Source organism: Antechinus flavipes, chromosome 4, assembly GCF_016432865.1.
Source record: "Antechinus flavipes isolate AdamAnt ecotype Samford, QLD, Australia chromosome 4, AdamAnt_v2, whole genome shotgun sequence".
NCBI classification, from domain to species: Eukaryota; Metazoa; Chordata; class Mammalia; order Dasyuromorphia; family Dasyuridae; genus Antechinus; species Antechinus flavipes.
In genome coordinates this window covers 288,905,574-289,482,289 of record NC_067401.1, presented here as the reverse complement: position 1 = coordinate 289,482,289, position 576,716 = coordinate 288,905,574, and the positions used below count along the sequence as shown (strand labels likewise).

Genomic DNA, 576,716 nt, shown 5'->3' with positions numbered 1-576,716 from the left:
TGGAATGTTTTACAGTTTTTATCCCTAAAAAAACAAGAGAAATAATTGATACCACAAAAAAGACCCCTAGTTTTCTGCTCTTTCTTATGTTTTCTTCATTCATTCTAAATTCCTGTTTCTACCTGTCTTTTCACTTTAAATAGCTTATTATTTACCCCAAATCTTTGTTGAGAATTGTTAAGTAAATTAAATGACAAATGTAATAATGTATTTCTTCAATGCTCCATAGCTTTAACCAAATAGCCAAAACTAAGTCAAATATTGGAACTCTTCTAATAATTCTTTCTAGCTGACTCCAGGCCCCTGTTAAGAGACAAGTAAAAAGCTTGATTTTGTAAACTCCAAAGTATCTTAATAATTATCCTCTGGATTAGGGGGGGAAATTTTAGAAATTATCTAGTCTTACTCTCTCATTTTATAAATGAAACTGAGGCTTTGGGAGGTTAAGTGAACCATAGAGACAGCAAATTGTAGAAATGGTATTTGAACCCAGATCCCCTAATTCTAAATCTGGCACTTTTTTCACTATAAATTGTTATTTACTTATTTTTATTAAAGCTTTTTATTTACAAAACATATGCATGGGTAATTTTTCAACATTGACTCTTGCAAAACTTTCTGTTCCCAATTTTTCCCTCCTTCTCCCCACCCCCCTCCTCTAGATGGCAAGTAGTCTGATACATGTTAAATATGTTAAAAATATGTTAAATTCAATACATATATATGTATATATATATACAAACACACACATATATATATACATATATATACACACACACATATTTACATAGTTATCTTGCTGCACAAGAAAAATCAGATCTAGAAAGAAAAAAAAAACCTGAGAAAGAAAACAAAAATGCAAGCAAACAATAACAGAAAGAGTGGAAATGCTATGTTGTGGTCCGCACTCAGTTCTCACAGGCCTCTCTCTGGGTGTAGCTGGTTCTCTTCTTTACTGAACAATAGGAACAATAGGAAATGAATCATATCATTGTTGAAGGGAGCCACATCCACCAGAATTGATCATCATATAGTATTGTTGTTGAAATGTATAATGATCTCCTGGTCCCACTTTTTCACTCAACAGCAGTTCATGTAGGTCTCTTCAGGCCTCTCTGAAATCATCCTGCAGGATCATTTCTTTTTTTTTTTTAATATTATTTTATTTTATTTTATAATAACTTTATATTGACAGAATCCATGCCAACGTAATTTTTTTACAACATTATCCCTTGCACTCGCTTCTGTTCCGATTTTCCCCTCCCTTTCTCCACCCCCTCCCCTAGATGGCAAGCAGTCCTATATATGTTAGATATGTTGCAGTATATCCTAGATACAATATATGTTTGCAGAACTGAACAGTTCTCTTGTTGCACAGGGAGAATTGGATTCAGAAGATAGAAATAACCCGGGAAAAAAAACAAAAATGCAAATAGTTCACATTTGTTTCCCAGTGTTCTTTCTTTGGGTGTAGCTGTTTCTGTCCATCATTTATCAATTGAACAAAAGCTTTTTAATTTGATGTAATCAAAATTTTCTATTTTGTGATCAGTAATGGTCTCTAGTTCATCTTTGGTCACAAATTTCTTTCTCCTCCACAAGTCTGAGAGATAAACTATTCTATGTTCCTCTAATTTATTTGTAATCTCGTTCTTTATGCCTAGGTCATGGACCCATTTTGATCTTATCTTGGTATATGGTGTTAAGTGTGGGTCCATGCCTAATTTCTGCCATACTAATTTCCAGTTATCCCAGCAGTTTTTATCAAATAATGAATTCTTTTCCCAGAAGTTAGGGGCTTTGGGTTTGTCAAACACTAGATTGCTATAGTTGACTATTCTGTCTTGTGAACCTAACCTTTTCCACTGATCCACTAATCTATTTCTTAGCCAATACTAAATGGTTTTGGTGACTGCTGCTTTATAATATAATTTTAGATCAGGTACAGCTAGGCCACCTTCATTTGATTTTTTTTTCATTAATTCCCTTGAGATTCTCGACTTTTTATTGTTCCATATGAATTTTGTTGTTATTTTTTTCTAGATCATTAAAATATTTTCTTGGAAGTCTGATTGGTATAGCACTAAATAAATAGATTAGTTTGGGGGGAATTTTCATCTTTATTATGTTCGCTCAGCCGATCCAAGAGCACTTAACATTTTTCCAATTATTTAAGTCTGACTTTATTTGTGTGGAGACTTTTTTATAATTTTGCTCATATAATTCCTGACTTTCCTTTGGTAGATAGGTTCCCAAATATTTTATGGTATCAACAGTTATTCTGAATGGAATTTCTCTTTGTATCTCTTGCTGTTGGGTTTTGTTGGTGATGTATAAAAATGCTGAGGATTTATGGGGATTTATTTTGTACCCAGCTACTTTGCTAAAATTATGAATTATTTCTAATAGCTTTTTAGTAGAATCTCTGGGGTTCTCTAGGTATACCATCATATCATCTGCAAAGAGTGATAGTTTGGTTTCCTCATTGCCTACTCTAATTCCTTTAATATCTTTCTCGACTCTTATTGCCGAGGCTAGTGTTTCTAATACGATATTAAATAATAATGGTGATAGTGGGCAACCTTGCTTCACTCCAGATCTTACTGGGAAAGGTTCCAGTTTTTCCCCATTGCATATGATGCTTACTGATGGTTTTAAATATATCCTCCTGACTATTTTAAGGAAAAGTCCATTTATTCCTATGCTCTCAAGTGTTTTTATTAGGAATGGATAACATTCATATACCACAATTTATTCAGCCCTTCTCTAATTGATGGCATACACTCAATTTCTAGTTCCTTGCCACTACAAACAGGGCTGCCACAAACATTTTTTGCACATGTGGGTCCCTTTCCTTCCTTTTGGATCTCTTTGGGATATGAGCCCAGTAGTGACACTGCTGGATCAAAGAGTTTGCACAGTTTGATAACTTTTTGAGCATAGTTCCAGATTACTCTCCAGAATGATTGGAGCTATTCACAACTCCACCAACAATGTATCAGTGCCCCAGTTTTCCCACATCCCCTCCAACACTCGTTATTATCTTTTCCTGTCATCTTAGCCAATCTGAGAGGTATGTACTAGTATCTGAGTTGTCTTAATTTGCATTTCTCTGCTCAATAGTGATTTAGAGCACCTTCTCATATGACTAGAAATAGTTTCAATTTCTTCATCTGAAAATTGTCTGTCCTTTGACCATTTATCAATTAGAAAATGCTTGAATTCTTATAAATTTGAGTTAATTCTCTATATATTTTAGAAATGAGGCCTTTATCAGAACCTTTGAATGTAAAAATGTTTTCCCAGTTTATTGCTTCTCTTCTAATCTTGCCTGCATTAGTTTTGTTTGTACAAAAACTTTTTTTAACTTAATATGATCAAAATTATCTATTTTGAATCAATAATGATCTCTAGGTTTTCTTTGGTCACATATTCTTTCCTCCTCCACATTTCTGAGAGGCAAACTATCCTATGTTTTTCTAATTTGTTTATAATATCATTCTTTATGTCTAGATCATGAATCCATTTCAACCTTATCTTGGTATATGGTGTTAAGTGTGGGTCAATGGCTAGTTTCTGGCATACTAGTTTCCAATTTTCCCAGCAGTTTTTGTCAAATAGGGAGTTCTTATCCCTAAAGCTGGGGTCTTTGTTTTTGTCAAAACTAGATTACTATAGTCATTGATTATATAAGTCATTATTTAAAAAATGAAATAAACTCTAGTCAAAAATAGGTAAGAATCAGAAACAAAATATTTAATTTAATTCTATTGGGAAACATAAGAGAGGTGAGAGGGGAGACCCTATATTTAGAGTCAGAGGATCTATGTTTGAATCTTAGTTATAATAAGTACTATACTGTGAGAGACTATGAAATCATTTCACCTCTCTGGGCCTCAGTTCTCTCAAATGTAAAATGACACAGGAGAACTAGATAATCTCCAAGGTCCATTCCAACTCTGTATTTATAAACTTATCAAAGTGTTTACTGAGCATCTATTATGTATGACCTTGATGCTGCTAGGTACTGTATGTATGTATAATGAGGGAGGTATAAAAGAAAGTTGATGATTCATTCAGAAAGACGAGATGTATACAGATGTCATACAGTTCAATAAAAATACAATATAATTAAACAGAAAATTTGTAGCACAGACAAATACTACAGGAGTTCAGAGAAGAGGGAGTTAATTTGGGCTGTGGTTGTCAGTATAAGCTTCATAAAGAGGCTGAGAAGTAGAGCTGGATATGAAGAGAAAGTAAGATTTGTACAATGTCAAAAATAACAGAAGAGAACTGAGAACAATCATCTCTCAATCAGGAATCACGAGCTCATAAAATGATCTGTATGAATTGATGCAGAACAGGAGAATAAAATCAGAAAAGTGATACATGTAATAACTACAGCAATATAAATGAAAATACCATTAAAAATCAGTTGAACTTAGATTTTTAAAATGAAATGACCAATTTTCTTCTCAGACATGAAAGCTATAGGATTCAGGATGTTGCATAGATGTCAGATTAGTTCATGAAATGGGTCAGTATTACTTCTTTTTGTTGTTGTTACAAAGAAGGCAAGTAATTTCAGTTTCCCAACTGTATAATGTGATTAACTATGGGATCAGTAAACTACAGACCAGGGACCAAATCTGAGCCAAAATCTGTTTTCAAAAGCCAGTGAGCTAAGAATTTTTACAAATTTAAATACAATAAAACTTAATTTAAATATGTCAAAACCATTCTCAGCTCCATATGAAAACAGGTGGTGGGGCTATAGACTCTGGACCCCACAAAAAAAAGAGGAAGAAAAGGAGAAAAAAGGAGAAAAAGAAAAGGGAGAAAGAGGAAAAGAAGAACAACGAGAAGGAGGAGAGAAGGAGAAAAAGGAGAAGTACTATGGGCCAGAACTCTGAACTTGAAACAAAGGATTCTTACAAGGTACTAAGTCAGTGAAATTGATAGAGACAATAAGTTATCTAATTTAGCATGGTTCTATGATTGATTTAATCCTACAAGGGGATGTTATAGGCCAGAACTTGAAACAAGGTACTAAATGGAATTGAGGAGACAGTGGTTAAATCTAGTTTAGCATTGATCTAATCCTACAACAAATATAATGGTTTCCTACTGATATAATGATTGGTTTGTACTCAGTGTGTAGTATATAAGCTAGAAGCCTCAGCCAAGGAGATTCAGAGACAAGCAGACAGAAGGCTGGAGGCTGAAAGCTGGAGCACAAGCCCCTGGATTCAAATTCATCTCATCTCACACCACCTTGGTGGCAGGCTGTCCTCCTTTGCTTCTCCATTGAAACCAAGACTCCAGAAGGCCCCCAGAAAATTAACCAAGCTCCAAATGAAGGAGATAAGACTTTGAAGGAGACATTAAAGGATTTGGACTTTAACACCTGGCTGTTCTTGTGGTGATTACTGAATTGAATGAATGAAGGCTGCTCCAGAGACCCCAAGGAAACCTCAACAGAGAACATTACCGAGAAGAAGAAGGAAGAGAAGGAGGAGGAGGAGGAGGTGGCAAATTTCTATATTGGAAGGTACTTTGGAGGCTATTTAGTTTAACCCAAAAAAGAATCTCAGACAAATGGTCACTCAGCATTGACATTTATTTATATTCTCCAACGAAGTGAACCCATTACTTCCCAAGCAGCTCATTCTACTTATCAATAATTCTGAGTTTTAATATGTTTTTCCTTATATAAAACCCTACTAGCTTCTTTGAAATTTCTACCCATTGCTCTTTCTAAGGTCAAGCAGAAAAAAATCATTATCTTTTCCACATGCCAGTCCTTGTGTGGCAGGTCACTCAACCTCTCTAGAGCCTCAATTTTCTTATCTGCAAAATTCAGCCCATCAGCTGTAGGAAACCTGCCAAATCATTTGGTCTGATCCTGCCAAGGTAACTGCAGATGACCATGAGCTAAAAAAAAAAAAAACAGGTACATTTTTGGTATGGCTTGTAAATGATCCAAAAGGCCTTTGGCAGAAAAAAGGTTCCCCACCCCTGGTCAGGATGATTCTAATTATAATAAGTTAGTCAATGAATTTCTGCTGCTTCTGTATTGGCTCCTATCAACAATTCCTTTTTCTTCTATATACTATATTCTAAAATAGAATGTTCACTTCCCTTCAAGGAAGATTTCCTTAAAGGTTTCCTCCATTTCTATGTGAGTAACCAGTTCCTATTGCTGGTGACAATTAGATCCAGAACAGAAATTCCAATTCACCTTTTGAAAGTTTTCATTAAGGTAAGTCAGGAAATTATTACCTGCTTTGCTAATGACAAAAAGGCAGAGATCTTTAGAAAATGTCTAGATATTTGAAATTCCTTCCACTAACAACCTTTGAGTTTGTCATCTAGTTCTGAAAGGAAGTAGTGTGAAGGGAAGGTAATAAGCATTTATATAGCATCCACTATGTGTCAAACATTGTGTTGAGTACTTAAAAAAATGTTATTCTCATTTAGTCCTCATGACAACTCTCTGAGGTAGATATTATTATTAGCACCCTCATTTTTACAATCAAGAAAATTGAGGCAAACTAGTAAGAACCAATTCGAACTCAGGTTTTCCTGACTCCAGGTCCGGTGCTCCATCCACTTTGCATGCACTGAAGCTGCCATGCTTCCTCACCAGCTCTGCTTGTTATCATGCTACTATATCTTCCCAATTGTAAAGCCTAAGGACTATGCTGCCTTGATAACTGAAAGCCTACTATCTCCATCTGGCCCTAACCTGACTGTTTCTTCATACAGACCATCTTCTGTCCTGCTGCCATATCACTACTGCTACTGTTGTTGCAGCTGCTGTTCTACCCTCCAAACCAATATTACCATCCGGCAGCTCGCTGGCCCCAGACCCTACCCAACTTCTTGGCCCCTGTTATCAATCCTGCTTATGCATTCAAAAACAACTGCAAATGCAATCAAATCAATAATGTATTCTGGAAAGAATATATAAATCACCTACCCTAATATTCCATTCATTATCCCTGACGATTCCAAGACCAAAATACCTTTCATGGCCACCACTTCCTTTATTCCCCCTATTAGAATATAAACTCCTTGAGGGAAAGTGCTATGTGTATCTCCAGGACTTAGAAGGTGCCCAGCACATCAGCGCTTTATAAAAAATTTTTTCCATTCATCTCTTCTTTCACTTAAAGGCCTGACCATGACTCTCCTGAGCTTCAGGAGTTTCACTGACTTCCTGTCGCCTGTACAATAAAAAAAACAACTTCTGTTTGACATTTAAAGGAAGGCCTTTTAAATCTGGCTCTAAAATATCTTTTCAGACTGATTCTGCATTACGCCCCCTCACAAACTCTACATTACAACTAAACGAATATACTTGCTATTCCAAGTCCATGGTAAACCAAAACCTTGTGCTCATACCTTTGCCAGACTTGTCTCTCTGCCTAGAATTCTCTTTTTTCGTTCTTTCTTCTAGGAACTCCTACTTCTCAAGACTCAGCTCAATTGCAACCTGTTAGAAGAAGTCTTTTCTGTTATAGCCCCAGCTCTTAGTGCCCCATTATTTGATTATTTGGTTGGTCTTCTAATTACTTAGGGGCTGGAGCACTATACCTTTTCCCTCCCTCTTTTACATAACCTGACTGGGTTCAGTCCTAGGAGAGGGTGATCCAAAAGAAAGGCCATTCTACTCTTCTTTTATTCTTTGGCTGTTATATGCCCAAAATCCAGCACCTAGGAAGATTTACTTATTGATTAGATTTTGCTTCATGCCTACAATCTCTTCAAAGGGAGGAGCAGGAAGGTACTAAGCATATGATGTAAATCACTGGTATTTATTTCTTATACACAAAAGAAATGCTTAATACTAAAGACTCCTAAAAGCCCAAGTTGACAGAACTTAAACAAGTGGCAGTAATAGCTACTGAAGGTTTACCTGGAGATAGAAATTCAAAATCAACAACACATAAAGCATCTTAGGACAGCTGTAGCTATCTCAGGCAAAGCCAGACCAGAGCTTTGAGCTCTGGTTAGCGTTCATCTTTGCTAAGTGTGCTGGAGTACTTTCCAGGGACCCTTGAATTACATACAGCCAGCACCACTCGCCAGGGCCTCCAGGACTATACAACTCATAAAATCACCTTCAAGCTTGGGCACAATCATCTCAAGCTTGATGTTCATTCACCCAGAGTCAGACGTAGAAGCCCACAGAAGAAGGCTTCAAAAGCCCAGGGTCAAGCTAGCTGCTATGTAGGAGTGGATAACAAGGATGGAGAAGGTCAGTCTTCCGATACTCACAATTCTGAGACTAGTATGATGCCTCTAAGAGGGCTGAAGGAAGAAGAGAAAAAAGAGGAATCTCTCCTTTTTTAAAGGATGCTTAAATCACTGGCTCTTCTTGTTCAAAGGGTGAGAAGGGGATTTCTTCCTCATTCCCAAGGCCCAAAGCTCTTCAGCACTGAGTCACATGGGTCAAAAGCAGCCAGGAAATTCAGCATCCCCAAAGAGACAGAAAGCTGAATTGTATTCATCATTGTCCCCATCATCATCAAAGTATTAATAGACAGCACTTGTACAGTGCTTTCAAGTTTGCAAAATACTTTATGAATATCATCTCAGTTTATGCTTGCAACAACTCTAAAAGTATGTGTTATTATTCACCTCATTTTATAGGTAATCAGAGAGGCAGACCAAGGTTAAATGACTAGCTAGCAGCATATGCTAAGTATTTAAGGCTAGATTTGAACTCAGGTCTTCAGACTCCAGGTCCAACACTCCACCATTTTTGTGTACATTGTCAACTTGAACCAGAGTAACCCAGACATGTCAGCTCTTCTCTTACTCTGTTACATTTTTATACATTTTGACATTCTGTACCCTCCCCAAGTTCACTGATGAAAGTAACTGTCTCATTTTTGTCTCAGTATCCCAAATACCTTAGCACATTGTAGATGCTTAGTAAATAAGTACCCATTGAATTCAGTTGAACCGAATTTAATTTCTCACATTATTTTGTGTCCTCTTTCTGTAGAGGTAGTCTGTGGCTCTGAAGACAATACTATGTCTATTTCCAACTCTCCAGTGATTTTTATTCAAATATTCTCCACCATCCTTTTCTCTATTTCCTTATATAAGTACATATTTTTAATATTACCCAGCTCCCTTTTTGTCTTTCTTATTCTTTTTGAATAATTATAACACCTTTGAAGAGCTATATTCTATTTATCAGTTTTATCCTACCAAATTTCAACAGTCAGATTTGCTACCTTGAGTAAAATTCTCCACTTTACATAACTTCTTACCCATACTTTGTATCATGTGCTCAGCAGGTTTTAATATGGGATTTTTAGTTACCTAGATTCCATAACAAGAGTTGCTAAATAATAATAATAACCTTGCCTTTTATGTTATGCTTTAATGGTTATAAAATCTTTTTCATGATGTGAGATAGGTAGAGCAAGTGTTAATATCTCCATGTTACAGAAAAAGATCAATATTATTATTCTTACAGAATACTTGAGTGTCTTTAATAAGTTAAGCACTGAGAAATTTATGAAAATACCCAGTGTTTGTGCTAGAAAATCAAAGCCTAATCCTTATTTATCAAAAAGTAGTTAGGGGAGTTTTCTTGGAAGCTAAATATTTATGAGAAGAATATTTGGCTTCAATTTATTATGTTTTCCTTCCAAATAAGGATAAGTGTTATATGGTATTAGAGGGCAAAAGGTCATTATAGGTCTTGTTTATTTCCCATTCAGATTCTGGACCTGGGTTATAGCTCTTGGTGAAGAATCCTGGCTGTACTTTATTGAAAAAATGAGACCTGGCCACAATTGATTGAAGAGCCCTAGGTTGTCAAAACTTACTTATTCTCAGAATTCAGGATAGTAGAGGTGGGAGTCAGTTTCTCTGGCTAATTCAAGCAAAATAGTTTAACTTTTTAAATTTTCTAATTCATTCCTAATTGAAATCTTTTTTCAATGGATCTTCTGACCCATGAGAACTATAAGTTTAACCATTTCATTTAAAAAAAGGTCATTTTCAATTATATATATCTATTCATAGCAGGGCAAAAATGGTAAAATATACTCTATCTAGTAAATATACTCTTTTTATCAATGATGTTTTTTCATAAAGCCCTTTAAAAACCTTAAAGATACAAATATAACTACTGATATTATTGATTTTACAATATTTATCTCTTTGCTTCCTGTCTTTTTAAAATATTTTTTATTTTTATAATTACATATAGTTTTTTACATAGTTTTCAACATTCATTTTTGTAAGATTCTAAGTTTCAATTTTTTCCCTCCTTCTCTTATCATCCTTTTCTCTAAGACAAGAAGAAATCTGATAGAGATTATACATGTACAATCATTTTAAACACATTTCCATATTTGTCATGTTGGGAAAGAAAAATCAGACTTTCCTCCTGTCTTGGAGGCTAGGGCAACTGGTTATAAGTAAACAAAGAAATTAAATATAGTAGGGGGGAAAACTTGGCAACTTTTATTTTGCCATATTTTTTGCTCCACTGTCATCAAGTCCTTATGTATATTACATTAAATGCATGTGGGCATGTATATAACATGCAGGCACACATATAAGACATACATGTGTATGTACACAGAGACATGTTTGCACATAAAATAGCATTTGTAGCCATACTGTCACATGATTGCTTATAATATAAATCCACATATATACATGGACATGTACTTATATAAAGGTACATTATGAACATACATGGGAACATGCACAATTATTCCCTAATTTTTTTTAACTGAAAAACCCAATGAAATTCTCTTCTGGTATCAAGCTGACCTAAGTTCCCAGCATTGTTTTCTCAAGATAACAATCCCTTCTATCCAGGAAGTGAGAAACACTATAGGCCATATGTTTATAGGAGGCTGAATGAATTAACTGATCTGCCTATAATTCAATTTGAAACCTACAATTAGGTCAATTTGTAATTTTTCTTTCTCACCCTCAAATGCACCTGAACATTTTCTCCACCACCTTTGGGGACCTGAATCACAATAGGTACAATTAAAAGAAGAAGATGGGCAGGGCAATATCCACCAAAATACTCTTAAGAGAATCTCTCTGGGAAAATTAGTATGCAAAAGGTAATTCACTCCCATGGAGCCAGAGACTCAAGACTACAGAAAGAGAATGCAAAGCCACATTCCCAGGTAGGAAAAATTGCAGTTGGCATCTTAAAAAATGTATATATTGTCCAAAGGAAAGCTTCAGTCAGTTCTAGAACTAAGACCTAATTAACTTCAATTTTGAATGCTGCTTTTTAATAGGCCTTCTTCTCTGGTGTCTGTCAAGAGGTCAATCTTAGGTGGCAGCTTCTGAAAGTAGATTGGAAAAATTAAATTTGTAAAACTGGGTAGCCCTGATGTTGTATGCTATACCGGATCAACTTTCATTATTTTTTAATGAATCTTTATAATTCTTGTTCCAGATCTCCACACGGTTGACTTGTGTTCACCTTGCTGTGCAATGATTTAAAGGACGTTGCATTTAATAGCAGAGGAAAATGATGAATTATAAATGCCAAATCATCCAGCAGTGAGTCAGGTTGCACTGGGGAAGATTGTAAGCAATAAAGAATTTCTTTGTTCAGCTTCTAAGTTTGGGGCAAATAGACAACAGCTGCTGAGATAATTAAAAAGAGACATGCCAACCTGTCTAGTAATATGCTAATCTGATTGTTTTTACATGGAAGCATAAAACAAAATATGAGGAATATTTACCAGCTTAAATGAAGAAGCCTTGTCCATATGGATGAATACAAAATGGTTTTATTCAGATAATGTTCTGGACAACTATAGAGAGATCAAGAAAAGAAGAGAATACAGTCAAACTTTTAATAGAGTGGAGAGTTTATTCTAAATAGATGAAATTGGTGATAGATGGGGAACCAAGAGGGCAAGATTAGTTATTTATTAACTGTATGAACCTGGGTAAATAAGTCACTTAGTTTCAGTTTTTTTTTAAACTGTGAAACAGCTACTCTATCTAGCTCTTGAGCTTTTATAAATGCAAAGAAAGCAGTGATCAGATTTTGTTGCTAAAAGAAATAAAATAGAAAGGTTGCCAGCTTCATCTTGATTTTTGCAGACTTGCTAAGAGAAAGTCCAAGGTAAATCTCCAAAGACTTTCCTTGTGCTAATATCCAGAGACAAGATAGAAATTAAATAGAATTTTCTCACTGTAATCCAAAGACTATGCAGATGCAAATAAGATGTAGCTAGAAAGAAAGAAAGCAATTCGAAAGACCCCATATCTTGCTCACTGGCTGAGTTCTAGCTGTGGATCTGACTCACAGAAGGGCTGAAATTGCCCTGAGACTATGGGCTAGATTCATAAAATAAACTATAACAATTTCCTCTTGGGGCTAGACAACAGCTATGCTATCAATTAAATATATTTTTATTTAAATTAATGTGTTTTCTGATTTGGTCTGGCAAAAGAAAAAGATTTGTGGGATCTGTGAGCTGTGATTTTGGGTGGATACTGTCCTTGAACATGGATGTAGCTTTCAAAGAAGCCTTTTGAGGCCTCAAGATATATAAGGATCAAATGAATTAATGTTTTTAAGTGATTTTTTCCCCATGGCTATGGATAGAAGAGGCATTCTTAACCAAAGAATAAAGGCAATTTATTACGTTGTTTCGTTGTTTTTTAGTCATGTCTGATTCTTTGTGATCCTTTTTGGGATTTTCTTGGCAAAAATAATGGAATTGTTTGCCATTTCCTTCTTTTTATAGAGAAAGAGATTGAGACAAATAGGGTTAAGTGATTTTTCCAAGGTCACATAGCCAATAAGTATCTGAGGTGAAATTGTAACAGCTCTTCCTGACTTCCAACTCAGATCTCTGTACATACTGGTCCCATAGCAGCCCCAAAAGGCAATTTCAAAAGACAAACCAGGTAACTTTGACTACATGAAATGGAAAAATTTCTGAACAAACAAATTTAATGTACTTAGGATAAACATATATGTTAAGCATATATTAAGTGTCTACTATGAGTAAGTACTATTCTTACTGCTAGGAATAAAGATAAAACAGTCTCTGTTCTCAAGGAACTCAAAATGTAATAGGAGATAATATGCAAACAATGATGTATAAGCAAGATAGATATTGGATGAATTGGAGATATTCTCAAGGGACAGGCACTAGCATTAAGGTGGACCAGAAAAAAGTCTTACAGAAAATAGGATTTTAGAAGCCAGGGAAGCTAGGAGGCAATGGTGAGGAAGAATACTTGGTGGGGTGAAGTGAAGATGGAGGGGAGTCAGTAAAAATTCATAGTCTCAAGGAGGTCAATGTCATTGATCATAAAGTATGTGGAGAAGTTTAAGGTGTAAAAAGAATTGACAGGTACAGAAGAAGCCAAGTTATAGAGACTCAAACAAAGGATTTATTATTTGATACTGCATGTAATAGAAAGCAATTAAAGTTTATTGAATATGAGAATGACATTGACTTGCAATTAAAAAAAAAAGATTAATTTGGCAGGTGAATGGAGGCTGTATCAGAGTGAAAAGAAATTTGAGGTGAGAAGATCAGTAAGAAGGCTCTTCAAATACTCCAAGTGTGAGGTGGTAAAGGCCTTAGAATAATCATTCTAAGAAAAGAAAGGAGTGTATACAAGAAATAACATGAAGGCAGAATAAATAGGACCTGACAACACTTTAAGGTTTACAACAACTTTATTTTTTCCAAAAGAGTCACATGAGATAGGCAGTATAATCATTCTCATTCCCACTTTAGAGATTAGAAGCCCAAATCTCATAAAATTAAGTGTTCAAAGTTATATGGTTAGTATGTACCAGAACCAAGATTTGAATCCAAGTTCCCTGACTTCAAACCCACCATACCATAGTGTTTCTCTTCCTCACAGTGTAGGTAGAGAACGAAGATTGGGATTTGACCTGTGATTTCATTCATACAGCTGGAAGGTAAGGCAAAATGTCAGTATAGAAGGAAAAAGAACAGCTCAGCTCCAACCCACTATTAAATAATCTGATTACTAAACAACTCACCCCTTAGACAAAAGATAAATAAGATCCAGTTACTCTTAGAGATGGAGGGGTGAAATCTCCAGGGGAAAGCAAAAGTTAAAACGAAAGACTAAATCCTCAATCCCTCAATAGGAAGAAATCTCCTAAAAGACTAAAATCAAAATGACAGATTTCTGAACTAACTTACTAGCTAGAAGAAAAAAAACCATTTCAGTGTAAAAAAGAAGAAACAACAACAACAAACTTTGGCTGAAATCGAGAGCTGATTTTAGAAAAGGAAAAAAAAAAGATTGTGGAAGAAAAGAACCTCAGCATAGTAAGATAAATAAAAATTTAAAAATTCCTATTCATCTTCCCCTTAAGGAAAAGGCCTCAAAAAGGTCTTTTCCACCAGAGGAGGGCAATTGAAATTTAACTGTGGAATAAAGAAAAGGCTTTTTCTTCCTCTTTCTCATTATCTAGAAGAAAAAGCTCAACTAAAGTTGATCACAGAAAGGAGCACTCTGGTGATGGTAGCAAAGGAAAAGCTCCTCAATTTGATTTTATTCCCTAAAAATTGGGGAGAATTAGAGCTTAACAACTCTTGAATTCTCAACAATAAAAAAGGAATGAATCATAAAGGGGAGAGTGAAAAGATAGGATTATGATATCAGAAATGATTAAGATATAAACCCGAAAAAGACAGAAACACTTTTTTTAATGTAAAAACAAAATCTCAAAGAAAAAAAAAATTGCTCACAATAACAGAATCCTTTGAAGAAATGATACAGAAGTTGAAAAAATATATTTTAAAATAAATGAGTATCTTGGATACATGGCCTTATCTATTAACAAACTGCCAACAATTGAGAATGAGCACAAATTGAAATTAATGACTTCAGGAGATGATAATTCTTAAAAACAAAGCCAAAAGAATGAGAAAAATGTAAAATATTTTACATAAAAATAGCTGACCTGGAAAACAAATTAAGGAGAAACAATTTACAAATCATAAGATGATCTGAAATCCATGATGGAAAAAAGAACTTGGGTATCATATTTTAAAAATCATTAAAGAAAACTGTCCAGAAATTTTGAATAAGAAAGTAATGTGAATCTGTCAATAAAAAGTTATTTAAAAAAAGAAAGTAATGTGAAAAATAGAAGCATCCACCAATCATATCCTAAAAGAAACTTCAAAATGAAAAAAGTAGTCAATTGAGAAAGATGACCTATACATAGTTTCTTATGTTTTGAAAATGTTTTAAGAAAAAAAGAAAAGGAAAAAAGGAAGGAATGGAAGAGGAAACATTAAGAGAAAATGGAAGAAAAGATCAAGGAACTTGTTAACATATATAAATATGCTGTACAAGTAGAATTATAGGCAAATGCCAAGAGAGTAGTACAGAATTGAGAATCTTTTGAACTCTATTTTCTTCTGAAGTGGTCAAAAGTAGGCAAAACACACACATATATGGAGTGATAGAGAAATATTCAACTTAATAGGCATAAAGGAGGGGATATACATGAGAGCTGTATAAGAGGGAGGATAAATTCATGGATGGATTAATCTTAAACAAAGGAGTAATCTTAAAATTAACCACAAATTTGGAAGATAATAGTTAAGAGGTTAAAAGGAGAAAAAATATTAACAATTTGAAATAAGCAAGGAGGGGCATAGAAAAGAAAATAAGTGAATAGGATGAAAGAAAAAAAAACAATTAACTACCATAAAATACATAACATAAAAGTGAACAATATGGACTTGCTTGCAAAATGGATGAAGTTATTAGTGCACATTAGAAAGCAAAATTCAGTAATATTTTATTTACGAAAAACATACTTGAAACAAAGAGTCAGACTTAAAATAAAGGATTTGGAGCAAAAATCTATTATCCCTCAGTTGAACACAATAAAACAAGAGCAATTAATATGATTTCAGACAAGGCAAAAGCACCTTTAATTTAAACGAGATAAAGAAGGAAATTAAATTTTTCTGAAAGGTAACATAGAGAATGATTTGATTTCAATACTTAACACATATGCATTCAATGGTATAACTTCTAGATACTTAAAAGTAAAACTAAATTAATTATAAGGAGAAATAAATAGTAAAATTGTAATGGGGTTAACCTCAATTTACACGCTAGATAAATCTAAAAACAAAAAAATTTCAGTGGTACAGGGAACTCCTAGGTGAGAAACTTTTTTTTTTCCTACCAAAGTATTTCAGCACTTTCTATTCAATTTATAATCTTAGTGCAGCTATAAATTAAGTGACTTATTTAGCATCAAACAGCCAATATGTATCAAAAAAAGGGGGGGGGGACTAGAACCCAGCTCTTCCTGGGTTTGAGATCAGTTCTCTATCCACCATACAACTACTTATTAGAAAGAAGATCAAAACAAGGTATTTATATATTTTTACCAATTGTGAGAAAATGTGGTAATTTCATGGTAACATCCAACTGATTCCATCGATAGGATATGTTGAGTGTTTCTAGGGATTCACTAATAAGAAATAGTACATTTTCCACATATCATGAGATTGACTAAAGCATTGTTGCTGATTCACTGTCAGATTTCTCTGTTCTTGTCTGCTTCTTTATGGGTTGAATTGTTTATTCTATTGTTTCATTTACAACAAGGTGTTACATATGCAAATTTCATAAATGAATGTATTGTTTTTCCAATTTCAATTTATAAAAAGAAGTAACTTCTTTGTATATTATCTGTTATTCTATCTTTCCCACCCTTCCATTTCAATACACATATCAATTTTTTGAAGAAAGAATGGTTCAAATAATCATATTTAAGTATTTCATCCTACATATTTTTCTCTGTCATTACTAGGCTTTAACACAAAAAGTGAGCAGTAAGAGAACTACTCTGAAAGCTTGATAATTATTTAAGAACAAGATTTGACCACTGTTTACAAGGTTCCAAAGTTCAGTCAAAAAAGGATGCTTATTTTGCTGGATATCTTGAATTTCCCTCTATCTGAGACAACTGGGGCATATACTCTGATTACATCTTCTTTCCATATAGTCTTCTGATGGGGAGGGGCATTATGCAAATAAGTATAATGACATGAAAGTGGGAGAGGGGATAGCTATAGAGTCAGGATAATCTAAGTTTAAGTCTCACTTTTGATACATACTAGTTGTTACTCTGACCAATTACTTAAACCTTTTAATGGTCCAGGCAAGTTTTTTTTTTAATTTAATTTAATTTTAAATAACTTTTTATTGACAGAACCCATGCCAGGGTAATTTTTTACAACATTATCCCTTGCACTCTCTTCTGTTCTGATTTTTCCCCTCCCTCCCTCCACTCCCTACCCCAGATGGCAGGCAGTCCTATACATGTTAAATATGTCACAGTATATCCTAGATACAATATATGTGTGCAGAACCAAGCAGTTCTCTTGTTGCACAGGAAGAACTGGATTCAGAAGGTAAAAATAACCTGGGAAGAAAAACAAAAATGCAAATAGTTCACATTCGTTTCCCAATGTTCTTTCTTTGGATGTAGCTGCTTCTATCCATCATTGATCAATTGAAACTGAATTAGCTTTCTTTATCAAAGAAATCTACTTCCATCAGAATACATCCTCATACAGTATCGTTGTTGAGGTATATAATGAGCTCCTGGTTCTGCTCATTTCACTCAGCATCAGTTCATGTAAGTCTCGCCAGTCCTCTCTGTATTCATCCTGCTGGTCATTTCTTACAGAACAATAATATTCCATAACATTCATATACCACAATTTACTTAACCATTCTCCAATTGATGGGCATCCATTCACTTTCCAGCTTCTAGCCACTACAAACAGGGCTGCCACAAACATTTTGGCACATACAGGTCTCTTTCCCTTCTTTAGTATCTCTTTGGGGTATAAGCCCAGTAGTAACACTGCTGGATCAAAGGGTATGCACACTTTGATAACTTTTTGAGCATAGTTCCAAGTTGCTCTCCAGAATGGCTGGATGTGTTCACAATTCCACCAACAATGTATCAGTGTCCCTATTTTCCCACATCCCCTCCAACATTCCCCATTATCTTTCCCTGTCACTCTAGCCAATCTGACAGGTGTATAGTGGTATCTCAGAGTTGTCTTAATTTGCATCTCTCTGATTAATAATGATTTGGAGCATATTTTCATATGGCTATAAATAGTTTTAATTTCTTCATCTGAGAATTGTCTGTTCATATCCTTTGACCATTTATCAATTGGAGAATGGCTTGATTTCTTATAAATTAGAGTCAATTCTCTATATATTTTGGAAATGAGGCCTTTATCAGAACCTTTGACTGTAAAAATGTTTTCCCAGTTTATTGTTTCCCTTCTAATCTTGTCTGCATTAGTTTTGTTTGTACAAAAACTTTTCAATTTGATATAATCAAAATTTTCTATTTTGTGGCCAATAGTGATCTCTAGTTCTTCTTTGGTCATAAATTCCTCCCTCTTCCATAGGTCTGAGAGGTAAACTATCCTATGCTCTTCCAATTTATTTATAATCTCATTCTTTATGCCTCATGAACCCATTTTGACCTTATCTTGGTGTACGGTGTTAAGTGTGGGTCAATGCCTAGTTTCTGCCATACTAATTTCCAATTTTCCCAGCAATTTTTGTCAAATAATCAGGCAACTCTTTAAGACTATAAAGTGTTGACTAGGTGCCTATCTGCATTGGTAGACCAAGTTACCTCAGCAGAATTGAAATCACACAGTTTATCCAAATAATAGTAATAATAATAACAAAATAAACAAATTGAAATATTAATAAGTAGGCAGTATAAGGGAGTGCAGCAGAGTTAACATTTTGAAAAACTTAAGTGATATGCAAAGGTTATAGCGTTATTAAAATGAGGCAAAAATAATAAGTATTTAATAGAAGCTGCCTACCACTCAATATTTCTTCCTTCCACTTTGTTACTTTTAGAATGTCCTACAGTATTAGCTCAATTTAAATGCTTTAAAATGAGAGATTTCTGGCATTTTTGGGATCATAAATCTCTTTGGCAATTTGGTGAAGGCTATTTACCCCTTCTCACAATGATATTAATACAGAGAATCACAAAGAGAACCAATTATACTGAAACATGGTTATCAAGAGGAAATATTTTAGCCCACCCCAGCCCACACATATGAACAAAGATCTAAAGACAATGGTGTTAAACTCAAATAGAAACGTAAGCCATATATTGACTTAAACTAAAAATTAACATTATCCATGCTTTACAGTGTTTCTATTTATTTTATTAAACATATTCTAAATACTTTTTAACCTGTTTTTGCCCACATTAGGGAGTTTTGCAGGCTCTGAATTGAACATCTCTGAAGGGAAGGCACTATAATAAAGTCTGATCAGGAAAGCCAAGAAGTCACAGAACATCATTTTTTTCCAGCCCAAAGTAGCTTAGGGAAATACACAGAGAGCCTAATGGAAACAGGATCTGCCGAGAAGTGCTCATGCAGAAGTTTGGGAAAGAGTATTTTGATGTTTGGGGTGGAGAGAAGATCAAGAGAATGCACTAGGGCAAAAAGAGATCCCAGAAGATTTCTTTGTAAACACTGGGTATAAAAATGTTTGCCATCTGATAAGTCTGTTTCCCACTACCTAGTTCTGGGTAAGTAACAGTATGTCTAGGGTAGAGAGGAGCAGTTGTGAGCATTGACCATTGCTATGGACTAAGCATGGAGCTGAGAATCAAATAGAATCATGTGGTTTTAATTCCAGAAGCAGAGGATAGTATCCAAAACCAAAGAGGAACCTTCTGTTCTGAATCTTCAAACTCTCCTAATGAGTCAATAATAATTGAGTAAAGCAGCCTACTAAAATTCTCAACATAAACAAATGAATAGACTCAGTCTAGAATCAGAAACTTGCAGAACTCAGACTTGGATGTCAGTAAACTTATCTCTCTGTGAATTGTATCACTTTGGCAGCAATGAAAGCAAGAGGCCCCCAGTTGGAATTGTTAATACAGCAGAAGGATGTAAGGGACAGATGCTCAGTTCAGATATCTTCCCCCAGAAGTACACAGAGCACAATACTAATATAAAGTCTAAAGTTAAGAAGAAGGATGAAAGAATGAACAAATACACAAACATAAAGAATCTGGCCATAAAAACTATTATGGTAAGAGGGAAGCCCAAGACACAGAGAAAAAAAGAAACTTGAAAAAATCTATGGGCAAAGCCTTAAAGAAAAATTCAGCTTGGACACAAATTCAACAAGAATTCCCAAAAGAATTATAGCAAGAGTTATTAAAAGAGCCTTAAAAAAATTCTATAACCAAATGAGGAAAATAGGAAAAATAGGACAAGAGATAAGAACTAAGGAAGAAAAACATGAAAAGAGAATTAACAACTTGGAAAATCAGATATGAAGAAAATAATACCTTGGAAAACAAACTTGAAAATTTAAAATCGAAGCTAAGAGACATCAAGAAACAATGAAACAGTCAAAAGACTGGAAAAATTGAAAAAGAAATGCAAACTATCTCATATCAAAAACTGACTTGAAAAACTAATCAAGGGAAAATAATTGAAATTACTGAAAGGCATGAACACAAAAAAAAAAAAAAAAAAAAAAGGCAAGGCATTATATTTCAAGAAGTCATATGAGAAAACTGTCCAAACATCTTAGAACTAAAGGGCAAAGTAGAAACTGAAAAAATTCACCAGTCATTCCCTAAAAGAAATCCCAAAATGAAAATTTTGGGGAATATTTTAGCCAAAATGCAAAGCAAAAAGGTCAAGGAAAGAATATGGCAAGCAGCTAAATAGAAAGAATCTAAGTACTGAAAAGTCATAGCATCACATAGGATTTAGCAGTTAGCATCTTAAAGAAATAGAGAGCTTGGAATATGATAATTGAAGAAAGCAAAGGATTTAGGTTTACAAACAAGAATAATCTATCCAGCTAATCCTGTGGGAATTGGGGCGGGAAAGAAGGGAAGAATGTATTTTTAATGCAATGGAAGATTTCCAAGCATTCCTGGTGAAAAAATCAGAAGAAGAAATCTAATATACAAACACAGAAGCATAAAAAAGTAAACAAGTGAGAAACCATAAGGTACTAAAAAAAGAGTAAACTGTTTTCATTCATATATAGGGAAATGATACATGCAATCCCTCAGAACTTTATTACAACCAGAGGTCTTAGAGGTAATCTATTTAGGGAGCCTCGATTTAACTCTATTATATTCAAATTATTTCAAAAGAAAAATGGAAGAAGAAGGAAAAAGAATACCCTGGGAGAGGAAGAATGGAGGAAATTATCTTATATAAATGAAAATCATGAAGAAGAGTTTATATAATAAGGAAAGAACAGAGTATGTATGGGAGGAAGAGAGAGGGTGACATCTGAATTTCACTATCATCTGAACTGGTTTGTATATGACTAATGACTCATGTAATGAGTTTTATCTTTCTTGCCTTCTCAATAGGTGAGGCTGAAGGGCTGAGACTGAGGAATTGACTAGACCAAATGGTAAAAAGAAGTACAAAAATCTAATGAGAAGAATGATTTAAAAAGCAGAATTGGCCAAAAAGAAAAGGAGGTACAAAACATCACTGAAGAGAATAATTACTTAAAAATTAAAATTGAGCAAATAGAAGCTGATGACTATGAGAAATCAAGATACAATAAAACAAATAAAAAAAATAAAAAATAGGGGAAAATGTACAATATTTCATTGAAAAAAACAATTGACCTGGAAAACAGATCTAGAAGAGATAATTTTTAAATTATTGGACTATTTGAAAACCATAATAAAAAAAGAGCCAAGACATCATCTTTCAAGAAACTGTCAAGGAAAACTGCCTTGATATTTTAGAACCAGAGGGAAAAAATAGAAATTTTAAAAATCCATCAATCACTTCCTGAAAGAGATCCCAAAATGAAAACTCCCAGAAATATTATAGTCAAATTCCAGAGCTCCCAAGTCAAGAAAAAAATATTCCAAATAGCCAGAAAGAAATAATTAAAGTATCCTGGAGCCACAGTCAGCATAATGCAACATGTAACAGCTTCTACATTAAAGGATCAGAGGACTTAGAATATGATATTCCAGAGGGCAAATGAGCTAGGATTACAACCAAGAATCACCTACCCAGCAAAACTGAGCATAATTCTTCGGGGGAAAACTGGATATTCAATGAAATAAAGGACTTCCAAACATTTTTGGTAAAAAGCCCACAGCTGAATAGAAAATATTGTTTTTAAAGATCAGATTCTAGGAAAGTATAAAAAGATGAACAGGAAAGGGGAAATCACAGATTGAAGTGTTTGCATTCTTACACAGGAAGATAATACTTACAATTTTCATAAGAACTTTCTTGTTATTAGGGACAATTAGAGGACATATATATAGATAGAGGACACAGGTGTTAGTTGAATGTAAAGCAATGATATCTAAAAAGATGAAATTAAAGAATGAGAGAAGAATATACTGAGTGAGAAGGAAAAGGAAAAGTAGAATGGGATATCACAAAAGAGGAAAGAGCTTTTACAATAGAGAGGAAGAGAGAGGAAATAAGGGGGAGTGAGAGAACCTTAGTCTCATCAGAACTGGCTCAAAGAAGGATTAAAATATACACTCAATTAGGAATAGAAATCTATTTTACCCTCCCAGAAAGTAGGAAGGGAAGGAGGTAAGAGAAGGGTCGGGAAAAGAAATGGTGATTATAGAGACTGTGTGAAGGGTAGTCAGGAGCAAAACCCTTTTGAGGAAGAACAGGGTAAAAGGAAAGAGGGAGAGAGAGTAGAATAAATGGGGATGAGAAATACAGTTACCAAGAATAATTGTGAAAAAAATAATTAAGCAGGTTTTTCTGATAAAGGCCTCATTTCTCAAACATCTACAGAACTGAGTTAAATTTATAAAACTAAGAACAATTCCCCAATTGATAAATGATCAAAGATATGAACACTTTCAGGAGAAAGAATCATAGCTATTTAAAGCCATATGAAAAAATGCTCTTAACTCATCATTGATTGGAGAAATGCAAATTAAGAGAGTTATGAAGCACTACCATATACCTATAAGCTTGGCTAATAGGACAGAAAAGGAAAATGACAAATGGTAGAGGGAATATGAGAAAAATGAGACATTAATGCACTATTGTTGGAGTTGTAAACTTGATTCAACCAGTATATAAAACAGTTTGGAAGTATATCCAAAAGGCCATAAAATCATGCATACCTTTTGACCTAGCAATATCACTTTTAGGTCTATACCCCAAAAGAGATAAAAAGCAAAAAGGAAAAGGATTTATACATACCAAAAATATTTATAGTAGATCTTTTTGGGGGTCAAAAAACTAAAAATCGAAGGCATGCCTGTTAATAGGGGAATGGCTGAATAAGTTGTGGTATGTGATTGTGATGAAATACTATGCTATAAGAAATGATGAGCAGGATGCTCTCAGAAGAACCTGGAAATACTTCCATGAGCTGATTCAAAGTGAAATGTACTGTGTACAAAGTAACAGCAAAATTGACCCACGCTTAACACCATACACCAAAATAAAGTCAAAATGGGTTCATGACTTAGGCATAAAGAATGAGATCATAAATAAATTAGAGGAACACAGGATAGTTTACCTCTCAGACCTATGGAAGAGGAAGGAATTTATGACCAAAGAAGAACTAGAAATCATTACTGATCACAAAATAGAAAATTTTGATTATACCAAACTGAAATGTTTTTGTACAAACAAAACTAATGCAGACAACATTAGAAGGGAAGTAATAAACTGGGAAAATATTTTTACAGTCAAAGATTCTGACAAAGGCCTCATTTCCAAAATATATAGAGAACTGACTCATTTATAGAAATCAAGCCATTCTCCAATTGATAAACGGTCAAAGGACATGAACAGACAATTCTCAGATGAAGAAATTGAAACCATTTCTAACCATATGAAAAGATGCTCCAAGTCATTATTAATCAGAGAAATGCAAATTAAGACAACTCTGAGATACCACTACACACCTGTCAGATTGGCTAGAATGACAGGGAAAGATAATGGGGAATGTTGGAGGGGATGTGGGAAAACAGGGACACTGATACATTGTTGGTGGAATTGTGAACACATCCAGCCATTCTGGAGAGCAATTTGGAACTATGCTCAAAAAGTTATCAAACTTTGATCCAGCAGTGTTTCTACTGGGCTTATATCCCAAAGAAATCTTAAAAAAGGGAAAGAGACCTGTATGTGCAAGAATGCTTATGACAGCCCTCTTTGTAGTGACCAGAAACTGGAAACTGAGTAGATACCCATCAATTGGAGAATGGCTGAATAAATTGTGGTATATGAATAAGAAATGACCAACAGGATGATTTCAAAAAGGCCTGGAGAGACTCACATGGACTGATGCTGAGTGAAATGAGCAGGGCCAGGAGATCATTATGTACTTCAACAACAATATTATATGATGATCAATTCTGATGGACGTGGCCCTCTTCAACAATGAGTTGAATAGAGCAGTAATGAATTGAACCAGCTACACCCAGCGAAAGGACTCTGGGCAATGACTATGAATCACTACATAGAATTCCCAATCTCTCTATTTTTGTCCACCTATTTTATTTCCTTCACAGGCTAATTGTACACTATTTCAAAGTCTGATTCTTTCTGTACAGCAAAATAACTGTTTGGACATGTATACTTATATTATATTTAATTTATACTTTAACATATGTAATGTGTATTGCTCAACCTGCCATCTGGGGGAGATGGGGGGAGGTAAGGGGGTCAAAAAGTGGAATAAAAGGTTTGGCAATTGTCAATGTTGTAAAATTACCCATGCATATAACTTGTAAATAAAAAGCTATTTTAAAAAATTCTTCGAAAAATCTTGGCTCATTCAAGAATACATTTATGAAATGATTAGTTTCATGTGCCACCTAATTGCCAAAACTCTTATCCACAATACAGTGATATATTTGGTTATCAAACTCCTCACTGAGATGTATGGACTATTATGTTCTCCTCTATGTTACAATTCTCCAGGGCCTAAGTAAAACATTGCAGAGTTCTGCTTCATTTTCTCTGTTATGTTTGCATGTTTTCATATGGCCTTGCAGGTACATATCCTTTCCTGTGAATTGGAAAGCTGCCCTGAGTCCTGGCAGAAATAGCTGGCAGTGCTACTTGGCTTCTTCACCTATTTTTTAAAACGATGATATTTCATTCCCTCCTCCCAACAAGATGTAAAAAAAAATTTTTAACTTTTTTTTTTAAAGTTTTGAGTTTCAAATTCTATTCCTCTCTCTTTCCCCTCCTCTTTGCTTGAGATAATAGACAAACTGATAGAGGTTATACATCAACATCAATTTATTAAGTGCCAACAAGCAGAAGGTATTTTGCTAGGCGTGAGGAAGACCAAAATGGTTTGGTAAAGAGAATGATTAATGAGTCAGGAAGACTTGGGTTCAAATCTTGCCTCAGATAAACTTTTCTAAGCTTCATTTCCCTTACCTGAAAATGAAGATAATAATATCTACTTTATAATACTTTTATGAATTTCAAATGGGATAATTCATGTAAAGCATTTTTTTTCTTTTTGGTAAAAGGGGCTTCTGGGGCAAGAAATTACTTATATCAATGCAGATCAACAGTTTCTCTGTGACAGTCTTAATTAAACAACTGCCTGACATGGAACAGCTTTTATTAAGCAGCTGTATTGAGCTATCAAGTGATTGGCCCAGTCAGTAGGCTAATATGTGGAAGAAGGAGGAGCTGAACAAGATCTTCCTGACTTAGAGACTAGCTCTTCATATGTTACATTGCCTCTTATAAAGTATTTGCAAACCATTATATAAATATGAGATATTGTGATAAGTTTTAAAAGAAACATCACATAGATACTGTTCTCAAGGAGCTTTGGGTCATACGAGGAAAAAACACATACACATTTTAAAGTGTTTTGTTCATGTGATTGTTGAGTAACATATATTATGTCAAAAAAGAGTGTAGTAATATGTTTTTAAATTTTAAAAGTAAATATAAATAAATATGAAATAAAAAATATGGTAAGTGCTCTGGAAATGTTTAGGCTTTAAGAAATCTGAAGAGAAAGACTTCTTTTTGTTTGAGCTATCAAGGAAAACTTTATAAAAGAGATGGCACCTTATTAGATATGGGAGGTAGGGATATAAATAGTAGGGATGGATGGTAGCGGTGCAAGGTGAATGGCAGGAATTTATTCAATGGAGGGTTATGAGGCAGGATCAGGAAAGAATCAGAGATAGTGAGTGGTTCTCTTTGGTTAGAACAAAAAAATCTGAATTTGTGAGGTAAGGCATAAAAAGCAGATTAGAAATATTGTGGATTAATATGTTACATTTGTGGGTGTAGATTTATTGGCTAAAGAAAATTTTTAGTCCTAACTTTAATTTTAAATATAGTAAATTTAATGACAATCAAAAAACCAATCAAATAAACAAATAAGTGATACAATATTTAATAAAACAGAGATTCTGGCAGAAATTAGGCTTAAAATAACAACTTATATCACAACCTGCAATAAATACAAAATGTATATGTGACTTGAATATGAAAGATCATATAAAAAAATTAAAGAATCAGATCAGTTATCTTTAATAGCTGAAGTTAAGAGATGCATTCTTAATCAAACAGAGGCAATCATAAAAAATGAAATAGCTGGCTGATTTTATGAAATTAAAAATTATTAATAAATTAATATAATTAGGATAAGAAGGGAAGCACATAATTGGGGGGGGAATCTTTGAATCAAATATCTTTGATAAGGGGTTGATATTCAATGTATATAGGTAATTTATTGAAATATATGTGATCCAAAGTCATTCTCCAATAGACAAATGATCAAAGGATATGAACAGTTTTCACAAGAATTTCAATTAACCATCACATGTAAGAATTCTCAGATTCATTAATAATAAGAGAACTCAAAATTGAAATAATTCTAGCCAAAGGCATGAGGATATAATAGTAAATATATATATGACAATTTAAAAAAAAATAAAGGGCAGGATAAAAAAATTAATAAATAACAAGCAAGTTTCTATTCTGTCTTCTTATGAGCCTACCCCATGTTCTGCTTCCTTCGATCCTATTTTCTGTCCTTTATTCCCTTTTTTTCTTATCTTTTTTACATAATTTTAGTCTGTTTAAACAATTTCTAGTTTTGCTTATTCTATTTTGTATTACCTCATATAGATATTTCCATATTTCCTTATATGTTTCATATTTATTATCTTATAATGCCATAATTATGGCATTCTGTTTTTTTGCCATTACAAATAGAATAGTTTTGAGTATTTCTTACAGATAGGTCCCTCTTTCCTCTCTACAATATTTTGGGATAGAGTCCTAGTAATGATTTCACTGAATTAAAAAGTATTAGCATTTTTATGACTCTTCTTGCATGTTACATTACAGAACATTAAAACCAGTCTGCAGATCCACCAATAATGTAGCAGTGTCTTCTTCTAGATAGTGCCAATATTAGATTTTTATCATATTTTGCTGTTGTTGCCATTCTAATTTTTCTGATTATTAGTTAATTTGAACATCCTTTCATGTAACTGTTATCAGTATATATTTCCTCCTACAAGTCCAGGAGAAAAAATACCTCCGAAAAAGATAGTTCTCCTTCTAGGCAGGTACCTCTACTCAACATCTAGAGATATGATCTGTCAATTGTCTTTGCAGGTGTTATCTCTTGTTAAAGACTGGAAAAAGAAAGTTCTTGCCATAAAATCCTTGGCACTGTCAAATGATTCAACTTCAGAAATAAATGTGTTTATAAATCAAAATAACATTTTAAAAAGATGCATTAGCATCTGCTTTACTGAACCTACGGACCAAAAGGCCTTTCCAACTGACTTGCAGCAGAAATTTCCTATGTATATCTTCCCCTACTAAAATGTGAATTCCTTGAGGGAAGGATTTGATTATCCAGCGCTTAGCACAGTTCTTTGTACATAATAAGAGCTTGTTAAATGCTTTCTTCATTCATTCAGAAACTCTTCACATGCTTTGGTCATTGTTCCATTGGGGAGCATGTATTATTAATCTTATATATCAGTTCCTTATAGATTACGGATGTCAGACTTATATTAGTTATATTACTGCATATTTCCCCCAACAATTTCTATTTCTTTAAAGATATTGCTTTTTGTTATACAAAATCTTATGACCTTTATATACTTAAGTTCAATGGGTTTTTTTTTTTCAGATCTCACTTTTTGAAACAATTCAGCTTGTTGTGAAATGTAGAATGCATTGGTGCCAACAGAGTATGCTTATAAAAATGATTTAAATCATAAAAGTTATGAATAATTTGTTTTTTCTTGCTTTCTCTAAATGATATAAATAGTCTATTTTTTAAAATAACAAAGTGAAATCTCAATGGGAAAGAAATAAAATCATCAGCAGTTACCATAGACAAATATGTCAGTAAAATTAAGAATTTAAAATGCATGGAAGAATAATTATTTTAAAACGTAAAATATACAAATTAGCATAAAAAGAAAAAGAAACATTAAACAATCTGATTTCAGAACAAGAAATCAAACTGACTGCAAAAAAATCACCAAAGGAAGGGGAAAAACCCCTTCCTGATCCAGATGGATTTATACATACATTCTATTAAACTTAAAAAAGAAAAATTATTAATATCTATTCTGCACAAATTATCTTAAAAGTTGAAAAAAAATGCTCTACAAAATTCCTTTTGTCAAACAAATATAGTCTTAATATATAGGCCAGGACAAATAAGAGAACTATAGAGAAATATAAGTAATGAATATTTATTTTTAAGTTATAAATAAAATCCTATTTCAAAATAAAAGACTATCATAATACATCCAGAATAATTTGCTATAATTTACTCTGACATTTTGAGTGATCTGTGATGTCATCAGTGTAGGTATATCCTCCATCAGTGTGGATTACAGAGCTTCCATGATTTTTCATTACCTGTGTTTTTCTTGCAAATCCTCTTATCTGTATTTTTTAAAATAAATTTCATAAAGGTCAGTCCAATGCAGCCTTTCCTTTTATTTGTTTCTCAAGAATATCAGTATATCACTTGGAATGTGTCTAGGTTAAATCTCATTCTCATCACATGAGAATTGGTGATGTATGGTCATGTATGCATACATGTAAGAATGACCTTGGTTATATTAGATATATAATAAATAAATAAATAAAACTTTCCTGCAGAAAATTAGTAAAGATCCAGGTATGGAGAAAGGACACTTCTCTCCAGCTAGGCTGTTAAAAGAATGAGTAACAATGTCAGGAGGAAAAGTGCAGTTCCCTCACCTACTCTCCTATCTAAATTAAATATTTCTTGCTCCCAGAGGCTGGGAAGGTAATAGCATATTAGTAGGGAGTGGGAGGGTGAAGAAGGGGTGACCTTGAATACACTGTGCAAAGGAAAACAAGTTCTTAAAGCATCTTGAGCAAAGGAACTCACTATCACTATCTCTTTAGAGTCTTCCCTGAGTTGGTGCCTATACTTTCAGTTTGGACAAAATGCTCTTTCCACAGCTTCCAGTTATGATACTTTATTATGCACTAAGAAGAATGGCTGTAATGGCTCACATAGTTCCTAAGCATCCCATAGGAGGTTGGATGGAGCAGCCTTAAGGAAAATCTCTTTAATCATATAAGAATGGACACAAATCTGAATGTAACCTGTAACGTAACCCTGTGGAAGGTTTCCCTCTAAAGATTAGTCACAATCTAGCTTCGCCATATAGTATGATTTTATATTGTGGACATTGTGGTATATTCAAAACAATGCTGGAAAGGAACAAAAGGAAAAAAAGAACCAATGAAATTAGGAGATAGTGCTAAATCTAGCAAAGGAAGGAAGCTGAACTAGAAAGATATTAAGACTCTTAAGCATAGCTGTTCTGCCTAGGCCTCTTTGCTTTGGAATACAAACAAGCATGTAGAAGAATTAATTTCTTTTTCTAATTCATATTTAATTCCAATACAATTCCTACTATCCTGATTTGGTTAATTGTTTTAGTGAAGGTACTCATCATCTCTAACTTGGACTACTGTAATTACCTCCTCATTGATCTCCCTGATTCTGCTACCTTCTTCAACCCATCCTCAACACCAAAGTTAAACTGATATTCCAAAGTGCAGATATGACATGTCCTTCTTGGTTTAATAAATTCCTGTGGTTCACCATTTCCTCTAGGACCAAACATAAACTTCTCTGTCATTTAAAACTTTTCACAAACACCACTCTTCATGAATTTTATGGTTCATCAGTAAGCATCATATGCAATGGGGAAAAACTGGAACCTTTCCCAGTAAGATCTGGAGTGAAGCAAGGTTGCCCACTATCATCATTATTATTTAATATCGTATTAGAAACACTAGCCTCGGCAATAAGAGTCGAGAAAGATATTAAAGGAATTAAAGTAGGCAATGAGGAAACCAAACTATCACTCTTTGCAGATGATATGATGGTATACCTAGAGAACCCCAGAGATTCTACTAAAAAGCTATTGGAAATAATTCATAATTTTAGCAAAGTAGCTGGCTACAAAATAAATCCCCATAAATCCTCAGCATTTTTATACATCACCAACAAAACCCAACAGCAAGAGATACAAAGAGAAATTCCATTCAGAATAATTGTTGATACCATAAAATATTTGGGAATCTATCTACCAAAGGAAAGTCAGGAATTATATGAGCAAAATTATAAAAAAAAAGTCTCCACACGAATTTTATGGTTCAACCAATTAGCCTTCTTGCTATTTCTTATACGTGGTACTGATAAAGTTTAGATTTAGGGAACCAAAATGAGATTATGGTTTCTGGTGGTCAGGGAGTTAAATGATAAGGTCTAGTGTCAGGTTCAGGGTTCAGGGAACCAAATGGAGAGGTTTGGCTCCCCTAAACCCCTTGGGATTTGACACAAGGGAAGGGAGTTTTGGGGACTCCCTTCTGGCGGCGCAGAGGTTCTCTGTAAAGGAATTTACAGACCCAAAAACCTAGATTGATAAAGGGTTTATTATAGGATTGGAAGTAAGGTTAGAAATCCTGACAAAGGGGCATAAAGTCTGGTTAGGAAATAGGTGAGGATAAAGACAGGATGGCACTGGAAAGAATATTCCAGTGGACAGAGGCTCCTTGGCGTCCCAAGCATGACATAGCTGGCATGTTTGGAACCTCTGCAAAGACCAAATTCTAGCTCAAGCTGAAACCCACTGAGAAGCCAACTTGGGAGTTCATCCATGAATTCCTTTCAGCTAAAGCTCCCATTATAAAAGAGTCAAACTAAAACCCTCTCTTTGCAGAGGTTCCAAAACATGCCAGTTATGCCATACTTGGGACGCCAGGGAGCCTCTGTCCACTGGAATATTCTTTCCAGTGCCATCCTTTCTTTATCCTCACCTATTACCTTTTATATATTGATTTACAAGACTATTGTTTTCATCAATAGAATGGAAACTCCTTGAAGGCAGAGATGATTTCATTTTTGTCTTTATATCTACAGCACTTAGCTAAGTGCTTGGCATGCTTTTGCCTGATTCTATTTTTTTTATTGTAACTTTTTATTGACAGAATATATGCCTGGGTAATTTTTTACAACATTATCCCTTGCACTCACTTCTGTTCCGACTTTTCCCTTCCCTCCCTCCACCCCCTCCCCTAGATGGCAAACAGTCCTATATATGTTAGATATGTTTCAGTATATCCTAGATACAATATATGTGTGCAGAACCGAACAGTTCTCTTGTTGCACAGGGAGAATTGGATTTAGAAGGTAAAAATAACCTGGGAAGAAAACCAAAAGTACAGTTTACATTCATTTCCCAGTGTTCCTTCTCTGGGTGTAGCTGCTTCTGTCCATCATTGATCAACTGGAACTGAATTAGATCTTCTCTTTGTCGAAGATATGCACTTCCCTCAGAATACATCTTCATACAATATTGTTGTTGAAGTGTATAATGATCTCCTGGTTCTGCTCATTTCACTTAGCATCAGTTCATCTAAGTCTCTCCAAGCCTCTCTGTATTCATCCTGCTGGTCACTTCTACAGAACAATAATATTCCATAACATTCATATACCACAATTTACCCAACCATTCTCCAATTGATGGGCATCCATTCATTTTCCAGCTTCTAGCCACTACAAAGAGGGCTGCCACAAACATTTTGGCACATACAGGTCCCTTTCCCTTCTTTAGTATTTCTTTGGAATATAAGCCCAGTTGTAGCACTGCTGGATCAAAGGGTATCCACAGTTTGATAACTTTTTGGGCATAATTCCAGATTGCTCTCCAGAATGGTTGGATTCGTTCACAACTCCACCAACAATGCATCAGTGTCCCAGTTTTCCTGCATCCCCTCCAACATTCATCATTATTTTTTCCTGTCATCTTAGCCAATCTGACAGGTATGTGGTGGTATCTCAGAGTTGTCTTAATTTTCATTTCTCTGATCAACAGTGATTTGGAACACTTTCATTTGAGTGGAAATAGTTTCAATTTCATTATCTGAAAATTGTCTGATCATTGGATTATTCCACTGTTAACAAGGAAAAGTAAATAACAGAAAGTAAAGCAGAAAGGAACATATGAGAAATGCTGTAGAGGATGGGAATGGAAAGTGGTTGGCAAAAAAGAGGGAAGGATTTGAGGATGGCTTAAAAGGTTTCAAAACTAGGGTAATTGGAAGGATAACAGTGCTCTTGACAAAAAATATGGAAGTTCAGAAAAAGGATGGATTTTAGGAAAAAGATAGCTCCATTTTAGAAAAATTTACCTTGGAACATCTTGTGATATATATATATATATATATATATATATATATATATATATATATATATATATAGAGAGAGAGAGAGAGAGAGAGAGAGAGAGAGAGAGAGATGATATATGTATATATATACATATCTATCTCTATATCTATATGTATATAGATATAGAGATAGATATATAGACACACACACATAAATATAGTCAACATAGTCAATTATTAATATGTATATAGAGTTCAAAAAACAAAAGAAGGCCAGGTTTGTAAACATGGTGTATGATAGAATCAATATCTGAAACAATCTAGAATAGTTTTTCTTTAAAAAAAAATTGAAATTGTCCTTGAAACTTAATTTATTCAAGGTGATGAAGTCCTGAGTAACTAGGAAGGATTGACAAAGAAAGTCTGAAGTACTGAAAAAATTACTTCCTGCGGCAAACAGGGGAAAACACAGATGGGGATCAATTCAATCTTATAGTCCCATCCTCTGTGGAGGTGCTGGGTAACTCCACTTTGCTATCTCCAGTAAGAAATCTCTGATATTAAATTTCCCCTATAAATCTGCCCATGACTCATGCCATTTTTGCTGAATCCCTTTAGGTTAAGCCTGCCATGGCACTCTGTTCATGACGTCTTTCCCCTCCTCCCTCTCGCATGGTCCTTGATATCTCTCATCCGCCTCTCTCTCCTCCTGCTCTCCAACCATGCCTCATGGTGTTGTTTTCCTTCTTATAGCTAACAGTTTTAGGATGTTAAACTCCTCTATGGATTTAGCCTTCCAGAAAAGGGCATACTCCAACTTCATGGAATATTCCATTTTTCCTGATCAATTGTGAGTTCCACTAGTAAACCAGTCTTTTCCATCATTAATTGTTAAAACTCCTTTCCTTGATAATTATATATTCTCCCAATGCTACATCATATTTACCCATTCCTGATATCTACTGCATCTCTTTATTTTCTTTGTAATACCTTCTCCTAAGTAAACTTACCTTTTGCCAAAGAGAATGGCCACTGAGGATTCTTTACATGCCCTAATCCCAACATTTGGTGGCTGAACCTCAATCACATTAATTGGAACTAGATATTGCTACCCTAAATCCCATCAAGGGAACTAAGGCTCAGGTCACTGATATAGCTACTTGATGGCTTAAGAACAAAAGCCATCCTGCAATCAGGTAGGAGTTGTTTATTTTTCCTAAGGTTAGATCAATACACCAACATGACCAACACAGAGACAAGGAAGCTGTCCTCAGCTGAATCAAAGCTGTGTTGAATGTCAAAGTAACGTGATTAAGCTCTAAAGTAAGGTAGAAGTAGTGTGAATGGAGAGAAGGGGCTAAATGCAAAAGATATTGGAGAGGCTTTTCCTTAAAACAGTCAGTTGCATCTGTTTAAAACTATTAGTAAGCGTCATATGTAACAGGTAGCTCTAAACAGAACTTTGAGCAGCACAGAAGTTTAGTGGGAAAGATGATGAACCAGAAAAAAAAAGACTGACAAGGAATGGTAAAATGCAGCACTCTCATATAAGCCAAAAAACCATTCCCAATAAGATCAGGGATGAAATAAGATTGCCCACTATTACCATTACTATTAGTGATGAAGAAAGCCATATACACCCAGAGAGAGGCCTGTGGGAGCTGAATGTGGACCACAACATAGTATTTTCACGCTTTCTGTTGATGTTTGCTTGCATTTTGTTTTCCTTCTCAGGATTTTTGGTTTTTTCCTAGATCCGATTTTTCTTGTGCAGCAAGATAACTATATAAATATGTACACGTATATTGGAATTAACATATATTTTAACATATTTAACATGTATCAGACTACCTCCCATGTAGGGGAAGGAAATAAGGGAAACATTTGGAATAGAAAATTTTGCAAGGGTCAATATTGAAAAATTGCCCATGTACATGTTTTATAAATAAAAAGCTTTAATTTAAAAAAAAAAGAAAAAACTGGTATCACTTGCAAACTTCATACTGGAGAAGAGAAAGAAAGGCTTGGGATGGCTGAAAACTTCTAAACATGGGTGATTAGAAGGATATTTGCAAACTAAACAGAAATAAGGAAGTTTCCAGGAGGAGTGGATTTTGAAAAAAATATCATGAGTTTGGCTTTGGACATGTTATGTTTGAGATACCTAGAAGACACACAAGCAGAGATGCTCATTAAACAATATTGGCCTTGAGTTCAGAAGAGAACTTTGTGGGATATATAGATTTGTAAGTCATTTGCATGAAGCTGATAAAGATGACTAAGGGAAAGAGTATAAACAGAAGAGAAGATAGCTCTAAACAGAACTTTGAGCAGCACAGAAGTTTAGTGGGAAAGATGATGAACCAGAAAAAAAAAGACTGACAAGGAATGGTAAAATGCAGCACTCTCATATAAGCCAAAAAAAAGTCAGAATAACCAGGAGGAGGTTGTGGCCAAACTTTAAAGCGCCAAAAACTTTAAAGAGAATAAGTAGAATAAAGAATGAGAAAAGATCATTAGATTTAGCAATGAAGAGATTATTTGTGAAATGTCCTTTAACAGAATTAAGCTGAGACCAGTATCTTATATCACATTTTCCAATAAATATCATAACTTGACTGTTAGAGATCATAACATTAAAAAAAAAATAAAAGAAGCAGATCATACAGCATTCAGAGCTATGGGTAGAAGAGTTTTTAACCAAACAAGAGATAAGGGCACTTTCAAAAGATAAAACTGATAATGTTATCTATGTGAAGTAAAAAAGCTTTTACATAAACAAAATTAATGTATGTAGGATGTGAAAGGAAACAATAGACTGGGAAAAAAATCTCTGCATCAAATCTCAGATGTGATTTGAATATTTAAGATACATAGATAACTAACAGAAATACATAAAATCAAAAGACAATCTCAATAGATAAATAGTCAAAAGATCTGAACCAAAATTCTTAAAAGAATTTTGAATTATTATCATATGAAAGAATGCAACAAATTCCTAATAAAAAGACAAATTCAAGTCAAAACAACCCTAAGATAACAAAAGGTGGAAATAATCTATGTTGGAAGCAATGTAAAAAAACATACATTCTAGTGCACAGTTGACAAAATGATGAATTACTACAAGTATTCTAAAAAGTAATTTGGAATTATGTAAATAAAGTAGATAAAAAAACATCTATATTCTTTACCTAAAGATTCTTCTGCTAAACATATTCCCCAAAGAGGTTGGAGACAAAGAATCCATATAAATCAAAATATTTATAGCTACATTTTTTTTCTTGTGTAGCAAAAAACCTGAAACAAAATAGATGTTGATTGAGGAATGACTAAGCAAATAGTGATACACATATTAAATAGTAAAATTACTGTGCTATAAGAAATGACAAATATGATAAATACAGAAAATCATGGAAAAACTTACATGAATTGATGCAAAGTGAAGTAAATCCAAGAAAATTACATACTTGAGATAATGTACATCACATATAACAATATATAATAATATAAAATAACCAAATGTAAATGAATGTTGCAAAATTCTAAAGAAGATTGGACCCAAAGAAGAGATATGAGAAGACACATCCATCTACTCCTTTGCAGAGGTTGAGGGGGTTGAGGAGATGTGGTGTGTATATGTGTGGAGGAATATTAATTCTGTAAGTGTGGAACATTATACATGTCACATTTGGGAGGATATATTCATTGGTTTTGCTAGATTTTTCTATTTTTTTCTTCTTGAATACTTTTAAATAAAGGAGGGCTCTAAGAGAGAGAGAAAAAGAGGGGAGATGTGTGGAAAGGGAAAGGAAGGGAAGAAGCATTTATCAAGTACCTACTTATGTGCCACAATCATCTTACAAAAAGCCACGGATCAAATCTCTCTACACTGTGGCCTTGGTTTGTAACCTTTTCAAGTTAAGGCAACTGACTTGATAGTGTTTTTATCCTCACTGAAGGTGTCTGACAACACAGCAGAAAACATCATGTTAAAAAGCATGAGAGCAAGCACATCCCTACTTCACTCTACTGGTTATAAGGAAATCAAAAGAATATTGTCCTTCATTCGGAGCCCATTCAAGTATTCCATCATGAAATTGGTCTACAGTACTGATGAATTTCTCTGGGCAACCAAATTTTGCCATGATCTTCCCCAAGGCATCATGTCCGACATGATCCTAACAAAGGTCTTGATTAGGTCAACAAATGCAGTGTACAAATCTCTGTTCTATTTCTGGAATTTCTTTGAAATTGGCAAGCAGCAAAACCCACTTCAACTGTTTCTCAGCCCTTTCTGAAGCCATACTGGCTCTCAAACAGATTACCATATTCTAGGTAAAGAATCGGCCAATTAAGGAGAACTCTGGAAAGATTCTTGCCAGCAATGCCTAAGAGAAAGATCTCTCTGTGATTTTCACAGAACAACTTGTTTCTTTTTCCTTTGTAGAGAAAGACAATAGAGGCATCTTTAATTTGCTGGGAAAAAAATCTTCTTTTGCCATATAATCTGGAAGATTTCAGGCAGTTTCTGTGTGAGCAGTGGACCCCTTGCTTTGTAGCTCTCTGCTGACATAGAATCAGTGCCAGGCACTTTGCCACTCAAGTAAAGCCTGATAGCATACAATAGCTCTTTTTCACGTGGAAGTTTGGCTGAACAGGGATTGACAACAACCTGAGACCTATGGTCAGTTGCTTCAGTATTGGTTGATGGTGGTCTGTTGAGAACATTGTGAAAATGTTCAGCCCATCTCTCCAGAATCATGTCCTTATCACTGATCAGTGTGGTTCCATCAGTGCTGAGTAGTTGAAATGTATCAGAGGTCAATTTAAAAGAAATCAAGCCATTCTCCAATTGATACATGGTCAAAGGATATGAACAGATAATTTTCAGATGAAGAAATTGAAACTATTTCTAGTCATATGAAAAAAATGCTCCAAATCATTATGGATCAGAGAAATGCAAATTAAGACAACTCTGAAATACCATTACACACCTCTCAGATTGAATGTGATGAGTAGCTTGGAGAGGATAAGTCTATGATTTGTTTAGCACTCTGGGCCACACATTACTTTTGCCACTCTCACTTCCTGTCAGTCTTTTCTCCTTATAATGATATAATCTATTAAATATCAATGCTTGCTGAAAAGATGCATCCACAATGTTTTGTGGTGGTTAGGCCTCAATGTAGCCTCTGAGGCTGAAATGCAATAAAGTATGAATTAATTCTCTGCTACTTTTGCTCATTTTGGTTTGAAAATCAACACCAAGGGAACAAGTTTTGAAAATCAATACCAGACACAACCATACTATCTATGTATGGAATCATTGATTATAGTAAATAAAAAAAAATTTTATGCTGTAGACAAATTCATTTATCTTGGCAGTATACTTTACAGGACTTGCCACACCGATGATAAGGTTGATGCATGCATTGTCAGAACTAGCTCATCATCTGGAAGGCTTCTAAAGAAAATGTGGGAGAGAAAAGGTATTAGGCTGTATACTAAATTGAAGTTCTACAAAGCTGTTGTGCTGTGTAAGCCTGTGAAATCTCGACAATCTATCCACTAAACCAGAAAACTAAACCACTTCCATTTTAATTGTTCTAGGAAAATTCTTAAAATTATCTGGCAAGATAAGATACTAACTAGATAAGATATTGAGATCATCTCTCCTGCAGGGAGTACAACTCCAATGGGCTGGCCACATAGCTTGAATGCCAAATGTACACGTAACTAAAAGACTATTTTATGGAGAACTTACAAAAGGCAAATACTCATATAGTAGTCAGAAGAAGCAGTATGAAGATAGTCTCAAAATCTCTCTGAAGAGCTTTAGTATCAATTGTGAAACATAGGAGACACTAGTACAAGACCATTTACCATCGATGCCTGAATCAAAGAAAGCACTATACTCCATGAGCAATACAGAATCTCTTGAGTACAAAGGAAAAGTGAAATGCAAAAATCCCAATATCTCCATCCCAAATGTTATAATGGTACAGCCTTCTGAACTCATACTGAACTTATCAGCCACAGCCAAACATATAGTACCTTGATCCCAACACTGTGATATTATTAGTCCTCTTCAAAAATGAAAGACTACTAACAATTTATGTGTCAGGTACAATGCTAAGGACTTTACAAATAAAAGCTCACTTAATCCTTCACAATAAATTGGTGAGGTAGGTTTTATTATAATCCTCATCTTACAATTGAGGCAAACAATGAATAAATGACTTGTCTCATACAGCTGATGAGTGTCTAAGGCTAGGATTGACATATATAGCTCAAATATTCCTGATGCAAGCCTACTCATCTATACAGTGAATCACCTGAATGATTCTAGAGGAAAATCTAGATGATGTGAAAACAAAATACTTCAATAAAAATTGATTTAACAAAAAAAAAAAAAAAAGATTATTGGTAACAGAGTTTCAGTTGTGTGATGGAATTAGAAGCCATATGAAAGGGAATGAGAATTGAAATGTAGTTGATGAATATACACAACAAATTTTTACTTGAAATGGAGAAGAAGGAATAAAGGATAATGTTGAGAAAACAACAGGATTGAGTGACTTCCTTAAGGATAAAGGAGAACTGGGCATGTTTTTAAGAAATCAGTGGATAAGGACAATTTTAAGATGAGAGAAAGAAAAGGGATGAAGGAAGAAAGAGATTCTTGGAAGAAAGAGTAAAGTATGGTATCTGAAAGAACACAAGTAAAGGCTAGAAAGCTCATCACTTCATCAGAAACTGGAGTAAAGGAGGAGATAACAGATGATAATATAAAAAAGGTGTTGAGATATGGAGTAGAAGAGAGGAAGAAATTCATGATGAATGACCACAAATTTTTTAGGTGGAGAGCAAGGGGGAAAGGAAAAGATAAGATTCTCTGTTGAGGGGTAAGGCAAAAAATCTGAGATCTGAGGAGGAAAAAAGTTTGCAATAGCTGCTATAGAGTCAATTAGAAAAAAACAGATAGTTCTGCAACAATGAAGGCCTAGTTGAGATTAGATGACAAATTTTAGTGAATTCAATAAGCATAACTTTATGATATGCTACAGCACTATTCAGTAACACATAAGTAGAAATCATGAAGGAAGTTTCTAGGAATAACCTAGAGGTAAAGTTTCGTAAGGTTTGATGGGCAATAGGACAGAAGATTCAAGGGTAATGGAGAGTATATGAATTGGTATATGGTTTTGGCAGCATCCCCATAAAACTAAGGCAATATTCTTCTTTAAATATAATTTCTTTTTAAAATTCTATAGTGTTTAATTAGTCATTTTTAAAGACTTTATATACAACAACTTTTGACCACATTATCGAGATTTACTTCTAAGTTTAATATACTTACTCAAAAACTGAAGCATTTAAAATTCTTGACTTATTAAATTTGCCTAGAGTTTCTTTATGATTAAAATATGTTGAATTTTTCTGAACTTTCTGTGTACATAAAAAAATTTATATTCCTAATTTCCCCTATATATTCCCTATGGGTATCAAATCCAATTTGTTCAATGGTCTGTTCAATCATGTAATTTCCTAGTCATTAATCTTTTTTTATTTACCATATTTTAGAATGTTGAAATATCCTACTATGATTAATTTTCTATTTCTCTTCTTGAAAGATGAAGTTTTCCTTTATTAATTTAGCTGGTCTATTATTTGATTCATATATTTATTCAAAATTTCTTATTCTATTGGATTTGATAGCACCTTTCAGCAGGCTATCATTTCTTTTTTTCAATACTTTTTGGACTGAATTTTACTTAGTCATCACAATTTCAGATTTTCTTAAATTTTTTTCACATTTCAATTCATAGTTTGTATATTTTATTATGCCAATTCAAATCTTATTTTAAAATTCTTCTCACAAACTTATTAAAAGAATAGTAAACAAAACTTTTATATTTTATACAATCAATTATTTTTAAAACTCTGTATCTCCCCACTAAGTGGTAGAAGTTTCATCCTCTGATAGCCTCATTTTATCCAATGTTCTATTCGTCTACCTTTTGTTTTCAACCAGTGGCTTACAATTTAGCTTTAGAATTGATTTTTTTGTCTTTTAATTCACTTTTTAAGTTACAACACCAATTTAATTGTCACAATATTGTTGCCTTTTCCCCTCCTATCACTATAGCTGCATGTTTGCCAGATAGTGAAGTTACAAACTTATCTGTAACAGAGAACACATGACAGGGAACAATGGGAGATAATATTAAACAAGTAAGATGTCTCAGAAGGACTTCGCCATCTACAGAGAATGTATCTTCAACTTGAACTCTGTACTGGTTCTCTTTCATCATAGTGGTAAATATCTTTAGCAACTACATACAAAAAGGCTTACTTAATGATAATCATCAGAAGATCTTTAAACAAGATTATTTCTGTTGTTTTATCTTTTAAGAAATTTTGAATGATTTGACTTATGGATGAAAGACATCTTGTTAAAAAGAGGGCTCTTGAGGCAGTGTTACTATACCAAATCAAATTCTTTTTCATAACCAAAAAAAGAAAAGAAATTTACAATGGGATTTTATCTTCTCCACATCTTTCAGTCAGTTGGAAAACTTTGATTCATTGTTGAACAAAGCTTATAAAAACCTGCTTGTTCTCTACTAATAATTTTATCAAGAATGCCCTCAAATAGTGCACATATGACTCACATAAAGTTTTTATTCAGATGGCAAAGTAAAAATATAAGTAGGTAGATGTTGACATTTTGGTTGGCTCTTTTTTAATATTAATAAAATTTGAGATTCTTTTTCTACACCATTGGTTACATCCTTTTCTTTCAGATAAAGATCCTTCAAGGCTCTTAAAACTGTGTCTTTTATAGTATAGATCTTTTGAATCTATAGATTCAACCCAGCTGCTTTTACTGTCTTTGCTCTCTGTAGTGATATGTTAACTTCTTTTATAAGCACTTACTAATTATGGTCTAACTGTAGTAATCCCATTGCCCTTGTGATAAAAAACAGTGAAGTAGAGTAATCTCTACAATTTCTTTTTACATTTTCTTCTACTTATAATCTTTCTTCCATTTTCATGCTTAATTGTCTTTGGAATGATCTCTTGCTAATCTTGCTAACTGCTGGATCTCTTGCTAATCTTTCTTCAAATTGGTTTTGCCCTTCCCTGTCACTCTGCTTTATGAAATGATACTGATCATAACTGTCCTTTTTTGTAAAATTTTACAAATGAGTTTACATTGTAAATATAGTCATATCAATCCAACCAATCAACATTTATTAAGTATTTACTTTGTGCCAAATCAATCTTACTTTCATTGAATGGCCCATAATGATCATAAACTGAGGGCCTTCCCCTCCTAAATTAATATTCTGTGATGGTAAATTAGGCCATATTTTTTCTCAATTCTTACTTCACCTTTATCCACTGAATGGTACTGCCTCAGTTAAACTGAAAGGTAGGAAAGACCTTAATTTAGAAAGGCCAACATCACATACAGACTTCAACTGAGATTATCGCCAATGGTCTTGATTTTTGTCTTGACACTGGATTTCAATCATTCCAGAGGAGAAAGTAAAGCTGATGACTTTTCATGGCTCTGTCTCATTTAAATTCCATTCACTTTAAAGTGAAGACATGATCACATGTCCTTCAAGAAAGAAGAACAAACAATAATGTGATGTGTCAGGCACTGTGCTAAGGGATAGGAATAAAAAAAAGACAGTCCCTACCCTCAAAAAGTTCACAGTGTAATCTATCTCATACCTTTCCATTTGGCAACTAAGTCAAAAGTTTTGCTAAGATACATTTTGGGCTCTTTTTGTTTTCTCATTGCAGCAGTAGACCTCCAGAAATTAAATAACTGTATACAATCAGTATCACTATTATTTCTGTATTCTATTCCCACTTCTCATTGCAGATTACTTGTTTATACACATTGGGATATATTTCTTTTAATTGTACATCATTCTTCTTCCTCTTTTCTTTTTCACTAATTCTGATCATTACCCTGACCAGTCAATTGTATGTATAGGGAAAATGTAATAAGCATTTATTAAATACTACTATATGCCAGATACATTTTGCCTATATTATCTCATTTGATCCTCACAACAGGTTTTATCCCTATTTTACAGCTGAGAAATCTGAGGAAGACAGGGGTTAAGTGATTTGTCCATAGTTACATGGCTAATAAGAAGCAGATGCTGGATTGAACTCAGGTCTTCCTGATGCCCAACATTCTCTATTCCCTGCACTATCTGCCATAAACAGCTGACACAGGGATGACTAATTTACAACACCTTTTTTGGTCATATTTTGAAGTTTGACTATAACATGCCTAGATAACTTGAATGTTTACATTTCTAGTCTTGGGGTTCTGCGAACTCTTTGAACAATATCACTTATTTTGTGATAAGTTCTGGGAAACTTGCTTGCGTGATGTCTTTAAATATAATCATCATATACATATATAATCTATACCAAATTGTTTAACATCTTGGGCAGACAGGAGAGAAGGCAGAGAAGGAGAAAATCTGGAACCCAAAATTTTATGAAAATGAAAGTTGGAAATTGATTTTACATATAATTGGAAAATTTTAATTTAATAAATAAGCATAAGATTCTTTTCTTCAATTTTTTTAGTGTTCCATAATTCTGACATTTTCTCTTTTTGTCTTCCTTGTCCTCCAAATCTGTCACTTGCAGCTCTAATATTCTATGATTCAATGACCTATCTTCAAACCCCACCTTTGCCACTCACTATTTATGTAATTTCCAGTAAGATATAACCTCCTTGGGTACAAGAAAATCTTTGGGCTTTTAACCAATTAAGTACATCCTTTATAAAGAATCCTTTTACATATGAAAAAAGAGAAAAATCAAATAAAATTTTAGAAAGGAATAAATGGAGCTTAGTGATTGTTTCTCAATATTTGCTTTTGACAGTTGTGTGATTTATATTCTCACACTCCTATGTCCTGATTTCAACTAACAGCCTAGCCTCTGTAGTTTCTTCACAATTCTGACTTCTTGTGCTATTGTTGGACTAGTTGCAACTTCTAATTTTAGTACAGAACTTTCTCCTGAAGGATTTAGTTCCATTTAAATAACAAGCATGCTTCTAATTACTTAAATGATGCATTTCTATGTAACTGTTCCATGAAAAAGTCAGGAAAGGATAGCAGTTTCCTATGTGTCATTTCAAGATACATAGAACAAGTTAAGTTCACTAGTCTACTGAATTCCTAGTAGTATGTCTCTCTTCTTTTCCAACAAAAATTATTTGATAAGCACTCCTTAAATCATGAGATCTTTATTAGTTTTTTCTCCCTAGAAAACCTTTTGTTCCCTTAGATTGCCAGCAAATAAATATGATTTCCATAGATTGTTTTTGTTAAGGAAGAGGGGGAAAAAAGAAAATGGGGTTTTGAATCTCTTGATGAGAATGACCACACACATTTTTAGCATGTCAATTAAAAACATAAGACCAGAAGACCAGAACTCTGTGTGTGTGTGTGTGTGTATGTGTCCGTATGCACACATGCACACTCCAGGGAAGTTCTGGTGGTTGGTTTAAACTGCTTTTCGCTATGAAACATTTTGGCTAATGTGCTAGCTTTGTACTGATGACAAATATGCTGTTTGCACGATATTTGTGTTTGAACTGTTCAAATTTGCAAGCTGAAAAATACTTGTACTCTTTGAGCTCAAGAGATAAGATTTTAAATATTTAATGGGAATTACAATACAAATCTATAAAACAATAAAGCAAATTGCTGATGTGCACTGTGTACAAGACAAATAACATTTTACAAATTTGGTAAAAGCTCAGAATTCCAAAGGTCATAGAATTTTTAAGGAGAGCTAAAGAGAAACTAGGTAGTGCAGTGATTGAATACTAGCCTAAAATCAGGAAGACTCATCTTTCAGAGTTTATATCTGGCCTATAGCTGTGTGACTCTGGGCAAGTCAGTTATCCCTGTTTGCCTCAGTTTCCTCATCTATAAAATGAGCTGGAGAAGGAATAGCAAACCACACAGTATCCTTGCTAAGAAAATTCCAAGCAAGGGCATGAAAAGTTAGCCACGACTTAAATGATTGAACAACAAAGGGCAACTAAAAGGGTTTTTCTTCTTTACTTCCTTTCTATTTTATTTCATAAGTTTAAGGTTAGAAGGAAAGTTGGAGAGAAGAAACTGGGGTCATGAAAGATAACTTCCCCAAGTTCACGTGGATGAGAAATGACAAAGCTGAGACTTGAACTATACAAGATCTGAAAAGAAGAAAAATTCCAAATAGACGATAATTGGAATTTTGATCACTTCCAGGCATAGGGTTACAATGAAAACCCTATAGACGATAATCCTATTTACAGATTACAATATGCTGATTGCATCAAGTTCCACAACATTATAAAAATCTTTCAATACAATCCAAAGATGAGTCTTCAATACCCTCCAAAGAGATGAGTCTAATACATGCAAGAAAAACTAAATAGACACAAATACACATTTTTCAGGCCATCATATTCCACTGGAAGACCAATCCATTGACTTAGTACATCAGTATTTATACATATTCATATATAAATACACACATATCTGGCAAGCACTGAAGGCAGACAGTAAACAGACTTAGAATTGAAAAGGAAGAAAAAACACAACAGAGTGCACTTATGAAATTATTCAGTTCTTTTAACGATCCCATATTTTTTCCTATTTCTGTCACCAAAATTAATATCCAACCCCATCCCCATCTTTTTAACTCACATGTTCTCCTGACAAAGCTGTCAGGTTATAATTCTTGGAGCACCCCAGTCTCTGAGGAATAAAAATTGTGGATGATTCTAAGGGTAATAGTCTATACATACATGGCCAAAAGTAGAGTATAACAAATCTCAAATGATGACCTAACCTAAGATCAGTGTAAGCAATTTTATTTTAAAACAGACAATCAGAAAAGATGAACTTTACACATGATAACAACAAGATGATACAACAATCAATTCTGATGGACATGGCTCTCTTCAACAAGATGATTCAAACCACTTACACTTGTTCAGTGATGAAGAGAGCTATCTACACCCAGAGAGAGGACCATGGGAATTGAGTGTGGACTACAACATAGCATTCTCACTCTCTTTGTTGTTGTTTGCTATCATTTTGTTTTTTTCTCAGTTTTTCTTTTTCTTCCTTCTTGATCTGATTTTTCTTGTGCAGCAAGATAACTCTGTGTGTGTGTGTGTGTGTGTGTGTGTGTGTGTGTGTGTGTGTGTGTATGATTTAATATGTATTTTAACATATTTAACAGGTATTGGACTACCTGCCAGCTAGGGGAGGGAGTGAGGGGAAAGAGGAGAAATTTGGAACAAAAGGTTTTGCAAGTGTCAATGTTGAAAAAATTACCCATGCAAATGTTTTATAAATAAAAAGCTTTAATAAAACAAACAAACAAACAAAAGAAAAAGAAAAGAAAAGATGACCTGATCAGGTGGCAAAAACAAGACAGACTGTCCAAGAGCTGAACCAGTACCAATGAAATAAAAAAATAGAGGGTTGGTTGGAAGTTCTATGGATGCCCTTTGGGTGAACATAAATAAAGATTGTATATGATAAGAAGATATGCATGGATTACAATTCATTGATGGAAGACCCATACCAATGAGGTTACAGATACATCGAAATAATCTTTGGATTATTATTATTATGGAAAATAAAGAGTTATTTCATAATTAGCACAGTAAATTGCCTTGAGATCTTCAGAGGAAGTCACATCTAAATTACTAAACTAAGTTTGTGAGTGTACCATACTTAAAATAGTAGGACTTCAACAGCACAGTTTACTTTTAAACATCATCTATTTATAAGGCCTAGAAATTCACTTAATCTATGAATCTTTTTTAAACACAGCTTGTTTTTCTTTTAAAATATATGTTAAATTCAATATGTAACTTTCAAAGTTCTTATTTCTGCTTCTTTCTGGTCTACCTTTTGGTTCTTCTGTACATTTTTTTTTCCTTCACTATATCATCTTTAGTCCCCTTTTCCTACTATTCCCCCAGGTTAGGGTGATTTTTTTAAAATAACAATAACAAAGCAAATTCCCATATTGGCCATGGCTAAAAGTATATGTCTTATTCTATATCTTTACTATCTTCATCCATCACCACTATGTCAAGACATAGACAGCATGCCTCTGACAATCTAGATGGAAGCCATCTGTTGAAAAAGAACCTGTTTTTGAGAAGGGAGAGAGATTTCTAACTCCATTTTTTTCTTTGAGCCTTTACCAGTAAGCAAACGGGACAAAGGAAGGGAAGGATTTGTCTCTCTCTCTTCTATCAGCTATCCAGGGGTCCTCAAACTACAGCTCAGGGGCCAGATGTGGCAGCTAAGGACATTTATACCCCTCACCCAGGACTATGAAGTTTCTTTATTTAAAGGCCCACAAAACAAAGTTTTTGTTTTTACTATAGTCCAGCCCTCCAACAGTCTGAGGGACAGTGAACTAACCCCCTATTTTAAAAGTTTGAGGACCCCTGAATGCTATCTTATGATGGAAAACATTGCAACGTGAGATACTGCATCAAGCAAAAAACATGCAGAGTTGATTCAAAGGAGGTAACCCCTAGGACTCCTGAAATGCCTCAATTTTATGGCAGAAATGTTTTGTAGCTACTGTTTTCATTATGCCAACTTAGTAAATGTCTTTGTTTTGAACTAATTATGTTTACTGACTGATTATTAAAAACATCAGTGGGAGCTCATGATGTTAGTAATACAGACAAAGAAAATACCTTTGGACCTAATTATCTAGTGGGATTTGGAGGGGGAGTTACTCCTCAGGGAGTGTTACTTACTTTATTCACTCTTTTTTCTTATCAGTATCACTTGTACCTTTGCCTTGTCTAAGAAAATTCTTGGGAATTTAGCAAGACATAATACAAACTAACACAGTGTCTAATTGTTAACAATGTATAGATTTTTATGTTTTTAAGTGTTTTTCTTGTATGTAGAGCAAAGTGACATGTTTTGCTTTCTAATCATTGTGTAACTCTGTTCCACTGTATGGATTGAATCTTCAGATTCAGCTATGATTAAATTTGTTTTTCCACCATCAACTCCTGTCAAAACCTTCTAGGGGAGACAGCAATAATTTTGAGGTCCCCTGACCTTAGGGAACTTCTGTTCTAATAATCTGTCAGTGATTCTCAAGTCCTCTAACTTTGTAATCTCTGATCTTGAGGTCCCCCATCCCCAACCTAAGAATACTATTGTTCTAACAATCTGTCTGTCAATAAACATTACTGTCCCTTGGTCAGTGATAAACAAATTCTTGAGACCACTCCTTGGTTCTACCTCTGGGCCATAAAATTAGCATAGCTATACCATGAAGTACTAGATAAATGTGTCTCCTTGCTTCTCTTTGCTACTTTCTCTTGAAATTTAGATCACTTAAATTGGCGTTACAATTACAATAAATTTTGCCCCTTGACTTGGAGATGGGCTCAAGCCTGCAAATTCTTTTGAGATACCAGTCTGTGATGCCAACCTTTTGGAGTCCTTTCCCAACCTCAACAATAGTATAATACAAACACACACACACACACACTTTCTCTCTCTCTCTCTCTCTCTCTCTCTCTCTCTCTCTCTCTCTCTCTCTCTCTCTCTCTCTCTCTCTCTCTCTCTCTCTCTCTCTCTTTCCAGAGACAAAAGCAATTGGGGGTTAAGTGATTTGCCCAGGGTTATAAAATTAGTGTTAAGTATCTGAGTTTGGAGTTGAACTCAGCTCCTCCTGACTTCAGGGAGTATTGCTTTATCCATTGAGCCATCTAGCTGCTCCCAACTTTTATGTTATTTTTTAAAAATTCTTTTGTATTACAATCTATTTTTATCATCCTTTCTGCTCACACTCAGATCAGTTTTCTTTTGCTCTCTATAACTCTAGCTTTCGGGTTTTTTATTTTGTGTGAGGCAATCCCATCCTATTTTCTGGCTTATTTACTTCTTATCCCGTTCCCTATCACAGCCAAATTCCCTCTTTTACTAATAATTTAGATATAGTACTTAAATCTTTTATACTTCCCTTTCCTGGCCAGGTAAAGTTTCTAATATCCATTGTCTTCTCCTCCCCCATCACTCAAGTCTGTTTGAATAACTTTTGCTTACTGCACCTAAATTACATGAGATATCACAGTTTGGCCTAGTGCTTCCCTCTCCTTCTTTAGAGTATCAGGACCAGAGTCTGTCTCTTTTTATTTCTTCAATGACCTCTAGGCAAGATGGTGCTCCAAAGTGACAAACACTTTCTTTTCCAAACAGAAAGTAAATAGTAAATCACTTAATCCTATTAAATTATCCAAATTTGCGGTGACTTTCTTTTGTTCACTGAATTAACATTGCCAAGATTTGGACCAACTTTTATTTTCTCATAAGGAATATCTGAAATTCATCAATTTTCATTTAAAAATCAATTTTTTTCCTCTATAGAATTACACTAGATTTTTCAGGGTGTTATGCTCAAGTGTAAGCCATTTTCTTTAATTTTTGGGTTTAACATACTCCAATTTTTCCTCATCATTCTTTTTTATTGTGAGAATTACTACAAAATTCTGAATTGATTATGTGATATATTTCTTCCCGGGCACTTGTAATGTTTGACATGGGAATTCTGAAACTTGGAAATCACATTTTTGATGCATTAAAAATAGTTTTCCTATCTGTTGCTGTTGTGTGAATCCAATTAACCTGAAGTTTTCGAAGTGGGTCCAATACTTTTAAGTAATTTACTTTTATGATTTCCTGAAATATAGAATTCAGGTTATTTTTCTTCATCATCCTGTGGGAGGTCCAATAGATCTTAGATTAACTAATTAATAGGTCAATTGCTTTTGATTATACCTTTTTCAAGTATTCTTTTACTTTCCTATCTTTCAACTTCTCACAAATATTTCTTCCTGTTGTTAAATTTTTTGAGTTTCATTTACACCATTTCAACCCCTACCCCCAGGATATCCACTCCTTTGCTAAGATTCTCCATCTTCTGTTCTAAGAATCCTCCTTTCAAGTTTTTCTTTAAGATTTCAAAGTTCATTCTTTTTTCCCCCCTTCATTTATTTCATAAAGCTTCTCAAAATTCCTGTGGTCATTTCATTCTCTTTTCTAGGCTTCTAATTTTAGTTAATACAAAATTTTCCCCCTGAGGCAATTGGAGTTAAGTGACTTGCCCAGGGTCACACAGGGAGGCAATGTTAAGTGTCTGAGGTTAGATTTGAACTCAGGTCCCCCTGACTTCTGGGCTGATGCTCTATCCATTACACCAATTAGCTGCCCCAAAAATTATCTTTTGGGGGGAGTTTTATATTAGATTCTCTTATTCAACCCCATTTCTTTATTTCATTTTAAATAAACATAGTGCTGTGCCAGACTTGGAATCAAGAACACCTAACTTTGAATCCTGCTTATCTACTTACTAGCTGTGGGGCTCTGGCCAAGTCATTTAACTTCCTTTTGCTTTAGTTTTCTCCTTTGTAAAATAGGGATAATAATAGCATCTATTTCCCAAGGTCTTATGAAAATCAAATGAGATAACATAAGCAAAGAGCTTTATAAATCCTAAAGGATTATATAAATGCTGTGATTATGGTAATGATAATGACCACGATAGTGATCTTTTGTTGTTATCTTTTTTTCAATCTTTTTGCTGTTTTTAAAAATTTCCCTTCAGGAGCTTCCTTGTAAGGTACTTTTCCTTTCCTCTTTCTTAGTATTTTAGGGGAAGCTAGATTTATATATAATAGCTTTCTCAGTCATCCCAAAAAATCCTACCCTATGTCATTTGTCTTTTTTTTTTTTTTTTGCATTATGGGAATGAATTCAATTTAGTACATTTAAATTGAAATATACTTATTTATTATTAGTATATTGCCTGTCCACCCCAAGATTGCAGCTAAAATAGAAAACTTCAATGACCAAATTAATTTCAAATAGAGTAAAAATGACTTTTTCAAGGCACTGAAATATTAGAAATGTTTTTGATAAATCACTGAAGCTTACCTAATAAATACCTGACATGGATAGAGTTGTTAAGAAGATAGATAAGTTGCACTTTATTCACTGCATACAAGTAATATACACTAAAATCATCTCAGATAAAGATGCTAAATTGTGTCATAAATGTGCTATAGACCAAAATTATAAATCTAAAGAATTTCTGGTAATATTAAAAGCACACTAATTGTGCTTTTATGATTTTTCTACTAGGATTGCTAATGAAAAGCCAGAGAAGTAATCTTGGCATTTTATGAGACATATAAGGGGTACTGAGTTGAATTTCCAAGAATTTTTCTTCCTTTTGTTCTTTTAAAACTCATGTGCCTGAGAAAGTTTCACATAAAAATAAAGGAATTTGTACTTTTTTCTTAGAAATTGAAATGTATCTTCAATTATGAGGCATGAAGGTGAAATAGTGAATAGAGTGCTGGACCTGGAGTGAGGAACACCTGAGTTTAAATTCTACTCTAGATACTTATTAACTGTGTGACACTGGGCGAGTCACTTTTTTTTTTTTTTTTTGCCCCAGCTTCTTCATTTGTGAAAGAGGAATAATTATAGCACCCATTTTCCAGGATTGCTGTGATGATAAAATGAGATAATATTTGTAAAATACTCTCCAATCCATAAAATATTACATAACTACTAGCTATTTATACTCTCCTAAACCATTTCATTAGTCATCATTTAAGCACCTACATGTACTAGGCACTATGCTAAGTGCTAGGTATTTAAAAAAAAAAAAAAAGGCCAAAGAAAATACCTTTTCTTAAGGAGCTCACAGTCCAGTGACAATAATTATGTTCAAACAAGCTATAGACAGGATATACTGGACATGGTCAATTGAGGGAAGGCACTAGCATTACAGAGGCTGAGAAAAGATTTCTTGTAGAAGACAGGATTTTAATTGGAACTTTAAGGAAGTTGAAGAAGCTAGGAAGCAGAAAGGAAAAGGGAGAAAATTCCAAGTAAAGGAGACAACCAATGAAAATGTCTGGATTTGGGAGATGGAGATTCTAATGTAAGTACCAGGAAGGAAAATAGTGTCACTCAATTGAAGACTATGTGAGAAGAATAAAGTATAAGACTGGAAAGTTAGGAAGGGTCTAATTTGTAAAGGGTTTTGAATGTCAAAACAGAGGATTTTATATTTAATCTCAGGTGGCCTCAATCCTAATCAAACTGTGGCAACATTTTGCTATGGGATCTTAGGCTAGCTGCTAAAGCTAGCCAGACCTAAAATGTCTTAATCAGTAAAAGACTAACTGATTTAAATAATTCCTAGGGACTTTCCACTTCTAATTGTCTATAATTTCATAAAGTAAAAGAAAGCATCTATTATTAACACTTGAACAAGATTTTTCAGTTTAGAAACATCATGGCTCAAGACACTAGTAGTTTTAAATAGTCTTAAATATCATCTTAAAATTAGGATTCATCTAACTATTCATATAGATGCCAATTTCTGCAAGTTTTCACATATGGACTGAAAAAAGAACCATTGATAAACTGGTTAAGATACATTATCTATTTGTCCTAGTATTCTATGAATGTTTCATTCATTCATTCATTCAACAGATATTTATGATATTTCTGTGATGTGCAGAATGCTATGCTAGGTATAGGAAGAAAGAAAAAATTTAGATAAAAACAAAATCATAAGTCAAGAGTTGGAAGGAATGGCCTTCTAATCAATCTCTTTATTTTATCGATGAGGAAACTGAGGTCTAGGAGAGTTAAGTGATGTGCCCAAGGTCACACAGCAGAAAGTGTCAGGGATAGGTTTGAAATGCATGCCTTCTGACTCCAAAGTCAATGTGCTTTCCAATAAATCATGAATTCAACAATAAACAGTGAATGAATGAATACAATAGACACTTATTAAATAATAATGGGCTAAGTTTTGGCGATACATATAGAAAAGCACAGATAATCCCTGCCTTAAAGAAGCTTATTATTCTGATGGGAGAGATAATGTATATAGGGTAATATTGGCTTGGAAAGGATATTTTGGTTGAGAAAGTTACAGGGAACAGATTCTTTTCAAGAACAATGAAGACGCTTATTTGATTATATTTCAGGACTGGAATCTGGAGATAAGGCAGCAAGTAGCAGACCTTGGTTTTTTGGCCTGGGAGACATGGCCAATATAGCAAGGAGAGTTCTGAGGAGTGATGAAGTATGACAAGACTTCTAGATGTAATGGGAGAGTACAGCAACCATCAATCCAAACAGCAGAGCTCCAGCCTGAGAGTTCCAGGCATGAAAGGGATTAAGCCCTCCAGAAACCAAGTCCTAGGCAACATGACAGACTTCCATGAAAATTGTCTTGTAATACTCCATTGTGCCATAGAGGTGATCCTGGATTCTCATACCTTTTGGGAATGTGGTACAAACTCCTGAAGGTCTCAGCCAAGAGAAAAGATTCTATAAACAGGAGGTGAACTACAAATCTGTGGTCTAAAGACCAACCTACTTAAGTTCCATCAAAAACAGGATTTGCTAAAGAATGAATTTTTCAGCTGTAGTGATTCTTGAAGTAGAATGGGATTGTGACTGAGTTACTGAGAAACTTAAGTATCTAAAATGGCAAAATCATGTATTTTTAAAGTATTACTACAGACTTTATTTTATTTACATCTTTTAAAAGCTATTTTTTAATCTTTAAATAATATGATATCCTGTGGTAACAAGTTCCTTAAGTTTACTATCAAATATATAAAGCAGTATTTCCTCTCAATTGTCCTAAATTTGCTCTTTAAAAAAATCCGGAGAGGTCTCGCTAATCTTGGTAAAATAATATTTGGCAAATAAATCTGTGCTCCCATATGCTTTGTGATTTTCTAGCCATAATATTCATAACTTTGATCACGTTTCTTCTCAACCTTTATCTTTCCAAACTAAAGAATCCTTATCTTTTTAGTTTTATACTCATACTGCAAATCCTCTATCCATTTCATCATTTTTGAAGCTATCTGTGAATAATAAATCATTGTAGCAATAGAAAGAGATTAATGAACTTGGAATCAAGAAGATTCTTCTTCCCAAGTTCAAATCTGATTTCAGACACTTACTGGCATGTGACTCTAAACAAATTACTTAACTCTGTTTCCTTCAATATAATTAATTTAATTTTTTTTTGATGTTATTTGATGTCTAGCACCTAGTTATTTTCTCAAGAAAAGTACACGTGAGAATGATGATGATGATGATAATGGCTATAAGTTACAGAGCTTTAAAATTTGCAAAGTACTTTACAAATATTTCATTTTATGCTCAAAACTCTTGTAGACAAGTGCTATTGTTACTTTCATTTTGCAAAAGAGAAAACTAAAATCACGAAGCTTCTGTGTAGTCCACAAGTCTATTTTCATCTTTACATTGAAGTCATATTTCAAAATTTGTTAAATGAATTAGATAGTATTACTGAGTTCATAGAATTTCTCTACCTCTTCTTTCTCTTCAATGGATATTAGTGAATAAAACTATAATTTTTCACAATGATTTTTTTGTAATTATTTATTATGAGCAATGAAATATGAGATGATCATATCCGAAGTAAGGATGTTTTAGGGTTATTTTGAAGAATCAACAACAGAACCAACTCCTTTATTTGTCCTTTCCAAGGTGAATCTATGATATACCATTCCATTTAGCCACAGTATCTTTATTTTTTCTGGCTTCATTTATAGCAAAAATGTTGAGATTGTTATGATTCCTTTCCTTCAACATGATGTCCACCTGCAAATTATTAGCCAAGGGTCTCACATTTACAATATAAAAAGCCAAGCTAAAGTTTATCAAAAAATCTAAAAACTGAAATTCATTTAGCATTCCAAATGATTGAAAGTCATTCTTTAATCTCTTTTTTCATAGGGTTACCATAGCCATCAGTAAGTTGTCAATCTACTAGAGATAAATCTCTCTGTAATTAACTAGCCTGTTCCTCAGAAAGCAGAGTAAGTCTGTTGCTGGTACTATACTTAAGCTTTTCCAACATGGTAGAAGCTGCCAGGGCTTCAACTCTGCTAGCACACATCTTTCAAAAACACAGGATGACTTTCATACCATGATAATATATTGGAAAAGTTTAAAAATAAACAAAAATTTATCCACTCATAAAGGATTATTCACAAAAATATCTACCAAAAAAATGATTATAGGATAGGCAACACATGCATCTAACCAATCTATTGCTGGAGTCCTTGATATACTTACTCACTCTGAAAATCCCTATTGACAATGTTCAAAAAGATACCAAAGTTTCGTTAACTCTGGCATGTTAGCTACTGCTACTTTTTTATGAATTAAATATGTTTTTGTGGGTTATCCTCAAATCCCACCTACTATTTGATAACATTATTTACTTGGGAAAATGCATTTCAAGTTCCAAGCAACTGACTATAGATGGGACTCTGGACTAAAATCCATTTACAAATTGGAAGCTATCTGTATAATTTTTTTAAATTAACATGAAACGATATGATTTATACATATTTTTTTCAAAAAACATTACTCAACAAGCATTTAACTGATATCTAAGCAGAATTTTACCTATAGTCATCATGATATCACCCACAATTCAAAAATAGGCCCCCAAAATTCCCAATGATGAAAATGGCAGTCTAGTAGAAAAACATGGTACATGAATAAGAATATAATATAAAATGATAAAATTTATTATAAACAGGAGAAATTAGATCTATAGGCATCTTAGCCTCAACAAATTAATGATGCTAAAGGTTAAAAGTATTTTGAATAAATTTTAATAATATCCCCAACAAAAGTTATTGCTGTCCAGAGGGATTGAAATAATAAAACTATATTGTCATATTCTTTCAAACTTTTACATTTAATCATTGTTATTTATAATAAAGATATGTCTTTCAAACATTGGAGATTGACATTACAAAAAAATTCTATTCTGTGAACCTGAACTGAATGTAACTAGTAAATTTGACTCAAAAATTAAAAAATTTTTGTGTCACAGATGAGATTGATCATTTGACTTTAAATTATGTTTTAGTTTAATTTAACTTTAATTATTTGTTTAAACTAGAATTTAGAACTTAGTATAGAAAATAAGTAGACCATATATCCTGATAAATTGAAAAATCCAAACTTTTATCATTGATAAATAAGACTTAAAATTTTCACTTTTAAATTGATGGCTAAAAAAGTCATTGTCTCTGAAAAGCCACTATAAATAACAAAAAGAGAAGAATTAAAGTATCTAACAAAATAACTACCCATCTCCCAAAAGCATTTTAGTAGCTTGGCAACAAAGCTCAATTCAGACCTTAAAAAATTGCATCTTTATGAACAAACTCAGAGTATAAACATAATTTGTTTTAGTTTAATTCCTACTAAGAGCAAATGACTAAGTTTTATTCAATATATTCAGATAATCTATTATAAACAAATGGAATATTTTTAAATCCACAGTGATATAAAAGGATAATAATTATAAAACACAAAGTAGTAAATGAAATATGATATGTCTCCTGCTATGTACCTATGATATACCACAATAATCACTACAACATAAGTCTTTCGGGAACAAAGGAAAGTGAAAAAAATATAAAGGGGGAAGGGATAGAAAATATTTTATCATCTGTGTGGTCTTTCTTTCATTGTACTGTTCTTTAAACAAAAAAAGGTCTTTATGAGGGCAATTCCTGCTTCACATGTCCTCTTAAACTCCTAACTATAAAATAATGTGTTTGTATAGTATATGATTACAGCAGACATGACTGTGAACACATGTGATTTGCTCAATGATCCAATTCTGTTTCCTTTTAAAGATAAAGAATGCATTTAAGTCAATATTATGAGAGATTGTGGTCACTAAATAGAAAGCTCACTCAAACATAGAACAGACACAATTTTTACATATTAAGAGTATAGATTCTGTTTATCTGAATCTCCATTATCTGACTAGGGATCAAAATGAATTAATATTTTCTCATCACAAAGTCACACTAAAATTCCATGTTAAAATTTCAACAAAAAAAAGCTGAAAATACTTAGGGGGCCCTACTATTAGAGTATATCAGATAAGGGTTCAGATCTCTTGAAAGCAAGAGGTATACATTCCAGGAACCACAAATTCCCCAGATGATCTTTTGTCCTCTCTGACCTGCTGTATGACAAAGCCCATAGGAATTACTCTAGTTAGAAATAATCCCTAAGCATGTTCCAAAGAGGGATTAAAAGATAGCTATGTCTTAGACATTATAATTTTTCTTTTAATAAACAGAAAAAAACCCCTGCAAACTCAACAACCTTAAATTTAAAGGCAGCATGTACTCTCATCTTAACTGGAAAATAATAAGGGATCCACCAGACACATCTCTTTTGAGAATAGAAAACAGAAAAACATAATTTGTAATCATCATTTTGCTTCCTTAAACCATACAAATACTTAACTGATAATGGATAAGTTTAAATGAGATGTATTACACTTTACTAAAGATGAAACTGACCTTTAGTCTCTGAATTTTTAAAAACTACCTTCTTACACATTCAAAAATTTTTCTCTTTTTTTCCCTTATCCCATAAATGTTTACAATACTTAAGTCACAAATCTTATTTAAAACTTTTCTCCTTAAATGCACAGAAAATATCTCAATGTGCTGTGATAGGTAGCAATCTGAAAAATTAAACAGTATATTCCCATGTATTTACAATTATTACTAAATTTTAGTATCTATGAGGAATTCAAAATTTGGCATTGTAATCACAGACAATACATTTTTAGAAGTGCATCTAGTTTGATTAGCTTGGATCCAATTTCATGGTGCCTCCTTAGCTTAGTCATAAGAACAGAGATCACCCAAATAGTCACAGATAAGAAAGAACCATGATTACAGGGCTGCAGGTTAGGTAATTTCACCTAATAGAAAAGACAAATATTGTGATGCTTATATTTATTTGGTGGCAAGCCATTTTGCAAACCAGAAAATGGGTACCACTTTTTTTTGGTCTAGTCTCCAAATAATTGATGGCCTCAGTTTGGCTGAAGTGATCCAGTATGATTGATAAACCTTTATGTTCTGAAGAATCCCACCTCTGCAGCTATAGTTGATTCCCTGTACATGTAAGAATTTCTTCTATCCTATGCAGGGTCAGTGACTTGGGTTACTCTCTTAGGACACAGTTGTTTATCTCAAGTTTATCTCTGCTTCTTAGCAGAGACTTTTTTGATCTCCCAGCATTGATACTCTCTTGCTCTTCCAGTTGCCTTGCTTGTTTTATATTCTCCTCTGTCACCCCAAAATAAAAAATGTGCTTCTTAAAAGCAGACTATTTCATTTTTATATTTATTTTCCTATGCTCCTATCAGAGTGCCCAACATACAGCAGTCACTTAATACATGTTTGTTGAAATGTGTTCTTTGAAAAGCAAAGTAGTGTCTGTTGATCTATAGGTGTTGCCAAAGTGGGTTATCAGAGCTAACCCTTGTGTTCCAAGAGCCAATAGCAAATAGAAAATCTGTGGTAGGAATTTGCATAAGGCCTTTGATTTAAGTCAGAGTAACATGAGATCTTACTCATGTTTAGCAAGTAACAAAGTAGAAACAAAGCCGAGAAATTAACCAAACAAGATAGAGATGAGCAAGTTAAATACTAATAAACATAATTTTGGAATAAAAGCAAATAAATTATCTTTTTTCTTCCTGAAAACTTGTACAGAGCAAAGGCTACTATGTGATTTAAAAATCATTTTTACAACTATATCTGAAAGCTGACAACACAGTAATCAAAAATGTTGGTGTGGCTACAGTAAAAGAGGCATATTTACTGCACTGTTGCTTGAGCTGTGAATTAGACTGGGTGTTCAAAAAAGCAGTTTGAAACTTTGCCCCATATAACAGTAAACTATGACTACTTGGCCAAAGAAATCAAAGAAAGAGAAAAAGGTCCCATATCTACAAACTATATCACCTATTCTTCAAAATGACAAAAAACTGGAAATTCAGGAGTGATTACTAATTAAGAAATTGCTGAATAAATTATGTTATATGAATGTAATGGGATACTATGGGGCTTTTAAAGGAATGAAAGGGATAGTTCCAGGGAAGATTTGCATGAATTTATGCAGGGTGAAGAGAGCAGAACCAGGATAACAATTTATACATTAGCAAAAAATGTAAAGACAAACTTTGACTCAATAATTGATCAATGCAGTGATCAATTATGATTCCAAAGACAGGCTACCCAAATGCTAATAGAGAAGAAGAATAAGATACATTTTTGGACATGGCCAATTCAGGGATTTGTTTTGCTTGACCATTCATATTAGAAAAGGGCTTTTTCTTTTCTTCTTAATAACATGGGGAGAGGTAGAGAAAGAAAAAAAAGCTTATTTGAAAAAATCAAAACAAAATCCCGTAACACTCACCTTTTTCAGAAGTCATCAAATGATCTTTAGTTCCTAATCACTAAATCATCCCCCTCTTTCATTTATTTTCCCTGACCTTTCTTACAGTAGCACTTAAAAAAAAATTCCCCTTTGGCTTCTAAAACTTTCTCTTTTTATTTCTCTAACCTTATTTCTTTCACCAATTCTTCATTTCCTAATGTAGATATTGCCAAAGATTCATGCTGTCTGCCTCTGTCTCTTTCAAAACTTAAATTATCCCATCCATCAAAATACTTCCCAAATCTATAATATTCCACTTCTGATTCCATCTTTCTAACACTTTATTGGATATTTCCAATCGGATATTCTGCTGACATCTGACAAATCAACATATCGAAAGTTAAAATCATTTTCATTTACCTTGTCCTCCATTCTGTATTTAAATCTTTTAGCTCTTTCATATTTTTCTAGCTTTACAGATGGCACCTCCATTTTCTTACTAGATGATCGCTAACCTTTATATAGCACTTACTATGTGTCAGGCATTGTGCTAAACATTTTACAATCATATCTTCATTTGATATTCCCAACAACCCTGGAAAATAGGTACTATTATTATCCCAATTTTATAGATGAGGAAACAGGCAAATAGAGATTAGGTGATTTGCCTAACATCACACTAGTAAGTATGTGAGGCTACATTTGATCTTAGGTCTTCCTGACTCCAGGCCCAGTGCTCTATCACTGTGCCACCTAACTTTTGTCACCTAGACTCAAAAAATCTCCGTATTGATTTTATTCCTAGTTTTCTTGCACTCCTGACATTCAACCAGTTGGCTGCTCTTGTTAATTCTTTCTTTTCTATCCCTTCTTTTTCACTCCCAGTACTACCAACTTATTCAGGCCAAAACTGTCTACTACTTAGACTATTATAATAGTCTATTTTTATTTTTTCAGTTTTATTTCTTATTTTTAAATAATATTTTCCCTAGTTACATGTCAAAAAATTTTTAGCATTCATTTAAAAATTTTTTTAATTTTATTTAATAATAACTTTATATTGACAGAATCCATGCCAGGGTAATTTTTTACAACATTATCCCTTGCACTTGCTTCTGTTTCGATTTTTCCCCTCCCTCCCTCCACCCCCTCCCCCAGATGGCAGGTAGTCCTATACATGTTCGATATTTAGCATTCATTTTTACAAGATTTTGAGTTTTATAATTCTCTCCCTTCCCTCCTCCACCTCTTCTCTTGGTAGGCAGTTTGATATAGTCTATACATGTGCTCTTAGATAAAATATACTTTCATATTAGTCATAGTTATGAAAAAAGAAACATCAAAAGGAAAAAAATCACTAGAAAGGATAAAGTACATAAAAAATATGCTTCCATCTGCATTCAGAGTCCATTAGTACTTTATTTGTTATAGATAGCATTTTCCTTCAGGAGTCCTTTGTACTTGTTTGGATCACTTTGTTTCTGAAAAGAGCTGGGTCAATCAGAATTGACCATCACAAAAAGTTGTTGATATTGTATACAATGTTTTCCTCATTCTGCTCATCTAATTTTTGTATCAATTCATACAAGCCCTTCCAGGTTTTTCTGATCTAACTGTTCATTGTTTGTTATTGCATAATGGTATTTCATGACATTCCTATACTACAACTTGTTCAGCTATTCCCCAGCTGAATAGACATCCCCTCAATTTCCACTATGTCACCACCTTGTAAATGGCTACTATAAATATTTTTGAACATGTAGGTTCTTTTCCCTTTTTTATGATCTCTTTGGAATATAGACCTAGAAGTGGTTTTCTGGGTCAAAGTGTAAGCACAGTTTGATCTCCCTTTGGACATAGTTCCAAATTGCTCTCCAGAATGTTTGGATCAGTTCACAACTCCATCAGCAATGCATTAGTATCTCAATTTTTCCACATCCTCTCCAATATTTATTACCTTCCTTTTTTTGTCAATCTGATAGGTGTGAAGTAGTATCTTGCAAATTGTTTTAATTTACATTTTTCTAATCAAAAGTGATTTAGAGCACTTCTTCACATGCCTTTAAATATCTTTTGATTTCTTTATCTAAAAACTGCCTGTTTATATCCTTTGCCCACTTATCAATTGGGTAATGGCCTGGATTCTTATAAATTTGACCCAGTTCTCTGTATATTTGAGAAATGAGGCCTTTAACAGGAATACTCATAAAGATTGTTTCCCAGCTTTCTGCTTCTAATCTTGGTTGGATTGGTTTTGTTTGTACAAAAGCTTTTTAATTTAATATAACCAAAAAGATCTATTTTACATTTCATAATGTTCTCTATCTCTTGTTTAGTCATGAATTTTTCCCCTTTCCTTAGGTCTGACAGGTAAACTATTCCTTGCTTTTGCTAATTTGCTTATGCTTTATACCTTAATATACTTTATGTCTAAATCATATACATATCTAATCTTTTTAATAATTTATTTTAAAATAAGTTTTTAATGATGATTGTTTTAGATCACTATAATTTCCCCCAGTAACCCTTCTCCTCTTGAGAGAAACAAGTACAAAATAGTGGACACTATTTTTATTATTTTTTTTATTAAAGCTTTTTATTTACAAAACATATGCATGGGTAATATTTCTTTTTAAAAATTTTTTATTATAGCTTTTTATTTACAAGATATATGCATGGGTAATTTTTCAGCATTGACAACTGCAAAATCTTCCAACTTTTCCCCTCCTTCCCCCTACCTCATCCCCCAGATGGCAGGCTGACCAATATATGTTAAATATGTTAAAGTATAAGTTAAATACAATATATGTATATATATCCAAACATTTATTTTGCTGTACAAAAAGAATTGGACTTTGAAAGTGTACAATTAGCCTGTGAAGGAAATCAAAAGTGCAGGCGGCCAAAAATGAGGAATAGGGAATTCTATGTAATGGTTCATAGTTATATCCCAGAGTTCTTTCGCTGGGTGTAGTTGGTTCAATTCATTACTGTTCTATTGGAACTGATTTGGTTTATCTCATTACTGAAGAGGACCACGTCCATCAGAATTTATCATCATATAGTATTGTGGTTGAAGTATATAATGATTTCCTGGTCCTGCTCATTTTACTCAGCATCAGTTCATGTAAGTCTCTCCGGGCCTCTTTGTATTTATCCTGTTTCTGAAATCATCCTGCTGGTCATTTCTTATAGAACAATAATATTCACATGGGTAATATTTCAATATTGACCCTTGCAAAACTTTCTGTTCAAAATTTTTCCCTCTTTCCCCAAGCTTCCTCCCCTAGATGGCAGGTCACCCAATACATGATAAATATGTTAAAATATATGTTAAATCCAATATATTGGATACATATTTATACAGTTATCTTGCTGCACGAGAAAAATCAGATCTAGAAAGAAAAAGAATCTGACAAGGAAAACAAAATGAAGGCAAACATCAACAGAAAGCATGAAAATGCTATGTTGTGGTCCACTGTGAGTTCCCATTGGCCTCTCTCTGGGTGTATATGGATTTCCTCATCACTCAACAATTGGAACTGGTTTGAATCATCTCATTGTTGAAAACAGCCATGTCTATCAGAATTGATGGTCATATAGTCTTGTTGTTGCTGTGTATAATGATCTCCTGGTTGTGCTCATTTCACTTAGCATCAATTCATGTAAATCTCTCTAGGCCTCTCTGAACTTATCCTGTTAGTCGACAAATATCATTTTTTTTATTATAGCTTTTTATTTACAAGTTATATGCATGAGTAACTTTTCAGCATTGACAATTGCAAAACCTTTTGTTCCAACTTTTCTCCTCCTTCCCCCCACCCCTTCCCCCAGATGGCAGGTTGACCAATACATGTTAAATATGTTAAAGTATAAGTTAAATACAATATATGTATATATGTCCATACAGTTATTTTGCTGTACAAAAAGAATCAGACTTTGAAATAGTATACTATTAGCCTGTGAAGGAAATCAAAAATGCAGGCGGACAAAAATATAAGGATTGGGAATTCTATGTAGTGGTTCTTAGTCATCTCCCAGACTTCTTTTGCTGAGTGTAGCTGGTTCAATTCATTACTGCTCTATTGGAACTGATTTGGTTCATCTCATTGCTGGAGATGGCCACGTCCTTCAGAATTGATCATCATATAGTATTGTTGTTGAAGTATATAATGATCTTCTGGTCCTGCTCATTTCACTCAGTATCAGTTCATGTAAGTCTCTCCAGGCCTCTTTGTATTTATCCTGTCGGTCATTTCTTACCGAACAATAATATTCCATAATATTCATATACCACCAACCATTCTCCAATTGATAGGCATCCACTCAGTTTCCACTTTCTAGCCACTACAAAGAGACCTGCCACAAACATTCTTGCACATACAGGTCCTTTTCCCTTCTTTAAGATTTATTTGGGATATAAGCCCAGTAGAAACACTGCTGGATCAAAGGGTAAGCACAGTTTCATAACTTTTTGAGCATAGTTCCAAATTGCTCTGGATGTATTCACAACCACCAATAATGCATCAGTGTCCCAGTTTTCCCACATCCGCTGCAATATTCCACATTATCTTTCCCTGTCATTCTAGTCAATTCCTTTTTCTATTATCATCCCTTTCCCTAATTTTAGCAGGGGTCCTCAAACTTTTAAAATAGGGGGCCAGTTCACTGTCCCTCAGACTGTTGGAGGGCCAAAATATAGTAAAAACAAAAACTTTGTTTTGTGGGCCTTTAAATAAACTTCCCATAGTCCTGGGTGAGGGGGTTAAACGTCCTCAGCTGCCGAATCTGGCCTGTGGGCTGTAGTTTGAGGACCCCTGTAGAGTTTTGCCTATTATTTTCTTTTTGTTTTTCTCTTTATCTCAGTATCCCTTCCCAATGAAGTTGACACTCCCTTCAATTTTGATTTTTCAATTTCATTTTCTGCAGCTTTTCCTAAAAAAGATTTCCTTTCATTCTTTTATTACTTATTTTTCTCTATTTTAAATGTTTATTCTTTGATTCATGGTCCTTATATTTCTTCTTTCTTTAGCACTTGTATTTTTCATGAAATCAGAACTCCTAAGGTACCCGTTTTGGATTCTCTCTTTTATTCTGTTATTAATCTTGATATCTTGCCCCAACCCCCTTTTTCTATTGTGCCTCAAAGAAATATCCAAACTTGCAGGTGATATTTCCTGTGTTCTCGCTGTGTGATTCATTATTACCCTCTGTAATTCTCTATTTTTCCCCTATTTTCCATGAAACTTTTTCCTTAGTCTATGACTTCCCTCTCTACAGAGAGTCAGTTGTCTCTAGGACCTTTGATGAGTCTCTTCCTGAGGTAAAATGAGTAGTCAAAGTACCAAAAACTCTGCCAATAATTATACTCAATTTCCTTAATAGCTTATTTTTTTCCTCATGAGATCATTTTTCAATGCGATTCCATTCCACCACTAACACAAGATTTTTCTCATTCTTTCCCCATTTCAATCCTTCTCAGTGCCTCTTTCACTTTATACAACCAGTTCTCTTCTTACTAAGAAACAGAGGCTATTTTTCCTTCACTCAGTCTTTGATTTGATTAGGGGTACATAACAATTTCTCCTGTTATCTTCCTTCCCTCTCCCCTTTTATGTGTCATATCATTCTATAACTTAGTCCCACAAAAAGCAATGATTCACCTATGCATACACACAATGTTGTGAGGCTTAGTCTATGATGCTGATCTACCATCTCTTCTATTTGACTTCGGCTTTCACCCTTATCTCTTTGTACCTTTAGAAATTCCTTAGATATGGTCTCTGTTATTCTATTGTCATCCTTTTTTTTAGCCTCTTTTTTCATTTCTATTGTCTGTAGCATTTGAGAAGCAAATAATTTCGTCATATAAGATTTTCTTTCTAGTAATGTTTCAAATGCCTCTTTACTGACCACCTGTTTTTCACTTATGAAAAGCTCTGATTTACAGAATATGTTGTCTTGGGTTGCATCTTGAACTCCTTTGCTCTTCAGAACACATTACTCCATACCTTTTCATACTTTCTCATAGATGCAATTGTCTTATTTGAATTTTATTTCCTTTTTCTTTATATCTGAAGGTCTTTCCCCTAGTCATTTTCAGAATTTTTGTTTTTCAATGGAATTATTCAAATTAACCAATGTCTTGTGGAGTGTATTTGCTTTTGGAGCTGACATATTGTTTGATTACCATTTGTTTTTGTAATATGGTATTCGGGTTCTTTTGGGAGGCCTATAGTTCTGATATCAATGTCTTGCTTGTATGGAGACCATGCTTTCTTTTAATGTAAGCTGCTTTTTACTTTTTTCTTTTTCTACATTGTCCACTTCTGAATACTTGCATTTTCTATCAGATATTTTCTTTTCTTTTCTTTTTTTTTTTGCTGAGGTTCACTACTATGATTTCAAGTTCCACAGTTGCCTTCTAATTGCTTCTCCTATTTTCAGTTCCTTTCTACTCTATTTTACACCAGATTAATTGGATCAAAAACTTTCAACACCTTTTCATTGCCTTTCAAATAAAAGGCCAAGTTCTATAGCCTGTTGTCACTTGTGATTTAGTCTTTACTTATTACCTTTTCTGATTTAATGCTATTTTCCTGTTGTCCTACCCATCATTCCTAAATATACACTGTGTCTTTGTGCATGCTCTGTGTTCTATTCCTATTGAAACACTCTTTGCCTAATTCAAATCCCACTTTTTTCACAAAGTCTCATCTTCTCTTTCCTTCCTTCAGTCTCACATACTCCATCAAAAAGCTGGAAGTGATTTCTTTCTCTTTTGAACAAAGGAGCATTGGCATTATACTTGTGGGATTTATCACATACCATCAAGTTTAGTGTGATGTGTAAGAGCATTGAACTTGTAGAGAAACCTTGATTTTAAGTGAGGGCTCTTACCACTTACTACTCTCTTTTCCTTCAGTGCCTAATCAGTATTTTGAATTTCTCAGCTGCTCAATAGTACTGGATACACTTTTTAAACATATTATACCAAAGAAAGTAAATAAATAAGGTGACTTTAAGCATATCTTTAAAATATTTTATTCCAAAACATCACCAAAATTTTACCAAATTCATAATGCCAAAACTAAGTATTACATATTCAAACCTTGTAATAGTAATATAGTAATGCAAACATTGCAGACAAATATGCAGATAAATAATGTCAACAAAAAGTGAAAATTCATCTTAGTTATCATCATAGTAACACAAGGGCTAGGAAAACATTTTTATCACAAACACATTAAGACTTGGGGCAGCTAGATGGCACAGTGTATAGAGCACCAGCCCTGAAATCAGGAGAACCTGAGTTCAAATCTGATCTCAGACACTAAACACTTCCTAGATGCATGACTGGGGATAAGTCACTTAACCCCAATTGCTGCAGGGGGGAAAAAAACAAAACCAAAACCAAACAAACAAATACACATTGAGACCTAAAATCACAAAATTCATAATAAAAAGTATGGAAAGATTAGATGGAATCCTTTTGGCAAACAGATTTAATTTAATCCCAGTACTCTCTCCTACTCATGCACAATTATTTATTTCCACATGTTTCAACTGATTTCCATTCAAGTTTTAATATATCATTATTTTTGTTATGATTTACAAAAAAGAGAAATTATAGCAACAATATAAATGTAAAGAACAACCACAAAAATGAATCTGAGGGCTATACAATTATCACTACCAAGGTTGGAACTGGTAGTAATAATGAAGAGAAAATGCACCTCCCTCTTTTAAAAAGATAAAATTCCATGAGGATGAATATAAACATAAAAGCTAAATGTAAATTTGGGTTCACAAATACAGAATGGGGAAGAGATGGTTAGACAACAGTTATGAAAAAGATTTTGGCATTTTACTGGACTACAAATCTTAATGAACCAGAAATCTGATATGGCAGCCAAAAAGGCAAATGTGATCTTGCACATTAAAGTATCAGGAATAATGAGATGTCTCTATATTCTACCCTTGTCTTCTTATTTGGATTAGTAGGTTCAGATGTAAATAGTACAGCTTAAGACTGATAAACTGGAGAATGACCAATTCTGTATTACTTGCCATCTTGTTAACCCCGGTTTATGCTTTCCTCCCTTCTTTCCCCTTTCCCCCCCTTCCAAGTATTAAGCTTGTGAGCACCCCTTGCTTCTCACAGCCCTCCCTTTTTAGTATCCCTCCCCCCGCCTTAGAGTTCCTCCCCCTATCTTACCCCTTTCCCTCCCAGTTCCCGTATTCCCTTCCGCTTAGCTTATTCCTTCCCTTTCCACTTTTCCCTTCTCACTTTTCAATGAAATGGGAGAAGTTTCACCATAGATTGAATATGTCTTAAGATTTTTCACTTAAAGCCAATTCTGAAGGCAGTAGGATACCCACTATATTCATCCCCCTCCATTCTTTCTCTCAGATATAATAGGTTTCCTATGCCTCTTCATGAGATGTACTACCCCCACTTTACCCTTTTTCTGATACAATGTCCTTTCCACATCAATTTCTAGAACAAGGTATACATGTATTCTTTATACATCTATATAGTCAAAATATAGTTCCCAAGATTAATCTTTACCTTTTTAGATTTCTCTTGAGTTCTATATTTGTAGATCAAACTTATGTAGCTTTTAATTTTAGTTTATTTTTTCTGAAAGTTTTCTCCTTTTTAAATCTCTGTTACAAAAGATTTATCACTGGGAAGGGAGGAACAGAGGTCTATTTGGAATTGAAGATGAAGAAACAAAAGCTAGCAATAACTTTTAAAAACTATATATGTAAATATTTTCAAGAAGTAAATGAACTTGGGAAATTCATTTGCTAATTACCTTTACAGATAACAGAAATACTATACACACACACACACACATATATTTAACCAAGGATTTTTGCACAATTTAACTATTAGATGACTTTAAAATCTTTTTTTGGGGGGGGGGGAGAAGCCTGAGGCAATTGGGGTTAAGTGACTTGCCCAGGGTCACACAATTAGGAAGTACTAAGTGTCTGAAATTGATTTGAACTCACCTCCTGACTTCAGGTCATTTAGGGTTAGGGTTAGGCCTCCCAACTCTACTCACTGCGCCACCTAGCTGCCCCATCTATAAAGTATCTTAAAGACAAAATGCTAAGAAAAATAAGAACTTATTATTATTGTTGCTGTTACTCTGAAGATTTAAAAGTTGAAGTCCTATAGCTATTTTGCCCTGTACACAGTAATGTGCCAGTCAATATATAAGATGAACGTAACCAGCTCTTTATAACTATATTGTTTCCTTGCACTAATTAGTAGAAGGTTCTATGGGAAGGGCAAAGTTCCACATGAAAAATGTAGCAAAACACAATTTAAGTCTAATGTAAAGCTATCAATCCACAGAATGGATAGGAAAATACAATTTGCATTTAATAATAATAAGAGCTCAGCTATATAGAGCCTATGTGCCAAGCGCTATGCAAAAATGAAATACTGAACAAGCTAGTATTTGAAGCCATTGCTTCTTCCTTTCTCTATTCCTTCCTCCTTTTCCACTCCTCTCCCCAAACTAAAAAGGAGGTAAAATATTTTTAAAAACTGTTATTTGTTAAATTTCTTGGAAATTAAATGAATTTATAGAAGCCAGCATGATAATGCAAAGATTACTAAATTGGGAGTCACAAAACTTCTTTTTTGGTCCTGGTGCTAACATTAAGTTCTTAGTCTTGAGATAAACGATTTCAGTATTTCTCATTTTTTTTTAAATGAGTTGTACCAGGTAAAAAATATCTTTCAATTTTGTTATTTGTTTCATAACCAAATGCACAAGATTTTTAAAAGCAATTACAACTCTACACAATTATTCTGTTAAGCATGTCTTAACCAAAATAAAGGCAGTATTCAACTTACAAAAATCACTATACCACTACCCTCTCAACCTTCTTCTCTCAAAACTCTCCTAAAATTGTGTTCCTTAGACTACTTAAAATGCCACCATTTGGAGGTTTATTTAAATTAACAAGTCTTCTCCACAATGCTTGCTCAGTAAGGGCAGGAACTGTTGTAGTTTTTTTTTTTTTTTTTTTTAAACATGCCAAGAATTAGCACCTTACCAGAAAACTGGATTCATAATAACAATTTAATAAAAGTTTTTGTTGATTGATTTTTGAGGATTGGTTCAAACAAATTCTTTTTTCTAATATGTAAGTCAGTTGATAGAATTTGAAGTTATGAAGAAGGGAAATTAGGAAAAGGCAGGACCTTCATTTTCCTATCCTCTGTAAGGAGATTTAAAAGAAGCTAAGTTAATTTTCAAGCATGAAATATTTGGCAGGTAAGGCAGCACAAATAAATGTTGATTTTTTTTTCCTAGTGCATTTTTTTAAACAATTGACTATTTTTATTTTAGCCAATTACAAATAAAAAAAATTTTTTAACATCTGTTCTTAAAATTTTGAATTCCAAATTCTCCTTCCTCCTTATACCTCCCCCTCCTCACTGAGAAGACCCATATGAAATTGTGCAAAACATTTCCATAAAAGTCGTGCTGAAAAAGAAAACAAAGAGATTCTCCTCTCAGTTAAAAAAAAAAAAAAACCCTCAAGAAATTTTTTTAATTGCTTCACTGACTCTACAAAGTTGTATAGATGGAGCAATCCTGTACTAACAGACAGTTACTTTATACAATTTGGAAGTTAAATTGTAGATGTCAACAGCCTAGGGTATATTGTATAAACAGGATGGTCACAACTAACCCAAGTTAGCCTATTTTGTTTTAGGTCCTTTCCCAGTCCCAACTCTCCCCTTGTTAATTGCCCTCCTTGTGGTGTTAAAATAAAACTTTGCCCCTTGACCTGGAAAAAACAAATAAATAAATTGCTTCAGTCAGCATTCAAATACAATTGGTTCTTTCTCTGCATATGGATAGCACTTTTTTTGTTTCTTTTATTTATTTTACAGTTTTTTTTTTTTTTTTTTTTTTTTTGCTAAGGCAATTGGGGTTAACTAACTTGCCCAGGGTCACACAGCCAGGAAGTGCCAAGTGTGTGTGGGTGGGGGGGGGGGGGGGAGAGAAGAAGGGAGGAGGGATGGGGTCACATTTGAACTCAGGTCCTCCTGACTTCAGGGCTGGTACTCTATCCACTGTACCACCTAGCTGCCCCAAGCTTTTTATTTTCAAAATATATGCAAGGATGATTTTTCAACATTGACCACTGCATAGCCTTGTATTTGAGATTTTCCCGTCCTTCCACATCAATCACCTCATTGTTGGAAAGAGTCACATTCATCAGAACTGATCATTGCATAATCTTGTGTACAATGATCTCTTGATTCTGCTCATTTCACTCAGCATCTGTTCATGTAAGTCTCTCCAGGCCACTCTGAATTCATCCTGCTGATCATTTCTTAGGGAACAATAATATTCCATGACATTCATATACCATAATCCATTCAGCCATTCTCCAATTGATCAGCATCCACTTAGTTTCCAGTTTCTTGCCTCTACAAAAAGAGCTGCCACAAACATTTTTGCATATGTGGGTCCCTTTCCTTCCTTTAAGAAACACTGCTGGATCAAAGGATATGCACAATTTGATAACCTTTTGAACAAAGTTCCAAATTGCTCTCCAGAATGGCTGGATGTATTCACAATTCCACCAACAATGTATTAGTGTCCCAGTTTTCCTACACCCCCCCTCCAATATTTGTCATCTTTTCCTGTCATCTTGGCCAATCTGAAAAGTGTGTAGTGGTATTTCAGAGTTGTCTTAATTTGCATTTCTCTAATCAATAGTGATTTAGAGCACCTTTTCAAATGACTAGAAATGGTTTTAATTTCTTCATCTGAAAATTGTTCATAACCTTTGACCATTTATCAATTGGAGAATGGCTTGAATTCTTATAAATTTGAATCAATTCTTTACATATTTTAGAAATAAGACCTTTATAAGAACCCTTAAATGTAAAAATATTTTCCCAATTTATTGCTTCCCTTCTGATCTTGTTTGCACACTAGTTTTGTCTGTACAAAACCTTTTTAACTTAATATAATCAAAATTATCTTACTTGGTATTCAATTATAAGTTCTAGTTCTTATTTGGACACAAATTCCTTCCTTCTCCACAGATTTGAGAGGTAAACTATCCTATGTTCTAATTTGCTTATAATAATGGATAATACTTTTCACTTTAAATCCTTCAGAGTAGTCTTGGATCATTGTACTGCTAAGAATAGCAAAGTCATTCACACTTGATCATCCTACAACTTTTGTATGTACATAATCTATATATACTTCTTCTAAACCATAATAATGAAGTTCTTATGAGTTACAAGTATTATGTTCCCATGTACAAATACAGCCAGATAAATCTTACGATTTTCCTTTTCTGATTATTTCCTTATGCTTCTCTTGAGTCCTGTATTTGAAAATCAAATTTTCTATTTAGCACTGGTCTTTTCATCACAAATGCTTGAAAATTCCCTATTTCAGTGAATGTCCACTTTTGACTGAAGAATTATACTGTTTTGCTGGGTAGGTGATTTTTGGCTGTAATCCTAGCTCCAATGCTCTCCAGAATATCATATTCTATGTTCTCCTTTGACCTGGGAGTTTTAGAAATTGGCTATAATATTCCTAAGAATTTTCATCTTGGGATCTCTTTCAGGAAATTATCAGTGGATACTTTCCATTTCTATTTTACCCTTTGGTTCCCGAATATCAGGAGTTTTTCTTGATAATTTCTTGAAAGACAATGTCTATCTTTTTTTAATCATGGCTTTCAGGTAGACCAATAATTTTTATATTATATCTCCTGGATCTATTAAGTTACTTTTTTCTAATGAGATAGTTCACTTTTTTTTTTATTCTTTTGGATTTGTTTTATATAGTCAAAATAGGACATAGAAAGTGGAAAAAAGCAACAGAACCTGAGAGATCCAATGTACGATACTATATATAAATCTGGGGCTCTGACACAGTATGACAGTAGGCACATCATCTTCATTTTTTTTGTAAAACAGAGATAGTAAGCACTATTAAAGATAATGGAAAATATTTTAAGTGATAGGATAATGAATACATATATACAGAAGGAAGTGATCTCTAAGAATCAGAATGGGTTCATTATAAACAAGCCATGATAGATTGCTAGTTGTTCAAACAAAAAAAAAAATGACAGTAAATAGGTATATCCAGGGAAAGCTATGAATATAGCATTATCAAATATACTCACTGCTTATCACAATGTCTGGCAAATACTAAGCTTTTAATAAGAGTCAATTGATTGACTGATCTAAATTTTATCAAAATTTTTTGACAGTATTCCCATGATGCCTTTTTGGGGATATGTGGATAGTGATAAAATTAGATGACTATAAAATCAACTGATTAATCCACATGCTTTGCTTATTAAATTTGTGGTGGGCGAGGTGGAAAATTAATACTTTAGATGATAGAATTAAATAGGAAAAAAAAACAGGCTGGAATAGAAGACTGAAACTAATTTAAAAGGGATTAATCTAAAGTTCTACATTTAGATTCAAAATATTAACTGTATAAATAAAGGCCTGGGGAGGGAGGGTACAAAGAAAAAAAACTCATGTAAAAAACATTGAGATATTATAGAGGCGTATAAGTGTAATGGGTATGCAGTAAGAAAAGGCAATCAAAAGACTAATGTGACTTTAGATGGAATTAACAACATTGTCCACAATTAAGGTGATAATACTATATTGTATTACTCTGATCAATATGGAAATCTGTGCCCAGAGTTATGCTATAAAATAAGATAAATTAATCTCATGAGATTGTTGTGAAGTTCAAATGATAAAATGCATGTAAAACACTTTGCAAACTTTAAACTATCATATGAATGTCAGCTATTATTATTATTAAGACCTTTAATAACAAAAGAGGGGAGGAAGGTAAGCTGGAAGATATAAAGTTTTTTTTTCATTTATTTAATATTTTTCCTCTATTTACATTCAAAAATTTTTTTACATTTGGTTTTTTAAATTTTTAGTTCTAGCTTTTCTCCCTTATCACCATCCACAATTAAGAAACCACATATGATGCTATATAAAACAATAATACAAAGTTTAGGTGGCAGAAAAATTGGGAACTGAAGTTAAAACTGAGAATATTTAACTTGGAGAAAAGAAAACCTAGAGAGATATAATAATCTTGAAGTATCTGAAAGATTATGATGTGGAAGAGGAATTCAACATGGCACTAGAAGGAAGAATAAGTAATAGCAAAGGAAATTAAAAGGAGACAGATTTTGATCCAACATAAGAAAAACACTCAACATTTGGAGATGTCAAAAGAAATCAGAATGAATTTCATGGGCAGGGAGTAGAAAGGGGTTTTCTTTCAAAGGAAAAGTTAAAATACAAACTGAATGATCAAGGATAGTAAGCTAGATTTATGATTTATTTGGATAGGGGTTAAATTAGATGACCAAATTAAATAATTATTTTTATATGCATCTGTAACCTGGCCCTCCCATTGCCTCTTATTGAACAGCAGTAAAAATAACAATACAACTCTCCTAATAAATATACATGGTACAGGGAAGGATTCTGGGAAGATGGTAGAGTAAATCAGAAAATTCTAAGCTCTCCAGAGTCCCCCAAGAAACAAAACAAAATTGTGCCTCAGGGTGAACCTAAGACTGATGAAAAACAAGTAAAACTCCAGGAAGAACAGGGGTTCTTGTGGGACAGCTCAAGACCACCCCAGGACCAAGCTTGAAGCTGTGAAGTGCAAACACCTCCAGGTTACCCCCACTGAAATAGTAACTGAGCTAGCTCGGTTCATAGAGAGTCTCAGTCAAAACGATAGAAACTTTCACCTCCCAGACAGGTTGGCAAGTTGGGGTACAGGTCCAGGAAGACTGAGGGAACTTCTCCTGTTGCCCAGATGTACTGCAGAGACATGGTTCTGGGTAAAAAAAAAAGAACCAGCACACTTAGTGAGTGCAGAAGTGGGGCAGGAATACCATTGGCTATGAGCACTTGGAGGAGGATAGAGTTTTTGGTTGGGGGCTTTTAGGGAACTTGTCCTTTTTGGGGCAAAGGAGAAAGAACTCAACCATAGAAACTTAGTATGGGAATAAGAAAGGCCAGGATTATCTTCAGAAGAAGACAGTTAAGTAAAAAAACAAAAAAACAAAAAAATCCTTTCTTACTCCAAGAATAATGTTAAAACAGCTACCTACCAGCCCAGAAAGAACTTATGTAAGAATTTTTAAAAAGACCTTAAAAATTAAGTGAGAGAGATTAGGAAAAATTAGGGGGGAAGGGGGGAGAAATGAAAAGAAAATCAACCAATTAGAAAAAGAAATACAAAGTTGTAGTATTCTCTTCTTCTGGTTTTCTGAGAGCAAAAACTTCTGAGAGTTTTTTTGGGGGGGGAGCTTCTGGAGACAGCCTTAGTTTCAGTTCCAAGTAATAATCACTTCAAATACAGCCAGGAGTTAAAATCCAATCTTTTATTGTCTCTTCCAAAATAGCCCAGCTAGCTTTCTTTGGTTCCGAGAGCTCTTGTTGCTAGCTTCTGCCTCTAGCTCAACTCCAACTCCTGGCAATCTTCTGAACTGACTGACTTCTGGCTTTCAATCTTTTTCAACTGACCTCTCCTGACTGAGCTCAGCTCTTTTTATGTTCTTTTAGAGGTGTAAACTCAAAGGTTGACTCCTCCTCTGACAGTAGGATTATGGGAGGTGTGAATTCACAAAGTTACAAAGTTAACTTTGTGTATCTCCCGTACTTGTGAACTCCAATGTGTGACCTCTAATGTGTAAACTCTTAAAGGTGTAAACACAAGCATTGTTTCTATCAATTCCAGTGAGTCAACACCTTGTTTCAAGTTCTGGCCCATAACATAAAGTCTTAAAGAAAAAAATAATTATTTGAAAGCAGAATTGGGCAAAGAGAAGCCAGTGAAGCTATGAGAGACCAAGAAATAACGAAACAAAATATGAAGAATGAAAATATAGAAGAGAATGTGAAACATCTTATAAAAAAAGAAACAGATCTTGAGAATAGATCAATCTTTTTTATAAGATGTTTTACATTCTCTTATATATTTAACACATATATATGTATATATATATATATTATATATATCTCATAAGAATAACTGGATTACCTGAAAGCTAATTTTTAAAAATAATCTTGACACAATACTACAAGGAATAATCAAAGAAAATCCTGAAATAATAGAACATGAGAAAGTAGAAATAGAAAAAAGTCCACAGATCACCACCTCAAAGAGACTCTACAAGGAAAACACACAGGACAGTATTGAATTTTGAAACTTTCAGATTAAAAATTTTACAAGAAACAAAAAATTCAAATATGCTGGAGATATAATTAGAATCACATAGGAGTTAGCAGCAGCTACAATAAAAGACTGTAAATCCTAGAATAATATATACTGACAATCAAAAAAGCTGGGTCTGCAGCCAAAAATATATCCAGCAAAATGAATGATAATACTGAATGGGAATAAAATGGACATTTGATGAACTCACAGATTTTCAAGATTTTCTCTCAACCAAAACTGAACTCAATAGAAAATTAAACATAGAAGAACCAACAACAAAAACTAATTTTCAAGGGATTCAACAAGGATAAATTGTTTATGTTTTATATATGGAAATGTAAGCCATATGTTTAAGATTAACATCAGTAATTGGATAGTTCAAAAGATTGGGGCATACCTGAGTGTGACCTGACTCTTAAAAAACAAAACTAAGAAAAGATAAAACAGTTATTATAGTATATGAATGAGATGCAGAGAAAGAAATGAAAAGGAGGCATTAGGGGCAAGAGGGTTGGAAGTTCTGAACACTTACTCATATCAGGAATGGGTCAGATAAAGAACAATACACACATACATACAAAGATGTATGAAGGATATTTTCAATTTTCTGTTCTTGAAGTTTGTCATTGAATTGATTAGAATTCTAGTCTTTCAAAATTGTTTTTCTCTAGAATGTCTCTGTACTATTTCAGTTCTACTCACTGTTATGCATCCACATATAAACATCTCACCAGTTTTGTTTGAAAGACCCCTTCTGTCATTTCATATGGCACAGTATTTTATTACCTTCATATATCATAATTTACCATGACAGCCTTTATGTTTTCAATTTTTGACCACTACAAATAAATTATTAGAAATATTTTTAATCCATGTAGATCCTTTTCCTCTTCCTCTGAGCCCTGTATAGTACTATTATTAGGATTGCTAGCTAGGTCAAAGTACACATGCATAATTGAGTAACTTTTAAGCATCTTTCCAAATAACTTTTGAGAATGGCTTGACCAACTCACAGTTCCACCAACAGCTCATTAAGTGTGCCTTTGACTGCCAAAATTTGTCATTTTCCTAATTTGTTGATGACTTTTGATTTTGTGATATACTTTATGAAGAAAGTCATTCATTATGTATTCAATATTAAAACACTGCCAAAAATTACTTTCCTCCTCTGATGGCTGAACAATGTCACTGTTTAATACAATTGTTTTAATAAAAGATCAAAATCAGGAATTAAGTTCATAAACCAAAGGTCAAAGGAGATAGGAATGAACCACTGAAATCTGTGATGGTTTTAGCAGATGTACTATCCTATCTGATGGGCAGAAAATAGGAGAAATCATTATAAACTGCTACACATCTCATTAGGCAAAATTGGTACATTATATGCTAGCCAGAGATGAAATGTCAAGTTTTTTTGATTGAAGAGGTAATTATCCAGTGTCACATATTGGTTATTTTGTGGGAAGCTTGGAGGTGACGGTTTTTTAACCATTCCTAACTCTACTAGATCCACCCTTATTATACCAGGTTGTCCCTAGGATTCCTGTGTACCACATTAAAATGAGAACAACTTGGTTTTAGAATTCTGATACTAGCAATATGACAGCTATCACTGACTGAAACTTAGGTCATTTTTAACTAGCCAGAATGAAACTTTAGTATACTGCAAGGACTAAAATTTAAAAGTTCTGTTTACTCTTTGAGCAAATGAAAACAGTTATCCAATTTAATATCTGATATTCTATAATCAACATAATTTAGTATATAAAATAAAAAAAAATTCATTGAACACCTGCTATATATAATGTTCAGGTTTCACTGTTGTGAAAGATGCAATGAAGTTTTTTTTTTAATTTTATTTTATTTAATAATAACTTTATATTGACAGAATCCATGCCAGGGTAATTTTTTACAACATTATCCCTTGCACTCGCTTCTGTTTCAATTTTCCCCCTCCCTCCTCCACCCCCTCCCCTAGATGGCAAACAGTCCTATATATGTTAAATATGTTGCAGTATATCCTAGATACAATATATGTTTGCAGAACTGAACAGTTCTCTTGTTGCACAGGGAGAATTGGATTCAGAAGGTAAAAATAACCCAGGAACAAAATCAAAAATGCAAATAGTTCATATTCGTTTCTCAGTGTTCTTTCTTTGGATGTAGCTGCTTCTGTCCATCATTTATCCACTGAAACTCAGTTAGGTCTCTTTGTCAAAGAAATACACTTCCATCAGAATACATCCTCATACAATATCGTTGTCGAAGTGTATAATGATCTCCTGGTTCTGCTCATTTCACTTAGCATCAGTTAATCTAAGTCTCTCCAAGCCTCTCTGTATTCATCCTGCTGGTCATTTCTTACAGAACAATAATATTCCATAACATTCATATACCACAATTTACCCAGCCATTCTCCAATTGATGGGCATCCATTCATTTTCCAGTTTCTAGCCACTACAAACAGGGCTGCCACAAACATTTTGGCACATACAGGTCCCTTTCCCTTCTTTAGTATTTCTTTGGAATATAAGCCCAGTTGTAGCACTTCTGGATCAAAGGGTATGCACAGTTTGATAACTTTTTGGGCATAATTCCAGATTGCTCTCCAGAATGGTTGGATTCGTTCACAACTCCACCAACAATGCATCAGTGTCCCAGTTTTCCCACATCCCCTCCATTCATCATTATTTTTTCCTGTCATCTTAGCCAATCTGACAGGTATGTAGTGGTATCTCAGAGTTGTCTTAATTTGCATTTCTCTAATCAATAGTGATTTGGAACACTCTTTCATATGAGTGGTAATAGTTTCAATTTCATCATCTGAAGATGCAATGAAGTTTAAAAAAAAAAACCTCTGCTAAACAAGAAGCTTACATTTGAGTAAGAGAGGTAAGGTACAGATTTACAGATTATAAAGATAACTAATAAAAGGTGTTAATAAGAACTCAAGACTATCACAGAACCCAAAGTGAACAATTAATTGCCACCAACCTCAAACAATACTTTGTATCTCTCCTTTCCCATGTCCTGAATAATAGTTATGTATTTAATGTGCATGATATTGCTTATCATATCTTAGATTCAAATTCCTCAATTAACTATAAGCAACTAAAGGGGAAGAACCTAATTTCCTTATCATTATCCTATCACCTCACAGAATAACTGCTTAATATATAATAACTGAATGAATAAATGCATATATGAAGTAGTATTCTATTGTGGAAAGAGTGCTAAATCTGGGAGTTAGGAGACTAGTTTAGAGTTTCTATTGTAAAACACAGCAGTACCAATGTGGTTAAATATATTAGCTGAGGCTTAGAGTTCTTATCTATAAAATGAGAATATTTGCATTGTTTTATTCAAGTATATAAACATTTATTGTTATGGGCCAGAACTCTGAACTTGAACAAAGATTCTTACAAGGTGCTAATTCAGTGGAATTGATGAGACAATGGTTATCTAGTTTAGCATGGTGCTTAATAGTTCTCTAAATTCAGTATAAGTGATTTAATCTTACAACAAATAATAGTTTCCTAGTGATATAATGATTGGTTTATACTCATTGTAGAGCATATAAGCTGGGAGCCTCAGCCACATTCATTCAGAGCTAGAGAAGACAAGCTGACTGGAGGCTGAAGCACAAGCCCTTGGGTTCAAATTCATTCATCCCATCTCACATTGGTGGCAGGGCTGGTCTCCTGCACTTTTCTACTGAAACCAAGACTCTGCAAGGCCTCTAAGAAAGCTAGCTGAAGCCCCAGGCAAGAAGACAAGACTTTGAAGGAAATAATAAAGGATTTGAACTTTAACACTTGGCTATTCTTGTGATTACTGAACTGAAAGGCTGCTCAGAGACCTCCAGAAAAACCTAAACCAAGAACACTACAATTTATTACATATTCATCACATCAGGCACTGTGTCATGCTCAGGGGATATAAAGACAAATAATTAAAAAGTCCTAGCCTCAAGGATCTTGTGTTCTAATATAATATGGAATATATTTTAGATTATGTGATTAGAGACAATGATCATCAGGTGAAAAACTTCCTTTCTTCCAAAAGAAGTAGCTATTAACTTCCCAGCCCACTGGTTTCCTTTCACTTGGAATGGCCTGGGGTTGAAAGGGAAAAGTCAGTTAAAATACAATGTAACAGCTACCTTTAGCATAGCTCATGATAGATTACAAAAAGAGTGTGGTGGGACAGGATATAGGCACTCTATTGTAAGGATTAAATGGAAGAATACATGCAAAGGAGGAGCCAGTCAAAATGATAGAATACCAGGAAACAATGTAGCAGAAATTCTTCTCACCTCCTTCAAACAGTTAAGAGAATGGGCCAGACTAAACTCTAATGGGGAAATATAAAAATGTCAGTGAGCAATCTGGAATTATGCCCAAAAAGTTATCAAACTGTGCATACCCTTTGATCTAGCAGTGTCTCTACTGGGCTTATACCTCAAAGAGATACTAAAGAAGGGAAAGGGACCTGTATGTGCCAAAATGTTTGTGGCAGCCCTGTTTGTAGTGGCTAGAAACTGGAAAATGAATGGATGTCCATCAATTGGAGAATGGCTGGGTAAATTGTGGTATGTGAATATTATGGAATATTATTGTTCTGTAAGAAATGACCAGCGGGATGAATACAGAGAGGACTGGCGAGACTTACATGAACTGATGCTAAGTGAAATGAGCAGAACCAGGAGATCATTATATACCTCAACAATGATACTGAATGAGGATGTATTCTGATGGAAGTGGATTTCTTTGACAAAGAGATTTAACTCAGTTTCAATTGATCAATGATGGACAGAAGCAGCTACACCCAAAGAAAGAACACTGGGAAATGAATGTAAACTGTTTGCATTTTGGTTTTTCTTCCCGGGGTTATTTCTATCTTCTGTATCCAAGATATACTGTGACATATTTAACATGTATAGGACTGCTTGCCATCTGGGGGAGGAGGTGGAGAGAGGGAGGGGAAAAATCGGAACAGAAGTGAGTGCAAGGGATAATGTTGTAAAAAATTACCCTGGCATGGTTCTGTCAATAAAGTTATTTAAAAAAAAGAAAGAAAGAAAGAAAGAAAGAAAGAAGATGTCAGTGAGTCCTTTGCCTGGCTCAAATCTATATAAAAACTCAGAGAGAGACCTTTAGGGGCTGGATTAAGCCAAGAGCACAGCAACCTAGTGACAAGGAGAGCCCTGAAACTCTCTCTCTTGGACTTTGGAGGGAATACTTGAGAAACTCCCTCAGAGAAGGTCGTCCCTGAGAGACCCACCCCAGGGAATCAAGATAAAGTAGTTTCATTCTGTTATCTGGGTGGGACTAATTGAGTCCAGGACTACTCCTACTGAGCCCCAAGATGGAGATCTAGATTTTGACCTCAAATGAGTTGGCGATTAGTCCAGGGGCACACATTCAAATCAAAAATTTCTATTCAATTCCGAAAATCTCTTTCTGATTTCAACTCAAACTGTCCCCCAGCCTCTCGCCAAAGTTTCAATTATAAAAAGAGGTAACTTGGGGCTCACTCCTTGCAGAAAGGCCAAAACAGGAATCCTACCAGATCAAGAGACCTCCTTTGGCATAGCTACCTGCGAGGGACTCTCTGCCTGCTAAAAAGACATTCTCTTTTTCAGCATTAACTCTCTTTGTCTCTCTCACACATTTCCCTAACAGGACTATGCCCCTCTCTGCCCTATGTCAAACTTCATCATTTTTTGGCTCTCTGACCGGGAATCAAGGGGAGCTGAACTTCATTCACTAGGAACACTCCAGCCCACAGGAAGAAGTTGTGATACTCTAAGATCTAAATTGGGACATATACAATTGGGACAGCTGTCTACTGGAAGCTTTATGGTCTACTATATAACTCTAGGTCACAGATCCAAAGCAAAGAAGGGAAAACTGTACAGGGATTCCTTGGCAGGAAGATAGGTACCAAGAAAGAAGCTCAGAAGTTAGGAGCAGTACCGTGGATCAGACCCCAAGAGTAGAGCAAGACCTCAGTTCCAGTATCCATCCCAATTTGCATAGGAATGACCAGAGCAGGGACTCAGATTAAAGGGAAGCCTGAAATTCTATCTCTGTGAACCAATAGATTTCTAGTTGGCTGATACTGGCCTTATAGCAGCTATTGCTGCTCTGACTGAAATCCAAGCCAAGAATGTGCAGAACTCAAAGCAGGGGAGCATCAATGATTAGACTTTGTCCCGAATCAGACCACAATGAAAGCTTGCAGTCCCAAACTAAGATCATGGGATAAGACAATATTCAATATCTCAAGAACGCAGCACTAGCTTCACCCTTCACTTCAGAAGTATGGCAGGTCCTAGAGCTAACATCAAATCTTGAAATCAGGACATAGATTGGAAGAAGGGGCAAATAATAAAAGAATGAGTTATAATGGTGGCAAGGATACATAACATACAAACACATAAGAATGACTCCAAAGAATATACAAATAATACTTCAGAGAAAAACCACATCTTAGACACAAACTCAATTATAATTCCTGAAAGAAATGAAGCAAGAGTTTAAGAGGCAAAAAATTCTTAAGTAAATAAAATGAGAACATGAGGAAAAAATGGAAAAGAAATGAGAGTAATAAAAGAAATAGTTGGTAAAGGAAATGAACAGCATGGCAAAGAGATACAAAATCTTGCCCAAGTAACATACTTTCCAAAAATCAGAATGGATCAAATAGAAGTCAATTATTACATAAGACAATAAGAAATATTAAAAGAGTCAAAAGACTGAAAATGTAGAAGAAAAAAATGTGAAGCATCTTAAAGCAAAAACATTTGATGGAAAAATCAAAAAGAAGAAAATTAAAAATACAGCACTTGAATCATAACCAAAAAAAAAAAAAGCCTAGACATCTTATTTAAAGAACTTTTAAAAGAAAACTGTTCAAATGTCTTAGCACTCTGGCAAAGGAAAACTAAAAGGGATTCACTGATTACTTGCTGAAAGCCAAATTTTGAGATTCAAGGTTTAAAAAAGTGCTAGAAGTAAAAAGAAATAACTGAGAAGTAAGTCAAGATCAGGATCACATATAATTTAGCAAAAACCATGATAAGGAATGAAAAACTTGAAATATGATATTGGAAAAAGCAAAGGATATGCATCCTGCAGGTGAAAACATGAATTTTTAATAAAATTGAGAACTTCCAAGCATTCCTAATAAGGAAACCAAAACTGTGAAGAAACTCTGAAGTTCAAATAGAGGAATAAAGAGTAACATAACATTACAGAAATGAACAATGGTTATTAACTAAACAAGGAACAACTGCTTACATTCTAACATAAGAAGATATACGTATTCTTTCTCAGCCCTATCATCATCAAGGATTATAAAGAGCATTCAATTAGAATGGGAATCAGAGAGTACCTGTAATTTGGGAGAATAGATGAACAAGTTATATAAATATGATGGAATACTATTGTTTTATAATAAAGGAGATGATTTCAGAAGAATCTAGGAAGACAAGTGTAATCTAATGTTGAGTAAAATGAACAAAACCAGAACAATTTATACAATGATAGCAAATAACTCGGAAAGAGTTAGGAACTTTGATCACATGACCATCCATGATTCCAGAGGACTTTATGATGAAACATGCTTCCCACTTCCTGATAGAAGTGTAAAGGACAGAGGACAGAATGAGACTTTTCTTTTGGACATATTGTGATTCATTATATGTTTTATGGTATTGTTTTTCTTTAGTTCTAAAGTATGTGTGAAGAGTTGGTGTGACTCTTGGGGTAAAAAAATACATGAGTGTGTATATGTATATATGTGTGTGAATATATAATACACTTATTTAAAAGAATGGCCATAAGCAAGAAGAACTTATGTGAAGAAAAATAATCTTTATAACATTTAAGAATTTTCGTACTACTGACTAAAATATTCCATTCATTTCTCTATTTTAGAAGACCTTGTCTGAAACTAGGCCAGTTTTCCAGATACTCTTTTAAATCTGATACACATATATAGTAAAAGCTTCTAACATTCCTGAAATTACATGGCAGAATTTCTTTTCTTCACATGATTTACCTTTAACAAAGAGAAGCACTGAAGAGTTGAAAAATTACTCACTACTGGCTACTGAATACTATAATTTGGATTATTGAGGTCCATGTGGATTTTTTTTCTTCCCTCCTTAAGTTTCTCAAAATACTTTGTCTAGAAATCTCTTTTGCACTTTTGACATTTTCCCCTTTATTACAGTGCATAGGATTGTATTTAGGTTTGTAAAACACCTTTGATGTCACTGAGTCCAACTCTGTTCCTTTATAAATGAGAAAACTGAAGCCAAGAGAATTTAAGTGACTTGATGAGTGCCACAGCTCTTAAATGTCTGGGCAGTAGGAGGGGGAAAGAGGGGATGATGGTACTCAAATCGAGATCTTCCTGATTCCAAGTAGAGCACTCTTATCCACTGTGCCAAACTGCCTCTCAAAGGAATGCAAGAAAATCCTCCCTACTGAGGAACTGAACTATAATCTCCCAAGGAACACAGGGACACTTACTATTATACTAATGAGGAAGATACCATTATTTGTTGTATGTATTTTGTTAATAATTCCCTTATGTTGCTCCATAGGTTTTAAGTTTCTTAAAGTAAGAGTCATGGTTTTAATACTTTTTTGTACACTAACTATAGTACCTGGAACAAGAGTTGTTTATGGCAATCCATAACCAAATTCATGTTTAGTGATTAAATGGAAAATATATGAATATATAATTAGGTATCAAAAATAGTGGTAAACTAAGAGTTATGTCTCTGGGAAAGGAGCATTCTAGAGACCTCAAAGACCCTTGAGCTTGAGTTATGGCTTCTAGCCAGGCCCATTGACAGTATCAGACTTCAGTCTGAAAACTAGAAGAAAAGATTGGGCCAGGAGGTTTAAAGGTTTGCATAACCATACATTCATATAATCATAGATTCATTGCTTATAAAAACTCTTAATGCTAATCCAGCCCCCTCTTTTTTCAGATTAGGAAACGGAGGGTCAGAGAGGTAAAGTGCCTTTCCCAACTTCTCAGGGTCCAATTCAACTGCTGAGATATATCCTGAATTCTCCAACTTTCAATAATATCCCTCTTTGCTGAACCTCTATAGCACTTTTAATTTCTATTACCCACAAAGATTTCTAGAAAGATGGCAGACACACAGGGGATTCTGAGAAAATGGTGGAGATGGTCAGAAAGCTTTCTACTCTTCAAATTTTCTTCACAAGAAAAGACAGAACATTGCATCAGAGCACTGTTTGTCCCCTTAAAACAAACTATAGCTGCAAGACCATTTGCAGGGAAGTGTGACTGTCTATGTGTAACTAGCTATGGCTTAGGAGTGGAGAAGATGAACCCATGGTTGGGCCCCAAGGTAGAAAATAACAGTAAGGTCTTGAGATTTGGGGCATCATTGCCCATACCTCAGATTACAGTGTGATTACACTAATACCTGCTAAATAAATTTTTAAAAATGAACAAGCAAAGAAGAAAGAGCCCAACCACAACAGATAGTTACTATGAGAACAGAGAAGATTTGGATTCATTTTCAGAGGAAGATGAAGGAGCTAAAAAAAAAAAAAAAAAGTCATTCCTTTATCAATGAGAAATCTCAAATGGTCCCAAGCACAAAAAGAGTTCTTGGAAGAATTTTAAAAGGATTTTATAAAGTCCTAAATAAGAGAGACTGGGGAAAAAATTAGGAAAAAAAAAAAAGAACAATACAAGAAAATCAAGAAAAGTATGAAAAGAAAGTCAATCAACTGAAATAGAGAATCAAAAACTTAAGAAAATAATTCCTTAAAAATTGGAATTGGGCAAGGGGAAACTAATGACATTCTAAAGATGCCAAGAAACCATGAAACCAAATCAAAAGAATAAAAAAAATAAGAGAAAGTAAAACATCTCATCAGAAAAACAAAGATCTGGAGAACAGATAGAGAAGAAATAATATAGGTATAGTCGAACTACTTGAAAACTAAGATTTAATAAAAAAAAAACCTTGATGTAACATTTCAAGAAATTATCAAGGAAAATTGCTTTGAAGTTGTAGAATAAAGCAAAGCAGAAAAAAAAAATTTCAGGAATATCATATGGTGATGTTTCAAAGCACTCAGGTTAAAGAGAAAATATTGGAAGCAATAAGAAAATAAACAATTTACATATCATGGAACTACAATACAGATTATATAAAATCTAGCAGCTACTGCATTGAAGGTTGGTAGGTCTTGGAATACTATATCCCATAGAGCAAAAGAGCTGGGGTTATGATCACAGCAAAATTAAATATAATTCAGAATGGGGGAGAGGGAGGGGAGGGAAGGAAATTTAGTGAACTCAAGACTTTCAGGTTTTGTGACAAAATCGCCAGAATTTAAAACAAAATTTGACATACTATCCAAAAGAAATATAAGGTAAACATTAAAGACCAATTATAAGGGACTCATATATACTCATTATTTGGATAGTTTGAAAGAAAGGATTCACTAAGCCAAGTATGATGGAGTGATTCTAAAAAAAATAAAATTAAGAGAAGCTTAAAAAGGAGCAATTATCTCATACAAATGAGGCATAAAAGAAAAAACTTAAACACAAAGCTAGAAGAGAGAGGTCACTTACTTGGGAATGGGTTAATACCCTTATATTATACATACACACACATATATAACATATATGTACATTTTAAGGAGGATACAAAAGTCTTATAAATTCAGTAAGAAATAAGGCAAAGAGATAGGATCAGGGAAGAGTTTAAGGGAGGTATTTTTAGAAGGGTGAGTAGGTTAAGGAATTGGAAGACAAAGTAGTATGTAAAAGTAAAGCAAAGGTATGAGGAGACATAGGACAAATAGGATAAAAAGGATAGGGAGGAAAAATAGGAAGAAAATACACAAGTAATTGTACTTAGAATGTGAATGGGATGAATTTACCCATAAAATGGACACGATTAGCAGATTAAAAATCTGAATTCAACTACATGTTACTTCTAGGAAACACAAAAATAAAAGACAAAATAAAGGGCAGGAGCAGAATTATGTAAAAAGGCAAGAATAGTAATCATGATCTCAGACAAAGTTAAAACCAGACCTAATTAGGGGCAGCTAGGTGGTGCAATGGATAGAGCATCAGCCCTGAAGTCAGGAGGACCTGAGTTCAATTCTGGTCTCAGACACTTAATACTTCCTAACTCTGTGACCCTGGGCAAATCGCTTAACCCCAATTGCCTCAGCAAAAAACAAAACAAAACAAAACAAACCCAAAAAACCCAGACCAAATTAAAAGTAAAAAAGAGAAACTATACTATGTATCAGCAATATTATTCAACATTGTTTTAGACCACTTAAAATACCTAGACAGTATAAAATACCTGAGAGGATACCTACCAAAATAGATATGGAAACTATATAACAAACATAAAAAACACTTTTTATACAAATAAACTCAGATCTAAATAACTCAAATAATGTTTATGGTATGTAAAGCCAATGTAATTTTTTAAATGACAATTTTACCTAACAGATCTACTTATTCAATATCATCACAATTAAATAACATAAAATTATTTTACTGAGTTAGAAATAAATAATAACAAAGTTCATATGGAAGAGCAAAGGTCAGCAACTTCAAAGAAACCAGGGAAAAAGAAATAAAGGGAACAGATTCAGCAGTATCAGATCTTAAAACTACATTATAAGGGAAAGCACTCTTGAAATGTACAAAAGGATAATTTTTATTATTTTAAATTAAAATCCTCTTGTATAAATAAAACCAAGAATAGAAATTAATTCTATTAGGGGATTTAGGGGAAATTAGGAGAAAACTTTCATAGACAGTTTCTCAGAGAGGATGTGACTGGGTTGGAATACTGCTGTGGTGTTAAGATACTATCCACCTTCAAACAAACAGATGATAAGAGAAAATAAGTATAGTACAATCTTACATATATATGTATATAGATAACTACGTATATGTATATATCTATACATAATTGTAGCTTTTTTTAGAGTGGGTATGGGAGGGAAAAAAATAAAAAAGTATGCAATAGAGAACAAATAAAAAGCGAAACTTGGGCAGGTTTAAAAACAATATGTAATAGTCTATTTTCTTGAAATGGAAATTTATTGGTTATTTTTATTAATTATTATTTTTTGTTATAACTTTTTATTAACAAAACATATGCATGGGTAATTTTTAAACACCCTTGCAAAACCTTCTGTTCCAACTTTTCCCCTCCTTCCCTCCACCAATTTCCCTACATGACAGGTAGTCCCATACATGTTAAATATGTTAAAGTATGTGTTTTACATATATACATACATATTTACACATTTGTCTTGCTACACAAGAAAAATCGGATATAGGAAGAAGATAAAAATAACCTGGGAAGAAAAACAAAAATGCAAGCAAACAATAATAGAAAGAGTGTAAATGCTATGTTGTAGTCCATTTATTTTGTTTGTATAAAAACTTTTTAACTTGATATAATCAAAATTTTCTATTTTTTGATCAATAATGATCTTTAGTTCTTCTTTGGTCATAAATTCCTCCTCCACAGGTCTGAGCGATAAACTGTCCTATGTTCTTCTAATTTATAGAACAGATTATAAATAAACAAATGCAGACAAGATTAGAAGGGAAGCAATAAACTGGGAAAACATTTTTACAATCAAAGGTTCTGATAAAGGCCTCATCTCCAAAATATATAGAGAATTGACTCTAATTTATAAGAAATCAAACCATTCTCCAATTGATAAATGGTCAAAGGATATGAACAGACAATTTTCAGATGAAGAAATGGAAACTATTTCTAGCCACATGAAAAGATGCTCCAAACCATTATTGATCAAAAGCTGAGTGAAATGAGTGGAACCAGGAGATTATACACTTCAACAACAATACTATATGAGGATCAGTTCTGATGGACGTGGCTCTCTTCAACAATGAGATGAACCAAATCAGTTCCAATTGTTCAATAATGAAGAGAACCAGTTACACCCAGCAAAAGAACACTGGGAACTGAGTGTGGATCACAATACAGCATTTCCACTCCTTCTGTTTTTGTCCACTTGCATTTTTGTTTTCCTTCTCAGGTTATTTTTACCGATTTTTCTTGTGCAGCAAGATAACTGTATAAATAATATACACATAGTGACTTTAACATATTTAACATGTATTGATCTACCTGCCATCTGGGGAGAGGGTGAGAGGAAGGAGGGGAAAAGTTGGAACAGAAGGTTTTGCAAGGTTCAATGCTGAAAAATTACCCATGCATATGTCTTGTAAATAAAAAACTATAATTAAAAAAAAGAATTGATCCTCATACAGTATTGTTATTGAAGTATATAATGATTTTATATTTAGCATAGTATATTTAGCATTTAATTCATATTCATTCTCAGCAGCAAATGAGGACTCACTGCCACCAAGAGGCAGACAAAACCAGGACTCCTGAAGCGGTGGCACTTGCACCCTCCAACCTTGCACCAAAACCAGTGCTCTCAGCTCTCACCTGGGGATATACCTTCTAGGAAGGAGAAGTTGGCCACCTCCACTACTGCCAATCAACTGTCTCACATATATAGGCAAATGAGCAATTCTAAGGAAAAGCAGCTTGGTATTCTGGAGGAGAGATGGGAGCAGCATGTCAATCCATTACCACAAATATGATTACTACCTTCTTTGAGACTATCATGGAGAGAACCCAAGATTCTGAACCCAAGACCACTTTCAATCACCACAGCCATCATTGAGGGGAGAAATCATTATGGAGAGGGGCCCTACCGTCCTCATCCTCCCCTGTAAAAACTGTTAAGTGCTACCAACGTTACAAATAGGCACAAGAGCTCTGGAAGTGGGGACACTCCCCAGACCACGATTTCTGCATCCAACCTAGACCTCTGGGGAAGTCACTCCTGTGAAAAAGAAGCTAGTCAAGAGACCAGACATCACCACAACCACTGACTAACTACCATACAGAAGGCAAGCAATCCAGCCTTGTTGAATAAAAAAGGCATCCAGAGAGGCAGGAGGCAGCATGTGTCAGGCAAGTCAGACAATCACTACCACTTTAACCTCCGTTTCTCCAAAGACTCTCACAGCCTAGGACTCTTAAAACCAAAAGTCTTAGAAATGGCGATACTTCTAGCATCAGCCTTCAAACATCATCTTAGGAACCAATGGAGATGCAGCTTGGCAACTGCTCCTGTATAGACAAAGCTCCTGAAGACACAAGAAAGTTCCTGCCACTGAGAACTTTCAAGGTAGATTCACGCACGTGGTTTAACACTGTTAAGTGACATGATTTTATCAAAGGAAATGACTTTAAAGTCATTTAAAGAAGAATCTGGTTGTAGCTGTGCCGTAAGGACAATGAACTTTTCCACCTTGCTTGCAGCTGAAACTTTCTCCCCCATATTGTCTCCCCCTTAAAATTAGTGTCCCTTGAAAGCAGAGACTTACTTTTTTATTTATATATCTAGCACTTAACACAGTGCTTTGCACATAGTAATAGATGACTTATTCATTCATTCATTTTTCTCATGTTAGTCACTAATTGATTCTGGTATTTTCAGTTGGTCTCCCTAACCAGATTGTGTTGGAATCTTTACAAACTACTAACTCATTAGAGCTGATAGATTATTGATCTGATCTTACAAGATGTTTTGGGCCAGAACCTGAAACAAGGTACTAAGTAGAACTAATTGATACAATGCTTGTGTTCACACCTTTACTCTATGGAGTTCACAAGTATGGGAGATTCACAAAGCAAACTTTGTAACTTTGTGAATTCATACCTCCCTTGAAGCTCTTAGGGCCAGAGAGCACTCTGGGAAGAAACCCATAATCCCTCTTTCTCGTATCCCACAATTTCTCTCTCTCATATATAAGATACAGACAGAGGCTCTCAGATAGAATTCAGCCAAATTATATGAAGAGAAGAGCGTTAAGTCAGAAGAAGCCACGAGTGGAGATTTCAGCAGAATTAAATCAGAAGCCCTTTCTCCAAGGCAAGAGAGATCTATTCCATTTTCCACTTGGCTGGCTAGGCTGAAGGACTAACCTTTAGATTTGGAGACATTTGGAGGGAGCTCTTGGAACCAAGAGGCTGAAGGACAAACTTTTGGATTTGGAGACATTCGGAGGGAGCTCTCAGAACCGAGCAGAAAGACAGGCCTCTAAGAATCTAGCTATCCGGGCCCAAGGAAAGAGACAAGACTTGGAAGGAGAAATAAACATTTGTATTTTTACCAGCTGGCTGCATTTGGGGTAATTATTGATCTGAACTGATACAAAGGCTGCTTCCAGAAAACCTCCCCGAGAAACCTGCTCTTCCCCACAGAGAATCATTATTATATTATTTTAAAGAAGAACAAGAACTCTTACAAGATTGTATATATTAGTATTGTCTTTACTACTAGATTGTGAATATATATAGTAGGTTTCTAATAAATGCTTGAATGAATGATAAATGAACAGTAATCTTCAAAACTGTAAGCTGAAATCTAAAAAAATTTTAAGGTATCTTTATCTTTTTTTTTCTTTTTTAAGATTTAACTTTTTAGGCTATACAAGGTACATTAATTTTTAAAAAATATATTTCCATATTTATTACATTTTGCAAGACCAAAAGCTGGAAAAAAACATGAAAAAGGAAAAAAAAGGTGACAATACTACATTTTAATCCACATTCATTCTTCATAGTTCTCTTTCTGGCTACTGATAGCATTTTCCATCCCTTGTCTATTGGAATTGTCTTGGATCACTGCATTGCTGAGAAGAGCCAAGTCCATCACAATTGAGCATCACATAATTCTGTTGCTGTGTACAATGTTTTTCAGGTTCTGCTTACTTCACTCAGTATCTGTTTACATAAATATTTCCAGGCTTTTCTGAAATCAGTTCGCTCATAATTTTTTATAGGACAGTAACATTTCATTACTTTTATACATAATAACTTATTCAGCCATTCCCCAACTGATGGGCATCCACTCTAAATATCTTCTTAAGGTATTGTAGAGAACCAGAACTCTGGAGAAGCATACTTAAAACAAAGTATTAACTCAGAGGAATTGATAAGACAATGGTTATCTAATTTAGCATGGTGATTAATACTTCTCTAGTTCAGTACATGTACTTAGTACTTAATATAGTTCTACAAGATTGACACCTATGATGATGTAATTATAATAGAATATATATAATAGCCAACAAGGACTCAGAGAGGCATTCCATCTTCATCAGCCTCGTGGTGGCTAGCCTGTCCTCCTGCTTCCCTCACTGAGACCAACGCCTGTCTGAAGGGCCTCCAGAAAGTTAGCCCAGGTCCCAAGCAAGGAGACAAACTGTGAAGGAGACAATAAAGAATTTTGGACTTTCTCACCTGGCTATTCTCGTGGTGATTACTCAGCTGAAACAAAGGCTGGATCCAAAGACCTCCAGAAAGCTAATCAGAACATTACGAGGTATAATTAAAACAATTTGAAAAACAACAGTATTCCAAAAGAGCTATAAAGTACCAGGACAGAGAGAGTACTGGAAATATCTTTCAGGAGTTACAACTTTCATTCTTTGTAGATTAGCAATAAAACATGGAGGTATTTTTCCCCCATTACCTAAAAATAGTCTACTAACCTTCTTTAGATGTTTTAATGAATTTCCAGAAGAAAAATGGGGTTATTATAAATCAATAGGCAAAAGTTACAAAAATTATGCACATCTTATTGGTCAATTCTGGTACTCCATGAGTAATTTGCAGGGAAGGAAACCTCTACTTAATTCCCTTGCATATGTTTCTATTATATTATATGTTGCTTGAGGAAGGTACTTTGTAAAAAGTTTTAAAATACTAAATGAATACAAGCTATTATTAGAGCTTTTAAATCTTAGTCACAGGGAAGGATAGTCTACTCCTGCTGAGATAGTTCCCTAGGTCAGTTCTTGATTTTTAGTTAATGGATTCAGTTTAGCAAAGCTATGTGTTTTTAGTCTTTCTGGCATATACTTCCAACCCTTAGATCAGCGTACAGAAGTCTCTACACAATCTTGCTATCCCTTTGCCATTCCTTAAGCCCAAATCCCTTTGTACTACTCTCTGGTTTCAAGGAAGGGAAATCCTTATATTCTCTCTCCTCCCTTGACAAATACCCTTTTTCTCTCTATAAAAAGGTTGGAAATAATTGTCTTCCTCACCACCTTTTATTACCATTCTGCCACCTTTTTTGAGAAAATACCATTAGATTTTGAATTATCCTCTCTGATCTAATCTGTTTGAAGCAATTCTTTTAGCTGCTTATAATGGCTAGACTGCCTTTATCAGTGAGGTTGGCATTTTCATCCCTCTTTCTCTAGAGATAACATGCCCAAATAACCTATGCTGTCATGTTGTTTTTCCCCTGAGTTTGACTCATTTATATAGCCCCTAGTACTAATCTTCCTCTTAAACTGCCCTCATGCTATTCAAATGTTAGGTCTAGTTGTAGCCTTCCTGTTAGAATCCTTACAAGGTATTATGGGCCAGAACTTGAAATAAGGTGCTAAGTCAGTGGAATTGAGGAGACAATGGTTAAATCTAGTTTAGCATTGATTTAATCTTACAACAAATAATGGTTTCCCACTGATATAATAATTGGTGTGTATTCAGTGAACAGCATATAAGCAAGAAGCTCTCAGGGCCAAAGAGTACTCTGGGAGATACAGAAGCCCACATGCCCACTCTTGGAGGTGGAGTCAGATTCATTCCATTTTCTACCTTTGTGCTGGCTGGAGGCTGAAGAAAGCAGAGGCAGAAGCAAAGGACAAGCTGTAAGAGCTCTTGGAATCAAGGAAAGAGGAAATAAACATTTGGATTTTATCAGCTGGCTGTATTTGAAGTGATTATTGATCTGAACTGAAACTAAGGCTGCCTCCAAGAAACCTCCCCAAGAAACCTGCTCACACAGAGAACCATTATATTATAAAAAAGAAGAGAACACCACACCTTCCCACCAAATTTTTGTTTCCAATTCTTCCTGGTTGAATGGTGATACCTCTACAGGCTATTTGGCAAAGTACAACTAATTTTTATAACACATGGTAGCAGATAAAGATAGAGATAGAAGATAAAGACAGCTACCAACATACACAGCAATACTACATGTAACATTATCTTCTTGAAAGATGACCATTAAGATTTTTAATTTCAAAAAATTAAGTCCACACATGGAACCCATAGATTAATGTAGCTTATTATCACATCAACTGAAAATGCCATATTCATAGATATACCCTCTTTGGTTGTTACTACAGTTTTTCTTCAGGAGGCTGATTAGGTTGTTGGCAATTACCTATGAGAGATATAGCCAAGAAGGTCCCAAATACTTTTTCTTTGGTTCTCAGTTCTTTCACTATCCATCAGAAATTTGAGTAATGTCAAATGCCATCTATTTGATTTCATCTCTACTGATATGATATACAAACTTGTCCATTTATCACTGAACTTTTCTCCTAAACGTTTAAGTACTACTTCAAATAGAAAGAAAACAAGACTACTAATACATTTTCACTCTATCACACAGAAATAGCCACATCATCACAAACCTTTCAAGTCAGCAAGAGCTCATGAAGTCATTATTGACATCATTGTACTTTACTCAATCAGAACAGTAAAAATTTGAATATACCCCCAGTAGAACCATTGTTTTTTGATTATAAACTACTAAAGGGTAGGTACTAACTGGTTTAAAAAAACAAAAACAAAAACCCAGTATTGAGTAAGGAAGAGATTTAAGTTGAATGATGCTGATAATATAATTTCTTTAGGTCAGTCTAATACTATCTTCATGTTTATATGTCCCAATCCTATTTCTTTCTCCTCACATTTATTGAGATGATACTGTATTGGAAAAAAAATAAGGGGTTTGAAGTAAGAAGACCTGGATTCAAGTCCTTGCTCTGCTATAAAAGAGAAGTGATTTTGGGCAAGTTACTTAATCTTTCTAATGTTCATGTTTTTTCATGTAAAATGAGAACAGCACTGAGGCTGAAGTCAACACTTCAGTTTAATGCTTGTTTGGGGGCTACCTTCACTTCACTTTGATGGGGTTCTAGTAGCAATCAAGAGAATTGTGGAAATCCCCTTTTGATTGGAGGCACAGGTCCTTCGTGAAAAAATTCACAAACCCGAAATATTAAGTGGCAAAAATGGAAGTTTATTGTTCAATGAGGTCAGCTTTGCCAGAAGACTGACTTCCTAGTGGCAAAGTCGTATTAGGGAAATGGGAGCTGGCACTAAGAAGCGAATGTCTTCACAGCAGGCAGGGTCCTGGCAGTTACGCCAAAGAGGCAAAACATGCTACTATGGACATTCTATAAAGAAATGAGAGAGTAGAAACCTATTTTATGAGCAGATCTTGGCAGGAGTGGGGGGAGGGGGTAGTATGGGGAGTGAAGGGGAGTGGTTGGGGGCAGTTTGAACTGATCAGACCAGGATCTCCCAATTGAAATTACTCTGAAGGTTTTTTCAGCCTGAATTTGAATGGAGATCCAGCTATCAATGGGGGTGATTTGCCTTAGAAATGGCTCAGCCTGAAAAATATACTTCTAGACTCTCTGGAGTCTGGGAGGCCAGGAATCAAAGGGCACAGAATTTCAGTGTGTTAATTTTACAGATCAAAGGGGAACACAGTTTCACACCCTCTCTACCCCAGCCACCCCAGTCAATTTCGTTGGGCCTCCACTTCTTATATATAGAATAAAGGGCTGGATTATGAAGGCCTCAATCTGAAATCTGTGAACTCTAAAAAACTGTGATTATATATAATTGGGTAATACATCTATTATGTGCGCACACACAAAATTCTAAGAAGAGCTACGTTGGTTTTACTAGTCTGTCAAAGAGATCTATGACAAAAAAATTGAGAACTTCTAGGACACATAATCTCTATCTTGAAGGGAAGTAAGAGTTTTCAAGGACGGAAGTATGAAAGAAGGGCATTGCAAGTAAGCAGGAAAAACTGGTTGGTAAAGGCACAAGATTAGAGATGAAATGTCATATGGGGAACATTAAGTCAATTTTACTAGGATGTGGAGTGTGTTCAAAGATATAATGCATAATCAGTCTGGAAAGATAAACTACATATATTTAAAGAATTTTAAATGTCGAAAAAGAAGAGTATGTATTTTATCTTAGAGGCAATGTGAAACCAATAAAGTTTTCTAAGCAGGAGTGACATGATTATACCTTAAGTTAGGTTTTAGGAATATCAATTTGGCAGTGGGGTGGAGAATGGAATGGGGAAGGAGAAAGCATAAAGTCTATTAAGTCTATTAGGTGGTTACTGCCAATGGGAGGAGGACCAGCTGAATTACAATGCTTGTGGTATGAGGTAGCAGATGCAAGGAATGCTGGGGAGAAACTTTCAATAAGATTTGGCAAATGATGAAGGCTGAGGAGTTACTCCACTTTGCACCTGCTGCTTTGCTTAGTTTCCACTTCAAGACACAAGAAGCATCTCCTAGGAGAGACTCCCACTTTTAAACTCATCACCATGCTGCTAACTCAAGCCATGACTGACACCAACTCCCTCAGCCTCTTTTCTCCTCCCATAAGAGGACTAAGAGGATAGTCCCTATCTTCTCCCAATGATTTCCTTTATAGAAGACAGAAAGTGAACTCCCATATCACTCCACTTTACATCTGCTGCTCTGCTTACTTTCAGCTTCGGGAACAAGATAGGACAGGACACCAGGACTTTCTCTGTCCCTCCTCCTCCCCTTCCTGCCTCCTTTTCAATGTCATTTCCTAGGATTAGATGACAAACTCCTAGAGAGCAGTAACTGTCTTTTTTTTATTCATTGTATTCCCAGCAATTAGCACAATGCCTGGCATATAGGAGCTTCATAAACATTTCTAGGATTAGATGAAAAAGTATGACATCAGAATTGTAAATGTGGGAAATTAGAAGAATGTGATACTCAAAGCAAAAATAAAAAGTTAGAAAAAGGGGTAGACTTAGGAATAAAGATAATGCATTTTGGTTGGGTGGTTGAGTTTGTGAAGCCTAAGGGATAAAAAGGTGGAGATGTCTGGCAGGTAGATATTGGCTTGGAATGAAGGAGAAAGATGAGAACTGGTTATATACATTTGGGAGTCATTTACGTAGAGATGATAGTTTAACTCCAAAGAGCAGATAAGATCACCAATAACATGCAGAGAGAGAAGAGGACACAGGATGGGGTCCTAGAGCTCCATCATAACTCACACATAAAGAGTGGGACATCAGAATGGCAGAAGAATTAGGAGGGAGCCTTAACAAAGTTAGAAAAGAGAGAGGTGAAACGTATTTGTTGGATTTGTCGGATTTGTCAATAAATAATAGGACCTTAAAAAAGAGGAGTTTTCAGTTCAAGGTAGAGTCTGAAAAACAGATGGCAGGAAGTGAATGTGAAGAGAAGTGACTTGAGATGGACATGAGACTGAATTAAGTGAATTTAAAAAGACATACATTAAACTTTTACAATATACCAATATTATATTATGTGAAGCCCTATAGATAACAAATAAAAACAAAAACACTTCTTGCCTTCAAAGAGCTGATATCCTGAAGAAATATTTGGTTCTAAAACCAAAATTTTCCTTAAATCTAAGTGAGATCACAAGGGATTACAGTGATATGCCTCTTTCAGAAACAAAAGCAGAGCTCATTTGAAACTGGTACCTGAAAAAAAAAAAAGAAAGAAACTGGTACCTGATACTTGTGTCTCTAACATTAAATTCAGGACAAAAGTTAGTAAAGAAAAGGAGTTAGGGTAAGAAAGGAGAGGCTTTCTATATCTATATATGGATTCCAAGCATTACAACTCTCACAGACCATAGCAATGTTTTTCTAACATGTCTTCTAGTTTTTCCTCTGACGCTATTCTTTACACTGTTTATGCACAAGTCTGGTAGTTCTGTTTGAAACCCTTCAAAGCCTCTGTGAATGTCTTCAAGTTCTCACATCTCTTTCTTAAAGACCAATTTCTAGGGTACAATTCAAGCTTATGGATCAAACACCTTAAATGTGGTATTACATTATCAAAGTGCTAACCTCTTTAAGGAGACAGGAGGGATTCAGATCTTTTCACACCTAGAATATCTATTATCTACCTATAGTTTTACAGTTATACCTAAGACAGTTAAAATGTATATGTGTAACTTATTAATTTTAAAAGTTTCATGAAAGTAAGTAGTTATTTATTGATCTATGTTATCTACCTAGTATATGACACTGAGTTACAACATTTTGCACTTAAAATTTATTTCTTACTTAAATACTTGCTCAATAATGGAAGGAATTCTGCCATGTGTACTAAGACCAAAAAATATAAACAAATTTGCCATACTGTTATATCTCAAAGCCCAAGTAACAAAAGTTCTTGGTGACTATATCTATTATGAAATTGTTAAAAGCTGTGATGAAAGGAATACTGGAAGTCAAAAGACCTTGGTTTAGTCATTTACTATTTCCATGACCTTCAATTAGTGATTCACCTGCTAGGCCCCAATCTCATTTGTAAAATGCTTCAGACATTATCTAAAATTCCATGATTTTATTTTCAATTATCTTTCTCTTAAGTGTTAAGTCTGTTTTAAAATTCACAACTCTTATCAAATGAGGCTCTCTCAAAACATTTCAAATAAATAACTTATTGGGCAGGAGGGCCAACCAGCATTGTACAAAAAATGCACTGGAAATGGATGGAGTCACAGGACCTGCCCACAAATTCCAGAAGTAACTTGGCTCTTTATCAAATACAATGGAAGCTACTCACTCTCTTCAGCTTTCTCATCTGTAAGAATTAGATGATGTCCCAGGTTCCTTCTAGCTCTAAATCCTTGGATATCCATTTTCAAGGGTTTTAATATTTGGGCCAAACTGAATTGTCTAGGACCATAAGGGTCCTTGGGACTAAAATCTCCTTATCTTGTCTCTAACCACATAAAATCATGAAATGTTATACAACTGAAATGAATCTGAGATCAAGAAGTACACCACTTTCATTCTACAGCCAGGAAAATTGAGGTCCGAGGATCCAAATTAGGTCGCTCAAGGTCACAGTGACAAGAATCCTCATCGACTGACTTCGAGTTAGGGTGATTTTTTTCCCCCTAACGTAATTTCATCTCACTGGGTTTCAATTCACGTTGCCAAGGATTTTAAAAATTTTACTAAAAATCCTCCCATACATGAAGGCTGTGTTTCAAATTCTTGCTTTCACGCCTTACATAAAAAATGTCTATGTCCAACACGGCGGCCCCGGTATCCCCCTCTGGAGAGGTTTTTCCTCTCCATTTTCCCAAGTCTTTCAAGCCCGAATTCCACTGGGGGGAAAGGTCACGGGCAGACAGGCGCGTACACACGGAAACCAAGGCACGCGCAGACAAGAGGCGGCGGCTCCAGAGCCACGAAGAAAAAACGAGAAGCTTTAAACCGAGAGAGGGAGAAAAGGAGAAAACAGAAGAAAGGGGGTGGGGGCATGTAACATGAGACATACACAACTGAGAAATCCTCACTCAATTTGCCAACCTTTGGCAAGGCTGGGCAGAGCAGGGTAGGGTAGGGCAGGGCAGGGCAGAGCAGAACCAAGCGTGAATAAGACTCATTAATAGGCAGAGCGCACACACTGCAGCAAAGGGTGGGGGGAAGGGGAGAAGAGAGAAGTAAAGAGAGGAGAGCGTAGCGGCACTGCCGGCTGCCGGCACGTACCAGGAGCGATACGACCAGGGAGGCCCTTTTATAGGCTGAGCCTGAAGCCTCGCGCTCCTCCGCCCCTCGCACCGCCTCCGGGCCACGCGCAGGAACTCCGAACATTACCTGAAGAGCTCAAGGCTTAGCGGTCTGTTCTTCTCCCGCTCACCCCTCCCTTCCCGCGCGCGGCGGCTCGGAGCCGCCCTCCTCCTTTCCCCCTCCCCGACTTCCTCCCCTTCCCTGGCTTTTCTTACCTCCAGAAAATGGGCGGAGGCGCCGGGTGCCGTCTCCGCCTCCATTGTAGGATATGAAATGGCGGTCTGAAGGGAAAAAAAAAACAAAAACCAAAAAAACCCGCGAAATGCCGCAGCCTTTGCCAATCCCGCGTAACCGCTGAAATAGACTCAAACAGCCGCCCTTCCCCCAATCACTCCTGCCCCGTGAATGACTGAAAGGCGACCCCCCCTCCTTCACCATCCATGACATCGGCACTCTACCTTTCCTTCCCTCTCTTTTACCCCGCACCCAGGTGACGGTACCCACAGACCGAGTCATCGATTCCCCCGAGCCCCAGCCCGGGCTGGACCCGGCGCGTGCCCTTCTTCCCCTCCCAAACTACCGGATCGGGGGCGGGGGGAGAAACACATTCTCTTTCTTTTTTCTCCCCCTCCCTCCCGCACAATCCTTCCTGCCCCTCCCAGTGACCCTCCGCACCCCACCCCCCCATTTTACTCCCCCTCCGTAACCACACCTCCTCCCTCCTTCCTCTCTTTACACACACCCCCTCCTCCCCCCAGTGGTTGCGTCCGTGACATCATCATCATGGCAACAAGAGCTGCAGCCTGGGACGGAGAAGCCTGTGTGATTCCCGGCGGCGGCGGCAGCAGCAGTAGCAGCGGCAGCGACAGCGACGAAAGCGTAAGGGCTTCTCTGGCCGTGCACCCCGCGCGGTGCTCCTGAGGAGGCGGCAGCAGCAGCGCTAACCCCAAGCCCCGGGCCCTGCTGCCGCCACCGACGCCACCGCTCTTGCTCCTGCTCCTCCTAACTGTCTGGGAGGGGTGGGGAGACGAGAGAGGAGATAGGGGCCGGCAGGCAGGCGGGGAGGGGGCGCTGCTGCTGCTGCTGCTACTGCTGCTGCTGCTGCTGCTGCTGCGGGAACTGCTGCTGCTACTGCTGCTGCTACTGCTCTGTGTGGCTACTAGAAGGAGAGGTGGCGGCGGCGGTGGCAGCGGCGAACATGTTTTCAGTGCGGATAGTGACTGCCGATTACTACATGGCCAGCCCGCTGCAGGGGCTGGATATCTGCCAATCCCCCTTCACCCAGGCCCCTGTCAAGAAGGTGCCGGTAGTGCGAGTCTTCGGAGCGACCCCCGCAGGTAAGCGCGCGGGGCGAACACGAACAGCAGCGATTGCGGGGGAGGGGGCACCCACCCAGAGGGATACACAAGTACGCTCGCTGTGGCCGCCGCCGCCGCCGGTACCTTCCTTCCCTCGCCCTTATTCCCTTCTCTCTCATGCATGACAAGGGGTGAGCTGTGGGGGGCTGTCTGTCTGAGCGTGTGCAGCGCGTCGGGAGCGGGGGGGGGAGGGAGAAAGGGGAGGGAAGGATACCCTTACCCCAGCTGGCGGGGAGAGGGAGGCTGGAGAAGCAGCCTCCCCGAGTGTTTACACTGCGCCTGGCTGCTGAGATCTAGAGGAGAGCCGCCGAACTCCCTGCCGCCCCCTCCTCCTCCTCCTCCTCCTTCTCCTTCCCGACTCCTTCCTCTTCTTTCTCAACATCCCCCTCCCCCTTTAAATGAAAGAACCGCCTTGTCCTGCTAGAATGGTCTTTGTGGAGCCTTCGTGGACCTGTTCGGGGGAAGTCCCCTCACCCACCCCCCAGTGTTGATCACCTGGTGGGAAGCACCACCATGTCGTGCTTCTCGTCTACTGCCTCTGTCTGGAAATAGCTTTACAACAAGAGAGGAAGCGGTCATTTCTGTTGTCAAAATGTTACCACCATCATCGCTGCCATCGTGCTCCTTGATTCCTTCCTTTACCCACGAAGATGCAGTGGGCAATAAATTGAGGGAGGTGCCCGGAGCCACATAGCTTTCTCACTGAAATGACCATGTGGCTTTCCTGTTAGTGCTGTGTATGATTCCTTGAAGGATTTGTTGCATTGACGTCTCAGGAGTCTGGGGACTAGACAGCAGCCCACAGGTGCAGTGCTTTGAGTGAGGTTTGCACCTTTGGAAGCAGGAAATATTTGTGTTTCTGAAGGAAAAACCTATCATCTCATAGGTTTAATTTGTTAGTAATCACAATTAAACAGTTGTGTAAACGTAGAAAATACCTTGTGCTGTGTGGCAGGATTGCCTTTTAGACTGTACATCTTTAGAGAAAATTGCTGCTTTGAGTCTGTATTGCAGCAGATGAGGGAAAGGGAAATGGAGTGACCTTAGCTATGTTTTCAGAAGCTCCTGAGGTTCATGATAATATGATTAGGATATTGGCCAAACTTGCAAGGTGCTTTTTACTTACTTTGCTTTATATTCTTACATGTTTTGAGTGGCCTACATGAAATAAAAGTACTGTCTCCTCTCCTTCCCTACAAAAGGATGCCCTACCTCTACTATGCATTTTGTCCCATGGGATTTTGAATTGCATTTCCCACTTGATGCTCCTTGCCCTTTTCACAATTCATCTTATTACTAGATTCCAGTTCCTGTAGACTACCCAAATAATACCATTTCCCTAAAGACTAAATTTCTTCCCAGGCATTTATCTTTTAGTGTGGATTTCCTTTGTTATAATTATCTATGTTCATAGGAGCATTTCATTAGTAATCAATTGTTGGGTTGTTTTTTGTTGATTTTAATAAGAGAGGGGGTGTTGACACCTTTTGGAGATAGCATTTCAGTACTGTAAGGTTTTATTACAAGAGAACTACTTGAAACTTTGAACATATGGGGAGTGGGCAAATAAAGTACTGGCAAAAATAGGTTTACTGTCCTTTTTAATCTAAAGGGATGGTGTCTTTGTTCTTAATTGGAATTTGTATTCTCTGGTTTGTTCTCTCTTCAGGTGCAAAGAAAAGAGGAGGTTCTGAAGCTGACATAGCTTTGTATAGTCAGAAGTCAAATAATAAAATAGTTGCTAGGCCTTAGGTGTGATTTCTGCTCATAACTTTTACATTTTGTTACATTTTTTCCCTGCAGTTCATTTTAATTGCCCTCTCCCCATGTTATTGAAAATTCTTGAGTGAATTTTCATGCTCTGGTAGAATGATTCACAAAACAATTATAATTTTATAAGTATTTGTCCAAAAATGTATAGTCTGAGTTTGTCCAAAAAATGAATTGATAGAGAATTTCAGTGGATAAAAGAGCAAGTTATTTTAATATTAAAATGATTACCTATAAAATAGTTATCTTATTTTTAAAGCATGAGAGGAATTTTTGCTTCAGTTTTTAAAGTCATCTTCTGTTGTATAGCTTTTTAACAACTCCAGGTACTCTCCCCTCCCCTGACTTTTTTTAAACAGGAAATTAATTTGTAAAATTTATTTATTGTTTGTAGACTTGCACTTTTTAATGAGATGAATATTGGATTTAGAGTCATGACCATGTGTTCACTGTTAGTATTACTACTTAATATTTACATTACCTTCCGCAGTCACATTTCCTCTGGGACTCAGTTTCCTTAACTATGAAATGAGAGGTATGGACAAAATTATCACAGTTTTATTTTAGTTCTATGAATATGTGAATATACTAGTGACAAAGTTATCCTTAGAAAAAAATTTTTTAATGATTCTAGGATAAATCTTTTGATCATGCAATGAAATATACTAAAGCCTCACTGTTCTGAATATTGATTTTAATTTCTTAATTAGTGAAATATTTTGGTTATATAATATTTATTAATGTAAATAATTTAAATTACCATTAAATCAGCTTATACAGTATGCCAGGAACAAGTGCAACATTTAAGAATTAACTCTTAATATGTTCTTAAAACCTTGTTTTGGGGGAATGGGATCTCCATTGGCTTTTAACAGGATCACAGAACTATGATTGGAAGGGACCTCAGAGGCCAACTGATGAGGAAATTGAGGCTCAGGGAAATAAAATGACTTTTTTGCCCAAGATCATACAAGGAATAAGTATCAAAGACAAATTAGTTATTGATTTTCAGAGGAATAAATTGCCTTGATGTCTTAAGGAGTGTTATTTCTGAATGAGTAGATTATGAATAAGTAAATTATGCCAGATTGTATTGTTTCTTGGAAATGATTTCTTTTCTTTAAAAATCTAGTTTAGTATACTTTAAATTCATTTGACTATTTAAAATTGTAGTGTGGATCACTTTAAAAATTAGGTATCCTGGATTAAAAAATGGACAACTCTTGTTACATTTCCTGAACTAATAAAGTTTAGGTAATATATAAAAGTGGTTGCTCAAGTCCTAAAAGAATCATTTTTACTTTATTTATTTGAAGAAAGCATTATTTAAAAAGGCCCTACTCTGATTTTCTTTACATTAAATTTTTTTCCCCTAAAAGCTTTATTTTGTTATCTCACCTGTGGTAGTTTATTACTACCAACTACTTCTTTTTCTACATTAGTGAGAGTATTTATAGATAAATGCTTACAAGTGGAACTAGTGTTTTTTTTTTTGTTTTGTTTTGTTTTGTTTTTTTAAATTTTTAAATATGCAAGTGTTTGCTCTGGGGCTTTAAATAATAAAAGGCATGGTAATGGAAAGGGACTTAAATTTAGATTTGAGATCTTGGGTATCAGCCCTGATTAGTCTAAAAGGTAGGTAGATATAAGCTTCAGTTTCCTTATGTAAAATGGAGGAATTGGACTAGGTAATTTCCCAGGTCACTTCTAGCTCTAAAGCTCTTTGATGTAAAATGGACTTGGAAAGCTATCTATTTTCCACATCCCAATCCTTTTCAGTTATTTGACTCAATTCAGGCCATGTGAAAACTGACTTAACACCAGGTTAAAAAGAACTGTCTCTTTTGAAAAACCTTTGAACTTGAGATGCAAAGAAGAGCCAATAGAGGGTGTTCAGTTCACAAACTAAGGATCTTAATTAGTTACAGTAAACCAAATTTGTAAGTAAAGGAAGAAACCCTTTTCTAGGAGAATCTTAGGCCTGTTACATTCTTCATTCTATGAGAGAAAATTTGTTGGTTGAAGTGAAAAGATTATTAGATATGGAGTCCAAATGACTTAGATTCCAGGCCCAGCTCTGCTCCTTCTTAGAGTTCCTCTGAATTTCACCTCCCTGAGTTTCATTTTCCTCATCTGTAAACTGAAGATATTGGACTAGGGAAAAAAAAAAAAAAAAGATCTTGATAGGTCCCCTTCTAGTGCTAGGTCTTTGATCATTATCATATAATAATAAATATATTCTGTGAACCCTGTAAACCAGACTTCCTAGAGCTGATTCATTTCAATTCAGCAAACATTTTTACAGTGCCTATTTTGTCCAAGACACAAAGACAAAAACAAAACACTTTTTCCCCTTAGGGAGTTTCCATTCTTACTTTCTGCTGGGAGATACAACTCATATACCATTAAATAAATGAAAAACAGCATAATTAATTTCAAGAGGGAGAGCATGTTAATTGTGGGGGAGGGGAGAAGAGCTGGTGTCAAATAAAGGTCTTCTATACAAGGTGACTAACATTTAAGTCACATTTTGAAGGAAACTACTAGTTCTGTAAAGTGGAGGTGAGGAAGGTTTTCCAGGCTTGAGGAACAATTTTTGTAAGTTAGGGAGGTGAAAGATGAGTTATCATGCTTGGAAACAGCTAGAAGAATAATTTGACTATATTTGAGAGTGCATGAAAAGGGACTATATAAAATATAAAAGAAAGGGTAGATAGGAGTTAAGAGTGCAGTAGCTTTAAATGCCAGGTTGGAAATTTTATATTTTATTCTAGGAAAAAATAGGGAGCCATTGAAAATTTTCATCTTGAGGGAAGAGATATGTGATTATGTGGTCCGCTAGGTTTTGTGAATAGTAGTTTTGACAGGAATGTAAAAGATGGATTGGAATTGAGAGAAAATGGAAGTTGGGAAATCTTTTTGACTATGGTAGTAGTCTAGGATAAAGCTGAAGAAGGCTTACATTGGAGTAGGAAGAAATCCCAGTACCATACTGGATGGATCTACTACTAATTTATGTAATTGGAACAAATGTGAGCACTGTGGTAGATACAGAATTTACAAGACTTGGCAACATATTTGATATGTACATTGAGATATGGAGAAGAATAAAGGATAAATTTCAAAGTTGTAGTCAATTGTTGATAATCAAGAAGCTATATCTACTGTATATATATTTTAAATTTATCTTTGTAGACATATTCTTTTTTTCATGTAGTCTAATAGATTGAGATATTTTACTCCATCTTGAATATTCGACAGATGCCAAACCAGGCCCAGAGAAATTAAGTGATTTGTTTAAGCTCACACAGATAGTGTCAGAATCAGAATTTAAATTAAATCAATTATTTATTAAGTGCCTACTATGTGTAGAAAGTCAGAAGTGAAATAATAGCTGCCTTTAAAGTGCTTTCTCTCTACACATACTTGTATAGAATATATAAAATAGAGATAAGATGATTTGGCAGGGGAAGGGGGGTGATGATTGCTAGCAATTGGGTGGACAAGAAAATTAGACATGGAGGACAGCCAGGTCAAAAATATGGTCAAAGGGAAATGGAGTATTAAGACAGAATGATTGGATTATGAAGGGGATTAATATGTAATAAATAATAAAAAATAAGGTTTTGTAAAGGGCTTTGAATGACAAATAGAGGATGGATTGACATGGAGAGAGGCAGGGAGATCATTGGATTATTGCAGTAGTTCAAGCAAGAGGTGATGAAGGCCTAAATTAAAGTGGTAGCTACATGAATAGTTCGATTCAAAAGGTCTTGTGAAGTAGAGTTTTTAAGTGACTATGTAGAGAGAGTAAGGGGCTTAATATTGACACTGGAAGAATGTTAATGCTTTCAATATTAATAGGGAATTTTGGAAGAGGGGTGGATTTTTATTGACAAAAGATAATGAATTTTGTTTTGGAGATAGTTTGAAGTATGTATGAAACATCTTTTTTTTTTTTTTTTAAATTTTATAACAACTTTTTATTGACAGAACCCATGCCAGGGTAATTTTTTTTACAACATTATCCCTTGCACTCGCTTCTGTTCCGATTTTTCCCCTCCCTCCCTCCACCCCCTCCCCTAGATGGCAAGCAGTCCTATATCTGTTGAATATATTGCAGTAGATCCTAGATACAATATATGTTTGCAGAACCAAACAGTTCTCTTGTTGCACAGGGAGAATTGGATTCAGAAGGTAAAACTAACCCAGGAAGAAAAACAAAAATGCAAACAGTTTACATTCATTTCCCAGTGTTCTTTCTTTGGGTGTAGCTGCTTCTGTCCATCATTTATCAATTGAAATGGAGTTAGATCTCTTTGTGTATGAAACATCTAATACCAGTTGTCCACTTGTTCATTCCTACTAGTCACTAGTCCATTAATATTCTACTCCAGATCTGCATACCCTTTCTGCTGTGCCCTCTGGAGTGTTGGCTCCATAATGAACAAACTTCCTTTCATTTTAAACTTCCTCTCTCATTCCTTTCATCTTCTGATACTCACTGATAACCACCTCCCTTCAAAGAACACTGCATCTTTAACCACCCTTTCTGATACTGGCTACATAATTTCTTTCATGCCTTCTAAGTTTATCTTGCAATCCATGATCTGAAAGCTGTTATATATTAGACACATTGTGTTCTCCCTGCTTCCATCCTCCACCTCTCTCAGGTCATTCTCCTTCTTTCCATTGTGAATTTAATTCTTGGCTGGAAATCTCTCTGCCCACATTCCTGCCATCATAATAGGGATCATCAGCTTATAGATTACTGTACTTGCTAATTCTTTAGTCTGTTCAGCTCTCATGGCCTACTGCTGCACTGTATCTCAGCTAGACACCAGAAGCATCTGTACTATCCTCTTTACTCTCCAAATTTCTGGCACCATTTCTCCCCAGAATCTCAGGTCACATCTTGCCAAACCAGAACCTTAAACTGTTCCCCTATTCCTATTTGTTTACTGCTGAGGGAAGCCACAAAAACTTGTTAAGTGTGCCCATTGCAAATTTATGCTAGATAAACTGAACTGAACCCTTATAACATTAGGCAGTACTTTTATTTCTCCTTAGTCATTTATATGTCCCAGTCACCACAGTGGTTGTTTCAAACCTCTTTTCTTCTCAAATCTCTCCTTACCCTCTTAGCTGAGCCTCTTTCTTCATTGAAAAAAATTGAGGCCATTTGTCGAGTTTCCCTCTTCTTTTTTCCTCTCACATCACTCCAATTATATCCACTGTCTCCTACATTTCTGTCTCCTATCCTAACCAACTCTTCTACCTGCACTCTTGATTCCAAATATTCCTAGCTCCAGCTTTCACCATAATCCTCACTCTCTAATCTTCAATTTTAATCTCTATTGGCTCCTTCTCTGATTCCTACAAATATTCCTATATTTCTGCCATCCTTACCTCTCACTAAATTCTGCCATTTCTGTTAACTGTCATTCTTTCTCATCCCCCTCAAGCCAGACTCCTTGAAAAAAGTTGTTTGTAATGGGGATCTATACGTCCTTTTCTCTTACTTTCTTCTAAACCCTGTGGAGCCTGGCTTTTGATCTCATCATTCAATTGAAGCCGTTAGTGATCTCTGAATTTTCAGATCAGATGGTCTTTTCTTGCTCCTCATCCTTCTTGAAGTCCTTTGTCTTTCAACACCACTCACCACCCTCTCCTCCTGAATACTATCCCATTGATTTTTGTGAATTCTCTTATCTTCTGGAAATTCTCAGTCTCCTCTTTTGGATCTTCCATGTTACAACCACTATCTGTGAATATCCCTCAAGTTTCTAGCCTAGATCCTTTATCTTTTCTCTCTACTCTCTCAATTAGTTAGTTGATCAGCGTGGATTCTGTGATCAAGTGATCATCTCCATATTTAAAATGCTAGACTTTGTGAGTTCTGTTGCCTATTGAACATGTCAAACTGGGTGTTCAGAGTCATCTCAAGTTCAACATTTCTAAAACATATTTATTCTCTTTCCCCTAAAACCCACAACCTTTCCTAAACTTCCTTATTATTGCCATTACCACCATTCTCTTAGTCATCTAGATTCACAACTTCAGTAGAATCCTAGACTTTTTATTCTTGCTTACCTCATAAAGGTTTTTTTTTTTTTTCCTATTTCCATGATATCTATGAGATATCATCTTTTCACCACTCTAGTTTAAGTCCTCTCAAATGGACTATTGCAAGTAGCCTTCTATTTGGTATGCTACTTCATCACCCCAACTGCCAAAGGGATTTTTATCAAAGGACAAATATGCTGATGTCCATATCATCTCCTCTTTAGTTATTATTATTGTTCTTCCTTCTTTGTTTTCAGAGAGAAACAATAACATCATGAAGTTATATCTTGACTTACATGTGAATTGCACTTAAATAGAATTGCACAAAGTTATCAATCTCATTTTCTCTTCAGAATATCAAAGCCCAATGTCAAGGCAAAAGTCAGGATGACTGGTGCTGCTCTGGGATGCAGTGGATGCATCTTGGATCCTTGACCAAGCTTGAAGAGCTCCACAGCTCTTGCTTCATCTGTCTACATGACCATTGGAACAAATTGTTCTTATCTATCCACCCTACTGGGGAATTCTTCACATGCTTGGGGTAAACATCCCCCTGACCAAGGTTTGAGGTCCATGAATTACTCTCAACCTGGTTTAGCCTTTCTAATGAGAGATTTTACTGGAAAATAGTCACTGCTCATATTACAGGTTCTTGGAACCACAATGAGAATTGAATAAAGGTGGATAAGCAGCCCTGACAAGGGCTCAGCAAGGGTTCTCACAACAGAGATGCTTGTCCTTCCATAAATCCCTCCTCAAAAATACTCCAGTGGTCACATGACTTATAGAATTAAATATAATAAACTTCCTTTTTAGCCTTCAGAGCTCTTTATAACCTGATCACTTCCAATCTTTCTAGTCTTGATGGATATTATTCCCCTCCATGAACTTATAGTCAGACCATACTGGACTGTTTGTTAGTTGATGGTTCAAGATGTTAGACTGGGAATGGATAAATAGAACTGAGTCACTAAATCTGTTGGAGTTGATGAGATCACCAGTTGAGTGAGTGCAAATAGAAAAGTAACTTCAAATCTACCCTTCTTTCCAATGTACCATATATAGAAATACATATATGATGTCTTTTTAAAATAAAATCCTTTAATCTAGAATAGTTTATTTGAAATAAAAGTTACTAGTTATGTACTCAGCTTGAATGGGAGAAGATGAGGGGGAAATATTTCAGTCAGTAGTCGAACAAATTTTATGAAATACTTGTCTTAAGGGGAAGTAAAAAACCATTGTATTTATGACTATAAAAATTCCTTATAATTAAAAAACATTTTGATTACCTTTTTAGTTGAATCATTTTAAAGAATTTTTTAAAAAGATTTTATTGAGCATTTGATGTAATTGAACAAAACGTTGAAGAGCATTGCAAAGATTTAGTGATCACACAAATAAAATAGTTTGTTCAGATATTTGCAATTTTCATTAGCAGATTTTAGCTTTTGGCATTATGAACACAATTTTAATAAAACTGGAGTCAATAAAAGAGTTAATGACACATTTTGTAATCAATGTGACTTATTTATATATTGTTACTGTGGGATTCATAGTTATAATGAGACTTGAGTTTTTGACTTATCTTGACATTCTTAATTTCTTTTTGAGTGGTAAGTACAAGATATACTATAAGTGATTTTTGAACCTGAATAAGTACAAAGTTGAAGAAGAATAGGTTTTTGTACACATAGTACGCACAGATTCAACAAAAAGGGATGTGGAGACATAAGATGAATATTTTCCCAAAAGGTTGAAAAAGAATTTGGATATGATTCAATTAAAAATAAACAAATATTGAGCACTATAAGAATTAATCACTTGCTTAGTATGAGGCTTTGTGCTTAGTTTGAGAGGATTTTGGCTATTTGTAGCAAAAAGAATTAAATGAATCCCACTTGCATTGAGCTTACATTCTAACGTGACAGACAAGTACAAATTATATTTATACATTTATGTGTATTATATATGCACAGACATATAAGCATAAATATAAAGTTTTTATGTGCACAAAAAATTAAATTCAAGGTGCTGTCGAAGGAAAGGTACTATCATTTGAGATCAGGAAAGACTTCATGTAGAGAATAGTGTCTAGGCCACATCTTAAAGGAAGAGAAAGACTCTATCACATACAGATAGGAAGTGCATCCCAGACATGAGACAGACAAGTGCAAAGACATGATAAAAAGAAGTAAAGTGTCCTGGTTGGCATGCAGGAGAAGGTAATATCCAGTGAAGATGGAAAAATAAATTGGGACTAGATTGTATAAGGCTTTAAAAGCTAAACAGAAGAGTTTCTGTTTTATTTTAGAAGCAACAAGAAACCATTGGAGTTGGTTGAATTGGCAAGTTACATAGTTACATCTGTGTGTAAGGTAAATTATTTTAGCAGCATTGTATAGAATAGAGAGACTTGAGAAGGAAAACAAATTAAAAAATTATTGTGACTTGAGTGAGAGGTGATGAGGGTTTGAACTGAGAGGATTGTCTGTGATTGGAGGCATGTAAAAGATGCTGTAAAGGCAAAACCAGCAAAATTTGGCATCTGATGTTATTTTGGGGGTGAGGAGAGAGTAAGGAATGCAGGTTAATATTGAAATTTTTGAACCTGAGCTACTAGAAGGATATTTTCAACAGAAATAGAAAAGTGGCAGTGACTCAATCATAACAAATTGTAGTGCTGTAGATAAAACACAATTTGTAATTGTAATGGTTCACATATCGCTATGCTCTGATATTATTTTTAATTACCAGTGCATACCCAATAATGTTGAAACAAGAAAAGAAGAGGAGAAAATTTTTAGTTTAGAGTCAAAATTGGAATTTTTCTGAATACCCTCAACCACTATTATCAAATAACTAAATAACTTTGGAAATAAACTTTTGCTGCAGACTTAATAACACTTTTTTTTTTAACAAGTCCAACTTAAAATTATAAGACAGAAGAACATATTTTAGTGAAACTTAAAACTATGGTGAGTAAATTCAACCACAAATAATGTTACTTGAACCATAAGTAGTTTAAACTATTTTATATACTCTTTTGCTGTCAATGTTAAAATAGGAAGCAGGTTCTACATTCCCACAGATTTGCAACATACATGTTTCTGAATTCAAACTATAGTTACAGCAGTATTTTGGGGAACTCATTGCAAGTGCAAAATTTTCATATTTTGAAATCAGTTTAACTCTGCAATTAAGGAGCATCCCCCTAACTTTCAACTGGAAGTGATTACCCTACAGTGTAATGACATGCCTGGAGACAAACCTCAAGAGAAGACTCCAAAAGAATTCTAGAAAACTCTTTTAAGTATGTTCAATATGTTCAATAAATCATATGTTCTTGGATTGTTATCAGTATTTGGCAGTACCTATCTCCATGAAAAGACATTTTCAAAGATGATATTTGTAAAATTCAGTTGCAGACAGATTAACTGATAAATATTGGCTGTCATTTTGGGTGATAGGTATCACTCACTTTATTTCTTCCAAAAGAATTACATTCTTTTCATTGGTGTATTGCAAAAAATTATACTGTACTACTATTACTACTACTATAGTAATATTTTCAAATATATCAATTAAAATTTTGTAGAAATTTATTTCCTCTCTTTTTAAATACATAATGTCCTTTTTTTAATCTAGTAAATTCAATTCTTGATCTTTATTTTATATTTGAGTGTCTCTCTTTTCCTGACTTCTCTACTTTACTACCCTCTAGCTTGCTCTCCTGTTATTTAATTTACCCCCATTTAAGAATCCCTCTCTTACTCTCTCCCCACATCCTTTCCCCTTGCCTTCACTTATTTTGTTTCTGCTTTATCTTATTCCCATTAATCTCCACACCCTTTTATTACTCTCCCATCCTGTTCCCTTATTTTTTCTAAATTTAGAAGACTATTTCTCTCTCTCTCTCTCTCTCTCTCTCTCTCTCTCTCTCTTTCTCTCTCTCTCTGACACACACACACACACACACACACACACACACACACACACACACACACACACACACACACACTTCCCTCTTTAATCCATTCCCAGTGAGAGTAGGGTTCCAGAACTACCAGTCTTCTTTCCCTAATTCCTCTGTACCCGTTCTTCATCTTGTACCTCATTTGTATAATTACTTTTTTTACCTTTTCCTCTATAGTTTGCTTTTTAAAATCACATTATACTCAGTTCTACCCAGTTTTCTTTCAACTAACCAATTATTAATGATAATCTTAGATATACAGTTTACATTTTAACTTATAAAAAGTAAAATTTGTTCTTATTAAGTCCCTTATATTTAGTTTTCTATATTTACTTTATATTTGTCTTGGATCTTAAATGTCAATTTTTCTATTAAATTCAGGTCTTTTTGCAACAAAATTGTGCAAGACTGGCAATTCATTGAATATTCATTTTGTTGCTGTTTAGGATTATGCTTAATTTTGCTGAGTATGCTATTTTCATTTATAACCCCAGTTCTTTTGCTCAGCAATATATAGTGCTGCAAGACTCATGGTCTTGTAATGTAATTGCTGCTATGTCTTGAGTGATTCTAATTGTGACTCTGTTATATTTCAATTTGGCTTTTTTTTTTTCTTGCTCCTTTTAATATTTTCTCCTTAACCTGAGGATTTTGGAATTTGGCTATGATGTTCCTGCAGGTTTTCCTTTGTAGGATCTCTTTCTGGTAGTTGATTTTTTTTTTCTATTTCTACTTTATCCCCTTTTTCTAATACTTCAGAATAATTTTGAATTATTTCTTGTATTATTGTATCAAGAGTCTTTTTTTTTAATTGTAGCTTTCAGATAGTACAGTTATTCTTTTGTTTTCTCTTGATCTGTTGTCCAGATCATTTTTTTAATATAATGTTTCTCATTTTCTTCTATTTGTTCATTCTTCATATTTGTTGATATTATTTCTTGGTCTCTTATAACTTCACTAACTTCCCCTTGCCCAGTTCAATTTTAAAGGAATTGTTTTCTTCCTTAAGATTCTGGATTTCCTTTTATAGTTCCTTAATTTTCTTTTCATAACCTTGTTTTTCTTGGATTGTTCATTTTTTTAAAAAAATGTTCTTTAGTTTCTTTCATTTGATTTTTAAAATCTTTTTTGAATTCTACAAATTTGGGGGGGATAAGGACCATTTAACTTTTTTTTTTGGTTTGGCTTTAATATCCTTCTCTAAAGACAAACTTTGGTCTTCTCTACTCCTATAGTAATTTTCTATGATTAGGTTATTCTTTGCCTGCTCTTTATTTATTTTTAAAAATAGCAGCTTGTTGCTTGTTATCACCTCTAGTCCTGGGGAGGAAGGGGAAAGAGAGGAGTTATGATGTAGTGCCTCTGGCTTCAGGTCCTCCTTTAGTTCTCTCCTCTGGCTTGGTACAGAAACAAAGAAGTTTGTCCTCCTATAAGTATCCATAACAGCAGCATCCCCACCCCCACTGCTTGGAACTTACCAGGTATGTGCTGGTAGCACAACGGGGTGTGGGGTATGGTATCCTTAACAGCAGAGATTTCCCTAATCTTCCCTCGCTCAGAAGCAGGACTTCCCTATACTGACTGGAGGTGAAAATTCCCAATGCTGGGGCTAATTCCACCTCCCAATCCACTTAACCCCTGGGCTCCGTGATTGCTATTTCACTGGATCTAGCCTGGAAGTTTTTACACTTCACATAGGTCAAACTTCCTCCCTCTGCTACCTTTCTTTGGATATTCTGAATTTTCTCTGGTTATTGCCAGAGTATCCCTGTTCTGGAGCCCCAACACTTGTTTATACCATTCTACATTTGCCTTGGGGCACTATATTTGTCGGGGGAAATCTGGAGAGCTTGGAATTTTCTGATCTACTCTACCATTTTTACAGAATTCTCTTTCTGTAATGCCCTGGATGTTTTTCCCTCTCTTGGTTCACATAACCTAAAATATTTACTTAGAAAAAGCTTGCCCACCCCTGTTTAAACCTATGGGAACTGATGAGTTTATAGAGAATTTAGAACATGGCACAGGAAGAACCTTAGAGTTCTAAGAAGAATGTGAAAACATAGAGAAGAAAAATCATTCAGGAGAAGAAGTTGGTCAGCAAAATATAGTGGATAAGTCAAGAAAGGTGAAAACTAAATTTTAAAAAACTGCAGGTTTGGCAATTAAGAAATCAGTTTTAGTTAAGTAACTAGGTTAAAATCCAGTTGCAGAGAAAATTGAGTAAGAAGAAAAAAAGTATATAGTAAGTATGAACACCTTTTTAATGAGTATGGATTAAAAGTGGGGAGAGATCTGATGAAGTTTTTTGAAGGATGGAAGAGACTCAAGCACATTAAATGGAGTGGATGAGTTAAATTACAAAATATCTTATTCAAGTCAGTGATTGTCTTGATAATTTATTCAATTCATTAAAATAGACCTATTTCATTTTTATGTAGAGGGTAAAGTCTGGTGGTTTTAAAAACATTGGATATTTTATTCCCCCAAGGTTGAAGATCATCCTACAGTTTTTCTTTTTTTCTTCTTTTGATCTGTTTCTTCTTTTACAACTGAGGCTATTATGGAAATATGCTTTACATGATAATGATGAGGGAACCAACATGAAATTAGGGTTTCTGGTGGTCAGGGTTAAATGATAAGGTCTAGTGGCAGGTTCAGGGTTCAGGGAACCAAATGGAGAGATTTGGCCCCCTGCGACCCCTTGGGACACTCAGCACAAGGGTAGGGAGTTTTGGGGACTCCCTTCTGGCGGTATAGAGGTTCTCTGTAAAGGAATTTATAGACCTAAAAACCTAGATTGCTAAGTTTATTATGGGTATTGGAAGCATAAAGTCTGGTTAGGGAAATAGATGAGGATAAGGAGAGGATGGCACTGGAAAAGAATATTATTCCAGAAGGTAGATCTATGGAAAATGGAGTTTTGCACTGAGAATGCAGTTCTCACTGGGCAGAAAGTCCTGGTAGCTGAGTAAGCCACCGAGGTCCATCTGCAAAGACCTTAGTTGATGGAAGCTCATTATATTGCTTGTCTTGGTGGGGGTTGGGAAACTCACAAGTCAGAATGGGGGTTGAGACAACCAGAGCAGATCAGAACCAGTAGGGGCTGGGAGAGACCAAGTTGGCTCAGATCCAGTCAGGGCTGGAACAAGACCAGATCTTCTATTGAAATTCAAAGGGATGCTTTTGACCAGGATTTGTGAATCAAAGGCCCTGGCTTTCTGGACTGATATGCCTCAGCCAGAAGGGAATGGGAATCTGAAAGGAATCACAAATCAGTAGGAAATACAGTTTCTTAAAGGGACCACAACCCTCTTCAATAACACATGTATAACCTATTTAAAACATTACCATTTTTGGAAAAGGGGAGGGAGCAAATTAATATTCTCCTCACATTTATTTTCAGTAGGATTTGAACTTAGGTTTAATTTTAGGTTTAATTAGATTTTAGGGATTATTTCTAGCATCCTTAGTTCTTTTAAAGAAGTACTTTGACAGTTTGTACCTATGCCCAAATGTAAAAATCTGTATACTCTTTGACCCAGCAATAATGATGGGGTTCTAGTGGCAGTCAGAAAGTTATGGAAATCCCTTTTTGGTCAGTGCAGGTCCTTCGTGAAAGAATTCACTAACCCAAAGAGTTTTAGATGGCAAAAATGGAAGTTTTTTGTTGGATAAGAAGTCAGCTTTGCTAAGAACTGACTTCCTCAGTGGCAAAGTCCTATTAGAGAAGTGGAGGTTGGCACTGAGAAGAGAATGGCTTCATAGCAGGCAGGGTCCTGCTAGCTATCCAGAGCGGCAAAGTGTGCTCCTTTTGAACTTCTGCAAAGAAATGAGTAAACAGAAACCTATTTTATGAGCAGATCTTGGCAGAGGGTTGGGGCAGTTTGAGCTAATCAGACCAGGATCTCCCAAATGAATTGCTTTGAAGGCTTTTTCAGCCTGAATTCAATGGGCATTCGCCTATCAATGGAGGTGATTTGCCAGAGAAATGGCCCAGCCTGAGAAGCTCCCTCAAAGATTCTGTGGAGCCTGGGAGGGGCAAGAATGAAAGGGGACAGAATTTCAGAGTGTTAATTTCAGTTTTACACCCCCATCAATACCACCAATGAGAGATTAAAATGGTGGGAGAAAAACTATACAAAAATATTTATAACAGCTTTTTGTAGTGGCAAAGAAATGGAAATTGAGGGGATGTCCATAAATTAGGGAATGGCTGAACTAGTTGTTGATGTGTTTTTTTTAATATATAAATATATATATAGTAATTCTATGAAAGCTTATTATCATTAAGCCTCATTGGCATCATCAAAGATGAGCCAAAGCCTGGAATTTCATCATTCTTTTCTTATATAATCTTAAATTAATAACTTAATCTTGTTGAAAGGAGTCTATTTCTCTGTTATATATGACAGTTTGGTTGTTGGAGCTTTAAAAAAAACTATATTATGTAGTTTTTTAGAGGAAATGGCAGATTTTGTTTAGGGAAGAAAAAAAGACTGAAATGTTTATAATTATGTTCTTGTGGTTTTTTGGTGGTCATATGTTTTGAAAATGGAAGAGTATTTGCAGAAAAGCACCAATACCTTTTCCCCCCTTACAAAATGTTTGAAATACTTTTGCATAGTAGCATTGCTATGACTATTCTTTAACATTTTAAGCTTATAGAATTAAAAATTGGAAGGATTCTTTTTTTTTGTCTAGTTTTTAACTTGTCTCATTTAATTTATATATTGTCTTTGTATGCTTGTGTTTACATGTCCCTTTTTGTATTTGTGTCAGATTATACATTTATATAAAGGTGAGGCATATTTAGACTATTGTGCCTGGATTGTTGAAGTTTTAGTATTGGTTATGAATTAATATATATTTTTAATAAGGCAGAGAAGTCAAATGATTATAATGTCCAATGTTACACAGGTAGTATGTGGCAGAGCCAGCCACAGATTGAACCTAAATTCTCTGAGTACAAATCTAGTGCTTTTTCAGAAATGTTACAAGTTCAGAAAATAACTGAAAGTGCTTTAATCTGTGGGAAGTACTAAATGAGATTATGTTCCTGGAATATTAGCAAAATAAAGATTTCTACCTTAGGCTTGAGGAGAAAAGATCATTGTTTAATTCATATTTGAAAAACACACCTTTTAGAATATTATATAATTTTTTTAAAAGATTTAAGTTAATTTCTTTTTCTCTTCTCCAAATTTTATGTTTAAGACTGGACTTGTTTTAGGCAAAATCAGGAAGTAGGGCTATTGGAATGCTATTTTTACATAATTTGAATCTACTTTGAAATAGGTAGAAAGTGCAGTTTAGTTCCTTAGAGTAACCTGTGAGATATTTCAAATTTTGTATACTTCAAGCATGTGACAAGATATATAATTAATTCCTAAGTAAACAGAGAAGTTATTAATAGTGTTTATAATTATTTGTTCTTTCATGATCTTTTCATTGGTAATGGAAAAGTAAAAATGTAAACTTTATTGATATGAAGCCTAACATCATTAAAAATTACAACACAGTAGAATCAACAATGGACTAGAACTTGAAACCTGGGTTTGAAATAATTCAGACATTAAACAGCAGAGGAAAAAAAGCAACTTCTAGCAATGTTACCTTCCTTGCAAGGTATAGACACAAAATTGCCTATAATATGTCAGATGCCAGTCCACAATACTGCAAAAGTGCCACCCAAACCACATTAAGAGGTAATTGGGAAATGTTTAGCAAATAAATAAAAATTATGATAGATATTTATTGGATTCCTATTTCATTCAATCAGTACTATTATTAAGTTTGATATAACTCCATTTGGGCCTCAGAGCTGTGGCCTGCAGATTATAAATTCACTTGTTTAATCATAGAAAACTAACTAGAAAACCTCTCCTTCTTATTGTGACTAAACTCATGTGACAGAGGTGACTCAATAACATGAAAAGTTGCTTTTTTAATCCCTCTTTTACTTAACTTGGGAAGATGACCATGAGCTTGTAGCCAATGAGTGATTCTGATTGCTGGACTACTTCCTATCTGCCCTTGTAGCAGCCTTTTGGCCCATGTAGATGTTTTGACATCTGCTTATGAGCCCAATTCCATAATCTGCTCATTGCCTTGATAAGACTTCCTGAAAGGTAAAGATAGGTTGGATAAGGTCAGCTTACTACTCTGTCAACCAGTGGGATTCTGTATTTTGTGTAGACACTCCTAGAGGGCCAAGGACAAGCATTGAGATTCTGTATTTTTGGTCTGCTTCACCTGTATTATCCAGGTATCAAGTATTATAAAACTAAGGCCCTAGATGAAGTGGGCATCTCATATTATGAGGAATATCTGAGGTCCATTTCATTAGAGGGGACCATGAACCTTTTTGTAAAGTACCATTGACTCAGAGCTTTGCCTCAAGTCATTTTTCTCACAGACTGGACGATTTTGAAAGTTCCCAGCATAATACATTAAAATAGAGCTAAGTGTTATATTTTAAAACTAAGTCAATATACAGCCCCAAGGATTTTTAGGTATGGATTAGTGGCCCCTGTTTCTATTTGAGTTTGACACTACTGATATATAATTTTGAGAAGTAAAGTGACTTACTGAGGATCGTATTATGTCTCATGTATGTCTCAGAGACTGTAATGAGTTTTCCAAAATCTGACACTGGATTTCTACCATGTGGCCTTTCCACAGAGTCTTTGCTTTATATTAGCACTTTATTTAGATCTATAGTATTATCATGCCAGTTTGGAATCCCTTTTTACATAGTAGTTTGTATTATCCATAATCTTGATTACTTTATTCTTTGAATAGTATACGTAGGGAAGTTCTTTATTTTATTTTTTTATAATTTAATTTCCATTTTTTCAGTTTTGAGAATTTTTTTCTTTCTCACCATTCCTTAGTCCCCATTTAGAAAGAAAAAAAAAAGAAAAAAGTATTTTTTAAAAATGACTTTTTATTTTCAAAATTTATGCAAAGATAGTTTTCAATATTCACCTTTGCAAAATCTTATGTTCCAAATTTTTTTTTCTCCCTTTCTGCACCGCTTCCTCTAGACAACAAGTAAGCCAGTATATATTAAACATGTACAATTCTTCTATGCATATTTCTGTATTTATCGTAATGTATAAGAATAAATACATCAGAAAGGAGAAAAAATAAGAAAGAAAACAAAAAGCAAGAAAACAATACTGAAAAAGATGAAAAAACTGTTATAATCCACATTCAGCCCCAACAGTCCTCTTTCTGGGAGCAGATAGCTTTTTCCATCACAGGTCTATTGGAATTGCAAGCCATTCTCCAATTGATAAATGGTAAAAGGATATGAACATATAATTTTCAGAGGAAGACATTGAAACTATTTCTAGTCAGATCAAAGGGTGTTACAAATTACTGTTGATCAGAAAAATGCAAATTAAGACAACTCTGAGATACCACTACCCACCTCTCAGATTGGCTAAGATGACAGGAAAAGATAATGATGAATGTTGGAAGGGATGTGGGAAAACTGGGACACTGACACATTGTTGGTGGAGTTGTGAACCGATCCAACCATTCTGGAGAGCAGTTGGGAATTATGCTCAAAAAGTTATCAAATTGTGTATACCCTTTGACCCAGCAATGTTTTATTGGGCTTCTATCCCAAAGAGATCTAAAAGGAGGGAAAGGAACCCGTATGTGCAAAAAATTTTGTGGCAGCCTTCTTTGTAGTGGCAAGAAACTGGAAACTGAGTGGATGCCCATCAATTGGAGAATGGCTGAATAAATTGTGGCATATGAATATTATGGAATATTATTGTTCTGTAAGAAACGACCTGCAGGATGATTTCAGAAAGTCCTGGAGAGACTTACATGAACTGATGCTGAGTGAAATGATCAGAGCCAGGAGATCATTATGCACGGCAACAGGACTTTACCATGATCAATTCTGATGGATGTGGCTCTCTCCACAATGAGATGATTCAAACCAGTTCCAATTGTTCAGTGATGAAGAAAGCCATCTACACCCAGGAAGAGAACTGTGGGAACTGAGTATGGTTTACAACATAGCATTTTCATGCTTTCTGTTGATGTTTGCTTGCATTTTGTTTTCAGGTTTGTTTTTTTTTTCTCTAGATCCAATTTTTCTTGTGCAGCAAGATAATTGTATATGTATACATATATTAGATTTAACATATTTTAGCATATTTAAAATATATGTTTTGGACTATCTGCCATCTAAGGGAAGGAATGAGGGGAAGGAGGGAAAAATTTGGAACAAAGTTTTGCAAGGATCAATGTTGAAAAATTACCCATGCATATGTTTTATAAATAAAAAACTTTAATTAAAAAAAGTCTATTAGAATTGTCCTGAAACATCTCATTGTTAAAAAGAGCCACATTCTTCAGAATTGTCATTTTCCTTTTTTTTTTATCAATTTCATCAATTTGGTGGGTGTAAGGTATAAACTTAAAATTTAATTCTCGTTGCTCAAATTATTAATGATTTGAATCTTTTTTTCATATAGTTTTTGGATTTCTTCCTTTGAAAAATGCCTATTTATTTCCTTTGACCTTTTATCATTTGGGAAATGACTTACATTTTAAAAAAATGAATTCATTCTTTATATATGTTGGAAATAAGACATGTATAAGAGAAACTTGCTGTAAAGATTCCCTCCCTCTCCCCTCCCCCCCCCCCCCCCCCCCCCCCCCCCGGTTAATTTTCCCTTCTAATTTTTGCAGCATTTATTTTGGTTAGTGCTAAATCTTTTTTAATTTCTATATAATCAAAATTGTCTATTTTATTTTTTCTGATCCTCTTTTTCCCTTGTGAACAAAGGGAAATAAATTCGTGAGTTTGTAAGATATGACCTAGCATTTTCAGATCTTGCCCCAAGTTATTTTGACCCAAAAGATTATTTTTAAAGTCTTTTTTAGAAATTTTATTAAAATCACATAGTAATTCTGATTCATTCATCAAAGTACCCCTATTTTACAATTATTTATACTTGTTTCCTATCTTAGCCATCATTGCTGATAGCATAAGGTAAACAGAAGTTAGAATAAGACTGCAATTCTAATGATCCATCAGTTTTGCCTCACACCACTTCATCCTACATACTCATCTGTTCTGTTATGAATGAATGAATAAATTAAAAAACATTTACTTAAATGTATACTATGTATCAGGCACTGTGGAAAATGATGAGTATGCAAAAACAAGCAAGCAAAACAGTCTGTCCTCAAGTAAGTTACATTTTAATTAGGAAAGATAGAATCTATTTTACGTTTTAATTAGGAAAGACAAAGTTATGGCAATGGGAGAATTGAAAATATCTAGAAAGGCTCTCAGGGGCAGTATTCAATTTCCAATGGCAGGAAAAGGCAAATCAGAGTAAAGATATCATGGTTTGGAGATGGCTGGGAAATTTTTTAATATTTGTTCATAGAATCCTATAATGGAACAAAACCAATTTATCTTAATTTGTGATGAAAAATTAATAATATGTTGGCCAGTGTTACTAATAGCAGTGTTTGGAAAGAAATTAGAAAATGTGAAAATACAACAAATGTAGACTATAACAATATGATTTATTTGTTAAACAGTTTGGGGCTATGTTTTCTTTTATCTCTCAATTTATTAAGTTACTGAGTATAAACATGTTGGCTACTCCATTATCTACAGTTTTAGGTATGTTCTGTACCTGGTGAAAGTTTGTCACAGAAAGTTAATGTTGTCTTTCTAAGTAAATCTGCTATTCCTAATGTCAAATGTCTTGGTTACCATTTTTGTCTAGTGCCTCTTAAGTGCAGACTTTAGTAGATACTATATAAATAGTTATTCCTTTTCCCATCTCTAAAAGTTTGTCAGAAGAACTTTATTTCTTCACAATTTCTAGCAGCTTTAAGTTGAGAAATATGTTAATAAGAAAAAGTACTTTTCAATCCTTTTATAACACCCATCACTAAAGTAAATGTGCTGATTAGATCATTGGATTGTACTTGCATTTATAATTCTTAGCTATATTCACCTTAATGATCATTTATTAAGTGATCACTGTGGCTGAGCTTTGGTATTACAGAAATAAAACAAAGAGGTGGAATCTATCCTTACCAAAATGATGACAATGCTATATTTCTGTTCTTATACTGGATGAGAGTCAAGATTGAAAAGTTCTTAACAGGCTAGAACATTGATACAACTCTTAATAAGATAAAATTTTAGCGCAAAATTCCTTCATAAATACAAGATAGTGTAAACTAGACAGTAGTTTACCTGAAAATATCGGGAGTTTTAGTGAATTATGATTAATATGAGTTGATAATATGATATGGCAGCCCAGAAGATTGATGTGACCTTAGTCTATGTCAAAAGAGACAAAGCATCTAGTAATATTGAACCTGTAGTCCCATTAATGGTATCATTCTTTGGTTTGATCACATTTAGAATATTATATTCATTTGTGGGAGCTGCATTTTAGGGATAGATATTGTTAAACTAGAGAAGGTTCAAAGGGAGGACAACTAGGACAACTCTTGAGTGAATGTCATATAAGGATCAATTAGGGGAAGAGTCATAGATTTAGAGCTAGAGGAGTTTTTTTTTTAGTTCAAATTCTGTTTTACAGAGAAGGAACTGAATCTCTGAGAGGATTAGCCCTTTTCCCAAAATCATACAAGTAAAGAGTAGAGTTTGTGTTCAAACATAGGTCTTTTGACTTCAAACACCAAATTTCTTTCACTGTAAAGGGAGGACATGATTGTTGTCTTCAAATATTTTTAGAATGCTTGCCATAAAATACATAGGGGTGGTGAGTTTAAATTGTAAAGGGACAAATTTAGACTTTTGGTAAGGAATATCTTCCTAATAATCATAGCTTTTCAAAAGGGAAAATGCTGCTTCTGAAGGTGCAGTTTTTTTGGTTTTTTTTTTTCAGTCTTAAGCAAAAGATAAGATGACTTCTTGTCAGTTATATGATAGAGGAAATCTTTTCAATTCATATTATATTAGGTTTCCAACTCTAAAATTTTGTACTTTATAGTTGCTTTATATGAATGCAATTGTAAATTTATGACCATGTTATATTCTATTTTTCTCTTTTTTAGTATACAGCCATGTTAATATTTTTGCTTATAATATTTTGTTACTAGAATTGGAAACCATAGAAACATATTCCAGTATATCAGAAAAAGAAAAAAAAATACATGAATACTTGAAATATCAAATTGTTGAAAAACTTTAAAACATACATTTGAGTGTCTTTGTAACAGAAGGAAAGAACAAGTCAAGATGGGGGAGTAGGTTGGATGTTGGGGGTATTAGCTCCCATGGGTTCAGTTGTCTTCTCTATATAGATGATTCTCAGATCTATATATCCATCTCTAGTCTTTCTCAAGCTACAGTCATGCCTTTTTAATTGCCTCTTGATCATTTTGGAATGGATTTCTTACAGGCTTCGTAAAGTTGACATATCCAAAACAGAACTCTTATTTTTTTTTCTTTAACACAAAGATGCCATCATTCAGTTACCCAGACCCATAACCTTGGTATCAAACTTGAATCTTGCTTTGAACTGAACTCATATTTTATTGTTTACACCTTCATAACATCTTTTATATACATCCTCTTCTTCCCATTCACACAGCTAGTGTCCTTGGTGCTTTTTCAGACTCTCTTAACAGCTTATCTGTTCTACTATTTTTTAAACTAATCTCCTGGTTTTCAAGTCTTTCCCCACATTAATCTGTTCTCCAGTCAGCTGCTAATAAGATTTTTGATAAATCTAGGTCCAACTGTGTTATTCCTCTGTTCAGTGAATTCCAGAAACTTAATTTGAACCTCTAACAGCCCTTTAAGGTCTCTCCTCCTACACATACCTCAAAAAAAAAAAAAAAAAAAAGCTTCATCATAACCATGTCTTCTAATCTTCATTATTCTTTCCTCTACATACTTTATTTTGTATCTACACACATTTCAGCTTCACAGGTCAGCATATTCCATCTCCCATTTCCATGTTTTTTTGTGCTTAGAAAGTTCTGTCCCCTCACTTCCATCTCTTAAGTGTCTCTGGATTCTTTCAGGGCTTTAGCTCAAAGCCCATCATTTTATAAGACACCTTTCTCCCTTTCCCCAGTTGCTAAGGCATTCACTCTTTCAGATTAACTTTATCTGCTCTGTATATAGCTTATATGTACCTAATTATTTGCATGTTATCTTTCTGTTAGAATGTAAGCTTCTTGAGGGCCTTCCTTTGTATCTTTTGTGCTTAGCCTAATGCCTGGGACATAGTATAAGCATTAATAAATACTTGTTCCTTGTTCTCCAAGAGAAGCTTAGAGAAGGTTCTGGAGGAGAGGCAGAATAGGCCTCTCTCAACAACTCGAGATAGTATATGTTTTAGGTCTTGGAAAAAGCTGGGCATAATGAGTGGTAATATGCTTCTCTGCCCTAAGAAATTTTTAGGTTTGGAGCATGGATTCATGTATCAATTTGTCTATATAAGTAACAATATTTTATTTATCCTGAAGGTAACACTATAGTAGGGGAATAAGGTTTTTGGAACACTGTTTATAATAGGTTTTTGGATAGAGTAACAATCTTTGAAAATCCATCTTTCAAAAATTGTAGCTATTTGAGGTAGAATTCTTCTCTCTTTACTTGTCCTCTTTGAATAAATATACTTTAATACTTGAAAAGATCCATGTTTTTTTTTGTGTGGACCCTTCTTCAATCAACATAGATTGAAACTCTTCATAACCTTAATAGACAATCTGAGTTGCTATGAGTAGGCAAAAAAAAAAAAAAATGCCCATCACCTGTTGGCCTGTTGATGAGCCTTTCTAAATTTAGCTGGATGACAGACATAATGGCTTGTGCTTAGAGTCTTTTCTGCTTGGGAAGGACCTTCCAGAGCTCAAATAACCTTGGAATACCAGGTCATGCTACTGATAAGATCTAGAATTAGGAACTTTAATTAGAGAATACCATGTGTGGAACATATATAAGTTTTTCAAAGTTTTAAGATCATAATTTTGTTCATTAATTATTAAATATAGTGATATGTTCTAAAGTTTTAGAAGTGTATAAAACTCAGTGCCTCTATGCTGAATTTCCCCAAATTGTTCTTTTTATAGTTGCCTATTATCCGCTTCTTTCTCTTTTGATTTTTGTGACTTCTACTTTTACTATTCTCTTCCTTTCTCTTTCATTTTTTATTCTCTTTCCTTTTCCTATTGTTTCCTTCCTTTTTTAGATTTGTACCTGTAGGATTTGGTCAGTGAAAGTACTCTTTTATTAAAGTTCTCTTTGGATTCCTGATTTTTAATTTTTTTCTTCTAAGCTATTAAACTTTACAGCAGTTCTAGATAGTCAAGGATAATTGAATGTCAGAGGAAATAGCATGTTGTATATTTGCCCTTCTAATACTGGGAATATTTTTTTAGCATATAAGAACTTCAAATTATACTTCACATACTTAGGAGTCCACACTTAGAAACATGTGTTGTGAATAAAATAATTTTGTTTGCCACAGTGTAATTCAATCCATTTCTTGTATGATTTGAAGGAATTTTTTGGAATCATGTTTTCCAGACAAACTTAAAAAGGTACTCAAAGGCAACCATGGTTTCTATTCAATAATTGCTAGAACTAATCTACCTCAAGATTTGAAGTACAGTGTTTTATTTTTTAAGTAAATAAGTTGCTGAATTAAAAGCTTTGATAATTCTAACAAACTCAGACATAAATTTCTGCCTCTTAGGAAGAAATTAAATTTATAATTATTTGGTGAGATAAAATAAACTCTGAGTTCTGCAAGTAAGGGGAAACATTTTCAAATATTTCTGCTAGTAAGAGATCTTTGTATCTGGGCAGTGACATAAAGTAGAACTTGTGTTGAAGTCAACAATACTCATACATTGCTCTTCCTCTCTCCCCTCTCTCCCCCAAAGTGATTGTTTTGTCTATCTTTTATGAAAGTCTATGAGATAAGAACTTGTATTGATTGTAAGGGAAATTTATTTGTTGACAGATCTATTTGTTGCACAATATTTTTTGGCCATTAGATTTAGGAACTCACTTATAAGGAATTACATTGAAATATTTTAAGTAATATATTTCAGTGAAAGTATTCTAAATTATATGTAATACTACTTATTGATAAAGTGTTTTCTTTTGTGAAGCATTGTGAAATGAAGATTTTTATGACATCATTCGAGACACTAAAGTATTTCTGTATAATTTTCCTGGATAACTAAGGGTTGAAGAACTTTTTAAGTTACAAGACTTCAACTGTTTACTTAATATAGATCTGACCAAAATGTGTTATGTGCTTTACTGTTTTTTATTTAAATAATAGGCTAAAAACTATGTAACATTTTCTTCATACCATGGGTTCTTCTTTCTGAATGTGGGATACTATATACTGTGATATAGTGTGTGGGTCATAGTGTTATGCCACAGTTCTCTTTTATTGTCCTGACTCAGTTTCCCTAATTGTTCTGCCTCAGTTTATAATTGTTCTGCTCAATTCTGCAAAACCACCCCTCCCTCTTTATCAGAATATTTGATAAGGATAAAAGAGCTTATGTTTTAGAATATCAGAATGCTTCTCTCCATCCCAAGCTATTGGAATGTCAGCTACCATCTTATCAAGGTGCCTCTCCCCATCTCCGGGGTGCCTCCCCCTATTATGTCATCCCTCTCCAGTGGCTCATCCCACCCTGCCAGAGTCCTGTTCCCGCTCTCAGCATCCTGACTCCACCCCTGCCTCAGTCTACCCCCTGAGTCTGAGCCATGTGTATATATGTCATTGAGAACTCACATTGTTTGCTAATTTTTTGCTAACTGTTTTCTGGATTCTTGGAAACAATAGTCTCATTCAGTCCTGGGACCAAACCATGGATCCATTTGGTCCCAGTAAATCTCTTCCTTTTAAATAAATTATTAAATACTCTCTAATTTCTATCTTGCCTCAGTTTCTCTAGCATTACAATAGGACTAAACAGATAGTGATACCAGCTGTGAACCTTGAATTTGGTGGTGATATTTTTAATCACCCCCTCTAGTTTGCTTTTTTTATTTGTTTGACTCTTTTAAAAAAGAAAAAAAAAGAATTTTACTGGTACATTTTCTTCTGATGCATTTTCCTAACACTCCTTTGAAAATACATTCCCCCAAAACTGTCATTACACTTTTGTAGTTTAACAATTGTTAAGAAAAAGGAATGTATTCCTGGATCCCTGAAATATCTGAGAACTTTGACACAAGAACCCAAAGCTCTACAGTTAGTTTTGCATAATCATTTGCAAACAACAACTCATATCTTCAAAAAGGCAACAGTCTTCATTACTAGAACATGGATTAGTCACCAGTCTAATAGCAAAAACATTAATATACCCAAAATAATGTAAATACCTAGAGGTAATCAAATAGTAGAATCATTTTCCTTCCTCATCCTTATACAAACTTGTCTAATCTCTGAAAGACTCCTAGAATAATCTCAGCCCTGACTAATGGTCTGAATTCCCTTAGTAGATAAAGAGGAATGTGCAACTGCTTTGGAATTCAGTCTTATATAAAAGGTAAAAAAGTTCATTGCCATCTGTTTCATGGACTTCAGTCTGTACAGATTGAAGATTTTTTGAAGGCTTGGGGCAGTCTGGAGAACTATGAAGTTTTTCACTTTAGCTCAGGAATCTTCAGGATTCTTCTGAGTCTCTTATTTTTGAGGATCCCAGACAGTACTGTTCCACCTTAATTTTTTTTGTCCCTTTGTATGTGGCCACAGCCTGAATCTTGTCTTTCTGTCTCTGCTTGCTGTCCAGCAGCTCTACATTTTACTTTGTTTTATTTAACTTCTGTTCTTATTCTGTGTGATTCTCTTTTCTTCCTTTTCCAAGTTTCCAAGTTCCAAGTTGTTCTTCATGCAGTCTCTCATCCTATCTCATAAGTCCTCTGTGATTCTGACATCTTGGAATTTAGCCTGATAAATAGCAGCTCCTTTACCTTGGCTTTGTAGATACTTGTAACCACATGAGAGCACTGCCATTAAAGGCTTGTCTGAATGTTACAGAATGATGTATGTTTTAGATTTAGTAGTTTGTATCAATATGGTCCATTGCTTTTAATAAGAGTTTTTTGACTTTTTAATATTTATAATTATCTTGTAATTATAAAGCATATTTAATTCTTATTTATTCATTCTGCTTAGTAACATGCAAATCTTTCCATGTATCTGTTATTCATGTTCCTTAGAACAAGTAATTCCTTAGAAAGCAATAATTTGCTATCGCACATATCTACTATAGTTTGTTCAGATGTTCTCCAATCATTGAATGCTTATTTTGTTTTCAATTTTTATTATAGATGTGACTGTGAATCATATTTGTGTATCCTTTTTTATAATCACTAAATTTTTTGTAGTATAAATCTAGTGACCTAGTTGTTGAGTCAAAGGATATGAAGAATTTAATCTTTTTTATTTCCTATAATTTCAAAATATTTTCCAGGAAAGTTAGTCTACTTGGATTTTCTCAGACAGAATTATTGTGTCTTTTTTTTCACAGCCTCTCCCACAAAGAATTTTTCCATTTTTCCCCATCTTTGCCAATTTTATGGGTGTGAGATAATAAACTAGAATTATTTCAATATACATTATCTTGATTATTAAATATTAATTTAATTTATATGATGTATGTTAATATAATTAATAAAATAATAAATTAATTTAATTTAAAATAAATTAAAATATTAAGCATCAGGTATATAGAACCCTGTGATAGGCAGCAAAGTTACACATAAAATTCCAGCAGGACAAGATCCTTGCCTTCCTGGAGCATCTAGTCTATTAAAAGAGACTCTTCCTCATAATCTTACAATGAAATATATGTGTGTGTGGTTGTGTACCATGCCTGCCTTCTTACATAAGGTCAGAGTACCCCTTCTCTCAGTAATATTTGAATGTAGGCAGCATGTAAAACATTACCTAAGATTCCTGCTTCATTAACACATGGATCACATATATTTGTTCTTTATATAGCTACTTTAATCTAAATCACTCTTGTTTGTTCTTAAGGTATGAAAGAGAAATAGCTCATATTTCTAGTGTGTGTTGTAGTTGTGAAGTTTATTTGGGGGGGAGGGGTGCTGAAGGGAGAGAGCTATATCCACATTAGGTAATTTGTTGCTGGTAGGCCTATATTGTGGATTGGAGAGGAAAGGTTAAGACAAATGTGTTCCTTAGCCTGCCTGGAAGAATATTTCTGGGACCTGACAACGTAATTTGTAAGTAAACCAAATACTTTTCTTTTTCTTATTTAAAAAAAGTGATTTGAAACCATAACAGATTTGTAAGAAATACATAGGTATTTTGAAGAATGCTCTAAACTATAATAACTAAAATATACTACTTTAAAAGGAAAAAAAAAATCAGTCTACCATTAAGATAAATTTATTAAGCACAGTTTTTATAAACCAGACATTGTGCTAATAAGCATAGGGATACAATGAAAAGTAAAAACATGATCTTTTTCTCACATTCTAATGGAAAAGATAAAATGAAAATAATTGTATAAAAGAGATGTATATACAGTGTGAATGGAAAATAATCTCAGAGGAAACTAGGAGGGCCTGAGAAAACCTCTCTTTTAGTTAGTGAGATTTGATCAGTCTTGAAAGGAAAGGTCATAAGGAGCACAGTTATCTTTGTCCATTTGCAGTAGAGGTATTTTCTTAAAACAAAAGGCTTCAATCAAATAATCTTTTTGCCATGGTAGTAGACAATTTTGTAAATGAATAAGAAACCAATCCCAAAATATTAAAATTATTTGCCAAAAGCTTGATATTGGACATGATAGAAAGAAACTGTAATGTAAATTCTTTTCATTAGCTAAATATTAAAGCAAATTAAGAAATAGTAAATCTAATTCTCATCACAAATTTTGAAAAAATATATAATATCTAAAAGAAAAGGGAAGAGTTATTTGAGTTATGATAATTTTCTCAACCTATATTTGATTCAGAAGATTAACATTAGTACTAGTAAGGGTAGAAGTAGATGAAACAAAGAAAGAGGGAACCATCCAATTCAAACTCTTGTTTGGCTTTAATTCTACTTTCCTAAGGTAGATGCCCCTGGTTTTCAAGTGTCAAGAAAGTGTGCCAAATCTAGCATGATATGAGACAATCTTCAATGTGTTATGATAGGAAGGTCATGGCTGGGCATGCTATTAAGAAAAACAACTTATTTAGTAAATTACTATCATCTATTTGTAAAGGTTTCTTTGTAACCTTAATGAAGGTTAAATGGTATCTGAAATATTGAGTGTAGAACTTCTGATTCAGTTTGACATTTTTAAAGTGTCTAATATATGATAGAAAGTTTTTAAAAATTCATTTAAAAATTCTAGTATGTTACCACATCACTGAACTGTCATTCAGTTGTGTCCAACTCTTTGTGACCTTATATGGGGGTTTTCTTAGCTAAGTTTACTGGCGTGTTTTGCCATTTCTTTCTCTGATGGATTAAGGCAAACAGAAGTTGTGACTTATCAGAAACAGCTAATAAGGCCAGATTTGAATTTACTTCTCTTGACTCCAGGTCCAGTGTTCTGTCCCCTGAGCTACCTAGCTGTCTCCCTGTTACCACATGAATCAATGTAAAAATTAGCTCATGAACCAAAATTGAATCACTTAATAAGCATTTATGAAGTGTACTTAATATGTGCAAAGTACTATCTTAAGCTCTGAAACAAAAATGACGACTTAATTAGCCCCTGCCCTTGAGGGACTTATATTCTGATGGGAGAGACATGTGTACACACACACACACACACACACACACATACACCACACCACAACACACAATATAAGGTATAACTTTAGAGGAGAAAGCTTAGCAATTGGAGGAGCAAGAAAATCTGCCTGCAAATTGGCCTTTGAACTAAACTATTCAAGAAATCCAGGGATTCTAAGAGGTGGGAAGGGTGGAGTCTAATAGGTATAACCAGTGCAAAAGCAGAGACTAAAGATGGGAATGCTAAAGAGGTCAGTATGACTGGACTGGAATGTTCATGGCAGGGTATAAAGTAAAGTACTGGAAAGAAAGAAAGGTTGTGAAGAGCTTTAAATGCCAGACAGAAGAGTTTATATTTAATCCTTGTGATAAAAGGGAGACTGAAATTTATTGAGCTAGGGACATAGATTTAGGAAAATGATATGGATGGCTTTGTGGAGGATGGATTGGAATAAGGACAGACTTGAAGAAGAGATCAAATAGGAAGGTATTGCAGTAATCTAGGCATGAGGTGATGAGATCCTCAATTAGGAGAGTGGCTGTGTAAATGGAAACAGAATAAATATGGGAAATAGTGTAGAAATAGAAATGACAAGATTTGGCTGCAGATTGGATTTGTAGGGAGAGTGAGATATCTGTGTGATGTAGGAGTGACAGTATTGAGTTTGGAATTAGAAGATCTGAATTCAAATGGTCCCCCTGTTACTTACTTGTAACTTGTGACTTTGGGAAAGTCCCTCAGCCTTCCTCAGAAGTTTGGCCTCTGCAGAGTTATTGTGATGCACTATGATTTAAAGACAGCTTAGTATTGTGTACAATACAAATCTATTGTAGATTTCAAACAGCCGGACATTTTGATGCAAGAACACAAATATTCATATTGATCATGTGATAATACAGCTGATGAGGTATAAAAGAGGAAACTGCTTTGGTGTAGAATGTGGAATAAAAATGTGGGTGTGGACATGTAACTGATTATCCATTTAGAATTAGTTTGCTCTAGAATGTCAAACCACTTTGGTAGATTGGAAACAATTTGATGACAAGTTGAGAAAATGCAAGAACACATGCTTAGAAGTAGAATTTGATGTAATTGCTATATAAATACCAAAATCATTGTGCACAGTCATGATAATTTCAAATTGCAGCAGAAACTTTTAATGCTTCAAAAATTTACATGCTTGTTGTCACAGAAGAAAAATATTTTTATAACATAATTGGGCAATTACTTCTTAAAATACCATTAAAGAATTTTTATTAGCACAGGTTCCTTAGGCCATCATTGTAAACTCCAGTTTGGTTCATGAACCAATAAATTAGAATCATGACCTTGAGGAAGGTTCAATAAGAATGAAAGGGCATGATAAGAAGTGTTCTAGGACATAATGTATTCAATGAAATATTATAATGCTACTCTTAAGATAATATAGTGAATTAAACACTTAATGTCATGATTACAAAAAGTTCTTTTGGTGAATTTCATGTCTGATTCTTTTTATTTTATCGGTCACTAACTTGCTGCAGTGAGTTGTAAAAAAATTTTTAAAGCAAAATATTGCCTAGTGAATAGGCAATTTGAAAAATATTAATATTATATTAGAACTATTAGTAGTATTATATTAGAATAGTATTAGTATTATAATTCCCAATTAATGTATTATCATGCACTTAATTCAAAATGATGAAGATGTTACATTTGGATTCAGAATCTTAACCTTGAGAAATATGGTAGATATATTATGGGAGAAATAATTTAGCCTGGGAATTTTACTGTGTTCTCTGTATTAATAGAATCTTTTATTGTAACACATCATACTTTTTCATAGAAAAAAAAAAGCATTTTATTCACCTATCCAAGTTTAATAGTTGCCAATTTTTAGAAGAGGGAAAATTCTTGAGTTGACATTAGAGAATAGCCAGATAAATAAATAACGTATTAGGAGTCAATTGCAGGAAGCAGTTGCTTTTTCAGAATAAAGCCCCAATGTATAAATTTTAAAAATTTAATTCAAATCTGAACTTAGCTGTTTTGTTTAAGATGTTGAATCTTCATTACAACCTAAGTGTCCGGGGAATGACAATATCTGTTTCTATTATGGTTTTTGCAATTGGAAAAGTAGGGAACATTTTTTTCCCCTGTGATTGAAGAGGAGGAACTTTTAAAATGGCACAAGTATTAGAAGTAGCAATGTAGTAAAGAAAGAGAACTAGGTTAGTATTCAGAGAACCTACTTCAAATCCTGGCTTTATTGTTGATTACTTTGGAACCCTGGGCTAACCTCTTACTGTCTCTGGGTTTCCTGTTACTTCTTCTATAAAATTGAATTTGGGTTGCATTCTGTATCTTAAGATGATCCCTGAGTTCTCTTCCATTTTAAATCTAGGCTCCTAAGAAATGAATGCTAGTAGAATACAATCTCCTTAAAAGCAGAAATTTTTAAAAATTGTCTTTTTATTTACAGTGGGCTGACATGAAGTAAATATTTATTAAGATGTGTTAAATTCTCCTTTAATGTCTAGTTCATTGATAGTTTTAAAGAGAATGCAGTAAAGAATGAAATGTCATTTTTCCTTCCTTTTAGTACAATATTTTCAATAATTTGTACTGTTTTGTGCTTATAAGGGTCTACTAATATAGTTTAATATAAAAGCTTGCTTAAAATTACTAAATTGGTCAAAGAATTTGATAATGTAAGTATATTAAATGTTATCAACTTTTTAATAGTAATGTCTCTGAATTTAATGTATGGAAACTATAGGAAGTACAATTTAAATTTAATTCTGTTCATGAAAATCACAGAATCTTTTTTTTTATTATTATAGCTTTTTATTTACAAGTTATATGCACGAGTAATTTTACAGCATTGACAATTGCCAAACCTTTTGTTCCAGTTTTTCCCCTCCTCCTCCCTACCCGCTCCTCCAGATGGCAAGTTGACCAATACATGTTAAATATATTAAAGTATAAATTAAATACAATATTAGTATGCATGTCCAAACAGTTATTTTGCTGTACAAAAAGAATCGGACTTTGAAATAGTGTACAATTAGCCTGTGAAGGAAATCACAAATGCAGATGGAAAAATCACAGAATCTTAACAGTTGGAATGGTTTTAAAGGTATTAGATTATATTGATCAAATTAATACAACCATCAAAATAGCCAAAATTAGTATTTAGATCATTTTAAATATAAAGAGTACTCTTTTAAGTATAAAGAGAATTTTTTTTGTTTCACTTTTTTAAGTTTGATAAAATTTTATCACAAACTGGTTTGCTTACTTGAAAATATATATGGCTTTTACTTCTGGGAGAACTTTGCTGTAAATGTTAAATAATTGTTATTCTGAGAAACTTTAGTCCCTTGTTGTTTTAAAAATAATGACTCAAGACTAAGAATTTGCATTAAAATCACATCCCAGACTTGTTTTCCCTAAGGTTTATGTTAGTTCCCAACTCTGACTTTACTTTTGTCAGAATGTAATATTATCCTAATGGCAAGAAACAATTATTTTTATTTTTGAGAGCTACATAAATTTGTTGTTAAGTTAATTTCTGTTACATATTTTTGATGGGAAAGAGTTATACATTTTTTATTTTCAAGGTCAATTCTAATTTTAAGAAAAGAATAGGTACTTTTATGCAAGGATTTATATAATACATAACCACCATTTATAACTATTTCTAAAAGCAGTTTGAGTCCCAGCTTAGAATTCTAGGACTTAAATTTCTCCTTATTCCTCATGTTGGAACCTCAGTAGTGTGTTTATAGGAAAAAGAGAATTGTTTGCAACCCATTATTCTTTCTCCCCCTCTCTCTTTCACTCCTTCTCTCCCCTTGGTTCTCTCCCCCTCTCTTCCTTTCCCCCTCTCTCAAATCATATTAATATTACTAATTTCAAAGAATAAAATAATGTAAATTTAAGAACCTGTATTGAACAGTGTTAAGTTTTGTTTCATAGGGTATGTTAGTATCTTAGACTGAATCTGACTTTTGATTATGAAAACACTAATCATCATTACACCATTATATGTTCAAATAACCAGTCCAGGAGATTGATCTCTAACAATTTTTACTATGGTTGTTTACTTTATAGTGTTTACACTATAAAAGAAATACATTGCTTTGATTACAGGATTTTAGAATTAGAGGGGGAAGGGACATTATAGATATCAAGTCCAACTCCTTTATTTTACAGTCAAGGAAACTGAGACACAGTGAGGTTAAATGACTTACCCAAAGTCACACAGCTGGTAGGTATCAGTGGCCAAATGTGAAATCTGTTGTTCTCATTCCAAGTCCAATATCATTGCACTACACTGCCTCTCAGTCTGAATTTGTTTTTATTCTCATCAATTAAAACTTGACTGTATCCCCAAATGCCTCTATTTTTAGGAAATTTATTCTTCAAATCCTTGGTATGTTGGTTGGTAGTAGAAAATTCTTAGTTGTTTGGGTGTTAAAATTTATAAGTAGTGGCTTTGTGTTCAGGACAAAACTTTATTTATTTATTTTTCCTGTTAGTTTTTTTTTTTTTTAAATAACTTTTTATTGATAGAACTCATGCCAGGGTAATTTTTTATAACATTATCCCTTGCATTCACTTCTGTTCCAATTTTTCCCCTTCCTTCCTCCACCCCCTCCCCCAGATGGCAAGCAGTCCTTTACCTGTTGAATAGGTTACAGTATATCCTGGATACAATATACGTGTGCAGAACCGAACAGTTTTCTTGTTGCATAGGGAGAATTGGATTCAGAAGGTATAAATAATCCGGGAAGAAAATAAAAAATGCAAGTAGTTTATATTCATCTTCCAGTGTTCTTTCTTTGGGTGTAGCTGCTTTTGTCCGTCATTTATCAATTGAAACTCAGGTCTCTTTGTCAAAGAAATCCACTTCCATCAAAATATGTCCTCATACAATATCGTTGTCGAAGTGTATAATGATCTCCTGGTTCTGCTCATTTCACTTAGCATCAGTTCATGTAAGTCTCGCCAGTCCTCTCTGTATTCATCCTGCTGGTCATTCCTTACAGAACAATAATATTCCATAATGTTCATATACCACAGTTTACTCAACCATTATCCAATTGATGGGCATCCATTCATTTTCCAGCTTCTAGCCACTACAAACAGAGCTGCCACAAACATCTTGGCACATACAGGTCCCTTTCCCTTCTTTAGTATCTCTTTGGGGTATAAGCCCAGTAGAAACACTGCTGGATCAAAGGGTATGCACAGTTTGATAACTTTTTGAGGATAGTTCCAAATTGCTCTCCAGAATGGCTGGATGTGTTCACAATTCCACCAACAATGTATCAGTGTCCCTGTTTTCCCACATCTCCTCCAACATTCCACGTTATCTTTCCCTGTCACTCTAGCCAATCTGACAGGTGTGTGGTGGTATCTCAGAGTTGTCTTAATTTGCATTTCTCTGATTAATAATGATTTGAAGCATATTTTCATATATCTATAAATAGTTTCAGTTTCTTTGTCTGAGAATTGTCTGTTCATATCCTTTGACCATTTATCAATTGGAGAATGGTTTGATTTCTTATAAATTAGAGTCAATTCTCTATATATTTTGGAAATGAGGCCTTTATCAGAACCTTTGACTGTAAAAATGTTTTCCCAGTTTATTGTTTCCCTTCTAATCTTGTCTGCATTTGTTTTGTTTGTACAAAAACTTTTCAATTTGATATAACCAAAATTTCCTATTTTGTGGTCAATAGTGATCTCTAGTTCTTCTCTGGTCATAAATTCCTCCCTCTTTCACAGGTCTGAGAGGTAAACTATGCTCTTCCAATTTATTTATAATCTCATTCTTTATGTCTAGGTCATGAACCCATTTTGACCTTATCTTGGTGTATGGTGTTAAGTGTGGGTCAATGCCTAGTTTCTGCCATACTAATTTCCAATTTTCCCAGCAATTTTTGTCAAATAGTGCATTCTTATCCCAGAAACTGGGGTCTTTGGGTTTGTCAAACACTATATTATTAAAGTTATTGGCTGTTTTAGGACAAAACTTTATGAGCCAAAAGCCACTGTCCTCATCCCTAAATCTGCTCTGCCCCCACTTCATCATTATGCCTTAATCTTCTGGTTAAGATAACATGACTTAAAATGATCATAATTCAGAATCAGCATAAATATACTATTGTGTTTTCAGATACTGTAAAATGCATGTTTTCCCTGGAAAGAAAAAAATTGAAATAAGAAGAAAGTTCTGCCATTTTAAAAAATGATAATAGTTCCTCCCTATAAAAACATGGAAGATCCTACTGTGCCACCATATTAGCTCTGATCAGACTCAAATTATGAGAACAAATTTAAAAATAACGAACATTCTTCCTCAACGAAGCGTGGTGTTGTATAATGGATTATATATTTATTTAAGATAGGGTCCCTCTGTAGAGATTCATAGATGAAGGACTTGACTTTTTTGTTTGAAAACTGTTTCAGGATTCTAGGAAAGAGAATAATATAAATGAGCAGGAAGAATTACTCTAGTGGCATTTGCAAAATTATTTATAGGAATAGAGAGACCAGTATGGAAGTTTGGCTCATTTACCTTGTCATGAGGCTACCAGAATGTCATGGCTGGAGGGTGGGGCGGGGTGTAGTCAAATTCCCATTAGTGGTCTTTTGCCAGGAATCAGGCCACGAAAGAGCTGTGAGACATAGCCAAGAAGGCAATAGTAGCACTCACCATTTTTCAGTTAATAAATGGTGTAGTGCCAGCAAGGTGAAGTCTATAGAATTTTGGAAAGTTGTGGAAAGGCTTCAGTACACTTGAATATGCTGGGGTAAGGATTGGGTTTCTGAGGAGCTAGCAAGTAACTAGATGACTTTTGAGCCCAGAGCATTGGATTATCATAGGATCATAGATTTAGAGTTGGAAAGAGCGATTAGATCACAGAATTGTGAGGTGCTGCTTCAAGCTCAGACTGTATGGAACTGATTTGTTTCATATGGTTACAGAGATGGTTTTAAGTATCTAAGAGTCTCTTGGGTAAGGAGTATTTTCTAATGTGTTATGTGGTAAATATAAAAAGAAATAGAGAACAAGATCTTTTTTTAAAAATTAACTAGTTTAGACATTTGGATTGAAATTACTTTGTCTATATAAAAACTAAATATGGTTTAAAATTTGCATTCTGATAAGCAGATGTGAAATGGATGATATAGAGGAAATAAAAGTTCTGTGTCAGAGACGCAAGTTTGTGCCTTATTCTCTGTGAGGGAATAGTTATATAAATGTTGAATAAATTTTTTATTTACACTGTATTGGGACAATCTGTTATCCTTAAGATCCTTGTTCTTATTCTCTTACCCAAGTGTCTCTTACTCTCTCTCTTATTGTAAATGACTCTCAAAACAGCTTCAACCCTCATCTCCCTCATGATCTCTTATTTCCACAATATCAACTGCCCATTCAACAGTTCCAGTTGGATGTCTTGTAGATAACTCAAACTTATGATTAAAACAGAACTTACTTCTCTATTTCTGTGTAAGATACCATTGTCCTTCCAGTCAACCAGTTTTTGCAACCTTAGAATCATCCTCAGCTTTCTTCATTCTTTTTCATCCTTCTATATATACCTAGTCCCTTGCTAGGTCTTGTTGAGTCTATCTACTTCTGCAACAAGTTACCTCTTCACCATGGGCGCCATACTCTTATTTATATGTATTCTAGTCTATTTTATCTTTCTACTTCCAGGTTCTTCATCTCCTGTTCAAGGATCTTTATAGCTCTCAATTGCTTCTTAGGCAAGATGAAAACTCTCATACTTGACCTTTCCCAATTTGATCCCAACCTATCCATACAGATTTATTTCATAATCCTCCCTTTCATTCCAGAAATCTTCCAGTTGGCTAGTAATCAAATTTGAGATTCTGTCTTTTATCTGGAGCCTTTGCATAATGTGTCACTCATACCTGAAATTCTCTTCCTTTTAATTCTAACTCACATGAGACTTTGCTGTTCCTTCTAGTTACTTTGTATTTACTTTGGATATACTTTGTATTTACTTTTTAAAATCTTCTTTTATGAACAAAATGACTGTTTTTGTCTTTCTATCTCTAGTCCCCATTGTAGTGACTTGAAAGCACTAGGTGTTTTATCATAGAATAAGAGACTTAGAGGTAGAAGGGCCAGTAGAGGTCAAGTGGTCCATCTCTTCATTTTGAACTGAAGTCCTGAAAGGTTAAATGTATTGCTCAGATTCATAAGGCAGTAACAATGCATTAGCATTGAATTGAAAGTATTTATAAAGAGAAGTTTCACACCAGAATTTTAAAAAACATTTTGTGATATTTCCTTTGAACTGGAGGGTGTAAGAAAAAAGATTTTTTTCATACTAGAAAGTGTAAGTAGTTGTATTCTTTACCCTTTTAAAGATTCTATTGGGAGTATTGGTAGGGATTTTTGTTTGTTTTGGGGGGTGGGGTGCAGTGGAAGAGTCAAGTTTATATTTGTATATTTGTATCGGCCAAATCTACTTTTCCCTTCATGTCTCCTGAGTTTAAAATGACTATTTTCCTGTACTCTTGTATGTCTCCCAACTCTTTCATGTAAGAGAGCTGACAAGTCTACACCTTAATAGATGACAATCACAATATGTCTCTGTCTGGAAACGAATAAGTGACAGGTTTCCTGCCTAGAGAGTTCACTTAAAAAGTTCTACTTAACTTTGTTAAATTTGAATCAATGAGCCATCAATAAGGAAGTGGCTTTTCAGTTAACTGGTTAATTTTATTTTATTTTTACAATTCAGCCACTTTTAAACTTAGATTAAAATCGCTAGTTCTGTTTCTAAAAGCAAAATGATCCCAGTCAAGTAAGAAAATATTTTTTAAAGTGTCTACTATGAATTTTGGACTCTTTTTGGGACTGAGGACTAGAGAGAGAAAAAAATGAAATAGTCTTTACTCACAATGAGATTACATTGTAATGGAAGAGACAAGTGCATCTATAAGGATATATAGAATAAATATGCAATAAATATGGAGTAGTTAATAATAAAGTAGTTTGGGAAAAGAAGTACTAGCATTTGGGTAGATCAGAAAAGACCTCATGCTGAAGTCTGCTTAAGTTGACTCTTGAAAAACAGATAGCCTATGAGAGGAAAGAAAAAAGAGAAGGAATAACTTCCAGCTATGGAGGTTTGCCAGTGCATAGGCATGGTGCGTGGAAATGGAAGACAGAATGCCTACTAGATTGTCGAATACCTGAAATGGAGAATAATAATCAATAGCCCGGAAAGAGGTCAGGACCAGGTTATGAAAAACTTTATGAACTAGAAAGAGACTTTTTTAAAAAATTAAGTATCTGGCACAAATCACAAGTCCAGCCCCCACAGCCAATAATTTCTCTCATTTAGGAGGGAACTACCTCCAAAAGGCAGGTAAGCACAGGAAGAAAAGCAATTCCTGTGGAGAAGTGGCCTTCTGACCTCACCATCTGCCAACGAATTGCCACCTATATCCAAACACAGAAAGCTATTCTGAGGGAGAGATGTGCAATATTATGTACCAGACAAAGTCCAGCTGCTGCCACCATCTTGAGCAGCATCCCCCCTTAGTCTTTAATAGAAACAGCCCAGGATCTTAAACCCAAGAGTCTTGGGTATAGTAGTGCTTCTAGCTCAGTGCTTTCAGCCATTATACTGGAAAACAATTCCTGAGAAGTTGCAGCCTGGACATTTGCCTTTTGTAAATGCTAACAACCATAGTTCTAAAGACCAGAGAAGAAAGTGGTTGCCACTAAAGTCTTTGGCACTGTCAGGTAATTCCAAATCAGAAACTTATATCATTTTATCAGTGAAAATAACATTTTAAAAAGAGGCACTATCATTTGCTTTGTCATTATACCTTCAATACTTTCTCTTTTCTATCTGACTTGTAGCTGAAATTTGACATATACATTGTCTCCTTATTAGAAAGTGAGCCCCTTGAGAATAGGGACTTTGGTTCTGCTTTGCTTCATTCATTGCTTTAAAAGAAATGGATAAGCTGGAAAAGTATGAAAGCATTGTTGATGAGAATAAGTGATTTGAAAAGGAGAAGACAGGGACAAGAAAGAAATTTCAGAATTATTGAAGTTCCTAAAAATATGATAAAACAATATGACCCTTGTGTTTCAGGAAGCTTGTATAAAAAAACTAGCCAAAAAAAAAATTAAGTTATGCTCTGCAAATAGAATTCATAGAGTCCTGACAAGAAGTTGCTAAAAACTCAGCTGAGACTTCAGAATGACAACAATAAAATGAAAATCAGATCACTTAAAAAAAAGACCTCATTTATGAAAAGCCAACATTCAGTGTCCTTAGAAAATTATTCCATGAAATCAAAAATGACTGAAAAGGTTATAGTATGTTCACATAAAATTTGAGAATCAATACCTCCAAAAAATATAAAATTGGATTTTGCAAACAGAAGATAATAGCTTTAGGTAACTATTAACTTTTGAAAGTTTTTATTTTAACAAAATAATAGATCTTGTGGTTTTATTTGGAATTTCTTCTTCATTTTGAATAATTTGTTGATCTTGTTAAGGCAGTTTATAGTTTGCTTCCAAGTTAATTTTTCAGACTAAAATTTTCTACTATTCTGCTTCATGTACTTGACTAACCAACCTAAATGAAATTCATAACTGTTTTCTCACCTGATTCTTCTTCACTCTTCTCCCGCCCTGCAAAAGTTCAAACTATAAAAATCTTCCTTTTTGTTAATACCTCCTCCGTTTTCAGATAATTTTATATTTATTTACCTGAATATGTATTGTGTTTTTCTAATAAAAGGCAATTTCCTTGAGGTCAGAGATTTCAATTTTTGTCTTTATTTTCCTAGACCTTTGTGTTCTAAGAGCTATTACTAAACATCTAAGTGCTTAGGAAAATATTTGAATTGAATTCTCAAATTCATGGTCTCTGTGGTCCAACTTCTACCTAAATAAGAATTCCCCCTATGCTATACCCAACCAGGAGTCATCTAGCCTTCTGTTTGAAGTCTTACAGGAGAAATTTAATTATCCCCCAAAACAGTACATTCTACTTTTGCACAACTCTAATTGTTAGAAAGTTTTTCCTAACATCAAAGTTTAATTTGAATTTTTACATCATTTCATTGATCTTGTAACCATGTTCTCTGGGATGAAGCATAAATATCATATCCCCTTTATTATTATTATAATTTTTTATTGACAGAACATATGCATGGGTAACTTTTTACAATATTATCCCTTGCATTCACTTCTGTTCCAACTTTTCTCTTCCCTCCCTCCACCCTCTCCCCTAGATGTCAGGCAGTCTTATACATGTTAAATATGTTATAGTATATCCTAAATACAATGTATATGTGCAGAACTGTACAGTTCTCTTGTTGCATAAGAAGAATTAGATTCAGAAGGTAAGAATAACCTGAGAAGAAAAACAAAAATGCAAAGAGTTTTATACTCATTTCCCAGTGTTCCTTCTCTGGGTATAGCTGCTTCTGTCCATCATTGATCAACTGGAACTGAATTAGATCTTCTCTTTGTCAAAGATATGCATATCCCTCAGAATACATCCTCATATTGTTGAAGTATATAATGATTTCCTGGTTCTGCTCATTTCACTTAGCATCAGTTCATGTAAGTCTCTCCAAGCCTCTCTGTATTTATCCTGCTGGTCACTTCTACAGAACAATAATATTCCATAACATTCATATACCACAATTTACCCAACCATTTTCCAATTGATGGGTATCCATTCATTTTCCAGTTTCTAGCCACTACAAAAAAGGCTGCCACAAACATTTTTACACATGTGGGTTCCTTTCCCTCCTTTAAGATTTCTTTGGGATATAAGCCCAGAAGTAACACTGCTGGATCAAAGGGTATGCACACTTTGATAACTTTTTGGGCATAATTCCAGATTGCTCTCCAGAATGGTTGGATTCGTTCACAACTCCACCAACAATGCATCAGTATCCCAGTTTTCCTGCATCCCTTCCAACATTCATCATTATTTTTTCCTGTCATCTTAGCCAATCTGACAGGTATATAGTGGTATCTCAGAGTTGTCTTAATTTGCATTTCTCTGATCAACAGTGATTTGGAACACTCTTTCATATGAGTGGAAATAGTTTCAATTTCATTGTCTGAAAAGGAGTCCAGCCACAATGGGATAACCCATAGGTAAATTTTATAAGGAAAATTTAACTTCAGGAGCATGATTGGGATTTCTGACAGAGCATGTCAAGGTGAGACTGCTTAAGACCCCTACAGAGGGTGGGTCTCAGGGGTTTGACAAAACTTGGATTTCAGACTGGACCACATCCCCAGAGGGTAAGACCATGAAACTAAAGTGATCTCTATCAGAGCCTTCTCCCAGCTTGCCTCAGGGATCAGTTCTTGAGTTTCTTTCTGTTCAACATCTCATTTAGGACCATCAGATGAAGGACACCAGAATTGAGGGAAATCAGACAAGGCTTCCTATAAAAGGTAGGTTTTTAGCTGGGACTTGAAGAAAGCCAGGAAGCAGAGATGAAAAGGGAGAGAACATTCAAAAAGGCTTGGGAAGACAGGCAGAGGTGAGGGAATAGGATGTCCTGTTTGAAGAATTACAAGAAGGCCAGTGTCACTGGGTCACAATACATGAGAGTGAGTAAAGTGTAAAAGAATTAGAAAGGTGCAGATTTTGCATGTCAAACCGAGGTTGTTTAATTGATCCTGGGGGTGATAGTGAACTGTTGAGGTTTATTCAACAGGTGGTGTAGAGTGACATGGTCAGACCGGCAATCTTGTCACTTTGACAGCTGAGTGGAGGATGTACTACAGTAGGGAGAGATTTAAGGCAATAAGATCAACCAATAGATTATTGAAGTAAATTTGGAATGAGCTAATAAAGGATAGTAGCAGTGTCAGAGAAGGAAAAAAGGATCTCTGTAAGAGATGTTCTAAAAGTAAAATTGATGGGCCTTAGCAATAGATTGGATATGGGAGTTAAGAGAATTTAAGGAGTTGAGGATCATACTGAAGTTGCAACTCTGGGTGACTGGGAGGAGAGATGGTACCCTCAGCAGGTGATGAGTTCAATTTTAGATATGTTGAGTTTAACATGTATATAGGAAATACAGTTTGAGATATCTAAAAGGCATTTGGAGATTTGAAATCCAGTATTAGCAGAGATGTTAGGCTGGATAAGTAGCTTTGAAAATCATTAGCACAGAGATGATTATTGAATTCATGAGAACAAATGAGATTATCAAGTGAAAGAATAGAGAGAAAAAAGAGAAGGGAGTCCAAGACAGATTACGTTGAAATAACTATAGGTGTCCACCATGAACATTTAATCTAAACAGCTATGACTTAAAAGAAGATCCAACAAAGGAGAGTAAGAAGTGATCAGATAGGTAAAAAGAGAACCAGACGAGAGAGAACCTAGAGAGAAAAGTGTGTCAGGAAGGTAAAGGTAATCAACAAGTCAAAGATGGTAGAAAAGTTGTTAAGAATTAAGATTATAAAAAGGCTGAGGTGTCCAGAGGTTGGAGATTATGGCAGGAAGTGAAGAATGGGGTTTAGGATTAGAAGGTAATGAATGGGAAATAGAATGATAGTAGATTGTGATTACCCATTGTGACCCATTTATTGTATGTAGTTGAGGCAATATGGAAGAATAGATCACATGAAATGAGTATATTGAAGAACTATGTAGTTAAGATTTTTGAGGAATATATTATTATGTTGTTCTTTAATATGAAGGCAGGAATGAGAGAGGGAAAGATAGACTAATGAAATGTTTGAAGAAAAAAGAATGTAATGGAGATTAGTAGATAACAGCTATTAGAATTTTGGTTAGATGGTAGATATGGATTGAGAAGACTTCAAAAGAGGAGAGCTCACTGAGTGAAGATAATAGAGAAAGAAGCTGGAATGATAGTGGGGAACAAGGAATATTCCAACACTCCAACTTTGACAAGCCAGTTGAAGGAGATAAGTGAAAGTATAACCAGTGCTGTGTATCATCAGGAAGAAACCAGATCTCTGTGAGAGGCAGAAGGTAGTAGAAAAGATTTAAGAGGAAAGCAAATTTGTTGATCATGGAACAGGCATTCTAAACGGCATAGTGGAAAAGGGAGGGAGCATAGCTGTAGAGTGATATTTTGTGGAGAAGGAATTAAGGAAAATGAGAATAAGGGATTGGACAGTGGGAAAATAGAAATTGGGGATTGAATGATAAACTGCAAGAGGTTCAAATTGCATTAGCTTTCTTGGCTACCATACAAAGTAGAATGGAATGGAAAAGTAGTTGTCAAGTCCTTATCATGTTAAATTCTGGGAATAAAAACAGAAAATTAGAACAATTTACTCTCAAGGAGTTTACATTTTAATTGGGAGAGAAAACAGAGGAAGGCTCATTCTTATGGCAGATGGAAAGGCTAGGTGTAGTACTTAACGATACAGATGGCAAGGTCTCAAAGATATTGGAGGTCATATGGCCTCCTGCCAAGAAGATAATGGGTCTCATGGTTAAAGTAGAATGGGATACCATCAAAAGATAGCATCCAAGTAATGGTGGGTATCCTGTGCCTGGTAGGAATTGGGCAATGTAGCAGCAAAAGTTGGTTGGGGTAGTAAGAGGACTCTCACTCCTATCTGGACTAGCAGGTGTTTATGCTTCCAGAGTGACAGAGAAGAAGTCTATGGCCTATGTGACATTGTTGATTTTAATCAATTAAAATCCTGAGATCTTTATCAGATGAATTTCTACTACATTGAGTGGAAATCATCTCCCTCTATAAACTTGTTAGAATCTTGATATGTCTCCATCCCTCATCCCTGTGCTTCTTTAAGGACAGGGACTCTAATTCATTTTTAATCCTGTTATTCTTAACAATTAGGGCAGAATTAAACAAATACTGGATATTTAAAAATATGTTTAATTGAAATATGAGGAATGGCTTAATAATTTTTAGACTAGAGAAGACTTAGAGTTAAAAAATTGTCTTCAGATATTTGATTGACTATCACATATAGGAAAGACTATGTTCTATAATCTCTAATAATTTGAACTGGACACAATGGATTGAAATTTCAAAAAACTTTATTTTAGCCTGATAGTAGGGGAAATTTTCTAATGAATATTGATATCCAATAATGGAAGAGGCTGTCTACAGAGTTTTGACCTCTTTCCTGGATATGCATATATATAAATTGAAGGATTTTTCATCACAATTGATCATCATATAGTCTTGGTGTTGCCATATACAATGATCTCCTGGTTCTGTTCATTTCACTTAGCATCAGTTCATGTAAGTCTCTCCAGGTCTCTCTGAAATCATCCTGCTGATCATTTCTTACAGAACAATAATATTTGATAACATTCTTATACCATAAATTATTCAGCCATTCTCCAGCTTATGGGAATCCACTCAGTTTCTATTGCTTGCCTCTAGAAAAAGGGCTGCCACAAACATACAGAAAGCATGGGTAATATCTGGCTTTTATTGTTTTCTAACCTCTGTGATAAGACCACCTCTCGAATTTTCTTAGTCCTAGAACTCCTTTTCAATCTAAAATGTTATTGAAGATTCCAAATAACTTTTGTTTATGTGAGCTATAGTGATCAGTGTTTCCCATATTAGAAGTTAGAACATTTTAGTGTTATTATAAAAATAATTTTGACCTTATGTACCTATGAAAAAGGCTTGGGGACTGACCATCGGGCATCCCTCAGACCACACTTTGAGAACCACAGTTCTAGAGTACTTCCTTTCTCTCTCTAATTTGTCCTATGTACTATTACTAAGAAATCTTTAATGATCATTTTTTATTCTTACCTCTTCAATCCATCCCCATTTCTGTCTTTGGTTTCTTACTATTGAAATAGGGGCAGAGAATTTGGAAGCTAAAAGAGAAGCCAGAATGTCTTTTCCTCAGCATCTCTGTATCATCAGACTTAGAAGCTAAAAACTAAAACAGCTCTCAGAAACTATAATTAGTAACTATGGGAGGCAAGTGCTGTTTTTATCCCCATTTTATAGCTTAGAAAACTGAAACGGACAGAGGTTGAAAGGACTTCTTGCTTAGTGTCATACAACTAATGAGTGTCTAAAAGTTAGATTTGAACTCAGATCTTAGAAATCCAAGTGCAAGGGGCCTCTCCTTATTTGAAACTTTATCTTCTGAAATTACTTTTTATTCATTTACTAGTTATATTGCCTCATAGTTTAAGAGTAGAGACTTTGTTATTATTTTGGGAACAAAAACTATTTCATTTTTTGTTTTTGTATCCCCATTACTTAACCTATATTAGACACTTAGTAACTATCCCTTGAATTAAAGCATAATGATGGAATTTTAAGTACTCCAAAGAAAATTTCATAGAATAACTAAGATTAATTTGAAATTAATCATTTGATTGACTAACTACCATAATTGCCAAAGAAGATACCACCATTACTTTAATCCATAAAATGAACTATACCATGCACCATATAGCAACAATGTCACTTAGGCCATAGACCTTCTTCTTTGAAGCTTCTACAGTTGTCATATTCAGGTTTTCCTGTAATATAAAAATATTTGAAGACTCTTTTAGTTAGAGGTCTGAAATAATTGTTGTATTCCTGATTGTGAGCTATTAATAAAACAATTTTTTTGTTGTTAGTTTGGGAATTGTTTTTCAGGATGCTCATTTTGTAGGCTGGTGTCTGTAGACAAATCACATAAATTAACAATGTTCTCATATATTTGATAAAGTTTTATTTTAACTTATAAAAATTTACTAATCTCTCTTTGATTTATTGAAAACTAATCAGAATTTAAAGATCTTTACAAAGGGAAATGATTGGGAGAAAAGTTTATTTTTTCTTGACCCGAGTTATAAAATCTTAAGATCCCTTTAGGTCTTCCTACTTTGGTAAATTTGGTAGATTTTCTTTTCTTTTCTTTTCTTTTCTTTTCTTTCTTTCTTTTTTTTTTTTTTTTGCTAACCTCAGCTGCCTTAGCTTTTTTTATTTTTAAAATATATACATGGATAATTTTAAACATTCACCCTTGCAAAACCTTGTGTTACAAATTTTTCCCCTTCCTTCCCCTTATCCCTGCCCCTAGACAGCAAGTAATCCACTATATGTCAAACTTGTGCAGTTCTTTTATATATATATATATATCCACAATTATCATGTTGAAAAGTCAAATCAAAAAGGGGAAAAAGTGAAAAAGAAAATAAAATGTAAGCAAAAAGCAATATAAGAGTGAAAATATTATATTGTGATCCACACTTAGTTCCCACAGTCCTCAGTGCAGATTAATCTCTTTATCACAAGACCATTAGAACTAGTCTGATCTCTTTGTTGATGACGATGTTGACCATGTCATCTCATTGTTGAAAAGAACCTCGTCCATCAGAATTGATAACCATATACTCTTGTTATTGTGTACAGTGATTTCCTGGATCTGCTCACTTCACTTAACATCAGTTCTTCTAAGTCTCTCTAGACCTTTCTGAAATCATTTTGCTGATTGTTTCTAATACAACAATAATATTCCATGACATTCACATACCATAATTTATTCAGCTATTTCCCAACTGATGGGCATCCACTCACTTTCCAGTTTATTGCCACTACAAAAAGGAATGCTACAAACATATTTGCACATGTGGGTCCCTTTCCCTTCTTTATGATCTCTTTTGGATACAATCCCAACATCTCAAAGGATTTTCATATCCTTTGACCATTTATCAATTGGAGAATGGCTTGAATTCTTATAAATTTGAGTCAGTTCTCTATATATAGAAATGAGACCTTGATCAAAACCCTTGAATGTAAAAATTTTTCCCAGTTTATTGTTTCCCTTGTAATCTTGTCTGCATTGGTTTTGTTTGTACAAAAACTTTTTAACTTAATACAAACAAAATTATCTATTTTGCATTCCAGTATGGTAGATTTTCTTGACTGAATTATCCCTCTCTTTCCTTTTGCCTCCAGTTTTTTAATGTTGTTTTCCACTGAAATTATCCCATATTATCTGAGTGTATATATTTAGTTCCCTTGGAACTTTATAAGTCCAGGGGAATTTTATAATTTTGAGGGTGGACTGATTACTATTTTGAATGGATTTGTAGTACCTAGTACTATGCCTTGCCTATAAGAGCTTACTAAGTTGAATTGAAGTGTTTAAATTCTCAAACTCCAAACTCAAACTCCAACAAGTTCTCAACTCCATTCTTTTTTTAAAGCATAATAATACATCATTTGTCTCAGCTGGTAACCTTGGATCTCATGTGTGTGGATAAGATGCTGCTCATGATGGTAGAAATCAACATAAATGAAACCCCATAGTGAAAGTAACATTCCCTGGTTTCCCAAAGAATAACTAAGTAAAAAAAAAAAAAAAAAAAAAAAAAACTCCTTTGGAAAAATAGCATTTTTTTTGTTTCACAGTTATTGAATTGAATGAATTCAAAAGCTTCTATTAAGTACTTACTGTGGCAGTGCTCTGTGCTAGCACTGGGGATACAAGTGAAAAGATCTCTGCTTTTAAAGCAGCTCATATTCTATAAGGAGAGAGAACACAAATAAGTTTCAGTTAAGACAGATGGAAGCCCAGTTGACCTTAGCCAGCAAAGCAGACAGTAATGCATTTTCTTTTCTTTTCTTTTCTTTTTTAAAGTGAAAACTAATAGAAAATGTCGACTTCTAAACTTTGTTAACCTTATTATTTATTATGAATTTCATGTAGAATGGCTCAGGTTTCAGAACTAGAAGAATGAGGGAATCACCTGTATAAGCAAATTAATGTGCTCTAAGGTCCCTTTTTCTGTTGTGTGCCTTTGTCTCTTTGAGGCTTCCCAAAGAATCATGCATATAGTTTAGGTTATCTTTCTGTCAGTCTTATGTATATATCTCCCACAAATCTTCCTGATCCTTGTCATGATTCTTTAAAAATAGAAGCATTAGGAAATTTGAACTGCACTCCCATCCCCAGTCTTTGCCTATGAAAATCCTTCCTTTCCTTGAATAGCCAAGGTACCAGATTCTGCCTGAAATTTTTACCTAATCACATTAGTTGCAATTAATTTTTCTCCTTCAGAGTTTTTTTGGAATTTTAGACTTCTTATCTATGTTCTAATTTCTCTTATCTATCCTATTGAAAACTCTTAGAAGGTAAGGGCTTACCATAATTGTTCTTCCTACTCCCAGTGCCTCCTAGCACCGTGGCTTACACTTACTTTATACTTGTCGTTTTAGCCTCTTGGGATAATTACTAGCTCTACTTTGCTGCATATTTGGATTCACAAAGAATTATTCTTGTCAATTATAGAAAATACATCTTCTGAAAACCTGTTCCCTGAAGTAAAGTCAGATTTTTCAAAGTGGCACAGATACTTTAGGAAAGGAGGTAAAAAAGATTTATTCATAGTTTAATTTCTTTAGAATTGTAACTTTTTACCTAGGAGAGATAGCTTACACTAAGCACTTTCTTGATTCTATCAAGAAAAAAGTTCCTATAAGGTTTCAGAAGCCTGAAAAAACAAGTAAGCTAACTCAGGTTGTTAAAAGAACTAGATAGCTTACAAACTGGTTATCTAATGGGAAATGAGTACACTGAACTGTATACCTATATACATACATATATATGTATGTATAGAGAGAGAGACAAAGACACAGAGAGAAAGAGACCTACACACATACATATAGCCTTTAATATTGAGGATATTATTCAAAATAATCGGGGATCATTTCCATCTCAGAATTTTAGAGTAATAACAAAAATCATCAATCACCTAGCCCAAACCCTTATTTTGCAACTCTGTATAGAAAATACAATTAAGCAAATTAGTCATAAGTACTATATTTTATAAGGACAATTTCTCAGATCACAAAACACTAAATATAAAATAGATTGATTTAAATATACATTTAATGTCTTACTGGATTAGGAGAAACTCAAAATTGAAGTTCCATAAAGCTGCTTTATCAGCTTTTTAAAATGGGGTGAAGAAATACCGGGACCAGTTTTATTAAGATAAGGCTACATGACCTTAATTATAACCCTGCTTTTGTGTTAGAAAAATAGACAGTGTGTTTGTTTTAAGTTTGATTTTGAGATCAATGATTACTAGCTCTACTTTTTTTCCCTAATGAATTCTACTCCAGATCCTTGTTGTATTGTTTGTGTATATCTCTTATTTTCTCTCTCTACCAACTCTTCTTTTTTAATTCAACTCCCTTACTAGCCTTGCTAATACCTAACCTTCCCCCACCCATAAATCCCTCCCTTATCTTTTCCTCCCACCTTATCCTTTACTCTTTATCCCATTCACATTAATCTACACACCTTATCCCACTCCCCTTAATCTCTTCTATGTTCCATCTTATTCTATCACCCTTTCCTTTCTCTTTTTATTCCTTTCCCATTAATCTACACACTTTGTCCCACTACCATAAATCTACACACCTTTCTATATCCCAAACCTTTATTTCTTTCTATATTTTGGAGAGCATCCTTCATGGTAAATGGAGAAATAGATAGATAGATAATTATTCCCTATTTAACCCATTCCCCATGTGAGTAAATTTTTGGAACTACCAGCCCTCCTCCTCCATCTAATGTCTCTGTGTGGGTTCTTCCTCTGCATCTCATTCATATAATATAATTACTATTTTTAGCTTTTCCTAGATAGTTTTGCTTTTTAGAGTCAGATGATATTCAGCTCTGCCCTAATCTTTTTTTTTGAACTATCCAATTATTGATAATTATAATCTTAATAATATCTTAAAAATATAGCATACATTTCCACATATTAAAGAGACAATTTGTCTTTTTTCAGTCCCTTGAAATTAATCTTTGATGTTTCCTTTTTTAAGTTAAATTTTCTATTAAGTTCAGATTTGGTTGAGACCCCCACTTAATATTATAATTCCTTTTGCTGGAAATGATATTTTTGACTATAGGCCTACTTCTTTTGATTGTTTACAGGACTTTTTACTGTAGCTGCTAATAAATTCTGTGCAATTTTAATTGTAGCTCCAGCATATTTGAATTTGTTTATTTCCTGGAGAATTTTCTCTTTGATCTTTTGATCTGTGTGTTTTCTATGCAGTATGCTAAATATTCTCATTTTATATGTGACTCTTGAGACAGAGGAGCCTCCCTTAACTACAGGGATGCTCTATCACAAGAGGTCCATCAAAGAGAATTTACACAAAAGCATACAGGAGACATACTGAAATTTTTCGTTGTAGACTTACCGGGATTCCTCACTAGAATTTCTTACAAAGTGGGGGAGGATGCCTCCAGCTTCACTTAGCTGTCCCCTCTGACTTGGAAGCCAAACCTTTAAAAACTCCACCCTCTTACTAAATGCCAGAAGGCAGCAGTTTCCCTGCCCTACTGCTTCTGCACTACAACACCAGGTGTGTTGGTTCCTTTTCACTCAGAGCTAGGTATGTACAGCAGAGAAGGGCCTGGTGATCCTAATCAGTCTTCTTAGATTCAGACTATGTATCCCCCCCCCACACACCAACACGGCTACCCAGCCTGTCCTGGAGATGAAAGTTCCTGTGATGCAGACTGAGATTCCCTCCCCACATCACCAGTTTACTGTTTTCCAATCTATTCTGCCATCTTCCCAAAATCCTCCATTTCAAACATCACTTAATAATTTACTGAAATAGCATCTATAGGTACAAATGACTCTGAACTCAGTTTTTTTTTTTTTCAAAATTCCCCAACATGAGTGTGTTGACATTTAGGATTTAGAAGTTAGAGACACCTGATTTTAAATAAGTTTTCTCTGACATTAGCTATTTGACCCCTATCATCATAAATAAGAATAATAATGATTATAATATCTCCTGATGTGGTATAGCTATTGTCTGGAATGATGTGAACTCTTTTTTTTTTTAATAACTTTTTATTGATAGAACGCATGCCAGGGTAATTTTTTACAGCATTATCCCTTGCATTCACTTCTGTTCCGATTTTTTCCCCTCCCTCCCTCTACCCCTTCCCCCAGATGGCAAGCAGTCCTTTACATGTTGAATGGGTTGCAGTATATCCTAGATACAATATATGTGTGCAGAACCGAACAGTTTTCTTGTTGCACAGGGAGAATTGAATTCAGAAGGTATAAATAACCTGGGAAGAAAAACAATAATGCAAGCAGTTTATATTCATTTCCCAGTGTTCTTTCTCTGGGTGTAGCTGCTTCTGTCCATCTTTGATCAATTAAGGCTCTCTTTATCGAAGAGATGCACTTCCATCAGAATACATCCTCAAACAGTATCGTTGTTGAGGTATATAATGATCTCCTGGTTCTGCTCATTTCACTCAGCATGATGTGAACTCTTAACAGAATCTATCTTGTTGCCATGAACAACCTTATCGCACACACACAAAGAGTGGCCAAATTTCTGAGACTCTTGTCTGCATGACCAAGGCTTGTTCAACCTAAAGAATTTTGCAGTTAAGGAACTCTTCCTTTCTCTGAGCAGGGACACTAAACACGTTCTTTGTCTTACAAAGCACCTTTGCTATGCTGTATTAGCATACACTTTTTCAGCTATCTCTTCATGCAGTTGCTAATATAGACATAAAGTACCTGCTAACTCTCCTGACCTTGCCCCTATTCTTCCCTCTAAATGGCTTCTTTCATTCACAGCCTGCTGTTAAATCATTTTGATTAGCCCAGCCTTTTTACAGTAAAGGTCTCTATATGATAACGCTTTCTGGGAATTTTTCACATTTCATACCACTCTTCTAGAACCCATAGCTTTATCATCTACTAACCCTAGCTTATAGAAATGTTGTGAGAAAAGTGCTTTGTAAATTCTATAGCACTTGGTAAATTAGTGGGGTTTAAAAAAAATAACCATAATAATGTACAGTAACATTTTCTTATGAGTTGAATACTTCACTAATCAATATGTGAAACAGCTATAATTTCATTAATCTGGGTTTTTCTTTTCTGATACATTTCACAGTCCCTTTATGACACAGTAAAGAATTCATCACATTATCCTCAGGCTAAAATGCTGAAGAATCCCAACAGGAATTATAAAATAAATGTGAAACAAATTGAAGGTGTGTCAGAATTATAGTATCACAATGGAATATTATTGTTTTATAAGAAACAATCAGGATGATTTCAGAGAGGTTTGGAGAGAATTAACATGAACTGATGCTAAATGAAATAAGCAGAACCAGGAGATCATTGTACACAGCAACAAGATTATATGATGATCAATTCTGATGGACATGGCTCTCTTCAACAATGAGATGATTCAGGCCATTTCCAATGATCACATGATGGACTGTGGGAACTGAGGGAGGATCACAGCATAGCATTTTCACTCTTTTTGTTATGGTTTGCTTGAAATTAGTTTCTTTTTCTTTTTTTTTCCTTTTTGCTCTGATTTTTCTTGTGCGCAAGGTAATTGTATAAATATGAATGCCTGTATTGGATTTAACATACATTTTTTACTATGTTTAATATATATTGGATTACTTGCCATCTAAGGGAGGGGTTGGGGATGAAGGAGGGAAAAATTAAAACACAAGGTTTTGCAAGGGTTAATGTTGAAAAATTATGCATGCATATGTTTTGAAAATAAAAAACTTTAATAGAAAAAATTTAAAAATTATAGTACTACATAGAAATTTAAGTTGAAAATGTAACATTTTTCCCTACATTTCACATTTTCTACATTTTTTATCATATCTGTGATAAAAATTACTTATACATAGCCACATTCAAAATCTTTTATGCAGTTTGCTTTACTCAATACTATTTTAACAAATTTTTATTGTATTTAGAAATAAAGTTCCCTAAATCAGTGTTTTGTTGTACACAAAATTTGCATATGTTATAGCATCTAATAATAATTGACCCAGTATTGTTAGAACTGAGAATTGGTCCAACCATTTTCAAAAGCAGTTTGAAATTGATTTTTTTTTTAAGGTGAATGACATATTCTTTGACCCAAAGATCCTACTGTTAGACATATAATCTAAGGGGATTGGTTCTAAAGGCAGAAAGATATTTATAGCAGCACTTGTTTTTTTGTTTTTTAAACAAGAGTAAAAAACAAACTAGAGGAAATATCAGCATCTTCCTTTGGGCCTTAGTTTTTCTTTCTGTAGATAGAAGAGAATTGGATTAGATTATTTTAAAAATTCTTTCCAACTTGGATATACTAAAAGAGAGTAAATTGCTAGTAAAAGCTACAACATCCTAGCTCAACACTTGAGGGAGCCTCAGGTCTTTGTTGTGACCCACATGAAAAATATCTTGTTTTTCTGATTCCCTGCAGATAGAAATATCAGATATAGATGTGGATATTATTCATTTACTTTGTATGTTTTTTTTTTTCCTGTACTATTGTTTTCTTTCTAGGACCTATATTTATCAAATGTATTGCAGATCATTCAGGTTGAATGTTTTGCAAAATAAATTATTTTCTTGGAGTAAGAGGATTATATTAAGGAAGAGGGAAGGAATGTCCTATCATACCTATTATGTTTGCTAGAGCTTTATAAATATCTACGCCATTGGTCAAAAATGGCAAAAAGAATGTCTGTGATTTTAAAGAGAAAAGATAAATCTGTGATATAATTTATATTAAAACTAGTTCAAGCAGACTTACTCCAACTCAAAGGTCCTATGTGCATAATTCCCTTACATTGCTTTTGGGTCTATCATTGTTTTCTCATCACAAGACATAATAATTATGTTCCAGATCAGGGATTGCTTGCAGCTTGGCACTCCCACTGGGAACAGTAGTATGTTTCTAGGTGCCTCCTATGAGGTATCTAATGGTTATTACAACATGTTTCTCATGCATTTTTAAATGTTGGAGTGGAGCTGATGGATATAAAGGGGTAATTTTGTTTTGGAAGAAGCCATTAAGTGTAGGTTATTAGAAAAAATTAATAAATTTTGGGTTGAGGAGAGCCAAGATTTGTTTTTATCTAGATAGAGATTTAGTTCTAGATTGGGTAGAGCACTTAAGTGAGATTTGGAAAACAAAAAAATGGTGAGAAAAGATAACCAAGAGGAACTTATAAAAACCATCAGAATTCCTTTTTTTTGCAGACTGAGTGAGATATAGTGGAAAGAAGCCTGGGCTTGCTATCAGAATGCATAGGCTGTTTACTGTGAATTTAGACAAAGTTTTTCACCTATCTTGGGTTCCATTTTCCTTATCTGTAAAATGAAATTTTCAATGTCTTTTCAAGCTTTAAATCTGTACTTCTTTAATTATATGAGTCAGAGAATAAATGAGTGTTTGTTAAGTGCTTACTGTGTATAAAGCATTGTGCTTAAGTACTGGGAAGACAATCCTTGGTCTCATTGTACTCATGAGAAAGAGGAAATATAGAATAGAGAAAAACAACAATAGTTTCATTTGCAAGTAAGATAACAAAACAAAACCCATGATCCTTTTGATAGGCATAAGGAAGATCCATTTAAGTCATTAAAGGTAATATAATTATTAATTAAATATTCTTTAATATTATTTCCTTTGATAAAACCATATTTATTTCTATGTTGAATTATTTGATAGTGCCAAGGATTTCAGTGGCAAGAACTTTATTTACTAAATAGAATAGTACTAGTTTACTAACTGTTGTCTGGCCAAATTTGTGTGTGTGTGTGTGTGTGTGTGTGTGTGTATAATAGAGAGAAAACTTACAAATGTTGTTTGATAATGAAATATTCCTTGACAGTATTAGCATTTTCAGGTAAAACTAGGGGCAAAACACATCAATGATGGAGAAATATCAGTAAAAGTTTAATTGTATATATAATCTCAACATATTTTGAGCTTTTAAAATTTTGATCAGTCATATATTTTGGACTGTCTTTCCCCCGTTATGTTTGGTAAGAAAATAAGACTTTATATAGCCTTTCATTTTAATTTTTTTTACAGAGATCATAAAAATAGTTATTTTTAAATGAATGTGGCTATAGTGTGATTAGAAAAGCATTTCACCAGAGTAGATATTTTCAGGAAGCATTCTTTATTCATTACTAATATGAAATTTGGTAGGAAAAATTTTCCTTTGGGCATTCACTCTAATTTGGACAAATTTCAGATTAGAATTTATTCTAAAACTACACTGACTTTATCTACAAGCTATTATTTTTGTACTTTATTTTATAGAATGTATATTATGAAAGAACTACCAAAATAGAATAGAGGAAAAATATCTTAAATTCTGTTCATTTAATGGATGCCCATCAATTGGAGAATGGCTGGGTAAATTGTGGTATATGAATGTTATGGAATATTATTGTTCTGTAAGAAATGACCAGCAGGATGAATACAGAGAGGACTGGCGAGACTTACATGAACTGATGCTAAGTGAAATGAGCAGAACCAGGAGATCATTATACACTTCGACAACGATATTGTATGAGGACATATTTTGATGGAAGTGGATTTCTTTGACAAAGAGACCTAACTGAGTTTCAGTTGATAAATGACGGACAAAAGCAGCTACACCCAAAGAAAGAAAACTGGGAAACGAATGTGAACTATCTGCATTTTTGTTTTTCTTCCCGGGTTATTTATACCTTCTGAATCCAATTCTCCCTATGCAACAAGAGAACTGTTCGGTTCTGCAAACATATATTGTATCTAGGATATACTGCAACATATCCAACATATAAAGGACTGCTTGCCATCTAGGGGAGGGGGTGGAAGGAGGGAGGGGAAAAAAATTGGAACAGAAACGAGTGCAAAGGATAATGTTGTAAAAAAAAAAATTACCCTGGCATGGATTCTGTCAATATAAAGTAATTATTAAATAAAAATTTTTTTAAAAAATTCTGTTCATTTAACAAAAAATACACATAATATATTTGAATTAGGGAAAACCCTATTCTCATCTTTTGTTTTCCACAAATTCTATGAATTTAAAAAAAAATTCTCATGTTACTTAATTTTAGAGATAAAATTATTTAAGTAAAGGCATAGGGATTTATATTCTTTTTAATAGCAGCTACTCATATGTTTTCAAGAGTAAAGGGGAAAAAACAACCAAAATTCTCAAGAGTTCTAGCATGGTCTGCTTTAAGATAGATAAAATAAATATTGTCCATTTTGAGTTATTCTAGAATTAAGCTGGCTTCCAATAATAACAGCTATTGCTTCCTTAAGTGCAGATATTTTCAGTCCTTCACTGAAAGTAGGAACAGAATAGCCTAGATCTAGATAGGGAAGATGAGAAATTTCCTTGAGAAGAAAGAATTTAATACTTCTTGTTTCCTACTTTGAGGCTTATATTAACATTATATATAACTATATTTTTCAAAAATAGAAATCACAAGTAGAAGAAAATCTGAAAATAATATGAGGAAAGCAAATGTTTTCTTCATTTTAATTTCCCTTTGCTAATATAATTTCAGTTTTCCTGAGATTGATCCACAAAAGCAATTGACAGATTTAAAAAAATGAATAGTCCTTCGCTTTGGATCTGATGTGTCAGAAAAATCTGGACTATATTGAATCGATTTTCTAAACCAGGAAACAGTAACCATTGTGTCAAACTCTATCTACAGATATTGCAGCCTTACCTGTTATATCTTCTAGCCAATTACTACTATTAGCACCAACTTTTATATGGTTTGCTTTTTCCTGAGGAATGTTTTCCTATTGTCTCCCCTATCACTTCCAAAATCCATTTATCAGCTTAAGATTCAAATTGAAAACCAGAAGAATAGTTTATACAGTGACAACAACTTTGAAATAATTGAGGATTCTGATAAATAAAAAGATTTCTTGTATTTTCCCATCAGGATTCAATTGGGTATTTCCTAAATCTGTTTGAAGTGGTTTGGGAGCAGGGAACTTGTTGTACTGTTTCCTTCTTCTTGGGCATCTTATCTCTACCTTCTCACCACTCCACAATCTCCTGATTTAAGGGAAACAAAAAATAACTCCCCAAAAAATGTGAGGGAAAAGAATGTTATAATTTCATGTAAATTCATGGAAGACAACTCTTTTTATAGCCTAACTGGCATATTTGCTTTCATATATTGTGTGACATTAGACATCTCTAATCCTTTATTGTGCTGGGCAACACTAATTTATATATCCCTGGAATTTTCCCCAAAAATAGAGCAAACAAACCCCAGATGCCTGATCTAACACTATTGTACTTACATTGTGAAAGCATTTTAACTGACATTATTCCAAAGGCTTATATTTAGAGCAAAACATTTAGTAGTTTTCAGCTATATGTTGTTGTTGTCGTTTTATGATCAAGACCTCTTAAAATTAATGAATAGTTAAGTGACTCATATCTCTACTTGCTTTTTCATATTTCCCTTATGAAGTAAAGCCTAATGGAATATAAAGCACATATAAAATCAAGAAGCCTAAATGATAATCTACTTTTTAGAAGCATAATTTTTATTACTATTTAGGAAAAAACAATTTAAAATTGCTTATAAATAGTATCAGTATAGAGACTTTGCACAGAAAGTGAAATAAAAACTTCTTGTAGATTTCTGGCTATAGTTTGTACAAAATCTGTTACTTTCAATTTGACCAAAAAAAAAAAAAAACAAAACTATGAAGCCTATATGTGATGGAACAAAGACAAATCCTAACATTTAGTACCATTTATTTAGTTTAGATTGTGATTTTTTAAATTGCCATCATTTTTCAAATGTTAGAGATGACCAAGGATATCATTTACAGATTTATGTTTGTTTTTTGAGCACAATAAATTATGTCTGTGTGTATAAAATTAGGCTTATTTCAAATGCAAACTGCCTGCCTGTCCTTATCCTGTACTTTCCATTTGTTCTTTGTGGCTAAATCATTGATTCCTTATATAATTGAGTAAGAAAAATTGTGATAGCATGTTGCCTGACATCTACCAAATAAAATTGTGCTTTTAAGACATTGTCTTTACAATTATTTGATACTACCCATGTTATTTTGGGCACTAAATCAACCAACAAACATACAAAAATAAAAATATCAGTCTCTGACCTTAAGGAACTTACATTCTATGATGAAAAAAACAACACATACCATAAAATAATATATAAAATAAACACAAAGTAGTAAATACAAAGTGATTGGAGGAGTAGGAATTGGCATCTGTGGAAATCAGGAAGGAATTCATGTGGGAAGTACTGCTTCAAGCAAGCTTTGGATTCTAAATGATGGAGATAAGGGAATTCATTTCAGTCTTGGGGAATAGCCCATGCAAAGTTACAGAGAAAAAGAGATGGCATGTTATGTGTGAAGAATAGGATAAAACAGTATGGAGCCAAAATGGCAGAGACAACACACATTTCTCTCTGACCTTCTTTACAACCCTCACAATAATTATGAAATCCAGCCCTGAATTAGCTCTGGACGGGAAGAACTCACAAATATTGGGAGTGCAACAAATTATCAGCAGAAGATAATTTCAAAATGAGCAGAACCAGGAGATCATATACACTTCAACAACAATACTACATGATGATCCATTCCGATGGACGTGGCTCTCTTCAACAATGAGAGGATCCCAGCAGTGTTTCTACTGGGCTTATACCCCAAAGAGATACTAAAGAAGGGAAAGGGACCTGTATGTGCCAAAATGTTTGTGGCAGCCCTGTTTGTGGTGGCTAGAAGCTGGAAAATGAATGGATGCCCATCAATTGGAGAATGGTTGAGTAAATTGTGGTATATGAACGTTATGGAATAATATTGTTCTGTAAGGAATGACCAGCAGGATGAATACAGAGAGGACTGGCGAGACTTACATGAACTGATGCTAAGTGAAATGAGCAGAACCAGGAGATCATTATATACCTCAACAATGATACTGTTTGAGGATGTATTCTGATGGAAGTGGATCTCTTCCATAAAGAGAGCTAATTCAGTTTCAAATGATCAAAGATGGGCAGAAGCAGCTACACCCAAAGAAAGAACACTGGGAGGTGAATATAAACTGCTTGCATTTTTGTTTTTCTTCCCGGATTATTTATACCTCCTGAATTCAATTCTCCCTGTGCAACAAGAAAACTGTTCAGTTCTGCACACATATATTGTATCCAGGATATACTGTAACCTATTCAACATGTAAAGGATTGCTTGCCATCTGGGGGAGGGGGTGGAGGGAGGAAGGGGAAAAATTGGAACAGAAGTGAATGCAAGGGATAATGTTGTAAAAAATTACCCTGCATGAGTTCTATCAATAAAAAGTTATTAAAAAAAAAAAAAAAACAACGAGAGGATCCAAATCAGTTCCAATTGAAAGAACACTGGGAAATGAGTAAGGACCACAATATAACATTTTCACTCTTTCTGTTACTATTTGCTTGCATTTTTGTTTTTTTCTTCTCAGGTTATTTTTACATTCTTTCTAAATCCGATCTTTCCTGTGCAACAAGATAACTATATAAATATGTATACATATATTGTATTTAACATATGCTTTAACATATTTAACATGTATGGGATTACCTGCCATCTAAGAGAGGAGGTAGAGGTGAGGGGAGGAGGGAAAAAGTTGAAACAGAAGTTTTTGCAAGTATCAATATTGAAAAAAATATACATATGTTTTGTATATAAAAATCTATAATAAAAAATAATTTTAAAAAAAATTTTAAAAAAAGAAGATAATTTCAAAGATCGCCAAAAAAGGTCTGTTTCAATTGGAAACGGGAGGGAGGCAGCCAGGGCAACCAGTACAAACGCCAGCGCAGACAGCTCAGAATCTGGGGCAAAGAATTTATGGGAGGAAATAAACGAGAGAAGTTCTATTTCAGTCAGAAATGGGGGAGAGAGACAGAGAGGCTGAGCATTTGACCACAAATGCCAGAACAGACAGCACAGAGCCCCGGGGCATTGTTGACTCCACCAGCATTCCAGACTCCATGGGGCAGACCTAGCACCAGAAGTGAAGAATCAGCACTGACCCAGCACAGCTGCAGTAGCTTGGAAAACCTCTCCCGCCCCAAAGGCAGACCTTAACTTAAAAAAAAAAAAAATGAGTGAAAAAGGACTCTTAACAATTGGTAGCTTTTGATGCAAAAAAAGAACAGATTTCAAACCCTGAGGAGACTAAAGGCAGATTGTCTCCAGATGAAGCTCCAAAAGGTGATATAACCTGATCCCCATCATACAAGGGTCTCCTAGAAGAACTTAAAAAGGATCTTAAAAAAGAGCTAGAAGAAAAATGGGGAAAGGAAATGAAAGCTTTGCAAGAGAGTTTGGAAAAGGCAATATAAAATAGACATAGTGAAATGGAAAAAGCTATATTTGATAAAAGCTAGATTTGATAAACTGTAAAAAGAAAGCAACTCCCAGAAAAACAGAATTTGTAAAACAGAAAAAAGAAAATAATTTCTTAAAAAACAGAATTTGTGAAATGGAAAAAAAATTCCATAGAACAAAACAACTCATTCAAAAATTCAATTGGACAAATACAAAAAGAAGTTAAAAAAAAAAAAGTAAATGAAGAAAATAACACACTAACATTCAGAATTGAACAAATGGAAGTGAATGACTCAATAAGACAACAAGAACCAATCAAGCAAAACCAAAAAAATGAAACAATAGAAAAAAATGTAAAATACCTAATGGAGAAAACAACTGACCTGGAAAATAGATCTAGGAGAGACAATTTAAGGATTATTGGACTCTCTGAAATGCATGCTGAAAAAAAAGAGTCTAGACACTATATTTCAGGAAATCATCAAAGAGAACTGCCCAGATGTCATAGAAACAGAAGGTAAAATGACTATTGAAAGAATTCACTGAATGCCTCCTGAAAGAGACCCCAAAATTAAAAGCCCAAGGAATATCGTGGCTAAATTTGAAAACTGTTGAACCAAGGAAAAAATATTACAAGCAGCCAGAAAGAAACAATTTAAATACCAAGGAGTGACAATAAGGATTACTCGGGACCTAGCAGCTTCCACTTTAAAGAATCGAAGGGCCTGGAATCTGATATTCCGAGAGGCAAGGATTTTGGAATGCAGCCAAGAATAAATTACCCTGCTAAACTGAGCATTTTCTTTCAGGGAAGAAGATGAACATTCAATGAAACTGGTGAATTCCATGTATTTTTGATGAAAAGACCAGAGCTAAACAAAAAATTTGCCTCCAAATATAGAACTCAAGAGAAGCACAAAAAGGTAAAAAGAAAAGAAAAAAAAAAACCCTTGAGAACTGTATTTCTGTTATGAGTATACATTGAGAATACATGTATAATCTGATTTTATGTTACAATATAAAAAAGAAACTAGAGATGGAAAGAGATTATAACAGAAAAAAAGGGGGGGAAAGTGGAGGTAAAATGAGGGAAATTACATGTCAGGAAGAGGCTAAGAAAATATATTATAATTGAGGGAAAGAAGCGAGGGTGATGAATATTATGTGAATCTTACTCCCATCAGATTTGGCCCAAAGAAAGAATATTAAATATATTTGGTTTCACCAAGAAACATCTCTTATCTCATAGAAAAGTGGGAGGGGAAAGGGGAAAAGGGAAGGGATTGGTTAAATAGAAGGGAAAAGAGAAATAGTAGGGGAAAGGTATAAGAAAAGGGGAGGTCTCTAAAGGGAGAGGACTGCTTGAGGCAAGTAGTGCTCATAAGTGCTCAAAATAGTGGGAGGAGGGAAAGAGGAAAAGGAAAGAGAGAAGTATAATTCGGGGTTAATAAGATGGCAGGAAACACTGAATTAGTAGTTTTAACTGAAATGTGAATGGGGTGAACTGTCCCATAAAATGTAAGCGGCTAGCAGACTTTATTAAAAGCCAGAATCCTACAATATGTTGTTTACAAGAAACACATTTAAAACAGAGTGATACATACAGAGTAAAAGTAAAAGGCTGGGGTAGAATCTATTATGCTTCAGGTGAAGAAGAAAAAAAAAAGCAAGAGTAGCTATCTTCATCTCAGATCAAGCAAAAGCAAAAATTGATCTGATTAAAAGAGATAAGGAAGGAAATTATATCTTGCTAAAGGGTACCATAGATAATGAAACAATATCAATATTAAATATATATGCACCAAGTGGTATAGCATCTAAATTCCTAAAGGAGAAGTTAAGAGAGTTGCAAAAAGAAATAGACAGCAAAACTATAATAGTGGGAGATCTCAACCTTGCTCTCTCAGAACTAGATAAATCAAACCATAAAATAAATAAGAATGAAGTTAAAGAGGTAAGTAGAATACTGGAAAAACTAGATATGATAGATTTTTGTAGAAAACTGAATGGAGACAAAAAGGAGTACATTTTCTTCTCAGAAGTTCATGGAACCTATATGAAAATTGACCATATATTAGGACATAAGGACCTCAAAATCAAATGCAGAAAGGCAGAAATAGTAAATGCATGTTTTTCAGAATATGATGCAATAAAAATTACATTCATTAAAGGGCTAGGGAAAACATAAACCAAAAAGAAATTGGAAACTAAATAATGTCATCCTAAAGAATGAATGGGTGAAACAGCAAATCATAGACACATCAATAATTTCATCCAAGAGAATGACAATAATGAGACAGCGTACCAAAATTTGTGGGATAAAGCCAAAGCAATAATAAGGGGAAATTTTATATCTCTAGAGGCTTATTTGTATAAAATAGAGAAAGAAAAGATCAATAAATTGGACTTGCAACTAAAAAAGCTAGAGAAAAAGAACAAATTAAAAAACCTCAAATACCAAACTTGAAATTCTAAAAATAAAAGTAGAGATCAATAAAATTGAAACTAAAAAAACTATTGAATTAATAAATAAAACTAAGAGTTAGTTTTATGAAAAAACCAACAAATAGGTAACTCTTTAGTTAATTTGATAAGAAAAAGGAAAGAGGAAAATCAAATTGTTATTCTCAAAAGTGAAAAGGGAGAACTATCCACCAATGAAGAGGAAACTAGAGCAATTATCAGAAGTTACTTTGCCCAACTTTATGCCAATAAATTTGACAACCTAAATGAAATGGAGGAATACCTACAAAAATATAGATTACCCAGATTAGTGGAAGAGGAAATAAATTACTTAAATAGTCCCATTTTAGAAAAAGAAATAGAACAAGCTATTAATCAACTCTAAGAAAAAATCCCCAGGACCCAAATGGATTTACATGTGAATTCTACCAAGCATTTAAAGAACAATTAACTTCAATACTATATAAACTATTTGAAAAAAATAGGGAATAAAGGACTCCTACCAAACTCCTTTTATGATACAGACATGGTACTCATACCTATACCAGGTAGGACCAAAACAGAAAAAGAAAATTATAGAACAATCTCTCTAATGAATATTGATGCAAAAAGCTTAAACAAAATATTAGCAAAGCAATTACAGATAATCATCCCCAGGATAATACACAATGACCAAGTAGGACTGGTTCAATATTAGGAAAACTAATAATATAATTAGCTATATCAATAATCAAATTAGCAAAAACCATATGATTATCTCAATAGATGCAGAAAAAGCATTTGATAAAATCTAACACCCATTCCTATTAAAAACACTAGCGAGTATAGGAATAAATGGACTTTTCCTTAAAATAGTAGCATCTATTTAAAACCATTAGCAAGCATCATATGTAATGGGGATAAACTAGAACCATTCCCAATAAGATCAGGGGTGAAACAAGGTTGCCCACTATCAACATTGCTATTCATTATTGTATTAGAAATGCTAGGCTTGGCAATAAGAGAAGAAAAAGAGATTACAGGAATTAGAGTAGGTATTGAGGAAACCAAATTATCACTCTTTGCAGATGATATATTGGTATACTTAGAGAACCCCAGAGAACCAACTAAAAAACTATTAGAAATAATCCACAACTTTAGCAAAGTTGCAGGATACAAAATAAATCTACATAAATCATCAGCATTTTTATACATCACTAACAAAATCCAACACCAAGAGATACAAAGAGAAATTCCATTTAAAACAACTGTTGATAATATAAAATATTTGGGAATTTATCTGTCAAGGGAAAGTCAGGAACTATATAGGCAAAACTACAAAACACTTTCCACACAAATAAAGTTAGAGCTAAGCAACTGGAAAAATATCAAGTGTTCTTGGATGGGTCGAACTAATATAATAAAGATGACAGTACTTCCTACTCTATTTATTTAGTGCTATACCAATCAAACTCCTAAGAAACTATTTTACTGAACTAGAAAAAATAACAACAAAATTCATCTGGAAGAACAAAAGATCAAGAATTTCAAAGGAATTAATGAAGAGAAAAGCAAATGAAGGTGGCCTAGTTTTACCACATCTAAAACTATATTATAAAGCAGTGGTCATCAAAACCATTTGATTCTGGCTAAGAAATAGACTAGTTGATAAATGGAATAGGTTGGGCTCACAGAACAAAATAGGCAATGACTATAAACAATCTAATAATTTGACAAACCAAAAAGCCCCACATTTTGGGATAAGAATTCACTATTTCACAAAAACTGCTGCGAAGATTGGAAACTAGTATGGCAGAAAGTAGGCATAGACCCCACATCTAACACCATATACCAAGATAAGGCCTCAATGGGTTCATGATCTAGACATAAAGAATGATACTGTAAACAAATTAGAAGAACATAGGATAGTTTACTCCTCAGATTTGTGGAGGAGGAAGGAATTTATGACCAAAGAACTAGAGATCATTATTGATCCTAAAATAGATAATTTTGATTATATTAAGTTAAAAAGTTTTTGTACAAACAAAACTAATGCAGACAAGATTAGAAGAGAAGCAATAAATTGGGTATTTTTATATCCAAAGGATCTGATAAAGGACTAATTTCTAAAATATATAGAGAATTGACTCAAATTTATAATAGTTTTAGCCATTCTCCAATTGATAAATGGTCAAAGGATATGAACAGATAATTTTCAGATGAAGAAATTGAAACTATTTGTAGCCACATGAAAAGGTGTTCCAAATCACTAATGATCAAAGAAATGCAAATCAAGACAACTCTGAGATATCACTACGCACCTGTCAGATTGGCTAAGAATACAGGAAAAGGTAATGACAAATGTTGGATAGGATGTGGGAAAACTGGGACATTGATACATTGATGGTTTAGTTGTGAACGGATCCAACCATTCTGGGGAGCAATTTGGCTATGCTCAAAAAGTTATCAAACTGTGCATACCTTTTGATCCAGAAGGGCTTATATCCCAAAGAGATCTTAAAGGAGGGAAAAGGAACCACATGTGCAAAAACACCTTGCCCTTTTTGTAGTGGCAAGAACCTGGACACTGAGTAGATGCCCATCAGTTAGAGAATGGCTGAATAAGTTATGGTATATGTATTAAAAGAACGACTAGCAGGATGATTTCAGAGAAGTCTGGAGAGACTTACATGAATTAATGCTAAGTAAAATGAGCTGAATCAGATAACAAGACTATACGATGATCGATTCTGATGGACGTGGCTCTCTTCAACAGTGAGATGATTTGGACCAGTTCTACTTTTTCAGTGATGAAGAGAATCATATACACCCAGAGAGAGAACCATGGGAACAGAAGATGGACCACAACATAGCATTTTCACTCTCTTTTTATTATTTGCTTGCATTTTGTTTCATTTTTGTCAGTTTTTCTTTTTCCTCCTTCTTGATCTGATTTTTCTTGTGTAACCGGGTGGCTGTGTGAATATGTATACACATATTGGATCTGGCATGTATTTCGGCATATTTGGCATGTATTGGACTGCCTGCCTGGTGGGAGAGGGGAAAATTTGTGGTTGAGGGTTATGCAGGCGTCAATGTTGGAAAAATTACCTATGTGTGTGCTTTGTGAATAAAAAGCTTGAATTAAAAAAAAAAAAAAAAAGAATAGGAAAAAGCTTCTCCAGCAGACCAACCCCACTATTATCTCCTCTTTCTAATCTTCAGTCTTTGTCCCTATTGATTTTCTTTTCCTGCTACACACTGCACATCCCAAACTCCTCTCATTCATTCTTAACAGACCCTTTTTCTTAAGGCCCTTCTCTCTAGTTGTATATCCTTACTCTTTCTCAGCCAAATTTTTTGAAAAAGCCATCTTACACTAATTTCTTCCCCTTCCTTTCCTCTTCAATCCTTTAAAACCTCTACCATCTGTCTTCTGATCTAATCTCAAATGAAACTACTCTCCTGAAAGGTGCCAATATTCTCTTAATTGCCAAATCTAATGACCTTTTCTCCATTCTCATTCTTCTTGATTACTGTTTCATTAATTGATCCCATTGACTCTAGTTTTTCATGATTACCAGTCTTTTATCACAAACTATCTCCTGTACATTTCAGACCCATTGTTATTTTAAATACATGTCCAAAACCAAAAATATCATATTAATAGTATCTGTGGCCCATTCATATGCAAGATAATTCAGCATGAACATTTAGAAACAATCTTGCCTGATGTTGCTCAAGTAATCTTCCTGTTATGTTAATAAGTAGAATGGTAGTGGGGTGTGAAATGGTAATAACTCAGAAGAATGACTTTTAGACCTTATTCTATAGTTGTGGGAGCTGAGCAGAACAAATTGATCTTTTTTGTATCATTGTGAAACAATTCTCTTGACAAGACTAGAACTGAAGTACAAAGAGTTTATTTAATTATTTTTCCCAGGACAGGATGAAAGCTAACAAGATCAGGACTAGTGTGATGTTTTCTTTTATAGCCAGAGTTTGAAGGGCTGTACTGAAGGAGAAGAAAGAGGTAATCTTTCCACACCTGAAGTAGCAACACAACCCAAAGGGATGCATAGCAGTTTTCTTCTTCCAGAGCTAGCTTTACTTAATCTGGTGTGCTAAGGCAATCTCTTAAGAGTTGAAGGTGTCTTTCTTTAATGCTTTTGATTTGAACTCCCATTCCAGTGTTTATCCTCTACTGGTCCTGGTTCTCTGGATACATTTGATCAATTAGTATCGTTTGGCATTTACAAAAGTTTTTGGTTCAAAGTTGTAGCAAGAATAGAAGGATTAATATTTTCCACATATATACTTGAGGGACGTGTTTTCCTCTATTCCTCTATGGTCTTTGGGGAGAGTGGATTCAGACTCAATGCATTTATCCATCTCTGTCTTCCCTTCTGTCCCCCACAATTCAAGTCCTAATGTGGTATCACTACTGGATGAGTCTATCATTCACTGTTAATAATGGAATGAGTTCTGTGACTCTTTCTCAAGGCATCAATTCTGATTGAGCCAGCCTAGGCTTCACTCTCAGACTTTGTACCTTCACTTTCCTTAATTTAAAGATCTAAATCCCATATTCGTGGACCAAACCTTGTTTGGAGAGAGACTGAGTCCTCTCCCCTTAACAAGCATTGTTTCTCATCTCTTACTAGAACACCATCAGCTAGGAAGACTGCTAAAAAGAAGAAGGTTCTGATCAAGTAGTGCTGTCTAATACTTCTGGTAATGGCTCCACTACCAAAGAAGCTCCTTTTTACTGTGTGATTAACTATCATCACCAATTATAGAATATTATATGAATTTTCCAAAGTTAGCATGTGAATTGTATCAGTCAAACATTCCTGTATGTGCACATCAGCGCTTGATTCGCTGAGTAGGCCCTGTTAAAATTGTAAGGCTCTTTAAGGACCTTTATATACTGGTGGTGCTGGTTGCTGGTGCTGGTACAAATGCCACTATCATAGTTCTTTCTTTGTCATATTTCTTTAGTTTTACTTAAATCTCACTCTTTATTTCTCTCTTGTCTTGTATATCTAGGACCTTTCATGTAACAAGTTCTTTTAAAAAATTTTTTTTTATTATTATAGCTTTTTATTTACAAAACAAATGCATGAATAACTTTTCAACATTAACCCTTGCAAAACCTTCTGTTCCCACTTTTCCCCTCCTTCCACCCCTCTCACGACTCCTCCCCTAGAAGGCAAGTAATCCAATACATGTTAAATATTCATGTAACAGGTTTTTAATAAGTGTTTCATTGTTTGTTGAATTGAATCAAATTACTTTGGGACAGAAGAGGAGCAATACCTTTGTTCCCTTTAAGGAAAGGGGGAAGACTACACACCTGTCAGATTGGCTAGAGTGACAGGGAAAGATAATGTGGAATGTTGGAGGGGATGTGGGAAAACAGGGACACTGATACATTGTTGGTGGAATTGTGAACACATCCAGCCATTCTGGAGAGCAATTTGGAACTATGCTCAAAAAGTTATCAAACTGTGCATACCCTTAGATCTAGCAGTGTTTCTACTGGGCTTATACCCCAAAGAGATACTAAAGAAGGGAAAGGGACCTGTATGTGCCAAAATGTTTGTGGCAGCCCTGTTTGTAGTGGCTAGAAGCTGGAAAATGAATGGATGCCCATCAATTGGAGAATGGTTGAGTAAACTGTGGTATAAGAACATTATGGAATATTATTGTTCTCTAAGAAATGACCAGCAGGATGAATACAGTGAGGACTGGCGAGACTTACATGAACTGATACTAAGTGAAATGAGCAGAACCAGGAGATCATTATATACCTCAACAACGATACTGTATGAGAATGTATTCTGATGGAAGTGGTTCTCTTTGTTAAAGAGAACTAATTCAGTTTCAATTGATCAAGGATGGACAGAAGCAGCTACACCCAAAGAAAGAACACTGGGAAATGAATATAAACTGCTTGCATTTTTGTTTTTCTTCCCGGGTTATTTATATCTTCTGAATCCAGTTCTCCCTGTGCAACAAGAAAACTGTTCAGTTCTGCACACATATATTGTATCTAGGATATACTGTAACCTATTCAACATGTAAAGGACTGCTTGCCATCTGGGGGAGGGGGTGGAGGGAGGGAGGGGAAAAATCGGAACAGAAGTGAGTGCAAGGAATAATGCTGTAAAAAATTACCCTAGCATGGATTCTATCAATAAAAAGTTATTTAAAAAAAAAAAAAAAAAAGGAAAGGGGGAAGGACACAAGTGGAGTTTGGTGCTAAACTCTGTAGACTACAGTGTACCTTAAATACAAGTGAATTAGAAGTATTGCTGTATTCCTACAACTACATTGCCTATTCTTAGATAGGCAATTAATTACCTATTAAAACACAGATACTGTGTTTTAATAAAAGTTTCCCAGCTTCTTATCTGAGCTGTCTTTTTCTTTATTAATTACATCCTTGTAATGGGCTGAGGCTTGAGTTGATGCACTGAGGTCCCAAGCACATGATGCTAAATAGTAATTGGACCATACTCTATTAATATGTAAGCTTGGAGAAAGAATGGCCCCCACCCACTCTTTGTGCAAGTCCTGATGTGTTGTATAGGAAATGATGATTTTGGTGGGTGGAGGCAGGGGAGTGGAAAAGGAAGGGGAGGAGAGACTTTTGGGACGGCCATTGCGACGGTTGCCTCCACGGTTGACTCCACTGTTGGCTCGGCTCGCGTCGCTCTCTCTTAGCTGGCTTCCTGTCGCAACTGTCTATATTTGCTATTGCAATCTTTCTTGCCTATATTTGCTATTGCAATCTTTATTCACCTCTTCACTTCAATAAATATTGAAGATTTTTCCCTTAACCTGAATTCCTGACTCCGGCTGACTTTAAATACGCGGTCATTACATTTGGCGCCCAACGTGGGGCTCGAACCCACGACCCTGAGATTAAGAGTCTCATGCTCTACCGACTGAGCTTATGGGTGTGCCACAAGCAATAAAAACAGACAATGGTCCTGCATACACCTCCAAACATTTTGCACACTTTTGTGTAAGTATAAGATTTTACACACCACTGGCATACCCTTTAATCCTCAAGGACAGGCAATAGTAGAGAGGAGAAACAGAGATATTAAGACGCTGCTCCAAAAACAAAAGAAAGGGGGAGCCACAGGTAACCCTAGAGAGCTTCTAAATCTAGCACTTTATACTATTAACTTCTTGATTTTTGACAAAGATGCACTGGCTCCGGCAGACAGGTTTTATAACCCACCGGAAGGGCAATGTCCAGTGCGAGCAGCTCCACTATCTTTAGATAATCGCCAGGTGATGTGGAGAGACCCAGAAAGTGGTGAATGGAAGGGACCAGATAGGCTAACTGCTTGGGGGAGAGGGTTTGCTTGTATCTCTACAGGTGGAGAAGGAATCAGATGGGTGCCAACGAGCCGTATTCGCCTTGTCCATCGCAGAGAGACGGAGCAGACCCTTGAAACGAAGGAGAAGACCCAAGAAACATCGGGTGGTTCTGTTGCTGATTGTGCTCACCATTGAAAGAGTGTGGCAGTTATGGCGTTTGACTCATGGACATAGAAAATCATTGGACTTCAAAACCCTCAGAAATCATTGGATTCTCTGAGACATAAGATTGTTGTAGGACTTTAAAGCCCTCAGGAATCATTGGATTTTCTGAGAAATGATAAGACTGTTACAGGACTTCAAAATCTGCTGGAATCATTGGATTCCCTAAGACATAAAAAGACTTTTGCTGGACTTCAAAAACTTGGGGGGATCATTGGATTCCCTGATATGTGAAGCAATGGACAATAGACTGGTTTTGGACTATCTCTTGGCTGCTGAAGAGGTGTATGTGTGACTGCTGTTTACATACTCTCCTTCTAGGACTTCTGGCAATCTTTTACATCATACTGTTGATTTATATTGTTTGTTATACCTTTACTTGGGTGCATAATTCATGTTTGTTATAACACATCAAGCCTGCACTGACTGTGGGGAGAGTCATCACTAATAGTCTCTGCGTTGTTGCTATGTGCTATGTGTTCCCATGCTGATGGGTTTGTACATAATAAGACCCTTGAGCCCAGAAACCTGCTAGCAACCCCCACTTCCCTTTGGTGCTTTTCATCTCCCTTCCTGAGATGTCAGGGAGGGCGTGATTATCTCCTTTTTAGTGCTTTCACCTCCCTTCCTGAGAAGTCAGGGGGTCGTGATCACTTCCTTTTCGGTGCTTTCACCTCCTTTCCTGAGAAATCAGGGAGGGTGTGATCACCTCCCCTTGGGGGCTCTTACCTCCCTGAAGAGTCAGGGATGGCATGATCACCTGTGTTCTAAAACAAAAGAAAGCGGGAGATGTAATGGGCTGAGGCTTGAGTTGATGCACTGAGGTCCCAAGCACATGAGGCTAAATAGTAATTGGACCATACTCTATTAATATGTAAGCTTGGAGAAAGAATGGCCCCCACCCACTCTTTGTGCAAGTCCTGATGTGTTGTATAGGAAATGACGATTTTGGTGGGTGGAGGCAGGGGAGTGGAAAAGGAAGGGGAGGAGAGACTTTGGGGATGGCCATTGCGACGGTTGACTCCACTGTTGGCTCGGCTCGCGTCGCTCTCTCTTAGCTGGCTTCCTGTTGCAACTGCCTATATTTGCTATCGCAATCTTTCTTGCCTATATTTGCTATTGCAATCTTTATTCACCTCTTCACTTCAATAAATATTGAAGATGTTTCCCTTAACCTGAATTCCTGACTCCGGCTGACTTTAAATACGCGGTCATTACACATCCTCTTTCTCCTCCTCCTTTTTTTCATTCCCAAAACTCTTGGAGAGCTATTCCATTCTGTTTTCTGAAATTCTGATTGTAATTTTTGAAGAACTATTTTTATTCTGATTATTCTTGTTCATTTTTTTAATTCCTGTCTTCTTTCCCATAATTTCTATGAATTTCCTGCTCTTCCTTTCCCTGCTCTAGTTACTCAAGGAAACTGTTTTTTTAATTGTTTATATTTTTCTATAGAAAAATCCACTTAGGCATAACTTCTCATTCATAGATTTCACTGACAGTTACCCTCAACTTAAGATGTTTTTGTCATATTTTCAATATAGCATTTGTCTTGAGTGGTAATATCTTAGCCTTTTAATTATAGAATTAATTTGAACTGACTACTGAGTCATCCCAGAACACAAGCTTTGGGAGCTAAGTGAGAAAGGCTTTAATTATAATTGGCCTGTTGTCTGAGGACAAACTTTGCTAAGTAGAGGGAGACTCATTCACAGCCTATCCACTGGCCACAAAAAAATTTGAAGTTTTAGTTCAATCAGTAAACATTAATTACCTGTGCAAGACATTTTGCTAGGCACCAGAAGATTAAAAAAAAAAAAAAAAAACTGAGGGGAGGGGTTAAATAATTCCTGCCCTCATTTCTATTGTACATTTCACATTTTTTTTATTATCAAATTACTTATTTTAATAGTTCAGGTTTCAGTTTTTTCGAAGCTATATTAGTGCAATTGATATAATAGGTACATTTAAAATATTTCCTTAAAGACCATTTAACCACATTCCTTGAAAAACTTGTACTTCTCTTTTATCTATCTCCCACATTTTACTGGTTCATCTTTTCAAGTCTCTAAACCTATCAATATCTTTGGTTGAACTTTGGCACATGCCAAAACATGCATAAACATACCCCTTTTGCAGAAAATGAGTAAGACATTTTCCCTGTCAGTATCTTAAAAGTCTAAAGGCAGTCTTACATTTGAATAATATTTTATAAAGCTTTTTTATACCTTTTTATACTTTCTAGGTTTGTATACCAGACCTATGTCGTAGGTAAGAAACTGAAACACAGAAAATTTATTTTTGAGATCCTGCTTATTGGTGTTTTCTTAGATTAGATTGGGCTTGGTTATTTACAGAAATAGGTCTACAGTTCAGGTGTAATAATTTCAAATTCTGTGTTCTTTCTGCTAGGCTCTATTTTGTCTTTCTTTGTACATTTTCTGGCACATAGTAAATGCTGAATGCATGTTAATTAATTTCCTTCTCATATGATGAAGTCCACATTTGGATATAAAAAAATAAATAGCACCTTTCACAGTGTGTTAATATTACTCATTTGGTTTCCACATCATTATATTTACTTGGTAAATATAATTTTAAATTTAAAAAGCAACAGATTACATTTGTCAAAAGGTTAGCAGTTTAAAGATTTTTTTTTTCGATAAAGTAGTAATTCAGTTATTTTACACAAATTTAGTTGCTCTTATATATATAAGCTAAAATAAAGCTGAATTAAAACAACTTTAATTTTTTTAAAATGCTATGAGTTTAAGGTTTATGGTACATTGTAAAATCTATGGGTAGTGGTCAGTAGAAATAGGCTTCAAATGCCATCTCTGTCTGGTATCTGTTAGCTTTGTGACAATAGGTAGGTCACTTAATTTATCTGAGCCACAGTTTTCTCATCTGTAAAATGAGGATAAGAATTATCTGTTAGCTTCTATCTGATGGGTTTGTTATAAGGTAAGATAAGTTATAAGGTTTGTTACAAGGTAAGATAAGTAAAGTATTTTGCAAATCTTAATGTATTTTATGATCATCAGTTACTTTAAAAAGTAGAAAATATGTGGTAGAGCATTTGGCTTGGACTCAGAAGACCTCAAATTGACATATAACTTCAATCATTTAATAATGGTTGGACCATGAGAACCTCATTTAAACTTTCAGACCTTTTGTTTCATCATCATTAAAACAGGGTTAGTAATATTTATACTACTCTTTCACAGAGTTCAGCTTAATTCAGAAAGAATTTATTAAGTACCTACCGTATTCTAGGCTGTCTGTGAAATATTAGGGATATAAAATAATAAAAATTCCTGTCCTCAGAGAACTTATTTGTGAGGAAGTGCTTTGAATACCTTGAAACATAATATACAAGTTAGTTTCTAATAGTATAATTATTGTTGCTTCTGCTACCTAAAAATTCAGTCTAAGTGGGTTGTTTCAATTAGATAAAAGAAGGACACATTCCTTTTATGTTTCTACCTACCTATCAGAGAATGCAGAAATGCCTCCAGAGCATAGGATTTAAGAGTTTTATAGTTTATTGTCATCCTTTCCTTTAGGTTTGAGATACAACTAAAGCCACTAATTGGAAAATTAGTTAGTTGGAAAAAAGCCAATATGAATTTAAAATAATTTTTTAAAGTTTTTTTTAACTTTTTAAATATGTTTTTATTGATGTCTTATTTTTCTGCATCATCATATTTATCCCCACTTTCCTTCCTCCTCCAGAGAGCCATCCCACATAACATATTGTATTTTTTAAAGAAGAAGGAAAAAAAAGACAAGGAAAAAAAATCAATACAATTGTCTTATGATTGTTGTGATAAGTTAGATCACATTTCTCTCTACACATACACAACTCAATAGTAAATTTCATGGTTTCTTTCTTAGATTTAATAAGTAAAATTTATATAGCACTTCAAGGTTTGCAAAGCATTTTATGCTTGTTGGCTCATTTGATCTACCCAACAACCCACGTGAAGTAGGTACCTCATTACTAACCCCATTTTACAGATAGAGAAACTGAGTCTGAGAGAACTGAAGTGACTTGCCTAGGATCCCATAATTAATAAATGTCTGAGGTAGGATTCTACTTCAGGTCTTCCTGATTTATCCAGTGTTGGATCCATGAGATAAGTGGAAGAGATCTCAACAGTCATCTAACTCATGCAACCCTCTCTTTTTAGGGATGAGACCAAAAAAGTTAAATGACTTACCTATTATCATAAAGGTAACAGAATCTGACTACTTTCCCACCCCCACTTTTTCCCATGCTACAGTGCTACTGCTCCCATTGGTCAGATTTAAAGTTAAAACAGTGGATCTAAATTGTGTGCTTATCACATGATTTTTCCCCCTGAGGCAATTGACTTGCCCAGGGTCACACAGCAGAAGTGTTGTTTTCCAGGTCAGATTTGCACTCAAGTCCTCCTGACTTCTGGGCTAGTGCATTATCCACTGCGCCACCTAATGGCCCCTTATACCTTGATTTGTATTACTATGTAGTAAATCTTTTTCTTTTCCTGTGACTGGAAATTTTTACATTAAATGAAGGTCAGTTATTGATTGCAGCCTCCAAGCTAATACAAATCACATTAGCTGACCTGGCAATGCAGAATATCAAACTTTTAGTAAATGACCTAAAGTTTAGAAATGCTCCGATGCCAAGTCATCCACCATACAAAGCCTCATTTCCAGATAACTGGCCTATTCTGATTATTCCAAATGCACAGCAACTAATTTGGAATGTATATTGCACAAGAATTACTCCCTACCAGTTGGTTAACAACAGGAAGCAAAGAAGAAGCATTGTACAAAATTTAAAACTGTGAAAATGTGACTTTGCTGTATCTCAAGTAGGTACTCTATGTGTTTACTTATGTCAAGGTAGCAATTTAAATACAAAAGTGGGTAAATTTATTCCTTTCCTTCCATCTCAGCTAAGCCTATATTCTAGATATATTTGGTGTTAATTTTTTATAGCATACTTGATGAGATAAAGTTTTTTTTTTTTTTAAGTACATTCTCTAATTTGACCAAAGATAATGAAGTGGCAAAACAGATAATGAAGTGGGATCTGCTTTAACTAAAAAATAAAAATTGCCTGGCTTCAAGTATCATTTGGGCAAATTTATCTTTGGGCAAAGGGCTTCTAACTCTGTACCTCTAGCCCTAAACCAGCTTCCAGACAATGTTTCTTCCTAATTATATTTACTTGGATATCTCACCCAGCCCCAGATTCAATAAAACAAAACTGATCACCTTCCCCAGACCAGCTCTGTCTCTGCCAGTGACATCACTATTAACCAGAAAACCTTGGGACATCTTTCTCTTCTCTCTTTTTTCCCCACTCCTCATTAATCAATGTTGCCAAGCTCCATTAGTTCTTTGCAGTGTTTCTCAAATCTCATCTTTGCCTTTCCCACTGCCACAGACCATCTCCACATCCTCATTTCCTCACAATTAGATGATTGCAATATCCTCTTGACTGGTTTCCTGCCTCCAGTCTCCTGATTCAATTCACTCTGCAGAGTATCACCACATTTATCTTCCTAAAGTCCCATTTGGATTGAACAGTATCCTGGTGCGAAATATATAATGGTTTCCAGTTACATACTTAATAAAATCCAAACACTTTAACTTGCTATTCAAAACTTGCCACAATCTGGTCCTAGACTATTTCCGGCAGCCTCTCATCCACATCCCCTACGACAGATACTCGATATTCTAGCTAGATTGGATTATATGTCATTCCCTGAACATGTTTCTGTTTTTTGTGTCTCATTGCCTTTGACCAGCTTCAAGAAGCCTGAGAACATGGGGAGGTAACCTTTGGAGGCCAAATAAGGAATTGTCTTTCACATACATGGAACTAAGGGACAAGGTTAGATTTCCAAACATTCATGAACAGCAAATCCTAGGGTGAAAAAAGTAATGTGTAAAAGCCTCAAGTCCAGGGGCTGATCTAAGGCAGAAAAGGTAGAAGTGGAAGGCATGTAATTCTGAGACAGAATTGAAAGGCAAACAGTTAAGAAAGAGAAGAGGAACTAAGCAAGATTTCCTTAATTTAAACTTCAGTTGCCCTTTCTGTAAAATAGAGGTAGTAGCATCAATCTCACAGGGTTGTTAAGAAGCGCCAGTGATATATGTAAAGCATTTTGTAAAACTTAAAAGTGCTATTTCATTTTTGACTATTATGAATTCTCTATATTTCTGCATATAGAACCAGGAATAATTGAGCCATCTGTAGTTTTAAAAAAATTATTTTCCCCATAATCATTATTTAAGTTTGGCTTATGAACTTAAAAATCTTAGCAATAAAATGCTGGAGCAGGGAAGCAAATGTGCTAAGTAAGGCATGTATGAAAGGAATTTCCTTTCCCACAAGTAAAGATGGGATGGGAAACCCCATTTTAGTGAAGATGCGGTGGCACTGAAAAACCAGATGGAGTCATCTAAGAGAGACAATTCCTAGGATTTAGTGGTAGGAAGGGGGGGGGGGGTGGCGAGCATAAGGTCTTTGGAGTCAATTGACTACTTATGTTGCAATGTTTCTTCCAGCTCTAAAATTCTATAATTATAAGATCTTTTTCCTAAAATAGGGTTAGCAATAAAATTGGAAATAAGGTGGATATGAGAAATATTGAAAGGAAAAATCAATAAAGAGTTTGTCAGTGTCTGAAAATGTGAAAGAGAAATGGAAAGGATTTAGTTTTGATTTTAGCTATGTTGAATTTAGGATGATAGTGAATGAGGTGTGACATGCAATACAAATTTCTAGTATTTGAAGATTGGAACTGGTGCTTAGTTTCAAGGTTTGGGCTAAATATGTAAATTTAGGAAGAGGATGTGTGTGTGTGTGAGAGAGAGAGAGAGAGAGAGAGAGAGATGGGGGGGGGAACAGACTAGATTAAAACTGTTTCAACGAATATATAATAAAACTGTACATGTTCAACAGAGAAGGATAGGAATGTAATAAGGGTGAATCTAACAACAATGTCCTAGGTACTGTGTAAGTGAAGTGGTCTATTTGGTTTGGCAACAAAAAGTTGTTGGTTTCTTTCTAGAAGTTTCAGGATTTGAAATAATGATTCATTTATGTAGTATCTCACTTTATATAGTAAATGAGATTTTGATAATTGGAAGAGGCTCTAATTCAATCCATACACCAAAAGAACTCTCACTATACCATATCCAACAAGAGGTCATCCATCCTCTGTTGAAGATTTTTAGAGAGGGAATCAAACACTATCTGAGACAATCCACTTATAAAACACTTTCATTAAGACACATGTGAGATAATAGTATATTTATTATTATCCTTATTTTTAAAGCTGAGGATACTGAGGCTCTAAGAGATTAAGAGACTTTTAGAACTTTGAGGTTAGCAAAAGCAATAATCTATTTTCATTTGAGGCTGGCAATGTAACGAAATATATTTGTATTGGTAGCTAGAAAGGACAGTTGATTTAAGTAATAAAGTTTTTAGCATATAGAGGTTGATGAGAATCTGTAGAGAGAAGAGAAGATGTGACTGTAAAGAAGAGAATAACAAAGATGTATAGAAAAAGAGTTGAGAGCAAAGTTCCAGAAATCAAAAGTAATGTAGCTGGAAGGCAACTTATTGTTCTGCTCCCTTAATTTACAGATGAAAAAATGGCAGATGGAGTTAAATATATGAAAACAAATTTTAGCCAGCTATTAGAAAGTAGAAAATGTTCTTGTTAAACTACCCAAACTTACCCAGGGTAAATTTTGTAAATGTGAAGTTAACATAAGATTTACTGGATTTGTTCCCTAATTCATGTTAAATACCAAAATTCAGTATATTCAATTCCCATATAGCCAAAGGATACTTGGATTACCTTTATGTAAATAGCAGTGCCAAATATTTGTTTAAAATTTTTATAAGACCTATAACATCTTTGTCAATCTCCTTATTTTCCATGTGTAGTTTTTAATCCCAGGTTGATTTTCTTTAGTTTTTTTTTTTTTTAATACTTTTTTAAGGTTATCTCTTTAAAATTAGTTGTTATATAGGCTGAAGATGATGATGATGATGATGAACTGGTCATTTGAAAGAAATCAGTTGAAGATTATAAATTGGTCATGTATATATACTAGGATCCATAGTGTACATTATACATAGAATTGAGAGCTGATAGTATATTGAATCTATGAAAATTAATAATAGGAATTTTTATATCTGGTAGTTGCAACTTTTATTTTTTATTTTTATTTAACATTTTTCAGGAGTACTGACTCCTCCCCCAGGCAGTTAAGATAAAGGATTTTAGGATCACACAACTAATAAGTGTCAAATGTCTGAAGCCACATTTGAACTCAGGGCTGCTGACTCTTTAAAAATTTTTATTCATTTAAAATTTAAATACAAAATAAGAAAAAAAAAGATTTTTATGTACACAGCAGAACATAAAAAGGATTCAGTATAAAACTATAAATTTCTTTTTCAGGATGTTTACTTTTTCTTAACTATGTAATAAGTACTAACTATTGTTTTCAAATTTTGTTTTCTGCTATGTACTTTTATTTTTTTTTAACTGCTTCCCTTCCCCCACATATATGCACTCTCACACATATACATATACATACAAACTTAGCATATATACTTCTTTTTAAAATTATATTTATTTATTTTTAATGCACATTGCTTTGTGAATAATGTTGGGAGAGAAAAATCAGAACTAAAGGGAAAACCCATGGGAGAGGAAAAAACACAGAAAAAAAGAAGTGAACAAACCATGTGTTGTTTTATCTTCAATATCCATAATTCTTGTTTTGGATGCAGATGGCACCCTATACCTAAAGTTCATTGAGATTGCCCTGGATCACTGAACTACTGAGAAGAAACAAATCTTTCATAGTTGTTCATCACACATTCTTGCAGTTATGTATAATGAATTCCTGGTTCTGGTTGTTTCACTCAGCATCAGTTCATGTAAATCTTTCCAGACCTTTTCATAATCAACTTGTTCATCATTTTTTTAATAGAATAATACTATTCTATTTTCTTCATATGCCACAACTTGTTCAGCCATACCCCAGTTGATGGACATCCACTCATTTTCCAAATCTTTGCTACTATTGTAGCAACTACAAACATTTTTGCACATTTGGGTCCTTTTCCTCCTTTAGGATTTCCTTGGGATATAGACCCATTAGTGATACTGTTGGGTCAAAAGGTATGCACAATTTTATAGCCCTTTGCGATAGTTCCACATTGTTCTCCAGAATGATTGGATCGTTTCACAACTCCCCCAACAATGCATTAGTATCCCAGTTTTTCCACATCCCCTCCAACATTTATCATTATCTTTTCCTATCATTTTAGCCAATCTGAGAGGTATGAGATGGTACCTCAGAGTTATTTTAAATTGAGTTTCTCTAACCGATAGTGATTTAGAACTTTTTTCATATGACTATAGATGGCTTTAATTTCTTCATCTGAAAACTGTTCATATCCTTTTACCATTTATCAATTGGGGAATGACTTGTATTCTTATAAATTAGATACAGTTCTTCATATATTTTAGAAATGAGATTTTTATCAGAAACACCAGTTGTAAAAAAAAAAAACTTTTCCCAGCTTTGTACTTCCCTTTTAATCTTTTTTCTGTTGTATGTGCTTCTAATTATGAATTTTTTTCTGGAAGTGGGTAACATCTTCCAAGGTCAGCTCCCATCCACTGTATTATCATGACTCTTAATGTGTGACTAAAAACTTTATTTTCTGACTAAAAATTATTATATTGTCATTTTTAGCAAGTTTCTTTATATGCCACAAATAAGAATGCCTAGGGGAGACAGTAGAATTTTAAATATTTTAAATACATAAATTGATGAGCTTTTTAAAAAAAATCTTTTATTCTTATTCTCTTTATTAAATTTCCTAAAGCAATTATGTCAGACCTTCTTTGCTGAAGCCCTAGAACCATCTGTACCCTTGAGCCTCTTTAAAATATATAGTTCTGAATAAAAAGTCGAGAATCTCAAGGGAATTAATGAAAAAAAAATCAAATGAAGGTGGTCTAGCTGTACCTGATCTAAAATTATATTATAAAGCAGCAGTCACCAAAACCATTTGGTATTGGCTAAGAAATAGATTAGTTGATCAGTGGAAAACGTTAGGTTCACAAGACAGAATAGTCAACTATAGCAATCTAGTGTTTGACAAACCCAAAGATTCTAACTTTTGGGATAAGATTTCATTATTTGATAAAAACTGCTAGGATAACTGGAAATTAGTATGGCAGAAATTAGGCAAGGACCCACACTTAACACCATATACCAAGATAAGATCAAAATGGGTCCATGACCTAGGCATAAAGAACGACATTATAAATAAATTAGAGGAACATAGGATAGTTTATCTCTCAGACTTGTGGAGGAGAAAGAAATTTGTGACCAAAGATGAACTAGAGACCATTACCGATCACAAAATAGAAAATTTTGATTATATCAAATTAAAAAGCCTTTGTACAAACAGAACGAATGCAAACAAGATTAGTAGGGAAGCAAGAAACTGGGAAAACATCTTTACAATTAAAGGTTCTGATAAAGGCCTCATTTCCAAAATATATAGAGAACTGACTCAAATTTATAAAAAAATCAAGCCATTCTCCAATTGATAAATGGTCAAAGGATATGAACAGACAATTTTCAGATGAAGAAATTGAAACTATTACCACTCACATGAAAGAGTGTTCCAAATCACTGTTGATCAGAGAAATGCAAATTAAGACAACACTGAGATATCACTACACACCTGTCAGATTGGGTAAGATGACAGGAAAAAATAATGATGAATGTTGGAGGGGATGCGGGAAAACGGGGACACTGATGCATTGTTGATGGAGTTGTGAACGAATCCAGCCATTCTGGAGAGCAATCTGGAATTATGCCCAAAAAGTTATCAAACTGTGCATACCCTTTGATCCAGCAGTGTTTCTATTGGGCTTATACCCCAAAGAGATACTAAAAAAGGGAAAGGGACCTGTATGTGCCAAAATGTTTGTAGCAGCCCTATTTGTAGTGGCCAGAAACTGGAAAATGAATGGATGCCCATCAATTGGAGAATGGCTGGGTAAATTGTGGTATATGAATATTATGGAATATTATTGCTCTGTAAGGAATGACCAGCAGGATGAATACAGAGAGGCTTGGAGAGACCTACATGAACTGATGCTAAGTGAGATGAGCAGAACCAGGAGATCATTATACACTTCGACAACGATATTGTATGAGGATGTATTCTGATGGAAGTGGATTTCTATGACAAAGAGACCTAACTGAGTTTCAATGGATAAATGATGGACAGAAACAGCTACACCCAAAGAAGGAACACTGGGAAATGAATGTGAACTATTTGCATTTTTGATTTTCTTCCTGAGTTATTTTTACCTTCTGAATCCAATTTTCCCTGTGCAGTGGGAGAACTGTTCGGTTCTGCAAATATGTATTGTATCTAGGATATACTGCAACATATTTAACATATATAGGATTGCTTGCCATCTTGGGGGGGGGGAGGAGGAGGGAGGGAGGGGAAAAAATGAAACACAAGCGAGTGCAAGGGATAATGTTGTAAAAAAATTATCCTGTCATGGATTCTGTCAATACAAATTTATTATTAAATAAAATAAAATTTAAAATTAAAAAAATATATATATATATATATAGTTCTGTTCCTTCTGTTCTTTCACATCTCAAAGCCTTTCTACTTCCTTTAGCTTTCCTCGTTCCATCTATCTAGTCTGTGGATAAACTGGACCTCCTCCTTGGCAAAGTAACTCTTACCTCTCTATGCATTTCATCCCATTCCTTGTTTTCTTGAACATCTCTTTTTAGTTCTTATCCTCAGTCTCTCCCTCTATTTATAGACTTTTCCTTTTTTTCCCCAATAAATATGTTTAGGCCATCAGTTGAGAAATGCCTAATGAATTATGTATATAATTATAATGGAATATTATTTCACTATTACAGTTGATGAAATGGACAGCTTTGGAGAAACCTGGGAATAAACATAATAGATTGAAGAGAAAATTGTACATAGTAACAGCAAGATTGTGTGATGATTAGTTATTATAGACTTAGTTCTTCTCGGCAAATATAAAGCCTTCTCCAAGAAAATTCCAATAGATTTGAGATAGCAAATGCCATCTGCATCTAGAGAAAGAACTATAAAGACTGAACGTGAATCAAAGCATACTATTTTTACTTTTTTGTTGTTTTTTCTTTCTGGTGTTTTTTTTTTCTTTTTCTTTTGATTTTTCTTTCAAAACATGACTAATCTGGAAATATGTTTAAAATGATGGTACATATATAACTTGGATTAGATTGCTTGTTGTTTTGGGAGGAAAGGAAGAGAGGAACAAAAAATATCTAAACTCAAAGTCTTACAAAAGTGAATGTTGAAAACTATCATTACATGTAATTGGAAAACAATAAAATACTATTGGGGGGGCAGAGAAGAGTAATAGGTTGACTTTAAGATATGCAGAACTTGCTATTTACATATGTTATCTCATTTGATTCTCACCACAGCCCTGGGAGGTAGATGCTATTGTTATAGTCATTTTACAGCAAAGGAATTTGAGACTGACTGATTAAGTGACTTGTTCAAGGTCCCACAGTATTATTAGTGTCTGTTGATTATGAATAAAATAAGATGACAAAAAGTTAGAGTGAATTACTAATGCTTTTTAGTGAATTTACTGTAATTTACCATCCAAAGCAGCATAAACATTTGAAAAATAATAATGTGTATATATTTAAAATGTTATTTAATCATTCCACAAAAGGCATATTTGATTATTAAAGTTGATGTTCATATTTTATTAGCACTTAAGTTAAAGATTGTCATAACAGTTTTTGATGCACATATAGATTCAGTTGATTTCCTTACTTCACGGATTTGTGTTTTTTTTTTTTTTTTTTGTTATGTATGAACTCACTGAAGGCAGGGTTCAACCAAACTAAAATCTTTAGATATAATCTTCAAGAGTTGCTATGCCTTTATTGTACTTTCTTCTCAGGTTATTTTTACCTTCTTTCTAAATCCAGTCTTTCTTGTGCAGTAAAATAACTGTATAAATATGTATACGTATGTTGTATTTAACATATTTAACATATTTAACATGTATGGGACTACCTGCCATCTAGGGAAGGGATAGAGGGAAGGAGGGGAAAAGTTGAAACATAAGTTTTTGCAAGGGTCAGTGTTGAAAAATTACCCATGCATATGTTTTGTATATAAAAAGCTATAATTAAAAAATAAAATAAAATTTCTGAAGATTAAAAAAAAAAAAAAGGAGTTGCTATGCACAAAAATATGTACTACCCTGTGCCTAATAAGTTCTTTGTTCTTAATAAGGCTTGTATTTAGACTACAGAGATACAATTCACCATCAGGTCTGTATACAATTCTTGCTTGGAAGAATCTTTAAGAACTTATGTTTTACCAATATAGACTTAAAAAAAAAAAAAATCCAGGATAGCCTTTAGAACTATGCTTTAGAAAATTTAAAAATAAATAAATCTCTTGTATGAGCTGCTTTTTGTTCTGATATGCTTCCTTTACCTAAAAGTAGAATGCAAATGGGGGAGATAGTTTTTGTTTTTGTTTTTGTTGTTTGCTTAGGCAATTGGAGTTACGTGACTTGCCCAGGGTCACACAGGTAGGAAGTGTTAAGTGTCTGAAGCCGGATTTGAACTCTGGTCCTCGTGACTTCAGGCCTGGTGCTCTCACCACTACTACACCTACTTGCCCTTGTTTGGATTATTTTAATTGACTTTTTTTGTGCTCAGTTACTGAGATTTTTTATCTTAAAACATATACCACATTTGTCATTCTAATCAAGTCATAGGCTGTGGTCATAAGTCAGGGATTCTTATTACCTGATTTATTTATGTTACAACCTCATGCATAGAGGTGATTCAGGCCATTTTCAATGGTCTTGTGATGAAGAGAGCCATCTGCACTCAGAGAGAGGACAGTGGGGGCAGTATGGATCACAACATAGTATTTTCACTCTTTTTGTTGTTGTTTGTTTATATTTTGTTTTCTTTCTCATTTTTTCCTTTTTTGTGCAGTATGATAATTGTGGAAATATGTACAGAAGAATTGCACATGTTTAACATATATTGGATTACTTGCTATCTAGGGGAAGGTGTGGGGGAAAGAAAGGGAAAAAAAATTGAAACACAAGGTTTTGCAAGGGTGAATGTTGAAAATTATGCATATAGTTTGAAAATAAAAAGGTTATATTTCTTAGGCATAGTTTCCTCCACCATTGCATCTGAATATATAGCAAATATGTTTCTACAGTATAAAATGGGTAACATTTTAGTTATGTTTTTGAAATAAGATGGAGAGGAACTACCATTTACTTATCAATTAAATTGATTTCTTCCCAAAAAGTTCTCTCCTTTGTTAGAACTTCACCTCTATTTTTATTAAAATTTTAATAAACCTAGTGATAAGGGAAGCAGATGTTTTTGGTAACTTAACTTACAAAGGCAAATCTTGATCCCTAAAACAGTTTCAGATTAGAGAGTATAGAATATTTGCAGGAGTATTTACTTTAACAACAGTTAACAAAATGAAATTTACTTAGCCATGGTGGGAGTGAGTTTTCCAAAAAAAGATAATATATTGAGTATACTCTGAATTTTTTTAGCCAACTTTAGGAAAGTCTCCTTTCCTTTAAGTTGCCTATTACAGACCTCCAGACGAGCATCAGAGCCCAGTAGGAGCTCCTGGCCATTTTGTCCGCAGGTGTCCAAGCAATGATGTCAGCAGCCTTTTAGTCCTTTGCCCAATTCAAGCTTAAGGATGGTTTCAATATCTTAGTACCTTATTACCTTCTTGGTGATAAGATCCTTTAGGTCTTCTAGATGACTGTTTATGGCTTAAATGACTTTATGGCTGTTACCAATCAACTCTGATTTGGGGTATTCAAGAAGCCTAATGTAGGCCATGTTAAAGAAGAACAAGAAGTTAAAATGGAAACAGCAAAAATAAAGCAAAATAATGCAACAGTCTCCTGAAGGAGCTATTGGTTAGGGGAGAATGAAAATCAAAAATCCTAGGCATTACTCACCACCATTATCATTCATCCCTACCTCCTTTTTTGAAGGACTGACTTCCAAATATAAATGATCTGGTCTGTAAATGATAAGGAGTCTTTGCATTTCACAGTAAGTCTCTTAATATAAAGAAGTAACAATGCATAGGAGCAGAGTTAAGAACATCAAGGATACAACAAAATTGACAACACTTCCTCCAATCATCCTTAGTGTGGTCAGGGGTTATTACCCTATAATATATCCACTTTGTTGGAATCCTTACAAACTGTTAAGTCATTAGAGTTGATAGAGATAATAATTATCTAATTTAGCATGGTTCAGTATCCTTGCTCTAATCTTACAAAATGCTTTGGGCCAGAACCTGAAACAAAGTACTAAGTAGAACTAATAGATACAATGCTTGTGTTTACATCTTTACTCATCGGAATTCACAAGTATGGGAGATTCACAAAGTTAACTGTGTAACTTTGTGAATTCACACCTCCCTTGAAGCTCTTAGGGCCAGAGAGCACTATGGGAGAAAACCCATAATCCCTCTCTCTCTCTCTTATCCCACAATTTCTCTCTTTCTTATATAAGAAACAGACAGAGGCTCTCGGAGGGAGTTTCATTCCATTTTCCACTTGGCTGGCTGGTGGCAGAAGAGAATTCAGCTGAATTACATTGGAGAGGAGTACTCTGGGAGAGCCAGAAGCCCTCTCTCAGAGGCAAGACAGATTCAACTTGGTGCTGGCTCTGGAGGCTGAAGAAAGTAGAGACAAGCAAAGGACAAAGCGGCAAGAGCTCTTAGAACCAAGGAGAGAGAGAGAGAGGTTTCTAAGAAAAGCTAACCGGGCTATATTGGAGACTGAGAGCCAGAAGCCCTCTCTCCGAGGCAAGAGAGATCCATTCCATTTTCCACTTGGCTGGCTGGAGGACTGAAGGACAAACCTTTGGATTTGGAGACATTCGGAGGGAGCTCTTGGAACCAAGAAAAGAGAAAGGCCTCTAAGCTAACTGGGTTATATTGGAGACAATAAAGATCTGAACTTTTATCACCTGGTTGCATTTGAGGTAATTACTGATCTGAACTGATACTAAGGCTGCCTCCAGAAAACCTCCCCAAGAAACCTACCTTCTCCCAGAGAAAACCATCATTTATATATTATAAAGAAGAAAAACACCACACACTTAGTATTCTATAACCTATCAGCCAATACCTCCTATCCTTTGGGAGCAGTTAGAGAGGATGCTAACAAAGGCCTCTAAAGAACTGCCCCCATTCTTGTATGGGGTCTAAATAGATACCTTTATTTCCCCCCTGTTGCCAGGAAACAGGCTACTTCTCTTAACAATGGTCCTTTAAACCCTCTTTGAGAAAGAATTGTACAATGGGAGGGAGAGAGAGAACAAACATTTATTAAGTACCTACTGTGTGCCAGGCATTGTGCAAAGTCCCAAATATTATCCCATTTACCAACAGCCATTATACTGGCAACATTATAGAGGGACCAGTGAGTTCCAGATTATAGTAAGCAAAGCAATAGTGGACCTACCTACCTTTACCACTAATAATACTGCTCAGTCTGTTTGTGGAACCAGCTCTACTTACCACTGCCATTGAAGTCTGTTTCTGCTACCCATTCTTCCAGTGTTAACTGCTATCTCCCAGGTTGTGAGCCTGGAGATCCCTGTCACTCTCAAATACAAAAAAAAAAAATTAAAAAAAAAATATATATATATACAGATTTAGCCACTAACTGTTAATTGCCATTTTTAAAAAGGTACTGTTATTTTTTTTTAATTTAATTTTATTTAATAATAACTTTGTATTGACAGAATCCATGCCAGGATAATTTTTACACAGCATTATGCCTTGCAATCACTTATGTTTCGTTTTTTCCCCTCCCTCCCTCCTCCTCCCCCCCCCCCCAAGATGGCAAGCAGTCCTATATATGTTAAATATGTTGCAGTATATCCTAGATACAATACATATTTGCAGAACCGAACAGTTCTCCCGCTGCACAGGGAGAATTGGATTCAGAAGGTAAAAATAACTCAGGAAGAAAATCAAAAATCAAATAGTTCACATTCATTTCCCAGTATTCTTTCTTTGGGTGTAGCTGTTTCTGTCCATCATTTATCTAATGAAACTCAGTTAAGTCCCTTTGTCAGAGAAATCCACTTCCATCAGAATACATCCTCATACAATATCGTTGTCGAAGTGTATAATGATCTCCTGGTTCTGCTCATCTCACTTAGCATCAGTTCATGTAGGTCTCTCCAAGCCTCTCTGTATTCATCCTGCTGATCATTCCTTACAGAGCAATAATATTCCATAACATTCATATACCACAATTTACCCAGCCATTCTCCAATTGATGGGCATCCATTCATTTTCCAGTTTCTGGCCACTACAAACAGGGCTGCTACAAACATTTTGGCACATACAGGTCCCTTTCCCTTTTTTAGTATCTCTTTGGGGTATAAGCCCAATAGAAACACTGCTGGATCAAAGGGTATGCACAGTTTGATAACTTTTTGGGCATAATTCCAGATTGCTCTCCAGAATGGCTGGATTCGTTCACAACTCCACCAACAATGCATCAGTGTCCCCGTTTTCCCGCATCCCCTCCAACATTCATCATTATTTTTTCCTGTCATCTTAGCCAATCTGACAGGTGTGTAGTGATATCTCAGAGTTGTCTTAATTTGCATTTCTCTGATCAATAGTGATTTGGAACACTCTTTCATGTGAGTGGTAATAGTTTCAATTTCTTCATCTTAAAATTGTCTGTTCATATCCTTTGACCATTTATCAATTGGACAATGGCTTGATTTTTTATAAATTTGAGTCAGTTCTCTATATATTTTGGAAATGAGGCCTTTATCAGAACCTTTAATTGTGAAGATGTTTTCCCAGTTTGTTGCTTCCCTACTAATCTTGTTTGCATTCGTTCTGTTTGTACAAAGGCTTTTTAATTTGATATAATCAAAATTTTCTATTTTGTGATCGGTAATGGTCTCTAGTTCATCTTTGGTCACAAATTTCTTTCTCCTCCACAAGTCTGAGAGATAAACTATCCTATGTTCCTCTAATTTATTTATAATGTCGTTCTTTATGCCTAGGTCATGGACCCATTTTGATCTTATCTGGGTATGTGGTGTTAAGTGTGGGTCCTTGCCTAATTTCTGCCATACTAATTTCCAGTTATCCCAGCAGTTTTTATCAAATAATGAAATCTTATCCCAAAATTTAGAATCTTTGGGTTTGTCAAACACTAGATTGCTATAGTTGACTATTCTGTCTTGTGAACCTAACCTTTTCCACTGATCAACTAATCTATTTCTAAGCCAATACCAAATAGTTTTGGTGACTGCTGCTTTATAATATAATTTTAGATCAGGTACAGATAGGCCACCTTCATTTGATTTTTTTTTTCATTAATTCCCTTGAGATTCTCGACTTTTTATTGTTCCATATGAATTTTGTTGTTATTTTTTCTAAATCATTAAAATATTTTCTTGGAAGTCTGATTGGTATAGCACTTAATAAATAGATTAGTTTAGGGAGTATTGTCATCTTTATTATATTCGCTCGGCCTATCCAAGAGCACTTAATATTTTTCCAATTATTTAAGTCTGACTTTATTTGTGTGAAAACTTTTTTGTAATTTTGCTCATATAATTCCTGACTTTCCTTTGGTAGGTAGATTCCCAAATATTTTATGCTATCAACAGTTATTTTGAATGGAATTTCTCTTTGTATCTCTTGCTCTTGGATTTTGTTGGTGGTGTATAAGAATGCTGAGGATTTATGGGGATTTATTTTGTATCCTGCTACTTTGCTAAAATTATGAATTATTTCTAATAGCTTTTTAGTAGAATCTCTGGGGTTTTCTAGGTATACCATCATATCATCTGCAAAGAGTGATAGTTTGGTTTCCTCATTGCCTACTCTAATTCCTTTAATCTCTTTCTCGACTCTTATTGCAGAGGCTAGTGTTTCTAATACAACATTGAATAATAATGGTGATAGTGGGCAGCCTTGTTTCACTCCAGATCTTACTGGGAAAGGTTCTAGTTTTTCCCCATTGCATATGATGCTTACTGAAGGTTTAAAATATATGCCCCTAACTATTTTAAGGAAAAGTCCTTTTATTCCTATGCTCTCAAGTGTTTTTATTAGGAATGGCTGTTGGATTTTATCAAATGCTTTTTCTGCATCTATTGAGATGATCATATGGTTTTTGTTTGGTTGGTTGTTGATATAGTCAATTATGTTAATAGTTTTCCTAATATTGAACCAGCCCTGCATTCCTGGTATAAATCCTACTTGGTCATAGTGTATTATCCTGGGGATGATTTTCTGTAATCTTTTTGCTAATATTTTATTTAAGATTTTAGCATCAATATTCATTAGGGAGATTGGTCTATAATTTTCTTTCTCTGTTTTCAGCCTACCTGGTTTAGGTATCAGTACCATATCTGTGTCATAAAAGGAGTTTGGTAGGACTCCTTCAATCCCTACTTCTTCAAATAGTTTATGTAGCATTGGAGTTAATTGATCTTTAAATGTTTGATAGAATTCAGATGTAAATCCATCTGGTCCTGAGGTTTAAAAAGGTACTGTTATTGATACAATCAATTCACATCAGTCTTTCCCTTCTGAATGGTCATAGCTTACACTCTTCTAATTCCAGGAATGGAGTTGACTTCAGAATAAGCACCTACATCTCTCATCTAAGTTGGAGAAAGTTTAAATCGGCCAGAAAGCCTAGGAATAAAATAACTGATAGGCCTTAAAGAGAATGTATTGCAAATTATCATCAAGCCACAGTTCTTAAGAGCACAGAGAATATGCATATGTTTTTTCTTGAAATGGTCACAGTTTCCTTTCTAATCTTATAGTAATCTAATTCTTTTTCTAATTTCACAGTAAGCAACTACCAACTCTAAAGATGGAAGCTGCTATTTCATCTTGAGATGGGCTTTCACTGGCAGTTACCTTGCCAGTCCTCCCTCTCCCAGCTTACTTTCTTATAAATTCTCTTTCCTCTCTCCCTCCTTACCTCCTTCCCATTTTTCAAGGGAAGAATCTACTACATTTGGATCATGGCTTACATGCCTGTGGGATGGCCAAGTAGCATAGCAAGCTGATATGGCATGAAGATAGTAGAATTTTTTTCTCCCTTTTTCTTTTTAAGGATATGTCATAGGTACTTCATAATCAATAGTCAGACAACTCTATTCTCAAAGTTAATTTCCTCAAAACAGTGAAACACAATTGACTATGGAATAATTGCAATTGGTAATTGTAATGTCCAGATCTACTCAGTGCAGGATTTCAGTACCATCCCGAATCTTGATCATGGGTGAGGAGTGAAGGGGCGGTACTCACGTGGATAGTCAAACTTGAAGTTTGTTTATCCAAAATTCCCTCAACCTTATATACCTAATATCCTTTCATAACTATAGCATACTGCATATGCACTAACTATGTACTGCGCATACAGGACTACATGAACAACTTGCTATTGTGTGCATATGTCTCTGCCACTTAGAATAACTCTGTTTTAATTATAACACAGATTGTCATACTTCCTAACTTCTCAGGAAGGCCGATGTGTCCCTAGGTGGGGATTGGGAGCCAAACCAGACACATCCTCAGGTTCTCTGACTGGGCTGGTGGAGGATCTTATACATCACCCAGAATTCCCCCACTATCTGTGGCCCTTTATATGTTACTCTAGAAGGTAAATTTTTATTATATTCACTCAACCTATGTAAGAGCACTTGATATTTTTCCAATTGTTTTTGTATTTGTGTGGAAAGTGTTTTGTAGTTTTGCTCATATAGTTCCTGACTTTCCTTTGGCAGATAGATTCCCAAATATTATTGGTTTATTCCTAATGGAGTTTGCTTGATATATAGCCTTTACTCCTATATTTCCTGGAGTTTTGTGCCTATGAAAACTACCTTTAGACTTACTATGATAGCCTGTTCTACTTTGTCTAACCTAAGGATAATTGACTTTCTCTTTACCTGAGGAAGGGCTGTCTAGGATCTTTTCCTAGAACCATTATTACAAAACAGTTACAGGAATTAGACTAAATGACTTTTAAAGTCTCCATGATCTCTTAATAATCTCTGATTCTGTGTACTTTCAGGGCCCTAGGAAGAAAGGGTTTCCATTGCTGAGAAAATAACTTCTGAAAAGATGAAAAGCATCCAAAACAGTGTAGTGGAAAAAGTACTAGACTGAAAGTTTTGAATTTTAGATCCAACTATTAACTTGCTATATAGCCTTGTCCCATGATTCTAAATCTTTAAAATAAACTCTTTGGACTAGGTGATCTTTCGGGTTCTTTTTTTTCCTGCAATTTCATGATTCTGTGTAAATAACACTTTACTGTAAAGATCTGGCTTAGGGAGTCTGGGAAGATTTGCAGTTTTTCTATTATCTAGCATGTCACTCCTTCCTGAGTCCTATATTTTATTGCAACTTCTGTCCCCTATCTTCACCCAATTTTTTCTTAAGCCTTCCCTAAAGTTGAGGGAGCAAATAAATATAGGACTTTCCAAGAGCTTACCTGCTTGCCAGCCAAGCACTGCAAAACATCAATTATCTAGAACTACCTTCAAGAAATAGGTCATTGTTTTGGGTAGCTAAAGGTTTGTGTGTCAGACTTCTAATTTGTTTTTTGTAGGGCATATTCCTAAAAAATGCATTCCTTACATTTTAAAGTTATCTTATTGTGCTATAGATCATTTTTATAGATATAGAGCTAAATAAATTTGTCACTATATTGCTGTACCTGCCAAGATTTTTATCCCTACTTCTGAATTGTTCTGAATAGTGTGCCTTCAGTCTGCTCCTCTGATACCTTTAGAAGCTGTTGAGGTTTATGTAGCAGTTTCTCTCCTTTTCCTTGGCTGCAAAAGACTTCTCTTTTTTGGTACTTAGAATAACTAATGTCAATAAAATTAAAATTTTCCAAGAAGGCCTCAATATTTCTAATGAGACCACAAATAATTGACTTCTGTGTATGAAGCAAGGTTTTATTTTGTGACAAAACTCTGAAATGGTAGCTATTTAAATTTTACTTTTTGCCTGTGAGATTATTCTACTGTTTGTATTTTTACTTGATTTTTGATGATGTGAATTTTTCATTTTTTTTTAAACTTTTACTTCTTGGCCAAAATCATTCACTTAGGTTCATTGTCACTGTGTGATGGTAGTTTGCTTTTGCACTCATATGTGCTTTTATATTGGTGGTCCTTTGCTCAGATTTGCTCAGATCATGACACTGACTCATGAGACATGACCATGACTCAGAAATAAACATTGACAATACTGACAAGAATGCTGTACTTAGGAACCAGGAAGAATTGGTTTGTAAACATGCAGGTTTTGTAATCCTAAGTAATTCATTTAACCTTTCAGCATCTCAGGCAACTAATTGTACTTTGAGATTGGGGCTAAGTTTGTATTTTCTTTCATTCCATACTGCTTTCCTCCCTTAGTTCTCATGTGTGCTTACCTTTTTCAGGGAATGATTCAGTGGAGTTTTAGAAAAATTTTATCCCATCCTTAACAAGACTCTCCATTCTAGTCATGTTGTCCTCTGTAAAAATGAATAGCAAATAGGAATAAATATCTTAACAAAGAATCCTGATGAAGACTTAAAGAGGATAACTGAAATATTATGGCATTAAAAACAGTTAAAGATTATGTCATGCTCATTGAATTTTCAAATGGCACAAAACTAGAATACAGTGAATGACAAGATTTTTTTTAATTTTTTTAATTTTTTTAATTTTTAAATAACTTTTTATTGATAGAACTCATGCAGGGTAATTTTTTACAACATTATCCCTTGCATTCACTTCTGTTTCGATTTTTCCCTTCCCTCCCTCCACCCCCTCCCCCAGATGGCAAGCAATCCTTTACATGTTGAATAGGTTACAGTATATCCTGGATACAATATACGTGTGCAGAACCGAACAGTTTTCTTGTTGCACAGGGAGAATTGAATTCAGAAGGTATAAATAATCCGGGAAGAAAAACAAAAATGCAAGCAGTTTATATTCATCTCCCAGTGTTCTTTCTTTGGGTGTAGCTGTTTCTGCCCATCTTTGATCAATTGAAACTGAATTAGCTCTCTTTATCGAAGAGATCCACTTCCATCAGAATACATCCTCAAACAGTATCATTGTTGAGGTATATAATGATCTCCTGGTTCTGCTCATTTCACTTAGCATCAGTAATGACAAAATTTTTAAAAGACAGAACAATGGACAGAATCAAATATGATTAAACATGAAAGGAATAAATATGATGAATTTTATATATTTATATAACTATATAATGTATAATAATAAATAAATTATGCTTATAAAATTGATTATTTTAAACAGAAGCAGGCAATTTAAAAAAGAACTGGAGTGATCATGTGGGCTGCAAGTTAAATATGAGTAAATTGGTGTGGAAATAGTCATTAACTTATATATATATGCATTGAGGGCATCCTTAATTAAGTTATGAGAATGAAATAGTATTTCACAAATTTTTTTCTGTAACAGGTTACCTTTTTAGTTTCACAATTGACTGAAAATAGAGAAAATACAAGTTGCTACAGTGTTTACTGCTTGTAGGCTATTAAAAAAGAAAGCATTTAATTTGTTAGTATAGAAGTCCATTTTAAAGGCTGACCTTCAACAAGGTATTCTCCCTCTATGCATAATGTAAAAAATTTTACAGGATTTCCTTAAAAAAGTAATTTTGTTCAGTGTTCCTCTAATTATTAATATTGAGACATAGAACTTCTGACATTAAGAATCACTAGATCACAAAACCTTAGAAATATAGCTCTGACTATTCTCTCTCTCCCAACACCTAGTCCCTGAATTGTATTATATTTGTCTTTTTTAGTGTCTTTCATGTTCATCTTGTTCCTACTTTGGGCTCATATCACTTCATTCCCAGGACTAACTGCTATAATTACCTCCTTATAACTAGTATCCCTGTTTATATCCCTCTGTCGTATGTAATCCATATTGCACATTTGCAAGAGTAATTTTCCTAAAACACTATTTTGACTGTAATCTCTCTTTGCTTAAAATTTTTTAGTAGTTTCCTATTTTCCACAGGGTAAAATTTGAATTCAGCTTTGCGTTATTGATCTGACATAGTCTCCCCAACCTATGTAACTAACATTACAGCCTGCCATGTCCCTCTGTATGTTTTTGTTTCTGCTCACTGCAGGAGAACACATTTTGTATATCCTTGCCTATATTCTTCTGCAACTATTTATGACCCTATACATTTTTCCCCCAATCTTCAAAATCCAACTCAAATCTGATTTTTTTATGGAGTCTTTTCTAAACAATATATCACAATCTTAATTTGTATTTCTTTAATATTGTTCCTATTGTTCATTTGATAATTAAAATCATGTATTGTTTTAACATGTCCTATGTTCACTTTAACTTTATAAGCATTTATTAAGCACTGTGTGCCCTTCTCTCCAATACTGCTATATTTAACCCCCAGAACATACAAAGCAAGATAGTCAACAGGAACCTAATGATCCTGCATCATTCTGTTCCTGATGCAAGATACTCCCTATCTGTTCTGTTTCATTTTCTTCCTTAAACCCCATCCCCATATAAAATATATTTTCCACTGACTTTCCTTAATATAACTGGAGATACTTCATACCATTTCCATTTTCATTAAAAAAAAAAAAACTGAATGTATTTCTTTAGAGGAATGAAACACAATCACTAGAATGAAATGAGATGTGTGCAAAAACCTGGCTCATCACAATAAAAAATAAAAAACAACAATGAAATATGCCTCCAACACAACCAGAATATTCTTCTCTCTTTTGATTTCTCTAAACACATTCTTACATTTCTACATATGTTGGTCTCTGATCTGCTATTATCTCTGTACACAGGAACATGCCTAGTACTTAGGTCTAAGATTCAAGAAAGAATCATAGCATTATATATTTTACTGTTATTTAAGGGATGAAATAATCAATAATATGGCTAATTATAATGTGTAACCCATTTTCTTTAGTAATGCTACCTCTTTTGAAAAAATTAACTATAGGTCAAAGTGAAGGAATGTTTTTATCAAGTAAGCCCATGACCCTTCTCTTCTCCTGCAACTCCACAACCTCTCCATAATCCCAGGATGAATACAAGGTCAGAGAATTTGTTTCTGACTAGACTTGAAAGAAAAAGGATATTCCAGATATAAACATTACTTTTTAAACTTTTGCAAATCATTTCAGTTTTTCTAGCTTTGAAAATGTGCTATCTTGATTATTTTGTACCTCTGGGTAAAATTCTTTTTTTTAGAATAAAAATCTCCAAGATTAACACTAAAACATTGTTGTGAAGTTATGAACTGATCCAATCATTTTGAATAGTATCAAAAGGCTATAAAACTCATGCATACACTTTGATCTATTAATGTTACTACTGGGTCTGTATCCCAAAGAGATGATTAAAAAAAAAAGGGGGGGGGGAAGGATCCACCTGTACAATCTTTTTGTAGCAGCAAAGAATTGGAAATTAAGGAATGGCTGAACAAATTGTTGTATATAAATGTAAGAGAATATACTCTGTACATTACAGTACATACTATAAGAAATGATGAGCAGGTGAATTTCAGAAAATCCTGCAAAGATTTACATGAACTAATTGCTGAGTGAACTGAGCCGAATCTGGAAAATATTGTATACAGTAATAGCAACATTGTGTGATGATTAATTTAGGTAAACTTAGGTCTCCTTAGCAATACAATGGTCTAAGACAGTTCCAAAAAAATGCTATCCACATTCAGAGAAAAAAGTATGGAGTCTGAATGCAGATCAAAGCAAATGGTTTTCACTTTTTTGTGATTTTTTCATTTTTGTTCTGATTCTTCTTTTACAACATGATTAAAGTGGAAATGTGTTTAATATGATTGAACATGTGTTATTTATATCAGATTGCTTGCTGCTTTGGGGAAGGAAGAGGGAAAAAAAGAAAGGGAGGAAAAAATTCAGAACTCAAAATCTTATAAAAGTGAATATTGAAAACTATCTTCACGTGTAGTTGAAAAAAAAATAAAATACTTTTAAAGTGGGGGAAAGGCCATTATTAACAATACATCTATATATAATTTTTTTAAGTAGGAAAAGAATCTCTAAGATTAATAAATGCATTCAAAGGAAGAAATGTTTTATAATTAGAAACAAATTGAATAAATATGGTATATTTATTTCTGTTCTCTAACTTTAAAAAAAAAGGCAATTCTTTATTTTTGAAATACTGTGAAATACTTTTTCTATTTAGTCCAAAATTTTTACAGTTTGATTGGGGAAGAAAACACACAAAAGGAAACTGAAAGGTAGAAGTAGGGGAGAGAATAACCTATGTGGAGATATGGTAGGAAAGTGGGTCAGAGAAGTCCTGAAATTTCATAGCCAGGTGAGAAATGAGGTGTCTGAACTGAATTTTCTTCTTAAAAGAAAGTTTGGAGTTCATTGCTTCACCAGCTAATCAGAGACAAAGAGTAACCATGAGATGGAATACTGAGGCTGATTGAAATCTTACAGAATAATAAGCTTATCATACTGTTATGAATCTAGGCAAGAGGTGATGACAGTCTGAACTATATTGGTCTTGAAGGAGATATATGAGATATTATGGAAATAGAATCAGTAATACCTGGAAACTGTTTTGATATAAAGGTATGGAGTGAATAAAAAAATTAAGCTGTATCTTTGTGTTGAACTATTATTTAGAATTAAAGTGCTCGACCATTTATGACACGCTCCCTCTTCCTTGATTTATAAATTCTTTGAGGGCAGGTACCAATTTTCAATGTCCATTTCTTATATTAATGTCCTTCCATTCTCCATGAGACATCTCAGATCCCTCTCTTCATCCTATCCCCAGATACTTGGGACCTAGCACAGAGTCCTGAACATAATCTTATACATGACTATATCTTTTGTTTTGGTACTTTTAAGCTTTTTTGATGATTTTTAGCTTGTTATATGTTTTCTACTTTGTCTAGGTAGATTATCTCCTTCTCAAAGAGGACCAAAAATGACATCACCATGTTAAGGTCAAGTTACAGTGTGTCTAGCTGTGGCTGATCGGTCCAATAAGAGCTCCAGATGCTTTACCAAAGATAACTTTACTATATAGGTTGGGGACAAATAGTCCATGTGAACATTTTGGGTGGATTCTCTAAATCTGTGCATCCCTTGTTTCTTTTGAGCTACTTCAATTCTGCCTTGTTCATAGATCACAGTTCCTTCTCTCATGAGAGCACATCGTGCTGGATACATCTGTGCCAGTGTCTCCCATGGCATGTAATCATTTCCAAACTTCTTATGAGAGATCTTGAGAATGTTCTGTATCACTTTTTCCAACCATCATATAAGCCCTTCCATAAGATTTAAGTTTTCCACAAAATAGTCATTTAGGCAAGCATATATTTGGCATTTGGACAATATAAGAAGCCCATTGGAGTTGTGCTCTCTGCAGTAGAGTTTGAATGATTGGCAGTTTAGTTCAAGAAAGGTATCTTATCCTACTAGGTGATATTCAGAATCTTCCTGAGAAAAATCAAATGAGACCATTTCCTGGCAGGGGGCTAGTATGTCCAGGTTTCATCAGGCATACAACAGTTTAGCAGCTTGGCTTCTGAAACCTAGACTGAAACTTCCAATGGTAATAGCTCCTTTAAGAATTAAGAAAAATAGCTGTGTGACCCTGGGCAAGTCACTTAACCCCAATTGTCTCAGCAAAAAAAAAACAAGAAAAACACTAAGAAAAAGCTACAGAATATTTTACTTCCCCACACAACTATTTCTTTTTAATACTTGCTGTTAGCAAATGTTTCTATATGATTTTTCCCATATTTTATGTAACTTGTTTCTAGTTCTTAATTTTGTTTTCATATTAAAAAAGTATGAGTGTTTTCTGTTTCATGTCTGTATATCCATTCTATCCCTAGGGGAAGGCAACTGGAGGATGACACTGAATAGCTGGACATGCATAGAATTTAATCAGGCTAAGACCCCAAATCTCCATCAGTAGTAATAGTGTTTTGTTTTGTTTTTTTTTCTTTAACTGGGAGCTCCAGAAGATATAACTTGAGAAGATATTATAGTGATGATTTATATCTTTAAGTTACTAAGATAGCAGATATAGACACATGATCCTAGGACAAATTGGCACTTAGTCTAAAGCTGAATGAAATACTGTAACTAAAACAATGTGCTTAACCCACAAGAGCAAATCTCTGATCTCCCAGGGAGTGCTAGTGTAAAGCAGGGAAGGTCACACTAGAAAGTTGTGGTCTGGAAAGAACCAATTTCACAAGTTTCCTATTAGAAAAAATGGAAGTTGGGGATAGGGGGGGAGAGAGACAAAATAATCAGCCAAACTTTATTACATAGAGACAAGTGCTAGTTAACATTGTTATTCACTAAAACTCACCTTTTAGAATGTTTGCTGGAGACCAAGAATTATCAAAGGCTACAGAATTAAATCAAATAAACAATTTATTCAGCATTATGTTAGGACTTTTAAAAAATGAAATATAAAAGAGATAATCCCTGAATCATAAAAGTTTCCAAATAAAAACTATTTAATAAGTTAAACATGAAATTTAGGAACCTTCTTCTTAAATCTCAGATTTTGATGTGATTTATCCTTGCGCTGTATTTATAATTTTTTTTCCCCTCTAAATTTCTATTGATTAGATTTCCCTGATTAGAGAAATGAAAATTAAGGCAACTCTAAGGTACCACTACACACCTCTCAGATTGGTTAAGATGACAGGGAAAGATAATAAATGTTGGAGGGAATGTAGGAAAACTGGGACATTAATACATTGATAGTAGAGTTGTGAATTGATCTAGCCATTGAGCAATTTGGAGCTATGCCCAAAAGGCTGTCAAACTGCATAATTTTTTGATCCTGCAGTGTCTCTACTGGGCCTTTATCCCAAAGAGATAATAAAAATGGAACTCACATGTGCAAAAATGTTTGTACAATTGTTATTTTTACTTGTAAATTACTAACTTAGTAGATAAAGGTAAACTTTTCTTCAGACATTTTCTAGCCATATTTTTTTGGTTCTTACTTTAAAGAATTATTGAACCAATTTACTTTTAACTTATTGAGCTGCTAATATCATTGTCTAAAATGATTTTTTTTCAAATTATACCAGAAAATTGTTGATGTTAAACTAATGGGCACCTTTTAAAAAAGTTAAAATATAAAAATGATCATCATTCTGGCCTTAAAAATAAGAATGTAAAGAAACTTTTATAAGGAAAGATATTATTTTTGGCTAAAATGTAATAAACATTTTTCTTAGAAATTCTGCTTGAAAGAATTGTTGACCATTCCAAGATATTTTTCCAATCCAAGATAAGATAGATAAATATGACAATGTATATCCATATATTGTCCTGTGTGGCTTCCTAGCAGCATGCAATTTGAAAGTTTCATGCTATTGTGAACATCTAGAAAAGTATTGATTTCCCTTCTATAATCGTAATAGCAAAGTAACTTATTTCACATTCACTTGAATACGAGCTTTGGATAACTTCACTTATTTGTTGGATGCTTGAGTTATTACTTTAAAATATTTACAAATTGTTTTACCTCTCTTGAGTTAAATGAAAATTTTGTTCCTTATGTCTCCTTCCAATTTTGAGATTCTGTGATATCATCTTGTTTTCCAAAAAAGATTATGTTAGTTTTCAACTTCACTAGCACTTAATGAATCTACTTGTTTGTCCAAGACCCTGATAACATTTCTGGTTGAACGCTTTCCTCATTTTTAATGTCTACAGATTTATAAAACATTAGCCATCTGCATTTGTATGGTTCTTTTTCTTTGATGTCCGTTCTATTCCATTGTCTAGTTTTCTTTTTTCTAGTGCCAAATTGTTTTGGTGAGAACTACTTTATGTAACGTTTTAAAATCAGGAGAAGAAAAGATTCATTTTTGTGTTCCATTTTGATAGGAATCCTGTTTCTCGTAATTTTACCTAATTCCATAGCAAAAGCTTACATTATGATTTTTTATTTTTAAAAACATTTAACAAAATAAAGAAGATATTTGTAGTGTCCTCTTTCAGTCCTTTTTTGTGTATTTAGAAACACAAACTTCTCTATTCTTTTTTTTGTATGTTTACAAGTCCTTTTTTGTGTATTTAGAAACACAAACTTCTCTATTCTTTTTTTTTTGTATGTTTACAATAATTTAGCTTTCCTCATTCTCCTTTCTTTGCTCTACTTAACTTTACATAAATCATTCTCTGGTTCTTTACAGTCTTCATATTTTCATACTTCATAGATCTGTGATCTTATCAATTGAACAATTCTTACCTGTATCCTACTCTAGAATCTCTGAAGAATATCTAATCCATGTGATTTCATGGAAGTATAACATTTGGACTGTCATTTATTTAGAGAAAGTTTGTGTTTTTAAATACACAAAAAAGGATTGGATGAGGGTACTACAAGGTCAAGGTCTCCCATTTCATCCTGTACCATCTCCTGTCATGTTGATCTATTTCTTGCCACTGGACCCAGATGGCTCTGGTGGGAAAAGTGAGGCAGAGTGACTTTGCACAGCCCTCCCTCACTCAAATCCAATTCACTAGCATGTCAAGGCATCACCTTCCTGATGTCATGGTCCTTTTTGAGAGCAAAAGACAAACAGTAGCAAACCTTTTGCCTCTTCAGTGATCACACACTAATTTGGAGGCTGTGTGCTACAGAAGAAAGAACATTGGTTTTATAGAAGGGTTCCTTCAGTTCAGATCCCACCTGTGATGCCTACCTTATGTGACATTGGTCAAGTCATCTAGCCTTAACCTTCTTGAGTTTAAGCTTCTTTATCTGTAAAGTGGAAGAGTTAATCTAGATGGTTCCTGTGGTTCCTTTCAGTTCATCTGTGTATGATCCAGTAATTCTAGTTCAGGCTACTTGCCTGGAAAATTATAATAACCTCCCTTACTGATTACTTTATGTATTCTCTTCTTTCATTTTGCTCTTATTAATTTTCTTGCTCTAGATTCATTTGTCAACTTCTCAAAAGGAGGGGAAAAAAAGCTCTTTTTCCCCCTGTAGCTCAGCGTGGATCAAATTACTGGTACCTTGTCCACAAGGATCATGATATCTCTAATGAAATTTCAAAAGAATATTAAAATAAGCTTTCATATATAATGTGAATATATATGTGCACAAACATGTATACACACACACAATATATATAGATCTATATTTATATCAAAAATATACTCATTCAACTTTGGTACTCCTGTCAGGGCTGAAGTTTATCATTTGGTGAGTTGGTGGGTACAAATTCATATAATCCACTATATCTTCTGGTCCCCTGAATACAAGACCAAGCTTTTAGCTCTTATGGCTTTTTCCCAATTATCCTACACCCCACAACATTTGTCTTGCCCTCAGACCTGTAACCATCAGTGGTATCTCCTTTCTGAGTGAGTTTCTTAATCAGTGTCCTAGTGGCTCCATCCACCTTCTGTGATTTTCAGACCAAAATATATTTCCTTGGCCACCATTGTCCTATAACTATTACCTTGATCCATTAGAATGTAGGTTTTTAAAAATGAATATTTATATTTCCAGCATTTAGGATTATGCTTAGTGAATAATAACCACTTAATAAATGCTTTTCACTTATTCATTCATTGTATATGTTTGAGGTCTTTTCTATGTGAAGGATATTTAAATTTCTCTACTTTTGTAGTTAGCAACAGAATGGTTAGCTTGAACCTGAAAAAAAATCCAAATGGCATGTTAATTTTATTCTCAATTATAAGAATTAATCTCATATATGGTATTAAAATGGATGGAATCTGAAACTATTCCAAGAGAAGCACACATTATAATTCTGTAGAAGTATATCAGGATTGGTAATTCAAATCAGGATACAGAGTATAAGATAAAATCTCTGTTCTGTGGGATACTTTTTCAAATGTTTTTATTTATGGAGTGACATATTTTGTGTATATAGAACTAACTAAATGATGCAAAATAGATCTACTTCTTTGCTATCCTGTTACAGAGACTTTGCAATTCCTGGTCTTTTTTTTCCTATTGTTGCTTCTAATTAATTTCTTGCAATCTTCTAGGAAACATGTATTCTTCAATTACCTGTTTAGATTAAGACATTCAAAAATTCAGTAAGGATAGTTTACAAAAGGATACCTATTTATTTTTTATTCCTGCCTTTTTCAACTCAGTTTTAGAACATTTACTCTAAGATAATTAAATTTTTTTTGAGTTTCTGTTATGTACACTGGTCTAGGCAGTGGTGTGGAAGGAAGGTATACTATGGATTAAACCATGAATGATTATTTTCCAAACTATGTCTGGCTTTTAAAACTTTTTTACTTACACACCAAGTTGAAAAAATCTAAAGAATAGCATCTACGTGTTGAAGTGACTTGAATCTATGTCATAAGAATCACTTGAAGGAATGTTAACTATTTAGCCTAGTGCAGCAATCAAATCTTTAAATATTTAAATGGTAGAATTTAGACTTGTTCTATTTGGCTCTCAAAGACAAAAGTAGAATAATAGGTAGAAGATGCAAAAAGTTAAAATTTAGGATGTAAAAGTAGAATAAGCTGCTTCAAAATGTATTGAATTTCTCCTCATTGGACATCTTCAAATAAAAATCTGGATCATCATGTGGTGAATGTGTTATAGAAGGTAATTATTTGTGTAAGGATTGGGCTGGGTGACCACTATGGTATCTTCCATCTCTTAAAATTCTGTATTTTGGGTATTCTTAAATCCTTTATCTACATTATGAAATACAGAGATGGTACATGTAACAACTGTGAACTAATTCACTTTTTGTATCTCACTGCCTACTCTGAATGACATGATCATCAAAATGCTGTTACTAGAATATTTGAAGTTTTTCATAACTAAAAAGTTTTGTTTTGTTTTTTTACTGTGTTTCACTTTAGGCCAGAAGACTTGTCTTCATTTACATGGCATTTTTCCTTACCTCTATGTTCCATATGATGGATGTGGACAGCAGCCAGAAAGATATCTCCGTCAAATGGCATTCAGTATAGACAGAGCACTTAATGTGGCTTTAGGCAACCCATCTTCCACTGTTCAGCATGTATTCAAAGTGTCATTAGTATCTGGAATGTAAGTATATGTTGGACTATTTTTTTCATCTTCCATTGTCCTATGTTTATATTGATTTTTACAGAAATATAGACTCAAAGTTACAAAATGTTTTATTCTAGGGGCTGCTAGGTGACTGACCATGGAAGACCTCAGGAGAACCTGAGTTCAAATCTGGCCTTAGAGATTTGACACTTACTAGTTGTGTAATCGTGGACAAATCATCTAATCTTGATTGGCTCACCAAAAAAAAAAGTTTCACTCTTGACTATTGTTTTTGTATGTCACCTCTAGGATACGTCAGTCAAGTTACCTTTTTTGCTATGATTTTTCAAAGTATTTGTTGTAGAAATTTTAATTAGTCAAGTGATAGCATTGTTTAGTTTTTTTCACTTCTTGTTCTGCTTTCTGAGGTCAGAGCAATGAGTTTTATTTTGGAGGAGGTGTATAGGGAAGAAGAAGCAATTAAAGTTAAGTGATTTGCCCAAAGTCATACACCTAGTAAGTGTCAATACACCTAGTAAGTGTCAAGTATCTGAGACTGGATTTGAATTTAAGTCCTCCTGATTCCAGATCTGATGCTCTATTCACTTTGTCACCTGGCTACTCCATAACAATAGATTTTAAAAGACACAGCATGGAGAGATAAGGCTCTATCATGAGATGCCAACAATTACCTTTATACTAAATATGATCACTTTCTTTTATATGTATAATTAGGAATCCTTTGGAGACTTTTCCATAAAAATTAATTGTGTAATCATGATGATTTTTGCTATTCTGCTATCCATTATACCATTAATATAAAACTGGCAGTTGAAAATCAGAATAAATGTTTTCAAACTTTATTTTCAGGGCAGTTAGGTGGTACAGTGGACAGGGCACTAACCCTGAAGTTAGGAGGACATGAGTTCAAATTTGGCCTCAGACATTTAATACTTCCTAGCTATGTGACCCTGGGCAAGTCACTTAACCCCAATTGCCTCAGCAAAAAAAAAAAATTATATGTGTGTGTGTGTGTGTGTGTGTGTAGTTTATTATAATAGCCTAATAAATGGTATCCCTGCCTCTAATTTTCTCCTTTTTTCCAATCTTTCCTTAATATATCTCCCCCCTCAAAAAAATATATCTTCCTCAAGTAATATTTCTAATATTTTAGTATGCTGAATTTCCTCTATTCTTACCCTCCTTTAAAAAACAAAACCAAAACTTAAGTGATTCCTTGTTCCATGAAGGATGAAATGTAACTTTCTTATCCTGTATTTTAATGCTTTTCAAATTCTGAATCCAAACCAGATTTTTTTTTCCTATTCCCCTCACAAATATTAACATTTTTATCATTTTGTGCAGTGACTTTTAGAGAGACATTCAAATGGAAAGTTCTAGCCAGCAGTTGGTAATGCAGTTCAGAAGAGAAATGTGGGCTATATATAGATATTAGGTAGTCATCTACATAGAGTTAATAATTAAAAAAGTAATGTTTGGATGGGGATTCAGATGAAAAGCAAACATCCACTCAGAGATAGTTTTAAGAGACTTTATTGCTATTCATAAGGAGAAGAGGATGGCTGCTTGCTAGAACAATCTCTGTGTACAACGTCCGTACCTACAAAGGGCAGCACATGACTCAAACACATATCTTGTTTGAGATAAAATGGCTAGCATGATATGTACAAAAGTATTCTCTCATGTAGAAGATCAGTAAAGTTGAGAATATTTCCTAAATTACCTAATAAAAAGTAAAGAATGAAAAGAAAGGAATTAGGGAATTTAACCCTAATCTCAACAAGAGATCGAAAAGGGGCACTATGGAATACTACTACCAGTTTTAACTATTTTTGCCAGTCAAGAGGAACCCATGTGACTAAATTAGATCACCAAGGGAGTATAAAAGGATAAGAGGAGCAGGCAAACAATAAAGAAATTTGAAAGAAACTCACATTAAGGTGGACAAGTGATTAAGGATAATGATTCAGCCAGGGAGACTGAGTTAGAGTAGCCAGGAAAACCAGGAAAGGACTGTGTCACAAAAGCCATGGGAGGCAAAAGTTTTTGGAAGGATTTTATGGTCATCAATGTTAGCTACTGCGTAAAAATCAAGTTAGATGAAAAAAATTCTTAAAATGGGCAATTAAGAAATTATCGGGAGTAGGGGAGGGAATAATAGTGAGTTGAATGTTGAGATCAAAAGCCTGATTGCAAGAAGATTAGAAGTGAATAGGAGGTATTAAAAAAAAAAAAGTAGATACATTAATTTTTAGGTTGGCCACTATAATTTTGAAATGTGATGGGATATCAAAATCTAATAGAAGGTTTTTTTAAAGTATGGAGATATCTGGGCAGATTTGTGGCCAGCTGGGAAAAAGCCAGTAGATAAATGTTACTAAAGATGAAAATAATTAAACCCAGGAGACTGGAAAGAGAATAGACTTAAGGGATAAAGTAAAAGTTTGAATCTTGAGAAGGAGGTAATTCACCTTATTCGTTGTTGGGAACAAAAGGGATGCCATAAAAACTTTTTGAAATACAAAATCAATGTTAAGAAAAGAGAACATTCTTCTGGTAAAAGGACTAGGGTACAAAAGAATTTGTAGGGAACTTGAAAAAAGAAAGAAAAGTTTTGAAACATTTTTTAGGGAATATTATAGGAGAATTCATCAGGGAAGAATAAAAAGTTATCAGTGAAGCAGTGATTGTTCTGTTGAGAGTCAAAACATAAATGTGTAGTAAAATTATTCAGTGTAGTTAGTGACATTCTATAGGGGAGGAAGAGTTGTGGTTTAGCAGGACATAATTAGCAAGAGAACAAGGAGTAAGGGGTTCCACAAATAAAGGAGAGTGTATAATTGAACTAGTCCATCATATGATCTATACTAATGAGTGAAGGAAAGTGAAGACAGAGCAGGAATGATAGACTAAGGTAACAAGGAGGGATAGAGGATGTGGGGATCACTCTGACAATTAAGAATTAGTTTAAGAGACAACGAGAGAGATGAAAATATAGGAAGTCATGATGAGGGGGAAGAATTTTGAATCAAGTAGATAGTATTGACATCAGGTGATAATGAGATCTAAGACCAAGGATTGACAAACAAATGGCCAAATCCAGCATGCCTCATATTTTGATACATCCATAAGCTAAGAACAGATTTTACATTTTAAAATATAATAAAATTTAGTTTTAAAATGCCAAAAAAAATGTTTTTAGTTAGCAAACAAGGTGAAAGGAGAGACCATAGTTTGCTGACCCTCATATCTAAGTTACAATCATCCCTATGGAAAGCTAAGATAAAGGGAAGAAGCAGATCAGGAAAGAGAAAGAGAAGAGGAAGTCTGAGCCACATTCTGAACTCCTTGAGAAATAAGGCAGAATGACCTCAATGTTGGTAGATGTCTTGTAACAAGGATCTAAGCCCCAGTTTTTTAAACTATGGTTACAATCCCCTATGGGCTCTCGTAACTGAATGTGGAGATTGTGAAATTATGATTTATTATCAGTAAGTGTTTGATTAGTATACCTATTTTATGTATCTTATATTTCTGGAGTCACATAAAAATTTCTCAGGTGAAAAGAGGTCATGAGTAGAAAATGTTTAAGAAGACCTGTTCTAGGCAGTGTGGTATCAATAGATGAAATATGCCTGAAAAAAATAAGAGTTCTGCTTAGAGATGTTGGCAAAGGAAGGGTTTTAAAGTGGCATTGAGAAATAATAAGTATGCCTATTCCTCATAGTACCTGGTGTTGGTGTGAGAGAAAAAATATCTAATACTGGAGAAGGTAGGCAGAAAACATATATCGTTGAGAAAAAGCAGTTTCTGTTGGTACAAAGATATGGAAAGATTGTAGGAAGAAGAGGTCTAGACTGAATAGAAATTTGATGTTATAATACAAATTGCAGAAGGAATAGCATAAAAGATCAGAGGATATACATTGGGGAATGGTAGAACACAAATGACCTTATTACAGTCTACATTGTATCTTATTTATTTATGAACATTATTTATCTGTTTCATTACACTGTAATTTAGATGGGGGAGATCTTGGTTTAAACCTGTCTCAGACTGGCTACAAAATAAATCCCCATAAATCCTCAGCATTTTTATACATCACCAACAAAACCCAACAGCAAGAGATACAAAGAGAAATTCCATTCAGAATAACTGTTGATACCATAAAATATTTGGGAATTTATCTACCAAAGGAAAGTCAGGAATTATATGAGCAAAATTATAAAAAAGTCTCCACACAAATAAAGTCAGACTTAAATAATTGGAAAAATATTAAGTGCTCTTAGATTGGCCGAGCGAACATAATAAAGATGACAATACTCCCTAAACTAATCTATTTATTTAGTGCTATACCAATCAGATTTCCAAGAAAATATTTTAATGATCTAAAAAAAATAACAACAAAATTCATATGGAACAATAAAAAGTCGAGAATCTCAAGGGAATTAATGAAAAAAAAATCAAATGAAGGTGGCCTAGCTGTACCTGATCTAAAATTATATTATAAAGCAGCAGTCACCAAAACCATTTGGTATTGGCTAAGAAATAGATTAGTGGATCAGTGGAAAAGGTTAGGTTCACAAGACAGAATAGTCAACTATAGCAATCTAGTGTTTGACAAACCCAAAGCCCCTAACTTCTGGGGAAAGAATTCATTATTTGATAAAAACTGCTGGGATAACTGGAAATTAGTCATGGACCCACACTTAACACCATATACCAAGATAAGATCAAAATGGGTCCATGACCTAGGCATAAAGAACGACATTATAAATAAATTAGAGGAACATAGAATAGTTTATCTCTCAGACTTGTGGAGGAGAAAGAAATTTGTGACCAAAGATGAACTAGAGACCATTACCGATCACAAAATAGAAAATTTTGATTATATCAAATTAAAAAGCCTTTGTACAAACAGAACGAATGCAAACAAGATTAGTAGGGAAGCAACAAACTGGGAAAACATCTTCACAATTAAAGGTTCTGATAAAGGCCTCATTTCCAAAATATATAGAGAACTGACTCAAATTTATAAGAAATCAAGCCATCCTCCAATTGATAAATGGTCAAAGGATATGAACAGACAATTTTCAGAGGATGAAATTGAAACTATTACCACTCACATGAAAGAGTGTTCCAAATCATTATTGATCAGAGAAATGCAAATTAAGACAACTCTGAGATACCACTACACACCTGTCAGATTGGCTAAGATGACAGGAAAAAATAATGATGAATGTTGGAGGGGATGCAGGAAAACTGGGACACTGATGCATTGTTGGTGGGGTTGTGAACGAATCCAACCATTCTGGAGAGCAATCTGGAATTATGCCCAAAAAATTATCAAACTGTGCATACCCTTTGATCCAGCAGTGTTTCTATTGGGCTTATATCCCAAAGAAATACTAAAGAAGGGAAAGGGACCTGTATGTGCCAAAATGTTTGTAGCAGCCCTATTTGTAGTGGCTAGAAACTGGAAAATGAATGGATGCCCATCAATTGGAGAATGGCTGGGTAAATTGTGGTATATGAATGTTATGGAATATTATTGTTTTGTAAGAAATGACCAGCAGGATGAATACAGAGAGGACTGGCGAGACTTACATGAACTGATGCTAAGTGAAATGAGCAGAACCAGGAGATCATTATACACTTCGACAACGATATTGTATGAGGACATATTTTGATGGAAATGGATTTCTTTGACAAAGAGACCTAACTGAGTTTCAGTTGATAAATGACGAACAAAAGCAGCTACACCCAAAGAAAGAACACTGGGAAACGAATGTGAACTGTCTGCATTTTTGTTTTTCTTCCCGGGTTATTTATACCTTCTGAATCCAATTCTCCCTCTGCAACAAGAGAACTGTTCGGTTCTGCAAACATATATTGTATCTAGGATATACTGCAACATATCCAACATATAAAGGACTGCTTGCCATCTAGGGGAGGGGGTGGAGGGAGGGAGGGGAAAAAAAAATCGGAACAGAAACGAGTGCAAGGGATAATGTTGTAAAAAAAAATTACCCTGGCATGGATTCTGTCAATATAAAGTAATTATTAAATAAAAATTTAAAAAAAAATAAGTGAATAGAACCAAAAAAAATTGCATATAGTAATAGGAATATTGTAATGATTGACTGTGAAATTCTTAGCTAATCTCATCAAGATATATTCCAGAACAATTCTAAAGGATCCATTATGAAAAATGTTATCTACTTTCAGAGAGAATACTAATAAACTTTGAGGGTAGATGGAAAAAAAAAAAAAAACCTGTCTCAGATATGTACTAGCTCTATAACCCTTGACAAAAGGTTTCCTCATCTGTAAAATGAAAGCTTAGACTTTTATAACCTCTAAGATCTCTTTGAGTTCTAAACTTATTATACTGTGACTCTGGTGACCCATTATGAAGTGGAGGTAAACCTAGGCAAAAACTTTGACAACAAAGCACAAATGCTGGCAAATTTTACCATGCTAGAAAAGTAAGCAGTATAGTCCAAACCACAGATTGTGTCTGCTTTCCAAGGACCAGCCTAGCATACTATTACACCAATAAGCAACAATGATACAATCAGAGGAACTGAGTCACATCTATCTAATCATTTTTTTCTGTAAACAAAACCAAAATACAGGAGGATAATATAGCTAAACAGGAGAATGATTCCAAGCTCTCTCAGGAAAGGCAAATAAAGAAGTTAGTGAAGTTGTTTTTATTGTCCATCTTAAGGCACCAAGAAATTTCATTTCATGGGGCATTTATTCATCTTGTATGGCATTCCTCATGATAAATGTTTTCAAGAAGGACCCTATTGAAGATAATTGCATTTTACATAATCTTTCCTTCCTTTGTTGAAGATGAAGAGATAGAGAAATTTTATGAAATATTAAATAAGAGCCTCCAAATTAGAACAGTATGTACTTGGTTACTTAGTGATTTCAAAGTAAAGCAGACAATGGGGAAGATAGGAAAAAATATTTTCTAAATACACAAATATACAATATAATCTAAATATACAAAAAACATATATTAAACATTTATATGTGCCAGGCACTATGCAAAGCTCCAAGATTACAAAAACAAGCTAGCAAGACAGTGTCTGCCATCAAGGAGCTTACCTTCTAATGGAGTAGAGGAAAAACAACCCATAAAGAGGTTCTAGAAAGGAGTTGTGTATCTCTGTATGTGGTTTTGGGGAGGGTGGGTGATATGGAGACAAGAAGTAGCATTGGAGTCTAGCTCTTGCAAAAGTAAGGGAAAAGCTCACTTCTCAGACACGTATATAGAGTTATGTTCCAGGGAAATGGAGATGAGTGACAAAAATTTTATAGAATACCCTTCTACATCTTAAGTTCCTATGATTCTTTTTCCATTTTACTCAAATGAATATATGGGATTGACATCCTTAACTTTTTGTATTCTCTAATTATTTGTAATCATATGGAAAGACTTAAAGATTGTCAATCATCAGCAGTTAGCATGTTCCCACTCTTCGTTAAGCTCTTCCCTCTAGTGATTCTAACTCTCAGGATGTAAGAAACCCTGTTCTCCATTTTACACAGTTAACAGCAATATTGTGTAATGACCAGGTATGATAGACTTAGCTCTTCTCAGCAATACAAGGATTCAAGACAATTCCAATAGACTTGGGGTAGAAAATGCCAAACTCATCCAAAGAAAGAACTATGGAGACTGAATGCAGATCAAAGCATTTTGTTTTCACCTTTTTTGTTTGTTTGTTGTTTTTTTCTCCTGTTTTTTCCTTTTTTAAAATTTTTATTATACAACACAACTAATATGGAAGTATGTTTAACATGATTGTACACGTATAACCCATATCAAAATGCTTGTTGTCTTGGGGAGGGAAGAAAGGAAGGGAGAAACATTTGGAACTCAAAATCTTACAAAAATGTACATTGAAAACTATCTTTACAATTATTTGGAAAAAATAAAATACTCTTATGTGTGGGAAGAGAGAAGGAAGAAACCCTATTCCCTATCCTCTAATGCCTGCTCCTTTATTCCCATCCCCTTCAATATAAACCACCTCCAGCAGGCCACTCAAGAACTACTACCCCTTCCACTGTACTTTATCGATTGCCTGTTCCATATATAACATTTATCAGTCTTTCCATCTTTTTGCCTTCACTGAGACCTGTTTCCATACTAATGATTGAGCATACCTGGCTACCCTTTCCTGATTGCTCTGTCATTCATATTCCCTAATTCACTGATTGTGACACAGGAAATAGAATATTCTTTTCTCCCCATTGCCATTCAGAAGCTATCCTTCTGCCACTATCATTCAGTAGCTTCTCTTTTAGAGGTATATTGAATCCCTATTTATCTCTCAAATGAAAATCTGGTAGCTATTATCTCTCTGCCTCCAGGTCTTTTTTCTTCTTACTTCCTCATGATTTCAGTGCCTGCCTAAGTTTTTCTGTCCTCCCCAACTGCAGTCTCCAAACTAGATAGAGTATTTCAATACACATATTGACATTCCCTTAAATGCTCTTAATTTCTTTGTTCCTCAATTTAGGAATTTTCCATGACCCACTCCTTCATTTTATATTATCCACATACAGATTTGGTCATACCCTTGATTTTGCTTTTACTCACAAATGTTTCCATTTTCTCCTCTTCATTTTTTTTTTTTTTTTGCCATCTTTTGCTCTAGCTTATACCTTCCTCGTGACCTGTTCTTTGTCTTCCATAAGACCTCCAGTCTCTCAATCCTTCATTTATTTCCTAGGCCATCATCCTTGCAGTGTCGGAATTCTCTTCCCTTCCATAACTTGACTCTTTGGTGAACCAGTTGTGACTCTTTTCTATCCCTGATCTTGCCCTGCCAAGCCCAAGATTTGGATTACTCCTGCCATCTGCCTTTACTCATGCAAATTACTGAATGAAAGCTGGAATCCATGATGACTGGGTTCATTACAAGTTTATGTTACGTTATTATTATCAACTGGCTACTCTCTGTAGCAAGGCAGATTTTTATACTTCCCTAATCAAGTTAGTTATTATCCACTCATCATGGCATCTTTTTCCCAAATCTTTTGGTTTTTTTCAAACCTTCCATGTTTCCCCATCCCACTCACTCCACCTCATCTTAGCTGAGAACTTCACTTCATATTTTACTAGGGGAAAAAATTGAGACCTTTCACTGAGATTCCTTTTTCTTTTTCTTTTCTTTTCTTTTTTTTTGCTGAGGCAATTGGGGTTAAGTAACATGCCCAGGGTCACACAGCCAGGAAGATTTAGTGCCTGAGGCCACATTTGAACTCAGGTCCTTTTGACTTCAGGGTTGGTGCTCTGTCCAATGCGCCACCTAGATGCCCTACCACTGAGATATCTTTTACAATTACTTTTTGCCACTCTCTTCTATCATCTCTGTTGCAAATGAAGAAGTGACCCTTCTTAACCAAGACAAACCCGTTTATGTACACAAATGATCCCATTACATCCATTCTTCTCCTGAAGATTGCTCTCTGTAATCTTAAATTTTGGCCAGTCTACTGGCTATTTTCCTGCTACTTACATGTCTCCCTTTTATCCTCAAAAAACCCTTAATAGAGTCTTCCATGATAGTTATTACCTTATATCCCTCTTTTCTTTTCAAGGCTCAACTCCTTCAGAAGGCTATTTATGATAAGTAGTTCCATTTCCTTTATTCTCACTCCCTTTTTAATTCTCTATAGTATGGCTTCTGAAGTCAAACCTCATCATTCAAATGTTCTCTCCAAATTTATCATTGACTTTTTAGTTGCTAAATCTAAGATCTTTTTTCAATTCTTGTACTAATTAACTTTTCTGCAGTTTTTTTTTAAACATTCCCAATCACTCTCTTATCCTTGAAATTGTCTCCTTTGCTCTTTCTTTTTTTAGGTTACATCTGCTAACTGTGAGTATCCCCAAGACTCTTACCTAATCTGGGACCTTTTCTCTCGCCTTTACTCTGCTCCTCTCCCCTTGTGTCTCCTTTATTCCCCTCCCTTCTTCTCTCCTCTCCTCTGTTCCTAGATTATTTTGCTTGGAGATTTCATCATTATCCATGAATTCAATTATCATCTCAAAGAAGATGATTCCCAGAATCTATTTATCCAGCTTTTTTACCTCTTTCCTGACTACCAGTATCCATGTCCAACTGTCTATTGAAATGCAATAACTGTAGACATCTTAACATCAGCTTGTCTGACTTTCTTATCCTCTCCCCCCACTTCCCCTAAAACCTTCTGTCTTCTCAACTTTTTCTACCGTGGGGAGCCCCATCATCCTCCCATTTATCCAGGCTCAGAGCCTAGGAGTCATTCTCAATTCTCTCACATTCAACTCTCTCTTATTCAATATATTATCAAGTCCTACTGATTATACTTTCCTAACACCTCACAAAATAACTAGACACTTTATTTTTTTAAATTATATGAAATTTCTATATTTTAACCAGAAGATAAAATTAGAACAGAAAGAATCCACCAATTCTTGAATAAAATCTCAAATGAAAACAACTAGGAAATAACCAAAATTCAGAATTTTCATCGTATAGGGGAAAAAATATTGCAAGAAATAATAAAGAAAAATATCAACTACTAAGGAAGAACTGTTAGATTCATACAAGACTACACAGGCAACTACCATAATGGAGGAAAAAACTCTTAAAATACAATATTATAGTAACATACCAGGTAAAAAGATATACACTTACACTTAAGAATAATTTCACTTTAGTGGTGAAGCCAGAAGTCGAATTGCAAAAGGTTAAGGAATAAGAAGAGAAAAAGTTGAGGCTATAAACAATTTTTCTAGGACTTTGACTAAGTAAGGGAACTATAGGACAATAGTTAATAGATACTGTTAGAGCTAAACGAAGGTTTTAGAAGGTTTTAGACATGTTTATTCTTTATATAGTTAGCTTTCTTTCTTATGAGATTACAAAGTCCTTAGGTAGGACTATCTTTTGTCTCCTTCTGTATCTTCCTTGATATAGTGCCTGGCACATAGTAGTAAAATGATTATTCATTGATTGTAATTGGAAAGAAACCTATAGAGGGAGAGGTGAAAGATTTGGGAGAGAAGAGTCTATTCTTGAATTTGCAGTCTCCTGGGTAAGTAGGAGATTTTATCAAAATCATATGTAGAGACTGGCTCTAGACAGATTAAGAGTTGTTAAGTGGTTAACTTTGTTCCAGGCACTGTGCTGAGCACTGGGAATATAAATATAAGCAAAAAAAACCCTCTTATATAAATATAAGCAAAAGTCTCATTCTTTAAAGAGCTTACATTCTAATGTGGAAGAAGGCAACACATAAAAGAGAGCTGTAGAATATGGGAGAAAACAGGGGATTGAAGAGAAATGGGGGAAATGGAAGAATCTAGAAAGTAAAGAGTGAAGCCAGAAATGGCAAATGGTCTGAGCACTCCATGATATCCAAATACATGGAGTAGGATAAGAGACACCCCCAGGATGAGAAGGCTGCTGGCCAAGAGATGGAAAAAGTCCAAACAAATAAGTAGTAAAATTAGGAGTAAAGTGTGCAAATAGTCAGATTTGCTTTCTTCTTTATAATAATTTCTTAGTTTGAATCTTGTGTGGGCTTTCTTATAAAATTAAATGCACTATAGAAATATATCATTAATAATAATAGTTTGAATTATACTATATAGTAAGAATAAATTTTTAAAACTTACATTGCTACTGATGTGATCCACACTAACAAAATAATTGTGGATTTCGTAAATTTGATACTTAACTGGAAGGCTTTATGAAGTCTATTATGCTGTCAAGAAAGAAATTTTGAAAGAACAAAACTTCCTTGGTGTGATAAGCATATTTCTTCATCATTTTATAATGAGAATAATTTAAATGTCTGTTTTCTTCTATTTCAGGCCTTTTTATGGTTATCATGAGAAGGAGAGACACTTTATGAAGATTTATCTTTATAATCCTGCAATGGTGAAAAGGTACAGAAATTGTGAAATTAGAAACTGAGTAGTTTTAATGATAAAATGTTAATGTATCAAGGAATTGTTATTTTGTTCATATGGGAACTTTTCCTACTAAATCTAAATATCAATCTGATTACAACTTAAAATCTTAGAAAGTTTGAAGTTCAGAAGAAATTAAGTGAGTTATCCTAGTCACAAAGCTAAGTGTCATAAGCAGAATTTAAACCATTATAAGCTCTTTACAACCTGGCTTCCTGCCACCTTTCCAATCTTCTTATACCTTACTCACACCCCGTATACCATTCTGCAATTCAGTCACATTGCTGTCTTTGCTATTTCAAGACACTCCATCTTCAAAATCCAGGCATTTTCAATGACTGTTTCCTCATGCATAAAATATTTTTCCTTCTAATTGTCACCTCCTGGCTTCCCTGGCTTCCTTTAAGCTTTCCATAAAATTTCATTTTCTACAAGAAATCTTTCCCAGTTTTCCTTCATTCTGATCTTAACTCTGTTGATTATTTTCCATTTGTCCTCTATATAGTTTATCTGCATAATTATTTACATGTTATCTCTTCCATTAGATTGTCCTTGAGAATGGGAATCATTTTATCTTTCTTGTATCCCAAATTCTTAGCACAGTGCACATAGTAGATACTCAGTAAATGCTTATTGACTTATTGATACCAAGTCCAGCACTATCTAGTATGTCATATTATATCTTAATAATAAAATGCAAAAAGAAGACCATAGTTTTTATAATGATTAATAGTAACACAATAAATTTGCATGTCATTTTATGTTATGGGCCAAAACTCTGAACTTGAAACAAGGATGCTTACAAGGTACTAACTAAGTGGAATAGATGAGATAATGGTTATCTAGTTTAGCATGGTACTTAATAGTTCTCTAAGTTCAGTATGATTGATTGAATCTTACAACAAATAATAGTTTCCTAGTGATGTAATAATTGGTTTATATTCAGTGTAGAGCATATAAGTTGGAAGCCTCAGCTAGGTTCATTTCAGAGAGAGACAGAGAAGAGATCCTTCCAGAGAAGAGTCTCCTTCCACTTCCTATTCTTAAATGTTAGAATAAATTTTCCTAGCCTTTATCCTTGGTTTTTCTCAAAATAAGTACGAGGGACCAGCCTTGAAGTTAGTTTAGATTTAACAAACAAATACTTCATGAAAACCGTTTCTACTTTTTGTCCTGTGCTCATTGCAGTCTTTTCAACGTAGCAGATATTTACCAATAGAGCTCTGATTCTGTGGGTGATCTTTAGATCCAAGAAGGAAGTCACAGATCCTCAAGATGGGTCCTAAGCTTGTTTTATAATAATTGTTTTGACTATATTTTCTTTCCTGATGTGAATTAGTAATTTAATTCTTTTATTCCTCATTTAATATCTAACTAAAAAATATTTTTAAAATGTAAATGGAAGCTACTTTTCTCATTAAATTGAGGAGGAATTTTTATTTCTCCCTTCCTCAGAGGCAACTGGAAATGAGGTATGGAGGTAATAGGAGGGATGGGTATTCTTTTGCCATGCCAGAATGTTTCATGGAATAAATATTTTCTTTAATATCAGTGAAATTAAGTACTATATAACATTTCATTTGTTATAAATAACTTCTGGAATTAAGTGATTTTATGTGAATCTTCTGCTTAATTTTGAGGACTTTTTTTTTTTGTAAAGAAAACCATTTAAATCAATTTACTTTAAACAAAAAAGGTAATAGCAGTCTTTCTATCCCCCCCACTCCCGAGGCAATTGGGGTTAAGTGACTTGCCCAGGGTCACACAGACAGCAAGCATTAAGTGTCTGAGATCAGATATGAACTCAGGTCCTCCTGACTTCGGGGCTGATGCTCTATCCACTGTGCTATCTAGCTGCTCTTAATAGTAATCTTTTTAAGGTTGCATCATAAAGCTGCTGGTTGGACCATTTCCCTTTTTATTAGCTCTGATGTTTATGCTGTTTCTAAATAAAAGTTTCATTATGTTATTTTTTAAAGGATTTTATAGATTATTAAATTAAGAAAGGAAACACTTTTGGAGGTAGCAAAGCTAAATCATTGGTTCATATCATTCTAAATTAAAACCTACTACTGAAAATAATGAATAATATCAGTTAAGTGTTTTTGTTTCTCATGCTTTCTATATAATCATTTCAGTCTCATACATAAAATACACATTATTTTATGAGATTTTAAACATTTTAAAAAACAACAATATATGATTGCTATTGTCCCTATATTCATTTTTCTTAATTTGTAGGATTGCTCAAAACAGGTGATATAGTTTGTTGGGATTTCTGTTCGGGTACAGACCAAACAGGATGATCTCTGAGATATCTTCCAACTCTATTACTGTAGGATAAAAAAGAAGTTGCAGTGCAAAGAACATTGAATTTGGAAACAAAGGACTTGAATTTGAATTCCAGTTTTGCTCTTTATTGAATATAGGACACTGAACAGCAAATCACTACTTTCTTCAGTTTTAATTAGCTTCATCTACATAATATGAGAGTTGTATGAGAAGATTACTAAGATTTCTTCTTAGTTCTGAATCTACCACTTTATGGTTCTCTGCTGTAAATTAGTATTTTATTCTTCACTTCAGGATATGTGAACTTTTGCAAAGTGGAGCCATAATGAATAAATATTACCAGCCTCATGAAGCGCATATTCCCTACCTCCTCCAGCTCTTCATTGACTACAATCTATATGGAATGAATTTAATTAACTTGGCTGCTGTCAGGTTCCGGAAAGTGAAAAGAAAAAGTAAGATTTTTTTTTTTCTAAATTGAGATTCTATTTATAAAGTTTTTAAACTTTTGTGTTTCTCTATAATAGTCTTTGTCGTAATAGCAAATTAGGGAAATAGGTTAGTAAGTGTCTGTATGCTAGTTTTCCTGCTTTGTGGTTAAGAAGTATCTTACAAAATATACAAAATAAACAGTCACTTTGGTTTTTGTCCTTACATGGCCTATAGTTTATTTGGGTAAACAGAATATATGTTATAATATATACTTACATAATATATCAGCAGAAAATAAACATTCAGTTTGAATTAAATTAAATTTTTAAAAATTCAGTTTGAATTAAAGACATAGAAATAGTGAAATAGTGGTACATTACTGTTTTGTTGTTGAATATGCAGAATTGGCCCAGTACAAATTCATGCTTTTTAACTTCAACCTTGCTTTTACTACTAATTGATAATCCTTTTATTCATCTGTCAACTCTACTCTCACTCTGTTCCCTTCTTAAAGTCACTAAATTCTACCTCCCCAGTTCCAACTTTCACTACATAATTTCACTAAAAATATTAAGATTATCCAGCATGAATATTCTAATTCCTTTTACACATATTGTATACATATGTAGTTAGCATATACCCTGAAAAATGAAGGATGTTATATTCCAGGGGTCAGCAGGCATACCTGGAGAGTCAGGTGGATTATTAGTTAGTTATTTGTCAAAGTGCTGACTCAGAGCTACACAGATATCACCTAAATTTTAATTCATATTTTTCTATCTGACTTTCTGAAATATACTTTTTCATATCTTATATTATTTCTACTCTTATTACAATACTATAGACAAAATGTATTATTGGAATATTTCTTTTTCATTAATAGAAGTTTGATAGCGGTTATTGTGGTTTAATATTGGTCTCTACCATAAAAATCTTTAATAAGAAAAATATTGGTCTCTACCTTCCTTGTAAAATTAAAGAATAGGATTAGGTTTTATGTGTATATGGGCTTCCATAAGATGTTGAAATAGAAGGGTTTTCTCTGTTTTGTTTTATAGGATTTGTTATGTTTTCTTTTAAATGTAGCCAAGTTGATTGTAAAGGAACTATATTTCTTAATCATTTTGGGGTAATCTAATGCTAAACATAAAATATTCATTCAGTACTCAATTGTTGGTTGTTGTGAAAGATAAGTGAAAGGAGTTCAAGTAAAAGTAATACCTGAGGATATAATGCCTAGTAGACTCATCAGACTGTGCCATTGAAAGTTAAGAACCAAAAAAACAAACATAATGATTATAGTAATATACATAAAATCAATATAAGCAAAATAATAAAAATAATGCTGCAAAATTTTAATACTCAAATTTGGCTTTAAAGAAAAGATTGGAAGCCACTTTTCGGGGGAAGTGGAGGGGAAAATAAATATTTGAAATTGAGGGGAATAAAGGTGTTTGGGCTTTTTTTTTTTTTTAAGAGTTCCTTTGGGCAATGAGAGGTTTAGTGATTTGTCCAGGTTTACATAACCAGTATGTGTCAGAGACTGGATTTAAATCCATCTCTCTAAACACAACATCAGTTTGCCTCATTATTTTAAATTGTTATTAATAAAGTTTAATAATTTAATGAGCAAATTGTAGACAGTAAAAGAGACTGAATATTATGAGGCAGTATGTGTTGATAAATCATTGAAATTTAATCATGAATGATAGAAATGATATGGTAAGTCGAAGGAAGAAAATACAGTCCAGTGTTGGTTTTTTGTTTTTTTGAAATAAAGAAAACCTATATGTTTAAATGTATAAGTGTAGATTTAAACGATACAGGTTAAAGATGGGAAGTAAGGTTTAAGTTGTATCTTCAAGAAATTGGACTCTTTGTATTGGTTTATTACTCTAAAGAAATAGTGGTACTGGGGCAGCTAGGTGGCACAGTCGATAGAGCACCAGCCCTAAAGTCAGGAGTATCTAAGTTCAAATCTGGCCTCAGACACTTAGCATTTCCTAGCTGTGTGACCTTGGGCAAGTCACTTAATCCCAATTGCTTCAGGGAAAAAAGAAATAGTGGTACATTACTGTTTTGTTGAATTCTGTCACAGTTCCTTTTTTGGAAATTTTTATGGGGAAATCGGGCACAGATTGAATTGTGTTTGATGATGACTCTTGTCATTTTGGTTCAAAATCATAAAATATAATCTGTGACAAACTTTTCTAATTCATAATTGAAATTTGTTCTATATAGAACTTTGCATAGTTAATAATTTCAAATAAAATTAATGTTTTCAATTTTTCCTAATGCTTAATTAGGAAAATATGCATATTCTTATGCTTTAGATATTATAGTAGTACCTGACCATTAGAATGTAAGTTCTAAGAAGATAGAGCTATTTTATCTTATTTTTGTATTACTTGTTATCCTAATAGAGCCTTGTGTGAGGTAAGCATTTTAATAAATATTTTTTGCACTGAATCCAAATACAAGATAAAATAATGTCAAAATTTATTTTATTATGGATTTAACTAAAATGAATTTTAAAGAAGTATTTTGACAAAATAGGTTACTTAATAGGAATTGTATGCTTCTGAACCTATAATATGAGTTTTTTAAAAAATATGTAATATCCCAATTTAGACAATTTATTGTCCTTTTTATACTTGTTGCTTATTCCTTTAATAATGTTTAAAAAGTGCATACTAAGGATATTTTATCTTTTAATAGACATAGAACATATTCAAGGAAAAGAATATATTTTTACTCAATGAAAATTGACATAGGTGCTTGTAGAGCCATCCAAATGTTGTCCTTTTATTCATGAAAGATCATTATCCACAGAGTGGAAGATTCCTTAAAGGAGCCCTTGGTAGTCTTTAGTTGGTTTCATTTAAATATTTCATTTAAGAGGTCATAGTAGCAAAGACAGTGTCCTTCTCTTACAGATATATGATATGCAAATATTAAGAGTTATAAGAAGAGATTGTAAATTTAATATATAAATCCTAGCCTCAATATTTTTCCTTTTGCTACTCAGTCTGCTGTAAACAAAGAGTTAATCTTCAGAAAGAAATCTCCTGGGAAGTAGTAAATCTTCAGAGGTAGTTTCTGAAGCATGACCCCATAACACACTTTCTTAAACTAGAACTTGTGACCAAACATACACAGTCCCCTCATCTTCTGCAGGTCAAAGTGCATTTGCACTCACCAGAGGTTTCTACTCATTGCTCCTGCATCTGGAATGCATTGTATATTCTCTTTTAGTTTGAGGAATGAGTGCTAAATTGTGTTTTAAATTTGATCTGGTATCCAGTTTCCATAGGCCTCTTAGAGAAAGCCAAAAACATATATTTCTTGGGGAATTTAGGTTAAAGACCACAAATATACATTTTATATATATATATATATATATATATGTTTTAAAGTGATTATATAAGTACACCTACCATATAGAACATTTATTCTCCCACACACATATTATGAATCCTTTCTTTCCTTTTTGATTTAAAAATATTGTAACTTTGTCTATTGACATAGATTTGGAATGCATAAGTAATTTTAGAGCTTGTCATAGAGGTGATAAGCCATTGAATTTTAACCTAAAGCATTATACAGAAAGATGCTTTTATTTCTTTTACCTTTCTATTCCTAGGTGATACATTACATGGAATTGGATGTTTCAAAGATCGGTTACCAAGAAATTCCCTTACTGGTACTCTGTTTCGTTGGGAAGAAGATGAAATACCAAGGTCAGCAAATATTTTAAAAGTAAAAAAAAAAAAAAAAAAACTAAAAATTATGTATCCTTCTAGTCATGACAAACTCATGGCTACTGGATTATAATTTCATCATATCGTTTTCCTGTGTGAAAAAAAATTTTTTAAAGTTAGATGGTTTCTGTTAAACCAAATAATAGACTTAAGTACCCTCAATTTTAAAACATTTCTATTCAAGAACCCCTTTTTTCAAAGTCTTTAGTTGGGATAGGAAAAGTGTTCTGAAAAATTTACACTACTCCCTTCCCTGTAATATAGTAATATAGTTTATCATGATAAATAGTCATTACTAATATTCATTCTGTTTCCATCTTTTAACAGTTTTTAAAGTAAATGACAATTTGTTGACATAGTGTTTTATTGAAATATAAATATTGAAATAGTTTGGAATGTACTTTATACGTATCATTTCATTTTGTCCTCATTGTTTGATAGATAAGGAAACTGAGATTCCAAATAGTTAAGTGGCTTGCCTAGTATAAAGGGCTAAAACTCTTGAGTTGATGTACTGAGGTCCGACAACCGAGCACTTAAGGCAAATTACCGATTGGCCAATATTCTATAAGCATATGCTTGGAAAATGGCCCTTCCCACTATTCTGTACTGGCTTGATAATTGGCATATACAGAGAATTGTAGATGGGATTAGGGGGTGGAGTAAGACTAGCCAGAGTCACTTTTGGCGGGGGAGAGGTAGAGAGGAGAGGTCATGAAAATCCTGTGTCCATTCCCTTCACTTTTACCCCTAAAGACCAAGGACTCTTGCTTATCATGACTCCAGCTGATTATAAGGTATCCAGGGTGCTAACTTGGTCTTCACACCTAGAGTCACACAGCTGCTGTTTAAAGTGGGCTTTGAATTCAGGTCTTACTGATTTCCAGGTTGTCTCTTATCTATTTCACCATTTAGTAGCCAGAAGTAAAAATCTGTGATTTCACATGATGTGATTTTTTTTTTAATGGGTTGGATAGTTTGATTTTTCTTAACTGTATAATTGGTAAAGAAATTTTTTCCAATGACTATTCTGTGCCATAGACTCTATATCTTAGATTTTCTCTAGTCAGAACTGATGTTTTCTTGAATGATCAATTTATGGATTTCAATGCACAAGGCCAGGAAGGGTTAGTGACGTGCAGTACATAAAGTTTTCCTGATCTTTCTGCTTATCCATCAAAGATGAAGTAGCAACAATTAGCTTCTGTGTCATTTTTCTAGGTGTTCCATCTACTTCTTTCTCTGAGCAAGTTTGTTTTTTATCTGTCTGTTTTGGGGGGTAAAAAATGTATTCATAAATACACATCAACACTACCCTTTAGTGGGTTAAATTATCTTTCACAAAGGACAATAATCTAGGATTCAAAGAAAGGAAATGTTATTGTTCATCTGGGTAAACTCAAAGCCCAATAATATGTACTTTTTAGAACCTATAAAAATGTGGTGATTATCTTTTTAATATTTCATTTCTCCCCAATTACATGTAAAAATAATTTTTAAGATTTGTTATCTTTTGTGTTCCAAATTCTTTCCCTTCTTTCCTTTCACTCTCCCTGAGTTGGTTAACAATCTGATATAGATTATACATGTATAATTATGCTAAACATTTCCATATTAGTCACTTTGGGGGGGAGAAAATGAACAAAATAAAATAAATAAATAAAGTAAAAAATAATATGCTCCAGTCTATATTCAGGCATCATCAGTTCTTTCTCTGGAACCAGATAGCATTTTTTATCATGAGTCTTTTGGGATTGTTTTGGATCATTGTACTGCTGAAAATAGCTAAGTCATTCACAGTTGTTCATCATGTAATATTGCTGTTTGTGGGCAATGTCTCCTGTTTCTGCTTATTTCACTTTGTATCAGATATTCATGTAATTCTTTCAGGTTTTTCTGAAATTATCCTACTTATAATTTCTTATGGCACAATAATACTCCATTATAATCTCATACCACAGTTTTTTTCATTCTTATCAATTCTGTGGATAAGGGAAAATTTTTGGACCAACCGAGATATAGAGAGCATTATAAAATATAAAGACAGTTATCTTTTTTCAAATTTGCATTTAATTTTTTAGATTTCTAATTGACAAAAATTTGAATTATTGTACTAAATGATATCTTCTTACTATAAAATTCTCTTTCCTTTTATGTCTAATGGTTAAATAGGAAAAAGTCTCATTTTAGAAGAGTAACAAATAATAGATATTTGTATAGCACTATAGAAAACTGTGTGTGTGTGTGTGTGTGTGTGTGTGTGTGTGTGTGTGTGTGTGGTGTGTATTTCCATGTTAGAAGCTATATATACATAGACAGATGTGCTTTTCCAATCTTAAAATGCTATATAAAGTCTGATTTTATTGTATATATGTGTATGTGTGTATACTAAGTACACATACATATTCATTTGATCCTTAAAACAATCTTGTAAGATAGATCCTAATGGTATATAGAACCTTTTTATACAGAAGTAAATAGACTTACACCATGTCATTTGTCTAAAATCATACAACTTGAAAGGATTAGAGATGGGATTTGAATCCTTATGTCTTCTCATTTCAAGTCCAAGAGCTTGTCAGCCAGTGACCCTAATACTATATTTGGATACCGATGAGATAAGAGGTTTTAAATAATATTACTACATAAAATTTGTGACTTTACTTTGAAGGCTTTTGGAAGTAAGCTTTTTAAATTCTTTAGTTCTTAAGAAAATATAGTGAAATTTAACAAGGAACCCTGAATATTTTATTGAAAAAAGTCTTAAATTGTATAGTCTTTTAAGGAAAGACCATTTTATTCCCTTTAAGAACAGAGTACTGTAGGAATGGAGCTGCTAGGTGGCACAGTGAGTAAAGCACCATGCCAGAAATCAGGAAAACCTACATTCAACGCCAGCATTAGACACTTGAGCTATGTGACCATGGGCAAGTCATTTCACCCTGTTTGCTTCAGTTTCCTCATCTGTAAAATGAGCTGAAGAAGGAAATGGCAAACCACTCCATTATCTTTGACAAGGAAACCCCAAATGGGATTGCGGAGTCAGATTAAAAAGCAACTGAATCACAATAGCCGAACAAGAAAAATATATGTCATAAAAAAAAAAAATAAAAAAATAGCTACATATGTAGCTATTAAGTTTCATGTAATATAAAAAGTATTACATGAAACTTAATAGCTACATATCTTTATTGTGTAAGGTTCTTAAAATTAATAAAATGGCCTTTAATTAGAAATTTTAAATAAATAAAATAGAGTATATTTTGCCAAAGGAATTCATTATGCTCTAAGCAGGGGTTCTCAAACTTTTTAAATAGGGGGCCAGTTCACTGTCCCTCAGACTGTTAGAGGGCCAGACTATAGTAAAAACAAAAACTTTGTTTTGTGGGCCTTTAAATAAAGAAACTTCATAGCCCTGGGTGAGGGGGATAAATGTCCTCGGCTACCGCATCTGGCCCACAGGCCGTAGTTTGAGGACCCTTGTATAAGGCATCATAAATACAACAATTTCTGGTTATATCACTTAAAATATAACAAATTATATATTCTGTGATTAATTATTTTCAAATTAGTTACCCCAGTTAAAGATCTTACTGTATTTAATGCACATCATTGCCATCAAAAATATCCACAAAAAAGTGATACTGCACAACTGTCATAGATATTAACATACTTGTTTTTGTAATGTGATTGTTAAACACCTTTAAAATTGAAAATTGTATCATCTACTCAACATGAAAGTTATGTCCTGGTTTTGGTGTCCTTCCTAATTTGTGCCTGAAGAACAAAGATCATTACCCTCATGAAAGGACATTGCTCATGCCTCATTTCTGATTTTTCCAGTTTGATATCTGTGGCCTCTTTCTCTCTAACTTCATGACATTGTTTTTTTTGTTCTTAGATATTTTACCCACCTGGTCCTGTTTATTTGGTTTATCCTTTCACTTGTACTACTGGCCTCTTTTCATTTCATTTATTGTTTCCTTTCTGTATATTCAATTGTTTCCTACTAGCCAACTTTCATTGTGTTCTTTAATTTATTCTATTAATTTCCACCATTGAATTTATCTCTAAAATGGCTTTTTAATTGCATTTGTAGATATTTGGTTTGTTCATTTTTTAGCATAGTAGGAATGCTGGGTCTAAATAACTCAAAAAAAAATGTGTAAGGAACAACTGAAATTTAAAGGTAACAGAAATAGTTGAAATCTCTATAATATGAGAAATTATTTAGAATTTTTTTAAATTATCATTTTCAGATGTTCTATCAAAAGCCTCTTCTTTGTTATAATGGACCAGTTAAGTAGTCTTTCAACTAGTATACATTAAAATCCATTCCTGTCATCTCTCCTTTGTCATTCTTGTACATATCTTTCCATAAATTTTCCACAAAGAATACACCCAATTATTTCACCTTTTTTTTCCCTTTTAATATTGTAGATTCCAATGTGGTTCTGAGGCTATCAGAAAGTTATTCCTCAATAAATAATCTTTTATTTGTTACAGCCAATGTGGGCATACAGAATAGCAAAGAAATTCAAAGGACAGAAACAGAAACTAAGAATAATCATACTTCATTTAAAAGTTCATTTTATTATTTATTTAAGGCCATATTCAATTTAAAAGAATTATAAAATCATAAGAAATGGACCTTGAATGCTTTTTAGTCCAACTAATTTATTTTATAGTACTCATGTTAACTTGACATTTTTTTCTAGGAACAATGTTACAAATTAACAACCAAGTTAATAGAAGAAATGTAGTTTTTCAGGTGTCATTTTTAAATTGTGGTAGTGTTCATTGTATTTTAAATTTGCTCCATGATCAGAAGACTAATAAAACAAGTGATATCATGAAATAAAATTACCTACACAAAAAATAATAGCTTTTTGCCCCAGATTCAGAAACAGAACATGGGCTTAACTTTTGATCCCTCTGACTAAAATTACTTTGAGGATGTGGGAGAGTGAGGAAGAGACCTTTAGGAAACTTTCTAAAGTAGGCTGTTTGTTTTTAGTGTAGTCTCATATCTCATTTAAGTTTTTTTATATTATTTCTTTTCTTTCTTTAGCACTCCCAATTCTCTTGCAATTATATACTCTACCCCCATTCTAATTCATCAATCTAAGTTATAAGCCATCTGTGCCTCCTCATCTTTTGTGATCTCTATAATTGTCTTTCCATAAATTGTCCAAAGATAATCTATTAGAGACAGTCTTCTTTTCCTTTTACTATTTTGTGGATACTAGCGTGGCATTGGGACTGTTTGGTAAACCTCCATAAAATCATCTCATATTACTTTTCCAAACATAGAACTATGATCTATAATTGATCCTATAATCCTGATTTAATTTTAAGGGCTGAAAATTCTCTTCTTTAAATATTTTTTCAAACCTGAAATTGGTCTTTTCCCTATCATCATTCTAATTTAACTTAAATATTTCTTTATTCGTGATAAACTAGTTTCTCATTTTCAGTTATTCGGTGTTATTTCTTCAGTTGAACCATCTTAGTGGTATCATAAAACACATGATCAACACAATATCAGTATGGCTTCAGCAACAGTATACATCACTTGGCCAAGAGATTTTGGTTTCAGGTGTACACAAAAATTTTGGCAGAGTCCATGGTGTTATTGTAGTAAGTTACTAAGGAATGCAGCAATGTTAAAGGTATCAAATTTCAGATGAGCTACTTAAATTGAGATCCTCTCAGTTTTTTCTCTAATAATGATGGAGTTTCAACTCTCAGCTACATTTTCAAAAAGAGTTAAAGGATAGTCTGCTCTGACTTGTTGGCTAATATTTACTTTCTCCATTGACAGCAATAGAATCAGCCATAGTTATAATACAAAATTTTGTCTATTCAAATTGATTTATTTCAAGATAACCTTTTTTTTAAGACAGTGATTGAGTAAATTATTTGCGAACAGCTTTTATGTGCCTTCATTTACATTTCCAAATGACTATATAGCCAAGCCATTATTTATCTTCAAGATATTTAGTATACAAAGTTCATATGTCTTCATATTTGTGTCATTTGTAATGAGTCTTAATTTATTAGGCCCTAATGACTGTTCACCCAGTCCAGTCACAACTTTGATAACTTCCTGATCTCTCTGACTACTAAAGAAAATATTTTTGGGTCAAGTACTGCAGTGTAATTTTCATAAGGCTATATTGTTTTCATTTTGTTGCTTTTTCTAGTTTTTGACTCCCTTGTGGAGGATTCAGTATGACTTTTCCATGTTGTAATTTGTTTACATTTTTAAAGAAAATTTTTAACTCATTGAATAGTGATTATGGGGAATGAAGAAGTTTAGTATTATCCTTTTGTTTCTTTCTTCTACCTTCAGTAGCCCTGCTCTGATTAGTTTTGCTCCCAAATTTGATGTTCTCTCTTTTATATCTTTTTAATTTTTTTTCACATTTCTATCTAGAATAAGTATCTTCTAAGCTTCCCTGTTGCTTTTCTTTTTGACTTAGATGGAATATTCTTGCTACAAAAAAATTTTTTTTAATATACATCCATCCATCTGTAAACTATTCAACTGACCTATATAACTTTAAACAATAGTATTATATATTACTATTTACTAATATTTTCCCCAATTTATCATTTTATTTAATATACAAACCATCCACCAACTATGTAGTTAATAATTATTGTGAACTTAATTAGTATATTAACTTTTCTTATAATGATTTTCCAATAGTCACTCCAAATATGAATAAAAATATTTTATACATAAAAGAATTTAATAAAGTACACTGTAGTTATATTCTATTGTAATTTCATTTCATTATAGTTCTTTAATTCTGGAAGGTGTTGAGCCACAAAGTACCTGTGAATTAGAAGTGGATGCTGTAGCTGCTGATATTTTAAATCGGCTAGAGATTGAAGGTATGTACCTGCTCATTTTTTATTGTATACCATTTCTAAAAAGCCAAAATCTCAAAAAAAAAAAAAACCTTTGAAGAAGCCATAATTTAATTGTTGTGGAGATTCCTACTAATATATTTTGAAACTTCTCTAATACCTTTGAAAACCCCCTTTTTTTAAGTTACTATAGTCAAAAAGAATACTCATCTGGTGGCTGGCCTTCAAATGATGACTGTCTCTGAACTTAGGTTTGATTTTCAGATAACATGATATAGAGCATTACAAGACCCATGCTTGAAACCTTTCCTTCTTGGCATAGAAACTTTTTTTTTCCCACTAATGTAGCCTGCAAGGAACAATTCCCTCAAGTAGCAAATACATGTATTACATTCTAGAAATATGAAGATCAAAAAAAAAAAAAAAGGAACCTCAAGAATGCCCTAAAGAAACATACATTCTTTCAGGGGAGCAACATGCATATACAAATATATTAAAAACCACATATACATATGTGTGTGTGTGTGTGTGTGTGTGTGTGTGTATGTGTGTGTGTACACAGAGAGAGACAAAAGATTATTTGGTGAAGAGGTGAAAATTAGGGATTCTAAGACATTGAGGTGAAAAATGGAGTTTACTGTACACTAACTCAGTAAAGGCGAAGAGAGACAGGAAATAGAGTGTTATGAGTGAGGAACAGTAAGCAAACTCATTCATTTTTTTATTGAACAAATAGCTATATTGCTTTGTGCCACAAACTGGAAACCAGTATGACTACAGAAAATCAAATAGTGGACCGAAAGGAAGTTTAATGCACTTTATTCTATTTTTCCTTTTCATTCCCTTGTTCAGTTTTCATAAAACTCTGTGGAGGACTCCTAAGTATTTTTGTCCAGTTAAATGTTTGAGTTTTCTTAGGCTAATGATTTGGGCAGCAGCACAAGAAGCAAGAATAATCAGGAGTACAAAGGAGAAACATTGTCAAATTCAGAATGGGCTAATAAGGACATCTTGTAGGTTTGTTTCTGGAAACTATTTGCAAGTTTCTTATAGTACACAAAGTCAGTAACTCAAGGTTAAGTTATTGGACAGGGGAAAAAGCAATCAAATGGCCATTATTAAATAAAAATGTTTTTTACAACTTTACTTTGAAATATTTAATTTGTAGCTCAAATTGATGGAAACCCCGGTTTACAAGCCATATGGGAAGATGAAAAGCAACGCCGAAGAAACAGAAATGAATCCTCTCAAATTAGTCAACCTGAATCACAAGGTATAATTGCTCATTTATTAAAAAAAAAAAATTTAAACCGTGTGTGTGTGTGTGTGTGTGTGGTCTAAATTATTAACTCCCCATACAATTTGTCAGAAGCAATGTAGCATAGTGTAAAGAACATATTACTTGGAGTCAGAAAACCTGGATTCAAATACTACCTTAGATACTTACTAGCTGTGTAGTTATGGGTAAGTCACTTAACCTCTCATAGCCTCAATCTCCTCATTTGTAAAATGGAAATAATATTTATACAGGCTATTTCCTGGGGTATATGTGCTTAATGCACTGTGCAAACCTTTAAATCCTATATTTATAAATTGTTATTACTCATATCAGAATGCATTTCACAAATCTTCTTTCAATTTTCATATAAATTTTCCCCTCTATTGTCCCATTATTGATAGTTCTTCACTTTGACAGAATCTAGAGAATCTTACTTGTCATGACCACATACCGTGTTTCCCTGATAGTAAAACCTATCCCGAAAATAAGCCCTCCCCTTCCTGTGTAAGATTCCTCTAAAATAAGCCCTCCCCCGAAAATAAGCCCTATTGAGATTGCTACTGTAGTGAAGGTGATCCCCTGTGCTACATGCTATATTACGGTATCTTCTGTATGCACCGTCTCCCCTCTCACCCCCCGGGGTGAAATGCATGCTGCGCTCCGAGCTGCATCCAATCACAGCTGCAGCGGTGAGTGCGTCATCCTGTTCTTCCCCGGTGATTTGATTAAAATAAGCCCTCCCCTGAAAATAAGCCCTCTGGTGATTTTCTGTCCAAAAAAAAAATGAATAAGACAGTGTCTTATTATCGGGGGAAACACGGTATTTAAAATTAGCTGGAGTCAGGAATTCAGATTAAGGGAAAATTGTCGATCTTTATTCTTAGTGGAGGTGAAGAAGGCTCGAAGGTGAAGGGCGATCACCATAGCAATGCTAGCAGCCGTGTCAAGAAGCCAGCCAGCAGTCTCTCTTTCCGCTTCCTTCTCTGCCCCCTGCCTCCACCCACCAAAATTGTCATTTCCTATACAACACATCAGGACTTGCACAAAGAGTGGGCAGGGCCATTCTTTCTCCAAGCTTATATATTAATAGAGTATGGTCCAATTACTATTTAGCCTTATGTGCTTGGGACCTCAGTGCATCAACTCGAGCCTCAGCCCATTACATCTCCCGCTTTTTTTTGTTTTAAAACATAAGTGGTCATACCATCCCTGATTCCTCAGGGAGGTCAGAGCCCCTAAGGGGAGGTGATCACACCCTCCCTGCCTCACCCTTGTTGTCTTCATTATAGAGAGAAGCCCATGCTTTGATAGCATTAGCAGCAATTTGCTCATATGCTGCTATGGAATAATTAATCTGTACTGCGATGAACCTACAACTGTTAGTAGGTCACAGGTGATTGCAGCATGAACTCCACTTTGACTATTTTGTTGGGCTTGTATCCTACAGAGCTCACTATATTCAGAAAGCCACAAGTAGTTTTGTCCAGGTTCTAGGCATACCCTTGCTATAGATTTGATGTTCTCTTATATCTTTTTAAATTTATAGTTGAGTGCCTTTTATATAAATTTCAAAATAATAATGTTGTTTATCAAGGAAATAAATAAGCTTGAGTCTCCCATTGCATTCAGGAACATAATATGTTGATAGGTTAAGGGAAATGTTCTTTTTTCTATTCTAAATGCAGGTTATAATTATGGAATTTTATCTTGAACTGACTTCAAGTACCCAACATCATAACATGGGTAACCATTTTAATTTTGTTTGACATTTTAAGAGAACAGCTTTTAGATTAAAGGTGTATCACAAAAGTTGGTAAGTTACTATCACTTTTAAAAGTTCCTTGAGGAAAAAAGCTTAGTGTTGCTTCTGAATATTTTATTAATTTACTGTTTGCCTAAAAAGATCCTCTTCCTTTTTTGAATGCACTTTTTAAATTTAAAGATCGTGGATGTGTTCCAGCAACAGAGAGTGAAAAAATGTTTCAGAAGAGACTTCAGGAAGTTCTTAAGCAGAATGATTTTTCTGTGTAAGTAGTCATTTAATACAGTTCATTGAATTGACCTTTCTCCCTTGGTAATCTAGTTAGTTTTAAAGGATGTGTTTTAATTAAGCAGAACATTATCAGGATCTGTGGACTACAGTAATGGATCCCAGGAGTTCTCTGCTGAGTTAACTTTACATTCTGAAGTTCTATCTACTGAAGCTATTCCCTGTTCACCAGCTAATGTGGTAGAAATCCATCAAGAAAAGGAGCTGAACAAAGGTGAGCTTTTTAGTAACATCCTTGAATTATTGTCTTCAGCAGAACAATCATGTGATCTCTTTTGTTAAATTATTTGTATTTAAAATTCTGAATGACATTTATTAATGTTTATTTTAAATTTAGAAATTAGGTTTCATTCCGATATGGGGATGATAAGAAGTATGTACATGTCTAAGTAGCCCTATTTGTCATTTGATACTTGCCATCAACAGATAGTCTCTTTGTCTTCTTGTTGTGTGCTGCATTCATCTCTTTGTTACAATATAAGATGAAATTAATTTTTTGTCCTATATGTGCCTGAATTTAAATGTACTCATTTTATCGTAGCCCCTCATGAAAATGGTGTGAGAGTAATGAGTTATAGAGTATTTTGAAATCTTAGATTGAAAACTTCTACAACTTAAGTATTTTTATGAAAATATAATTTACATGATCATACAGCATAAATAAAAATTTACCTTCTAAACAGGAATAATTGAACTCAGCTGTAATTTTGTGAAGATTGCAGAATTTTAAGATTCTATTGGATAAAATTTGTTTAAATGTTCACCAAATTTTTTTAAATTCTGAAAGTTTAAATTGTAGAGGCCCATAACTAAATGTTGGCTTTGTTTTTATCTTAAGAATACTTAAGAAGGAATATTCATAAACAAGATGAAGCACTTATTAATGAAGAAGCAATTTTGAATCTCATGGAAACAAGTCAGACTTTCCAGCCTCTGTCCCAAAGACTGAGTCAATCTCCAATTTTCAGTAAGTACTTTAATAATATAATAAGTATTCCATATTCCAACTTTTAGATTAAGGTGTGCTTGGTGAATTAACTGTTTTGTGTTTAGACAAGATTAGCTTGAAGACACTTGCTTAATATAGCTGAAAGAGCACCGCACTATGAATTGGCAATTAGAAATCAGCCTATTGTTCTTGTACTTCCTCTTTTTTAAAGTAAGCCAAATGATTTCTTCCCTGCCTCTTTTACAGATTTGGTATTAGATTCAAATGATTTACTGTTTGTAAAGGACATTGAAATCTCTGAATTGTATGTGTAAAATACTGGTATGGGAAAGGTATATAGCATATGAGATTACATTTAGTTTACCATTTAAAGCCTGAGTTTGAATCCTTCCCTTACCATTTCTGAGCATTGCGATTTGAACCAAATTGTATAACTTTGAGCCTCCGTTTCTTAAATGATATTGTCAGAATCTAAAAAGATCTTGATAAGTTAGATCATTAGACTGAATCAAATAAAATGAAATTTAGTAGAAATAAAGTGTTAAACATGGGTTCAGAAATATGCATCACAAATCTAAGATTGTGGAAATTATTATCCAGTTTGTCTGAAAAAACATGAGGCTGTTAGCAGATTTCAGACTCAGTCAGAAGAAGATGACAATATTTTGTGGCATCCAAGAAATCCATTGTGATTTTATGGAGCATTAGGAGAAGAGTAGTTCTTGGCAGCTAGAGGGCTTAATGAATAAAGAATTGGGCCCAGAGTCAGGAAAATCTGAATTCATATCTGGCCTCAAAACACTTACTAGCTGTACAATCCTAGGTAAGTCATTTACCCAATCTTTACCTTAATCTACTGAAGAAGGAAATGACAAACCATCCCAGGATCTTTGCTAGGAAAACCTCATGGATGGTATTGTAGTACTATGTAGTCCATGGGTCATGAAGAGGTACACACAACTGAACAAAAACAAGTTCCTGGCAATAATTTGGGTGCCCCTAGCTTCTCTATATTTTCTCTTCAAATTTATCTTTCATCTACTCTGTATGTATCTTGTATGTACTGATTTATTCCCTGTTTTTTTATGTAAGTAGGAAGAGAAAGAAAAAGAATAAGCATTTGTTAAGCATTACTATGTGCCAAAAATTGTGCTAAGCACTTTACAAATATCTTTTTTACTCCTTGCAACTTCAAGAAGTAGGATTATTATTATTATTATTATTATTATTATTATTATTATTATTATTCTAATTTTGCAGATATGGAAACTGAAGCACACAAGTTAAATGACTTGCCCAATATCACACAACTGATAAGTGTCTCAAACTGGATTTGATCTCAGGTCTCCCTGATTCCAGGCATAGCACTCCACCCATTTGCAGCACATAGCTATCACTAATATCTTGAGGAAAAGAACTGTTTTTGCTTTTCTTTGCATTTCAGTAATTAGCAAAATGGCTGGTTCATAAGAAACTCTTAGTAAATATTTGATTGATTGATGGTTCTGCTTTACTCTGCCCTATTAGATCATATTTGGAACATTGTATCAAATTCTCACATCTTTTAGAAAGTACACTTAGAAGTTGGAGAAAATCCAGAGGTGGGCAGCCAGAACTGTAAAATGCTTCAAGTTCAATTAAGTTTATATTGTTTGATTCCAAAGGGCAGACTCAAGAGCATAGGGTGCATGTTGTAGAGGCAAATTTGTGCGAGACATAATGAAAATTTCTTAGTAATGAGAGCTTCCCAAATTAGATTAGGCTGCCTTGGAGATAGTGGGTTACCCTTCAGTTGACCACTTGGTACATATGTTGTGGTAGAAATAGAGATATTTTTTCTGTAGAAGTTGAACTAAATTGCCATTAAGTTCCCTTCCGATTTTGAAATTCTGTGATTCTCTATCTGTAAATAGATTAAAATTATATCCCTACTCTGTGACTAGTAGAATTTCTCAGAATAACTTCTTCTCAAGTATGAAATATTGGCTTAAAGGCAGTATATACTAGCCCCTTTTGAGGGCCACTACTGCCTCATTGCCTTTTCCTGTCATCTTCTTTATTATGTAACTGAAAAAGCACTTCTTTGCTACCCTAGAAGTTTCTTTACACTAATTCCTTATTAGCAGTTTAGAAGGATTCATTAGTAATTTTAGGCCCTTGACTAGCTTTCTCTTAAATATTTGATTCTATTTTTGACATGTACCTTTTTTTAATATATATTTTTATTTCATTAAATTATTTAAATTTAATTATCTATATTAAATTTTTCAGTTACATGTTAAAATTTTTTATATCATTTTCAAAAATTTTGAGTTTCAATTTCTCGCCTTCCTTTCCACCCCACTCCTCTCCTTAAGAAGGCAACCAATTGATATTAATTGCACAGTTAATTAATTACACGTGCAAAATATATTTCTATTTTAGCTATAATGTAAAAGAAAACATAGACCCCCCCCAAAAAAATTATTTTTTTAGTTTGTTCCAGTTTGCATTCAGAATTCATCAGCTTCTCTGGAGATAGATAGCATTTTCATCATGGATCCTTTGGAACTATTTTAGATCGTTGTCTTGATCGAAGTAGCTAAGTCATTCATAGTTGATTATTATTACAATAATGCTGTCACTGTGTATAATGTTCTAGTTCTGCTTACTCCACTTGGCATGAGTTCATATGAGTCTGTTTTACTGAAATTATCCTGCTTATCATTTCTTACAGTACAAGAGTATTTGAATCATCACAATCATATACCACAACTTGTTTGGCTATTCCCCAATTGATGGACATACCCTCAATTTCCAATTTTTTGCCACTACAAAGAGGGCTGCTTTAGATATTTTTGTACAAATATGTCCTTTTCCCTTTTCTTTGATCTCTTTAAGATACAGGAGTTAGTAGTGGTGTTACTGAAACAAAAGGTATGCAGTTTTATAATTCTTCAAGTATAATTCCAAATTATTCTCCAAAATCATTAGACTAATTCACAAATCCACCAATAATGCATTAGTATCCCAATTTTCCATATCCCTTCAACTTATCCTTTTTCTTTTCTGTCATATTAACTAATCTGTTAAGTGTGAGGTGGTATCTTAGAGTTGTTTTAATTTGCATTTCTCTAGTCAATAGTGACATGTGTTGAAACCTATTCTAGTTCTTTCTGTATAATCTCTGTACTTTAATTTTCATGACTTCTCCATAGAGAGCTAAGTAGTTTTCTGATGGACCTTCCTTTATATGTCTTCCTTATAGCTACAAAGGAAGCCCTCAAGCACTCCTTCCTCTATTATCCATAATTTTTTTTTCCCATACTTTTTTTCTGAGGCAATTGGGGTTGTCACTTGCCCAGGGTTACATATGGAAGTGTTAAGTGTCTGAGGTTAAATTTGAACTCAGGTCCTCCTGACTTCAGAGCTGGTGCTCTATCCACTGGGCCACCTAGCTGCCCCCCATTCATTTCTTTAATGACATCTTACACTGATGCTCTTGTACATTTGGTAGTAGGCAGCATGTACTATTTTACTGCTCTTTGGATTACCTTCAACTTGAATTCAAAGTTCAAAGTTATGTCATTCCATGATTCACAGCCATACACTGTTATCAAAAGAAGATTATTTAAAAGATGTGTCTTTGTGTCAAGGAGAAGCTTGAATTTATTAAAGATACCAAGTAATTTTCCAAAATCCATCCTGCCTTCCCTCCTCCTCCTATTCACTTAAGAGCGCAGCTCATCCATGCACAGTGTCTTTCTGAGATATACCAGTAAACCATCTGTGTTTTATACTTTCAAGTGTATGTTGTAAATATTTAGATTGTAAAATCTTCATATAACCTTGTAACCTTTTAAGTTGGTACTTAAGATTCTTATAGACTATTTATGTTTTTGTAACTTTAAGAATAAATGTTATCACTGCTTGGTAAATGACCTACAGAAATAAATGTGATCTGCGTTCATAAGATGCCTAAGGCACTTGGCCAGTTGTGTAATTTTCAGCAAGTCATTTAACATTTTCTCCATCTGTAAAATGGGGATAATTATAGCATCTACTTTACAGGATTGTTGTGAGAATCAAATAAGATAACATATGTAAAATACCTTGCAAAAACTATATAACTGCCAGTCATCATTATTGAAAATTCCTTGGGATGTCTTTATTGGCTCTCTTTGCAGTCTTTTTTTTTTTTTTAATAACTTTTTATTGACAGAACCCATGCCAGGGTAATTTTTTACAGCATTATCCCTTGCATTCACTTCTGTTCCGATTTTTCCCCTCTCTCCCTCCATTCCCTCTCCCAGATGGCAAGCAGTCCTTTACATGTTGAATAGGTTACAGTATAACCTAGATACAATATATGTGTGCAGAACCGAACAGCTTTTTTGTTGCACAGGGAGAATTGGATTCAGAAAGTATAAATAACCCGGGAAGAAAAACAAGCAGTTTATATCATTTCCCAGTGATCTTTCTTTGGGTGTAGCTGCTTCTGTCCATCCTTGATCAATTGAAACTGAATTAGCTCTCTTTATGGAAGAGATCCACTTCCATCAGAATACATCCTCAAACAGTATCGTTGTTGAGGTATATAATGATCTCCTGCTTCTGCTCATTTCACTTAGCATCAGTTCATGTAAGTCTTGCCAGTCCTCTCTGTATTCATCCTGCTGGTCATTCCTTATAGAACAATAATATTCCATAACGTTCATATACCACAATTTACTCAACCATTCTCCAATTGATGGGCATCCATTCATTTTCCAGCTTCTAGCTACTACAAACAGGGCTGCCACAAACATTTTGGCACATACAGGTCCCTTTCCCTTCTTTAGTATATCTTTGGGATATAAGCTCAGTAGAAACACTGCTGGATCAAAGGGTATTTGCAGTCTTTCTTAAAGCTAATTTTGCCATCTACTTTTTCCCTTGCTTTGTTAAATTTTACAAAGGAGTTCATATTCTAAACTGATAATGTCTTGGTCTGCCATCTCTCTATCTTTCTAGCAGTTAGTCAAATTTCCACTAAGACATCTCCTGAGTTCTCTAGTCTTGTGACAATTGTATAAAAGTATTCTAATCAATATTAATATTATTTATGACAATAATATTAATATCTGTTACATTTATAATCAGAGTAATCATGAGCCATCTTTCCATTTAGATGCAGTTTCCTTCTTTCCCTTGGCTTTGTTTATAGTGGGAATGCCTATAATTACATGATTCAGTGACTCCAGCAATTATGTCTACTCTTTTCTCTTTGGACAAAATCAGTCAGTCAACAAACACCTGCTATGTTCCAGTCACTGTACTAGATTCTGAGAATTAAAAGACAAAAAATTAAACAGTCTCTTCACTCAAAGAGACCCTATTTTTTAGGAGGACACAACATGTGTATCTGTAGGCATTTGCAGAATAAATACAAGATATAATTCAAGATAGTGGGAAGAAAGGTTACAGTAATAGATGGGGAGAGGAATCAGGAAAGCTCTCATATATGAAGGAGGAAGAGAGGAAAGGAGGGATAAGCATTTCTTAAATTCCTACTATGTGACAGGCATTTTGCTAAGTGCTTTACAAATACTATGTCATTTGAGGGATAGTATTTGAGCTAAGATTTGAAAGACACGTTCTAAGATCATTTGAGATAGAAGCCTTTAATTAACTTAAAGTTCTAATCATTTAATTGCTTCCTTATTCTTGATTTATCTATCAAAATAAACTCTTTAGTCTGTTAACAAAAAACTTGTGTATTTGGCATATTTAAAACAATGAAGGTAGAAAATTATTTTTCTTTTTAGTCTTTGCTTTATAATTTATGTTTAATGATATGCTTGAAACACCTACTAAGATACATATGTATTATTGTGTGAGTAGCAGAGGCCCTTGAAGGAGCTGCAAAGGAGATTCACTTATTTTTTATTTTGTAGTGGATAGCAGTCCTGATGAATCTTTGGTGCATCTTCTGGCTGGTTTGGAAAGTGATGGATATCAAGGGAAAAGACATAGCATTTCATCTTCACATCCTTCCTTTGGAAGTTCTAGAAATCTTCACAATAGTGATGATGAAGAAAATGAACCACAAATAGAAAAAGAAGAAATGGAGCTTAGTTTGCTGATGTCTCAAAGATGGGACAGCAATATTGAAGAACATAGTGCCGAAAAAAGGTAATTTGTTTTTATTTTTAATTATTTTTGTTAATTATTTTAGTTATTTCGGTTATATTATATATCAACATTGTATTTTCTCAAAATGATTTTCTTTGACCAGTTTGTTTCTTCCATTGACTTTGATGTGCCTTCTTTTCCTTCAGATCTTCAGAACTATTTTCTTTCTCCATATCACCTTCACTCTTCCTGAATGTCAGGAATAGTTGATCTTATACATATACTTATAGTACATAGACCTCTCAGGGTAATTGTGAAAGTTCAGTGAGGTAATATGTAAAGTGTTTTGCAAACTTTAAGTGCTATATAAAGTTAATAATTATTCTTCCTTGAATAAAAACATAGATAGCAGAGGCATTATTATTTTGACAATAATGCCGAAGCCACTGTTGAAAAGTGAAGAAATTATCGGTCTAACAAATTTTTTGACTATATCATATAATCATTTTATCTAAATAGATAGGATGTTTTAATGTTCTCTTCAGTTTCCACCACACTATAGATAGGTTTTGTAACCTTCTTTCTCATAGGTCCTCAGTTTCTTTTTGCCTTTTCTTCTTCTTGCATGGTTTTCTACTTTTCTTATTTTTTTTTCTGTCAACACCTAGTCCCCCAATATGAACCCTTATTTTCTACTATTATTTGGTATTTTCCAAATTTTATTATATAAATCTGATTATGCCTCTCTCATTATACCTGCCACGATGAGCTAATGGGAATAACATGGAAGGGTTTGGGTTTTTTTTTTGTTTTGTTTTGTTTTGTTTTTGAAGTATAGCCTTTGCATATAGGGACAGAAATTGTGTCACTTAAGTGTTCATTGGATCTTGAGTAAATCATTGAGGTTTTTTGCATTCAAAAACAGATTAAGATAAGACAAGAATTTTTACAAATATCAAAGGCACATTTCTGATTTATTAAGAAATAATAAACCTGCTTATAAACCTGCTAGTATAGCTTTTTAATTTTAGTGCATCAGGAGATTTTCAAAAAAGGGCATTGTGATACTCAATAAAAGGTTGTCAGATTTATCAGAAAATCAGAAACTAATTCTCACTGAAGTAGGTAATGTTGCATCTTCAAGGGTCAAGGAACTGAGTCTCTGAACAATATAACACAATGCCAGTCAAGTGAAAATAAAGCCAAGGATTAAAATTAGAAAACAGTATTTTTTTTTTTTTGAATCTGCTGATCAAATAGAGTAAATGAAGATATGTTGAGCTGGCATTAAAACCATAAAATTCTCCAGAAGAACAAAATAAGTTGTGGTGAACACTGTAATTATGAGGACCATTAGGCACCTTCCCTTCCTCCCTTCTCCTCCCACCCTCCTACCCCCCCGCCAATTTTTCTTTATATTTTTGTTATTAGGAAATTGGGTTGAAAGTTGGTTGATAATAAATTCTTATTTCCACTGAATGTATTTAATATATTTGCCTGTCAATAGTTTTACCTACAATCAGTTTTTAAAGTGTAACCCATTGTAGGTCTGTAAAGTCACAAGGCATGCCATTCCATTTTTAGGCAACTTGTAATTGTTAAAGAGGTTATGGAGACAGCTAGGTGATGCAGTGGATAAAGCACCAGCCCTGGAGTCAGGAGGACCTGAGTTCAAATTTGGTCTCAGACATTTAACACTTCCTAGCTGTGTGACATGGGCAAGTCACTTAACCCCAATTGCTTTAAAAAACAAAACAAAACCCAAAGGCTATGAATAATATCTATACCTGTGATTTCATGGGCACTCATTCCATCTAGTGAAGAATTTCCTCTACTAATGCAAGTTAGCTTTTTCCTAGCAACCTAAATTCTTAGAGAGTTCCCCAGAGCACCAAAGGTTAAGTGGCATATGGCCAGTATGTATCAGAGGCAATGTTTATCAATAAAATCTGGTAATTAATATATGTATGGAATTGACATAAAAATATAACACCAAGAGCCATTCACCAGTACATAAGAGGTCAGAGCATATGAAGTTTTCAAAATAAGATCAACAACCTGCAAATGACCCATCACTAATAATAAGCAAAGTACAAATTAAATCATCTCTGTGGTTTCACCCCTCATTTGCCATTGCAAATTGGCAAAGATGACAAAAGACATAATCATTCAAAGCTAAAGAAACTATGGGGAAAACAAGCATACCAATGTACTGTTTTTTGTGACCCTGTTGAAAAGTTAGAGCTGTTCTAGATTTCAGTTTGGAATTATGCAAGAGAAGTTGCTTAACTATTCATCCATACCTTTTGAGCAGTTCCTTTATTGATTATATACCCCAAGAAAGTCAGAGTCAGATACAAAAATACATTATTGTACCAAAATATTCCTAGTGGTACTCTTTGTGTAGCAAAGAACTACAAACAAATAGTGCTTCTCCATTGGGTAATGACTGAAAAACTGATATATGAATATAATAGTAGTAGAATGCCATATAATATGGTATTTGACTGTAATAGTAATAGAATACTATTGAGAAATTTAAAGAAACATGGGAAGATTTTTTTTATTTGTTTTTGGTTTTTTGTTTTTAATTATTAAAAGTTTTTATTTTCAAAACATATACACAGATAATTTTTCAACATTGATCCTTGCAGAGCCTTGTGTTCCAAATTTCTCCCCCTTCCTCCCATCCCCTGTCCTAGATGGCAAGTAATCTATGTTATACATGTTAAAATATATGTTAAATCCAATATATGTAAATGTATTTGTACAATTATCTTGCTGCATAAGAAAGATCAGATCAAAAAGGGAAAAAAATGAGTAAGAAAACAAAATGCAAACAAACAACAACAAAAAGAGTGAGAATGTTATGTTACAATGCATGCTCAGTTCCATGGGAAGATTTTTATGAACTGATATAGAGCAAAATACATAAAATGAAGAGGAGCGTGTGTGTGTGTGTGTGTGTGTGTGTATTTGTTTGTGATTAAGGCCCTTAACTTCATTACACATTTTCTTATCTTTAAATTGAGAAAGTCAAACCAAAATCAGAAGTCCCTTCTTGCTCTAAGTCTATGTTCCTATGTACAACTACAACAATATAAATGAAAAAATCATAAAAAAAAATTTAATCCCCAAATAATTGAAAAAACAGTAAAAATACCAGAGATCAGATAATAAAGGAAATCTTTCTCCCTTTCTATCCTTCCTTAGCTGTTTCCTGCTTTCCCACCAACCCCACTCCCCACTCTACATACAAAAAGAGACTGAGAGGGCTGCTGGAACAGATTATTGCATACTGTCACTATATTGGTGTTTTTGCTTAAATGCTTCTGTTACAATGGAGAATTTTGTGTCCTCAGTGGGGTGGTGGGGACTAGAGGAACCATTGAAATATCTGTAATATAAACACAAAAAGCATTAGTGACTTTATAAAAGATATAGATGGTGTGTTTATCAAAGTTGTAATTGACACAGAGTTGGAGAGAGTGATAGCAAACCAAAAATATTTTGGTATGTAAGAACATTAGATTGATCTGAACTTATACCAGATGAACTTTTCAGCTGTTAGTCCCTTCAAACTCTCCCATGATGATTTTCACATATATGACCCACAATTTGATTAGTATTGGCCTAGGCAGTTGTTTACCATTTACAGTTAAAGCGACTCCACATTTGGCTAGCATCCTAACATTTGACAACACCCCAACTTCTCCTGATGAGTATTTTATAGACTACTATATTTCTGCTATAGTGAATTATGTTTTTTCTATTATGGTGAAGGGTCAGTAATCATAAGATACATAGTTGTTAAAATATAATCATTAAAAGATTTTTCATATGAAAAATGTTATCCACCTCCAGAGAAAGAACTGATGGCATTTGAATGAAGACTGGAATATATTACTTTTTACTTTCTTTCTCATTTGGTTCGTTTTCTTCCACAGAATGACTAATATAATAGTATGTTTTACATGATTGTATATGTCTAACCTATATCATATTTCTTATTATCTTGAGGGAAGGAAAGAGAGGATAGAATTTAGAATTCAGGACTTTTAAAAAATGTTTAAAATTATTTTTATATATAATTGGAGGAAAAACAAAATTTTTTTTTAAAAATTATAATTTCAGTTTGCCTTTTGTTTTCAGAAAACATTTTATTAGAATCGATGTTAAGGTGATTACAGTAGATATGCAAGTAAAGCAAAAATTCGCAGAAGCTATCCTTATTTGTTTTAGAAATTTAAAATTTCATCCTTTTTTATTGAATTGCAGCGATGTTCTGTAAGTCTAAACTGTAAATGTTTTTTGCTTTGGTCATACTGATGAATAAATCTTAATCTTCTCTAGATCACCATGTAAAAATATCCATAGAAGTTCAACTGAAGAGGAAGATTCTTCTTCAGAGGAAGAAATGGAATGGAGTGGTAACAATTTGCTTCTGGCTAATCTTTCTATACCTCAGTTAGATGGAACAGCAGATGAAAACAGTGGTAAGTAAACAAAGTTATTTTTAAAATTTGCTGACTGAAAAAAAAAATTCTGAACTTTAGCAGTAAGAGCAGACCAGGTCTTGTATGCATTTCTTCTATCTCCTGAATATATTTCCTTTGGAAGAGATTGCCTTCTAAAATGTGTATGGATTTCTGAGGTATTAATTATATTTCATACATTTGATGCAGGAGAAAGCTCCCTGCCTCTGGAGTCAGTGGGCAAGGGTTCAGATCTGATCTTTTACTTATTTGACCTTGGGCAATTCAGTCAATCTCTCTTGGCTTCATTTTCTGTAAAGGAAGGAGTTGAGACTAAATGGCATCCTTTACTCCAAAGACAGAGAGTCCCCAAATATTCATAGCAGCATTTTCTGGAGGAACTAAGAGTAGCACAGAATTGGAAATAAAATCAATGATCATTGATTGAGAGTGGCTAAACTAATTTTGGTTCCTAGATATAATATGCCATAAGAAACAGTGGAGAATTCAAAGAAGCATGAAAAAACTTATATGAAATGTTCACAATAAATTAGGCCCCAAAATCAGTATACAAAATGACTACAGTTGTGTAAATATCCTGCTGCCCCATCTCATCCCCACCAAATCTGAAATTTGAATAGGTGACTTCCGAGTTCCCTTCCAATTCTAGGTCATGCAATTTAGAAAGGAAACAAGAAAAACAGCTTGCTTATTATTTCCTTCCCAAAAAAACCTGGAAATTTCTCTTCTATTTTAAATGATAATACAGAGGCAAATTTGTCTTAGGATTAAATTAATTTTAAGTTTCATGGGTAAAAGAAATATATATTTTTTTCCTTTTTCCTCCCTCCATTCTCCTAATCCCCAAATTAGGGTGAAAAAGAATTAGATTAATGGCATTTACCACAGCTTGTGCCTTTGCACCAACTTTCCCCCATTCCTGGAATGCACTCCCTCCTCACTTATATCTTGTACTATACTCTTTCTTTTTCTTTTTTTTTTTTTTTTTTTTTTTTTTGCTGAGGCAATTGGGTTTAAGCGAGATCACACAGCTAGAAGTGTTAAGTGTCTGAGACCAGATTTGAACTCAGTTCCTCCTGACTTCAAGGCTGGTACTTTATCCACTGCCCTATTTAGCTGCCCCTAACACTACTGTTTCTTTCAAAACTCAGCTCAAGTCTAACCTTCTACATAAAACCCCATCTCCCTAAATAACTTGTATTCATTTTATAGATTTATATATTGTCTATCCAATAAGATGTAAGCATCTTGATTATGTAGTCAATGAAGAAAAATGAGCCCAAAGAGCAAATAAAAAAAATAATTTATTCTTTCCCCAGGTAAGGTTTAAGTGATAATTCTTTAGCAGGTTTACCTTCCTATTATTAAAATATTTCACATTTTCTGAGCATATTCACACTTTTGAAAGGGTATAGGGGGAGAATTCTGCACAGTGAGGAGAAACTGACTTTTGTGGGAAATTATGTGATAGTGTTGTTTTTGTAATTAAGTAATTAGAAGGCAGCCACGGGCAGTGGATGGAGTGCTGGGTCTGGAGTCAGAAAGACCTAAGTTCAAATCCAGTTTCAGACTCTCACTAACTTTGTGATCCTGGGCAAACCACTTAATCGCTCTTTTTCTTAATCTTCTGAAGAAAGAAATGGCAAACCATTCCAATATCTTTGACAAGAAAACTCCATTTGGGGCCAAAAAGAGTCAGAAACAACTGAAAAACAACAACAAAATAAGTAAGAAGAAATTATAAAATGGAATTTACCATTTGAACCTCTTAGATAATAGAAATAGAAAATATCATTAGGGAGGGAAGAGAGGTTGTCATCCTCTGATTTCATCATTATAGAGAAGAAAACTATCTCCCTACACAAATGCAGATTAGCAACGCCTCTATTACTACATCTTGCAGAGCTTCCTATGAGCCTTGAAAAGATAAATGACTTGTCCAGGATCAAACAGCCTCTGTATGTCAGAGGCAGGACTAGAACCCAGGACTTACTGCCTTTAAGGTTAGGCCTTCTGTCATTATGCTATATGATCTTTTATAAGAAAAAAGAGGAAAATATAATTCTAAGATATAAGGAAAATTTTGGAAGCATATTGTCTTCTTAGGCATGTTGTAATAATTTGTGAACTTCAAGTTTTCTTAGTAGTGGATTGTTGTGAATTGTAATTGTTAGCATAAGTGTTTGATTTTGTGTAGTTCCCTTTCATCATGATTATATCTTTTTGTAAAAAGGCATTTTAAAGCAGATCTTTAGAAATAAGGACAATTTAAAATAATTAATTTAATTTTCTGTTACAGACAATCCATTGGACAATGAAAGTTCCCGAACTCACTCCTCTGTTATTGCAACAAGCAAAATGTCAGTTAAGACCTCCATCTTTCACAAAGATGCTGCTACATTAGAACCCCCATCTTCTGCTAAAATTACTTTTCCATGTAAACACACAAGTGCCCTTTCTTCCCATGTTTTGAATAAGGAGGATTTAATAGAAGATCTTTCACAGCCAAACAACATAGAAACAGGACCTGACCACACAGTCCATTCTCTTACAAATGAAAGCACTTATTCCATGAAGTACCCAGGATCTTTAAGCAGTACTATCCACTCTGAAAACTCTCATAAAGAAAATAGTAAGAAAGAAATCTTTGCAGTTTCTTCCTGTGAAAGTAGTATATTTGACTATGAAGAAGATATTTCATCTTTGAATAGACAAATACCAAGTAGAAAGTATACCAGCATTAGAAAGATAGAAAAAGATGCCTCTTTTATGCATATGAGTCGCCACATTGGTGAAAGTACATTGGGAAAAAACTTCAATTTTTCTGATCTAAGTCACTCAAAAAATAAGCTGTCCTCTGAAGGAACTGAAAAAGGTAGCAGCACAGCTCTAAATAATTTTTTTCCTTCATCATTAACTGATAATTGTGAATTAGTGTCTTGCTCAGGGGAGAGTAGAACTATGGTGCATTCTGTAGAAAGTGCCAATGATGAAGGTGGAATCAATAAACTTAAAATTAGATATGAAGAATTTCAAGAACACAAGACTGAAAAACCAAGCCTCAGCCAGCAAGCAGCACATTATATGTTTTTTCCAAGTGTTGTTCTTTCTAATTGTCTTAGTAGGCCACAAAAACTATCCCCTGTAACCTATAAACTGCAACCTGGCAACAAACAGTCCCGGTTAAAGTTAAATAAAAAGAAACTTACAGATCATCAGGAGAATCTTACCAATATCAATGATATTGGGTCCACAAAGGAAGGTGGTTATATGCAAGGTAACTCTTGTGGTACTAATTCTGAGAAAGATGATGCTCTATCCAGTGACGTAATTAGAGTTGCTCGTGAAGCTTTTGAAAATAAAACACCTGCTGATAGTTGTATTGACTGTCACTTTGGAGATGGAACTTTGGAATCTGAGCAATCTTTTGGACTTTTTGGAAATAAATACACGCTTAGAGCCAAACGTAAAGTAAATTATGAGATTGAAGACAGTGAGTCAAGCTTTGTTACACACAACTCAAAAATTAGCCTACCTCAGTCAGTGGAGATTGGTGAAAGTTTAGATGGATCTCTAAAATCTCGAAAACGGAGGAAAATGTCTAAAAAACTGCCACCTGTCATTATTAAGTATATCATTATTAATAGATTTAGAGGGAGAAAAAATATGCTAGTTAAGCTAGGAAAAATAGATTCTAAAGAGAAACAGGTAATACTTACAGAGGAAAAAATGGACCTGTATAAAAAGCTTGCACCTTTGAAGGATTTTTGGCCAAAAGTTCCTGACTCCCCTGCAACCAAATACCCCATTTATCCATTAACACCAAAGAAAAGTCATAGAAGGAAAGCAAAACATAAGTCAACAAAGAAAAAGACTGGTAAACAGCAGAAGACAAATAATAAAACTATAAAAAGAACGTTGTCTTTTAGGAAAAAACGGTCACATACTATTCTTTCTCCTCCTTCGCCATCTTATAATGCTGAAACTGAAGACTGTGACTTGAATTACTGTGATGTTATGTCTAAACTTGGTTTTCTTTCTGAGAGAAGCACAAGTCCTGTGAATTCTTCTCCACCTCGCTGCTGGTCTCCCACAGATCCAAGAGCTGAAGAAATTATAGCTTCTTCGAGCAAAGATGCATTACTTTTTAAAGGTCCTAATATATATAACAGCAAGGCTCTTAATTCTAGTATGGGGAAAAATAGTCGAACAAAAGCTCAGGTTAAGAGGTCAAAAACAAAACTTGTTAATCCCTCTGTAGTTACTAAGAAAAGGAATAAACGAACTCAAGCTCGTAAGCAAGGAGAGGATGGAAGGAAAAAACCTAGATCGAAGCAGAAACAAAAAACAAATGAGAAAGGTAGCACCCCAAGAAAGCATATAACATTTAAAGATGAAAAAATAAACACACAAACTAGTGCTGAAGTTAAGTTTGTACTAAAACACCAAGATCTCTCGGAGATCTCCAACAACTTTGGCAGCTCCCAGCCACTTCATAAACAGAAAGATGTATCAGTGCCTGGCCCTGCTACTATATATCCCCTCTCAACTGCTCTTCCCTCAATAGTTAATGTACAACAGAAGTCACCAGGCTGCTTTCCTTCTTCCTTAGAAAATAAGAAATCCATAGATTTGCAAGTGTTTTCTTCTCCACAAAATGATTTATGTTCATCAGTAATTTCTACACCTATGGGTCCTGGAAAGGAATTTTCAAAAATTAATGCTCAAAGGTCCCATAATCAAAGTGCTGTTTTTAGCATAAAGGAGTCAACTTTAATTCAAAGTAATATATTTGACCTTTCCAATCATTTGTCTCAGGTAACACAGAATACACCGTTATCTTTGGGTATGATGTCTACAAAGACAGAAGAAAATACAAATTCACAAAAAAAAAATTTGTCATCTATGGGAAAATTAAGTGATCATCATAGTTCCTTAGAATCAGTAAAATCAGATCAGCTACATGCCTCTGATTTTTTGCATTGCAGAGACAGTCAACAGCATATTGTTTGCATGCCAGAACCCTCAAAGCATATTGATCCTTATTCCCCTCTCCATATAACCTCAGAAGAAAACCATGGATCTCTTCAATTGCCTAACAGTTGCTTAATTACTTCCTTGAGAAGTCCAATAAAACAAATAGCATGGGAGCAAAAACAGAGGGGATTTATTTTGGATATGTCCAGTTTCAAACCTGAAAGAGTAAAGCAACGATCACTGTCAGAAGCAATTTCACAAACCAAGGCACTTTCTCAGTGTAAAAATCGAAATGTGTCAGCAGCTGCATTTGGGGAAGGACAGTCTGGATTAGCAGTTCTGAAAGAATTACTCCAAAAAAGACAACAGAAAGCACAAAACGTACATGTTATGCAAGACCCATTATCAAGTAAATCTCAACTGAACAGAAATGGTTCTTGTTCTGTTGAACCTAATAAAGCAGTCAAAAGATCACGATCAGTAACATCTCCAAGAAAACCTCGAACTCCAAGAACTACAAAACCTAAAGAGACGATCCCAAAACTTTTAAAATTAGACTCTCTGAATTTACAGAATACAGGTCAAATAGACCATTCAATTTCTGATGACAGTCCCATCTTTTTTTCAGATCCAGGTTTTGAAAGTTGTTATTCACTTGAAGATAGTTTGTCACCGGAACATAATTACAATTTTGATATTAATACCATAGGACAAACTGGATTTTGCAGTTTCTACTCAGGAAGTCAGTTTGTCCCAGCTGATCAGAACTTGCCACAGAAGTTTCTTAGTGATGCAGTTCAAGATCTTTTTCCTGCACAAACTAGTGAAAGCGAGTTTTTAAGTCATGATAATCAGAACTGTGATGAAAACAAACATCATTCAACGGACCCAACCTCATGGATTAGATCTGGTACTTTAAGTCCTGAACTTTTTGATAAGCCACCCATAGAAAGCAATGAGAATCATCGACATAATCAGTGGAAAAACAGTTTACACCCCTTACCATCTCGATCTAATTCAATAATGGATTCCTTCTGTGTCCAGCAGCCAGGTGACTGTGTAAATGAGAAATCCATATTGAGTAGGAATTCAGTAAGCAAAGAAGTATTTCTTAGCCTTCCACAGCCAAGCGATTCAGACTGGATTCAAAGCCACGCTAAAAAAGAAGTTTCTTTTGACACAGGACAGTCCCTTGATTCCATTAATACCTCTTTTACTGCAATATTATCATCTCCAGATGGTGAACTTATAGATGCAGCTTCAGAAGATTTAGAATTATATGTTTCAAGAAATAATGAGATATTAACACCAACTCCTGACAGTTCACCAAGATCCACAAGCTCTCCTTCACAATCCAAAAATGGTGGTTTCACACCTCGAACTGCTCATATTCTGAAACCACTTATGTCCCCACCAAGTCGGGAAGAAATTATGGCAACTTTATTAGATCATGACCTCGCAGAAACTACTTACCAAGAACCATTTTGCAGTAATCCTTCTGATGCACCTGAAAAACCCAGGTAATGTCTTTTTTTAAAAATCATGATTTATATGCATACTATAATGTAATATTATAATATCACATTCATTGTCATTTGGTGTAAACCTTTCAGTTTTTTATACTTTATTTCTGTGAATAGGCATTCATAAAGACCTTCAAGAAAGGGGCTATTTCAATTTTGTGTCTATATTCTTAGAGCCATGGTATTTATATCCTGGCCCATAGTATTTATAGAGAATTTTCTTTTGTCAGGAGTATCCATCTGATTAAGTCACAGATCTGGATCAAAAAATAATTAAAATAGTATAATGCTAAATTATGAAATATGTTTGAAAATTTCCAAATGCTATCCAGATAATCAGTACCATGGATAGTTCATAATTGTTGTTGTTTAGTCATTTAGTCATGTCCAGCTCTTCATGACCTCATTTGGAGCTTTTTTGGCAAAGATACTAGACTGGTTGCCATTTCCTTCTCCAGCTCATTTTACAGATGAAGAACTGAGGCAAATAAGGTTAATGACATATCTTGGAAGTATATGAATCTACATTTGAACTCAGATCTTCCTGATGCCCCAGCCCAGTACTCTCTTTACTCTATTGCCTAGCTGTCCCCATTCTTTCATACAAATTCCTCCTATTCTTTTGCTTAATAAATGCTTATTGAATAAAAATGATTTTTATGAGTACTCACAACTCCAGGGATTACTAAGTACATGTAGTCAAATTTACTCGTATAATATATAAAGGTGTATGTAATAAGTGTTGGACATATATTTAGGGGTATATGTGGGCAGTATGCTACAAAGATCAGCGTACCCAGAGTCAGAAGAGCTATGGATTGATACTGGCTCAGCTACTTATTACACAATGATATATTTAGACAAGTAATTCCCAGAAGCTAATTTTCTTCACTTTTTAAAAATGGGGTTACCTGTCCTGCCTACCTAAAAATTAATGTATGATCAAGTGAAATAATGTGTGAAAATACTTTTAAAATAATAAAACAATATATAATATTAGAAACTATTATGAAATATTAATTATGTTTATTATTAATATCAACGCTTTATAGTTTTATAGCACTTTGGTGCTATATAGATATATATCTATAGATAGATACATAGTTATTAACAAAAGTAAGACATGTATATTTTATGAGTTAATTTAACCACAATATTTGCCTCTAAGCCCAGATACAAAATAGTATCTACAATTAAAACTAGATGCTTTGGAGAGTTTGAAGAGAATTTAGTAGTAAGCAAAAACACTCAATAAACCATTAGAAAATATGTGAACCCCCTCAAATACTTTACTTTGGAAATAGGGTTATAGGATCTAAAAAGGATATTCTCCATTTAAAAATTCAATAACAAAGCACTGAGCAAAAACTTCATTATGAATTTTATATTATCCCAGGCAACCAAGTCTTCTTTATTATTATCTTGAATATCAACCGAAGACATTTTGTTAACAGTTTATAGAAAGATCTATCTGTGCAGTAGAAGAGCTTGAATTTCAAAGGAATTGTTATGTAGGAACGGTGTTTTAGTGAAGGGGGAGAGCATTGCAGGAAAATGCAAATTCTTACAAAGGCTTATAAGATTTTGACTAACATGTCTGAGAGAAAAATTTTAAAGAATTAGAAGTAAAGAGAAAATATCCTTCAAGTATGTTAAAAGTTCTTTTAAAATAGAATCAACTGTTTATGGAAATATTACCTTTCTCCAGAAGTCTTCTTTTAGAAGTTGAACTTAGAGATAGAGAAGATTCCTATTCACATAGGGGTTAGACAAGATGATCTCCAAGATCCTTTCCAGTTCTGAAATTCTATGATTCTTTGGCTATTTTACTGCAAATATTGAGTAGCTGTTCTTATCCCATTTCAAGTACTGAATAAAAATACAAATTCTTGCAATAAATCTGAGGATGTAGTACAATTCCACGGAAAGAGCTGGTTATGTCTTATAGGGTTTTGGTTATCAAAGAAAATCAACATCATTTGTTATGAGCTTCCTCCTCTCCATTTCTCTGTATTTCACATATTCCTAAATCATCCTCTATTGTATTTTCCTTTACTCCAATCTTTGATGTCTTGATTTTTCACACCAAGATCTGCTTCTATCATATATGTCATTATTCCCAGACCTTTCCATCTTCTCTAGCAAATTATTTCTATAATCTTGTCCTTTTTCTCTATAATCTTCAGGCTTTCCCCATCCACTGATTCTTTTCTCTCCTGACCACATATACATCCACATTCTCCTAATTCTTTAAAAAAAAAAAAAAAAAAAGGCAGAGATTCCAAACATAGCTACCATGTGAGAACCCTCTGTCCACTGGACCCTCTATCCAGTGCCCTCCTTATCTCTACCTTCGCCTATACTTTAACTTTGCTTATCTAATAATAAACTTCTTTTATCAATCTAAAAAAAAAAAAAAAAAAAAAACCTTTACAAGAAAACTGGGAAGCTGCAGCCTGAAAATAAGAGATCTAGGGAGTATATGATAATTGTCTCAAATTTTTGAAGTTCTAGCATGTAGAAGAATTTAGCTTTTTTTCTTTTTAGACACCAAGGGCAGGAAATGAATATGAGTGAAGGTTTTAGAAAGGATAATTTTAGTTCAGAAAAGAAACTTCCTAACAGAGTTGTGCAGAAATGGGATGGATTTTGTTAGTAGACCCTCCTTGGAAATCATTAGGTTAAACTTGGATAACCACTTGTCAAGAATGTGATAGAGAGAAATTTTTTGTCAGCAATAAATTGGCCCTTCCAACTTAGAAATCTTTGGAAAATCTGTAATAATGAATGTAAAATGTAAAGCAATATAAATTTCATCTACTATTATTTAGCACTACTTGAAAGAAGAAAAAATTTCACTAGATGCTACCAACAACTCTAATTCCTGTCCTATATCTCTTCTCCATTTGGAAATTGTATTCATTTACTTCACTTTTATCCTCTAACTCTTCATCTCTTTGCAGTTAGGATTCTGAGATTATAATCCAACTGAAACTTCTTTCTCCAAAGTTACCGTGAACTGATTGCCAAATCTGATGGCTTTTGTCAATTCTTATCCTTCTTGACCTTACTGTAGCATTCAACATTGTTGACCACATTCTCTTGGATACTTCTGTTTTAATGTTATATTTTGTTTAACCTTCTTATCTGACCAATTAAGTTGCTTAATATAAGACCTCATATCTTTATAGTTTCTCATTTTGAATTCAGTTCTCTTTATTCAGATGACTGCCAGATCTATATCTCTAACCTTCTTCTCTCTCTCCTCATTCCAATCTTTCATCACTATATGAATATTGTGTGTATTGTACTAGACCACATAAGGAAATAATAGATCTTCCCTTCTTACTATTTTGAAAGGACTCAAGCAAAAGTTAAACGACCATTTGTCATGTAATTACAATGGGATTTCTTTTTCAGGTATGGATGGGTTGGGCCAGATGGCTGCTCCAATCTCTCCTAACTCTGAGATTTCAAGAATTGCACAAGAGAAGATGCATAATAAAAGATATTGTCACACATAGGGAGGAATCATTGCAAAGTACAAAGACCAGTAGAAGTCATTTGGATTGAGCAGACACCATGAAAATATGAATGAAAGAAAATAGCTATGCAAAAATAATTTATAATATTGGGTGAATATAAATTGGGTTGAATAGAGAAACTGAGTTGCACAACCTGCTAGAAATTATTTAATAACAATATTTGTGAAAAGAAGACAGAAACCAGTAAAATAAAATAGATTTGAACTGGACATGTGATTTAATTGACGTAAGAAACTATTGATGAGGGATTTTCTCTTTCAGAGTAGTTCATCTTTCCTGCACTTATTGTTATAAGAAAGTTTATGGATTATTGAGGAGTTAAGTGAAGCTCAGGCTCACAGAAATATTACATTTCAGAGGCAGGGTTTGAACCTCACTCTTCTTAATTTCTAAGCTATATCTATCTACCACACTACATTGTCCTTCAAAAAAAAAAAAGACAAAAATAAATTTTCCAAGTTTTTCCCTTATTATTTTCTCAAAAAAAACATAGTTAGATATTTTTATATATAGGACCCAAGATGGGATCTGAAAGCGAAAACCATCCACCTTGCATTCAGACCAAAAAGAAAAGGAAAAAATTCACAACCAATGAAAACTATAAGCTAGAAATAAAACCAGCAGACCAGGACACAAAGGGGTCCAGATGGCTTAACACAGGTGACAGAAGGGATTTCATCATATATTACATAGATAATATAATGTTAAAGTGAAATAATGCTAAAGATCAAAGCTCTATAATACTTCAAAAGAGGAAGCAAGATTTTTTTTCTGCTAGAATAATCAAGAGTGATTTCATGAAGGAGTTGGAATTTGATTAGGGAATCTGAATAAGGTTAGAAATTAGATAGAACTTGGCGAGGAGAGCAGTCTAGAAGGGAGGCGAATTAAAAACATTTATTGCATCTCAACAGTGAAAGCAGGCTATCTCTTAAGTAGTGAACTAGATCCCACATCACTGAAGATATTTGAACAGAGATTGCTGTAATGCAGAGTTCTCAACTTGTTTTTGTGCCATGGACCAGGCCTTTGGCAACCTGATAAAGCTCATGAACTCCTTCTCAAAAATGTTTTTAGATGCATAAATAAAATACAAAGGATTACAAGGGAAACAAATTATATCAAAATTTTATATATTTTGAACATAAATACATAAATATACATATATACATAAATATATATATACATATATATATATATATATATATATTTTTTTTTTAAATCTCAGATCTGGTCTCAAAAAAGGATAGGCTAAGAATGCTGGTATAGTATAGTTGAAAGATCACTAGATTTAGAGTAGGAGAAATCTAGATGTGACTCCTAGATCTGCTATGTACTATCTATGTGACTTTGGACAATTAACTTCTTTGGACCTGAGTAACCTTATCTGTATAATGTATAATAATTTTATTTCTCAACTTAGGATCTTTCAACTATGTCATACCAGCATTCATTTTTTTTTTTTAAAGAAAGTTAAGGACCCCAACTTAAAAACTCCTGCTAGAAAGGCATATGGGTTTCCTAAATTTAGCAGAACATTGGACTCAACCAAGGTCTCTTCCAACTCAAGTTCTTTGAGCCATCTGAAACTATTTTATATATATACTTCATTCACTAAGTTCTAAAATTTCCTTCTACATAATACAAATGAACTGATTAGGTGCAGTGATAATCATTAAGAGGGCTTAAAAAGGAGGTCACCACTAGAGAAGGGGGAAAGAGTAGGAAAAGCCTGTATTTAAAACCCTTAGTTGAGAAATGCAAAACAAACAAAACTGAAGCAAGCAGTAATAGGAACCTGATGCTGAACCTTCTTTTTGGTGATAGCCCATTTCTCCAAAAGTTACTAGATTTTAGTAGAAAAAATATATAAATTATTTTGAAAATTAGGAGGAGTCTTCAATACAATCATTATTTTCCCCCAAGGAATAGAAGATGTTCTCTAAGGGACCCTATCCAATATTCATATAACCATACTGAGAACTAAAAAGCATATTGATTATGCAGATTTTTTAGAATCTCTGAGTAAAAATTGAAATTTTTGGAGGTATTCATTGAGTCTGTGAAGAATTTATTACCATCCCAATAGAGAGGAAGAATTAAAGTTTTTAATATTTTTCTTTATGGTGGAATACTAAAATGCTTTCATTTCAGGGAGATTGGAGGACGACTTCTCATGGTAGAAACAAGGCTTCCAAATGATCTGGCTGAATTTGAAGGAGACTTTTCACTTGAAGGATTGAAACTATGGAAAACGGCTTTCTCAGCAATGACTCAGAATCCAAGACCAGGATCACCACCTCGTAATGGCCAGACAACAGCCAATAAAAGATCAAATAATAGCCATAAAACTATAGAAGATAAAAAAATTGTGATTATGCCTTGTAAATGTGCCCCAAGCCCCCAACTGGTTCAGTCATGGCTTCAAGCCAAAGAGGAATATGAACGTATCAAGAAACAGCCTAAAATTGAGCCAAGTGAAATAGTAAAATCTACTGAGAACTTAAGTTATCCAGTTAACCAAGATGACAGACCTGTAGTGCCTCCCCAAAATGATACTGTCTTACATGTAGCTCCTCTTACAACAGGAATCAAAGAAGACTTATGTAATTCTGAGCTTAATACACAAGTCTCGGAGGTTAATTCCATAGAATGTAGTAGAATTGCAGTTGAAAGTAGGACACTTGTGACTTCAGCAGGGGAGCCTGAAAAAAATGAAGATGAGGATGATTATTATGTCAGTTACAGTTCCCCAGATTCTCCAGTACTTCCTCCCTGGCAACAAGCAGTATCCCCAGATTCCAAATTGTTAGATGTAAATGACAAGTCCTATAAGATACACAACACAAATCCATCACCAAAAGAAGAACTTAGTTCCCTCCCTATGGAAAATTTCCCCAAATCATCTAAAAATGGTATAGAGGAAAGCCCCCACAATGAGGCCCATGAGACTCAAACTAAGTCTCCCTGTCAATTTAGAACAAAAAATGGAAAATGTGATTCATATTGCCTTCATAGTACACCCATCATTCAGAGAAGACGTCTAGATATGTTACCCGAAGCAAGTGATATTAGTCCCTTATCAAGAGGTAAGTTTAAAACTGAAAGATATGCCCCCATATTTCGTATAGCATATAAGAATATATAGTATATAATATCTAATAGTAATCAAAAATATTTTTCATAGAAACCAACTGAATTAAATCATAATTATTTTTATGATTTATGTTTCTGTTATTCAGTTACTTATAAAATATTAAAATCTTAGTACATTCATTCAGATGAGCAATAATTTTTTTGAAGTAGGATTTTTTGTTAAGTATCTATTATGTGGAAGGTACTGTGTTAAACCCCAGAGATACAAATAAGAAAAATAGAAAGTACTACCATCAGGTGAATAAAACATGAAACATGGACTTATCTGGAGGAATAAGTCAGTTGTCATGAAAGATTTGGCATTTTAATTGTATTTTGAAGGATGTCAAAGATTTCAGTAGGCAGAAATGTCAGAAGAAAGCATTTTCCTTTGGAGGGAACAAAAGAAAAATTATGTGGAAATGTATTACTGTCCAGGAAGTTTTTATGGAATATCATGTATTAGTATATTCTGCCTAACTTCATTAATTGGTTCAATATTATCATGTTCAGGTCTTATAAATGTCCCAAGTCACCAAATGATTTGGACATGGATTCAAGCCAATATTCAAAATGAATATTCCATTTCAGTAAGAATATTGTCAAATTAGAATATGTCCAGATGGGATGACAGGATAGTGAAGACTCTTGAAAACCATACTAGAAGGGTTATGTGATAAAAGATTGGTTGAAGGAATTTTTTAGATTATCCAGAAGAGGAGACATTAAGGGAAATAGCTGTCTTCTAGTGAATGAAGGATTGATGTATAGCAATGGAATGGTTTGTTGGAGTTTTATTGTTTTGTTTTATTTTAATTTGTTCTCAAGGTCAAGAAGTAAAACCAGTGAGCACAAATTACAGAGACCCAGATTTTAGTTTGATATCAAGAATTCCTTTCTAAAATTAAAACTGGATGAAAGAATGAATTACTGCATTAGGTAGTAAGTTCATTATTTTGGCAATGTTCAATTGGAGACTAGAAAGTTTTAGAGAAATATAGGATTTAGAGTTAGAAGAAATCTTCAAGATCATATCATCTAATTTCCTCATTTTACAGATGGAAATCCACATGCATTAAGTGATTTACCCAAAGTCACACAGGTAATAAGTAACAAAACCAGAATTCAAACCTAATCCTTCTGAAAACAAATCTAAAATACTTTCTATTATTGTCAAAGGCATCATAGAGATTATCCCAGCTATGGGCATGGATGACCTTGGAGTCAATAATTCCAACTCTATGATTCTTTGCTCCTAAAGTTATTATATTTCTACTATACAAGGCATCATAGTACTAGATTCTGGAGATAGAAATATGCAGTCTGGAAGCTTGTAATAGAATTTTTAAAAAACAGACAAATAACTGACAAAAAAATATGACTACAAAAGAGAGGTTGTGATGGCATGAAAGACTGAAAGATTACTCCTATCTAGTGTACTTGGGTTCATGGCTCCTAAACTTAGCTTTGAAAGCGAGGATTTTGGCAGGTCTAGAGATTTAGAATGGGGCAGAATTCATTCCATACACTAGATTTAGAAGCAATTTTTATGCACAAAAGTGCCAAAAAGAAATGGTCCAGTTTAGCCACAATATAAGAGTATGTGAAAGGGATGCAACAGAAGAATGGAAAGATAGACTAGATCCAGATTTTAGGAGGCCTTAAATATTAGGCTACAGGATTTGTATTTGATTCAATTGGTAATTGCAAGTCCCAGAAGGCTGTTGTGCATGTGGTCAGTCAATAAGCATTTATTAAATGCTTACTAGAACATGCAGGTGGCACAGTGGAAAAGTACCAGGCCTGGAGTCAGGAAGATTCACTTTTCCTGAGTTAAAATCTGGCCTTAGACACTTACTGTATGACCCCAAACAAGTAACTTATTCCTGTTAGAATAAAGGATGGATTGGAGAGAAACCATTAGAAGCAAAGAGATTACTTAAAAAGCTATTGAAAAAATTAAGGTGGGTTCAGCTACACCCAATGAAAGAACTCTGGGAAACGAGTGTGAACTGCTACATAGAATTTCCAATCTCTCTGTTTTTGTACATTTGCATTTTTTATTTCCTTCACAGGTTAATTGTACATTATTTCAAAGTCCAATTCTTCTTTTGCAGCAAAATAACTATATGGCTATGTAAACATATATTGTATTTAACATATATTTTAACATATTTAACATGTATTGGTCTACCTGCCTTCTGGGGGAAAGGAGGGGAAAAATTGGAACAAAAAGTTTTGCAATTGTCAATGCTGAAAAATTACCCATGCATATATCTTGTAAATAAAAAGCTATAATTAAAAAAAAAATTAAGGTGAGTTAAGGACTTGAACGAATGTAATAAGCAATAGAAGGAATGGAATGATTGCAAGAAATATTATGAAAATGGAACCCATGGTCTTGTCACATGGTTCAATAAAAGAGAGGAGAAAGAATAAAAGATGACCTCAAAGTTTTAAGCTTACATGACTACATGACTGGGAAACTGGTAGCACCATTGACAAAAATAGGAAATTTGGGCAGGCTGGGTTGTTTTTGTTTTATTTTCCTACAGAAACAGGATGGGTTTTTGTTTTGGACATGTTGAGTTTAGCTCTAAGACATTCAAGAGAAGTTGGTCTATGAGCATTTGTAAATTCAGGATTGGAGCTCAGGAGAATAGCTCTAGATATAGAGAGATTTGAGAATCATTTCTATAGAAGTAGTAATTGAAGCAATGAGTAAAATATTAGAAAGGAGGACTGAGGACATTGGGGTAAAGAATAATCAACTGAAGGAAGCCAATAAGGACAGATCATAGAAGAAGGAAGAGTACCAGAAGAGAGCACTGTCATTGGAATTACAAAGTAATTAACAACATCATATATTTCAAAGAGGTCAAGGAAACTGGGAATTGGATTGGACAGGAGTGACTGAAAAAGAGCATATTCACTGGAGCAATGGAAATAGAAGTTCTGGTGCAAAAGGTTAAGGAAATAGATGATGACCTCATGAAAGCAGCAACTTTCCATCTCACAGGAAAGGATATGAGAGCAAAAAAGGAAACTATTTTGAGAAGATAACAAGAATAAGAGAACGTTTTGGTTGGAGGATTTATTTTTAAGGATAAAGAACACAGTAGAACATAGTTGCAGACTTGAGAGGAAGAAGCCACTAAATGGAGAAGTGAGAGTTCAAGTAATTGAATTTTATTTCACCAAATCAAGAATTTTTAAAAATGGTAAGAAATGAGATAGGTAGAGTATGGTATTAGAAAGGAAGCAATTCTTTCTTCTTTCTTCTGAATTCTTCTGAAACTGCAGGGAAGGAGGGAAAGGATAATTAAATATGTCCATAGTTTTTGAAAGGGATAGAAGAGGAAGATAAAACAATTCAACATTGGATGACCTTAATCTCAGTGAAGAGCTAAAAGTCATCCGAAGAAAGGGAAAGATAGAGATAGAAGGCTGAGCAAAAAGAAAATTTGGAAAAGATTCTGTGGAGTATATAATAGGAAGTCAATAAAAAGATCAACAAAAGGATTGCTGCAAAACAGGGAATATCTACTTGAATTTGTTTGGCATAAATTTGCAGTAGACTCAGTTGTCACAGTTTTAATATAAATTGAAATTGTTATTCATGGTTGGGGAAAAGGCAAAAATAGACCCAAAAGGAGGCAGAGGATAATATATTACAGAATTGACTTGCTGTAAAGTTAAGGCTGTAAAAAGAGTAATGCTAGAAGAGAGGTGGCATACTGACAGGGAAAAGTCATCAGATCAAAGATCATAATTAAACAAAGAAAGGTTCAGGAGAAGTTAGATTATGTAAATGAGTGTGATCAGAGGGAAAATTCAGAATTCAAGATCTTGGCAGTGGAGCAATTTTGAGTGATGATGAAGTCCAAGATTTGAAAACTCCCTCAGCATAGCTAAAATAAATAAAACATAAAGAATTCACAGAATTATTAACCTCATGGTCCTAAATTAATATCAGTTTGATGATTCATTATTGATATCCTTGATATCCCTGGCGTTGATTAGAACTAAAGAGAACTATTACCAAGACCTTAAAATCTTTCATAGTACCTTATATCTCCATCATGATTTATTCCTTCCCTTCCAATGAAGTCAGTACATATCATCTTGTTGTTTGGGGCAGAGTGGAACACCTGTTCCTTAGTGACTTTTCAAAAAGGTGGAGTTGAACAATAAATTTTGAGCTGCAGAAAAGAGCTTTGAGGAACTGAAGTCAGATCAGTCTTCCTAGTAAAGGATTTGAGTGAAAGCATAAGGAAACTATTTTGGCCCACATTCTAAATATTTAATTTCTCTCTACAGAATTAAAAACACAGAAACTGACTCACAGAAAAGGAAATAGTCCTGACTCTCTTAGAAGAGTTCTCTTAACAGCACAAGCTAAGGTAACTATGCCAAAATGTACTCAGAGACAAGTGAAGGAGTCATGCTATTATATTAGATTCAGTTAAGTTGTCTGTATGCACCTCTGTGTCTCATTAAAAACATTTTTATTTATACTTGTTTTATATCATTTAAACTTGTTTTCACAGCAAAAATTTGTGTTTTTGTTTTTCTTTTGTTGTTGGGATCTAAAAGATTCTTATATGTAAATATAAATGTTACCAAAAAAGTGAATTGTTAGCCAAAATATACATTATGATCATATAAATATATTTATTAATTTTTGGCAGTCATAGTAATCCATGAGATATCAAAGCTTATATACGTGCCTTTTTATCTTCAGAAAATTCTTGACTGCTTTTTTTTCTCAAAATTTACTATTACATATTTAAATGTATTTCATAATATAGGAGGAAAGCAATCACTTACCATTTATTCTTTGAAATGTATGTGTATTTATATACAAGTACCAAACATATATTTGTACTTAATGCTAAGGTGAAATGTATATAGATATGTAAAGAAAGTAAATATTAGACACATCTGATGATCACTGCAAAAATGATTATCTACCCATATCCTACTTCTCATACCTGAACAGGTTTTAGTTTATCTGGGTTTTGAATTTTTGGAGCATTCTATTTCTCTATTTCATTTGCAAAATGACATATGATGGCAAAAGTTATCATTTCTAAGATAAATATGAACTCTGTATACTAGAAATAAATGTGAGCTATGGATGATATATGTGCACACATACACACACACTCTTTAAAAAACACTTTATGGAGCTTAGAGACCTGCTGAGGAGTTGTTTGTTTGTTTGTTTTAAGAAATTGAAGAATCTTATACACTGCTTGCATTTTTATTTTTCTTCCCGAGTTATTTATACCTTCTGAATCCAATTCTCCCTGTGCAACAAGAGAACTGTTCGGTTCTGCAAACATATATTGTATCTAGGATATACTGCAACATATCCAACATACATAGGACTGCTTGCCATCTAGGGGAGGGGGTGGAGGCAGGGAGGGGAAAAATAGGGACAGAAACGAGTGCAAGGGATAATGTTGTAAAAAAATTACCCTGGCATGGATTCTGTCAATATAAAGTAATTATTAAATAAAAATTTTTTAAAAAAGAAGAAATTGAAGAATCCTAATTTTGAAAAATATTGGTAAAGATTTTTTTTAATGATTTAGTTAAATAATCTTTGGGGGCAATGTTTTCTTGTAGAATAAAAACATCATTTAGTTTTACGTACTTTGACAAAAAAAAAAAAAGGAGGCTATGACTCCATTGACAATAGAGTCAGTCCATTGACTCTGATTATTATGCTTCTCAGAAAGGTCTGTTCATGGTGTGTAAATTTTAACTTCAGATGAAACTCTTTGCTTTCAATTGTGTTGTGTTCTTAGGAATTCTTAGGGTTGTGTTCTTGGAATATCAACACATGTTTTACTCATAAATGATATCAAATATTTTTGGACATGCCCAAATTTGATATCTTTCAGTAATAACATTAAAAAGGCATTAATTAACAAAAATGGATTCTTTCTGGAAAGATGATTAAAGTAAATTGCTTCAGTTAATATAAATAAATATGTAAAGAGCATAATAATGGTGACTTTTAAAATAACTTTTTTTTTTTTTTTTGGCTGTGTGTTTGTTTGTTTTTGATAGAATCAGTTTACAACTGTAAATACCCCAAAGAAAGAAACTTCCCAGATTGAAGGACCATCTTTAAATAATACTTATGGTTTCAAAGTCAGCATGCAAAACCTACAAGAGGCAAAAGCCTTACATGAGGTAATTTTTTCTAATACTAGATAAGATAACATGTATTTTCCTATAGCAGTTTTTAAATGAAGGTATGAAACTCTGTCTTTTTCCATTTATATTTTTTGTCCTTAAACTTAACTGTTCCTCCAAAAAAGCTCTACTTTTGGTGCCTATAATGGCATGGAATTGATCCTTGAAGTCAATTCCAATGAATCACAAATTCTGCCTGGACCAATAATCTGAAAAGGTTTTAGTTATGATTCTAGTGATAGATTATGTCCACTTTCCAAAGACCAACCTAACTAAATGCTTATTAGCATTTGATTGGTGTGATTATCACAATGTTGAATTCTCTGGCTGTGAAATAAAAGAAAATATAAAATTATCCCATTTTGCAATGCTCATGATGATAATCAATGGTTTATTTACCAATGCCTTTTTCAGAAGTTGAAGCAATACAAAATTTCAGTGAAGGACTTAATAAGAGCTGCCAAAATAAAGTATTCACTGGAAAGGCAAATGTAATAAAGAATGGTAAAAAATGTGAAAAATACAGACTAGAATTAGACAACAAAGGAGTTAGAAACTTACTTCAATATGTCATCTACTCACTTCTTTAAGAAGAAAGTTGAAACATACTACAGTTGATGAACTCCAAACAATATCACAACAAATGAAACATTATTTCTTAATATCTAGTTATTAATGTGAATGTCATTTACAAGCCATTTTCATTCATAATATAGCCCATATATTTATTAGAATAAAGGTAAAAATCATGTAAAAGAAAGTATAAAGTAAAAAAGATACTGGAAAAGAATAAAAGAAAAAACCATATTCTTCTGATCACTTAATTTAGCTGATTCAAAATAATCACCCCAACAAGAAAGCAAAAAGAACATGGAAACCACCTTAGCCTTTTAAATACTTTAATCTTGCCAGACAAAAAGATATGACAGCCAAGGAAAATACTGATGGAGAACATAAACACATTTGCACAATATTACAGAGGGAGATGATGAATGATTATTAATAATACTGCTATATGAAGCAGCAAAGGCATAGTGGGAAGAAAAGCAAATCTACACAAAATTTGGGGTGAGACCCAACTAAACAGATCAAATTAAGTGCATTTATAGAATAAACTGGGAGAACAGAAAATAGAAAAAAAAAAATAGAACAAATCTGCTAGTATTTTTGTAGTAATTCAGTTTCATGATCTAATGCAATGGAACCATCATATTTAGACTCTTCATACTTTAGTCTATAATGACAAACTGCTAAGGAAAATGAAATCAGCAAGAGTTGCTGAACCAGAACAAGAACATACAGAAAAAATCCATGCTGAAGGCAGTAAAGTTTTAATAGTGGCAGAAGAGGAGTAAATTTTCAAGATACCTGAAAAATAAATATATACTTTTTAAGTGAACAGTCTTATTATAAGACTTGAACATCAGTACCCACCTATTATTATGCTTTATTTCTTATTTATAACTTTTTAATGAGAATGCTCTCTGTATATGTATCCAAGATATTCTCAGTGAAAATAGGAGAATGTAAAAGTCAGAAATACAAAAGATGTTCTACAGCAGAACACATCTTCCTTGTCAGTTGAATAAAATACAGAGAGCTTATTCGATTCCATTGTTTTTTATTTATTATTTATTTTAAGGCAAAACTTGCTAGAGCAAAATACATTCTTAAAGGCTGTCCTCCAACAGGGTATGCTTGTGTATACATTAAAGTCACATGAAATTCTTTGTTAGATAGAATCCACAGAGATAATTATGTTCATTGATCTCCTGACTATAACATACAAATCAAAAGACATGGAGGTCTGTGCAAACTAAAGTTATTAGCCATGGTCATTCAAAGGGAAGAATTTTCTATAGATGATAAAGTCCTCCAATTATGCTTCTTTGGGGATGAGATTGTACTGATTTCTGTCAGGCTCCAAAATACGACAGGACCACCTTAATTCAAAAAGAATTTTGCCTAGCCATCTACACAGGAAAAAAACAACCATAAATGAATAAAGAATACCTGTTTTTCTATCTGTTGATGTGCAACTGAATAAACAGTCTGTCAGCATACTTAATAATGGACAATGAGCTTGGCCCAAAACTGCAAATGGAAATGGGTAGGATTATATTTGAGAAATTGCACTTTCAGTAATCCAAACTTGTTGCTGAAATTAAAATCCATTTGTAATATCAATATTCAGGCAATAATTTGAAGTGGCTGCAAATCTTAAACACAATATTGTCCAAAGAATCAATATTGAAAGCAACCTAAAAAGCAATTGAGATAATGCTTGGTGGGAGTAGGCAACAGCATATTACCAACAACAGAACAACAGTGAATTCAAAAAGTGCAATCTTTATCATCCAGAGCATATATATGATCAGAAAAAGAAGTAGGCTACTTATATAAGAAAAGCAAAGATAATATTCCAGTACTGGTATCCATGGAATATCAAAAGAACTAGAGAAAAACTTCAATCTCGGTGAGTAATTCACATAGGGAGAATTATGGATGGATAGGGACAAGATTTCATAGATGAGTTTCAGTCTATGCCATTGAAGGTAATATCCATTTTAATGAAGTCATATATTAGTTGACATTTATTCTTCTAATAAACATATATTTAAAAAGGGCAGAGCTTAGAAGCAGAATTCCACTGTTGAGATGAAACTAATTTGTTGTGTCTATCTGAATCTTCATTTTCTTAAATGCCTAATTTATCAAGGTGGGTCTGAGATGTTTGTCCAAATGGAATGATTTTTGATTGTGTAAATATGAATCCTTTATTACTGAAATTTCCTTTAAAATGACTAAAATATGTTAAAAATTAAATGATCTAAAAAAAAAAAAAAAACACTTTCTGGGCATTTTACATTACCAGTATTATGTATTTATTCCAAAATTGGAGCCTAGTGCTAGTTTTTTTTTTTTAAGGCTCATCCTTGCAATTGTCACAAAGAACATTGCATCCCTGATATCACAAATACTAGCAACTGACAGACCAATGGGTAGGTAAGCCCAATAACCCAGGGACTATCCTCAGACCACCAGCTCTGGTGCAATCAGTCCAGCTGCTTTAGCCATTGTATTAAAAATAATCCTTGTGGAAATGCCACCTGGCAATTGCCTTTGCAGGTGCTACATCCGTTACTTTCTCAGCCAGAGTTCTTGGTATTGTCACATTGTTCAGTATCAGTAATAGATATGTGTTTTTCAAAGAAATGTTATTAAAGAATAATGCTACTTGCTTTTTTTTTTTTTTTTTTTTTTTTGGTGCCCTGATTACCACTGGGCCTTTCCATTTGACTTGCTGCTAAAACTTCCCATATGTGTTGTCTCCCTTCTTAGCAGAAACTGTCATTTTTCTGTTTATATTCCCAAAATTAATTTAGTGCTTTATACATAGTAAATACTTAATAAGTTATTTTTCATACATTCAGAATCACTAGATCAGTCTCTTTATCATGGGTGAATATCACTACCTCAAAGCACATTAAATCCAGCCAACTATTTTTCAAATTTGTGCTAGGAACCAGAATTAAATACCTGAATGAAATTTTTCAAATTGATCATTATCCACAGGAAAGTCACTCAAATCAGACATTGATATTGTCAATGGTCAATAGCTATAGGTAGGAGAAACAGATAATAAAAAATTGTTAATATTTTAGTAATTTAATTGGAGATCTCATTAATAATCTTGCCCTTAACACATAAAAGTTTTATTTTGAGGACAGGTAATCTCACAAGAAAAATCCCTCTCTTACCTACTGATTAATGCTTGAAATTTTCAGTTAGAGCTTTGTGTCTTTAGCTTAAAGGTCTGATCCCTGATGAAATGCAGATGTCTCTAGAAGAGTTGAATATTACCATTACTAGCCATTCTTAGTGCTACTGATGGATATGATAACAGATTTTTACATGAGCATCATTAGGGAAAGAATGAGAGCAGAAGAAAAAACTACAAGAATGGGACTGAAAACATTTCTTGTTTTACTGTTTTTCCTAGAGCCTTTTAAAAATAGGGAAGATGCATAATTTATGAGGAAGAAATCAAATACATTTTCATTTATAACTAGAGATTTAAACTTAAAATCATAGAATTTTAGAGCTGAAAAGAGTCTTAAGGATCAGCTTTTTCATATTCATATAAATAATCTTATTTCAGCTTTTTCATAAGCATATGAGACTGAGACCCAAATATACTCAGGAACTAGGTAAAGTCATGCAGGTAGGAAGCAGTAGAGTTGCAAGTAAGATCTATTTTCTTTATTGATTCTCTATTTGTAGTCACCCAGCTTCCTTTAGAATGTTTTCTTCCCCAGTTAGAATTTAAATTTCTAAAACCATTGGATTCAGATATATTCATAATAGTACTTGAGCATCATAAAAAAATTTTCTTGAAATTCTGATTCAAAACTAAAGGGCATATTTGTGCAAGTACTGAATATCAATCTAACAAAATATATCTCCCTTTGGCCAGTTAGATCCTTATGCAACATTTTTTGCTTTTCCTTTTGTCATTTAAAAACTAATTTTTCATCTTCATATCTAATTATTAATTTTATCAACTTTCATCATCCCAATTTAGGTATTATAAATATTCATCCACCTAACCAGGAAGGCTTGTTGACACTTTCCTCCAATATTACTTAAAGAACATCATCCAAGTGGCACCTAGTGGCCAGAATTAGGAACTGATGTAACAGCTTTTTATTTCTACTTTCTTCCTACTTAAGAAGTTTATGCATAACTATTTTACTCCTCTTTCCTCTATCTTTAACTACTCACAGTCTTTTCTCCAATTTAAATGCCTGTATTTCCTAGGCTCCTTTCCCTTACTGGTCCATCTCTGGACATAATCTAGCTTTTTAATGACACTATTAAAATGTGATTCTCAAAACTGGAAGGAATTGAACTATTAGCAGAGAAAATTAATTATCACCTTTCATTCTCTGGGTATATCACACATATTAGTGTAACCTAATTTCATGTTAGCATTTTGATGGCTATATCGCATCAAAATTTTGTCTTTTTTTTTTAATGTATATTTCATTAAACTCTGTAAGGCAGTTCATATACTACTAACAACGAGTCAGACATCAATTCATATCCAAATAAGAGAGAGACATGTGCAAAAAACAGATTAGTTTTATTACATGAAACTGAAAAGCTTTTGCACAAATTAAATTAATGCATATGGAATAAGAAAGGAAAATTGTCAACTAGGAAAATACTTGAATTTATGGCAAGTATTTCTGGTAAGGGTTTCATATATATATATGTATATAAAACTAGCACCAATATATAAAACCTAAAGGTCTTGACTGACTAATAACCATATGAAAGAATGCTCCAAATTATGAATAAAAGAAATATAAATCAAAAAGACTCCACATTAGCAAAGATGACAAAAAATTAAAACAGTCAATTTTGAAGGGGTAGTGGAAAGACAGGCACACTAATGCTTGTGTTTGGGAAATTGAATTAGTAGTTTTTTGGAAAGTTGTTTAGAATTATGCAAATAAAGTGGCTGAAATGTCTATCACTTTTGATCTAAAAATTGCACAGTGTGCATGTATTTCAGTAAGGTCATTGATTAAAATGAAAACCACCATATACAACACATTTTTATAGCAATTCTTTTTTTGTGGTAGCAGAGTAATAGAAATAAAGTAGATGATCATCAGTGGTGAATGACTAAATAAATTGTGATCCACAAACATTAAAGAATTATGCTGTAAGAAATGACAAATTTGATGAATACAGAGAAATTTGAAAAGACCCTCATGAACCAATGCAAAATGAACTAAGCAGAGAACTAAATAAACAATTTATACAATGACTAAAACAATGTAAATGGAAAGAACCATTACTGAATAATCAAATATGAGTGTTGCAAAATTATAAAGAAGATGTTTTGGCCCAAAGAAGAGATGAGAAGACATCTCTCCCCTTTCTTGCAGAATTGGGAAACTTGTTATATAATGTCAGAGTTTTTTAATATATTGATTTACTGAGATTTTTTAATTTTTTTTAAAGTTTGCTTTTAAGTAAAGGCTCTCTAGAGCAGAAGGAGGAAGCAATCTGAAAACAAAGCTATCAATAAAAATCTATCTCAAGTTGCTATTAAAAATTACCAAATTTGATCCCAGAGAAAAGATGAAGTGTACCAGACTATCTTCTTTATAGAGCTAAGGATTTCTGTATATAGAATATAGCATATAGTGTCAAATTCAGTTGATGTACTGGTCAATTTATTAAACTGCTCTTATTCCCTATTTTTTGTTGCAAGGGATGGGGTATTTTTTGGGAAATTGGAGGAGAAATCATATATGTATATACATGTAGACAAATATATACATATAGATGTATACATACATATGTGTATTTAATAGCTGGATTTATTAAATTAATAGCAACTTAAAATTTGCAAAGCATTTTATATATTAACATTATATTATACAACCATGAGTGTCTGTATAAAAATCAAAATTATGCAAAAATTGTATTATCAGAATTTTTTAAAGTTCTTATTATGATGCCTATTTTTTCAACATAATAGCATGATTTAATGATGAACAAATTTCTTGTTTCTATTTTGTAGAAGCAGAATCTGACACTTATCAGTGTGGAGTTACATGCTCGAACCAGGCGAGACTTGGAGCCAGATCCTGAATTTGATCCTATATGTGCTTTGTTCTACTCTATTTCATCAGATACAACATTACCGGATACGGATAAAACAGAACTCACAGGTGTAATCGTAATTGATAAAGACAGCACAATCTCCAGCCAAGGTATTTTTAACTTTCATTTATTGTATATCTATAGGTAAGTGAAAATACTGCCTAAGCAACACCTGAATTTTAGAAAGACCCTATAAAAGGAGGGAATCTCACTGCTGAAGATCTGCTCTTATCCTTTAAAAGAACAAAGCAACCCAGAAATCTTTTCTTGAGAGTCCAAAACTAAAACTTAAGCATACTTTATTTTTAACTTTAGCTTACTTATTTATCAGTGTAGGTAGAAAGCTATAAAATATTAATATTCTATTAAGGTATGTAACTTTATAACCAATCACTCTAAAATAATATATAAAAATCTAGATTGTGAACACTACACCCCCTCCATATTCATGAAAATCAGATCATGCAAATGACATTCCATATCCATTAATTTGTCTTTTGTCTGCTTTATGTCCCAGTACATTTCTGGACTGGATTACCTTCCTAAAATAATCTGCTTTTGGTTATTATAAGAAATTTATTACGTCTTTTGATTTCCTTTTTCGTCTCTTCATGAAAATATGAACTTTAAGTCTAAATACATATTATCTAACTTTTAAATTATTTTGGAGAACACTTAATTGTTACTCTACAGTTTTACATGGTGACCATTCTATATAGCCATTATGTTCAATCAGTAGTAAGAAAAATATGCAAAATGGATATAACTTATAGTTAGTAAAATATTGTATTTCTGGAAGAATGCTGACCACAGGAAAGAATAATAGGCAGAAACAAAATAATGAATTTACTGAATTTTGTTTTCATGTAAACAGGAACTTTTAAGGTATATTTGCATATATTAAAAATTTTAGTTAAGTGGATTATATTTTTTATGTTAGAAAAGATTACTATAATGATAACTTTATTTCAAAATAAATCTAAAAGAACTCATAGACTGATATACAGTAAATATCTCAATTATTTGCTAGGTATCAGAAACCAGACTCCATTACTTATTCGTTCTGGAATTTCAAGATTAGAAGTCACCTATGCTGCTGATGAAAAGGCACTTTTCCAAGAGATAGTAAATATAATTAAAAGGTATTGTTTTATGTGTAAAAGTTTTCTTTTTTCTTTTTTGATAAAAATAGTTGAATAGTTCTATCAGTTTCTTACTGAAAATATATCTAATAGTCTGAAAAAATGTATGTTAGTTATTTTCTTCACATCTTATCTCCCAGACAGTCATGGTGCTTGTCTCCGAATAAAACTGTTACTCTGTTCTGCTTCTCTTCTAACTTGTCACCTACTGTTTTGAGAGCAATTAAGAAGACACAAACTATTGTTAAAAACAACAACACAAAAACACAGGGGCAACTAGGTGGCAGAATGGATAGAGCATTGGCTGTGAAGTCAGGAAGACCTGAGTTCAGTTCAAATCCAGCCTTGGACACATAAAATTTATTATCTGCGTGACCCTAGGCAAATCACTTTACCCTAATTATCCTGCCAAAGAAAGAAGGAAAGAGGGAAGGAAGGGAGGAAGGAAAGAAGAAAAAAAGGGAGGAAGGAATGAATAAGCGAGCAAATGAACAAACACACACTTTTGAGTAATACATCTATGTTGTGTCCCCAACACAAGCCCTCACAATGAAATTCCTTTCATAAGATGTAGGCCTTGCACTTACTCTTACCTCAGCTTTTCCTCACACTGGCAGATCTGTATTTACAGAGGAAAACCACCACCATAGGATATACTCCCAACTGTAGAGGAATTCTTTCCTCCCTTCCTTCCATCTTATCATTTTAGTTCTCAAGTTCTCCCTGATGCACATTCTGTGCATAATACCAGCCTCTCACAGTGTCGTTTCCATTAAATCTAAAGTGTATCTATTTGTTTAACAAAAAGACAAAATCACAAATCAGCAGCTTATCATAGGTACTCACTATCAAGAAAATGCAAGAATAATAAATTTATCACCATTTTCCCATAAATTTAGGTAGCTTCTCCTACCAATGTATCTGTCCAGGAGAATGGTAACATACTTAAGCACGGCAAGGAGGCACTTGAGTGAGAAAAACCCGTGTATTCACAATAAATTTATAACTGAAGGGCAGACTGTGACGTCATTGGTCTAGTTAAGAACATGTGCACTACAGAACCGTTTCTCTGCTGCTTTCTCATCTGTTCTTTACTCTTCTGCTGGCCAAATCCTCTCTCAGGCTGATAAAGCCCTTTCAAGTTCTTTTTACTTACAATCCCTTAAGCCAGAGAACTAAGAAGTTTACTAAGCTGACCCTCTCTGGGCATTGCAAACAAGCCCAGCCTGCTCTTTACTTCACGATTCTGCATCCTCGGTCAGTTGTCATGCTGTTGATCTAAGGAAAGGCAGCTTCCAAACTGCTGCTTCCCTCAAACGATATGGGGCAGCAAAGAGCAATAGACCTCTCTGACAGGCTTCTTCTCTCTCAAACTTAGGTGGTGCTAGAGGGCAATCGCTGTGACTGCAGCTCTAGTCCCTCTCCCCTGGGGCTCCTTCCTGCCGGTCTCCTTTGGCTTTTTCATCGCCACCAAGTTTTCCTCCTGCCTAGTTTTGTCAGCTCTTTGCAATCCACCCAGCGCTTTCACTATTTTCAGTAGCTCAAATCAGATCTTCCTGGTCTTCAGGTCTTCCTCTTAATGATATAAAAACTCACGAGCTCTCATTTCTATCATAAAAACTCACATTTATTTCAGCATCTCACCGTCTCCAAACAACTATTTGGTGAGTTTTAGTTTTTGAAACCTTCAAAAGAGTTACATTCAGACATTTACATCCTTGGACATTTCTCAGTCCCCACTTATCCACTGAACATTCTCTACTTGTTGACACTAGCATTTTCTAAAGTGTAGTACATAAAAACTATGTGCTCCTTTCAGGTACAGAACTCTTCACTAATTAAAAAACAGCACCTTACATCCTTTACAAGGTGACATAAGCCATATTACTTATGCAAAAGTTAATATCCTACCCTTTTAACAACCAAATTGCTCTCATCTTTTCTGAAACCATGCCTTGTTGCACATGGATTTTTAACAGTGTTTAAACAAAAGAATTTTTTCTTTTATATATATTTTATCTCTCTTATAAGGGCATTAATTATTCTTCCCAAGTTAATGTATTCCATCTTTTTTATGGAAAAGTATTTTTTTGCCCCTTAACTGCTTACTTCTTAAAGGTACAATACTATATATATATATATATATATATATCACAAAGTACCCAAAGGCCTAAAAGAAAAAAAAAAATGGCTGCAAAAGTTATATATAAGGAATCCTTTGCAGAAAGAAACAACAAATAAATTGTAAACACTACATGGAACTATTTTAATTACTCAATAGATGGAACATCTTTTTTTTTTTTTAAATAACTTTATTGACAGAACCCATGCCAGGGTAATTTTTTACAGCATTTTCCCTTGCACTCACTTCTGTTCCGATTTTTCTCCTCCCTCCCTCCACCCCCTCCCCCTAATGGCAAGCAGTCCTTTACATGTTGAATAGGTTACAGTATATTCTAGATACAATATATGTGTGCAGAACCGAACAGTTCTCTTGTTGCACAGGGAGAATTGGATTCAGAATGTATAAATAACCTGGGAAGAAAAACCAAAATGCAAACAATTTATATTCATTTCCCAGTGTTCTTTCTTTGGGTGTAGTTGCTTCTGTTCATCGTTGATCAATTGAAACTGAGTTAGATCTTCTCTTTATCGAAGAAATCCACTTCCATCAGACTACATCCTCAAACAGTATCGTTGTTGAGGTATATAATGATCTCTTGGTTCTGCTCATTTCACTTAGCATCAGTTCATGTAAGTCTCGCCAATCCTCTCTGTATTCATGATAGCACATCTTTTAAGGAATAAAAACAATTCTAATGAATTTAAATATCAAAACCTCTCTTTCTTGGAAATTTGTTTCAGTTAGGTTTAGTGTTTACTCAACAATCTTGTGAAGAGATTTTAGCTAACATTTAAAATGTTTTCCTCCATCCTTTTCACTTCTATTTTTATTACAACCATTGATATCAATAGAATTCTGATTAAGTTTAAATTATTCTAAAAGTCCTGAAATAAAATCATCCAACTCACTAACACTCTATAGATAAATGTCATTTATGGCAGAAGTTCTATGTCTTTTCAATTCTGGAGAGAAATGGGATCCATTTTCAAGTAGAAGTAAAAGGAGTTTAAAAATCAGTGCCCTTATAGTAGTAGAGAAGAAAATCTCTTCCTGTCTTGAGAGCAAGGAACACAGAAATCTTTCATGCTACCTGAGCAGAGTTGAACACAATGATATAGGGAAAGATGTATTCCATAGCTTCCTTATCTCAGTTTGAACTCTGTATACATTTTCCCATATAGTCTCTGGGAAATTTAACTTTTTTGTTTGTTCTAGACTTCTGGGGAAAACTAAACAAAGATTAACTTAGGTATATAACCAATATTTTCTGAATTTCTTCTACAGTGTAATACATTCTGAATTCCAAATCATGAATTTACAAATTATTAGACTATGATTATCTGTAATTTGATCAGTTTTCTAAATTGGCTATTCAGTATTACCAAAATATTTCATTCATATTTTCTAATTTTATTTTTTCAATTACCAAGCATTTATTTTTCTCCCTCCAATCCCAAGTTAAAAAGAAAAACAAAACCTTTGAAACAAATATGCATTGTCAAGCAAATATATCTCAGCTTTATCCACGCACAAAAATGTATATTTCATTCTCCATCTTGAATCTTTCTGTTAGGAGTAGATCATCATTAGTCCTCTGTAATCATGATTGTTCACTGATCAGAGCTCTTTAAATCTTACAAAATTTTATGGCTTGACAGTGTTATTTTTCTTTAAATTGCTTTTCTGATTGGTCACTTCACTCTATCAATTCCTACAAGTTTTCCCAGTTCATACAAATTTTCTCCGAATCTATCCCTTTCGTCACTTCTATTGGCACAATATTATTCTAAAATTTGAAAATTTGTCCTTTCCATTTTTTGACACTACAAAAGGAATGATTATAAATATGTTTGTAAATTGGGAGGGAGCAGGGTGTTTCCTCTTTCTTTGACTTCTTTGGGTTATAGTCCCAGTAGACATATCTCATGGTCAGAGCATGTGCAGATTTCAGTCACTTTTGGGGCATAGCTCTAACTGTCTTTTCCAGAATGGCTGGACCAATTCAGAGGTTCCATCAGCAGTATGATTTATGTTTTCTTAAACTCAGTTTAATAATCTAACATTCCATATTTATAGTTTATAATATTCCATTATTTTTAATGGCCATGTGCCCCCCAAGATAGTGATTTTTGCTAGCCATGGGCATCTTGGGCATAAGCAAAAATTTCAGTTCTTTATTAACTTAAGATTTCTCTCCTTTGTTTGATATAACTAAGACAAACTGGAAAATGCCTCTTTAGAATCTGAAATTACCTAAGTTATTAGCTTTAACTAATTACATTTAGACAACTGCTTAGGTTGCTTTATAGTTAGTCAACTTGTTTCCTAATTAAAGGTTTTAAAAAAAAATGCCAAAGTAGGATCATGCACAGAGGAAAAAATATCATGGGAACAGGCCTTAGACTTTAAAAAAAAAAATTTTGAACCAAGAGAAATGTTTTCTGAAAAATGTTAAGTTAAATGAAATGATACAACATCAAAACTGTTACTATCCACTGACTCTATAAAAAGAAAGTAACATTTTTTTGGTAGCTATAGAAGTAGTATTCTTCAGTCTTCACAGTATTTCTGCTGCTTTTCATTTTTCCAAAGAGGCTTTCTGCAACATATGAAAAATTTCTAGTATCCACACTCCTATTTCAGCCAGCAGTACTAGCCAAAGGCACATAAGATGTAAGATCAATACAATGTGGATATGCACCAGCATAGGCCCAATAATATCACTAGAAGTTGTACAATTTTTTTCTTCCCATTTAGGCATTTTCCCAGCAAAAGGAATATCTTCCAGATTTAAGAATTCTGTCTATCTTTTGCAGGTGCAAAACTTTTCCCAAATGTTTTCTCCCAAGTTATACCAGTCATTAAGAATATATGGCAAATCTAAATTGTGAAAAGTAGCTTCAGGCTCTTATTATCAGACAGATAACATATGAACAATATAAAGAGATGAAAAATGTTTTAAGTTTCAAGATGTTAATTCTACAATAATTTTTCAGTTCTATATTCACTGGTTCAAAGGCATATTTTTCCCATGTTTAATACTTATACAACATATGATTTATTCCTAAAAGGATTAGAAGTTAGTTCATTAAATTTTTAGAAATAGAAGACATAGAAGCTATCTAAAAGGTGCTGCAATCTGACTAATTGTTTTATCATCTCTAAGATTGCAATGATTTGCAATTGCTTAATTCTGGGGAGACGAGGTTGTGTGTGGGGGTGGAGGGGTGTAAGCAAAATCAGACAGGCCTTGCTATAGTAATCTAAGATTCCAAGACCCCTGGATGTAAAAATAAATGGGAAAAAGAGATGTCAAGATGTAAGGTAACATCTCCATTCTGACACTTTGAAGCCCACTCTCGATATGTGAGCTTTGTGATAATATCCTTGAATTTTTCCTAAACCTGGCCTATGCTTTGTTCCTAGGTCCCATATTATTTTGGAGTCAGATATCTCAGTAGTAAGTCTGGAGCCTGAGGATACCTCAAGTGAAATCTTGCGATAACTTGAGACTAGACTGGTGTAGAGAGGTAGTTTTACTGTCACAGTTAAGAATGAACAAGATAATATTTAGACTTTTACAAACAAGATTTAACTATCTAGTGTTCTTTCAAAGAAAATGAATGCAATAAATTATCTTTTTTAAAAAGATTCTATTTAATATGTATATTCCCTAGATTTCTTCAGATCATAATTGTAATAACTTCTCATATCTGTATAATTTTTTTTTTCCTACCAGTAAGCCTCTCAAGAGCAGAGACTTGGTTTTTTTGTCCTTTTTCATCACACTTGGTAGGGGCTCAGTAAATATTTATTTATGAATAAATACAAATTATTAAATAAATTCCTCAGCATTTCAGATTTCCAAAAGTTTCTAAATTTTGTGCTCTCAACTTTATATAGACCTTCATTTTATCTCATACAAGAGTGAGATTTTTTATCTCTTGAACAGTTTGCTATCTAACCACATCTATGTACCTTGTTTCTTAAAATTGATTTTGAGATCCCCTTATTGGAGTGAAATAAGAACAGAATCACACTTAAATATTTTTGTCATTTTTAAGATAGGAGATATTAAATGACTGATGTTAAAAGAATCATTTTTAGGCAACTGTAACGGGTCTTTTTTGTTATTCTTTAAGGTCCTATTAATGCACATGGTATAATAGGCATTTCACCATCTGATGATCTATCTACAATCTCTTGGTATATCAGATACTTATTCAAGTATCTGCCTGCCTCACCAACAAATTGCTTTATTGAATATATATACTGAATATATTTGACTATTGAAGGTATTATAGAATCTGATTTTAGGTAGACTCTATTCTCTACTTTTTTGTGTGTGAAAAATATTTTCTTAGCTTTCTTTGGAGCTTATAATTGAACAAAACCTATGTAGTTTTTATTTTTATGTCATTTAGTTTGTCTCCCTCTAAAATTAAGCATTTTTCTAACCTAAGTCAGGACAAATGTGAAGATTTCCAAGACAATTACAAATAGAGAGGCACTGTTAGTTGGCTGGATCTTAATACAGATTTCTCTTTGTAACTATATCACCATAACTAGAAATCTTTTCCTTTGCCTTCCAAGTGCCCCCCATCAACCTTGGTTATTACCTATTTCAGTGCCTGATTTTCTCCTTTTCCTATTATTTTTCACCTAACTTTCCTTACCTGTCAACCTTTCAGATTAGTTACAATTTTAAATTACACTTCATTTGAGAATATGGTCATTTCTAAAATGAAGTAAAAGAAAGATTGTTGCCATTTTTCCCCTCTAAAATATTAAATCTTTGGAAAAGAAGGAAACATGGGAATGATTTGTAACATAGGACATGGTATAATAAAAAAGTGACCAAGTTGTTCCTCTTTTTTCATCTTGAGTCCATCATATCCCCATTAAAAGGTGGGTAAATATGCTTCATGTTCAGTATTCTGCAGACATGATTGTTAGATTTATCCAAGTTCTTAAGTCTTTTCAGTTTTTCTTTACAGAGTTGTTGGTTTTGAATAAAATAATTCTTTTCTGGTCCTATATCTAATCAGATTCTATTACCCAAGATTTTCTTCAGTCATCTCTGTCATTTCTTAAGACTCAATAATATTCCATTGCATTCATATACCATGCTTTATTCCTCTATTCCCTAGTTGATGGATACTCTCTCAGATTCTAGTCCTTTGCTTTTCTTTTGTCCCCTTTCAGATTCTATCCCACAATTTAGGATCAAGAAGTTTGTTTTGCCTGCAACTATTTGCTCCCAAATATTATCATTCTTTTTAAACTATCCCCATATCTCCCTCCCCCCCCCCAATGCCAACATATTTTTTTGTTGCTTTTTGATGTATTTCTACATGAAAAAGTTTGTGTTCAACCCTTCTTTATTCATTTCAGTAAGGAGGGATATCTGATGCCTGTTCTTCCAGATACTGTCTCCTCCATGTTTGTGTAATCTTCTTTTCATTATCTCCAATTATGAGGAAATAGCAAGTTTCACTTTTTCTTCCTTTCTACTTGAATGTCCTAATATATTCATTTTATCTTCCGTTCTCTTTCCCTTCTTCAAACTCTCAGAAAAGAACTGATCCATTCCTTTCAGACCCTCAGTTATTATTTAACTCTCTCAATGATCTTGAAGATACTAAAGCTCTGAGAGTACACTTGTTTCTTCTCCTTTTGGTGTATTTACACTGTGTTATCATACAACTCAGTTGCTCAAATAAATTTACTTTTCTAGATTTCTTTTGATTTCTTGATGCTTTTCTCTTTCAGAGTTCTTACTAGGTTCTTATCTTTTCATCAGAAATGCTAGAAAATCCTCTGTTCTTAAAGATGCATTTGTTTCTCTGTAGGACTGTCCTCAGGTTTGCAAAGTATTCTTGATTGTAACCCTGTATCTTTTTATCTTTTGAAATATTGTATTCCAAGCTTTTTTCATTTAAAGTAGAAGTTACTACGTCTTATACAATCCTATGTACTTTTGATATCTGAACTGCTCCTGTCTGAATATCTGTATGTTTTTTCTTTGATGTGGGAGCTTCTACATTTTGGGTATGACATTCATAGTACTTTTCCTTTTAGAATTTCTTACAGGAAGCTATCAGTGGGTTCTTTCTATTTTCATTTTAATTTTTTTTCTTGAAATGCAGCAACCAGGCTTTAATTATTTTTGATCATGGTTTTCAAGGAGTCTTATGATTCTTAACTTCTCTTTTCCATTTTCTGTTTTCCAGATTATTTGTTTTATCTGGTATCATATTCAGATTATAAGAGCTGTGTTCTTTTAGGGTCAAGCTCTGCCCTATGTATATATTTTTGTCTGAGGCATTTTATCTTTGAGTCATTTGGGGTCTAGGGCTGGACCTCACTTTAAATGCTTAGGCCCTCCTTTGAGTGCAGAGCCCTGGATCTTCAGGGTAGTTTATGACTTTTTAGGATGATATTAGAAACACTGGAGACCCAGGGTGCCTGAATTGTTCCAATCTAAATGCTAGCTTCTGCTGCTCTCTTGGGCTTTTAAAATCTTCATACTAGTGTTTTCTGACCTCCTCAGGGCTTTCATACAGGAACCCTTTTTACTATTTCTGCCTCCAGCCAGAAAGTCTGGAATTATATATTCTCTTCTTGCTGGGAGGTTACAGAAGTATTTGCTACCTTGGCACTAGCTTTGCTGGTGGTTCATTTTCCTTTTGCTTTTGGACTGGTGGCTGACTTTGTGCAGTTCTGAGTTAAAAGAAATCACTTACTGTAATTTCTTATTGAATTTTTAAAAATTATTTGGTCTAGTGGGAATTTTGATGAAAACTGAGCACTCTGCTTCCATTCAGCCAGCCATCTTGGCCACAAGTCCTCCATCAATCTTTCCACTGTTCTCTGCTATCAAAATTTGATTATCAAGCTAGATGACATTGAAAATCATATTTTCTTGGAAAGAGCCAAGATGGCAGAGTAGCAGGAAGAAGTACAGCCAAGTTCTACCCCACAACTCCTCCAAACAGATCTAGAAAATGCTTCAGATCAAGTCTTAATCAGAAAATTCAAGGAAAAAAATCACAGTGAGTCATTTTTCTAGCCAAGCTCAGCAAAGGGAGAGACACAAAGAGGTCTGCAGTCATTGGGTATGGGTCTAGCCAGGAATGGCCATGTGGATTGTTCCAGCAAGGGAGAGCTGTGCCTCAGGGTAAGAAAACATCCCAAATCTAGCAAAGAGGAGCCCAAACTTGTGTAAGGTGCAGGAATATAAGCCAACAGACAGCTCCATTGCTCACTGTTCAATCGAGATCACAAATCCAGGGCTGACTTAGAAGAGGACCTGCACCCAGGGTAAGAATCCCAGAGAGAAGAGTGGTTATGGGTGCTTGGCTATATTTTAGCAAGGATCAAGTTCAAAAGCAAGTAACCATGTGACTAATTCCAGGAGCAGAGTAGAGTCTCAGTTCTAGCTTCCAACTCAGTCTGAAATATAAAATCATATAACCACACCAATAATTCCAGACCAAAGAAGAGCCTGCAGTTCTGTCACCCTAAAACAGCAGGACTTTCCAGTTGACATAGTATTGGAGTTAGTAGCAGTCTCTTGGGGACTTCTACTAGAGGCAAGCCCACAGGTATGGTTCAGAAATAAACCCAATGTTGGATCTTGTAGAGGGGCAGCAGTTAAGTTTTGTCTTGAATCAGACCATTTGGGATCACTAAAAGCTTGCAGATCCCCACCTGAACTGTCCCTGAGATCCTTGAGTAATTCAAGATCAAACACTCCCAAGAAAGAAGCAGCAGGACCAGCCAAGATATTCTTTCCAGAAGTCAGTAAGTAGGCTGGAAGAACAAAAAGAGAATTTTACTTTGAAAAGCTATCATGACAGGGACACTGAAGATGAGAATCCAGAAGAAGAGAATGACTCCAAAACATCTACAAGCAAATATCAAAAGAAAAACGCAACTTGTGCATACGTTAACTAGAATTCATAGAGATAAAACAAGAGTTACTTGTAAAATTTTTTAATAGCTTTTTATTTACAAGTTATATGCATGGGTAATTTTACAGCATTGACAATTGCTAAACCTTGAATTACTTGTAAATTAAATGAGAGCTATGGAAGAAGGAATTGAAAAGAGAGCTACTAACAGCTTGGGACAAGAGTATACAACTGAGCCAAGCAACAAACTTCCTGAAAATTAAAATAAACCAAATAGAAGATAATGACTCTATTAGACAATAAGATATACTAAAACAAAAATAAAAGACTGAAAAAATAGAAGAAAATGTAAGATATCTAGGGAAAAAAACCAACTGCTCTAGAAAAAGATTAAGAAAAGATCATTAAGAATTATTGATCTACTTGAATGTTATATAACCAAACAAAAGCCTAGACTTCATGTTTCAAAAAATTACAAAAGTAATTGCCCAGAACTCTTAGAGCCAGAGGGCAAAGTTAAATAGAAAGAATCCACCTCTTGAACGAAATTTAAAAATGAAAACTCCCAGGAACATTATAGTCAAAATCCAGAAGTTCCAGGTCAGATAAACAGTACCACAGGCAGCCAAAAAGAAAGAGTTCAAGTACCAGTAAGCCAAATTGGATCACACACAGTTTAACAGCCACCACTAAATAAAGGAGCAGAGTGCATGGAATATGATGGTCCAAAAAAAAAAAGGACATATATTTACAACCAAGAATTACCTACACATCAAAATTGAATCTATTTCTACAAGGTTAAAAATACAACCTTAATGAAATAGAGGCCTTCTTAATATTCCTGATAAAAAGATGAAAATAGCATAGAAACTTTATGTATAAACACAGGATTCAAGAGAAACATGAAAAGGTAAACATGAACAATCATAAAGGGACTAAGTAAAAATAGATTGTTTATATTCTAATATGAGAAGATGATATATATCCCCTATCATCATCAAGTGACATAGTGGAGTCTAATTGACTCACATCACTTGGGAGTAGTTCTTTTATTTCTTATTACTCTTAAAAGAAAAATAGAGACATGAGAGGAAGAGGAAAACACTGTGCTAGAAGGGGGAAGAGCAGGGAGGAAGATGAGAGAAAAATCATCTTAGATAATTGGGGTGTGCAAGTGGAAATCTATACAAACAAAGAGGAAAGAAGGTCAGAACAGGTGACATTTGAGTCTTTCATCTGAACTACTCAAAAAAGAATGGAAGAATACACACAAACACACAGAGTTGAGTGCAAAAATATATTTCATTCAACAGGTTCATAAGGGGAAAGAGTAAAATGAGTGGGCAGTTAAAGGGAAGGTAGTTTAAGGGAGAGATTATCTTGAGCAAAAGAAATAAAAAATAGAAAACTTAAGGATGTACAAAAATATTTATAGCAGCAATTTTGAAGTAGTAAAAATTGGAAAGTAAGACATGTGTATCCATCAACTGGGGCATGGATAAACAAGTTACAATATATAAATGTAATGAAATACTATCTGTAAAAAATGATGAAAGACATGGTTTCAGAGAAATACAAGATTTTTATGAAATGAAAATAGAATAAAGTGAGCAGAACTAGAAGTACAATATATATAATAACAAAAACTTAGGCATTTGATCAGTACAATGACTAATCATGATTCCAGAAAATTGATGATGAAATATACTATCTACCTCCTGATAGAAAGGTAATAGATTAAGAAGGCAGAATATAACTTTTTTTATTAATATGGCCAGTACAGATATTTCATTTTACTTTACTATATGTTTTTGTAAAAGGGTTTGTTTTTCTTAAGGGGGAAGGTTGGTGGGGAAGAGATGTCAAGAAAAAGATGGCAGACTTCTATGGAGTGAAAAAATATATATGTAATTTTTAAGAAAGTTTCTTGTTCCATTAAGCAAATGTTGTAACATACTTGGTTCTAATCATTCATGCTCATCTCAATTTTAAAACATAAATAACTAGCATTCCCTGTCAGTGTATGAATTCCAGAAAACTATACTACCAGAGAACTTTTAAAAAATCACGTTTGTGCCTTACAACTTTTGTAGAATTTATTTATAAAATTCTTCTTATACAAGACATGTTGAATATTAAAATAGTTGGGTTCTTATATTATTTACTGTCTCTTTAGGTATGATCCTGATATTCTATTAGGATATGAAATCCAGATGCATTCCTGGGGTTATCTCTTACAGAGGGCTGCTGCATTAAGTGTTGACTTATGTCAGATGATCTCCCGAGTTCCAGGTATTGTCAAACTATTGTGATTTAAAAGTATAACAAGTTAAAAGGTAAATACAAGCAAAAAAATTTAAGAAGCCATTTTGCTTTAAATCAAATTCTCCCCCTCTATTTCCCAACTTTGTTTTATTGGGCAAAAGGTACCATAAATTGTTGTTGTCTTCATTTACCACTCTAAAAGAATATGTGAATTTGGAAGTTATTTCTCAGAGGCCCTGATTCTGTTCAAGTTTTCAAAAGTACCTATTCTTTGCAGTTAAGAGAATGCTTATTTAAGTTTCTTTTAAAATGCCATATTAAAGTACTCTTTAGCAATCAAAAAGCTAAGTAAAAAGCTGAAATGTTAATAATAAAGCTGGTCTCTGTGCTATATATGATAGAAATTAACAAGAGGAGATGACTTCCAAAAAAATGAGAAAAGTTGGTGACTGTAAGAATCCAGGATAGCAAATATTTTTGAGTTTCATGAGAAGCCAGTTGAATTATATTTCATTTCTTGCCCCACCAGGATTTTCTTCTTTGTCTTTGATTTGATCACAGAATGTTTTGTTTTGTTTTAACTGCATCATTAAAAAGAAGCAGTATGTTATAATGAAAAGAGCACTAGATGTAGAAAATCTGGGTTGACATGCTAATTCTAACACTAAGTAGCTGCTTCACCTTGGGCAGGCCCTTAACTTTGTGCCTGTTTCCTCATCTGTAAAACAGACACAATAATTATTATACTTTCTATCTCACAAAGGGAACTGCTTTGGGAAAGGTACAGAACTTAAGCCTTTGCACCCAGGAAGTCAAAGACAAAAAATGTACCAATTTCATGACAGCACTTTCCCTGCTAGCAGAGATACAGGAAAGCAAACTAATAGGTGTTCATAAGTTGGGGAATGGCTAAATAAATTGAAGAACATGAATGTAATGGGATATTATTGTGATGTAAGAAACAGTAAGCAGAATGAATTCAGAGAATCATAAGAGAAAACATATAAGTTGAGGCAGAATGAAATGGAGTTAGGCAGTAGAAGACCTGAATTCACCTCTCACTTCACACACTTATCATGATAAAGACCCAGAGGTAGGGCTTTGAATGTAGAATATTTGTCCTGGAAGACTGAGCGTATTGGTTTTTGCTGAACTGTTTATGTTTTTAAATCTTTGCTGCAATATACAGTTCACTGGATTGGGAGCAAGGGAAGAATATTCAGAAATGAATGTGATAGAAAAGCAAAAGCATGAGAAATTTTTTTTTAAAAGGATATTGGATAAGATATAGTAGCATTCAATTCTGACTCCTTTTTTCTTAGGTCATATCTTAATAATCCAAAAAGTAAAATAAGTCAGTGACTCAAATTTCTTCCTTAATAAGAAGGTTATTTCTATCACTGCTATCAGTGATATCAGTGCTCTCTCTTTTACCTGCTTTCTCTTTAATAATTAGGAAGAAATGAAACAAGAGCCTTTCTTCTACATAATAGAGGATCTTTCTCATTGAACTAAAACTGTCATCTTGATACTAAGAATTTTAAATATGAGAATGTCCTATCAAGGGAGAGTAGAGCAACTCCTGTTATTGGAGATTTTTCATGCTAATCCTTTCTGGCTACCATAGTTGTTTCAGTAACTAGACATGAATCCAGAGCATCTTCTGCCCTGTCAATTTCCTAGAAGCTATTACATCTATGATTAACTAATACTGATGGCAAGAATGGAAATTTTTATGAGTTATCTCTGTTCCTTAAAATTAGATGCAGAACTCTTATTTTCTGTTAGGAAGGATTATTCCAGTTTTCAATTCACTACAGAAAATGTCTTCTGAAATGTCTTTATCCAGGTTTTAGAGCTGTATTCATGTCAGAATTTGACAAGAATGCTGAACTGAAGTTAGAGGACTTAGGTTCTAGTCTTTGATCTACTATATATTAGATATATAGATTTGAAGTCATTTTCCTCTCTTCAAATAAAAACTTAACAGTGAGAGTGTTTAAGCACTAGAGCATTCTCTTATGGCAAATCAGATCATTTCTCCTCCAAGATATTTTTTAAATGGCATTTTTTTCTGACTGATGATTCTATTGATCTATATAGTTTATTCCTTTGCAAAAATAATAATAATTTTTGTGTACCTACTTCACAGGCTTATTACAATCAAATGAAATAACATGTGCAAAAGCACTTTAAAAATTATAAAGCATTATACACTTGTAATATTTTGCTAAATCAATTTATTTCCTCATTTGTAAAATGGGTATAACATTCACCATGTTGGATTGTTGTGAGGATCAAGTGGCTAATAATTATAAAGTGCTTAGCACAGTGCCTTAGCACATGGTAAATGCTACATAAATGTTAACAATTATTATTTAGTAATTACTCAATATAAGCCAGAAATAGTCAGCACTTTTCAGATTAAAGTCTAACACTCACTTTTAGGTGAATATAAAGAAGCAAGAAAATTTACTAGAAGTAAGAGGAAAAAAAGGTTCAATTTTTTTTAAAGAATAAAAAATTTAGATAAAATAATTGCATATAATAGTTTCTGTAGCTAAAGTAAGTAGAAAATTTTCCAAAACTGAGAAGCAAACTATTGTCAGTAAAAATTTTTAAATGGTTTACTTTGTTGCATCCAAGCCAGCACAATTTAAAATATATTCTAATTTTTATTGGGGATAACTTTCTGGAGTGCCTGAACATGCCCTAATGCAGTCTCTTTCAATTCTGTAGATGACAAAATAGAGAACAGATTTGCTAGTGAAAGAGATGAATATGGATCAGATACAATGAGTGAGATAAACATTGTTGGGAGGATCACACTAAATCTTTGGAGAATCATGAGAAATGAGGTAAAAATGCTTTCTCTAAAAATTAACTTTAAAAACTTAGATTGAATTGTTTGTTGTGTTGTTTTATGGATTTGAATATGCAACTTTTATGCTTTGGGGGTATTATGAATACAATTTTTAAAAATATTTACAAATAATGCTGCTTTTAGTAATATAAAATTACATTTTGTTTGACTACCATTTTATTTTTTTCTGTACTTAAATAAAACAGGAATTTCCATAGCATAGTAGTATAGGAAAAAAAAAGGATGATTGCACATGAAACTGTAAATATATTATGTACACCTCTTAAATCTGTAATAAAGTTATTCTGTAACATTTTTTTCTTCTTCTGAGTCCCCTGTCCTAGAGTGACTACCATTAGACACACATATGTGTGTCATATTAGTTCTTTCTTTGGATGCAGAGAGCATCTTCCATTATAGGTCCTTTATAATTAATATAGGTATTTCTAATAGTCATAACTATTTTTTGGCAGCGTTGCTCAAATTTCTTGAAACAATAATGCTATTACTGTATGCTATATTCTCTTGGTCCTACTCATTTTATTCTTCATTATTTCATGCAAGTCTATCCATGTTTTTCTAAAATCATCTTGTTTATCCTATCTTATCGCACAGTAATATTCCATCACGAATCCACAACATGTCCAGGCATTCCACAATTGATGGGCATCCCCACAATTTCTGTTTTAGTTAACTATCGATAGTATAAAGTACCTGAGAATATGCCTGCCAAAACAAACCCAGGAACTATATGAACAAAATTATGAAAAAAATTTTATACAAAAAACCAGATATAAATAACTGAAGAAATATTAATTGCTCATGGGTAGACAGGTAAGTACAATAAAAATGACAGTTTTACCTAAATTAACGTATTCAGTGTCAGCCCAATTAAATTACTAAAAAATTGTCTTACTAAGTTAGAAAAAATAACAGAATTCATTTTGAAAAACAGAAGATCAAGAATATCAAAGGAAGTAATGAAAAAAATATAAATAAGCTATAACTGATCTTAAACTATATTATATTGTAATAATTATCAAAACCTATCTGGTATTTGCTAAAAAGAAGAAAGGTATATCAGTGGAACAGATGCTGTAAATTGTCTACAGTAGCAAGTGCCTGTAACCTTGTTTTTGACAAGTAAAAATTTAAGTTTTGGTTATAAGAAGTCATTATTTGCTAAAGATTGTTGGGAAACCTGGAAAACACTCTGGTGGAAATTGCACATAGACCAATATCTTACAACATTTACCAAGATAAGGTCAAAATGGATGTATGATTCAGACATAAAGAGAGAGATTACAAGAAAATTTGACGAACATGGAATGTAATAGCTGTCAGACTTATGAATAGGTAAACAATTTATGAATAAACAAGAGTGACAGAGTAGTATGAGTTATAAAGTGGGTAATTTCAATTACATTAAATTAAAAGGGGTTTGTACTGAAATAGCCCAGGCAATAAAATTCAAGACAGCCGCAATGAGGAAAATTTAGAATTTATTTGGTACCCAGCGGAAGGAGTTCTGATCGAATTCCATCCCTCATAGAACTAAAGACAGCCTTATAAGCATTTTTTTGTTCAGCTTGTTATATTTTAATCTGTGATTCGCATTTTACAACAGGAAGATTGGGGTTTTACAGGATAAGAAGAGAACCGCACCTGGGCAGATATTTTAACATAGATAGATCAGTTTCGACTACCATCCTCCCCTCCCGGTACCACCCTTAAGAGCATTGTTGAGCCGGCCCTTTGAAGTGCAAAAGAAGTCCCCCAATCTAGCTGAGCAAACTTTCTTCTGCTGGCCCGAGGCGGAAAGGAGGGCCATTTGTCCATTTCAGTACAAATAAAATAAATGTAGCCAAGGTTAGGAAGAAAGCAAGAAATTGGAGGAGAGTGGAATTTTATAGAAAGTTTCTCAGGTAAAGGTCTCATATCTCAGATATATAAAGAACTTTGTCAAGTTTATAAAAATAGGAGTCATTCCCCAATTGATAGTCAAAGGATATGAACAGGCAGTTTTCTGATGAAGAAATCAAAATAACTTATAGTCATATGGAAAAACATTCTAAAACAGTAGTGATTAGAGAAAGGCAAATGAAAACAAATTTTGAAATATCATTTTATGCCTATCATATTGAATAAAATAATTGAAGGGGAAAAACAAAAAATGTTGGAGACAAATTCATCTTGACCTTCTTGATTTATTGTATTTTGAAAATCATAAGTTAGATTTATTTCAACAAGAATGACTCAACAGTGAGAATGTTTAAATACTAGAACATTCTATTAAAACAAACTAAAGATCTCTGCTCCTGAAGATTTTTTAAAAAGGCATTTTTCCCCATTGATGATGTCTTTGTCATATATAGGAATTCATGGTTAAGTATAATAACTTACCATAACTCCCAAAACTTTGTTTTAAGAACCCTCCTATTCTTAGATTTCTTTAGCCAGTCACTTTTGAAAAATAAAAACTATTCTACTCCAAATTTTCAAATGTTTAGGTCTTAAATTATATAAGTGGCACACATGAAGCAACAGATAACTTCCATGAAAAATTCTCACTATTCAGAATGATGGGATTGCTGACCTGAATGTTTCCCTTGTTGTTGATATTAATTAAAAAACATCATGTGTAGGAGCACACATTTTTAGTAATATCTTTTTTTTTCTAGTATTCTTGGATTACCTTCTATTTTCCTATTCTTCAACCTCCACATAATCACTCCCAAACTACTTTCTAAATAAATATCGTACTCACTGACTTTGCTAGCTTTGTCTCAGGAATACTGAATGTGTTGGCTTTCCAAAAATGTCTTATGCCATCATTTTGGTGAGATTGCATAGTAAATACATTGATCATTATAGAAAGTACTGTTCTTTTTTTTTTTTATATAATAACTTTTTATTGATAGAACTCATGCCAGGGTAATTTTTTACAGCATTATCCCTTGCATTCACTTCTGTTTCGACTTTTCCCCTCCCTCCCTCCCCCAGATGGCAAGCAATCCTTTACATGTTCAATAGGTTACAGTATATCCTGGGTACAATATATGTGTGCAGAACTGAACAGTTTTCTTGTTGCACAGGGAGAATTGAATTCAGAAGGTATAAATAATCTGGGAAGAAAAACAAAAATGCAAGTAGTTTATATTCATCTCCCAGTGTTCTTTCTTTGGGTGTAGCTGCTTCTGCCCATCTTTGATCAATTGAAACTGAGTTAGATCTCTTTATCCAAGAGATCCACTTCCATCAGAATACATCCTCAAACAGTATCATTGTTGAGGTATATAATGATCTCCTGGTTCTGCTCATTTCACTTAGCATCAGTTCATGTAAGTCTCGCCAGTCCTCTCTGTATTCATCCTGTTGGTCATTCCTTACAGAACAATAATATTCCATAATGTTCTTATACCACAGTTTACTCAACCATTCTCCAATTGATGGCATCCATTCATTTTCCAGCTTCTAGTCACTACAAATAGGGCTGCCACAAACATTTTGGCACATACAGGTCCCTTTCCCTTCTTTAGTATTTCTTTGGGGCATAAGCCCAGTAGAAACACTGCTGGATCAAAGGGTATGCACAGTTTGATAACTTTTTGAGCATAGTTCCAAATTGCTCTCCAGAATGGCTGGATGTGTTCACAATTCCACCAACAATGTATCAGTGTCCCTGTTTTCCCACATCCCCTCTAACATTCCGCATTATCTTTCCCTGTCACTCTAGCCAATCTGACAGGTGTGTAGTGATATCTCAGAGTTGTCTTAATTTGCATTTCTCTGATTACTAATGATTTGGAGCATATTTTCATATGTCTATAAATAGTTTCAATTTCTTCGTCTGAGAATTGTCTGTTCATATCCTTTGACTATTTATCAATTGGAGAATGGTTTGATTTCTTATAAATTAGAGTCAATTCTCTATATATTTTGGAAATGAGGCCTTTATCAGAATCTTTGATTGTAAAAATGTTTTCCCAGTTTATTGTTTCCCTTCTAATCTTGTCTGCATTTGTTTTGTTTGTGCAAAAATTTTCAATTTGACATAATCGAAATTTTCTATTTTGTGGTCAATAGTGATCTCTAGTTCTTCTTTGGTCATAAATTCCTCCTCTTCCACAGGTCTGTGAGGTAAACTATCCTATGCTCTTTCAATTTATTTATAATCTCATTCTTTATACCTAGGTCATGAACGCATTTTGACCTTATCTTGGTGTACAGTGTTAAGTGTGGGTCAGTGTCTAGTTTCTGCCACACTAATTTCCAGTTTTCCCAGCAATTTTTGTCAAATAGTGCATTCTTATCCCAGAAACTGGGGTCTTTGGGTTTGTCAAACACTATATTATTAAAGTTATTGGCTGTTTTGTCCTTTGAACTTAACCTATTCCATTGATCAACCAGTCTATTTCTTAGCCAATACCAGATGGTTTTAGTAACTGCTGCTTTATAATATAATTTTAGATCTGGTACAGCTAGGCCACCTTCATTTGATTTTTTTTTCATTAATTCCCTTGAAATTCTTGACCTTTTGTTTTTCCATATGAACTTTGTTGTTATTTAGAAAGTACTGTTCTTAAGATTAAGAATCTTTAGATTCTTTATTTCCTACTTGGCTTCTACATATCTTCTCTCTTTTTCTCATATTTTCTGTAATATGCATTAAATTTGTTTGGTGTAATGGGCTGAGGCTTGAGTTGATGCACTGAGGTCCCAAGCACATGAGGCTAAATAGTAATTGGACCATACTCTATTAATATATAAGCTTGGAGAAAGAATGGCCCCCTCCTACTCTTTGTGCAAGTCCTGATGTGTTGTATAGGAAATGACAATTCTGGTGGGTGGAGGCAGGGGAGTGAAAAAGGAAGGGGAGGAGAGCTCAGCACTCATTTGCTCTGCTAGCTCTTTTGTCATTGCAACGACTTTTCTGTTTGTTTTCTCTTCTTCTTTTTGCTTTTTGCTTTTGCTGTGGCAGTTGGGGTTAAGTGACTTGCCCATAGTCATACAACCAGGAATTGTTAAGTGTCTACAGTGGGTAGAGCAAAAAAGCAAAAAGAAGAAGAGAAACAAACAGGAAGCCAGCTGGCAGAGCAAGTGAGTGCTGAGCTCTCCTCCCCTTCCTTTTTCACTCCCCTGCCTCCACCCACCAGAATCGTCATTTCCTATACAACACATCAGGACTTGCACAAAGAGTGGGCAGGGGCCATTCTTTCTCCAAGCTTATAGATTAATAGAGTATGGTCCAATTACTACTTAGCCTCATGTGCTTGGGACCTCAGTGCATCAACTCAAGCCTCAGCCCATTACAGTTTGGTCTCTTCCAAATATGGGCCTTAGTAGTATCTCCTTTTTCCATGTGCATTAGGCACATATTTTCTTTATTACTAGAAGAAAAGGTGCCCAAAGGAGGAAATAACTTTATTCTGGCTCAGTGTGTTATCTTCATAGATTTCTAAAGGCACCCAATGACTTAAAATATATTTTTATAAACAGAATTTAGGAATGGGATAGCAAAATTATGTGTTGTTCATAGTCTCCACTGCACATAATAAGCTGTGATAATTTTTAATATTCCTTGGAATGAGCATATGCATTATCTATGACAACAGAATTGAGCCAAGTTATCAAAGGTTCTTTACTTATTTAAAGCCAAAATGCAACTAGCTAGATCATTTGTGTCAAATGTTAACAGCAAGTTATTAAATCATTGAGTAAAGAGCTTTAAAAACTTAGGTTTTCTCATAGGAATTTCTAGATTATCAGAAGTCAGAGAACAGATATTCTTGAACTGTTTAAACAGCAACTATAAATCATTTATTGTCTTATCTGTCTTGAAGCATCAAAAATGTGTGGATGTTTATATATGATAATTTGTGACTCTTCTTGGGATCACTAAAAAAGACTAACAGATTTCACAGTAATAAAAAGTACTTCATACCACTTGGCAATTCCCTTTCAGGACTATTTGAACATAGGGATTAATCTTTTGTCAGTCACACAATCAATCAACAAATTTTTATTAGTCAGGGCTAGTAGGTAGGGCTACAGAGAGAGCAAATGAAACAAATCTTATTTGCAAGGAACTTAACTTCTAGTGAGGGAAACATATATGTACATAAAGGATAAATACCAAATAACTAAATTCAATGTTTTTTGAGTGGGTGTTCACTAGCAAGTGAATGGAATTAGAAAAGGCTTCCCTACCTAAGATGCATCTTAAAGAAAGAGAAAGATTCCATGAGCTGTTGGTGAGGAGATAGGCCATTTCAGGCGTGGAGAGGACCATTACAAAGTCACAAAGATAGAAGATAGGATGTAGAATGTGAGAAACGAGAGAAAACCAGTTCAGCCATTCTGGACTGAATGTGATTGGGGTGAGGAGGGAAGGGGGTTCTCATTTCAGGGATCATTTGGAAGCAGAGTTTTTCAAGCTTAGAAAAAACATTAAGTTGAAAAAAGGCTCCTTATCTGTCTTCTAAATCTATCACAGTCCACCCAAAGAGGTAGGCTCTTAGTGATCACTGCCTTGTTGGCTTGCAAAAACATTGTTTGGATAATCTGTTCTGGAATTTTTATACACAAAAAAAATCAAGCTCATCAGCCTACAGTTTGAAGAATTTTCTCCCTTTTTCTGACATTTAGGGCATTTGCCCATCTTTCCAGTCTTGTGGTACATTTCTCATTTGTCAGTTCACCCTCAAAGATAATCGACTTCAACAATCATACCTGTAAATTCTTTCAAAATCTTTGGATACAATTTGTTCAGCTCAGATAGCTTGAATTTATTTAGAATGCTTTAGTCATTCTCTTTTGATTTTTTCACTTATTTTTGGATTTCTGTTCCCTCCTAACCACTGTCTTAACCTTCTAAGGGTAAAGGCCATTCTCCTTAATAGAGAAAACAGAAATTACTGAAATTGAAAAGTTCTTTTTTTCTTACCTTTTATTTTCCCAAGCATCAGGGCAAACCTTTCCTTTCTTTCCTCCCTTCTGACAAAATGCTTTTGATAGCAGTACACAAAATACTAGCTCATCCTGAGACTTTGTATTTCTAACATTTTTTAAGGCTTTGACAGTGTTTTTTGCCCTCACTTTCATTTGTTGTCCTTTTAAAATCTGAGTTCCCCATAGTACCCCATTACTTTTATACCTCCCCCCTTTTTTCCTCATTAAGATCATTTTAATTTGTGTTAACAAAATTACATCATCAAGAGCCTCTTGTTTCTCCTCAAGCCAAACTTTTTTTTTTTTTTTTTAAGAATGTGTGTCAAGGGCTCATCCATCTTTTCTCTAAAACTTCTAAGATTTGCTCTCCAAAAGTCTAATGTTCCTCTCCTTATCTGTCTCAAGCACAAAAGAACCTTTCATCATTTTCACCTTGCCAAAACATTTCTTTTTGTGGGTCAGACTGAAATTCAGATTAATAATTCTTTTCATTGTTTACTTTCTGAAAGACGAAATTATCGAAAAGGCCAGTCAAGAATTTATTAGTTAATCTGGTTTGAGCAAAAAGAGACCTCCAGTAAATGTCCGGATTAATTCATCCATTCCATCTGTTTCCTGCCTTCATGCTATTTCTTCCTAAGGAACACCTCATCACATTGCTCCACCTGCCTGACCGAACTGTCTTTTATAGCACACTCCCAAATGCCACTTCTGCTTCACCCTTCTTTGAAGGTGTGCACTGCCTCCCTTGCCACAGTTCTAGATAGCTTCCTTCTTCACAACTGCTGTCCCCCATAATCTTCAGGAGTAGGTTAACAAATAATTTCATATCAATCCAACTTTTATCTGGATATTTTACAAATGGCTAAATACTGATGATATTTTCATACTTTCTTCTCTTAAGAAAACATGGCAGCACAGAATCAACCACAAAATGAGAGTTCTAATTACCAAAGCAACTACTTCGACAGAGTCCCTTTTATGTAGCACATCTCAAAAGTTCATGTAGTTTCATTAGCCAGCTAGCCATTAGAAAACAAATCTGGAAATAATATAAAATTAACTTAATGGCATTTGTGAAACATTTTTTATTCTAAATTGAATATTATTTGAATTTCTTTCAGTGGTATGCAAAGTTTCTGTTAAATGTGGTTTTTAAATCTATCACTAAAGGTTTTAAGCACTATCTGAATCCTTCTGGAATGAATATAACATGTAAATATAGCAATATTCTAATGATTACTTAAATTTTTCCAGGTGGCTCTAACCAACTATACTTTTGAAAATGTGAGTTTTCATGTTCTTCACCAACGTTTTCCTCTATTCACATTTCGGGTATTGTCTGATTGGTTTGATAACAAGACAGATCTATACAGGTAATATTTCATTTCTTTGAGGGGGATATTGTTTTTATCATGTTAAATTTTTAACTTTTCTATGTTTGTTAAACTGCAAGGAAAAGTTGATAAGATTAGGGTGTCTAATTTTGAGGTGAATGAAATATGCTCATTAAATTTCAAGAGACCTCAGAGTGGGGAGGTGCAAGACCTCAAAATAAAAGTTGTATATGCTCTGAAAGCTATTTATTTGACATCCACTTTTCTTTGATGCATCATCTATGAGTATGTAAAATTATAGAAAAATATGAAGTCTTCACATGAAATCATTATAGAAATATAAACATAGAGGTAACCCAAATGATAATAATAAATAAAAAAAGTTCAACCCAAAGCTAATATAAAATTATGATTGGCAGAATTGTTATGATTAATATGATCCAGATTTAAATGTCAGTTCTAAGTGTCTCTTTAAAAACAGATGATAATGATGAGTATTGGTTTTCATTTGGACAAAGGGTAATATCACGAAAAATGGAGTTTAAATTAAAATTGGACAGGCAAATGGAAGACCATTTTGACATTAAGGATTGTATGGCACTGAAATACATTGCCCAGGGAAATCATACACAGTGTCCTCTTCTAAGACACTGAAAGTACAATGACTAGTTGTGACCCTTTCGTGTTCTTTTCTCCTTTGTGTTTTCCTAGAATGCAGAAGCTCTTTCCTTTTTATGACAGTTATGAGCCTGATAACTTTTATGGAAAAATGTTTTCTCTAAATTTTATCATTTGGAATGTACTAAAGTAACTTTCTACTTAGAGAAATTGTGTCTTTTGTAAAGCAGATAATCACCCAGTTTGTCTTTTTGTTTATTTATACAATCAATACAATTGAGGCAATCCTCAATTTCTAAATGGGTTTACATTATAAATTTTTTTTGAGTCAAATTGTTTGAAATTCCAGAAGATTTTTACATAGGACTATTATTACATATGTTCCTTTATGAGCCCACAAAAGCTAACAAAACTTATAATGTAGCTGAATTTATAGAATGATTACAACTGGCCTGGGTACTAAGCCATGGAAGTAAAGACTTTTTTTTTAGGTCCCATGTCAACTTCAAAGGCAAACTGTCCCTAAGTTATTTTTTCTTGATTTCTGCTCTTTCACCATCTCTGACCTTAAAGATTCTTCAAAACTTATTGTTGTTGTTGTTGTTGTTTTAAATAAAAAGTTCCATTTTTATGGTAGTGAGTTGCCTGAAGGTGTCACTAAAGACAAGAAATAGAGAAAACCTTGGTAAGGGCTATGACAGTCATTTGTATGATATGGGTCAAATAAATATACTTAAAATATTTTTAATACTTGTTATCTCTGATCACTAATATCATCTGAGGCCTAAAACAAGAGTATACATGTTAACCAAACATGTTCACCGTTTTTGAGGAGGAGATTCTGTTATAGAGCAAATCTAAGTCAAAAAGTGATTTCCCGTAAAGTGTGAGGGTTTGTTATTGTTCTTCTTTTAGGGCAGGTAGGTGAATAGAGCTTCAGGCTTGGAATCAGAAAGATCTGAATTCAAATGTGGCTTAAAACATTGTGACCCTAGGCAAGTTATTTAACTACTGTTTGTCTCAGTTTCCTTTTCTGTAAAATGATGTAGTAATAGCACCTATCTCCCAGGGTTGTTGTGATTACCAAATGAGATAATAAGTATAAAATCCTTTATAGTACCTGGAACATAGTAAATATTATATAAATGTTAGCTATTACTATTAGAAACTACTATTTATGAATGACATGCTGATTGTAGCAAATCCTAGGATATTTGGAAAAATTCCAAAATTAGCCCCATAGTAATTAATAAATAAACTATAATAACTGGGATAAAATAAAACAGCTAAACATATTGATAAACATATATGCAATAAACTCTCTCACTTTTTACATGTGTAAAAAAAATTTTAATATATGTCAGTTGTTATGGTCACTTGAATTACAATTTTTGACATTGAATTCACAAGATTTTACATTGTCCTTTAATTCTTCATCACAAAATCACATTATCATAATAGACATTTGCCGTATCTTTGGCATATGGTCCATTTTTTTTTCCACAAGTCTAACTTTGATTGAAAGGTTTTCAATGAAGTTTAAATCAGGCAAGTTCTTAAGACATTTAAATATATTTATCCCCATGTCTTGGATAAATTTCTTAACCTTGGTGAAATGTATGGTCATCATGGTTATATTGCACTATTATCTCTATTTGGGAAGTAAGTGTATTTATTGGAGTTTTATCTCCTCTCAGTGGAATAACAATTCCAGGCTCACGCTATGAAAAAAAATTCCTCCCTCCCAATTTTTTTGAATGGATTTTGGCAGTGCTTAAATGATAGTGTCTGGGTCTTATGGGCTCACTTGGACTTCTGACAACAATTTTGATATTACTTTGAATGAAAAGATAAGTTTCATCAATAAAAATTGTCTTTTCCCAAAACCAGTCCTCCAGTCTTTATATTAGCTTACCATACATAAGAAGAATTTTGTGGGTTTTTGTTTTCTCCATGGCAAAGAATAGAAACAATTTTTTAAATGATATTCTCACTATCCTTCCAACATTAAGAAATGGGTAACATAATACAGAGCAGAGGTGTCACACTGTGAGCCTAATAATCCCCCAAGTCCTTCAAGAAGATTAAAATGTAATTGGGTAATGTTTAATAAAAGAAACAAAACCCAGATAATGTTAACTTCTGGTTTTCTAATTTGATATGTGATCCATAATGAATATATTTGAGCTTCTGTTTATGCCACTGAAGTAGAGAAATCAGTAAAAATCCCTTGAGACATCAATAGAACTATTGAAGTTTTTGCCTTTCTAGAGATTCTGGATTTCTGGAGATTAGATTGTTTTACAGCAACAGTTCATTAGTTGCTGACATTTGTTTTGTTTTTTTTCAACTGCACTTCCTTTTGCATTTTAGTTTGACTGATCTTGTTTCATTGAGAACTTGAATAATTCTGGAAATTCTTGATTTTCCCAGACCAACAGCCTCTGTGGTATCTCTAACACATTGAAATGTGTACTTTGAACATTTTTAAAAACTTGATTTGGAGTCATTGCTGTGCTTAAAAACATAAGAGATAGCAATGAAATACACATTTGTGTGGATGAAGTCTGATGTTCATCTGACATAGATATAATAACTAAGTAAAAATGGGGAAATCATCTCAATCTGATTTCATCTGGTCAAGGTTAGACATTTTGAGTAAGCCAATCAATAGGAACAGAAACACATTATGAATTTTACATTTTACATTTCAAAGTTTCAAAGCTACTGTCACAGTATTTCTAACACAAAATAACCATATCCAACACATCACTTGTCCCAAATAATTGATATAAACTATAGTTATAAAAATATATTTTTTCACAATGAAAATATTACATGTTTTCAAATGACCAAATTCTTCCTGAGTCACTAGTGTTCATTACATTGTTTTCTCTTCAACAGATGGAAAATGGTTGATCATTATGTTAGCCGTGTCCGTGGAAATCTCCAAATGTTAGAACAACTGGACTTGATTGGGAAAACCAGTGAAATGGCCAGGCTTTTTGGGATTCAGTTCTTACATGTTCTGACCAGGGGTTCACAGGTAAGATAAAAAATGTGTCTAAATTTTTTAGACATGTACAGTTCATTAAATGTTTTATATTTCTTTTTTTCTTTTTAAAAGTCAACAAATTGTTTTGTTAAATCACATCAATAAACATTTATTGTCTTCTCACATGTTAAGCCCTGTGCCCAGTTCTTAAGAAATATAATTAAGATGAGTTAATTACTAGTAAAATGACACAAGGAAGGTTTATCCTAGAAATTTTTCATCTAGATTGATTTGTAAAGCAAAATTGGTAATTTTGTGCCCATTCCAAATCCAGTAGTTTTTAAAAGTTGCTACAACTAAGTAAACCTTCATAATCATATGTAACTAAGCCACTATGGACTAGAGGCACCTGAGCCAAAAGCAATAGTAAAATTGCAACATTGTGAACTTTATTTTTTTTTTTTATTTATCCATCCATTTTAAAGTTTTGTTAAAATATCAATATCCCTTAAAAAAATTCAAATTGCAAATTCCCCTCCAAATACCTTTAAAATAATGCCTCAGAAGAGTAGAACCCACAGAAGGACAGCGTGGAACAGTTTTATAGATTAAGACAACTTAAATGGTTGTCAGGAAAGGTCTGTGGCCCCAGGATAAGAGTGGAAAACAATCTGGTGCAGGCCGCACCAGCACAGACCAGGCCCCAAAAAACCAAGAGCAGGCCTTGGGAGAGATTGCATGCGCAGTGACAGTAGCTGCTTTCTGATCTCTCAGGTCCCAGATGGTAAAGGGGTCAATCAGACTGATCAGAAGGAGATGACAGCACTCCCTTTACTGGCATTGGTTGCATTGCCTATACTTGGATCCAGGTCACAATCCTAGATTAACAGTTCTAAGCAGAGGAGCACTAGCACACCAGAACTCACAGACACAGCAGAACAGGGTCCCAGTCACAGTTTCAGGATGGAAAAAAAAATATCTATGGTCACTCTCAATAATAACACCTCTTTTAGAGCATAGCATCTCAGAAGAACCAAAAACTTAGACGTTTCCAGAATTATCTCTGAAAATAGCTTCACACACACACACACACACACACACAAAACCTGAAGTTTGGGATAGTGCCCTCACCATTCTGGAAACAGAGTCCCACTTTAAAAATCCAGAAATAGGCTGAAACATGAACAAACAATAGAAAAACATGCTTACTATAGAAAGTTACTGTGGTGATAAAGAAGATCAAAACATAGACTCAGAAGAAGACAACAAAGCTAAAACTGCCACATCCAAAGCATCAGAGAAAAATATGATCTGGTCTCAAGCCATGGAAGGAGTCAAAAAGAATTTTGAAAATAAAATAAAAGAGGTAGAGGATAAATTGGGAAGAGAAATGAGAGTGATGCAAGAAAATAATGAAAAAAGAGTCAGTAGTTTGATAAAGAAGCCCTCCCCACAAAAAATACTGAAGAAAATAACACCTTAAACAGAATCAGCCAATTGTTAAAAAGTGGGGAGGGGAAGAGGGAGGTTCAGAAGACCTTGAAAAGCAGAATTGGCCAAAATGCAAAAGATACTCAAAATTTACTAAAGAGAAGACCATTGGCCAGATGGGAAAGAAAGTACCAAAGAACACTGAAGAATATAATGGGGGGCAACTGTATGGTTCAGTGAATACATCTCCAGCCCTGAAGAAAGGAGACCCAGACTTCAAATACTTACTAGCTGTGTGACCCTACGTGTAATGACTGCGTATTTAAAATCAGCCGGAGTCAGGAATTCAGGTTAAGGGAAAAATCTTCAATCTTTATTGAAGTGAAGAGATGAATAAGGATTGCGATAGCAATATGGACAAAAAAGATTGCGATAGCAATATGGGCAGCTGTGACAGGAAGCCAGCCAACAGAGGGAGATCTGAGCTGAAAGGTCGTCGCAATGGCAATACAAGCAGTCTCTCCTTCCCCTTCCTTTTCCACTCCCCTGCCTCCACCCACCAAAATCGTCATTTCCTGTACAACACATCAGGACTTGCACAAAGAGTGGGCAGGGGCCATTCTTTCTCCAAGCTTATAGATTAATAGAGTATGGTCCAATTACTATTTAGCCTCATGTGCTTGGGACCTCAGTGCATCAACTCAAGCCTCAGCCCATTACACCTACGCAAGTCACTTAACCCCAACTACCTCACTAAAAAATGAAATAAATTAGATAATTGCTTTAAAAATTGGAATTGGGCAAGTGGAAGCTAATAATTTTATGAAACTTCAAGGAACAATAAAACAAAATCAAAAGAAAAAAATTTGAAATAACTCATTGGAAAAAAGACTGATATAAAAAAATAGATCTAGGAGAGATAATTTTAAAATTATTGGACTATCTGAAAGGCATGATCAAAAAAGAACCTAGACAATCTTTCAAGAAATTATCAAGGAAAACTAGGGTCAGAGCATAAAACAGAAATTAAAAGAATTCACTGATCACCTCCTGAAAGAGATCCCAAAATGAAAATTCACTTGTAGGAATATCATAATGCAGTAGCCAAATTTCAGAGCTCCTAGGTTAAGAAGAAAATATTACAAGCAACCAGAAAGAAATAATCCAAATTTTGTCTGTCAGGATAACACAAGATTGAGCAGCTGGAAAAACTTACTTGAATTGTTGCAAAGTGAAATGATCAGAAGCAAGTGAACATTATACATGGTGACAGCAATATTGTGTGATAATCACCTGTGTTTGATTTAGCTTTTCTCAGTAATTCAATGATCCAAAATAATTCCAAAGACTTATGATGAAAAATGCTATCCATCTACAGAAATACAGCTGCTGGAGGCCTAATACAAGTTGAAACATGAAGCATGATTTTTCCCTTTATTTTCCTTGTGTTGTTTTTTCCTAGGTCTTTTTTTTTTTTTTTGCATAATGTAATTAATGTGGAAATGTTTTGTATCACTACACAAGCATAACTTATATCAAGTTACTTACTTTTGTGATGGGAATGCAAGAGGAGGTTTTTTTTTTTTAATTTAAAACATTAAAAATTATTTTTACTTGTAATTGGGAAAAAGTAAGATTAAATATAAAAAATTAAATACCTTTATCAAATACACTTCTTGTTTTGATTACTAACTTACATATTTGATCTTTCATTTGTCTTAGAAAATATATTAATACTATATTATCTCATATTAATATACCTCATGCTGCTATACTTTCATGTAAAAATAGCCAATTTCTATAAAATATAGATTTCATTAAATTTTCCATTTTACAATATAAAACTATTTTTAAATCCACAAAACATACAGATAGTGAATGTTAATAAATAAGCTTTACTATTATTCTCCTAATATAAATAGTTTTTCAGGATGACTATTTGCTAAACTCCTTTAGTTACCTAATCCACAAATTGTGCTCACTGATTTTCATAGCATTGTTGTTTGTTTGTTTGGTTTGGTTTGGGGGGGGGGGGGGGGGTTTGTTGTTGTTTTTGTTGTTTTCCCGGGCAATTGAGGTTAAGTGACTTGCCCAGGAAGGGTTAAGTGTCTGAGGTCACATTTGAACTCAGGTCCTCCTGACTTCAGGGCTGGTGCTCTATCCACTGTGCCACCTAGCTGCCCCCACAGCATTGTTTTTAAAAGAGAAAGAATTTACTGAACATTTCTTATGTCGGACTTTATATAAAATTCAGCCCTTAATCTTCCCACTACAGGATGATTTTTTAAATAGGCATAGCTATTTTTTTACATGTCTTGAGCATCTCTTCATTGCCTTGTTTGTGACTGAATTCTTAGTGGCCTGAGTTTACCTAAACCACAGTTACTAAGAGACACTAGAATTGTGTTGATAAGAGTTGGACCAGAAACCTTGACAATTGCTTCTTAGAACTAGAACCCCAACAGATTTCTTGGTGATAGGACACAGTTTTGTTGTTCAATCACTCAATCATCTCTGAGTCTTTGGGACCCCATGAACCAAAGCACCCAGACTCTCTACTATAGACCTCTACTATTTCTCAAAGTTTGTCCAAATTCATGTTCTTTGTTCCCATGATAGTATTTATTCATCTCATCTTCAGCCATTTCCTTCTCCTTTTGCCTTCGATCTTTCCCAAAATCAGGGTCTTTTCCAACGAGTCCTGCCTTCTCATTATGTGACCAAAGTACTTAAAGCTTCACTTTCATTATTTGAGCTTCCAGTGAATAACCTGAATTGATTACTCTAAATATTGACTGATATGACCTTGCTGTCTAAAGGATTTTTTTTAAATCTTCTCTAGCACCATAATTCAAAACCATTTATTCTGTGATACTCAGTTTTCCTTATTATCCATCAGTCATAGCCATACAAGCTACTGAAAAAACCATAGCTTTGACTATACATATCTTTGTCAGTAAAGTGATGTCTCTGCTTTTTACTATACTGTCCCAAATTGCCATAGCGTTTTTTCCAAGGAGCAGGCATCTTTTTAATTTCTTGGCTACAGTTGCCATCTACATCTACATCTACATCTACAAAACTATTCGCCAGAGAACTACAAGCCACTGCTTAAAACTCAAAGGACTTGGCGGTGCCCTAGACCCTCCTAGAGGAGCCTGTTCTATAATCGATAAACCCCGATACACCTCACCTCTCCTAGCTATCAGTCTATATACCGCCATCGTCAGCTCACCCCAACAGGGTACCAAAGTGAGCAAGATCATGACTGATATGACCTTGCTGTCTAAAGGATTTTTTTTAAATCTTCTCTAGCACCATAATTCAAAATCATTTATTCTGTGATACTCAGTTTTCCTTATTATCCATCAGTCATAGCCATACAAGCTACTGAAAAAAACCATAGCCCAAGAACATAAAAATGTGTCACTGCTTCATTTCTTCTTCCTCTATTTGCCAGGAAATTGTCAAGGACACTCCTTGAGAAATCAAGTGATTTTATATCAGTTACATATGTGAAGTTATAAAAAACATATTTCCATTATTAGCCATATTGCCAAAGAAAATAGTCCAAAAAAATGCCCAAGAAAATAAAGTTTAAAAGAAAAAGTATGCTCCAATCTACACATAGAGTTCATTAGTTCTCTCTCTGGAGGTAGATAGTATTTTTCATCATTGAATTCTTTGGAGTAAACCCTTTCCTGATCCTCCTCAACTTTTTGGTACCTTCCTTCCCAAATTATTTTAGGTTTAATTATTTTTAAATATGTCAATATTCATTTTATATTTATGTTATGTATATTTTATATTTACTATGTCTGTTAGGATATGTTTCTTGTGAATAGAATTGTTTCATTCTTTGTATTTGTTTCTCTAGCACCTAGTGCAGAGCCTGCCACAAAGTAATAAGTATTTGCTAATTGACTGATTTATATAGTGTTTAACAAACGTTGTTTATTTGAAGGATGGAATATGATAAATGTTTGTTAAATCCGAGTAACAAAATGTGTTTAAATGCTTGCTTCTTCCCACAGTATCGTGTGGAATCAATGATGTTGCGTATTGCTAAACCAATGAACTATATCCCTGTGACTCCCAGTGTTCAGCAGAGAGCCCAAATGAGAGCTCCACAATGTGTTCCCCTAATAATGGAGCCTGAATCTCGTTTCTACAGCAACTCCATTCTTGTATTGGATTTCCAGTCCTTATATCCTTCTATTGTAATTGCATACAACTATTGTTTTTCCACTTGTCTTGGACATGTGGAAAACTTAGGAAAGTAAGTTTACTGTGCTTAAAATTATTTTCTTTATATCTAAAATTTATTAGATTTCCACTGTAAATTCCTCATACTTGAAACTTTGGTTGTTTTTAATGTACAAAATTAGTAGATTATAAGTCTAATAATTCTATAATAATCATATAAACATGACCAAGAACAAGCCACTTAACCCTTTCAAAGACTTGAAGTTAAAGATGACTAATAAGTCTGCATCAGTAGAAGAAATTTTCACACCAGGAAATCTTCAACTGATGAAGTCACAGATTAGATTAAAATAAAAATATCTAACAGCTGATGTAAATCACTACTACATGATCATTCCAACTACAAGGATTCATTTATCTCAGGAATGTAAACTGAAAGTTTCATCCTCCATGTTTAGACTACCTTTTTGAAAATTAGGTTTCTTTCTTTTGTAAGACTAAATCAAACTACCACAGCACACTGAGAACTTTGATCTTATTGGCTTTAAACATAATCTTAACTTTTAGTGTAATCAGATATTTTCTAAAATTTGGAAAATTTTAACTACAACATATTTGCTTTTAATTAATTCATCTAAAACAAAATTTTGTAATCTGAAATGAATTGCACCATTCAATATAGCTATAAGTGTTTTCTTTACTTACCAAACAATATTGCCTCTTCAGTAGTAGTTATTATGTATTTGAGAATTACTGCTTTGTTGTATTTGTTTTTTAATTTTTTATTTGGTCTTTATCTTTATAATCCATTGAAATAACAATGGCATTTTATTCAATTTATTTGAAAACTTTAGAATAAGGGTCTGACCTTTGAGAGAGCATTCCAAGCTCATATTGTTCTGATCAGCCACAATCAGACACATTGTAATGTCATTTTGATTCTCTCTGAGAATGAACGACACCATTGAATCAAGAATAAAGCATTTGAGAAGTTGTATATTTAGTATTTAGTATGGAAAGGTATAGTGTGTATTTCAGATTCTCAATATGAAATGAGTCTTTAAAATAGTGATTTATGAAGAAAACATAATCTTATATCAAGTTGAAGTTGAATATTTCAAATATATGAACTTCATGGTAGATTTTGTTCATTAATCCTAGATGAAGGTATAAGAAATGTTTTAGTTAATAAAGTTTAAATATTTGAAGCACTTTTTATTAGTAGGCTTTTGATATGGTAAAATGCAATATGATTGAAAAAAAATTTTCCAGTAGAATTAATAATAGAACCTTTAAATTTTCAACTGTAGTTGTGCTGTAAGTCTACTTGTTTCATGTTTTGACTTTTTTTCCCAGATTTGATGAATTTAAATTTGGCTGTACATCTTTAAGAGTACCTCCAGATTTACTTTACCAAATTAGGCATGATATCACAGTGTCACCAAATGGAGTAGCTTTTGTCAAGGTAATTTTGGCATGTAAATAAATTTTTTTTCATTACAAAATTGATGTACATCTAATGTACAGATATTGCTGAATTATATGAAAGTCAGAAACACTAGGCTTGACTAAGTGTTATTTCCTCAGCAAGGGCCAGGACAAAGTCTTCTAATCTTAGCAGTAACTTTAAAATAGCCGCCTAAAAAGGTCTTTTTTCCCCTATACTGTAATACTAAATTCCGAATGTGTAGATAAGAGATTTTTTTTTAAAGTTGAAGTTGTTCCTTCCAGTGAAAAGTAATAATTTATGAATTCAATTCTAAATGTATGTATCATTGCCTTTTACTGGAATCCAGTGTATTTATACATGTACAAAATGTTACATGATGAGTTATAAAAAGTAAGCATAAAATTCATATCACTTTTTTTTTAAATTAAAATTTTATCTTGGGATTATTTGGTTTTTTATTGGTTGTAAGCTCCTCATATAGTTAAGAGATACAGTAAATAGAATAAGAGAAATTTGAGAAATGAAATTTGTTCATAAGACCCTAAATCTCATTTGTGTGCCCTCATTTCTGTTTCCCTGGTACAGCAAAGCAAATGATTATAGACTAAAACTATTAGCCCTAATATTTATTCTACATTACTTAGTTTTGTTCCCCCCCAATGATTCATAAGATCATTGGTTTTAAAGCTGGGTTAGAACCTTAGGAATCATTTGGCCCAGCTTCCTCCAATTCCTTCAATTCAAAAAACATCAGGTGCCTACTTTGTGCAATGCATTGGTTTAATTGAGGAATGTGACACCTCAAAAAGCCAAGTTAGCTTCTAAGGCCATGTGAGCTCTTAAGGGTGAACCAGGCCCAAAGGGGAACTCACCCAATGAAATAGTAAAGTGGAGAACATCCTACTTAGTGATATAGGTTATGCTTAAAGAATTCTTATATTTTAAGAAATTCCTTACTGACATCTTTAGTACTGCAAGTTGCCAAGAGTATGTGGCATATTCTTTCCTAGAGACTTTCAAAAAGAGAATTGCCCAAATTGATTTAAATGTGATCTACTTATAAGCAAAGAAGTAAATTCTGTTTAAAAATCTTTTGTTCTGTGCAGCTTTTCTGAATTATCACATATTGCTTTTTTCTAATATATTTTTTAAAACTTGCACCTGTAATTTGACCCAATGTAGATTTTCTATAAAAAAGTGGAAAATGAGCTGTTTTATAATTCTAGAACCATTGCCTTTAGTTTGAATGGTTAAAACTAAAATACATTACTTTGCACGTATCTCTGAAATCTCATCTTCACCATTAATATTGTTTTGTGTTTTTCATTCCTTCTGGAGTTTTCATAAATTCTCCCTAGTCTTAACTAATTCAAATGATTTTATGGCATTAGCAAATTTTGTCACCTCACTATTCATCCCCTCTTCCAGATTGCTAATAAATATAGGCCGGAGGGGATGGCTTAGTGATCTAAGCATCAGATTTGAAATACCTAGAGTCCCTGGAACTGCAGGTTTGAATGTCAGCAGAGTCAACCCAGCTCTTCATTCTTCCAAGGTAGATAAATGGCGTTCCATGCAGATCACTGTGTGGGATCATTAGAATGAGACCTTAAAACTGAGGTTTGGCACAAGTGATATAGATCCCATGTTGTTTTATGAAAGAGTGGGGGTTTTCCCAGAATTCCTGAATAAAACTACTCCTTTCCCTTATTAAAATATATGTATATATATATATAAACTATTGCACATTTGAAGCCACCTTCCAACCTTTGGAGGCTGCTTCATTGTTTAAAATATCATTAATTACATTTTAAGTACACTTGTAGATTCCTTTAAGGAAAAAGTCCGTTTCAAAAAGAAATATATTGTAATTATTTTATATTGAACACTACTGGTCCTGCAGCCACTGTATTGTGGCCACGTATTTCCAATTCAGGAACAATGGCTATTTGTTATACTCTGTGTATTCTATTTAATTATTTAAACCAGTGTAGTGTAAGGTGTTTAAATTTTTTTTCTTTTACGATAGCCTTCAGTCAGGAAAGGAGTACTGCCAAGAATGCTGGAAGAAATTTTAAAGACTAGGTTCATGGTGAAGCAATCTATGAAAGCATACAAGCAGGACAGAGCACTTTCACGAATGCTCAATGCACGTCAACTTGGACTCAAACTTATAGCAAATGTCACATTTGGTTATACGTCCGCTAACTATTCTGGGAGAATGCCATGCATTGAGGTAAGTGAGGCTGGGATGTAGCTACTTTTTCCAGGGAAACAGTCTGGGTAAAGCAGCTTTCACAAAAGTTGAAACAATTGTATCCACTAATGTATACTAAGTTTTATATGACTTTTGTTTTGGAGGACATAAGATTTTAAGAGTAAGAAAAGATCTACATGTGCTGTGGAAGCAGGAGGACAACCCCTTCCTCAGGGTGTCCTTACACTTCCACAGTTGCCTGTTTTTCTTTTGTTTCCTTCTTTTTGCAGAGTATCAGGGAACACTACGAGTGAGAGTGTAACCAGTAGGAACCAGGGTGGCAGGTGCCACAAGATGGCAGAATCAACACAAAAGCAACTGCTTCTCTTTGATCCTATTCCTATATCATACTTAGACTTGGCAAAGACAATTGGCATATTTCTGGTACTTATAAATGCTATTTAACACTGTATGTTTAAACTCGAAGCATCATTAACATGTTTGATAGCTAGCCTCTTACCACATGTAAAGATTGTCATTTGGAAACCCTTGTATTGTTAAGTACTTTTAAGTTCAAAGAACACTTTATAAAAATCTAAATTCTATTTAAATCTCAAAAAATTTTACAAAAGGATTTCAGAAGTGAAAGGAATTTTTGTACGTTTTAAGCGTCCACAATTCTTAAGTCCCTACAAAATATGTGACTAGATTTAAGGCCTTACATGTTATCCTCAATGGGATGCTATTTTAATCATTGTTATTATATTTAATATTTCTCTTATACTACAAAACAATTTGAAAACAATCTTTAAAATATTTTTCAAGATAGTAATTCTCAACTTCTGAAATCAATCTAATTTAAATTTTATAGCAAAAGAACAAAGCCTTTCTTTGTGTGATTTTTGAAATAATGTGCATAACATATCCAACATATAAAGGACTGCTGGCCATCTAGGGGAGGGGGTGGAGGGAGGGAGGGAAAAAAAAATTGGAACAGAAACGAGTGTCAATATAAAGTAATTATTAAATAAAAATTAAAAAAAAAAAGAAATAATGTGCATAGTTATAATGTAAACTTTGATTTACATGTTAAAGCCTTTTTTTAAAAACTGTTGAAAAATGCAAAAGAAATATTCCTTTATTGTAGAATATAATTATACTTTTTCCATAACTCAGGTTTAATAAGTGTTAGAAGAAAATTATTTATTTTCCTTAATTTACTTATCATTGAAGCCTTATTAATTTGTGCCTTTAATTAGCATGTTTGCAAAGTACAATATCATTTTTTAATGTCAAGCCCTCATAATCTTTAAAGTTAACACTCATTAAATATTAATATACCAGAATGCATAGGTAGCATAGGTTTAAACACTAATGATCTAAATCCAATATTTCTTTATATTTTTTCAGCATATTAAATATATATGATTATATTCATTATGAAAGATACTTCTAAATATTAAAATGGCTTTAAAATGTACAGAAGTAACTAATGCCTGTCACCTATTTTTTGATTTCAGCATTATCTTTATCATCTGACATTAGTAGAAATTATCATGGAATGCCAGAGAAAGTGATCTTTTAGAAAATTCTCTTTTGTATTTTTTGAAAAGAACAACAGATTATTCTAGCTATAACACTAATCAGCTAGCCTTGTAATCTTTAAACAAATCATTTTATCTTTCTTCCCTTGTCTGTTAAATGGGACTTGACTACTTGATCTCCAAGGTCCCTTCTAACTCTTAGGATTCACTAAAATTGTTTCATGGAGAGTAGTGCATCACATTCTCAAATATATTCAGGTGTCCTAGAATTTCCTAGGTTTGAATATAAAAGCTCAAAGGTGGTGGTGTGGGGAGAGTCTGGTTTGAATGACGTTACATCTTAAATATATTGTTTTCCAAACTTCTTGCATTTATGCTATAATAAAAGTTCACACTTTATGCAATAATTTTTTTTCTAATAGAATTATCCTGTAAGAATGTCTATCTGGCTAGATAGGAAGGTAATTAAATATAATCACAGATAATATTTTATTGGAAATAATAAAGGTCATTCTTTCAAGTATTCTGTATTTACTTGAACTTAATAATTTGTGCTTTGAAATCATTGGAAGAAAAGTACTACATAAGCACAATGCTTATTTATTACTGATTTCACTTACTAACTTTTGATTCAATAAATCTAGTTTTATAAACATTAATTCTTTGGACCAGATTGTATTAAGATAATTAATTCTTCTTTCTATCTCAGGTGAAGCAACTGGAGTTCTTTCAGGTTACAAAGATAATGTTTGACATTGAGCCACTAGCACTAAAGCCAGTTAATTTAATGCATTCACAAATGTGATGTTTTTACTTCTTTTTGTATCCCCTTGATGGATCATGGGCTTGTCTCATTCCATACAAAGGGCACAGGTTGACCTAGAATGGGACTAAAAGCCAAGAATACCAGCCCATCAGCCACCTGAGCCCCCACTTTGGGGCAAAGGAGTTAGAACCTGGTAGATAACTGGAAGAATGGGGAAGTAGAATATAAGTGAATATGAAAAAAAGATTGGGAGGATATTTGTATTTCATTATTTTAAATGCAAAGTGATGAGAATATTTCATTCAGTGATACAAGAGACAGATATGACTAGAATTGAAGAGAAAGTTTTTTCCTCAAAGTAACCCTTTATACACTCTCTGGTCCACTAAGTTCATATCCTTTTCTTTCAAAATAAGGCCTGGAAAAGGGAGAATGAAATTGTTTGATCACCTGCAGATTGCAATGGGTTCAATGGCATTCATACAATGCCAGACTCACTTCATAAGAATTTCATTTTCACCTAAAAGATGAATTCGCCTGTTCATAGGAGGAAAAGCAAGGCTTTGTGGCTTTCAGTGACCAGGCATATTGTTGGCACAGCTCACAGGTGTTGTCCCCACACCAACCAGTAACTATTTCTTTGGCATCTACTGTGTTAGGCATTAGCATTAGAAGTCAAAAACAGTTCTTTCCCTCAAAGAAACTCATCATCTAATAGGAGAGACGATATATAAACAATTATATACAGTCAAATATGTGATAAATAGAAAATAATTGAGAGGAAAAGATACTAAGATTAAGAAGGGTTAGAAGAGAGAGTTTTAGTTGGATTTAAAGAAAGTCAGGGAAATCAGTGGGTAAAGATAAGGATGAAGAGCATTTAAGTCATGTAAAACAGCCAAAGAAAATTCCCAGTGCTGGAAGGATGGAATATCTTGTTCCTGGAATAGTCAGAAGGCCATTGTTATTGGATCAAAGATAAGGTTGAAGCTGCATAGGTAATAAAAGGCTTTGAATGTCTAAGGATTTTGTATTTGATACTAGTGGTAATAGGGAGCCAGTTGATTGAGTAGGAGAGTGATGTGATTGGACCTGCATTTTGGGAAAATCACTTTAGTGGTTGAAAGGAGAATGAATTCAAGTGGGTAAAGACTTAGAGTTAGGTGCTCTTACTAAGGACTATTGCCTTAGTAGAGGTATGATGAAGGCCTGCCCCAGAGTGATGGCAGTGTCAGAGGCGAGGGGTTGAAGGTGACATATAGAGAAGGTAGGAGAAGGGAAGAGTTGGGGAAAAGCATAATGATTCTGTTTTGGACATACTGAGTTTAAGATGTGTACTGGATATTCAGTTCAAGATGTTTGAAAGGTAATTGGAGATGAAAACTAGAGGTCAGCAGAGAGTTTGGGGCAAGATAGATTTAAGTACCAATATATAACTGGTAACTAAATCACTGGAATCTGTTGAGATCACCAAATATGGTAGTGTAGAGGGAGAAGAGCAAAAGGCTTAGGATAGAACCCTGAAAGGACACAAAGTTAGAAAGCATGATCTGGATGAGGATTTTAGCAAAAGAGACTAAGGGGGAACAGATAGATAGGAGGGGAACCAATAGATAGTGGTCCCCTGAAAACTTAGAGAGAAGAGAATATCAAGAAGAGAATTATCAACATCTTCAAAGGCTGCAAGAAAGGTCCAGGACAATGAGGATTGAGAAAAGGCCATTGTATTTGTGAACTAAGAGATCACTGGTAACTGGAGAGAGCAGTTTTGTTGGGATGATAAGGTTGGAAGCCAGATGGTAATAAGTTAAGAAAAGAATGAGGGGAAAATGAAGGTGTCTATTGTGAATAACTTTTCTGAGTAATAAAAAAGAATACAAGAGATAGATATAGGACATATTTCTCACCAGTTCTTGACAAGAAGATTATACACTAAAATGGATGAAGTTACTGACAGGAGCATAATCAAGAGCAGGTGATCTTGTACTGACAACCTTCTATTTACCCTAGACTATGCAGCTGTCTCCCAACTTTTTTTTGTGGCCTAAAGGATAAAGGCTATGTGAGGCTCCTGGATTCTCCCTTAAGCTTTTAAATTCCTCTTTTTACTGAGTGTCACAACAAATGTGGAATTCCAACTCTAGTATAATATGTATTCAAGTAAAAGTTTCAACAGCACACATAATTTTAAAAATTCAGTTGACCTGATTGTTTAAGTTATACAAAATTTTAACTGGCTCTACTTTATTTTACCATTGCCTTTATGCTTATTTCTACCTGATCATATTATTCCTCAGATCATTAACATGTGTTAGTTGCTAACAAACTTAGATGTCATCCCATGAACTTGAGTTAAAGATAACCCAAGAAGTAGGGGAAAAGGAATTAGAAAATAAGTGTAGGGGAAGCTAGATGGCACAATGGATAAAGCACAAGCCCTAAAGTCAGGAGAACCTGAGTTCAAATCTAGTCTAGGACGCTTACCACTTCCTAGCTGTGTAACCTTGGGCAAGTCACTTAACCCCAATTGCTTCACAAAAGGAAGAAAGAGATTTTTAAAAAGAAAAGGTAAATGTTGCTCATTTTTATTTTTAGGACTACTGATGGACATTGGACTTTCTCTGAATCTTTGTAGTACTAAACACATAGGACAGTACTTATTCTTATGGCTATTTTATTCACATGCACACATAAATGTCTTTTAAACTTTTCCAAAGTGTGCAGTGAGTAATATACAACCAAATATGCATGAAGCTACAAAGAATTAATAAAAAAAACTTTTAACAAGGGATTCATTTCTTATTCCATTTTACACATACAGATAGTTTTATATAAAATTATAGTTAGAATAAGAACAAAAGAAGGCATGTGTTTCTGTATATTGATACGTATATCCACAAAAACTGACAGTTCAATATGGATTTTACCCTATTTCCATATCAACAGCATTGTAATAATAACAGCTATCAAGTCTGTTGAACTGCAAGATGGTTTTTTTTTGGAAGGGGTTTTAAAGGAGTTATCATTCTATAAAGCATGGTAAATTCTCACATGGAAAATCTCCACTTATACACATCATTAACTTACCTACAATATTTTCTCAGAAAATCATACCTGAGATATTGAGAGTTCAATTGTTTGTCCATGGCCACATTGCTAGTTTGTCAAAGGTTGGATATGAATGAATCCAGGTTTTCCTCACTCCCAGATGAGTTTCCTCATCTGTAAAATGAGCTAGAGAAGAAAATGGCAAATCTCTCTAATACCTTTGCCAAGAAAATTCCACTATATGTAGTATATCCACTATTCATTCCAGTATATAATATGTATATTATATATACATAATGTACATGCACATTATGTATATGCATAAGTATATATACATATACAAATCATTCCTCTAGCCACACACCCATGCTATTAATTCAGCTTTTTTTATTATATTATGCTTCATAACTCAGGAAGTCAGATTAATAAATTTTAGGTAGATTTTTATCAATAAAAATTCACATAATAAAGAGTTTTTATTTACAAGTGAGGATTTTTTTTAAACCACTCTATTTCCTAAATATTAAAATTAGTTAAGTATTGTTTTGTACTTTGCTGATACATCTATCTGGAGAGCAGTTCTTATGTTTGCTTTATCTAAATAGGTTATCTTCTCAAGAACAAAAAGTGAGGGTAGAGAGGTGGAGGGGGGTTGTATGTCTGCCTAGAGCACTTAGTACAATTTGCTGAACTTAGAAATTCATTTATTTTATGTTGATTGATTGAACTGAAAATTGGTTGATTGAATTAAAAAGTCTTTGAAAGCTGATTTTATCTATTTGTTTTTCAGCACATTAGATCTTTGCCTTTATTAAAAAGGGATATAAATCATTACCTAAATAGATTTGAAGAGATTTGAAAACAAATGTTTAGTTTTTTTCTTTGTGCTCTCCAACTAATCTTTATCTTTCAACCCAAATTTTATTTATCCAACAAATATTGTGTAGTTATAAACTTTGTTGATTTTATTTGAGTATTTGTTCCCTTTAGTCCATATCCTTTTGTTTGTCTTAGGTGGCAAGCTCCTAGAGGGCATTTTGGGCAGCTAAGTGGCACAGGGCCTGGTGTCAGTATGACTTATCTTTGAGTTCAAATCTAGCCTCAGACACTTACTGTGTTACCCTGGGCAAGTCATTGAGTTTCCTCATCTGTAAAATGAGCTAGAGAAGAAAATGGCAAATCTCTCTAATACCTTTGCCAAGAAAATTCCACTATATATAGTATATCCACTATTCATTCCAGTATATAATATGTATATTATATATAATATACAAATATACATATACATGTATATATGTATCTCCTCCGTAGATAGTATATGTACTATATCTACTATCCACTGCATTATCTTTGCCAAGAAAACCCCAAATAGATTCACAGAATCAGCTGTGACTGAAAATGACTGATAAAATAAAAGAGAATACAATGGCAGATTTAAATGCTTTTAGGTGGCGGTAATATTTCATGTATGTAAGATGGATGTTAGATTACAAAGGGAAAGTAAAGATTATGCATATATATTAGATTTTAGGAACTATAGGTGATATGTACAGTAAAAGTTTATGGATATTGTTGCTTAGAAAATAAAATTCTATTCATTGATGACATTGATATGTATTTTTCTATCTAATTTGTGCTGAGAACAATTTTTTTTTCATTTCTCAGCTTTCTTTAAAGCAGTTAAATTTAGCTTGTGTTCAAAATACCATTGACTTATATTAAAGTTATTTTAAGATTATCCCAATACATTTGTACTTTCAGGTTGGTGATAGTATTGTTCACAAAGCTAGAGAAACCTTGGAACGAGCTATAAAATTGGTGAATGATACGAAGAAATGGGGTGCAAGAGTTGTATATGGTGACACTGACAGGTAATGATTTATTAAACTAAGTCTTTTAAATTTCAGTCAACTGTTTGAAAAGATTTAAAGGTAGGTCCTCCTGAAAGTAGGGAACTGCCAAAGTCTCTTTCAATTCTAATAATCCTGTGTAGGAACTGGTCCCTTTTTGTAATTTGTCAGGGATCTTTTATCATTTGGCAAAATAGGACTAGTAGGACATGATTCATAATACAAAGTTAACCTTTGAAACTCAGGCCCGAGCTGGCCCCCACTCATAATATATGGAGTCACTGAAAATATTAGCCTAAGTGCATGAAAACAAAGTGACTGCTCTGCCTTCTGCTTATAGAGATGTGAGGAATGATACCAGAATGTTCATCTAATTTTTCATTCATAATCATAACACATTTTTTGCCAATTTCAAGATAATGTGAAAATATGATAAATCAGTAAGTAAAACATTAATCACATACATATCCATATTTATTCATGGTACACACTTTTTATGTTGTTTATTAGTCCAAGATAAACTTAATCATTTTGCAAATACAGCTAAACAGGAATAATATGCTGGCCTTCAAATATTTCTGCCCCTCATTTAGCAAGGCATGTGCTTTGAATTGCTTTTTCAACAACGGGAATAGATTTACAATAATTAATTGCCATTTTATTGATATTGTATATGACCTTTGGACTTGAAAGTTTTTCTGGAACAGTAGGACATCTGATAGGCTCACTTTGATATACTCAACATGGGAGCAGAGGTTTTTCCCTCCTCCAGTTTCAGGAGAAGCTCTCCAACTGTTCCTCTAAAATGTTACCTAATAATCTTTCTCTGAATTTATCTCTTCCAAAACCCAGTTACCAACCAAGAGTAATTATCTGTAAATATTAAATGCCCACAGGAAGCTACTCCTTAAAAGAATAATTTTATAATGTGAATAATTCCCCTTTCTACATTTCAAAAATATATGTTCAATTCAATAAATATTTACTAAGTACCTTTTACATTCAAGGCTGATGCTAGGTGTTGGGAATACACAAAAATGAAACTGTTCAAAAGTAATTGACATTCTGCTAGTGAGAAAGCCATACTTTTTAGATTTGCCATTGATGCAGAAACTAGGAGTTTTTACACCTAAAGCAAGCATTGCAAACCATATCCAGCACAAAGAGTACAAAAGGCATCCTCAGTTGAGACAGACAGTGGGTCACAACCATCTCCTCACAAAGATTCCTCAAAGAATATTTTATTGTATTTTTAGTGTGTTTTGTTAAAATATTTCCCAATTATATTTTACCCATATTAGGACTAACCTTGTGGACCCTTATGTTTGATACTTCTGATGTAGACTGCAGAAGACTAGTAGTAGCAGAATTACTAGTAATAAAGGAGAATCCACAGTCTCAGAGGCAGCTTGATTTATTTTCATAACTGTAATTGTTGGGTAACTAGTAGAACAAGATTTATCCCTATTTCCTTCTTAACCTTCCCATCATATCTTCTCTTCTATAAATGAAATATCCCCAGTTCCTTCACAGCCTTTGTATGGTATAGTATTGAAGCCTTTTATCCTCCTACTAGACTTTGTCTTTTCTTGCTCTAGCTTGTCAGTATCATTGCTCACATGTGGTAGCCCAAACTAAGGACATCATCCCAGAAATGAGCTGACCAGAGCATAGGGGATCCCACAGGGGTGAAGCTAGTTCTTCCCTCTCTGAGGCCCTGTGATTCTGTTTTTTGTCAAGTTCTTATTAGTTTTTTCTTTTCATTTTTTGTTTGTGTTATGTCTTGTATCAGACTAGTAGCTCATAGGGGTTATTTTTAATCACTAAAATCTCCACATTCCACCAAATTTCAAAACCAGTTTATTTAGCCCAAATTTTGTGTATGTAGTCTGAATTCAAAAAGAAACTAGAAATGGGCTACATATTAACTTGGAAAACCAAATACTAATATTATCTATGTTCTATTGTATTTTATGTATTTTGTTAAATATTTCCCAGTTATATTTTAATCTTTTTGAGGCTTGCAATTTTGATTTTTCTGGGTTAACCCATATTTCTCTATCTTTTCCTAAAAATCACCTGAGAAATGTTATCGAATACTTTGTTAAATAATATCTAGAACATTATTCAGGTCTTCTAGCTTTAGAAATCGTGTCAAGAAAGAAAATAAGATTAGGGTGACATGACCTGTTCTTAATGAAACTATGCTGGCTCTTAGTAATAATCACTACCATTTCTAGGTATTCACTAGCTATCCTTTTATAATAAGTTTAAAATTTTATCAGAATTTGAAGTTAAAATCACTGATTTGTAGTTTGCAAACTCTACTCACTTTCCCTTTTTGTAAAGTAGGAAAATGTTTTTGTTTTTTTTTTCTCAGTCCTACAATACCCTTCCCATTATCTACTGTCAGAGATCACTAATGGTCATTTGTCAGTCACACCGATCTTTCCATTCTCTGCTTGGTTGTAACTAATCTTGACCTTGTGATTTGAATTTATTGAGGCTAGTTAAGTACTTTCTTACTATCTCCCTACTTGGAAATCTTGTTGGCTCTTTTTCTTCAGTAATCATTGTGGCAGAGAAAACAGAAGCAAAAATAAAAGTTAAGTAGCTATGACTCAATCCCATATGATTTTTTTCCCATTTAAATCCCCTTATCATCACCTCAACCAAAAATAAGCTTTTTGTAATACTTGGTATGCAAGTTACTTTTTTCAGCATACTATGCCCAGTTTTTCTATTTATCCTATATCCATTTCTGCTTTTATTTTCAGCATGTCTTTTAAAACTCTGAAAGTGGTTAATATATTCCCATTGTGTCCACATTAGTCTTTTTAGACATCTCTCCTCTTCTTATTCAAATTCTTTCTCTTTCTCTCTTCAGAATTTCATTCTTTGAAATAACATTTTAGGTAATTAGATCCTACTTAGGATCTTTTCTTTAGAAATCTGCATTCCCAAATCAAAAGTACAGTCAAGGCTGTACCTGGCTTTTCCTGTTTTGTTACAAATTCTAAAATGTAGCAGTTATTTTCTATCCCATTTCTCATTATTTCTACTCCTATAACATGCTTATTAGTATAGGACCACAATAAAAAGATAATTGATATCTTCCATTATCTTATTAAGGAGAGGGAATAGGTATTAAGCATCTACTATCTAATAGGCACTTTACAAATATTATTTCATTTGATCCTCACTATAACCGTGACAGGTAGGTACTATTATTTTATTTCAGGAAACTGAGGCAGATACAGGGTAAGTGACTTGCCTTGTAACACATAATAAGTGTTTCAGGTCAGTTTGAATTCAGATATGCCTAACTCAGATCTAGTTCTCTTTCCACTCTTACCACATATTTACCACCAGCCTCTCTCCATACCAAAAGGCATATTTCCCAAACTCCTCATCTATTTCTTCTTTCTGTTCAACTGGCCTGTGGAATTTTTAAATAACTATCACTTTAGGTATTCCTTACGTTTAACTTCACCCAAATGTTTTCCACCATGCTTTTTCCCTCTGATTCCTGGAATTCTTGATATTAACATAACTTAATATATACAATACTAGTCTACTTTCCCTTTAATCTTTTACCTAGTTCTTTATTGTAAATTAGATATCTTTCCTAATTATATTCTAATCCCATCAGGTTTCAGTCAAACCTCTACTCTAGTTTGCCTTGCTTATTAGCCATACTCTGTGTACTTATATTTAGATATTTGAAGTCATAGGCTTATTGCTAGCTCCTTTCTACTTTTTTTTCTTCCTGTGAATATTGGACTTTGCTAATATTTCTCTTTTTTCCTACATCATACTAGCATATAGTATCTAGCTTTTTTTTCTGTCTTATTCTCTTAACACAACTTGACATATGGTGTTGAACACCATAACTTTTGAAGTGCAGTAAAACAATTTGAATAGTCCTTTGAAATTTGTTGTAAAAGGAATTAATTTGTAATTCAGTTAAAATTGTATGTGTCCGGTGTTCATCTCTATTGTGATCTCAGTCCTGAGATTTCCTAGAACTTAAGACTGTTCTATTTCTTTTAATATTCACAGTAGAAAAGTGGTTTCTTGAATAAAAAAAAAGCTATAAACTTGTAAAGATAAGGCTTGTGAGTGGAACAAAGACATTAATAATAGGGTAAAAGAAAGTAACATTTAAATTTTCTTTTATTCTGAGTCAGCCTAAGCCAAAAAAAAAAAAAAAAGACTACATATTAGGGCATAAAAACTTCATGCACAACAACAACAAAAACCTCATGATCAAATGCCCCAAGGGAGACATGTTAAATGCATCCTTTTCAGATAATGATGCAATAACAATTACGTGTGATAACGTGCCATGGAAAAATAGACCAAAAGTTAATTGGAAACTAAGTAATCTAATCCTAAAGAATGGGTTGCTCAAACAACAAATCATAGAAACAATCAATAATTTTATCCAAGCGAATGACAGTAATACAAAACATATATACTAAACTTATGGGATGCAGCCAAAGCAGTTGTTAGAGAAAATTTTATATCTCTAGATCCTTACATGAATAAAATAAAGAACAAGGAGATCAGTGAATTAAGCATGCAGCTAGAAGCTAGAAAAAGAACAGATTGAAAAACTCCCAAGTAAATGCCAAATTAGAATTCTGAAAATCTAAAGAGAGATTAATAAAATTGAAAGTAAGAAAACTATTGAACTAAAAAATAAAACTAAGAGTTGGTTTTTATGAGAAAACTAACAGAATAAATAAATCTTTGGTTAATTTTATTAGAAAAAGGAAATAAGAAAACCAAATTACCAGTATAAAAATGAAAAGGGTGAACTTAACACCAATGAAGAGAAAATTAAAGTAATAAGAGCTATTTTGCCCAACTGTTTGCCAATAAATCTGACAATGTAATTGAATATTTACAAAAATATAATTTACTCAAATTAACAGAAGAGGAAATAAAGTACTTAAATAATCCCATTTTAGAAAAAGAAATTGAACCAAGCCATCAATGAACTCTCTAAGAAAATAGTTCCAAGTCCAGATACATTTACAAGTAAATTTTGTCAAAATATTTAAAGACCAATCAATTCCAAGAAGGAGTTCTCCAAATTCCCTTTATGGCACAGATATGGTGCTGATACCTAAAATCAAGAAGAGTCAAAACAATTTCCCTAATGAATACTGTTGCAAAAATCTTAAATAAAATATTAGCAAGGCATTACAATAACTTAACACCAGTATAATACACTATGATCAAGTGGCTATTATACCAGGAATGTAGGGCTAGTTCAATATAAGAAAAAGCATCAGGGCAAGTAGGTGGTATAATGGATAGAGCACCAGCCCTGAAGTCAGGAGGACCCAAGTTCAAATGTGGCCTCAGACACAATACTTTACTTGCTGTCACTTAACTCTAATTGCCTCAGTGTAAAAAAAAAAAAAAAATCACCATAACTGACCACATCAGTTAAAAAAAAAAAAAAGCCTAACAGAAACCATATAATTATCTCAATAGATACAACACCCATTACTAATAATGCCTGAGTCAGTTAACTTTATTCTGTTCCAAAACCATAGACACAGAATCTTGGTGAGAAGAGGGGAAGAATATATTTCGCCCAGTACAAATTCATCCTAACTAGATAAAAAGCATAGGTACTCGTAATCCACTGATTGATCCATTTTCCTATATGATAAGTGACCCTCACCTCAGGATAGCACTCTGAAATGTCCCCGAAAGAGGTAGCACACTGAAGGGTCCCTGCAGGATGTAGACACAATGGCAGTGTCTTTGGGAACAACAGTCAAGGCAGGTGGGAAAGCCATAAAGAACAGCCAGACTGAGTGGGGAGACAGGATGCCCCACAATAAATAAACAGCTGAAGAGGCTAAACAAGATCATCTTTCTAGTCAGCTATAATGATAAGTCCTACAAGGATATACTGGAGGTTGACAAACTAGCAAAACTTGCTCATTTTAAAGATGATTGGAGTGCAGTAGCAGGGTATTCATAGGATAGCTATTTCACCGAATCAGAAGACATTTTACATCATAAGTAAGATCACCTTACCAAAGGCTAAGAATATCGAAACTCTTAAATCATGTCTTAAACATCTGGAGAAAAAACTGGCACTTTGGACATCTGTCTGCATGTCCAGATCAGTAATGAGTCTAGAAGTGACTTCTATAGGAAATTTGGTATTGAAATCATTGCAATGAAGAAAAATTATTAAAAGGGAATAGACCAGTTCCTTCTCTTTGCCAGAAAGCAGATGTGCAAAAGACCAACAAGTGAGCAAAATACATAAAAACTTTCTTTCTTTTACTTATCACCAAGTCAGAGAGACCCTGAATATTATTTCTCTTCTTCTCTTTTGTTCCCTCCAAAATTATAATACTAATTGTAAAGATTGTAAAAGTAATCATTATTTGGATTTTTTGTTTTGTTAATTACTGAGGTAGAGGTTTGCTGGGGGTGGGGAAGAATTGTTGTTTTTTTTTTTTTTTGTGAAGGAAGGATGGAAGAGCAATTTATCTCTAGTTTTACAAATAGAAAAGAAAGGTAGTCCTAAAAAAAAAAAATTGAAGTCTTAATTTCAGGTTTAATTCTGAATATTTTTATGTCTTACTTTCACTTTGAAAGGCAGATATTATCAAATTGTTTTCTCCTTCCATCCCAAAAAAAAAAAAATAGCACTATCATTTACTTTAATTTATGGACAAGTTTTGTGGTTTGGGATGTTTGGGATTAAAAAAAAAAAACCTCTAGTTAATATTTAATCCCTTGAAACATTGCCTTATATTCTATTTTAAAACCCTTCTGAGATTTTCAGGCATTTGGAACATTGTTAACTGTAAGAAATATTACCTGGATCCAGGTATTTGAGCTCTTAATCAACTGCTTGTCATTTAAAATATTTGAAGTGAGCTTAGATGATGGTTTTATAGCTATCAAGGTTTTTTTTCCCCTTAAAATTTTATCAGCTGATGCAGATTCTTACATCTGTGGCTACTAGAATTTGAGAGACAAAGCAAAGAATATGTGCAAATAATCTTTCCAAGAATTATATCACAGGGACCTTACACTTAGCAATAAACTACTGGGAAACATCCTACATTTTCTTATGCCACAGGTCTGCCTTGTTTTCATCAAACGCATTTCTATTTTTGAAATTATTCTCCCAGAAGCTGTTAATAACACAAGTGTCACCATGACCTCTAAATACTAAATACTAAACAGATTTTATACCATATCATTTTATGACCTACGGAAAGAAGATATTGACTACTTTTGTAATAGATAACTTTGTGCTAATCAAGAGCTATAAGGAATAGGTCCATGAAAGTTAGATATGTACATGATTTCATTCTTCCTCTCATGATCCTTCCCCTATATATTTTAATTTTCTGAGCTTCAAATATCAATACCTAATACAAATATTGTTATTTTTACTTGGAGATATAAAACATAGAGTTTGCAATGTCTTTTGTGTTTAAGGATTCAATTGGATTATAATACTTTTGTTCTCTTATATAGAATTTTGATGCATATGAAGAAGTTACATATTGCACAGGTCCTTTTCACACAATTCAAAGCCATCTTAATTTTTAAGATATATTGTATGAAATCATCATTTTATTTCTCTAAGATCATCTGAATATCATAATAAATGCTACCAAAGAGGGTGATTTTTAATGAGTAAGACTAATGATTCTAGTCACCAACTACATTGGATATCTACAGATTAGTCTACAATAACTTAAAGCCAATATGTGTCTAAGGGAAAGGGCATTAATTTGCATATGTTAGATAAAATTCAGATTATGGTTTCTTAGAAAATGTGCTTAAGTAAAAAAATTAATAATTAGATTGAAGAATCTTCAGATTTTTTGTAAGCTTTCAGAAGTCGGTATAAGTTACAATATGTATCTGACTAATCTAGATCAATTTTCACTTCCATTTCTAAAATCATTTACAGTAAACTATCATTACTCCTATAAATGTATTCTTTCAAAATGATTATTACAGCATGTCATGAAATAGTAACCTCACTATATACAGCCTGTTTATAAGAGAAAAGAAAAAACTCAAGAGTATATAGATAGCCTAAACAGGGAAGGATACACTTTGGGGGGTGCAGGGTTCCCCACATCAGCAGAAGGTTTCATCTGAAAGCTCTCATACTAGAAATGTTTGAGAGAATGTGAAGAGTAGTAATAGTAATAAAACTAATGTCAAGCTTGCTCAGTAAAGGTGGGGGAGGGATTTGAAAGAGAGAAAAGAAAATGAATATTCCTTGTGTCTCATTAAGGCCAATAAGATACTGAAATACACTTTTCACTATGGAGTTATTTTGTAATGTAGTAAAATGTCACTACCACTGGTGTTTTTGGAAAGAAAGAATCCCATTAATTGGAAGATCACAAGAGAAACCATCCATTAGTGCTTTGACAATTAAAAGTTTACTTAGGATCATAATCAGCAAAGTTTTCAGGGGGAAAAGCATGCAAAAAATCTATTAAAATAAAAACAATTATCCAGTTATAAGTTTTCTGCGAGAAAAGTTGTTCTTAAGCTTTTCCCAGTAGCTTGGTCACCAGCTGAAATAATGAAAACTGTTTTTAAAAAACAAAACCAAAATAAATGTAAATATCAGGGAACTGGTGCAGAGTACTGAGAAAGAAGAGCTCCTTTTGTGGGGAGAGGGAATAACAACAGAACAAGTTTGTGCCTCAGAACAAACATAGACTAGTGAATGATCCAGAGAACTTGGGCAGAACTGGGGTTCTTCTATTACTATATTAGAAGGTCTAAATAAAACCCCCAGGCTGGGGATTAACCCGTGTGAAATGCAAACACCTATGGACTAGCTCCATGGAAACTCCCAAGTGGGAAGCCTTCTGGGCCTAGCTGGATTTGATTAGAGCCTCAAATGGGAGAGTGAGGAAAAAATAAAAAATAAAAACCATTCAAGAAAAACAAGATTATGAAAGGAAAAAAAAAAGTTAACCAAAAGGAGATACAGAGTCTTAAAGAAGAAAATAATTATTTGAAAATTAAAATTGGACAAGGGGAGTCTAGTGAAGCTATAAGAGACCAAGGAATAACAATATAAAGAATGAAAAAATAGAACAAAATGTGAAACATAAAAAAGCAACTAATCTAGAGAACAGATCAAGAAGAGAAAATATGACTAATTAAAAATACCTGAAAGCTGTTACCAAAAAAAAAAAAAACCTTGACACATTAATTCAAAAAATAACCCAAGAAATTTGTTCTGAAATGATAGAACATAAGGGGAAAGTAGAAATAGAAAAAAATCCACCAGTCACCACCTCCTTCTTACTACCAAATTTCAAAATGCCCAAATCAAAAAGAAAATTTTACAGGAAACAAGAAAAAAATTCAAATATGCTGGAGCTACAATTAGAATTGTACAGAAATTTATTAGCAGCCACAGTAAAAGACTTAAGGTCCTAGAATCATTTATCCCAACAATCAAAAGAAATAAATCTGCAGCCAAAAATATCATATTTAGAAAAAGTATATATAATATTGAATGAAAAGAACATTCAGCAAAATTGAAGATTTTCAGGACTTTTGATCAAACCCAAACTTAATAGAAAATTTAACATAAGAGCCAATATCAAAGATTAATTTCAAGGAACTTAATATGGACAATTTATTTTTTACATGGAAATAGATACTATATATATATATGTATATACACACACATATATATATTTAAGATTGAGATTAGTAATTGGGTAATGCTCAAGAGAAAGATTGGGGCAGAGTTGAATATGATCTGACTCTAAAAAACAAAACTGTCTAGAAAAAGATAAAAATAGTAATTATATTATACAAATGATGTGCAGAAGAAGAATAAACACAAAGGGAGGGCTCGTAGGTCTGAAAATCTATTCACATTGGGAATGTACATTGATACCATGAAGAGTGTAGCACCCTCCAAAAATCTGTAAAGAAATAAGAGGAGAGAGAAGGGGGAAGGGAATAGGATAAGGTACAATTTAGAAGGATGTGTAAATTTATGGCAGTGGGACAAGGTACATAGATGAATGGGCAAGAGATAAAGGATAAGGTGGTTACAACAGGGTGTGTAGACTAAGGGTAGTAGGACAATGTATGTAGATTAATGGGACAGAGATAAAAGAGGTGAAAGAATAGTCTAAGATAAGATGGGAGTACAAAAGAGTGTTTAGGCTATTTGAAGTAGAATAAAGTGTTAAAATAAAGATTAATGGGAATAGGATAAAGAGGGAAAACTGGATAAGACAAGGAGAGGAGAGGGATTCTTGGGTTGGGGAGGTTTAAGCAAGGCAAGTTAAGGAGCAAAATTAAAGCAGAAGAGCTATCAGGGATAGGAAATAAGAGATATATAAAAACATAACAAGGATCAGGAGTAGAATTTGCTAAGGGAAAAGGGGCTAATAATCATTGATCTTAAAACAAAAACAAACTTACAGATTTAATAAAGAAAAATATATTTTATATGCGTATTTATGTATGGGTAAATGTATATGAATGTATATATATGTGTGTGTGTGGGTATATATGCATGTAAGTCTGAATGGGGGGGGGGGTGTCTGTGTGTATTTGTGCTTAACTAGCCCATTTAGGAGAAGTGGTGAGCAAAAAAGAATAACTACAAGGAAGCAAAGAAAACATCAATGGACACTCATGAATATAATTTTTTCCATTATTATATATGCTCTCTTGAAATGGAAATTTACAATTATATATTTTGAATCTTCCCGGATGTTCTGGTGGGCATATTACAATGTTTTGTTTTGTTTTGTATTTTCCTTCTCTGTCTTTTTTCTATTCTGTTTTTTTTAATTTTATATTTAATTCAATAAATTTTCAAAAAGGAAAAAAAATACTCAAGTGGCTAAGTATACTTGATGCAGTTAAGGTTTTAACCTAACATTGCTCTTACATCAGAAATAAACTTAAGTGATGTTTTGTTCTAGCTTAAAAAAAAAAAATAGAATGAGTCATTTTAATCGCCTAAGAATTAATTACTTAATGCTATAATAAGGTGCACATAGACAGTGCAAATTAAATAAAGACCTCTCATTTTTTAATATTTTTCCTAATTGTCTTTAACTGATAAACAGTAGTGATCTAGTTCATTTAACCATGAAAAGAGTTTATCCAAAGAAGGGCCTTTATTGTGTCCTAAACCTTTGAAACCAACAAAAGTTATTTAGATTCTACTATTGTGATACTTTGATTAATGTGAGAAGTTTATCTCCCAAACATTAAATAGCTGACTCTGAAGCTTTGTTTTAAATGTTTTCTATTCCTGCTGTCCTCACCTTGATGGAGTATTTGGCATTTTTATTTGATACAATCTAGTTAATTATATAATGAAGTTTTAATTTATATAATTTACCATATGCCTCCCAAGTCTATTCCATGCACTATACATGTGATGTGATACAGCAATGGATTGCAGTCTATCATAACTAGCCATTCTGATTTTCTGTTCATTTTAAATCCTAGATTTTGGCTTCATACCTTTTTTCCCTAGTCATTCCTATACCCTTTACTTAACCAGTACTTAATGAGTCTGCTGACTGATAAATTGACCTTTGTGTGGTTGAAATAAAAACATTAGATTTCTTAAAGCCATGTAACCTAATAAAATACCATGAGCAGGCAAGAAAGGTATGATGTATGGTATTAAGGTTCATATAGAGAAGTTAATGAAAAAGAGGAAAGAGATCTATTAACAAGAAATGTTTTCAAGAAGGTATTTCTAAACAATTGCTTCCTAGTTATAGTACTCTGTTTTAATACCCTTAGTATGTTTGTACTACTGAAAGGAGCCACTAAGGAGCAGTCTTTTAAAATTGGTCAAGAGATTGCTGAAGCTGTTACTGCTACCAACCCCAAGCCAGTAAAATTGAAGTTTGAAAAGGTAAGAAGAATTTATTCTCATGCAACACTAATATTTACACATGAACAACAGGATTTTTAATTTAATAGACCAAGTTTCAGGATCAATCATATGTATCCCTAAAACTTTAAAAATCCTTTTAAAATTTATGTTCTCAATATAGTTTTTCTCAACATTATTTTAGTGGTGCTTTTATGTAGGCAAAAAGTCATATTATAGGACTAGAGCTTAATGTAAATGTTACCCCAAAAAATCTCTATTGATCATTGTATCTATACTAATAGCTCACATTTATATAGCACCTTAAGATTTGCACAATATAGAGAAAAAAGTGGCACCTCCTGCTCACAGGGACTGTACAACCTACTAAAAGATTGACAAATCTACAAGTGATCACATTATAGGACAATATATGATAAATACCATAGGAGTGGTTTAAAGAAATACAAAGTACAAACAGAGAAGAATCATAAATACAGCAGGTTGAGATTATTGGGGAATACATAATAAAAGCAATGGAAAGGAAATTTTGGCATGAGAGGTAGCTAAGATTTCATTAGTTTAAAATGGACTGAAATCATTATTGCTACTACTCAGAAAAGTATTCCAGGAGGGGCAGCTGGAGGGGCTGTGGTTACAGCATCTTCCTGAATTCAAATCTAGCCTCAGAAACTTAACACTTCCTAGGTGTTTTACCCTGGGCCAGTCACTTAACCACAATTGCCTCAGGGGGAAAAAAAAGAAAAGAAAAGCTCATTGAGTTTTACAGTTAAGTGTTTATTAGTGGCCTTTGAGAGAGCAGTTTTAGCTTCATGAGAAGTTAGAAGTCAAATTTCAAGGGCTGAAGATATGTATTTGAGGAAATGGTAGCAACAAATATAGTGTATTTTTTGGACAGGTTTGGTGAAAAGTGTGCAGTCGTCCTCAAAGTGTAGTCCAAAGAATTGTTGGGGTCTCTGAAATCCTTTCAGAGGGCCTACAAATTCAAAATCATTTTTATTTCTAATATAGTAAATAGCTATAAATATAATCCATGTGAACAAAAACTCTTTGAACAGATCCTCGATAGTTTTTTAACAATATGAAGATACTGAGAACAAAAGTTTGAGAACCACTGGTGTAGAGAGTGACAGCACAATAGCTTGAAGACAGTGATAGAATTGAAGGGGGGAAAGAAGGAAAGAAAGACTAGAGAATTAAGTGAAAACTACACGCACATTTGTAAGCAGAGACCAGGACAGAAGAAAAGAAAGAAGATGCACTGGAGAGAAGATAATTAATAGAATAAGCTCCTGTAGGAAGCTAAAGTGAATTAAATCAAGAGCACAAGGTGTAGAAGTTAGTCTTGGCAAAATTAATTCTGATACTTGGAGTGAGCATTTAAAATATTTTGTTAACTGTTTTTTCCAGGCACCTCAAAATAATCATTGTCTTGCTTATTTTGTGAAATTTGATCTTAAAGCACCTTACTGTGCATACATTTGACTGCTATCCATAATCTTAAATTTAGGTAGGGTCATGGATTTAGAACTAGAAGGAAGCTCAGAAGTCATTTTATCTAACAGTCTCCTTTTGCTTGTGCAATGTCACACAGGTTCTAAGTAGTTTGTTTTGTTTTGTTTTGTTTTGTTTTGTTTTATTTTGATAAAACAGAAACATAACTTAAACAAATGACTAACAGTAGGAAGAGAATAGTGTAAAAAGATTTTGTTTTTCATCGTAGGTATATTTGCCCTGTGTCTTGCAAACCAAAAAGAGGTATGTTGGTTACATGTATGAAACACTGGAACAAAAGGACCCTGTATTTGATGCAAAAGGAATTGAGACAGTTAGAAGAGATTCCTGTCCTGCTGTTTCTAAGGTAAATACTGGCTAGCTTCTCATCCTTTGAAGATGATATGGCAGAGCAGACTGTGAGATAGATGGCTTGTTTGTGAAAACCATACCACCATCTCTGTTATTTTGGATCATAAGTAAGAAGAAGATCCTAGATCACTGAATCAATCTATCGGTAATCCAAGTTTCGATTTGTCCCATACCACATCTTTTACTAGACCTGCAAAACAACTTCATATTTCACTGCCTAACCTCTAATGGAAAGATTAATTCCAGAAACGAAGAAAGAAGAGGAAATAGGAGCCTAAAACATTCTCAGCCTCCAAACAATTGAAAGCTGATTGTATTTGCATTTTATTAACTACAGATAAGATTTCTATACAACAATTAAAACTTTACAGATTCCTCGACCACTTTTAAATCTTAATTTCTTTTGAGTTTTTCTTCACCCACCTTATTCCCTGAACACTGTTTCTAAATCAAGTTAAATTAGTATTCTGATAAAGTTCAATACTATCCACATCAAGTTACATGTTAAATGCCTAATGAGTTGTAGACCATTTTTATTTATTAGTGTGTGGAAGTGAGATGTATAGTTCAGGAACTTAGTAGAGCTGGGTAACTTAAAAGTCAGAGTGAGAATGTCAAAGTTATAAGGGACCTTGGGAAGCTATCTAATCAACCCCTTCATTTAAAACCATTATTTATTCTTTCTCCTAGTCACAGAACTGTATCTTAAGCTAACCCAACCTATACTTTCTATATATATAAGCATTTTTTAAATAAATTAATGAGCCCACCTTTTTAATATTGACATGTGCCAGGACTTGGTAATAAAGTTTCTTTCACTTGTATTGGTTTAAATTTAGTGCAAATAAAAGCCAGCATTATCCAGTGAACTGTTGTTCTGTGTGAAATAAATATAGTTTCTGCCAAAAAAAATATGTCCGATTCCAAAGCCTTCTCTTCACTTGGCACTAATTTGCCAAGAATGCTAAAAGACCAAAGACTGAATAGGCAGTGGAGTTTGTCACACTCCTTGCTATCGTTTTGTATCATAGTAAAACCAGAATAAAGATGCAAAGATTAAGAATTGCAGATGTATGAAATCAAGCCTGACCTCTCATGTCTCTGTTAGGTCAAGTCTTTTAGAAAAATCTCTAAGTTTTTCATTATTTAGTCTCTCTCTAAGTTTTTCATTATTTAGTCTCTGACTCTGGTCACACTATAAATTTCTGATAGAAATCCCATTCCAGGATGATTTTTATAAGGAGTTTTACATACATTTTTGTATTTTGAAAAGGAAAAAGAATTTTGAAAATTCTAAATAATCTTTTAATACAGATAGTATATGTGACAGATTATGTAACTTGGTAACTGACTAAAGGGTTGAAATTATAATTTATGTATATAATATATGAAGAATATAGCTTTAACTATAAATATGAACTGTGTTTATCTTCTTTTTAAGATTCTTGAGCGTTCTATCAAGCTGCTATTTGAAACAAGAGATATCAGTCAAATTAAACAGTATGTTCAGCGACAATGTATTAAGCTACTAGAAGGAAAGGCCAGTCTACAAGATGTTATCTTTGCAAAGGAATACAGAGGGAGTTTCTCCTACAAACCCGGAGCCTGTGTGCCAGCTCTTGAGCTTACAAGGTAATGATTTTATGTGGTAGGGGATAGAATAGCTGTTAACATTTATCTCAGAAAACAGTGTCATATATCAGCTGAGGATAGTACCAAGTATTTTTCACAGGCCCTAAATAAATGAGTAGAAGTGCTGTCTACAGATTAGTGTTTCACAGCAAGTATCAAAATCCTTCATATTCCAAAGGGACAAGCACAAATACATTATCATCCTTTTACTTGAATACAGTAAAAGGAATCGCTTCCCATATTCCCTAAATATTCACTTCCTTTATAAAATCAGGAAAAACATTGCACAAATGGTTTCTTTCCTATGATTCTTATTGGTAGTCATGCTATTTAATTATTTAATTGGAATTATATTAATTATTTAAGTGGAAATAATTTATAGGCTAATATAGTTTGTTTCTTTTATATGCTTCTTGACAAAACAGCTTGACCATTTTTAAGCTTTCTGTGATGCATAGTTTTCTGTACTAAAGCATTTGAAAAAGTTGCTCTGCTTTCTGAAATAAGAAGGAAAAAAAGATACCTGACATTTACATAGCTTTTTAAGGTATACAAAGCACTTTAAATACATCATCTCATTTGATCCTTGTAATAAGCAGCAGACCAAATTCTCTATTGACATTTATCATTATATTTATTGCCTTTGGAACTTGCCATTATAGTAATTCTCACTGGCATTGACTAATAGGTTTTGAGCCAATTGATATTGTAAACTGATTTCTTAACAGAGCTTTATTTTACAGGTAGCCATGCTTTCAAGGAGGGCTAGCAGTACATAGAATATGAGGTCTGACATCAGGAAGACCCCTCTTCCTGATTTCAAATCTGGCTTCAGACTTCATAGCAGTGTGACCCTGGGCAAGTCACTTCACCCTGTTTGCCTTAGTTTCCTCATCTGTAAAATGAGCTGGAGAAGGAAATAACAAACCACTCCAGTATCTCTGCCAAGAAAACCCCAAAGGGGATCATAAAGTTGAACATAAAACAATTGAACAACAACAAAATGCCTTTCAACAAACTCAACCTCTCCCCAAAGGAAGTATCTTCTGTAGCACAGAATAATACATGATAAGTGCATCAAAAGAGAACAGAAGAGTGCTGTGTGAAATCCCTAGGAGGAAAACCACTAATAACTTTGGTCAGAGACAGTTTTCAGAAAAGAAATATTTAGAATGTAGAATCTAGAGCTTGAAGAGATCTTAGGAAGAATCCAGTCTGGCATTTTTACAGATTCAAGATCCTCAGAAGACAAATGTCTCTCAAGGTCACAAGAGCAGTCACTGTCAGAGCTGGAATTTGAGCCAAGTCTTCCACTTCTAGATCAGTGCTCTTTCCACAACATCACAGTTGGCTTTTAAAGGACATGGATGTGTTGAGGGCGCTTTAGGGTTAGACATCTACTGCAGCACAATTTGGCTGGAGCCTTTAGGTTACCTAGAAGGAAGCGATATGAGATAATTGGGGGAAAAAAAAAAGGGGGTACTCTCCTGCCTGATTCTTCGGATGTGGAACCAGAGAGTTTGAATGTTATTCATTAGATAATAGGAAGCTGTGGGAGGATTTTGAGCAGAGATAATGACATGAACAATCTATTCATAAGGACTAAGCCCCAAAGGGTTAGGATACTATCCGGTACCAGTAAGAATGAGGTCGTACAGAAAGAGTAGCCCAAATTACTTCCAAGTTCATGTAAATTCTTCAAACAGTTGTAAATCTTACTTGGAAGGTAGCTCCAGCAGAGGTTTGTGTTTCTAGGATACCACAGCTTCACATTTTGCTGTAGTGCCCTTATTTAAATTCAGTGCTTTCTGCAAGGCAGGTGTATACATTCACATAATTTTTTACACAGGAAAATGCTTGCTTATGATCGACGTTCTGAACCACGAGTGGGGGAGCGAGTACCTTATGTCATCGTGTATGGCCTACCAGGAGTCCCTCTAATCCAGTTGGTAAGGCGGCCAGTTGAGGTCCTGCAAGATTCCAGCCTGAGACTGAATGCAACCTATTATATTACAAAGCAGATCCTTCCACCCCTAGCAAGAATATTCTCACTTATCGGTATTGATGTCTTCAGTTGGTACCAAGAGTTACCAAGGGTAAGTGTATTTATGTGATACTAGAAAACGATTTCATTTTTAGCAGTTCTTACAAAATCAAAAGTGATGTTTATCTGAAATTAGAGGAAAAGTAAAAGCAGATGTGCATTTTATAAATTCTAATGGATTCTGATAATGTAAAGGGAAATATTGAATTACCCAAGTTACTTCAAAAAGGAAAGTTAGAATTTTCTACAAACCCCTTTTCAGGTTCTTCCAGGTTATCTCGTTGGCAGAAATGTTAGAATAAAACATTTTCACAGACTGGGTAATAGACTTAACTATTAGATAACTATACATAAACTCTTTAACAATAAAAAACATGAATAAAGGAATAAGAAATTATCTTTAAAATGAGCAAAGTATGTTGTATTCATTGTTAAGTATTGTGATGGAAAAGGATCAAATGCAACATAGGTTTTTAGTATACAAGAATTACCCTTAATTGATATATTTACTGCAATAATGAAATTTAAAAGTTTTTCATAGCAGTCTATTACTATAACACATGAGATGATTTTTTCTTAGGGCTTTGGTAGGGTTTGATCATTTTAATTAATGAATAAGATTATGTCAGTTATTCCAAGCCCATTTGGCTTAGAAAATATTTTATGGACTGACCATACCTCTAAAACCAGAATTCTATGAATCATTAGTGTTCATGAGCTCAGACTGCAGAAAGTAGATGGAATGAAGCTAGCTGATGATACATCTAAATAATGTTCTACTTCTTTAACTGCTTAGGTTTTCAGCCTAAAGTATAATAATAGGGAAAGTTTTGTTTACACTTGTATAACAAAAAGTTTGAGGTAATCACTGTCCATAATCTTACTAATCAGTAAAAAGTTATGGATGGTTATTTTGCTGGACACTAATTTTTCAGCAATGTTTGTTTCAAGTATATCACTGTCATACATGTAGATGTGAGAACATTTGTGGAAGCTTAACCATCTGCAAGTTACTTAATAAAGAGGCCTAAAAAATAGGCAAAGAAGAATATGAAGTAATGTTAGTATGATGTTATTTTCATTTATAAGAATAGTAAAAGCAATATGAATTATTGTAGTTCATATTATGTATGACATTGTATTAATTACATTTAAGCAAGTTGGTTAGTAACACAGTACTGCTAATTAAAATTTTAAATATATTGGACTTGTCCAGTCATGGTTTTTAAAATATAATGCCTTAACCTTTGCCCCTTACGAGGAATCTGAAAATTATACCATACCCCCTACTAGTCTTGTTTCCAGTAGCCCAGCCTTCTCCAAGCTTCTGTAAATATTCAGACACATTCATGTGTACCATTTCTTCAAGTGATATTTGCCTTCAAGGTGACAATTTTAGAAATTTTAATGGCAAGCTACTCTGAAAATGTGATTGAGGGGTCCCTAAGACTGTTTCAGAGAGTCTATGAGATAAATACTATTTTCATAATAACACTAAGATGTTTTCATATCTAAAAAGGTATGATAGTTATAACCAAAAAATAAACTCTTTCATGGGATCCTCAACAATTTACAAATATAAAGGGGTCCTGAGATCAAAAGTTTTAAGACTGATCTAGAAAACTGCAATCCCTAGAAATTTATAGACCGTGTTATTACTACATGACTTTGGTAAACTGGTAACTGGGACTAAAACTCTTTGGCTCCATATTGAAGCTGGTTGAAATTTATTCATTTCGGAACTTATCTGTTTCCAGATCCAGAAAGTTACCACATCTTCCCACAGTGAACACGAAGGTCGAAAAGGCACCATCTCACAATATTTCACGACCTTACACTGTCCTGTGTGTGATGAATTAACTCAACATGGGATCTGTAGTAAATGTAGGAGCCAACCACAACATGTAGCAGTGGTTCTCAACCAAGAAATCCGAGAGTGGGAACGTCAACAAGAACAGCTGGTAAAGGTAACAGATCCAGAATCTTAAATAAGAGTCTTCTTCCCTGGCAGTTGAATCAATTCATAAGCACAACACAGGATACTTATTTCATTTCAGCAAGCATTTAATAAATGCCAGGTACTTTGCTAAGTATCCCTAAGGGACTTAAATTCCACTCAGAGTAAACAGCAACGTACATAGAAAATTTAATACCAAATAGAAGAGCCATTCCTGCAAGAGAGACAATCAAATAATATTAATTACTAGAACTTAGGCTGACAAGAATAAACTACCCAGCTAAGCTGAGTATTTTTTTCCATGGAAGAAGATGGACATTTAATGAAATAGAGGAATTCCATTTGTTTCTAAGGAAAAAACCAGACTTAAACAAAAAATTTGATCTCCAACAGGACTCAAGAGAAGTAGAAAAAGGTAAAAGGAACTCTGGAGGACTGTATTTCTGTTCCATACATAAAAACCATATGTATAATTTGATTTTACCAATATAGCATAAAAAAGGGAATTAGAAATGGAAAGGGAATAGTGTCAGAAATAGAAAAAAGGGGAGACAAAAAGAGGGAAACTATATGCTACGATGAGGCAAAGGAAACCTATCATATGTGAGGGAACTTAGAGAGGGGGAGGAACATTGTGTGAATCCTATTCTCATCAGAGTTGGCTCAAAGAGGAAATAATTGACCTATCTGTTTTACAGAGATTCTTCTCTCACTTCATTAAAAAGTGGAGAGGAAAAGGGAAAAGGAAAAAGAGTAATAAGGGAAGGGTACAAGAAAGGGGAAGAGATTCAAAGGGAGGAGGAAGGGATACTAAAGAGGGAGAGCTGCGTGACACAAGTGGGACCAATAAGTTTAATATTAGGGAAGGAGGGCAAGAAAAAGAAAAGTATAATCTGGGGATATTAGGATGGCAAGAAATACAGAATTGGTTATTTTAACCGTAAATGTGAATGGGATAAACTCTCCCATAAAGAGGAGGTGGATAGCAGACTGGATCAAAAGTCAGAACCCTACACTATGTTGTTTATAGGAAACACATTTAAAACAGGGAGATGCACACAGAGTATAGGTAAAAGGCTGGAGCAGAATCTATTATGCTTCAGATGAAGTCAGAAAAGCAGGGGTAGCCATCCTTATCTCAAATCAAGCAAAAGCAAAGATTGATCTAATTAAAAGAGATAAGGAAGGAAACTATATCTTGCTAAAGGGTACGATAGACAATGAAGCAATATCAGTATTAAACATGTATGCACCAAGTAGTATAGCATCTAACTTCCTAAAGGAGAAGTTAAGAGAGTTGCGGGAAGAAATAGACAGCAAAACTATAATAGTGGGAGATCTCAATCTTTCACTCTCAGATTTAGATAAATCAAATCACAAAACAAATAAGAAAGAAATTAAAGAGGTAAATAGAATATTAGAAAAATTAGGTATGATAGATCTCTCGAGAAAACTGAATGGTGACAAAAAAGAGTATATTTTCTTCTCAGCAGTTCATGGGATCTACACAAAAATTGACCATATATTAGAACATAAAGACCTCAAAATTAAATGCAGGAAGGCAGAAATAGTAAATGCTTTCTTTTCAGATCACAATGCAATAAAAACGACATTCAACAAAAAGTTAGGTGTAAAAAGACCAAAAAAGTAATTGGAAACTAAATAATCTCATCTTAAAGAATGATTGGGTGAAACAGCAAATTATAGACACAGTTAATAATTTCACTCAAGATAATAAAAATGGTGAGACATCATACCAAAATTTATGGGATGCAGCCAAAGTGGTAATAAGGGGAAATTTTATATCCTTAGAGGCTTACTTGAATAAAATAGAGAAAGAGAAGATCAATGAATTGGGCCTGCAACTTAAAAAGCTAGAAAAAGACCAAATTAAAACCCCCCAATCAATTACTAAACTTGAAATTCTAAAATTAAAAGGAGAAATTAATAATATAGAAAGTAAAAAAAACTATTGAACTAATAAATAAAACTAAGAGTTGGTTTTGTGGAAAAACCAATAAAATTGATAAACCTTTGGTAAATCTGATTAGAAAAAGGAGAGAGGAAAATCAAATTAGTAGTCTTAAAAATAAAAAGGGAGAACTTTCCACCAATGAAGAGGAAATTAAAGAAATAATAAGGGGTTACTTTGCCCAACTTTATGCCAATAAATTTGATAACCTAAGTGAAATGGATGACTACCTCCAAAAATATAGGCTTCCCAGATTATCAGAGGAGGAAGTAAATTGCTTAAATAGTCCCATTTCAGAAAAAGAAATAGAACAAGCTATTACTCAACTCCCTAAAAAAAAATCCCCAGGACCAGATGGATTTACATGTGAATTCTACCAAATATTCAAATAACAGTTAGCCCCAATGCTTTATAAACTATTTGGAAAAATAGGGAATGAAGGGGTCCTCCAAATTCCTTTTATGACACAGACATGGTACTGATACCTAAACCAGGTAGGTTGAAAACAGAGAAAGGAAATTATAGACCAATCTCCCTAATGAATATTGATGCTAAAATCTTAAATAAGATATTAGCAAAAAGACTACAGAAAATCATCCCCAGGATAATACACCACGATCAGTAGGATTTATACCAGGAATGCAGGGCTGGTTCAGTATTAGGAAAACTATTAGTATAATTGGCCATATTAATAATCAAATTAACAAAAACCATATGATCATCTCAATAGATGCAGAAAAAGCATTTGATAAAATCCAACATCCATTCCTAATAAACACACTGGAGAGTATAGGAATAAATGGACTTTTCCTTAAAATAATCAGTAGCATCTATTTAAAACCAGCAGTAAGCATCATATGTAATGGGGACAAACTGCAACCATTCCCAATAAGATCAGGAATGAAACAAGGTTGCCCACTATCACCATTACTATTTAATATTGTATTAGAAATGCTAGCTTTGGCAATAAGAGTTGAGAAAGAGGTTAAAGGAATAAGAATAGGCAATGAGGAAACCAAATTATCACTCTTTGCTGATGATATGATGGTATACTTAGAGAACCCTAGAGACTCTACTAAAAAGTTATTAGAAACAATCCACACCTTTAGCAAAGTTGCAGGATCAAAATAAACCCACATAAAACTTAGGCTGAAATGACACATAGCAGCAGCAACATTAGAGTATATTGACACTAAAGAAAAATATTTTTGGATCTATTCAAATATACTACATTCTGAAAGGAATCCAATAAAAAAAGTCAAACTACCCTCTCCGTGTGTATCACTGCACAGTACTCCTGTGGAATTAAATTAAATATAAAAATATAGTAATTCTACTAGGTCAGATTTCTACAGTAAAAATCTTTCAAATTTATAGTTTATAAATATATATATATATCAATAAAAAGGCAAGGAAAATAATTTTTGTTTTAAATTAGAAGTAATAATCTGATAGAAAATGATCACAAATTTAAAATGTATACAGAAAGAATTTACATTTAAGCATTAGGATATTTTATGTCAGGTTTGAATATGAATATGAAAAATTATAATTTAAAGTCTCAGGTTTGGTACTATAAAGTAGATAAAATGAAATCACGGCTGGATTATAATAGATTCATAAATGCAAAAAGGGAGTTTGTGTTCTTTCACAGAGGCATGAGGGAGCCATTAATGTTTCTTGAGTGGGAGAATGCCATGGTCAGACCTATACTTTAAGAATATCAATTTGGGGGCAGCTAAATGGCACAGTAGATAGAGCACCGGCCTTGAAGTCAGGAGGACCTGAGTTCAAATCCAGCCTCAGACACTTAATACTTCCTAGCTGTGTGACCCTGGGCAAGTCATTTAACCCCAATTGCTTTAGCCAAAAAAAAAAAAGTATCACTTTGGCAGCTATGTGGAGGTTGGATTAGAGAATAAAATATACAGACTTTTTGAGTAATTGGTTCAGCAATAGGCTGACCCTTAAATAGACACATAAAGTGCTTCTCAACAGAAAATATGAATAAAAGAAAAAGAGCCTTTAAATGAGCAAAAAGTGTTGAATCAGTTGCAAAATGACAATGATAAAGGATCATGGGCAGTATGGAATTTTAGAAAAGGAGATTTTAATCTGTTTAATGTCTTTGCAGGGAGAAAACTTAAAAGTAGTCCAGAAGAGAGGTGATAATGATTTGGAGTAGTAGTCTTAAGAGTAGAGAAGAATTGGATGTAAGAGATGCTGAGGAGTTAAAAGTAACAAGATTAAACAACTACTTCCTCATTAATATGGGGGGTGCGGCAAAGAAACAGTGATAAGAGATAAGAGACACTGAGAAGTCAAAATTTACTCTAGTCTTGCGAACCTGAAAAACTAGATGGCTAGAAAGTGCCCTCACAGAAATAGAAAAGTGTGGAAAGGTGGAGGCTGAGGTAATGAATTCCATTTTGGACATACTGGGTTCGAGATGCGTATGGGATGTCTTCATAGAGATTTCTAGCAGAATGTAATGCCAAATTAGATCAGGATAAACATGAAAGCTTGATGCATAGATCTGTGAGCTACCTACCTAGAGATGATTGAACCCATAAGAGCTAATGATTTCACCAAGAAAGACTGAAGAGAAAGAAGAAAAAAGGATCCTAGACAGCCCTTTGTTCTTTCATGCATGGGGGAAGGCCATGGATAAGGGTCCAACAAAGCAGACTAAGAAGGAAGAGTCAGACTGAAGGAGAACCTAGAGAAAATGTTGTCACAAAAACATGAGGAGGAGAGGATTCATAAGGAGGGAGTGGTCAGTAATGTCAGATATTGCAGAGAGTTTTAAAAAAAAAAAAAAGGATTAAGACTCAGAAAGGACCATTGGAGATAGTGGTGGTATTGGAGGCAAGAATACAAGAAGTAAGATGCGTGTGAGAAAGTGGAAGCAATAAGTAAAAATCGGTTTTTCTAAAAATTTTACTGTGAAAGAAGAGAAAAATGTGATATGATTTCTTCAGGAGCTGGCAGAATCAAGTGAGTTTTTAAGGACAAAGGAAACTTTGTTTCGTAGCTAGTGAAAAAAAGAAAAGAAGAACTGAAGGAGCTACCTCCAGGAGGAAATGAGGAAATTAGAACCAAGAGTACAAATAGAAAAAAAGAAGTGTTCTCCAAGACTAGGAAAAGGAGAAGAGGCTGGGGGCATTATGTTGAAAGGAGCTAAACAGAGATGGACATACAGCAGCACTCTATGTGCTAAGCACTAGAAATTTAAAAACAAGAAACAAGATGCCTCAACTCTCAAGGAGCTTACATTTTAAAGCAGGAAGACAACATATAAGGGGAGAAAGAAGGTAGAAGATAAGGGAAGAGAGGGTGGGGTACTTGTCTTAAAGAAGGCAGCCAGTGAGGAGAATGAGCTCAGGAGGGAAGAGAGCAGTGTAACCAGTACTTCTGCTGATATGAGATTTTTGGGTATGGACCCCAAAAAAGGGATTTGTGGTGATAGGTCAAGGAGGCATGGATTTGAAGTGTTGAGAATAGTGTAAATTTGACTTGCTTAATAAAGCGCATCATTATGAGGATAATAGCATTAGGAGAAAAATAAAGCCAGTGCAAAGGTGATGGATTGGGAAAGAATCATGGGATAGAGAGCAATGGAAAGTTCCGTCAGGATATCACAAAAGCAGTACTCAAATGCTACTAAGAATGTGCTGGCTCACGGTGGTATGATTAGGAAAGCACATTATTCTTTGTGTACACACAACCATTTGGTCTACAACTGTTGAGGTTGGGAAGGGGGACCCCAAAAGTTGGGGTCACAGGCTGGTGTCATGAGGCATCTCAAAAGATGCAGGCTTGAACCCATTTCCTAATAAAGGGGCCAAGTTTTATTGTAATTGTAATGCCAATTGTAGTGGGCTAAATTCCAAAAGAAATTAGCTAGGAAACAGAAGCAAAGAAACACATTTATCCTGCTTTCTATCATTGATATGCTAATTCTATAGCCCTTAGGTAGGGCCAGGCAGTAGTCTCTGGAATTTGGTTCTCACTGACCAGATTATCAGTCAGCAGTGAATTGAGGAGTGGTCTATTCAGAATCAAGCAGATTGCTGTTCTTAGATTGGGAATGTGGAAAGTCCAGAAAATTCAGGATTACTCACTTACTGTTAGAACAGAAGCCCCCCCCCCCCTCTAAAATCAGGGGACCTCAAAATCATTACTATATTACATCAAAACCATATAGTGTTTTATTGATTTTAAGTTTATGCTTAATTGAAAATGTAAAAAGCTCTGTCATATAGTTTTCATTTTCAGTTTCAAATAATCAGTAATTATATGCTATCCTTTGGTAGATGACCAGCTCTCAATGACATTTTTTTTGATATCTTGTGGCACCAAGTGCTTGCTATCAGATTCTGCAAAAGAGCTGTAGGATCTCACAGACACTACAATATGCCTTAAGTTAATATTTAATTATTATAAAACCAAATTTATTTTTTCCAGAAGACATTCTGTCCTAAAGTAAATTAAGAAGCAATATCATAATGAGTATCTACACAGCTTTAATATACTCTTGATTGGATACAGTTCCCCCAGGAAGATCACTGGAGGTGAGAGACAGCAGTGTATGATGTCTTTTCAGGCCTTCTCACCTTCTGATTTTATCTGCAAAAGCTACATAGGTTCTTTGATACCATCACTTTAGTTAGAGTCCTCTTTCATTGTTAAATACTATTTCTCACACTGGTGAAAATACCATGAAAAGTGTTATCTGATATAAGCAAGAATGGACATAGGCTTTTAAAGGAGGGGGTTCTTTTAAAAGGAGAATATTAAAATGTCTGGCTGCCTCAGACATAAATATGAGATAGATTACTAAATCGTGGTGCTAACCACTTTAAAATGTAAGCTTTTTAAATCCAAGTACACACTGTTTAATAAATCTTCCAGCAACAGATCTTAAAATTGAATATTCCATTGAATTCAGTGAAGCAAGTAATTCCATTTTAATGTATTTATCAAGGAAGCATAGAGTTTAATTAAATTTTTATTGATTTGTTCTGGCACCTGGGTATAGCAACAAAGAGCTGCAATACAGGAATTACATCTAGGAATAGATTTGAGTCCTTAGGCAGTGCTCTAGTGGGAGAAAAGCCTTTGTCATGGAACAGCTGTGCTCATATTTCATACAAAACAGTGAAACATACATGCCTTCACAGTCTTGCTTATCAGCAGCAAACAAATAAAGCTTACAAGAAACAGCCTGGCTTTCTATCAATTAGGACAAAAAGAATTTTAGATTTTTTGGCAACTTCCTATCACATATTCAAATGTAAGGTTTTAATTACATTAAAGAAGGACCCTTCCATACCTTTGCTTTTTAGGAGGAAAAAAAGTTTTAGAAAGAATAATTAAGTACTAGATGGGATTTAGGCCACTGTAGTAGATTCTCTTAGTATGATTCATCTGTACTTCTGCATAGAAACTAGGTTTTATGTAGTCTATTGGATCTCAGGGATTGAATTACCTACTATTTGCGTAATTGTGTTTACCCAAACAGGAACTGATCTACCCCCAAGCTAATTGATAGACACTAATGGAAATTGCCATTCCTAAAGTATTTCTTTCTACTTTTCTGGCTTGTGTATAAACCTTCTTTATAACTGTAAAAAAAAAAAAAAAAAGACCTTCGTAACACAATTAGTAGAGTTTCCCAACTATTGTTTCTATAATTCTTGTAAAATGATTTTCTTTACAAATATAAAATTGGAAGTAGAACCTAGCTCCACATTCAGTGATGTATAAAAAGTTTTCTAAAAAGAGCTGTCCAAAATTAGAATGACCAACATTATAGAGGGTATTATACTTCATATCACAGATCTTCCCACAGAGACTGGATGGCCATTTGAGAGGGGTGCTAATATGATATTTGAGTTCAATAATTAAAAATTATGTGATTCTCTAATGAGTACATTTAATACTATCCAAACAGTTTCTTTAAAAAAAAATTTTTTTTTACTTATTTTCTTAAGGCATAGAGCTTTTTTTTTTCCATTCTAAATTCTCTTCCCTTACCTTCATCTCTATCCAATGAGAAAGCAAGAAAAACAAAACCTATTAGAAATTATGACATTTTTAAAAAGTTTGAGAGAAATTGTTTCTTGGTAATTTGGTCAATAAGCTTATTAACAAAAGGATGATTATTTGGCTGACTTTTTTAGACCAAAGACAGTTCTGGCTTGTGGGTTCATGGTTTATATACTATACTCTTCTAAAAAAGAAAATATCTCTATACCAGACCAGTCCCAACCTTGGGCTGGGATCAGTCTTTACCCAAGCTTGAGTAGAACAAAATGGACTTTCCTAACCTAAATTAAATTAAATCCTTGCTAATTTGGAGAGGGTCTAACTAAGATCTAAGAAAGTCAGTACAATCTTATTAATCAGTGAAGTCTTTCAAGAAAAGGGAACTTTTAAAAGTGAGGAATTTAGAAGAAGGAGAGAGTCTCTGAATCTCCCCAAGATATTGGTTATTAAATAATCATTTCTTACATTATGTATCTATAGTTATGCAAAACAAAAAAATGCTTTAGTCTCAAATCTTTGAGTCCATCTGTTCTCTCTAAAGGTGGACAGCATACTTTATTATGAGTTCTTTGAAATTGTGGTAGGTCATTGTTTTGATTAGAGTTACTAAATCTTTCAGAGTTAACTATCTCTACAGAATTACTCTTATTGTATATCTTGTTCTGATTCTGCTCACTTCACTTAGCATCTATTCATACAGATCTTACAAGATATTCTGAAACTATCCCTTCAAAATTTCTTAAAGAACAATAATATTCCATCACATATATCACAATTTGCTCACTCATTCTCCAGTTGATGGGCCCCAATTCTTTGGCACAACAAAAAGAACTATGAATATTTTTGTTCATATGTGTCCTTTTCTTTCCTTTGATTTTCTTGAGGGATAACCTTAATATGAATATTCCTAGCCAAAGGATAGGCATAGTTTAATAGCTTTAGGGGTATAGTTCTGAATTGTTTTCCAGTATGGCTGAACTGAAAAACTGTCTGTTTTATTAGTTGGAGAATCATTCTTATTCATGTAAATTTGACTCACTTCCCTATATATATTAGAAATGAAACTTATCAGAGAAACTTGCTGCAAAGATTCCCCCTGCTCCCAGGTTTCTGGGTTGTTTTTTTTTTTTAATTTTATCTGCATTGGTTTTGTTAATGCAAAGATTTCTTAATGTTATATGATAAAAATTATCAATTTTATCTCCCATGCACTCTTCCCTTATTTACAGTTCTGACAGATAATTTCTTCTGTCTTCCACTAATTTGCTCATGATATATTCTTTTTTGTCAAAAATTATGCACTCATTTTAAGTTTATCTTGTTATATAGTGTGAGGTCTTGGTCTGTGCCTAATTTCTGCATGCTACTTTAAAGTTTTCCCAACAGTTTATCATCAGTGAATTATCAAATAGCGAGTTCTTGCCCAGTAGCTGGGATCTTTGGGTTTACAATCACCAGCTTACTATGTTCATTTGCTTCTATATATTGTGTACCGTATCTGATCCATCAACCTCTCTTCTTGCCCAGTACCAAACTGTTTTGATATTTACAACTTGATAGTATAGTTTAAGATCTAGCACTGCTAAGCCAGGTTCCTTTACACTTTAAAAAAATTTTTTTAATATTCTTAACCTTTTATTTCTCCTGATGAATGTTATTTTTTTCTACTTCTATAAAGTAATTCTTTGGTAGTTTGGTATGGCACTAAATAAGTTATTTTAGCTAGCATTGTCATTATTATATTAGTTTGACCTACCAAGGAGGAATTGATATTCTTCCAGTTATTTAGATCTACCTTTATTTGTGTGAAGAGTTTATATAGTTTCTATCGGTATTTTATGCAGAATCCTAAGTATTTTATGCTGTATGTATGTATGTGTGTATGTATATATGCTGTCTGAAATGGAATTTCTCTTTTCTGCTGGATTTTGTGGATAATAACAGAAATACTAATAATTAATGTGAAATTGTTACATATCCTGAATTTTTCTGAATTAGTAGTTTTAATTTTTACTCCAGGGTTCTCTTGCTCAACCATCATGTCATCATGTCAAGTGATAGTTTTCTTTCGCCTTTTCCTACTCTTGGTCCTTCAGTTTCTTTTTCTTGTTTTATTGCTATAGATAACATTTCTACAATAAATCAAATAGTAATGGTGAAAATGACGAGATCAGGATAGCAATTCCTAGTTTAAAATGAACATGTGACAACAAATTTACAATGGCCATTCTCTTTGCCAAAAGGTAGATTTGGGGTAGAGGTTATAGACAAAATGAAGTGGTAAAGTAAATATGAATTAGGTTTGGAGGAGCAAAAAGGTTACTAAGGAAGAGTTTAGAAGAATCCATTAAAGTAATATGCCATGAAGCCTTAGTTTGTCATTGACTGGCAGGTTAACTCCGTAGAGGAGTTTAGCAGACTAGCCAGAGTTAGCAGTTATCATAAGGAAAAAAACACCGTTAAGGGAAGATACTATAAAAGAGAAGGAAAGAGAGTACCTCATAGTGGGCTTAGTCCTAGAAAGGATTCGTCATGGTCTTCACAGTGGGCGCCTCTTTTAGAGGGGAAATACAACCTTGGGGGTTTCTCTGAGGAGATGGGGAAGTACCAGGGAAGAATTTGGTAGCTCAGAGGAAGGAGGGATCAAGGTGGCATAGTGCCCAGACCTGTCTAAAGATATGCTTATTAATATCTCAAAGGTTGTTTAAATATGCTCAGAGATTTGAGGCATGGACAGTGGAGACTGAGCAAGAGTTCCATTCTCACAATCACTCTATGCAAACAGGACAGTCCAGGACTTATCTGTGCCTGGTTGGGCTTCTTCCTGATTCAAAGTTCACATCAATAATAGATAACTCTGCTTCACCCTTGATCTTGCCTAAAAGGCCTTTAGCTTATTCCTCTAACAGAACATGCTTACTCATGGTTTAAATAGATGCTACTTTTTTTAAGGAAAAGCTCCTTTTATTCTTGTACTTTTTTTTAATAGGAATAGGTATTATATTTTGTCAAAAGCTTTTTCTGCAAGATTGAAATAATCATGTAATTTTTTTTTATTTTTCTTATTGATATGGCCAATTATACTTATGGTTTTCCTAATATTGAACTGGCTTCACATTTCTAACAAAAATCCAGCCTGATATTGTTCCTGTGATTTTTTTATTTCTTAGAACTTCTCAATCTTTAGCTCTAGATTATGTAATTTCCAAATATTTAATAGCTAACATTTCTATAATGCTTACTCTTTGCCAAGGACTATGCTAAGCACTTTACAATAATAATCTTATTTTTATTTGATCTTCACAACAGCCTTGAAAATGGTAGGTACTGTTATTATCCCCATTTTACAGATAAAGAAACTTGAGACAAATTGGAGTTAAGTGAGCCCAGGAGTCACAGCACTATTGAATCTAAGGCTATATTTAACATGTAAAGGACTGCTTGCCATCTGGGGGAGAGGGTGGAGGGAGGGAGGGGAAAAATCAGAACAGAAGTGAGTGCAGGGGATAATGCTGTAAAAAATTAGCCTGGCATGGGTTCTGTCAGTAAAAAGTTATTTAAAAAAAAAAAAAAAAGAATCTAAGGCTAGATTTGAATTAGGTATTCCTGAGTCTCTGCCCAGGACTCATATATGATACCACCTAGAATTCATTTGCATATCATGGCATCACCTCTCTGATGTCATGATCCTCTGAGAACAAAGGACAAGCAAAAAACAGCAGTTGACTTGGTATTGTTAACTTATGCTTCAGACACCTTTTATTGAATGTATTTTTTTTGCCTTATAGTCTGAAAAAGATACATTTGAAATTTCTCCCTATCTATATTTCTTTATGATATTTGTGTGCCCTAGTACATGCTCAAACTTTGTGAAGGTGCCATGCACAGCTGTGAAAAAGATATACTCCTTTCTATTTCTATTAGTAGTCATCACATCTAACTTTTCTAATTCTCATTCATCTCCTTAATTTCTTTCTTGTTGATTATGTGGTTAAATTTAGTTAGGCTTCAGAGGGGTAAATTGAAACTCTCTACTAATATAATTTGATTATGTATTTCCTGCTATAATTCATTTAACTTTTCCTGTAAGAATCTGCATATAATTTTCAAAATTGTTATTATTTAATTCATTGTATATGGGACCTTTTAGCAAAATGTAGTTTCCTTGTTTTTCTCTTTAAATGTTATCTTTGATTTTACTTTATCTGAGATCATCATGAATCCCAACCTTGTCTTTTTTACTTTTAGCTAAAGCATAACCCCATCTCCTTATTTGAGTTCTGTGTATTATTGTTCAATTTCAAGTTATGTTTCTTTTGACAACACATTGTTGGATTCCAGTTTTTAATCCATTCTACTATCTTTTTCCTGTTCTTTTATAAGTGAGTTCATCTCATTCACATTCACAGTTATGATTGCTAAGTAATTCTTTTCATCCTAGTTTCTTATGCTTCCCTTAATCTTTTTCTCCCAGGAGTCTATTTTGCTTCTGACCACTGCCACCTTTTAAATCTCCCTCCCTTCCTCTTGTCCCCTTTCCCTCTTCCTTCCTTCTTGGGTAAGATGAATTTCTGTACTCCACTGTGTATGTGTATTATTCCCTTCTTGAACCAGTTCAGATGAGTATGAGATTCAGATATTGCCTTTTCCCAGTTCCCACCTCACCATCATCCTCTCCATTATATCAAATCATCTTTGCGTGATACATTTATGTGAAACAATTTTTCCCTTTTTCCTTTCCCTTTCCCCCTCTTTCATTTCATTCCTCTTTCTCACCCTTCCATTTTTCTTTTGAGATCATCCTACCATAACTGAATCATCCTCAGGACCTCTATCAATCAGGACTTCCCTCTAAGAGCTATAGTGATAATAAAGTTCTGAGGGGTTATATGTATCTTTCCCCATAAAAGAAAGTAAACAGTTTTAATTTTTTTAATCCCTTATGTTTATCTTTTTATTATTCTTTTTAATCCTGTATTTTAATGTCATATTTTCTTTTCAGCTCTGGTCATTTCATCAGGAATGCTTAAAAGTTTCCTGTATCATTCAAATATCCATTTTCTCCTTTAGAATTATACTTAGCTTTGCTGAATAGATTAATCTTGTCCATAATTCTAGGTCTTTTTACTTCCGGAATATCCTATTCTAAGCTTTCTATTTATGTGATGACTGCTTGCTATATATTTTCCTTTACTTGGGAATTCTGGAGTACTATTTTCACATACCCTGAAATTTGGATACTAAAACCAGTTCTGCCAACAAACTAGCTGTGTGATCTAAGGCAAATCACTGAATTTCACTGTACATCAGATTCCAAATCTGTAAAATGTTTTCCCTCCTCCATCTATTAGCTTAACTAGCTTCCTGTATGTAGGTCTCAGTTCAGATCTCAGATTCTGCAGCAGTTCTTTTCCAGTATGTCTCATTCGTCTTCTTCCCTCCCAAACTGCTAGGTGTCATTCCCTCTGAGATAATGAGATTATCTCCCATCCACTTTGTATATATCTTATATGTTTCTAAATGGGAATTCTCCTTGAGGATAGGGATTCTTTTTGCCAGAAGTTTTATTTTATGGGAGCCTGTTAACACATACAGTTTTTGTCAGCCTTCCTATATTCTATTTAAACCTTAGGAATCCTTGATTCACTGGTCCCTGCCAGAGCAGACACTGGAAAGCATCTCCAAATCTAGTTTCATTGGTAGAGTTTTTCAAAAGAGGGAGTTCTCTGACAAAGAGAACTCGGTGGTTTACTGATGATGATTCACAAGCTATAGCTAATTCCCTCTTTGTGTTGTACCTGTAACAAATTTATTCCTTAAAAAACATGTGTAGCTCAATCAACTCCATTTACTCATAGAAATGCTCTGTTTTTCAGTTTGCATTAGGTTATAAATAAAGTTGCCCTCTGATATTTTCAGAAACATGGTCTAGCTTCAGATGTTGTTGGTACCGAATTAAATGGATCAACCAATATCAGTCCATCACCAAGTTAAATACATCAACAAGCGTTGAATATATTTATGAAGTGCCTGCTGTGTAAAGGTACTAGCTAGGAGCTGAAGACACAAAGCCAAAAATTAAATCATTCCTACCTTCACTAAGATTATAGTTGGGGCAGCTAGGTGGCACAATCGATAGAGCACCATCCCTGAAGTCAGGAGGGCCTGAGTTCAAATGTGACCTCAGTCACTTAACACGTCCTGGCTGTGTGACCCTGGGCAAGTCACTTAACCCCAAGTGCCTCAGCAAAAAAAAAAAAAAAAAAAATTAGAATAAAATAAGATTATAGTCTACGGGAGGAAATAACATATACATATAACAAGGTAATTTTAGAGAGGAGGCATTAGCAACTGGGAAATCAAGAAGGGGGACATCCTATAGAGATGGACATATAAGTTGAGTTTCAAGGAGAACATGGTACTCACAGGATTGAGGGGGAAATTCATTCCAGGTCTGGAGAGTAGCCTTTGCAAAGACATAGAGATAAGAGAGAGCATCCCATGTGTGAGGAACACCAAGAAAGTCTGTTTGGTAGAACCCAAGATTAGCTGAAGGGAGTCCTGAGGCCAGAAATAGAAATTAATTAAACCACACATTCTTTCTGTTAACATTCTGTAAACTACAAATTTGGAAAGTATTTTGCTTATTGATTAATAATTTTTTTTAAATGTGACTCAAGAGGAAGGGGACATAATCTAGAAATGTTTTTTGGCAAAATAAACATATCAACAGTTTTTAAATGCCAAGGTACTCTAATTTAACTATATTATGGCGTGAAATAAATTGATTGGAATCCTTTCTCTCCTGAGGATATTCTTTGACCGAGTTCAACTTTTCTGAGTCATTCCTTTTGTTTTGTTTTTTTTTTAAGTTCAAGTTTTCAAGTTCAAGAAAATCCCCATTTTCTTTTTTAAGCACAACTATGTTTCTGCCCTTCAACTATCACTAGAGGAAATCTGGAAGCCCTATCATAAAATACAGTTTGCAGCATACCTCGCATTTTTATGCTATTCATTTATACCAAATACCATCACACTCTGCTGTATTTTGGTTTGTTTGCCCTTTCTTATTATAGTGAATGTTCCATTCCTTCAGACTGCTGAATTATACCAATTAACATGTCTATGTGTGGTGATGACTTATTTGTAAGGATATCGAAATAAATAGAAATTAGACTGTTCTTTTACAAAATGGCCAGGTGCAGAATTATCTGTTCCATGGCATTTATAGTGTGGCACAAATTGATACCTTTTGAGTTGCCTTTTTATATGACCTTTAGCTTCTAGCCTGCAGAGATGCTCTGACTTCTTTTTCCTTTGCTGGTGGCAGGCTTTTTTCTTCTCTGTCAGTGCCTACTGATCATTTTGGCTTCCACTTCTTCCATGGTCTTTGGATTGCATGCCAAGCAGCTTACTTTTTATAGCATTCGCCAACCAGTGAGAGGACACTTTTTATTTCTGGTTCACCAACTGAAATGACTGCTATGAAATGTTTGGGTTTCACGTTCATGGCATTATTGCTGGTATAGTGTCCGTGCATATATGTGTTTTCAGATAAACGCTAGTTCCACAGATATGTTGTTAAAGCCAAATGAGGCTACGTGTAAGAAAGCCCTGTGGAAAGGATGACAGATTGTATGATGTGAGAAATCACTGCTCCTCCTCATCTCTTGGGTAGTGGGAGGACAGTTAGAAGCAGAACTCTTAGTTTTGGGGCCCAACTCTGTCCTTGCTATCTTTATGACCTGGTAAATGATCATTTAACCTCTCTGTGCTCTCAGTTTCCTAATCTGTAAAATAAAAGAATTAGATAAAATGACCTTCAAGGACCCTTCCAATTCTAACTCCATCCCCTTCTTTTTATCAGGCCCTGTGAGCACAGGGAGGCTTTTCTGCCTATATTAATATATGTACCCAGGAGGTGCCATAGCGCTGGAACTCTGAAAAGGTGCACTTGAATCTAAGACAGCAGCGTACTTAAGGTTAATTACCTACTCAGTGTGAGATAATGGTTCTATAAACATATACTTAGATGAGATGGTGATGTGATGGCTCTCTTCACAATTGGCTCTTGTTGAATGTGTGGGGGTGAGGTAATCATAAGGATTGAAGGGCTGAGGGCAGCAGGGAAGACTTCAGGCTCCAGACTCCAGAGTCCAGGATCCGTCTTTGATGACCAAGGACTTTGATCCTGAGTCTGACTGATCCTGAGGCCCTCCAGAGAGCTAGCCTGAACACAGTAGTTCCTCCAACATTCCCTGGCATGAATGGCTATATGGAGACCTGTCCTGTTATTTATACAAGGGGAGAGAATTTGCATCTTTAAGATATCCAAGGTTTGCATTTTTGAATCCTGTTACCTTGGGTGTAAATTGGGAGTACTTTGCTGGGGAATAGACTTAGAGTGTTAGAACTGGAAGCCAGTCAAAAACACTTATTAAGTGTTTACCTACACCAAACAAAAGCAAAGAAATATAGTTCCTGTCCTCAAGGAGCTCACCTTCTAATAGGAAACAACATAGAAAAAAATTACACATACAAAAGTAAGTTGCAGTGTGGTGCCAACAGTCAAATACTCTCTCCCCCACGTAAGGAACCATGGACTTGGCATGAAAATTACCAATTGCTAAATGCTTGTAAACTTTCCCCATTCATGCCATTAAATGGTTTATCATGAGATTCTACCAGTTTTCTGTTGTAAATGAAGGAATATTATGCAGAAGTTCCTAATTTCTACCTGACCGGGAAGAAATTGATGCAGAAAGAAATACTGGCCTCTAAGTTTGAGGGACCTCTAGGAGGGATCCTGTGAGAACAGGGTGACCACGCCCAGAGGAGAATTTTTAGTTGTCCTCATCATGTGTCCGGGTTGTATGAAGCAACAAGTTTCGGGACAGAAACTGCCTGAATTTTACTCTGACAAGTTTGTATCTTTAGTATTGTTCTTCTTGCTTTACTCGCTTTTTCTGTACTTTCAGATATGCAAGAACTGTACAGGCTGCTGTGACCGACAGATCCAGTGTGTTTCACTGAACTGCCCAATACTTTTCAAACTCTCCAGAGTGAGTCGAGAATTGTCCAAGGCGCCCTATCTTCGCCAGTTGCTAGACCAATTTTAAACAATCGATTTTACAGGATTCCAGGTGCTAATTTTTTCATTGTTTACCACTGAGCTGTTGTGCATGGTGCTTTTCTAACTTTCATCAAGTCAAGGACTTGTCATTGTCTGAAGAAAAGGAAGACCTTTAAGCTAAAGATTATACTTGTGGATCTCTGAATAGCTCATTTCTTAAGATGTATAAATTCCTCCTTTCATGTTTTTAACATTCTGTTTTATAATGCAGATGTTGAATTAGCTCCTGTATGTATGTGTAACATCTTGTAAATCCATTGAATATGTCATGTTTACTTCCTTGTGGAAGGAGCACTGAAAACCTCTTAAAGAAAAACCATTAGTGTGTTTTCCTTGAACTGTCAGTATCAGAACATGTGTTACCTATAGATATATTATCCATTCACTTTATAATTTTGACTGCGAAATATTTTGTAAATACACTTTTTTACTTTTCAAACAACTGAGTAAAATAATGTGCAATGAATTTTATACAGATAATTTTAAAGTTGTTTGGTATATTTCCTCTAGGTTTTGCTCGACTCAAGGTAGATTTGTTATTTTGATCAAACTGTGCAAACAATAGTACCATGTGTAGCATTTTGAGACATTATTTTCTAAAAATCGCTGTCTTGCTTTAGCTTTTAATGGGGCATTGTGAGGAACTGTGCAAAGACATTTTTGTTACAAACCTGTGGGCCTGTTGCAATACTTTAAATATAAGAAATTTTATTCCATTTTTGCTTGTTTTGTATAGACATTTCTATTGCTTCTAAATATGCTTAAAATATTTTCTTTCCTTATGTACTGTACAGTTAATCTTATTTGCCATCATCTTGAACATAAAATGTGTATTTAGAATATTTGTATAACTGTATAAAATGAAAAAGGAATTATGTGGTCAGTGCATTGTTTTCTAAACTGGAAATCATTTTGTTTTAAAAGTTAATAATGGAAACCATATTAAAATTGAATAAAATATGAAAAGTAGTCATGTGCTTTTTAAAGCTGGCTGTAAGTGGTATTTGTGAATTTTGTTGGCTCACTTTTATTCCACACTTACAGAATCACAGAATTTAAGAGGTGGAAGGAGACTCAGCAGCCATTTAGAACAACGACTCATAAACCAAGAAATCTCCATTCCATATCTGTCAAATGGGCATCCATCTGTTTCTAGTTAAAGATTTCCAACAAAGGGGAACCTACAGTCTCTCCAGGCAAGGAGGAAAGTTTTCCTGATATCAATTTTCTGAAATAAGGAAAAGAAAGAACAATTTAGTGTGTCTTAAAGAACAATTTAGTGTGTCTTACACGCTGGTCAGTGTTGCTTCTCACTGTCCAAGCTACAAAGAAGTTATATTTTTTTGAATACTTGGAAATTGCCATCCAGCCTTTTAAGAGTACTAAAGTACTGATTTAATAAACTAATGAACTATGACTTCATTGTATATGAGAGGAGAAGAAATAATCATAATGTTGGTTTTAACACAAATGGGACATGATTGCCCGGATTCTAAGACTATCTCTGATGATAAATGTGGATACACTTTGGTTTTCTGGTTTTTTTGAAAATCCTAGCCTTAAGTAAGTAAGAGAGAATCAAATACTCCATTATTACTTGCAAAATGCTGCTTGGCAAAACCATGTTTGTTAATAAAACATAATCCAATACTCAGTTCTTTCCTGATGCCTCAGATGCCTCAGACCACCAAAAAGCTATGACATTTTAAGATATGTTGGGGATTGGCATCCATTTAAAACTATAGCTTATATTTCTTACACAACTTTTACACACATAAAAATGCATATAGCTTTTATGTATTTTTACAGAAGATATAGTTCAAAGTGAGACAGTTTAATCAGATGGCAGAATGACAAATAAGAGATGCGCTCTCCCATCGGCTAGCACACTACTGAGAGAATAAGCATAGGGTTCATGGAACCAGAGAAAAAGTATGAGAAGGCACACATATAAGGAATACACATGTTCAAGAAATTGAGAACTCCAGTGCTTCCAAGATGCTGCTGCACTATAAAGATGTAACCACACTGGCATCTCCCCTGAACTCTGCTACTGTTTTCAGCAGTAACGTAGTTTCTTCCATGTAGAAGGGAGTTATCAACTCTCTAGTTGGATAAACTCAAGGGTAATCTTTAATTCTTTTTTTTTTGTTGTTGTTACAAGCCCCAGCCAAGCAGCTAGCTGGAGAAAACCTTCTGCATCTTAAATCTGTCTTCTAACTCTTGCTCTTCTGAGCTACTTCAGACTAGCTTCTTAGCTGAGTTATGGGCCGAGGTTCCTTTTCAAATCTGTGGCTCAATAACCCATTGTCAATCGTCAAGCTGCTTCAGGTGTGTCTGACTCTTCATGACCCTTTGGGAGGTTTCTTGAGTTTTCCTGTCTTGTCTTGCCCCTGGAATTTAATGATTCTGGAATAAGGAATGAAGCTGATCACTTAAACCCAACTTACAGGCAAGATATCGTCCTCATGATAGCACAGATCTTCCTAAAGAAGGAAGGACCAACAACAATCTGTGAGTAGGAATGGATTCCCCCTGGGAACCCGACCTGTTACTATTTTTCTTCTTCTTCTTCCTCCTCCTTTCCCACTACATGTAGTCCTTCTCTCCAGTTAGGATATCATACTTTACATATAAGGATTCTCCAAAGGAATACAAATTTGGTTGTTTATAACAAATATGTAAGATTTGGAGGGGCTTGGGGCTGGATTTTTTCTCCCTATTTATTTTTCCAAAAGTGGAATAATATATTTTTGTCCTATGCAGTTAAGATTTCTTGAAACACAGACTCTTAAAAAAAAAAAAAAAAGTTCATTATGATTTAAATGGAGCTACTTGAGTAACTTTTGAACCCAAATCACTCTGGCTTTCATTGAATGGCCACTAACAGCTCCAGCCCTAACTCTGTTGCTCATCATGTGGTTTCTGATGGCTTAGAATGATTGTAATTACCAAATATTTTCTGTTCTGCCCAAAAACTCCGAAGAGTCTTTCCCCTCCCAGACTGATGTTTTCCTAATAGTAAACTAAGTCATCTTTGTCTTAATTCTTACCTAGTCTTTAGTTATTGAATGGATATTTCCTTGGACCAAGTGGGCCCCAGAAGACCTTAATTTAGAAAGGCCAAAGTCACCCGTGTTCTGGACCACTGCTTTGCATCCTCACTTTTGTCTTACCACTGAACTGTGATAACTCCGAAGGTGAGAGGGAGGCTGATGGCTCTGTGCAGCTCTGCCTCTCTTAAATCCAATTCAGACACAAGTCAAGACATCGCCCTGGGATGTCACTGGTCCTCTTCAAGAGGATACTGTGGTAGTTTGCCATTTCCTTATTTTACAGATGAGGAAACTGAGGCAGACAGGGTTAGATGACTTGTCCTGTGTCACGCAGTAAGTGCCCGAAGCCAGATTTGGACTCATCTGCCAGACTCCAGGCCTGGCTCTCTGCACCTGTACCGCCTAGCTGTCCACTAACCTAAGTCCCCTTCCAATAATCTTGAGATTCCCACTTTACAAAACTGCAAAGAGTTTGGGTAAAGATAGGTAGGAATATACCTTTCAGTTCCCCATAATGACCCTAGTTGCAAACAACTAGCTGCGCCAGTCCAAGGACCTGACCTGCAGGCTTACTACAAAAGAGAATAGGAAAGGACTCCTATCTGGGCTTCAAAGAAAGCTCATGCCCACACCCTTTTTCCTAGAGCTCCAAATGTCAGTAACCAAGCCTTTCTTTTTCTCTCCCTCTTTCTCCTGGTAGTACCAGCCTGCCACAGAATTAAGGAACAGAACAGGGGAGGACACCACAAGGTGGGAGGGGAGAGAGACCCTACTAAGTGACATTCCACTAAGGCAGAAAGAAAGGGTCCAGCATCCTCCTAAACAACTGATTGAGAATTCAAGCAGAGAGGCAAGAAACTGGAAACTGAATGGATGCCCATCAGTTGGGGAATGGATGAATAAGTTGTGGTATATGAATGTTATAGAATATTATTGTTCCCTAAAAAATGACCAGCAGGATGATCTTAGAGAGTCCTGGAGAGACTTACATGAACTTAATGCTGTGAAGTGAGTAGAACCAGGAGATCATTGTACACGAAAGCAACAATACTATATGATGATCAACTCTGATGAACATGACTCTCTTCAACACTGAGGTGATCCATGCCAGTTCCAATGATCTTGGGGCCTACTTTTTTTTTTTTGCTGAGAAAATTGGGATTAAATGACTTGCCCAGGGTCAGTGTTAAGTGTTAAGTGTCTGAGATCAGATTTGAACTCAGGTCCTCCTGACTTCAGGGCTAGTGCTCTGTCCACTGTACCACCTAGCTGCCTCCCCTACCCAGTGATCTCTTGATGAAGAGAGCCATCTACACCCAGAGAGAGGACTGTGGGAACTGAGAGTGGACCACAACATAAGATTTTCACTCTTTTTATTGTTGGTTTTTTGCATTTTATTTTCCTTCTTTTTCCTTTTTGATTTGATTTTTCTTGTGCAGCAAGATAATTGTATAAACGTGTGCATATATTGGATTTAACATATTTTTACCATGTCTAACATATATTAGATTATTTGCTATCTAGGGGAAGAGATGGTGGGGAAGAAGGGGAAAATTGGAATACAAGGTTTTGCAAGGGTTGATGATGAAAAATTATCCATGCATATCTTTTGAAAATTAATAAGCTTTAACAGAAAAAATTAGATTAAAAAAAGGAATTCAAACACAGAATAATGGACAATCTAGAAGAGAAGCAATAAACAATATTAAAAAAAAATGTACACCATCTAAGTTAAACTTATTGGTCTCAAAGACAAGATGCATAGAGACAGCTTAATGATCATGGTGTCCCAGGAGACTGACAAAACAAAAAAACCTGACTACCACAACACAAGAAATAATACAAAAGAAAGAACTGCCCAAAACTTGTGAATGCAGAAAATGAAATGCTAATTATAAGAATCACTTATCACCTCCAAAAAACCCCAAACTGCATAGTGATTAAATTTAGCAATTCAATTCAGAAACAAGTTCTAAAAGCAATGAAGAGAAAAACTTTCAAATAAAAAGGAAAAGAAATTCAAATAACACAAGACCACCTTACACTCAACTGAAAATGCAGGAGAGAATGGAATAATGTATTCTAAAGAATAAAAAATTGATGAGACAAGTAGGTGGCCACCAGCCCTGGAGTCGGAAGGACCTAAGTTCAAATCTGGCCTCAAACACTTAGCACTTACTAGCTGTGTGATCCCTAGGCAAGTCGCTAAATTCTGCCTTGCAAACACCACCATCACACACACACACACACACACACACACACACACACACACACACACCCAAAAGAAAATAAGAAATTTAGGATGCATCCCAGGATGAACTGCCCTGCACATCAGAGTTGCATCATAAATGAAAAAAGATGGATGTTGAATAATAAACATTCTTAGGAAAAAAAAAAAAAAAAACCCAGACCTAAAGAGATTATTTACAACTATCACAGATAACAGAAATGTGAAAGGAAGGAAAAATGCAACGTCCAAGGACAGCAACTGCAGAGGAGAGACAAGTAAGATATTTCTTTCTAAATGTACAAAAAGAAATGGGGTAAAGGTAGAAGTAACAGTAAAGAGGCAGGCTTAGAGCAATTTAGGCAAATTCTGGCAACGCCATGACCATAGAATCTATGATCAGAAAATGGAAGGGGGAAATGACAGGGTGGAAGGGAGCAGGAGCATGCAAGTGTATGATGGACCCAGGTGAAATTAAAGACAGGTAATGAGGGGAAGGTGACCCTGTGGTGTCTCAAGCAAAGAGTCTGTAGGAGAGTACATAAGGCTGGGAAAAGGGAGAGTCTTGTTTTAATGGAGGGAGAGGGTTCCACTGATGGATATTCCTATATGTTAAAACATTCTGTCAAGGGAGATGAAGTCCTTACCCTTTGTGGGAGATTTGGTGCTTGAAAAGATCATGATAGAAACTAGGTATAGACCAACACTTACACTGTATACTAAGATAAAGTAAAAATGGGTACATGATTTAGACATAAAAGGAATACCATAGGCAAATCAGGATCTAATTTGTCATACTTTAAAGTCACTATTGATTAGAGAAATCCAAGTTGAAACACTTCTGAAGTCCTACCTCAGATCATGGATAAAGGAAGAATTTATGACCAAACAAGCAATAGCATTATAAGATATAAAATGTATAATTTTGATTATATTAAATTTTTAAGATTTGCACATACACACATATACAGAGAAAAAACAACACAGCATAGAAATAGAAAGAAAACAAAAAAGCTGGGGAAGGGGGGGTGAGAATTTGTAGCAAATGCCCCTGATAAAGGCCTCATTTCTCAAATATATAGAGAACTAGTCAAATTTATAAGAATACAAATCATTCCCCAACTAATAAATGGTCAAATGAACAGGAAATTTTCAAATAAAGAAATCAATGCTGGTTATCTATAGTCATATTTTTAAGATACTTAAATTCACTATTGATTAGAGAAATGCAAATTAAAATACCTCTGAAGTCCTATCTCATACCTTTCAGATAGGCTAATATGACAGAAAAGGAAACTGATAAATGTTGGAAGGGATGTAGGAAAATGGGGACATCAATACTCTTCTGGGGTTGTGAACTGAGCCAGCCATTCTAGAGAACAATTTGGAATTATGCCCAAAAGGCTACAAAATTGGGTATACCATACCCTTTGATCCAAAGGGTCTGTTATTAGGCAGATAGTGGATATCCAATAAATTGGATAAGGCAATAGAACAAGGGCTTCATATGCTAGGGTTAAAAAGGTATTTTACTTCATTTAGTTCCCCAAAATACATGTGACAAAGCACAGGTAATATAGCAAGCTAATGCAAAAAGTCCAGGGAGTTGTGTATGAACACTGAATTTCTGTAACTTGTCTTAAGATTTTTCCTTTCTTACCTAGATAGTGAGTCTGATAGCATGAATTCAGTTGGGATTTTTTTTTAATATTTTTGTATTTTCAATTTTAAAAAATAGTCAATATTTTATTTTTTCCCAGTTATTTACAGAAATAATCTTTAACCATTTTTAAAAAAAGTTTTGTTTCAAATTCTCATCCTCTTTCCTCATTCCCTCATTCAGAAGGCAAGCAGTTTGACAAAGGTTGTACCTGTGCAGGCATGCAAAACATTTCCATGTAAGTCATGTTATGAAAGAAAACACAGATAAAAAAGATAAAGAAAGCAAAGGAAAAGTATGCTTTGATCTGCATTCAGATGCCATCAGATCTTCCTCCAGAGACATGAAGCACTTTTTTTTTTAATAACTTTTTATTGACAGAACCCATGCCAGGGTAATTTTTTATAACATTATCCCTTGCATTCACTTCTGTTCCGATTTTTCCCCTCCCTCCCCCAGTGGGGGACAACTGCATTCATGAGGACTTGTGAAAAGTGTTTCATGTCAGTCAAGCCATTCTCCAATTGATAAATGGTCAAAGGCTACGACCAGACAATTCTCAGATGAAGAAATTGAAACTATTTCTAGCCATATGAAAATATGCTCCAAATCCCTCACCCAGATGGCAAGCAGTCCCATACATATTAAATACGTTACAGTATATCCTAGATACAATATACGTGTGCAGAACCGAACAGAATGCAAACAGTTTATATTCATCTCCCAGTGTTCTTTCTTTGGGTGTAGCTGCTTCTGTCCATCTTTGATCAATTGAAACTGAATTAGCTCTCTTTATGGAAGAGATCCACTTCCATCAGAATACATCCTCAAACAGTATCGTTGTTGAGGTATATAATGATCTCCTGGTTCTGCTCATTTCACTCAGCATCAGTTCATGTAAGTCTCACTAGTCCTCTCTGTATTCATCCTGCTGGTCATTCCTTACAGAACAATAATATTCCATAACATTCATATACCACAATTTACACAACCATTCTCCAATTGATGGGCATCCATTCATTTTCCAGTTTCTGGCCACTACAAACAGGGCTGCCACAAACCTTTTGGCACATACAGGTCCCTTTCCCTTCTTTAGTATTTCTTTGGGATATAAGCCCAGTAGAAACACTGCTGGATCAAAGGGTATGCACAGTTTGATAACTTTTTGAGCATAGTTCCAGATTGCTCTCCAGAATGGCTGGATGGGTTCACAACTCCACCAACAATGTACAATGTCCCTGTTTTACATCCCCTCCAACATTCCACATTATCTTTCCCTGTCATTCTAGCCAATCTGACAGGAGTGTAGTGGTATCTCAGAGTTGTCTTAATTTGCATTTCTCTGATTAATAATGATTTGGAGCATATTTTCATATGGCTAGAAATAGTTTCAATTTCTTCATCTGAGAATTGTCTGGTCATAGCCTTTGACCATTTATCAATTGGAGAATGGCTTGAATGACATGAAACACTTTTCACAAGTCCTCATGAATGCAGTTGTCCCACTTGTTTCCGGATTAGATTTTTGTTATGAAGAAGAAGGAGCTATGGCCAAGATTGAGCTGTGCAGAGAGGCAGATATCTGGACCTTCTGAGCAATCTGAGTCGAGCCAAATTGGCAAAATTGACAGGAAGGGTTTGAATTTTGTATTTCTGACATTTATCTTTTATGACCTTTTAACTCCCTCTTCTCAGGCACCCCCCAAAGGCCTTGCTCTGTCATCACGGATTCCTCCGCCCTTTGCTAAGAAGCACGATAGAGCCAGAGGCCGGAGCCGTGGCCAGCAGCAGCCTGGGCACAAAAGTCTGGGAGAGTAAGGCCACGGCGAGCTCAGGAGATGCCCAGGTGGGACCCATCTTTCTTCTCCACCTGTGTGATGTGGGAAAGAAGGGGGCAACTACTAGGAGCAGAGGCAGCTTCCAAGGAAGCCTGATATCACCCTATGTTAGACCTGTTTACTGGGGGCACCCAAAAGAGCCAGATGTAAATGGGTCTGTATCCAAAGCAAAAACAAAGTCAGGGGAGAAACTACTGGTATAAAAAAATAATTTAGACTACTAAAAGTATAAATTATATAAAGTAAAAAGTATATAAAAGTATAGTTTAAAAAGTATTTAAAAGTTATAGTAACATTAGGTGGTAGCGAAGAATTGGAAACTGAGGGCTACCCATTAACTGGAGAACGGCTGACCAAGTTGTAGTACATGATTAGAATGGAATATCATTGTGCTACAAGAAATGATAAGCAGGATGATTTAGGAAAAACCTAGAAAGACTTACATGAGCTGATGCAGAATGAAGTGAGCAGAACCACAACACTGTACACAGGGTTGTATTGTATGATCATCAGCTATGAATGACTTAGCTATTCTCAGCTATACAATGAATTAAGATATTCCCAAAATTTCTATCATTCCCATGATAGAAAAGACTCATGCTATCCACCTTCAAAGAAAGAATCGATGGTGTCTGAAAACAGACCAAAGCATACTATTTTTCCTTTCTGTGTATAGATTTTTTTTTCCGAGTCTGTGTTCTTTTACAAGACTTTTTTTTTTTTTTTTTGCAAAAATGTAATTCCATATTTTCAATGTGGGAACAAACAAAAAAAACACAAGAAAAGTAAAGAAAGCAAAAAGCAATGTGCTTCAGTCTGCATTCAGATTCAACAGTTCTCTTTGAGGAAAAGGGCATTTTTCATGAGTCATTTGAAAGTGTCTTGGGTATTCACACCTCTCAGATTAGCTAAAATTAACAGGAAAAGATAATAATAAATGTTGGAAAGGATGCGAAAACTGGGACACTAATGCATTGTTAATGAAGTTATGAAATGATTCATCCATTATCCCAATTACAAGTAAAAGCAATTTTAAGGGCTATCAAACTGTGCATTTTTTTTGATTCAGAAGGGCAACAACTGAGTTTGTATCTCAAAGAAATACAAAAAAAAGAGGGTAAAGGACCCAGATGTGGAAAAATGTTTGTGGCAGCCTTTTTTGTGGTGTCAAGGAACTAGAAACTGAGTGTATGCCCATCAATTAGAGAATGGCTGAATAAATTATGGTATATTAATATTATTATTCTATAAGAAACAAACAGCAGGATGATTTTAGAGAAGCCTGGAGAGACTTACATGAACTGATGCTGAGTGAAATGAGGAAAACCAGAAGATCACTGTACATGGCAATGACAAGACTGTGTGATGATCAAGCATAAAAGACTTGGTTCTTTTCAGCAATTCAGTGATCCAAGGTAATCCCAATAGACATTGAATGGAAAACAGTATCTGCATCCAGAAAAAGAACTATGGAGACTAAATGTAGATCAACACATACTATTTTCACCTTTTTTTCTTTTTTTTTTCTTGTGGTTTTTCCCTGATTCTGTCTCCCATATGATCCACAAAGAATATGTAAAAAATGAATATACATGTATAATCAAAAACGAGTAAAAAAATCTTAAAAAAAAAAAAAAGTTCTTGGATCATTGTCTTGATCAGAGTATTCAAGTCTTTCACAGTTGATCACACATGAAATGATGCTGTTACTGTGTACAATGTTCTCCTGGTTCTGGTCACTTCACTTTGCATCAGGATCGACAAGTGATCCAATATATGTTAAACATGTTTGATTCCTCTCTATATATTTTCACAAATATCATGCTACACAAGAAAAATCAGATCCAAAAGGAAAAAAAAAATAAGAAAATAAAATGCAAACAAGCAATAATTAAAAAAAGAGAAAATACTATGTTGTGGTTCACATTCAGTTCCCATTCTTCTCTTTCTGGGTGTAGATGGCTCTCTTCATCAATGAACAAGTGGCACTAGTTTGTATCATCTCATTTTGAAGAGAGAGCTACGTCCATCAGAAGTGATCATAGTATAATATTTTAGTTGCCATGTATAATGATCTCCTGGCCCTGCTCATTTCATTTAGCATCAGTTCATGTAAGTCTCTCCAGGCCTCTCTGTATTCATCCTGCTGGTCATTTCTTGCAGAACAATAATATTCCATAACATTCATATACCATAATTTACTCAGTCATTCTCCAATTGATGGGCATCCATTCAGTTTCCAGTTCCTAGCCTCTATGAAAAGGGCTGCCACAAACATTTTTGCACATATAGGTCTCTTTCCCTCCTTTATGATTTCCTGTGATACAGGCCCAGTAGAGACATTGCTGGATCAAAAGGTATGCACAATTTGATAGCCCTTTGGGCCTAGTTACAAATTGGAAAGCTACCTTTAAAAACAGATTAAGTTAAAGTAACTGAGACAGTACTATACTTACAATGAAAGAAAGAGAAGAAAATATTTTTTTATTTTAATTTATTTTATTTTTTTAATTTTTAAAAATTTTAAATATTTAGATTTTTTAAAATTTTAAATTTAAATTTTTTTAATTAAAAAAATTAGAGACAAATGGAGGATAATGCAAAACTAATTCATAACTTTAAATGTGAATGGATTAAACCATCTTAATAAAATTTAAAAGGGACAGATTAGGTTAAAAAATAAACCCTACAAAAAAACATTAAAAAAAACTGAAGAAATAGAAAAAAATTTACTATGCATCAACTGAATCAAAAAATGAAGCAGGAAATACAATCATGCTATCTGACTAAAATAAAAACATTCAGAACAAAAAAAGCTTAACAATGAAATTACAGTCTGATGAACCATAGACAACAAACCAATAACCATAATAAAAAAATAATAATGTGCTTCAAAGACAACATCCAAATTCATAAAGAAAATGTTAATGAACAGTATTATTAATTTAATTTTAAGTTATACTAAATTTAATGTCAAGATTCAAGGAAATATTAACTAACAGAGACAGTAACATAATAGCAACAGGAAACTTTAATATTCCCCTCTTAGTTTTAGATAAATCTATCACAAAGATGAACCAAAAGGCAAATATATGAATTAACTACTGAAGAAACTAAGTTAAAAGACTTATAGTAACATCTTGATGAGACAGCAAATGAATGTGCATATGTTTGTATATGTATTTCTCAGCACCACATGAAATTTTTACAAATATTGACCATATATTAGGATACAAAAATATTGTAAATACTGTAAAAAGATAAAAACTTTTAAAAATACATCGTTTACAGACTATGTAAAAACATTGTACTATGGTACAATACAGATAATTATTAGTTCAGGAATCACAAACAAAAACATAGATCTAAATGGAGACTAAATAATTAATAGATTAAAAAAAAAAACCACAGAAATAATTACATGAAAGTATGATGGTGAAACTACATACCCAAATTTCTAAAATCCAGATACCACAGTCCTCAGGGTAAAAGTCATCTCCCTACCAAACACACATTAAGAAAATAGAAAAAGATAAGATTTAATGAATTGAATATACATTTTTAAAAATTAGAAAGCCAATAAATAAACCTAAAGTAAGCACAAAAGAAAAGATATTTAAAAAGTAGAGGAGAAAGAAAGTGCAACAAAAAATACAGAAATAATAAACTAAAAGCTGGTTCATTGAAAAAGCTAATGATACTGATAAACCTTTAGCCAATCTTATTAAAAAGAGGTCAGAAATATCAAATTTTTTTAAAAAATAGCAAATGGGGCTATATATGTCACAATGGATAGAGCACCAGCCTTGGAATCAAGAAGGCCTGAATTCAATTATGACTTCAGACACAAAACACTTACTAGCTGTATGACTGTATGACCCGGGCCAAGTCACTAATCCCAACTCCCTGAAGAGAGCAAAATATATATATATAAAATCAAATGATCAAGATAAAATCACTATAAAACCTGAAGAAATAAAAATAGAATAATCAGGACATACCATGCACAGTTGTATATTAACAAAACTGAAAAAAAAAGAGAAATAGCAGAATATTTTCAAAAATATATAATACTCAAACTATCTGAGTATCAAATAGAGATCTTAAGTAACCCAGACTCAGAAAAGGAAATAAATCTAGCTGTAAAGGAACTATCAAAGAAGCAAAACTCTTGGACCTAACAGAATTGTATCAAACTTAAAAGAACAATTATGACATATATTTCACAAATAATTCTCAATTGAAAAAAAATTCCACAAGGATCCTTTTATGGCATAAATATAATCCTTAAATGTAAACCAGAGAAAGATAAAACATAAAAGAAAAATTATAGATCAATAAAAAAAAGGGAACTAAAAAGAGAAATCATCAAAAGGGGGGAAAAACTTTTGTTTCAGATTTTTCTGATAAGAGTTTAGTATCTAAGACATATAAACTCGGTGTGTATATTTTATAGAAATGCATACATAAAATGATACAATCATTTTAGAAAACAATTGCAAATAAAATAAGATTCTAAAGATTCCAAAGAACCAAGATTCCATTACTGGATTTATACCAAAAGGAAACCCATTGATAAGAAGAAAATCTCCATATATACTAAAATATTTCTAGCAGCTCTTTTTATGCTAGCAAAGAATTTGAAATAAAATATGTACATCAGTTAGGGAATGGTTAAACAAGTTGTAGTGCATAAAATAATTAAATATTACTGTTATGTAAGAAGTGATGAATATAGAGAAACATAAAAAGATATACATGATGCAGAGTGAAAAACAAAACCAAGAAAATATCCATAACTACAATGTAAATGGCAACAATACACACATACAAATCAAAAATGAATGTAGCAAAATTATGAAGATGAAGCACAGTTTAAATAAAAGACGGAAGGGTAGCCTTTTATGGAAATGGCAGATCCACAAGTGTTACAGATTACACGTTTTAAAATTTTTTTTCAACGGCTACATCAGTTATGATGAGGTTTTCTCCTTTTTTCCTTTTCTTTTCCTTTTTTTTGTGGGTGTGTTTTAAAAGGTGCTATTTGTGATATGGGATGGCTATTTGGGAGGAAAGAAGAACCAAGATGATGTTAAAAAAAAAAAAAAAGTATCAATAAAAACTTTTTTTTTAAATCAGCTATAATATAGAGACATAAAAACAATTGGCCTTATAAAGAAATGACTAAAGAGGTATCTTTTGTCATCTTTATCTTTTTATTGGTTATATATTTCCCCATCTGCCCCCATCTTGATTCAGCTTCAAATGATGAATGATTATATATGAACAGAAAACGATGCCTTTGTCCTTTCTTCATAGGCCCTCAATTAGACACACGTACACACAAAAATTTATGAAGAATTAATAATAATTACAATTTATATAGTGCTTTAAAGTTATTTTGTTTGATTCTGATGACTCTGTGAAGCTCAGTCATTTTCAGTTGTGTCCATCTCTTGGTAACCCCATCTAGGATTTTTTTGTTTTGTTTTGTTTTCTTTTGCAAAAATAACAGTTTGCCATTTTCTTCTCCAGCTTATTTTATGGATAAGGAACCAGATACAGACATGATTAAGTGACTTTCCCAGAATCACACAGCTAATAAATGTCTGGAGACAGATCGCAATTCTTGAAGAGTCTTCCCGACTCCAAGCCCAGCCCTCTGTCTGCTGGGCCACCTCCATCAAAGTGCTTATGTTCTAAAGAGTGAAAGTAACACAGAGAGAGTCCTACCCCGGTCCCATTTTTTAAGTTTAAAAGAAAAAATTATTAATATGGCTTGTAAATGAATTTTAAATGTTTATCTCAAGAAATAGGTCAGTATACATTTTGGAAATGAATTTGGAGAGTAAAAAGGAGAGAGTAGCTAGGTGGCAGTGGACAGAGTGCCAGGCCTGGAGTCCACAAGACCAAGTTCAGATACAGCCTCAGCCTGGGCAAGTCACTTAGGCCTCTATGCCTCAGTTTCCTCATCTGTAAAATGAGCTGGGAAGGAAATAACAACCACTCCAGGATCTGTGCCAATAAAACCCCAAATGGAATCAGGAAGAGTTGGATGTGACTGAAATGACTGAACCTTGAACGAGATAAGGTGAAATCTTTCAAGACAGTTGTGAAAATCGAGTAAGGCTTCATCTATTTCAAAGTTTGAGTAGGCCTGAAGGACTTTAAGCATTAAGTCAAGGGCATACTTAAAGTCTCCTCCCTGCTATCCTCCTAAGGACATACTCTCCTCCCTGTTATCCCCCTAAGGGCCTACTTACGCCCCCTTCTTGTTATACTCCCTATTTCGACCAAATATGGACAACTATGTACTTATTGGTCAAGTTCAAATTCTTGGATAGTTCCCGCGGTTAGAATGTAAGATCCTCAGCCAATAAGGATGGGGGTCAGTGGTGGGAGGGGAATTTGTGTTAGGGATTAAAAGCCTTGACCCTGCCCCCTACGGTGCTTCCTCCCTTCGATTGTCTGCTCCATGGGTGGGACCCCCGATTCTTGTGAGAACGTATAATAAACTTTGCTTTGCTTCTAGAGATCTATCCAGTCTTTTTTTATTAATGGTTTCTGACCCACACAGTCTTGGGGGCTCATTCTGGGATTACACTACTTGTGGTGAGTAGGTGAACCCTTGGGGTGCTAGCGGGGTGGCACCCTGCCATGATTTAGGCAGCCCGCCAGCGTCCAGGGCTTCTCTTTACTCCCCTAGGTAAAGTGGGCCTGAAGTGGAGAAACTCAGAGCAAAGCAAAGGGAGAAACTCCGTGGTAAAAGGTAGAAATCCCAACCGGTCGGTGGAGGACAGGTATCAGTCAAGTAATTTGTTGTACAACAACCCAGAGGTAAGTCTTAAACTCTGGAGGGGTCTCTGGACAGGAGCCTGTGAGGTCTGGAGTCTTAAACTCTGCGTCTCTGGACAGGATAGGCTTGGCTAGGCCTTCTAGGTTGACTGGAGTCAATTGGCGACAATTGGCGTGTTTGGGCATTTTGGAATTTAGATTCCCTCCAAATTCAATGGGTGTGGCCCAGTCCCAGCGAGCCCTCACGGAGAGAAATGAGAAAAATGATCAGAGAATACCGGTAGATAGTCCCTTGGGAAACAAATTAAGTAATTGGAACGAACTGCCAAAATATATAAGGAAAAAGCAAGGAAAAAGAAAAAGATGATAAGGTATTGTTGCTTTGTCTGGGGTGACAAAGATATTGGTGAAAGCACTATTGAAGACTGGGGTGCTAAAGACTGAATTTGTACCTGAAAGAGAAGGAAAGGATTTAATTCTTTTAGCCCCTCCAAGGTCCATCAGGGCCAGGAGGAGAACTTAGGTCTATTTTGAATTCTCTCCTCTTACTAGAGGAGAGGGGACTAATTAGAGGTGCAGCTATGAAGGAGTGGGTCAGGAGAAACCCTCCAGCTGCAGGATAGTTTCAGCTGACCAGAAATACTGTTAGCAGATCCCAATTCGGGGCACAATCACCCTATACATTGGGGAGGTATGTGGGATCCAGAGTGAAGACAGTGGCTTCTTTCCTTTCCCTCCCACGTGTCCTGACCTGCAGTAGGGCCACGTGGGACTAAGGGAAAGAAACTGCTATTTGGTGAAATTCATTATTTTAAATATGACGAAAGTGGTTTTATATTATTGGGAATTTAAAGCTGTGTTTGGGATTTTAAGTTAAAATATAGGTTATTAAGACAAAATGCTGGTAGTTTACCTTAGGGGAGGATGGGGTTGTATCTCCCTACTTAGATGGTATGTGTTTTCTAGAGATATTGGGTAATTTGTAACTGAGTTATACCTTAAAATTTGTCATCTCTGTTGGGCAATTATAAGTTTTATGAAATTTGGTTCAGTTATTTGAGAATCTTGAAGTTTAAAAAAAACCCAAAAACCTTGACTTAAAGACAAGGGTCAAGAAAGATTGATTTGCAAAAGCAATCAATAATTTAAATGGAGCATCTAATATTGGTTTGGGAGTGTTTAACATATGTTGGAGAAGGTTTAAGCAAATAAGTTTTGGAAGGAGAGAGATGGGACAGGAAGAGATGGTGGGAGAGAAAAAGAGAGGAAAATAGCTCTCCAGAAATGGGGAAGAAAAAGGCAAATTCCCTAGTGAATCTGCCATTTGCCATGGGAAAAGGAGATATATCCCATGAGTTTGGGGCCTGTCTTGAGCTGGCAGATTGGATCCTGGGGAAATGGCACCCTAAAAAGTTAACTGTGATAAGTTAGGGTTGGGAAGCATGGTGGAGTAGGGGAAGGGTGGCCACATGGAGAGGGACCTTGTCAGGTGATCTAATCCCCCTTCTCCATTAAGGATGGTGGCTGCAACACCTTGCTGATTTGGATATTAATTGCTTCTACTGTTTAAAGGAACAGCCTACATTTATATGGTGTTAATAACTGAATGTTTTGTTTTTATTTTTCAAGTCTGCTCTAAGAAGTTTGTTGGAACTGTAAGTTATCTGAAAGTGATTTATTTCTACTAAGATTCCATCTGTCTAAAGCAAATTATTTGATGCTTATTTACATGCATGGTAGTCTCCTTGTTTAAGGAAGATGATAAAAAATCTAGAGCAGGATTTTAATTTGATCTGATAATTTGATAGGGTTATTTCCAAAAATTCTTTTTTTTAGAATGAAGAGAGTATTAATGTTAAATCTGAAAGATTTAAAAGTTTCTTTTATGTGGAAATGGGGATGCACAACATGCGATTTAGAATTTTTTTCTTTATATTTGAGTATTTTAAAGGCAAATGATCTGTGTAATGTTAAATTTAGAACTATCTACTTAGATAAGAAAGATAGCTGTATAAGCTGTAAATCCTTTACTGTGATTCTTGAGAACTAGATTCATCTGAAGCCCTTGATTAATGATAATTGCTGTAGAAGATAAAATCCTTTGGGACTGCAGCTAATATTTGCTGGGAGTTTTAAATTCGGGTGTGACTGCATAGGTCATAAGGTGGAATGGTTAAAACTTAAGGACAGTTATGTGAAGTAAAACTGCCTAAAATAGATATTTTAATTTGTGGCCAGAGTTTGGTTGCTGCTATTAATCTTTTAACCTTTTTACTTCCTGGGGCTACAGTTTCTTTATCTAAAGGTTTACTTCGCCCAAGTACTTGGGGCCACTCCCACCTTGCCTTTTGAGAAAGCTGGGAATCTCATCTCCCTGATTAGGCTAAGGTTTAGGCCTAGAGCCTTTTACACTGTGTGTTGATGGAGGTCAGGGCTATCTCTGGAACCCCAATAGGCCCCTGACTTACTTATCAAAGATCTATATTGTCGTCAGATGCGGTTTTTCATGTTTTGCGTGATCATGGTGGGGGCTATATGGGAAGAGAACATTTGACACCCACACAATTCCCCATTATATAGCGGAGAAAATGAAATGAAGGGGAATTCACTCTAGGTGAAGGGAAGGAGGCTTATAGGATCAGCTGCCCATGTTACATTGCTGGAGCAAAGGCTCCTGACCAGTGGCTTTCCTTTCTAAAGTATTAGATCCAATAGCCAAAGGATGGCTAATCTGTGTACAAGCAGTAGCTGCTACTGCTCTCTTGGTAGAAGAGAGTAGGAAGCTCACCTTTGGAGGCAGTGTTATAGTAAGTGTCCCACACCAAGTAAGAACTGTGTTATATCGGAGGGCTGGGAAATAGCTCACAGATTTCAGAATGTTGATAATCTTAATCCTGCCTCCTGTGCCCTGGAACAGAACCACCCCTGCAGAGGAATATTGTTGTTTAGAGTTAAATCAATTTTCAAATAAAAGTAAGAGGATTCACAAGACTCCCCAATACCTGGGGAGTAAATTGGTTTATAGATGGATCCTCTAGAGGGTAGATGGGAAAAGGAAAATGGGTTTGCTATTGTGGATGGAGATAGGACTTCCACTGTTACCAGAGGCAGTCTGCCTGCCCATTGGCCAGCCCAAACCTGTGAATTATGCCTTAAATCAAGCCTTGAAGTTATTGAGGGACATCAGATGGGAAGCTCTTTTGAGGAAGAAGAAATAGATTAGCCGATGAGGAGGCCAAGGGAGCTGGAGACCAGGAGATTTCTTATATAATGGCCTTGATACCTGTACTTCCCCCTAGTCTGCCCTCTCCCAGCTTTACCCAGAAGGAAAAAGAGAAGGCCTCGACTCTTGGAGCAGTTGGGAACTTGGAAGGACGATGGCTCTTACCTGATGGCAGAGAGGTACTGACCAAAGCAAGTATGAGGCAGGTCCTTCAGCAGCTGCACTAGGGCAGTCACTGGGATGTCCAAAACCTGTGTGATGCTGTGCTGACAAGGTATGTTTTCCCTGGCCTATATACAATGGCCCGACAACTGGTGGACGGCTGTCTCATTTGTCAAAGGACTAACAAGGCTGCTCAATGCCAGATCCCAGAAGGGGAACGAGCTCCGGGAATCAGACCATTCCAAAGCATCCAGGTGGACTTCACTGAGCTGCTACCAGTGGGCCGCCTTAAGTACTTGCTGGTCATAGTGGACCATCTGACCTCATGGGTGGAGGCATTCCCCTCAGCCCAAGCAACTGCCTCGACAGTAAGGTCTTTCTTATTAGAACAAATTATTCCCAGACATGGAATAGTGGGGAGGATAGACTCGGATCAGGGAACACATTTTTCTGCCCAGGTGTTGCAGAATGTGATCGGGGCCTTAGAAATCACTTGGGATCTCCACACCCTTTGGCATCCTCCCTCTTCTGGGAAAGTAGAAAGGATGAATCAGGAAATAAAATGGCAACTGACTAAATTATGTTTAGAGACCCAGCTACCTTGGACTAAATGTCTTCCTCTTGCTCTGGGCAGAATCAGAACCAAGCCACGTAGAGAAATTGGGCTTTCACCTTATGGATTATTATACAATCATCCTCTCTAGGCTTGTCCAATGGGAAACTGGGACCCTATCTTAAGAGACAAAGGATTTATTTCTTAAGAGATGTTAAATCATTGCTAAGACATTTACAAGGACTTCAACAAAAGGGTTAATAGCTCAGACTCCTCTAGGTTTCCCTGTTCATAGAATTCAGGTGGAGATTGGGTGTTGATCCGTTCCTGGAAGGATGAGAAGCTGACTCTGTGCTGGGACGGACCCTGATGGACCCTATCAGGTAATACTGACCTCTCGGACACTGCAATTCGCATCTAGGAACGAGGCTGGACACACCACACCAGAACAAAAGGACCTATGGTGCCTCCTTTATCCGAGTGGACAGTTGAAGATGGGGAGAGGAGGAGGGACCTCCACTGAATGGGACACAAATTCTGAATCCAGTGCATTGTAACTGTATGACTTTTCTTACACTAATTACTTTGGGAATTACTTTGGGAAACTCTCATGGGGCTTTCCCTGAGCTTTGGGTCTGCCTATTTCCTCATGATAGCCATAGAAACCAGACCTTTATCTTCCAGAGATGAGAACCAGCTCCTCCTGCTCATGCAGAATATAGGGAGAACCTTTAACTTATCAAATTGTTGGATCTGTGGTGGATCCCAACGACTGAGCTAATGGCCATGGATATTTATACCTTACACCCAGCCTGGATCCTTAGTAACCGATCCCAAATTCATAATGGGACTGATTTCTGGAACTTAGGAAAGAAATATCAGTGGCCATTGACAGAAGATAGGATTTGTTAAATGGGGCAAAGTTTGAAGCTGGGAAATAGTGTATGTGAGTGGACTTAACTCTGGACAAGGTAAAACATTTTCTTTCCTTATCTTGTGGACATTGCAGTTGTCAAGTGGACACTGCAGTTGTCGTTTGGAGCTATTGGGAGCTCTGGCACAATTCCTGAGGAACTGCTGCGGATTGACAAAGGACTTCCTTTGTTTGCTCTGTCTCTAGGAGACACGAGGGAGGCTGCAAAGATTTGGAAAACTTAAATTTTTACCTGTCTAGACATCAATGGGATTGGTACCATGTCACCCCAGGGACACCTGGGAAATATGGGATTCTGTTTCCCACATTTTGGAATACCTCTAACCCAATAGGTCAATGGCCAGTTGCCAATTGTAGGAGATAGGATCAGGGTTTATGGAAATGTCAGTATGTCACCTTTGTAGGGGAAGCTTCCCTAGGGAGGAGAGACCAGCAATATTGCCCTTTTACAAGGAATAGTTCAGACATATTTTCAAGGGAACAACCTATTCTAATGGGTCATTATTGGATCTGTGGCTTAACTGCTTATACTCACCTACCTCTTAATCGGACAGGGATTTGCTATATTGGACTAATAAGGCCAAAATTTTTCTTTCTTCCTGAAGAGGCAAACCAATATTTAGGGATTCAGTTGTATGATGATTTGGGAAGAGAGAAATGGGGTTTAGATACCTCCATTACTCAGACTGGAGATGCAAATGGTTGGGGTGATGCCTGGCCTCCAGAGAGAATAGAGTATGAGCCAGCCACTTGGGCTCAAGATGGAAGTCGGGGATCTAGAACCCTAATATATATGTTGAACAGGATAATTAAGCTTCAAGCAGTTGTAGAGATTATCACCAATCAGACGGCTGAGGCATTAGATCTTTTGGCTGACCAAGCTACTCTACTCAAACCAGAGAGGCTGTTGTGCTGGATTATTTGTTAGCTGAGGAAGGGGAAGTTTGTGTGAAACTAAATTTGTATATTTTGTTGTCTAAAGATGTTAAAGAGATCTCAGTGTATAAATAAGAGGGGGGACTGAACGAGATAAGGTGAGATCTTTCAAGACAGTTGTCAAAATCAAGTAAGGCTTCCTCTATTTCAAAGTTTGAGTAGGCCTGAAGGACTTTAAGCATTAAGTCAAGGGCATACTTAAAGTGTCTCCTCCCTGCTATTCTCCTAAGGACATACTTAAAGTCTCCTCCCTGCCATCCCCCTAAGGACATACTTAAAGTCTCCTCCCTGTTATCCCCCTAAGGGCATACTTAAGCCCCCTTCTTGTTATCCTCCCTATTTCAACCAAATATGGGCAACTATGTACTTATTGGTCAAGTTCAATTTCTTGGATAGTTCTCGCGTTTAGAATGTGAGATCCTCAGCCAATAAGGATGGGGGTCAGTGGTGGGAGGGGAATTTGTGTTAGGGATTAAAAGCCTTGACCCTACCCCCTACGGTGCTTCCTCCCTTCGACTGTTTACTCGATAGGTGGGAGGCCCCATTCTCACAAGAACGTATAATAAACTTTGCTTTGCTTCTAGAGATCTCTCCAGCTTTTTTTTTTATTAATGGTTTCTGACCCACACAACCTCAACACACAAAAGGTAGCTGGAAGGACAGATACAGAGCGAGTGGACAGAAGTAATATGGAGATTTCATTTTGGGCACAGTGGGACAAAAGCTCCCCAGGACAGAGTCCAAGCTCCATGGGAGAGAAATAAGGACAGAGAGAATCCAAACACAAATGATGTTGTTTGTCCTTCCTTTTGGAAGAGGATCAATGGCATTATTTGGAAATAGCTGGGAAATGATGTGGAAAATTGTGGAAGCTTCCTGAACACCTCCCTCATAATACACAAACACAGCATCACTGTTTCTGGGGCTACGAGTACCCTCCATAGACATTAAAAGCAGCAGCAGTATCAAGGTCTAACAATGGTAGTGGTGATACCCTGTGCTGGGGAGCAGAAGTTACTTCCTCTTCTTAGTCCCTACGATTACGTGGGCCAGCCTCCTGCTCCCCACCCAGGGCCTGACTCTCCAGCCAATGTCTTGGAGCTTCCTCCTTTGTACTGGGAGGACTTTCTCTGGAACAGAGCCAAGCTAAGTGGTAGAGAATCTCATCTAACTCTCTAGCAGGCTGGCCATTCCAGCCACACCTTACTTCCTTATTTGTTCAGTTGGGTAGAGAGATCCTGGCACAAATAATTTCTCTGTCCTGGAAAACAATAAAAACGAAGCAATAGTTTTCTCCTCTAGCTCTGAGTCCTTGGCCAGAAAGAGTGCCCTAGCAAAATTCTCATTCTCTCTCTCTCTCTCTCTCTCTCTCTCTCTCTCTCTCTCTCTCTCTCTCTCTCTCTTTCTCTCTTTCTCTCTCTCGTCTCCTTTTCCTCCTCTTTCTCCATTTGTTTCTCCCTCTCCTCTCTCTATTAAACATTTCCTATAGGTCAGAGATACAAAAATAAATGAAATTTAAAAATATAAAAAACTCCTTGCTCTCCAGAAATTTACATTTTAGAGGAAAGGAAGAAGATATGTAAACAAAAAAAAAAAAATACAAAAAAGAATATCATTGCACTAGAACACAAAGTGCTTTAAACTCAAGATCAAGAGTACTTCCTTAACCTTCTCACCTGTGCCTTAAGTGGGTCATTATCTACAAAGCAAATGAGTTTTTGAACCCTTCAAATTCTCTAAAGAATTAAAAGGGTTTGCTGTATATACTTTTGAGAAATGGAAGAAAAATGGAAAAATTTTCATCAAAACAAAACAAAAAACCACCTTACTTATATATACCTTGCTTATATAAAAACTTGCTCTCAATAACTCAACAAGCATTTAAATACTCAGTATAATATGCCAGGTACTCTGCTAATGTTGTAGATATTTATTGAACAAAAGTAAGACATAAAGGTAAGAAATGGTTATATTCTGTGGCTAATATATCAATTTGTGACTCCAAAATCAGTATGAATCTGATTTACACACGTAAAGTTGACTTCTAAAGCAAAAACTGACCAGCAACAAAGATGGTGTAATAAATGGCTTTCAAAATGTACTAGGCAGCCTTACACAGATGTCATCAGAGCTCAAAAGGTTCTAATAAGAAACAATGTGATTCATCCATTTTCAAAAGTGAAAGGGACTTCAGACATCATCTAGAGCAGTGGTTCTCAAACTTTTGTTTTCAGTATCTTTATCCTATTAAAAATTATTGAGGATCTCTCCAAAGCGTTTTTTGTTTATCTGTATTATATTTATAGACATTTACCATATTGGAAATAAAAACTATTTTTGAATTTGTAGACCTTCTAAAAGGGTTTCAGAGATCCCCAGGATTCTCTAGACCATACTTTGAGAACCACTGATCTAGACCAATCCATATCCAAACACAAATTAACTTCTCTTCTAACCTATTAATTTTATCCTTTAAGGATGGAGATAAAAGAGATCTTAAAGAAGGGAAAGGGACTCACATGTGCAAAAATGTTTGTGGCAGTTTTTTTGTAGTGGCAGGAAACTGGAAACTGAGTGGATGCTCCTCAGTTAGAGAATGGTTGGGTAAATTATGGTATATGAATGCTATGGAATATTATTATTTTATAAAAACATCAGCAGGATGATTTCAGAGAAACCTGGAGATACATGAACTGATGCTGAGTGAAATGAGCAGAACCAGGAGATCATTGTACACGGCAGCAAAAAGATTATATGATGATCATTTCTGCTGGACATGGCCCTCTTCAACAATGAGATGATTGAGGCCAGTTCCAATTGTTCAGCAATGAAGAGAGCCATCCACACCCAGAGAGAGGACTGTGGGAACTGAGTGTGGTTCACAACATAGCATTTTCACTCTTTTCGTTGTTGCTTTGCTTGCATTTTGTTTTGCTGCTACTTCTCTTTTTTTAACTGGTTTGATTTGTCATTTATACTGCTCTTACTAAATCTTCTTAGAAAATATCCTAATTTATGTCCATTGGTAACAGGATTACTAGGATGCTTATTGAGGAAATATTAACTAGCACTGGTCAGATGATACCAAAGAGATAACTGACAATTGATATCAGGAAGAACAGCAGAAAGGAGGCTGGAGTCAGTTATACCAGTCATGAAAGATGAACTTTACAACTCTTTAGGTTTACTCTCTAGAAGCTTAAGAGACAAATATAGCCAGTCTAGTTTTCGACAAGTCAACTCATCACTACTAGTGGGAAGTGGGATAAGAGCCCCCAGAACTTATTGGGCTTCTACACAAAATAATTACAAGGTAAAAAAATTTTTGAAGTGTGGGGATGGCAATTTCCTGATAATGGTCTGCCAAGAACAGAGTAGAATGAGGCTGTTCTGAACACTATGCCCCTAATGGAGCATTAGATTCTCTGGTTGCCATCTCACACATAAAACCTCTTAAAGAGTCTTTTTAAGCCACAGAATCATGAAGTAAAGTTTGAAGGGATCTTAGAGATGATTAAGCCTAACTCACTTTATAAATAAAACTGAGGCCTAGAGAGGTTAAAATCACTTTTCCAAATACACATAGAAAGTAAGTCATAAAATCTGGATTTGAACCTGGGACCTTCCAAATCCAGTATTTTTTCTCTATCCTATGCTTCCTCTATTTTTTCCATACTACCTATTGTTCAGTCATATTTTTTCCCTATTCTGTGTTTATGCAATTAAATTGTTTTATCTCAGAGAATTTTACATTTAAAGCTAATACAGTCTACTTTATTTTAGTTAGTTTGTTATTCTATCCTGGATTAGAATCTTGTTTAAATATTTTTGGATCCATTCATTCTGAAACCCAAATTTTGGATATAACCTCTCAATTTTTTACTAGCTGTATACACCTAGCCTCCCTACCATTATCCAAGTTTTTGATTAAAACAATTAATTTTAAAAAATCAAGGAAGGATTCCTCAGATACTCCAAAAAAATCATCCTTCTATTTATTTATTTTATCATTTTATCATTATCAATATCAAATTATCATTAATTTATCATTAAATACTATTCTTAGGATGCAGCCATTTAACCAATATAATAAGTTGGATTTGTTACTATCACATAAAGTATATCTCTTCATCTCATTCAATTCAATATTAATTAACTATTATGTACAAGACCCTGAAGATAAATACAAAGACCAAAACAAGATAGTCTCTTTCCTCAAGAAGCTTACCTGATGCTTGTGTGGGATGTTACTTATACATGTATAAGAGAATACAAGGGAATTTGAGGAGGAAGATAGAAGTAATAACTGGGGGATCAGAGGTTTTGTTTGGGTTCTATGAGATGAAGATGAAAAAGGAGTTCATTTCATGAATGTGGAGGGCCTTACACGTCAAGGTGAGATTTTAAAATTGTTTATTTGTGTAACCCTGGATCTTAGCCCAAGAGAGACATGGAGAGGTAGCTCTCCACACAGGGAAGATATGAACACTTAGGGAAACCTGTTATTTCCAGATTGCCTGCCAGATTGGAGAAGAATTTCCCCTTGGATAAGATCAGAGCCTGTCTTTGCAGAGCCAAGATCTTATCTCACTTCTAGCTAAAGAGCTCATTCGTTAGGTCTTTTTGAGTATATTCTAATCTGTATAACTTCTCCAATTTTTGTTTGCTAGTTTCTTAGGCAAATTTGGGTTTATTTTCCATTTGGTATTAGTGATGATCTTTTGAATAACTAACTAGCATTTGGTGGTAGCTAAGCTGGTCTGTAAACCAAAAGCTACCTACCCCTTTGGAGCAAGAGTGGGTCCTTTGGGGGGACCTTCCTTCCCCTCCACCCAGCAAAAGACCAGCAATATTTAAGAGAAAGGGTAGATTAAAAAAATAGCCCTCCAGCCTCAAGATACCTTTCTACTCAGCCTGATCCCATTTCTCCAGGTCTCCCTCTCTTACCCATCCCTTTACTCCACCAGTGCTTAATCCTCTAGCCACCTAACTGCTCCAGGATCTGGACTAGGGAGTGGCTGTGAGTAAAGAACAGAAAATGTTAATAAAGGCTGTGAAGATGGGGAAAAAAAATATGGGATATCTAGCAATTCTCCATTTCTTCATCAGAAATTCCATTTTTGACGGCATATCCTTGGAATAAATATCCCTGGAACTAACCTGCAGAATTTTAGGACAAAGGAGCCTATGTATTTCCTTTCATTACTTTCAAACCTGCTTTATTAAAATGTAGAGTTACTTGTAGGACTGTCTTCCCATAGCCTCTGCAACACTATTGCCAATTTTTATCACTATATGCCTAAAAGATTTGGAACACACATCTCCAAGGAAATGACAATGAGTATCTAACATAGGACAAGATGGATACAAACAAGCAACATATAACTGATGATGAATTCTGAAGAACAGGAGTAAAATATCCGAGAAATACAAAATAGAAAAAAGGCAAGAAGGCCATGGAGAAAGGGATGACAGGTGAATAGACCTTGGGATGACAAGAAAAAGTAAAGGAGACTATCAGGATGTTCTGAAAACTTACAGAAGATCACTGATGGGTGGGCATGGATGGGCTGTCATCTGTACCACAAAAGGGAACATACAAACAATAAGTCAGTTTCTTTCAAGTATATCTGTTTTTGTGTTTTGGGGTTGTTGTTTTGTTTTGATAACCTAATGGGTTTAATAACCTCAGAATTGTTTTAATTTGCATTTCTTTTATTACTAGTTATTTAGAATATTTTTGACATGGTTGTTGGTGAAGTACATTCCCTTTTTTGAAAACTGTTTATTCTTACTCTTTGGCCATTTAGCTACTGGAGAATGGCTCTTAGACATAATATTTCTGTCAATCGTTATGCATCTTAAATATTAATCTTATCTTAGATATCTGATGCCAACATTTCTGGCAGTGTTTTTGGTAGACTGCCATTAAACCTGAAATTCCAACCATCTAAACAATGAAAAAAATAAATAGCAATCCAAGGTTTCACCTGAGCCAATATTTTATTACAATAAATATTCACAATTATACAAAGTCAAAACACATTAATCAAAGGCAAATGTAATAAATCCAATCAATCACACTCATTCCCTCCTCTATCTACTGAAAAGAATTTTAAAAAGTGAATGCAATAAAATCTTAATAGGTTTTTATAGTTCTTTTTTTTTTTTTTTTGAAAAATGAGGTTTCCAGGGGCAGCTAGGTGATGCTGTGGAAAGAGCACCAGCCCTAGAGTCAGCAAGAACCCAGTTTAATAAAATAGGAATATGTGTGCAGAGAATATTCCTGCAATCCGTGTCATTCACCCACAGATGCATCTTAGACCTATTAACAATATTGTATGCAAAAGCCAGCTTTCAAAGCATCTACTATTGTAAAGAATGTGGATTTCACTATATTAACATCAAAAAGCATTGTACAAAGTGGCATTGTAATGTCACATCAAGACTGTACAAAGAGGGAAAAACATCTTCACACAAACACATGGCACAAAGTCACTCATTTTCCTGACTAGCTTTTGTAGAATAGGTTAAATCCTATTATAGTAAACTCCCCAAAAACTGTGCAGGATCTTTTATTATTATTGGAATATTGTCATATATTTTGTTTAGGGGGAGGGGAAAAGGATTATTGACTAGGACTTAAAATCTTTTAGTGCTATAACAACTTTAGTTCTCAACACATCTATTACAAATTAGGATTTCTTCTGTATCATTGATGGGCAAATGCCACAGGATATGACATCCTGTCTGGAGAGAACATCTTTTCTCAGAGGAAATCAAATCCTAGCAAAGGGCATTCATTACCTATGATATCCAATGAAATCAAGGTGGTATATCCCAGAAGGACTTCAATGAAATTGGTAAAAATATGCAATAAATAAAATCCATAGAACACCCCAGACTTCTGATGCTGCTTTCCTTAATTCTGCTTAGCAATAACTTATCCACTATTCTGTGGAACATCATAATTAAAATTCCAAAACACAAGATGGCAGAACCACCAACTATAGTAAGATCAGATATTTTACATCATGTATAAGAAGGGACAGAATAAACTCATATCACATTAATTCAAGTGAATCAATACATCTCCTTTGGGAATATAGTCACAGGATAACCAAGTCTCTTTAAAAAAGTGCTTATCAGTACATAAATTTAGAACTAAAAGAGTCTTCAGAGAGAATCTATTCCAAACTGCTGAATTCTACAAATAAGAAAACAAACATTATTGTTCTTTGTTCTAAGTTGTACTCCAACTTATACATTGAAAATTTACATGAAATATTAATGAGCAGAAATCAGTTGAAAATTGTTTAGGAATAATTTTGTCTCAATATAGTAATCTGTTGAAATCAAATTTCTATCACCATTCAGTTTTCTCCAGAGATCTATCATACTTAATTTTTCTAATATTCTATTTACCGCTTTAATTTCTTTCTTATTTGTTTTGTGATTTGATTTCTCTAAATCTGAGAGTGCAAGATTGAGATCTCCCACTATTATAGTTTTGCTGTCTATTTCTTCTCGCAACTCTCTTAACTTCTCCTTTATATACCACTTGGTGCATATATGTTTAATACTGATATTGCTTCATTGTCTATAGTACCCTTTAGTAAGATATAGTTTCCTTCCTTATCTCTTTTAATTAGATCAACCTTTGCTTTTGCTTGATCTGAGATAAGGATGGCTAACCCTGCTTTTTTGATTTCACCTGAAGCATAATAGATTCTATTCCAGCCTTTTACCTTTACTCTGTATGTATCTCCCTGTTTTAAATGTGTTTTCTGTAAACAACATATTGTAGGGTTCTGACTTTTGATCCAGTCTGCTATCTGCCTCCTCTTTATGGGAGAGTTCATCCCATTCACATTTATGGTTAAAATTACTAATTCTGTATTTTCTGCCATCCCAATATCCCCAGATTATACTTTTCTTTTTCTTGCCCTCCTTCCCTTCTTCTCTAGTATTAAACTTATTGGTCCCACTTACATCATGCAATTCTCCCTCTTTAGTATCTCTCCCTCCTCCCTTTGAATCCCTTCCCCTTTCTTGTACCCTTCCCTTGAAATCAAATTTCTATAGGAAGAAAAAAGCTTGATTACAAAAAATAAAAGCAAAATGTTCAAAAGCCAGAACTACATAAGCTCTACTATTTGTTTAGATATTAAAGAGTCTGACTTTAGGATCACTTACTTCACCCAGCAAACCTCAATGCTTATGCATGTTCCCCCCATTCAGTCACAACCAAATGGCATTAAAGGGGAGAAGAACTCCTTTTAGAGATCATGAGCCCAAATTTCTTTTAAAAGAATAATAAACTTAAAGGAACAACAGTAAAATAACATATCCATTGTAAGCCACTGGCAGGAAAGGGGTATCACACTGCAGACTTTAAAAACAGTATGGCCAAAACCTATATGGGAAGATATATGGGGAGACAAATTTAAATTGATCTCAGGGGGAAAAGAAATCTGAAAGAAACTTTCAAAAACTTAAGACATTTAGCAAAATAGTACTGATTATCAAACATACTACAAAATTACAACCTTCTAAAGATGATAGTCTATTTCTAAAGGTTACTAAATGAAAAGCTGAATTCCATTAACTTCAATATATTTAAATTGCAATCTGGTTGAGAACATTAGGGCAGGTTGCATGTTTCTCAGTAAACAAGCAGTTTCTTTATAAATTAAAGTAAAAAAAAAAAAAAAAAGATACCAGGCAGCTAATTGATGTAGTGGAAGCTAATTGATGTAATGGATAGAGCACTACCTCTTTAGTACATGGGACTGAAGGCAGGAAGACCCGAGTTCAAATCTGACTTCAGACACAATACTTCCTGGCTGTGTGACTTTGGGCAAGTCACTTAAGCCCAATTGCCTCAGCAAAAAAAAAAAATAAAATTAAATTAAATTAAAATTTTAAAAAATACTTAGTCCAGTTTTTTGTAATTTAGTACAATTTTTTCTCAATTAGGTAATGAAGAATGCAATGAAAACTCAATTATTCAAAATGCTAATGTCCAAAAAAAGGATTCTGAATTAGATTGTTTGAATGATCAGATGTCTATATTAAAAATTAAGTGAATTCCACTACCTGGAGAAAAGAAACTATAACAAGGCTGCTAGAGATGCACTTTCATTGGAAGAGCTCAACATTCACTACACATAGAGGCTGAGTGAGGTAGGAAGTAATTAAAGGGCTTGTACAAGGCCCTCCAGAAATCACATAATACATATGACACACTATATCTATTTATGGGTTATACATATATATGTACACACATATACATAAATATGTACATGTATATTGTGTATCATTCAGGCGAAATTATTGTTAAATTTCTTTTCCTTAAATCCAATGTACTTTGCTTTCATTAGTAACAAGGCTGCTAATTTATACAATAATATCAACACTGTAAAAACAATTTTGAAAGACTTAAAAACCCTGACTGATTATAACCAACTACCATTTCAGAGGCTCAGTGATGGAACCACTCTCCCAACAAAGAGGATCCACTAGTATATAGACCAAAACACACATTTGGGAATTTGTTTTGACTATGCTTATTAACAAAGATTTGGTTTGGTTTTTTCCCCAAGTGTGGTGCTTGGGGTTTGGAAAAAATGCTTCACAACTGAAAGAAATCAATTTTAATTTTTGAAAAATACGATTTCTGGGGGCAGCTAGGTGGTGCAGTGGAAAGAGCACAATTCCTAGAGTCAGGAAGAACTGAGTTCAAATCTCTACTCAGACACTTAAACACTTACTAGCTGTGTGACTTTGAGCAAGTCACTTAACCCCAATTGCCTAGGGGGAAAAAAAGTTTCTGTAATTTTTAAGAACAGGCTAATGTTTTCTCAAAAGAAATGTGAAAATGGAAAACCAGGGGGAGAAAGATCAAATGTAAAATTATTCTAAAATTACTTCTCCAAATTCTAGTCATTTGCTTCATTTTAGAAAACACTATTAAAGTTCATGACCTCTTATACAATTTTTATGTTAACAGATAAATTTGATCAGTGTCAGGAAATGCAAAATGGGAAAAAAATTCAAATGAGCTCACTTATAAATGTTTCAAATTTTAAAAGTACACAGATGCTCACTTTGGTAATGAGAGGTAAAACACTCAAGCAAATAATGATAACACAGGTATATTTGATTAAAAAATCCTAACAAGTTTACCATTTAAATCTGATTCAATAATAATCCACAAAAACCCCAGCACTATTTGTAATAAGAAATGAGTCCCAGTTAACAAACCCCACAAAATTATAGCACTTACAAAAAATGTAAAGTTTTCTATACTGAATCTAAATTCCATTCAGATGAGTGTAAACATCCTCACACTCGTGGAGAAGGGGTAGGGAATACTTAAGAGGTTATAGTCTCTCTAGCCTGTAACCATTAATTTCAAAATATTCATCTGAATGGGGTTCAGAAGGGTCTCAACACCTGACACTCATTTAGGGAAAAGTTTAGGAAAATTTTTGAAAATACTCTGAAAATAACAGAGTATCCCACAAGGTTGGTGATTTCCTAGGACTCTGAATTTCAAAGGAAAAGAGACAAAGTAGATATCATTCCCTTTCATCATATCTCTCCTATCTTCCAAACGAACTGGCTAGAATTGTCCTTTTTCTCTGATTTTGCCTTTCTATTTGGAAAATGGGTATATTTGTTCCTTGTTGATAAATGAGAGAAATAATGTAAGTTAGTACTCTGTGTAACTTTCTGGGGGGAAAAAACAACTAAGTGAAATTGAAGGTATTTACTTTAATGCTAATAAGCAGCAAAGGACCAGTAATTTTCCAAAGCTAATTTATCTTAAGGAACTTGCAAATTTTCCCAAACATATACAGCATTACAGGATAAATGGTTTTGGGGGAGAGGGGATGAGACAGGGTGGAGATTAACAGGGAAATTTCTAATTCAATTAAATTACATAGGCAATTATACTAAAAGAGTAAACTGAGATCAAAGAAACCCTGCGGGTGCAGCATCTCAGAAAGGGATACGATAAGCTCCATTATGCACTTTTTAAAGAGCTATGTTACAAATAACCCTGTTTAGAGATCATGGCTAGCATATGGGCTTGTTCTGGTTAAATGAAATTTCTTAATTCATGTATTTAGCATAATGCCTCTGGCAAAGATAATGCCTCTGGCAAAAATGAAATATAAAGATCTGAACTTCTAGCACTTTTATCTTAGGAATGTGCAATTACAACTTTTTTCCAATTACAAGTGGTATGCTTTTGGTTTAGGTGGACGATTGTCTTTTGTTTTTTTAATATAGGATCCACAAATCTTTCAATCCAGACAATCAACTATAGTACCAGCACATTCTAAATAAGAATCTCTAATTACTTTAAACAGAATAAACTTCAGAAAAATACAATTTCTGCCAACTTCACACTATTCAGAAGTCCATGAAAAAGTTTGAAATTTCAAAACTAAAATTTGATTAGATGTTTAAGACATATGTTTAACAGTTCTTAAATAATAGGTTAACTGTAAATGTACTTTTTAAGGCAACAGGTTTTTAAATTACATCAACTGGTAACTTTGTATTTACCAAAATTGGTAATAAAATTATCTTTTTATTAATGCTTTAGGATCACTTAACTAAAAGAAAAAAACTAAATGGGGAGGGAGGAGAGGTTTATTTTCAGGATAGAGAAATCCTTCACAGTAACTCTTGAACTGACTTCTTTTGGGGAAATGGAGGGTGACAGAAGTACAGCTCTTAAGTGCTTAATAAGTATTTATTACATCACAGTTTATTTTTTTTTTCATTCAATACAATCTTCAACTCTCTTAAGCACCCTGAATACCTAAATTGCTTAAGCTTTTGATTATACAGATGTTGGGTATCACTATCCATTTCCCAGAGAAGTGATCTTAATATCACCATGAATTCCTAGTAATCTAAATTTCAGTTCTTCTCTTGATAATATGAAAAATACAATCTAGTTCTAGCTATATAGTTTCAATTCTTCTTTTAACAATATGAAAAATACAATCTAGATCTGGATATATATAAAACTACCATGGCTACCCAAAATGTAGCCTATGATGGTAAGTATCTTTTCAGGAGATTCTATGTATTTTCTATATTTTCCTGTTATCTTGTTTTTCCCCATCTCTTCCTGGGCCACAGACAACCATGCCATTCATCCTCTGAGAGGAGATACGAAAAAGGTATGATAAATGCCATTTTCCAGCTCAGTCTAACCCTTTCCACTCAGCTGCTGATATAATTACTGCTTTACCCTGATACCCCATACGCCAGTTTGTGGACCGAGGAGCAAATGAGGTATCTGTAAACTTGGAGGTTTAGCTCGGGGACAAGGATAATTATAAAAAGCATAGGACAGTCTTTCTTCCCTTTTATACTTTTCATCACTCTTTGCCTAAGATTAAGGTTTTAATGTAGCCTGACGTAGCCAACAAGTAAAAACTTTCAGAGGATCAAAGGCTGGTCTGCTTTAGAAACAAGGTAAGATGATAAAAGGGATACATATTGGAGCGCTAGACACCAGTAGTTCACTGTGAAGTCAGCACAGGTACACCACTCAGAAGCACAGGAATTAGATGAAAGAAAGGCATGTTGTACTAAGGCAGAAATAGAGAATTCGAAAGTGTGGTCAGTTAGGGAAAAACCATAATGTTCATGAAAAGGCACACTTTAAATGAAGTCAATAATGTAGGATTCTCCAGACTATCCACTGTGAAGGAAAACTTATCAAGTTTTCTATTTTATATATATGAAAACAGCCTTTGAAAAATGCTCTATTTCTTCTTCATGGACCCCAGAGTCACTGAGTAGCATTCTAAAATTTCATCTGGTTTTCTGGGTATGCAACAACAGGAAGAGGCTAGCCTTGGAAAGGCATCAGGAATATAAGGCTTCAAAGGCAAATCCCTTATTCTAATTGAATTGGCATTCTAGATTGATAGCTCAGCCTCTTATGAATGTGATTATCAACCAAAACCTAGGTACACAGAAATATAACTGAGCTTCTAGACTTGCAAAGCATAGAAACAAAATTGTAGCAGAACTAACTAATGAGCCTTTGGAAGGGTCCTTTCTTATACTAAGCTACTTTTTAAATGCAAAAATTTAGATATGCAAATTCTCCCTTCAAATTCAAAGAAAAATAATTAGCATAGAAAAATAAATTACTGATTTTTCAGTAGCTTTTTTTTCTTTTAAATGTAATTGTCAACAGTATAAACTTCTTGACAGCTGAGTTAGTTATAGGATGTCCTCATTAGACAACTCAAAAGTATTAAACATTAAAATCTGTGAAACTTTCAAGCCACCAAATTCGTTATTAAAAGTACAGTCTTAAAATGATTTTGTCATCTCTCTCTTCTTTCCACTACTCCTTAAGGTCCTTACTGACAATTTGCATAACTAAAATTAGTGTATAATACTCTTTTGGAGAATATCTCATTACCATACAAAGAATTTTAGACCTTAGCGATCAAAATCAGACATTCTCATTTTTATAAGTAAAAAAACTAAGAATGAGAGAAATTAAGTGATTTAGGCAAGATCATGGAGCTAATTTGCTACAAGTTATAATTGGAGCCAAAGTCTCCTGACTCTCAATGCAGGATCCTTTCCATTACAACATAATATTGTTGGAAATGTATTTTGAGTCAGAAACCAGAACCTATCACCAGCATTTGAACCAAATTAAATAGAAGTGTCTATTTAGAAGTTTTCTGAGGCAAAAAGTCGATTCTTTCACAAAGTTTTATCAATTCATACCAACTAGAGTTGGCTATTTACCAATTCTACCAATAGTTTCCTGAATTTTGGTAATTATGCTACTCTTTAATCACTTTTAAATGATTCATGCTAGTAAGAAATTTCTTAAATATGCCTAATTAGTATATTCTGCATGGAGGAGATTACTTTATGCTAAAGTCACTTACACCTGACCATACTTGACCTTCTTTCATTGTCAAAGACTCTAGACTGACATGAAACACCAGAATTTTTCATTTGTTGTAATCAGAGCTGGAAGTGTCAAGCCCTAACATGTATTTGACAATGTTAATGATCTACTCTGATCTGCCTCCTTAGAGTCAATGGTTGTTACAACAAATCAACAACCAATTCGTCTTTTACTATTAGTCATTTTTTTCCCTGTCAAGGCTGAGGGGCTTCACGGTGGAGTTACCAGGAACAACCAGAGAAGAACTAAATGGTACGTCATTTGATAATAACTGTTTAGAGAGTTCTGTGCGAGATTCGCTCAAAATTTTTCTGGATGTCTCTATTACTGAATTTCTCACTGTATTGTTCATTTCAATCATTTCAAAGTCGACTTTGTTCCATTCTTCTTCAGCATCCTCTTCTCCGTAATCATCCTCATCGTCATCATTACATCCTGAGGGAGCCAGGAGAGCTTTCTGGTCTTCACTCTTCCTGCTTTCCTGAATCTTACTATCAACAGACACTGTGGCCAGCTTGTACATGATAGGAAACAAAACTCCTGTTGCAATAGCTGACCCCAGTGAAACATACAGAACCCCAGGAAGATGAGGGTACTTTCCTTGGAGAGAGCCAACCACCACGGGAATGACCATTTCTCCCAGGGCAGCACCAATTACAAACATAGCAGCATATTTGCCTTTAATAGTCACGTACTGTTCAAGCCAAGAAAAGCCACTAGGAAATGTGGTGGCCATTGAAGCCCCGTACATCACAGTAGCCACCCAAAGACAAATGTGGTTCTTATCAAAAATCACGAGAACCAGAGAGGAAAGCAAGCTGCCCACATTGCTCAGTACAATCATGGTCCCAGGCTGCAGATATGAGGCAAAAATGATCGCCATTCCCCTGCAGGCCGCAAACGATCCCCAGAAGGCAGAGTTCAAGCCCGCCCCCTGGCTTTCACTCATGCCAGCGTGGAGTGTTGCAAAAGAGAAAACGTAAGAGCCATAGGTGACTTCTGCTCCTACGTAAAAAAAGAAGAATATAAAAAGGAGACCAATAAGGACATTCTGGTATTTCGCAGTTCGAAATCTCTCAGTAGCTGCTTTTGTTTTCTCTTGAATCGGATTTTTTTGGAAAAATAAAACAACAAAGAAGAAAAACATTATCAAGATATAAGTTCCTATAACAGCGTAAGTCCACAGCAAACTCTTATTAGCAGGTATTCCAAAGATGGCATCTAAGTTGGCTGCAGGGGGCTGTGGGAGCTCTGAGTAGTTTGCCACGCCAGCTGTCCCATGGTGGTCAGAGAACACAGTGCTGCCCAAGGCCAACTTGGCCAGCAAGGGGGCCAAAAAGGCCCCCAAGGCAAAAGTAAAGTGCAGGGCCTGTAGATGGGGGGCTGCTTCACCCCTCCATAAATTCAGGATGAGGACATTGCCACCTACAAATAATGAAAAGAAATACATTTCTGTGTTAACAATTTGGCATGATGCTGGTCTCTTCAAAGTCAATGTAGTAATTCTCTTCAGAAGAGGTTTAAGTATAAACTATAATTTGCTAAGCCAGGAGGAAGGGCAGGGAGCCAGTCTGGGAGACAGGAAGATCTGAGTTCGAGTCCCATCTCTAATACATGCATGTCAGGTGGTTCTAGTGGCTCTCTGAGACTATTAAGTTGCAGAAGAGTTACTAATATGCCTTGCTAGAGGGTGTTTCCCCATTTGGGATTCAGAATGCTGATGACATCACAAGTCAAGATTCACCTCTTGCTCTGACATCCCAAAAGGCTAACCAAAAGCTGCTAAGGGAGCAGCCAGATGGTGCAGTGATATTTTGATAAGCACCAGCCCTGCAGTCTGGAGGACCGAGTTCAAATCTGACCTCAAACACTTAACACTTCCTAGCTGGGTGACCCTGGGCAAGTCACTTGACCCCAACTGCCTTACCCCTCCCACAAAATAAAGCAAAGTCAAATGCTGCTAATCTACTTTCAAAACTCAGGAAAATCTGATAGTTATGAAGCACTTTTGTATCATTTAAGTTTTAAAAATGAATTCTGCAGACATAGTGAACAGCGCTATTTTACTCAGTGAACCTAACTAATCATAAAATGTCATGTTCTCTTTCTTTGAATGGTATTTTATTTTTCCAGATACATACAGAGATAATTTTCAGCATTCACCTTTGCAAAATCTTGTGTTAATGCCATACTCTCTAAAGAATTAAAATGTCCAAGTGACTCAAAAGACAACGAAGGGACAGAAAGTATATATAAGTATTCTGAAATGTATAAATAACTGGTTCACAAGAAGTGGATAAAAGACATCATCAAGCACATGTATAATCAGAAAAGGATGTGAATGGGTCAAGGAGTAAGACACAGGGAAGCAGAAGGAAAGCCTTTAAAGTGGTACTAATAATACCCCATCAAACAGTGCAACTGTTCAAAGGCTCAGTCCAAGAACAGCAAAGACTGAAAAGACCCTGGTACTAAAAACATCCACCTGATGGGATCATATCACAGAAGTGACAAACTGTGCTTTAAAATAAAACTTACTATTCAGTTTTCAATTATCAGATAATTAAAGTTAGTAAAATTTCTGCGAAGTTATAGCACTAGATACCTGTCTAAGGCAATATGCACACACCAGGTGCAGCATGAGATTTTCAGGACACAAGTACCTGGAGATGCCTGCTATGCTCATTTCAGAACCTACCAGGGCCTGCTAACACCTGCAACTACACGAAGGTCAGGTGACACAAACAAGTATAGTCTCTAACTCTTTACAGATGTGCAGACAAACTACCCAACAAATATGTCACCAAATTGAACTAAAAGCCCCAAGTCTTTATTCCCACATCCTCAGCCACTACAGCAAAGCAGGGGAGAGGGAAAAACACAAGAAGCTACAGTATTGGGGGGGGGGGGGAGAGGAAGGGGAAAGGTGGAAGGAAGAGAGACTGTTTTACTTGTATATGCATGCACACATATGACACCAACGATATATGTAAGGCAGTGAAAAGTTAAACGACCTGTCCAGGGTCCCACAGGACAACAACTCAGGTCTTTCTGACTCCAAAACTGATCACGTGGGAAAAATTAGATTTACTGTTTTGGCCAGTCTGAAAGATAGTAAATTATTCAACAGCTGCCAATCTGCATTAGGAGGAGTTTCCTTACAGGTGGATCTCTATGCTGATGAAATCCTATGTCCCTTTCCTAAATGTTTGTGCCTGTATATGTACATCTGAATAAATACATGTATGTATATTACATATATATTTTACAAACGTAAAAAATTAAATGGCAAAGGGTTTAATAGGTATCAAAGAGGTCAGATAATTAGAGAATGATTTAGCAGAAAAACATAGGAATCTTGAAGAAAAAGAAAAAACTGAAAAACTGAAAGACAGGGCAAGGAACAGGTTTTAATTTAACTCTAATTATCTTTGCATTCATTCCAATGCCTACCTTAAGCATAATAGGCAAATTAATTAGTACTAGGAAATACCCACTGAATTTAATCTACTTACTCAGACTCTAGATCTAAATGTGGATTAGGTTTTAAACAATCACTCTGTATAAGTAAAAATTGCCATTCTGTTATGTGAATTAATATAGTTAGTTAAAGTTAGTCTAATCTTCCTCTCTAGGAAATCCTAATCACCACATACTGTTTATGAAGCAGGGTAGTCACAAGTCACAACAGTAGGTCCCCATACCCAACCTTACAATTATTATTAAATAATAAGAACTTAAATAACAAATATTATACCATTAATTACATTATATAATATTTTATGTAATTATATTATATGCTATTATAGAATTATAAATTTACTACAATAAATTTATAATTTAGTAAATATAGTAAATAAGAACAATATCCATCCCAGGACCAAGTGTCAGATGGAAGAGTTTAACTGGTTGACAATTTAAAAAACAGAATCTGCTCTACTGTTTTCTAAAAGAAGTTATTTTCTCTTCCCTTCCTCTTCGCCTCCACCCAAGAATGATAGCAGAATATTCACTTACCTGTGTCTAAAATTCCAGTAGAAATTCCAAAGACTGCCATCATAACAACCAGTAATATTGCTTTCTTGCAAAAGGGGACAAGATAGAGACCAATAGATGTCCCCAGCATTGATAATCCTGAGAAAAAGGTAAAAATTAGGTACAAAATACAAATTCATGAGTTATCACTATCATAAAAACATTCTCTTCTAAAATGATTAAAATTAGGTCATAGTAAACTGGCCGAGGATGAAGACTACCTATTCTTCAACACAGAGTCAGCCATGGGAAATCAGGAAATCTGCCTTAGTGAAATAAAGAAATAAGTAAATTTCATTTTTCAACAAACTTTTTGTAAAAGTCTTTGCCTTTGAGTTGAAGCCTTTGGAATGACTGATGAGTACATATTAAAAATAATTCCTAACATACTGGGAAAAATAATTAAGTCAGTGGCACTACTAAATTCAGCAAGATGAGGAATGAAATTCTTTTTTCTTATTATTACCTGGTGGAATTCCAAATGAAATCCCAGATAGCTATTTCAAAGGTTTTCCCTCATACAGGACACCAGCTCCAGTTGTTTACGAATTGGGAAAATAAGTATTATCAATTGCCCCACAATTTGGACCACAGAATTATCAACAAAAAGACAAAAGCGTCTTATAAACTTATACTGAACAAATCTGGTGAGCCCACAGGTTCACGGATTTAGAGCTAGAAGAGACCTTTCTTACAGGTCCTTCCTTTGATCACTGCTATTGTTTGATCTTTGTTCTTAAAGAGGACTCATAACATCAAGGAGATAAGACTAATTCAGATTAAAAAGTCCTTCTGGTCCAAAAGTGTCAAACTAACTGGGAAATGTTGAACAAAATAAATAAAAATACAACATGGATGTTATTAAGTAGTTTCCTAAATCAATATGCAGCCCCCAGAGACTCATTTCTATTTGTTTGATATTTCTGATCTATTACAATCCTGCTTCCACTTTATCAATGAGAATATTGAGGTCTAGAGAAGTTCTAATTGATCTGCTAAAGATCACACATGCTATAAAGGAAATCAAGAACACTAAAATATAGCTATCAAATTACTACAAAAACTACAAAAAAAAAATTACTACAAGGTGCCAAGAAATAAACACAATTGTGGCACAGCAGGTCTGCTGAGGGCAGAATACAGTAGGATTATCATCTCTTTATATTCCTGGAGCTACGCTCATTTATGAAGTTCAAGACTCCATTTGCTTTTTTGGAGCCCAGCCTATCTTTTTCATTATTGCCATCTCACTGTGCCGCCTCCACCTTGTACTCATTTTTGTACCTAAAGATAATACTTACTGCACGTGATGGAGCTTTATAGTAATATTGTAGAATAAAGAAAGGAAATTTCAGGATTTGTTTTTAATCCATTCAATCCTTTTTTTCATTCAGTCTTATATCCTTTTTTCCCCTGGAAAAATCAAATGTACTAAAGGGAAGGGCAATGAATTCTACTACCCCTAATGAGAGTTACTGTAAATGTCACAAGAATTACACTTTATAATAACACTGGAGATAGTTTAGGATTATAGGATCCAACCTAAAAAAGTCACCTAGTTCAACCTCCATTATTTTTATTATGAGGAAACTAAGTTCCAAATAGGTGAAGTGATCTGCTCATCCAGAGTCAGTCAAGAATAAACTTGGGCATAAAAGCACCATGGCAGAATGGAAAATGGAAGATAGTATACTGATTTCTTAAAGATATCACTTTTATTGACTTCATCTAGTCTAGACACTAGAATTCACCTCTGTGGGAAAATTATTACTTTTAAATTAATTTTAGTTTTAAAAAATTTAAATAGGATTTTGACTTTCATCTGTTAAGAAGAAAGGTCTCTTACCCGCAACAAAAGGAATGTCTATTTTGTTCTGTTAAATTCAATAAATAGTACCTCATGATTTGAATGCAGATTTATAAATTAAAAAGCTTCACCATAGATTTCAAAGATCAGAGAAGTCTAATATAAAAACTATGAAAAATTTCTTAATTGTCACATGCAATATCATGCAAGAGAAGTCAACACACACCCATTCAGCCTTCATCACAGCTAGATGCTCAAGTCCCCAGATACAATCTATTGCTGCTGACCCAGCCCTATGGTCCTAGAGTCAGAATGGGCATCTAGGACCTTCTTTATATCTAGAGTAATCTCACCATATCAACCATGACCCAATAGGGCATGTTTAGTCTGAAGACTTACAGAGAACAAGATAGCTATCTCTTAATTCTTGAATGGTTATCAAGTCAAAAATGAATTAAAACTTGCTCTGCTTAGTCCCAAGAGACAGAACTAGGAATAATGGGTAAATGTTGTAGAGAATCAGATTTTAACTTGATAAAAGAAAAAACTTTCTAACAAACAACCAGAGTTGTTCAGAAATGTAACAGATTGCCATAGCCTGTATTTGTAGATGAAAACATATTATGAAACTTGGATAGAAACTTGTTATATTGCAAAGCCAAATCATATTCCAGTATGACTTGCACTAAATAACATCTGAGATCCCTTCTGATTCTAAGAAATCTATATAGTCCTGGTTTAAAAGACTGAATTCCACATCATAACCTGGGGTAAAAATGAGTTTCTGGGTAGATTTAAGGATCCAGGACACTTTCTAGAGGTGACCCATCTCCTCATAGAATAAAACTTAGCTTTCCATCTTGGGAGCAGAATGTGGAAAATTCAGTTAACTGTTGGAATCATACAAACTACTCACTAATTGCTAATAAAATATATGAACAAAATATCTTAATACTATACCAACATATACACAGATAATAAAGGAAACTCCAAATGAAAAAACTGCCTCTATCAATGGAGTTCAATATCTGCTAAGCAATTTATAGTATTAGTTAGTTGTGTTGGGCACTAGGAGGTTAAATATTCAGGGTTGCACAGCCTGATTGTATCAAAAGCTGAGACTGAACATTAATATAAATTTATTCAAAAGTCAAAAAATAACCTGTCTGAGATAACTCTACTTACCCAAAATTAAATTATGATTCACAGAGTCAAAGAGAAATCCACCTATCACAGAACCACCTAGATATCCACATGCACGGCCCACAAAAATATAAGAAATATCACTGATGTTGCGGTTCACATTTACAGCCAAGTCTTGAAATGTGGGTCCTACTATAGCAACACTCAGACCCTAAGGATTTAAAAAAACACAAACATAAAACTTTACAATCATTAAATTAATATGTACACTTCTGTAGTCTGAACAATATTCACTTTTGTGTCAAAAGTTAAGTGGCTACTTGACTCTACTCTTCCTATATGAACTGTTAGGATGCCTTCTTTGGACTACTTGTGAATCCCATTTATGAGGTCCTACAATTTTCCTATTATCCAACCACATTATGTATATGCATGATGCCCATTAGATTAGTATATCAGACCATATATTTGAATGAAAATACAACAAAGCATTTGCTGAGCATTTATAACATTATGTTCAAAGCACTATGTGAAGTCTTGGTATACAAAGAGAAACTGTTAATTAATTAAATTTGAATTAAGTTAAATTGATAATTATTGTTCTTGTGGGAACTCACATTCTAATGTGGTGGACAACACATTACAACATGACAACACATGGATGTCAACCATAAGTTTGATGGGTAAACCCAGTATTTCTTAGGGGGGGAATGGCAAAGCAAATTCATCTGCTTAAAACATCATTTATTTTTTCAAAATTTATTTTTCCCTGAATTTAATAAGCACCCAAAAACCAAAAAACCCAAACATTTCCATATGCATAGAACAAAAAAAATACCATACTTAAAATTGAAAATTTTATTTAAAAGTTTTCCTTTTCTTTCTAAGCATGTTATTCAACCTTTAGCTTTCAAAGGTGTCTTGTTTATATGCTTCTTTATGTTATTTCTTCTGTTTTTTTACATTAAAAAATATATATATACAATAACCCGCCTTCTTTCTTTTCTTTTTTTCCTAATTTGTCTCTACCTACTATCACCACTCCATTTCCCCCAGAAAAAAAAAGATAACAATATACAAATTCAATCAACTTAATTCCCACACTCCCTGAATCAAAAAATGCGTGTTTCAGTCTGTATCCTGGGTCTATCAACTTTATCGAGAGGCTTCTTCTTTCTTCTGTAATCATGATAATCATTGTATTAATTCAAGTTTTTCAAAGTTGTTTTTCTTCATAATGTTGTTATTGCATATACTGTTCTTCTGGCTCTGAGCACTTCACTTCATATTAAAGTCTTCTCGGGTTTCTTTGTCCTTTTTGTCATTTATATCATAACAACATTCTATTACGTTCATATTCCACAATTTGTCTAGTCATTTCCCAACAGATGATCGACTCTTGAATTTACATTTCTTTGTTACTACAAAAAGAGCTGATCCATTTTTATACATGACTCTTGTTGTAATATATTAACCCGTAAGTGGAATAGAAGATCAAAGGGCATGTATAATTTAATGTCTTTTGCAGCATAATTCCAAAGGCTCTATCAACCTTTAATGTTATTTCCAATGGTAACACCTTATTTATTTCTAATGTTGGAACCGTGGAGGACATTGGAGGAGAGAACTTTCTTTTCCATGTCTTTAATACCTATGGCTGCTGAAAAACCTCATCTACAGCATCTGCTTTTCAGTGAAAGTGAAGGAGGTGGGAATAGCAGCTCCTTCTCAAAAGTTGCTGGCTCTGATGATGGCTAAAGGGGTTGGACTGGAAGCAAAACCAGTACACAGGCTATACTGCAATTCTCAGTCTTGGGTCTTGGACTATCTCCACGGGTTTCAAAGGGAAGGGGACAGTCAAGTAGGACATGGTGGTTTGATTTATGTAGCACGAGCTACCTCCTACCTTCCCATCAGAATGCTTTGCTGACTTAAGTAGACTGGCCTGCCCTACTCACTGATCAACAACTGATGGTGGTGGCAAGGATGACAGAGCCTTTTCCTGTAAGGGCTGCTCCCCACGGTGATGGCTGGACTGGAAAGAAGTCCTGCTAAGTACTAGGAACACCGAGCCCCAAACCCCAGCTTATCTGTACTAGGGATCAAGGAGAGAAAGATCCTGCAACTGGACAATAAATGAGAGCTAACATACCCTTATTTACTGATGCTCTTAAAAGATTTTTTTTCTTTTGGATCTCTGAACCCTCCCAAGATATCTTGCGGTTTACTGGCTAAATTTCTTTCTTAGGGACCATGACTTAAACCAAAACTGTTGGAATCCTTACTAACTGCTAACTAATTAGAGTTGATCTAATCTTACAAGAAGATGTTTTGGGCAGAACCTGAAACAAGGTACTAAGTAGAACTACCCATAATCCCTCTCTCTGGAAGGAGCATAAATAGGCCAATGGGCCAGTCGGAGAGTTCTTCAGAGTGAAGACGCTACAAGTCGAGATTTCACCGGAATGACATGAAGACTGGAGCTGGCTGGAGGCTGAAGAAAGCAGAGGCAGAGGTTGAAGGACCAGACCTTTGGATTTGGTGACATTCGGAGAGAGCTCTTGGAACCAAGCAGAGAGATAGGCCTCTAAGCTAACCGGGCTATATTGGGATAATAAAAGATCTGAACTTTTATCACCTGGCTGCGTTTTGAGAAGAAAAAGCTCACCACATTTTGGCGCCCGAGATCACAACATTTTGGCGCCCTGAACGTGGGACAAACAGACCCCTTAGTGGATTTCAGTGGAAAAGCTCCGATCCTGATTCAAGTGGAAAAGCTCCGATCCTCATTCAAGTGGAAAAGCCTCTGATCCTGATCCAGTGGAAAAGACTTCAACCCAGAAATTAGGGTGAGTGCAACAAAGAAATTTTGTTAGAAGAGTTAAAGTAGAATTTCAGCTAAGATGGGACAGATATTTAGAAAACAGCCTGTTTCTGTTCAAGGAAAATGTTTAGAGAGCATTGTCAAAGTTATGGAAAGCCAAGGTTTAATTATAAGTTTACAGCAAATCACTGAACTTTTACAAACTGTAAAGGACATATGTCCTTGTTTCTCTCTTGATAAGGAATTAGATTTAAATGAATGGAAATTGGTTGGAGAGGATCTTTGTCAATTCTATGATAAAAATGGGCCTAACTCAATAATTAATACATATAATGTAATACAATTGGCTATAAGAAGTTATTTAAGTGATAGAATGATGAAAAGGAAAGTACAGGAGGAAGAAGTACCAACTTTACTAGGTGAAAAGGAGGACGAATCAGATGAGAATGGAGTTAATTACAATTCTGAGTATGATACTTCACAGCAGGAGGAATTAGGTGATTCCACATCTCATGACCCTCCCCCCGCAATTAACCCTTCATGGGTGGAACAAGGGGGAGGGAGAGAGACAGAAACACAGTCAGCTTCTCCTGTAAAGCAGAATTTGACAAGATTAGAAAAAGCATTAATTAAAGCAAAAAATGAAGGAGAAGATATATCTGATTTTATAAATGCATATCCTGTGATTGAAGAGCTCAACTCCTCAGGTCAAAAAGAGAGAAAATACACTCCTTTTAATTTGGGAAAAATTAAAGATTTGAAAAAGGGTTGCACTCTTTATGGGGCTACATCATCTTATGTGAAAATGTTACTGGATAATTTGTCTTATGAAATCTTAACCCCGAATGACTGGAAATCCATCACTAAAACATGTCTTGAACCAGGACAAAATTTATTGTGGCTTTCGGAGTTTCATGAATTATGTAGGATTCAAGCCCAACACAATAGGCAAACAGGAGCTATTGTACAAGTTGCTTTTGACCAACTAACTGGAGAAGGTCAGTATGCAGAGAGTTCAGAACAGATTTATTATCCCATAACAGTGTATGAGCAAATTTCTAAGGCTGCAATAAAAGCTTGGAATTCTCTCCCTGGACAGAAAGATGGAAATAATGTTTTCACAAAAATAGAGCAAGGTCCCAATGAACCTTTTGCAGATTTTGTGGGACGTTTACAAACAGCTGTAATAAGAACCATTGGAGACAATGCAGCAACAGAAATAATGACTAGACATTTGGCTAAGGAAAATGCCAATGAGATTTGCAAGAGAATTATATGGGGGCTAGACAAAAATGCTCCTTTAAAAGAAATCATTAGACGCTGTGCCACAGTGGGCACAAATGCTTATTATGCCCAGACTATGATGAACATGGAAAGACAAGGTCCTTCTTGGCAGAGGAATTCTAGAGAAACTCGTCGATGTTTTCAGTGCGGAAAAATTGGACATTTGAGAGCTCATTGTAGATATGGAGACTTTTGCAGTACTTCAGGGCTTACAGGAACTATTGGATTCCTGGCACATGAACTAATGGACAATGGAATCCTATTGGACTGTTTCTAGGACTTATGGACATGTGTAAATTTTTAGGTTGATTCATGTTGTTACATTACTACTAGCCTGTGTTATATTGCTATGTACTTATGTAAATTATGTATAATGCCTCCCATATTGATGGATTTATGTATACCATGTATATCTGTTACAAAGTTCTGGCCCATATTGATGGATTTATGTGTACCCCCTCAGAAACCCCCTATGTTTTAAAACAAAAGAAAGGGGGAGATGTTGGAATCCTTACTAACTGCTAACTAATTAGAGTTGATCTAATCTTACAAGAAGATGTTTTGGGCAGAACCTGAAACAAGGTACTAAGTAGAACTACCCATAATCCCTCTCTCTGGAAGGAGCATAAATAGGCCAATGGGCCAGTCGGAGAGTTCTTCAGAGTGAAGACGCTACAAGTCGAGATTTCAGTGGAATGACATGAAGAGTTGGAGCTGGCTGGAGGCTGAAGAAAGCAGAGGCAGAGGTTGAAGGACCAGACCTTTGGATTTGGTGACATTCGGAGAGAGCTCTTGGAACCAAGCAGAGAGATAGGCCTCTAAGCTAACCGGGCTATATTGGGATAATAAAAGATCTGAACTTTTATCACTTGGCTGCGTTTTGAGAAGAAAAAGCTCACCACATTTTGGCGCCCGAGATCACAACACAAAACCATTCTGATTTTCACTAAGTGGCCACCAATAGGCCAAGCCCCATTTGGTCATGACTCAAATTCAATGTAAATAGCAATCATTTCTGCTTTGGCCAGAAACCCACAAGGTCTTTTCCCTCCCAGATTTACCTAATTAACTAGTTAGGGTTTTTTTGTTTTTTGTTTTTGACTAGATGAAAGAGAAGATTCTTTGTCTCTGAATGGGTGCAGCCTCAATCAATCTGAGATCTATTGAAGACCCTAGTTTAAAAAGGCCAAGGTCACCCACTGCATTCAGGGCCATCTCCAGTTGTCCTGATCTATATCTTGTCACTGGACCCAGAAGGTTCTGGAGGAAAAAGTGAGGCAGGTGACCTTGCACAGCCCTCCCTCTCTTAAATCCAATTCACTTGCAAGTCATGGCATCACCTTTCTGAAGCCATGGCATCACCTTTCTGAAGTCATGGCCTTCTTCAAGAATGAAGGACAACGATTCTTTTTGTACAGCAAAATAACTGTTTGGACATGTATACTTATTTTGTATTTAATTTATATTTTAACATATTTAACATGTATTGGTCAACCTGCCATTTGGGGGAGAGAGTGGGGGGAAGGAGGGGAAAAATTGGAACAAAAGATTTGGCAACTGTCAATGCTATAAAATTACCCATGAATATAACTTCTAAATAAAAAGCTATAATAATTAAAAAAAAGCCCATTCTGAAGACAATAAATATATCAATTATATGTGTGAAATCTTGGTAAACATATTTCCACAGGAGCCATATTTCAAAAACAAACAAAAAGTAAAGTCAAGAAAAATAAAGTAGAAAACAATTGTGTTTCAATACATACTGAGGTTCCAACAATTCTTTCTCCTGAGATGAATAACATATTTAATCACAAATCTTTCAGTATCATCTTAGACCACTATATTGATTAGAATAATATCAAGCACAATGTTTTCCTACTTTTGCTCACTTCACTTTACATCAGTTCATATAAGTCTTCTCATATTTTTATGAAATTATTCTGCTTATCATTTTTTTTACAATGTAATAGTATTTCATCACAATCATGTATCACAGCTTATCAGCCATTCCTCAATTGATGGACCACCACAAAAAGAGTTGCTCTAAGTATTTTTGTACATATGTCATTTTCCTTTTTATCTGATCTCTAGGATACATGGTGGTATCATTGGTATAAAGAGTAGGCAATTTTAATTTGGGAAAGTTCTAAATTGTTTTCTAGAATAGTTAGATCCATTTACAACCCCAGTAACAGTGCATTTGTGTCCTATTTTTTCCATATCTCCTTTTAACATTTGTCATTTTTCTTTTCTGTCACATTAGCCAATCTGTCAAATGAGTTGGTACCTCATATTTGTTTTAATTTGCATTTCTCTAATCAATAAATAGCATTTTCAAAGCCACCGAATTTCTCCCCCAAATAAGTACCTTTTTAGCACCAATATTTTTCCAGTGAGACTATATAGCTATGAATCATCTTTAGAATCAAAACTGAAAGTCACCCAAAGAGCAACAGAGAGACACATAGTGGGCATAAAAAGAATGAAATAGATTAAGTATTTGAATTATATGCAAAAAGCTAAATAGAAGAGAATATCAAAGTATATAACCAGAAAAAGAAATGAACCTTAAAGTGATTAGAGTAAGAGATAACAATGGATGGCCTGCACTGGTACTCACAAATATCAATAGAGCCTCCCTTCCCCCCCAATATGGCAGAATATTGGGTAGAAATCCTGTGGAGAATTTAAAAGAGTACCATGGATATAGGTCATATTGGGGGGGGCGGGGGAGGGTTTCCTTCCTTTCCAAAGGAAAGAAAAACATTCACAAGTGATGTCTTGATTTGAGCATGAATTGAATTGAAATGAGGCAGAGTTGCACAAAGTCATCAGGCTCTTGCCACACTAGACTTAAAATTGTATCATAAAGCAACAGTCATCAAAACCATTTGATACTGGCTAACAAAGAGTGGTTGCTTTATTCAGGTTAGGTACACAAGACACAGTAGTCAAAGACTATAGTAATCTCATAAACCCAAACACTTTAGTTTCTCAGATAAGAATTCACTATTTGAGAAAAACTGCTGGGATAGCTGGAAAATAATATGGCAGAAACTAGTCATAGATGAACATCTCACATCTTATAGCAAGATAAGGCTGAAATGGTTCATTTTTTAGACATAAAAGGCAATATTATAAGCAAATTACAAGGGCAAAAGATAGTCTAACTGATCTTTGGAGAAGGAAATATTTATAATCAAGCAAGAAGTAAAGAATATTATGAAATGCAAAATGGATAATTTTTATTTCATTAAATTAAAAAGGTTCTACACAAACAAAACCAATGCAGTCAAGATTAGAGGAGAAGCAGAAAACTGGGAAACAATTTTTACAGCAAGTGTTTCTAATAAAAGTCTCATTTCTAAAATATAAAGAATTGAGTCAAATTTATAAGAATATAAGTCATACAATAATCAATGACTATAGTCATCTAGTGTTTGATAAACCCAAAGACCTCAACTTCTGGGATAAGAACTCATTATATGACAAAAATTGTTGGGAACATTGAAGATTAGTACGGCAGAAACTAGGCACTGACCCCACACTTAACACCCTAAAACCAAGATAAGGTCGAAATGGGCTCATGATTTAGACAAAGAGTGTTATTGTAAGCAAATTAGAAGAACAAAAGAGAACATTAGTCTACCTCTCAGATCTGTGGAGAAGGAAGGAATTTGTGGCCAAAGAACTGGGGTACATGATGAAATTCAAAATGGATAATTTTGATTATATTAAGTTAAAAAGGTATTGTACAAACAAAACTAATGCAGATAAGATTAGAAGGGAAGCAATAAACTGGGAAAATATTTTATATTCATTTCTAAAAAATATAGAGAATTTACTCAAATTTCTAAGAATTCAAGGTATTCTCCAAATGATAAATGGTCAAAGGACATGAACAATTTTCAGATAAAGAAATTGAAACTATTTCTAGTCAATATGAAAACTGATTAGAATCTGACTAAGTCATTATTGATCAGAGAAATACAAACTAAGACAATTCATACCTCTCAGATTGGCTAAAATGACAGGAAAAAATGTTAACAAATGTTGGAAGGGATGTGGGAAAACTGGGTCTCTAAATCATTGCTGGTAGAGTTGTGAACTGATTCAACTATTCTGCAGAACAATTTTTTTAGATTCTTTTTTAAAATTATTATAACTTTTTATTGACAGAACATATACATGGGTAATTTTTTACAACATAATCTCTTGCACTCACTTCTGTTCCGACTTTTCCCTTCCCACCCTCCATCCCCTCCCCTAGATGGCAGGCAGTCTTATACATGTTAAATATGTCACAGTATGTCCTAGATACAATATATGTGTGCAGAACTGAACAGTTCTCTTGTTGTACATTTCCTGCATCTTCTACAACATTTATCATTTTCCTTTTCTTTAAAATTAGCCAATCTATTAGATATGAGATAGTACCTCAAGAGTTGTTTTAATGTGCATTTCTCTATCAATAGTGATTTAGAACATGTATTCATATGACTATACATAACTTTAATTTCTTCATTTGACAATTGTCTGTTCATATCCTTTGACCATTTATGAATTGAGGAATGACTTGTATATTTTTTTATTATTTTCAAAGGCAATTTATTAGTTTTTTATTAAAAATTTTTTTCAAAACATATATTTTCAACATTCATCCCTGCAAAACCTTATATTCCAAAAATTTTTCCCTCTCTGCCCTCTCACCCTCTCTTTTAGATGGCAAGTAATCTAATATATGTTAAAACACATGCAATTCTTCTATATGTATTTCCACAATTATGCTGCAAAAGAAAAATCAGATCAAAAAGGGAAAAAAAATGAAAGAAAACAAAATGTAAGCAAATAACAACAAAGAGTGAAAATATTATGTTGTGATGCACACTTAGTCCCCACTGTTCTCTCTCTGGGTGTACATGGCTCTCTTCATCACAAGACCATTAGAAGTGGCCTAAATCATCTAATTGTTGAAAAGAACCATATCCATCAGAATTAATCATTGTATAATCTTGTTGTTGCCATGTATAAAGATCTCCTAGTTTTGCTCATTTCACTTAGCATCAGTTCATATAAGTCTTCCCAGGCTTCTCTGAAATCATCCTCCTGATCATTTCTTATAGAACAATAATATTCCATTATATTCATATTCTACAATTTATTCAGCCATTCTCTAATGGGTATCCATTCAGTTTCCTCTTGCCATTACAAAAAGGGCTTCCATAAACATTTTTGCACATGTGCATCCCTTTTCCCCCTTTATGATCTCTGTGGAGACACTGCTGGATCACAGGGCATGCACGGTTTGATAGCCCTTTGATTATCAAATTGTTCTCTAGAGACACTGATGCATTGTTGGTGGAGTTGTGAACGAATCCAGCCATTCTGGAGAGCAATCTGGAATTATGCCCAAAAAGTTATCAAACTATGCATACCCTTTGATCCAGCAGTACTGCTACTGGGCTTATATCCCAAAGAGATACTAAAGAAGGGAAAGGGACCTGTATGTGCCAAAATGTTTGTGGCAGTCCTCTTTGTAGTGGCTAAAAACTGGAAAATGAATGGATGCCCATCAATTGGAGAATGGTTGAGTAAATTGTGGTATATGAATGTTATGGAACATTATTGTTCTGTAAGAAATGACCAGCAGGATGAATACAGAGAGGCACGATACTATATAAGGATGTATTCTGATGGAAGTGGATTTCTTTGACAATGAGAAAATCCAATTCAGTTCCAATTGATCAATGATGGACAGAATCAGCTACACTCAGAGAAGGAACACAGGGAAATGAGTGTGAACTGTTTGCATTTTTGTTTTTCTTCCCAGGTTATTTTTACCTTCTGAATCCAATTCTCCCTGTGCAACAAGAAAACTGTTTGGTTCTGCACACATATATTGTGTCTAGGACATACTGTGACATATTTAACATGTATAGGACTGCTTGGCATCTGGGGGAGGGGGTAGAAGGAGGGGGGGGGGAGTCAGAACAGAAATGAGTGCAAGGGATAATGTTGTAAAAAATTACCCAGGGATGGGTTCTGTCAGTAAAAACTCATAATTATTATAAATAAATAAATAAATAATTTAGAAATTAAAAAAAAAAAAAAGATGATGCAGGAAAATTGAGACACCAATACATTACTAATAGAGTTGTCAATTGATCAGAATTATTAAAGAGTAATTTGGAACTGTACTCAAAAGGCAATCATACAATGTACTCTTTGATTCAGCAATACTACTACAAAGTCAGTATCTTGAAGAGAGATCATCCAAGAGAAAAGTATCTACACGTACAAAAATTTTTATAGAAGCTCTTTTTGTGGTGGCAAAGAACTGGAAATGGGGGAGATGTCTACTATGGAAAGACTTTCATAAGCTGATGCTGAGTGAAGGGAGAACCAAAACATTGTACATAGTAACAGCAATACTGTATGATGATCAAAATTAATTGACTGACCTAACTCTTATCGGTAATACAAATGATTCAAAGACTTATGGAAAATACTCTACACATCTAGAGAAAGAGCTGGTAGTTGGAATGCAGATGGAATAACACCATTTTTAGTTTCTTTGGGGGTTTCTTTTGTGATTTTTTTTCTTTTATTTTGTTTCTTTTTTCACAACATGACTAAAGTGGACATATTTTGTAAGACTGAGAATGTATAACCTATATCTTGCTGTCTTGGGGAGAGAGGGAGGGAGGGAAGGGAAAATGGGAGAAAGAAAAATTGGAATTCAAAATCTTGTTCAAAAATGAATATTGAAAATTAATTTTAAATGTAATTGGAAAAAATAAAATACTATTTACACAAATTTTTTTAAAATAACAAATCATCTGTACAATGTGATGCCAGGGAAATGGCACTGAATTTGGACTTAGGGGGACATCATGGTTCTACTACTTAATTCTTCTGAGATGCTTGGCAAGTCATGGATCCTTTCTGAATTTCAGTTTCTGGATCAGACTACTGTGGTCCCTTTCTAATTAATGACCCTATTACAATTATTGCATATCCGTACTATACAATGTGTATCAAACATAAGAAATTGTTCTGGATCACTAGAAGACCATTCTCTAACTCGGAAAAAAACACAATATAATCAAGCTGCACATACTTGCTCTCAGTAATACTTTGGGAAGGATAACTACACTTAAAAAAAAAAAAACACTCAATCAGCATTAAATATCTATGAAAATAGTCATTTTGCAAGAAAAGATTCTAGGGAAAAAATTTTTTAAAAAATTTCTAAGAAGTAGTTTTTAATAAATGTTATTCCTAAAGGAAAAATGTCATCAGGGCTTTAGCTAACAGGCATTTTCCAGAGGGAATTCAACAATTGAGAGCCTTTCAAAAGCGGTAAGGCTTCAAAAAGGGATCCAGATTTGGGTCTGGAAATAGATGGCCTAATCCAACTCCTACATTTTACACATGAAGAAGGTAAACAGAAGCCTCAGCAGTAGTCTGCCTGAGGTCAAACAGTAAATAAAGTGGGGATTTGAATCCAAGCCCAGGTCTTCAGCCACTGGAATACACAGCTGATTTTAAACCTAATAATACATACCCTGCCCTGCCTAAAGGTCATTTTAGGCTTAGGCTAACAGTAGGAAGTTCCGAAGGAAGTTCTGACCCAGTCATAAGATCCCCATCCCGTGGAGCTGGAAGGGTTTCTAGTCCAACTCCTCTATTTTGCAGAGGTTTTCGTGGCGGATGGAGGAGAGGCATTTCGAATTATTATTAAAGCTAGAAAACACGTTAATTACCGCGGAGTTATCCGCGGCTGCGGCTCTAATCAGACACTCCAATAACCAACCCGGAATGGGGGAGCCCAGCAGGTAAGGGGCCACATATGGGTAGGGGAACTCCCGGAAGGAGCCCCAGGGTTTAAATGAATCAGGTGATTCACACTTAAATGTGGGCAGGATTTGGGGAGGCAAGAGCAGGGAGCTTTAGAGAGCAGGTCCATTTCAGGGCTCGACATGTTGTTTGACTAAGGGAGGTGCAAAGCACGAGAAAATTTAAGTGTACTCTGGGGTATGAAAATTAAGTACGTGGAACAGGAGGAAATATCCCGGAAGGTTAAAATGACTTGGAGGGCTGCAGGTAGATAAGGAGCACAGGAACTCTGGTTTACAGCAGGTCTCGGACATTTACTAGCTGTGTGACCCTGATCCACTTTTCCCACCTGCAAAATGGGGATGACAAGTGACCCTACCTCCAAGGATGGCCGTGGGATAGCGGTTGTTTGTAACCTTTAAAGGACGCGGGTGCCCGACGGCCCCCCCGAACTTCCCAAGTGCAGGGACGCCCTTAAAATTTCTCCTCCCGGCCCCAGACTCTCACCAGCCCCAGGAAGGCAGCGTACAGCACAATGGAAGTGAACCAGCGGAACACGTTACCGGCCCCGCATCTCCCGCCGTCGCCACCGACTACGTACACCTTGGCGTCCGTCCCCAGCACTTCCCCAGCCTCGGAGAGCCCCGCGGGAAGGAGCCGCTGTCCGGCCGGGGCCGGGGCCCCGCCGCGCTCCAGCTCCAGCTCCTCCAGGTCTGCTGCGCCCGAGAGCCGGCCGTATAAATATTGAGCCTCTGGCTCTAGTCATAAAGAGCCAAGCAGCGCCTCCGGCCTAGCCCCGCCTCACGAATGCATCCCAACCCGCCCCCGCGGCCCCACGCGGAGTCGCCAAAGGCGAAGCTGCCCTCGGCTTGCAGGCTCCATTCCTAGAGGAGCCCAAGGGCCCCGCTACCCAGCCCACGCGCTCCTGGCGGCGCATGCGCCACGACACCGCCTCGCTTGCATACGCAGCTTCACTAGCCCTCCCTAAGGAAAGATCGTAGAGTTGTTAGAGAGTCGGAGGCCGCACTTCTCCTGTCGTCACATACGAGCCCCGTTCACAGAACTGCTACGGATTCTGGCTTCCCCCGACATTCCTTCTTAGGTCAAATATGCCGCCTTGTTATTAGCGGATGTTTGTGAAGGGCAGGACCGTAACTGGGAGGTGGGAGAAAGAAGGACGTCGCCTCACGGAGCCCCGCAGCCTGGGACCCTGAGGGGAACGAGGAGACCGGAAGTCCTTGGCCACTTCCTCCGCTCCTCTCGCCGCCAGTACCTTTAGGGCCGCAGGCTCGAGGCCCAGGCCTTTTCTCTAGACAATTCGACAGACACTTTAATGAACTGCCTGGCTTGGGCAATGAAAAAGGCAGTGAATTTGGAGTCTTGGCTTAGTAAGAAAAAGGAGTCACTGGACAAATTCGGGCTTTCCTCCTTTACGCCCCCTTCTGGTCTTTGAACTGTCTTCTATTAAAGGGCAAGCTTGGATTCCTTGACCTTTGACTTTTCTTCCAGGTCTAGTAATAATTAAATTCAATCAACAGTTATTAAGCCTGGAAGAAATGGTGGGAGAATAATGTTCTGTTTTCGCAGAGAGTGACTTAGCAATTGCAGAGGGAGCCACATCAGTGATAGTGGTTAGGGGAAGAAGCTTGTAGTCCCAAGAGTTTTATTTAAACACCAAGTTAAGATGAAGGGAAGGGTTAGAACATCCTGTTACAATATCTTCAACCAGTCACCTTATGAATCGGGACAACCTTAAAGTTTCTGATAAAGGGGCTCAGGACGAAAAGCAGCTGGATCAATGACAGAACCAAAGGTTTTTGCAGGCAGGCTTGCTTGGTGTTTTATACATAGTAGCTGACACACGGTATAAAATTAGAGCTTCATTAATAGAACAGGGGACATACTTATATTTGAAGGAAACATACAGTGCATGTATCAGAAAAACGAATCCAAGGGAACTAAAGGGAGGGACTGCATCACATATAAAGCTCTTCTCTATTTTGTACTTATTCTCCTTCTTCCTAAAAAAGAGCAGAGCCCATTTCTGACTGGAAACTCCCACCTCCTTTGGATGACTTTTTTTTTTTTTTTAAAATATAAAGCTTTTTATTTTCAAAATACATGCACAGCTTCCACCATTCTCCCTTGCAAAACCTTGTGTTCTAAATTTTTTTTCTTCCCCAGATGGCAAGTAATTCAATATATGTTAAACATGTGCAATTCTTCTAAATATATTTCTATAATTATCATGTTGCACAAGAAAAATCAGATTAAAAAGGGAAAAAAATGAGAAAGAAAACAAAGTGCAAGCAAACAACAACAAAAAAGGGAAAATGTTGTGATCCACACTCGATCCCTACAGTTCTTTCTCTGGTGCAGATGGCTCTTTTTAAAAAAAAAAAAAAAAATTATAGCTTTTTATTTCCAAAAATATATACAAGAATTTTTTTTCAAAATTCACTTCTGCAAAACCCCGTGTTCTAATTTTTTCCCCCCTCCCTTCCTGCCACCCTCTTTCCCCCGTGAAAGATATAGATAAGATATAAGGATAAGATTCTAAGATCATACCTCCATGATCATGAGGTAATTACAGTACAGTGAACTATTATTTATCCCTGTTTTGCAGTTGCTGAATAATCCTGGGAACAAATAGAGTTAAAAGAACACTGTTCTGCATGGATTCTGTCCAAATCCATCAAAGACACATTATCTATATACTAGAACTAGCCACTCCAGGAGTAAAGCTTCACTCTTGACAGACTCTGGCAGGACTGGTCCCCTTCTGGATTCGCTCAAGAAAGTGAAGTCAGTATTGCTGGCATTTAGCCACCTTTGTTCCCTCGGCTATTTACGTCATGATAGATCAATATCTAAATTGGAATCTCACCCATGGAGAAGATGCTCTGCCTGGGACCTTCCTGGTCCAGGCTTGCAGGGCTGTAATCATGGATAACCCAGCCAGAAGTGGGCAATGTTGGTGCTTCCCCTGAATTGGTGATGCATTCTTTCTTCTCTCCTCTTCTAGTCTATCTCTTTGTATTGTGTTAGTTATATTAATTGTACTCTGTGTGTGTGTGTGTGTGTGTGTGTGTGTGTATATATATATATATTTGTACTATAATAATTGCACTAGTTATATTAATCATAGGATGCATTAAGGGCTTTTGTTATAAGAATTGTATTGTCAATTCTTATTTTCCTTTTTAAAAATTTATTGTATTATTCATTGTTATTAAACGTTTTCATACAATTCTTAGGTCTTCTTGTGGGAGTAAGCCATTCTGTAGGAGCAAATCATAACTCTTAACCTAATACCAAATCAGCAAGTGCTTACATATGTTAAACATGCGCAATTCCTCTATACATATTTCCATAAATATCATACTGCACAAGAAAAATCTGATCAAAAAGGAAAAAAATGAAAAGAAAACGAAATACAAGCAAACAACAATAAGAAGAGTGAAAATACTATGTTGTGGTCCACATTCAGTTCCTACTGTCCCCACAAAGACAGTTTTAAATAGAGACTACTGATTGTTATTTTTTAACAATGTAATTAAAGTTATCCATTTTGCATTCAACAATATACTCAAGTTCTTCTTTGGCCACAAAAAAATAACATCTGGGGTAGATGTCACCCCAGAGACTGTCTCTGGATATAGATGGTCTCTTCATCACAAGACCATTGGAACCAACCTGAATCACCTGGTGAGAGCCATGTCCACCAGGATTGATCATCATATAATTTTGCTGTTGTCATGTATAATGATCTTCTGATTCTACTTATTTCACTTATGATCAGTTCATGTAAGTCTCCCCAGGCCTTTCTGAAATCATCCTGCTGATCATTTCTCATAGAACAATAATATTACATATCATTCATATACCATAGCTTATTCAGCCATTCTCCAATTGATGGACATCCATTCAGTTTCTAGTTTCTTGTGACTACAAAAAGGGCTGCCATAAACATTTTTGTATATGTGGGTCCCTTTCCCTACTTTAGTATCTCTTTAGGATATAAGCCCAGTAGAAACACTACTGGGTCAAAGGGTATGTACAATTTGATAGCTTTTTGGGCATAGTTCTAAATTACTCTCAATAATGGTTGAATCATTTCACAATTCCACCAACAATGTATTAGTATCCCAGTTTTCCCACATCTCCAAGATTTTTTATTATCTTTTCCTGTCATTTTAGCTAATCTGAGAGATGAGAGGTAATACCTCAGAATTCTCTTAATTTGCATTTCTTTGATCAATCTGTCAACTGGAAAATGGCTTGAATTTTTATAAATTTGAGTCAATTATATTTTAGAAATGAGGCATTTATTCTCCAATTGATAAATTGTCAAAGGATATGAACAGACAATTCTCAAAGAAATTGAAACTATTTCTAGCCATATGAAAAGATTCGTTATTAATCAGAGAAATGCAAATTAAGACAACTCTGAGATACCACTACACACCTGTCAGATTGGCTAGAATGCCAGGGAAAGATAATTCGGAATGTTGAAGGGGATATGGGAAAACTGGGACATTGTTGGTGGAATTGTGAATACATCCAGCCATTCTGGAGAGCAGTTGGGAACTATGCTCAAAAAGTTATCAAACTATGTATACCCTTTGACCCAGCAGTGTTACTACTGGGCTTATATCCCAAAAAGATCTTAAAGAAGGGAAAGGGACCCGAATGTGCAAAAATGTTTGTGGCAGCCCATTTTGTAGTGGCCAGAAACTGGAAACTGAGTGGATGTCCATCAATTGGAGAAGGGCTAAATAAATTGTGGTATATGAATATTATGGAATATTATTGTTCTGTAAGAAACGACCTGCAGGATGATTTCAGAAAGGCCTGGAGAGACTTATATGAACTGATCATAAGTAAAATGAGCAGGACCAAGAGATCATTATATACTTCAACAACAACACTATTTAATGATCAATTCTGATGGATGTGGCCCTCTTCAACAATGAGATGAACCAAATGAGTTCTAATAGAGCAGTACTGAATTGAACCAGCTATACCCAGTGAAAGAACTCTGGGAAATGAGTATGAACCACTATATAGAATTCCCAATCTCTCTATATTTGTCCACCTGTATTTTTTATTTCCTTCAGAGGTTAATTGTACACTATTTCAAAGTCTGATTCTTTTTGTACAGCAAAATAACTGTATGAACATGTATACATATATTGTATTTAATTTATATTTTAACATATTTAACATGTATTGGTCAACCTGCCATCTTGGGGAAGGAGTGGGGGGAAGGAGGGGAAAAGTTGTAACAAAAGGCTTTGCTATTGTCAATGCTAAAAAGTTATTCATGCATATATCTTGTAAACAAGAAGCTATAGAAAAGAAATAAGGCTTTTATCAGAAGTCTTGAAGATAAAAATTTCCCCCAGTTTATTGCTTCCCTTCTAATTTTTTCAGCTTTGGTTTTGTTTGCACAAAATTTTTTTTAACATTGTAATCAAAATTATCCATTTTGTAATTAAAATTATCCATTTTGTATTTAATAAAGTTCTCAGGTTCTTCTTTGGCCACAAATTCCTTCCTTCTCCACAGATCTGAGAGGTAAACTATCCTTTGTTCTTTTAATTTGCTTATATCACTATGTCTAAATCATGAACTTATTTCCATCTTATCTTGGTAGAGGGTGTTAGGTATGGGTCAATGCCTAGTTTCTGCAGTAATAGTTTCCAATTTTCTCAGTAGTTTATTTGTCAAATAGTGAGCTCTTATCCCAAAAGCTGGGGTCAAACACTAGATTACTATATTCATTAACTTAGCTAGTACCAAATGGTTTTGGTGACCACTGCTTTACAATATAGTTTTGGGTCTGGCACAGCTAAGCCACCTTCATTTGCATTTTATTTCATTAATTCCCTTGAAATTCTTGATCTTTTGTTCTTCTAGATGAGTTTTGTTGTTTTATCTAGCTCTGTGAAGTAATTTCTTGGGAGTTTGATTGGTATGGCATTGAATAAATAGATTAATTTAGGTAGTATTGTCATTTTCATTATATTAGCTCAGCCAACCCATGAGCACTTAATATTTTTCCAAGAAATTAGATCTGACTTTATTTGTGTGGAAAATGTTTTGTAATTGTGTTCATATAATTCCTGATATTATAATATCTATAATTATTTTAAATGGAATTTTTCTTTGTGTCTCTTGCTGCTGGACTTTGTTGGTAATATATAAAAATGCTGATGATTTATGTGGATTTCTTTTGTATCCTGCAATTTTGCTAACGTTATCATTGTTTCTATTAGTTTTTTTATCTAAGTATACCATCATATCATCTTCAAAAAGTGATAATTTGGTTTCCTTCTTATCTCTTCTAACTCTTTTAATTTCTTTTTTCTTCTTTTATTGCTAAAGCTAACATTTCTAATACAATGTTGAATAGTAACGGTAATAATGGGCAACCTTGTTTCACCTCTATTCTTATTGGGAATGGTTTTAGTTTGTCCCCATTTTATCTTATGCTTGCTAATGGTTTTAAATAGATGCTACTGATCATTTCAAGGAAAACTCCATTTATTCCTATAATCTCTAGCTTTTTTTTTAATAGGAATGGGTATTGAATTTTATCAAATGCTTTGTCTGCATCTCATCTGCATGAGATAATCATATGATTTTTGTTAGTTTAGTTATTAATATGGTCAATTATGCTAATGGTTTTCCTAACATTGAACCAGCCCTGCATTCCTGATATAAATCCTACTTGATCATGTTATATTACCCTGGGGATAACTTGCTGTAATCTCTTTGCTAATATTTTATTTAAGATTTTTGTATCAATATTAATTAAGGAAATTGGTCTATAATTTGCTTTCTGTTTTGATCTTACCTGATTTAGGTATCAGCACCATGTCTGTGTCATATTAAGAATTTAGTAGGATTCCTTTTTTCCTTATTTTTCCAAACAGTTTGCATAATATTGGAATTAATTGTTCCTTAAATATTTGGTAGATTCAGTTTCAATTGATCAAGGATGGACAGAAGCAGCTACACCCAAAGAAAGGACACTGGGAAATGAATATAAACTGCTTGCATTTTTGTTTTTCTTCCCGGGTTATTTATACCTTCTGAATCCAATTCTCCCTGTGCAACAAGAGAACTGTTCAGTTCTCACACATATATTGTATCTAGGATATACTATAACCTATTTAACATGTAAAGGACTGCTTGCCATCTGGGGGAGGGGGTGGAGGGAGGGAGGGAGGAGAAAAATTGGAACAGAAGCGAGTGCAAGGGATAATGCTATAAAAAATTACCCTGGCATAGGTTCTATCAATAAAAAGTTATTAAAAAAAAACAAATAAATATTTGGTAGAATTCATATGTAAATCCATCTGGCCTTGGAGCTATTTTTTTAAGGAGTTGATTAATAGCTTGTTCAATTTCTTTTTCTAGAACGGAACTATTTAAGTAATTTGTTTTCTCCTCTGTTAATCTGGGCAATCTATATTATTATAAATATTCATTCATTTCACTTCGATTTTCATACTTATTGGCAAAATAGTTCCAAATTATTGCTCCATTTTCCTCTTCATTTGTGGAAAGTTCATCCTTTTCATTTTTGATACTAATAATTTGATTTTCTTCTTTCCCTTTTCTGATAAAATTAACTAAAGTTTTATCTATTTTGTTGATTTTTTTTCATAAAACCAGCTCTTTTGTTTATTAGTTCAAAAGTTTTTTTTTTACTTTCAATTTTATCAATCTCCCCTTTTATTTTCAGAATTTCACATTTGGTATTGGGGTATTTAATTTGTTCTTATTCTAGTTTTTTTAGTTGCATGTCCAGTTTAATTTCTCTTTCTCTATTTTATGCAAGTAAGGAGCAGAAAGCTCTCTTTATCATTAAGACCATTGGAACTGGCCCGATGTATTCTTCTTTAATAAATTTTCTTTCATAACTTAAATTTCAATGACAAACGTGTTCTACCAGCACCTACCACACAAAAAGAGCCAAAAGACAACTACTGCCCTCAAGAATCTAATAGATTTGGGAGAGCGTAATTGTAAAATATTATAAAAATAGTGATGTGTTTGAGTGTAGGCACCAAATGATGAGATTGAGAACAATTGGCACAAAATGATGAACTTCAATAGCAATTCACATGTGAAAAATTCACCAAAGTACATTTATTTATAAGAAGAGGTTGCAGACTAAATGAAGAGATACCCCAGGAATGGTAAATATTAGAGTTAGGAGACCATATAGTTAGCAAGGAAGTGAGGTTTTAACTATTAACAATGGAAAAGGCATTTCCATTTCCAAATTAGACCAATTAGCTAATTAAAGGAAATATGCCATTAAGTGGGAATAAGACATTGACTGGCAAGCTTCATCCCAAAGGGATTGAGCACCCTAAAAAAGGTAGATATAACAAAGAAAAAGATGCTGTGAAGCATGAGGGAGGAGGTGAGGTGAAAGACACCACCAAGCAGGATACCATGGTGGGCTAACCCATAAGGGATTCAGCGAAGATGGGTAGGCCATGGTCTGCTTTATAGGGAAATTTAACCTCATAACTTGGCTTTCTATTGCATACACAAGGTGGGGTTACCTAACACTTCGACAGGAGGTGGGACTGGAAGGCTGAGCTTCTGATCCCCATAAGTGCTCCCCCCTGCTTGCCTCAGGGAGTAATCTTATCTGTACTTATGGCTTTCTCTGTTAACCCCACCTAGTTGCCCAACACTTCACCAGTAGTGAAATAGAAATCCACCAGCATGAAGTCAGCACTTAATAAATACTTGGTGACAAAACTTAATCTGTTATAGGAAAAGTTTCCAAGTAATTGAGGCTTCCCCAATGTGACTAAGTTACTAAATCATATCCCAAAGTGACTGACTTACTAAGTACTTACTAAGTAACTAAATGACTAAGGCTGCTTAGGGAGTTGATGGATTCCTCTTCAAAGACTTCAAGAAGATGTTTATTAGATACTTTGTGGGAGGCAATTCTTTATTGTTATTGTTCTTAATGATATAAACTCTAAACTTAATTGCTAAATTAATTCTAAAATAAAGGAGTAGATCCTTCTTTGTCTCAATGTTGAGAGGGCAAAACTCAATCTCCATTGTCTCAGTGTTGTGAAGCCCTCAGTTTTAATCAGTTCATCCTCTCTGAGATTGTCTTGATTGGAGAATCTTTAGATAATTCTGGGACTTACTCTGCCAGATTCCACCTAGCTCTTCCTTGATCCTTCCCTAACTTCTCCCCACTTCTTCCCTCCTTCCTCTCCTTACTCCTTAGATCCTGCTTCTAAGCCTGAGACACCTAAAAATCACGTTTCCCCAAAGCAAATTGATCATTCAGTATGACTGCCTTGTATAATTGTTTTTGTTTGAACTCCTGGGCTATTCATGTAAAATAAAATAACAAACTTTTGTTACTTGAAATGGGTGCCTATGACATTTCTTTATAATGTAAACCGAATCACTATTATATTATTTTTATAATATTCCTTTACAATTATGCTCTTCCAAATCTATTTTATATTATAACTCTCTAGTACCTCAATTATCATTTCACTTTCTAATATTTTATTTTCCCCCAATTACATGTAAAATAATTTTTAACATTTGTTTTTGCTTCTTACCCTCACCTCCCTTATTCTGCCCTCCCTTCTATCAGTACCCATTTTCTTATCCCTTTCCCCTTCTACTTATACTCTCCTTTCTATCAGCCTTCTCTCTACCTTTTCCCTTCCTACTTCCTATAGAATAAAATAAATTTCTATACCTAACTAAGGGTGTATATTATTTCCTCTTTGACCCAAATCTGATGAGATTATGGTTCAAAAAATGCTCATCCTCCTCCCTTCTTTTCCCCTACTGTAATAGGTTTTTTGTGATTTAACATTTGTTTTTAAAACTTTGAGATCTAGATTCTCTCTCTTTCTCCTTTCTGACTGCCCTCCCATCAAAAAGGCCCATATGAAATTATATAAAACATTTCCATAAAAATCAAGTAGTGAAAGAAAAAAATAGATCCCTCCCTTTCTCCCCCCCAAAAAAGCCCCTTAAAAATTTTTTTTAAGTGTGCTTCAATCTGTATTCAGACACAATCAGTTCTGTCTCTCGGTATGTCTTGGATCATTGTATTGCTGAAAATAAAGTAATTTACAGTTGATCATCTTAAAATATTGCTATTATTTTGTTTAGGGAATTCTTATTAAAGTTATCCCGAGTTAACCTGGAAGGTTTCTGAGGTCCTTTCCATCACAGATTCTATGCTTGTGAAAGTTTATATTTCAGAGAGAACAACTCAAAAATTCTGAGCAAAGAATTTCTACATACAAAAAAAAAAAAAAAAGCAGCGATCAAGAGTGGAGAGAGAAGAGTACAAAAATAGAATTATTTTTATTTTTATTTTTTTTGCTGAGGCAATTAGGTTTAAGTGACTTGCCTAGGGTCACACAAGTAGGAAGTGTTAAGTGTCTGAGGTCAAATTTGAACTGAGGTCCTCCTTTATTTCAGGGATAGTGATGTATCTGTTGCACCACCTAGCTGCCTCTAGAATTACTTTTTTAGGAGTCTCTAGATATATAGTGAAAGATGTGTAGCAGCAGGAAAGTGGGGGGGAGGCTCTTGATAAAAGTATGGATGTCACATTTCTTCTTGTATTTTGTTTCATGTATGTGCAAAAGATTGCTAAGTTCTGAGTAAATAAGTGGGTATGAACATTAAGGGAAAAAATCAAATGGAAGCTAATATTGAGGCTTCAAAGCCATGTATTAAACCTTTTATTTCAAGAAAAATTCATAAATGTAATGCACACTTGTATGAAAATTATACCAATCTTAATTCTCACAAATCCCAGCCTTGTTTCCTACAAGACACTGTAGGGAACCTGTCAGAGGAAACCCAGAGGAATCAGTTTCAGTGGATGTTTACCTCCCAGTCGCCTGTCCTTCATTGACTTTGCTGCCTCCAGCAAATAACTTATGTCACATTTATCAGTTGTCATTCTTATCTCTCAGTGACTGAAAGATTGGCTACTCTGCTATTACAGATTAATACTGGACTAAGTTTTTTATTGTATGCCTCATAAAATTGTTTAAAATGTTAATAGAACTTTACCTTTGGCAGCATATGGCTCCCTATTTTGTCTCTTGCTTGAAAGGATTGTTGATTTAAAGGTAACTGTAGCAGCAAATGTTTTGTGTGATGCAAGAACAATTGAATCCTGCTCCCACCTGGCCTTAGAACTTTACTTTTTAAAATTCCTAATATTTTCTTAGCTGGGTAAGATGAAGGGTTTGGCTAGATAATTTCTCTGAGCCCTATAAGCTACAAATCCTATGATCTTTCTGCTTATTTAGTTCATTTGGATTTCTTACCATAGTAAATGAATTGTATGTTTCTTCTGATCTCCCAGATGATCTAACACAATAGAAGTGACATACTGTCATTGGTTTTATGTCAAAGTGCAGGTCAGGTAACTGTTTGCTTCTTCACTATTCAACCTGGCCCCTCACAACATGCATTAGCACGTACATACACACATGTACACACAAATCTAGATTATGGGATTTAAGAACTGCAGCAACTATTTTAGGACAGATGTCTGGAATAGCAAGGAGAGGTAGTGGAAATGAGTACTGGAATAAGAAGCAGAAAACCTTAGTCTTACTTCAATTCTTAATATTCAGCTTCTTTACATTATTTTTGCATATTCTTTATATTTAGTTCAGCTCAAAGGCTGACTTTGGACAAATGACTTTACTTCTCTGAAGTTCAGTTTCCTTAAACTGAGGATGATGCCTATAAAATGGGCATCATAATATTTGTACTAACTGCTTCACAGGATTGTCATGGGGATTAAATAAGAGAATGTATGTAAAAGCATTTTGAAAGCTAGGAAACAGATTCCCCAAACTCTAGTGAATGTATTGTGAATTTGTGACTTCCTTGATTTGGATATTCCCTTCAGATCACAACCTTTTCATACCTGCCTGTCTTATGTGACTATTAACCATGTCTTTATCTACTCAAGCCAAGGTTCTACTGGACATGCTGGGGGTCTGCCTTGCATTCTATTCGCGTTGCATGGAAACCAATGTTGCAGCACACAAGACTGTTCATAGGCTGTCTGTCCCTCTTATAACAATCCTGATTCATATGGAGGATTAACAGTTTTTAAAACTGAAACTGGGAGAACATATGAAAAGTAGAAAAGTTCTGTGTAGATTTTCGTAACAGGTTTACTAATCCACAAATAACAAGTTTTAAATTTCAGTATATTTCTTAGTTTCTCAGCTGTTAAATGGTTTGTGTTCACGGTGGCTACAAATTCCTTTTGGTATTATCATTAATATCAAATCAGGAAAGCAGGTCTGCAATGAAGAAAAATAAAATGTTTATAAAGAGAATAAAAATGTTTTGTTCTTTATACAACATTTTGGATTGATCTATGTTATTATGTTCTTTTTTTTTTTGAGAAATAACTTTACCTGAACATATTTGGAATATATATCCATTTCTTATAATGGACAATTTTGTGTCTTTTGTGGAACACATTACTTCCTCCATTTCATCTACTTTTTTGTTCTTAAGAGAATTTATAAACAAATCCAGTTTCATGACTTAATTTTTAAAAATTTTATTGCATTGACCAAAGTTTCACATTTTTCCTCTGAAGTACATTAATCTTCAAATTGTTAAAAAGCTTATTTTGTTTTTGAAAAAAAGTTGCAAAATCTACAATCAATTGCATATAAAAATGGGTCACAAATCATACCCTTAAAAACAAAGTCATTAAAAATATGAAATAGCAAATATTAAACTACAGAGCATTGTAGGATCAAATTCAGCATATAATTCAAGCACAGAGTTCTATATTTAAACAACAATTATGTCCAAAATAGCATCCTATATAGGCAGTGAGAAAAGTAGGGATGCATCGCTATAGCACATACATGTAATATTAGTATTTAGTGATTTCCTATGGACAAATTTTCCTACTAATTTCAAGATATGTAGAATAAAACAAATCTTCAGATATTACAAAACAAGGCAATAACATAAAAACTTTGCATTATACAAGAAGTCTAAAATAAACAAAGTCAAAACTATTTTCTATTTGAATAATACTGCAGGGTTCTGTTTATCCTAGCTCTAGCCTTTGAGTTGAAAAGGCATAATTACAAAAATACACTTTTATCTAAGCCTGTTCTAAGCAAAGTTACACATTAGAGGCTGTAATGTTTGGTCTCATTAGCATCCTTAGGTTGAGAAGTTCTTGTTTTTCCCTTTCAGATACAACCTAGTAGTAATAGAAATAATTATATTAACTAGTTAAGTTTAATCATGAGGGCACAGATTTGGACCACCTGTCCTTTCTATGCCTATGGAATGGATAGACCACCTTTTACTTACTCATTGTTTGCATTAGGCAAAGGAAAGTGAGCTTCTGAAGGGCAGGGAATGTGTTTTGCTTTTCTTTGTTCCCCCAGAATCTCGCACACTGCTTAGTATAGCACAGAGTAGGTGCTTAATAAATGCTTATTGACTGACCCCCAAAGTGTGTGAGGCAACCCAAGGAATTAGACTGACAGCAACAATTGTCAGTGGGAGTGAAACAGCCAGCAATATTTCTTTGTAATCACTAACTTGAGAGTACTTGGAGGTACTGCTGACCATTCTTCTTAACTAGATGCAGTTACAATTAATTAAAGAGTCAAAGGACAGATGACAAATGACATTATCAATGGGAACTTAAACATAATAATGCAAATATACCTCCAGGCCCGGGGGTAAAACATATTTGTCCAAGTTTTGGGAATGAGTACTAAAGTATTTTTTTACTCCTTCTTGGAAATATTTTTTAAAGGGATGTAGAATGTTAAGGAAATCATTTCGTAAACACACAGTTATAAAGTACCTTTTTTCAACTTTAGTTTCATTAAAGTACCTAATTTGTACCCAAAATGTGCCAACTTTAGTTGGTATCCTGGCACAAGGCTTTTTTCTTGGCAATCATTCGAGTACAATTTGACTACAAAGAAAGATCATTCACTACTTTTTAAAATGTTCATGTAGTGATTCTGTATCTGAAGTTTAAAACCAATGAAAATTACATGTTTTATATATATATGTATACATATATATAAAATACAATACATAAAACTGGTAATATGCTTTGTGCTGAACCTTCTCAAGTCTAACAGGTGAGAATATACAACACAATATAATACAATACAATACAAAGATACACTTAATTAGAATGGTATTTTAAGCTTCACATGCTTAATTCTATAATACATAAAAGTAAAACATTTTGAAAGGAACATTAAGTTCAGCACCAAAAGTAATTTAATCTTTCTTTGGTGAAAAAAGTTGAACATTCGTAAGCCAAGAGCAAAGTGAGAACATGATCTGTAGGGATAGTTTTTCTGTTTTTGTCAAGAAATTCTTTAATAAAATATAATACTAATAATAAACATTGGGTCCCTGAAATAAACTGATGCCAACTTAGTTGTCATTAGATAGTCATTTGGATCTATCACTGACAAATTAGCACATGTACAAGAGGAATTTTTTAAAAGTCAGGAAAAGTATATAATAAAATTTTTGTTTAAATACTTCCACACATTAACAAACATTTGATAGATGCCCTCTTTATGTCCTATATACTCTGAGATTATATACTCTGAGATATTTACACAGAACTAATTTGATTTTAATAGTCATTTTAACAGATTTTAATAGTCATTTTCAGCAATATATGTTCTTACTAAAATTCAGTACTTTAAAGAAAACTTTATTTTTCCTATCCCATTCATAGTGAAAGATGAGAGGAATTCTATAATTGGATTAAGTAATGGTAATTCCATCTCCATAAATGCAACATGCTTACCAATTTTTTTAAAGGCACCAGGAATAAAAACTTTCTTTGCCATGATTCCTGGCCCACCTAGGAAAGGGATGATTGTTTCCCATAGGGAGACTCCAAAATGATCAATAAGGCACAACCATGGTCATTTACTTTCTATTTTCCTAGCAAGGATAACAAATTGTCAAATATAGCCTGGCACTAACAATCTTCTCATTGGCAATACATTTTTATAAATGAGTCATTACTATGTTATGTTCATTAATTAGCTCTCTTCTTCGGTTAATTTCAAAGGACATAGTAGTTGCTTGTCCCTATTTTCATTTGCCAAAATGGGTCAGTCACTAACACTCATAAAACATAGGGTACTGACAAAATGTGAAACTCTCTTTAAGAATCTCTTATATTGAAGTCAAATTTATGAAATAGCATCAGCTTGATTCTGTAAGCTGAGGTAGTCAATAATGATTGTCCATGATTATGTGCTAAGAAAACGTTACATTTAAGTCCAGATGGCTTTCTAAATTGGTTAGAAATAGCATTATAATGCACTAGTTAATCTTTTAGAAATGAAGGAAATCTACACTCTCTTCTAATGTTAAGTTTTTTAAAAAGAGGGATATCTCCAGAGGTGTGGTAACAGAAATTACAAAAGGGGAAATGTTAAAATTCCTTGATGAGATATATTTCTACTACCAAAAAAGCATATATACACATATATGTATAAAGAGGAAATTTACCATGTTTTTTGCAAAAACCAAACCTTATGTTTTATTTTATTTTTTTTGCTGAGACAATTGGGGTTAAGTGACTTGCCCAGGGTCACACAGCAAGGAAGTGTTAAGTGTCTGAGACTAGATTTGAACTCGGGTCGCACCACCTAGTTGCCCCTATATTTGATTTTCTAACAACTAAGTTTTAAATCAAATTTGCGCAACAAAAGTGTAACAGTGAATATTTTTATGGATATTTATTTTCACAGGAAGAGTTGTCTAACATTGTATGATTATGCAATTTGAATGCCAGCAATGAAAATAACTATGAACATTCCCTTTTGTTGCTGAAAGTATAAGACAAAAAAAACTTAGTTTCCTACAAAACATTAGCCTCTAATATTCATGAAATGTCAAGAAATGTGCACTATTTTGGCCAGAAGTGAATACAAACCTACAAATTGAAAATCAAATAGTCCCAATTATTGCTGTCAACATTGATGTTTCTGTCAGAAATATCCTAAATCTTCCAAAAATCGTCTTTACCAATACAACTGTTGAACTGAAAAGCAATACTAGTGATCACTTATCAAGCTACTAAGGTAGTGAAATTTCCCAAGATTGAGTACTATATTATGTTTTTAATTTTTTAAAAATGCAGATGATGCTTTTATGGTTGTTAATACTACTGCAGGGGAAACTCTAACATAGATACCACAATTCTTTCAAATTATATTGTAAATTCCTTTTTTGGAAAGTATTTTGTTTTAATCAACCAAGATCCACCTTTCAACCTTTTACTTCAACTCTAATTGAGAACATAAGAAAAACAAAAGCTATTCTAATATAACAATATCTGCCTCCAATTTGTATACCAGTAACACTGAAAGATCGAGTATTATAATTTACTATATTTTTTTAAAATTCAAAGTAACTTAAATTTCCATTTAATATTTTTTCTATTATGAAAGAGTTGCTAAAGTCTTAAGCCAATTTGTATATTTATAATTTATGCTTCTGAAAAATAAATGAGTTGATGTTTTACACTAGTATTACACTAAGATATCCATGCACTATGGAATGGAATTTAGCATAACTTTCATCTACTTGGTTGTTTATTCAAGGGAATTTAGTTAACCTATATAGTCAAAGCCCATCAAATGTGAAGCACTGAGTATACAAGATTATGGATCATAGAATTCCCTCGTTTTATATATTAGAAAATGATGGCCAAAAGTTTAAATGATACATTACCCAAGGTCACAGAGGTGTTCTAAAAAGTAGTAGAATTCAGATTTAAATTTGGACTCCAGCCACCTCTGATTTCAGATACTGTACTCTTTTACACCAGGCAACCTCTCAGTGTGGCTACAATGGGATATAATAATAGCTAGCTTTGATAGGAAATAAAAAGATTTGCCAGACACTTTACAAATATTTCATTTATCCTCACAATTCACAAAAGATACATTTTATAGATGAAGAACCTGAGATAGAAATTAAGTGACATAGGACAGGGTCATACAGCTAACACTGTGTCACCTAGCTTCCTGCTTTACTAGGCTGCCTTCATAAGAAAAATACAATGGGATATAATAACAAAAGGTGCTGTAGAAAAATATTTAGACCAAAGGCTTGTATTACGAAACTTTGAAACATTTAAAAATATTAATAAAATGCATTCTTTTATGGCCAACAAAAAACATGTTCACAATGTCATCCTTTCCCTAGACTATTTAATGGTTTATATTAGCCTAGCCATTCTTATCCTTTTCAATTTTCCATAAGTTAAATTTTGGAGTCCTCTAGCAAACTCTATCATGGTTGCATAATCCAAAGCTAGATCAGAAACCTCAAAATCTAAACAATGTTCATTATAAGGAAGGATAAACTAGTGGTCATTTTTGAAGGAAAAGAAGGAAAATAATCAATAGGAAAACATGTCAATAGAGGAAAGAAAGAGGTTTTGATGATTAAAAAAAAAAAAAATTCACCACCAGCTGCTTCATTGCTACTTAAGACATAGGTTATCTAAATCAAAGCTACTAAAAAAACTTTTAAAAACGCTTTCTAATGAGCTAAAAATATGAAGTCCACACAAATGTAGGAAATGCAATAGGGATAAAAAGGGAGTAATATATAGGAGTTCACAGCATTGCCAATAGAATTTAGAGATGGAAGAAACTGAAGAACATTTAAAACAGGAATTCTAAATCTTTGGTGTATCATGACCCTTTCTGGCAGTCTGCTGAAACCTCTGGATATCCTTTCAGAATAATATTTTTAAGTGAATAAAATAAAACACATAGGAGTACAAAAGAAACAAATTATATAGAAGGTCATAAAATATTTTTTTAAAAAGTTTATGGACTCACATTAAGAATCCAATCCAAGATAATCTTCTTATTTCTTAGATGACAAAATGATGGACGAGAGGTTAAATAACTGTCCAAAGATAACACACAACAGTAAAGCAGAGGTACCAAGCAGCAATTCAAATCTAGATCCTTGGAGATTCAGTCATTTTCCCCATTATAATATCCTGCCTCATTTACAAGCTAAATGAAGAATTTGCTTCCAAAAAAATCATTTACATATATTATTTTAAAATTTTAAGTTATTTCAAAACTAGATATAATAGGAAATTTTTCTATCAGGAATACACTAGTAATATAAATATGGAGTTACTTCTGAGGATAGGGACTGAATCTGTGACTTCATTAATCTAGGGAACTTCCTGGTGACCTCTATAAATGCAAGTAAGCCCTTTTCTGTAATTTATGCTTTTAAGAGGGTTGCCTAGTGTGCATAACCTATGTGAAATTGCTTGCTTTCTCACTTGGCCTGAGAGAGAGTACTGGGGGAAGAGGAGAGGAAAAAGAAGGCAGAGTAGAAAGCTGAGAATTTTGAATACAAAAATTTTAAGAAATTAATATTAAAAAAATGTTTACATGTAAATGGGGGAAATAAGTTTGTTTGTTTTTAAAAGTGTTTCCTGGATAATTGAAAAGTTAAGTTAAATTGTCCAGGGTTTGCAAATCTAGCATGTATCAGAGGCAGGAATTGAACTCACATCTTTCTGGCTTTGAAACTAGCTTGTAATTCAATGTCATTTTTACCTTAGACTTCTGAGAGTAAAGTAGGAAAAAAAAAAAAAACCCTATACCTAAAAAAATAGTCCCATTACTGATATTTTACACCAGCAATTTCTGAGATTTAAGGAGAAAGATATTTTAACTCTTAATCATACTTAGGTTAAGTCAAAGCTAATATTCAAAGGTTTTGTCAGTGGACATAAAAGGTTTCTCTAAATTTGGATAGATTGCATCTAATCAGCTTTATCTATTTATGGGAGAGTGTAATACAACATGTGAGTCATTTTTTGGTGATGAATAGAAATTAAAACTTGGGTAACTGTCATATCTGTGTTTCTAAAGATAGAAAAAAAAATTTTTACCTTTATTATGTATGCAAAAAAAAGTATGTAAGGTTATAAATCTTAAAATACTGCTGTTCAAGGAATGCTGCAATCATAATCCAGAGGTCCCAAAAGCTTATAGAAAATTTTCTAAAACTAAATGAAGGGATGACCATTTTCCTCCCAAGTGCCATTTATATTATATGTAAAAGAATTGATATACTTTGGCATCTACTATCCAGAAACTGGCCCTAGAGTCACTTTTTTGGGTAAAATTAAAGAACTTCTTTTCCTCATCTCCCAATATGATTTGAACATTTAAGTGCCCAATCAGAGAATGAAGAGGAAAAAAGACCAAAAAATTCTAGCGTTGGGCCTTTTTCTAAATGTGTCTGTACAAAATAAAATAAACAAAGCACAATAGGCCCCCTTGATGCAGTATATTATTCGTATCTCTTTAAAAATTATGATTTATTTTAAAGAAAATCCTAAAATAATCTCTTAGTTTGAAACTTTCATAAAGAATTTGTATCTATTTGTCATAACCTTTAACTTTCGGAGTCTTTATATCTCAGACCATTTATATCTTGGGGCTACTTTCTACATTTTCTTACACTTAATAAGTTGTTCCTTTAAAAATGTATCAGCTCTTATAATGATATAAAAATAGCTTTTGTTCTTTAGTGAACAATAACTTTTATCATACGTTGATAGCAATAAATTTTTTAAAAAACATTTAGCATTAATCCATGTTATACTTCCATTATAGTTAATGCTACTATATAAAAAATTATATATGTATATGCAATATACACACAAAGACACAACATTGCTGAAAACTTATTCTTTTTATTACAAACATTTAGATGATTTAGCTGTTTTGATAACATGGAAAATCGAAGAGGAGGAAAGTCCATTTCTTCAGGTTTTAGTCAACTGTTTCTCCAAAACTAGCCAAATTGTAAAATAGTGAAAGGTTTTGAATCTCATGTGGAGTGAATTTTTGCCTTTGCAGATATCTAATTACTTTGTAAAGACTGGCCAGTTTGGTATAATACTTTTTGGATTGTGCTCAAATCTTATGATAATTGGAAAATAAACTTTATGTTGGCAAAAATATGGTTGGTCTTGATTGTGTGTGTTTCTGTAGATCTTTCAAAAACATTTTTCAAGTAAAAAAAGTATCACTCCACATTGCCAAAGAAACAGGACATGAATAAAGAGATTGTTATTTTAAATGTAATTATGCATAATTATGAAATAGTTTTACCTATAAGCAGAGGGCAATATGAACAAAGGACATATGGTTGATTGTTTTAACTGAAATATAAAGACCTAGAGAAAAAATGAAAAATAAACCAGTATGTTTAACAGCATTTTGCATAAACATTATATTTGTAACTGAATAATTATAAAAGAATGAAAGTTTCATCTTAAATAACTAAGAGAATGCCATTATGCTGTAAATCATTTAAAATCCTATTAAAATAAAGTATTATAATTAATAAGTATGTATTTTGAATTTTCAAGTTGTCAGATAGTAAGTAAAATACTGCCAAAAAAAATAGAAGAAAACTACTCAATTTTCCACAAAACTTCAATTTACAACCACACCTCTTTCACCCAAAAGATAACAAATCGTCCACACAATTTATCATTCTTTCTGATAGTTCTAGCCATGTTTTTCTACTCTGAAAATACCTTCTTTGTACCTAAACTGAGAAGGGAAGAGAATTGGAACAATTTTCACTCTTCTGAATCCCTCTACCTATAAGACTTTCATTTCCTAATCCACTCCCTCCCCCAAGATGAGCAAATTTGAGGATTTAGAAAAAGATAGAGCCAAATCATACTTGAGAAAGGAAGAAATTCATTTGGCAAATACAGGCACAATCTTTCCAGGTGCACAAAAGCTATCTCTTAGGAAGATCTTAATGTATATCCAAAATTATTTGGATACAAATCTAGTATTTAACTACATCTTCAACATTAATTTGCAATGACTTAAACTAAACAAAAAATATAGACTAATCTTGAGGGTGAGGGGAAAAGGTTTTAATTTTGTTTTTAATGTGAATAAGTAATAAATTGCTGGCCAACTCTAAGAGACTTTTGATGAAGGGGATCATAAAGGTATTTTCACCTTTGTTGTTGTTGTTGTTTCCTTGTTTGTTTTTTCCTTGCATTTTTAAAAATCGGATTTTTCTTGTGCAGCTTGAGAAATGTGGATATATGTTTAGCTGAATTACACATATTTATGACCTATATTGGATTACTTGCAATTTAGGGGAGGAGGAAGGTAGAGAGGGAGAAAAATATGAACACAAGGTTTTGTAAAGGTGAATATTGAAAAACTATATTTGCATGTATTTTGAAAAATAAAGATACTATTTTTAAAAAGTGATAACTTATTTTAGCATTAGCATTTAGCATTTTAGCATTTTGTTTTTAGGGCATAGGTGGCAGGAATGTTAATAGAAAGGGAACTAAGACAGACATTGAATTTTTTTTTTTTCACACAGTTATGGGAATGTAAAATTGTTTGACAAATGATTTCAAGTCACAAACAGACCCATTACATTCATAGACAAGACTTTAAGCAATTAGTTCTATTAGAAATGGAAACTGCATGAAGATAAGATTTTTGTCTATTTGTGCGTACAACTGCAGCTTGGTGCATGCTTAACATGCCTCTAAAGAAAATAATCACCTTTTTGGACGTAGTAGACCCAGAATAGCAAAAGAATTTAAAATACAAGTTAGCAAGTTCTCTCTAATTCATTCTATTGTACTTAGGGTTGTGATTTCAAATCTTCTGTTAATTTGGGTTGGGAGTTTATTTTTTTAGACCCTGCAAATTACAGGCCATTCAAGTGTTAAAACACACTGTAGGCATACAGTGAGGAATATAAAAGAAATGGCTGAATTCTGCACCACTTTGTTTGTAAGAGCACTGGTGATATTTGTGCCTTACATATTTAGTGTGCATACATTTCAGCTCTTGCCCCATTAAAGGCCTCTTTTGGCTCAAAAACAGGAATTCACACTGGAAGAAGTTCGGGAATATGAACACATTTCATAACTTATCAGCAGCAAAGCATAGAATTTAAGTATCAATCTTCCGGGGAAGGCTAAGATCTATGCTTTATTTTTCTTAATTATTTAACATAGCACAAGAAGTTAAAAACAGAGATACCAGAACTGATCAGTACCATAGTTTAGAGACCAAAAAAGATTTCTGGTCCTAATCAGACTGCAACCCTTCAGTCTAGCTTGAGGTATTTTATAATCTTTATACATGCTAAGTAGCTTCCACAATTTCCAGAATTTGATTTTCTTGTGAGAAGCCTAAATTTTTCTCATAGACAATTGTGATTTGATTTTATGTCTTTTTTTCCCTCAGTACCAAAGTTCTTGCCCTAGGTCTCAGAAATGTCAGAAAGCTATTATTCAATGTTAAGAAAGGATACTTGCTAGGTAATGATCTTGTTTTACCATTCTAGTGTTATTCCTATAATGCTATTTTTTTTTTAAATTTCCAATTCATAAAAAAGAAAACTTGCTGTAACTTTGGAAAGCAAGTCCAGTCTGACAGAAGCCCAGAGCATTACAAAACAGGATCAGAGTCTTTATTTATCCCTGATGAACTCGGGAGTAGAGTGGTTCTCCAACATTTTCTCCAGCTTTTCCTCTCCCTTGATGCTCATTTCTTTTTGTTTCCATTTTTCATGGATCCATGGGACTGTACAAAGCACAGCTCCTCCCAACAGGGGTGGGACCCCAGCAAGGTAGAAGGCCACATCATAAGAACCTAAGTGATCCCGAAGTAAACCTAGAAGAAAAAGAGGTTATCACCAAAAGAAAGATCCTTAAATCTCTGAGTTTGCCTCATTATAATACCTCACTGTAGCTTTTAGGGAAGGATTCAAATCTGAATGTCTTGACAATATTCTCTATTTTCACTTAATTTTCTTGCCCTTAAAAAGCTTTCAAATGAATAAGTATATCTTTTTTTGAGAAGAGAATATGAACTGCTAAGTCTCAATTGAAAAGATAAAGAAGGGAGGGAGTTGTTATTTTTCAGTCATAAAAGTCTGATCTTTTGGGTTTTCAGGAATCTGGCTGTATACATCAGGCCCTATCACTATGTAAAAGTACCTATAGCAGGTATAACCATGGTAGTAAAATATTCACAAGAAATCCCTGTCCTATAGACGAAGAGCATGTTGCCTTTATTTTGCATATCATAAGGTGTTTCTTTCTTATGGTGACTTAAAAAAAAATACATCCAAGAAAAATTAATGCATTTCTTCAGTCCATTATATCTTATCATCCAGTTTTCAAGGAAAGAGGAACAGTGTTGTCTCCTTATTCTAAATATCTTGGTAAATGCAATTATAAGGAAATGAAGAATTACTGGAAGGAGAGGAAAAGAAATTTAAATATATTTAAATATATTAAAATACATAATGTATATACATATATATGTATACACAATTAATAAAGGGACTTATGTCCCTCTAAAATAAAGACATTTCCTCCTGGATAACCTCTTTCCACTAGTCCTCTTATCAGTTCAGTAATATAGTCAAAAAATGAAAATAAAGTTTAATCTGGCATGACTGACAGATCAAGTATTTAAAGAGTTGACATGTGAGAAAGGGATATTTGTGATGAAGGCATGCTAACTTTTTTATCTCCCTTTTTCTTCCCATATATTTTCAAACTATTCCTTTAATAATGTTTTAGCCTTTTCACAAGTAGTAAACTCATGTTCCCTAGTCTACAATTTGCAGGCTCTATTCTTTTTTCTATTATTGTTCTGTGTTACAATTTATATGATAGGCTCCCTCAGGAACTATTCAGATATATAGTGTTGTTTGTGCCTACCCTACATGGATCCAGACTATAGGTACTACTTGAGTTCTTGTTTCTACATTTTATAGATTTTCTTTTTATTATATTTTGTTTTCATTCCAAATTCTTTCTTACCCTCCCCATTCTCCCATTCTGTATTATATATTATAGGTTTTCCAACTTTTCTCTTGTTTTCAGTTTCTTGTTTATAATTTCTCAGTATTTTCTTTTAGAATATATGCCTTATTTCATTACTTGTGCTTTCTTCTAATTTGTTTCTTCTGATCTTCTGTGAGCTTAAATTTGATTAAATAATATCTGAGTAAGACAGTGAAGGGATCTCTTAAAAGTAAAGTGCATCAATTTAGGGCATGTACTTTGCGATAAAATGACTGCCTCTTTTTGGTTACTTCCTTGTCTTAAGCTGCGTTTGGTTAATTGAGCTTCACCATCTGTCATTAAACTTGACATTATTCTACCATATCCTTAAAGCAAGAACACATAAAAACGTATAGCGTATAAATGCTTTTCTAAATAGACCAAAACCTTTAATTTACTCTACTCGGCAACATTCTGAGCTAAATGATCTTTTTCAAACACATTTAACATGTCCTCCTCAATGAGGATGTACTTTTCCCCCTAAAGAATGAACAATAAGCAAGATTTCCTCTTATAGAACTAATTATTGTGGAAGGTCATTTGCCCTGGCCATCAAGCTCAAAGGAGTCCTAAAATTTAGCAGGTAAAAAATTATTGAGAGGGCAGCACAGCCCAGTAGATAGGAATTAGTCTCAGACTTGGAAGTCTTGAATTCAAGAGCAAACCTTGCTGACTTTGAAATCTTGGTTATTTGGCTAAAGGCAAATCACTTGATTTATCAGTATCCCAGAAAACATAAACAGAGCAGATACTGATTTGCATTGGAAGAGGGAGTTTCCACATTAAAGACTTTCATACCTTGATGAAATTAAAGCCTGGATCAAAATATTAAAAATGACAACTATAAAAATGACAATGATTTTTTTATATTTACTATCACACACTTGTATGCATGTATATATACATACATATCTACATACATATACAAATGTGTTCTATATGTATGTGTGAATATACACACATATATATTTTTATTTATATATAGGTGTATATGGGTTGTCTCTCTTATTAGACTATGAATTCCTAATGAACAGGTTTTGGTTTTTAATTTTCCTTAGCACATGCCCAGTACATAGTAGTAAGTGCTTAATAAATGCTTGAGGATTTCTCTTGGCAATTATTATATTATATAAAAATCTAGATTTTTATCAATAATTAATGTATCTACAAAGAAAAGGACTAGAAAAACATTTGTGAAAACTACTCTAATTACATTTCACTTTCTTGATGTCTTTGTTTTAAATTATTTTCAAGTATTACATGTAATACAATTTGTATTATGACCAGGAAAAGCACTTGTATAACACTTTTTTATATCTTATTTGTTTCAAATTTTTTATGCATTACATGTAATATAATTACTTATTATGGCTAGGGACCTCAAAAGATTAATGTGATTCTGCTTTCTCTGAATGCTTAATACTCTCACATCTCCTATACCACTAGGATAAACCTAGGGATTATGGATAAAACTAAAATTTATTGTCTCTGCTTCTAATCCTACTAGAGCGTTAAGATAATGGCAAACAAAAAAGCATAATATTGATGACAGTTGGTCAATTAGAGGTGATGTAAGGAAGCAAAAGTAGGAAATAATTATCTAATGGTAAATAATACAATGCTACATTTACCTGCAATAGGTGGGCCCACAGTCATTGGTACAGACATGAATCCAAGCAGAAATCCTATAGCTTGGGAGACATCCTGGGCACCAACTAACTCAAAGGCAATGGGTGCCATGATAGAAATGAAGCATCCATCAAAGAGACCCATGAAAAGGCAGACAGCTATGAGTGCCCCAAAGACATTACACAGTGGAATCATCATAGACATCAGGCCAATGAACAAAAATGAGATGACCTAGAGACAAAACCAGAATGTCAGTGGTAATTACAGAAAGGAGAAAACATTGTGATCAATGAGCAGCTTTCAATCTTGGGAGTATAGATTTTTTTTTCCTATACACTCAAACAACATACATAATGACATGCAAATGATTATATCTTTGATTTTCTTACACTGTTTCATTTCTTCTTGAATTAAGTTTGTTTTTGTTTTTTTCAATTTCAGTTTGGTAAATATTTTTTTAATTCTCCCAGCAAAGTTGAAATGTAGTTGTTATACTTTCAGTCCTCGAACTGTATTAGTAGTCATCAAAACCATTTTGTATTTGTAAAAAAGAAAAAAAAGAAAAAACCCAGGCTGTGAATAGAATGGACCAGACAATGGAGAATCAGAAATAATCTAATTCTATAACACGGTGTGATGAACCTCCAAACATATAAAGAATACTGTATTTGACAAGAACTAAAAGGAAAACTAGAAAGTAATCTGACAGAAATTAGGCAGAGACCAACACCTTATAACAATTTCCAATATTTTTAAAGGTATTTATATTAAAAAATATGCCACAAAAATTTTTTTAAGAGCAAATGATATACCTTTCACAGATATACGCAGGAGACATATTCTTAACCAAACAAGGAATAAAAGCAATTGTAAAATAACCCTGAAGTTTTACCACAGACCCTGCAAACTGACAAACATGACAAAAGATGGGAACAGTCATTGTTGGAGTGACTGTAGAAAGGTGGACACTCTAATGTGTTATTGGTGGAACAATGAAACATTATAACCATTTTAGAAAGCAACTTGGAAATGTGCAAATACAGTGGCTAAAATATCTGTAGCCATTGACTCAAAGATTCCAGCAGGTAAATACCGTAAGGAGGTCACTGATTAAAAAGAGAGTTTCCACATGCAACATATTTATTGGGTAGAATTTATTGTGGTAGAAAAGAATGCAAAACGAAGTAAATGTGACATGTGAATGTATAATGGAATATATATTACTATGCTGTCAGAAGCAACAAATATGATGAAAACAGAGAAACAGGAAAAGATTTATATAAAGTGATATAAAGTCAGAGCCAATAAAACAATATACACAATTTTGATAATATAAATAAAAAAAGAGTAACATCCACAAAACATTTATTTAAAAAGATTGCAAAATTATGGAAGACTGGACTGGAAAGATATAGAAGAAACCTTTCCCTACTTCTCCCATTATTTTTTAAGATATGAGAGGTTGACGGCCATGAAATACGGCATAAAATTTTTATAATATGTGATGTTTAAATTAGTCTTGCTGATAGTCTTCTCTTTAAAAAAAATTATGAAAAATTCCTGTCTGCTAGGGAGAAATAGAAGGGATACAGGAAAAATTTTAGGCAATAAAAAAAAGATACCAATAAAAAATTTTAAAAAATAATTTCCATGATGCAAACTGGTTAAAATCCTTCTGAAAAGCTGGCTAACAATTCACAATACCATAAAATTGATCATACTTTTTGATCCCAAGATGCCATAATCAAAAGTATGCTCCCAAGTAATTTAAAATAAATGAAAGAAAAAACGCAAAGAGAATAAGCTATGTGCCAATCACTATGCTAAGTGTTTTTGCAATATTATTTAATTCTCACAAAAAAGGTGAGGTAGATGCTATTATTATCCCCATTTTATAGTTAAGGAAAATGAGACAGGAAAAGTTTAAATAACTGAACCAAGATCACACAGCTAATAAGTGTCTGAAGCTAGATTTGAATTTATGTCTTCCTGACTCCAGGCCACATTATTTACTGATTGTACCCATGAACCGTTCTCTACATAAATACAGTTGGAGCTATATTATTGGATAAATAGGTTGTAGTACATGTAAATGTACCACATTACAATGGCAAATGAGGAATAAAAAGAAATGTAGAAATACAAAAATCAAAAAATGTAGAACTAGAAAGATTCTCTCTTTCTCTATCTCTCAAAAATTAATTTATTTTTAATACACATTGCTTTAATGAATCAGGTTGGGAAAGGAAAATCAGAACAAAAGGAAAAACCATGGAAGAGGGGAAAAAAGTGAACATAGCATGTGTTGATTTACATTTAATCTCCATAGTTCTTTTTCTAGATGCAGACAGGCATTTTCTATCCAAGTCTATTGGGATTACCTTGGATCACTGAGAAGGACCAAGTCTTTCATAGTTGATTATCACACTTTCTTGCTCTTATTATATATGATGTATTCCTGGTTCTGCTTATTTCACTCAGCCTCAGTTTGTATAAATCTTTCCAGGCCTTTCCAAAATCTGCTTCTTCATCAAAAAATTAATTTTTTCAGTTGGAGTTTTCTTTGCAAAGAGACTGGAGTGATTTACCATTTCCTTTTCCAGCTCATTTTACAAATGAAGAAATGAGGCAAACAGGGCAAAGTGAGTGGTTCAAGGTCAAAAATCAACAAATGTAGAACTAGAGGGACAAATATATATACTCCATTGCTCTATTCACTGTGCTACCTAGCTGCCTTATATTTATTATACAATACCTGTTACTTAGATATGGATGTTTAGCCAATGATCAAAAGGGGTTTTAGAGGAAATCGCTTATATTATCATCTATTGTGTACTTTTGATTGCAAATGTTTTTGAAAGTGGTGCTCGATAATTAGTGATGCTAACAATGTTTTTTTGAGAAAAGAAATACTCTACTATTTTTTTAATCAAAGTTACCTCTAGCTACTTACTTCCTGTGTGGGATAGCAGTATGATGTAACAGAAAGAAAACAGAAACTAGAAGAAACCAATCCTGATTTCTGGAAGTTAGTTTGGAAATAATTCTTTATGTGAGTTTGAGGAAGACATTTATTCTTGGTTCTGTCATCTGTAAAATGGGGTATTAGAATAAAATTAGATAGCTAATACAAAGAATCTTTGTGAACATGTGAATGTAAAAACCTACATATGTGTGAAAAGGTATAAGGGGTTATTATTTTCATAGCCCACATAGTCATAATAACTCCTGAAGTTTTTAACTTCAGGCTGATTCTTAATATAGCTATATATGTAAAAAGACATCCAAGATTTTATCTGTCAAAACTGAACTGATAAAATCTGAATGCCATATAAATATTTACAATTTCATTTCTTTATTCATCACTTCCAAGGAAGGGTCTTCAAGCTACCTTACCCTTCTTTGGCCAATTAGTTTCTCTTTTATTGTAGTTGCCACTGCCTAGCTAAGCAAAAAGATAGATTCTAGCTCCTTGGAGCACAATTATTCCTACATGCAGTAAACAGAGTAGCCTACTTTGGCACAGATTGCTTTATGCCATTATTTTGTAATATATTTATATATTGAGAAGTCTAAAAAAAGCGAGCAATAAAGCAAAATATTAATCACTTAAATATTGATTTGTTATATTCCAGAGGAAGGCACTAGAAAATTCTACAATTAGATTTTTTTCTTCCCAAAAGTACATTGTGGGAAATATAGAACAGTTTGGGAGGACAAATAAGATTGTCTTAGTTTCCAGTTTCCTAAAAATATAAAATGCCAAGATTTCCAGTCATAATATGTTTCAGGTTCTGAGAAAAGACCTCCTTGGAGTCAGGTTCTGGAGCCAAAAATAAAAGTATTTCTTATTATTGCCTTTTCCCCACCTATCACAGGGAACAGACAAGAAGTTTTGGCAAGAAGTCATCTGTACACCTTGCCTAGAGATTTGACTCTGAATCAAGAAGAAAATGAATTGCAGATGTTTCACCTGGCTGAGAGCAAGAACAAACACATTTCATGAGTAAAGCTCTCCTTTAGATGCTAATGTTCTTCTAAGCTTCTTTACTTTGAGAGTATTGCCAGTCTCGAACCTATACCTCTGCATTAAATAATACAAGGTAATAGAGCCATGCCTTCCTAATCTAGACTCAAATCACAAAGCAAGAGAGTCATATATGTGCTATTTTCTGTGTGTGTGTGTGTGTGTGTGTGTGTGTGTGTGTGTGTGTGTGTAGAACTATGTTTATGGAATATTGCAAATACTATCAGACATAACACTATACCTATATATTGTTTGGTTTTTCCAAACCAATTCCACACCTTTTTATTCTTTTTTTATCATGAATGGTTCCCTTGGGATGGTGGAAAAAGACATTTAAAAATTAAGATGATTTAAAGACAAAAATTTAAAAAATAATTCATCAGCACTGTGTAAAACATAGCACAAAAAAGTCATTGTTTTATTCACTGGAAGAAATAAAAACATTTTTTAAAAATCTAAACCATATCATAAGTTATTTTAAAAAATAATAAATGCTTAGAATATCTACATTTCTTTTGCTAGGAAAGAAAAAGAAGTAACTATCCACAAATATAGAATGAATGTACCACCCCCAATGGCCATTAGAGGTCTCCCTTGGCTTTCAGAGATGTAACATGTTTTAGAGCTTTGTATCTGCTTTCTTTGGTTAAGTGGCTAAAATACTTATAAGTGCAGATACTAATATATTAAAATCTATTCTAAACAGTTAGTAAAAGAGAGTGGACAAAGTATTTATTTCAAATGCCTAATAATAGTAATTAAAAGTTTATAAATGACTACTGTATCTTTTGAACTTCATATTACAATAAACTAAGGAAGTTAGGGAAAACCTGAATTTAAATACTGCCTCAGACACTGTATAAATTGCTCTTTTAGCCTTGATTTCTTTGTATGCAAAGTGGGGAAAATATAGCACCTACCTCCCAGGATTATGAGGATTAAAGGAGATAACTTGTAAAATACTTAGAGCCTCTATATAAATGCTTTTATTAATTATTATAAGGGTCAGATATCAAGAAAAACTGAAAACCATGAAAGCTAAGTAACTTGTCTATTATTAAAACAAGTAATAAGCAGGGAAATCAGGGGAACTGGGACGAAAACCCATTTTATCCGGCTCTATAAAGCAGCTTCATAGTGGATAACAGGGATTTTTGTGATTCAAGAACCAAATTAAAATCCAATTAAACAATTGTGTGCTGAGTAACTACAATGTGCAAGGCTCTATGCTTTCAAGGGAATATTCATCAAGTTGAATTAATTCATTCAGGTGAATTTTCATGGAATATATATATCAGTAGTGAGCCAAGAACTCCCTAGCAGTTCTCAACTGACTGGTAACACTACTGGAGGCAGCTCATACGTGGAAATCTCACAAGGCAAAAAAAGCATAGATTCCACGCATGATAACAAGAATTAGGACAAATAAACTGACCTTCCTTGAAAAATTATCGAGCAAAGAGAACATTTTGCTTCCAAAGTATTCTGAGCTGGGAGAGAAAAGGAAAATGTTGTTTGATCTCTTAACTTTTAAGCTGATTTGCCTATGGAAAAAAATATATATATTTAAAAAACTATTTCAGTAAGCTATTTCCAATTTTTACAGAACCTAAGGTTTCTCAAAATATTATTTTAATTGTGGTAGAAAAACAAAATGACATTTCAACAAATAGTAACCAAAGAAGATAATTTTGTTTATAAGTAATAGAAAAAGAAGATACCTGTAAGTAAACTTTTTTAACACCAGGCACAAAGTCTGCAATTCTGCCAAAGACCAGTCGTCCAACTCCTGAAGTGATTCCAATGCACATTAGAGTTACTTCTTTATTTGATTCATCTGCAAATCTCTCTTTTATATGATTCATCTTTAGGTTAAAAAAAGAAAAGAAAAGAAAAGAAACACTATTTAACATATTCAGGAAATTCTCCATTGGTGTGGCACTGCACATGTCATTTGTTCACATTGTATGTTCAAGCTGTTATACTCAATTCAAATTTGACCTCAGACACTTCTAGTTGTATGATCTATGGCATATTATTTAACCACTATTTGCCTCAGTTTCCCCATCTATAAAATGGGAATACTCCCAGGGTTATTGTGAGTGAAATAATAAGATGCTTAATAAAGTATCTGGCACATATATACATTTTATGTGTGTATATATACTGTAAGTGCTATATACATTTTAACTATTATAATGTTAACTATTATTGTATGGTGATTTTCCTACAAGCATACACATGAAAGGTAACCTATATGGTACCAAAAGCTGAAGGAAGAAGGAGCAAGGTTCATGAATTCCCTCCCAAACCATGACTGAGAGGATACCTAACTAATTCTCAACTCACAGAACTCAGAATTGAAAGGAAACTTAATGGATACTCTAGCCTAGTGTATACTGGAAGCTTTTTTATATTATACTTAATAAGTAATCACTCAGTTTTTGCTTAAAAACCTCCACAGAAGCATGACCATAATTCCTACTGCAAGGAGTAGCTCTTTTGACCTCAGGAGCTCTGAGCTCTACTGATCTACCACTCAGGTATCTGTAGTAAATACATAAACAAAATGGTGGGCCTCCAGGGCTACCAAGTTGCCTAACAAGGGATAAACTGGTCCAGATTAGAATTCAAGCAGATCAAAACTCACATTCTAATTATTAGTGTCATAGGGGCATGAATAGCCAGGAAAAAAAAAAAAAAAAGGAAATTAAGGAACTATCTCCTATGGCAGCCCATTTTATTTTGGGATAAATGCAAGAATTTAAATGCCTACTACATGCAAGACACTATGCTAGGCTCTGGCTAATTCAAGGACAAAAGATCCAATTCCTGTAAATTAAATTAATTTAAATTTAAAATTTAAAAGTAAATTAAATTCTACTAGAGAAAATAATTTATTAATTTCTCTTTATACAATGCCAAAATTACTCCATCACATCATTTTGCCTAGTGAAGTTAGAACAAATCTATTTCTTCTTCCAAGATAATCCCCTTCAGATACTTGAAAGATAATTATCATGCATTCCACTAAAGTTTCTCTCCTCTCAAAGCTAATTTTCAACCAATAAACATTATTAAATGCCTACTAGGTGTCAGGCACTGGGCTAAACCCTGGGGACATAGAAAGAAGCAAAACACAGTCCCTGCCCCTCAAGTAGTTTACAGGCAGATCACATGCAAATAAAGAGATACAAAGCAAACTAGATAAAAGATAACTGGGAAATAATTAACAGAAGGAAGGTATTGGAATTAAAAGGTATTAGGGAAAATTTCCGGTAGAAAATGTAATTTTAGTTGGGATTGTAGAAAGCCAGGAAAGGTGCAGATGAAAAGTGAAAATACTCCCATGTGGAACAGTCAGAAAAGTACCTTGTGCCAAAATATGGAGCACCTTGTTCTTGAAATATCCAGGAGGCAAGGTCATATAAAATTTTCTCAGGGGAAAAGTGGAAAAAGTTTAAGAGCGAAAATGCCATCAAAGCTTGGCAAGTGGGGGATTATAGCACTGATCACATTGTTGTATGATGCTAATAATTTAGCAAAAAATTGAGAAAAAAAATCCCCTTTTCAATTGTATGATAGTGGGGCAAGTCACTTAACTTCCCTTGACTTATTTATCTTACTATGAAGGGTATAAGAATCCTTGAATTTAGGACTATAGTGAGGATAAAATGAAATAATGAATACAAAGTACTTCCCACTATGTAAATGTCAAATATTATATTAGTCACTTCTGTGACCCAGAGACTGTAGGAATCTTTGTAAAAACAAATTGCTAAAAAGCAATTACTAACCAATGATGACCTTTCCATAGCATTAGTGAACAGAGACAAACAATGAAATCTTTTCCATACAATGTAATTGTTGATTTAACAGTATGGATCCTACTATATGATCAGGAGACTTAGCTAAAGTACAATTAGTGGAAAATGTATCATTTATTTAATTCAACCCATCCAAGGTCTAACTAAAGCAGGATGGTTCCCAAATGTTTTTATCTCTATCAGTTGAAACTGGGGTAATTAAGTTTTAAAAACTTATGTTATATTAAAGGTTTGCAAAGTGATTTTCTTTCTGTTGTGCGGTGATCTTTTTCTTCTCAAAACGCAGCCAGGTGATAAAAGTTCAGATCTTTTATTATCTCCAATATAGCCCAGTTAGCTTAGAGGCCTATCTCTCTGCTTGGTTCCAAGAGCTCTCTCCGAATGTCTCCAAATCCAAAGGTCTGGTCCTTCAGCCTCTGCCTCTGCTTTCTTCAGCCTCCAGCCAGCTCCAGTCTTCATGTCATTCCGGTGAAATCTCAACTTGTAGCTTCTTCACTCTCAAGAACTTCTTCTGCCCCCAGCCAGCCAAGTGGAAAAAATGTATTCTTCCATAGATCCCTCATCGCTGGCCTTTTATCTGACTCTTCTGAGAGAATGGGATTATGGGTTTTCTCCCATAGTGCTCTCTGGCCCAACGAGCTTCAAGGGAGGTATGAACTCATTGAACTCCAATGAGTAAAGGTGTGAACACAAGCCTTGTATTAATTAGTTCTACTTAGTACCTTGTTTCAGGTTCTGCCCAAAACATCTTCTTGTAAGATTAGATCAACTCTAATTAGTTAGCAGTTAGTAAGGATTCCAACACTGTTGAGCACTTTAGAAGGTTGGATTGTTTTGGAAAACACCCAGTGAAGCATAACAACTCATATTTGTGTGACACTTCAAGGTCTATGAAGGACTTAGATCATGTATTTCTAGTTCCATAAAAGACCATTTTTTTCTTTATGCAAGCAAGCAGGAAGGCATTTTTGTAATTTTGGATTCCAAAGATATAAAAGTCAGACAGATTAAAAGAGTAATACCATAAGTAGGAGGTTTTAGGGAAAAGAAGTTAGCTAGCTTTGAATTGATTTCAGGCTACAGGGGACTTTTAGACCTTCCCAAAGTAAATCCAAGCACCCAAAATAGTACTGCAAGAGAATAAGTTGAGGTGGAAGGAAGTGAGCTTATCATTCTCATCATAATGAACAATTATGTTGGGGAAAAAGGAAAGCTCAGAGATGATTAGGAACTATCTTTTGGGATGGATGTAGTCTCCAAACAAAACTAATCAAGATATAGAAAAAATTGAACCACCCTACCTTTACCCCAATCTCTGCAAAGTGGTAGAAGGGAATTCTTCTCTCCTTTGGGATCAGAATTGATATTTGTAATTTTGCAACATTAAATTAGGATATATATATATATTTCTACTAATGATTTGGATAAAAGCAACTTTATCAAATTTGCAGATGATACAAAAGAAGGAGGGATGGTTAAAGTTTCTAAATTAAGAGATAATGCAGTAGGTTTAAACAGAAAGGCTTAATCTTAAGTTAAATACAAGATAAGGGAAGAAAGAGAGAGCCATTCAATGTTGGGTTTTTAGTAGATTGAAAGTGTGAGTCAACAGTGAGACAATGCAGCCAAAAAAGCTAATAGTACAATAAGACAGGAAAAAGGATCAAAGATCACATGGTCACACATGTTTGACTCTGATAATCTGGAGCAGGGCTTCTTAAACTTTTTCTTGCATATAATAGGCACTTAAAATTCTTGCATTAGCTTAGATTTGTCCCAAAATAAAATGGGCTGTCACAGGAAACAGTGGGTTCCTTAATTTAGCTCTTGTCTTTTCCTGGTTAATTGCTAAAAAACAAAGACAAAAAAAAAACAACAAAATACACACACACACACACACACACACACACACACACACACACACACACCAATGACAAGAACAACCACCCTTTTCTATGCTAAAACAAAATAAAAACCATGATTAGCTGGTCATTTGTAGCATAATAATTTTTTTTTTAATCTGAAAAAAATAAAGTTCTGAGTCCTAGAAATCTCATCTCTCCATGACTAGTCTACTGTCCCTTCAGGCAACCAAACCTAGAGCTTACTCCTCTCCCCTGATCTCCATTTTTACATTTCCAGCTGCCCAGTGAACATCACTACCTGATTTTCCAACTGGTATTTCTGGGTCTATCTAATCAGTCTGCACACGTATTCTCCATCTTTCTCTCTGTCCCTCCCTAACTCACCCTGGAGCCACTCAGGGGCACAGTCCTAATACTGATTGACTCTGAAGATCTTACCTGTTCCATTTTTCTTACCTGGACTGGTCCACTCCTCCTTAGAAAGCCTGGGGTAGGAGGAGGTCCTCCACTCCCAGGGGCTCTTCACATTTGTGACTTTAGACCTACTGCAGCTCAATACTCCAGAACTTATTAGTTACAACCTTAGCCAGTAATAGGGATTACAAGTATACACCATTACTACATCCACTCCAAAATCTTTTCTATCTGTCTCTTTCCATTCCCAGTATTGCTGGCAGTGCCTTTTTCCATTTATACTACCACTACACCAAAACCTTAGCTAATTATACCTAAACTATTGTAATGACAAGTCTTTCTGTTCCTTCCCACTTTTCAATTATGACTCTTAATGCCACTGGGATCAATATTCCAAAAAATATTTTGATAAAACTAGAATAAAAAAATAACCAGAGCAATGAAATTGCATTCAACATGAAAAGGCAACAAAATTCAGGTCACATGTTAATATCAGACTGTCAAAGTTAAAGGGAAAGCTTTTCTTCTTTCTGTTAACAAATCAATAAGCTGTTTGGGGAGGAATGTAGTTATATATAAATAAAATATCACTTTACTACTCCTCCCCCAATCAAAAAACAATGGATTGCTCTTTTTCTGTCTGCAGAATTCCTAAACTATCTCTACCTAACCTACATTTCTAACCTGTGTATTTCACTAGTCTCCAGCCAAATTCATTTACTTATTGGCTTCTAAATATGCTTGTGCTTTCTAACCTCCATGTTTTGTTCGTACCTCCTTCCTTACTCATCTGTCATTTTAAATTCTAAGCATCTCTTCAGACCTAGATTCCCATGAGTTTTCCTTGACTACTTTTTCCCAGTGATTTATCACTCTAATTTCTATGATCACTGTTTCATAATTAATCAATCACTTAATGAATTATGATCTTTCTCTGGTGGCAATGGTAAATTAAATTATATTGTTACTTAAATTCTGTGATGGTATATTTTCTCTGTAGCTAAATCATAAGCTTATTGAAGACAGTAACCACGTCTTATTCATTCCTCTTTTCCTGTCTTTCTATTTATGATTATGTTAGTCACCATCCTATAACTATCTAAAGGCATTAATTAAGAAACTTTCAAATCACCTTCTAACTTTCAATGTGATTCAACCCACAGGTACCTTCTTTTCTCTTATGTTATATCTTCTTTAAAATTAAAACTCCTCCTGAAGTCAAGAGGACCCGAGTTCAAATCTGATCTCAGACACATAACACTTCCAGCTTAATGGATAAAAAAGGGAAAACATTATCTGGAGAGAATGATTGTCCAGAAGATTACAAAGTATAAAATTAGAAATAGAAGCAACTTTAGCAATCATCTCATTTTGCAGCTAAGGAAACCAAGGCCCTAAAGGCTAAGTGGCTTGTCCAAAGATCACATGTCATAAATACCAAAGCTAGGATTTTAATAATGAGTATTTTCTGAATCGAGGTCTACTGCTTTTTCCATTGCAACACAATATGGGAAACTGGAGAGTAGCAGCAATAACTATAAGTTAAATAAAATGTCTGGTGATATAGCAAATACTGAAATTGGTCACATAAAAAGAGGCAGTAGAAGGAACAGGATGCTATTTCTATCAGTATGTTGATTGTATCATGGTTTGTGCTGCCAAGACAGCCAACAAATTGGTTTAATTTAAGTATATCTTGAAAGCTTCTTATGTAAAATGCATTTTAACTAAAACCCAGAGCAAGAAAACTGTGGTAGTTGCCAACATTGGTACCCAAAACTATATCAATTGAATAATAGATTTAGTTACCATTTCAGAGAACATCACTGGAAAGGGCTCCAGACAAGTTTTAAATACCTAAAGCAGAGCATGTGGGGTATAATTTTATGTACAAGAGAATTTGTTGGGAATTTGAATCCTAATTCCATTCAATGTGTTAATCCACCTCTGAGAACACTCACAGTATGTATTCTTCTATGTTTTTAATAGACATTCTTCAGTGTTGGCAAGAAAATGAATTGCCATTCATTGCTTTGATGTGATTAGTAGCACCTGGCTGCCAAATTGCTATTTGAAAAATAATTACCCTCTATTAGTGGTTGATTTTTCACCTGCTCCACTTCATAAACTTTGAAAAGAATCTTTCAGTGATGATTCAATTTTACAGGTAAATTTCTACCTTAAGAGAACATGATGGATTGTCAAACAAATTATGTTTAAATGGAAACCGATTGTTGCTCTCCACAAGGAATATAGACTTGTTTGTTTATGTATGCTTCAATGTATTAGGCATCTGGAAAGTTTTGTGTGTGTATGTATGTGTGTGTGTGAATTAAGTAATATATGGAACATGAGAATCTAAAATGCAAAACCCTAAAGGTAGAGGCACCAGGAAAGTTAAGTGCTGCTCTACTGAGACTTATACTACCTTATTCTCCTGACCATCTCTTTTTTTCATCTCACTTTTCTCCACTGAGATGCATGCTAGGCAAACATAAAAACTGAACAAAAAGACAGAAAACTATTAACACATTCAATTTAACAAATATTAAGCACCTACCATGTGGCTACCAAGTCATTGTAATTATTAATTTAATGATATTTGTAAAAACAAATAGATTAAAGCACTTTCACTACAGAACACTCACTTCCCTAGGCAGTCAGTCATCAATAACCTACTAACTGCTGGGGATTCAAAGAGAGACAAAAGGCAATTTCTGCTCTAGAGGAGTTCATAGTCTCTTGGGGGAGACAAAAAGCAAACAACTAGGTGCAAAAAGGCTATCAACACGATAAATTAAAGCGAATCAACAAAGGGTACTAGGGAAGTATGAGATTCAGAGTTGATGTGATCTTGGCAGGAAAATGAGTGCATGACAATGATCTTGGAAATTTATCTGTACCTAAAACAAGACCAGATTACTGAACAATCACCAAAAAAATATTCAAAACCTTCCCTGAAGCACAATTAAAACAGACCATTTTTTCCTGTGATTTTATTTTCTTTTGTGGTAAAAGGACATCCTAAGAGAAGCTACAGAAATATTCTATTTTTAATTCATTAAGGTTTTTGATCACATCCCACATACAATCTCATTGACAAGCTAGGGAAATCATGATCTTGGCTTTGAGGACCCAATGCAAATAAAGTGAGGGTACAGAATGGCTACCTATTAGAACCAGAACTGAGGAGTTTCTTTAGCAGTTTTTTTTTTTCAAAACACTGAATTTCAGAACCCCTACTCTGTTCCTTTCTTCAGTTTATAATCAGATGTACAGGTGACACAAAATAAAATATGGTTATTCGAACTTTGGGAGACAAATATAAAGTACAAACAGACCATAACCAATTGCATATAACAAGTTTTTGCAAAAATAGGATGAAATTCCATAAAGGCAATTATGGACACAAAATAAAGTTTAAAATGAATGAAAGTTGGTAGGGTATAAATGTAAAAGAAAAAGATCTGAAAATATAATTCACCCTGAAACTGAATAGAACTTTGTAGTCTTCTCTGTTTCTTCTTTCTCCCTTTCTTATATCCAATATCCAGTTGGATATTGTCAAGTCTTATCTGACCTACCTCCACAACATTTCTCCTATCTGTCCCTACTGACTATTAACAAACCTCTGAAGAGCTTCATTGTCAATTACCTAGACTATTGCAATTGCTTTCTATTTAGTATCTCCACTTCTGATCTTTCCTTTCTGCCCGTCATCCTCTATATAGGGGTCAAACTGATATTCCTAAGACATAGATCTGACCATGTCACTTCTCCTTCTCTCAAACTGAAAATCTCCAATGGTTCTCTAATGCATTTAGAGTAAAATATAAAATTTCCACAACCTGGGTCCCATCTATCTTTCTAGTCTGATTTGTTATAAATTTCATTCATACATTGTGAAAACTGGTCTATTAGCTGTTCCATTGTATTCAAGTTGACGATGAAATGTAATTTCAAAATTCATCATCCACATCTTCCTACTACACTTATTAGAATTCGATCCTTAGCTGGACAACTTTGAAAACAAGGCTTTTGATCACGTCCCACTTAAAATCTCATTGACAGTGTAGTATTTATTACCTATTATATAGGTTTTCTTCAAATGGACTTTTATTACTTTATATTGAATCATTTCTTATGTTATGTTATGAAAATGACAATATTCTTTTCTTATTTTGTAATTTTTAAAATAAAATTTAAAACTAAAAAATTAAAACTAGAGTTTAATCTCCATCTTTATCATTTAGAATTTCCATCTTCCTTTAACATAAAATTTATCTACCACTTCCTCCCACATGAAACTTTTTACTGATCATTCACATTTAACAAAATGACTTATTTTGTAAAAATTTTGTATATATTAAAATAAGTAGTGCTATGTGCCCCCTTTGCCTTCTTAGTAAAATATAAGATCTTTAACAAGAGAGATTTTTAAAACTATTGCATGCACAGTGCTTTTTCATGTAGTAAACAATTACAATGTGAATTTAAATGAGGAAAAACACCCACTCACCTCCCTAAAAAGTACATTGTTAAAAAGTATACTATGTAAAGTACAGGAATTCTTCTGAAGTGACTCTATGAAAACCAGGAAAAGAATGTAACACAATGAAATGAATACGCAAAGTAAAGAGTCAAGAGAATGAATTTCAGACCTGATTTGGACTACATTATTTCCTATAGCAAATCACTTCACTTCTTTTCTCTCAACCTGAGTTTCATAATATATAAAATGATTAAGATGACCTCTGGGATTTCTCCCGCTTCTAAATGTGTAATTCTGTGAACTAAATGTATAGTTCTGTGATCCTGAATCAAAGAAATCAAAGGATTTCTTTCAGTTTGAATTAGCAGAATGAACAAGAATAGAAAATGCTCTATTGTCATTCTTGATAATATATAACTTCTTTCTGGAACTGAGAAGAAACTACCTGGGGCACCCAGAATGTAGCAACCACCTCCCTACACACTAGCCATCTGTTGGAGCTTAACCTCAGCCCAACAGTTTCCACAATATGAAGAATGACCTAAACAACTGATCAACCAACGTACTCTATCCACTACATCAACTACAAAACAGAGACAGAAACTGAAGGAAACATAAGAGAGATAAACAGAGAAGGACAGCGACATAAAGACAATTTCTGTCTGCAAAGCACCTCATTCTACTTTTTCAAAAATTATTATTTACTTCCTTAAATATTTCACAATTACATGTAAAAGAATTTTTAGCCATTATATGAAAATTTGGAGTTCCAAATTCTCTCCTACTCCTTTCCTTCTTCTTGAAAAGGCAAGTATTGATTTCAGTTATACATGTGATTCGATGACACTTTTCCATATTAGCTATGTTGCAAAACAAAACAAAACAAAACAAACCCACAAACAAAAATAAAGTGTGCTTCAGTTTGCATTCAGAGTTCCATCCGTTCTCTCTCTGAAATGAACAGCATTTTTTCATGATGGGTCTTTTTGGATCCATGGAGCTTTGGAATAGACTTGGCTTATTGTCTTGATCAGAGTAACCAAATTTTTCCCAGCTAATCAACCTTACAATATAGTTACTATGTACAATGTTCTCCTAATTCTACTCACTTCACTTGGCATCAGTTTATAAGTCTTCCTATGTTTTTCCTGAAACCATCTCTCTTTATTTCTTTTAGCACAGTAGTATTCCAACACAATCATATAACACAACTTGATTAGCCATTCCCCAATTGATGAGCATCCCCTCAATTTCTAATTCTCTGCTATACAAAAATAGCTGGTGTAATTTTTTTTTTTTGGTACAAATAGGTCCTTCTCCCTTTTCTTTGATATACAAACTTAGTGGCAATATTGCTGGGTCAAAGGGTATTCAGGTTTATAACGCATTGGTTGTAATTTGAAATTGTTCTCCAGAGAGCGATCTGGAATTATGCCCAAAAAGTTATCAAACTGTGCATACCCTTTGATCCAACAGTGTTTCTATTGGGCTTATACCCCAAAGAGATACTAAAAAAGGGAAGGGGACCTGTATGTGCCAAAATGTTTGTAGCAGCCCTGTTTGTAGTGGCTAGAAACTGGAAAATGAATGGATGCCCATCAATTGGAGAATGGCTGGGTAAATTGTGGTATATGAATGTTATGGAATATTATTGCTCTGTAAGGAATGACCAGCAGGATGAATACAGAGAGGCTTGGAGAGACCTACATGGACTGATGCTAAGTGAGATGAGCAGAACCAGGAGATCATTATACACTTCGACAACGATATTGTATGAGGATGTATTCTGATGGAAGTGGATTTCTCTGACAAAGAGACTTAACTGAGTTTCATTGGAGAAATGATGGACAGAAACAGCTACACCCAAAGAAGGAATACTGGGAAATGAATGTAAACTATTTGCATTTTTGATTTTCTTCCCGAATTATTTTTACCTTCTGAATCCAATTCTCCCTGTGCAACAAGAGAACTGTTTGGTTCTGCAAATATGTATTGTATCTAGGATATACTGCAACATGTTTAGCATATATAGGACTGCTTGCCATCCTGGGGGGGGGGGGGAGGAGGGAGGGAGGGGAAAAACGAAACATAAGTGATTGCAAGGGATAATGTCGTGTAGAAATTATCCTGGCATGGATTCTGTCAATGCGAAGTTATTATTAAATAAAATAAAATTTATTATAAAAAAAAAAAAAAAAAAAAAAAGAAATTGTTCTCCAGAATGGTTGGATCAGATCACAGCTCCACTGATTTTTCTACATCCCCTTTAGCATTTGTCATTTTCTTTTTCTGTCAGTTATCCAGGCTGATAAGCATGAGGTGGTATCTCAGAGTTGTTTTGCTCTAATCAGTAGTGATTTAGAGCATTTTTTAAAAATGTGACTATTTGATACCTCTGATTTATTTTTTTGAAAACTGCTTATTGATATCTACTAAGGCTAACAACTTGGGAATAGCTCTTATTTGGCTCAGCTCTCCTAGATATTTGAGAAATAAAGCCTTCATTAGAGAAAATTGTTGCAAAAGTTTCCCCCCAATTTTCTGTTTTCCTTCTAAATTAGTTTTGTCTGTGCAAAAGCTTTTTTTATTTCATGTAATCATGGAAACAATTCTGGGAAGATGGTGGAGTAGTTCAGAAAACTTGTCAGCGCTCTAAATTTTCTCCACAACAAAAAGATGGAATATCACCTCAAAGTAGTAGAAATAAACACAGTGTAAAACAATGATCCTTCTAAGACTATCTGGAAAGACCCTGATCTCCAGCAGCAGAGTTCTGCCTGAATGAAGTGCAAACATCTCTAAGCTAACTTTGCAGAAACAAACAACAAGCCCTGGGGGCAGGTGGGTAGAGAGGCAATCTCATTGAAGGACCTTTCATAGTCAAAGGAATCTAAGCACAGCTATACTAACCAGATGAGTGTGAATATGTTAAAAACAAAAACAAAAAACAAAGAAACAGGGGTTGTAATCATGGTCTCAAACAAAGTTAAATTTTAAATAGATTTATCAAAAGAAAAAATAGAAGAACTACACTAGACAGTATATGTCTATGCCTTGCTAGGAACCATGTATAAAAGACTCTCCTATACCTTAGTGCCTATGGGCACCCCAGGAAACAAAGAAGCCAAGAAGAACGTGACTACCTGTGCGTAAACTCTGATACAGTTAGCTAAAACCTTATTGTGAACAAACATCCTAAATTCCTGAGACAAGATAATGTGTGTCCCAGGAAATTGGCCATATCCGCCCAGGAACTAGATAATGAGTATGCCCCATGATGTCAGCCACACCTGTGGTCTGACATTCTTCTCTTTACATTGCAACCCCCCACCCAGAAATCATATGTAACTAAGATCCTCTTCGTTCAATAAATGAGAGACCTTGCTCCACCTCAACTCGTCTCCCTCCTCATTTCTAACCCCATTCCTTTACAGGCATTAGCCTTACAGGCATTGTCCACCTCGAGACCCACATGTAGGTGACCTGCTGGACGGGTCATCTGGCACCCAACGTGGGGCCCCAAGGCTGTACACCTGCAGATTAGGAAGAAGCCCATTTGTCCGGACCTGCTACGAGACCGCTCCACGGAGAGCCCGCAACTGAAAAGTGAGTAATCATCTGCCGCACTCATGGGGACTAACTTATCTAAAGAACAGGCCTTTATTAAGGACCTTAAGAGTATCCTTAGAGAAAGAGGAGTTAAAATTAAGAAAAAGGATCTTGTTCGGTTTTTCCTTTTCATTGATGATGTCTGTCCCTGGTTCATTGTCAACGGCCCTGAAATCCACCCTGCTAAGAGGCAAAAGGTGGGACGGGATCTTAATAACAAATTGAAAACCGAAGGGCCCGAATCCGTACCCATTCATGTTTTTTCCTACTGGAATCTGATCAATGACATTGTAGAATGTGCCCCCCTTGACGGGGGTACACGACAGTTACTCATTTCTGCAGAGTCCTGTCTCCGCCCTTTGTCCCATGCGGCATCCACCCAGTCTCTCCAAAAAACAGGGAAGCTGTCTTCACGACCTCCATCAGGGATCATTGAGATCCCTTCCGTCACACCCAAGTCTATCTACCCCCCACTTCCCAAAGAAGAGACTCCCCCGTAGAAAGCAATCTCGCATACCCCGTCTTCCCCGCCGCCGAACCTAAACTCCCTGTGAAAAATGAAAGTGAAACTCAGGATGCCCTTAGCGCCTCAGCCGTTGCTGAATTAGAAAGCGAGACCGCAGGTATATTCCACCTCCTCACAGCTTGCCCCTTCTTACCACCCCGATACTTAACCCCCCGGTCGCCCCGGTAATTGACCTCACCACAGCTAAGCAAGACTTAACTGAAAAAGTAAAAAACCTCTGAGAAGTTCTAGACTTACAAACTCAATATCTACAAATGACGAACGAACTCTCGGCATTACAACAATCTTTACAAAGAACTCTCTCCCTCCCTGTGTCAGGGTATCAGAGACAATCACCCAAAGTGGTGAGACCCTTGAAGAATAATAGAAACCCCCCCTCACTCACAAAAATTAAAAACCCCGCTCCTGCACAGCTTGCCTTCCCTGTGTTAAAAAGCTAGAAAACTTTAGTGGCACCAAAGGAGACAGAGGAGGAAGGTGGGGATGAAGGTAAGGCGGAGGCTTCGGGGGAAGAAGAAGGAGTAACAGAAGGTAGCGACCATGATAGTGAAGCAGAAATTGACGTAGGGGAAGGTGGTAAATTTAAAAGCACAAAATTCAAGAGCATAAAAGATTTACATTCAGCAGTGAAAGCTTATGGCCCTAATGCCCCTTTCACCTTGTCTGCTCTTGAAGCAATCGGACAAGGAGGGTATTTATTACCCGGGGAGTGGACAAGAGTGGTTCAGGCAGCCCTATCTAGAGGACAGTTTCTCTCCTGGAAAGCGACTTTTTTGATAGATGCGAAGCGGCTCAAAAAAATAACCTTAAGACCGCTTCCACAAAGTCGTGGACATTTGACAAGATAGCGGGCCAAGGCAAATATGCTGCCGAATCTAAACAATGGCACCTGCCCTTAGGACTTCTGGCACAAACGGCCGCTGCCACTACCGGTGCTTGGAGGGCTCTCCCTACAACAGGGTCACCCTTCGCGCCCCTAAATAAAGTCTTGCAAGGAAACCAAGAAGACTTTTCTGAATTTGTTAGTAGATTGCTTGAAACTGCTGAACAGACATTGGGAGCGGAAGCAGCCAATGATCAAATTGTTAAGAGATTAGCCTATGAGAATGCTAATGCACCCCGCTGTGCCGCGCTTCGAGGTCAGTGGAGAGAAAAAACCTTAAATGATATGATTAAGCTCTGTAGAGATATTGACCTTGCCTCTACTAAAATGTCTCAAGCAGTTCACCTAGCTATCGGCGCCGCGCTTCAAAATCCCGGGGCTCCTAGAACATGCTTCAAATGCGGCATGGAAGGACACTTTGCTAAACAATGTCCAACAAACCTCGCCACTAATCCTGCCCATCGCGCGGCCCCTACCACCCCTTGCCCCAAGTGCAAAAAAGGCTTTCACTGGGGCAATACTTGCCGATCCACACATGATGTGGCCGGGAATCCTATTCCCTCTCCTTCGGGAAACGGCAAGTGGGGTCAACCCCGGACCCCTCAAGGATCTGCACAGCCAGCCATGGGGACTAACCTGCCCTCCCACAACTATACCGGGCAACTGCAGGGAGCGCAGGGGTGGACCTGTGTGCTACCGCCCACACAATATTAAAACCTGAGGAGGGTCCTCAGCCCATCCCCACGGGCATCTATGGCCCCCCACCCCCTAACTCCTTTTTTCTTATCATTGGCCGCGCCTCCTCCACCCTTCAGAGGGTAATCATACACCCCACACTGGTCGACAATGATTATGAAGGAGAAATTAAGATCATTGCTTCAGCTGCCAATAGCACCATTGATATTCAACCCAATCAGCACTTAGCCCAAGCCTTGCCTCTCCCTCTTGACACCACTTTTCCCGCACTATCTGACCAAAGAGTTAGTTTGGGTGAGAAAATGAAAGCTGATCTGAGATCTGATAGTTGTCACTCTTCTCCTGGAAAAGTCAGTCCAGCTGACTCTTGCAACAGCTCTTATATAGCCACAGTACATGAAAAAAGTAGCCTGGCTAGTACTTAATACAACTCCTCACAAAAAGCCACCATAGTTCCAAAAGAATAGGTAGAATAAAATTTGTGTTAGACAGCTGGAAGAGAGGATGATAATAGGCAAGGACAAGGAGGAAGAAATGAATGAATCCTTTGTTTGATCAGTTATTTTTGGTTTGATGCTATTAAATAAAATTAGGAGCTAATATCTCAGTGAGAATGTATTATTACTATAAGATTTCCATATGAGTTATTAATTCATTAAGTACAATATCATTTCTTTTATATGGAAATCTTTCAAAATGAAGATAAACAGAAAAGAGAACTGATTAATTGGAATTCACCTTGAAATATTATTGTTGCTGGTTTTTGGTTGCTATAATTGGAGGTTGTTTTTTTTTAACATAGTTAGATATTTTGAATAACTTAATTAAACAATCTATTCAGTGGTGTGAATTGGCACAAAATGATTTTTCAAGTGAAATAAAAATGATTCAGTGGCTCTTGGATTGTTTTCAATCTCTCAACAAGTAAAATAACATAATAAAGTAGTGTTTACAGAGAAAGGAAGTGTTTTAAGGAAGTAATAATAGTTGTTCTGAATTACAGGAAAAGGTAGGAATACTCTAGGATAAGGAACTATGAAAAGGGGTTGGAGAGAAGATGGGTAAAAGATGACACTCTTCCTCAATTTTCCTCACAAATTGAGATTTAGAGGGGACCTCAGAGACCAATATGCTTATTTTTACTTGAGGAAACTGAGACTCAAAAACGTTAAAAGGCTTCCTCAAAACCACACTGTAGCAAAGTAGGGGCTGAAATCCAGAGCCTTTGAATTGAAATCCCACCACTTTTTATATTGTACCAGTCTATCAAAATCTAATTTAAAAAAACATATCTAAGGATCAAATAAGACAACATATATAAATCTCTTTACAAACCTTAAAGCAAATTTCATTATAATTTCTATTATCATTATTATTCTGCCATTAAGATTATTTTGCTCTACTATTTTGATGCATTCTAGGCCTTCTGGTTACCAAGATGCAGAGAAAGAGGTGATCATTTAATTGGGGAAAAAAAGAGGTTTAGTATCATATTTATTTCAACCTTTAATACTATTGAGGAAAACAAATTTAATATACATGTAGGGAAAGGGCTTTTGGAGTGCCGGGCCTGAAGTCAATAAAACTCCTTTTCCTGAGTTAAAATCCAGCCTCAGGCATTTACTAGCTGTGGGACCCTGAACAAGTCACTTAACCCTGTTTGCCTCCGTTCCCTCAAAAAAAAAAAAATCTCCTTCTGGAGAAAGAGATGGCAAATCCCCAAAAGACTCATGAAGACTTGGACACAATTGGGGGAAAAAAAAAGACTCAAAATGATAACTAGATCATATCTATTGATGGCAGCTGGATTCTCAGATCTGCTTTTACATTCAATCTTTTAAGCTGACATTTCTCAAGAGACAAGCAGGGTCAAATTACAGGAAAATCTGGAAAGACATACATGAATTGATATTGAGTGAAGTGAGAAGAGAACATCATACACAATAACAACAACATTTTGAGATGATCAACTATGAAAGATTTAGTTCTTCTCAATAATACAGTAATCAAAGATAATTTCAAGTCTTGTGAAGGAAAATGGCATCCACATCCAGAGAAAGATATTAACTATGGAGGCTGAATACAGATCAAAGCATACTGTTTTCACTTTTTAAAAATAAATTTGTTTTGGCTTGTCTTTTCTTTTTATTCCGATTTTTCTTTCATAACATGACTGATATGTTTGACATGATTGTGCATATATGGCTTATGTCAGACTGCAAGTTGTCTTGGAGAGAAGGGAGGGAAAAATGTGGAACTCAAAATCTTGTAAAAATGGATGTAATTTGAAAAAATTACTATTATGAGAAAGAAAGAGAGAAGCAGTGCCAGGATCAGAAGAAAAGAGTTAATACTACTAGCTAATCAGAATTACATTAAGGGAGAACAAGTTTTAGCAAAGATAAATTTCAGCCTGCTTTCCAACTAGCTCTCGTTGTATAACAAATATAATATCCAATCAAATCCAATTAATACTAATTTCTAATAGGCTTAACTCATTAATATTCTGAGTAATGTAAAGTATGAAAGATCTTCTCTAAGAGATTAATTTCCTACGAATATTTTTAGTGTCCAATGCATCTGCTGCTCTACTTGGTTTTCAATTCCAAGAACAAGATGCTCTTCCCACAGGTAAACTCATCACTACTTACTCAAAAGTTTAATTGACATTATTTCCCTTAACTTCTTCTCCCCTTGACTGAAGGGGAGTACCTACTCTTGGAGATTGGAGTACCTACCCTTGCTCCTACTCCTAGAGTCCCTACTCCTACTCCCCCAGAAGTCTTTCCTTGTGAAGCTCAGAACCAGAATTTTAACTCTCTCCACATAGCTTTTACTACTTTTCAACTCAAGAGGACTCAGATGGCCCCTGGGTAGATTCCTCTTTGTGTCTCACTATCCCTGCCCTCCCACTCTTTTGTGTGTTCTCCATCCTCATTAAATAATAAGAGAGATACCACCACAGCGAGGTTAATTGTATCATACTGAGAGATACCATCTAGTTTAACTAAGGAAAGTAAGACTAAAAAAAATGACTTGTTTAAAGTCACACTAGTAATAATTGGCAAAGCAGAAATTTAAATGTCAACATCAAATCCAGTGCTTTTTCCATCATTACATGCTGATAAAACACATGCAATCTCTAGTGCTTGCTCAAAACTGCTGCTACTTTTAGAGACAATGAGGAAGTATACTGAGGAAAACTTTCTATTTCAGTTGAGGGGGATAGGGTGGTATTTGCTGAGATCAGTCACCAAGTAGCACAACAGAGATACTCTAGGTTCAGGAAGAAATAGCAAAATATATTGTTTCCTGACACAAAAGGAAAACATGATAAACCTACCCTTGAAAAATGGAAAGGGCATTGCCAACTACTAGCTGCTGTTGGAGATGTCCAGGACTTCAGAATAAGATCTATGTTCCCAAAGTATTATTGACTAAAAATTGAGACAAACAAAATGTTGTAATATCTCTTATTATCTAAAAATAAGGTAATCAGTATATCCAGGAACATTTTATGTTATTGAGAATGGTAAAAATATATGTCTTTGGTTTCAGAGGGAGATCACATTTTCTACTGTTTCCTTCAGAATGTGTTTCTCATTTTAAAAAACAACCAAAAAAGATAGCTAAAGTCATTCTTTAGGCGCACTGGGAACAAAGCTGGGACCAATCAGTTTAGGGAAGTCTATTTAAGGAAGAATTGGCATTTCAATGAGAGCTGTCAGAAAAAAAGAATGGGCTGCTTCAGGAAATTATGATCTTCTACATTTTACAGAGAAGTTGAAAAGCTGTTTTATGGAAGAGGAATTCCACTTGTTTTGCTTGGCCCCAGAAGGCAGAGAAACCAGGAGGCCATCGATGGAAGCTACAAAGAAACAAATTTAGACTTGGTTAAGAAAGGATTTCCTAATTTTTAGGCTCTTAAAAAAATGGCTTCCTCTAAAGACAGGGAGCTCATCCTCACTGGAAGTCTTTAAACAAATACTAATTAACCACATATTAGGGACGTGAAAAAGGAAGTTGTTCAAACATTCGTTGAACTAGATGGGCTCAGAGATCCTTTTTGACTCAGATTCTAAGATACTCTGCTACTGTTCACTGAACTTGCAGTCAATCTTTGCCTATTGCAAAGTCAAGCTTTGCCTATTCAGCAATTAAAATGTAAATTCTTTAGTCACAAAATCAAGATTATGATTTTTTTTTTAAGCAGGTCAAAGTTTCTCCTGAACAGACAACAGCTATCTGTTACAAAAGCAACACACCTCTATTTTATTATCAGGACCTGTTCTTTGAAAACATGACAATAAAATGTAGATCATTGACTTTCCAAGAGATGAGTCACTGTTTTCCTGTTACTGTTTCAGGAATTACATATAATTGGTGAGTAAAATAAAAAAAAAATGAAATAAAATAAAAACTACAAAATGGTTTTCGCTAAACCTCTAGAAGAGCCCATAGAAGAGACAGTGGGCTGAAAGCTTCTGTGAAAGTCCATTATAACACAATTTCTAGGAAACCCAGAAAGAAAAATTTATCACTAATATAAATTTATCACTAATATAAAAATATTTATAATAGATGTCATACAAAAACTCTGTTGAACACTTGAGACTATCTAGGACCATGTACTTTCAGAATTGAAATGAATGGATCTGAAAGAACATAAAATCCACCCCACACCCAATTTTACAGATAAGGGAACTGAAATCCCAATAATGAAAAGTAATTTACCCAGGTGGAATTTGAAACCAGTTCTTCTGATTCCATACCCAAGAGATCTTTCTATTATATACATCATTAAGTAGTTCTTTTTTAAAAACAGAACCCGTTAAACTTTAAAATCTCTTATTTCTTTCAATTTAAAATAAATGTAAATAATATAAAATATTTGGGACACTACCTGCCAAATCAGGAACTATATGATCACAATTACAAAAAATTTTCCACACAAATAAAGTCAGAGCTAATCAACTGGAAGTGCTCATGGATAGGCTAATGTAATAAAAGTGACAATTCTACCCTAAATCATACTATACCTGAATTATACTATACTCTGAAAAATTATTTTCAGAGCTAGAAAAATCCACCTTGAAGATCAAGAATTTCAAGGGAATTAATGAAAAAAATGCAAATGAAGGTGGCCTAACTATACCACAGCTAAAACTATATTATAAAGTAGTGTTTATCAAAACCATTTGGTACTGGCTAAAAAACAGAGTAATTGATCAGTGGAAGAGATTAAGTTTACAAGACACAATAGTCAATGACTATAGTAATCTATTGTTTGATAAATCCAAAGACCACAGCTTCTAGTAAAAGAACTTATTACCTAACAAAAATTGCTGAGAAATTGTAAATTGTAAATAGTATGACAGAAACTAGACACTGACCTACACCTAACACCCTATACCAAGATAAGGTTGCAGTGGATTCATGATTTAGACATCAAGAGTGATACTATAAGCAAATTAAAAGGATAGTCTACCTTTCAGATCTCTAAGAAGGACTGCCTTCTTTGTGGCTAAAGAATAACTAAAGTACATTATGGAATGAAAAATCGATAATTTTGATTATATTAAGTTAAAAGGTTTTTGTACAAACAAAACCAATGGAGACAAATTAGAAAGGAAAATTTTTACATCCAAGATTTCTGATAAAGGCCTTATTTCTAAAATATATAGAGAATTGACTCAAATTTATAAGAAATATAAGCCATTTTCCACTTAATAAAGGATATGAGTAGATGAAGAAATTAAAAAATATTTCTAGTCATATGAAAAATGCTCTAATCACTATTGATCAGAGAAATGCAAATTAAGACAACTCTGATAGCACTACATACTTTTCAGATTGGCTAAAATGACAAGAAAAGATTATGATGAATGTTGGGGGGAGGATGTGGGAAAAGTGGGATACCAATACATTATTAATGGAGTTGTGAACTGATCCAACCATTTTGGAGAGCAAAATGTGCATTATTTGATCCAGCAGTGTCTCTACTGGATCTATATTCCAAAGAAATCATAAAGGAGGGGAAAGGATCCATATGTGCAAAGTGGCAAGAAACTGGAAACTGAGTGGATGTTAGTTGGGGAATGGCTGAATAAGTTGTGGAATATGAATGTAATGGAATATTATTGTTCCCTAAGAAATGTTTAGGAGGATGATTTCAGAAAGGTCTGGAGAGACTTACATGAACTAAAGCTAAGTGAAGGGAGCAGAACCAAGAGAATATTGTATACAGCAACAAGATCATTCAATGATCAATCTGACGCATGTGACTTTTTTCAATGAGGTGATTCAGGCCAGTTCCAATGGACTTATGATGGAGAGACCCATCTGCACCCAGAGGACTGTGGGGACTGAATGTGGATCACATAGTATTTTCACTTTTTTAATGTTTGCTTGCTTTTTGTGTTCTTTCTCATTTTTTTTCCCTTTTGAATCTGATTTTTCTTGTGCAGCATGACGTGAAAATAGTAGAGAAGAATTGCACATGTTTAATAAGATAAGGAATACTTACTGTCTGAGGGAGTGGAGGGAAGGGAAGAAAAAAAATAATTGGAACACAAGAGTTACAATGTTGAAAACAAACTACATGTATTTTAAAAATAAAAAGCTTTAAATAATAAACTAAGTTCATTGGAAAAAAATCTCTCAGTTTTGTTCATGGTCATTTTATCATGAGATATAAGCTGCTGCAAGTTTAATAGTGTCTACAAATAATTCCAAAGTGACAAATACTAATAGAGATCAAAAACCTGTCCTCAACATACAGACATAGAACAAACTTAGTGTAGAGTGCTCCTTTTGAATTATATGTATTAGTACATAGCTGGAGTATTTGCATAAATTCCATATCTAGACTTGTTGGGGTGAGGAGAAGCATTCCTTTTCTGAGAAACTTCCAAGATAATGTCACCATACTTAGGCTAGAATAGAGCCCTGGTCCCAGAAGAAACTATTATCAAAAAGGTCTCCAACTTGGGAAACAAGTTGTGTAGTAGTTTCTTGGCCTTTTAAAAGTTAAGACTTGTGTTCTACTGTAGCCACTTCTTGGGTAAACAAAGAAGCAAGGAAAAGATTGTGCAAGGAATCTTAAGTCAGAAGAAACTCATCTTTCTAATTTAGACCTTAAAATATAATACAGCCAACATTCGGAATATATTTCTCTCTTTTTTAGGGGTTGTGGTGGTGGTATGGCTGAAATGATTTGCCTAGAGTCTAGTAAATATCAAGTGTCTGATGTCAAATTTGAACTCAGATCCTCCTGAGTCTCTATCCATTGTACCATTTAGCTCCAACCCATCATTTCTTTTTTTAAAAGTAGGGATTATTTATGTTACCTGCCTGTAGTGATTTTTGTCCCAAAGCAATGAGGAGGGAAATAAAAAAGGAGAAAAAGAGAGGGAAAGGAGAGGAGAGGGAAGAAGAGAAAAAAAGAATATATTTATAAATTTCTTCAATCAACATGCACAAGAAAGAAAGAAAAGCAGAGATGTAATCTGGTTTATTACAAGAATTAATGGCACTATTAAATTACTGTTCTGTATGCTAAAAGCCAATTCAATTCAACTTATTATATTATCATGAACTCATCAGATTATGGGAATATAAAGTTTGCAAACAGTATATATTCTTAATGAAGAATAATAATAATTTTTTTTCAAACAAGACAATCAAGTTTAACAGTATACTCAAAAAATATATATAATCACACATTACTGTATAAGGTAGATGCCCAAATCCTAAAGGAACAATTGTCTCAGAATAATAGATTCCTGGTACTTAAAAAAAAAAAAGATACTTCCTAAGCATATATCCAGAAAAATCGTTTCACAAAGTATATTTCCTGAAAAGCAACTGATTTGCCAGCTGTCATTGCTTAAAAAGGGGATGTGTCCTTTAGCCTGAAAAGTATTGCAGTAGCCTGCTGGTTGCTTTCACTGCCTCAATTCTCTCTCCACTATTCTTTCCTACATTCACTTATCAAAGTGTTTTTCTTAAAGCAAAATTCTAACCATGTCAACCTTATGAAAAAGGTATGAAATACTCGACTAGTTCCCTATCATCTCCAAATCAAATATAAAATTCTGTATTTGGCATTCAAAGGTCTTCATAACTGAGTCCTCCCTACCTTTCCAGACTTCTTACATCTTACATGCCCCCCCCCAACCCACATAATCTCTGCATTCCAGAGATATTGACTTTTTTGCTGATACTCACACAAGAGGCCCCCATCTCCTATCCTTGTGAGTACCTACAATTCTCTCCTTCTTCAAGTGTCTCCTGGTTTTTTTACATTCCTTCAAGTCCTAGCTAAAATCCCATAATCTACAAGAAGCCTTTTGTTAGTCTACTTTAAAACTGGTGCCTTCCCTCTCTTATCTCTGATATATCCTGTATATTTTGTACATACATATAAATATGTATGTAAATGTGTCTATCATTTGTATATAATCATCTTTATCAAACTGTGAGCTCCTTGGCAAATAGCACAATGCCTGGCATTTAGCTGAGGTTTAAGAAATGCCAACAGGCTAAATGATGATGTAGGTCCTCCAATAAATCCCTCCTATTCTAAATTGACATTGTATTTATTATTTACAGTTATTGTAATTATTGGGTATATTACTCTTTTGATACTTTGAATTTTCAAGGCTTGTATGCAGATTTCTTCATATATGGTCCAAAAAAGCTGAAACAAAGTAATCCTATCCTCCATTTAAGAGAAGAGGATAAAAGTTCTAAGGTTTTGTCTGGAATTAAAGCAGATATAGCTATAACATAGAAGAGGAAAGATGATGACGCATCTTTTTTTCAAATTAGTTCTCCAAAAAGAAGGACTTAAAAGCAATACTCGATTTGAGAATAGCTGAGATCAGGATATGGCAATTCATTATATCCATGTCAGAAGATCATATGTTTTTCACTTGATCTAGTTACAAAATCCCTGGCCAGGAGTAAGTTATTAACAAAACCATTATCTTGTTAAACAAAACAATGACATTGTAGTCTTGTCCCATACCTCAACACCCAGTCATTCTCCCCTGGTTTACTTTAGAAGCAGGAACATAGGTCATCAAAAATTCTAGAATATATGTACCCTTCTCTTGCCTTTCTCAGTAGAAAGACGATTGAGTTTACAGTTATAGAAACTAGATTTCAATATTGGCTCTGCCAGTTATTATTTTTGTAAAGTTGGACAAGTCACTTCCTTCTCTGGGTTTCAGTTCCCTGACTTGTAAAAGGAGGGAGTTTACTCTGCTTCTAAATCTTATGATTCTATGATATTCTAACTTTGATCTCTACCTCCTTTCATAGCTAAGAATATTAGCCCCCCAAAAATTAAGTTTCTAGAATCATAAAATTTTAAGCTGAAGGGCAATTTAGAGATAATCTAATTTAACTCAAATACAACTGAAAAATATGAACTCTCTCATTTTACATATAAGAATATTGAAAGTAAGAGATTTGAAATAACTTATTACTCAAGAAGGTATGGTTTGAATTTAATTCCATAGTTACTGTAAAAATTAATATTTATGGTTGTATTCATACTAAGTCCCACTTTATAATAAATGTTTTGAAGACTAGAATTAGGAGAGACACTTTAAAAAACATTAGCACTGAATTCAACATAAGTTTGATACCAATCTCACAAAAAAACAAAATAAAACATCACACTGATGATTCAAACTGGATTCTGACTCAATGAGGTCTAAGTTCACTCAAACACATACACACAAGTACACACAAGTTATGACATTGTCAGGATTCCATCTAAACTAGCATTTGTGTTTATCATAGATCAACTCTCAACTCTATTGAGTTGTAAATAAAGTTCATTGGTTGCTGCAGGAAAACAAAAAAGGGACAAAATCAACTTATGAGTAAAGTTTGCCATAGGACAAATATTTTAACTACCATTTACTCTAATTTCAATACAAAGAGGCTGAAATATGCCCTTTGAAATAGGAATATATATTTAAAGGAATTAGAAATCCTAGCTTTCTATGAAATCTTAATTCTCTGGCACTTAATTTTTCCAGAGTAGTTGTCTGAGAACTCATGATAAAAGATGCCACCTACCTCCTGACAGAAAAATGACATTGATTGAAGTTAATTGAAAAGTATTTTTGGGACATGACCAATGCTAGAATTTGTTTTGCTTGACTATACACAATTTTTTTAAACAAGGGCTTTGTTTTTCTCACTTTTTTTGTCAGTGGGGAAAAGGAAAGGAAAGAGAAGGAAGATTTTAATTAAATGTAAAAATATTTAATTTAAAAAACAAATCTTGGGGGAAAATATAGGTAATCCTCCTTTTCCCAGAACTTGTCCCTCAATGTGAATGCCCTGCATATATCTATTATATAATTTCTGCATCTGTCCTGTGAAAAATTATCTATTGATATAAGTCTTCTAATTTACTTACTTTGTCCTCTATTAAGATTACTGCCTCCCCCAAAAGAAATGACTTCATGAAAAATGACTACCAGAGACCTTTGTTTGGAAATCATCATTCCAAGCTTCTTGACCTTTTTTTCACCTATAGTCATTATTTCAGTTTTAAAAATAGCTTTTTAATTGATTGGATTTTTTTGTTTTCTGTTTTCTTTTCCCTCCTTGGGGGAGTATGTTAGGTTTTTGTTAAAGACCCAAAGCCCACTGTGATTGACTGTTTAAGAGATTTTTATGGATGGTTTGACCACAGATATTTCTATTTAAAAGAGACCCTGGATTACAAGGAGTGTTTCAAAACGGCTTCAGCTTGATATATTATTTGTTTCATCTACCAAGATATTCACCCATAAAGTATTAACAGAATATTGCAAGGTAAGCCAAAGAACCACACTTACCAAGTGAACATAAGGCACAAAATACCCGAAAAGTGCAAGTGGAATTCCAAAAGCCCAGACTGAATAACCTTTGGTCTTGAAGATGGAGAAATTAAAAATCTTTTTGGGAGGGCTGAACTTTCTCTTGGAAAAGAGAAAGAATTTCTTCTCTCCTTTTTGCTCATTGTCTCTATATTTGGCATCACTATGAAAGGGTTTGTAGGTAAAGCCAGCGAGAAACAGGACAAACATGAAGATGCATAAGACTCTGAGTGTATTGAACAGGCCCAAATTATCAATCAGAACCCTTAAAAGTAAAGGGAGTAATATTGTGAAGACGCTGCTACCAGCAGTGACAATGCCATTCACCAGTCCCAGGCGTTTCTTGAAATAATGTCCCAAAATGACCAACGATGGCTGGTATGTAAATGAGCAGCCACAGGCAAATATAATTCCATATGTGAGATACAGAGGCTCGATGGAGCTGTATGAAAAGAAAAATAATTTTCACTATTGATTATTATAATGACTAAGACATGCTCATTGTAAAAGTAAATGCATTATATCATTTCCTCAAAATTATTGATACTAAAACCAGTCTATATTATCTACAAGTATTATTGAGGAAAGGAGAAGGAAAAAGAACAAAAGAAGAAAAGTCAACTATTCTTAGGTACAGAATTTTATACTAAAAACAGCTTAATTCAGTCTGAATGGATATAAATGTCTCATCATTGTGTGACTAATAGTGATTCCATGACCTCAGGAAGACTACAATGTTTCAGATGAAATCACCAGGGTTCTTGGAATTTTGTAAATAAAATAAAATAAGAAAATGAAATCTGACTCAATAGAGCCAAGAGTGATGATTTGTTTTTCCAAATAGATTTGATGAAAAGAATCAAATTAGATTTCATTTATTAGAACATTTTTTGAGGGGAAATATTTCAACATTGATGAGACTGGTGTTTATACAAATATCCACTGAATTAAAACAGTCTGTCAGTAAGAGAGGTTTCACTACACTTTCCCCCTACCAGTATGCAGTTAGAACATTAGCAAAGAGGCCTTATTTTTTCTGGCCTTAGGTCTGTGGATCAAACATCACCCTACTTTATGTTGCTTTTGGTTATGTAAATAATACAATTGCCCTTAGATAAAATATGATATCCATTAATAGTTCTAGTTTATTAGCCTTGACCCATGAAAATCTTGGTACAAAATCATAAAACATTCAGAATGACATTGACAAACTGGCTCAAGTGAGCAAACGTTTTATAAAAAAATAAAATACTGTAAGGTTTACTGAATTCTTTGAAATATAGAAGGTCAAGAATAAAAGGAAGCCAATGAACATCACTTAAACTTATTATAAATTCAAAACCAAAGTACACGTAAACAGCAATCTAAAGAAGAACAAAACCAAAGTACATATTAGAAACTTAGAGGCTTCAATTAATTATTTAATTCTACTTGATAAGCATTCACTGTGTGAGATCAATATTTTTAGGTGAAGTTCCTGGAAAAATGGAAAATTTAAAGACAGGAATGGCAAAATACTGGGATGATCACAAGGAACCCCAGAAGAATCAAATGAAAATGAATCATGTGGCCGAAATATGCTTTCATGTCCATTCCCTAACAATTTCAAGACCTGCTTTAAAATACTTGCTCCCAGAAGCTTTTCCTAATATGGCTTACCCATAACAGCCATTCCTTTACTCTGTGTTATTTGTTGATTAAAACTACTCTTTCAGAATATAACTTATTAATTTAGCATCAGAGAATATAATTATTCATCTAGGTGAATTTCTCTAAATAATCAAGACCTGAGATTCTTTTTTTTTTCTTCATCAAGCCTCCCCTAACTCCCATTACCCCATTTGCCATTTGTGTTCTCTTTTCCCCTTCTCTTCATCTCAAAGCTCTCTGAACCATCCTACTCCATTTGCCATTTGTGTTCTCTTTTCCCCTTCTCTTCATCTCAAAGCTCTCTGAACCATCCTACCCCATTTGCCATTTGTGTTCTCTTTTCCCCTTCTCTATAATCTTAAAGCTCTCTGAACCATCCTATACTCTCTTCCTTTCTTTAGTTTCTTATAACATGATAGCCCTTCTCCCTGCCCTTTTATATGTGCCATTAATCCTACCTTCTTTGTCTTCATTTAGTAGGCTGCCCCCTCAATTATCAATTCCTGTCTACATCTTCAATCTCTTCCTGTATCCTGGTCCCTTTTCTACTGCCTACAAACATATCCAAGTCTCCTCTATTCATCATCCTCTCAAACTATCATCTTATATCTTTCCTCCCTTTGTCTCCTTCTACAAAAAGGCATCTATTCTGGCTACTACTACTTTTATTATCCCAACACATTGCAATCTAACTCATGAAACTATTTTCTTCAAAGGAAATAAGAATCTCTTAATTGACAAATCTGGTGGACTATTTCCCCCTCATTCTGAATTCCTTCTTTATCATTCTGCTATATTTGACATTGTTGACTATCCTTTCTTCCTAAATACTTTCTTTAGAACATTATTCTCTTCTGGTTGTCCTCCTCATTTGACTGCACAATCTCCTGTCAAAACTCAATCTGATACTATACTTCATAACTGCTTATTCTCAAACACTATGTCCTAGAATTCTCTTGTTAACCAAATTAGCTTCCATGAGTTTAATTAATGTTTGTGTTTATCCAGCCTCAGCCTTTATCCTGAGCTTCAATCCACATCACTAAATGCCCAATAGCCATTTCAAGCTGGATAGCTCAGAATCTTAAACTCAACATGTCCAAAACAGAATTATTTCTTCCAAAAAGTCCCTTCTTTCAAATTTTCTATTTCTGCAGAAATGCCAGGTGTGTATTCTCTTCTTAATTTCCCCTTATAGAATCTTATTCAAGAATCATTTTCTATACTAAGCTTTTCTTGATCTTCCTTAATTACTAGTGCCCCCCTCATTTACTACTTTGTATTTTTTAATTTATTCCTTAAATTCCATCCTCAATGTTGTCTCGCTAATAGAATATAAGCTTTTTGACAGCAGGGATCATTTAATTTTGTTTTGTTTTATACCCAAAATAGTACCTGGCATATATAGTTAGTAAACACTCAATAAATGCTATAGTACCTTTTACTTATGAACAACTGACTTTAAATAGAAGAAATATGGTCTCCTTTGCTATCAATGAGAAATCTGTTTAGATGTTCAAAATATTTCTTGAAAGTAGAAATTGCTTAATTTTTTTAAATTTTGGGGTGCCCAACACAGTATCTTGCACATCATAAGTTTTTTATAAATGATTGCTGAATTGAAGTTAAGAATCCTGTTAGAACTGAGGATTTGAAAGAAAATTGCTGTCTAAATCCAAGATTCTTGATATTATTCTATTTCTCAGTCATTTTTTAAGAAGATTTTTTTTTGCACTTTTATTAAATGAAAAGATCTCTTGCTATCTTTAAAATAATACCAAAATACAACAATGCTCCCTTTTTTTGGACCAAGCTAGAACCCCATCATTGGAAGTTTTCACAACCCATTTGACTTGCTTCACTTTTGTTGAGAGTTGGGATGCATTACTTTGTCAAACGTTTCTTTTAATATTATAAAAACATTACATTTATTGGCTTACATACATTATAACAATATTTACAGCAACTATTATTATATAGTTAACCTTTAAATCTCCCCTCAGTTTTCTCCCAGTGATTTTAATTCTTTCAATCCTTTACAGAATCAGAACTCAGTAGGGAAAGGCAAGGTATGCAAGTGGGAAGTCACCAAGGGCACAAGACACAGGAGGGTGCAACACTGCTTAATATTACTTTTAGCAAATGTACATATTTTAAATGCCAAAAAGAATTCTACTCTCCATGATACACAGGGATTTTCTACTAAGTCAAATCACCTGGATAGCTCAAAGTCTCTAAGGAACAATAATACACAGAGATTTTAATTTTAAAACCTGGCTAAGCACACATGTATGCTTTATCCCAGCTCTGGACCTTCCTTTTAATAATTTTTGCAGCCCTCCTCTGAAATATTTCCAAGTTTTTCACATTCTTCAGTTGAGTACATAGAATTAGACTCAACTGGGCTCAATATTCTGATAAAAGGGATCCAATCTAAGTAAACTGGCTTTATCTCTTATTGGGGATTCAGTTATTAATAATTTCTTTAAATCAGATTTCATATTACAATTCATTTCCTTTAAAATGTACCAATTGTCCAGTATTGTTCATATATGGAAACTTACAGTTTTTACTCCATTATTTTAGTACTTCAAGGATTCAGGATTGCTTTGGTGTGGATTCTCCACCCATTAATATAGATTATATTCTTGCTATATACCATGTTATGTAACATGACTATCTTCATGCATGACTATGGCTAAAAAATTGATCACTGTGTAGCTAACCTTCTGGTAATAAGCCAAATGATAAATTTTTTATATTGGATCTGGGACAGTGATGCAATAGTACATTACTCAAAGCCTTCCCAAATGGACAAAATCAGTCATAGCTCATGCTCTGCTGATATTACCTTTGAAAACCACTGTTTATGCCTTTCTGAGGAATTATTATTACATGAAACCTCCAATTAACTTCACAGGGGAAAAAAGCTTCACTACAAAAACTGAACTTGTGGTTCTTACATTTATCTCACATAGTACTCCTTAAAAAAAAGACATGGCTAATTGATTCTTAATATAATTTATCCTATTTTTTTCCCTTTTTTCCCCCCTTTTTTACTATGAATAGTTTGTTTATTCATACTGAGCTTCATTCCATGTTGTTTCTGCTCATTTCTTCGATGTAGTCAGCCATTGATTATTCCACATTCCAATCCCTTCATTCAAGGTACAATGTCCTATTACCTGGGATTGGACTAAGTAATGAAATTCAACACACTTTCTACAGCATTGATGAAAATATTAAAGCTTAAGAATGCTACTGGCTTTGTCACTCCCTCGAATGACTAATACCTCCGATTATAACAGCAATTTTCCAAATATGCTCTCTAGCTTACAAAAATAAAAATTCAAAGAACCATTGCCTTAGTTACATTTTTATTTTTAGGCTTAAACTTGGTATCCATCCACCTTTCATTATTTGCTTCACCCAATTCTAACTGACTTGAATCAGAGAAGCAAGGTTAACAGTGTCATTTTGCTGCCTTCTGCAAATATTTATGAATATCCTCATTAAAAAAAAAATGCAAATCCTAAAAAGAATTCTGATCTGTGGCTGCTAAGGAAGAACTTAATTACTTTAGGATATCAAACAGTTCTTGACAATCAAATATGAGGAAACAGAATCCTTACCTTACAAAAGAGCTAGACATAAGTCCAATGAATCCTATAGCAGCTCCAACAACAGCCGTTTTGCGACATCCAAATATGTCTGTGAACACACTCACTATAGGGCAGCAGAAAAAAATCATTCCCATGGACAAAGAACTCACCCAAGCTGTAAAAAGAAAAAAAAAGGTAATAAAGTAGGTTAATGCTATATTTCAACATGTAATGCTATATTTCAACATGTAGTAAAATGATAATATGGAAAATCCTTTTGAATTTAGTTTGTTTAGAAGAAAGACTAAATTGAATAAATGAAAAGTATAAATCACACATAGCAAATTGTATATGACCTAATGGTAGACTAGTGAGAGAAATGTTTTATTGTTACCATACCAGCCATTTGTCAGCTTCTAAAATGGAAAGCTTATTCTCTTGTGTAGTCTAAGTATTCTCTTTATAATCTTAACTCTACTAATCTACACTGTCTTTAATAGATGGAGCCTTTATTAGGAGTTTTCACACAAAAGACAACTAGCAGAAAAGACACTTATTTACGGGGAGTAAGGCTCAAGTAGGATAGAAGAGACAGATTTCCAAACATTAGTAGAAGACTGTTGCAGAACCATTAGGGTAGAGTGCAAAGCTGAGGTATAGGGGAGGACAGCAAAGTGGCTAATTACAGCCTGTCATCTGGTAGCTTCCTATTTTAATTAATTGCTAAACTCAACAGTTTCTAAACCACTGGAAGATTACAAGTATTCTAAGTACCCTCTAAATTTGGCACTCTGGACAATGTCAAAGTAGCCTCTCCACCATCTAACTATTGATAGCAAGTACTAATCTATGCAAAGGAATCTGGAAAAAAAATAAAAGGGACATCAAACTCAAGAGTAGTTGGTAGAAATGAGTTTTTACCTCCTGTCAAGTGTAAATTTTATCCTAGGAATCTAGGACTTGAACCTGGATAAACTCACTTTCCCCATTTTGTAAAGTGAAGATGTTGGGATTAAATAATTTCTCAGATATCTGCAAGTTCTTAACCTTATGATTATCGCACTAATAAAAGATTTGTTTAGTAATGCTGAATTTTTCCCCATATTTTTTCCATATAATCAAAAATTCCCAGTTAATAGAAGCAAACTAGGGATGTAACATATTCCCAACTTTTAATAAACATGTTCTTAAACAATACATTTATTTGAACAAGTCATAGAAACCATAGCTTGAAAGGGTAGACAACAATGAGGGTACAAAATATGAAAATGTCAATTCTAGTACAATGGTCTCAGTAGTAGAAATCAGGAAGAGCTAAGGCTTTCTGAATAAGTAATATAAGAAGATAATTTTTTTAAAAGTCCCACATTCTTGAAAATGTTAGATGTCACAATCAGATTTCACTAATGTTAATCATAACAAGTGGATATTTACTCTAGGGAAGCAAACTTATAATTATTTTATGTAAGATGTAAGAGATTTGATGTTAAAATTAAATGAAACACTGAAATTTACCAGTAGGTTACATGAAAGTCTAGGGTGTTAGACTCTTTCTAACCTATTCTCCTTTTGGAATATATTCATCTCATTCCTACCATGCTACTTCCTGCAAGTCTCCATGACTTCTATTTCTTTATTCCATCCTTCTTACCTGGCAGACTAAGTGCCCTCCAATATTTCCTTCATCATGCTGCATTTCAGATAAAAACAAAATTTTCCCCTTATAGGACCATATTAAAATTCTTCCAGAGTTTATCCCAAGTAGGGAATTACAACCTCCAAAAAGCAAGCCATGTGGTAAATTTGGATTTTCAAAGGGCTTTTTATGCATACAAAGCAAAAAAAGGGAGTTGACACTCTAAGCAGTAATTAAGCTGCTCAGTGAGTGGTAATATCCAAATACTTAAATGAAGCATGCTCCTCTTCAAGTCACATTTAGTGTGGATAATGAATGGAGAATTGATCCCAATTCTTTTTGCCTTTTTTTCACTTCTACCTGCAGGTTTTATTGCATTATCTTTAGCTGGGAGGAAAATGTAAAACGTAAAAACAGGACTGAACTGTCTAAAATTTGCTAAGGAATGAATATATCCCAGTAACTAGTAGCTTCTCATTCCAGTAAGAATCTTACTAACAAGTTTGCCATCATTCTTTCCCTAAACCAGTTGGTTTAATTTGCAGGATGATTAAATTCCTAAGATTATTGTACATCAAAATAGTCTATTTGGAGTCTGGCATATATAAATTTTATTATAAAATACAGCAAAACCAGACAGACACTCCACAAAAGTACCAGGACAAAAGGGGAAGAGAGGAAAGTGCTCCTTTCCCTGGTACAAAGTTACTAGTTCTTTAAGTTCACAGTTGTGTGAGGAAAGGTCAACACTAGTAACATTTTACAGAAGTTAAGATAGCGTGATTCAAAAAGAAATATAAAACCAACCAAATGTTTCAAAAATTTTTCCCCTTCAACTCCAGTTTATTTCAACATACAGATTCCTTTACAATGATCAGAATCATCACATCTGACATACTTAGGACCCAAAATATGTTTTCAATTATTATAGGAACAATTATACTTTGAAAAATTTCAAATAAATAGAAGCCACCCACTGTGCCTAGTACTAAGCTCTGCATACATTAAATTCTGACTGAACCTATATCTCTGAGAGAAATGTTTATCTTTTTGGCTAAAAGACCAGAAGTGCAGCCAACCTATGCTCCCATTTCAATTTACCATTCAGGTAAACTATGGTTATGACTGTATTAGGCGCAAAAATAGATTAGATCCCATGGGAATGGGAATGACAATGTGGGATGAAAAGAATGATAGTAGCTGGCTAACATGTATCCACAATCTCTTCCCAAGGTCTTCACATATTTAGTTTTGATTCATTAGAACACTTCTAAGGAACAGCTATATTTGGTCTCAGGAAACTACACATACAGGAGGATTGAGTAAATCTCTCCAGAATGCCAGGGTTGTCATTTTAAAGAGCTTGAAAGGAATATTAGATTGTCACACACACATACACACACAGTAAAATAGAGTTTCATTAAGACTGCTTTAGACAATGCAAGATGGGAGCAGTGGTGGCTTCCCCTTCTTATGGATGGCAAAATTAAAACTTGTGGTGAAAACTGTCAACAAGTCACACCTATCTCAATTGCTGAATCTGCTGGTTTCACATTTTACAAGTGCCAAAGAAAACAAATGAGGGTGATATGATTTTTCTTTGCTTCCAACTTCCCACTCACAACAGAGTCTCTAATGGAAAGCTTCTTTGCTCTCCACATTTATTAATACTCACACGAAAGTAAACTAAAACCAGACATTTTCTAACCTCTTCTCCATCCAACCTAGACATAGGAAAAACACATGTACAGAAGTAGTATTTATATCAGGTGAGGAATTCAGCTAGAGGGAAACCTTTATACTAAAATTACACCAAAAAAAGCAAAATAAAATACTTTCCAAACATTACTCTTTTTTGGTCAAGATTTCTCTATTTGGAAATGGTCTAATTTAAGGGAAAATATCAAAAAGGAGGAAAAAACCATTTCATTCACGTTTAAATTCTGGAACAAGTAACCATTTTCTACCTTCAAATAAAGGGATCAGTTGTTGGGGTGGGGGCTGAGGCTGAATTTGTTGTTTTGAGTTTTTTTTTTTTTTTTAATGGCAAGAGTTAGTGGCAGAATTGTGAGGGTATAGAGGATTCCTATTCCAAAACACCTTTGACAAAAATTTATGGTTTTTCTCTGTCCTCATTTAGAAATCCTCTATTCTCCCTGATTAATGGCTCAATGCAAAGACCACTGAATCTCTGTATGATCTTAGGTAAATCATTTTATCTCCTAAAGTATTTAGTTTCCTCATCTGCAAAATAAGGTGGTTGAAGTAGATCACCTCTCAGATCCCTTCTAGCCATAAATTTATCATACAGAAATAAGAATTATGATAGGCAAAGATGAGCTTGCATATTGAGTTGAGAATAGATAAGTGTTCAATTTGGCTCAAACTACTCTTTTCAACTTTAACAGTCATTATCTCTATGTTATCTCCTTTCTCTTCTACATGATAGCTGCTGGTGGTACATTTTTATGAAAAGTGAAGAGAGTTTAGAGATACCTGCTCCAAATCCCTCAGATTACAGTGGGGAAAATTTAGATCCTGGAGGTTAATTAATGAGCCCAAAGTCACAAATTACCTCACCTTAAGAGGTGAGATTCAACCCCAAATCCAATATTCTGTTCATTATGCTATACTATCTTTTTTTCTATCATGCTATATAGTTTTAGAGGGCACAATTGGAAGCAACAGGTAGAAATTACATGGTAGCAAATTTCAACACAATATCAAGAACTTGTTAAACAAGACTATTTCACAAGACTGAGGAAAAGGTCTATCTGAAGTACTTCTCTGTACTTTCTACTGTTTAAGTGACACTGAATCTTGCAATCAGGATAGCAATATTGATTTACTGAAGTAAGGTTATCAATAGGCATTTGTTCAACAAGTAAATGAATGAACCATATTAAGTCCTGAAAAACAAAGTGATATTGTAGGTGTTTCCTGTCCTCTGGATGTCTTCTAGGATTGCTTCCCAGCCAAATACTGCAAGATATAGTAGCATGCCACTAATGAGCTATATAGCTTCAGCTATAACTTTTGTGTCTCACCTTAGTCATCTGTATAATGGGAATAGTAATACCTATTCTACCTACTTCACAGTTGTTTTCAGGAACAAATGAGAAAATGGATCATCATAACAACAACACTAAAAAATAACTAGCATTTATAAGGTGCTTACACTATGCTTTACAACTGTATCTCCTTTGACCCCCAAAATAACTTGAAAAGGCAGGTTCTATTATTTATCCCCATTTTATATATAAGAAAATTGAGGCAGTTGTTTAGAATTTGTCTAAGGCCCTCACAACTAATATCTGAAGCAGGATTTCAACTCAGGTCTACTTGACTCCAGCTTTAGCACTCTGTCCACTGTCTAGTTGTCTCAAAAGATTTTCACAATGAATGTGAAAGCAACAGAACAAAGGGCTATCCCAATCCAAGCTATTATATTTTAAATATCAACTGTACAGCGTAGTCATATAATGTGAAGAGAGAAAGAAAGAAAGAGAGAAATAGAGAAAGAAAGAAAACCATCTACCTTTCCCCATTTTAAAGAAAATTAAAAATGTATTGGCTTAAGAACAATAAGTACATAATACACACAAATCCAAGAGATTAAAACTTAAAAGACAATATTAAATTCATGTTGGACAATTTAATATAGTCATGATTTAATCTTTTGATCACATTCTTTATGTTATTTAAGGCAACTTTTAAAAAATCAAATACCTCAAAACCTCAAGGTTCAAAAAGGAAAAATACCTATTGTGTTTCTTGATAAATTTTTAGAGAACATTTCATTTTTAACTATTCAGCAAGTCTAACAGTCAACAAGACTTGATTAAGTATTAAGTATTGTTTGTGGACTACTACACTTGGAGGCAGGATGTAGTGAATATCAAAGTAATCTTCATTACCAGCCAAACATTTATCAAGTGTCTATTGTTTGCCAGGATCTGTGCTAAATGCTGGGAATACAAAAAAAGGCAAAAGATTGACTCTGCTCAAGAAACACACAGTCTTAAATGGAGGAGAAAACATGCAAGCAACTATAAACTGGAGATCATTAATAGGAAAGGCATTAGAATTAAGGAGGATCAGATGGAAAGACTTCTTTTCAAAGGTAGTTTATTAACTGGAACTTGAAGGAAACCAGGAGGCAGAGAAGAGGAGAGGAAGTATGGTGAACAGTTATGGAAAACATTCTGATAATTCAGGAGATGAATTATCTTGAGCAAAAAACATCAAGAAAAGTGTCACTATGGTGGTTATAAAGTATTTGGGTGGATATAAAGTATCTGGAAGGATAGGGAGGGAAGGTTATGAAGAGCAATAGAATTTATTGAGTAAGGGAGATGATATGATCAGACTGGCACTTTAGGAAGATCCGCTCAACTGAGTGGAAAATATATTGGGATGGGGAGAAACTGGTGACAGAGAGACCAGTTAGCAGGTTATTGCAATAGTTCAGACATGAGGTGATAAGGAGCTTGGATGAAGGGAAAGGAGAAGTGATAGTGGCAAGAGAGAAGAGGGTATATGTGAGAAAGGTTATGAAGATAAAACCAACAGGCCTTTACAACAAACACTATGGGGGGATAATATAGAAAGTAAGGAATCAAGGATGATAACTGAGTTGCAAAGCTGGATGACTGGGAGGATAGTGAAAACCCTGGCATAATAGGGAAAGTGAAATTTGTACTGAGATCTTTTGACGCTAATGTCCATTACTGTATCCATTATACCTTAAAGTCCTTGCATACGGTGGTGCAGCTAGCTCCTGCTAGATCTTCTCCTCAAGGCAACACTTAGAAATTACAAAAGTCACTTAATCAATGCTTACTGAATTGAATTGCTTTTCCTATGGTTCAATTTAGGATTAATCCATTCTTAAGCATAATTTTTAAAAAAGAACTTTTAGCATAGAATAGTAGGTTTCTTGTTGGAATATCTGGATGTAAACCCATCTCTGTCCTTTACTGGCTCTTCAGCCTGATCAGATCACTTAACTCCCCAATACTTGTCATTTTTTTTTTAAGAGGATTGATGGCATAAAGAGGTGAACTCTTGATTTGCTCAAGATCTCTGAAATTAGAGATCCTTATAGATTCACATGAATTTTTCTTACTTGCAGAAGCTAAATTGTTTTCCAGGAGAAAATAATCTGATTTCACAAAAGGAAATCTGAGTAAAAAAAATTATTTTAAAGAAAACTTTGTTGTATTGTAAGACTGTAAGAGAGACTGCAAACTTGTTCAACTCAACCAATAATAGACATCTGAGCCAGGAACTGGGAGCTTAAAAATGAAAATATCATGTGAGATAACATATATGCAAAATATATATTTTTAAAATACAATTGAGAAAGAGGATAGGAGGAATCAGAAAAGATCTCATGTAAGAGGTGGCAATTGAACTAAGTTTCAAAAGAAACCAGTGACTCTAAAATGAAGTACCTATTCTTCTAAGAGTTTCTGGAGGAAAATATACTAGAAATAATTCTTTAGATATTTACAAAGCAAACATTAATCAATTAAATTAGTACTACTTGGAGTGAAATAAAAAAGTTCCATTAGCAAAGAGCAGTGACCTTGAAAGTTTGATCCCTGGCTTTGTATATGTACATCTCTAGTACTAGAGTCTAAACTTCTAGGTTAAGATTCAGTGTTCAATGATGGAGAGGCTGAGCCCAGCCCTGTATTATTGGTACTGATCAGAAACAAAATTTGGGATACAGAACTATAATAAGGCAAGAGGGTGCAACAACAAGGTTGTCCACTCTCTGAAATCTCAACCTCCCAGTACAAACGGGAGTGGAGGAAAGTAGTCCTGGAGGGACACTACACTGGTTTAGCCCTTAAAGTCACAAAGTTCTTGCGTTTTCTCTTTAAAGTTTAAGATTATTCAAAGATATGAGAAAGAAGTGGGTGAAAGTGGGGAGTCTTCAAATGTAGGATTTGGAACAATTTTTTAAGGAATGATTACAAAGGAAATCAATTTTCTCCCTTTTTTATTGGCCAGGAGGAGCTAAATAAAGAGTTCTAGCTGTTACTTTGCTATTCATCCTCACAATACAAATGATTCCCATGTGATTAAATAAAGGACAGGCTAATGAGAGTGGAGAAGACATTGATTTTAATACAACCTTTATTAATATTTGATTTAAAAGTAGTTTTGGTTTAAAAAGCAACTCTATTAATATTTGATTATATTTTACAATAAAAAGCTTTATTTAGCTTTCTCATCTCTAAAAATTTTTTAAGTTGATATTTTCCTTAAATACTTCAAAAATCCAAATCAGAGGTTAGGCAATGGCAGTTTCTCAGCTCATATCCTGCCCTATACTTTGCCTGGGCAAAAAATAAAAAATCCAGAAAAAAACACTAATTTTCCATTCAATGGAACTGGTTTGGGATTAAGTATTTTAAAACATATCAAAAACTTTATAGAAAGCTTTATAATTCACACTGGTTAACTTTCCCTACGAAAATCTGTGCTAAATTGAACAGAACAAAGTTCAAAAATCCTATTAATAGCCTTACAAGTGCAGAGTCTTGCTTATAAGTGCATTTTGGTACTGAATTGATAAGAACTCTCTTAAACAGCATATTTAAGCATATCTAAGACCTTTAGTGTCAGCACAGTAGAGATTAAAATACTGAGACAAAAAATAATAAATACCTATCCTGTGCCTGACAAACTTCTGAATGATCCTAGAGTGGAAGCAAAAAATGGCCGAGTACCTAATCCTAAACATGTCATGCACAAACAAGTTCTTATATTCCAAGAAAGTATCAGCCCACACAGACAAGTTTCCACTTAACAGGCAGATTTCTATCAAATAAAGCAAATGCCTTCTTGCATATTAATTGCTGTCTTTCTGACTACCACCTTCAGCACTATTCACCAACTTTTGATATTAGCAATTTTTATCACAGGTAATTTTTCCAAGATATCCCTTTCTACAGAGTAGCAGGAAACTAGCGGGATAAAAAAATTAACACTGTAAAGATAAAATGAATGCAGATATATGCAGAGTTGCAAAACAACAAATTAAAGATCTCAGGGGCAGTGGCAAATATAAACCTCCCATCCCACTCAGATATTATGGAAATGTGGCCATTCATGCATTCATAGAGAATTTGAGTTTATACTATACACAGGTATAAGGAGAATATAGAATATAGAAATAACTAAGACATGATCTTTTCCTCAAGAAGCATATTCTAATAAATGGAAATGAATGACCTGAAGAGGCAAGATGATGGAATGTCATGTGATAAGGACGGGAAATAGTCTAGTTTGTGGGAAGAGTTGCATTCAATAAGACTAGAAAAGTAGTCTGGAATCAGATTATGAAAAACTCAGAGGCAAGATTGGAGTTATTCAGGTAAAAGAGTGACATGGACAAACCTGTGTTTTTAGGACTGTCAGTGAGGCAGTTATGAAGATATTCAAGAGGAGAAAGATTGGATACAGAGAGACCAATGAATAGTCTATAGAAACAGTCCAAAAGAAAGATGATGAGAGCTTGGAAAAGAGTGGTAGCTATTTAAGTGGAAAGAAGATGAGAACTGTTGTAGAAGTAGACTGATAAAGCTGTTTAACTAACTGAATATGAGATACAAGGAAGAGAAGACTTGATAACAGCAGCCAATAATTTAGGCAGTAATAGCACCAATAAAGCAGCTACAAATATTTTTTTATTTACATAACTAGTCTATGGTGTCAACAATGAGACTGTATAGCTCCTTCCACATTACTAAATTCCTCTTCTAAAATTGAGAAATTTCTATTTTATAAGCAACATTCGCTGTCCTAAACCATTTCAAAGAGGACCTGGTGAAAGTATGGATAGTACCCAAGATAGATGAGTCTCTTCTATTTAATGAGTCCTCAGTCCCCTCTATCATATTATATTGGTAGCCTGTGTTCTGCTATGAAACAACTAGCCAAGTGCATAATAATATTAGGTTGAGAATTATAACAATAGCTAGGGAGTGAAAGTGGAAGAAGACTAACAGAGAGGGAAGAAAACAGTTAATAAGAAACTCTTATGTATAACCACAAACTGAGCTGTGACACATCAGTGAATAGATGATTAAATTGTTTCGCTGACAAACAAGGATTTATGATGGGGAGCATATCTTTTATGCTGATAAAAGAAGAATTTCTCCCATGAGAAATCCCAAACTTCATTGTCTGTAACACAGGCATTGATCCTAAGGAACTAATTATAATAAAATTCCAAGGTATGCCAAACATCTTTGTTTTGATGGGCAATAGTAAAAAGAATATCAAAGAGAATTATTTTTAAAACTGGCATAAAGAATTGTATGCTTAATTCTTTTTATTTATTTATTGGTGAGGCATTTGGGGTTAAGTGACTTAAAACTTAACAGGTGTGTGTACACCTAGTAAGTATTAAAAGTCTAAACTGGGATTTGAACTCAAGTGCTCCTGCTCTATTCACTGCATGGTCTAGCTGCCCCTAGAGTTTTTAATTTATTGTAAACTATTATGTTTTATGTCTCTATGTCCTTTGTACTAGGTTTGCTAGGCTACAAAACAAGAGACTAGCAACCTAGTTTCTATAATTCTTTTAAGGATTTAAGACAATTTTAAAGAGACAAACACTGACAGACTCAATTTGATGTAGTTTGAAAGGAAAAAAAAAATCACAATATCAGCATGGCTTTCATCTACAGAGTTTAAAGCATTTTACATAAATCACTAGCAGCAGTATCAGTCCTGTTTTCCTAATGAAATACCCCAGTACAACTTCCCTAGATTTTCTGACTCAAGCTAAAAGAGTCAGAAATAACCCAGATGTATTTGAGTAAGACTAACTTTCTAAACACAAAATAAGCTTGTCTCAAATTATAATCTGATGTTTTTTGATGTTAATTGCAATCTATTCAAAGATAGCCCAGTATTTATTTTTGGTCCAAATTTATGATGTCATTGTTTTAGGAAAATCCAGAAAAAAAAACCAAACTAGAAAAGTAGATGGAAAGTTGCTCTGCAATTTAAGTTCTTAGAGAGTTGCCTCAGGCATTGAGAAGTGAGTGTCTTGGCCAGTGTGTACAAAAAGGTAAAACTTGAACCTAGCCTCTATGAGTCTGAGGCCAGCACTTTATCCTTTATACTATGCATCATACACACACAGACAACACTTCAGGGTATAATCTTTTTACAAATGTAGATTACAATCAAATTTGTCCTTTGAAAATACATCATGTGATTTTAAAAAGTTATACTAGCAATTTGTATTCAAAAATCATACTCAAACTTTATCAACAGAACATTAAAAATGAATGTTTCTTATATTTTGTTTGTATCTTTTAGGGAAAATAAGACTACTTGACTGAAGAAACTTTTGCTCACATAATCAGAATACTAAAAGTTGTAATATTCTGTTGTAACCATTCTGTTAGTAAATGATAGACATTACTTCATGGTTTCCTGTTCTCCTAATTCATCATGCAAAATAAGTATGCTTTCTTCCCAGCTAATATCTAGAATCTGAACTCACATAAGCCAAAATTTATTCTTCTCAAAGCTCTGACCCCTACTTGATACTCTCATCACTCTTATCAAATCTTTCCAATTACAGCTATCATCATTCTCCATAAATTCTATCTTACTTTTCTACATACTTCTAGATAGTCAATATCTTGGTGCTTAAGCATCCCCTTCCCAACAAATGTGATTCCCACACAAATTTTTCCTGATACTTAATACTGCCAAAATGCATCCATTTCCAATTTCCTCAAAGTTCTTATTAGCAATATGGATGATTAATTTAAACTAAGATGATAATAAGTATTAACTATTTAATGTATTATCCCTCTCAGACAGCATCTGCATTTCTATATGGTTTTATTGCTTTAAGGTAATGAAGGAATTTAGAACACTTACAAGACTACTTTTATTTTTTTAAAAAAGCCTTTCATTTTCAAAACATATGCATAATTTAACAATTCACACTTACAAAACTTTGTGTTCCAAATTTTTTTTCTCCTTCCCTCCCCCCCACTTCCTACCCTAGATGGCAAGTAATCCAATATGTTAAACATGAGCAATTCTTCCATACGTATTTCCACAATTATGGTGTACAAGAAAAAAAAAACAGATAAAAAGGAAAAAAAAGAGTAAGAAAATAAAATGTAAGCAAAAAACAACAAAAAAGTAAAAATACTACAATGTTGTGATTCATACTCAGTCCCCACATTCTGAGTGCACTCTGGGTCAATTGGAATTGGCCTGTATCACCTCACTGCTGAAAAGAGCCACATCTATCAGAATTAATCATCATATACTCTTATTGCTATGTACAATTCTAAGCCCACTAGAAACATTGCTAGATCAAGGGGTATGCAAGCTAAGTTTGATACCCCTTTAAGCATAGTTCCATATTGCTCCCCAAAATGGTTGCTTCAGTTCACAACTACACCAACAATGTATTAGTGTCCCAGTTTACCCATATCCCTTCCAACATATAGCATTATCTTTTCCTGTCATTTTAGCCAATCTGAGAGATGTAGTGGTATCTCAGTTGTCTTAATTTGCATTTCTCTGATTAATTATGATATGAAGCATCTTTTTACATATTTTTCATATGATTAGAAATAGTTTAATTTCATAAGAAAATTTTCTGTTCATACCCTTTGACCATTTTATCAAATGGAGTATGGATCACAACTTAGTGATCAAGTGGTTTGCATTCTTTTAAATTTGAGTCAAGATTTTAGAAATGAGGATTTTATCAGAACCTTTGGATGTAGAAAAAATTTTCCCAGCTTATTACTTCCCTTCTAATCTTCTCTGCATGGATTTTGTTTGTACAAAAAACCTTTTGTATAGAAAACAGTTTTAATATAGAAAATGTGTTATTCTACTCAAGTTTCATAACTTTTCATTTTATTATCTGAGATATCAAGCTTATAATTCCTGGGGCAGCTAGTTGGTATAGTAGATAGAGCATCAGCCCTGAGGTCAGGAGTTCAAATGTGACCTCAGATTTATGTGAACCTGGGCAAGTCACTTAACCCCAATTGCGCAAAAAAAAAAAAAGTAATTCCTTATTAGTGCTGATTTCTTGCCTAGTCACTAACATGTTGATATCAATGATCAATTTCTGCTTTTCTGACACTGAGTTCAATAGTACAGTCAATTTCTTATCAGTTGAAAAATAATACTTTTCCATTTTCCCTTAACTTCATCTCTACAGCCTTGTAAAAGAATGCAGCTGCCATTCCAAGGCCAGCTTTAACTCTGATGCAATTCAGTCAGTAACTATCATATTAATCAATGAAATTCCTCTTGTAATCTTTCCTTAGGCCAATCTTAGCATTCTTAATAAGAATTCCTGCTTAGCCCCATAAGCATATAATAATCAAAGCAGTCTTTTTTTTTTTTTTAGCTATCCTTCTATGAAAGTATAGCATACCCTCAATGTTTCAAGAGAATGAGGCATAGGATTTCCTTTTTAATATCAATCCCATACCCTGCCCTTCTCTGCAGAGATGGGGGACTATGCATATAATACAGTGCACATAACATCAGATTTTCTTGATGTGTTAGGTTAATTTTACTGAATTTTTTCCTTTTTTTATTCTTTGTTGTAAGAAATGATTCTCTGGAAGGAAAAAATATTCAATGTAAAAATAAAGATATCTTTTAAAATTATTTTTAAAAGAAATATTTACTTAAGGCAAGTTTTTAATCTCACAGCAGACATTCAATGTTCAGCTGTTTCAGTCATGTCTGACTCTTTGTGACATTATTTGAAGTTTTCTTGGCAATGATACTGGGGTGGTTTGCCGTTCCTTTCTCCAAATTACTTTATAGATGAGGAAACTGAGGCAAATAAGGTTAAGTGATTTGCCCAGCATCACAAAGCTAATAAGCATAGGAAACCTAGGTGGCTCAAATAGTGCCAGACCTGCAGTCAGGAAAACTCATCTTCATGAATTCAAATTTGGCAAACGCTTACTAGCTATATGACTCGACTACAATTTTCTCATATATAGAAGAGGAATTAGACTAGGAGACCAATAAGGATCCTATCAGTCTATAATCCTATTCCATGTCTAACAAAGATGCAGATTTAAATATCTTGGATAAACCAATTGCCCTCTCCCACATAATAGAGTATACATCAAGTATTTTGTATGACATTATTTGATGTATGAAGTAATTTGATAACATAAAATTATGTGTAATTTACTCATTTTTTTTCAAAAAATATAAAATGTATGAAGCAGAGAAGAGACAAAAAGTTCTCAAGGAAAAAGAATGAATTTTTTTGGTTGGCTCCAGAAGGCACAACTAGGAGCAATGGATAGAAATTACAAAGAAGCAAATTTAAACTTGAGATAAAGAAAGCTTTCCTAACATATCAGACCTAGTCAAAATCAGATAGATTGCTTCAGAAAGTGCTGAAGCACTGGAGGACTCCATATGGCAGATGACGATTTGAATTCTATGTAGCAGAGATCTTTGCTGGATTAGGGTAGATCAAGATCCCTTCTGAAGTTTTATGATTCTGAGAGAAAGTAGATCTAATTGAAAGAGCACACTAAAACAAAGCATTTCATTAATGGACAGAAGTAGTAAGTTAATTTGGGGGCTTACATATGTAGCAAGAGTAATATGGGGTATTATCTTCATCCAATGGGGTTAGATAGAATTCACACAAAAGTTAAAACTTTGACAGTAATAGAAAGAAGGAAAGATGTTATGTCTTGGAAATAAATGCAGCATGATAGGGTCAAAACAGTTGACAATTTACTTAATCAAAGTATCCTCTAAAGAGCCCCTTTAGAGCTTCTGATTTTCCAACTATCTTTATTCCAGCATCTTCAAGGGAAGAGATGGCAACCTCCACTTCTGTGGGACCCTGCCTCAAGTAACAAACTGCCCACCCTAGTCAAGTAACAAACTGCCCACCCTAGGAATTAATTATGTGGCAAATTAACTCAAAATATTAGTGCCAATTTCACAGATAAAATTGAGGATGGCAAGTTGGGGAAGGCAAAATACCCTCAGGAAAATCTATTTGCAAATTGCAGCTCCAAAGAAAGTTTCAAGTGAAACAACAGGTGCAGGTGCAGAGATTTTTGTTTTAATGATTGTACCTCATTAATTAGCATTTACTACTTCTGGTGCAGCAGAACTAAAATAAATTATGGGCTTCTTCAAAAAATCTGGCCACACAGGCTTCAGTTCAAAATCTTACTAATTAATGGAGAATTCTAAAGACTGCTTGAGGCATTGAATGTGACCTTTGACAGTTATTAATGGAAATACAGAGGTAGGAAGAACAAACAATGATAGGCAGAGAATGGTAAATATTTGTTTTTCCTTCAAGTGCTCCAAAAAGAGTATTTCCTACTTGGAAGTTTTTTGTAAAGATCACGTATGTATCTTAGCAAAATTTATACTAAAAGTTACTACTACTTTCTCCCATCTCTCATCAATAAACTGGGCCAAAAGCATAAAAATAAAAAGCCTGAATTGTACTATTTTTCAAAGGATCTCAATTAGAGAGGAAAGAAGAGATTGAGTTTCTTCTGAGTTTCTTTCTAACCCAAAGTGTGATACAAACTCCCACACTTCCTAGCCACCACCCAAAAAGGATTCTGTTCATTTGTTTTGAATGTTTTACTTTCAAAATAAATAGATTCTTTACAAAGGCACTATTCAACAAGAATAAGGTGCTATAATGAAAGCCTCCAAATTTATGCTGGCAGGATACACTAAGCTTCCACAGCCAATCTTCATCACCTGAAGTTTACAAGCACTTAATTCTTGGCAACTATGAAGCAAAGGGACATTTCTATTCTATGCTCCCCTCTGTATTAAATCTTGTGAAAGAATCTTTTATTTTCATAGCACTTTTTCCTAGGGCTTCAAAGTGACTGTGTGATTTTTTAAAATGATAATGAGGGTGCAAATTGAGATGTACTTTTTAGACACAGCGAATGAAGGACTTTTTTTTGCTAGAATATGCAAATTTTTACAAAGGTTTTGTTTTTCTTTTTATTCTCAGTGGGAGAGAGAAGGAAAAATAGATTTCTAGTAATGAGAAAAAAATTGAGTAAAAAATGAAATAAAAATGATGTCATACTACCTGCACATATGGAAAATTATAACATCATTCTTCCAACTCTGCCTGTGTTCTGTACTTCTTTCATGGTCTTCCTTCACTGTCATTTTATTGGTGCAATGGTGACATGAAATAGGAATCAAAATCAGTATCTCTCACATGCTAACAAAGGATAGATACCTCCTACATCCTGTTCGCTTTCAAGTAGTTAACAATGTTCTCATTTGTTCTTTTCTATTTCTACTGACAACTATCCCAGTACAGACCCCTTGTTATCTTCTATCAATGCTATCACAAAAGCCTCCTAAACAGATTTGCTGTTTCCAGCATTGACTCTCAAATTCAATCTACAAATAACTGCTAGATTAGTTCTCATTAGGCCCAAGTATGATACAAATTATTCATCTGCTCATAATTCTCCATTATTTACAAAATAACATTCTGTAATATTATATAAATTATACAAATAAATACAAAAAAATAAAATTTTTCACCCTACCCATATTATGTGGCATTAACCTTCCATAGTACTTTTTTGGGGGGAACTCTGATGCATTTATGGAACACAATATATATTACAACTGTGTCAGTATCTAATCCCTGTTAATAGAATATAAATTTCTTGAGGGCAGGAACAATATCTTATCTAAACTTTTTATCTCTCCCATCATAGTCATCAATACATGGCTGACACATTGAATATTTGTTGTCTTTTAAAAGCAATGAAATCTCTCTACAATCTAGCTCTGATACTTCACTATCTGACCAAAACTTTGTATTACTCTCTCTTCCTATGTCTCATTCTCCTAAATTTATTTCTTTGCCCTTGTTGACACCTTCAATCCCTCTACCCCACAGTACTTTCCCAGATTCTTATCTCAACCACATAGTTGGTCATTTCAACTCTACATTGTTCTTGATTCTTCCTATTATCAATAGATCCAAGAAGTTGCTAAATCATATTGATTTTATGTATAGAACGTCTTTCCTACTTGTGCACTTCTTTTTCTTCATGGCCACCCCTACTCCCAGTTCAAATCCTCATCACTTTTCATAGACTATTTATGCCTCCACACTCCAATCCTATGATTTCTGGAATGATTTTCCCCAAAGGACTGGTCTAATCATCACCTCACTTCTCATACCTCACAGCTCACTAAATGAAATCCTTCATTTGATACTTAAAACCCTTCATAACTTGGCTTTAACCTACTTTTATTATGTATTTCTCCCCTTCTGGCATTTTATGAGGAAGTCAAACAAGCCTTCTAGTTCCTCACAAACATGGGAAAATACAACTAAACTATCCAAATATTAATAGGAAATTAAGGCATGATACCATCCATTTATAAAACAGGAGAATAAAAAGAAAGAACAGACTTGTATTGAATGTAATGGAATATTACTATGCTGGCAGACTGGAAGCCTTTGCCCCTACGCTCACCTTATCTTTCATCCCTGGAGACGTCAAAATCCTGTCCAGGTGGCCACACTTTTACCTGCCCCAGTCCACATTTCTTAGGTCTTCCCACAGTGGAAATTAATGGCTAGGAAACCTTCTATTTCAAAATTGTACCCTAGAGGTCAAGGGGTTGTACATCAAAGCTGTTCTGATTATGTAAAACACCAAAATATATATTTTAAAGTAAATGTGGCTTAAAAAATAAAAGTAAATGTAGTATCAGGATATAGCACTGAGAAAAAAAGAAAATTACTTATTTTTAAATCACTTATTTAAAGGATCACATTTAACTATATGTGCATAGAGTCTCTTAGTTATTAACATAGAATGCCATAACAACTCTATAATAAAATATACTATATTAATAGTAAGCACTGTAATGCAATTACCTTTATTTTAAGCTGCTAAATAATGCATAGGTCTAATTCATCTGACAGAAGATGACCAAGAAAAGAACCTAAAGTCCTGTGCTACAAACATGAAAAAAAGTAAATTAAATCCATAAGTAGGAAGATCAAATATGGTGCCACAAAGAGCCAAAATCGGTCCCTGTAGTTATTTTGCTTATTTTCATGTGATTATCTTAATTTTAAAACCTACTTGTGAGTAAACATACCTTTTAAAACAAACATATGTTTATGTAAGCACATACAGGAGACTGCTTTCAGTAATCTAAAAAAAGCCCCACCAACATAAAAAGGAGAAATGGAGAAATGCTTCATGAAATCTGTGATAGTGATATTGCAAGAGCAGCAGTGCAAGCAATATAAGCAAGTTTCCCTTTAAGGGACTCTGAATTATCAGAATAAGCTTCTTAACATGAACAATTATAAGCACTACAACCTTCCTCTTTAGTCTTTGTTTCTTATTTTAGAGTTTATTTCTATTACTACCAACTTCAAGTTCTCTTTGATAATTTAATTTTTAGAAATAAACAGATCATTAGTTGAGTAATACTGTTCTCAAGCACTGAAGAGAGTCCAGAAAACCTTAAAAGATTTTTTTCTATGTTCTAGGTTACCAATTAGTCATGTAGTCAAGTAATTTAACTTCTCTGAATGTCAAGGTTTTCTCATTTATATAAAGCAAGAGGATAAACTGTTGTTAGTAATACTTTTCTTCCCAATATTTTAAACAGGAAATTATATATCTGTCAAAATGCTCACTGTACAACAATGCTCACTATAAAACACTGTACAACAATCCTTCATTACAATTCATCTCCTCTATTTTGCTCCCAATTTTCCTTAATCCAATAAAATTGTATAGCCTCATGTATCTGGATCAATATTTAAGAATTTTATTAATATGTTCTAAAGTGTATAGTGGTCTTTGGCCAAATTAGGTTGGGAAGTAAAGAACTAGAAGGGACTGATAAGATGATGTTGGAGCTAGACTGAACTTTGGAAATAATTTGACACAAAACCCTTAGAAGAGGAATCTGAAGACCAAGAAGTATAAAATGATTTGCCCAGAATTAACTTGTGATGTTATGGTGGCCAAGAGGTTAATCTAGCTCAGAGTTGATAGGAATCTGGTTCAGGTCTAAGGACACAAATGAAAATGCACCGGGTAACTTTAGGGGAAGCAGTGAAGTCAAGTTTTTTTGTTTCTTCCCTAAACCTCACTCAATCAAGAGTGAGTCTATCTCCTAAGAGTTAATAACTTGTTGTGAGGATTAGCATGAGACTGATAGAAGGAAAGATAATGGGGAATGTTTATGGCTACTACTAGATGAAGGACAGGGGAACTTGGACTTGAACTCAGATTTACAGTGTCTATGTAAAGCTAACTTTTTCCTAAAATTAGAAGCCAGAGCTAGGTGGTTGTATATGAATAACCATAAGATGAGAGTATATACCAACTAAGACAGGGATAGGGAGAAACAATGCCTATAAAGGTCAGGTGGATGGAAGGAGAATAAAACATAGTTTAATGGATATTATAATACTAAATTCAGATTTTGAGGGGAACACTTGATCAGCCAAGTCATTGTTCATCCAAAGTACTTAGATTGGTGCAAATCTACTTTACTCGTTGAGTTCAGAAGAGAATGAAAGAAGGAAAAAAAGTAAGACAAGGATTTTGGCCTTTGTTCTACTAACTCCAAACCCAGCATGCCTTTCCCTACACCAGTTTGCCTCTTTTTCTTCTTGATTCCAACATTCTGTGATTCTTCAATATAATATAACCAAAACAATCAAGGAATTCTGTCAGCACTGAGGTTTTCAAACTTTTGAATTTATAGAATCCTTTCATTGTTTTTTTTTTCACATTTTATTCAACTCTTAATATATTCCACACACTGTGCTAAAAGTTGAGGATACAAAAAGAAAAGTGTAATAATCTCTGTTCTTCTCAAGGAGCTCACATTCTAATTAGGGAAGATGACACAAGAGGATTCTATTTCAGAGGAGATATAAAGAGAGACCTGATGGAAGGACATGAATGACTTAAACTGGCAACCAGAACTAGGTAATTCTGGAGACTTTTATGGAAATAGAAGAGAAAAATTTCATCAACTAGCAACTTGGTGTTTTCCTTCCTTGTTTCATTGTGTGTGTGTATGTATATACACATATATGTAATGAACTTTACTGACATCAATGCAATTATTGCAAAGAACAGAGAAAAATAAATATCATGAAATCATGAATCTCTCTTATCCATCCTGCCATTCATTGAGTGAAACTGCCATTGACTTTTAATGGCTTTGGCCAATAATCTGCTAAAAAGTTTGCTTCATCTAAAGACAACAGAAATCATGTCTGTCCAAAAAAGTTCAAAAGCCACATCAGCATTTGTATCAATTATGTAAGGTTGTGACAACATGTATAGCCACTGCATTATGCCTTTCACACATGACCATGAAAGGAGTCTGCCAATTGCCTCCATTCTACAGGACGTAAAGAAACTCTCTGAGCAGGATCTGAAAAAAGTAACACTACTAGGTCAAAGTATCAACAGTTATTAAGACAACTTAGAGATCTAACTCATTAATGGGAGACTTTCTCATCTGAATCAAGGATTTAGTGCAAATTACAAAACAAAGCAAGGATGATTTCTATCTGCACATCTTCTGGATCAGATTTTTAGAGTTGATCTTGAAATGAGGATGAGCTTCATTTTCCCTTTCTCCAAGGATTTTGCAGCTAATGTTCTACAATATTCACAAACAGAACAATATTTGTAAATAGATCCACCTGCTGACTTGAATTAATAGCCACAAAGTTCTTCTGGATGTCCACTTGTTAGTGATGCTGTGAGAAGATTCTGGTGTAAGCTATAATTTGGACTAGATACTGTCTGGGGTCACTTCCAGTTCTGAAATTATGTGATAAAATGGCAAGTAAGTTTTCCCAATTAGAGAGAAGTGGCTGGTTACAACTCTTATAGGAAATAGATATCAGATAGGGAACTGTGTCCAAAGGAAAATAAATATGCTGGATTCACTTGTTAGATATAAGCATCTCTAAGAATCACTATTAAATGATTCACCTACACCTAAAAGAGAGAGATGGGTGAAGGTGTTCTATGGAATGGCAATTAGAATTGATAGAGATACAAAATTTAACAATAGCAATAAAATATTTTAAAACATACTGAAAAAAAATTCATAATAAAACGACAATTTTGTTATTAACTTAATGTTAAATATAAGTACTTTCCCCCCAAAAAAATTCTAACATTTTTCATCTGTGTATGTTGAAGTGTTTGTGCATAATCGAGTTCATAATAAAAAAAACTGGAAAGAAAAATGGAAAAAAAGAAAAAAAAACTGGGGAGCAGAAAGACAAGGACAATCTGGCCAAGGTTGCTAGAGTGAATGAACGTCTAAAGTAAGTCTGCAACTCAAAACCAGATAAACTCTCAAAAACTCTTCCACTATGCCTCACAGGCATAAAACTGTCTTTTATTCTAATATATATATATATATATATATAAAATATAAAATATAGATATATAGATATATAATATATATCTATATTTCTAAAATATATATCAAAAGATGATGGGTTTTGGTGACATAATAATTATCTATTATTTCTCTTCTCTGCTATGCTTTATTCTATTTTATTTCCTATCTCTTCTATACTTCAAAGATGCAGTTAGAGAAAGCTGGAGAAATGCTCTCTATTAATGATGTTTTTCTACAATATAAACAAAGTGAATTCCTTTTCTAATTTTATGGATGCCTTTTGTCATTTTCATGCCAGTCATTTCCTGATGTTCTTCTTCTCCTATGATATCCTATCTGACAAGAGTTAGCAAAAGCAACCAACATAGTGAAATATCAAGAATTTTTTCTGTAAATAGCTTTAGAAGGAATTGCACCTTAAAATTGTTAAAATTATAACATACTTGGACTAGAAGGGACCTTAGTTAACCTCTTCTCCAATTGCCTCTTTTTTAAAAAACAAATTAAGAAACTGAATAAATTCAATGTATTTAACTGATGTAGTTAAATCCAGTTTGTAGCTGAGATGGAACTAGGATTTATGTCTGACTAGGGCTAAGGCTCTTTCCACTGCATTTCCATTCTATTAATTGTACACTCCCTAGCTTCAGACAATTGAAGGAATAGGATATGATATGGCTCAACAAGTATGGAGAATCAATGGATTGCTTGTTGATGAGCTGACCATCACCCAACACTCACTACTAATGTAGTTACACTCCTTAGTTTTAGAGCAAGTATTTAAATTGGGAAAAATAAGTTCTCAAAACTATCCCATAACACACTAAAGAAATTTCACTAAAGAGAGATGTCTTTAATATATTCGTTTATTAAGGAATTTTGAAATGACACCCAGTTTATTACTTTATTACTTTTTACTACTGGTAATTTGCTACCAGTAAATAGAGAATGTTTTGACTCCAAAAAAGCTGCATACTGATGACACAGAGAATTTTAACAAAGGCAAATAACTTAGGGAAAAGGTACTTTTGATAGAAGTTTGAAGGAGACTTGTCCTAATTATTCTATCCAGTCTAAGCTGTACATTTATGCAAAGGAGAAAATACAATTAAAATGGTTTATTCAACCAATGGATAAACATTATTGATATATTAAAAATGAGAGATGCTTTTGGGTTGACAGATTTAGCCCCAACTTCCTGTACCTTCTATATTTACAGTATAATTGATCATTGAGGTTGATCATGATGGTCATGTACTAAGTTCCTGAGAGGATTGCTTCAGTTAACTACTCATTCTGATATGAGATTATTCTAAAGGAAGATGAAACATAAGAAACTTTTACTCAATTTAAGAAATAGCAGATGGTCTGGGCTGGAGCAGAAGAGGATGCAGAAGAGAAAGAGAGAAAAAAACTATTATTTAATGATATGTTTATTTATATATTTTTACATTTAACTCATACCCAGATTCTTTGAAAAGCATCAGTTGTTTAGCAGATTAACAAAGCAGCTACTGTCTTTTTTTTCCCATAAGGAATAAACCCTTCCATTGTCATGGGCAAATGATGGGTTTTGCTTTTCAATGTAAGCCATCTGTACAAGAAATGCACAAGCAATACAAGAGTGATGTTATTTTGAGAAAAGGATAGAAAGTAACTATTGTCCAGATTCATGATGGGAATCAGTCTAGTGAAAATGAAAGCGTGCTAAAGCTGGGATCAAAAACCTGGGTTCAAATCCTGTTTTTGCTGCTTATACCCAGGATACTCTACTTCTATGAAACTCAGTCTGTAAAAGGTACAAATTGGACCAATTGGACTCTAAGGATCCACTTCTAACTCTAAATTCTAAATAAAAAGAATTCAGTCTGAAATAAAATTTTTACTCGTACAACTTGGCAAAGTATAAAAGGAAAGAATTGTACCAAATGATGTCTTTAAGTTCTCTTCTAACTCTAATATATGGAGAGCCTGAGATTTAATCAGTGTTTTATTGAATCTAATAGATGAATAGTGGTAATATTATAGCATAGATTATAGAGCTGTCATACACACACACACACACACACACACACACACACACACAGAGTTTTATTGTATATCTAATTCATGTGATTAGTCTTTTGGTTTTATACAATATTTTCACAAAGGATTCATATTCCCATTTTACAGATAAACACACTAAAATAAAGAATAAAAAGACTTGCTTACCATTATAAATTAATTAATGGCAGAGTATCAACTATAATTTGCACTTCCACATCATGGGGATTAAGGGATGATACCTGTCATCTTAAAAATCCATGTAAAATTTTTATGCCCTCCCTTCATGTGAGAGAAATGTGAAATGTTGACAGATCCTTATTGCAAAATTTGGGTCAATTATTTGGTCTTAAATTCTGTCACCAGCTGGGCTTTTGTGTGTGGCTTTTGCAATACTCCCTCAAAAAGTCCCATTTAATTTCTCATGTCAACCCTCTATATATCGATGCAATAAGGAAAGTCACAACATGGAAAAGATAACTGCAGTACTCAAATCTCAGAAGCCTATATTATACTGATTTCTTAGAAACCCTGTGTTAACCTCTGAGAATACAAAGAAACACAAAAATAATCTCTACCCTCAAAGATCACACGTTTTAATGGGGGAATTAATGGAATAGAGCATTCCAAACAAGAAGGACAGTTAGTACTTGGTAGGTCTACCTGCCACAAGACTTTTCTCACTTTAGTCCATGCTCCAAGACTTCAAAGTGATTTCCCTAAAGATATGTTGAATTCCATCATTCTCCTACTCCAATAAATCAAATAGAAATCCTTTCTTTGATATTCAAAGCCCTTTATAACCTAGATGCCCCATTGCCCTTTCCCCAAACTACTACCTTTCTACCCTGCCAACTACTCAGTCCAATGGCACTGGTCTCCTGGATGTTTCATGAACAAGACACTATTTCTCAGCTTCAGGTATATTTCCTCTGATGGCCCTCCATGTCTTAAATGATCTTTCCTCCTCTCTACTTTCTGTCTTCCCTGGCTTCCTTCAATTCCCAACTAAAATTCTATCTTCTAGAGGAAGATATTCCCAATTCTTTTTAATTTTATTGTGCATTCTCTGTTGATTATTTCCTATTTATCCTGCATATAACATGTTTATTTGCATCTTTTCCATTAAATTACAAGTCCTTTCTTCATATCCACAATACTTAGCACAGTATCTGGCACATAGTTGTTGTTAATAAAGGCTTATTTGCCTGACTGACTAGTATAAAGCCACAGAGAAGGAAAATGAGATGGAGTGTCATGTTTGAGGAATTGCAAATAGGTTAGTTTCACTGAAATATAGAAAGCAAGGAGATAAGTAAGGAGAAAAGAGAGGAAGGGGGCACATTCTGGTTCAATCTGCCCACATACACACAAAAAAATTCCTGCTACAACTATAACAAATGGTCATCCAAACTTTGAACTGCATCAGTGATAGAAAATTCTCAGTTCAACATGTCCAGCCGATGGAGGTACAAGCACTGGTTGAAAACATTGTCCTACGTGGCCATCTTCAGCAATGAGATGAACCAAATCAGTTCCAATGGAGCAGTAATGAACTGAACCAGCTACACCCAGACAAAGAACTCTGGGAGATGATTATGAACCATTACATAGAATTCCCAATCCCTCTATTTTTGTCCCCCTGCATTTTTGATTTCCTTCACAGACTAATTGTACACTATTTCAAAGTCCAATTCTTTCTGTATAGCAAAATAACTGTATGGACATGTATATATATATATATTGTATTTAACTTATACTCTAACATTTAACATGTATTGGTCAATCTGCCATCAGGGGGAGGGGGTGGGTGGAAACAGGGGAAAAATTGGAACAAAAGGTTTTTCAATTGTCAATGCTGAAAAATTACCCACGCATGTATCTTGTAAATAAAAAGGTATAATAAAATTTTTTTTAAAAGGAAAAAAGAAAACATTGTCCTAAAGCACAGTTCGGTTACCCATGGCCTGTAGGAAGGATGCAGGCCAACAAATATCCCTCTCTTCACCCTTCTATGGTCTGATCCAGATGAGAGAAATAGAAGAAAAAAAAGTCTCTTTCCTGCCAGTCCTAAATAAAGAAGTTTCCAACATTAGAATCACTAAAATTTCAGAGCTAAAAAGGACTTTAGAGGAGACCTACCTGAAAAAGAATTCCCTTGTACAACATTCTCCATAATCATCCTTGAAGACTTCTAATGAGAGAAAAGCCAATTATTGTTCATGGTAGCCCATTTTATTTTGGAATACCTAAAATTAGTGGGAACTTTCCCCTTATATCAAGTCTAAATCATCTCTGCAATTTACATCCAGTACTCATGGTTCTTCTAGCCTGTGGAATCAATCAGAACAAATCTATTCTCACTTTAAGCCTCCCTATTACATGAAATATCCATCAAGTTTAACTTCTTGTCCTTCCCAACAAGGTAGACTCCCTCACTGAGTCTCATTTCTTCCTTATTCCATTTTTACCTCCCTTCTTTCTTTTTGTTCATACATCTACTTCTCCCCTTACTTTTCTACAGGTTCCTCTAGAACTTCTAGGGACAGCTAGATGGTATCAGTAGTGGATAGAGCACCAGCCCTGAAGTCAGGAGGACCTGAGTTCAAATCTGATCTCAGACACTTAACAGTCCTAGCTGTATGACCTTGGGCAAGTCACTTAACCCCAATTGCCCCAGCCAAAAAAAGAAAAAAAAAAAAGATTTAACAACTTCAAGAGCAATACGAAACTTGGCCCAAAGGATAATCAAACTGCTCATACTCTTTGAGCCAACAGTGTTTTTAATGGGCTTATATCCTATCTAGGAGAGGAGGCAGGGGGAAGGAAGGGAAAAAATTTCGAGCAAAAGATTTTGCAAGGCTGAATATTGAAAATTTCAAAATATGAAAATAGCTCATATGCATATGATCTAAAATAAAAGGCTTTAATAAAATAAATAAAAACATTCCCCTCCTCCTCAAAAAAAGAGATTTAAGAACATCAACCCAAATTCTACAATGACAAATAAGTCTGGGCACTTTCAGACAAAACCAGCTAGCTGGATTCTCTAGTCTTTAAATTTTCATAATTGTAAAAGAAGAGAATTAAATTAGATAATCGCCTCCACACTCTTCTAAAATGCTATTTCAAATAATCTATTACAAATGAAGAATGGCACAGCAAAAATTTAGACATATAAATAAGTAGTCCTGTAGGGCAGGTAGATGTTGCAGTATAGAGTGTGCCAGACCTGGAACCAGGAAGACTTGAATTCAAATGCAACCTCAGAAACTTTGTGTGACTCTGGCAAGTAACAACTCTGCCTCAGTTTTCTTAACTGTAAAATGAGCTGAAGAAGAAAAATACCATCCCAGTATCTTTACCAAGAAAATCCCAAATGAGGTCACAAAGAGTTGGACAGGACTGAACAACAACAAGCAGTCCTCTAAATGATAGTTAAGATTCTATTAGTTCAGGGTCAGAAAGTCCCTTTGGCTCTGTAAAAGATGTTAATGGTATTTATTGCAAACAAATAGCTTTAAAATAAACAACCAAATACTTACAAAACTAAGAGCAGTCTAAAGCTTTTATTTATCCAGTGTACAAAAGTTTAAACCAATCAAGTTGCTCTGGCTTTGATCCTCCTACCAGTTTTACTTCAGATTTCTAGGTAATTGTACTAATGCAACTTTTTCTGCCAGGCAGAGCATGTAATCAATATGCACATTGCCAATAGGAGGCAACTAGATAGAGCTCTGGTCCTGGAGTGAGGAAAAGTTTATTTCAAATCCAGCCTCAGACACTCACTGGCCATGTGAGCCTGGACAAGTCACTTTACCTCTCTTTGCCTTAATACACTGAAACTATAAATGACAACCACTCCAGTATTTGCCAAAAAATCCTCAGGAAAAGTTGGATGTGGCTGTCCAACAAAATAGGTAGAAGGCACAATTTGAAAGACTCCCATTTTCCACTAGCAAGTAGGAAGTCATTATACATATCTTTCATACAAAGCAATATGACTCGAGTCGAAAAAATCTAGGTTCAAATTCTAATTCTGCCATTTATTACCTATATGATCTTGGTCAAGTTATTTGCTTAATCCCTTGGTCTTAGTTCCCAGCCTACAAAATTATGTGGACAGACTAGATGGCCAAAGCTCCCTTCTAGTGCTAGATCTATGATCCCTGTGATAGGCAACTTTTGATAAGTGGATGAAACCTTAGGGGAAAAGATTTTGTATCAAATTGAAGAAGTATGCAGAAATACAAAGGTAAGGAAACAGACTAGTTCAATTGAAAAAACAAAAACTTAAATACTTTCCAGCTGACATTCAAAACTGACCAAAGTTTGACTTATTTGATATTAACTAAGAGAGGCAATAAAGGGCCAATACATGAAGTCTTTTCCAGGACAAGAAATTAGGCTATGTATGAAGACTAAGCAAATAGATTCAGGGACCAACCAGAGAAAACATAATCTATGATCTTTTCTTAATCCAAATCATAATTGAAACCCTAATTTCCTCTGAAATGATGACCTTTCTGAATATATAGTTGACATCTGATGTTAAGATTAGTGAACTAATTAAAATCAAATACACTTTTAGAATTTAGCTAAGTAGGAAAATAAAAATCATACATAGTCCTCTAGAGAACTACTATAACAGAAATGCAAGAAGAGCTTTGTAAAATGTCAAGCATCAATATCAGCTATTATTTAGAGTAACGTATACTACTTATTGTATTTCGTGGTGAAATTACTTTTGTGAAATATTAAATATGATAAAAAAACAATCACTCTCATTTCCCATAAACACTAAAATATTTAGTATTTTTGTGGTGGTAAAAAATTGGTAACAAAGTAAATATAATAATTATATTGTGCTGAAAGAAATAATATGAATATAGAAACACAGATGCAAAGTGGAGTAAGTAGAACCAGAAAAAACAATATATTCAATGACTTCAAAAATTTAGGTGTAAAGAACAGCAACTACAAAACAACTGAAAATGCATATTGTAAAGTGACAAAGAACAAGTTTGTACCTAAAGAAGAGATGTGAGGCAATACCTCCCCTATTTCCTTTGTTAGGTAATGGGGTAGAACATACAATATGTGGAACATTGACTATATAAAATTTCAAAAATATATATTGAATTGGTTTGCTGATTTTTTTTGCCTCTTTCTCTTAGCCTTTTTTTCTTTTTGATTCTTTGTTATATAGGATTGCTCTCTGGGATGAGGAAGGGAGAAATATAAAAGGGAAATTTTAGGTAATGTAACAAAAATATCAATGAAAATGTATTTTTAAGAAAAAAAAATTTAATTATATCCTTTTAGGACAATAGAGAAAACTGACAGAGTGGGGAGAAAAAAGTGAATCTGACATCTGTGCCTTCAGAAATTTCCCTATTTTCATGTAAGATCTCAATTGTCTGATAAGAATTCTCAAGGGAATATTACCTTGCCAGATATCTTAGAGAGGGCCTAAACCAAAATGTGAGATACTCACATTGCCCCAACTATCTGGGTTTTTAAAAAATAATTCTCATCACACAGCTAAATCTAAGCTAATGCTAATTAAATAGCTCTTGAAAGCAAAGGCAAAAATGTTAGAATACAATTCTTAATTTTAGAATGGCATCTTTGAGGTTTATATCACCTTTATTTCCAACTATACAATTCAAGGCTACCCAACAAGCCATCTTCTTATAACAAATGTGTTTCTTTTTTTAATGACAAAATAAAAAATAGACACAAAGGGTTAGGGTGAGCAGTAAGGAGGGAACACTTCAACCCAGGCTGCCATGTTTCATACCTGTGATCTCTCATTCTCTGCAAAAAGAAAGGGAGAGACATTTGGAATATTTTCTCTTTTTATGTTCATGTCCATCCCATCCCAAGCCGTTTGTTTTACAACTAAAAAGAGCAAACTATTCTTTTCTAATATTTCTGCTAAAAAGATTAATGGGCACAAAATCGAATCTTCTTTGGGAGAAGGATGAGTAACTCTTAACTCAGAGTGACACACTGACATTTGTCTGAACATGTAGACTATACTATGAGATAGAATGTTATCTGGATTTAGAATTACAAGAAACTTGTGCATAAATCTCAGCTCTGACAAGTTGATCAATTGAAAGCAATCTCTGAATCTTGGTTTTCTTATGTATAAAATGGGGAAAGTAATACTAATAATATCCACCTCACAGAATTGTCATAAGATCACTCACTTGACACTTTTGCCCTAAATAATTATTTAAACCTTCTGTATGTATACCTTATTTTCTTAAGTATTTTCTGAAAGTAGAAAAATTAAAAGCACTCTACAAATATAAGGCATTATTCATTTCAAAAATGAGGAGAATCCAGACTCAATACCTAAAATATAATATTCAACAGATACTAAAGTTGTTTTTGTTTTAAAACTAATACATTGTTTTTAAAACATATGGAAATATACTTGAGATTAAAAAATTGATTCCAAGCTATTTCTGTTTTTCCCCCAAACCCTAATACATGATTATATAAAAGCCATTCTGGCCAAAGGATTCTGAAGCAAACATTTTTGTTATGTGCTGATACAGGAAAAGTAAAGGAAATTTGAACATAAATGAGTATAAAATTCTTTCATGTCTCAAATTTCATTAATTCACTTTCTATCAAGTTAATCTAATTAACCTAACAGCCTCTAAACTTAATATGTAATTTCTGCCAACTCTGTGTTCCTACTAATTAACTGCACACTGGAATGTGACATGCTTCCATAATCTGAATTAACCTTTTTTATTTGATATAATCCCAATCAGAAAGACCATTGTAAAATAAGTTCTCTTCATTATTAAAATATAAAAAGACACGTTCTAACTGGTATAAATTTTTCAAGCATTTCTTTTAAAAGAATTTTCAATTCTACAAAACTGGTTAAAAACATAAAAGGCCCTTGATTAACAGCTATTTGTTAGAAATCATGACTACCTTGAAGGCACTGCCAGAACTAAGTTTGCTATAAGCTATTAACCATTTTCTAATTTTCCAAAACACACACACATACACACATCTGTGCACACATACATGCATGCACGCATATACATGCAGAGACGCCACATTTTTTGCCTCAGTTGAAAAAAATACCTCTGAAATATGAACATTACAAGTATCTGATATATTCAATAATTGTTTTCTTTATTACTTATTTTCACTTGAGTTATTCTAGTAAGACACAGGGATTTACATAAAGCCAAAATCCACTAGAGAAATGTGTGCCACTTTCATAGTACATTTTGGCCCACCTTCTCAGAGCCAAAATCTTCCCCACAGAGTTCTAAGTTATCCTAAGAGAACTGAGAGACTATTTCTTCTCTAATATCATTGGTTTCAAAATGCACCGAGTCTCCCACTGGAGTTTAGCACCCCCAATCCACTTTTACAAAAAGATGTTTAATATACTTTACATGTATGGGACTACCTACCATCCTGGGGAGAGGGTGGGGGGAAGGAGGGGAAAAGTTGGAACAGAAGGTTTTACAAGGGTCAGTGTTGAAAAATTACCCATGCATATGTCGTCAATAAAAAGCTATAATGAAAAATAAAATTTAAAAAAGGGATGTTTACTTTGAAGATATATTAATAACAAAAATATGTACATTACCCCAAAAGTCCATGTGCTCTTTCCTATCCTACTTAGTTTCTTATGAGAGACAAGTTCACATTAGCACAGTTTCTCAATAGTATTGGTCCTACCAAGTTCAGGGTCTAAATGTACCAATAAGTCTTTGTCTCAGTTACCACTGGACTGGTTCCTAAAAGGAATTCCTAGAGTATCAATACTGACTAAATTGCCTACAAAATCTTGCCACCACTCTTCCTTCACTTAAAATGGAAAAACAACACAAAAAACAATTCCTGAATCTACAAAGCCACAAAAGGCCTCTAAAGGGAGCATGTCTCTCACTGGAGACATGAGGGAAGGAGTCAAGGAGACTCATTAAGAGGAAGCAATCAAATGGAATGAATTCCTGAGGTAATTCATAGTCTCTTTCCAAGGCTCCCCAAATCTAGTTAAGGAGCTAATCAAAAAAATTTCCCAAATCATATGGTTATGAGAACCAGTTATAATATTTTTGCATACTTCAATGTGCCTTCAAGGCATTGCCAGTACAATGTCATCACAATTCTCCTGGAAATAGGCTGTCAGCATCTGCATGCGAGGAGATGCCATCAGAGGTGCACCTAGGCCAGTTCCCACTGTAGATGGATCTTAAGTGGGAAATGCTTCTACTATATGCTACAAATGTCTTATTTTAAAACTATGATAGTAGGACAAATTTGAAGTGGCACTTTGTTTGATTTAGTTCAAATGCCCAAATGTCATTTTCAGTAATTCTGATTGTCAAAAAGTTATCCTATTCTAGATAGTAAAGCTTCCCTCATTCCATAAGTCTTGCCCTAGTATCTTCTCATTCTTTTCTCAGCTTTTTTCATATTCCTCGATACTCAAGACAAAACAAAATAAAATCTAGTATTTAAAATTCAGAAAAATTCCAATATACATTCAGACCATAACAAAAGAAGAATTCAATTCTCCTTTAGGACATCTGACCAGAGACAGAATTGTGTGAAATTGGTTCAGCAGCTCATTATATTATGCCTGAAGTCCTTTGCAAACAATCTGCTGATAACCTATACTTGTTTATATAGCCTTCCAGTCATGGGGTGGGTAAGGGAAGAAATCGATGTTGTCAAAACCCAAAAAAGGTCAAATAACCTATCAGTTGCCAACATTTACCAGGTATATGTGAACTGTCTGTTTCAAATTCCAGCACTAACATTACCCTTGATTAATAGTTAATCCCTGCCCCCCCCCAAGTTGAGAGATTTATTAGCTTCTTATAAGTGCTTCATTTCTTTTAAATGCAATTTCAGGGGAGAAAATATGCAAGAGCAGCTCTACCTTCTTCTCCAAACCACAAAAATCTAGCTCAAATTTGAGATACAAGGAGATCAGTGTCCTATTTATGTTTGCAGATTCTGTCTCTTCTAATGAATAATGACCAATGATTCTTTTCTATTAGCTTTAAACTCGTAGGTTGAGAAATTCTGTATTCCTTCCAAAGACCTTGACAAGGAAATATATCATTCCATGTGAGAAAATAGGCATGCGTAACCTTGCTATATATTTTTTCCCTTGCTATATTTTAAATAACATGTCACAATTTTAGCTACTTTTATTAAAGACAAAGCACCTCTTCTGAGTGAGGCATTTTACTGAAGTTCTGATCTATCTCCCTTATTCCTTTGATAATGCAAACCTCTAAGTAACCAAGGAAAATGATGGTGGCTGTCCTTCCATAAATGTTGTAATCTCATGAAAACTAGAAGGCACAGTTTATCTTCTCTACACTGACTTTTCTTTTTCATCATTTCCTAAAACATTCACTAGTGCTAAGCACATAGTATAATAGGCTCATAGATTTACAGCTTTAAAAAGGGGACTTTTTTAGAGATTCAACCCTCTCATTTTGAAAGAAACAAAAGTTCTAAAAAGAAGTTAAATGATAGAGCAGGGACTCCATTCTAAATCCAGTTACATTTTGATTATTTTTAATAAATACTTGTTGATGGAAATATATTTTTAAGCAGAAAAATCAAAGGATTTCTCAATGTACCAAAAGACTTCTCTATTACAAGCCGAAATTTGAATGAATTTTATGTTATCCACTTTTAGTAACTAAAAATACAAACACATACATAATATGCATTTATCCAAGGTTTCTGGGAAGCTTCATTGAAAGCTTTGCCCAAGTCATACTTATCCGTTGCATTAAATAAGAATATGCAATGTATCTAATCGCTCTTGTTCCAGACTTAGAGAAAAATGCTACCAAAGATAAAAGTTGAAGGCTACATTTCCAATCACTTATAGTTAAGCTTACAATAATATATCAGTTTTGACAGTTCTAGAAAGCAATTCTGTGAGTTGGTAGAAGAACTAAGGAGATTTCCTGCTCAACAGAGTAATTATTCAAAGATTAGTGACCAATGATTCATCAATCCTCTTAAGTGACTATGAATAACAAGGATTAGATCACCTTGACTTTTTTTCCTCAAAGATTATTATTCTCAGCTCCTGATAGACAACTGGTCATCAAGAGGAATTAGAGAAAGAAAATATACTAATTGGATTAAGTATTACTTTTGCCAGATTTCCTTCCTGGCAAAAGAAAAGTCCATAATATTCTACCTTTTTAAGAAGCTTGGTTTTTTTATCCTCTAAATTCAACTAACAGAAAATTACCAAATGATACTTGAATTAGACAATAATAAATTACCTATGAAACCAAGTTATTACTGTCAGTCATTTTTTTAGTCATATATGACTTTTTTGTGACCCAATTTGGGGTTTTCTTGGCAAGACACTCTCCAGGTCATTTTGTAGATGAGAAAATTGAGGCAAAGAGGATTGACTTGATCAGGATCACACAGCTAGGAACTATCTGAAGCTATATTTGAACTGGAGTCTTCCTAATTCTAAGCCCAGTGCTCTAGCCACTTCAACACCAATATGTCTTGTTAGTGAATAGAAGAATGAAATTTAATTCAATTAAAAAGTGTGCTGTATGCCAAGTTAGATTATCACTGTTGTTTGTTCTTCATATTCAAGAACTAATGACAAAAGTCTTAACTCACATATAAATTATACTTAAATGAGGTAGTCACTGAAATCCAGTCACAAGGCAAAAGTCAATGTGATGCAATGGATAACACTGGTGTCTTTGATGTCTGATCAAACTTTAAGCCCTCTATACTTGTTTCTGTTGCCTTCATGACCACTGGAACAAACTGTTCTCATCTACCCATTCTACCAGGGAAAGTCTTCACATGCTGTGCATACTAAGATAGTGAAATAGCCTCTGCCCTCAATAAGCTTACATTTACTACATTATAGCTTAAGAATATAGATTCAGACTGAGTAAATACCTTAAAACCCTCTCTGTCTCTTCTCTGTGTATCTCTCTCTCTCTCATCTAGTCAAATCCGATCATTCTATAGATGAGGAAACTGAGGCCCAGAGAAATGATCTGATGGACCCAAAGTCACACGGGTAGTCAGTAGTGGAGCCAGGACTGAAATCCAAATATTCTGACTCCAAATACAACTTCTTCTATTGTACTTTACTGTATCCCTGAAATAAAAAGTAAGTGACCCCTGGTATAGCCAAAAAGTTTGAAAACACACACAGGTTCCTTTCACTCATACATAAGCATATTAGGAGTGAAAGTGAAAATATTTTCTTAACTAGACAATATTCTTTTGCTCTCCCTCGAAAATTTGTTAACAATCAGATTTACCCAAACTGCATTACATGTTAATATTTAAAATGCTGCTTTAAAATTAAATATGATTGACTGTAGTACTTATAAATAAAAACAAATCAATTAGAATGGTCAAACAGCAAGTATTGGTTAAAAATAAAAAGGAATCATAAAACTCTCTTTGCAAAATTTCCATTTCCTTCTCATCCACCCCCTGCATTTACTGGTTCATTTTCTAAAAGGTCACTAAACTTTCAGCACCTTTGGTTGGACTTCAATCACATGAGGGCAATTTGGAACAAAAAGTTCTGATAACTCAGAGCAGCAACACACAAGTACATGAATATGTGTGTGTGTGATGGAAAGCATAACTAAGAGCATTTTTCCTGTCAATAATAAAAAAATTTAAGAAAAAACTTCTGCTAGATATTTTCTTACACATATTTTTACCCATTAATCCTCACCTAGTCCTCACAAAGACCCTGTATAGTAAGTAGACAACCAAGACAGAAAAATTAAAGTGATTTGGCAACTACTTTCATATACATAGCATTAGAAATAAAACCCTTCTGACTGCAACTTCAAGTCCAATCTTCTTTCCACTTAACAATGTGTGCACTTGTGTGCAGAAAGGTCAATCAATCCACAAGCATTTGTTAAATACTGATGATGGGCTAGACTCTGTGCTAGATGCCTTTCTGGGTCTGTTTTCTCCTTTGGCCTACATGACTTCTTAGGGTTCTTCCACTTTACATTTAAGATCGTATGTCTCCTTTTCTAATACATTTTAGCAGTTCTCACTGGGATCACACAGAGATCCTCATTACACTTAAGTCTCTTTTTCCTAGACAATTAAATTGAGTAAAACTGCAAACTTATACATTTTAAAAGGTTAGTAGTGTGATTAAATTCAAAAGTAGCTGATTCACTTATTTAACAAGGAAAAAGTAATCTATGAAACAAAACTACCCATTTTTTGTTTTAACTTTCTTTGTATCCCCACTGCTTAGTACAATGCTTGGAACATAGTAGATACTCAATAAATGATTGAATAAAGAAGCTGAATATTTATGCCCAAAAAGTTATCAAACTGTGCATACCCTTTGATCCAGCAGTGTTTCTATTGGGCTTATACCCCAAAGAGATACTAAAAAAAGGAAAGGGACCTGTATGTGCCAAAATGTTTGTAGCAGCCCTGTTTGTAGTGGCTAGAAACTGGAAAATGAATGGATGCCCATCAATTGGAAAATGGCTGGGTAAATTGTGGTATATGAATGTTATGGAATATTATTGTTCTGTAAGAAATGACCAGCAGGATGAATACAGAGAGGACTGGCGAGACTTACATGAACTGATGCTAAGTGAAATGAGCAGACCCAGGAGATCATTATACACTTCGACAACAATATTGTATGAGGATGTATTCTGATGGAAGTGGATTTCTATGACAAAGAGACCTAACTAAGTTTCAATGGATAAATGATGGACAGAAACAGCTACACCCAAAGAAGGAACACTGGGAAACCAATGTGAACTATTTGCATTTTTGATTTTCTTCCCGAGTTATTTTTACCTTCTGAATCCAATTCTCCCTGTGCAACAGGAGAACTGTTTGGTTCTGCAAATATGTATTATAGCTAGGATATACTGCAATATATTTAACATATATAGGACTGCTTGCCATCTTGGGGGGGGTGGGGGTGGAGGGAGGGAGGGGAAAAAATGAAACATAAGCGAGTGCAAGGGATAATGTTGTAAAAAAAAAAATTACCCTGGCATGGATTCTGTCAATACAAAGTTATTATTAAATAAAATTAAATTTAAAAAAAAAGAAGCTGAATATTGAACCAGGAATAACTTAAAATTTCTGATTCTAAATTTTTCCTTTGATAAGCTCACAAATTTTCCCTGAAATGCTCAGAGTAGAGCACAGATACAAAGAAAAACCCTGCCCCCCCCCCCCCACACACAGTAGATAACTATCAATAGATAATAGATAATTTTAATGGGGAGGTGGTGGCAAAGAAAAACTGGAAACACAAGAGAGCCAAGTATAGGAGCTAGGATAAAAGAATGGGGGTCCCCAGCTATGGTTGTAAAATTGAAAATTTTAGGATTCTAAAAAATCTGTTCTCTCTGCTGTTTGGGCCAATGATAAGCATGAGTTCTGGTTCTAACACTTAATTCTTTGTTGTTGTTGAGTCATTTCAGTAATGTCCAATTCTTTTTGACCTCATTAGGGGGTTCCTTGGCAAAGATACTGAAGTGGTTTGCCATTTCCTTCTCTAACTCAGAAGGAAGGGGGAACTGAGGTAAACTGGGTCAGGTGACTTGACCAAAGCTACTAAATGTCTGAGGCCAGATTTGAACTCAGAAAGATGAGTTTTCCTGACTCTCCCAAAACTTATTTCATTTTGAAAAAAATCATTGAACTCTTCAGCATTCTCAAGTGTAGAATGATGGGATAGGACTAGAAAATCATCTTTAAAGTTCCCTTCTAGCTCTAAATCAGAAGGAATCAGCATAACTGCTTCTGGTATAGGAAGTTGCTGCTCAAGGCAATTCCTTCTCTGTGGACTAAGAGGACAGATAAGTCTGTCTTGCTTGGAGAGAAGGAAAACTCCTAAACTGGAAAGCCTCTCTGTCCGAGGAGACATTATCCCTGGAATTCATTCCTCCTTAACTGGCTTTACAATTTATAATTAGCAAATGTTCCTAACTACTTGGAAATGGATTCTTCTCATAAGTTGGCTAAATATTCTCCCTAAAAAATTTCCTTACACTATTTGTTTAGGAAATGCTCTTTCCATCACATCTCTCCCTCCCATTACCAACTCTGTAGCATAAGAGTAAACTTGAATCCAAGCCTATGGAAAAATCATTATACATTGCAAGTAAATAGAATTTAAGTTAGCAGTGCCTACTCTTACTATATTCACTTAATAATGGCTTTTAGAAGAAGATTTTATTACTCTTATGGAGAGCTATTTTTTGTTCTTTTCAACTTAATTTCTGACTATAACATTATCCAGCCTATTTATATAGTTTTGATTATCATCATTATCATTTTTCATCATTGTGAAGAAGGGGGTCTATCTTTCCTCATCATACCAGCAACAATTGCTACCAGTGAAAACCAACAGGTCAAGGAGCACAAAAGATCAGGGAGTAGCAGAACCATTCAGATTACCAATGTTTGTTCCAATTTAAAAAAAACCATCCACAGGTAAGCATATGATATCCCAACAGAGGGAGGGAAAAAGGAATGAAGGAATTTAGGAAAGAAGGAAGGAAGGAAGGAAGGAAGGAAATAGTTTCCCAACTGACTGGTTCTAGTTGAGTCTCAAGTAAAGCAGTTCTACTCACAGAGCAGCAACAAAGCAGACAGTAATACCTCTTCTTTTATAATCATTTCTACTGATGCCCTTCTCCATGGACTATGTAACCTTCTCTTCAGACTTGTAGTTGAAAGTTTTCATATTATGCTACCTCTACCATTACAAAGTGAGCTCTTACCATTAATGTTGTCTCGCCATTAGAATGAGAGCAGAAAATCTTACTTTTCTATTTGTATTCTCAGTGCTTAGCATAGCACAAATTTCAGAGTTGTAAAGAATCTCAACAGCCATTCAACAATTTAATCCATACCTGGAAAATTATTCCTTCTAATTGTCTAAATGAGAATTTTTCCATCTTTTGTTAGAAAAACTTCAGTGAAAAGGAAAGCCCATTATATCATTAAGTTATCTATTCTAATTAGGATGATTCTAATTCTTTGGAAGTTTTTTTTGACATTAAGCCTCAATTTGCCTCCCTGCAATCTCATCCATATTCCACAGAACAGCCTTTCCAGTTCTTATGTTCTCCATGAGCCTTTTCTTCTCCAGTCTAAGTATCTGTTGCCTTCAACCAAGCTTTATATATGCCACCATTCTCTTACCCCATTTTTGAATACTCTCCAGTTTATCACTATCTTTCCTAAAAAATATGAGGTCCAACAGTATTTCTAAAGATTCTGTTTTACCACTGTTAACTAGTATGGCAGAAACTAGGCAGTGACTTATATTATATTATACCTAACACCACATACCAAGATAAGGTGGAATTGGGTTCGATTTAGGCCTAAAGAGTGATAAAGACCTCATTTCTAAAAGATATAGAGAACTGAAGAACTCAAGCCATTCTCCCACTAATAAATGATCAAAGGATATGAACAGATGAAGAAATTTAAACCATTTCTAATCATATGAAAAGATTTAGCCAAATTTTGCTAAATCACTATTGATCAGAGAAATGCAAATGAAGACAACTACACAACTACCAGATACCTGTCAGATTGGCTAAGATGACAGAAAAAGATAATGTTGGAGGGGATGTGGGAAAACTGAGACACTGATATATTGTTGGTGGAATTGTGAATAAATCCAGCCATTCTGGAGAGCAATTTGGAACTATGCTCAAAAAGTTATCAAACTATGCATACCCTTTGATCCAGCAGTGTTTCTATTGGGCTTATATCCCAAAGAGACATTAAAAAAGGGAAAGGGGCCTATATATGCAAAAATGTTTGTGGCATCCCTTTTGTAGTGACTAGAAACTGGAAACTGAATGGATGCCCATCAATTGGAGAATGGAGGAATAAGTTATAGTATGTGGAATAGTCTTGTTCTATAAGAAACAATCAGCAGGACGATTTTAAAGAGACCTGGCAAGACTTTGTCTACACATAAACTTTAGTTTGCATTTTTGTTTTTCTTTCCGGGTTTTTTTTACTTCTGAATCTAACTCTTCCTGTACAACAAAAGAACTGTTTGGTTCTGCACACATATATTGTATCTAGGAAATACTGTGACATATTTAACATGTATAGGACTGCTTGCCATCTGGGGGAAGGGGTGCAGGGAGGGAAGGGAAGGGAAAAGTTGGAACAGAAGTGAGTGCAAGGGATAATGTAAAAAATTACCCAGGCATGGGTTCTGTCAATAAAAAATTATAATTATTAAAAAATATAACAATAATAAAATAAATGTTTACACATATTGGATTTAACATATTTTAATATGCATAACATAAATTGGATTCCTTGCCATCGAGGGGAGGAGATGGGAGGAAGAAGGGGAAAATTTGGAACACAAGGCTATGCAAGGATCAGTATTGAAAAATTATCTGTGCATATGTTTGAAAATAAAAAACTTTAATTTAAAAATATATATATTTTGTTTTCCCCTTGTAGCAAGTAGAAATAATAGGAGAAGGTGGTTCAGAGAGCCTTTTGCCCCACTAAAATGATCAAATAATATTAAAAATCATTGTGAAGATTTTAAAACAGAAATTACGGATTTGAAATTTCCTATACTTATCTTTGTAGTTTTCCAAACCTATAATCTTTTAGAGTTTACAGTAATGAAATTCTACTTGATTTTGAAAATTTTGCAACTTTTACCCAGCTCCCCAATGCCTATTCTGAGTTTTTAGTGACTGAGTTCAATATTCAATATCTTGATCTTTTTTTTTTAATGCTAAATGTTATTTTAAATCTAATAAGTTATGTTTCATTACTTGCTCTAAATCAAATGTACATTTCAACTTATTACATATAGAATGTGGATCAATAGTCAACTATATCAATCTAGTATTTAACAAACCTAAAGATCCTAACTTTTGGGATAAGAATTCATTATTTGACAAAAACTGCTGGGATAACTGGAAATTAGTATGGCAGAAACTAGGCATGGATCCATACTTAACACCGTACACCAAGATAAGATCAAAATGGGTCCATGATTTAGGCATAAAGAATGAGATTATAAATAAATTAGAGGAACATAGCATAGTTTACCTCTCAGACTTGTGGAGGAGGAAGAAATTTGTGACCAAAGATGAACCAGAGACCATTATTGATCACGAAATAGAAAATTTTGATTACATCAAATTAAAAAGCCTTTGTACAAACAAAACTAATGCAAACAAAATTAAAAGGGAAGCAACAAACTGGGAAAACATTTTCACAGTTAAAGATTCTGATAAAGGTCTCATATATAGAGAATTGACTCTAATTTATAAGAAATCAAGCCATTCTCCAATTGATAAATGGTCAAAGGATAGGAACAGACAATTTTCAGAGATGAAATTGAAACTATTTTCACTCATATGAAAGAGTGTTCCAAATCACTATTGATCAGAGAAATGCAAATTAAGACAACTCTGAGATACCACTACATACCTGTCAGCAGACTGGCTAAGATAATAGGAAAAAATAATGATGAATGTTGGAGGGGATGTGAGAAAACTGGGACATTGATGCATTGTTGGTGGAACTGTGAATGAATCCAACCATTCTGAAGAGCAATCTGGAATTATGCCCAAAAAGTTATCAAACTGTGCATACCCTTTGATCCAGCAGTGTTTCTACTGGGCTTATACCCCAAAGAGATACTAAAGAAGGGAAAGGGACCTGTATGTACCAAAATGTTTGTGGCAGCCCTGTTTGTAGTGGCTAGAAACTGGAAAATGAATGGATGCCCATCAATTGGAGAATGGTTGAGGAAATTGTGGTATACGAATGTTATGGAATATTATTGTTCTGTAAGAAACAATCAGCAGGATGAATACAGAGAGGCTTGGAGAGACTTACATGAACTGATGGCTGAGTGAAATGAGCAGAACCAGGAGATCATTATATATCTCAACAATGATACTGTATGAGAATGTATTCTGATGGAAGTGGATCTCTTCGACAAAGAAAAGATCTAACTCAGTTTCAATTGATCAATGATAGACAGAAGCAGCTACACTCAAAGAAAGAACACTGGGAAATGAATGTAAACTGTTTGCATTTTTGTTTTTCTTCCCGGGTTACTTTTATCTTCTGAATCCAATTCTTCCTGTGCAACAAGAGAACTGTTTCGGTTCTGCACACATATATTGTATCTAGGATATACTGTGACATACTTAACATGTATAGGACTGCTTGCCATCTGGGGGAGGGGGTGGAAGAAGGGAGGGGAAAAATCGGAACAGAAGTGAGTGCAAGGGATAATGTTGTAAAAAATTACCCTGGCATGGATTCTGTCAATAAAAAGTTATAATTATCTAAAAAATAAATAAATAAAATTAAAAAAAAAAAAAAAGGACGTGGATCAGAAATTTAGAGCCAAGAGGCACTTCACTAGCCTTCTAACCCAATCCTTTCATTTTACAGATAAGGAATATGAAACCTAGTGGCTTATCCAAGGTCACATAGTTGACATAGTTACGCTAGATTCTAGGTCCTCTGACTCCAGATTCAAGGCTCCTTCTATTTGTATAAGCATTATTAAAAATTTCATTGTTATCCAACTGAAAATATTAAGAAACAAACATTTCTTCAATATGGAGAAATGTGTATTTCTTAATATTTTCAGTCCTTTATTTTTCTTTTTACAATAGCTACAAGCAGAGGGAATGAATCCAGGATTATAACCAAAGCACAAACAAACAAACAAAAACCTCAAGTCTACTTAAGATTATACCCTTTTCAACACTCTAAAGTATTAGACAGGGCAGGTAAGCCCACCAGTGCCAGATCTGGAAGCGATTAGACTCAAAACACTTACTGGCTGTGACCCCTGGCTGGTCACACAGCTTCAGTTTCCTCATATGTAAAATAATCTGGAGAAGGAAGTGGGAAACCACTCCAGCATTTTTACTAAGAAAACTTAAATGGGGTTACTTAGAAAAGGACATGACTAACAACAAAATGTATTAGAATAGTAAAAAGAGGGGCAGCTAGGTAGTGCAGTGGATAGAGCACCAGCCCTGAAGTCAGGAGGATCTGAATTCAAATTTGACCTCAGACACTTAACACACTTAAACTGTGTGACCCTGGGATAAGTTACTTAACCCCAATTGCCTCAGGAAAAAAATAGTAAAAAGAATAGAATATAAATAGACTATAATAGAACTTAGAGAGAATATTCACTTTATTCTTTTTAAAAGGATTATAGCCTAACTTCAAGAAAAGTTCCTTTAAAAGAAAGAACTGGGTGCCTTTAGAATAAATAGTTATTTCTCTATTAGAAGGAGTAGAATATTTATCCAAAATGCATTTTAATATTTTCCCTCTTTAAGATTCCTATAAATGTTAGTTCAAATTATTTTGTTAGAGGGATTTCTAAAGGTAGGGACAGGATGTTCTCCAAGCTAGCTTGAATATTGCTCTAAATTATAGATGTCTAGATTTAGAAAGCTAACATTAATAAGAATTGTGCCTAAAATGCAGAGTACCGTAACATATTGTCACATCAACAAACATTTATTAAGTAAAATACAATCTATCCCCATACTTAAAAAGCTTACCTTCTAAGAGGAAGAAACAACACATAAAAGGGATCTGAAAAAGTGGAGAAGGCACCCATATAACACCATGGTAGAGCAGAGAGAAATGAACAAACAGAAGATAGAAGCAGAATTAGAAAGGGAGAAGTAAGCATGCTTGTTCTAAACACTTTCTCCAAATGGAGATCCCAGAAGGAACTCACTAACAGAAGATGGGGAAAAAATATGGATGGTCAAGTGCAAAGCTGAGAAAAGAACATATCATGTTCTGATTACAAATTTTTTAAAAGGAGGGACAGTAGAAACAATATAATCATTATGAAACCTCTAATTCTCTCTTGCTAAAAAGAATCAACAATCCAACATGATGAAGCAAATATCTATGAAGCTTATACTATGGAGATGGAAAGCAGAGCAATGGGTACCAACAGGAGATATTGCCATGTCAGCTATTTCTACAACAGTTACATTTCTAAAACCTCCATTTTATGTATATATATAACCACAAGGTACATGACCATACACTTTATTAATATAAAGCAGAATATAAGTTTGTATAATCATACCCTCATAGGCTTAGGTTTCACTGGCTCCAGCTGAGCTTACCATATGTGCACCCCAGATGAATCTTTTACTCAGACCCTTTTAAAACTGCTTTAAAAACTTATGGCGTTGTCCACTGCTCAGCCAGCCTCAGCCAGAGCAAACCATCTAGGATGGTTACTGAGGCCCATTCTGCTCAAGAGGAGCCATGACCATGATCTGGCTTTGTCAGGGATGTCCAATAGGATGTTCCAGCACCTTTGACAGAGGCTGTGGCTTTCCCTTCTCAGGAGCAATATCCACCCAGAGGGAGAAGTAACTGGCTTTTGCTTGCAGCTTGATGGGACCTTCAGAAAAGGACTTGATGGGACTTTAAGAAAAGCTCTGAGTTGTCTTGCCCAACTGGATTACTTGATTTTAGGCATTTATACCTGCTATTATTATAAACATCGTGTGTTGAGCATCACTCTTGGCTGGACTTAAATTATTTGCTGTACTGACAGGTTACATTAGATAATATCCACATCCTAAATCCTAGTCCAAGCACTCCTAAAAATCATTCTGCTTCATTACTAATGCATTCTTTAAAACCAATATTCCATTATTAAGAAGTTAATTCTAAAACTAAAAAAAAAGTAAACATACTTCCTAAATGTACCAATATTTCCAGGAAGTTGTTCCATAGAACTTATTCTTTCTGAAACAGAGTAATACAAAAACACTGTAGAATAAACACAGGCATCCCTCTGCCCCCATGGGCTTGAAAACTTTGATTCCCTTTTTGGAATGCCTTTGTTTAGATAACCGTTAATAAATATGAATCCCGAGTTTCTGCTATTTAAAACTGTAGTTGCAATCAAAGTAAATGGAAAGGGATATTAAACAGCATGAAACTTTTAGATGTTAAGTAAAAAAACCTGTCACCAGACTAAAAGAAGTATGTTGAGAATGAAATTGAGCTAAATTTATCTGTATTAATAAATCTCAACAGTCTCAAAACAGCTTGTTGCCCAAGTTGTTTTCATATCCAATCTCTTCTTTGTTACTAGAGAAAGATCCTGTCTAATGGGCCCTTTTAGGAAATTATTGGTACAATTTAGTACATTTGCAAAAGTGGATCTAATACAATCTTCAAAAACTGTCAATCTTCCCTAGATTTACTGTAAAAAAAAAAAAAATTCATTCTTCATTTGGAATGAGTGTGTGACTTTGGGCAAGTCATTTAAAATTTTTAAGTTTCATTTTCTTTTATTTGAAAACAAAATTTTACCTACCTAAATGAGTTGTATAAAAATGAAATAAATTATCTATGTGAAATGTACTTGTCACTCTATGACATGAGGCATTTTCTCTCACTTTCCCTTTGTGATGAGATTATAATCATTCAGGCAAACACATTTTTATTCATGCTATATAGATACATTGTTCCAGAGTGCATCATTGCTACATTTTCAGCAGTAGTTTATTTTATTACTTTAATAGTATTTTATTTTTCCAAATACATGTGTAGATAATTTGCAAAACCCTATTTCTAGTTTTTCTCTCTCCCCCCTCTGCCCTCCCCAAGACAGCAAGCAATCCAATATTCAGCAGTAATCTAAACCATAAATCCCATTTACAGATTTTTAACCAACTAGCTAATAAATTCCCTAATTTACCTTTCTTTCCTGAAGCCCCTTCTAGCCTCCACTTGGCAGTAGTAATTCAAAATACAACCTAAGGACCTAAGATATTTAGTTTCTTTCTTAGAAGATCAAAATCCCTTGTAATGTTTTCTAGATTCCTTTTGACACTAATTATATCTCCTCATAAAGCCTCATAGGTAGGGAATTATCATTAAGTTTGACATCTCTTGCAAAGTCTTCCCTCACATCCTGAGCATAAACTCTATCAAAACAGTATTCACTCCCCACTATTCATGACCAATCAAAATATGGCCAAATCAGTTCTACTTGGTAGATATTGTACTAGTATTGCCAAACATTGCTAATAGAATTAATTCTATGATTAATTCTACCCTATTCATAACTGTTTGGCAGCTATATCCAAAAGATGCTGGCTAAAAGATCTATGGCAACCTAGGGAAATTTCCCTAATGGAGTGTCTTAAGGGTTCTATCTTATATTTTTTCTGTTCAATGAATAGAAGTTATAGATAGAATACTAATCACCAATTACATAAAGCTGGGAAATGTGGTTAAATGCATAACTAAAACCACATGAAATTACATTATTGAGTCAAAAAATTCTCTTCAGGCTGGATTAATGTATAAAAATGAACAAGTTTATATTTATTTCTATTAAATTTTAAGTCTTTCACTTTGGTTCCAAAAAAATGTACTAAAGAAGCCCAATACATATGGTAAAGAGTTTGGCAGATTAAAACTCAATATAAATAAATCAACAATATGATAACACAAATCAACCAAATAAAAAGCTAATGCAACATCTAACTGAATTAATAAGAAATCTGAAGTTTATATAAAAGGAGGTAATAATTCTATTGTAATACTAAGACCATATCTTGGGATTGTTTTTGTCCAGAGCTAGGTATACTGCAGGGGTTGAGATGGGGGAGGGAAGGAAGAAACAGAATTGTCCGAAGGTTCCAAGGAAAATCTGATGCCTTTGATTTTGCTGGGCTTATTTAGTCAAGTTTTAGTCTGGAAGAGAGAGGTAGGAGAGGTAGGAAAAAGGACTTGAGAGTGGTTTGTATAGAAGTTAAAGTCTAATATAAATAAGTGTTACAATAACAAAAGAAAACTTTTGCAATGAATGAGAAAGTTATATATCATTCAGTTATATATCATTCCAAATTAACAATTGCCATAGTCACATTTTATGTTACAAATAAAAATTAAATAAACTATTAGTTTTTCCCTAGGTATTCACTGTAATAATAATTTTTTTTTTAAATCTGACTTTGGGACTTGTAATTTTCTTCTCAATATTTCTCAGTTCCTTTCCCCTTTACACAAAGTTGGAAGGGAGGAGGAAAGTAATTTTGTTTCCAAATGCTTTATCACAAAATCAACCTTTGGTTCCTCCATCTGAGTATAATGTCTTCTTATCAAACATAGAGCCCAAAATCTCTTTAATACCATAGATATGGGATTTACAGTTTTTTGCTTTATTTTTGGCAAAATAATACAGTAGACACTAGGGTTGCTTGTTATGAATCAGCAGCAATTAATATCAAGAGTGTTCACATATGTACGGGCACTATTCCAGAGAATGGCCTAGAAGCATAACAGGCAAATTACTAAAGGCTGCCTTATTTTAATAAGAATAATTTTCTAGCTGTTTTTTACAAAGGTATTTATATCATAATACTACTTTATCTTGGAGGAACTCTATGGAAGAGACAGAAATAAGACTGTCCCATGACTAAGTCCTTACAAACAAATTTTAGGAAAAATGAAGATTATTTATTCCTTTTGAGGGTCAATCTTAACATTAAGTTCAGACTTTTACAAAAAGCTAGAAAGATGGTAATGTCAAAGCTGAATCCATGTATATAAACATTACAACACATCATTTGAAATTGAAATTAGAAATGTCAAAAAAAAAAAAAAAAGCATCTTATGGGAAAATACCCACGGCATCATTTTTATTCTGCTACTACCAAAGCTGAGCTAAAAATTGACCTTAAGTTTATTCTCAAAACAAGTTATGGAAATTGCATCAAAAGCATACCAATTCTTTGAAAGAAGCACTTAAATAAATAATAACAAAAGTAATAATTAAACCTCTACTATAGTTCTTGCCTTCATGGAGTTTCCAATGTTTTTTGTTTACTTTTTTCTACTTAAAAAAAATAGAAGAAACAGAAAAGGAAAACAAAACAAAACAGAACATTGTCATATGCCCAGCACAACATCAGGGAGGATTCTAAATACATAACAATAAATTACCAGTTCAAGCAAAGATATAATAGTAGAAGAAATTATATTCATGAATGTCCATCTTTTCTTTACTTCTTTGTAGGTTGTTCTTTTCTTGTTTGTTGTGTACTTTCTTTATTCTTTTTTCCAAACCCTTTTATTCCCTAAGCAGACAAGAATATATTCATGTACATATTCATGTACATAATTCATATTCATGTACATAATTCTGCTCCTTAACTTGCCTTGATATTACTTAACCTCCCCCCAACCATGAATCATTCATTCCCTTATTTTATTGCTCTACTCTTTGCTTCCCCCTCTGAATCCCTCCCCCCAATTTCTATATAGATGCTATACAATGAATGAGCCTTCCTCCCCCCTCTAAAGCCTCTGTATTTATTCTTTCTCTGTACCTCGTTTGTGTAATCTAATGACTATTTTTACCTTAAATCTGCCCCAATCAATTTTGCAATGTTAAAAAGATTTACACACATGAAAACAAGCAATACAACTCTAAAAATATTTTAGTTTAACTAGGATTCCCATTATAAAGTTCTTCAATATAGCAAGATATAAAAAGTAATACCAAAGTCTCAAAAAAAAAAAAAAAAAAAAAACTATAGGCATTCTTTAAAAGACATACTTTAAAAATATTTTAGAAACTGCTCTAAAATGATGTTTTTATTTTGGTTGGTACTTCTATGTTGGCTGTTAATTACTTATGAAAGTGAGCAATTTTCTTCAGTTCCAGGGCTCTCAGTTTTCTCATATGCAAAATAAAAGGAGGAGACTAGGTAGGTGACCGTTAAAGTCTCTTCCATATTTAAAGTCCCATACTTTTTTATCTGTCAAATCCATTTGGTTCAACTCATACACATTAAGTTTCTGTTTCTACTGTATACTAGGCAATGTGCTAGTAGATATGAAATTTTTAAAAAAAAACTATCTCTGACCTCAAGATTTTACATTCTATGGTGTAAATTATCTGCTATTTTACAGTGGAAGAGAAGAGGGGGAGGAAAGGGGGAGTGATAGAACTTTACTCTCATCAGAATTGGCTCAAAGAGGAAATAACATACACACATATGGGTTTAGAAATCTATCTTACCCTGTAGGAAAGTAGGAGGGAAATGGAATACAGGAAGCATGGAGGGTGATAGAAAAGAGGGCATATTGGAGAAAGGAGTAGACAGTAGCAAAAAACTTTTGAAGGACAGGGTGAAAGGAGAGAGACAACAGAATAAATGGGTAAATACAATTAGCAATATTAATTATGAAGACTTTTGGAGCAAGTTTTTCTGATAAGGCCTCATTTCTCAAACATATAGGAAAATGAGTCAAATTAAAAAAAAAAAAAAAAAAGAGCCATGACCCAATTGATAAATGATCAAAGGATACAAACTATGCCCAAATGGCTATAAAACCATGCATATTCTTTGATCAACAATATCTCTACTAGGCAAGAATCCCAAAAGAGATTTTTTAAAAAGAAAGGACCTATATATACAAAAATATTCATAGCAACTCTCTTCTCAGGGTAAAGAATTGGAAATTGAGATGACCATCAATTGGGGAATAGTTGAATAAATTGTGTTATATGGTTATAATGGAATGTTACAATTCTATGGGAAATGATAAACAGGATACTCTCAGAAAAAACCTGAAAAGTCCTCCATGAATTCAAGCAATATGAAATGTACTGTGTACAAAGTAATAGCAATATTCTGAGGTGATCACATATAAATGATGGCTATTCTCAGTAATAAAGTGATCCATATGTACTCTGAAGGACTTATGTCCATTCTCAGAGAAAGACCTAATTGTGTCTGAATATTGTATCTGAATACAGATTGAAGCACTTCCCTCTGTGTGTCCGTCTCTGTCTCTCTCTCTGTCTCTGTCTCGCTCTCTCTGTCTCTGTCTCTCTCTCTCTCTGTGTGTCTCTGTCTCTCTGTGTTTCTCTGTCTCTTTCTGTGTCTCTCTGTCTCTGCCTCTCTCTGTGTCTCTGTCTCTCTGTTTCTGTCTCTGTCTGTCTCTCTCTTTCTCTCTCTGTCTCTGCCTCTCTCTGTGTCTCTGTCTCTGTCTGTCTGTCTCTCTGTCTCTAGAGATGTCTCTCTCTCTGTTTCTGTCTCCTTCTCCTCCCACTCGGTTTTTCTTGTTATTTTTTATGAGGGATGGAAGATCTATGTTTTCTTTCATAACGACTTTTATGGAAATGTTTTGCAAAACTTCATATGTGTTTTCTTAATGAGGGCTGGGAGTGAGAATAAGAAAATCCAGAACTCAAAAGTTTTTAAAAAATTTTAAAAACATTACATTTTTTAAAGACTTACATTCTAGAAGGGGAGAGAGAAAAATGCAAAATATACAGATCAAGCAAAACAAGGTAATCTGAAGAGATAAGAGAACTTTAGCAACTCAAATGATAGTGAGGGAATTCAAGGAAGAGGCAACCTTCAACTTGCTTACTTCTCCTTGCCTCAAACAGCAAATATGAACTGAATTCAATTCTATTCACTAAAAACCAAAACAGAATACCAAAAGACCCAAGTTTTGAAGGAACAGTGTGTATATATGACATTTTCCCATTTCCTACTTTGTATTACAAGTTCAGGTTCACTTAAAATTATACAAAGCACCAATTCTATTTAATTTATGTTCCCTTCCCTATTCCACTTACAATGCAAACAACCCAATGAGGCATTTCTCTTAGAAAAAAGCAGTGAAGGTGGACAAGTCACAACTTCATCTGCATGGACCTCAATTACTTCAATTCTAAAACAAAGGGGTAGGAAAAAATGGATTCAGGTCTGTACATTCCATAGTTGTCCTTAATTCTGTGAGGATGATTCTTACATGGATAGTTATGGAAATTGTTGTGGAAAATTCACCCAGAGCAACATCTTCTAAAAAGTATTATTTGTAAAGATTCTCATGGAATTTTTTTCCAACCTATGATTTCCAGACTACAAAACTTCCCCACCTAAAAGAATCACCTAAAATTGTTCTTGTTTGATAAGCTACCAACATGAGGTAAGTAGTATATGAAGCCAGAAACAAATGCAATGTGTATGTCACTGTGTGAATCATTGAATACTATGTTAAAACCTAGTTTTCTTATTTCCTGTTTTCTGGAAGCAATAGGGGACAAGAAACTTCAGAGGAACCAGCAATTAATCCTACAAAGGGTGGATGAGTTACTAAAAGGAGAAAATAAACATTTTTATTACATAAAATTAAGAAGTTAAAATAAAAAGACAGTGTCGATTTGGAGGAAAGTTTGATATTCAAGCCAGATATCAAATTAAGTTAATATAAACCCAAAGACACTCCCTAATAAATAAATTTTCAGTGGAGATGAACCAAAATAAGAAAAAAATGTCAAATTATCTATCATATAAAAGATTATTCCAAATCTCTAATCAAAGGATAGGGAGAACAAAATTTCCCTTTCATGCTAGGAAACTGACAAATGAGAAAAGCTGAAAACAGGTCATTTTAGAGGGATTCCAGAGAGATAAGCACAATAATAATATACTATGAATGAAGCTTTTAATTGGTCTGACCATTCTGAAAAACAATGAGTGGTGTAAGACAAATCATGGAACAGCCAGGTAGCACAATGGATAGAATGCCAGGCTGACTGTTTGTAGTGGCTAGAAGCTGGAAAATGAATGGATGCCCATCAATTGGAGAATGGTTGAATAAATTGTGGTATATGAACGTTATGGAATATTATTGTTCTGTAAGGAATGACCAGCAGGATGAATATAGAGAGGACTGGCGAGACTTACATGAACTGATGCTAAGTGAAATGAGCAGAACCAGGAGATCATTATATACCTCAACAATGATACTGTTTGAGGATGTATTCTGATGGAAGTGGATCTCTTCGATAAAGAGAGCTTTAATTGATCAAAGATGGACAGAAGCAGCTACACTCAAAGAAAGAACACTGGGAAATGAATATAAACTGCTTGCATTTTTGTTTTTCTTCCCAGGTTACTTATACCTTCTGAATTCAATTCTCCCTGTGCAACAAGAAAACTGTTCGGTTCTGCACACATATATTGTATCTAGGTTATACTGTAACCTATTCAACATGTAAAGGACTGCTTGCCATCTGGGGGAGTGGGGGAGGGAGGGAGGGGAAAAATCAGAACAGAAGTGAATGCAAGGGATAATGCTGTAAAAAATTACCCTGGCATGGGTTCTATCAATTATTTAAAAAAAAATGCCAGGCTTAAAGTCAGGAAAACTCGGCTTTTATGAGTTCAAATCCAGACTTGGATTTTTTTTTTTTACTAGCTGTGTGTCTCTTGGTAACTCACTTAAATCCTGTTTTCCTCAGGTAAAATGTGTTTTTCATGGGTAAAATGAGCTGGAAAAGAAAATGGCAAACCACTTGTATCTCTACCAAGAGTACAAAACTATTGAAACAACTAAACAGTAGCAACAATAAAAACAACAATAACAACAAAATCATTAAATTCAACATCTTAATTCCAGAGAACCCACCTTTGGGTATATGCCCCTAAGATGGTTCCATATATGCCAATTCAACTCAACTAGTATTTACTGAGCACCTATGTCCTAAGTATTGTGGTATATGATGAAAACACAAAGATACAGATTTGAAGGGGAGAGGGAGGAAATAAAGTGTATACAAACAATTGAAGGATAAACACAAAAAAACAGTGCACACAATTACAGAATAAACACAAAATAATTTACAGAGGAGAAACAGGAGAACATTTGGGAAATGGATTAAGCAGTTTTTGTTATGCCACAGATATAGGGGATGGGATGTCACAGAATGAAAAAAGTTAGGAGGCCAATGAGACTAGATTTATGTGAGAGATAGTAATTCAGAATAAGCCTGAAATAGTAAGTTGGGACCATATTGTGAAAGGCCTTAAATGCCTAAAACAGGAGTTTGTATATTTTAAGAAAGCCATATGTAATAGGTACCTCCTCTTCATCTCACACTCAAATCCCTGCAGTCTGGCTTCTGACCTCCTTCAACAAAAACTTCTTTCCAAAGTTACTAAGGATTTTTTAATGACCATATCTAATTTTTTTTTCTTAATCTTTATCCTAATTGATCTCTTTATAGTCTTTTTATATCTTTATATCTTTTTTTGGATACCATTTTCCCTCGGTTTCTGAAATACCACATTGTCTTGGTTCTCTTTGTACTTATATTACCCTTCCTTTTTTGCCTCTTTTGCTGAATCTTCATCCAAGTCTCATTCACTTAACAGTGGGTGTCCTAAAGGGTTCTATCCACTCTCCTCCACCTATTCTCCCTTTCCATTTATATATGTAGGATGGGGGGGAGGAGGACAAGGTATGAGACATCCAGGGAAGATTAGCCCCTCTGGTATGAGGACTTGCCAAGTCCTTTTCAGGACTGCTTAGCTACCTCTGATGTTCATCTTTTCACTCAATTTTCAGGGGCTCCAAGAAGCTGTAGCAACTGGCCAAATCAGGTTGAAGGTGACCCAGAAGTCACAAGCCTATTGATGAGCTAAGGAGTGTCTATCCCAAGCATGTGAAGGCTTCCTCCAGTAGAATGGTCAGGTGAGAATAAGTTGTTGCAATGGCCAAAAAGGTGGCTGAAGCAGGTGCTATGGAGCTATTAGAACTTGGTCAGGCATTATGTACACTTAAGTTCTGCCACTGGATTTCTATGACTCAGGAAGAGTGAGGTTAAAGATTTTGTGCAACTCTGTCTCACTTAAATACAATTTATGTACAAGTCAAAACATCACCAGTGATATCATTGCTTCTTTTCAAAAAGAAAAGACCTACAAACATATGCATATATTTTGCTTGGTGATGTAATTATCTCCTACATCAATGATTTTCAAATCTACTTATCCTGTCTAATCTCTGCTAACCTCTAAGCTCTCATTTCCAAAGAGCCTATAAAATATTTCAAACTGAAATGTTAGAAGCTATCTTTAATTCAAACTTCCAAAACTTAACTTGTTCTCCTTCCCAAAAAACTTCTTCCTAATTTCTCTATTATAGTATCCTCCCAGTCCCTCAGGCTCAAAACCTAGGTGTCAGCCTTGACTTCTCAATCTCTTCCTACCCAATCCCACATTCATTCTGTTGCCAAGGCCTGTTCATTTTACCTTTGTAACATCTCTTACCATGTCCCTCCCTCCACCCTCTTCTGAGAATATCACCACCCTGGTGCAAGCTGTCATCTCCTCCTGTCCAGTCTATTGCAACAGTCTGCTGACTATTGGTTGGTCTGCCAAGACCAGAATCTAGACTCTCCCCAGTCTAGTCCATCCTCCACATTCTTATTATCAAAGGAATCTTCCTAAATGGCAATTCTGACCATGTCATACCCCATCTATCCCCCCTCAAATTCCAATGGCCCCCTATCATCTCCAGAATCAACTGCAAACATTTCTCTTGGGTATTCAAAGTTCTTCATAATTCATCCCCAAACACATACATTTTCAAGTACTTTCACACTTTGCATTCCACTCCCTACTCCATCCTCTGTAATCCCACTAACACTAGTCACCCTGCTTTTCCTAAAAGACATTCCATATTCTAACTCCAGACTCCCAGGCATTTTTCTTATCCCTTTCCAATGGCTGGAATTCTCTCCTCCCTCAATTCTGCCTCCTGGTTTTCTCTAAAAGCCAACTCAAATGTCATCTACAAGAAGCCTATCCTGATCCCTCTTAATTCTAGTGTCTTCCCTCTGTATGCTTCCAAGATCACTTGTCTTTTTTCTTTGTTGGTTTATCAGCTCTTAGGGCAGGACCTGATAGATTGTACATATTTGCTGCTGGACTAAATCCCAGAGTAACATGGCCAGACCTGTCCTCTAGGAATAAAGACATGTAACATTGATAGATTAACTGAAGCAAACTATAAAAGTGAATATGCTAAGATTGTGCAAATATTTGTTCAAATAACCTAAATGTTTTCTTGAAATGTATTTTCCTACTCACTTTACAGATGACAGCATTACTTTTTGTGGTTAAAAAGAAAACTGGAAACAAAGTGGGTGTCTCTCAATTTGAGGGAAGACCTCAGATACTTACTAGTTGTGTGACCCTCTGTCACTTAAGCTTGTTAGCCTCAGTCTCCTCATCTATAAAATAAGTTGAAGGAAATGGGAAACAACGCCATTTCTTTACTAAGAAAACCCCAAATGGGGTCAAAAAGAGTTAGCTACGACTGAAACAAATAAATTACCACCACAACAAAAAACTGTGTTTTACAAATGTCATATTATTTTCCTATAAGAAACAAGAAACTAGGAAGTAAAAAGCCAAAGTTTGTGTGAAATGATGCCATATTAAAAAATTAACATATAAAATGACTATAATAATGTAGTAAAGTTATAAAATCAATCTTAGCCCCCAAGAAGAGATGAAGAAATATACTTCCCTCCTTTCCTTGGAAACATGGGGAACTGCATATGAAATATTGTATATACTTTCTAATATAGTCCATTTCAGTGGATATTACTAATATATTTTTCTTTGTTATTATAATGAAAGGTTCATTGAATCGAGGGAGGGGGGTATCTGGAAATGACTGATGTAAAAATAACAAAAAAAAATAGAATCAAAACTTTTAAAAATCAAATTGGTGCCCTTCTCCTCCCAACCCCCTCCCCCAAAAAAATTTGATTAGCAGAAATTGCAGCTTTAAGAACAGCTGACTGTAGTATGACTTGACCTCTAAAATAATGTTAGACTAATGGTGGCTACTGCTTCTGACAATCCAATTGGACTCATTGCTATCTGAAGAGAACAGTCTCCAATACAATCTGTAGCTCAAGGTACTGGGGCCTCAAATGACTTGTTTTCTTGGCCCTACGGGACAAGCTTGTACTTGATGTGTCTCCTGGCAGGTTTGTATCCCTGGCTTAGAGATTTCGGTGTCAGTGCCAGTTCTAGCTCCTGTAGATTGAACAGGAACAGTTAACAGAAACTATTTAAAGAGTAAACAAGTTAATACAAAACCAACCACTGTTCCCTCATTCGAATATAAGTTCTTTGAGGGAAGGAACTGTATTGTTGGTTTTGTCTCGGTTTTTTGGTAGCCAGAGTCTGGATACATAATTACCCCTAATAAATTCTTGTTAATTGATCTTAAAGAGTGACAAGTCAGCATCTTCAAGAAACTTTACATTTACACTTATTTACTAAGACACTTCTTTTTTTGTAATCTTTTTAAAATACCTTTTTATTTACAAAACATACGCATGGCTAATTTTTTCAACATTGATCCTTGCAAAACCTTCTGTTCCAAATTTTCCCCTCCTTTCCCCTACCCCTCTACTAGATGGCAGGTAGTCCAATACATGTTAAATATGTTACAGACACTTCTACATGTGATTTCTGCTAGGAATTAGAGATTTGAATTCTAATCCTGAATACATTATTTAGTAGTAACTCTGATCAAAGCAGCAATTCACCTGTTATGTACTAGTGAGCTAAGTATTGGGAGCACTGTATACCAAAAAATAAGGCAACCATTGCTTTCAAGAAGATGAAGTGTAGACACTCCAAAAAGAGTAAACCAATCATTGTTTTCAAGAAGATGAAATATAGACAGACAGACCAACACCTACACACACACACACACACACACACACACACAATACTATAATAATAGTACTACTAATAACAATAATGATAATGAAAATGGTCTGCATTTATATACAGTTTTGAACACAGTGAGGTGTCAAAGTGGAGCAAGCTCCAGGGGAACAGTTCAAATTTAGCCTCAGATACTTACTATCTGTATGAACCTGGGCAAATCAGTTAACTGTTTATCTTCGTTTCCTCATTTGTAAAATGAGCTGAAGAAATGGCAAATCATTCCCCTATCTTTGCCAAGAAAATCCCATATGGGGTCACAAAGAGTTGGACACAGATGAACAACATACAGTTTTATGGTTTGCAAAGATATTATCTCTTTTGAGCCTCATTATAACTGATAGATGCTACTATTATCTCCATTTTACATATAAGGAAAGCAAGGTTGACCATGATCACAGTTTGTAAGTTAAAGTTTCATAAGAATATGTCTTTCTGATTAAGTGCAGCACTATCCACTGTGCCACTTAGCTACCTCAAATTACAATATAGAATAGACTCAAATTACAATATAGAATAGAATAAATGCATAAGCAAAGCATATAAGTCTTGCTTTGCTGCCTTCTTGGGGAATAGAGGCAACCCTCAAAGGCTATGGCACTACAGCCCTACCTCCAAAAGGTCTTCCCAAACAGCTCTATCAAACTGGAAAGTACTTAAGATATAAATAAGTACTCAAAAAAGATATGAAGAAAATGGGCCTAATGATGAACTGCATGTCTGTCATCCAAGGTCCAAGATAAATTTGGAGAGAAGTTCCTCACCAGAAGATTAATACCATGGCTACAGAGGAAAGACAACTATAATTGGATTGTAATCCTTGATTGCTCTTTAATAACTGTGAATTTGGCTAATTCACTTCTCTGGCCATTAATTTCCTGACATGTAAAATGAGGGAGTTGGACTAGATAACCTCATCTAGTCCCTTCTTACTCTAAATCTATAATTCTATTACATTATTTACTTTTTCCATAGCAACTTACAAAGGTAAACTATGAAGATGAGGAACTGTTCAAGCCCCGATTCCATATTATGTAACCCTGGGCAAATCATCTTGGTAATCTGAGAAAAATAGATTAATCCATGATAAGAGCTGAATTGTAGAATAGTTGCTAGTCTGAATTTCTGGAAAAATTTTCCTCACCAAAGTTCCCTTTAAATAAATAAAATCATCTCTGATTTAAAAGGGAGTGAGGGTGGGAATATCACTGAGACTTGCTAAGATGGAACTCATGTATGGATTAAATATGTAGCAATCTACTAAGTTGACAATAACTATTTGACCTTTCATAGGCAACCTAAGATCACTGGGCTTATTTTCTCATCTGATAAAAAAAAGGGGGGCAGAAGGAAGAAGGGGATAGACAAGGTAGATTAGCTGGTCTCAAAAGTCCTCTCTCTACTTCTAGATTGATGACTAAGAACTGATCTGCAACAGGAGAAAGAATATATATACTGATGAAATTAAGGATCTTTGAAGTAATGAAGTATGTAAGAAGTTTAAGAGAGGTATAAGTAAATACTATGTCAAGTCCAATAGGGAAATCTAATAGGGAATATTAAAGACGATTTCTTGGAACAGGTGCTAATTGAGTTAGGTCCCAGTTTGGCTCAATTAAGGAATATGGAGAAGCAAATATGAAGAAGTAAGGTACTGCCAGATGGTAGAAATCCCTGGATGTCAGACTAAGGAAAATTGGATTTTATTCAATGGACAATAGGAAGTCACTGCAAGTTTCTGATCAGACAAGTGATGAGATCAGACTTGGATTGAGGAGGAATAAACTAGCAGCAATAAAAAGATGACTGCAGGAAGGAAAGTATAGAGTTTGGAAGCAATCAGGAGGTTACTATAACAATATAGATGGAAGTTTATGGGAACCTGTACTGGGATGTTAGCAGTAGTAGAAAAGATAGAACAGATCTAAAAAGACAGAATTAGATCTAAAAAGGCAATAATGAGACCTATAAGTAGTGCAAGTATCATTTGTCTCATTTACAAGTAAGAAAAATGAGGCTCAGAGATATTAATGTATGATCACATGACTAGTAAATGGAGATTACAACTCAAATTTCTGAGAAATGGCTCTGGTAAGGTTTATCACCAGAAGTTGGGCTACGTGGTAACAATTTTTTTTTTCCACTCACAACAATTTACAAATATTAATACAAGGAAGGATTGCAATCTGCACCAGTAAAAAATACCCATAGTGATGAAAACTAGTCTTTGAAGTATTACAGTACATAAGAATTGCTAAGACATGAAATCCAGTTTTCCCATTTGAATTAGCTAATTTCTAAAGTCTTAGACATCTCCATTAAGCATAGTACTTTGGTCTCTGATCACAGAGATACATTTTATTTTTTCTTAAAAGGTCATTTAAATTGCACTTCAAAGACAGTCCAAAATGATTTTTATCATATATGAAGGAAGGAGAGAACAGAAGAGAAAACAAAATATAAATACATACATATATATATATGAGAGAGAGAGAGAGAGAAAGAGAGAGAGAGAGAGAGAGAGAGAGAGAGAGAGAGAGAGAGAGAGAAGAGAGAGAATGAAAGAGAAAAGAGAGAAGAGAGCAAAGTTTTCAGGGAAAAAAAAATTGCCCATTTTTCTTCTTCCTGGAAGAAAGCAGGTAGGAGAACTGAACCAGTTTACTAACAAGATACTAAGGACTGTTTATGAGAAAGTGTCATGTAGAAAAAGTAACAGACAACTAAGTTTTTCATTTCGTTAAGAGTATTATGAAGTTATCCACTGGCCAGAATAGCTGTGACAATCATTAATTTCTAAAGAAAAATAAGGTTGGTTGGTTGGTTTTTGCTATGAATATCCTTTGATCCAGCAGTGTCTACTCAGTGATCTGTATCCCAAAGAGATCATAGGAGAGAAAAGCACCCACATTTGCAAAAAATATTTGTAGCTGCTCTTTTTGTAGTAGCAAGGAACTGGAAATTGAATGGATATTCCTCAGTTGCGGAATGGCTGAAAAAGTTATGATATATGAATGTAATAGAATATTATTATAAGAAATGACTATTTTTACTCACTTTTTATGAAAGTTATTAACTAATGAATTTAAAATGTACTGAAAATTTATAAATATATTTATTTTGCTCTTTAGAATAGTATAAGTATTATTGTTATTCCATTTTGTAGATGGAAAAGTAAAGGCTCTAAGAGTTTGTACCTTTCCTATGATTAGGCACCTTGGCAATAAAAACCGGGAACCCAGGTCCCCTGGTGCAAAGTCCAAGATTCTACACATTACCTCACATTGCTTCTCAATTATTCATGCTCAGTTTATTCCTAACAACCGGGTGGACATGTTTGAAATCCATTCATTATCAAGTATCATGTCAACAACTGCTAGGGTTCAAATTGTTTTGTATCAATAGCTGTAGTGCTTCTCCATTCACTTACATGGTTCTGGGTTTCTGCTTCTAGTCATCCTACCTTTCCTTGCCCCCTCCACCCCCCACCCCTTTTAGTAGAGAATGAAATGCAAGCTTAGGAAATGCAAAATAAACCATCCATGGGGCAACTAGGTGGCAGTGGATAGAACAACAACCCTGAAGTCAGGAGAACCTCAGTAAAAAATAAAATATTTAAATAAACCATCTATTCAAGTGAAGAAAGCTGCTGGTGCTTTCAAGGTCCTTATCCAACAATGGCCAGCACCACCTTTCAGTCTAAATCTCTATTCTCCATTTTCATTCAACTGCAATAGATTTACAAATCCACTTCCCATTCCTAGCTTCCTTCAAGATGGGGCTCAAATTCTGGGATTAACTTTCCACCCAACAAGTACCTATCCTCTGAGATTATATTGCATTAACACAGTATACATGTAAATATGCACAGTAAATTGACGTTATTTATACTTTATCTCAACTATTAAAATGCGGAGCTCCTTGAGGGCAGGAAGTTTGGCTTGTTTGTTTTTCTTTTTCTTTGTAGTCCCAGCACGTGTCCTGGTACAAAAGTTAATGTAACAATTGTTAATTATATGGCTAGACGGCATTAAAATGTAGACTGGTCTGGGTATTAACTCCTTAAACTAACAATAGTCTTTGGTAACTTGTTTTGTGAGAAAGGTCCAAAGGTCTCTAAGTGCCTGAAGAGAAGCCCAGGGAGAGGAAAGTGATATAACTGAAAAAGAATTACTGCCAATGTTGCCTAGAATTTCAAACTTATGGAAACACATTCTGTCCCACTCTGTGTGCGTGTGTGTGTGTGTGTGTGTGTATTTGCTGTCACAATAACTTGAAAAGAAAGCATCTACAAAACCAACCTCTATCATTTTGTATATCCAGCAATGGGTACTATTTGGAATGTCCTTTAGTTCAGTACCTACTTTGCTGTACTTAGAGGGAAGAGCATAAGACCTTTTATTTGTCTGAATATATGTATGACTTTGGAAGTGTCCTGGCCAAAGGTGCTCAGAGTTTTCAGAGGATGTTTGGACAACTCTGCAGGAACTTCTTTTTACCTGAGGTTGGGAACCCCAATAAATATATCCCATGGAAATGGTCTTCCCTTTTCTTTTGTGAAAAAATTTCTTTCCTTTTTGAAAATTTCATCTAGCTCCTAAATGTAAGTTCTGTATTTGTATATTCAAGACAAACTTGCTGAATTCTGTGCTAGATATTATTTGAAAGGTAACTGAAGAGGGACAGCCAGGTGACCCAGTGGATAGAGCATCAGCCCTGAAGTGAGGAGGACTGAGTTCAAATTTGACCTCAGACACTTAACACTTCCTAGCTGTGTGACCCTGGGCAAGTCACTTAACCCCAATTGCCTCAGCAAAAAAAAAAAAAAAAAGTAGTTGAAGAAAGCAAAATATTTAGTCAGAAATAACTCAGCATTACACTAACAAAAGAAAAGGCCTAGATAATCACAAAGCTCAAATTGGTTATATGCTCCAACTTTTTGAATAGCTGCCATGTATGAAGTGCTTCAGGAAACACATACTTCAGAATGTTATTAACAATTGACTTAAAAGTTACATTCTAGACCTGTTTCATGACTTGCTGAACTTAAGCAGTGTATTCCCCTCTGGCAAGCCATTAATATTTACTAGTTGTACAAATGTAGTGTTACCAATCAAGAGGGAAGAATATAAGGCAATATTCTTGTCCTCATGGAAGTTGAGGACAATTTATACTAGAAATAGAGTTCTTAACACATAAATAACATAAACACTAAAGATTTAAGTTTCTACTTTGGTTGTAGATATGATGTATTACTATATATGTACACAAATGGGACTGGAAGAGAGTAAGTCTGATAAATAAATGTTGGTCATAAGAACAAGAGGAGTACCAAAGAGATTAAAATAGGACTAAATCAGGTTCTTTCCCTTATGCTGTTCCAGAAGGAACTTGCATTCTTAAGTCTCCCTCTCTCAAGTCCCTAGGTACAGACTGCTACCTTAAAACCGAGGACTTCCCATCAAAGACTACTGGATTGAATGTTATCACATTAGCTACACTAGTAATCTCTGTAACTGAACTGGGAGAGATTCCCAGTCAAAGAATGCACTATTCTTTGATGTATGCACTCATCTTTTCCGGTAATGTAGAAACTCCAGCCCTGCAAGTTTCCCAAACAACTGTTTACCTCTTTCCTACTCCTTTTTCCTAATGAAGGTCCAAGAAAATTTTTAAAAGAGATAGGAGAGAAAAGGAGGGATCATTCTTGCATTTAATATTTCTAATTTTACATACACATTTATCTCTGGCTATACTCAAGCTATTTTTTAATTATTAAGTAGGGATACTTTTGAAGTTTCAAGACTTATGCATAACTCCTTTAGAACAACACTATACAATTGCTATTTCAGGATGCCAAATTCCAAGTTAACCTTAGTGCCATTTTCTCATTTCTACCCTATTCCATTCAGGTGCCAGAAAGGCAGAGTTATTAAAGTGAATTAGGAAAAACAGTAAAGATTAAGGCAAAAAAAAAAAATTGCACAGTTTTAGTTCCCTATCTGGTAAACTTTTACTTTTTGCTTAAGCAAATTAATTAACAGAGCTACGACTAGCTCGCCGATAACTTTATTTTTTTTATTTTTCTGGCTGAAGCAGCATAATTTTTATTAGCATTACTAAATGACCCCCCCAAAAAAATGAGGGTCAAACTACAAAACAGGAAAGGGCACTCCTTCCTTTTTTTTCCTTTTCAATCCCTGTTGCCAGCTACTTTCGGCGGGCAGAGCTGAGGTGCAACAATTTGTGTATTTAGACTGTAAGGTTCTGGCTTTGGAACTCGCCGCGTTGTTGGAGGAGGTATTTCGCTTTAACACTGATACCTCAGCTCCTCAAAGCAAGGGACATCTAGTGACTATGGAAAATGACGGCTGCAAGGTGTTGTGGGCTTTTTTTCAAAACTGGAAAGACTCTTTGCTGTTGGTTCTTAGTTTTAACGTTTTTCAGCGCCCCCTCTGCAGGGAGGGAAACTGCCAAAGTGGCCAAGCAGCCCAGGGACAGCTCATAAGACGCACTAGGAAGGAGATGCAAGCTCCTGACTCCTTGAAACGGCATTCACTGTGTGTAGCCCGCGAGAACAGATAGACTGACGGACAAGCAGATTGAGGAGCATACAAAGACAGCCCCCCTTCCTCAACCACACACACACACACACACACACACACACACACACACACACACACACCACGCATATACACGCGCACACACGCGTGATGAGATCATTCTGTTGGCTGCCGGGCCGGGCACGAACCACGGGCAGGTCCAGCTGCGGCGCCTCACCTGTCTTGAATACCATCGCCTTGTCGTCTTTGGAGTTGAAGGTCTCCAGCATGGACACGAAGAGCACACCACACGCGTTCTGGATGCCGAACACCGATCCATTGCACCACATGGCCGCGAGCATCACCACCCAGCCCCAGCCGCCCTCGGGGGGTTCGGGCATGGTCCGCCCCGGGGACCCCTTCACCTCCCCGTCCGCAGGCATCTCGAGTCCCTTGGCTGGCTGGGAGGAGACGCCCCCCTCAGGCTGAGGGCTGGGCTTCATCCCGTGCCCCGAGGAGGGTTCCTCCTGGGCCGTCACCATTGCCCCCGCAAGACGGAGACCCTCCTTTCCTTACCCACCCCTCCACCCCCCCGCGCGCGCCTTCCTTTTCCTCCTCCCCCGCGGCTCGGGTGCGTGGGGAGGCGCGAGCTCTGGGCGGGTTGGGCTGCCGGCCGGAACGCTCAGGACCGTACTGCAGGCGAGCAAAGGCCAAGGTAAAGGCAGGGGGGACTAGAAGAGCGGGGGAGGAAGCTAAGACAGACGAGGGTGGCGCGAGCACAGGTTCGAGGGCAGCTCGAGGGGTTCGTGCCTCTCAAGGTTCCAGACCTGAATGCTGGACAGCCCCCCCCATGCTTCCCCTGCGCCCTAGTGTCAGTCCTCTAATAGAGCACCTGCCCCGCCCCCTCCAGGGGGCGTGACCCTTTTGCTTCTCTTTTATTGGACAATTCGGAGTAAGGGAGTGGGCCTCGCGACTTGGGGGACGTCGCACTCTCAGCCTCGTGTGGCTGAGCCAGGATCAGAAACACACAGTCTTCTCTAATATCTCCGCCTTCTCTGGAGGAAACCATTAGTCTCCTCCTCGGTTTCCTGTGTAGTCGGTGGGCCCAGAGCGCGAAGCTCTCGAGGCTTTAAGAAGCATAAAGAAGATATCGAATCTAAAGGAAGGGGAGGACTCTGCGTCCACTCGCGCTCACCGGCCACCCGAGGAAAAAAATACACGCGAAAGCACAAGAAATCCCAAACACGTTCATCTCTCTCCCTTTCTCTTCCTTTTTCTCTCTCTTCCTCCTTCTCCCTCTCTCTCTCTCTCTCTGTCTCTCTGTCTCTCTCTCTCTCCCTCCCCCCCTCTCAACTTCTCTCTCTCTCTCTCTCTACTTCTCTCTCTCTCTCTCTCTCTGTCTCTCTCTCTCTCTTCTCTCTCTCTCTCTCTCTCTCTCTCTCTCTCTCTCTCAACTTCTCTCTCTCTCTCTCTCCTCTCTACTTCTCTCTCTCTCTCTCTCTCTCTCTCTCTCTCTCTCTCTCTCTCTCTCTCTCTCTCTCTCTCTCTGTCCCTCACACACGTCTTGCACACACCATCTCGTTTTGACACACTCTCAAACCTTGTCACATTATCACCACCGAGACACTTGTTTCTTGTGCCACTCAGTCCTCTTCTGTCTCGCTAGAAAGGAAACTATCCACAAAGTCACGTTCATGGGGTCACTACCTCAGTCACATCCCTACAACCCCATCATGTATATATAAACTCAAGCTGCCAACAGACACACACACCCTTAAGAAAGTTGGCACCTGAACACTGACATAGTAAAGTCAATAGCCTCAGGACATGATCCCCTTTCTCTACCGAGGAAAATTAGGACACAGAATTACTTCTTAGTCTGCTTCTTATTTTAGCTGGTTATAAAAAAAGTGCACCTTTTAAAAAAAATTCTTAGGGTATCAGAACATAAGGGCAGGTGGACTAGCCTTTGATCAAGGTAAACCAGCATCAGCAACACTAAGTAGCATTGTTTTCCTGACCCTTTAAAGGTTACCTGTAAACAGTGTTTTAATAGCATTTTATGCTAAATTATGTGAGTTGTTTTTGGTTTGGTTGTGGGTTTTTTAAGCACTTACTAAATAATACTAATTAGAATGCATAACAGTAACAGTATGCCACCTGTCTACTAAATAGGGAGGTGGTAAGAATGAAACCTTTACACTTCAGTAAGTATCTATTCAGTAGACTTCTGCTCAATTGCTATTGTAAAATGAATAAACATCAGTCCTACTGGTGCACAAAAGAGAATAATTTTTACAGATACAAAGGCTATATTGTATGCTAAAGGTTTAATCAAGCAGATGTTATAGCATCTGATCAAAATTAGAGCAATGATCAGCACAAAGTTCATGCTCAATAAATGTTGACTGATAAAAAAGATTAAGTGAATACAGAAGAAAGATAATTGATGCAATGTGGTATAATAGAAGTGGCAGTAAAATTTCAAAAAAAATCTTGGTCATTCTACTATTAAACTATCTGTTATCACCCCAAGCATCATCTGGCTTAACTTCTCTGGGACTCAGTTTCCTCATCTGTAAATCAAAAGGGTTAAATGAGGTGATGTCCCAGGTTCCTTTTAATTCTAAAATTATACAAATCAATGAACAACTTCTTGCTTTTTTTTTTTTTTTACAGGTTTAAGATCAGAAGAGCTGTCCTGAATCTCCCTTTTCCTTCAATCTCAGAATTCTTTGAATCAAATAAAGGGCCAGGGATTTACTGCATTTTAGGCCATCATCAATCATCCTAACTTTTTGTCTTGCCCCTGAACTTTGATCATTCTAGAGAAGAAAATGAAGTTGATAATTTATTAAAAATTTGCCTCACTTAAATCTAATTCATTCAAGTCAAGAGATCACCTTCACAATTTCATTGGCCTTCAAAAACAAGATGAACAACAACTAAGCCATATGATCATGGGCAAGTCATTAGATCTCATTGCCCTTTGGTTTTTTCATTTATATAAAGGAGTTGGACTATATTAGATTACTTCTGATTCTAATATATTATGATTCTTAAGATCCAAATTATAGAATTTACTATAGGAAAAAGGTATTAGGAATTCCAGGAAATGAAAACCTAATTTACAAAGAACTTAACTTGAATCAATCTGATAATTAACTTGCATATAAAATTTCACTTTTATATATTTAGCACCCTTATTTCAAGACTACAAAATATTGTTTCTACATAATAATTTTTTAAAGATTCCATTCTCAAACTGCTCCTGTTTACAGGTAAACTTTGGCCCCAATATTTATAATGCTTTATTTTCAAACTGGGTTGCCTCATTATGGCATGGAGGTCATCCTGGGATCTCAAAAGTTATGCCAGCTAAGCAGTCTCTGGCATGTCCTGCCAACCTCAAAAAGCTTTTGAGTACAAGTGTAGTAATGAACTGCGTCCTTGTTTTTCAAGGACTCAGCCTAACTGAATTTGGAGAAACTCATCAACACCAGGTAGCCAATATCACTAACAACCAGATGATAGATTTGGTGAAAGGGGTAAGGGGAGGGAGGATAGCCACTTTCTCTTCTCCAATCCATTCTCTAAACAATTTCCAAAATGGTAATTGTTAAAGCACAAGACCAACCACAGCATTGAGCTATTAAATAAATTCCTGTGGTTCTTAATATCATATTCAAATTCTTCTATTTGCCACTTAAAACTCTTCATGTCATTTTAACCTATCAGAGTTGTTTAGTGTATATTACTTCTCTTAGTCACAATGGTTTCAACCAAGCAGAGTTATTATACACTTTTCCTCTTTATGAACTTTATGGTCCAGAAAAACTGTCCTACTTCTCACACATGAAATTCTATCATTTGTGTAAACATAAAACTTAGTTCAGAAAAGAAAAATATACAGTTATTTGAGTGGGTATTGAAAAAAAAAAAACATTTCTTCTTGGTGTTTTTGACCCTTATGATAAATTTTATTTATTACGCTACTATTTTTTCTCAAAGTAGTGATTAGGGCTTAGAAACAGACACCACTTCACCAAAACTTGATACAAAGTCTCTCTGCCTTTTGTAATTTGATCAGGTAAGATTAAGTTCCTCTAGAGCAAACTGCTCTAGGCAAAGGACTTAGTCTAAAGAATAAATATATGTAATACATTTTTACCAGTAAGGGTGATTTTATCTGAATTCTTAAATTCTTGATTTTTTACCTTCACCTTCTTCCTCAAAATATCCTCAAAGAACTTAATTGGGAAATAAAAAGTGCTAGAGATTTCTATGCTGTTTGGTTCTTGGCAATAATTTGTAGTGAAGTTGCACAAACTTATGTTTTGCATTTTTTCTGCTACACGATAGAAAAAATACTGAAATAAAAGTGAATTTTTATTTTCAGGGTTTTGATAAAAAAATACATTTTCTTTTAAATCTCAGTTTACAACTAAGATGAATGAAGCAAGGGGTGGTGGGATCTGAATGTCAAGGAAAAAAATTCTATTTCAACTCCTGCTGTTACTTCATCTTTTGCCTCTATTTCTACATCTGAATGGTTGAAGATAGTTTCATCTATCTCATTGTGATGTGTACAATAATGAATCAACATTCAAAAACTGTTTTACAAATATCAAAGGTTTTATAGACAAATAAATAGGTATAATTGTCCACCAAGTCTGAATGACAATGATATTTTAAATTTATATAGACTTTTTCATCTAGAATTTATATTAATCTTATTATTTATTAACTAAAAGAGCCTTAGTTGACTCTACTGAGATATGCCAAACGTCCCTATTTAGGACAATCTAGATTTTAGTTAAATATTAACTATTTTCCACTTGGAGAATGAAAAAACTTCTTGGAGAGTTCTCCCATTCTACTTCACTTAAATATAGCTATAAAACTTCTCTAATGGTACCATATATGAATTATGTGTTTGTAAGATTGGCAAGTCTTTACTTTTAATAATATTTTATTTTTTCCTATGTTACATGTTAAATGTTTTAACATTTAAAATATTAAGTGTTAAAATGTTTTTAATGTTAAAATGATTTTAAACATTTATGGGTTTTTAAAAAGTCCTAATTTCCAATTTTATTCCTCCCTTTGTCCCTTCTCTTCCCCCTTCCTGAGATAGTAAGCAATCTGATATAGTTTATACATATGCAATCATGTAGAATATTTCCATAGTATTCACTTTGTACAAGAAAACTCCAAACAACAAAAACAAAAAAGAATGTGAATGTGAAAAATAACATCCTATCTTTCAGTCTGTATTCAGACATCAGTCCTTTCTCTGAAAAGCAAAGAGTATGTTTAATCATGAATCTTTTGGGATTGTCTTGGATCATTGTATTACTGAGAATCTCTAAGTCATTCACAGTTGTTCATTATACAGTATTGTTCTCTTGGTTCTGTTCATTTCATTTTGCATCATTTCATATAAATATTTCCAGGTTTTTCTGAAATACACCTGTTCATCATTTCTTATAACACAATAATATTCCATCACAATCATATACCACAACTTGTTCAGACTTTTCCCAATTGGACAATCCCTAAATTTTCAATTCTTAGGATCACTAAATAGCTACTATCAATATTTTTCATTCGGAGGGATCTCTATGGGATACAAACTTAATAGTGGCATCAAAGGGTAAGCAGAGGTTGTTTTTTTTTTTTTATTAGTTTTTGAAATTTTTTTAAATAAAATTTTGATTTCCATTTTTTCCCCTCCCCCCTCCCTAAGGAGTATATCTATCTGATATACATATACAATCATATGAAACCTATTTCCACATTTATCATGTTGTTAAAGAATTAGAACACAGGGGAAAATCATGAGAAAGAAAAAGCAAAAAAAGTGAAAGTAGCATGCTTCAATCTTCATTCAGACTTCATAGTTGTTTCCCTGGATATGTGTAATGACCGTGTATTTAAAATCAGCCGGAGTCAGGAATTCAGGTTAAGGGAAAAATCTTCAATCTTTATTGAAGTGAAAAGGTGAATAAGGATTGTGATAGCAATATGGGCAAGAAAGATTGCGATAGCAATTTGGGCAGCTGCGACAGGAAGCCAGCTAACAGAGGGGGATCTGAGCTGAAAGGGTTGTCGCAATGGCAAAAGCAAGCAGTCTCTCCTTCCCCTTCTTTTTCCATTCCCCTGCTTCCACCCACCAAAATCGTCATTTCCTATACAACACATCAGGACTTGCACAAAGAGTGGGCTGGGGCCATTCTTTCTCCAAGCTTATATATTAATAGAGTATGGTCCAATTATTATTTAGCCTCATATGCTTGGAACCTCAGTGCATCAATTCAAGCCTCAGCCCATTACAGATATGGATAGCATTTTCTATCATGAGTGTTTTAAAATTGTCTTAGATCATTATATTATCAACTTGAGCAAAGTCTATCAAAACTGATCATCTGCACAATGTTGTTACTATGTATAATGTTCTCCCCATAATGCTCACTTCACGTAGCATTGCTTCATGTAAGTCTCTCCATGTTTTTCTACCTGCTCATCATTTCTTATAATACCATAGTATTCCCATTGTTGGTGGAACTGTGAAGGGATTCAGCCATTCTGGAGAGCAATTTGGAATTATGTGCATACTCTTGGATCCAGCAGTATTTTTATTAGGCCTATATCTTAAAGAGATCTTAAAGTGTTATGCCACAGTTCTCTTTAACTGTCCTGACTCAGTTTCCCTGGACTAGTTTCCCTTGTCTCAGTTTCTTTAACTGTTCTTTGTCAGTCCCCTAAGTTGTAAACCCCACCCCTCTGGTCCATTACTGAGGACTAATGACGCTAAGGTTATAAATTGTTAGCCCAAGCAAGATAAACAAGAGAGTAGACCTCCTGATTCTTTTCTGTCCTCAAGAATTTACAATATCCCTCTAAAATATTCCAAGAAATTTCATTGACATCTTTATCTCTGTGTATTCAGACATCCTGTCTCTGGGGTTTTTTGGGGTTTATGGCCTCTTCCATCCTGACAGTTTTCCCGCGCTTCTCACCCCTTCCTTTGTTCAGAGAAAAGGTATTTAAGAAGTTGGGGTTCCTCCATTGATTACTGGCGGCTGGCGGCTGGATGCTGGATGCTGGATTCTTTGAGATGACAGTCTCCTCCAGCCCTGGGACCAACATGGATTCCTTGGTCCCAGTATATCTTCTATCTGACTGGATAATTTGAGACAAGAGTCCTGTTCAGTCAATCTTATTCTCCCATTAATAAAATATTAAAAACTCTCTAATCTCTCTCCTGCCTCAGTTTCTCCGGCATTACAAAAGGAGGAAAAGGGACCTACATGGGCAAAAATGTGTGGCAGCCCTTTTTGTAGTGACAAGAAAGAAATGGTGATTTAACTGAATTCTTAAATTCTTGACTTTTTTACCTTCACCTTTTTCCTCAAAATATCTTCAAAGAACTTTTTGGAAACTGAGTGTATGCCCATCAGTTAGAGAATGGCTGAATAAGTTATGATATATGAAAGTAATGGAATATTATTGTTCTATAAGAAATAATCAGGGGCAGCTGGATGGCGAAGTGGGTAGAGCACCAGCCCTGAAGTCAAGAGGACCTGAATTCCACTCTGACCTCAGACACTTAACATCTCCTAGCTGTGTGATCCTAGGCAAATCGCTTAATTCAATTGCCTCAGGAAAAAAAAAAAAAAAAGGAGTAGGAGAAGAAGAAATCATCAGCAGGATGATTTTAGAGAAGCCTGGAGAGACTTACATGAACTGATGCTAAGTAAAATGGGCAGAACCAGAAGATCATTGTACATAGCAACATGAATATTATTCAACAATCAATTCTAATGAATGTGACTCTTTCCAACAATGATGATTGAGACCAGTTTCAATGATCTTGTGATGAAGAGAGCCATCTACACCCAGAAAGGATTGTGGGAAATGAATGTGGATCACAATATAACATTCTCACTTTTTTTGTTGTTGTTCGCTTAAATTTTGTTTTCTTACCCATTTACTCTTCTTTTTGATCTGATTTTTCTTGTGCAACAGGAGAAGTGTACAAATATATTTACACATATTGGATTTAACGTATGTTTTAACATGTATAACATATATTGGATAACTTGCCATCTAGGGGAGAGGGTGGAAGGAAGGAGAGGAAAATCTGAAACACAAGGCTATCCAAGGGTCAATGCTGAAAAATTATCCATACATTTGTTTTGAAAATAAAAAGCTTTTTAAAAAAATTAAAATTACTAGCTTATGATGGATAAATGCTATTTAAAAATGCAAAAAAAAAAAACAAAACCCATAGTATTCCTTTACATTCATACACCACAACTTATTCAACCATTATCCAATTGATGAACATCCCCTCGATTTCACTTCTTAGCTACCAAAAATATTTTTGTACAAATAGGTCCTTTTTCCTTTTGGGGGTTCTCTTTGGGACATAGATCTAGCAGTGGTTTCAATGGATATGCATAGTTTTACTATGGACATAGATCTAAATTACTCTCCAGAACAGCTGGATCAATTCAACTCTACCAACAGTGCATTAGTGTCCCAGTTTTCCCACAATCCCACCAACATTATCATTTTCCTTTTTTGTCATATTAGTCAATCTGACTGTTGTGAGGCAGAATCTCAGAGGTTTTAATTTTAATTTCTCTAATCAATAGAGATTCAGAGCATTTTTTCATGTGACTCTAGATAGCTTTGATTTCTTTGTCTGAAAACTGACTATTCGAGCATTTATCAATTGGGGAATGAATTGTATGACTAGCAAGTCTTTAACCAATCTAATTTATAACCTATTATGATAAATATGTCTTAGTTATTATAAATATTAAATGTCCTGATTTTCTTATATTAACATTTTAATTGGAAATGGGAAGGTGGAGAAGAAGAAACTTCTTTTTGTAATACATCACCATTGTTAAGGACCATGCCTAAGTGAAGGGGAAGATCAATTCTCCAAGAGACTCCACCACTGTGAATTGTAACACTTGAAGGAGTTGCAAAGCAGTCTTTACAGATATTCCTTGTGGATTGGGAATGAAATAAATTGGAGAAAGAGGGAAGAGGAAAGAGGTCAGAGAATAGCAACTGCCTCTCAGTCTCCTTGCATCATCATCATCATCATCATCATCATCATCATCATCTCACATGAAGAGATCCATTCCACAGTTCTGAGTTAGACCTCCAGCAGCCATTGGCAAGTGGCTCCCATATCACAACACACCATAATCCATAACGTCTTTGAAAGGATCTGTATCCTGAGATCTTAGATTTGCTGCTGATTTATGGGTACTGAAAAATCTGCCAGTTTATGAAAATGCCTCCCATTATCAGTTTACATAATTGATATAATCCTGCCAACTCTCTTGATAGGACACTTAAATATGAATGACCTGCAAATTATTTAATCCTATTAAAAGCAAGAAGAGTACATTTAAGTCATATAATATGCCATCATCAAAAGAATACTATTTGGAAACAATATCCACTTCTTATTTTTGTTCTGTATTTGATCTGTGATTATTCTAATAAAAATTTGCACAGTAAGGAAAATAGTCATATGGGTCAGTACCTGTTGATATTTTTCTCTTACCTTTTTTCCTAACCATATTTTTCCTAAACATTTGATATCCTCTCTTCTTTCAAGATATATTGAGTATTGATTCCCTTAATACTTTCAAAATTGTGTTAACTCCAAATATACAGACTTCCTCTATATATATTTGCTCTTATTCATTTGCTGTTCCTATTTTACTATTTTAGAATCATTTCTATTTCCTTATGCAAAACATATGGTACTACAATGGCAAAGAACAAATGTGGTAGCTCTATTTGGAATGATGGGGGAAAATTTTTTTAATAGAAATGTTCATAAATCTTTTCCATTGTTTCTTTTTTGTCTTCCTTTTAATTTCATCTTTAAATACTCTCAGGATTACCTGGCTTAATAGGTAACTCACTAAGCTTTCTGTAGATTTTTTTCCCCATCTACTTCTTCTAATAGTTTTATGAGGCAATATTGCCTATAATCTTCCATAATCTTCCTTTTTAAGACTTTATAAGTAAGTTTTCATTTTAAACCAGTGTTGCCTTTGGCTGTCATATCTCTTTCTTTATCAAGATCAAGTATCTGCTTGCTGAAGCAGTTGGTTTTTTTTTTAATCCTGTAGTGGTTGAGTTACATTTGTTAAGCTTCCTTATAAAATGGTGATAGTCTGTCTTAAGATCTGCTCTTAAGTCAATTTCTCATTTTTCTGTATCAACATTATATTTAATTGTATTAGGTTAAAAGGGCGTTAAGTGCATGCTACATATTCTTAATTTTATTCTTTCCTTTAAAGTAGTATTGATTTGAACATTTGTTTTAAGTCAAAAATCTGATCATATTAAGATAACTAATTCAGATCAGTGACCAGACATTTCTTGTCTATTAGAATAAAATAAATTTATTTTTGATGTGATTATTCAGTTTCTTATGGTCTCTCTCATCTTCAATGATGCATTCATAATATGTAGGTGTGAGGCTTCTTTATAGTTTACAAGTATTTAATCTTTTCTTCTTCTTACTGCTAATCTAGGTTTTCCAATATTTTTGTTCTCACTTTTGTCCACATTTAAAGTCACTGAGCATTAAAAATGTTAATTTAATTTGCAAAAATGATTAAATTCTCCATAGAATCTCTTAACTTCTTCATAGCTACAATAGATATTTATATACAAACTTCAATTATCTTCAAGATTGGGGAGAGGGCATTTTTTTTTCAAATGCTTATCACAAATACTATGATACAATATAAACTAATGCCCATTGAAGTGATTGTTCTTTCCTTTGAACACAAAGTAATAACTCCTTTATTTTCTTCTCCAAGGAGAAATTGAGTCTTTTTTTTTTCTATTTAGCTGCAACTTCTTTATGTCTTCTAGTTTCATATATAGAGTGGATATCAAAAATGATATAATTTCTTTCTTTCAGTAAAATATGCACTAACTAGCCAATTGAGTAAGGATTTTACATTTAGAGTACCAACAGTCAAATTGATCTTTAAAGAAAGTCTAGAAACTGGGTAATTCTTATAACCTTATTCCCACTTTCCTCCTACTGTCATAATCACTGTAATGGTAGAAGGGGTCCATACAGGAATAAGAGCCATTTTATATTTTTCTTTGATTCATGAATTATTTTAGTTAAGAAGTTACTGCCAATGGACCAGCCTATTGATGGTCGGTCATTTGTGGGTTTTTTTTTTTTTTTTCTGAGAGCAGTCTGTTGCCAGTATGATATTTGAAGCTGTTCTGGCTTGAAGAAATCTATCAGAACTTATGCCTCACTGACATAAGATGGGAAAGACCAGAGTCAATCTCCATGGAGATACAATAGTAAGACTTTGTACAAGGCACATTTGTTAAACAAAACAAAACAAAACAAAACAAAACAAAACAAAACAAAAACAAAACAAAAAAGCTTCACTTTTGTAAAAAAAAAAAATTAGAATTAAGATGTTAGCAATGAGACCTCTCCTCAGAATTCAGATGGCTGCTACCTTTTACTTTCTCTCATAAGAGTGAAAAATGAGTTCATTTAGTCCTCATGTTTTAACCAACCCAAGAGAATGAAAATATATCATGATTTAAAATAACTTGACAGAGGAGCTCAAGTCATTGCATCATTCTGGATAGATGACAAAGACTGGCTGAGAGAATTTTAGTTCAGATCTAACATGCACAGGAAAGACTGTCCACCAGACGAACTTTTTGATATGTCTTATTATTGCTTTACTTATATAAATGATTTTTAAAATAACTTTTTATTGACAGAGCCCATGCCAGGATAATTTTTTACAGCATTATCCCTTGCATTCACTTCTGTTCTGATTTTTCTCCTCCTTCCCTCCACCCCCTCCCCCAGATGACAAGCAGTCCTTTACATGTTAAATAGGTTACAGTATATCCTAGATACAACATATGTGTGCAGAACCGAACAGTTTTCAAGTTGCACAGGGAGAATTGAATTCCAAAGATATAAAAACCCAGGAAGAAAAACAAAAATGCAAGCAGTTTATATTCATTTCCCAGTGTTCTTTCTTTGAGTGTAGCTGCTTCTGTCCATCCTTGATCAATTGAAACTTAATTAGTTCTCTTTATCGAAGAGACCCACTTCCATCAGAATACATCCTCAAACAGTATCATTGTTGAGGTATATAATGATCTCCTGGTTCTGCTCATTTCACTTAGCATCAGTTCATGTAAGTCTCGCCAATCCTCTATTCATCCTGCTGGTCATTTCTTACAGAACAATAATATTCCATAACATTCATATACCACAATTTACTCAACCATTCTCCAATTGATGGGCATCCATTCATTTTCCAGCTTTTAACCACTACAAACAGGGCTGCCACAAACATTTTGGCACCTACAGGTCCCTTTCCCTTCTTTAGTATCTCTTTGGGGTATAAGCCCAGTAGAAACACTGCTGGATCAAAGGGTATGCACAGTTTGATACCTTTTTGAGCATAGCTCCAAGTTGCTCTCCAGAATGGCTGGATGTGTTCACAATTCCACCAACAATGTATCAGTGTCCCTGTTTTCCCACATCCCCTCCAACATTCTGCATTATCTTTCCCTGTCATTCTAGCCAATCTGACAGGTACTTATATAAATTTAGAATTCATATTTCATGTGAAGAATGGGTAATACTGATAAAATGTTGGTCCTAGTTAGCATTTCTTTTTTCCCCTTTTATTTAGTGTTTTATTTTTCATCAATTACATATAAGAACACTTTTCAACATTCATTTTTAAAATTTTGAGTTCCAAATTCTCTTCCTCTCTCCCTTATTGAGAAGGTAAAACATATTTCCATATTAGTCATGTTGTTAAACAAAATGGACCAAAAAACCCCAAACCCAAGTAAAATTTAAAAAGTATGTTTTAATCTATATTCAGATTCTCTCAGATCTTTTTCTGGGGACAGATAGCAATTTTCATCTTAAGTCTTTCAGAATTGTCTTGGATCATTGTATTGTAAGCCATTCACAGTTGATCATCTTACAATACTGCTGTTACTGTATATAATGTTTTCCTGGTTTTACTCCTTTCATTTTGCATCCATTCATGTAACTCTTTCCATTGATATTCCATCACAATCATATATTATAGCTTGTTCAGCCACTTCCCAATTGATGGACACTCACTCTCAGTTTATTACTCAGCTAATATTTCTAACTACAGATATTAAACAAGCTAATCAACTCCAAAGACTGAAACAATTTTGGTTGTGTCTCAGAAAATGATATTTTTATTTAAAACTTCCCTCTTTTCCTTTTTTTCTTGAAAAAATACTGTTAGCAGTTCTTTTGCAGTTTGTTGCTCTGTCAACATTTTGGTGCCAAATGTTACAGTTTATATGCATCTAGAAGAAAGTGAGATACCAGCTGGCTGAATGTCTTTGCTTTGGCAAAGGAAGCAGCATGGTATAGCGGGAAAAGCACTGAATTTGGAATCAGAAGACTTACTTTTAAATTCCAGTTTCTCCTTTACATGTGTGACCTTAAGAAAATTGATTTAGCTTTCTGGACTTTAAGTTCCTCATCTACAAAATGAGGAATTTGGACTAAAGTTCCTTAAAAGACTATAGTTTAATTCTTAGCTTTGCAACTTCAAGAACTTTTCATCCAGAGATGATAAATATCTGAGGGAACCAGGCTAAAAATGGAACGATTCATAAACTAGAATAACTATTTATTTACATTGAGAAATAACACATTTCAAGTGAATTCAAATGAATTTCAAATTTAAATTTAAGTAAATTTAAGTATTACTTGTTTATAGAAGAAATTGACAAATCATTTTGGGAAACCAAATATCAGTAGTTAAAAGCAAAGAAAGTAGTCTATCAATCAAACAAAAACTGTTTATTAAGAATTTAGTTGGCACAGTGGATATAGTATTATACACAAAACTGGAAAGACTCAGTTTCATGAGTTCAAATCTGGCCTCAGACACATACTACCTGTTTCACTCCAAGTAAATCACTTCATCTATTTGCCTCATTTTTTTCATCTGTAAAATGAGCTGGACATGGAAATGGCAAACTACTCTAGGATCTTTGCCAAAAAACAAAACAAAACAAAACCCAAAATAAATGGAAGCACAGAGTGTCAGACATGGCTGAAAATAACAAACAACAATAAGTGCTGGGAACTGTGTTAGACATTGGGAATACAAAGACAAAATAAAAATAATCCCTACTCTCAAGAGCTTTTATTCTCACAGAGAAGACAATATACAAATATAGGGCTATGTACACAATGCATACAAGATAACCTTAGAGAAAAAAAAAAACTGACATCTCTGGGAACCAGGATTTCAAGTATCCTTGAAAGGAATGAAAATCAGAGTTTCTTAGAAGCAGAGATGAGAAGAACAATATTCTAGGCATTGAGGATAGCTCAGGATGAAGGCACAGAGATGAGAGATGGATTATCAGATATGAGGAAGAACAAAAAGACCAATATGCCTGGATTGTAGAGTGTAAAAACATAATATATATAATGTAATATATATAAAATATATCATCATATATTATATATAATGTAGTAATATAATATTATATATTAATATAATGGTAATATATAACATGGCATTATATATAATATATATAATGTAGCACTATGTAATAATGTAATAATCAAGCTATGATAAGCCATGGGATATTTATATATACTTGCTTTCTAGAATACCAAATCACAGATTATAAGAGCTGGAAAGAATCTTGATTACCTTCAATTTCTTTATTGTACAGAAAAGGAAACTAAGACCCAAAGATGTTTAATGATAACGACTTGTGTAATGTTGGGTCAGGTTACCCATTCATGTGGACTCAAGTTAAAATTCTAGCTATATTATTTACTTACACGATGTTGGATAGATCATTTAATCTCTATGGACCTTAATTTCCTAATCCATCAGAAAAGAAGTATTGTAATACTCCTAAATCTGTGATGCTCTGAACAGCATTAGGTAAACACTAAATAATTCTTATTTTGGGGGTACTTTACTTTCTAGAATCCATGCACAAACTCACACACCACACACCACACCCATTTATTATGACAGTGCCATTATATATACATGTTTCACTTTAGCTTCTGCTAGGTTTTTTTCTTTCTTTGTATTTTACAACTCTGAGGTTTCACTACCCACCCAGCAATTTGAAAAAGATGGTAAAATATGGGATGGGAAGGGAATGGTTAGTGGTGGAGAGGATTATTGAAGAACAGACACACTAATATACTATGTAATATCATTTCCACTGATAACATTGTATCACTTTCTGATGTTAAACCATTTAACAGTGCCAAAGACTTTGGTGGCAACAACTTTGTTTTCTGGAACTTCAGTAGATACATCTCTCTTTATAGGGAGGTTGCTTCCCAAATTGATAGCTAAGTCACTGAGATGGAAGAGTTGTTCCCCAAACTCTTGGACTCGGGATTCTGGGCTGAGTCCATTAAGGTCTGAGAGAAAATGGTAGCCAAAGTGATGATAGTAATGTGACTTTTCTGGCATATGCTGTCTTCTGTCTCTTCTTCAGAGTGTTTTGCTTCTTTAGCCAGGTTATCTTGCCTGCCTTTGGGTGGCAGTTGGTTGGCAGTTGGTGGGTATGGTTGGTTCCTTCTCCACATTTACTTGCCCAGATGATGGCTGCATGAACTGAATTGGAAGGGAGTATGCTGTTACTCCCAGAGCACTTGTGCTTATCTGTCTGTTGGTAGCAGTTGATCAGCAGTTGTTACTGTTGATAGTAAAAAAAAAAAAAGGGGGGGGGGAGTGAAGGGGGAGCGGAGGGGTTGTCTCTATAATGTTTTCTTCCTTCAATGGTGTAGAATGGAAGCAGGACTGGTGATTTGGGGGACACTACCATCTCCAAGGCTCTTGAGCTCATGGTTTTATTATGTTTCTATCGGGGGTTGGAGGAGAGATGGTGGTTCAAGGAGAGTAGTGGGTGATTTGATTGCTTAGCACATGCTGCCTCCTATATTTCCCTCAGGATGTGTTGCTTCCTCATGTAGGCTGGTTTGCCACTGACCTTCATGTAAGGGTACGCTGCCCCCTTTTTCACAGAAACTGCTTGCCTAGCTGTAGTGTGGGGGATGGGCTGGAAGCAGAATCAGTGGTTTTTGATTTGACCTCAGTTCCAGAGGATGACATTGTCTGAATTCCTATCCAGACTCTCTGCTAAGTGCTTTAGAAATATTATCTCATTTGATTCTCAAAAGCATGACTACTTGCAAAAACAGAGCTTATATCTTCAGACCGTTCACAAAAAGAAAAATTGTGTTTGCCAATAAATTTTCATTGCCAAGAACAAAGACCCTTTCTGGAATCATCCCATGATTATATTTTTCCACATTACCTTATTCTTCATACAATTTCACTATTCTTCACAAACATTATAAATTCCAAAGGGCATTAGATCCAATGCACTAATTCTTTTTACAATAACCCTGAGAGGTGGTTTCCTTAAATATTTCTACTGAAAGGGAATTTGCTATATACCTGGATAGTCACTTCCATGGTTGGGGATCCCGACTTGTTTAAAAAAAAAAAAAAAAAAAAGGTTTTGGATTTTTTGTTTTTCTCATGTTAAACTAGAATTTGTCTTCTTGTAGCTTCCACACGTGGGTACAAATTCTGTCTTCTGAAGCTCTCCTGAAAAAGATAATTTCTTCCTCATTTAAAAAAAAAATACAGCTAGCTAAAATGTTCCCCCTTTTCTACCACTCCCTTCTAAATGTTACTAGTTTCTCCAGCATTTCTTCAAATGAGATGATGTTCAGATTCTTCACATTCATATTACTTCTTCCTTGGACATATTAGTTTGCCAATTCTCTCTTAAAATATAGCAGAATTTAACACAGTAAGTTTAATTGAAATGAATTGAATGAAAAAACAACAAACTGAAATTTCCTCCCTGACATGATAGGAGGTAAAATGAGAATGGAGCATGTAGCTAGTCTGTGACAGAATCAAGGCCTGAATCTGGTTTCCTGGCTCTTAGCTTAGTGCTCAAACCAATGTGTTTCTAATTGATCACCAATAGGTCCTAGGTCAAGCCCCATTATTGTTTGGATCCTGATCGACTCTGAATGTAAATAGCAGTCATTTCTACTTTGGCCCAAAAACCTGAGGGTCTTCCCTCCCTCTCCATTCATTCATGTATTTATTCATTTAGATTTTATTTGACTAGGTGAAAGTGGAGATTCTTTGCCTCAATTGCTATCTAGTCAATCACTAAATGGGTATAACCTCAGGCAAACTGAAACCTTAGCTTAAAGACTGACGTCTCCCATAGCATTCCAGGCTATCTCCCTTCCTCCCTTAAATCCAATTCACTTTCATATTATTGCATCACTTCCCTGATATCTTGCCACTGGACCCAGAAGACTGGAGGGAAACACGAGGCAGGTGACCTTGCACAGCCCTCCCTTCCTCCCTTAAATCCAATGTCAAGTCATTGTCCTCTTTGAAAATGAAGGACACACAACAATGCTACACTCCAAGGTTTCTGAACATATAAAACAGAGTGGATAGATTGCTTATTGGGATTGCTTCTGATATTTACAAGATTGTTTTTCTTTTCTTTTTCTTTAGGCAAGCCAGCAAGGCACTTTATCTTTCTAAGCCTCAGTTTTCTTGTTTATAAAATGGATATGTTGTACTAGATAATGGTCTCTAGCATCCCATCCAAGTCTAAATCTCTGGTCCTATGAAGGTCTTTAGTTTGAAGTATTATTTTAGGGTTGGAACTCCCTCTTATCGATCATAAATAATCTCTTGAGTACATAAGAGACATGCAATAAATACTTGCTGATGGATTGATTCTAAACCTTCTGTTATAGAGAGGATTCTATTAGAGGCTGAAATCATAGTAGATATTATCACAACATTGTCAACCCTCTTACATAATAGATGAGCATAGGCTTATGTCTAAATGGGATAACAACAATATTAAAGCTTTCTAAATGCATAAAGTTTTCCCTCTGTAACATATTTGAACATTCTGCTCAGAAGTTCACGTTGCAGAGGCCTTTATCTTTCTTCCTAAAATATCATAAAAAGAAATTCTAGACTAGAATTATATTTTTAAGAAATGAAAAGTTGCATGTATTTCATTTTCAAGTTAGTGGAAACTTTAAAACTATGCTCATATTAATCTGTAAAACTGAGAGCAATTAACCCATTGCAGTAGAATAAGGGGGGAAGAGAGATGCAGCTAGATGACCTAGCTGATAGAATGCTGGCCCTGGAATCAGGAAGATTCATCTTCATGAATTCTAGTCACAGATATTAGCTGCATGGCCTTGACTAGTCATGTAACCCAAGTCTATTCCTCATCTGTAAAAGGAACTGGAGAAGGAAATGGCAAACCACTTTAGTATCTCTGCCAAGAAAATTCCAAATGGGATCACAAAGAGTCAGACGCAAAAAATTAAACCACAACAAAAACAAAGTAGGATAAAGGCTTTAAATTATTGTTGTATAGTGTATGGGCAGCAAGATACCTGAGTTTCTTATTCTGGCTCTATTACTATCTATGTCACCTTGGACAGGTCATTTCACCACTTTGATTTCCTCACCTATAAAATGTGACAGTTATTTCTATATTTCAGACTTATTTTCTAGGATCCTACTTTTTTTTTTTGGTGGATTTCATTCATGCCAAATTATCTTAGATTCTTTTATTTCCTCTCTGAGACAAGTTGGGGTGGAATGGATCATGAGAAAGTGTTTTTTTTTTTTTTTCAGGATTACCTTGGCTCATACTTTTATATATATATATGTATATATATGTATATATATATGTATATATATGCTTTTTATTGACAGAATTTTTCAACATTGTCCCTTACAATTGCTTCTGTTTCAACTTTTCCCTTCCTTCCTTCCATCCCTTCCCCTAAATGGCAGGCAGTCTCATACATGTTAAACATGTTAAAGTATATCTTAAATACAATATATATGTACATATTTGTACAGTTCACTTGTTGCACAAGAAAAATTGGATTCAGAAAGGTAAAAATAACCTGGGAAGAAAAACAAAAATGCAAGCAGTCCACATTCATTTCCCAGTGTTCTTTCTCTGGGTGTAGCTGGTTCTGCTCATCATTGATCAATTGAAACTGAATTGGATCTTCTCATTGCTGAAGAAATCCACTTCCATCAGAATACATCCTCATATAGTATTTTTGTTGAAGTATATAATGATCTCCTGGTTCTGCTCATTTCATTTAGCATCAGTTCATGTAAGTCTCTCTAAGCCTTTGTGTATTTATGCTACTGGTCATTTCTTACAAAACAATAATATTCCATAACATTCACATACCACAGTTTCCCCAGCCATTCTCCAATTGATGGGCATCCATTCATTTTCCAGTTTTTACCCACTACAAAAAGAGCTGCCACAAATATTTTGGCACATACAGGTCCCTTTCCCTTCTTTTAGATCTCTTTGGGATATAAGCCCAGTAGTAACACTGCTGGATCAAAGGATATGCATAGTTTGATAACTTTTTGAGCACAGTTCTAAATTGCTCTCCAGAATGGTTGGATCCATTCATAGTTCCACCAACAATGTATCAGTGTCCCAGTTTTCGCAAATCTCCTCCAACATTCTTCATTATCTTTTCCTGTCATCCTAGCCAATCTAACAGGTGTGTAGTGATATCTCAGAGTTGTCTTAATTTGCATTTCTCTGATCAATGGTGATATGGAACACTCTTTCATATGAGTAGAAATAGTTTCAATTTTATCATCTGAAAATTGTCTGTTCATATTCTTTGATCATTTATCAATTGGATAATGGCTTGATTTCTTATAAGTTAGAGTCAATTCTCTATATATTTTGGAAATGAGGCCTTTATCAGAACCTTTAACTGTAAAAATGTTTTCCCAGTTTATTGCTTCCCTTCTAATCTTGTTTTCATTAGTTTTGTTTGTACAAAAGCTTTTTAACTTAACATAATCAAATTTCTTACTTTGTGATCAATAATGATCTCTAGTTCTTCTTTGGTCACAAATTCCTTCCTTCTCCACAAGTCTGAGAAGTAAACTATCATATGTTCTTCTAACTTATTTACTATCTCGTTCTTTATGCCTAAATCATGGACCCATTTTGATCTTATCTTAGTGTACATAAGGTGTTACGTGTGGGTCCATGCCCAGTTTCTGCCATACTAATTTCCAGTTTTCCCAGCAGTTTTTGTCAAATAGTGAATTCTTATCCCAAAAGTTGGGATCTTTGGGTGTGTCAAACACTAGATTGTTATAGTCATTGATTATTTTGTCCTGTGAACCTAACCTTTTCCACCGATCAACTACTCTGTTTCTTAGCCAGTACCAAGTGGTTTTGATGAATGCTGCTTTATAATATAGTTTTAGATCTGGCACAGCTAGGCCACCTTCATTTGCATTTTTTTATTCATTTATTACCTTGAAATTCTTGACATCCAAAAGTAATTTCAAAGACACTGATGCATGAGCTGCTAAAACAAAACAAAACAAAACAAAAAACAAAGCCTAAAAAAATTACAAAACCCATGCTCCTCCATTTTTGCAAGGATTGAAGACAAGAAAAGTGAACTTTGGCCTTTATTTGAGTACAATATTCTGAGCTAGTTCTTTCAAATGAAAGGGACACTGAAAAATATCTTCAGTCATTCAACAAACATCTATCCTTTGTACATACTTTCCTGCATTGAGTGCTACACAGAGAGAAACAGGATAGTGGCGGGAAAGGGTGCCCATTCTGGATCACTGGCTCTGTGTGTGAACATCACTCTGCCATTTGCTACTAATACAACATCAGGGAACTTAGATGGTTGGAAGTTTAACTTTTGAGTTTCAGTTTTCTCATTTTAAATGAAGGGGACCGAATAAGTGACCTTTTAGATCACTTCCAGCTATCCATTCATGATCCTACAATAATAATGAACTTCTCCTAGGTCTACAATCCTAATTAGAAGAAAGATTGAATTTGAAAATAGAAACTGTCCATAGTGCCAGACAATTACTCTTTTAAAAAGAGAGAAAAAGAGAGAGAGAGAGAGAGAGAGAGAGAGAGAGAGAGAGAGAAAGCCAAGATGAATTTACCTTCAAAGTAATTTGTTTTTCTTTGTAGAGGATATAGTTTTTGGAAACCTTTATGCACCCTCAGGTCACACAAGCAGATTATTTCAACATCAACCCTTATTACCTCTGAACAGCAGTTGTAATCATAACAAGTGCATGGTGCCATGAACATCTTGAAGATCAAATGCTGCCTCTTTATTGACTCACTGTAGCAAATTGATAAATTCTTCTAAACTTTGGTTTTGGTCCACATGTCAATCTGATTCCTGCCTTGAAAAATATTAGCAAAGAGTTTGCTAATCAAAATAAAAGACTTTTTAAAAAATTCCTTTTTATTGTATTTGCCCAATTATTGGTCACTTTATGAAAGACAAAGCTTATGGAGTTCATAGGATCATAGAATTCAGAACCAGAAGAGAACCAAGATGCTACCTTGTTCAAGGATTCTTAACCTGGGATCTGTAAACTTATTTATTTATTTATTTAATATTTTGATAGTTGTTCCGATATAATTGATTTCCTTTCTAGTACTATGTATTTTATTTTGCTCACTTAAAGTTGTTATCCTGAGAAGGAATTTATGGGCTTCACCTGACTGCCAAAGGGGTCCATTACACATTCTTTCCTCCCTCCTCCAAGGCAATTGGGGTTAAATGATTTGCCCAGGGTCACAAAGCTAGGAAGTATTATGTATCTGAGTAGAAATTTGAACTCAGGTCCTCCTGATTTCAGAACTGGTGCTCTATCCACTGAGTTACTTAGCTGCCCCCACACACAAATTCTTAAGAAATTCTGTTCTACCATTTGCATCCAGAAAGAGAACTATGGGGACTGAATGTGGATCACAGTATAGTATTTTCATCTTTTGTTTTTTGTGGGTTTTGCTTGCTTTTTGTTTTCTTTCTCATCCCCCCCCCTTTTTTTATCTGATTTTTCTTGTGCTGCTTGATAATTGTAGAAATATATAAAGAGGAATTGTACAAGTGTAACATATATTGAATTGCTGTCTAGGGTAGAGGTTGGGGGAAGGGAGGGAGAAAAAATGGAACACAAGATTTTGCAGGGGTAAATGTTGATAACTATCTTTGCATATATATATATTTTGTTTTGTTTTGGTTTTTTTTGTTTTTTTTAAATTTAATTTTATTTAATAATAACTTTGTATTGACAGAATCCATGCCAGGATAATTTTTACACAACATTATCCCTTGCAATCACTTATGTTTCGTTTTTTCCCCTCCCTCCCTCCCTCCCCCCCCCAAGATGGCAAGTGTAATGCCGGAGAAACTGAGGCAGGAGAGAGATTAGAGAGTTTTAATATTTTATTAATGGGAGAGTAAGATTGACTGGACAGGACTCTCGTCTCAGATTATCCAGTCAGACAGAGATAAGTATACTGGGACCAAGGAATCCATATTGGTCCCAGGGCTGGAGGACCCAAAGAATCCAGCGTCCAGCATACAGCTGCCAGACGCCATTTTCTAGCAATGAATGGAGGAACTCCAACTTCTTAAATACCTTTTTGGAGACAAAGAAGAGAAAGGGAGGGAAAGTTTTTATCAGGGAGGGGAAGCCATAAAACCTAAAAATTCCAGAGACAAAGAAGTAAAGATATCGTGGGTTATCTTGGAATATTTTAAGGGATATTGTAAATCCATAAAAGAGTCAGGAGAGCTACTCTTTTATCTTGCTAATTTATAACCCGAGAGCGAATAATCCTTAGTTTTACTGGGTCAGAGACAGAACAGTTAAGGAAACTGAGACAGGGAAACTGAGTCAGGACAGTTAAAGAGAACTGTGGCATAACATTCCACATTCTCTCTCCTAAATATTCAAACCTTTGAATCTTAGCACCTTCCTCTAGGTACCCAGGAGGTCTTTGACCCACCTTATGTAAAGCAAATGAGCCAAAAATAAAACTAGAAAAAATGTAAGGACTCGTATGGCAAGAGAGCAAGTCTCTCCCTGATAACCCCAGAGTTAACAGTTGTACAAAGGCTCCCTTGTTGCAAGCATGTCAGGTCCTTTCCAGTTCTGGAGCACCATCTCAGCCAGAGAATCCAGTTTGAGATGGACAGTTAGGTCTGTGGTCATTTGTGCACTTAACTCAGTCTCTGCTTACAAAGCAGCAGGGTCCAAGGCCCAGTCAGAGAGGCAGCCCTCTCCATGAGGGAAGGATGAGGCTTGTAGTAGCTCCATCCGTCCCCACCCAGAGAAACAGGACTGCTATTAGAATACAGATTTCTGAGCAGATTATGCAGTTAGACCATCAAGGCAGGCAAACTCCAAACTTTTTAGGTGCTTCAAGCCAAACGTCAAGGTCCTTTGAAATGCTGAAATACTTAATGAACTGGGGTTACAGGAATGGAAAAATAGATCAGAGAGACTGCCAGTGTCACAACAGGTGTCTGATTTCTAAAACTTTTCTAAAAAAAATAATCTCAAAAACTGAGTCTGCCAGGGCACTTTTAACAAAATAAGGGATTCTAAAACTAAAGCATCCAAATTCAATCTGAACTAGTGAGACAGGGGGTGGGGCAGAAATGCCTAAGGCAAAGTGAATAGGAGCTAGGGGTTCCCATTCTTTCAGGTATTTTGAAAAAAATATACCAGTTTCCCCAATGTTCTATCTCTACCTCCCCTTTTTTTTTTTTTCTCACGGAAAGGAATTATCAAATGACCATTCCCCATATAAATCCCAAGAGCAAATCAAAATCCCTACACATAACAGACTAATACAGTAGCATTTCCTAAAAAGCCCTCAAACATAACAGCAATAATTACATAGTTTTAACAAATCCATATCAAATCTTAAACACACAGAAATAGATAATCCAGGCAAGGTTTAACAGTCAGTCATCAACCATTCCCAAAGTCCCTCATATCAGTCCAAAGTACAGTCGATGCAGGGTCCAGTCCATGGTCTCATTTTAAAACTGCTGCTTCAGGCTATGAAATGACAGGAGGCTCTCATTCCTTGCAGAGTGGGTGTGTCATGCTGGCAATCAAAGCTGATCAAAGCTGATCCAGGTTCCAGAAGCAAGTCAATATCTGTAATTTGACCAAAATCTAGAACAAAACACAAATCTAACACATAAAGATTAGATCAGTCTCAGATAGACTCAGTTCACCAGACTGTTGCAAAACATGAGGAGGCCAAAATGGATTGGCCAGCAGTTTCCTGTGTGAAGAGACGAGTTTGCTTTACAGGCCAAGCAAATGGCTGCAGTCTTACAGACCCCTGTTAATTGTCCACTTATCATGTAGAAACCTTAAAGAAACAAAACACAAATATCCAGTAACAGACAGATGACCAGGCGAAATAGTTGCCCAAGCATTTAGGATACAATGATTACCTATAACCAGACTGAAAATAGCAAAGCATGACATAATTGAATTGCAGTAACAGTTCTATTGACCATTGCTCTGATCAGAGAGATCAGTTACAGAAGGAAAAATTCAAGAACATAACTATAACATAACATAAGCAGTTGAGTTTTAACAGCTTATCAATCAATTGTCCCAGTAACTGTCACAGGGTGGAGCTTTAAAACTCCCAAATAGCATTAGCTAATTAACTCTAAGCCCAAAAACTTTTACCTCCAATAACAAATGTCATTAATCAAATTTCTGATAAATCTTAAAGAGTTACCATAACCTTACAGTAATAACAAAGAAATTTCGTCTCAGTAAGTTCACAACTTAGAACAATTATCATATCTAGGTAGATGTTACATGAGTGAACATTATACATACAAATCAGTTTGCTTTTAAAATACCCAATACATAGAAAAATATCCCAAACTGCATATTGCCCATAACAGAAACATTTTCAAAAGGACAAAGAAAAAAACTATTATGTTCAGAGGCCTTTTAAATAACCTCAGGATGACCCAATACAATCAATTTAAACTTATACAAAAACCCAATTCCACATAAAAGAATTCAAGAAGGTTTTTTTAACATAGCAATTAAACTCTTAGAAATATTCGTACCAAAGTATGGATCACATTTACGACTATATTCCTCAACCAAGAAAACTTTTATCTATCAAAAAAAACAAGTATTCAATCAATTTAACCTAAAAGTAAGTATGTCCTTAAAAATCACACTTAGCTGCACTCCCGCAATCAGATAAGAAAAAAAACGGCAGGAACATACTCAGGGGGGTGAGGGAAGGAGAGGATTCCACGTGGCCATCCTTCCTCCAATCCTGACCCCCTAGAAAAAACTTCCCTCAGGTTCCCCACTCAATTTTCTACATGGGGATCCTTTTCAAGATTTAACCCATCAGTTTCCCAATATCAGGTTTCTTCCAAAATCCACCCATTTCCAACTTTCTCTTTCCCCCTGACTACATACTTAAACAATCTCCTTAAAGAACTTTCCTTCCCAGATGCTCCTTTGGTAAAGTAGCAGAAGGCAGTGGGGGTGGGTGACTCCCTCCCCCACCTCTTCACCTACTCCCAAAAGTCTTTCTTTCACCTTCCTAACACCATGCAAACCTTTAATTTCCCTTACAAATCAGTCCTTCCTAAATCACCTGCATTCCTCTTTCCTTTTCCCTTCAAAAACCTGTAAGATTCACCCTATAGTGAATAACCCAAACCTCCACAAAACTCACATGTGTCCAGCAGAGCTGGTTTTAAAGTATAACTTATGTTAACAAATAACTCAATATATTTCAAAAGGTAACAAACTGAATCAAACTAATACAGCTGTTTTTAAAAGTTTTTTTTTTCTTTTCCACCACATTTCTTCTAACAGCTATTAGCATCTTATCTCCAGAGCTTTTTATTGCCCAGGCCAGGCTAAGCTTGAATTTTATTGCTCTTTACTCTAGTAGGCTTTTCCTAAAAAAAATTTAAAATCACTAGCAAATTTTTCAAACAACTAATTCCCAAATTTCTTAATCATTGTTCTTAAAACTTAACAAAGCTCTTAAATCAGCAAACAGACTAGGGGCTGTTTCCAGGACCTCCACCCCCAGAGAGAAGTTTGTTTCACCTTGAATTCCTTTTTCCCATTCCAGAATCCAAAGGGGCTTCTGTGAACTTCCAAGCCCATTTAGTGCTTTACTCTGCCTTCACAGAGAATGCCTAGATATTCCATTCAAATGTCTTTCCTTTAAATGTTAGCACCTGCTCTTCTACATATATATTATAACTTTCCGAACTTTCAAATCCCTTTCAATCTATTTTTTTTCATTTCCTTTTTTTTTTTTTTTAATTTCTTCCTTTCTCTCCCTTTTCTCCCTTCTTCTCACAGGCTGCTGCAGTCAGTCAGAGAGAGAGAAAGATTTTTCAAACTTCTTGATATTTTCTAAGCCTGCAACACAGAGGCTGAATCCTTATCTCTTACAAGCTTATTTTAACTTTTAACACAGACACACACAAACAAACATGGAGCTCCAATTTACTATGCACAGTTGCAACGTTGTTTTCCAACCAACAACATAACAGACAAACCACACAGAACATAGAACATATATCACACAGACTACACAGTTACAACATTAAGCAAACATATAACATACCCAGAGGATATTTTCCAGCGTCCCAGAAAATACCCGTCTCAGAATTTTTAAACCCGTCGGTATTTATTCTGAGACCACAGGTTGCTAACAACAGAACAGACCAGAACCAGAACCAGAACCAGATGGTACCCCAAAAGGTACCCAGACAGACTTACTTTCCCGAATGCCGAATCGATTTCGTTGTCCACTGTAGGCCGGACTGAGGCTGAAGAACCGCTTCCTTTTTTTCTCAAGGAACAGACCCAGGTCCTGAGCCCCCCTCAGGCCTAGGTGGAGACGGAGAGGTCTCTAATCTCTAATCCAATTCTCAGTTTCTATTATCTCGGTGGGACCTCCAAATTGTAATGCTGGAGAAACTGAGGCAGGAGAGAGATTAGAGAGTTTTAATATTTTATTAATGGGAGAGTAAGATTGACTGGACAGGACTCTCGTCTCAGATTATCCAGTCAGACAGAGATAAGTATACTGGGACCAAGGAATCCATATTGGTCCCAGGGCTGGAGGACCCAAAGAATCCAGCGTCCGGCATACAGCTGCCAGACGCCATTTTCCAGCAATGAATGGAGGAACCCCAACTTCTTAAATACCTTTTTGGAGACAAAGAAGAGAAAGGGAGGGAAAGTTTTTTTTTATCAGGGAGGGGAAGCCATAAAACCTAAAAATTCCAGAGACAAAGAAGTAAAGATATCATGGGTTAATCTTGGAATATTCTAAAGGAATATTGTAAATCCATAAAAGAGTCAGGAGATCTACTCTTTTATCTTGCTAATTTATAACCCGAGAGCGAATAATCCTTAGTTTTACTGGGTCAGAGACAGAACAGTTAAGGTAACTGAGACAGGGAAACTGAGTCAGGACAGTTAAAGAGAACTGTGGCATAACACAAGCAGTCCTATATATGTTAAATATGTATCTTTGCATATATTTTGAAAATAAAAAGCTATTATTAAAAAAAAGAAAGAAATTCTGCTCTAGTTCAACTCCCCTATTTTGCAAATGAAAAGATCTAGAAAGTTAAAAAGGACTTATCCAAAGTCACACAGTAAAAGAAAGAGTATCTGAACCCAGAATTCAGATTTAAACAGGTTCAAAAACATCAAATATGGATCTTAGGTTTGTGGAGATCATTTTTAACTTTTTGGGACACAAAAGGTAATGAATTTAACTACAAATTAGCTATTTAATAGCTCTACCACTGCTGAATAAGCAGAAAACAGGATGTGGGGGGAGGGAGAGAAGCTGTGTCTTCCTGAGACACACGTGACCATAACTAAGTAAGCACCAGAGTATATAGTTATAATTTAACTAGTGGCTCTCATTTGTGATGACAACATTTTCCACGGAAAGGGAATGTTTGTTCAACACCATTATCTATTTTCTCCCCAGAGGCATTTTGAAGTACTTTACTATCGGGAATTTGTATCTATTATAGCAATGCAGCCATGTTACAAAGAGAAAATCTCCATATAAAGAATAAATTGTATTCATAGGTAGACTGCTAGAGATATTGTTAGAGTATTCCATTTAACCACAAATTAAATTGCCCAAGGTCACACAGGGAAGTAAAGGGCTGGAATTGGAACACCAAATACCAAATTTCTAGTCTTTTTTAATTATTATTTTAATAGCCTTTTATTTACAAGTTATATATATGGGTAACTTTACAGCATTGAGAATTTCCAAACTTCTCGTTCCAATTTTTTCCCTCCTTCCCCCCACCCCCTCCCCCAGATGGCAGGATGACCAAATTTCTAGTCTTTAAACTAGAGATGGTTTCCTGATTTAAATCTGACCTTTTGGGGTAACTCTCAGAGATCTATCCCAGCCCCCCAGCCATTTTCAAACCAAGCTCCAGCTAATTCTCTAATCACAGTTCTTTTGTTTCTCTAGTATACTCAGTATTCATTCCTGATTCTTCTCTTAGACCTCTATCCCGCTCCAAATCCCCGACTCCCCTACCCTCACTTCAGTGGGTCTAGTTTCTACTTCCTCATCTTCGTGCAGCCACATCTGCTGCCGGCTCCCATAGGAATTCTAGTGGAATCTTAGTCTTCCCCTGCACCTGCTTTTGGAAATAGACTTCTTCCCCTGAGTCACATTACCTCTTTGCTTCTTGGTTAAGGATCTTGCTCTTGGCAGAGTGTAAGTGAATTAGGTGTTCTTGGCTCTGACTCCCAGACTGATCTCGATGACTTAGCTACATCATGAAAAGTGGTTTTATTTGCTTATGGTATAGCCGGCACTGCTCCCCTCCCCCATAGTTTCTTGCAGGAAATATTGAGGTCATACACTAGCCGTTACTAGCATTTTTTCCCCTAATTTTTTCTTAGAAACTAAGAAGAGATAAGCCAAGAAACTCCAAAAACCAGAATAGAAATTGGAAACCAAGAGAGGGTATAATGTTCGGTTAGATATCACAATAAAAATCTAGAGGCAGTGACAGGAAAAAAAATACATAGTTCAAAAACATTTAAAACCACACCCAGCAAGCTACACATCAGCGTCAAAGACAATAAATAAATAAAACAATCAATAATTTTCAGATTATTCAGATTTTCTAAATCTTTTCAAGGATTAGCTGTAATGAGATTATAAATAAATTGGAAGAGCATAGGATAGTTTACCTCTCAGACCTGTGGAAGAGGGAGGAATTTATGACCAAAGAAGAACTAGAGATCATTATTGATCACAAAATAGAAAATTTCTATTATATCAAATTGAAAAGTTTTTGTACAAACAAAACAAATGCAGACAAGATTAGAAGGGAAACAATAAATTGGGGAAACATTTTTACAATCGAAGGTTCTGATAAAGGCCTCATTTCCAAAATATATAGAGAATTGACTCTAATTTATATGAAATCAAACCATTCTTCAATTGATAAATGGTCAAAGGATATGAACAGACAATTCTTAGACAAAGAAATTGAAACTATTTATAGACATATGAAAATATGCTCCAAATCATTATTAATCAGAGAGATGCAAATTAAGACAACTCTGAGATACCACTACACACCTGTCAGATTGGCTAGAGTGACAGGGAAATATAATGTGGAATGTTGAAGGGGATGTGGTAAAACAGGGACACTGATATATTGTTGGTGGAATTGTGAACACATCCAGCCATTCTGGAGAGCAATTTGGAACTATGCTCAAAAAGTTATCAATCTGTGCATACCCTTTGACCCAGCAGTGTCTCTACTGGGCTTATACCCCAAAGAGATACTAAAGAAGGGAAAGGGACCTGTATATGCCAAAATATTTTGTGGCAGCCCTGTTTGTAGTGGCTAGAAGCTGGAAAATGAGTGGATGCCCATCAATTGGAGAATTGATGAACGTTATGAAATATTATTGCTCTGTAAGGAATGACCAGCGGGATGAATACAGAGAGGACTGGCGAGACTTGCATGAACTGATGCTAAGTGAAATGAGCAGAACCAGGAGATCATTATATACCTCAACAATGATACTGTTTGAGGATGTATTCTGATGGAAGTGGATTTCTTCGATAAAGAGAGCTAATTCAGTTTCAATTGATCAAAGATGGATAGAAGTAGCTACACTCAAAGAAAGAAAACTGGGAAATGAATATAAACTGCTTGCATTTTTGTTTTTCTTCCCGGGTTATTTTTACCTTCTGAATCCAATTCTCCCTGTGCAACAAGAAAACTGTTCGGTTCTACACACATATATTGTATCTAGGATATACTGTAACCTATTCAACATGTAAAGGGAGGGGGTGGAGGGAGGGAGGAGAAAAATCGGAACAGAAGTGAATGCAAAGGATAATGCTGTAAAAAATTACCCTGGCATGGGTTCTATCAATAAAAAGTTATTTTAAAAAAATAAATAAATAATTACCACAAAAAAAAAAAAAAGTTGCTAGTGATCTCTCATTGAAAAATTAAAAAAAAAAAAAAAAAAGGATTAGCCGTAAATCTGCCATACCCATAGATTTGACCTCCATAGAGCAAAACATAGGTGCCAATTTACTATGAAAGGAGAGGTCTCAAAATGTAGCAAATGCAAGAGCAAGAAAAACAGGGAATCTTTGCCAGAGGGGAGGATTTGATTTATGAACTGAGGTTGGGAAGTGGAGTGCATTTATCCAGAAATTATTGTCAAACCAAACTAAAAGGCATCAGAAACAAACAAACAAACAAAAAAAAATCAAAATATTTTACCAAATATTTGGATTGGGACTGAAGTAGGCAAGTTATAGATTTAGAGTTGAAGGGAACTTCAGAGGCCATTTAATTCAATTTCCTCAGTTTACAGATGAGTGACTTGCCCAGAGTCACACAGGGAGTAAAATACATCAGAGGTAGGATTTGAACACAGATCTTCTGATTACAGATCATGTACTCTTTTTTATGACACTTAATCTCACAGAGTTTCTGTTTCTTTTATCTGTAAAATGAAATCCTTATTTTGCTTACTCTGTATCACAATGAGGTTGTTGCAAAGAAAATGCTGCATAAAATTTAACAAGTAGAGAAATGTGAGTTGTTATTATAATTGTTAATTATAGCGATATTTTACAATGGAAAGAGAACTGAATTTTGAGTCAGAAGATCTGGGCTTGAGTCCTTGTTTGACCAATTTGTTAATTGTATGACTGTAGGCAAGTCACTTTTCACCACTCTAAATTTTAGTTTTTTTGTCTATAAGGGGAAATAATAATACCTGCATTATTACTTTTTTTTGTATTATTTTTAAGATCAAATGAGAAAAGATAGGGAAAGCATCCTGCGGGCTTTAACATGATGTGAATAACAATCATCACTAACTTTCCATTTTAAGACAAACTTAGAGAATGCATTAACTGGAAAACACCTTAGGAATTTTTCAGTCTAATATCACAATTTTACAGATGAGGAAATTGAGGCCCCAAAAGATTAAGTGATTTGCCCAATGTCATACTGCTTTTTGGTGTCTGGATTTAAATCTAGTAGCATGAAGGATATGTGAAATGAAGGCTGGAGCAGCTCTCCTTTTGTCTAGGGGTGTGGTCAGTTTTGAGCATTATAAGATAGTAATAGTGGCATAAATATAGTATAACTTTAAATGAGTAAAACTGATTCTATAAGTTGGAAAGAAATCACTCAAGTTTATGAGCCTCCCGTGGTTCTGTTTTTTGTTTATTTTTTAAGCATCATCTAACCTTCTTTCTCCCATATTCTTGGTTTCCCCAAGTAATTACCTATCTTTCAAATTCTGCTGGAAGGATACAAAATTCCCTGAGTAATCACAACTTTGTACGGGAAAAGGGATTGGTAAATGTGCTGTTGGTTAATTAGTATGTCCAGAAAAAGGAATGGAGTTTTGCTTATTTTTTTTTTTTAATTAAACTTCGACCTACCTTTCAATATGACACCTGATCCATTCATTCTACCTATCCAGCTAGGATAAGGAAAACAAACATCTCCATCTGGGATTTGTGGTAATACTGCACAATCCAGAATCAGGTGACTTTTAAAACATCAAAGTGACCCTAGCAAAACAATAAAATTGCAGTTGCTGGGCAAAGAAGGAGACTTATTCAACTAAGTTGGAACAGGATAATTCTTAGGCCATCTGGGATGAAACTCAGTGAAGAGTTATTAGAAGTAGCTTATTACCAGTCTGGAGGTTGTTTTGTTTTGTTTGCTTTTTTAAATAAATTTTTATTAGTCTTTTTTTTCTAAACATCACCATAGTTTCTCCCAAGTATTCCTCCTGCTCCTAAACAACTATTTCAAATAACAAATAGTATTTTTAGAGACAAAAAAAAGCAAAAGAATTCAAAAAATCACTATAACTGACTATTATTACATTTTTAAAAAGTCTAACCACAGGGGACCTCCTTACCTCTGAATATCCATTCATATCCTGTAAGATACTTTGATGAAAGTTAAATTCCAAGATTGTGCAACAGAGCGGAAGGATCCTGAATTGGGAGTCAAGGGTCTTAGGTACAATTAATTCCCAGCTCTGTTACATACTATGTGTCCCGGAGAACTTTAATATCTAGGTTAAATGAAAGTATTGGATTAGATCAGTGGTACTTAATCTAATGTCCATGGATCATGAAAAGATCTGAGAATTTGGATGGGGGAAAACATTTTTTGCTTAAATATAATTGGTTTCATTTGTAATCTTCCATATTTTATTTTATACATAAAAAACATTATCATGGAAAGAGTCCATATGCTTCACCAGAATACCAAAAGAACTGTGTGATGAAACACATATATTATGTATCCAAATTTAAATAAGGTATTATTTAGGAGATTGGATTCATTTCCAGCAGGGATTTTCAGAAAAATCTTGACCAATGATCTTCAAAATTTTGCTCTGAGAAGTGGTTTAAAGGCTTCAACAGACTGCCAAAAGGCTCAGTGATGCAAAACAGATATTTTGGATTAAATACCTTCTAGAAAATACTTTGCGGGAACAAACTCATACCACTCACAGAATCAAATGTCAGATTTTCAGTATGGGCAAATGCTATAAATCTAGGGTTGGATTTGTTGTTTTGTTGACTGTTTAAATTTAAGAAAGCGAAGAAGAAAAAATTAATGCAAATTAAACTTTAAAATGTGTCTCGTGTATTTTTTTGCCCTCCTTTTTTACCGGGGATCAGGTACCTCCAGCATACTCCATGGTGGACTTCTACTCTTGGAGAGACTAGAGGTGTGTGGAGTGAAGAATCACCAGTTTGCCCAGGAGTAAGGCAAGGTGAAAGAATTCTGGATTTAGAGGCAGGAATGTCTGGGTCTAATCCCCACTCAGTCATTAACTAGCTAAAGGACTTTGAGCAACTACTTCTCTGATGTAGTTACCTCATTTATAAAATGGGTACTAGATACTTCTAAAGATCCTTTCAGCTTGTTTTAACATTATATGATTCTGTGATTCCATAATCAGGTCTCCTCAGTAGAGAAATTGTACCCAGGACCCCATATATCTTCAGGGAAAGATGGTTATGGAAATAAAATACATTGAAACAAATAGATTTCCTGGACCATTTCATTCCTGCCTGGTTGTGGAAGGAATATTAACATCCTTCTCTCTGAACCCATTGATAACTACTACATATTCATCAGGGGCCCCCTCCAGAATATGTAATTAGTTTTCTCATCTCTGCACTTCAATGTGCCTTACCTACTAAGAATTTATCTTAAGCTCACCAGAACCAAAATTACCCTCTCAAACCTCCAGATGGCTATTATTAAATCCTACACATGAGGAAACACCTCTAGTGCATACAAGAGTCAGGAAGACAAAGGGAACTTGTAGAAGGATTTGAGGGGCTGGGTTCTTGCCCAAAAGAAGTGAGTCAATATTCTCAAAAGGAATAGATTAGATTATTTCTTCCCTATCTTTCCTGCTTTTCATCCGGTATGCATAATAATCACCAGCTAGAAATTCAATCAGTCCTATGCTGGCAATCCTAGATAACAAAGACTTTCCTATTCTTTCAGTCCTAAAAAGATTTCTCTTCCAGCTGAGGAAAGAAAGCAGCACCTAGGACAAGCCACAATCATGAGTTGCTTCTTCTTCTTCTTCTTCTTCTTTTTTTTTTTTTTTTAAATCACTGGTCAAGATTTTTCTGAAAATCCTTGCTGGACGTCAACCCTTCCTCCCAATGTCTTGTTTATGTCTGACTCTTGCAGTAATTTGTTCTGTCTTTTCAATTTCCGTGGTTTTACTAAACTCAGACTCTTGGCTGACAATCCTGGCACAAAAACAAAGGATTGGAGGGAGGCTAATGGTTAAGCCTGGCGGGGACCCCTTCAGATCAAAACTGAAGAATTTACATGGTCTACTTTCTTCCAAGTGCCTCAAAAGTATTTTCTTTTCAATATTCCTTCTTTCCTTCCTTCATTTCCTCCTTCCTTTCTTCCTCCCTCCCTCCCTTCCTTCCTATTTTCTCTCCCTTTTCCTTCCCTTCCTTGCTTCCTTCCTTCCTTCCAAAAGTAAGTTTAAGTAACTATATGATAAAGGCATTGTTTTAGTCATTGAGGAGGTTACAAAAAGTTAATCTCTAGTTCACAGAAAAAATTCAAAAAGTAGTCTGCTTTCTTCCAGGTGCATTTAAAAGCATTTTCTTTTTAACATTCCTTCCTTCTTCCCTCTCTCCCTCCCTCCCTCCCTTCCTTCCTTCCTTCCTTCCTTCCTTCCTTCCTTCCTTCTTTCCTTCCTTCCTTCCTTCCTTCCTTCCTTCCTTCCTTCCTTCCTTCCTTCCTTTCTTCCTTCCAAAAGCAAGTTTAAGTACCTATTATGATAAAGGCTAAGGAAACTATAAAAAGATGACTTCTAATTGCCATTCACAAAAGACTCACATTCTAGTCCAGAGATTCTTGACCTTTTTTTTTCATGGAATTCTTTGGCAATTCTGGTGAAACCTTTGGAACTCTTCTCAGAATTAAGTTTGTCATCTAAATTTATAATTGAAAGAAATGTTCATTTACAGTTAGAAGTTAATAAAATTAAAGAAGCATTTTTCCCCTCATCCAAGTTAAGGGTTTCTTTGAAATTTTTAGACCTCTTTTGGAATCTGTGGATCTTAGATTAAGAACACTTTCTCTAGTCTTTTGGTCAACGTTCTAGTAATGATATGTGGTTATTCCTTCCATTGATGAGAAGAGACTAAACCTTATGGAATATACATACATATATAGATACATACATGGAATATACTCAATATAGGGGACTACCAATGAGGGTGCACTTTCTACTAATAAGATGGGGGTAATTTTCTTTGCAATTTATAGTCTTAGATAGTTGTCTAAGACACATAGGGATTAAGTGACTTACCTAGCTTCACACAAAATTGGAGGCAAGGAGGCAGAATTTCCTGAATGGGAGGCCCTCTCTCTACTTACTAGGCCATAATGCATCTCTCATTGACTTATCCTAATAGATTGTCCTAATAGATGTTCTTCAACATCTAATAACCAACCTCTGGGAATGAGTTTCTCCAGACAACTTGGTTGATTTTGGATTTTAGCATACAAAAGATTTCTTTTGGAAGCTTTTCCAGTTTGGTAGATCCTATGTTTTGTTGGCATAGAAACCAGGGTCATCTCCACGCCATAGTGAAACAATAAGGTTGGACTTCAGTAGAAATTACAATCTAGTGAAGGTGGCAAAATTGATACTTTGTCCTTAAAAAAAATCTATAATATGTAAAAATAAAAATAAATTTAAAATATTTTCAATTCAATTCAATAAACCTATTTTGTACACCCATATGTACTTTTGCTACATGAAGCTTTTCCTGATCTATTTGCTACTGATCTTCCTCCCACACTATCCTGTATTTAACTAATTTGTGTTTATTTGATCTACTTTATATTTGTTCTGCCTATATTTTCTAAGTATTTATAATTGTCAGCATAGAATGTAAATTCATTGCAAGGAGAGATTATTTCATGCTTTGAAGTTGTAACTTCACAGTATCTAGCTTGTTTGCTAAATACTTTTTGATTGATATATGCTAAGCATAGAAACATATGATATACATATGAAGCATCTAGGAAGATGCAATAAAGATTTGCCTTTAAAGATACAGTAATACACATGAGATAACATTGAACACAAGTACCATATATTTCTTAGAATTTAATACTTCCCAGCTGTGTGACCCTAGGCAAGTCATTTAACCCCAATTGCCTTAGAAAAAATAAATAAGTTAAGACCAGATTTGAACTCAGGTTCTCCTGACTTCAGGGCTGGTGCTCTATCTATTGCACCTCTTAGGTGCTCCTGAGAAAGTAGTTTTAAGCTGAACTTGAAAGATGAGTAGTCAAATAAATATGTAGTACTTTAGAGAACTGAGAAAAAATATATTTCAATGATATATCCCTCCTTGGATAGATGTATCTTATAATTATAGTCTCTCGCTTTGCTGATGTTATAATCAGGAGTATGCTGGAACCAGCTTGAAGACTTAGTTAAAAGAATTATCATACAGGTAATGAGATGTCAGCTTTGTAAAACATATTATAAGAGTTTCAACTGAGGCTGTAACAATGCTTTCTACTTCCATACTTAGTCTTCACAAGTTCAATAGCATATCTGAAAAACTACTTAAAATTAGTCACATTAAGATGTTTGTCAAGATGTAATGTTCAGAGGTTTGTCGGTCAATACAAACTCCAAAGTCTAACACATTTTTAGAAAGAATTTTAATAAGGCTTTTGACAGAGAGGATAGAAAAAGTTGTGTTTCTCATTATGAAGTTTATATTATATAGAGTTGAAGGACAAGCATCTGGGTGTCTAGCACTAGGAAATGTTGCTTGAGATATCAGTCAATAAGTATAAACATTCAATAAAATTTGGGGCAGTCAAAAAGCTGTTAAACAGATCCCAAAAACCAAGTTAAGACCTTGATGGACCCAAAACAAGACCTGGGTAGCATCTAAACATTCCTTGCTATCTCTGGCTTCTCTAGAGCATCTATGAGGTCGGTTTGAAATCTATAATAAGTTCTGAGTTATGCAAGTTCTGACTGCATAAAGCTGGATCCAAACAATATTTATAAATAATAAAGTATTTCCCCACAGAGAGATGAATATCAAAATTAAGAATAGTAAATACATTATACAAACAACATTATGATGGAGAAATCTTAAAGTTTGTGGAAAATTTGCACTTCTGTTTTCCTTTCCAACTTCACCTGCTTCCTTGGAAACTTTATTAGAAAAGTAAAAGAATACTTTGGACTTTGGACAAAATCCAAGCTTTTCTGCCTGTGAAGTTGATCTGCATTTTTGTGGAAGAGTCACTCCTTTTCCATTGAGTTTAGCAGCTGTAGGGTGGGAAGGAAATGAAGTGGCTTACCCAATAACAGGTGGTTGCTCTCCCAGAAAGGTAAAACCCTCTAGCTCAGGTGTGGCAATAAACAGATGTCCTGCCTCCCACTGCCCTGACTTCACACTTCTAGGAAATGCCATATCCAAGATTTCTATGTCCTAATTCTTATGATCGCCACATTTTATGAATAAAACTATTGACACATATGATCTGGCAAAGGATGATCTTTTTGCAAGGTTTACATGAAGAGGGAATATTTGGTTTGAGTTTTTTTTTTTTTTTAAAGAATTTTATTAAAGCCCTCCTCTAGAAACAGTTCCATCCCAAAAAATCCAGAGACTTATAGGTTAGCTCAAAGCCCATGACATAGAAAAGGAAGGAGGGAAGATAGTTATTTTGAATAAAAAAAAAATCTCAGAAAAGACACAATAATAGCTTTCAGGTATGTGAACGGTCATGTGAAAGAGAATGAAAGTCATAGAGATGGAAGGACTTTGGGAGATTATTTAGTCCAACTGGAAACTGAGGCCTATGAAAGTCAAGTGTATTGCCCAAAGTCGATCAGGTAGCAAATGGCAGAGCTAAATTTTGATACTAAGCAGATGAACTTCGAATCTAGAGCTCTTTTCACTTCACCATGCTGTCTCCCAGGGTTTTGTTTCCAAAGGACAAACCCAGGAACAACGTATGGACATTTCAGAGAGGCAAAAAAGTTGAAGGAAAAACTTCCTAACAGTTAGAATCATTCATAATTAAAATGGGCTGTCTTAGAAGGTAATAGGCTCTTCCTCACTAGAGGCCTTTCTGGAGAGTTTGGATGAACATATATCATCTATATTGTATTGAGGATTCCTCATTGGACTATGATTAAATTAAATAATCAATAAGGTACTTTCAAACTCTAAAAATCTATAAATCTGTGATACTTTAAAAAAAAAACTCTAATATTGGAAAAGTGAATTTTATTTTATAATTGGGTCCTTGGACCAAGATAAATCTCTCTCTGTAATTTTTCTTTGTATCATCCAGCTTAGTTTTCTATGTATCAGCTGCCATCCCCCCAAGTATAGACTTGCTAGTGAGGAATAATAAAATGCTTGTGTGATGAGTAAAAAAAAATATATACTTCCTTATATGTAAAAATGGTCTTGTGGGTCATTGCCTAACCCCAACTGCTGTTGTGGACTGTGAGATTAACATGGTGTTATTAATAAAAATCTGGGTAGTCCAAGCAGAAATTAACCCACACAGGAAAGAGAGACAGGAAGTGAAAAATTATAAAGACAGGATAGAATTAAACATTATCAAGTCTAGGTCAGCATTTTTTGTACTGATTCAGTAGCTATTGGGGAAGGAGAATTAGAAGTAAAGTGTCTAAAGGAAAAAAAGATATAGTTAGACTATATAGTTAAGAAATCACCACAGTAAAATTAGAGCTAAATTTAATACGATGATTAAAAAAAGGGAGAGATTTTTGTTTGCCCAAGGATTGGTGAGAATCACCAGCTCTATCTTACTAACACATCATGATGAGTTTCCTAAATTAGAGACTTGTTACCTTGGACACCTAAAGGAAAAGCACAGAGAATCTGAGACCATGAAATACAAGGGAGGTACATTTCAGGGAGGAGGGAGGGGAAACCACAGCAAGGACAACATCTGGGTGATAGTTTAGAGCCCTGACTAGGGCTCACTGGTAAAGTGCTTATGGGGTGTGTGTGTGTGTGTGTGTGTGTGTGTGTGTGTGTGCATACACTAACTCATGTATATGAAATATCTGAAATCAAACTATAACTACATTTCAGTTTTGCACAGGACTGGTCTACTCTCCCAGACTACAACATAGTGAATAAACTATAAGGCATTGTGTGTCACTGGTAACAGAACACTTAGCCTGCCACAGTGCAGGTCCCTGCCTAATTCTTGGGTTCCTTACTGTATCCATGGTCTAAACTTATGATTTCTTATAATATTAATTCAAAATAATCATGAATGAATATGGTATAAGGTTCATGAACTCTAGTCCCTGTTATAGATATTCTGATAGTACCTGTGAGCCAGGATCAGAGGACTGAGAACACTCCCATGGGAGGTAGTAGTTCACAGCTATTGCTGTCTGTTCTTCATTTTAAAAGAGGAGCAAGGACCAACAGGAAGTTGACTCATGCATGAATTGGATTTAAGTGAGGTACTTGTGCAAAGTCATCAGTCTCACCCTCTCTTCCAGTCAGCTAAGTCCAGTAGCAGCACAAAGATCAAGATGACTGGTAACAGCCCAGGATGCAGCGTCCAACCTTTATATCTTTTATGTTTTATCAAGCTCTAAACACTCCATGAGGGTGATCTCCAGTTGTCTTGATCTATTTCTTGCCACTGGACCCTAATGGCTCTGGAAGGGAAAGTGAGGCAGGTGACTTTGCCCAGCCCTCCCTCTCTCAAATCCAATTCACTTGCATGTCACAGCATCACCTCCCTGATGTTGGTCTTCTTCCAGAATGAAGGTCAGACAACAACAACAAAGGCTCCACCAGCCATCAGTTGGAACAAATTGTTCTCATCTGCCCATTCTGTTGGGGAAAGTCTTCACATGCTCAGGGTAGGTATACCCCTAATTTGCAGTTACCCTCAGCCTGGTTTAGCCCATCTGCTGAAACAGTTTACTTACGTGTGGCAACTGCACGTGCTGTAGCTTTTTGGAGAGCTGAATGCCAGTTGGACACCAAAAGTGTCCTGAAAAACAGCTTTAAAAAGGATCAGCAAGCCCTCATAGTAGAGCTGCTAGTCCTCCTTGAACAACCATACATTCCCCAAAGCCTATAGCTATTGTCAAAGCTGAAATTAAGTGTAGAAAGCCACATTAGATCTATTCCCTATTTGTCTCTGTCTCTCTCTCTCCTTCTGTCTTAATACATCAGTACCTGCATGGATAGACAGACAGAAACATGCTAATTTCTGTGTCATTCCAGTACTTTTGTCATCCTGTATATTTCTGTTTGTGATTGCTGGTTTTAGCCTACAAATCTGAGAGTGAAGTAAGGCAATAAAAGAGGAGGTAATTAGATTGTACAGCTTCCAGCACCGATGCTGTGAATTTAAACTGTGTCCTGTGGCTGAGTTAACTTGCAGTATCCCTCAGAGGCACAGGAGGTAGCTAGCTATTCAGGTGTCATTGCCAGGAATTTTTGATTCTCAATTTAATTTCTTGTTGACTTGCTATTCTATTTCATTAAATGCTTTTTATTTTTCTCTTGGAACTCATGTCTCATATAGCATGGTCCAGGGAAAGAATATAATTGAATAGAGGCTCACAGGCTATGAATTTGAATAGATGCTGACCTGAAGAGTACCTCTCTAGGTGTTATTGCCAGAAATTTTTGACTCTCAATTTAATTTCTTGTTGACTTGCTATTCTACTTCATTAAATGCTTTTTTTTTTCCCCTCTTGGGACTCATGTCTTATATAGCATAGTCCAGGGAAAGAAATAATTGAATGAAGGCTCACAGGTTGTGAATTGGAATAGATGCTGACCTTAAGAGTACCTTGACCAGCAAAGCTAGCAATCTAGTTTTCAGGGAGTCACAGTAAGGTGCCCTGGGCTACTTCTAAGATTTTGGCTTCATCTCTGTTCTCTTTCAACAATCTCATGGTTTCAATTAATATCTCTTTCATGAGTAATTACTAAATCTTATGCCTCCAGCTCTACCCACCCATTCCCATTAGATTATATCCCTATTAAATCATCCTGACTGCTTTTCTGTTAAGGGTTTCCTTTCAGTCACCTTGGAATCTTGTTTGGAACTTGGAAAAAGAGAGAAGGTAAAGCTTAGTGAATAATATAACTCCTAGTAATACTAGCAAAGGTATGGGTAAGAGAGGAGGTTAAAATTGGTGACATCTTGCATTTGGACATTTAATTATTCCCAGCCTACCACTGTACTTTATTACCAAACCTTACTTAATCTTTTTCTCATTTCTTGAAACCAGAGGAGTTATTTCCATTCAAGCATTTATTAATAATCCCTGGGTAAATTCCCTCTATAACAATCCAACAGCAGAAAGTTTTCAAAAAATCTTTTCACAAAGTTTCAGAGAGAAGAAGATTGTTCCAACCATAACATGTCACGAAAGCCAAACTGTTCAATAAGGAGCCGTCGGGTGGAAACTGGAAAAGTTTCCAAGTCTCTTACTCTGTGCCAGGAGAGAAAGGAGGGGGTTAGAGACACCACAGTATCGAATGCGAGACTTTGAGTTTCATAGCAGTGATTGCATTGCCTCGGTTGGCTATAAATATTCCTTTGCCTGAAAAAAAAAATACAGATCCTGCCAGCTTGCTGTAACAACACAATATTGTTTCAGAATGTCCACAAACTAAATTGCAATCCTAGGCTCACACACAAGCAGAGAGAGCTTGGAATCAAACAGAAAAAAACATATTGAAGGCACTGAAATTCTATTAAAAAAAAAAAGTTTCCAAAGGTGCTCATTGCCTTTAACCCCAAAGCTGCTATGTTCATCTCTGGAGAATGAAGAGTACCTGCATGTTTACAATGATGAATGTAACATAGTTAAAATTTCCCAGTGGGCTCAGGAACTGAATTTGAACTAATGTTCTTTTTTTTTTTTTTTTTAATCTTTATCTTTTTTTTTTTTTAAATTAAATAACTTTTTATTGACAGAACCCATGCCAGGGTAATTTTTTACAACATTATCCCTTGCACTCTCTTCTGTTCCGATTTTTCCCCTCCCTCCCTCTCCTCCCCGCTCCTCCCTCTCCCCCCCCCCCCCCCCCATGGCAAGCAGTCCTATGCATGTTAAATGAGCTAATGTTCTTACCAAAAAAAAAAAAAAAAAGGCACTCTTTTTCTTGTATGTCCTATTTTATAAATTGCAATTGTGCTATACCACTTGTGCTATATGAGTTTCAAGTAGATGCATGATTTATAGTAGTTTCAAGATATAAAACATATCACTCACAATTAGAAGAAAATTGAAAGTAGGTACCTTATACAGTTATGGTTGGAGTAGGGAGGGGGAAAGAATTTTTTTCCCCTTAAATATCAAGGATAAACTCTTTAAATACATACATAAATCAATTTTAAAAATACATAAATCAATTAATAACAATCATATCACAAAGTCTCCCATTAACCAGCAGGATGAATACAGAGGGGACTGTCGAGACTTACATGAACTGATGCTGAGTGAAATGAGCAGAACCAGGAGATCAATATATACCTCAACAACGATACTGTTTGAGGATGTATTCTGATGGAAGTGGATCTCTTCGATAAAGAGAGCCTTAATTGATCAAAGATGGACAGAAGCAGCTACACCCAGAGAAAGAACACTGGAAATGAATATAAACTGCTTGCATTTTTGTTTTTCTTCCTGGGTCATTTATACCTTCTGAATCCAATTCTCCCTTTGCAACAAGAGAACTGTTCGGTTCTGCACACATATATTGTATCTAGGTTATACTGTAACTCATTCAACATGTAAAGGACTGCTTGCCATCTGGGGGAAGGGGTGGAGGGAGGGAGGGGAAAAATCAGAACAGAAGTGAGTGCAAGGGATAATGCTGTAAAAAATTACCCTGGCATGGGTTCTATCAATAAAAAGTTATTAAAAAAAAAAAAAAAAAAAACAAAGTCTCCCATTAATGTCCTCCAAAGTTTTGTCAAGGCCCTGAGCTATTAAAAGCTCTACCAATGGAACACAGATTCAAATAGGAGCATCTTATCCTAGAGAGGCTTTGAATATAGGCCTAATAATTGATTGCCTATCTGTCCTCTGTGGACACTAGGTCCAGTCTCTTTGTCATGTTAACCAAAGGGTGATGAAATTTTCTGTAATAGCAATTCATCAAAATCATCAAAATTTATCTGGTCATTACTGATTTGTCTCTAAAAGTTTTAAAAGCTTTAGAATTCATGCAGTCCAGCTTTATCTCCTTAGAGATAAGTAGAGGAAGTGATTATTCCATAGTAATAATTGAGAGGTACTAATTGTCATAAAACCAGAGAAACCATTTCTACTCAAAAATTCATCTTTTTTGTTTTGTTTTGTTTTGTTTTTGTTTTTCCTAGTCCAGAGGCAAAGTTTATTATAAAAGCAGGCTTGAATTTCCAAAAGAAATTAACAGAGAAACAAAAGCAAGGAGACACATTTACCCAGCTTTTTATTATAGATAAATTAATCCCATAGCTCATAAATAGGAAGGAGTGGTCTCTGGAATTTGGTTCTTGTTCACCATATTATTACTGACCAGTCAGACTGACTGATCAGTCAGCAATGAATTGAGAAGTGGTCTATTCACTATTATTTCTGGAGTTTGATCTGTGAGATCTATTTGATTATGGAGGGGTCAGAATCAGACTGATTGAGTATGGGAGTTTCCTGAGGCAGACTCCAAAGCCAGAAGATCTAGAATCACTTGACTTATTGTCCCCCTAAAATCAGGGTACCACAAAATCATGTTACATTTCCTCTCTCAAGCAGTTTGTACCCTAAATTCATTTGGGACAAAGGGAAAGAGGTCTCATCTTCTGGAGCTGCTTCATGCTGATAATGGGCATAGTTTAAGGCCCTGCCAAGTAGGGTCCAGATTAAGGAAGGGAAGCAAGATGACACCAGCAGCATTCAGAGGGATGAGGGGTTTCAGAATTAGTTAGCCAGTGGTATTTGGAGTGAACAAATAATTGTTGGAAGTTCATAGCTTGGAACCTGGAAGAAACAAATCTCACAGGTTAAAAATGCAGGAACCAAATAGGAATAATTTTAAAAAATAAAAGGATAAGTAAAAAGGATAACTAAATAAATATCAAATAAATTAAATAAACTGACTAACTAACTAACTATCTAAAATAAATAAATAAGTAAAAGAATAATTAAAAGTGGAGATAGTAGGGACAATAGCCAGGAACCCCACCCAGAGGAAGACTTGGGGAGGGGGTAAGGGGAGGAAATGAGGCTATCTTAAATTCCTCTTATCCAAACAGCTTTTCTTAGCATAAATACTAAAGAATGTTTTCCCCCAAATCCCCACTTTTGTCTCTTTGAAGGGGTAGGGGTAGTATCTGAAGCAGTGAAAAAAGCACTCAGATAACCTAGCAAGCATCAAGTTTAAAAG

At 34.6% G+C, this 576,716-nt stretch overlaps 3 protein-coding genes and 1 long non-coding RNA gene across 4 annotated transcripts; 1 reads left to right on the top strand and 3 right to left on the bottom strand.

The window, feature by feature from the left end:
• Window positions 1-100,372: 100,372 nt before the first annotated feature.
• On the top strand, window positions 100,373-354,287 carry REV3L (REV3 like, DNA directed polymerase zeta catalytic subunit). Its single transcript, XM_051997548.1, has 32 exons — window positions 100,373-100,591; window positions 205,550-205,739; window positions 217,615-217,689; window positions 220,300-220,460; window positions 224,081-224,177; window positions 231,007-231,101; window positions 232,246-232,350; window positions 234,299-234,383; window positions 234,469-234,620; window positions 235,245-235,373; window positions 241,271-241,508; window positions 245,802-245,944; window positions 248,244-252,441; window positions 258,144-259,078; window positions 263,445-263,527; window positions 265,206-265,331; window positions 271,936-272,128; window positions 273,049-273,160; window positions 285,378-285,493; window positions 288,206-288,324; window positions 296,538-296,656; window positions 300,140-300,281; window positions 305,696-305,940; window positions 307,224-307,332; window positions 309,347-309,553; window positions 316,634-316,743; window positions 328,549-328,663; window positions 330,366-330,503; window positions 331,950-332,140; window positions 333,990-334,236; window positions 335,942-336,151; window positions 353,143-354,287. Exons 1-32 carry the CDS (start codon window positions 100,453-100,455, stop codon window positions 353,281-353,283), a joined length of 9,465 nt encoding a protein of 3,154 aa, XP_051853508.1. The 5' UTR covers window positions 100,373-100,452; the 3' UTR covers window positions 353,284-354,287.
• A 26,378-nt stretch (window positions 354,288-380,665) lies between these two features.
• On the bottom strand, window positions 380,666-408,683 carry MFSD4B (major facilitator superfamily domain containing 4B). The gene is made up of 6 exons (XM_051996727.1): window positions 408,638-408,683; window positions 408,397-408,575; window positions 408,099-408,347; window positions 395,684-395,852; window positions 392,674-392,790; window positions 380,666-390,081 (listed from the first exon to the last, which is right to left on the bottom strand). The coding sequence occupies exons 1-6, from the start codon at window positions 408,681-408,683 to the stop codon at window positions 388,832-388,834; spliced, it is 2,010 nt and encodes a 669-aa protein (XP_051852687.1). The 3' UTR covers window positions 380,666-388,831.
• An 11,523-nt stretch (window positions 408,684-420,206) lies between these two features.
• SLC16A10 (solute carrier family 16 member 10) lies at window positions 420,207-532,998 on the bottom strand. The gene is given in 7 exon segments (XM_051997547.1): window positions 420,207-430,242; window positions 430,245-430,417; window positions 433,233-433,461; window positions 438,979-439,122; window positions 464,435-464,897; window positions 469,738-469,882; window positions 532,348-532,998. Coding segments are annotated over 7 exon segments (1,482 nt in total). The 5' UTR covers window positions 532,652-532,998; the 3' UTR covers window positions 420,207-430,218.
• A 21,549-nt stretch (window positions 532,999-554,547) lies between these two features.
• Window positions 554,548-561,062, bottom strand: LOC127562097 (uncharacterized). The gene is made up of 2 exons (XR_007953609.1): window positions 560,882-561,062; window positions 554,548-559,135 (listed from the first exon to the last, which is right to left on the bottom strand). It is a non-coding gene; the product is annotated as an uncharacterized LOC127562097 (long non-coding RNA).
• Between the last annotated feature and the right edge of the window lie 15,654 nt (window positions 561,063-576,716).

Bases quoted from the DNA above. Each gene is read 5' to 3' on its own strand.
- REV3L (XM_051997548.1), top strand. From the start codon at position 100,453: ATGTTTTCAGTGCGGATAGTGACTGCCGATTACTACATGGCCAGCCCG. The intron at 217,690-220,299 runs GTACAGAAATTG...TCTTCACTTCAG, and splicing joins AATCCTGCAATGGTGAAAAG to GATATGTGAACTTTTGCAAA. The intron at 330,504-331,949 runs GTAAATACTGGC...CTTCTTTTTAAG, and splicing joins CCTGTCCTGCTGTTTCTAAG to ATTCTTGAGCGTTCTATCAA.
- MFSD4B (XM_051996727.1), bottom strand. From the start codon at position 408,683: ATGTCGGGGGAAGCCAGAATCCGTAGCAGTTCTGTGAACGGGGCTC. The intron at 408,576-408,637 runs GTATGTGACGAC...ATCTTTCCTTAG, and splicing joins CAGTTCTGTGAACGGGGCTC to GGAGGGCTAGTGAAGCTGCG. The intron at 390,082-392,673 runs GTAAGTGAATAT...CATTATTTGTAG, and splicing joins TACTGGAATTTTAGACACAG to GTGGCAATGTCCTCATCCTG.